General features: G+C 42.7%; 1 protein-coding gene and 2 long non-coding RNA genes across 4 annotated transcripts; 2 read left to right on the top strand and 1 right to left on the bottom strand.

Annotated features, from left to right (window-relative positions):
* The first annotated feature begins 1,103 nt into the window (after positions 1-1,103).
* On the top strand, positions 1,104-372,066 carry LOC101935303 (heparan-sulfate 6-O-sulfotransferase 3). Of its 2 annotated transcripts, none has more exons than XM_065581046.1 (2): positions 1,104-1,993; positions 370,866-372,066. In XM_065581046.1, exons 1-2 carry the CDS (start codon positions 1,461-1,463, stop codon positions 371,044-371,046), a joined length of 714 nt encoding a protein of 237 aa, XP_065437118.1. In that variant the 5' UTR covers positions 1,104-1,460; the 3' UTR covers positions 371,047-372,066. The 2 variants fall into 2 exon arrangements, with proteins under 2 accessions (XP_065437118.1, XP_065437119.1); XM_065581047.1 differs by lacking the exon at positions 370,866-372,066 and adding an exon at positions 9,292-11,183.
* On the top strand, positions 19,232-49,152 carry LOC135980822 (uncharacterized). The gene is made up of 3 exons (XR_010597722.1): positions 19,232-19,374; positions 19,783-19,976; positions 49,015-49,152. It is a non-coding gene; the product is annotated as an uncharacterized LOC135980822 (long non-coding RNA).
* Positions 364,942-366,406, bottom strand: LOC135980824 (uncharacterized). Its single transcript, XR_010597724.1, has 2 exons — positions 366,109-366,406; positions 364,942-365,264 (listed from the first exon to the last, which is right to left on the bottom strand). It is a non-coding gene; the product is annotated as an uncharacterized LOC135980824 (long non-coding RNA).
* Positions 372,067-487,587: the final 115,521 nt, after the last annotated feature.

Raw genomic sequence — 487,587 nt, 5'->3', positions numbered from 1 at the left:
AGATGTCATATGGCAGCTGGTTTCTTATTTGGGGGGGGGGGGGGGGAAGTGCCTTGCCCAAGTGGCATTCTTGTGTGGATTGATACATTATTGAAATTTCTGAATGACTGTGACTTGCAGTTTAGAGTTCCTTTCATGATCTCACTGGCATCTGCTGTAGCTCTCTAATGTCTCTGCCATATGTAGCTAGGTAGAATATTTAATTTTTTAAAATTTTCAATATCATTTCTCCCAAGAATACTTGGAAGTGGTCTCTGCCAGGTTTCCTTCCAGACTGAAGGATTCAAGTTGTTCAATTTTTACCAACTGTTTCATTTACACCTGACACCACCTAACTAGTGGGTAACACACAGGAGTCTGAAAGATTTAAGTTTATTCCCTGGTCTCAGGTTTCAAACATAGCTCCAAAGGCCTAAGATCCCCAGCCCACGTCACAGTATTACTAAAGCTTGCAATTTTATCATGAGTCTAATAATATCTGGTGTTTTTTCTTATACAATTGTCAGATTGTATAAGTAGCCCCCGTTGCATTTAAAAAGTCTCTAACTCTCATGGTTTTAGGGAAAAACATGAAGGGGGGGGAAAGATAACAAACAAATGCCTCCCCTACCCAAGTTTATTATGTAAAAATATATATAATTTTTATACCAATCTCATGATTGTGGGACCCTGGGGCTCCAGATACAATGCTAACACCCACTGACCCTCAGACATCGCTTTGCTCTCTGCTCTGGGCACCTAGCGTGCAAAGACTTAGTACCATAGATTGTGGCGACGGAACCGCTACCACACTATTGTAGGTAGCGCATACCACCCAGTATTGCCACTCCCGCAGTTACAGCTCACCTGCCCAGGCAACAGTAACACGTGGAAGAGCAGCGTCTCCTCTTTTATTGGCTGTCGCCCGTCCCTTCCTCCCGTACTTCATTGGCTGGTGCAGCAGCCCCTGGCAAAAGCCATTGGTCTCCGTCTGGTACCTGCAGGGATGGAGAACGCCCTATTTTTCGCTGCCGCCTCCCATTGGTTGGTGTGCCGGAGCGCTGGCCGCTACCATTGGCTGTTCCTGGAGCCGCCTGGCAGGGATTGGCTGGGGGGCGCCCCGCCCCGCGGACGGGGTGTTTGGGTTAGGAAGGTGCTGGAGGAGTCGAGGCGTGAGGTCGCGCTGCCGTCTGACAGTTATTCAGTCTGTTGCGGCAGCCTCGTGCCGTGGCAGCGCGCGCGACCACTTCGGGCTGCCGAAGCCCCAGCGCTGCAGTCGCCAAGCGCCGCTTCAGTAGCGTCCGCGCCCTGCTGCTGCTGCTTGGGCGCCCGAGCGGCAACGAGGGGAGGTGCCGCAGCGACCATGCCGGTGCCCGGGCGGGGGAGGGAGCCAACGGGAGCGGCCGCCCTGCCAGAGCCGAGCAGCGCCCGCCGGGACAGGCGCCTGCCCCCCGCCTGAGCCCGCGCCCGGAGCCCGCACCATGGACGAGCGGCTCCACAAGTGGCTCCTGCCGCCGCTGCTGACGCTGCTCTTCGTGCTCATCATGTACCAGTACGTGTCCCCGTCCTGCCCCGGCGCCGCCTGCCCGCGCCGCCCGCCCGCCACGCACCGCGGGGCCCCGGCCCGGGGCGCCCAGCAGCCGCAGGAGGAGGGGGCGGCGGCGCTGCCGCGGCTGGTGCCCAAGTTCCTGTTCGCGCGGGCCGAGCTGTGCCGCCGGGTGCAGTTCGACATGCGGGGCCGCGACGTGATCGTCTTCCTGCACATCCAGAAAACGGGCGGCACCACCTTCGGGCGGCACCTGGTGCGCAACATCCGCCTGGAGCAGCCCTGCTACTGCCGCGCCGGCCAGAAGAAATGCACCTGCCACCGGCCCGGGGGGGACAAGGACACCTGGCTCTTCTCCCGCTTCTCCACTGGCTGGAGCTGCGGGCTGCACGCCGACTGGACCGAGCTCACCAGCTGTGTGCCCGCCGCCATGGAGCGCAGGGGCTGCCCCGGCAACCGCACCCTCAGGTCAGTGCCTGCCCCGCGGGGAGGGAGGGCTGCTGTGCCCCGCGCTCCGGATGGGATGCCGGCAGCTGTCCGGGAAAGGCGGTGGCGGCACCGGCTGCTGCGCCTTGCAAAGCGCCGGGTCAGACCTGGGTCCTTGGAGGATGGTCCTGGGGAGGGCAGCGCTAGGGGTATGGAGGGTGACAGGCCACCCCCTTCCAGAGTGCTACAGGCAGGCACAGAGGTGAGCTGCCCACCTGCATGGGTCTGTGGCACTCAGCCTGTTGCTGCCGCGGACTCTCACACTACAGAGCTCTGTTGCTGTCTAGGCATTTTTCTGTCCAGCCCAGGCTCTTCCTCTAGCCTAAATTCAGTCCTTTCTTCAACCACTGGCTAGTTCTATTTAATCTGAGCAGAAGGACCCCTTGCAATGTACCTGACTCCTTAGAAATCACCCTTATAAATACCTTTTTAAATACAGGGCCTGATCCGTATTGTTAAAAGCCCTTTTGAAAAACAAAAATTGAGCTCTAAAAGCTAATTTGCATTATTTCATGTATGTTTATTTATTTTTTGCATTTCACTTCTTAGTCAGTTTTATTTGCTTGCTCTCATGAACTAGTAATCTTTGGATTGCACAATAGAATATTTAAATCCAAAGACTCTTGGTGGACATCTTGCTACTGTAGTGCTATAAGATTGCAAATAGGGTCTCTTAAACTTGTAAGTCTTTCAGAGCAGGAACCTTCTCTTCAAACCTGTGGTGAAGTACCTAGTACTGGTGCATAAGCAAATGTTTTGTAAAATTTCACTATTGTCAGAACCTATATTGGGCCCAAATTAATTTTGTTTCCTAGAGTTCTAGCAACAACTTTCCTGTTAGATTTCCCTGCTCTTTGTTAGGGTATTTTTGGTGGGAGGTAGGCCTCTATTTCCCCTGTCTCAATAACATATAACTGTTGGCACTGGCGTCTGAATTTCTGAGACAGTAGGCTTTTCAGCAACTCGGCATTTAAGGGATTTTGATAAATTTGGATCAGTTTATTCAGTTATTCACTTTCTTGTCTACATGGAAGAAAGGTAATGAAACCTAAAAGTTTACCCCCCCCCCCAAAAATAATGTACAGGCATATGCTTCATACTTTTAATCAGTGTTAAAGTGCAGACTTTGGTAAAGTCATTAGACTTCAGTATTTTAGGGTTGTGTATCACCAAAAATATAACCCCAGATATGGTTAGCTGTGTGTGCAAATACATTTGTATTTATGATCCCTTATGCTTCATGGCATGTTTTTCTGAGTTTTGTTAATGGTGCTTACAAGCAGGTTGTAAATTTTGAACTTGTCTGAATGTAATGCATTGGAATTAAAGATTTCCAGTCAGTTCAAGTGGTTGGTAGCAGATGCTGCTGCTGCTGTTCTCAGGAGCCAGAGAACATGCAAAAGCCACAGTGGCCAGAGAGTTCTGAGACTAAATCCTGTATTTCACTTCAACCTACCCATCTAATTTCAGCTCCTTTCATGAGATAGTGAATACAGTTTAATTATAAATAAACTCCACTGTCTGGCAACTTTTCAAGAGCTCTTCCCCAGGGCTTTAATTAAAAACTACAAATCAGTTCATATTTGACAAGAAGGTCACAACTCCGGATGCTCTCCTCCAATGCTTATTTTTCCTTATTCACAAAGACTTGCAATACAGTACTTCTGTTGTTAAACGTGGATACATTCATTTACTGATAAACTTCCGATCTCAATGGATTGCTTCACTTCTATATTTATTGTGCATATACGTATATATTCCTTATACAATTTAAAGATGTGAAAGGAAATAAACTTAATTCCCTTTTGTGAAGAGATTACTACACTTAACATCTCTTTGCAGCAATTTGTTTTTCTCGTAGGGCTTATCTACCCTTGGAAATTTACCAAAATGAGAGAAAGTCACTCCTATTCCAGGATCAGAGTGTCCACTCAGGCTAATACTGAAATAACTATTCTGGAATAATTATTCCACCACAGCTACCCTGGTAAATTTTGAAGTGTAAACAAGCAGTTAAACTTTTTCTCCTGTTTTTCCTTCCTTCTCCAGTTGCACTGTGTGAAAGAATGTAAGCAGTAGAGCTCTCAGCTGAAATCGTATAGTCTGACAGTCCACATGCAGTAAACAAAGTCAGGATCAAAACAATCATTGCACTTTGCCAGACAAGTTTCCATAAAGCCATAATTAATATACGCTTAGATTTATGAAGTCTGTAGCCATCCTATTTTGTATTATCTTCCTGTCAGCTCTTGCAAGAGGAACAAGGTCTCGGCTTGTCAGTACTAAAATGGAAGACCTATAAGGAGCACTTGCATGCCAGAGGAATTAACTTTTGGTAATCTAATAGGTGACGGCTTTCCTTATAAGTCAGCATTGAGCCAGTATGTTAGAGGCATTGTAAACGATTGCAAAGCAGAAATATTGAGCATATGTGGACATTTAAAGTGTTTGCTACAATTGTTTTCAATAAAAGTTTAATAAAATCTTTAAACTTAACTCTTTAAATTTAATCTTTAAACACTTGTGATGCCTTGATATGTCTTAAAGGATTTAAGCTTTCATCTATTTAGAAAAATATATTCACCATTAGGGCCTAAATTTCTCCCTGTGAGCTAAATCCAAAAAACTCCTTCATTTAACTGTTTGGGTGTAGAAATGTAATTGTTACAATAATAGCTCCTCATCTTCTGTCGGAGAGTGGGAAAAGTATTAATTCCTCATTGATAAATCCATTGATTCTAAAACTTGAGATTTTAAAGTACAGTACATTTCCCAAAATTGTTCCAAAATATTAATTTATATTTTGTGCAGAAGAAGGAAAAAGTGGTGTGAGGAGGATGAGGAGAGGGTGTCTAATATGGTCCCTGTGTATATACACTTAGTCCCCATCTGAAAACACTTACACATGTGCTTATCTTTATTCATGTGAGTAGTTCCATGGAAGACAAACAACTACCATATATACTCATTCATAAGTCAAATTTATTTAGTAAAAAAGGGAAGCACCAGAGAAGGGGGTCGGCTTATGAACGGGTACAGAGAGGGAGAGGTGGGACACAGCCCTTCTGCCCAACAGAGAGAGCAACGAGAGGCAGCACAGCCAGAAGGGAAGAGGCCGAGCCAGAGTCTCTCCGCTTCTGGCCATGCTGCTCTCCCCCCTGCCTCTGAAGCAGCTGCAGCTCCTGGGCTGGCAGGCTGCAGCCATGCCGCTCGGCCCCGCCCCCCAGAGCAGGCTGTGGCCACGCTGCTGTAGCACACTGTGGCCACGCCACCTGGCCCAGCCCGCTGGAACATGCTGTGGCCGCGCCGCCCAGTCTCGCCCACTGGAGCAGGGTGCGGCCATGCTGCCCAGCCTGCCGGAGCAGCTCCAGCCAGGTCAGAGACATCCTCCCGTGGGCCTCCCGAGATAAGGTGGGAAGGGATGGGATGGAGAGAGTGTGGGGGTCCCCGCTGGGGTGGGGTTATGTGGGGGGTGGTCACGGGTTACTCCCCTGACTCCCAGCTTCTTCCCCCCCCCCCCCAAAAAAAAAATTCCCCACCAGTTGCTGTCCTGGCCCATCAGGGTAAGCAGCTGGCGGGCTGGGACACTTTGTTTACATAGGTTTACCTCCATGTCTGCGGACGCTCGAGATAAACAAACCATCTCGGCCCGCCAGCGGCTTATCCCGATGGCCCGGGAGCCAGAGTTTGCTGATCCCTGAATTATAGGGTAAGTTTATGAACGAGTTATAAAAAATTTCCATTTTTACTTATCCATCTTGGGAGGGGTCAGCTTATAAACGAACCGTTTTATGATCGAGTATATACAGTAATTTAATCCTCAACATTTGGCTGTTACCTTAGTGGGATTAATTGTGTGAAATGTGAGTAATGGTATGGACATCTGTGTTTCCAGGGCATGGATGTGGTTTATAGGACATTTTGTACAAGTGTGTTTATACAGTTCATACGTTTATAAAGATGTTAAACTGTAAACGTTATATCTTGTATATAAAGGAAGGAGCTAGACTTTGAATAACTTTAGGGACTATCTGAATTGCTTGGTATTAAATTTGCAGCTTCATTAGTATTCAATCACCATTATAATCCTTGTGATATAGATAATTAAGGAGAGGAGATATTATTTATATGGAAATTGTTTGGTAAATGTTTCCTTGTGTTACATCCTCCTTTCATTTGTCATGTTTACAATTATTTACTAGCCAGAGGTTGAGGGTTAAATTAATTGTTTCAGAAGATTGGGAATGCAAGGTAAAATGGAGTGATAGGATTAAAGATTGTAAATAGGAGATTAAAGTGTATTAAATTAGACTATTGATAAAGCAACTTTGAAAGAGAGAGAAGTGTTTGAAGAAAAACCATAGAGGTTGTTCAGTTGACTGCTACTAGTAATTTAATTAAAGCAAATACAGGAATAATTCACAGAATTATAATAATATCTGTTTTTCTTTTTGGGAAATCATTTGGTCCTTCAGTAATGTTATAGCCCTTACTCAAATTATTATCTGATCTAATCAATGGATGTAACTATTCACTGTATTCTGGTAGTATTTGTTGCTTGTATTGTATTACATCCTGTGTCAGGTTAAGAGAGAGAGAAAGCAAATTTAATAGATTAAGGCCAGAAGGGACAATTATGATAATCTAGTCTGATCTCCATGTTATTGTATTTACTTGAAACTCGGTTTGTAAAGTACCTCAATAAAAGTCTGATCCTGTAAAGTGCCAACTGCCCCCTGCTTTCACTCCCACTGAAGGCAGAATCAAGCCCTAACCACCTGTCTAGGGACATACACCAAGAGACTTAAATTACATTTTAATCACTATTTCCAGTATTCAGTTTATGTGAATGGAATTTTTACCTAAACTAAAACGGAAGGTAATGGAGGTCATATCTTGGAACAAAGTGGAACATATTAGATATTATACATGACACCTTAAAGCCTCTGGATTTATATTAGGAATTAACTTCTACTTCTGCTTTATAGGTTAAATTTTATTGTTACAGTAACTTCTAAGTGAATTTGCAGTTTCAACTCAGAGAAGATCTTTGGCTAGATATACCTAGCCAAGGACTTTACTTGAGTTGAGATCAGGAAGATGATGAGAGAGCCCGGATTGTGAATGTTACCAAAGTTACCAAAGAGCCTTTGGTCTATAGAATATATCCTTGATTTAATGAAAAAGATTGTGTCTTTTGCTTTTTTAACATTGTGCAGTTAACATAAACTTCCATCTCAACTCTTTATATGATAATATACTGAGAAAATAAGATATTTAGAACTTAAACCCTTTCATCATTAATCTTTACTTATATAATATTAGCCATTATTTGCATTATAAAGTTTTACGTTAACATTTACAAACATTTCAAAAGGTGTTTAATTTGAACACTGTGTCATATACATTTGAATACATTTATCTTTTAGAAGTGATTATGAAGAAAATTATTTGAATCTAGTACCAGTGACTTGATTTTATTTTTTAACATGGTTGTACAGGAATGGTTTAGTAATTAAACTCTTGATGGGCTCTGGAGGGACCAAAACAGATGTGAAGCAATACCTTAACTGCATTTTTTAATTTTCATAAGTGTGTTTTTCTCTGTAACATTAACATACTCTTCAGGGAGGTATGGGGAGTTCTTAACCTAGCATTTCCTATATCCCAGAAAAGTATGGGGAGTAGAAGTCACTGTCGTGCAGCCAGTTATAACTCCAATGTAACCTTCATCAGGGTTTGCAGTCTGAAGTCCATATAAGTCACTTACTGCCATCAGTGGTATTGGTCAAATTTTCAAAAGCCTAAGTGTAGGCTTCTATTCTTGAAAATGTTGTCAGTATACAAAAGTTTACAATAAATTTAATTCACTGGAATTCTAAATGTTCATTGTAAAAACTGAATCTGTTTGTTTTAAAGTGACAGATCTCATGCCATTGAGAAGTTTTTATTAACAAAAATACAGTTTTCAGCATCAGTGGCTAAAACACCTACACACATGTTTAGCTCTTAGTGCATAAGTAGACCTATTGAAATACTTGCTTCGTTGGTTACAGGATCTTCGTTGGTTTAGTATTTTTTTTCCCTAAAGCAGTTGTATAAAGTTTAAATAAAATGCCAAATGAGTAGCAGCATTTTAAAAAAAATGTTTACAGTTATTCTTAAATTTTAATCTAAGATTCCAATAGCACAGTTTTTCAAAATTTTCAAAAAACTGATTTAAATAAGAGTGAGGGCAGCTTTGTAACAAGTGATTTACATCAGTGACTTAAATCTCTCCACCCCAACCCTGTGTCTTGAAATCACTCTAGAATTTGTTCAGAATAATTTAGTTAACTTTATGAATGCGCCATGCCTCATAGAGCTGTAGATTCACAAGTAATTCTAATGCAGAAGAACTATGATGCCAGCAGTAATACCTTTATACAGATATACAGCTGCATTATTGTGTATGAACATGCATATATGCATGTACATGAAGCTGAGTGTATACAAAACACATAACATTAAATATATTCATAAAGTTCTTAAACATTTGGAAATCTCTGTAGATATGTGGGGAATAAAGTTCTTGTGTACATAGGATAGGGTTAAAACAGCAGGCCTCAGCTTTCTCAAACTGAATAAACATTAGGATGACCAATACCCCAAACCCTACTGAACAAAATTAACGGTCCATTGTGGGAGGACACAAATATAGTTGGGCACCATCTGTCTGATCTCCCGAAATCACCAATTTAATCCAGCCAGATGGTAAAATCCTATACTGTACCAATAAAGTTCAACTGATACAACTCCCCTTGTGTGTATGCAGTTATATTAGTATAAAAGTGATTGTACTGTAGCTTATTCCCATACATTTAGGGAAATAAGCAATACAAGTGTTGGCATCCTCTACTAGAGGGGCCTTTGAACTTAACTGGGGGTGTTCCAGTTGGGAAGGTCCTGAGTGTTACAGTCTCCAAGGCTGGATTGCAACTTCCATGATACCTTGGGGAAGAGATACTTGCAGTTCCAGGGAATGCAGGGGTAGCATTTGGTGGGTTCCATCCTGGTCAGGGGAGTGGAGATTGCTTTGTGGAGCTCTGTCCAGGAGCTGCTGCTGCTAGAAAACCAGGAGCTGCTGCTGCTGAGAAATTGCTGGGGTTTTGACCAACGGGGGAGCCACAGAGCCTATTGCTGGGCTTCATTGGAGCCAAGGCAGAGACTATTGCTGTGCCTAGAGCTGACTGAGGTTGGCTGCAGTGAAGGAACGTGAGTAACCACCACCTTTGTTTCAGAAAGTGCTTGCAAAGAGATGGAGATAGTGAAGAGACTTTAATGGATTTCCCTGAGTCTGAGAAGAGATGAAGTGGCCTTATTGTCTAATGAAGATCCAGGGTCACTGATCTGTGGTTGAAACAGCTCTCATCTTCAGAGGGGTTGTGGAGGTTTGAATGACCTCAATTTAGAATTGCTCTGCCCCTTGTTACCTTAGCTGTACTGCCTTACTGGACCAATAGAGTGCTGTTCACAGATTGATATCTTCAAGTGTACCCACACAACCAAGTTTCTAGAACTCTGAAATTAAGAGGCGTACACACTCAAGGATGGGGTAAATTAAGTTGGTTACGTTTCATTTACTACTGTAAGCTGCATTTATTAATTGATTTGTTGAAATGAAAGTTGTGACATTTTAATTAATCTTAATCTGTTATCATATTTTACTACATTGTTAAGTAAAGGTGTGTTAAACCTAATCTAAATTTATATTAGATGCATATTGTTTTTAATTGGTACTTTTGAGTTAGACCCCTCACATAGATCAACTTAGGTTTATTCTTGGAGATCCCCAAGACATGCCAGTGAATGTGTATAGTATAAGGACTGCAGCTGAAGGATGGATAGAGGATTCCTACCTATCCAACATCACCCCTGGGATACTCAGGGTCTCCTTTACTGTTGACAACATCAGGCACCTGGACACACAGGTGAGTGTTGTCGGCTCCTGAGTAAGCCAGGAAGGGAAGGTACACAAGCATAATTTCATTCACATGTGGAGTTGTACCAATATAACTATTTCAGTTAAAAAAAAATCACCCCCCTAACAGAAATGGTTATAACAGTACAAAAATGTGAACAGACCAGGCCTTGAGACTTCCCTTGTTAGGTGTTTTCCCATCAGTAGCCAACATTGCCAGAAGTTGTCTGGGTGCCAAGTTCTGGTTTACCCCAGGAGCTGCCACCTGACATGTACCCTAGCCATTTAAGATTATCACCTTCTAGATGTAATTCTAATGTCAAATATACCTAGCAAAGTACGCCTCTCAGGTGATGAGGAAGCTGGAAAAAATCAATGCATGGGTCAACTTTACCTTGAGGGGCCAGAGAGAGGCCCTAAATGTTGTAAAAGGTGGAGAATATCCCACCAGTCCCGGTTGTCTCCCTCTCCTGAATTGACCAATGCTGTGGGGGCAGGGCCAGCACCAGTTCCACCCCCAGTGCCACCTTGAATACGTTGGTGGATGGAAGAAGGTGGGAGCGAGGGCATTTGTTTAGTCTAAATCAATACAAATGTTCTCCCTTGTCATTAAGTTTGTAATGTCAATAATTATGCACCATCTAATCAAACTAACAAGAATCTTTTTAAAGTTTGAGCATTACACTGAAGTATATTTACTTAGAATGTGGTGTTTTCCAAGCTTTTTATATAAGCTATTAAAAAAAATAAGTCAACATAATTGTATACACTACTTGAGCTCTACTGTCTGTGCAGTTTTGTGTTCTAGACCTACTGATCTGCAATAATTTGTTGGACCTCTTAATGGAATTGAACTGTTTCCCCAGATCAGTGTTACTGTTGGTACTGGACTTTCATAAACAAGCCAGGAACTGCTAATGGAATGTACATTAAATTAATCTGAGAATTATGCAATTGGAAAGGTTCAATGATACAAGTTAATGGATCCCCTGTCCCCCACTTCCCAAGAAGATTTGGCTTTAATCTTAAATCCTCAGTGATGTGGGTCCAGATGGCTCAAGATGGAACCCTTCCTCTGGACAGAGCACAGCAGCTGTGATAATCAAGAGCTACCAAACTGTCAGTAACCCATGGAAAACCCTTGCCCAGGTTATAAGAATTCCATCAAATCTTGGCATGTTAAAGACTGTTTAAAGACCTACAACAACTACCTTGCCGGAGGTGGAGAAAATAATAAATATTTTAAAAAACTGCTTTCTGACTCAAAATTCAGTCATAAATCCTTTGATAAATTGAGTCTCCCACTCCATCTGGAACTAGAATTCAGCTGAGTAGTTTTAAGGTCTGATATATTACAAGTGCCATGTACATGTAATATATTCAGGGCCCTCTTCCATGTACCAGGACTGGAGGAAGGGAATAAGATGTAAAATCTGTTAAATAGCTCTGGTTTTATGTATGTAAAAAACCTGTCCCCTAAAGTGCTCACCTAAATGATGTGCTTTATAAACATTTACCTATGAGAGAGTTGAAAGAGGAAGAGCACTGTAACATCCTTACGTAATCTTCAAATACTCCCATTGGGAGTAGTGGTAAAATTGAACTATTTAAAATCTTAAATTAAAGTCCTAAGTTAAAAAGTAGTAGACTAAGAGCATGTCTATAATGAGGGTGGGGCAACGGCACAGCTACACTGCTGTAGTGCTTAGTGAACTACCTATTTTGAAAGGAGAGCTTCTCCCGTCAGCATAGGTACTCCACCTCCCCAAGAGGCAGTAGCTATGTTGACAGGAGAAGCCTTCTTGTCACCATAGCATTTTCTACACCAGCAGTTCTCAACCTTTTTCTTTCTGACCCCGCACCCCCCCCGCCAACATGCTATAAAAATTCCACAGCTCACCTGTACCACAACAAGTGTTCTTCTGCATATGTAGTAGACTAAAAGCCAGGGCTGGCATTATTGGGTAGCAAGCCTGCCAGTTGACCGGGACCCCACGCCACAGGGGACCCCATGAAGTTAAGTTGCTCAGGCCTCGGCGTCAGCCCCGGGTGGTGGGGCTCAGGCCTCGGCTTTCTGCTATGGGCCCCAGCAAGTCTAACGCCAGCCCTGCTCTCTGGTTTATTTTGGAGGACCTCCCTGGAGCCTGCTTGTGGCTGTTCTACACCAGGAGTTGGATTGGTATAATGGCATTGCTCATGGGTGTGGAAAACGTAGTTATACTGACATAAGTTTGCAGTGTAAACCAAGATTAAGAAGGAAAACTACATACCATACTTTTCTGTTTGGTGTCACTGTTGCTATTTCTAATATTTTTTAGTTACAACTGTTCCTGTTACAAACAGCAGCAAATAAGTAGATGGGGAATCAGTCTGTACTTTTGGGAACTGGAGTGAGGACAATGGGAAAGTGCTTTGACTTTTCCATTCTTAAAGCTAAAGACGTGAACTGATACATTCTTCCAACATCCTGCTGTACTATCTCAGAACAAATGACTTGTTTTCTTCTATCAGCATGCAGATATTAGAGAATGGAGGGCAAAGCTTTTGTGATGTCAGCCCCCAGAGAGGGGAGTGAGTGGCTCACAAATGTCCATTTATCCAGTCTTCAATAGGTAGAGGATACTCTCTAGTCCAAGCTAGCAGATGAGTTGGAGTTAAGCTGCACAGTGAGACCCAGTTATTTTGTATATTTTAATTAGCAGGTTGAATCTTTATTTTTGTTCAATATCTGAAGTATCAACCCATCAGGATGTGGTGCATTCTGTGACTTCTTTAAGACTGGGAGGTCAAGCTCGATTGAAATTATAAGGGAATGTTGGGAATTATCTCAGTGGCTTTTAACTCCATACAGTTGTGAGCAGACCTATGGTGGTCAGACACCTCACACTTCTAAACTTCTGTTTCATGCAGTTACAGAATGGGAGTTTTTACTTTATTGCTCTGGAGTAGGGTAAACTGCTTCTGAGGGAACTTTGCTGATTTTTTGTCTGTGTTTGTCATAATCCATAAATTTGTAGTATGATTCACAAGGAGTTTGCCTGAGAAAAATGGAAGAGAAGAAATCAGCTCATGCTGGTGTAGCATTCACAATCAAGTGACGGTGGGGATCTTAGTTTGTGTAGAAGAAAATTGGGTTTTTTACAGTGGAAGCCTGGTGAAGTACTCTAAAGGAAGAATTAACTCACAGTACTTCTCAGTCTGTCATAGTTTCTCTTCTCTTCCAAGGCATGATGCTGTTCCTGAATTAGATATAGTCATGGGGCTATACTTGATCATTAGCTTATACATTTCTACAGTAATTTATATCCAGTACAATCCCAATCTGTTTTTCAAGCTGGTAAGTAGGCTTGGCAGAATTCAATTAATTTATTTTGTATAATTTTGAAAGATAATATCAATGACAAATGTTCACAATTGTGTTAAATTATGGGTTTTAAGTTTTATTTTTATACATTTAAATTTTAAAAGTTCTAGGAAATTATAGGGTGGTCAGACAATTGCATGGGTCAAACAGTTTAATGAGCGTAGACATTGAAATTAAAAAAGTTAAAGCTTAGAACTGTTGAACACAAATTGTCAACATTTCAGGTCAAAATATACTAAGCAAATATCCTTAAATCAAACTTTAAGTTTTCAAGCAGCATTTTTCTTACCTTGCCTATCTGTAAATTTCAATTGTTATTGAGGGAAATATTTTTTCATCAGTTTGTGTTTATGGTGAAATCAACATTTACTGATTAAAAATCTAATCCTTCCAAGGCTACTGATTAGTAATCTAGAGAATAGAGGGATTGTTGCATTACTAGAATACTTCACCCCTGAAATGAAGTATATGAACAGTTTTTAAAAGACACAGCAAATACCAGTCAACAGTTGAAAACAGGAGTGAAAAGCATTCTTATGTTCAGAAGTGCATGAGAAACTTACAAGGACAGATTGTGTGTAATTACCAAAGCTAAAAATTGGCCAGGAAACTGATTTGTACCACTCCCTGTTCCTGTAAAAAGTGCCATTAGATCTTAAGTCAGAGTTAAAATGTTGGTTTAGTCTCTTCTAAAACAAACCCAAATGCATCTTTCTAGTTCCTGTCACTGGAATCCTCTGGGTGCAAGCAGGACTTTATACAGAATCATCAACATGTAATGTAGGTCTGAAAGGGACCTCAAAAGGTCATCTAGTTTAGCCCTCTGCACAGAGGCAGACCAAGTATATCCAGACTGTCCGTGGTAGCTGTTTGTCTAACCTGTTCTTAAAAACCTTCAATGACAGAGATTCCACAGCCTTCCTTAGAAACATGTCCAGAACTTAACTATTCTTATAGTTAGAAAGTTTATAATATCTAACCTAAATCTCCCTTGCTGCAGATTAAGCCCATTACTTCTTGTCTTATCTTCAGTGGACATGGAGAACAATTGATCACAGTCTTCTTTATAACAGCCTTTAACATATTTGAAGACTGTTATCATGTGTCCCCCCACCCCCGTATTCTTTTCTCAAGACTAAACATGTCCAGTTTTTTAACTTTTCTTCATAGGTCAGGTTTCCTAAACATTTTGTTGCTCTTCTCTGGACTCTCTCCAACTTAGTCCATATCTTTCTTAGTGTGGTGTCTTTCCCCTCTTTCCCCTCACCCAATGGGTGCTTGCAGTTTTGGACAATGATTAAATTCTGTTTATCATATAGAAAATCTGCTTTCTATAAAATCATGCTAAATGATAAAAGTGAGATAGAGCTGCTCTAAATAAGGATGGATGGATCATAGTCCCTTTTTATGGAAATCATAGTTGTGATCCTGAATCTTCATATGTATTCTTGTAAGAACAAGCTAGTCTTAGTCCTGCTCTATACTAGAAAGATGACCAGTTGCTCAGAACTGATGCTGAATGCAGATTAGCTGTAAATGTAGAAAAAGATAGTGTTCAGCACTGGCTCAGAAACAGGTCAAAACTTGGTTGCACCTATAGCAGGCACATGTTATGAGCAACAGGTAATGTGTTTAGTATAGGTCAGTCCTTAGAGACAATTTAATAGTATGGAGGGGAGGGTTTTTTTATATTTAAACAAATGTTCAGTCTGGCAGTATTTGGACCCCTTCCATTAGTTGGGCAACACGTGATGCAGCTAGGAGTTCACTTACCCTGTTAGATATTCTTCACAGCTTCTTCTAATATTTTTTGTCCCTTTCTTCCTGGTTCTGTGATGCGTGGGGTTTTTGGCGTCCTTGATGCTTCTTGTTTGACACTCCACTTCTCGAACCTGGCTTCCTATTGACCTTTCCTATTCCTAGTTTCTTTCTTGGAGATGGGTGGTATGCTTTTGTTATCACTACATTTATTTTTATTATGCAGCTGCCTAATTCCAAGTGCCATTCCCAACCCTTATGGAACTTCCCAAAATGTTCTGATTCCAACTTTCTCTTCTGTTAATCAAATTTTTCTTCATGATTTGTTTGAGCTAGAGGAAAATAATTATGTATCCCATTACACTGCTAGATCTCTAACACCTGAAGTGTGACCACTTCCAGAAATTAAAGTATAGAAGGGAATAAATTGCAAGTATGTAGGGGAAGGAATCTTGTGAAACTGCAGGATGAATTGGCTTCACAAGGACCTTCAAGACCTTTGACACTTTTGTGGAGACAGCAAACAAGTGATAAAGACTCCAGTCAGACTGCTCATAAAACAAACACCAGTTAAGCCAATAAGATGAATAACAGGTTGAGTGTAACTAGTTCCTTTCTTATTACCTTACAGATGTGGTGGAGAGTTTCATGTGATGCCATTGTCATTAGAAAGTAAGGCATACCCTAGTCTAAGCTATGGGAATGTAATGGTTTGAGCTAACTTGGATCACTTGTTGGTTTCTGCACAGTGCTGGAGTGGATGTGGAGCTGCCCTGGAAATGGGAATCATTAGAACCTTTGTTTTTAACATATTGTACTGGTAGCTGATGTCCCAAGATAGCGAGTCTGCACCTTGTCCTCTCCAGGTTGGGCATTTGTTAGGCAAAGGAATGAGGAGAGACCAATGGGCTGAATGGGACTGGGAAACTTAAGGGAATTGAACAACACTGAAGCAATAGCACTGTCCCTTCCCCCACCTCTGGAGGTGCCAGTTTCTTTACCCCACATCCAAATCCTCTAATCTTAGTGGTGATGCACACAGAGCTGAGATGCAGTTGGCTGGTGAGGTGCTGCTTGATAGATGCTCAGTCTGGACCTCTGGCAGGGTCACTTCTCCCTGGCTACTCAATCTTCACCTGCCCTCTGAACACCCATGAATTTGGGTCCAAAGTGTTCAGCAGTGCCCGTCACTGTCCTTCTCACGCACACAGAACACCACAGTCCTTCCTCCTTCCATAGAGCCCCCATTCCTCCCCGATAAGATGGTGCCCACCCTCCAGCTTCTCCCTGCTACCCTGGAATCCTCTCGCCTCTTGCCCATCTAGGCTGTTGAGTCTCCAGGACTTTGCTGCTCGCACTTAGGAGCCATCTGCTGGCTTATTACAATACATAATCATTTTAGTATTACACTTAGATTTGGCAGAATTCAATTCTAATCAGTAACTGTCAATAAATATTGATTTCAGTGTGTCAGCTGAAATTGACAAACATCAATCACTAACAGTCAGCATGCCTGAAGGGATCAAATGTCACCGGCCCCACGGCTGTACAGGGAGCCCTTTGCAGCTCCTGTCATGGGAGTGAGGGAGCAGGGCTGTGGCTGCAGATGGGTCTTTGCATGGTCATGGGGCCCATGTCACCCTATTCTTGCAGCCCCAAGGTACTGGGAAGTTTACAGTTGTTCTGTCCCAGCAGAGCAGAGACCCCTGCCAAAGACTGCAAGGAGGACATGTCCCCAGCTTCAGGGGAGGTCACCCTGCCGCTGAACATTTCCTGCCCAGGGACAGCTCCCACACTTCTGACTAGTGAGTGAGTGGGTCCAGTGACACTGGATCCCTGAAGGCACAAGGTGTGGGGAAAGCTGTGCTCCTGGCCTGGCAGACCAGAAACCCCTGGCTGGACTGTGAGAAGGAGGAGTTGTCATTGTCTGGCTGCAGAGGAGGCCATTCTGCTGCTGAATGGTCCCGTCCCTGGGATGGAGCCATTCATCAGTGGGATGGCCTCCCTTGCAGCCAGAGGCTTTCCCTCTTCACGGCCCTGGCCACAGGGGTCTCTGGTATGCCAGGACCCCAGCCTTCCCTGCACCTTGTGCATGCAGTAGGGTGGCCACTCAATGTTCCTGGAATACAGAACATTCTGGCACTTCCAGGAATGGAGGAACATATTTTGATAAACTCACTGATTTATTAAACAAAGGGAAGTATTATCTGTAGGTAGTGAATTGAACTGATTTGTTTCTGGTCACTATGTCCTTCAAGATTTTAGAACTGATAGATCTCATTCTCTTTCACCTTGTTTTTATTCGTAAATTCAAAGAAAACAAGCTTTCCTGCTTTTTTTCAACTTCCAATTGCTTTCTTAACTTTGAATGAATCAGTCATTGAACTGAAATAGTTGAATAAACTGAAAGGAAGAAAATATTCTCTCTGCACCTACAGAAGACGTTACAGTTATCAAAAGCTGTCTTAGCACTTGAACAAACTCTGGCTGTGGGGTGCCGAGCAAGTGACTTCGACCAGTTCAGTGAACTGACTTTCTTTAAAACTTTGCAACAAGCTTGTAATGTTTAATATGAATTTTTAAAATAATTTAAGTTGATGTTACTATAATAATTAAGTTTAGCTCTTAAACATGGGTTTATTTAAAAACATAAATTTGAAATAACTTATTTAAAATTAAACAGGTATTTAATTTTAAATAAACTTTTTAAAATAAAAGTCCAGTTTTAATTTTTGATACAAATTTATATTTTTATCCACCCTGATATGATTTTATATTTCTTAAACCTCTTAACTCCAACAGTAATCTAAATTGGCTGCTTCAAAAATCCTGTTAATCATAGAAAGTGGATTTGGAAAGCCATATTTTTGCAGGATAGGGTTTTCAAAGATTGCTGATTTTTGAAGGGTAAAATGGTTCTGGCTTTGGATATCTTACTTTTTCAAAGTATTAGGGTATTATTAGGGTGTTGTTCATGGATCTCTTGAAACATGCCATAAAAACAGTTTTTGATGTCCAGGTATTCAAGTTCAAGGTCTGTCATTATGCTGTTATTTGGTGTATAGTAGGTCATTTGGGGGATAGGACAAACTAAGTGTTAAATCCTTCCTTAGAAGGTTGCATCCTTTTAGATTCAAGTTCTGAGGACTCCCACTATATTGATATAAACTAGAAATATTAGGCCTCTCTGATTGCTCAGTCACAGTACAAGAAAATAAGTTTTTACAGGAGGACTGAAACATTTTATTGAGGCGAAGTTTTTAACTTAAAAAAAAAAAAGCCACTGATAGGGATTGTGTGGCAATGAACTGGCGAGGCCATTCTGGGGGCTTATCCATTCAGAAGCTGCTGACTGGTATTTGAGTGTGGTGAATAGCTGCAAATAGTTTAAAGGAGTTTGCCTTTTGGTAGTTAATGTGAACCAGACCTAGCCAGTAACATGTAGCTTGCTTGTGACATCTTTGTTCTCCAAAATCAGATATCTTTTTTTGTGTAACAGCGGGAGGGGGTGGGGAGGGTGGAGGGAGAAGAGGGGAGGAGGGAGAATAGACTTTCCAGTCATTGTCTGCATAAAATGTCCTTCCTGCATTGATAAAGTATGTGGGTGTTCTTAGATGTCTTACAACCCTCTGAGTTAACTGCTCTCAAAAGTTCCAGATCCATTTAAGTCAAGTAGGTGGCATCCCTGGAATAATATGTTTAAAGAACCAACTACTGGTATGTAATAGTTTTAGTTCAACTTGGAACAACTGATATATTCTCCATGCTACAGACTAAAATGGTAACAACTGTAATGGTAAAGTTGCACTGTAAATGCTTAATATCTTGGTGTTAATGGTTAAAGCTGTTTCATTTCCATGCTTATCTTCCTGAACTGTATTAAGTGTTTTGAGAGCATTAACTGAGTTTTCATGACAAGGGTCACAAATCAATAGAACATGGATGATATGATACAGGAGGGCCAGGGAGCAGTGGGAAGTGGTAGAAGGGAAGTATATAAACCCTAGGTTAATTAAGGCGTGGTTCTCTGTAGACTAGGGAGGGTTGCTACAGGTTAATTGGGGCACCTGTAATCAATTAAGGCCCTGTTAGAAACCTAATAAAACCCCCTGCTTCAGACAGTCAGGGGGAAAGAGAGAGAGAGGACTGGAGCTTGGAGGTGTGCTATTAGACTTGGAGGAACAGCAAACCAGAGTAAGGGAGACCCTGCCCCAGCAGGGGAGGGACATTCCCTCCCCCAGCGTTTAAGGACTGAAGGTACCCCACCCAAGGAAGAAGAGGGTAAGAACCTGCAGAGGTTGAGAGGGGCTGGGACTCAGAGTGAGTTGCAAACCCAGATCCCTCCCCCGCTTCCCTCCTTTACCACCTTCCTGGGACACTAGTGGGACCCTCGGTGCCCCAAGAGCAGGGGAAACGGGTGGTATTTTAGTCCGTCCGTCCCCCCCCCCCCCAAGAAAAGCGCAGGAGCCACCATGCTATATCGACCATCTTGTCACAATGGTTAAAAGAAAAAGGGGAAAAAATACCAAAAATCTGCATACTTGGGCAAAAAGTATACAGTAATCTGACAAATACAAGCAATAGAAAAAAGTCAAATGTGCTGCTCATCCCTCTGAGGTTTTACCATGTAACACATGCTATTTTTTTTTCTTGTCTCTTTTGGCATGACACAACACCTAATTATTAAAGGCACTAACAGGAATGTTTAAAATGGAACCGAAATGTGGCTACTAGTACTTCTACTGAATCTGGAAATCTACAGTTGCTATAGAAATTAAATTAATTTCTCTTTAGCTGGAAGAAGAGAGAGGATTACTTCTGAGTTTGCTGTCTGCCTTTATTTCAGAACCAGGAGCCTGGCTTTTGGCCTCCTAACCTTAAAGGTGAGCTGTCCAAAGCTTGTGCATTCTATGATGTGTACAATAGTTTTTCTTTAAAGAAAAAATGATTTTCTTTTCTGTTCGGCCATCTGTATTGACTTCTGTTGTTTACTGGAGGGACTTCTGAATGACTTCAGAACTTGCATGGGGTAGTGATGTCGTAGTGCAGTCTGAAATCTGAGCTGCAATAGTAATCTTGATAGTGTCTGATGAAAAATTGAGACTCTTTGAACACATCATAAAGGAGCAGCAAAGTGCACAAGCAAAATACTCTTTTCCTCCCCCCCCCCCTGTAATTAACCTTTAAAACCTTTTTATTCCTCACTGGTGCCTGTCTGATACTTGGTCAAATAAGTGCTCTTGCTTGCTAACTGGTGGAGGAGTAGGATACTAATCAAAGCAACACTCTTGCTGCGTTCATTGTTCGGTAGCCCTTCATAACCAAGTCAACTGGATTTTCTTAGGCTGAGTAAGAACTTGAGGATTTGTACCATTGAAGTGAGACCTACTTGGAGAATTTGCAGGATTGCTTCCTTTTATATAGATGTTTTTGTTGAGACTGTTTTTGAATATTTTAGCAATGAGCCTCTTAATACTTCTCTCTGGAGACTGTTTCACAGGTTAATGTCTCATTCTCAGGAGGTTTTCCTTGTAAATGTCCTAAATGTCACCAGAAAACTTCTAACTACTGTTCTAAATGGTGGTTCTTTCTCATAGGTGCTAATGCTCCTAAACTAATATGTTATGATCCTCACTGCTTAGAAATATATATGTGTAACAGAAGTGAGGTTCTTACCCACGAAAGCTTATGCTCCCAGTACTTCTGTTAGTCTCAAAGGTGCCACAGGACCCTCTGTTGCTTTTTACAGATTCAGACTAACACGGCTACCCCTCTGATGCTAGAGTTAAGCTTGCCTTTTTATAGGCAAAAATAGGTGCTCTTATAGATGAGGCACCAGACCCTGCCCAAAGTTTTCATGATCTAAATGTAGCTTAATAGATTCTAGGACTGGAAGGGACCTCCAGAGGTCATCGAGTCCAGTTCCCTGCCTGCATGGCAGGACCAAATACTGTCTAGACCATCCCTGATAGACATTTATCTAACCTACTCTTAAGTATCTCCAGAGATGGAGATTCCACAACATCCCTAGGCAATTGATTCCAATGTTTAACCACCCTGACAGTTAGGAACTTTTTCCTAATGTCCAACCTAGACTTCCCTTGCTGCAGTTTAAGCCCATTGCTTCTTGTTCTATCCTTAGAGTCTAAGGTGAACAAGTTTTCTCCCTCCTCCTTATGACACCCTTTTAGATACCTGAAAACTGCTATTATGTCCCCTCTCAGTCTTCTCTTTTCCAAACTAAACAAACCCATTTATCTAACATACTCTTTCAGCCTTCCTTCATAGGTCTTGTTCTCAAGACCTTTAATCATTCTTGTTGCTCTTCTCTGGACCCTCTCCAATTTCTCCATATCTTTCTTGAAATGCGGTGCCCAGAACTGGACACAGTACTCCAGCTGAGGCCTAACCAGCGCAGAGTAGAGCGGAAGAATGACTTCTCGTGTCTTGCTCACAACACACCTGTTAATACATCCCAGAATCATGTTTGCTTTTTTTTTTGCAACAGCATCACACTGACTCATATTTAGCTTGTGGTCCACTATAACCCCTAGATCCCTTTCTGCCGTACTCCTTCCTAGACAGTCTCTTCCCATTCTGTATGTGTGAAACTGATTTTTTTTCCCAAGTGGAGCACTTTGCATTTGTCTTCGTTAAACTTCATCCTGTTTACCTCAGACCAGTTCTCCAATTTGTTCAGATCATTTTGAATTATGACCCTGTCCTCTAAAGCAGCTGCAATCCCTCCCAGTTTGGTATCATCCGCAAAGTTAATAAGCGTACTTTCTATGCCAATATCTAAGTTGTTAATGAAGATATTGAACAGAGCCGGTCCCAAAACAGACCCCTGCAGAACCCCACTTTTTATGCCTTTCCAGCAGGATTGGGAACCATTAATAACAACTCTCTGAGTACAGTTAGCCAGCCAGTTATGCACCCACCTTATAGTAGCCCCATCTAAATTGTATTTGCCTAGTTTATTGATAAGAATATCATGCGAGACTGTATCAAATGCTTTACTAAAGTCTAGGTATACCACATCCACAGCTTCTCCCTTATTCACAAGGCTCGTTATCCTATCAGAGAAAGCTATCAGATTGGTGTGACATGATTTGTTCTTTACAAATCCATGCTGGCTATTCCCTATCACCTTACCACCTTCCAAGTGTTTGCAGATGATTTCCTTAATTACTTGCTCCATTATCTTCCCTGGCACAGAAGTTAAACTAACTGGTCTGTAGTTTCCTGGGTTGTTTTTATTTCCCTTTTTATAGATGGGCACTATATTTGCCCTTTTCCAGTCTTCTGGAATCTATCCTGTCTCCCATGATTTTCCAAAGATAATAGCTAGAGGCTCAGATACCTCTTCTATTAGCTCCTTGAGTATTCTAGGATGCATTTCATCAGGCCCTGGTGACTTGCAGGCATTTAACTTTTCTAAGTGATTTTTAACTTGTTCTTTTTTTATTTTATCTGCTAAACCTACCCCCTTCCCGTTAGCATTCACTATGTTAGGCATTCCTTCAGACTTCTTGGTGAAGACCGAAACAAAGAAGTCATTAAGCATCTCTGCCATTTCCAAGTTTCCTGTTACTCCCTCTTCACTAAGCAGTGGGCCTACCCTGTCTTTGGTCTTCCTCTTGCTTCTAATGTATTGATAAAAAGTTTTCTTGTTTCCCTTTATTCCTGTAGCTAGTTTGAGCTCATTTTGTGCCTTTGCCTTTCTAATCTTGCCCCTGCATTCCTGTGTTGTTTGCCTATATTCATCCTTTGTAATCTGTCCTAGTTTCCATTTTTTATATGACTCCTTTTTATTTTTTAGATCATGCAAGATCTCGTGGTTAAGCCAAGGTCGTCTTTTGCCACATTTTCTATCTTTCCTAACCAGCGGAATAGCTTGCTTTTGGGCCCTTAATAGTGTCCCTTTGAAAAACTGCCAACTCTCCTCAGTTGTTTTTCCCCTCAGTCTTGATTCCCATGGGACCTTATCTATCAGTTCTCTGAGCTTACCAAAATCCGCCTTCCTGAAATCCATTCTCTATTTTGCTGTTCTCCCTTCTACCCTTCCTTAGAATTGCAAACTCTATGATTTCATGATCACGTTCACCCAAGCTGCCTTCTACTTTCAAATTCTCAACGAGTTCCTCCCTATTTGTTAAAATCAAGTCTAGAACAGCTTCCCCCTTCATAGCTTTTTCAACCTTCTGAAATAAAAAGTTGTCTGCAGTCCAAGAATTTGTTGGATAGTCTGTGCCCCGCTGTGTTATTTTCCCAACATATATTTGGATAGTTGAAGTCCTCCATCACCACCAAATCTTGGGCTTTGGATGATTTTGTTAGTTGTTTAAAAAAAGCCTCATCCACCTCTTCCACCTGGTTAGGTGGCCTGTAGTAGACTCCTAGCATGACATCACCCTTGTTTTTTACCCCTTTTAGCCTAACCCAGAGAGACTCAACACTTCTGTCTCCTATGTCCATCTCCACCTCAGTCCAAGTGTGTACATTTTTAATATATAAGGCAACACCTCCTCCCTTTTTTCCCCTGTCTGTCCTTCTTGAGCAAGCTGTATCCATCCACACCAACATTCCAATCATGTGTATTATCCCACCAAGTTTCAGTGATGCCAACAATGTCATAGTTTGTTTTTATTTATTAGCACTTCCAGTTCTTCCTGCTTATTCCCCATACTTCTCGCATTTGTATATAGGGATCTAAGATACTGGTTTGATCATGCCTCCCAGTTTTGTCCTGACCCTCCTTTCTCTCTGCCAAAATAGCCCACACTCCCTCTTGTTTCCGACCCATCTCCCAGGTCTCCATGTTCCCCGCTTACCAGTGGGCTTTGCTCACCTGTCCCCGTCGAACCTAGTTTAAAGCCCTCCTCACTAGGTTAGCCAGTCTGTGTCCAAATAGGGTCTTTCCCCTCCTTGAAAAGTGAACGCTATCTCTGCCTAGCAGTCCTTCCTCGAATAGCATCCCATGGTCGAGGAAGCCAAAGCCCTCCTGGCGACACCATCTTCACAGCCAGGCATTCACCTCCATGATGCATCTCTCTCTGCCCGGGCCCCTACCTTTGACAGGAAGAATCAAAGATAATACCACCTGTGCTCCAAACTCCTTCACCCGTACTCCCAGAGCCCTGTAGTCACTCTTGATCCGCTCAGTGTCACACCTCGCAGTATCATTTGTGCCCACATGGATGAGTAGCATGGGATAGTAGTCAGAGGGCTGGATAATCCTCGACAATGCCTCCGTAACATTTCAGATACGGGCTCCCAGCAGGCAGCATACCTCCCGAGATGAAATGTCAGGGCGACAGATGGGCACCTCTGTCCCCCTCAGCAGAGAGTCTCCGACCACCACTACCCTACGTTTACTATTCGCAGTGGTGGCAACAGACCTCCCAGCCTTAGGGGTATGAGGCTTCTCCTCCTTTACTGTAGGGGGTGATTCCTTCTCTCCTGTATCAATAAGAGCATAACAGTTACCTAGTACCACGGCGGGAGGGTTCAGAGCAAGGGTGGAGCACTGCCTGCTGCCAGAAGTAACCAGCTGCCAGTGTCCACCCTGAGCCATCTCCTCCTCCACCAGTGGTGTATCAGCAGTCCTGTGTACTGGGACAGCTACCTCAGCTCTCTCCACATGGACACGGTCCAGGAATTGTTCGTGGATTTGGATGCTCCTCAACCTAGCCATCTCCTCCTGTAGCTCTCCCACCTGCTGCCTGAAGATTCCTCCAGCAGGCACCTTTCACATTGGATGGTCCCCCCCCCCCCCCCCAGCCTGGATATCGGTAAGTGGAAATTGTAAGTTACAGTCTCTGCAAAACCACACCAGGATCTGGGTAGAAGCATCCATGCTCAGGTGCGCTGTCTGGCTACAGGCGCAGGTGGAGGAGACAGAAGCAGTGCTGGCACAGATGTTGCGGGTCTTCCTAACCATCGTAAGACTCCCTCTCAAACTCCCCTGTCTGCAGCCCCCTGTCCGCTGAAAGGGTTATTTAAGCAAGAAGTTTTGAATGTAGTTGGTTTATAGGTTTTAAGGGGATTAAAGGGAAAACAGATAGAACCGGCGAGGGACCCTCGCCCCCTTCCCGGCCCCTTCTAAACTCCCTTGCGAAACTCCCTGTTAGCAGCTCCTGTTCGCAAAAGCTCCCTGGTCACTTGTGCGCTGCTTTATAAAGCCCTGGCCTGTATGAATGCCCTGCCCACTGATTTAAGGCTCAGCCAATTACCAGAGGCTTCAAGCTTTCTGACCTTCCTTTTGAAGCTTACAGCTTCCAACTGCCAGCCACAGCACACGGTCCTTCAACCAACCAACCAACCAACCAGACTGACTGACTGACTGACAAACAAGCTCAGCACACAGCAAGTAACCACCAAACACAAACAAACACACACTACAGACAGTCACTTACCCCAAGGGTGCTGTATTGCTCCTCCTTCACCTGGAGAACTCCCTTGCGAAACTCCCTGTTAGCAAAAGCTAATGTAGTCCTAATTGAAGACAGAAAGGGACTGACTAGGAGAGCTGGGAGACAATTTACAAATATAGGTCAAGTCTTCCAGCCACTCATCGCTTGTGGGTTTTGAGTGCATCTGTGTGGATTCTGTGTGCAGAAGCATGTGGGATCTGAATCTTTGATCAGCAGTGTTTTGGACTGCACCTGCCCCATGCATGCCCAACTGCAGGCCTAAAAGGCAGAATAACTGCAACCATCCCTCAGTGCCCTATTGCTGCTCATGACAGTGAGAGAGAACTAAGCTGTGCCTGCCAGATACCCCTTAGTGCATTTTCTATCAAATATAGCTTGCTAGGATTATTTCCCTATAAATTCCCCCCCCCCTTTATTTTTTTTAAAGAAAAAAATTTACTTAAATTTATTCCTAAAATTCACAAACCGAGCTCTTATTTTTTTTCCCTTTGGTGCTTTGTGCTGCAGTCACTTTAGTGGGAAATTTAAAGTCTGTGAGCTTCAAATCCTGGCCACCTTGTGATCTAATTTCCCCTCCCCCCCGATACTCAGAGCCATTGTTTATTTTGCCTTGAGGAGAGCCATGTGCCTGACCAATGTTCTATCTGCAAATCGTTCTTGAGCACAAGAAAATCTGTTGCAGCAGTCTGAGGGACTCAGACAAAAGTGTATCAACCTCTAAGATAGCACCTTCTATCTCTAAGTCAGGGTGTTTCAGTGCACCCTTTAGCTGGGATATGACTGCCGAGACTTGTACCTATAAGAAGACTGATCCAGTACTGGCAAGGTCAAAGCCATGGTTGCCAACGACTACCTTGGTGCGATGGCTGCTCTGGTACTTAACAGAGGCAAAGTAGAGTAGAGCACTGGACCACATGTAGTTCCCAGCACCAAGCTTGCTCCTTGAAGAAAGTGGAAGGTTGAGAAACCTAAAAAGTGCTGCTTGCCTTCACTCTTCCCGAGAACTGAGCATAAAGTGCTTACAGGGGCAAGTGACACTTGTTCAGACTCTAATTTGGCACCAAAGTGACTCATGGCTACTCTGGGACCTACATCCAGTATTGATTCCTTGACTCTGAATATTGAGGTACCAAAGGAGACAGTATTAGCATTTGAGGCACTAATAGACCATATAGACTTACTGCTGATGGAAGCTACCTCCTTTCTTTTACTTTCAGCTGTACTAAGGTTGCTTCATCTGGTGCAGACTATGATATCTCAATGCTCAGTATTGATACTACCTGTAACATCAGTACCAGTGGTAGAGGCAATCTGCTTCTCCTGACCACACTTTTCCTCCTCACTCCCCAAATTCAGCTGGGGATTTTCACCTCCTCGCTCACCGAGATCAAGAGAGATTTCATTATTGTCCAGAAGGAAGAAAGTTTCTTAGAGAACAGGAGGCAAAAGAAAGGCATACACTGATACTTCCTATCAAGATACATTCTTCAAAACCCCCTGCAGCATATGTTCATCCTGTTAACCTCTATTTTAGTATTTTTTTCCTCCCTGTTAATACTTGTTCCATTATTGTAATAGGGATAGACATTGGATTTATGAAGCAATAATTGGAAACATCATCCTTTTCCTTTCTAAAGACTGGAGAAAATCAAATACAGTACTTATCTTGCTGCATTTCTCCAGTTGGTCATGACTTTTTCATAATTGCCACCAATTGTATAGTTAGTTCAGTAATGATCACATTTTTCAAATACTTCCCTATCTGCAATTTAACAGCTTTTTGTAAGGGTTTTCTTGCTTTCTAATCATCCACAATTTTCTTTTTTTAATTGATGAACACTGCTTTATGAGATCAGTGTCTCACTGATTTTTTTTTTAACCATTCTCATGCATTGATGGGCCTGCTTTCTCTAACTTGTTTTATTAATAGGGCTGCTATATTATTTTTGGTATTTTCCCTGGATTATATTGATAAGGTCCCTTTCACAAACATCTTTTCCCTCAAAGCTTTTCCTCTGTTCTCTATCTGCTTTCCTTTGCAGTACAGGTTTTTTACCCTACGTCTTGCAGCAGCCCCATAAGAAACCAGGCTGGATACTGCTTATTCTTTTTATTCTCTGAGGAATTGGTTTTTATGCTTTTTTTTTTTTTTTTTTTTTTTTTTTTTTTCTTTTCCAGATTCCCCATCCCACTTCAATAATTGCTGGTTTTAATACGTGCCTCTAATTAGACCTTAGTCATCAATTTTTTCCTCCTTCAAAACTTGTTTTTCTGACATATACCACCATTGTACTACTATATTATCTGAATGACTTCCTTTCTATGGTGAATTCAAGTATCTTATGATCACTGGTTCCCAGCTTCCCTATAATTATCACTTTTATTTCTAAGTAGAAGATCTGGCACTTTTGAATCTCTGCATATTTGCACATATCTGTTACATCAGGGGTAGGCAACCTTTCAGAAGCGGTTTGCCGAGTCTTCATTTATTTACTTCAATTTAAGGTTTTGCGTGCCGGTAATACATTTTAACGTTTTTTAGAAGGTCTCTCTCTATAAGTCTATATATTATATAACTAAACTATTGTTGTATGTAAAGTAAACAAGGTTTTCAAAATATTTAAGAAGCTTAATTTAAAATTAAATTAAAATGCTGATCTTACGCCACCAGCCTGCTCAGCTTGCTGCCAGCCTGGCATTCTGTTCACCTAGGCCGGCAGCGGGCTCAGTGGGGCCTGACCTCTGAAGCCCCCCACACCCCCAGAAGGGTGGGTGGGGGGCTTCAGAGGTCAGGGCAGAGGGCTGGAGGGGTGTGGGGGGTGCAGGGCAGAAGACTGGGGGTGTGGGGGGGCTTCAGAGGGCTGGGGGTGCAGGGCAGAAGGCTGGGTGTGTGTGGGGGGGTGGGTCAGGGCAGAGAGCTGGGGTGCTTAGCTCATGGGGGTGCTCCCAGCCCTCTGCCCTGAGCGGCTCATGGCAGGGGGCTGGAAGGGATATGTCCTGTTCCACCCCCTTCCCCAAGGCCACGTCCCTACCTCTTCTCTGCCTCCTTTACCCAGGGCCGGCTTTAGCAAGGGGCCGCGGCTGCCGCGCGCCGGGTGGAGCTCCGGCCGGGAGAGCGGGGCCTCGGGGCTTTTGTGGAGCAGTGAGCACACTGCCACTCCTCCCCCCTCCCTTTGCAAGGGCTGGTGCGGGGAAGGAGAGGAGGAGGGGCAGGAAAGCAGGCTGTACCACGGCTCGGGGAGGGGGAGCTTGGCTGCTGCAAGAGGAAGCTTCTGCCTCCTGCCCCAGCAGGGGAGAGCGGTGGGCGGGGGGGCTGAGTGCGACTAGGGGTCGGAACCGCGGCAGGCAGCCGCGTGCCATTCAAAAACAGTGTTTGGCACGTGTGCCATAGGTTGCCGACCCCTGTGTTACACAATGGATGTCTGCATAATTAAAATCCTCTGTTGGTGTAATATCGTGTCCTTGAGTTCCTTCTGAGTTGGTCCATGAATTTTAGATTTCCTTTCTAAGTCTGGTGGTCTTTAGCAGATGCTCACTTTGGTTTCTTCTTTTTTTGTTGCTTTTTGTAATCCAAAGAATTGACTGCTTGTAAATTGATCACAATCACTTTTGTAAAGAAAAAGCTGTTCAACCTTAAACTACAGAGCAGCTAAGGTGCTGTTCCAGAATGGTGATGGGGCAATAGACAACTTCTCTCCTCTACATGTATGTCACTCTTCTGTGGAATTGTTTCATTTATTGCTGTGATATGCTGAAAAGCAGCTGTGACACTGGCAGGCCAGCTAACCAGTGTATGACCCATAACAACTTAACAAGAGACATTACAATTGTATCAGGACAATTCACTTGTATGTGAACTTCAGAGAGATGTACTAGACCAGCAATCATTTACTTATTCATTTGTAGTAATAGAAATTTAGGGTATATGCTACATAGGTGTGGGAACTAAGGGCGCGGGCTGGGCTCCCCGGCCGCTGGTCCTGTACATCTGGACTCCCGGCCTCAGCTCTGGGAGTGGGGTTGGGGTGGATAGGGTAAAGGGGCTGGCTTTCAGCACCCCAACTATTAAAAATGTTCCAGCACCACTGATATGCTAAGTGTATTTGTCTTTATTTTTCCTATATCCAGTTAGAAATTTATCAATGTAACCAAATTAGCTTTTAGATGCTAAATCATTTTCTGTCTTAATTGCTTTATATTATGTACGTGACTGTGTTCTGTTAACCTTAAGATCAAAGATGTGGTACACTGCAGGAAACTAATACAGGCAGTTCGCAACTTACAACGAACGGCACTTATGACGTTTCTGAATTGACACTCTGATTAGACTTCCGACAACTAGTTTTGACTTTGACACTCGGTCCCGCAATGGAGTGGATTGCGGTTCCAAGTTATGACGTTTCGACTTACGACACAATTTTCAGGAACCAATTGTGTCGTAAGTCCAAGGACTGTCTGTAATATCTACATTGTCTTCAGTTTAACTATCTCTATTATAATGAATGACTAGCTTTGTCTGTAGTTTGGGTGGAGAAGTATACACAGATAACTCACAAAGAATATGTAAATCCTTTATGGCCAAAAGGGAAATACTGGAACTGGAAAATACCCTGGATAGAGGTGAAGGAAATGGCCTGGGACAAAGAAATAGAGAGGGCTGGGTCTTAGATTACATGCCCACTTCCTTTTTGGAGTCCCAGGCTCCAGCTCCCAGCAAAGGATAGGTGGGAGCTCCCTTTCAACAACATTTTGTCAAGGTGGGAGCTTCTAAACAGTTCCAAGAATCTTCTAATGTTATTTTTCTACTTTGTAGAAAAGAAAACAGAAATGAGAAAAGATGTAAAACTTAGTTTAATGAACTTCCCTAGTTGAAATCTACATGTGCACTATTTCTAGAGCATGTTGCAATTTGCTGGGTGTGCTCTAGAGCTGATTCTGAACTCTAACTGCAGATAGAGTAGAATCTCAGAGTTACGAACACTTCAGGAATGGAGGCTGTTCGTAACTCTGAACAAAACATTTATGGTTGTTCTCTCAAAAGTTTACAACTGAACATTGATTTAATACTGCTTTGAAACTTTACTCTGCAGAAGAAAAATGTTGCTTTTAACTATCTTAGTGTAAATGAAACAAACACACAAACAGTTTCCTTTCCTTGTCAAATCTTTTTTTAATTGTCTTTATTTTTTCAGTAGTTTAGTAGTACTGTATTGTATTTTTTTTTTTATTTGTCTCTGCTGTTGCTTGCGTACTTCCGGTTCCAAATGAGGTGTGTGGTTGGCTGGTCAGTTCATAAGTCTGGTGTTTGTAACTCCGAGGTTCTACTGTACTTATTTTATAGTCAATTTCGCTTTCAGGTCCAACCCTGAAGTGTTTGGGTTGCACATATTGCAAGAACTGCTTTGACAGACAGCAGTAATCAAACTCTGACAGAGATACTACTATCAGATACCCCTCAGCGAATTATATAAACCTTATTTTGTAATAACATTGCATTTTCCCTGAAAAGTTTATCTGCATTATTTTATTCTAAAGATAGTGTGTTTCTGTAAGTCTACTTATATGCAATATATGAAAACATTTCATAATAATTCTCAATTACTGTATATGCGCTCATTTAAATATACAGGTGCAAAGCTCCAAATATATGCATATTTGAATGCTACATCACACCTTGATACAGGGCACTATACTGTTCTTTTATTTAAGTGTGAATTTACTGCTTGTTTTTGTTGTTTGTGTTGTTTGTATTTAAAACAAGGAAATGGAAAAATCCTGTAAATGCAATATTACGCACAACTCGGGCATTTCAAAATTATAATCACCATAATGACAATGATTCTGCCAAATTTCATGTATATATTAAGGCAGACATTTTATAAATTCTAGACTAATACATCATACTGCCATCTATACGTGTGAGTAGGATGAGCTATGTGAATCATAACTCAATTTCCTTACCTTTTGTGAGTTTAATTTTCATAATATTCCTTTAACATTTTTTGCACTGGAGTGTGTGTGTGTGTCTGTCTTTCCCTATTTGGATTGAACTTAAGGGACTTTCTTAATGGTTTAATAATAGAAGGAAATATGAGACTGGAGCAATAAATCCATTTTCATTATATGTGTAATAGCTTGTGGCTGCACTTTCTTGCTCTTTCTTTCATGTGTAGCTGTTATTTTTACATTGATTTTTTTAAAGCTGTCTCCAGCATGGATTATAATTAGCAGTGCGTAAAACATAAAAATTTAAAATTGTATATAGCTAGATTAATTGAAAATGATATAAATATTAATATATTATTTGCATTAATGAAAATTACTTATACATTGACCTTAATTATACTCGGAATAAATAAAGGCCCATTCATCCAATGATAGTCCCTGCAATAAGTATTTTATTTCAAATTCAAGAAATGTGCCTAACCACTTTTAGGAGGAAATATTTAACTCATAAAGTCCTTTCTTACTTAATCAGTTGCTAATAATATTAACAAAATACAAATTTGATAGAATAAGGACTGGGTAAAAGCTGCCCATCAGGAAAATCCGCTGGCAGGACGGGACAGTTTGTTTACCTGCAGCATCCGCAGGTTCAGCTGATCATAGCTTCCACTGGCTGTGGTTTGCTGCTCCAGGCCAATGGGGGCTGCGGAAGCGGCGGCCAGCACGTCCCTCGACCTGCACCGCTTCCCGCAGCCCCCTTTGGCCTGGAATGGCGAACCACGGCCAGTGGAAGCTATGATCAGCTGAACCTGCGGATGCTGCAGGTAAACAAACTGTCCCGTCCCGCCAGCGGATTTTCCTGTTGGGCCGCATGCCAAAGGTTGCCGATCTGCAATAGAGGATAATTCTGAGTCATATTGTTAATGCTACATGTGACAGTGTTGGGACTCAACACCTGGCGCCTCCTGCTGGTTACCTCTGGGAATTAGCTCGGTCCAGTGGAGCACCCCCTCCTGGTGGTGTCCCGTCCGTCGTCTCGCCCTTGGTTGGCACGTGGACCTGCGCTGCTCCAAACTCAGTGTCCTCTTCAGAACACTGTCCTCTGGCAGTGCCCACTGCTCCGGTCTCACCCCCTTCCGGGGGTCTGGTGTTATCAGCAGTCCTTCTCTGCGCCCCAGCCACTGTGGTCAACCACACCCCCAAAGTCTAATCCCTAGTGTCAGGGGCCTGGTGCAGTCCACTATTACCACATCCACTGGCTGGGTGTTCGTGCAAGAGGGAAGGGGGGCGACCCAGGCCCACCCTCTACACTGGGTCCTGACCCAGGGATCCTTTGGTGGCAGCTTTCCTGCCCTCCTTCTCTCCCCTTGTGCGCCTCTCCCCCTGAGCCGCTTCCCCTTCGACTCCTTTGCACCAGCTAGGCCCTTCCCCTCAGAGCCTGCAGCCTGGCAGAAACTGGGCTGGAGTTCCCTTCTGCTCCCCCGGGCCTGCCCAGCACTGTGCTAGTCTCCCCGCTCAGGAGATAGACCTTTCCCTCTGAGTCTACGTCTTCACTACCCATGTGAATTGGCGGGTAGAAATCGATCTCTCGGGGACGAATTATCGCGTCTCGTCGGGATGCGACAATCGATCCCCGAATCGACGCTTGTACTCCACCAGCGCAGGTAGGAGTAAGCGACGTCAACGGGGGAACCGCGGCGGTCGATTTGCTGCCGTCCTCACAGTGGGGTAAGTCGGCTCGGATACGTCAAATTCAGCTACGCTATTCACGTAGCTGAATTTGCGTATCTTAAATCGATTTCCCCCTCCTCCCTCCCCCTCCCCCCCCGTAGTGAGGATGTAGCCTGAAGGTCTGGGAGAGACGGACTCTACTCTCCCTGAGTGCACTGGCCTGCTGCAGCCCACACACTCAGGGAGTGGGGCAGTCTGCCCCACTACACTACAATATAGTTGCAAAAGGCATTCCTGACTGAAACCTTTGGCATACTAGTACCTGGAAATCAGAATGCTGTATTGGACATCAGTAAAGCTTAGTCTATATACACAGTTGTACAAATTTAACTAAAGGTGTGATTTTTTTTTTCCACCTAAATTGGTGTGCCAGCACAATTTTTGTGAGTACACACTTTTATGTCCATTTAAACCTGGCGTATATTGGTTTATCTTATGTCAGTACATGTGCAGATACAAGATAAACCAATATAACCAGTTTTAAACTCATATAACGGAGTCCACACACAAGTTGCACTGGTTTAACTGAACCAATTTAGATTAAGCCAGTGCAATGTCTAAGTGTAGACAAGTTTTTACTGGGATTGGAGATGGAGTTATACATTATCATTCTGTCTCTGATTTTAGTCTCTGCACATAATATGAGAGAGCTACTTAGAAAATTGGGGGCAGAATGATATTACAATAAAATTGAAAAGAAAAATCAAGTTTACTTGAAGATGTAAAGTATCCCTCATTTTTATTTTTAAAGGTTGAAATCCTGATCTTGCAGCCATCCTCTGTGTTTTGTAAGACTTAGGTAATTCTGTATGCAACATGAGAGATGGGAAATTTGTTATAACAAAACCAACAAGACTGCGATTTCTTACATTGGGCTGTATTCTCTATAATTTTGAGGCATATCTGTAAGGCTATTATACTAATGACTTGAGGGATCTTCTTGTTTTTGAATAACAGTAGTATATTCTTCTGAGTGGATGGATTTTTGTAGACCATTTGGATAGAGTAGATCTGCTGCTGCTGCATATGACATCCATAAACTTTCAGTATGAATGCAATTCTTTTTCTTCAGAACAAATTCATTTATTAGTCAAACTGCATCCTTCTGTGTGTGTATTCTAATAATGCAGTATAGATGACCTTTTTAATGTAGCTGTAAGGGAAGAATGAACTTTACTGAACACCAATACAATTGCCTAAGTGCTAAATGTGTGAATAATCATTGTATGGAAATAAAACTTGTATGATACCAATGAAACTAATATTACAAAATACTGTAATGTAAAAATACTATTATGATAACCACTAAAATCTAATGCTACATTCTTTCCATGTTACAGTAATGTGTTCTTTAAGAAGTATGGATAAATGCAGAACTCCTTGAGTATGTATTCCAAGAATTCTATTTCTGTTTAAGAAGAAATGAACAAAAGTACTGAATTGTAAAATTGCTGTGCAGACTTTAAATTTAGTACATTTAGTACATTACCAATATTTTAAAAGTTAAAAATTAAACTTAGTTTTGTCTTTAAAACTGTGTTAAATCTGTGATGAGATTATGCAGGTTACTTTGGTAGCAATGAATATTAGTTATAGTCTAGGGCCTGAGCCCAATAGTCAATAAAAGGGCTCCATCTGACTTTTATGGGCTTTGTTTCAGGGAATTACTACCTCCCATGCTTAAGATCTAGGCATTATTACCACTATAAATCCTTCTATCTGGACTGCATCTCAACTTGGTGAGAAGGCTTATATGACCCCAAGAGCTATGCTGGTGGGAGCATAATTCCTGGTAGGGTCACTCATGCCAGACAGGAGTGGGGCTAACAACCAGCTCCTGAAAAAAAAAAAAAAGTTATGGAAACCTACGCTACTACTCAGTTCAACGAATTCAGTCCAATTCAACTCAGTCTCAGTGGTTTGAGCATTGGCCTGCTAAACCCAGGGTTGTGAGTTCAATCCTTGAGGGGGGCATTTAGGGATCTGGGGCAAAAAATTGATCCTGCTAGTGAAGGCAGGGGGCTGGACTCGATGACCTTTCAAGGTCCCTTCCAGTTCTATGAGATTGGTATATCTCTCTATATTAAATAGACCTAGAAGAGAGATAATGGCACAAAGTGGCCAAACCTGGAATGAAGCTACTTAACTGATGAATTTGCTGTCTACCAAATTCGTTACCAAAATTGTTATGTGGAATATGCAGATACTATATGAGCCTGGTAAAATAGTCCAAGTAACAAAAGAGATGGACAGATATATACTAGGCCTAAGTGAAATGAGATGGATAACACCAGGCCAAATAACTTAGTCAGCAGAACATAATCTACTGTGTTTTGGGCTACCAAATGCCAGTGATGTATACAGAGATGATTTGGATCTGATGCTATCAAGAAGGGCAGCCAAAAGCCTGGCAGTATGGGAATCAGTTTCAAAAAGGATTATAACAGTACAATTTAGATCAAAGTTCCAGAAAGTGTCCATTATTCAATGTTATGCTCCAACAAATCAAGCTATCCAAGAGGAAAAAACGTAGCTCAAATAGTAACCCTATTTATCATCATAGAACTGACAGTTGAATAGGAGTCACCACTTTATATGAGTTGTATAGATTTCCAAAAAGACTTTGATATACAGTGTGCAGAAGGTTTTTTTTTTTTTTTTTTAAATGGAAGTTGCTACACCACTATGGAATCCCTCAAACTTGTGAACATCATTCAGAGTTTCTATGGAATTATGACATGCCTACTAATAGAGAACAGCAAACTAGCCATTTGAAGTACCATGGGCATCAGACAAGGATGTCTTATGTCCCCCATGACCTTTTTACTTCTAGTAGATTGGGTAATGAGGCCACAGAACAACCAAGGTGTACGCGGTGGACTTTCATACAGAAGTTAGATGGCCTTGACTTTGCAGGTGACATCAACTTGCTATCCGATACCCATAGAGATGTGCAAGGCAAAACAGATGCTTAGAGTCCTGCAGATCTGTGGATACCTGCTTTATATCCATGGACGTGGATCCAAATTTTATACCTAGAGCCCTTCAAATCTGCAGATATCCATGGACCATATTTACAGATTACGGCTCAGAGGCAGATGCAAATTTTGTATCCATGTAGGACTCTACAGATGATCTCCAAGTCTATCCATAATTAGTAGGATTGAAAATCAATGGTGAGAAAAACAGGACCATGAGAAAATACTACCTTCCTCCATGCTTCCAACCACCACAACATACTCCTCAATGGCACTATAACATCCAGCGCCAAAAACAAAGAAAACCCACTTCCAAACATAGAAAACCCACTTCTCAGGGGGTTACTTCTCTCCTCCCCCCCCCCCCCCGAAGCAAACATTTTGAAGGTGTGATCGAGGCCCCGAGAAGCCTCCCCTCTTCCGGTCATTCCCACCATTTTTGACATTCCACCAGTTTGGTGACCGACTAGCTCCATTTTTCCCATCTTGGAGACGAACCACCTCGGACAAGTGGGTTGTAGAGATAATCAAGGAAGGATACTACAAGTACAAGGTACAGCATGTCAGGTGTTCTCAAAGGTCCTTGTGCTAGTTGCTGACTACCTAAGGAAACAAGGAGTTGTCGTCCTCTTTCCATACTTGGACGACTGTCTCCTCAAGGCTGCACCTGAGACTGACCCTCTCAGAGCTTTCCCCATAACAATGCACCTGTTCATGGTGCTAGGTCTCCTTGTGAAGAAAAGTCCACTTTAATGCTGGTACAATGCCTGGAATTCATTGGTGCACAATTGGATGCCATACAAGCCAGAGCCCTCCTACCACCTCACAGATTCTTGGTCATACTAGATATGGTATCCAATGTACGGGTCTGCCCCCAGATCTCTGCCAGAACATGCCTCCAACTTCTAGGCCATGTGGTAGTGGCCACTTTCGTGGTCAGATATGCAAGACTACACATGGAATGTCTTCAGGCATGGCTCTGTACAGTATCTTCCCCCCCAATGAACACAACCTCCACAAACTCTTATCCATGCCGATGAGAGTCAAGGACTCACTACTTTGGTGGACACAGCCCAACAACATCTGTGTCGGAACTCCTTTCCTCCAATCACCACTGCCCATTATCCTAACAACGGATGCCTCCCTAGTCAGTTGGGGAGCGCATCTCCATGATCACAGTGCAGAGCAGATGGTCGTCATAGAATCATAGAATATCAGGGTTGGAAGGGACCTCAAGAGGTCATCTAGTCCAACCCCTTGCTCAAAGCAGGACCAATTCCCAACTAAATCATCCCAGCCAGGGCTTTGTCAAGCCGGGCCTTAAAAACCTCCAAGGAAGGAGACTCCACCACCTCCCTAGGTAACGCATTCCAGTGTTTCACCACCCTCCTAGTGAAATAGTTTTTTCCTAATATCCAACCTGGACCTCCCCCACTGCAACTTGAGACCATTGCTCCTTGTTCTGTCATCTGCCACCACTGAGAACAGCCGAGCTCTATCCTCTTTGGAACCCCCCTTCAGGTAGTTGAAGGCTGCTATCAAATCCCCCCTCATTCTTCTCTTCTGGAGACTAAACAATCCCAGTTCCCTCAGCCTCTCCTCATAAGTCATGTGCTCCAGACCCCTAATCATTTTTGTTGCCCTCCGTTGGAATCTTTCCAATTTTTCCACATCCTCCTTGTAGTGTGGGGCCCAAAACTGGACACAGTATTCCAGATGAGGCCTCACCAATGTCGAATAAAGGGGAACGATCACGTTCCTCGATCTGCTGGCAATGCCCCTACTTATACAGCCCAAAATGCCGTTAGCCTTCTTGGCAACAAGAGCACACTGACTCATATCCAGCTTCTCGTCCACTGTGACCCCTAGGTCTGTTTCTGCAGAACTGCTACCTAGCCATTCGGTCCTTAGTCTGTAGCAGTGCATGGGATTCTTCCGTCCTAAGTGCAGGACTCTGCACTTGTCCTTGTTGAACCTCATCAGGTTTTTTTGGCCCAATCCTCTAATTTGTCTATGTCCCTCTATATCCGATCCCTACCCTCTAGTGTATCTACCACGCCTCCTAGTTTAGTGTCATCTGCAAACTTGCTGAGAGTGCAGTCCACACCATCCTCCAGATCATTAATAAAGATATTAAACAAAACCGGCCCCAGGACCGACCCTTGGGGCACTCCGCTTGAAACCGGCTGCCAACTAGACATGGAGCCATTGATCACTACCCGTTGAGCCCGACGATGTAGCCAGCTTTCTATCCACCTTACAGTCCATTTATCCAGCCCATACTTCTTTAACTTGGCGGCAAGAATACTGTGGGAGACCGTATCAAAAGCTTTGCTAAAGTCAAGGAATAACACATCCACTGCTTTCCCCTCATCCACAGAGTCAGTTATCTCATAGAAGGCAATTAGGTTAGTCAGGCACGACTTCCCCTTCGTGAATCCATGCTGACTGTTCCTGATCACTTTCCTCTCCTCTAAATGTTTCATAATTGATTCCTTGAGGACCTGCTCCATGATTTTTCCAGGGACTGAGGTGAGGCTGACTGGCCTGTAGTTCCCCGGATCCTCCTTCTTCCCTTTTTTAAAGATGGGCACTACATTAGCCTTTTTCCAGTCATCTGGGACCTCCCCCGATCGCCATGAGTTTTCAAAAATAATGGCTAATGGCTCTGCAATCTCACCCCCCAACTCCTTTAGCACCCTCGGATGCAGTGCATCCGGCCCCATGGACTTGTGCACGTCCAGTTTTTCTAAATAGTCCCGAACCACTTCTTTCTCCACAGAGGGCTGGTCACCTTCTCCCCATACTGTACTGCCCAGTGCAGCAATCTGGGAGCTGACCTTGTTCGTGAAGACAGAGGCAAAAAAATCATTGAGTACATTAGCTTTTTCCACATCCTCGGTCACTAGGTTGCCTCCCACTCGTCAACCGAATCCACCCTACACATTAACCTCCTAGAACTACAAACGGTCTGCAACAGCTGCTGACATTTCCTCCCTTTACTCAAACATCATATCATCAGAGTCATGGCAGACAATCTCAATGGATGCACCACTCCTCTATACCTTCCTTCCTTGTCCTCTCCTATTCTGAGTACTTCACAAGATACAGGAGGACCAAGCTCATGTCATACTTATAGCTCCAACATGGCAACAACAGGCCTGGTATACTTACCACCGTCACATGATGGTATGCCAATCGATCTTTTTCCATTCAATGCTGCGGCTCCTTACACAGGACGCATCCTCCATCCCAATCCACAGATGCTCCACCTCAAATCTGGCTCCTACATGGTTCTGGGATTTGGAAACAACATGGGTGGATGCAGTCAAATAGATATTTTTGAGTAGTAGGCGTGACACAACTAGATGCATTTACATTCACAAATGGACTAGATTTCAATGCTGATGTGCCTCCCACCAGGTCGACACAACACACATTCCGCTGCCACTTATCCTGGACTGTACGTTACACCTTAAACATGTAGAAAGTTTTGGCCATGAGAAAAGGGCATTTTTTCCTTGGAAAAATCATTGACACAAAATTGCCGACCAGCTGTATGGATGAGTCTTATTGCAGCCTTGCCTGACCAGTTCAGTTTTTAGAGCAGACTGTGCTATGAGAAGACTGCAGTGTAGTTTTTCTTTCAGCTGAGCTGACCAGCTGTTTGGGCAGGGGGAGAGTCTGCTGAGCTTGCTGCATCAATCTATATCAGACTGCTTTGCTCTGCACTTTTCTCCCTCCCTGCTAACTAGAGGCTAAAAACTGGTGAGGAGAAAAATCCCCTTTTTTCTTCACTCTCCAAAACTGAAAATTGTATGTGGTGGGGGAGGAGCAGATGCCTTCCCCTCTAATTATGCTTATGCTTCCAGCTGCTCCCTAGCTCTGCTGCTCAGCTTGCTTTCACAATTGTATTTTCCCATAGAGCTCCCTAGCCAGCCTTTTATCTTGGGGTGGCAGACGGGGTAGCAGGCCAGGGAGGCTGCATAAAAGAATCAGTTTTTCAGGTTATCTCCTGAGCACTTGCCTGAATCTCATGCTTTTCTGGAGCCTCAGAGAGGGCAGCTGTTACCTTGAACAGATCAGTAGTCCTCCTTTTATAGTCTGTCTATGCTGGCTGAGCTGTGTGGTGTGTAGCAGCTACAACAATGGACTCTGATCTATTATTGCTGTTTGGTTTAGACTGGATAAAATGTTGAACAGCAACTTCATCACTTAAGAACCAAAGTGACTCAGTTGCTTTTCAATGGTTTATCCAGTCTAAATCAAACAGCAATAATAGATAAGTCACTTAGGCACCTAAATCCCATTGAATAACCATGGACTGAAGTGACATAGATGCTTTAGATAACTTTACCTTGTGTTTTTTTGTTATACTGTGCAGGGCAAATATACAGCCAGCATTTTTGGACTGTGCTGCTGCTTATGTTATGAGTCTCTGTAAGTTAATAAAATCAGAGATTCTGGAGATTAGTTTTTCTTTCACCCTTGGGGTGTCTGGGTGAAAGCATCTGTCCAGTTGAGCTTTCCATCTAGCCTAAAATTAACATTTAAAATAGGGGGAAGATGGTGCCTAATGTACTGTGTGGATAACTGCCCCACCCCAATAAATTCATAATGTATTTATTTTTTTGTCAATTTCCAAATTTTGGTAACCGGCACTATGCTTTATAAACAGTCATTAAAAATTCCTGCTGTGGGATGGATCTGTATTCCTGACTTGCGGAGATTCTGTTTATACCTGATACGTGATTCAGTAAGCACTGACCATCTAAGACATCAGAATTTCCTAAAGCAGATTCATAGTATGCTTCTTGGGACTTGAAATTGTAATTGTTAATCTCTGGTTGTGGTGGTTTAGTAGATGCTGGTTTGATTTTGAACTACTTCTCATTGAACACTTGAAGAAACGGTTTATAGCAATTACATCAGTTGACAAATGCTGTCCATTGTTCTTCACTGGATAGTAAGAAAAGAGCCCTTTTTTGCTTGCTAACTCTTGTCTATATAGAAGGTTTCATCTTCATTGAATGACTTCTTTCTTCACTGAAACAACTTTATTTGAGTGTAATGAAACAACATTTAAAACAGCTAAAAAAGGATTTACCTTGTAATCGAGGACCCCCTAAAACTCTGACAACTGGAAAAGTTTATTGGTTAGGTTTTTTATCTATAAAAGCTATCAACTTATTCAGATAACTAAATTTCCCATTGCTTTGTTACTGTGAGACACTATCAATGGGAAAGATGTTAGCAGAGTGGGCCTTTCTTGAATGCCACACGTACTGTTTCTTTGTTCTTACTGGCAATTCTAGATCCACTGTGTACAAGTTTTTGTCACCTTTCATCTGTCTTCCAGAAAAGAGCTGCAAAAGCCCTTTATAATGCAATGATCATTTTGGCTATGTTTCTAAAAAAATTTTTTTTTTTAAATGTTAAAACGTGACACAAATTGCCTGAGAGGAGAGAGAAGGAGCATTTTCTGCTAATCTCAATTGTAAATGACTGTTTTCAGAACCTGTGTGAGAGCCACTAATGGAGGAAAGTGTACAAAGTGAAATCTCAGGACAGTGAGTATAGATATTAGCTCATACTCACCGGAAAAAAAATATTTGGATTGAATTGAGAATACAGCACTATTTGTGAAATAATCACTTATATGGTGCTGAAAACTTACAGTTATTAGGTGACTCTGGCCTGAAGTACTTAAAATCTCAAGGTACAAGTGAAAGCAATTAGTACAAGACCAAACATAAACCAGGTGGGGCGGAAAAATTACTGATTGAAAATTTCATGGAGTAGATGCATTTCCAGAAGTAGTTTTGTTGAAATAGGGGGAAGTAGGCATATCTTATTAGGGAGACTTCCAAGTCTATGATATGAAAGCAGGTACTGAGTCGAGAATAGGCAAAGAAGGCAAATTGGGTATTGAGAAGAGAAGCTTGAGCAAAAGATAGATGAGAAGGGGTTAAAAGGAAATGAGGCCAGAGATACTGGCAAGTATGGGGTTATGGAGAGAATTCTGAAGGAAAAGAGAAGTCTGAATTAGATATGGGAGTCAAAGCAAGGATTCAAAGGGCATGGAGACATTAAATGTGGTCAGAGAAGCTGAAGTTTAACTCAGTGAATACACCTGGATGAACTGAATGGGTAACAAAAATAAGCCAGGCAGTCCGAACAGGAAAATATTGTGGGAACAGATAAGATTAGAGAAACATGGACTGTGTTCCTGGCAGTTGGGATGGAAATGAAGGGATGCAATCTGAATATTTCAGAGCGAGCCAAATCCTGCTATTATCACTATTGGGCTGGATAACACAGAGGCAAGAGAGAAGTAATGTCCACATCACTGGTGACAAAAAGGAAAAAATGAAGAAAGTTACAGGGAAAGATCAGGAAGGCAGGTCCTGTTTATACCAATATGAAAAAAAATCACCCAAAGTATTTCTATAACAAAATAAGTGTTAGATTCTGCCTGCTTGTCCTGTGGGATGGTGTGACAGAGTTGGGACTCACCACCACAGCGCCTCCTGCTGGTTGCCTATGGGAATTAGCTCTGTCCAGTGGAGCGCCTCCTCCTGATGGTGTCCCGTCCGTCGTCTCGCCCCCGGTTGGTGTCTGAGCCCGCGTCGCACACCAGCTCGCAGCATCCTTTTCAAGCCACTGCCCTCCGGCAGTGCCCTTAGTCCATCCTCGCCCCCTTCCGGGGGCAGGTTGATCTGGAGTCTCTCTGTACCTCAGCCACCATGTCCAACCACACACCCCAAAGTCTAATCCCTCTTGTCAGGGATCTGGCGTAGTCTATGATGACCGCTCCCTACGGCCGACGGCTGGGTGTACTGCAAGGGAGAAAGGGAGGACCCAGGCCCGCCCACTACTCTGGGTCCCGACCTCGGCCCTCCTTCTCTCCCCTTGCCTTCAGCCTTCCCTGGGTCACTTCCCCTTTGACCTCATTGCACCCTCTAGGCCAGGGGTCGGCAACGTACGGCATGCGTGGCAAACACAGCACGTGAGCTGATTTTGAGTGGCACCCTTCCTGCCCGGTGAGAGGAGGAGGGGCGGAGAGGCCAGAAAGTGCCACGCTGTGCGAAGAAGCAGGGGAGGAGGAAGCTTGGCTGCTGCAGGACCAAGCTTCTGCCTCCTGTCTCCACAGGGGAGAGATGTGTGTGTGGGGGGGGGTCGCTGCCCCCTGCCCCACTCAGCCCCCCCGCCCACTGCTCTCCCCTGCGGGGGCAGGAGGCAGAAGCTTGGTCCTGCAGCAGCCACGCTTCCGTCGTCCCCCGCTTCTTCCCACAGCGTGGTGCATTCCGGCCCTTCCTCCTCCCCCTCCCTCTCCCTGCCAGCGATGGCCCTTGCAATGGGGAGGGGGAGCAGAGCAGAGCCGAGCGGCAGCGTGCTCCCTGCTCCATAGAGCAGGCAGAGAGAGGTAGGGACGGGCCTTGGGGAAGGGGGTGGAACAGGACATATCCCTTCCTGCTCCTTGCCTTGAGCCGCTCAGGGCAGGGGGCTGGGAGCACCCCCACGATTTGAGCACCCCAGCCTTCTGCCCTACACCCCCCCACATACCCCAGCCCTCTGCCCTGACCTCAAGTTGCCCCCAACACCCAGCCCTCTGCCCTGCACCCCCACACCCACCAGCCTTCTGCCCTGACCCCTGAATCCCCCCACACCCCCGAACTTCTGCCCTGAACCCCCCACATCCCCACTGCTCTCTGCCCTGACCTCTGAACCCCCCCCCCACACACCTAGCCTTCTGCCCTGCACCCTCTGCCCTGACCCCTGAACCCCCCCCAGGTCTGGGGTCCCGGCCGCCAGCCGGCATCCCGGCCACAGGCCCTGCTCAGCCCGCTGCAGGCCTAGGTGAACAGAACCCCAGGCTGGAAGCGGGCTGAGCAGGCTGGCGGCGTAAGATCAGCATTTTAATTTAATTTTAAATGAAGCTTCTTAAACTAGGGTTACCATACGTCCGGATTTTCCCGGACATGTCCGGCTTTTGGGGGCTCAAATCCCCGTCCGGGGGGAAATCCCCAAAAGCCGGGCATGTCCGGGAAAATCGGGAGGGAGGGCTGGGCCGGGCCGCCGGCGGGGTGCGCTGGGCCGCGGGGCCGGGGGGGTGCGCTGGGCCGGGAGCCGGGCCGGGGCCGCGGGGTCGGGCCGCCGAGGGGGTGAGCCGGGGGGTCGGGCCGGGGGCCGGGAGGTCGGGCCGGGAGCCGGGCCACCGGGGGGGGTGCGCTGGGCCGGGAGGTCGGGCCGGGAGCCGGGCCGCCGGGGGGCCGCGGGGCCGGGGGGGTGCGCCGGGCTGGGAGCCGGGCCGGGGCCGCGGGATCGGGCCGCCGAGGGGGTGAGCCGGGGGGTCGGGCCGGGGGCCGGGAGGTCGGGCCGGGCCGCCGGGGGGGTGCGCTGGGCCGCGGGGTCGGGCCGCCGGGGCCGGGATCCGGGGGGTGCGCTGGGCCGCCGGGGCCGGGAGGGTGCGCTGGGCCGCCGGGGGCGGTCGGCCGAGGGCCAGGGCCGGCACCCCAGGGCCCGAGCCGACCCAGGCTGGAGCCGCCGGGGGGGCCAGCCTGGGCCGCACCTCCTCCCCCCACACCCCCCCTTATCTGCCCAGGCTTCCCGCGAATTAAATGTTCGCGGGAAGCAGGGGAGGGGGCGGAGACTTTGGGGAGGGGCGGAGTTGGGGCGGGGGAGGGGGCGGGGCTGGGGGCGGGGCCAGGGCCCGTGGAGTGTCCTCCTTTTGGAGGCACAAAATATGGTAACCTTACTTAAACATTTTGAAAACCTTGTTTACTTTACAACAATATATTGTATACAACAATAGTTTAGTTATATAATATAGACTTATAGAGAGAGACCTTCTAAAAAATATTAACATGTATTACCGGGACGCGAAACCTTAAATTAAAGTGAATAAATGAAGACTCGGCACACCACTTCTGAAAGGTTGCCTACGCTTGCTCTAGGCCCTTCTACACAGGACCGGCAGTTTGGCAGGTATCAGGCTGAAGCTCCACTCTGCTTCCCTGGGCCTAACCCGCACTGTACTGTCCTGGTCTCCTGCTCAGGAAACAGACCTTCCTCCCTGAAGGTCTGGGACAGACTGACTGCTCCCTTCCTGGGCAGCGTTTATATAGGGCTGAGCCCAGTCCTCATTGGCTGGTTCCAATCCAGGCCCTGATTGGCTCCCAATAAGTCCTTCTCTGATTGGCTGTCCATCTGCACAGGCCCACTGGCCTGCTGCAACCTAAATTCTCAGGGAGTGGGGCAACTGCCCCACTACAGATGGGAGGAAAGGAATAAGATAAGAAAGGATCAGGTGACATTGCAGTCTCTGCACTTAAATAAATGAACAAAACAAATATCAATGAACCCCCACCCAAACTCTGCAACTTCAGTCTTTATAAAAATAAGTGTCAGAGCTCTAGCCTGAGTCCATATTTAAGTAGGCATTGTGCAGAGTTTCCCACGTAGCTTCACAAGTGAAGCAACTCAATCCTTGGCTGCAATACCCTTTTTTGCAATACTAGTACTGGGCCTCCCTTGAGTGGAGACTGCAACTCATGATCCACATATGTGGGTGGCTTTGATGGTTAGAAATAGATTCATCTCAAATTCTCCATCTCATTTTCACTTGTGACCTGAGACCAGATTTTTAACTGGGTGTATAGAACTGAAAGTTAATTCACTAACTCAGTGCAGCACCTTCTAAATGCAGCTGTGAAGTACATAATTTAGCATGGCATTGCTAGCCTGCTGGTTCATTGTTCACTCACTCACTGTGACCAGCTGTTAATATTTTATGGTCTGAGTAATGCATATTGGCCAAAGTGAGGAGCAGAACACCAATCAGGAGAGCATTCTCTGCTCTAGCTCACCATGTTGCTAAAATATTCTGGGCCATTACTCAAGTATCATTTTTACAAAAGCAGTGGCGCAAAAGGCTCAGTATGATTTTTGTTCTCCCCTGAAAAAGGGTCAAATCCTTGGAACCCTTTTCATTCCCCAGTCATGATTTGTCCTAAACAGATTGTTTCAAAATATACAGCAAGTACACTGTGTTCTGAGAATAATTTTTAGGAAAACTTGAGTAACCTTTTAGCAGCAATAGAATCCACTTATCCCCCCCCCAACTTATCTTGAAAAGCTTATTAGTTGAGTATGGTAAAGACTGGGAAAGAAATATTTCATGACTGTGATATCTCCCCTTCCCCCAGTGTCTCTGCTTGCTTTTAACACTACTGTATGGCAGGAGTGATGATCTCACTCCCTTACTTTCCTCAGAGATGCGTTTGGGTCGCATGGTATTGTTCTGCTTCCACAGAGGAAAAGAGAGCACAGGTTCCTTCACATTTTATTCACTAAGCATATGAATTATAAAATGAGTTCTCTGGTGAATGAATCCCCTTGAGGTTATTTGGTTTGTCACATCAATGTAAGGCTTCTCAGTGAACACTACCCATACGATGATCTGAATTGCAGAGAACTATGTAAAAAATTGCATTGCAATAAATGGATTATAAATCCACTGAATCAGAATAATGATTATGGAACACAAACTTTGGGCATAACTTATGTGAACTGCATGTACATGCACCTTCTAATCCTTTCCATAACAAAAAGGCATTTTTAAAAAGTACTTTCACATAAAAAGATGTCTTTAGATACACATGCTGTGGTAAATCCTACTCAGCAGAAGTTCTAAATCTGCAAATGCCGACACCTTTTTTTTTTAACAGTACATAAAACATTAACATGTATTATGTATGCAGTGTTTAGAAATATCACCTGTGTTCTCAAATATGTATCATTTTTTTTAACTTCCATTTGGCATTTTAAGATAAAGTACACTATCTCTGAGACCATAGTTCTGAATCTATAATGCTTTTTAAAATTTGTTTGTTTGTTTTACAGTGGCTCCTCCTCTGCGCCACAGTACAATGTCTTTAATTGCAAGGTTACATATTGATAGGAGCCTCTCCTCCCCAGAGTATTTGGGTATGACTACACTGCAATAAAACATCCACAGCTAGCTGCTGTCAGCTGACTTAGGCTTGTGGGGCTTCAGTTGTAGGGCTATAAAATTGTAGTGTAGACATTTGGGAGGAGGTTCCCGGAACCTGGGCTCCAGCCAAAGCCTTAATGTCCATTCTGCAGTTTTATAGCTCTGCAGCCTGAACCCTACTCACCTGAGTCAGCTGACTTGGGCCAGCTGCAACTGTGCTGCGGGTCTTTTATTTCAGTGTAGATGTGGTAGAGAGTGGGCTGGGGCATGACCCTCTGTCCCACTTCTCTATTCTAAACTACATTTTTACTGTATTAACGCTTCTCCCCTAATCTTTCTTAACTAGGGATTGGCCACCTTTGGCCTGCGGCCCGCCAGGTTAAGCACCCTGGCGGGCCAGGCCGGTTTGTTTACCTGCCCCTTCCGTAGGTTCAGCTGATCACGGCTCCCACTGGCCTCGGTTCGCTGTCCCAGACCAATGGGGGCTGCGGGAAGTGTCGCAGGCTGAGGGATGTGCTGGCTGCCGCTTCCTGCCACCCCCATTGGCCTGGCGCGGCGAACCACGGCCAGTGGGAACCGCGATCAGCTGAACCTACGGAAGGGGCATGTAAACAAACCGGCCCGACCTGCCAGGTGCTTACCCTGGAGGGCCGTGGGCCAAAGGTTGCCGATCCCTGTTCTTAACCATTATGATTGCTGTGTGTGTATGCATTTTTTAAATTCAGTTAAGTCCATCATTCATTTCCTAAATTACTTCTTATAGGTATTAAAACAATAAGAGCAATATCTTTCCCACTTACACCCCCTCTCCCCCGCCTAAGGATCCCTTACTGACAAGCCCTCTTAAACAGTGTGAAGAAGTAACCCAAGGCTCAACTGACCTAGTGGAGTAGTATTTGCATGCTGCAATACTTGACAAATGCAAAATATCTTGAGGAAAAAGTGGAATACATATATTATCTAGCTAATGTTATTACTTAAACTAACCTTTCATTTAATCATTGAATTGTACATGTACTAAAGGGTTTTTGAAATGGTGATTGTTTTTAACACATCATAATCCCATGGAAAAACAATTTAGATATCAAATTTATTAACGGTTTACAAAAAAACCAAAATTTTTTTGTCCTGTAAATATGGTACAAAATGCATGTCTTTCTTTCCACATAGAGGCCAATAGACAGTACTCATGTGTATACATAGTTTAACTCCTTGATGTCTTTATTTCCCCAGTGGCTTCTGGTTTTTATATAACCAGCCTAGTTCTTCTTCCCAGACCCCAGTCAGGATTTAGTTTTCTCAGCTTCGATCTTCTCCACTTTTACCTTGTATGTTAAGTATCAGAGGGATAGCCGTGTTAGTCTGTATCCACAAAAACAAGGAGTCTGGTGGCACCTTAAAGACTAACAGATTTATCTGGGCATAAGCTTTCATGGGTAAAAACCTCACTTCTTCAGATGCAAGTGGTTTTTTACCTACGAAAGCTTATGCCCAAATAAATCTGTTTAGTCTTTAAGGCCACCGGACCTTGTATGTTACCACTTTTATTGTGACTTTTAAATGTTTGCATTGCAAGTAAAGGGGATACGTTTTAATAAATATAATATCCAGCTCTACATGCCCTTCACTTGCAACACAGGTACATTCCTTTCTCTCTTCCTATCACTCCCCCTTTTTCCCCCTTTCCCCCTAAAGTATTTAGTTTCCTGGAGTGGTGAGGCAATATATAAGAAGGAAAACTAGGCCAATTATGTATTAAAACACACACAACCATTGAGAGAAATACTGAGACATCATGATGATACCTTGGCTCTGTTTCCTTTTTTACTTGTAGTACAAATGACATTTAAAACTACAAAAAACCCAGCAATCTAATTGGAAGAGAAGTGGTGAAGGGGTGGAAAACCGTCCTAATTGTTGTGGAATCTAGGAAGGAAAACTAAATCAAAGGTTCGTTTTGGCTATGATTTTGTTGTTGGTAAGTAGATCAGATTCTGTGGTTTCGGAAATGTTATATATACCTAGATAGAAAAGATAAATCAGAAGATGCTTTGTTCTAAATGTGGGTTGTTAATGTTAGGCCAGCTGTGGCTGGTTCTGCACAGATGTGCTATGGGGTAGAGAGAGAGGATACTTAGGCCCTTGCCAGCCTCTATAGGGGCCAACTGAAATTTCTTGGATATGAAACCCCCTTCATGTGGATTCCCAGAGGCATCTGCTAGCAGACATCCTGCTGGTAATGTGGCTCCAATGGAATCAGACCCCTAAGAGCGAAAGGTGGGCAGGGAGCACTAGAGATAATGGGGGGGATCTCCTTTTTGCCCCTCAGTAGTCTGTGGGGAAAGCCCCTCCCCTCTCCAATGGAATAGTTTTGGGGAAATCTCCATAAGAGGGGTAGGGATGGACATAATGGAATTTTCCTTCTCCTGTGGGTTTTTCCTCATGGGATAAGGCAAGCAGACCCTATACCAAAAATCAGTGATGCTGCTCTCTGTGTGTCTGGGATGAAATGTATTTCTACTTACAATACTTGATTTTTGCATGTTTGGAAAATTGGCTAAAGCCACAACTAAATTAATGGTTGGAAAGCCTAATGTGCTTAAGGCTTTTTCATGTCCTAGTCTGTTTATACACTAATTAAATGGAGAGGTATTTTCAGGGAATTGCTTAATTGATTTTGCTTTTATATTCAGCAGTGTACAATCTTGTAGCATTTACTCTGACCTCATGTGAAGTGCTCATTAACTGCTCATGTGCTTGCTTTAAGAAATTAGTAGGCATAGTTTCACTTTGTGTTAGAATACTTCACTAAAACTTAACATGAGAACAAAGAAAATATTGTAGATAAGTCTTGCACAAGATTATTTGAGTTCTGATCATTACTATAAACCTAAATGTGAACAGGAAAATCGTGTTGCTCGGAAGATGAGTGGCAGGATCATGTTCAGATCTAAAAAGTACAGGTCAGGAGCTCCCAGTGTGATGCTGTGGTTAAAAGTGCTAACATGGTCCTTGAATGCATCAGTGAGGAGTTAGGAATAGGGAGGTTATAATACCTCATATATTGGTCGCTGGAGTGACTGCTACTAGAATACTGTGTCTGGTTCTGGTGTCTAAAGTTGAAGAAGGAAGTTGATAAATTGCAGAGGGTTTAGAGAACAGAAGTGAGGATATGGATTGGAAAACATGCCTTAGAATGATTGAACTCTTTGAGTTGATCTATTTAGATCACCAAAAAGAAGGTTAAGAGGTGACTTGATCAATCTATGTAAGTACCGAAATGGGAACCAGAAATTTGATAATAGAGAGCTCTTCAATCTATTAGACCAGTGTTTCCCAAACTTGGGACACCACTTGTGTAGGGAAAGCCCCTGGTGGGCCAGGCCGGTTTGTTTACCTGCCCCGTCCGCAGGTCCGGCCTATCGCGGCTCCCACTGGCCGCGGTTTGCTGCTGCAGGCCAATGGGGGCTGCGAGAAGCAGCGGCTAGTACGTCCCTCGGCCCGCGCCGCTTCCAGCAGCTCCCATTGGCCTGGAGCAGTGAACCGCAGCCAGTGGGAGTCGCGATCGGCCGGACCTGTGGATGGGGCAAGTAAACAAACCAGCCTGGCCCACCAGGCGCTTTCCCTACACAAGCGGCGTCCCAAGTTTGGGAAACACTGTATTAGACAAAGGTGTAACAAGATCCAAAATGTCTGGAAGCTGAAGACCGACAACTTCAGTCTGGAAATAAGATACACCTTTTTAACAGTGAGGGTAATTAACCATTGGAACAACTTACCAAACCTTGTGGTAAATTTTCCATTGCTGGAAATTTTAAAATCAAGATTGATGTTTTTCAAAAAGATATATAAAATTGGAATTAGTTCAGGGAAGTCCTATGGCTTATGTTATGCAGGAGGACAGATAATCACAAAAGGGACTGTCTTGGAATGTATGATTCGTGGAAAAAAAATCTAAGATATGTATACAACATAGCCACTAACCGTGCAAACACTGCCTTTTGACTTTTTGTCTTTACCAAGTCTTTACCAAGATGCATCTGGTCTTCATAGCCAGACCGAGGTCCAGGGCACTCATGTGTATGTGTTCCTGGATGACATTTTGATCAGAGCCCCAACCTAAGAAGCAGCTCACAATGCTAGAGCTTGGACAATGGAGTTACTGCAGGCATATGTTTTTGTGATAAACAGCAAGAAAAGCCCTCTGGCCCTTTCCACAAAGAGAGCTCACCTGGTAGTGGATAGATGCACATGGACAGGTGTGAGAAAACCTAGAACCAAAGATCCATGCTCGGAAGGAATTGAAGACAGTCCATTAACCTAGTGTCTCTAGCTTCTAGGCCTTCTTATCTCAAGTATAGGAATTGCAGCATGCATTAAATTCCACATCAGATTCTCTAGAAGTTTGCTGCTGAAGGTGTGGAATTGTTTACTGGAGCACATGCAAGATCGGGTGCTAGATCCAAATCAGATATTGGAATCCCTCAGATGGGCAACACCAGGGAAAATCCTCCTAGGTCTTCCTATCTGCTATCCAGACGCTCAGTATTCGTGATGGGAGCCAGCCTACTAGGATGGGGAGCATGTCTTAGACACAGAACAGAGTTGGGCATATGGAACTCAATGGAGTGGAATGAGAGCATCAATTGCTGGTGAAACTGGCACTCTGAAAATGCCAGAGTGAACTTGGGCGTGAACATAGCCTGGGCCAGTCGGACAACACTACCATGGTGTCATACATCCGCAACCAAGGGGGAACAGAAAGCTTGATCCTACACTCTGAATCAATGAAAATAATAGTATGGGCAGAGGAGAACTTGGCATCCATAAGAGCAATACACGTAAAGGCAACAATAAAGCAGAAAGCAAGACTGCTCAGCAATTGCTCAATGAACAACTCAGAATGGTGTTTGGATCAAGAAGTCTTTCACCTGATCTTGCAGACATTTGGTCTCTTGTCAATCTGTTCACCAGTCACAAGAACAGAAAGTTAGCACAATACTTCACCGGGGAAGTAGATTTCAGGTGACTAGGAAGGGATGCAAGTGGCTGAAGGCTAGCTTTACATAGTCCCACCATTTCAGCTTGTGGGGAAGGTGATTCAGAAGATGAGGCAAGAGAAAGCAAGGGTGATGATTCTAGCCCCATACTGGCTGAGGAAACCAAAGTTTCAAGTAGATTGGTAATGGAACCCCTACTGCATCTCCCATTGAGACTGGACATCCTTTACCAGGGTTCCATTCTCCATCCAGATCCAGACACCTACAATTGACAGCATAGCTACTGAGTGAAGCATAAAGTGCATTGGGTTTATACTTCAAGGTGATAGGACTCTAGTATTTAAGCCCATCTGGAGGTCGGTAAAGGCCTACTCCTGCATCTGGGTATGGTTTAGCTCCTGGTGTCAAGCAGACAGAAATCCCAGCAGTGCTCAGATTCCAGCTATTTTGGGCTTCCTTAACGACAATATGAACAAAAGACTGCAGCCCAGCGCAGTGGTGTGTACAGGTGTCAGCCATACAGTGTCTTTTATCCTCGGTCTCTTTAACTGAAAAATCTCAATTCTCAAGATTTCTTAGAGCAGCCTGCCTTTTCTAAGTGGGATTTACCACTGGTGCTAAAAGTCCTACTACCCATCTCTTTGAACAATTAAGTTTACAGTTTTCCATTTGTTATCATTCAAAACCTGCTTTTTGGTCTCTGTTACATTTGCTAGATGAGTTTTGGAGTTAAGAGCTTTATCCATGCAAGAACCACAGTGCGTGTTCAATGATAACAGAGACTCCAGAATATTTCTTACCAAAGGTGAATTTCTCTTTCCATACCTCACAAGAAGTAATTCTTCCATAATTCTTCCATTATTCTGTCTCAAACCCGCATCCTACATAAAAGCTGTGGGAAAGTCATATCTATCTATCTAGATATAGAGCGAGAACGAACTAAAGATCCACCTTGAGCACACTGAATCAATGAGAAGATCAGGCTTCTTATTTGTGTTTTCACCTGAAATGCCAAGGTCTTCAAGTATGCAAACTGTTCTGGTCAGATGAATAAGCTGTATATTTTGAAAGTATCCAAGGCATCAGGCAAAACTGTTCCTGAAGGAATCACAGCGCACTCTGAGATCTGCAGCAACATCATTGGCAGAAATAAACTGAACTCAACTGAGAAAATATGCAGAGCAGCAACATAGTCTATCATGGTCTATTCACTGCTTGCTATTTCCCAATTGTCACCGAACTGTGGGAGACTAATTTCCTTTCTGTTGGAAAATTTCTTACCCAATATGCTATGTCAGAGTCAAACATCACCATGGAATTGGGGATTAAATAGAAGAGAATACATCTCATATTGAAGCAGTCAAATCAAAATTATTGGCTTCTTTTCAGTGTCTCCTATGATTCACTTCCTTTGCAAATATTTAAACTAAGTGTTTTCCTCTTCAGTGGACAGCTAATGTCAATGGGCTTTTTTTTTTTTTTTTTTTTTTTTTTTTTTTTTTTTGGAATAACTGAGTTTCACTGAGTGGCAATATAGAGACTATACCTGCTCAGTTTTCATTTCATATCATGTGAATCTGTGGCAGTTTGCTGGAAACTGAGAACATAGCATTCTCTGGAGGTATCTGCTGGTTCTTTGCTGCGCTGCTGAGCAAGTTGCATCCTGAAATTGTTTTTGCTGTAAATTGTGGCAAGCTAGGTGGATTCAAATTTTTTTTAAGAAATCCCACGTTTCAGCTACCTCCATCCCATACTTCCTTTCTCATGCCATTTTCAAATTGCTGTTGACTGAGTCCGTGCTAGCCATGCTCTGTGTCATTATGGTGACAAGTGCAAATAAGCATGGCCTGCTTAGGCTGTGTTACAGCACTGAGCTGGATGAATTCTGCCCTTGACTTTGCCCATCATGCCACCAGATGGTGCTGGAGCAAGAGAATATTCTACAGCAATATCAGGAGGATACTCTGCAATGGTGGCAGGGTGACGAGGTGGAAGAACAGGAGAATGCCGAGCTGTTGGAACAAGAGTCCTGGATCCTGGCTCACCTACACAGCATTCAGCACTGTTTCTGGGACCAGGAAATCAGCATGAATTTGTGGAAGATGATTGTTTTGCAAAACTGTCACGACCAGCAGTGGCAAGAGAACTTCAGGATGGGGAGGGCTACCTTTTTTTGTGCTGAACTGACCCCAGAGCTTCAGCAACAGTGTACCAACATGTGTTGCCCAATACCTGTGGAGAAATGGGTTGCCATTGCCATCTGGAAGTTGTCCACCCCAGAATGTTACTGGTCTATAGCCAATCAATTTGATGTGGGGAAATCAAACGATTGGGGCCATTCTCATGCAGGACTGCTATGCCATTGATAAGGTGCTGTCTAACCAGGTCATGAAGCTGGGTAACAGTCAGGAGATTATTGGTGGTTTTCAATGTATGAGGTTCCCAAACTGTATTGGGGCATGGGTGGAAACCATGTGACTATCACTGGCCCCCATATAAAAGTGAGGCTATCACAGCTGCCTTGTGTATCATCCATTTTATTGATAGTCTGATGGTATGCTGGTTGAGTATCCTATGGCAAAACCTTTTGAAAGCCTGGCTTGCCTTTTGTATTCTATTTTGTCATTCCTTGATCTTGGAAACCATCATGGAGATGGTAATTGACATTCTTAATTTTCTATAATTTATAGTGATGTTTGGCTGAGTGGTAGTAGTTGATTGGGCTAGTCGGAAGAGGACTTCAGTTTTTTTCCAGGCTGATGGTGAGTCCAAACTATTTACTTGCCTCTGAGAACCTGTCAAGAATAAGCTGTAATCACTGTGATTATGACTGAGTAGAGCACAATTATCATCCTCAAAAAAGGCTTCACATGTGAGTTCCTCAAGGCCTTCGGTTTTTGCAGTAAGCCTTCAGAGACTGAAGAGTTTTCCATCTGTTTATTATTTTAGGTAAATGCCCTTTTGAAATTTGCCTGTTATGTAATTCGGAATGGCACCAAAGAGAACTAGCATACACCCTTGTTTTACCTCATTAGATATAAGGGGCCTCTAGAGAGGCCACTGTTTGGAGAGTACTTGGCCAGTCATATCTTTTTATGGAATTGATGTATGATGTTCACAAATGTGGTGAGGCAGGCAAATTTTTCTACAATTTTCCAGAGGCCATTTCTGTCTAATATTTTTTATATCAATGAAGACAGCATATGGATCCATGTTTTGTTCAGTGGCTTTTTCCTGAATCTGTCTTGCGTCAATAATTGTGCTTGTGGTGCTCCGAGTTAGTCTAAATCCACTCTGGATCTCTGTTGGAAGCTTCTCTGATACGGTTTCAACAAGTTGATAGAGCAAAATATGAGCAACTATTTTACCACCTACAGATAACCTGGAAGCTCTCTGGTAGTTGCCACCATCAGAGCTGTTGCCTTTATTTTCGTATAGTGGAACTATGATTGCATCTTTGAAATCCTGAGATTTTCTCAGTTTCCCAGATAACCTTAATTTTGTATAAATAGTTGACATTTTTGGGGGCCTGCAGGTTTAAAGAGTTCAGCTGCTATGCTGTCTTTGCCTGGTGATTTGCCTGATTTCATTTGTTTGATGGGTTTTTTGCACATACTCGGTGGAAATCAACTGGGTGATATTTTCATATATTAGTTCTTCTAGCACTTGTGGGTTGACAGTAGAGGGATAGTTAAGTAGGTCAGTGAGATTCTACACCCATCTTTCAAGGTCAAGAGCAGCATCTCTGATTAAGGTAAGATCCATCTGAATTCTTTAGTGTAGCTAAAGTTCCTTTGAATTGTTCCCCTGTGATATCCATTCCTTGACACTGGCTACTCACAGAGATCCGGTTAGGGTGGCTAAGCGCTGGAATAAATTGCTGAGGGAGGTTGTAGAATCTCCATCATTGGAGATTTTGAAGAGCAGGTTAGACAAACACCCATCAGGGATGGGCTAGATAATACTTAGTCCTGTCATTAGTGCAGGGGACTGGACTAGATGATTTTTGAGGTCCTTTCCAATCCTATGATTCGATGTTTCTATACTTGGTCCTGTGTCAGTGAAGGGGGATGGACTAGATGAGCTCTTGGGGTCCCTTCCAGGCCTACATTTCTATGATTCTGTATCTTAATTTTGCTATTGTTTTTTGTTTAATCCGTTCGGCATTATTGCATTGAGGGGCTGCAGTGTGTAGATTGAAAATGGCTCTGATCATCTTCTCAGTTGAACAGTTTGCTCCTCATGTTGCTCTGGTGAGCTTGATGTCCCTGATGTCTTTGCTGTATGATGACATAGTAAATTAGGTGCCTGTGCTTTATTCTTATATGCATTCTTATAAAACATTTTATATTTTTCATCTTGTATGAACATTGTATTGGTAATAACGAGCTCATGCTCAGCAGACTTGCTGAGTTGGGGGGAGACCATTGCATTTCATTTTTTCTGACTCCGTTGTTGTTACACCTCTCCAGACCTCACTGACTCTTCTAACTCTGGCATTAATGTCTCCCGGGAGTATGGGTTTGTTTTCATTAGGTATCAATTTGATTATGTCATCCAAATCAGAATAGAACTTTTTTTTTAATTCTGTATTGTTCATAGTTGGAGCATAAGTCCTGGTATGGAAAGCATGAATTTCCATTATGATGTCATTAAGCCTTTCAGTATTTTAGGGGTTGTTTTTATGTCAAGATCGATGCTATAAATTCTGTCTTCTGCTGGTTCCCGTTTCTAAAAGAAGGTGTAGCTGCCACCTATGGAGCCTTCATTTGGAAGTCTGATTTCGCTGAGGGTTGCTGTGTTGATGCTGTATCTATTAAGTTCCCTTGCAATTAATGCTCTCAGATGCTTGATGTGTTATCTCTGTCCATTAGGTCCTGTGTGTTCCAGTTGCCACAGTGAGATCTTTTTTTTTTTCTTCTAGAATGACTGCTATGTGGATGATCCATCATTTATGGTAAACTGGCCAGATTAAAGTTGGGCAGGCATTGTTTTTAGCACCTTTTCCCTTGCTAGGTTGAGAAGTACTATCCTGAAAAAGGGCAGATCAGTCACCTGAAGTGTTGCTAAACATCCTTGCTGCTCAGGACTTAAGGCCGAGTGACCAGAATCCTTGGTTGCCTTCATGCATGTTTGTGACTGACTCCCATTGTTCATTTACACATCAAGTCACCACTCACCCATTGCTGCAGGACTTTTTTAATGACGTGTGAATGCCTGTATGTGAGGTTTATGTGAGAATATCATTGCATGGGGACACTCTCTCACTCTCAGCAGCTGAAGTTGAAGACCAGTGGGACAAAAGATAGAAATGACTGGGAACTTCATCAGCTGTAGTGGATAGTCATTGACATCTTGTACCTTGTCAAGCCTTATGTGTTCTACAATTCATCGTTGTAGTGCCTTTCCAGACTTTAGACTAAGGAGGTCTCTTCTGCCTGGTTAAGCAAGCAAACTTAGTATGCTGGGCATAGACATTTCTCATCATGGCTGCCATCTGCCTGGTTTAGCCTGCCAACGAAAGTGGTGTCTCGGGATCTGACAGCTCCACATGCTAGCAGCTAGTTGGAGCCATGGGTCAGAGCTGGGTGCAAAGGGAAGATCAATGAACAAGAGCCATTTAGAGTGTAACTTTCCTGACTTTCAGAGGACTACCTCTCATTCTACACTCCATATACTCAATTAATACTTCATGGCATCAAGATTAAAATTCAATATTTATTGCAGCTTGACTTCAGCTATAGTAACGTAACAACCCAGACTGTGTGATTCACAATGGCATGGCTTTTGCAGATCCTTTAGTTCAAGCGAGAGTAGTAATAAATGCAGTGTTTCTTTTTAATGTTAATTGGGAAAGTTGCACAATGGCCAGGTGCTAGGAAAGATTTCCCCAAGGAATCATTGGGTATTCACCATTTTTTAAAAAAAATGTGTACTTAAGATATCTAATCATGCGGCTTACATCTGCCTAGGAGGAAAAATTCTGGTATACTGAGTGAGTTTGTGTACAAGTTCACAAGTGCAAAAGTCGTCTTCAGGCAGAACATTGTGTGTTTTCAGACATGTTCACTATTTGAAATTGTATGGAGATAAGTTTCTCAAGTCCATTGAATAAAGGGTGAAATTAATCTTACAGTAAGAAATACTGTAATGTACTTTTTCCTCTTTTGTTTTATGGTACTACAGTGTGCTAACAAATCAAAACTTTCAACAGATGTATCTGATAATCTAAGCCAGACAAAAATTTTAAAAGTGGTTTACCTTTTTATTATTGGTGGGTAAGGAAGCATTCACTTATTTTAAAGTGAAAATCACTTCTGTGAATATTTAATCTAGCTGTTCTCAACCTTACATCGAAAATACCATCAGATGTGTCAAGTGAGTTGGTAGTTCGTAAGTTAGGTTCAAATTCTCAACTTTTTGTAACTATTTTCCTTCAGGACTTCTTTGTGCTGATTGCTTTATTCAGCCTGTTTTGGGAAAATGCAAATTTATGCATAATACATACGCCTATGTATAGTATAATTACTTTGTTGAAGACTATACTTAATCTTTATTAACTGGCCTTCTAAAAGATAATCGTGCATGAAGCAGCATTGTGTAGTTACACCACTGTTGCCACAGTCCATACTGAAATCGATTTATTTTAGTGAGGAAGCATATGGCTTTTTCCTGGGAGACACAGGTTCAGGTGCATACAGAAAGGTTTTCTCTTTTATTGTTCAAAAAAGTAACTTCTCATATTTTCGTTAGAAGTTTATCATTATGATGATCTTAATGTTCATGGATATATTTTATAGGAAGAATAATAAACTCGAGCATAGTTATAAAAATAGAAATGAAATGAAATCTCCAGCAAAATTACATTATTAAACTGAAGGACAAAATTAATACATAAATAGGCTGTGATCACCTAGGCTGAATGATTTAGCATCCCTATACCTGAGGTATTTAGTTGTACTGTATTCTGCTAGATTATACAGATCAGTTTCTACACCTTTAGAGCTAATATACTGGTTATGTGAGCTATTCAGCATTTATTAGAGACAAAAAATCTGTTAAAAGAACATTATTAAGATTCCAAAGTCAAGCATTCAGTACTTGGGAAATGCCAGAATTAAGGTTGCCTGTGCAGCCTTAATTCAGCTCTTTTTCGTATATTCATTGTGATTAGACAGAATTTGATTTTTGGTTTTTTTTTATAATTTTGATGGATAATATCAATGTTTATTTTGAGCTTTTTTTTTAGATTTTAATCAGTTTATATGTTCTCAGTTGTGGGAAATCATGGGGTGGAGTCAAACAATTGAGGGTCATATAATAATTGACTGATGTTGAGATTCAAGAAATTAAAGTTTTAACTGTTGAAACACAAATTGTCAACATCACATAACAAAATAGAGTAACTGTCCTTAAAGCAAACTCAAATATTTTCTCAAGCAGTATTTATTTCTTTATCAGTAAATTTCTATTATCAATGGAAATATTTTTGTTGGTCTGTGTGTGTATAGTGACATCAAGGTTTATTGACATTTAGTAATAATGTAACCATTCCAATCCTAATTATGTGAGTCTCTAATTACATTATCCCATAATAATTCCTCTCCTTCTCTCCCCCAGATTCCTGTCTCATTCAGTGCACATGGCTATTTGGTCCCTGTGTTCTAGACAGATCCTGAAGGGGATCTGTGTATCCAACCAAACTCTTCAGAGGGGAAGGGCCAAGAATTTTTTTTTTTTTTAAATCAGAGGGATCAACTGAATCTGGGGGGAGAAGGGGGCTACAAATGAAGGGGAAAAAAACAGGAAGGGAGTGTGGCTCAAAGGTTCAAAGTCAGGGTTCCAAATGGAGACACTGAGCTGAGAACCCTGGACAGTGCCCATGCGCCTTGAAAGAGTCCAGGGTGGATGCTGCCCAGAGAAACTCTGCTCAGAGACCTGAACAAACTAGTGATCAGAAATGGACCTCATGGTAAGGAACAAAGAATCCTTCTCTTTGATAGATGGCCTTCTTGGCCAGGGCTAGGAGGAAGCTAACAAAGAGGTTGTGAGACTTTGTGGGGCCATAAATAGGCTGTGAATAAATAAAAAGATCCAGGGAAAAGTGAAGCCAGAATTTCAACAAGAGGTTGTAGAGGAGGTAGAAAAGGAGCTGCCACTTGGTGTACTGCAGGTTCACAGGTGCCAGGGTCTCCCTCTCATCACAAAAGGACCAAATGTTGGGATTCTTTAAGGTATGTCAGCCAGACACCTGGGCTCATGGCTCTGTGAAGGAGAGACCAACGTATATCCAGGTGAGGTCGTGAAAACAAGACGGAGTGCAAGCTAGTCCTCTGGAGGTTTTTGCCTTCTAGGTGGCAAGGAATCTCAAAGGAGACCTCTCAGATGGAGATTAGAACTGCCAGTCATATCTGAGCCCTTTGAGGCAGTGGAAGAAGGCATACTCTAACTGTCTCCTTGCCAGGTCACAAGCACTATAAAGGAGCCTCTGCAGGGCCTGAAGTTGGAATACATGGACCTGTCTGCAAATACATACCAGGACCTGTCCCCACTCTTATAGAGAGAGGCTCAGGACACATGCAGAGACCTTCTCTGGCCAAAATAATTCCAGGGCCTTCTTCTGGAGGTTGACCAGAGTATCTGGAGCTGGGCTCAGAGTGTCAAACTTGAGCGAAAGCATGAACAGGACAAGCAATCTATCAACCAGTGTCCTCCCCTGAAAGGAAACACACCAGAGAAGCCCCACTCATACCCGCATCTAGTCAATATCTTGGCCTTCAATTTGGTCAGTTTTCCAGCAGAAAGGGATTGATGGCAGAGAGGTAAATGCTCAGATAGAGCAGTGGACACACTCCCCTTTGGATAATGCAGAGCATGAGTGGAAGGTAGTTCACCTGTCTCCCATCCCTGACCATCAGGCCAGCACTTTTGACTTAGTTGAGCTGGCAGAGGAGACTGACAAGTAGTCCTCCACCTGCACCAGGTTCTCTGGGTTCTGGGCCACGAGAAGCACGTTGTTAGAATGTATTGACAAAACTACCAGTAAGGCTGGGTCGTTGAGCACCTAGTCCATCGGTCACCTGTGCAAAAGGTAAAGGAAGAGCTCAGTGGCATACAACTGACCAGACAGAAGGCAGCCCTGATGTTCTCCCCAACCAAAGATGACAGGTTTGGTCAAGGCCCAGTTGAGCTTGACCATACATTCTGCAGAGGCACACAGCCTCTGAAATGGGAAATGAAGCCAAATGCCTGCAAGGTTCCAATAAGATATCCAAGATCCACCCTGTTAAATGCCTTTTCCTGACTGAGGAACAGGAAGGTGAGAGACATACCATTCTACATGTTGAATGGAGGAAGTCCCAGACCAGAAACATATTATTAAAGATAGCTCAGCCTGTGACAATGTAGGTCTGTTTTGGATGCATCAGGTCCGCCAGCATAAAATACAGTCACTGTGAGGTGGCTTTTGCTACAACCTTATAGTCCATGCTCAGTAGTGATATTGGGCACCAATTTTTCAGGTTGCAGAGGTCTCCGTCCTTCTGTTAGGATCGAGCATAGCCCACCTGCCTGACAAGGCAAAGTACCCCGCTCCTCAGGGATTTGGCCCAGAATGCACAGTAGAACTCCATTGTCGGCCTGTTGATGCCTGGAGATTTGTTGGAAGGCTTCTGAGAACTCAGAGTGAAAGGAAGCTCCAGCCAGTCTTGCTCACCCACACTGACTTGGTAGTTCATTCCACAGGCCCTCACAGGCATCAGTATTGATGCTGGAGAGAAAAGATCAATGTAGAAAGCCATTGCCCTTTCTTGCATCTGTTCTGGATCCATGAGAGGGGTGCTCTTCTCTTCCAGGAGAAAAGTGATGTGTTTTTTAGCACTGCTTCTCTTCTCCAGGAATAAAAGAAGTGGGACCCATGATACGTCTCCAAGAGGAGTTGAATATGTGAACCAGTCCATAGACTCAACAGAGCCCATGGACTCCCTGTCATCCTCAGTTAGACACCCAGCATCATCCTCACTCCAACTCCCAGGGAGGGACAACTTCCTTCCCTCTCTCCCCACTACCCCACATCAACAGGGAGGCCCAGCACAACATCTCCCAAAATGCTTGGTCCACCATATTCCCTGACACAGATGGAGGGAGTACAGCAGCCCCAAAAGAAAGAGGAAGAGCAGGCACCGCAAATACAGCCTCTGGAGGCTCACCCCCAGATGACAATGGGGGGATTTCCCCAGGAGAGGAGAAATAAGAGGGTTCCGGCCTCCCAGAGAACCTCTCTTGAGAGGCAACACCATTGTGGCAAGCTCCCCAGCACTAAGTGGCCCAACACTGGGAGCTAGCACTACCTCAACAGGCACAGTCACCACCAACCCAGCATTAGCAATCCCCCCCGGGCAAGCCCTAGGCCTTGAACAGACTGGGCGCCAAACTGCTTCCCCTTAGTGGAGGACACATGGAAAGTCCTGGTTAGTCGATGCCATCCTCGACCACTGCCAGAATGGGCAAAAAAGCCAGCACCATCACATACTGAGCTGGGACCAGCGTCAAAGGGCACTTCCAATGTGGGGACATAGTAAAGGGGAGAAGGAGAATGGAGCTGGAGGGCCACCGAACAAACATATGCGCCCAGACTGGAGCCTACATGGAGATGATTGTCCCCACCCACGTCAGCTGGATTCAGACCCCGGATCCTGATTTCTCCCCCCCTCAAACTTTTTTGGGAAAGCCCCCATTCAGTCCCCTCCTCTGGTGACCAATGAAGAAATCTAAACCTTGGCACCAACTGCTGGGACAGAATCAAAGGACACAGAGACCCCACCAGTGGCCTCCTCTATCTTAGGCTTCTCTGACTTGAGGGAGATGGGACACAATAATATTTGACCTCCTCGGCTGGCTCCACCTGCTGAACTTTCCTGTGGGGCAGTAAATGAGGTGCAGTTGCAACAGCAGCCCGGGCCCCCTCCCTAAAGATGGTAAAGGGGAGGTCTCCAGATCTAAGGGAAGCAGCTGTTCCCCAGTCTGTCTCTGACCCCTCAAACTGTATCCTAAGCAGTGCTACAGAGGTCAGTGGGAGATGGAATCCACTGGCAAGGGCTGTAAAGCAGGGCCCAACAGCAGCACCTTGGTACTGTGTCTCCCCCACTAACGGTCACTTTCCCTGTCCTGCCACTACCACCTCCACTTCTAAGGATCCCACAAGCTGGTAGTGAATGAGGTCCTACTGCCTGGCTGGTTGCAATGGAGTGGCCACCCTTAGCACCCCATCGGGATCAGAGGGAGTACTCAGGGGAGGGGTTGGCCCAGAGATTGTATTACAGGCATTCTATCGTTGCCCTTCTGTGACTCAGGTGGGTCTGGTGTCTTCTTAGGCTGGGCCATAGGCTGTCTTTATAGATATGAACCAGATCCTGGCACAGGAAGCACCTTGCCTCCTCTGATGAATCAGGGACCCTGTATATGGTGAAATGGCACCTCAAAAGACCCCTCTGCACAACGTTTGTCCTATGCCACCAGGTTAACATCCAGGTGGCATAAAGTTGCATGAGGTGGAGGTGCAGATCCTTACACCCCTAGGAAAGAGCACTGTGGGGGAGATTATCTCCCTAGGGCAGGGGGTGGGCAAGAGGGCCACCTTGGGGAGAAAGGGCAGCATAGATGTAAGCACCACTCTAATCCCAGCCCTCCAGTGGCTCAAGGGGGACAAAGATGATGGCCACTGAAATCCTCCCACTTGACCGCCTCCTGCACAACGTCCTCCGTGACAAGGAAGAAAACGACCTTGGACATATGTTTTGGAGGTCACCACAATGGCAGAGGCCCCGGCCACCCTTGCCAGCGCCTGCACATAAATGTCCACATGGGGCAAGGCATTCTCAAGGATATAACTAATCCCGTGCCTTCTGGTGAGGCCAGGGAAAGGGTCCTGGCAGTTGTGGGTGCAATTAGCAGAGTAGGTTGGCACAATGGCTGCAGCAGATGGTAATGGCGTAAGTAGTAAGTTAGCTGCAGCCACTTAAGCAAACTCCTGTGTGCCCCGAGGAGTAGGACCCTCCCCCCCCGATGCTGGTTGAAGGTCTAGTGGGAAGAACAGAAATACCCCCAAAGGCCTTCTTCGCAGGGCTATTGCCTTTGCTCTGAAAGGAAGAAAAGAAGCCCTTGCCCTTGCCATGAATGTTTGTAACAGATGATACTTCCCTCAACAGCGCCATGCCCAGAGGCGGGACAATAATGATGGCCTGTGTGAACCCCCTGCTCCCTTCTCTTCTTCCCTAGGCCCACCTCCCACCAACAGAGGCCTCTGGGCGAGAAGCTTCGCTGTGGGGGAATTGAGGACCTGCCATAGTGGTGACTGAAAAAAATGGGAGGGTGGTGATGATAACATAAAGGTCATAGATATACCAAATTGGTGTCTTGTACATGGGGAAGGGGTCTTTCTTTGGAAAGGCAGTCTTGTTGGTTAGTTGCCTTTTGACAAATTGGTTTTTAGATTTACAACCTACTATTTGTAGTACATTTACAATTTTCATTTAAAACTATCAAATATTCTCTAAGAGCAAAATCACAATACATCTTTTATTTCCATCTTTCAGAACAGTAGCATAAGATAAAATAGTGTAGGATGTTAAAGCAAAATAGAAGTTATAGAGCTGCATTCCAGAGTCCGTGTGAACATGGGTGGAGGTCATGTCATTCTCAGACACACTCAGGATATGTCTACACTGCAATAAAACACCCGCGGCTGGCCCATATCAGCTGACTTGGGGTTGGGCTGCGGGACTAATAAATTTCAGTGTAGACGTTTGGGCTTGGACTGAAGCCTGGGCTCTGGAACCCCATTGCAATTTTATAGCGCTGTAGTCTGCAAGTCTGAGTCAGCTGACAAGGGCCAGCTGCGGGTATTTTATTGCCGTGTAGACATACCCTCTGTTTCTGTCAGAAAGCAGAGATTTCCTAGGAGTTTCCTTCATTAGCTCATACCTCCCTCTAGTCTATACTTTTATAACTCCCAGTGAATAGTCTCATTGCCTTCCTCTGCTCTGAAGCTCTCCCAAATAACTTGATTTTTGTTAGTTAGTTTTCACTGCTGCCCTTGGGGTTCTAGAACAGCAGTGGTGAAACTGAAAGACTCTGGTCAGTTTTCACTCTCCTGCACCTTGGAAAAACTCTGAGCAGCACTAAAGCTATCTTTCAACTTTCCATTACTTTTATCTTTGATAAAGGATAATTTGTCATGCATATCAGGCTATTGTAATGCTTTCCAATCTATGTAACGTTTTATCTGTTCACTTTTATTTAAATATATTAATTTGGCATAAAGTTTTAAATAAAAATCCTACGGTAATTAAATAACTCTGGAGTGCATAGTATATTTTGTGAACCCAAAATTTTAAAAATGGATAAAAGAGGTATAATTAGTGGATATCTTTGATAAAGGAGTTAATTGTCTTTTTATGCTAAAACAAAATACATATTTTAGTTCTGCCAATTTGTAGTATTTTCAGATTGTTTGAATGTAGTTTTGGGAAATGAAATATAAGAACATAAGTGAATATATTGTAAAGTAGGATGATTAAAAGAGCTAAAAAAAATATAAAATATTTAGACTGTTAGTTTACAATATTTTCAATGGCCAACACATTGGAGGAATACAAAATTAAATGTAGATTATTCAGGGGGAGACTGATTATAAAACAGTTTTAAATTTGTATTAAAAACATGAGATGACTATTTAATTTTCAGCACAGATTACTCTCAAGATAAGGAGTGGGATATACATTCCTTTTCAAAGCAGCATGCTAAATGTAAAACAGGATGTAGATATTGTGCATGCTTTGGAAAGACATCAAAGTTTTGGTGAACACTATCAAATGTATGCAAAATTTTCTAGATATGTTTGTTTTATTTCAACCAGTTTTGTGCATTTAGGTGATATAGGAGGTGGTTGCCATGCTAAATAAAATCCCAAGGTCCATGTAGCTCAATACCTTGTCTCTGGCAGTGGCCAGTATCAGATTCTTCAGAGGAAGGTGTAAGAACCCTCAGTAGGCAGATGTGTGATAATCTGCCCCCAGATTATATCTCATCCTGATCTCTTGTAAAGATTGGTTAAAAATGGGGTTAACATCTCTGCCAGTATTTTTGTTTTTATAAATTATGGTAAATAATAATAATATATGGCGATATCCTATCAATTGGAAGGGACCCTGAAAGGTCATCTAGTCCAGCCTCCTGCCTTCACTAGCAGGACCAAGTATTGATTTTGCCCCAGATCCCTAAGTGGCAGGGGCCTGGGTTTAGCAGGCCAATGCTCAAACCACTGAGCTATCTCTCCCCCCCCCCCCAACTCATCATATTCTTGATATCCATATAAATATCCAATCCCTTTTCGAATCCTGCTAAATTCTCGGCCTCTATAACTTCCTGTGACTGTGAGTTCCACAGTCTCATTACATACGGTGTGGAAAAAATATTTATTTTTATCCATTTGAATTAGCACACTTTAATTTCATTTAATATTTCCTTGCTTCCGATGTTGAGACTGGAAAAACAGAAGTTCCTAATCAACCTTCTCTCTGACATTCTTTGTTTTATACACTTTTATCATGTTCCCGCTTGATTGTTTCCTTTCCAATCTTTTCATGAGTCTTTCTGTGCCCTTGATCATTCTCATTGCCTTCTTTGAACTGCTTCAAATAATGCAATATCCTTTTTGAGATGAGGTAACCAGTACTGCACACAGTATTTCAGATGAATCCGCATCATTGGCTTATGTAATGACATATTTTTTTGTATCCTTCTCCATCCCATTCCTTATGTATCCTTGCATCTTGTTTGCTTTTTTTGACTGCAGCTGCACATTGATTAGCAGTATTCATTGAGTTGTTTACAATATCAGCTCCATTTTCTGATTTTATACCTTTAATTTAGAAACCTTGTAAGGTGTATGAGTAGTTTAAATGTTTTCCTTAACAGACATTGGTCCAGTAAAAGATACTATCTCTCCCACTTTGTTTCTCTAAAATCCTGGGACCAGCTTAGATACACCACCACTGCATGTATCCCAGCAGAACATTTATCAACTTGCAGGATATTCAAGGTCAATTAAGGTGAGCTCTGATCTATATTTAAGATCTAATTCCATACAATCATAGGACTGGAAGGGACCTCGAGAGGTCATCTAGTCCAGTCCCCTGCACTCATGGCAGGACTAAGTATTATCTAGACCAGGGCTCTCAAAGTTCCGGCCCGCGGGCCATCTGCGGCCTGAGAACATCCCCACTGCGGCCCACGGAGGAGAAACGCATGCAGCCATGCTGCCGGCAGTGTCTGCTGTAGGCACCGCCCCCCACAGCTCCCGTTGGCTGGGGGAGAGGGACGGAGAAGCTATCACTAGTTGCTGAGCAGAGTCAGCGATGGAGGCAGCATCATTAGTTTCCAGGCAGAGTCAGCCATGGAGGCAGCATCCCTTTTTTCCACAATGAATATAAACAAGTCAAAATCCAGAACACAACTATCTGATGCACACCTTGCTGCAATCTGGAAGGTTTCAACTGCACAGTCACTGAGGCCAAACATCAACAAATTGAGAGAACTGAAGCGTGGCCAGGCAAACACTAAAAACGCCGAAGAAGTGGGCTGTAGTCCACGAAAGCTTATGCTCTAATAAATTTGTTAGTCTCTAAGGTGCCACAAGTACTCCTGTTCTTTTTACTAAAAACTCTCTGGCAGGTGAAGAATTGTATGAAGTTGTATGACACATTTTATTTCTAAGACATTCAAAATAAAAAATACAATATAAACAATTTATTTTCTGAACACTATCTTCAGTGACATTATTGGCCCGCTGGGAGGATTTGAGAACTAGCTCTGAGGTAAATTGAATTTGAGACCCCTGATCTAGATCATCCCTAACAGGTGTTTGTCTAACCTGCTCTTAAAAATCTCCAAGGATGGAGATTCCATAACCTCCCTTGGCAATTTATTCCAGTGCTAAGCACCCCGAAAGGAAGTTTTTCCTAATGTCCAATCTAAACCTCCCTTGGTGCAATTTAAGCCCATTGCTTCTTGTCCTCAGAGGTTAAGAAGAACAATTTTTCTCCCTCCTCCTTTGATGTAATGTATACATGTTTGATGGTATAAATGTTATGTTAATGTTAATATTGCACTTCATGTATGTGTAATTTTGTTTAATATTATGTAGATCTTGCGCTCTCTAGGATAAAAATGAAATCCTTTTATAAAGAAAAACATAATGATTCTGTTATAATAATTAACAGACCTAAACTACATGCAGCATATTACTTCATTTGTAGTTTTTGATTTTGCTGCGTAGTTGGGTAACTCCATTGACAGTTAGAAAGGCATCCATCGCCCGCCCCCCCCCCCCCCCCCCCACATCCCTGCACCTTCTCAGCAATACCTGCTGTTGCAGGGAAAAGAGTAGCTAAATGGATTTGCAAACTTGTGGTACTTGCAGACTGTGATGGGAAACTATCATTTTACTTTACCAAACCAACTGTTAACTTTCTCTGGTTTCATCATTATTTAGCATATGTTGGAGTTTTGTCTAGGCATATTGCTTGCCTTAAATTGGCCATTACAACTTTTGTTGTTGGCATTCAGAAAGTATCAATTCTTTTGTACAATGGAGGAGTTATAAGATGCAAACACTTTTTAAAAAACTTATTGTAGATCTTTTTTCAGCAGTTGTCTTCACCACTCCTTCAAGATATCTATATAAGGATTGCAGTCCAACGTGCATGTATTTAGATTTGTACAAACTGTAATAAGAGCACCTATCCAAAGGTCTGGCACACCTGACTTTTTAAAAAAATACAAAACCTCCCTGTATTTTCCCCAGTTCAAGTTAAATACACAATGATGACATATATATGATTGAAAGTAATTGACCCCACACACAGTCTCATATATAGCCCCATCCAACATCCATTTCTTCAAGAGCTAGGAAGCAACAGTGAATATTTCAGTGTGCCCTGAGGCTAACAAGCTCAGGTCGTTATGGACCCTGAAAGTTATGAGGCTTACTACCCTGGTTAGCCCCCTTCTCCTAAAGTTTGTTTTTTGTTGTTTCTTATGCCTCAGGGCCCCATTTGCCAATGTGCTGCATCTGTGTTTCCATCAGGATTTGGCTAATCTGGCCCTTCCAGTTACTTTTTACACAAGCATATGCATTTGCTTTTGTAAATATGGTAAAAGGACTTGACCCTGTATGGAGATATATGATTTAGGGTGTGTTCAGGGTGAATGCACTGTCATTTTTCTATGGAGAGGAAATAGCCCCTCTCTCTGAGAAAGTGAGAGGAGGTAGCCTCTCCTCTCAGAAGGAGAGAAAGTGATAGCTGGAAGAGAAGAGGGGGAGGGTTGAGGGTCAGAGGCAGGCAGTGCGGCACCTAAGAGAGAAGGATGGAGAGAAACAGTTTGGGGGCAAACTGAGAGAAATGGGGAGGGAGAGAGGGATGGAGGGAAACCAGTACTTAGAGAAACTGAGAGTAAGTGGAGAGACTGAAAAAGACAGAAAGACATGCAGGTTAGGGTCCCTTTAGTTTAAGACAGTATGATCAAGTCAGTCCATGTTTGATGGCATATTCCCGAGCATCTGTTCCTGTTTGTTCCTGAGCATCGGTTCCGGTCATCTCCTATTATTGATCCATGTGGTCCCAGCAATCTGGAACAGAAGAACCAAAGGATCTTCAGATCCCATAGGTCTGGTCTAGTGTCCACCCCGGCAGGCCAGCACCATTGGAGTTGAATCCATCTCTTCAGGAAGTCATGAGGCTCAAAGACTGACCTGAGCATTAGACAGTACTCCGTGAAATATTTGGGGACAGGGTAAACTTGAACTATATAATAATAGCCCCCTATAAAATAATGTTCTGTTCATGCAGAGATAGACATATCCATATTTCTTTATTTATAGGATTATATTTAATTAAGTACACTTTGTAGTAAGTTAGTTTGTATGAGTATTGTTGAATCATAATAATTTTTTTAAATTCTAGTTTAGATAAAATCCCTGTTATGTTTTTTTTTTTTTTTTGAGAACCAGTTGTATTATCTTGTCTACCATTAAATAACTTTTATCATGGTATAACACCCTCCCAGCTCTCACCTGCCATGTAAACTATACCACCACTGTGACAGATAATTACTAAATCTTTGTTGGTGATTTTGGGATGGGAATGATACTCAAATGTATTTCAAATTATAACACAATGACCCTACTTGAAGAGGTCTGTTTATACTTGCTTGTCCTCTTTCTAGTTTACTGGAAAGGGTGGAATAAAGAAAACTACAATAATTAAAATAAAAGGGAGAGAGAAAACAAAAGACTTCATTAACTTTCACTTCTTTCAGATAATGTTCACCCCTGCATTTGCACCACACAAAACAGAATAGTTCAGAACACTGTAGTGATGGGGAAAATACTCCCCAAGAAAATTTCTGAAAGAAACAGTCCCTCCTGTCACACAAAGGATCAAGAGTCAGGAAATACAGGTTCTCTTCTTTGGGATTGTCGCCAAATCACTTGGGGTCTCATTTTCAGAGATGCTGAAGCATCAGTAAATGCAGTTGAAGTAATTGGGAACTTTTAGTTATTAAAAACTCACCCTTAACCTTGTATGTGTCCCAGTTTCCCTGTCTGTAAAATGGAAAGAATAATATTCTATCTTGGAGAGTTGTGTCTAGGTCTAGGACTTATTTTTATTTTTGCCTCCTTGTTTAATACAAAAAGTGGTTGGGTTTTTTTTAGCTGTTTTGTTAAAGATAGGGGAATACACATTTATTCATAGTATAGTGTTAGTCTGGGAGGCTGCTGTTTGCTGACAGGCAGGCTGCTGGATTCAGAGTTGCTGGATCAGGGCTGTGGCTATACTATAGTATACTATACTGTGGTTCTCAACCTATTTACCATTGTGGGCCACAAGCATCTCTGTTATGTGGACCACATCCACACAATATATATACTACCTTTATGTTCCTGAGGATATCACATGGGCCTCAGCTGTGTGCTGATTGGACCACAAGCGGCCCCCAGGTTGAGAACCATTAAGGAGACACTCAAGATGTAACCTGCTTCCTGGCAGGCTGATTGTGAGTGACCCAAGTTGGAAGCTACAACAGCAAAACATTGTGAGGCACCCAAGGTTGCAGGGCAGGGGTGACAAAACATCTCACTGTTCTGGATTGCTCCCCAGAATGTCATACTAGTAAAGCTCAAATGTTCACAAAATGCAAGCAAAAAAGTGACCATGATAAAATCTAAACTGGATTTGGATGGAGTGATATTTGAGGATCTCTTTTTTAAAAAAATACTCTGGATAGGTGCTACTTTTCTTTCGTGTGTGTGTGTGTGTGTGCGCGCGTGTGTGGTTAATAAAATCGGTTTTTATGTTGAGGCAATCTTACTTGCGTTTCTCGTATTATTAATTGGCTCAGTCTCTATCATGTGCTTTGGAGAGTGACTAAACTCTTATTAGGAATGCAGCGTGTAACTACTTGAGTATAAAGTGCCCATTGAAGGGTTGCGTGGGCCCAGGGAACACCAAACATGATTTGGAGCCAAAGAAAACGTTTGACAAATCACCATGCTTTACCTGTCTCTCGCTCTAACCTGTGCTATTAGCCCTTCCTTCCTTTACTTTTGTGAGCATTAAATTCATCCACCAAAAAAAAAAAATTAATTGATAAGCATTTAACAAATAATTTTCATCACTGAATTGCAACATGACTGAGATTTATAATGGAAGTGCCCATGAATCCAGCTTCAAGAGCAGAATACTGAATGGTGAAACTATATTAGTACAACATAAAAGTTATTTTTTCTGTGGACAAAAGAAGCATCCAAAGTATTGATTTGGTTACCTGTACATCATGAAGAAACTAACCTAGTGATGAAGGAATGACAATTTTCTGCTTCGTTAATCTGTGGAAGATAAGAATATATTTCTGTTATATAAAGTGCAACATAGCTATTACAGAGATAACATAAAAGCCCCAGCAAGGGTTTTAACAATTCCTAGGTTATAGATCCTCATGCTGGTGCTTTTGCTGTTTGCAGTTGAAAGGTGAATAACAGCGTTTCCTTCAATGTGCTATGCTCTTTATTCTCTCTGCACTGAAGATTAATACAACAGGAAATTAAAGATATTAGTGAATATCAGAGATAAAATAGCTACAGATAGGGCTCTAGGATGACAAGTTGATAATGAGCTCTGTAAAGGCAAACATGAGTACCAAGGTTTTCTGAAGCAAATCTGCCTGCTGAAATAGTACGTTAATTGGACCTGGTGTTAAAAAAAAAAAATTGCCTTGCTTAAATTTGATCATTTTTCTCTCATTGTACTTTGTGCTTAAATGGGAACTCATTATTCAAGCTTAACAGCTAGTAATTACGTTGATGGCTGTATGTGTTACTGAATCAGCAGCAGAAGACTCAAAATGAATTTATTTACACAGATATAATGTGTTAGTGAATTTTACGTGAATAATTATGCAATTTAAATCGTAGGCTATTAAAAGGTCTTCATGTCATCAATAACTAGGATTCTCCTCCTCATCCCCCTAAGTGATTCTCTTTCTTTCATTTATATTGGAACAAGCTTCATTTGGCAATGTTTAATGATAAAACTATCTAGCTTTAGCAAAGTGCCTTTTTTAACAGCTTGTGCATAAATATTTTGGTGGCTAATAATTTTAAGTTTTCTAATGAGAAAAATTATATTCAATCTCCACTCTCAGAAACTGCAAAGTTACTTGCATTGTGTGTAATGTTTTAGAAGTGAATGCATTGTAAAATGCTTTATATTTCTTAATGTCCACATTTGTGTCAGTTATAATTCATAATAGAGCTATGCATGAATACATGCTTATTCTTTACTGGTTAATCCTCAGAAAAAGCTAATCATAAACATGTAACTAGTCAACCAATAAAGTCTCTTTCCATTCCTCATCCCCATGGCAGACTATTTTTGTTAAAGGGCTGCAGCCACAGTTAACTAAGTTATATGTTCTAACCAATGCGTGGATTATCGTGGCATATACAGGGCAATAAGAATGCTAGTGTATTGGCTGATCAAGTAGTAATTGAAAATACTGGATTTATTTAAAATTATGCTCATGCTCAGCTATCCAACTTAAATGTTGTCTTATTGGAAAATACTATATGTTTATTTTTTAAAAACAAACTACTGCAACCACAATAACTTTGTTCAGGTGATATGAATATTTACATGTTTCATAAAATCCTATAGATCCTCCCTGTAGTGAACATGAAATGACCTGTTGTTGCATATTAAATACCGTAGCAATGAATGTATGAGAGACCTATTTGAGGTTGGGAACACTTAAGAATTTGGTTTATTTGTGGGATGAGATAACCCATGGTGATAGCACCTGCCATTGGAACTAAATTCTATTTCTGATATATGTGGTCTGCCTTTATAACTTCTCTGTGTCCTCTCACCCCTTCCACTGCATGTGCATGTCCTGCAGCAGATTTTCATATTTGAGATTGGAATCTGGTGCACTGTTAGTACCTGTTAGTAAATACTAACCCTTTTAGTCCTCTTTTCTTTTTTGTATATTAAATTCATTCACATATTAACGATTCTCCCAAAATCTTTATGGTATTAGCAGAGTACATTTTAAATTCTAAGGCCCAGAGCATTGGTATTTAACCTATGAGTGACCTGTATTCAGAAATTTCATATGATTGAGTGTTGGGCTGTATCTAATTATCCTCAGAATCTTCAAGTCTGTGGGAATCCAGAGGTTCCAGGGAAAAGACTCCTTCAAACTATTAAGGGTTTGTCTACATTTACAGCGGTGCAACTGCAGCGCTTAGTGAAGACACTACCTATGCCGATAGGAGAGCTTCTCCTGTTGGCATAGGTGTTCCACCTCCCTGAAAGGTTATAGCTATGTCAATGGGAGAAGCTCTCCCGTTGACATAGCACAGTCTACACCGGGAGTGTGGATTTTCCACACCCCTGAGCGACACAGTTTGTAGTGTAGACAAGGCTTAAAAATGTCGACAGAAGTATAAACAAAACCGGGCAATTGGTAAGGGATACTTGTTATGGCAAATGTCTTCTGTAGTGGACAGGGTGGTAGATAAGGGAATATTGTTAGTACAGATGGGTTCTGTAATGGATGAAACAATTTCCCATTGAAAAATGGTTATAACTAATTAAGAACTGTTGTTTTTACAGTTGTTAGTAATAATGACTGGGGTAGAAATTCCATATTGAAAGCCATAAAAATCCATCAGTAATTAAGAAAATAGAACACTCTATAAAAGGACAGAAGTTTTGAGTTTTAGGCGAGGAATGAAAATTGCTGGCATTCCATTGGTTACAGGGGAGAGAGAGAGAGGCCAGCTCTTTACCTTATAGCATGGGTGCAAATGTATCCATTCTTTCTGTAATCTGTATAGTGCTGTATTAATTTTTCATTGAAAATTCCATTTGAACTAGTTATTTGATAATCGCAAATTGTGATTAAATTTGAATATTCAACAACTGTTACTTTAGTGATATTTCCACCCTTCTCTATTGTTGACTTTTAGGGAAAACTCTGGTCTACCAATAAGCTTTGCTATTTGCATTGCATGTGCACTATATGCATCAGAAACGTCAAAAATATTTTTGAGAGTTAAGAGAATAAATTACTGTATTTATATTCTGACTTTTTGTCTATCAGTTACTAATTGATAGTTTAAAAAGTCCAGTGTGTAATTAAAAAAAAAAAGAACTTGTAAAGAAATGTTAGTGAATAATTGACTTTCACCTATTGATGAGACATTATTGAATTGACATCTTTTTGGGGCATCCTGTATAAGAAAAATTATGTATTTCAAAAGTATGGGACAAAAATCCATACAATCATTATGAATCACTGTCTGTAGTTACTGTAAATAGCCACCAGGTGGTGCAAGGAGACGAATCGCACTCTGAGTGTGTACCCCTTCTGTCATGAATCAAGGAGAGGCAAGGTAGGTGAGGTAATATCTTTTATTGGACCAACTTCTGTTGGCGAGAGATGCAAGCTTTCAAGCCACGCAGAGCTCTTCTTCAGGTCTGGGAAAGTACTCCCAGCATCACTGCAAAATGTAAAGTGGAACAGATTGTTTATCATAAGTAGTTAGCATATATTGTAAGGGTGGATTCAAGGTAGAATGGCCTAACACCACTGCAGTCATAGGACAAAAAGAGTGGGTTAGTGCATTACAGATTTGTTGTGATAAGCCATAAATCCTGTGTCTCTGTTCAATCCATGATTTTTAGTATCTAGCGGAGTAATGAATTTAAGCTCCCAGGCTCATCTTTTGAAAGTGTTGTGCAGGTTTCCTCACAAAGCAATCACTCGGTCTGACCTATCAGCCCTTATCCACAAAGGAAACCTGCACAACACTTTCAAAAGATGAACCTGGGAGCTTAAATTCACAACTCTGCTAGATACTAAAAGTTAGGTTTTGCTGTACATTTTGCTAGATAGTCTATGGTCCCACAGAGTTCACAAATCAACAAAAAATTGGGAAAATATAAATGTCAGTAGTTTGGAAGTGCAATGTTCTCATAAACTTCATATCCCTCTCCAGATGCAGCACAGTGCAATGGAGAGGAACCCTTTGTGTATGGTGAAAGTACACTTGAGAAGATAAAGCCATTTTGTGAATTCGAGTGGTGCGTTCAGTATTTTTGGTGAATTACTGTAAGCAAGCTGGGCATCTCTCAAACCACTTAACTGTCCCTATGCATATACAGGTCCTTGCCAGTCTGAAACATTGCTCTGGACATGAGTTTTCAACCTGCTTTTCTTTAGACCAGGTGCCTAAGCCATTAGTTTTGAATCAGGCTTCTGAGGGTACAGTTACGGTTTTTTTTTTCCTATTGAAGGTGCCCCTGTAGTGATGAATCTCAGTTCAAATATCCAAATTCTAATCCATTCACCTCTCTATAAAAACGAAACTTATTGGCATGTAGAAAGCAGACATACATGCATCTAGATATTATTTGAACCTCAGCTAGATGGGAACAAAGTTAGCCTTCCAAACTACAGAAATGCTAACTAAAGTATGGGATCATCATTGTTATAAGCCCAGCAGGCTGTCGGGGCTTCTGCAAGTCTGTCAGGTCAGCTTCTAGTACATCTTCTGAATGCTGGTGTTTTCTCAGGTTTTTCCTTTGTTAGGCAAAGAGGTTGTGTCTGCAATTGGATTTTTTTGGACATGAAATTCCCAATTGGTGGAACTCCTGCTAACGATAATACTGGTTTAGACTGTGGTGCAGGCAAGTCTGGGTGTATGGCAAATTTCAAGTGGTTTGCTTTTTTGTAAAATTAAAATGGTGGTAAAAATCAGTCTTCAGAATGAAGGCAAGCTTGAACCATAATTATGGAGAGACGATGATGTGTGTTTCCATAATTCTCTAAGATTTATATAGCTGCTACCTCTCCTATTTGAACAACAAGAGCTCTTTTTCTTTCACTGTACAAGTCTGTTCTGATTAGAGGTAAGAAAAACCGAGTGATTAAAGTGTGGGCAATATAGAATACTTTCTCTTAAAACCGATCAGCCATATTGTAATGAAGGTGGCATAATACTTGGGGAGCAGGGAAGGAAAGACCAAATAATTTGTCTCTGAAACAACAGGCTTGGTGTAATATAACATAGGTGACTGTCTCTGCGGAGAGATACTGTAAAATAAACAGTTTATGAAGGGTAGTGAATAGAATAGTGTAAGTGACTAGTGTTAGTAATGGACTAGTATTTAAAGAACAAACATTCTGGGAACCAAATTCTATCCCCTACATATAATAGTATATTTATGGCACAGTAACATTTAAAATGCAACTGTCCCCCATTAAAGATGAAAAATTATTTTCATATGTCAAACACTTCCCCTTCCAGATTCCCAAAAAAGCTCTCTTGCACACACACTAATCTTTAATAACTATTTTCTTTCCATAATTGAGAGTACTTCTGTAGTGTACTGTATCAGTGTGAAGTCCACTCTAGAAGTGCATGCATACAAGATCAGATTCTTTAAATAGCATTGTCTGTTAGGCCACTCCTGCACTGTTCATGTCCTTGTACCCACCCTGCCCACAAGCATATAAATACTGTTCCTAAGTTCCCTCTGGCAAGGTTGAACCAGTGGTGTTTTGTCTGCTACTGGTTAGTGGGATTTAATTCTACTATAGTGTTAGTCAAGGTTAATTCCCTCCATTCTTTCCCTTTTTTTATTAGGTTGTACCTAAAAAATAAAATCAAAACCATTTTTTTTTTTTTTTTGTCACTTGGTGCCTGCATCCACACCTACGGCTTCAAGCAAGGCCTGTCCTTTTTAAAAAGTGTCTTAGTCTCACACCCCATTACAGGAAAGAGGGTTGGAATGTTAGCTTGGGAATGAACAGTCAGCATTCCGCCACACAGAGGAAGAGACCAAACTATCTACTCTTCACCAGTATGGTACAGTGTCTTTTTTTCTGTATTCTGTATAATGCTGCATTAATCTTTGATTAATTCCATTTGAGCCTGGTATTTGAAAATCTTGAATCATTATTAAATTCAAAATACAACTGCAACTGTTTAATATCTCTTACTGGTGGCCACAGCTGCTGTCTGTTCTGTCTTGGTGTGAGCCAAGTGCCAGACTAACAATTTGTGTGTCGGTCCTTCTCAGCGAGGACAAGGAACTCCAGGGATGCTCATCTGAAAATATTCCTCCTTGAATAGCACAGAGGGAAGCTTCAGACCCTGAAGGGAGAGAGTATTAACATCTAAGATGGGTTCAATCCCTGTCAAGTCCTTCTCAGCCAGTGCCCCTGCCAGCTGGCCCACATCTCCCAGGGCCAGTACCAACAAAAGATCGTCTGCATCAGGCAAGATCTGGCAAAAATGATCTTGGTACAGACTACCACTACAACACCAAAGACTGGTACCACCTCCTTACCGAGGCAAGGGGGGGTCAGAACGTTGGCACGAGTATGGCTTCTGGCACCAGTCCACTTCTTCCCATGGGGAGAAAACAAAACCTTTGTCCTCCAGGGAACAAAACCTCTTCTCCATAATGGGTGAGTGAAGCTAGCACAGTCTCCAGCTCAACACTGAGGGAGTATAATCCACACGCAGTAAGTACCCAGGCCTACAAATACCGCTAAGAACCCAGCACTGGCTCTGGTAACAGCATGAACTTCAACACTGGTACTATCCATTTCATCAACAGAATACCTGACCGTGCCTGCTGATTCTTTTCTGGAGGGAAACAACCATGTCCCCAGCACTGCCACCTCTATAATTGTTACCAGTGCATTTCCCTGACATTTAAGTACTGAGAGAACCTCAAAGGTAAACACCACCTCTCTATGAGGTATAGTCATCATTGCTGTCATAGAGGAACATGTCCCTGAAATCCAGCAGGGAGCTTTCTCTCCTTAGGTTCCACAGGCCAGGAGAAGAACCTGCTCCTTGCAGTGGTCAGCAGTGTCAGTTGTGGCCATGCACGGGCTTCCTAAGAGTCCTTGTGCCCTTCACTGACAGGCCACAACAGACAGCAGCAGCCATTCAGTTTTTCTCACCACCTCCTGGCTTCGAGATGGAGCTTCTCTCTGTTTGTTGCTCAAATGAAATGTTGGCTTTTTTGATAAATGGTATGGTTAATAGTTTGACTGTTGGCACTCTTTATTTAAATAGAGGTTTCATTTTTGCCAGGAACCCATCTTTTTCCTTCCTGGTACTGGGATGGTTTCTTCTTAAATCTGGGGTACTTGGTATTTCTCCACATGCAAAGATGCTATATCCATTAATGATGGACATTTAAAATGTTTGGGTTTTTGTCTGGGAAAACTATATATTCCCAGAAAATGGGTGATTTGCTAGTCCTTCACTTCTAGAATTTAGCAAATCTAGAAGAGCCAGTCTCCAAGTTTACTTGATAGACTAATCAATGGGGCTGGCTTCGGACCCTTGGCCACTTGACACAATCAGTCCCTCTATATCCGTGGTCTCCAAAGTGGGGTGTGTGCAGCCCAAGGGGCGCGCAAGAGGATCCTTGGGGGTGCATGGCAGGAGGAGGCTTTTTTTTTTTTTTGCTTCGGCAGTTCGGGCAGGAGTCAGAGGTTTTTTTTGTTTCGTTTTTTGCTTCAGCGTGGCAAGGGGGGTGTGCTCAAAATTTTTTTACTGATAGGGGTGCACTATCAAAAAAGTTTGGAGACCACTGCTCTATTTGCTCTGAAAGTCCCTAAGAGTGCTAGCACTGGGTCTGGAGTTTCCTGAGTCCTGTCAATAACATCCCCTGCTTGAAAATCTAGCAGGATGGGTGGGCAGTTGTCTACAAGAAAGGTGTAGAGACAAAGGACTCTAGAGACAGGTCTTTAAAGCCTCCTCAAAGAGAAAGTTGGCTTCCCCACACCATTGTGTCTCTAGAGAGACTTTGCAGCCTGCCAGGATTACTACTGAAGCTCATTCCGAGGACCACCTCAGGCTTCCTCTGTATCTCAGAGCTCAGTACCATCTACTTCTTGGTGAGCTGTGTTGGTATTGTCTACCTCTCTGGTGCCAGCACCACAGCCTTTGGTCAGCAACCCCAGCTACCCCTTGCATTGTATCGCACCGATTGCATACACAGTACCCACAGACCTAAGAATCTCCCAGGAGCCGGAATCACCTTTACCCTATGTAATGGGGACTCTGAAAGTACCAGGCCCATCTCTCCCTGTGGTCCATGGCACTTCTTCTATATCTACTGTCCCCGTAATGGCCTTAGAAGCCAATGAAGATGGCGAGGAACACTGATGACAGTGTGGAACACTCACATGTTCCCCAAATTGTGTCTTCCTGTGTCATCTGCCTCACATGGAAAGTGCAGAGACAACCTCCCAGGATATGCTTTATGGACACTCTAGAACCAGAGTGTGGTTCCCTATCCCATGGCTGCCATGTTCTTACCTAACTATGCCCCCGTGGTGTTTAGGGGGACTGGGGGTTATCTATGGATGCAGATGTTATCCTGACAGGCTGCAGATCCATAAGGCTCTTTCTGTAGGGTGTCGGGTACCCAGGTTGTGCCTGAACACAATCCACACAGTTGTCTCTTCACCTTGAGGAGGTCCCAGCCCATTGCGTGGATTTGTTGAGTCCCTCAGTTGTTTCCTCATTCCTCCTTGAGGAGGCCATGGTCCTGTCTATTAAACCCCAACTGGATACATTAAGGTGTTTCAAGACCTGCTTAAGAGAATCTCTGTCTTTGTAGATTCCCTTGGAAAAGTCCGGGACCCTACCCATGGTTTGACATTTTGCAAATGCCTGAATCAGGTAAAATAGCTCTTTCTGTTACGGACCAGTTAAGGGTTACTTGGCAAAACCTGGCCATAGTAGACTGTACATTCTGAAGATCAACAAGAAATAACACCAAGGTTCCATCAAAGGGAACTGTTGGGGAAGAAATGAGATCCACTCCAATTTAAGTTTAAACAGGGACATAATCCCATGCTCTGGGTGTCCCTAAACCTCTGACTGCCAGAAGCTGGGACTGGATGGTGGGATGGATCACTCAATAAATTGTCCTATGCTGTTTGTTCACCTCCAAATCATCTGGCACCGGCCACTGTTGGAAGACAGGATACTGCGCTAAATGGACCATTGGTCTGAATCAGTATGTCTATTCTTATGTTCTTAAACAGTTTTTTTTAAGCCTTTGATATATATGTTTTACGATTTTGCTATTGCCTATGAATTACATACATATCAAAAACAGATGAGGCAAGAAAAGTAATTGATCAGGTTATCTCCCTCGGCGGCACGGTAATAAGTCTTTTCAAATCTCTGGTCTCTATGTTCCACTGTTCTTCTCCTGTATCATCTTCACTTTCTTATGGTTAATCATCTGTTGCATTTTGAATTTCATAATAATTCAAGATTTTCAAACACCAGACTCAAATGGAATTAATCAAAGATTAATGCAGCATTATACAGAATACAGAAAAAAGATACTCTGCCATACTGGTGAAGAGTAGGTAGTTTGGTCCCTTCCTCTGTACCTGGCGGAATGCTGACTATTCATTCCAAGCTAACATTCCAACCCTCTTTCCTGTAATGGGGTCTGAGACAGACATTTTTTTTAATTGGAGGGGAAAATGCTTTCCCATTTATTTTGCTGTGTGCTCTATTTTGCTAATTACTGATGGAATTTCTTTTATGGTCTTTTATGGTATACCTGGTTGATGAGTAAAAAGGAATCTCTAATCCAGTCATTATTACTTAACAGTCTTGACAACCAACAGTTCTTAATGTGTTAAAAACATCTTTCAATGGGTCATTATTTCATCCATTACAGAAACCATTGGTAATAACAAGTACCTTTTATCAATCACAGAACATAATTGCTAAATAAATAACGCTAAATAAAGCACCCTTTATTAATTTTGCTTATTATAACATACTTCTTTAGACACCTTTCATTAGTTTTAAGGGGTCCATTCCCTGAATATCTGAGCTATATCAGTAAAGTCAGGATGAAAGTTTATGCACATTGCATTATTGAGTTAATTTTTCATTCACCCAGTAGGTTCAACTGAAGGACCAATAATGTTGTTTATTTCAGTACATATATGTCAATAAAAATATAGATACACAAAGTAGAAAGGATTTTGGTTAGCGTATAAGAGAATTATGAGAGTTTAACATACAAAAATCATTAAAAAAACCCCCTGTTAATATTCACTTACTCCCTGTTCCGTAAATTTGCGCACTCCGTTTACCAACTTACCTCATCTGTCCTTATTTATATACATTTTCATTCTAGACCCCTAATTAAAACATTCTCATGCATAAATTACAGCAGTTAACCTAAATTAATACATTTAGCTTATCTTGCTGAAACTTACTTTTATTTGTCTGGTTTCCAACACACGTGTTCCTTGCTGTCACCCCACAGGCTCCATCCAGTTCTTATTTTACAGATGTTATTTTATTTATAGGTCTGTTTTAGTGACCTTGGGTATTTACTTGTTACACACCCCACACCAAGAGAAGCTGTGTATGTGCGCACCTGATATACTGCAAAGCTACAGCTCTCTCTTGACTCTCTGTCTTGCCATGCTATCTGATCAGGCCAAGAATTTTACAGATAAGACACAAATTGGTGTTCTGATTTCCAAACAATCTCAGCAAAGTCTGAAGTTCTGTATTAGCAAAAACACACGCAAAAGCAAAAATTGCTTTATATTTTCTTATAATATTATATAATATTCATTTCTCTAACATTAGTTAGTATATATTTGACTAACATAATTCATTACATAGTTTTCTAACATTTCCGTGTCTTGAAGAATTTGACCCTTGGGCAAGTGCCTGTTTTTACTTAAAACTGTGTATTAAAGTGATATAATCCAACTCTTTGTTTTTGGTTTTTGTAGCTGTTTTTTAAGCATGCATGACATTTTACAATACAAAGCAAGCATTATTACAATGATTATTACTTGTAATAGTAGGAACATCTTGAAATTTAAACCAATAACTGGATGTTCAAGATTTATTTGTTCTCACCAAGTAACTGGTCATAGTACTTATTTTATTTGCTTGTTTACTTGATTTAATTCTTATACATGTGCACAAATGAACTGTGGTTTGCTGTAAAAGATACTTTAGATGTAAATGTATTTTAGCAATGGTAGGGAGCAAGCACATAACCTCATTACCAAATTTTGGCCGACTTGTGATTAGTATTGGGTCCACAAATTTAGGTACAGGCATTATTCTGAGTTTTTCAATCACTGTTTTGAATTCAGGGGTAAAACACCAATTAGGTTGGCACATTGTACATATTTTCCTTCCATAGTTATACTTTGCTGTATAACCATACAGTACTCTCCATCTCCCACATATGTGGTACAGGTTTTATCTCCATTCCAGGCACTCAGCTGTATGAGTCCTCTCTGAGAATCCCATCCCGTCACTATTATGATCTATGCCAGAGATTGATTTCACAGCCTCAAGGGGATTACATAGGCCAGTGGTCTCCAACCTTTTTATGCCCAAGATTGCTTTTTGAATTTAAGGTTAACCCAAGATCTACCCCACCCCACTCACTTCATCCACATCTCTCTCCATCACTCTCTCTCCCCCACCCGCACTCGCTCTCACCAGGCTGGGATAGGGGTTTGGGGTTTGGGAGGGGTTTGCAGTGTGGGAGGGGTAGGGTGCAGGAGAGGGTGAGGGGTGCAAGCTCTGGGAGGGGGTCAGGGTTTGGGCTTGGGGTGCAGGAGGGAATTCAGGGTGCAAGAGGGAGTATGGGGTGCTGGCTCCAGGCTGGAGGTGCGGTGCAGGAGGGGATTTGGAGTGCTGGTTCCAGGAGGGGGCTCAGGGCTGGGGGGGGGCGGCCTCCCGTCGGGCAGCACTTACCTCCGGCAGCTCCCAGTTGGTGGCGCAGTGTGGTTACTACTAACGTACCTCGGCCCCACGCCGCTCCCAGAAGGGACCAACGTGCCCCTAGGGGACGTGGGGGGGGGCACGTGGCTCCGCGTGCTGCCCCTCTCTGCAAACACTGCCCCCACAGCTCCCATTGGCCACAGCTCCCCATTTCCGGCTAATGGGAGCTGTGGGGGCAGTGCTTGCAGGCAGGAGCAGCACACAGAGGGAGACCCTTAGTAGCAGCTTCCTTAGTAGCAGCCCCGCTGCACTGCCGGAGATCGTGGTCGACCAGTCGGTGACCACTGGCATAGGCAAACCTACCTCATGTGTATATTCATGCAGCAATCTAAGGTAGGCGCCTGCCACTATCCATGAAAGTGCCTTACCAGAATCTCAGATGTTGGGGTCCTTTTCTTAAAGACAGCATCCTCTAGAGCTTCTACTGAGCGGACATGTAGATATTTCTCGCTTAAATTATTAGTAGGGAAAGTGAGAAATAATCCTGCATGTCCCCTCAAAAAGTGCTGCAGTCAGGAGTTAGTATAACTACCATAGCCAATTTACAGAGGACACAAGCTTCCTTTAACACTTGTATCTCATCCTTATTCCAACTGAATATTTGTTAGTAGTGAAGTCCAGTACTTTCCCTGCCTTCAGGTTTTTAAAAAATTATTTAATTTTTATAAACATATCCGTTGCCACGCACATTACTTCCTATGCAATAGTGTGGTTTTCAGCATTATTATTATTATTATTATTATTATGTCAGTTAACTGATTAACCTTTTCCTGGGCTTTATGTAGTGGCTTGGTGATATTATGCATGTGTTTTTTTTTTATCAACTCCTCCTTAAACCAATCCTCAACTTTAATGAGGAGATGGAACACCTTATTTTTTAATTCCTGTTTTAATTTGTTTAATTGACACTGTAAATGTTATAAACCACCTGGATTTACTAAGTATATTTCTGTTCCAAATAACCCACTGATAGCTCCTAGCATTTTTTCTTTTCCTCCTTTTGGTATGTTCTATTTGGGGCCATTTCAGAGTTGCTCTATGAATTTTTTGGTATAGCTTTTTTTACTTGGCTTCCCTTACATACATTATTTAAAAAAAAATCCCATAGAGTGATATTTAAACTAATCAGGACATGAAACTAATACACATTATTATAGAATGCACTGTTTTTATTCTTAATGGGGGAAACATTAAATCCACTTTCTGGTTCAGGAGTTATTTTAGGACAAACCTCAGGATGTACCTGACACCATTTTACATCAGTATTGAATCGTTGTGTATGGTAACCAGTTGCATTGGTTGCTATAAACTCTAGAACTTTTTGGGTTTAATTTTTCTGGTTATATCAGAGTACTTGTCCTATTCCATGAGTCCCCCACTGTGGTACCTGTCCAGATATAGCAAACTAAGTTTAGTTAAACTCAGACGGTACCTAGTTGCCGTAATATTTTTGCCAACTTATATAACACATTATCTCTGAATTAACTAGGTCCCATAAGGAAAAATTGGAAGGAGCTATTGATCTATATTTCTCCTTTGGTAAAATCCATGTGTAAGCACTCAAAACATGATTGGCTTTCCAAGACACATTCCTGACAGGTTGTACATATTAAAATTAGTTTCTAGTGAGTTAATTTTCAACTTTGTTTCAGTATTTCTTTTTGGATGATCCCTGTTTGTATTGCCTTTTGGGGTCTTTTCCAAGCTTTGTTTTTGTTGTTTTAGTTAGTATGCTGGCTATAAGATTATTTTCCCTGATTTTTAGTTCACTTAAAATTTTTGCTTCCTTCTTTTCTTTCCTATGAAAAAGAAATCTGCCATTCCTCCGTTACAGTAAGAGTATGGTACTTTCAAGTCTATTTTACCAGTGTTTTTAGTGTAATTGTAGTGAAATGCCACCATGCAGCTTTTTGACCACATTAAGTCTCCTAGTACCAAGTCCATATGTGGCAGGCATTGGAAGTTTTGTTGTCCTTGGTTTTCGTTCAACTGTCTGCTTGCAGAGTCTGTTATCTGGGAGTTTCAGATTATTTGTTTCAGTTTCTTGTATTTGCATAATCCAGTAACAAAGCCATTCTGTAAAATATTAATACAAGTATCATGCTTCCACTTTAAACATTTTTAATGGATTAATGTGGCACCATTTGTCCTATTTTCGCTTTTCTTTATCAATGTGCACCATGTACATACTAGAGCAGTTGATTTCCACAATACTATAGGGGCCTTTCCAGCTAGGTTGCAAGAGATGCCCTTTTTCACTATACAGTTTTACCATTACCCTATCTCCTATTTGCAGTTCCTTTTCTTTTGTTTGATTGAATTGTTTGTCTCCTTTTGGCTGTTGCACCCTTAAGTTTTTGGCTGCCCATAAATGGACTTATTTTAGTTACTTTTTTAACTGTAACAGCCATTGATCTGTTACTGCTCCCTGCTGTACTAAGTTTGGGCTAGCACACAGTAAGTGTTCTGACAGTGTTATTTTACACCCAGTCATAATTTCAAAGGCTGCTAGCCCTGTAGCTTTACTAGGGGTAGTTCTCAAGGCCATTAGGATTAGTGTAGCTTAACATCCCCGTTCTTTTTTTCTTTAGATATTTTGTAAACATTATTTTTAAGGTATGAGTATTTATTTCAACTTATTTATTTCAATTTATTTTAGAAGACTGGGGGATGATAGGCAATATGGTATTTTTGATGTGCACCCAGTAAAGTACACTCCTTTATCTGAGTCTGTTACCCATGGGAACCCTCATCCGGTAAAGACTTGTTCTAACAAGAACCTTAGCAGTTTCAGCTATGATGATGAGATATTTTGTCCAGTTCCATACTGTGCTTACTTCCACCTCCACATCCTCTTCAGGGACCCATCTTATGACCTACTACACCAAAAAGTCTTTCTGCTTCTTTCATTCAAAGCGATAGAAGGGTTCCTCCTCAGTACCCAAGGTGGTTCTTCGAGGAGTGTCCCTGTGGGTGCTCCACTTTAGGTGATTTGGTGCCCTGTGCTTGTAATTGGAGATTTGTAGTAGCAGGGCGTTGGTTGGCTGCACACATGCAGCAGCTGTCTCGTGCTGCTCCGAGCAGTTACCTAGCGTGCGCAGCCAATAGTCCCCCAGTTTCTTATCTATCATCTTTTGGCTTGAGTCAGAGTGACAGCAGCGCCTCTCTTAACCTTACATACCTCAGTACTTTTTTGTTTTTCCTGGCCTTATTAGACTTTAATTTCATTATTTCTCCTCTAGTTTATATTTTACTTAAAATCCTTCTAAAAAAATATAAAACAATAATAATTTCTGTTAGCAGTTCCCCTCCCCCCTCCCAGGTGGGTCGTCTGCTTCAACAAAAAGAGTGAAGTGAATACGGACTTATCCCCCTTTGTCTCAAAACAAATATCCTCTCAGGCATGCCTGGCTTTCCTGGCTTTAAACACTGCCTGACTTGCAGACTTTTGATCCCAGTATCTGACAACCATGCACAGTGTGTCCACTGTCTCGGTGAGACCCACATTATTCAAAAGTGTTCACACTGCAAAAAATTATCTGTTAGGATAAGGAAGGTTAGGGACCTCTATTTGAAACTTCTCATTATTGAGAAATCCCTTAGGCCAGCCTCCGACCCCAAGTCTAGAACACCTCCTGGCCAGCAGTCACCAGCGGCAGTGTCTGAGAGGGGTTCTACCTCAAAAACGGCTGCTAATGAGCCTGCTCCCAAAAAGGCTACTAAAAAGTGATCTCGCTCTTCCTCACTGTATGATTCGCCCAAAAGAAGGCAATCTCCAAGTGGAAAATCTGCTCTGGTACCAACGGCACCGAAACCATCCGATTGCGAGGCACTGGGAACATCCAGTACTGAGACTTCCGAGGAGCGAAGGGACCCAGTGTGGGCAAGCTCTCGTGGAGGTACGAACCCTAAAGCCAAACCTCCCAGCTTGGCACCAACAGAGCCAAAGAAAACCTTGTCACCAAGTAGTACAGTGGCGCCACCTGCTGTACCTACGTAATACAGCAAGCCATTTATACTGACCTCCTTTACCCTGCTCCTGTGACAGGTGTACCTCATGGTTACTTCAACGCTTGGCACGCCCCTATTCCGTACTGACAGTATCCCAGCGAGACCGGGACCAAGCCTGGTGACTGCTCCCAGGGGATCAGCCTCTCCCATCTCTAGTGATGAGGAAGAAGAGGATGAGGCAGGGATATGCACCCCTTGCCTCTCCTCCCCTAAGTCAGGACCCTCTCAGCATCACACATCTGCTGGCATGTACCACCTCCCATGACTTTTCCACCCAACTGGGCATACTGGGATCCGTGGATATTATATAGGGCTCAGAACCTCCGACCCCCTATTCCACTAATGTTTAGAGTAATGTGATTCCCTTCGCCACCTGCCCCAGCTTCCTCAGAGACACAGGAGGAGCTAGAGGAACCCGAGGGTGATACCCTACCATCCACTCACATTTCGGCTTCATCACCAGGCAAAATAATAATGCCACCACCCCCCTCGTTGGGATGATTTCAAATCTTTCCAGGATCTTTTCAAGAGCGTAGCTGAATCCCTGGACATTTCCTTAGCAGAGCTACCAGAGACCCAACACAAACTTACAGGCATCCTCCAGGCATCTCCATCAGCAAAAATTGCTCTGCCTATCAATGCTGCCATAATGGACCCTGCAAAAATAATCTGACAGACACCTGCCACAGCCCCACCTTCTTGTGAGAGATCTGACAAGAAGTATTATGTGCCAGCTAAAAGGGATGAGTTTCTGTTCAGTCACCCTTCACCAAACTCTTTGGTGGTAGAGGCTATTAATCAAAGGGGAAAACAACACCAGTCTAGAACTATCCCTTATGAGAAGGACTGAAAAAGGCTAGACCAGTTCAGGTGGAAAGCCTATTCCTCAGTGTAGCGGGTGAAGACTCACCGGCATGGTACCTCCTGCTGGTTGTCTTGGGAATTAGCTCAACTCCAGCTTCAGAGCTCCCTCTGCAGGCCGGTGTCTTGCCTGCCGCTGGCCCTGTGTCCCTCCCGGACCCCAGTGCCCTTTACCTTGGGGTTCTGCCCCAACAGTACCCCCATGCTCTGGGTCTCCCCTCCCCACCTTGCCTCAGTGGCTACTGCCAGTCATCATCTAGCACCCACTCACTGGGACAGACTGCCGTCTGTAATGGCCACTCATCATTGGCAAGGGGTTTGGACCAGCTGCCTCTGCTGAAGCCCGGGCTGCAGCCTCTGCAACCCCAGTACCTGTTTTGGCCTTTTCCCAGGGCCAGCAGCCTGGGGAGTTGCCTGGCCGGAGCTCCCCAGCTCTACTTGCCTTTTCCTAGCCCTGCTCTGTTCCCTGTACCCTGAGCTCCCAGGCAGCCAGGTCCTTCTCCCTCCAAGGTTGGAGAGAGGCTTCTCCAGCTTCTGGGCCACAGCCCTCTTATCAGGGCCAGCTGGGTCCTAATTGAGCTGGCCACAGCTGTGGCTGCTACTCCTATCAGCCTAGCTTGGCTGTTTTAACCCCTGTTCTCCAGGAGCGGGGCAGCTGCCCCACTACACTCAGCCATGCTCCAATTTCACCTAGGTAATTATTCAGCCTTACTAGCCAAATACACGCACAACCTATTCTCTAAAATGTCAACTTTTATTGAACATTTGCCAGATGACCAAAAAGAACAGTACAAGGCTAACATCTCCGAAGGGCCTCTCATTGTCAGAACGGCCTTACGGGCCTCTCTCGGCTCTGCAGAACGGCAGCACGCTCCATCGCTGCAGCCGTGGTCATGAGTCGGGCATCCTGGCTTCACCTTTCTGGGTTCCCTAGGGAGGTCCAGGCCACAGCTGAGGACTTATTCTTCGGGGGTCAGAAACTGTTTATGGAAAACACAGATGTGTCTTTACATACCCTGAAGGACTCCAGAGCCACCTTAAAAACCCTGGGTATATATGGGGTAGAAAAGGAAGGTATCTATGTTCCTGTGAACAAAAAGAAACAGCAGTTTTACAACCAGCGATTCCAAACTGCCCCATACATCCAGCCTCAAAGACAGTATGATCAGTGCTGCACTACCCAGTCTGGAACACCATCGCTATGGACAAATGAGTTCTGGAAATTATCCAGAAGGGTTACTCCATCCCCTTCATCTTTGTTCCATCTGCCCACCCCCCTTCTCCATCCCTCTTCAGGGACCCCTCTCACAAGCCCCTGTTACAACAGGAAATAAACCACCCACTACAATTAGGGGCCATGGAACCAGAACCCGCTCAATACAGGGGAAGAGGGTTTTAGTCCCATTATTTTCTCACTCAGAAAAAAACTGGTGGATGGAGACCCATCTTGGATTTACAACAACTCAACAAATTCGTGAGAAAGCAAAGCTTCAGAATGATGACTCCTTCCACAATAATTCCGGCATTAGAGAAAGGAGACTGGCTCTCGGCCCTCGACCTACAAGACGCTTACTTTCAGGTTACCATTCACCCAGCGCACAGACGATTCCTGCGATTCACCTTTGGGCACCAACACTTCCAATACAGAGTGCTCCCCTTTGGCCTGACACCCTCCCAAAGGGTCTTTTCCAAGGTCCTCGCAGTCGTTGCAGTTCACCTCCGTAAACGGGGTGATAATTTTTCCATACCTAGATGACTGTCTTTTAAAGGCACCGACACAACGGGCAGCACTAAATGCCATGCAAATGACGGTAACTCTCTTTACAGATCTCGGACTACAGATAAACATGTAAAAGTCCACCATGGTTCCTGTTCAACAACTGGAATTTATAGGCGCCTACGTCGATTGCCTCATCGCAACAGCGAGGTTACCCCAATAGTGCTTCCTCACCTTAACCACTTAGATTACAATGATCAGGGACAGTCCACAAACGTCCGCCAGAACACGCTTACAACTTTTGGGGCACTTGGCTGCGACGAGGTTTGTCGTAAAGTATGCCAGGCTACACGTGAGATGCTTACAGGCCTGGCATCTCACATCTACATACCGCGCAAACATTTTCTCAACAGACGTCTCACTATGCCCCGCAGGGTAAAGGACTTGCTCACATGGTGGACACAGGCATAGAACTTCTGCTCAGGTGTCCCCTTTCAAAGTTATGCTCCTTCTATGGACGCCTCCCTTGTGGGATGTGGAGCTCATTTATGTGACAACACGATCCAGGGACACTGGTCTCCCAGCAGAATCCAACCTGCACATAAACATACTGGAACTAAGGGATGTCAGAAACGCATGCGAGCACTTCCTTCCCTTGATCCAAAACAAGGATCCTTATGGACAATATTGCATGCATATTCTATTTCGGGGTCGGCAACCTTTCAGAAGTGCTGTGCCGCGTCTTCATTTATTCACTCTAATTTAAGGTTTCGTGTGCCAGTAATACATTTTAACGTTTTTAGAAGGTCTCTTTCTATAAGTCTATAATATAAATAAACTATTGTATGTGAAGTAAATAAGGCTTTTAAACTGTTTAAGAAGCTTCATTTAAAATTAAATTAAAATGCAGAGCCGCCAGGACCCAGGCAGTGTGAGTGCCACTGAAAATCAGCTCACGTGCCGCCTTCGGCATGCGTGCCATAGGTTGCCTACCCCTGTTCTATATAAACCGCTCAGGGGGACCATGATCATATCCTCTGTTCTGACATCCTCTGTGCACATTACCTGCCAGTTTGTCAGAACACAACAGTGGACCAACTGAACAGAGACTTCTCGCAAACCCATGAGTGGGAACTGGATCGTGCAACTCTCACAGCCATATTCAACCTATGGGGTTTCCCCATTATAGCTCTATTCGCAACAGTTCAGAACACGAAGTGCCCTCAATGCTGCTCCCGAGCTAGACTGCGATGCTACTCCTTGGGCGACACTTTCCTAATAAAGTGGGAAGCACCGTTAATGTATGCATACCCTCCGATTCCACTTCTGAATCGGACCATTCACAATAACAGGCAGGAGAAATCCAGGCTCATTCTCATCGCACCCATATGGCCCAAACAAACCTGGTTCCTGTGCCTGAGACCGATGGCAGTTGGAACCACCTCAAATCCTTCCAATAACACTGCTCTACAGCCAAAATGCTTCTGAAATAAATGTAGTCAAACTTTACTAATTCTGAGTCACTGAGAACTAAAATGATGCTTAAAATTGTTGATTGGCTCTAGTTTTCAAGATATGCTATTGGGTCAGTATATACGACCCTTGACTTGGGAATGGCGGAGGATAAGTGAGTTATAAAGGGAAGGGATCTCAATTTAAACCAGAAATGACTAAAATACATCTTTGACTGGATCTATGAATAAATCTGACTGGGTTTGGACAGTACTTGCTTTTTAGGCAAAACAATGAATGATGCAATCTGAAGCTCGTATTGCGTCATACATGATCTGAATTGCATCTTGTGATTCCTAGAAGTCATGGATGATGCAATCATAACGAAGCTTACATCACTCTGCTGAACAAATTGCCCTATATCAGCTCTAGAAATCATAAAGTGTCGTGCTCTCTTATTTGTCAGTGTTTGATTTTGCAAAGGGACACATTTCTGTTTAGCCAAAGTGAGCAGAGATGCCTCGTACTTGTGTTAACAGTGCAGATAACTTCTGCTATGTTTATGGTGAAGTGACTTTTGCATCACAAAAGCGCACTATGACCACTATGGTTAAGAAAGCCTATCACCTTTATTTTGGCTGCAAAATTGGAGATCAGGACAAGAGGTGGGCCCCACACATATGCTGCAACACTTGTGCAACAAATCTTCACTAGTGGTTGAACAGAAAAAGGAAATCTATGCCTTTTGCAGTGCCAATGATTTGGAGAGAGCCAACAGATCATACCAGCAATTGTTACTTCTGCATGGTGCCTCCAGTTGGGAAAGGTGTGTCAAAGAAGAAAAAGTGGACTGTGCATTATGCAAACATTCCATCAGCTATACGCCCAGTACCCCGCGGAGAAGGACTGCCGGCCTGATGCACCGGAATCATTCTCACTTGAGTCAGATGAGGAAGAGGAAGGGGATGAAACTTCTGGTCCTGAACCATCAATGTCTCAGGACCCACATTTTCTCCCATCCTCCTCCTCTGAACCACACCTCATAACACAAGGTGAACTGAATGACCTTGTCAGGGATTTGGATCTCCCCAAGAGTAAGGCAGAGCTGTTGGGCTCCAGACTACAGCAGTGGAATCTCCTGGCAGGTGACGTTAGGGTTTCCGTGTTCCGTGACCGTCAAAAGGATCTTGTCCCATTCTTCTTCATGGAAGGTGATCTTGTAGCCTGTAACAACATCGATGGTGTGATGGCAGCCCTCAACATGGTTCACGATCCAGATGAGTGGAGACTGTTCATTGATTTATTGAAGACGAATCTTAAAGCTGTTTTACTGCATAATGGGCAGTGTTTTGCCATCAATTCCAGTTGGTCATGCAGTCCATATGAAGGAAACCTATGACAACATGAAACAACTTTTGAGGTGCATAAACTATGACCAACATCAGTGGCAGCTTTGTGGCGATTTGAAGGTTGTTGCTCTCTTGCTTGGTCTGCAGACTGGATACACAAAGTACTGCTGTTTTCTCTGCGAATGGGATAGTCGTGCAAGAGATTTCCACTACATCAAGAAAGATTGGCCACTCCGACAGTCATTGGAGCCTGGGAGGAAAAGTGTTCAGCATCCACAACTTGTTGAATCAAGGAAGATTTTATTACCACCCTTACACATCAAGCTGGGTCTGATGAAGAACTTTGTCAAGGCCATTGACAAAACACAATCAGCTTTCAAGTACCTCTGTGGAAAATTTCCAAGGTTAAGTGAAGCTAAGATAAAGGAAGGTGTCTTTTGTTGGTCTTCAGATTCGTGAACTTCTTCGAGATGATGCATTTGACCATGCACTGCGTGGCAAGGAAAAGACGGCATGGAAAGCCTTCTAGTTAGTGGCAATAAATTTTCTCGGAAACAACAAGGCAGACAACTACAGGTTGTTGGTGGAAAACCTCCTCAAGGCATACAAAAGCCTTGGTTGCAACATGTCACTAAAGATAAATTTTTTGCACTCTCATCTAGTTTTTTTTCCACTGAACTGCAGAGCAGTGAGCGACGAGCACAGCGAGCGATTTCACCAGGACATTGCAACAATGGAGAAACGCTATCAGGGCAAATGGAGCCCATCAGTGCTTGCAGACTATTGCTGGACAGTGACAAGAGATGCTCCATTTAATGAATACAAGAGACAAGCCAAGAAGCGCCGAGTAGACACTGAATAGGACTAAACTATGTACAGAATAGTTTTTTTGCCTTTTGTTTCATAATAAATTTTATTTATATAACCCTTTTGCTGATTTTTAAAGTGTTACATAAACAGGACAGGTGAAATATTATCATGTAAAGCAACCATAAACACATGAAAAGACCTAGGTTTACAATTTATGATTAAAACTCTACTATCTACACAATATACATAAACATAAAATGCAAAAACTTAAATATCTTAGAAACAGTGGCCAATCAGTTGTTTTAATTGTCATATTTGAATTCAGCACATCAAAATACATAATAAATAGCACATTTTATCTCTGAAGCAGACGACTTCTCAAAAATTGTAGACTAGTGTAATACCTCACTTTCTGATACAGGACTCAGGACGTGTCTGTCACCCCAACCTATTCCTTCTCCATCTCAAAGCTTGGTTACTCCATGGTTAACAGTCATCGACAAAGCCTATTCTGAGGAAGTGAAAGACATCTTACTGAACAGTCGCAGATTAACCATACAAAAAACGTACACACTGAAGTGGACACGATTCTGCATTTGGTGCAAAGACAACCATATTTCTCTCCGATTGGCTCCACTACCCAGGATACTGGACTATATACTGGGACTTACAAAATCAAGGTTATCCAACAGCTCCATCAGAGAACACATGGCTGCCATCACTTCAATCCATGACAGTGTGGCCAGAGTCACTAACTTTGCTCACCCGATTACTAAATGCTTCCTAAAGGGCATAGAAAACACTTATCCCACCCTAAAAGACATTGCCTTCATTTGGGATCTTAACCTTCTTCTCTGCGGTCTTATGGGGAAACGGTTTGAACTCCTAGCAACTTGTTCTGTTACATCTATCCATGAAGGTGGCCTTCCTCATTGCCATCATGTCAGCAAGACCGGTGGGAGAATTACGTGTCCTAATAGCACACCCATCTTATACCATATTTTTCAAAGATAAAGTGATCTTACGGCCACGTTCCCAATTTATACCAAGGTAACCTCCCTGTTTCACTTAAATCAACCCAGATCAACTCTAAATCAACCTCACTTCACATGCTAGATAGTCACAGAACACTAGCTTTCTACCTAGAAAGGACAAAAATGTTTAGGAAGTCATCAAGACTATTTCTTTCTATAAAAGAACATTCCAAGGGTCAAACCATTTCAAAACAGAGATTGTCTAAATGGATATCAGGATGTATCCATTTGGGTTGTCAAAACAACAATCTACTGACTCCGCTGCTAGTTCGCACTCACTCCATCAGAGCCTTTCTCAATAATGTGTCCATCACGGACATTTGCAAAGCAGCTACCTGGGCATCTGCCCATACTTTTACTAAACATTATGCATTAGAACAGCAATCAGCTGCAGACACTCAGTTTGGACTCTCAGTGCTATCTACTGTCACTGAACCAACTCCGAGAGCCCCTCTCCTCCACTGAGGGGCACTGCTCAACAGTCACCTAAAGTGGACCACCCACAGGGACACTCCTCAAAGAAGTAGAGGTTACTCACCTTGTGCAGTAATTGAGGTTCTTCGAGATGGTTGTCCCTGTAGGTGTTCCACTGCCTATCCACCTCCCCTCTACTTTGGAGTTTCACACAGATTCATTGGGATAGAGAAGGAACTGGGGGACGGTTGGCTGCACACACTAGGTAACCGCTCAGAGTGGCCAACCAAGGCACTGCTACTACAAATCTCCGATTAGAAGCGCACCTAAAGTGACGCACCCATAGGGACAACCATCTCGAAGAACCTCAGTTACTGCACAAGGTGAGTAACCTTCTTTTTTTACAGCAAATACTTCCTCATTCCAAAAAAAAGAAAGGAGGATTGCAGCCTATTTTGGACTTACAAAGGCTCAACATCTTTGTATGCATGTTGAAGTTCAGGATGGGCACACTTGCTTCAATTGTTACCTCTCTGATACCCAGGGATTGATTCACATTTCTTGATTTCCATGAGGCATTAATCCATATCTTAATAACACCATCTTATAGGAACTATCTAAAATTCATGGTAAGCTATGAACATGTCAGTAGCTTGTTCAACCCTTCAGTCTATTGATTGCACCAAGAATTTTTATCAAAGTACTAACAGTCATCCCTACACATCTCAGAAGAAAGAAACTACCTGTATACCCTTACCTGGACAGTTGGTTAGATCAGGAAAAGTCTTCTTGTCAGGCATCAGAAGTCATCCACTGCATTCTAGATCTGTTCTAATATCTGAGCTTAACTGCTGTTCATGGGCTAGACTTTATAGGAGCAGTCCTGGGCTGCTCCAAGTCTATGGCTTGTCTACCTCAGGGCAGGTTCAAGAACATGTCTGCCTTAATAACCCACTTAGAGTAAAACCCAAGCACCACAGTGAGGACTTGTCTCACTCTGCTATGACATATGGCTTTGAGCATCTTTGTAACCCCACATGCAAAACTATACCTTCGGTCCATGCAGGGCTGGTTAAGGTCTGTGTTATGTCCCCATTACACATAAACAGTGCATGTCCTCTGTGTGTGCCGCCGGTAGTCCTCTACTCCCTGAAATGGTGAAGGGAGCCCAGGAGTCTGTGCAAAGGAATACCCTTTGCACTTCTTCTCCCTTCCACAACTATAGTGATGGACATTTTCCCTTTTAGGATGGGAGTACAAATGGATGGTCTGCAGCCTCAGTGCCAGTGAATGAGAATTGATTTTATTTAAAGATGTATTGGTTAAATCCACTTTTTAAATTTAAGTTAAATACAGGTTCATTTTTTTTAAACAAACCTATATAAAATTAAATTTGAAATTGACAACATATGGTGAGGCCTAAACTTATAGTCTATTAACCTCATTTAAATTAAGTACAAAAATATGAATCAATACTTTCTTGCTGCCAATTTTTAAAGAAAGTCAGACCACCGAACCTCAGGGACTTTGGAACATGCAAAAGTGCAGGTGCCCTTCAACCTGCTAGAACTCAGGGCAGAGCTCAGAGCTTGTGAGATCTTTCTCCATCTCCTGATGATGGACAATACAACCACCATGTTTTATGTCAACAAACAGGGTGGTGCAATATTTTCCCCATTATGCTTAGAAGCAGTCACAATGTGGAATCGGTGCATCAGGCACTGACTCCTTCTCAGTAGTATCTGGTCTGGAGAATCAAAATAGCAGACAAAATAATCAGGCACTAATCTTAGAATCATGACTGGGAGATCAAATACTTGGTTCTTCATGACATCTTTACAGATTGGGACTATCCTGGGGTGGACCTATGTATCACATCCAACAAGCAGTGTCAGATCTTTTCAAGAGGCATATCAAGCTCAGCCTCCCTTTTCAACATTTTTCTAAATTGATGGTCCATGGCTTTCATATCTGTATACCCATGATTTTCACTGATCCAGTGTTCTGCACAAAGTCAGGCAGGACTCTGCCAAACAGTATTAATAGCACCAGCCTGGCTCAGGCAGTTCTGGTCTTCTCCAAGAGCTTGCTCATGTCCATTCCAGCTAGGTGTGCATGCAGTCATCGGAAAGTGTCTGGGAGAGGTGCACCAGACGGCCCAGTGCAAAATTTGCAAAGGGTTCCGTCCCAGAACTAAAAAGGAGTGGGATTTTCGTTTGAAACAGTTCTTCACGGAGGTGGATCTGAAACCTCAGTCTGCCTTGGCACAGCAGGATCCGGTGCCAAGTTCGTCTGTGCAGAGTGCTCCAGTCTCCGTAAGAGAAGTGGTGCTGAGGAAGGACTCTGGCCACACGGACCCTTGGCACTGTCACTGCGTGGCACCGAACCTGGTGGAGACTGCACAATACTGGTCTCACTCCCTGGTGCCACAGAAGCAGCACCAGAAACTGGACAGGGACCGACCCCCTACACTCAGGTCTGCGCCCTGGAAGCTGCCACTGGGGTGCGTCTTACAGAGGAGCACCCGGCACCGAAGGTCCAGGAGCCGACAACGTCGACTTCAGCCTCGCGGGAGGAGGAGGCATTCAGTCCTGTGTTCTTAGACTCTCCAAGCCAGGCGGTAAGGGATGGACCTGCCATCCAACCCAGACATCTTCGAGACTGTGAGGGACTTAATCGCCATGATGGTGCCACAGTCCACGGCCGCTCGAGAAAAGCCTCCGGCGCAACAGCTTGCGGCACCGTCTCGAGGCAAGCCTGCAAAGTTTATGCGTCCAACTTTAGCAAAGCTTTCAATACAGTATTCTTGCCAGCAAGTTAAAGTAGTATGGGCTGGATGAATGGACTGTAAGGTGGATAGAAAGCTGGCTAGATCATCAGGCTCAAAGGGTAGTGATCAATGGCTCCATGTCTAGTTGGCAGCCAGTATCAAGCAGAGTGCCCCAAGGCTTGGTCTTGGGGCTGGTTTTGTTCAATATCTTCATTAATGATCTGGAGGATGGCGTAGATTGCACCCTTAGCAAGTTTGCAGATGACACTAAACTGGGAGGAGTGGTAGATACGCGCAGGGTAGGGATAAGGGTACAGAGGGACCTAGACAAATTAGAGGATTGGGCCAAAAGAAATCTGATGAGGTTCAACAAGGACAAGTGCAGAGTCCTGCACTTAGAACGAAAGAATCCCGTGCTCTGGTACAGACTAGGGACCGAGTGGCTAGGCAGCAGTTCTGCAGAAAAGGGTCTAGGGGTTACAGTGGACGAGAAGCTGGATATGAGTCAGCAGTGTGCCCTTGTTGCCAAGAAGGCTAACGGCATTTTGGGCTGTATAAGAAGGAGAATTGCCAGCAGATCGAGGGACGTGATCATTCCCCTCTATTCGGCATTGGTGAGGCCTCATGTGGAGTACTGTGTCCAGTTTTGGGTCCCACACTACAAGAAGGATGTGGAAAAATTGGAAAGAGTCCAGCGGAGGGCAACAAAAATGATTAGGGGGCTGGAGCACATGACTTATGAGGAGAGGCTGAGAGAACTGGGATTGTTTAGTCTGCAGAAGAGAAGAATGAGGGGGGATTTGATAGCTGCTTTCAGCTACCTGAAAGGGGGTTCCAAAGAGGATGGATCTAGACTGTTCTCAGTGGTACCAGATGACAGGACAAGGAGTAATGGTCTCAAGTTGCAGTGGGGGAGGTTTAGGTTGGATATTGGGAAAAACTTTTTCAGTAGCAGGGTGGTGAAGCACTGGAATGGGTTACCTAGGGAGGTAGTGGAATCTCCTTCCTTAGAGGTTTTTAAGGCCCGACTTGACAAAGCCCTGGCTGGGATGATTTAGTTGGGGTTGATACTGTTTTGAGCAGGGGGTTGGACTAGATGACCTTCTGACGGCCCTTCCAACCTTGATATTCTATGATCTCCGCGGCACTGGTAAGAAGACCCCACACACACACACTCGGAGTTCCTGCACTTGTTGGAGTCCCAGCGCCGTTCTCAGTCTCAGCACCGCTCCCCGTCATGGCACCGCTCTCCGCTGAGGCACCATTCCCCAACATGGTGGAAGTCCCACTCCTGGCACCGCTTGACATCTTGATGCCGGTCGATTTCATGGCACCGCTCCAGATCGTGGCACTGCTCTCCAGTCCAGATCCGCTTGGCACTGCCCTGGCCTTCACAGTCCCAGTCTTCGTCTTCAGACTTGGAGGTGGAGTCTCGGTACTCCAGACGGAACCGACACAGGTCAGGCCACAGAAGGGAAGATGTGGGTGCAGGTCATAGCCTGCGCACTGGCAAGAGCCAGCTCAGTGGCCATTCTGAACCTCTTTGGCATACCATCAGGCCCAGGGCACTGCATCCAAGGGCTCCCAATCGGTAGTGTTGTCCCGCCCCACCCCAAGCAGTGCTGAGATGACACTGGCCACCTTACCCCCCCTCCCTGGAGTCGACCCCCACTATCACAGTGGGTCGAGAACTTGAGGAAGGGCAGGAGGTCCCAAAAGTTCAGGAGGGCCATCAGGACCTTTTACCCCCATTGGTGTCCTTGTCGTCCTCCCTTGACAAGGCAGTATTGGGGATTTCCACATCGGGGCCACCCCCCATACAGAACCCTCACCCACCAGGACTTGCTATGCAGGGTGGTGCACAACATAGGTCTGCAGGCTGACGAGGTAGTAGAGCCAGAGGACCCCATGGTGGACATCTTGGCCCCAGAAGGCCCATCGAGGGTGGCTCTACCCCTCATTAAAACCATCCAGGCCAACACAAGGACCCTATGGCAGACTCCGGCTTCCATCCGTCCCACAGCAAAGGTTGTGGAGAGGAGATACTTCGTCCCATCTAAGGAGCACGAATACCTCTACACCCACCCGAAGCCCTGCTTGTTGGTGGTGGCTGTGGTGAACGAATGGCAGAAGCAGGGGCAGCAGGGTCCTACCCCCAAATCAAAGGAGTCCAAGCAGCTGGACCTTTTCGGACACAAGGTCTACTCGACCGGGGGTTTGCAACTCAGGATTGCCAAGCAGCAGGGAATCCTGAGCAGGTACAGCTTCAACTCCTGGAACTCTATGCTAATATTCAGGAAGCTGGTACCTTCGGAGTCCAGAGAGGAGTTTGGAGCTATTGTTGAGGTGGGTAAGGCAGTGGCACGGACCTTGTTACAGGCGTCACTGGACACTGTGGACTCGGCAGCGCGCACCTTGTCCTCTGCAATCACCATGAGTCATAGCTCATGGCTCCAGGCCTCAAGGCTGCCACCCGAGGTGCAACAGACCCTCCAGGACCTGCCATTTGACACGGAGGGCCTGATTTCAGAGCAAACTGACTCCAGGCTGCATAGCCTTAAAGACTCTAGGGCATTGGTTCACAAACTTTAACAGCCCGCGAACCCCTTTCACTAAATTGTGAAATCTCGTGAACCTCCTCCTAAAAATGAATATTTTCAGGGATTTAAGTTTAAATTTCCTCAGTGAGATGGATGCCCCAACTGCCTGCCCCACTCTTCCTGGGGCTCGGGCTGGGGTTCGGGCTGCCAGCTCCCCCGCTGACGGGGGCAGGGCTCGGGCTGCCAGCCCCGTGTGGAGCGCTGGGGTTTGGGCTGCAGGCTCCCCGGCTGATGGGGGCAGGGCTCAGGCTGCCAGCCCCAACTGCCCGGCCCCGCTCTCCCTGGGGTTCGGGCTGCCGGCTCCCCCACTGACGGGGGGCAGGGCTCAGGCTGCCAGCCCCAACTGCCCGGTCCCGCTCTCCCTGGGGCTCGGGCTGCCAGCCCCATGCGGAGCGCTGGGGTTTGGGCTGCCAGGCCCCCCACTGACGGGGGGGGGGGGCAGGATTCGGGCTGCCGGCCCCAACTGCCCGGTCCCGCTCTCCCTGGGGCTCAGGCTGCCAGCCCCCCGCGGAGCGCTGGGGTTTGGGCTGCTGGCTCCCCCGCTGACGAGGGCAGGGCTCAGGCTGCTGGCCCCAACTGCCCAGCCCCGCTCTCCCTGGGACTCTGGCTGCCAGCCCTGCATGGGGAGCACTGGGGTTCAGGCTGCTGACCACCGGGACTCGGGCTGCCAGCCCTAACTACCTGGTCCCGCTCTCCCTGGGGCTTGGGGTGTCTGCCCTGCAACCGGGTCCCACCTGCTGTCTCCAATACCAGGGGTCCTCTGTCCGCCATTAGTGATTTTTTTCTGGCGAACCCCCTGTAACATTCTGCGAACCCACAGGGGTTCGCGAACCCCAGTTTGGGAACCACTGCTCTAGGGTTATACTGAAGTCACTAGGGGTGCATACCCTGGCCACTCAGCGGAAACACTTTAAACCTCAGCCATCACAGCACCCCTACCAACCATGCCCTAAAGAGGACTTCTCTAAGAAGCGTGGTAGGAACCCAGGGCCACGCTCGCCTTCATCACCCAGACTCTTCACCTCACGGCCTGGAAGCTTTATGGTTAAACCCCACGGAGCTCATGTTCTTGGAGTCCTGGTTGGTAGCAGGAAGCCCTCCACTAGGGCTACATATCTGGCCAAGTGGAAAAGGTTTGCAATCTGGTGCTCCCAGGACCATACTCTGCCGTTGCAGGCCCCCATTCGTCTCATCCTGGAGTACCTGTTACACCTCAAGCAGCAAGGTCTTGCAGCTTCTTCCATCAAGCACTTGGCAGCTATCTCTGCATTCCACCTGGGAGTGGTCGGGTGCTCCATTTTTGCCAGCCCCATTGTTGGCTGCTTCCTCAAAGGTCTGGAGCATCTGTACCCACAGGTTCGGCAACCAATCCCTGTGTGGGACCTCAACCTGGTTCTTTCCAAACTGATGGAGTCACCATTTGAACTGCTGGAGACTTGTTCGCTTCTGTACCTATCATGGAAGGTTCCCTTTCTAGTTGCCATTACTTCGGCAAGGAGGGTCTCGGAATTTAAGGCCCTCACCTCCGACTCTCCCTACACGGTTTTCTTCAAGGACAAGTGCAGCTTAGACCTCACCCAGCTTTCCTTCCAAAGATAGTGTCCTAATTTCACTCCAACCAGGACATTTTCCTGCCTGTTTTTTACCCTGAACCCCATTAGAGCAGCAGGGAACAAAGACTCCACTCACTGGATGTTTGATGGGCACTCACCTTTTATATTGAGTGCATGAAGCTGTTCCAAAAATCGAACCAGCTGTTTGTGGTGGTGGCAAACTGAATGAAATGTCTTCCGGTCTCATCACCATCATGGATCACCTCCTGTATTTGCATCTGCTATGAATTGGTCAAAGTTCCAGCCCCGGCACTCATGGTGCATTCCATAAGGGTGCAGGGCTCCTCGAATTGGCACCTGGGCCAGGAATGCCATCGAGATCTGCAGGACGGTGACGTGGTCCTCTGTGCACACTTTTCCCGCTCACTACACCATTACCCAGCATGCTAGAGATGGTGCAGTTTTTGGCAGAGCAGTGTCAACACCAGCTCCTTCATTGTGCTCTACATGAAAAGACCAGGGAGACACAGGTCACTCCTAAAGACAAGGGTGCCCCAAACTAGGTTTATTTGGGAGAAAGGCCTGTTCATCAACATCACTGCAGCTGTGAATTGCAAACTATCAAGCTAAGAATAATCAATTACCAACCCTTATTTTTGAAATACAACTCTCTCACTTGGGATAGGAGTATCTCTTTGTATCTAAGCTTCCACAGGACACTAGACTGGAGCTGAAAACCGTTGTTGTGGAAGTTCAGCTAGTAGCTGAAACATTATGACAAGCAGCCATGGATGCCTCAGGCACAGTGGCTAGAACCATTGCTACTGCTGTGACCAGGTGAAGAGCTTCATGGCTGCAAGCCTCTGGAATTCCAAAAGAAGTCCAAAGAATGATCGAGGCCTTATCCTTTGAGGGAACAGAACTGTTCTGAAATTGTATGGATGACTCACTGCACTCCCTCAATGATTCTAGGGCTACAGACTGATCTTTGGGCACCTACAGCTCAGTCCCAAACAGTAAACCCTTTAGGTAACATGGGCACGCATGGCAGGAAACTGCTACTTACCCTCCAAACAGATCTTCTTGGGAGGGTATTCTGAAGAAACAGAGATATTCTGGGAGAAAAGCATCCTTTTCCTCAACCGTTGGTCATGCTTAGAGCCCTGCGCAGATGCAAAGCTGTGTATCTATATCCGATTTGCGATCCGCAAAAATTGTCTGCAGATATTCGCATCTGCGGATGTGGATATCTGAAAATATCTGAGGATTTGCAGGGCTCTAAACAGCTCCACAGGTCACTGCACAGCAGTGACATGGGGCTGTGCCAAGCCCCAGCCCCCAATCACTCCCCCAACCCCATTTCTCCCCAGAGACCTCCTGCCCTGTCATCCGCTCCACCCCTGCTGTTCCTCCTTCCCTGCTCCAGGCAGGGAGGCTATAATTCTGGGGCCTTCTATGCAGTGCTGCCCTCCCAGTGGAGGTCTCGGACACCACTATGCAGTTGCGGAGGCTCTAATTCATGCAGCTGTTGCCTCCTCCTACTTTAAAGAACAACTATACCTCGTTCAAAATGGCTCTTGGCTCAGTCCCTTCTGGGAGTTGTAGTTTACCTCCTCCATCTGAGCAAGCTGGGGACAACAACTCTGAGAATGCCCAGCCTGCTGCTGTGTGATTCAAAGAGCTGAGCTGGAGCCTGAGGGCTGGGTGACAGCCGCTCCATTTGGATGAGTGTGTGCTGCACAGCTCTGTGCAGATACAAAATTTGTATCCGCATCCACGCTGTGATCCTCAAAAATGGTCTGCAGATATCCGCATCTGTGGATGCGGATATCTGCTGATATAAAGTGGATATCTGTGGATTTGCAGGGCTCTTGTCATGCTACACGTACTTCCAGGCAATGGGTTTGACGTGAGGTTGGAGAGCCACACTACAACTATTCGAGCTGACCCCTATCTTTGGATGCTGCCTTGCCCTCTCCATTGGGCTTGGTCTTCTATATCAGACAGATGTGTGTGCTGGAAATCCTTTCTCATGGCTGGTATCCAATTTCAGTCCTTATCCTTACCCACCCCGATTGCCCATCCTCTTCAGGGACCCTTCTGATGAAAGTCAGCTGAAGGAAGACATGGCTTCCCTGCTTTGCCTGAGGGACATAGAGGAGGTACTTCTAGAGTACAGGGAAAGAGACTTCTCCTCCTGATTTTTCCTCGTACTGAAGAAAAAAGAATGACACAGTGCATTATCAAGATTGCCAACCCCAAATATTTGAAAATTAGAAGTTAGGTCCTCAAAAAATCTAGAAAGGCTTAAAAAATCTGGTTATTTAAAAATATGGGGTTTTCAAGGTACATTGGGGTCTCATTTTAAAGCTCTTTCTCTCAACTATCAGACTTGGAAACTTATTTTTAATGGAAGCTGATTTTTCTCATGTAATCAGAGGATTCAAGGATGATGGGGAAAAACACCAAATATTGCAAGACTTGTGATAAAATCATGAATTGGTAACACTGATAATATACAGGGCCTCTGATTATATTCCTGATTGCATTTTTGTCTGTTAATGGAAGACTAAGAAATCATTGCCTTGAAACAGGGGAAATCTTTCTAGTCAGAAACTGGAAATGGTATCTGATGTTTCCACTCGGGTCTTATGTTCCTGTGTTAGCAGTTTCTAAAAATAACAATGGATAGACTGAAATCAATTTAAGATGACTTGGTCCCATTGAACTGCATAGGAACCTAGTGAAGAGATTGGAAAAGGCACTGATACTTGGATTGCAGTTGAGTTGATTAGAGCTAAAATATATTTTACATGCCAACACTTCTATGTTATAGAGAAAATTGCGGTGGAGAGATTATACTTCTCTAGCATATATCATCTACACTGAAAGACCAATTCACAACTATTAAAGAAAATTCTGTTTATATTAAAAACGAAAGTTCGCTGCTTTGCAGCATTAACTAGATATCTTTCAATGAAATTAATCTAAAGAACAGAGAGAGATGTTTCAACTGTGTACAGCAAGCTTTTCTGAATAAATATGATTCACAGCCTTAAGAACTATGCTGCTGCTTATTTAATTAATCACTTTCCTACAGTTGTCTCTCATTGAAGGATGGGGGCCAGCAAGGAATAATCTAAAGAGTGAAACCTACAATACCTACTTCTTTTGTATCCTGATCAATAATTAAAACTTAAAATCAGCAGTTTTTCAATTACCAAGTAACCGGACTTTGATCAAACCACAGTGAATGCAAAACTGAGTGACTTAAGTTAATAATGCACTGCCTTTACTTTATTAAAACATCTGTACTTGTCTGACAATTTATATAGATGCTAACACATTAACTCAATATACTTTCTACCTGAAATCTCAGCTTAATTAAGACCATTTATCAAAATGACACCTGTTTTATATGGCCAAATCAAATTGATTGCTGTTGTTCTGCTGGATCTCTGCAAGTGTAAGGAACAATATTTTTGGAAGCAAAGGTGGATAAATATTTATCTCAGGTATCAAATGTACTGTTCCTGTTAGTAGAAATACACATTTAATTCCATATCTTCAAGGAGGGACATGGTTTAGCTTTCATATCTATCTTAGATGGCCCCCACTGTAGCTGAGCAGCTCACAATCTGCAATGTATTTATCCTTGCAACACCCACGAGTGAAAGGGAAATACTGTTCTTCTTCGAGTGCTTGCTCATATCCATTCCATTAGGTGTGTGCGCGCCGCGTGCACGATCGTCGGAAGATTTTTACCCTAGCAACACCGGCGGGTCGGCTGTGGAGCCCCCTAGAGTGGCGCCTTCATGGCGCTGAATATATACCCCAGCCGACCCGGCGCCCCCTCAGTTCCTTCTTACCGCCCCTGACGGTCGTTGGAACTGTGGAGCGCTGCTTAGCTGTTCTCCACTTTCCCTAGCTTATCTTGTTGTATCATAGTTGTAGTTATAGTTATAGTCTTAGAGTTTGTTGTAAGTTAGTTAAGTAGTTTTAAAGTTGTTCTAAATAGTCCAGGGGATTAAGGGGGTCGTCTCCCCCCTTTCTCCCCCGGCCGCGGGGCCGGGCTCATGCCCAACGCTCCCGGCTTCAAGCTGTGCGCCTCCTGCGCTAAACCTATGCCCACGAGCGACCCGCACGAATCCTGTCTGAAGTGCCTGGGAGAGTCACACCAGACAGATAAGTGTAAAATCTGTAAGGCCTTTCGTCCGAGAACCAAGAAGGAGCGGGACTTTCGGCTCAGGCAACTTCTGATGGAGGCGGCTCTTAGCCCGGACGCTCCTTCCACGAGCAAGGCCCCGGCACCTAGCACCTCGGTGCGCAGTGCCCCGGCGGCACCGGCTGCGACGACCACGCGAGTGGCGTCAGACAAGCCTCCCCGGCACCGGACCTCGTCGGCACCGCAGACACAGCAAGTGCCTCGGCGCCGGTCCTTATCCCCAGGGCATAAAAAAGCCCATAAGACGGGGACATCAGTGCCGAAGACGCCAGCTCCCCCAGTGTCGGGGGTAGAGCCGCGTCCACCGGTGGAGCAACGAAAACAGGTGCCTCCGGCACCGTCGACTCCGGCGCCGAGGCCGTTGAGTCCGGTGCAAATAGCGTCTCCCCCCAGGCCGGCGGTGATACAGTGCCTCCCGTCGACTCCAGAGACCTTCGCGGCGGCGAGAGACTTAATAGCTCTCACGGAGCCGGCACCGCCTCAACCACCGGCGCCGACTGCACCGTTGACTCGCCCGGTCCAGTCGAGGGGGAAACCTGCCTTGATGCGCCCGCCATCACAAGGGCTGGAACCTCGGCACCGGTCCAGGTCCCGAAGCAGGTCCCCACGCCGCTCGCAGTCCCGGCACCGAATATCGTCTCGGCACCGGTCGTACTCGCGGCCAAGATCTTCTTCGCGGCACCGCTCTTCGTCTCGGCACCGACATGATCGTCGGCACCGATCAACGTCGAGACGTAGTTCTCGGCACCGCTACGGTCGGCGCTCGACGTCGAGGGGTCGCTCCCGGCACCGGGCATACTCCAGGTCCTCGTCGAGGTCCAGATCCGACTCCCGGCACCGACGAGGTCATCGGCACCGGTCGCGGTCCCGGCACCGATCGCCGGCACCGCGTAGAGATAGATCATCTCCGGACCGGCACCGTGCGGCACCGCAGCCCACCGGGATGGTTTCATCTCTCTCGGCACCGCCATGGCCGTCTAGATCGGTGTCTCGCTCCTCGGAGGACCTGTCGAGATCGGCATACCCCCCTCAAGGGCACGCCGATGAACAAAATTTCGGCCACTGGCAAGAGATGGCAGAGGACCACTCTCATGGACCATCTCACTGGTCGTTTTGGACCCCGTGGGCATACCACCAAGAGCAAGGGGCTCCAATACCATCGACCTCTCGCTCGGGTCACTCGGTTAGAAGGGCCCCAGAATCCACCATCTCTCGGCCTCCGCCAGGAGGCATGGAGGCTTCGGTGTCCACGCCACCCGACACCAGGGACCCAAGTGCAGGTGATGCCCCGGCCCAAGAGCAAGGGGATCAGGACCCCCCCTTGGATCCGGTACCACCGGAGGCATCCTCTTCCTCCTCTCCGGACGAGGCAGTGGCGGGCACTTCATGTACGGGTACCCCTCCGATAGATCTTCGGGCTCACCAGGATCTCCTGCGTAGGATGGCCCGTAATATGGACCTGCAGGCGGAGGAGATAGTGGAGGTGCACGACCCGATCGTGAACATCCTTGGAGCAGATGCCCCATCGAGGGTGGCGTTACCTCTGATCCGCACGATCCAATCGAATGCGGATACGATATGGCAAACTCCTGCCTCCATTCCACCCACAGCGAGAGGGGTGGAAAGAAAATACTTTGTCCCCTCTAAGGACTATGGGTACTTGTATACCCACCCCCAACCGTGCTCACTGGTGGTGGAATCAGTGAATGCACGAGAGCGCCACGGCCAGCAGGCTGCAGCGCCTAAATCAAAAGAGGCTAAGCGGCTCGACCTGTTTGGCCGTAAGGTTTACTCAGCCGGAGGGCTACAACTTAGAGCGGCGAACCAACAGGCGCTACTGAGCCGCTACAATTTCAACTCCTGGAACTCTATGGGGAAGTTTAAGGAGTTGATTCCCCAAGAGTCCAGGGAAGAGTTTGGAGCCATGGTAGAGGAGGGCAAGAAGGTGGCTCGGACCTCCTTGCAGGCCTCCTTGGACATTGCAGACTCAGCGGCGAGGACCCTGGCTTCGGGCATCGCTATGCGCAGGATCTCCTGGCTTCAGGTTTCGGGTTTGCCTCCGGAGCTGCAGCAAACCCTACAAGATCTGCCTTTTGAGGGTCATGGATTGTTCTCGGATAAGACGGACTCTCGCCTGCAGAGCCTCAAGGACTCGAGAACAATCATGCGCTCCCTGGGGATGCATGTTGTGGGCCCCCAGCGCAGGCCATTTAGGCCGCAGCCTCAGCGCTTCTACCCCCCCCCGCCTCGTCAGAGACAGGACTCGGCCCGGAGGCGAGGGCGAGGTGGTAGAAGAAGGTGGACCGGCCCTCAACCCGGCCAGAACCAGGGGCCACCTCGACCACCTTCAGGCCCCAGGCAGAACTTTTGAAGGTGCGGTCGAGGACGGCGCCCCAGTCATCCCCCAGGATCCAGCCCCCTCCTTTCGGGATCGCCTCTCCCACTTCCACCGTGCTTGGTCCCTTATAACTTCGGACCGTTGGGTCCTCCGCACGGTGGAGAGGGGATACGCTATCCAGTTTTCTTCTATCCCCCCCTCCTCCCCCCCTTCCCCGTCCCTCTTCAGGGACCCTTCTCACGAGCAACTTCTTATACAGGAAGTTTCTACGCTCCTCGCTATGGGGGCCATAGAGGAGGTTCCAGTGGAATTAAGGGGCAGGGGATTCTATTCCCGTTATTTCCTCATTCCCAAGTCCAAAGGAGGTCTGCGACCCATCTTGGACTTGCGCGGACTCAACAAATTCGTAGTAAAGTTGAAGTTCCGCATGGTCTCTCTGGGGGCCATTATCCCTTCCCTCGATCCTGGAGACTGGTTTGCCGCCCTCGACATGAAAGACGCATACTTTCACATTGCTATTTTCCCGCCTCACAGACGCTTCCTCCGATTCGTGGTAAACAGGGTGCACTACCAATTTGCAGTCCTTCCCTTCGGACTATCTTCGGCCCCACGGGTCTTCACGAAATGTATGGCTGTCGTGGCAGCGTACCTTCGTCGGCAAGGGATACAGGTGTTCCCGTACCTAGACGACTGGCTGGTACGCGGTCGCACCAAGGAACAAGTTCGCGATCACGTCCACATAATAGTGCGCACATTCAACAAGTTGGGTATCCTACTCAACAAGGACAAATCCACTCTAGAACCTACCCAGAGAATAGAATTCATCGGTGCGGTTCTAGACTCCAGACGCGCACAAGCCATCCTGCCAGACAATCGCTTTTGCACCATCACGAGCCTCATACAGGGACTCAAGGCCTTCCCAACTACCACGGTGAGGTCGTGCCTTACCCTCCTGGGTCACATGGCTTCATGCACGTACGTAACCAGGCATGCCAGACTTCGGCTTCGCCCACTCCAGACCTGGGTGTCATCAATATACCGCCCACATCGGGACAGCCTGAATATGGTGGTCACAATCCCGAACTCGGTCCTGACCTCCCTCACATGGTGGCTAGATCACAATGTGGTTTGCGAGGGGATGCCGTTTCACGCCCCACAACCCTCTCTGCACCTGGTCACAGACGCTTCATCTCTGGGTTGGGGCGCCCATCTCAACGAGCACCATACCCAGGGCCTGTGGACTGCACCTCAGCTAGCCCTACACATCAATGTTCGGGAACTGATGGCGGTGCGCCTGGCGTGCCAGGCATTTCTCAATCTCCTACGTGGCCGCTGTGTGTTAGTTCTCACCGACAACACCACGGCCATGTTCTACATCAACAAGCAAGGAGGAGCACGTTCGTCAATTCTATGCCAAGAGGCCATTCGCCTGTGGGACTTCTGCATCGCCCACTCAATCCATCTCACGGCATCGTTCCTCCCTGGAGTCCAGAACACTTTAGCGGACCGACTCAGCAGGTCCTTTCGAACGCACGAGTGGTCTATCCGTCCGGACATCATACATTCCGTCTTCCAGAAGTGGGGGTTTCCCCAGATAGACCTGTTTGCATCTCGAGACAACAGGAAGTGCCACGTGTTCTGCTCCCTGCAAGGTCGAGCCCCAGGCTCCCTCTCGGATGCGTTTCTCCTTCCCTGGAAAGACCACCTGTTTTATGCCTTCCCTCCGTTTCCTCTGGTCCACAAGGTACTGCTCAAATTGCGCAGAGACCAGGCACAGGTGATTCTGATCGCTCCAGCGTGGCCGAGACAACATTGGTACACCACGCTGCTGGAACTCTCGGTTCAGACACCGATCCCGCTTCCGTTGTATCCGGATCTCATCACGCAGAACCACGGCCGGCTGCGTCACCCCGACCTGCAATCACTCCACCTCACGGCGTGGCTGCTCCATGGTTCACCCAGGCAGAGCAACAGTGTTCACACTCTGTCCAACAGATTCTGCTGAGCAGTAGGAAGCCTTCAACACGGACCACATACTTGGCCAAGTGGAAGCGGTTCTCCTGTTGGTGCGAACAATGAGCCACGTCCCCATTGCACGCACCTATTCCTCTTATTTTGGAATATCTCCTCTCCCTAAAACAGCAAGGGTTGGCGATATCTTCAATTAGAGTTCACCTGGCCGCTATATCGGCCTTCCATCCAGGGGAACTCGCGTCCTCGGTATTCTCTAACCCGATGGTCGTTAGATTCCTCAAGGGCTTAGACCGGATGTACCCACAACAACGTCAGCCCGTTCCGACGTGGGACCTCAACCTGGTTCTCTCCAAGCTCACAGGTCCTCCATTCGAGCCACTGGCCACCTGTTCACTTCTGTACCTGTCCTGGAAGACAGCCTTCCTCGTAGCCATCACCTCAGCAAGGCGCGTTTCTGAACTCAGGGCGCTTACATCCGAGCCCCCTTACACAGTTTTCCACAAGGATAAAGTGCAGCTTCGTCCACATCCTGCCTTTCTCCCTAAAGTGGTTTCTCCATTTCATATCAACCAGGATATATTTCTCCCGGTTTTTCACCCTAAACCACATGCTACTCGCCAGGATCAACGTTTGCATTCCCTGGACGTGCGAAGGGCCCTGGCCTTCTATATTGACCGCACAAAGCACTTTAGAAAGACGACGCAACTCTTCGTTGCAGTGGCCGACCGAATGAAAGGCTCACCGGTCTCCTCACAACGCCTATCCTCCTGGATTACGTCTTGCATCCGGACTTGCTACGACCTGGCAGGTGTCTCAGTACCACACCTCACCGCTCACTCCACGAGGGCCCAAGCTTCCTCGACGGCTTTCCTGGCGCAAGTTCCGATCCAGGACATTTGTAGAGCTGCGGTTTGGTCGTCAGTCCACACGTTTACAGAACACTATGCACTAGTGCAGCAGTCCAGGGACGATGCTGCCTTCGGATCAGCAGTTTTGCACACAGCAATGTCTCACTCCGACCCCACCACCTAAGTTGGGCTTGGGAGTCACCTAATGGAATGGATATGAGCAAGCACTCGAAGAAGAAAAGACGGTTACTCACCGTTGTAACTGTTGTTCTTCGAGATGTGTTGCTCATATCCATTCCAAACCCGCCCTCCGTCCCCACTGTCGGAGTAGCCGGCAAGAAGGAACTGAGGGGGCGCCGGGTCGGCTGGGGTATATATTCAGCGCCATGAAGGCGCCACTCTAGGGGGCTCCACAGCCGACCCGCCGGTGTTGCTAGGGTAAAAATCTTCCGACGATCGTGCACGCGGCGCGCACACACCTAATGGAATGGATATGAGCAACACATCTCGAAGAACAACAGTTACAACGGTGAGTAACCGTCTTTTATTCCTAATTTACAGGTAGTCTTTATGTGCCTTAGTTCCCTAAGTGATTTGCCCAAAGTCACACAGGAGATCTGTGATGGAGCATCAAATTGAACCAAGATCTCCCCAAGTTCAAGGATAGTGCCCTTAACCTTTGGACCATCCTTTCTCCCTGAACCTCTGACCCATTTGATGCTTTTTATAAAATGGCAAACTCAGTTTTTGTTGTGTTTTTTGAAAGAGCATTAATCAAGAACAACAAACTATCTAAAATTAAACACAGCTAAGATACATTTGTAGAGTGGTGCAGGATCCTTTTCCAGGCAACCAAAGAACAATGACTTACCTTAGTAACTGATTTATTTTTGAAGTGTTGTCCATGTGGATCCTCCTCTAGGTACACATGTGGAGAGAATCTTTTGAATAGCTGTGTCTGTTGGGCATCACCTGAGGTCATAAAGGGCAGAGTGGCTACAACTCCCTCACTTTCCTTGGCAAAATTCATAATCTTACAAAGAGATCTCTAAAAAAGTGGGGATGGAGGACAGACCATGGTATCCACACAGACAACATAATCTCAGAAAATCTCAGCTACTATAAAGTAAATGACCATTCTTTCTTCTTAGAATATATGTCAATGTGGATTCCACTCTAGGTGATTAGTAAGCAGTGCCCCAACTGGAAGATGGGAGTGAGGAGGTTCTGACTGCCTCTAATTAAACAGTAATTGTAACACTACCCTACCAATTTGACATACTATCTTGCAGCCAGTCAAGGGCATAGTGTTTAGCAAAGTCAGGGCTTTCCCCTCTTTAGTCAGTTATTTTTTCTTGTTTATGGGCTTCCTGCATATTAACAGGGAAGAGAAAAAAATAGGAAATGTGATTGCAAAGCCATAAAAATTGGAAGCAGACTTAAGGGGCAGGCCTGGTACCCAAAACTACTTTTAATTCATTATTTTAAAACTGACTAGATTTCAAATTGATGTCCCTTTAAGTGCCCTTTAGTAAAAGTATAGCTTGTTTGACCTCCATCACTTGAACTATTCTTGAGAAGCAGCACCTCCAGGGGACAAGTATGCCTTGAAGACAACCAACCTGAAAACCTGAGATCTTTAAGCAAGTAATCCCTGATGGATAAAAGCTAGTGACTGAAAAGAATTGAAGTAACAGTAAAGCTCATTGTTAAATTAAAAATGTTCAATTTCCTTTTAAAATGCCCCCCCCTTTTTTTTACTGTTTTAATAGAAGTTTTCACAAATGATGGTAGAAACATTCAATATTTGGTGAGGGTTAATGTATTTGTGTTCTTATTTTTATTTTTCTCCTCCTTAAGTAAATAAACTTTTCTTTATCAAGAATAGATTTCCTGTGAAATACAAAATGTACCTTTCGGTATCTACATAGTCTCTGTTTTAAATTTGCAGTTTTGTAGCTTGCCAGCATTGTTTTTCAATTTAGAAGGGAAATTGTTTGCTGCTAATGTGGCTTTTCAATTGAAATTGAAAATATAGTTGGTTCCAGCCTATTTATTTTTAATTCTTTTTTTTTTCAGTTCATTTTGCCTGCAGCAAAATATCACCTCCCCCTAACAAATGGTTGAGACAGACAACATGCAGGCTGCCTGACAAGCCTGTTCCATCACCATGTGCCATAGAATCTTCATCAAAACTATTCTTCTCTATTGACAACTGCTCCTGCTTTAGCACATGAATTATCTTTTTGACACACCTTCAACATTGAGGATAACTTATTCACTTACTCAGTTTCTATACTTTTCAACAGCTGAGCACTGGTTCTCACATCCCATCCACTCCTGCCCCAGATTCAGTGCTGAAATGCCATCAGTACTTGTTAGCACGTCTTTAAAGGAACATTAAACATTTTTGAGCATCAGAATTAGTGACCAAGTATACCAAGATGTTTTGCTGTACACATGAATACTAAATTGCAGCTATGTTAAATCTATGTGAAAAGTGTAAGAAACTGCAGAATATTGGTACATTTGTCCTAAGCACTTTCAAAGGTATGACTAGACTACTTATTCTGATGTGCAGAAGAGATTTTTTTCCCCCCAGACTGGGATTTTGGTGAAAAGGCCCTTGAACGTCTCTGTAAAACGCTGTTGAGTATGCTCTTAAATCAGAGAAAAAGAGGATATCACAAAAAGAACACAGAGCTGGACAGGTTGGATAATGGAGGTTATTATATTTACAGTAATCTTAAACACATCAGTCTTAATGCAGTTGAGAGGAGCAGGTTATAAATTCTATATGGTATGAGAAAATAAGGCACCTTTGTAACTTACTGACTAGTCAACTTGTGACTGTTGTTGGTGAAACAATTGATGTTGGAGATAGGAATAGAACAAACTGCTATTGAAAATATGCTAGTTGTTGTACTAGATATACTCCAGTTTACTGAAATGGTTGCATGACTGGAAAAGGGTTAGTAGAGGAAATATTGACTGAGCTCCAGAACATAGCTGTATATCTCAGTGGACTTGTGTGTTGGACTTAAATGGAAGTAGTACGTGATTGAATGTTTTACTGAAGGTTGTTCATGCATTTGCAGTGAGTACTTCATTGCACTGTATGTCCCTATGCAAGTTACAGTAAGAGTGCTAGATTGTGACATTAGAAGCTGTCCAGTGTGAGATGCAGTGCACTGTGACTTGGGGAGTCCCCATTTCCCCCCTAGTCCCCTTATCACTCTGGGAGGGGAGTACACTGGGAAAAGTCTATATCCAGCAAAGCACGCACTCCTTAATATGTCAACACAGCTAGGTCACTGATGGATGATTTTCTTTCAAAGAAAGAGCCATTACACATTACTGTTACTGAAATCTTGACTCAGTGTGACACAGGATTCTTTTCCAGCATCTAGATACATTGTTTATTTGTTACTTTGTCTATTACTGTGGCTACTAGGACAGTATTTTTCCAGTTTTGCTTATCTCAAACACTGTTGATGCACTACACTGACTGAGGAAAGTTTTGACTAGTTTTGATGTTTGTCAAGAATTAACCGAAGATGAGAGCAGACTGCTAGATAGTTATTTGTTTTGGAAGACATACAGGATCTGTAATATTATTTGTTGTCTGAAACATTAAATACCATGTAGTTCATGGTCTTTCATTTATGACAACTTATTTGCATTTTGGACTCACCCGCCTGGCCTTCCATTCCACCTGTTTAAAAATCCTAGATTGTGGTTGGGTGCTGTACGTAGAGCACATAGATCTATAAACCTACTCTGCAAAACAAAGTGATTCATTTACTATACTACTGTAGTTTATCACAAAAAGAACTTTTCAGCTACCACTTTAAAGTGCCAACTCTCTGGGCATGTCTACACTTACCAGGGATTGAAGCTGCGGTGATTGATTCACCGGGAGTCCATTTAGCAGGTCTAATGAAACCCGCTAAATTGACCGTAGATCGCTCTCATAAGAACATAACATAAGAACGGCCATACTGGGTCAGACAAAAGGTCCATTCAGCCCAGTATCCTGTCTACCGACAGTGGCCAATGCCAGGTGCCCCAGAGGGAGTGAACCTAAGAGGTAATAATCAAGTGATCTCTCTCCTGCCATCCATTTCCACCCTCTGACAAACAGAGTCTAGGGACACCATTCCTTACCCATCGTGGATAATAGCCATTAATGGACTTAACAGGAGAATTTATCCTGTTCTCTTTTAAATGCTGTTATAGTCCTAGCCTTCACAACCTCCTTTGCGACCAGGGGCTGCTAACGGAGTTTCGCAAGGGAGTTCTCCAGGTGAAGGAGGAGAAGATAAAGCACCCTTGGGGTAAGTGATTGTCTGTAGTGTGTGTTTGTTTGTGTTTGGGGTTACTTGCTGTGTGCTGAGCTTGTGTTTGTCCATCTGGTTGGTTGGTTGGTTGAAGGACCGTGTGCTGTGGCTGGCAGTTGGAAGCTGTGAGCTTCAAGGAAGGTTTGAAAGCTAGAAGCCTCTGTTAATTGGCTGAGCCTTAGTCAGTGGGTGGGGCTATCAAGCAGGCCAGGGCTTTATAAAGCAGTGCGCAAGCGACCAGGGAGCTTTGCTAACAGGGAGTTTGGAAGGGGAGTGGGAAGGGGGCAAGGGCCCTGTGCTGTTTTCTTTAAAACTGTAAACTAAACTACAGTCAAAACTTCCTGATTTAAACAATACCCTTTCATTAACTAGGAGACTATGCAGGCAGAAGCCCAGCTGCACAATGGGGGCTATCCAGTTTATTGCGCTGAGTGCTGCATGTATGATTACCTGCCCTGTGGGCGGGTGGCATATGTCTGCATTCAGTGCAAGGAGCTCCTGGCCCTCAGAGACCGCGTACAGGCTTTGGAGGCCAGGGTGGTGGAACTGGAGGAGCTAAGGGAGGCAGAGAGGTATGTTAATGAGGCTTTCTGGGACGCTGTAGAATTGTCCCACCTCCGGTCAGACAGCCCCTGTGCTGTTGAGGAGGAAGAAAGGCCCAAGGAAGCAGAGCAGTCAACGGGAGCAGAGAGAAACCTTCCCATAGTTGGGACCCTCCTTGCAGATGGTGTTAGAGTATCCTCTCGCACTGAGGTTACCTCTCTGGGGGAGGGAACTCCAGACACTAGGAAAAGGAAGGTGTTAGTAATGGGAGATTCGATCATTAGAAACATAGATAGCTGGGTTTGTGATGCCCGGGAGAACCATATGGTGACTTGCCTGCCTGGTGTGAAGGTTGCAGATCTCTCGCGGCATCTAGATAGACTTATGTGTTGTGCTGGGGAGGAGCCAGTGATCGTGGTACATGTAGGTACCAATGACATAGGGAAGGGTAGGAGAGACGTCCTGGAGGCCAAATTTAGGCTGCTAGGGAAGAGACTGAAATCCAGGACCTCTATGGTGGCATTTTCAGAAATGCTCCCAGTTCCACGCGCAGGGCCAGGTAGGCAGGCAGTGCTTCAGAGTCTCAAAGTGTGGATGAGATGATGGTGTAGAGAGAAGGGATTTAGATTAATTAGGAATTGGGGAAACTTTTGGGATAGGGGGAGCCTACACAGGAAGGATGGGCTCCACCTAAACCAAAGTGGAAAGACTGCTGGCACTAAACATTAAAAAGGTTGTAGAGCAGTTTTTAAACTAGGAGATGGGGGAAAGTTGACTGCTGCAGAGGAGCATGTGGATCAGACAGAGACTTCTCTTAGAAGAGAGTCTATTGATAGAGATTCTCTAGGTTCTAGTCAGGAGCAGAGGATGGAAGAGGATAATGTAAGGGCCAGATCAGATGAGAAACATTCACATAAAGAATCTGACACATCAGAAAAGGGCAGACAAATAAACAGTGATAAGTTTTTAAAATGCTTGTACACAAATGCTAGAAGTCTTAAATAATAAGATGGGTGAACTAGCGTGCCTCGTGATAAAGGAGGATATTAATATAATAGGTATCACGGAAACCTGGTGGACTGAGGACAATCAATGGGGGACAATCATTCCGTGGTACAAAATATATCGGAAGGAACAGAACAGGTTATGCGTGCTGGGGGTGGCGGGGGGGAGGGAGTGGCACTGTATGTGAAAGAAAATGTAGAATCAAATGAAGTAAAAATCTTAAGTGAATCCACATGTTCCATAGAATCTCTATGGATAGTAATTTCGTGCTCTAATAAGAATATAACATTAGGGATCTATTATCGACCACCTGACCAGGACAGTGATAGTGATGATGAAATGCTAAGGGAAATTAGAGAGGCTATCAAAATTAAAAACTCAATAATAGTGGGGGATTTCAATTATCCCCATATTGACTGGGAACATGTCACCTCAAGACAAAATGCAGAGACAAAATTTCTCGATACTTTAAATGACTGCTTCTTTGAGCAGCTGGTACGGGAACCCACAAGGGCAGAGGCAACTCTAGATTTAGTCCTGAGTGGAGCGCAGGAGCTGGTTGGACCGCTTGGAACAGGACTGATTGGAAAAAGTGACCATAATATAATAACATTGAACATCCCTGTGGTGGGAAGAACATCTCAACAGCCCAACACTGTGGCATTTAATTTAAAAAAGGGGAACTATGCAAAAATGAGGGGGTTAGTTAAACAGAAATTAAAAGGTACAGTGACTAAAGTGAAATCCCTGCAAGCTGCATGGGCGCTTTTTAAAGACATCATAATAGAGGCCCAACTTCAATGTATACCCCAAATTAAGAAACACAGTAAAAGAACTAAAAAAGAGCCACCATGGCTTAACAACCATGTAAAAGAAGCAGTGAGAGATAAAAATACTGCCTTTAAAAAGTGGAAGTCAAATCCTAGTGAGGTAAATAGAAAGGAGCATAAACACTACCAAATTAAGTGTAAAAATGTAGTAAGAAAAGCCAAAGAGGAGTTTGAAGAACAGCTAGCCAAAAATTCCAAAGGTAATAACAAAACGTTTTTTAAGTACATCAGAAGCAGGAAGCCTGCTAAACAACTAGTGGGGCCCCTCAATGATTGAGATAGAAAAGGAGCACTTAAAGACGATAAAGTCATTGTGGAGAAACTAAACGAATTCTTTGCTTCCGTCTTCACAGCTGAGGATGTTAGGGAGATTCCCAAACCTGAGCCGGCTTTTGTAGGTGACAAATCTGAGGAACTGTCACAGATTGAAGTGTCACTAGAGGAGGTTTTGGAATTAATTGATAAACTTAACATTAACAAGTCACCGGGACCAGATGGGTTTCACCCAAGAGTTCTGAAAGAACTCAAATGTGAAATTGCGGCACTATTAACTAGGGTTTGTAACCTGTCCTTTAAATTGGCTTCTGTACCCAACGACTGGAAGATAGCAAATGTAACGCCAATATTTAAAAAGGGGAATTACAGACCGCTAAGTCTAACGTCGGTACCGGGCAAATTAGTCGAAACAATAGTAATGAATAAAATTGTCGGACACATAGAAGAACATAAATTGTTGGGTGAAAGTCAACATGGTTTCTGTAAAGGGAAATCGTGTTTTACTAATCTATTAGAGTTCTTTGAAGGAGTCAACAAACATGTGGACAAGCGGGATCCAGTGGACATAGTGTACTTAGATTTCCAGAAAGCCTTTGACAAGGTCCCTCACCAAAGGCTCTAACGTAACTTAAGTTGTCATGGGATAAAAGGGAAGGTCCTTTCATGGATTGAGAACTGGTTAAAAGACATGGAACAAAGGGTAGGAATTAATGGTAAATTCTCAGAATAGAGAGGGGTAATTCCCAAGGGTCAGTCCTAGGACCAATCCTATTCAACTTATTCATAAATGATCTGGAGAAAGGGGTAAAAAGTGAGGTGGCAAAGTTTGCAGATGATACAAAATTGCTCAAGATAGTTAAGACCAAAGCAGACTGTGAAGAACTTCAAAAGATCTCACAAAACTAAGTGATTGGGCAACAAAATGGCAAATGAAATTTAATGTGGATAAATGTAAAGTAATGCACATTGGAAAAAATAACCCCAACTATACATACAATATGATTGGGGCTAATTTAGCTGCAACAAATTAGGAAAAAGATCTTGGAGTCATTGTGGATAGTTCTCTGAAGATGTCCACGCAGTGTGCAGAGACAGTCAAAAAAGCAAACAAGATGTTAGGAATCATTAAAAAGTGGATAGAGATTAAGACGGAGAATATATTATTACCCTTATATAAATTGATGGTACACCCACATCTTGAATACTGCGTACAGATGTGGTCTCCTCATCTCAAAAAAGATATACTGGCACTAGAAAAGGTTCAGAGAAGGGTAACTAAAATGATTAGGGGTTTGGAAAGGGTCCCTATGAGGAGAGATTAAAGAGGCTAGGACTTTTCATCTTGGAAAAGAGGAGACTAAGGGGGAATATGATAGAGCTATATAAAATTATGAGTGATGTGGAGAAAATAGCTAAGGAAAAGTTATTTACTTATTCCCATAATACAAGAACTAGGGGTCACCAAATGAAATTAATAGTCAGCAGGTTTAAAACAAATAAAAGGAAGGTCTTCACACAGCGCACAGTCAACTTGTCCTTTGACTCCGGTACTCCACTGGAACGAGAAGCATAAGATAAGTTGACGGGAGACACTCTCCTGTCAGCCCAGTGTGGTGTAGACACCGCAGTAAATTAACCTAAGCTATATTGACTCCAGCTATATTATTCACGTCGCTGGAGTTGCGTAACTTAGGTTGACTTACCTCCGTAGTGTAGACAAAGCTTATGTCTCGTGTGTTATATTGCAACTGACTGGAAGAACTAGTTTTGAAAGACAACACTGAGAGCACTTGATTCATTATGAGTGACTTGAAGAAGGTCCTATTCCCTTATTTGGAGCTAGCCTGTGACAGATAACTGATGTGTCGGTGACTCCTGTGTATAGTAGCAGGACAGGATTAGCTTAGCAAAGCCTATTATGTCGTGATTGTGTAATAAATACACAGTTTTTCAAGTATTGCTATATCTCTTAGTGTAGGTTTTATTCAGACTTCAACCAGATCTTCTTATTTGATCTGTATCAATTGAAAATGATTTTGTAAAAGTTTTGAAGTTACTGTATTTGCATGTCAGAGGCTGACAGTTCACATACAACATCAGATAATTTGGCCTGGTTTGGCTATATGTTAGATTGAAATGTCCTTTTTCTTCCTATAATAATGTGCAACTACTGGACATAGGTTAATGATAATTAAATAATGTGAAGTGTACTTTGTAAGCTTGTTTTTAAAAGGCTAAAAGCAATTTTGTCAGAGCCCTTCAATGTACAACTCAGTGTGCTGATGCAGTCTTGATAGCTGCATTTATCATGTCTAAAGATAAACATTCTGTTTATCACATACATTTGGAAAATTCCCCACTAACTTTTGTGTTGAAGTTAAATGTTCTTCAGATAGTATACTGGGTATACAGAGGAAGAGATAAAATAACTATATACATCTAATTTTTTCAGACTAGTTCTAAATATGCCTAGTGGCCATCACAAAAATATATAGTTTTCTAGAGAATCAGTAATGTTTTCTGTATTCATATCACATTAAAAATTAGTCTTTTTTAAATAAAAGGAAAACTTTAGAAATATAGTAACTCGGATTTGAGTAATTTATAAGATTGGAAGCCTTCTGGTGTACGTTTCATTTGCACATCTGTATGATACTGTAACCTCCCAGGAGCTTACCTAGGTTCTTGAGGCTCTGTGTGCTGGAAGCTCCGGGAGAGGGACACTGTCCCTGATAGGAAGTGGGAGCCAAGATAGACTCAGAATCTGCCTGGCAACCAATGGGGAGTGAGATGCCCCTCCCATGGAGCAGAGGACGGAGGAGATGCCATTTTGGAGCAATCTGGACAGCTTTCCAAGTCTGCCTAAAACAAACCAATTTCTGCTAATCTTTTCTTTTGAGTCGCTTGTTTCTGGCTGTGTGGGGAGCTGGTGAATCCCAGATCTTCAAGCAGGGTCCCCCCTGAGAACTGGCCTTTGGGGCCCTGAAAGCAAGATGCCTCAGATTGATTCTTTCCCTTTCCAAAGTGACTCCCAGTCTGTAGAGTTTTGCTGGGAAAACTTCCCCCAGCCAGGCTGAGTTAGCCCTCCAGCTCCCCAGGTGAGATCAGTCACCACATGGCACTACTGCTCTGGCTGCTAGGCCAGGGCTGCAGCCTGCTGTGAGTGTCTCTGGGCGCTAGGGTCGGAGACTAAAGTTAGGAGTTTAGATAGTTTTGTAATCTGCATCTTGAGCCCTGCCAAGGGTTGCCAGGTGTCTGGTTTTCAACTGAAACGCCCTATCAAAAAGGGACTCTGGCGGCTCTGGTTGGCACCGCCGACTGGGCTGTTAAAAGTCCAGTTGGAGGTGCAGCGTGGGCCCAAGACTAAGGCAGGCTCCCTGCCTGCCCTAACTCCGTGCCACTCCTGGAAGTGGACACCAGGTCCCTGCAACTCCTAGGTACTGAGGTGGCCAAGGAGGAGGCTCTGTGCGCTCCTCCCCCCTGCAGTGCTGGTTCCGCCGCTCCCACTGGACCAGTGACCAGTGGGAGCTATGGGGGGTGGTGCCTGCGGGTGCAAAGGCAGCACGCACTGCGCAGAGCCTTCTGGCCGCCCATGCGCCTAGAGGGGACCTGGTGTCCACTTCCTCTGAGCACGGCTGGCACCCCGCACCCCCTCCTACACCCCAACCCCCTGCCCACAGTCCCCTCCAAAACCCTCATCCCCAGCCCCATGCCCCCAGCCAGAGCGCTCACCCCCTCCCGCATCCCAAACCCCTGGCCCAGCCCGGAGCCCCCTCCTTCACCCCAAACCTCTCATCCCTGGCCCCACCCCCAGCTGGAGCCCTAACCCCCCCACCCCAGCCCATAGTCCCCCCTGAACTCCAAACCCCTCAAACTCAAACCCCACCTTAGAGCCTACATCCCCAGCCAGAGCCACACACCCTCCGGTAGTCTGAACCACTCGGCCCCAGCCCGGAGCCCCCTCCTGAACCCAAACCCCTCATCCCTGGTCCCACCCCAGAGACCATATTAGAAAGTTGGCAACCCTATGGGGAAATCCTGGGACCAGAAGCACCCTGATTCCTGCATGAAGAGGATGCCTACTGTCAGTGATCATCAGCCCCTCTGCAGTGTCTGAAGAGTCCAGAGTCATCTCTGAACTTGAGGATCATTCAAAGGGTTTGTGAGTACACCATCTTTTAGTTAGCTAGTCAGGGAAATTGTTTGGGAGACCCTTTACTCCCTGAACTCTGTTCTCAAGCCAGGGGGGTCAGGGTTTGGGGATTAAACCTGTTGGAGGGACTTACCACCTTATCACATTTGTGAGCCCTTTGGATTGTACTGAACCCAGTCAGCCACGTTGCTAATTGCTGCGCAGAAGATATCATGGTCACAGTCATCAAGGGCCCCAACAAAGTATGTGTACCAACAGAACATTAATTTTATATTTGCTATATCAGGTTACATCACTGGGAACTTTACGGGTATTATCAGCGTGGGTTCCGTTGACTCTGAGAATAGTGTTTTACCCTGTTGTTATATTTATCTTCTGTTTAATATAATTACTGTGTTGAATATATTGTTTGTGTTTGAGTTATTTCTTGGGAGTTTCCAGCTATTTGGCAAGTAAGTGTGGGTTACCCTGTGGTTAGAACTTTCCTCCCAAGTTGCCCTGGTGACCCTGCCAGGAAGGAGCAAGGGAGGTTGGTGGCACCTCTAAATACATTCATATGGGAAGGAAATAAAGCAGTTACACCCTGCTGAGTGGGTGGTGGCGGGATCCAAAAGAACCCAAGCTTGTCCATCAAAACCTGTAAGCAGATTGGCATTAAAGGAGGTAAAGTGGAGAGGGGGTGCTACAGTACCATCTGTGAAATGTTCTTTGTGTGTGTTTAGCAGCAGTTAGTGACTCCAACAAGGAATCAAGCCTGATTGTGCTAGGTGGTGTCTAAACACATAGTAATTGTGTGCCTCATCCAAAGTGTTTAATATTTAGTATCATCCCAAGTATTCCTAATGTAGGTGCTCCTTCTGGTTAATAACATGGCTTTATTGTCTTGAAAAAGCTTTCTATGCTAATAAGTTGTTGATTTTTGTTTGTTTATTTCTATTATCCTAGCACCTAGAAGCCCAATCATCATCCAGGACCCCACTGTACTAGGCACTGGACAAACTCAGAACAAAATGACAGTCCCTTCCCCAAGGAGCTTATAATCTTAAGTATAAGACATGAAACAACAGATCAATACAGACGGGGATTAACAAGGAAACGAGACAATATTGCCTAAATAGACTAGACAGACACAAGATGGGGCAAAGGGGAAAACACTGAGGCAGAACACACAACGTGATAGCAAACATCATGTTAGTTCCACATTTTTTTTTTATTTTGGGGGTGGGGCAGGGTTGGGTGGGGACAAGCTAGAGATGGAAAGAACAGGGAAGGCAGTTGAGGGGAACAGGATAGGGGAGAAGAGGGTAAAAGGAAGGTCTGTAGTGAAGCTGAGGTGAGAAGACTGAGAGGCAGTTAGAGGGAGGGGTAGAACAAACAGCCAATCAGCACAGGGCAGAGAAAGTCCGAACTTTTTACAGTTTTGACTGGAATGTCTAAAAGTCCTTGCTTTAACTGTTCCTACTGTCTGGAATCTCTTGATGGCTTCTCTGCAGTTTTTCCTGAAGGCCACGTGATGGGTGGAGGAGAGGTACCACCTCAATCCCAGTGCCCCCATAGTGCGAGGGGTGGGTGTGTCTCCCCAGCACAGTTCTGGGTCCAGGGGAAAGGGTGGCCCCAACTGGGCCCAATTTTACCCCCCTCCTTCCAGTGATTTCTGTTTAATATTGCAGCCTTATGCAATAGTACATTGGTTTTCTTCATCCTGAAAATTGTATTTCTTACTTGAAATTGCCTTAGAGTTGCACAAACAGGCAAAGAAGAAAATCCATTCTTTGGTCTCAAACTCTATCAGCCTAGCTGACAGAAGCTTTTCTTTTGTCATCTGGGGGCGCCACTTAAATGTCACTTTCTCCTGCAATTAAGTTTCCTTTGTGCTTAGAACAATAGCCTTCAGTGTAAACAACATGAAGCTCAAAGAGTAAAAAGACATCTTTAAGAATCCTAATTAACCAAAATTAAGTACTGACCCAGCAAAAACTAAATTAACAGGAATGCAAGTGTATGCAATGTGCTTCCCTTTCTTTCTTTTTTGTATACTGAGATATCTGCCTTAGATTCTGTAGTATAGTGCACTATAATGGTTATTCATCAGCTTCCTAGCATTTCTATGATTGTTTCCTACAATTGAGGCTAGATAGGGATATCATGAATCTAATGTTGTACATTCTTTATATTTAGCTTTGTAAGATTAGTGTGCAGTTTGTGTAGAGAGGAGGGTTGGCATGGCAGTTGCTTTATTTTTAAGTAGTTGAAAATCAAAATGATCTTATCGCAACTCAGACAGCCTTGTGACAAATGTTTACTTCATCTCTTTTACATAAAAAGGGAACACTTAATCATAATCACAACAATTATGTTTAATATGGGATAACTTGTTTTTTACAAATCTAATTGGTTTAATAAAAGTTTAAAGTGAATTTATGCAATTGAAATGGATTAGAGTGACATTCATTTGTTATGAAAGAATGTGCACTTGGATTTTATGCAGGTTATAGCAATATGGCATTATTAACAGTAAGATATTAGTGTGGTGTTGAATGAATTCCGTTTAATTTAAAAATTACACACAGGAAAACCATGGCCTGTTCTTTAAGAACTAAATATTGTTAGTATTTCACTAGAAGAAATTGAATTAGAAGCTGAAGAAAGCCTCCAGTTATTAATAGTTACATAATAAAAAGGTAGCAAATAAGATAAGAATAAGATGTCTTCTTCTGTTACTCAAGCAATGCTAGGTAGGGCCCTGATTCTTCATTGTGATCTTCTCATAGGGTGTCTCTTTCCATTCAGGGTCCCAAAGAAATCAAATGCTATTTTTAAATAAATTTTTAAAAACAGCTGCCCTTTGAAAACTGTCTTTGGAAAAAGATTTTTTTCCCTTCTGGAATAAAGTTTTCCTTTGAAATGAAAAGTAAAGTTTCAGATTAGTACCGAGACTTTACAAGATGCTTAAGAACAAGGTAGTAAAACTATCTTGTGCCCCTAAGGAGGAGAAGGCTCTACTAAAGTGTCCTGTTAAGGATCAACTGATATTCTGTTGGGAGAGAGTTACTAATCGTACGATCTACTAGGATAGAAGTGTATCAAATATTTTTTCAAGAGGGACACCTTTTTAGCAGCAATATTTATTACAGATACATTGTAGAATATGTATCAACTTAGTTATAGCCATATTTGATCATAAAATGTAAGAATTTGTTAATTTTAAAGTACACTAAATGGAAAAGTAAAATTGCTAATAATTTTATGGGACAAATACAACAAAAGTGTTTTATAAATTGTCTCTCTGGATCCCATCATTGCAGGATCTAGAGTCCTAGATTCCAGCATGTCAGTCTGACACAGTCTTTGACTTCAACCCTTTGTCGCAGACCTTGCCTTTGCAATGAGGTGGACTAAGTTTTCTTTTCATGTATATTGGCTTTCATCTATTAAACTCAAATTTTACTATTTTTTTTTAAATGAACCATTTTAAAAGCAGCGTCTGTGGTGATGTTTGATGCATTAAAGGAGAAGATCTTTAGAGAGATAATGACTGGTTTTGCCTTTGAGGGTATATTGTGGATTGTAAGAATACTTTATATTTCACACAGTCCAAGGCCTGATGTATAGTAATACTTCATATTGAAAGTACCATGTGTACTCGTGTTGTTCTACATATTTCACCCTTTCCATGGAGAGCATTCTTTTTATAGCGGAGAAAACTTTTTTGTTTTATAATCCTGGCAAATTTTTGGTAATGATTGGTTGAAGCTAGTATTAGAATTGGATTACCAAGATTCCATTGTTTTGCAAAGAGGACTAAAATAGAAGTGGCAGTGCAGACGAGTGTCTCTTTGGCATACGGGATGTGTGTATATCCAGTAAAGATACTTAAAAAGACAGTTTATGTGGCTGTTATACTACTGCAAATGCTTTAAAAATATACTGTTTATAATGTTTATCTGAAAGTTTCTAGGTTTACATGATTTAATTTGAGTTTACAGAAATAACTGACTTTGTAACACTTGTGACTGTAGTACTAGATAGAGTAAATATGAAGATGTTATTACAATTTCTGAGAGCAAGGATGTTTTCCTGTGTTCTGCCCCTGACATTAGTCTGTTATGCATGAAATCAGTGCTTTAAAAACCCACATGTTCTAATTTCTCTTGGAAGTGTAACAGGCAGGAGTGATCTGCAGTGCAGGAATTCTCAGAGGAATGGGGTATATTGTAAAGACAAAATGGGATTTATGTTTTGCATTGTTTATCTTGGGCTTGTTGGCTGCCTGGGTACTTTGTACATACCTTCCCTTTGTTAACATGTAATATAATCGTCTGCAATAATATTTCATTGTGTTTAAGACTCCTATTTTACCAAGTAGTTGTCTGTTCAAGAGAAACTGCATTAAAAATTAAATCTTTTCACCCATTGGTTAATGTGTTAGTCCTTGGCCTTAAAGAGACTCATTATTTTGAATCTGTTGAACTTTATTTTGAAGATGGCAAACAATATGGGAACATGCATTTTTTATTGTTGAGATAAGGTCTGAGCTCAAACCATTCAAATTGCGTATTGCTCTCCTCTACTAAATGATTACAAAATCTTTCATAGTCTTGTCAGATTAATCTTTTTGGTAGACTTAAAATATCTGTGTATCTGGAACCAATTAATAATTTTGGAGGTTAGTATAAGAAAGGGAATGGTGCTTTATATGTTTTTGTTGAGTTTTAATGAACGATGAATAAACCACAGTATTCAGCATAGGCTGCCATCTCTTTGTCTGAGGAAAAACTCACTGAAGTCATAGCATAGCCCTTAGCTTCAAAACCATCTGTAAATCCCTACTCATCCTCATGGTATCATAAAAGAAGTAATGTTCTGGCCAGAGGGGTGCGGAATGGAGGATGCTTCTCTATTGTGGCTAATAAGAGGGATGCCTGGATCTCCTTTCCTCATCATCTTCCTGGTACTTTGTGGCGCTCCTGGAAGGAAGGAAGCTTTCAGAAACTCATCAGGCAAAGCAAGCAGTGTGTTTTGATAGGCACAGTCTGCCATTAGTTGGGACAGGTGGCCAGTGATCCATATACGGAGCAGCAGACCTTCTGGTGTGGAATCTCTGAGCTGTTTTGCCAGTCCTTAGGGCAAGCAGAAGTCTGGCAAAATGAAGAACAGCTTTAGAGACAAGGAGACTAGGCTGGTATTGCGAAAAAAAGCTTCCTTTATCTAAAAATGGGCAGCTGACAGTGAGCATTATTAACACTTCTGTGTTATAGAACTACAGGACAGGGACTAGAATAAGAGCAAATGTCCATTGTTGTAAGTTATGTTGATTTGCTATGTACTCAAGTTGCAAAACTCAGTGTATTTTAGAAAGATAAATAAGCTTTTATAATGATAAATGCCAAACGTTTAAATTCCTTGATTGGCTTCTTCAGCAAGAAGCAGAGTTTTTCTCCAGATAAAGGAAAAAACAGAGGAGTTGTAAAGCTCAGAATTTTGTATTCAAATGCCTTTACAATAATGCCAAACCAATAATGATTCATTCTAATCAGCATGGTAGTGCAGAATCATACATCACTTACAATGGCATTAGTCTCTAAATTCAAGAAACAAAATTGTTTTAGGTACAGGTAAGGCATTCACTCAATCATCTCTAGCGACACCATTATAGGACCCAACCACACCAGCCACACCATTCACCTGCACATCTACTAATGTGATATGTGCCAGCAATGCCCCTCTTCCATGTACATTGACCAGTCTGAACAGTCTCTTCGTAGAAGGATAAATGAACACAAATCAGACATCGGGAATGGTAACATACAAAAGCCAGTAGGAGAACACTTCAATCTCCCTTGACACTCAATAACAGATTTAAAAGTAGCATTCATCAACAAAAAACTTCAAAAACAGACTTCAAAGAGAAACTGCTGAGCTACAATTCATTTGCAAACTTAACACCATCAATTTGGGTTGAATAGGGACTGGGAGTGGTTGGCTTACTACAAAAGCAATTTTCCCTCTCTTGGTATTGACATCTCCTCATCAATTATTGGGAGCGGACCACATCCACCCTGACCTAATTGGCCTTCAACATTGGTTCTCCACTTGTAAGGTAACTCCCTTCTCTTCATGTGCCAATATATATTTATTCCTGTTTCTATAATTTTCACTCAATGCATCTGAAGAAGTGTTTTTTTTTACCCACGAAAGCTTATGCCCAAATAAATCTGTTAGTCTTTAAGGTGCCATCGGATTTCTCATTGTTTTTGTGGATACAGACTAACATGGCTACCCCTCTGATATCAGATATGTTGTTTCAGCAGTGTGAGCCATAAGAGGAAGTGCCATATTTGTAATCTATACCGGCTAGAAAAGGAGAAAGGCTTCTGACTGATAAGCATGTTCCTGAAAAATTTTCCTCAGATATCTGTTGAGAGTAGTGACTTGCTTTAGATATTTATGGACTGAATCTTGATGTAATTCTATACTTATGAGTGGAAAGGTCCTCTTAGATCATCAGATTCAACCCTGTGTACCTTCTTTCTGAGTCCCTTCTGACAGCTCAGGAAGTAGTTGTGAAGTAAGGACAGCTTTGGCAGCATTGTGTGTATATTTTGTTTTGAAGAGGGTGTGTGATGACCTGATGTTACATCTTTTAGGAGAAAAATATCACAGCAACTCTGATTGTGCCCTGTCATTACTAAGAATAATCTGAGCTCATTAGCCACGAATGAAGCTTTTCGAGATCATTGAAGGGCTGGATCCAGTAAATTTAAAATTTGGGTCTGGGGCATATTTGTGTTCCATTAAATCCAAAAAGTTCCCTCTCACTCTCCCAAATGTTTGCTTGACACTTACAGACATCCACTAAGAAAACGTTACTTTTTCAGCCCAACTCAGGTTAATTTTACAGATATTAGTGGGAAGTCTGCCTTTGAGAAGGGCCAATTTGTATAGCCAGGAATGCTTTTTCCAGACTAGAAGATAAGGTCTTTTTTATGGAATATCCATATTCATTAGAGGGAGTCTAGAATGTCTCATTAAGTTTCTGTTCATGTTCTTATATTGTGCCCTTCACCATTTTCTCTGAGCTTCTTCCAGAACTAAAAACAAACAAGATGCGTAACAGCAGTCAAGTGAAATCTCTTCCTGTCATACCACCAAGAGGAAAAAGGTTGTGACATTTTTAAAAAATATATAAAGAAGTGATATTTTGTTGCTGTGTGGGAAGGCCAAGGCAAACAAATGACTTCTGTATTTGGTAAAGGAAGTGGTGAGTCTTGTGGCCATTATCAGTTCTTATGGGAGTGAAGGTGCATTTGGAATTATAGTTTCCTTTTTAATAGGATGAATGACTGAAATGGTAGGCTGTTCTCTTCTTCTCAGTGCAGTACATAAGCAATAATGATAGTGTACATTAGTGATTAAAAACACACCTGGGCAGATATGCAGAGGCTTGAATTGGTTAGATTTATGCATACTACTACAGACTTATTAAATTTATTAAAATAATAGTTATCTTTTAACAATTAATAAAAAACACTGCATGTGTCAAGTTAGTTTAAATGTCATTTTTAAGTGTCATTCCCCCTTCTTTACCTGTTTCCTCCCTCTTTCTCTGCTCATGTGACCTCTAGCATCCTAAGCATGGCATCAAAGCAAACATGGATGAGGATGTGGTCATCAACTTCAGCAGGTGATTTCAAATGAACATAAATAGTTTTTGTATTTTTATTTACATTAAATGAATGTTTACATAATAAATTGATGTGACTGAGTGATCTGGTAGCGATGAAGCCTTTCTAGTGCCGAGTAGCTCTGTGTGTGTGTGTTTGTGTGTGTGTGTGTGTGTGATGGTGTATAGATACGTGTACTAGGTCTGTACAGTCTTTTTACACACAAATGACTTTATGCACATGAGTGGTCACATTGATTTCTATGGGACTACCCATGTGCATGTTTGCAGGACTGGGGGCGAAAAATACAAACATACAGACAAGGAAGGGACTGGGGACAGATGCAGCCCAAGACAATTAGTTAAACAGAAAAATCTTTCTTTTGTGTATGAGTTAACTGTCATCTGTTTGCCTTCATGAAGATTAACCCCTGTCCATTTCCTTTTCGGTACCTGTGTTCATTTGGTTATTTCTCATCTTTCCCTCTCTGCATCCTGGAGCATTTTTACAGACACAGGGAGCAGTACAGCATCACCATTCATTCCTGTCCATGACTTATTCCTTCGTTAAACCCACCCTGCACATGTCCCTGCATGTGAGGTCCAGTCATCTAGTCAGTAGTTGGACTGATCTTGGTTGTATTTGCATGATTTTCTTTGGGATCCTATCATCTGTTTGTCTCTGCAGCGCCTCCACCATCGTAATCTTTTTGACTGAAGCCAATCCTGTACCCTGATTTCACATCCTACTCTCCTAACTTCTTCATTTGTCTTAAAATAATTCCACTTTATAGCTGCCATGTTTCGAAGAACCCTCATCTGTACTGCCTTCAGCCTTCTGATGTCTGTTTCATTTAATGCAGCAGCTTCAAGGCCAAAGAGCAATAGTGGTAGTACTCTGGTTTGATACATTTTCACTTTGGTACCAAACATAATGTTTTTATCAGTCCATAATCTGGCAGTTTCTGTACAGCACTTGTAGCTAAGGTACATGTACTTTTAACCTTGGTGGAACTTGTCAGCACTGATCAAGCTTCTTAGGTACATTTCAAATTTTACATGTACTAGGGTTTCACTGCTGGTGCATTTCAACACTTCAACTATTGTCCCTTTTCCAAGATGCAACCGCTTTGTCTTCTTGACATTTATTAAGTCCAAGTTAACTACACCAATTTTTCAAGATAGTGAAGAGTATCATTATTAATTCAAATGTGGCTGCCAGTTGTACAATGTCATCTGCATAAACTAAGGACCTTAACTCTAGATCATCCAAAGTGTCTCCCCTCAATTCATCTAACATTCTTAATGTCCAGTTTAAGAAGATGATGAAAGGTGACAGTGATTTCATATCTTTTTCTTACATCAAACTCTGACTTTAATCAGTTGCTTAATTTTCTGCCAGTTCATACAGCACTGAAGGAGTTTTTGCATTAGAGATGTTAAATGGCTAACCGGCCCCAGCTGCACCAGCCTGCTGACCCCGGCCCTGCCAGCCACCAGGAGCAGCCCCAACCCTACAGACGGTGCCGGCCAGCTGACCCCAGCCGCAGTCCCAGGCTATGCTGGCTGGCCAGAGCAGAAACCACAGGCCGTGCCGGCGGGCCAACCCCAGCAGCAGCGCTAGGCGGTGCCGGCCAATCCCAGGAGCAGCCCCAGCCCTACACCCGCTAGTCAAAGCAGCCACAGCCCCTCTCCTTTTAATCAGTTAACCGGTTAAACGATATTTACATCCCTATTTTGTATGTAGCTTTTGTAATTCCAATTATCTTATCTGGAACTCTGTATGATTTTCCTACTTTCTATAATGCTTCCATTCAAACTAAATCAAATGCCTTCATGAAGTTGATGAAATCAGCACATACACTGCTCTACAGCCAAAATGCTTTTGAAATAAATGTAGTCAAACTTTACTAATTCTGGGTCACTGAGAACGAAAATGATGCTTAAAATTGTTGATTGGCTCTAGTTTTCAAGATATGCTATTGGGTCAGTATATACGACCCTTGACTTGGGAATGGCAGAGGATAAGTGAGTTATAAAGGGAAGGGATCTCAATTTAAACCAGAAATGACTAAAATACATCTTTGACTGGATCTATGAATAAATTTATGACTGGGTTTGAACAGTACTTGCTTTTTAGGCAAAACAATGAATGTTGCAATCTGAAGCTGGTATTGCGTCATACATGATATGAATTGCATCATGTTATTCCTAGAAGTCATGGATGATGCAATCATAACGAAGCTTACATCACTCTGCTGAACAAATTGCCCTTTATCAGCTCTAGAAATCATACAGTATCGTGCTCTCTTATTTGTCAGTGTTTGATTTTGCAAAGGGACACATTTCTGTTTAGCCAAAGTGAGCAGAGATGCCTCGTACTTGTGTGAACAGTGCAGATAACTTCTGCTATGTTTGTGGTGAAGTGACTTTTGCATCACAAAAGCGCAGTATAACCACTATGGTTAAGAAAGCCTATCACCTTTATTTTGGCTGCAAAATTGGAGATCAGGACAAGAGGTGGGCCCCATACATACGCTGCAACACTCGTGCAACAAATCTTTGCCAGTGGTTGAACAGAAAAAGGAAATCTATGCCCTTTGCAGTGCCAATGATTTGGAGAGAACCAACAGATCATACCAGCAATTGTTACTTCTGCATGGTGCCTCCAGTTGGGAAAGGTGTGTCAAAGAAGAAAAAGTGGACTGTGCATTATCCAAACATTCCATCAGCTATATGCCCAGTACCCCACGGAGAAGGACTGCCGGTTCCTGATGCACCCAGAATCATTCTCACTTGAGTCAGACGAGGAAGAGGATGAAACTTCTGGTCCTGAACCATCAATGTCACAGGACCCACATTTTCTCCCATCCTCCTCCTCTGAACCACACCTCATAACACAAGGTGAATTGAATGACCTTGTCAGGGATTTGGAACTACCCAAGAGTAAGGCAGAGCTCTTGGGCGCCAGACTACAGCAGTGGAATCTCCTGGCAGGTGATGTTAGGGTTTCCATGTTCCATGACTCGTCAAAAGGATCTTGTCCCATTCTTCTTCATGGAAGGTGATCTTGTAGCCTGTAACAACATCGATGGTGTGATGGCAGCCCTCAACATGGTTCACGATCCAGATGAGTGGAGACTGTTCATTGATTCATCGAAGACGAGTCTTAAAGCTGTTTTACTGCATAATGGCAATGTTTTGCCATCAATTCCAGTTGGTCATGCAGTCCATATGAAGGAAACCTATGGCAACATCAAACAACTTTTGAGGTGCATAAACGATGACCAACATCAGTGGCAGCTTTGTGGCGATTTGAAGGTTGTTGCTCTCTTGCTTGGTCTGCAGATTGGATACACAAAGTTCTGCTGTTTTCTCTGCGAATGGGATAGTCGTGCAAGAGATTCCCACTACATCAAGAAAGATTGGCCACTCCGACAGTCATTGAAGCCTGGGAGGAAAAGTGTTCAGCATCCACCACTTGTTGAATCAAGGAAGATTTTGTTACTACCCTTACACATCAAGCTGGGTCTGATGAAGAACTTTGCCAAGGCCATTGACAAAACACAAGCAGCTTTCAAGGACCTCCGTGGAAAATTTCCAAGGTTAAGTGAAGCTAAGATAAAGGAGGGTGTCTTTGTTGGTCCTCAGATTCGTGAACTTCTTCGAGATGATGCATTTGACCATGCATTGCGTGGCAAGGAAAAGACGGCATGGAAAGCCTTCCAGTTAGTGGCAATACATTTTCTCGGAAACAACAAGGCAGACAACTACAGGTTGTTGGTGGAAAACCTCCTCAAGGCATACAAAAGCCTTGGTTGCAACATGTCACTAAAGATAATTTTTTTGCACTCTCATCTAGTTTTTTTTCCACTGAACTGCAGAGCAGTGAGCGACGAGCACAGCGAGCGATTTCACCAGGACATTGCAACAATGGAGAAACGCTATCAGGGCAAATGGAGCCCATCAGTGCTTGCAGACTATTGCTGGACAGTGACAAGAGATGCTCCATTTAATGAATACAAGAGACAAGCCAAGAAGCGCCGACTAAACACTGAATAGGACTAAACTATGTACATAATAGTTTTTTGCCTTTTGCTTCATAATAAATTTTATTTATATAACCCATTTGCTGATTTTTAAAGTGTTACATAAACAGGGCAGGTGAAATATTATCATATAAAGCAACCATAAACACATGAAAAGACCTAGGTTTACAATTTATGATTAAAACTCTATTATCTACACAATATACATACACACAAAATGTAAAAACTTAAATATCTTAGAAACAGTAGCCAATCAGTTGTTTTAATTGTCATATTTGAATTCAGCACATCAAAATACATAATAAATAGCACATTTTATCTCTGAAGCAGACGACGTCTCAAAAATTGTAGACCAGTGATATCTTTAATTTTTGCTTTTTTCCCATCAGTTGTCAGAGCATGTATATCTGATCAATGCAACTTTAGACTGGTCTGAAGCTGCACTGTACTTCTAGTGGTAGTCCCTATTTGTATTATATTGAGGGTACTCATGCACTCCATGTGCCTCACGCTAACAATGTCTGCTGGTTCGTGCCTACATCCTTTTCTTCCTTGTGATCCGAACAAAGGACATAAGGAGAAATGTGAATCAACTGCCTTTCCTTTTCTTGTGCCTGTGATCTGAGATGGAACCTCTTCAGTGTCTACAGCACTTGGTAGGTTTTTCAACCTTGAACTGTAAATATACTGTAAGTTCTTAGACATAGTTTTAGACGGTTCTAGTCAAGTTTTTATAGTTTGATTGCATAGTTTAGTACCCTTAATAGTTAGGGCCTAGGGAGTTTCCCTCTTTCCATACATGTCCGTGCTCTTTCTCCGCTCCACCCCCAAATATAGTATGCCCAAGATCCTGGCATTTTCTGCCCCAACCCTTCTGTCAGTGACAGCCACTTCAGGTGCCATTGTTGCCTCAGGGAAATTCACGTCCCCTCAAAGTTCACTATTTGCCAGTCCTTCCCAAGTTGAACTAGTCAAGCCTGTGAGTATAGGCTTCTCAGATTCCTGATGTATCATCCTATGCGGACGAAGTCCAATCCGGGCCCATCAGATCACCCTGTACGTGGGACAGAGGCACCAAGAAGTGTCCCTCTAAGCACGGTGACTCCCAGGTCCGGAGCTGATAGGAGCCGAGCAAAAGACTCTTCCAGGTGGGGACATGAGACGAAGGAAGGAAAGAAACACTCTAAAAAAAACAGGAGTGATCCTGCTTTATAAGCATGAAAAGGGAGTCAGTTTTTATGAACATGCTGAGATGCCAGTTAGATTTTTAAAGTTGAAATCTAGCAAACTACATTTGCCAATTTGAGTGTTATCGCCAATATTCGAATGAAGTCTAATAGGATTTTTTTTTTATTGAGTCTAGGGCGTGTTAGCTTACTCACTTTAACTCTAGGTTCTTTTCAGGTCAACATTTGGCTTGTACAGTCTTTCTCAAATCAGTAAACTTGGTTATTCTTAACTAATCAACAATTTATTAATTCACCCAGGACCACCTCAGTATACAATCAACAGTTCACTAATCAAGTGTAGACACAAGCAATATTCTAGATATGCATTGCATACACACAAATAGTCTTGCAAGCTGTTGTTAAAGATTAGGGTTGAGGCTCAGCAGTTACACCAAATGCAAATGAGATAGTTATATCTCCATATATTATATTATTTATTATTGATGCATGTTGCAACTCACAAGTATTTAATAGTCCAAACACTACATGCTTTCTTATAATTCTAATACCTGTTTTATCAATATTAACTCACAAGTGAACCAGACAGATTCCAGCTATGCATCTATCAGTGTTCAATTGAGAAATGGGGACCCTGGCAGGAACTGATGCCTGGTCTGTCAGCATCACAAGTTGTTGAGCTTAGTAAAATCATGTTTGTGGGAATCCAATCCACTATTATTAATAGTAGGAAAGAGTCCATAAGAAAGTACTAAATGGCAAAAAAGGAAAAGGTTTTCTATCTGCTGCCAATGTCTCCAGATAACCCCAGAGGATTCTGAAATCCCTGTCATTTTGGAATATCTTTCCTTAAAGATCATTTGTCTATCCTGTGGGGGAATAGGCCTGGCTGGCCTCCCTTGCACCGATCAGAACATTGGTGAAGACTTGTCATATAGGCCTGCCCTGCAGGCCACAAGCCTGAACTAGGCTAAGTGAGACAGCCTCCTGCCAAACTCGGTCAAGGGTCATGACCAGAGGAGGGGGCGGGGGCAAGGAGAGAAAGAATAAAAAGCCTCAGCAGCAGCACTAATGAAATATGTTCATGGCTGATGAAATATAATAACCGCTTGTGTGAAGCAATAGGTAACTTTAGCTGAATGCAAACTGACTAAATGCAGCTTCTCCTTTGGGTGCTCTGTAACCCCCCCCCCGAATTTCTAGCTAAATGCAAACTTCTCCTGTGAGCACCCTGTAATTCCAGCTAAATGCAAAACTAGCCAATTAGATACCTTCTTTGAGCGTCCTGTCAACCCCTCCCCGGTACACAGACCGTAACACCCCGGAAGGTACTATGCACCCTGCTGGGAATATACCCCGCATAAATGCCAAGTCCTGACCAGAATGGGGGAACCCCCCCCCCACTCTGCACCCCATTCTCGGAAAATACCGAAGGGGGGTGCCGGGAATAAAGGGGGGAAGCTTGTTTTTGTAAATGACGTATAACTTGTACTATGTTTGTGGTTTGTAAGAATAAAAGCAGCCTGCGTGCTGTGCTGGGTGTGGTAGTTTTCAGACTGCTACCTCAATGCGTTGGTATGTATTGCAATAAACTGGCCTCAGGATTGAGTCTGTGAACTAAAATCAATGCATGTGTGACTTTCCACGACAATCCCCTTGCTCCATATGAGTGCATCTAGCACCTATTTGCACTTGTTTCCATTTTCACTCATCCCATAACGGTACATTTTCTGAAGAGTTTTATTAGAATCTTTCCTCTCATGACAAAACTCATACCATTCTGGGACCTTAATCTAGTACTCCCAGCATTATCTAAACCTCCATTCAAACACTTAGCCTCATGTTCTTGAGCTCCCCTGTCAATGAAGATTGTCTTTCTAATGGCCATCTCTTCAGCTAGACGGGTGCTCAATCTGGAAACCCTTATGTCTGATCCGCCACACACAATCTTCCATGAGGACAAAATTCCTCTAAGACTTCACCCTAACTTTACCCCAGAGTAATCTGGGGCTTTTATCTCAATCAGACAGTTCATTTACCTTTCTTATCTCACGTCACCAGTGAGGAAATGAGACTTCATTCTCCGGATGTCCATCTAGCTTTGGCGTTCTACCGACAAAGAACAAAATCCTTTAGGTAATCGCTTAGACTGTTTGTTTGAATCTTTCATGGGTTGATGAGAAGGGAAGTGATCTCTTCCCAGAACTTTCTAAATGGATTTCAGGCTGCATTCAGCTGTGTTATGTGTTGACACACCCTTCGTCCACTGGGTATGAGGGCCCAGTCAAGTACAGTCAAAACTGCTTCGTAAGCTTCGCTTTGAGATGTTCCTCTCATTGAAATCTGTAAAGTGGCAATATGGGTTTCTATCCATTCCTTTACACAACATTGTGTGTTGGTGCAAGTTCCTGCAGCTGACCCAGCTTTTGGCATAGCATTCTCCAGTCATTAGTACCAGAGACCCTCACACCTTCTCAGTGAAGAGCTTGTCAGTCACCTCTGTGGAATGAACAGATACCATCACTCAGAGATACAGAAGTAACTTACCTTTTGTAGAGTAACTGGTGTTTTTTGAGATGTGGGGTAGCTATCAGCTTTCCACCACCGCCCTCCCTCCCCTCTGCTGTGGAACCTTACCCTGGTCAATTCACAGTAGAAAGGGAACTGGAGAGGTGGTCTTTCCGCACTGCCATTTATGCCCTGAATTGGGAGCTCAAGGAAAAGCATGCAGGCACAAACCAATGGACACTACTAGCTTCCATTCTCAGGCTCATGGAGTGTGGGTGTATTCCCCCTCCCCCATCCCATCCCAGATAGGGACTGCACATCTCAAAGGACTCCAATTACTGTACAAGGTCTTTCCTCATCTACTATTTCCTCTAAAACTGGCCTTAATTTGTTAACAATTACTTTGATCATGATTTTTTTTTGTAGTACTGACAATAAACTTATACCTCTCTAATTTTTTGTTTTGGCAGGATCTCTTTTCTTGAAGATTGATAGAGTTATTGCCTTTAGTTAGTCATCTGGTACCTCTTCTTGCTCCCTTACCTTCTTGTGTTTTTTTTCCTAATACTTCGATAGCCCTTTCTTGTTGTTTTTTAGCAACTCAACTGTTATATTGTCTATCCCTGCAGCTTTACCATTTTTAACTGCTTTACTGCTCTTTCTGTTTCTTCATCTGATGATGGTTCAGTTCTGATATGCATTCTGCCTTGCAAGCTTCTCTGTTCTTCTAACATGTCTAGAATGCTTGCATCTGGATGAACTGCAGGGTTCAACACTTTGTCAAAATGCTCCTTACATACTTCTAGCACCTCTTTTGGCATTTGATAGTTCATCAGTAGCCTTTTTTACTGCTCGCATCACTGGCCTGATTGTGTTTCCATACAATTTAACCTTTTAGTGTATTGTATATTTTGTATATATGCTTTTGTATATTGTTTTTGTGATGCCTCCTCTAGTAATTGAGCCTCTTCTTTCCAAAACTTTTTGCTTATCCAATCTTTGTGATTTCTTCACTGCTTTGCATAATACTTTCACTTCTTTCACTTTCTTGGCTTGTTTATACTTTCCCTATAATATTCTTGTTTTGTTGCTTATCCATCTTTTCCTTGTTTGCTTATGCCTTCCAATAACTTCCTTCACTGTGTTTTGTATTGCTTCCTTGACTATTTCCCATTCAGTCAGTAGCAAGATTTCTTTATCATCACATATTAATGACCAGAAATGCCCTCCAAGCATCACCTTATATGCCCCTCTCACAAAGCTGTACTTTAACTTATCAAGTTCAAGTTTGGCTTTAGTTGCACCCATCTCTTTCTTTGACTTTAATTTAATCTGTCTTTCGCATTCATAGTTCATGATCATTGCCAAACTGGCACTTTTATAAACTCTAGCATCTAACAATGACTACCTATGCTTTTCACTGATGATAATGTAGTCAGTCTGGTTTTGGTTTGACCATCTGGTGAGTTGCATGTAACCATGTACATGTCTTTTTGAGGAAAACAAATACCACCAAAAATCAGATTTTCTCTCACAGCAAGTTCTTAAGCTTTCCCCATTGTTTGCCATCCCGATGCCTTGTGGTCTAACACTATGCATTTGCTTGTCATGTGTGTTACCAACCTTTGCATTCATATCTCCCATTATCAGGATCATATCATGATCAGGAATCTCATCTACAATGCTATCCAGCTGTTGATAAAATCCGTCCTCCTCCTCCTCTTTTGCTGCTTCTGTTGGTGCATAATAGCAGATCACATTTATGCATAGCTTATTGTAGTCAGTAGTAAACCTTGCTATGACAATCCACTCAGATACCGGTTTCCAGCAGTTCATTGAAATAATTGTTCTCTTGTCCACTTCTATAGCAGCCCCATCTCTATGCTTTCCAACTGTTAACTCTCCTGTACCAGTCATTGTACCTCCTGTATGGCAGCAAGAGAAACATAGAATTTCTTTAACTTCTCTGCTATTAGCACAGTCTGGCTTAGAGCAAATAGAGTTCTAACATTCCATCTTATGACGCATGTAATATGTTTAGCAGTTGTCTGAAATCCATGACCCTTTCCATTTGTTAGGCCTGAAAGGTCTGGATTGAAATCTGCATAAATCAGTTCGGTTTGGTGTACTATTTCTATAACAAGCGTGTTTCCTATGTAATGGCTTGTTAGGCCAATCTAGCCTATACAGCTCATGGGAAAGCCCTGTGATAGACTGATGCGGCTTGCTAGGAACAGGTATTAGTGGTTCCATCCTAGTCTGCTTGCCTTTCAAGGCAAATGAGCTCAAACTGTTCGCATTTGAAATCAGTTTTCATTCTCCTAAACAAACTTGCCTGAAGAGGCTAAGGGAGCTCTGACTGTCCTGTTTTGAAATCAGCTATCCTTCTCCTAGATACTATTTGTTCACAGCACCTTATTCCATGAGAAGCAGTGCAACTATTTTGGGTTTCCCCTGGTCAGGCTACCCCCAACCACCTAATGGGAGGCATGCCTATATGTCATTGTATCCCAATCGCAAGGATTTTAAGCATAAAATCTAAATAAACTCCATCCTGCTTTCTTCCTGCTATGTCCTCTTAAATAATCCACTCCCATTTCCTTCCCTTTCTCACTATGTAGGTGCTATTCCTGTAGAATTCTCTCCTCCCTTGTGCCCTTTTATTTCCTGCATTATTCTTTGTTCTGTAGTAGTGCCCATGATGTGTGACCCAGTCCCTGCTCCAAAGCTTTCTGAGGCCTAGTCTTCACTTACCGGCTGGTCCGGCGGCACGCCATCGATGTTCTGGGATCGATTTATCGCGTCTGGTTAAGACGCGATAAATCGATCCCGGATCGATCCCGGAAGTCCTCACAGTCGGCGCCGGTACTCCAGCTCGCCGAGAGGAGTACGCGGCGTCGACGGGGGGAGACTTCCGGCCGCGTCTGGACCGCGGTAAGTTCGGACTAAGGTACTTCGAATTCAGCTACGTTATTAACGTAGCTGAATTTGCGTACCTTAGTCCGAAGTCCGGACTAAGTGGGGACCAGGCCCGAGTATCAGAGTTAGAGATCAGGGATTAGCCCACATGTGCATTTGAGAATGTTAGGGATTATCTTCATGAATTGACTATTTGTGATGGGAACCATGGTACACCAGGTTTGAACTAGCCCGTGTAACTGAGATGAAAACGTTTTATTTTTAAACAGTTATAAAGCCCAGTAAAAAGTGGGCTCCAATTCTGCTCTCAGTTATAATGCTATAAATTCAGAGCAGTTCCATTGCCTTCAGTGAAATTACTCCAATTTTAACCCAATGTGGTTAAGATCAAAATCTGCCCCTTCAACTACATTTGACATAGTTGTGTGTCACCGAAGGGAATCTTAAACTAAGAAAGAATAAAAATCAGTCAGTCACCCACAGTAGTCACCTCATTGACCTTTGTTTTAGGGGCAGGATTTATTTTTCAACCACCGAAGATTTAAGATTGTACTTGGCTATCTCATAGTCAGAGCATTGCTGGCTGGCCTCATGTTCCAGCTCACTGAGCCATGGTAAACCACAGTAGAAGTTGCATATTTGTATAGCAACTATTAATTCTTCTTTGAGTGCTTGTTCATGTTGATTCCATTCTAGGTGTGTGCTCACCCACGTGCACAGTTGTCGGAGATTTTTGCCTTAGCAGTATCTGTAGGGCTGTCTGTCATGCCCCTTAAATGCTACGCTCATGCATTGGTATATTAGGCATCGCCGGCCCTACACCCTCTCAGTTCCTTCTTACTGCCCATGACAATTGGTCGGAGCTCCTTGTCTTGCATTGCAAGAGCATTAGTGGTTCTTATAGCGCAAGTGGCCGCTTACCTGGGGTGCCAAAGTGTACAAATTTATCCTTGCCTCAATGACTGGTTAATAAAAGGCTGATCCCGGGATCAGGTACAGCGCCATCTCAACCTGATTTGCTCCACCTGCCACAACCTGGGGCTGTTAATAAACAAGAAAAAGTCAATCTTAGTTCCGGCACAGTTCATTGGAGCAGTCCTCAACTCTACTCAGGCCAGGGCCTTCCTCCCCGAGACCCGGTTCCAAGCCATGGCAGACCCAGTCTCGTCCATGCAAGCCCATCCTCTCTCTACCTCTCACACGTGCCTGCAGTTGTTGGGCCACATGGCAGCCTGTACTAACATGGTCTGGCATGCACAGCTCCACCTCAGGCCGTTACAGACATGGCTGCCATCGGACTACATCCCGAACAGACACAGCATGGACCATGTAGTCAAGATCCTGGACCATGTCCTGTCATCACTCGCATGGTGGAAAAATCCTGCATCGGTGTTGAAGAGAGTTCCGACCACGGACCCACCGCTGTCGGTTACCTTCAACTCTGATGCTTTGGACCTGTGGTGGGGAGACCACCTCAACGATCTCAGCACACAAGATCATTGGTCGAGTCTCGATTGCTCCCTACACATCAATGTCGCTTGGCCTGCCATGCTTTCCTACCTCACATAAAGAACAAGGGGTCCGGGTCCTGACAGACAATACAGCGGTTATGTTCTATATCAACAAGCATGGCAGAGCCAGATTGTCTGACCTTTACCAAGAAGCTCAGCTATGGGACTTCCACGTACAACATAACATCCATCTCATGGACGCTCCACTCCCCGGGGCCAGGAATGCTTTGGCAGATCGCCTGAACAAGACCTTCTCATCTTGCAACGAGTGGGTAGTCAGCATCTCCTTCCAAAGGTGGGGGACTCCCCAGATGGACCTGTTCGCATCCATGCAGAATAGGAAGTACCACTCTTTCTGCTCCATTCGGGAGTTGACAGAGGCTCCCTGTCGGACTCTTTCCTCCTCCCATGGTTGGGGGCTCTAATGTACACCTTCCCTCCAGTTCCCTTGATCCACAGAGTCCGCATGAAGATCAAGCAGGACAGGGCGAAGGTGATCCTCATAGCGCCAGCTTGGCCGCACCAACACTGGTTCGGCACACTGCTGGACCTCTCGGTGGCTGCTTCGTTACAGCTACTGCGCTGGCTGGACCTGCTGTCCCAAAACCATGGCTGTCTGCTGCACCCGATTGTGGCAGCGCTGGACCTGACAGTTTGGCTGCTGCATGGTTAAATGCAGAGGAGCAGGAGTGCTTGGCCAGCGTCCAACAGCAGTAAGCCCACCACCATGGCAACCTACTTGGCCAAATGGAAGCGATTCACATGTTGGTCCTCAGATAAAGGCATTCTGCCTGGACGACCTTGCTGCAGTTGATCCTGGACTACCTTCTATATCTCAAGCTCCAAGCTCTGTCCTTTTCAACTATTAAGGTTCATTTGGCTGCTATTTCGGCTTTCCATCCACCGCTCAAGGGCAGGTTGGTTTTCACCCAAGACATGACTGCCAGGTTCCTCAAGGTCTTCGAGCGCCTCTATCCACATGTCAGGGACCCCATGAATCTTGTATTGTCCTGATTGACGGGACCCCCCTTCAAGCCTCTGGCTTCCTGCTCTCTCCTCCTCCTTTCCTGGAAGGTCGTGTTCTTGATTGCAATAACTTCTGCTCGCAGGGTCTCTGAGATTAAGGCACTTACCTCAGAATGACCCTATACAGTCTTTTACGAAAACAAGGTCCAGCTATGGCCACACCTGGCCTTCCTGCCCAATATGGTCTCACACTTTCATATGGGCCAAGACATTTATTTACCAGTCTTTTTTCCAAAGCCGCATAAGTCAGAAGAAGAGCGTTAGCTGCATTCTCTAGACATCAGAAGGGGGCGCTAGCCTTCTTCATTGAAAGAACTAAGCCATTCCGCAAGTCAGCACAATTGTTCGTTGTGGTGGCAGACAGGATGAAAGGTTGTCCAGGGTCCGCTCAAAGAATTTCTTCTTGGATCACTGCCTGCATTCACTGCTGCTACGATTAGGCAAAGGTGCCATCTCTGGCGATCATAACCACCCATTTAACCAGGGCACGAGCATCATCCTAGCCCAAGCGACAATCCAGGATAGCTGTAGGGCAGCCACCTGGTCATCAGTCCACACGTTCACATCCCATTATGAGCTTATCCCGCAGGCCTGGGATGATGCTGGCTTTAGTTGAGCAGTGTACAAGCTGCAAGACCGTGAATTCCGAGCCCACCTTTGAGGATACTGCTTGTGAGTCGCTGAGAATGTAATCGACATGAGCAAGCATTCGAAGAAGAAAAAATGGTTACCTTTTCGTAACTGTTGTTCTTCGAGATGTGTTGATCGTATCCATTCCATTCTAGGTGTGTGCGCGCCCACATGCACAGTTGTTGGAGATTTTTGCCTTAGCATTCACAGTGGCACAGGTGTACTGATGCAGCTGTCCCGCTATAAGATTTCTTGTGTAGCCGCTCTATGCTGACAGGGGAGAGCTCGCCTGTCAACATAATTAAACCACCCCTAATGAGCAGCGGTAGTTCTCCCACCGACATAGCACTGTGCTCACTACCACTTATGCCGGTGTAACTTATGTCGCTTAGGGGGAGACCTACGTTTTGCTGACATAAGTGGTAGTGTAAACATAGCCAAGTGGTTCTCAAACTTCATTGCACCATGACCACCTTCTGACAACAAAAATTACTAAATGACTCCAGGAGGGGAGACTGAAGCCTGAGCTTACCCTAGCCCTGCCGCCCTGGGGGAGAGGGCTTCAGCCCCAGGTAGGGGGCCTGTAACCTGAGCCCCGCCACCCACCTCTCAGGCTTCAGCTTTGGCCCCAGGCAGCAGGGCTCAGGCTTTGGCTTTGGCCCTAGTCCCCAGCAAGTCTAATGGAAGCCCTGGAGACCCCATTAAAAAGAGGGCGTTTGAGAACCGCTGACTTGGCCTAATCTTCTTCTATCCTCCCTGCAGCAGTACAACGTCAGACATTGCTAATGAATCTGATTAAAAACTGTTATCCTCTTGACAGTTGTTTACATGTATTGTGATCAGAGAGAGTTATGAACCAATGCAGAAAAAAATTGCATATCCTACATACAGTACATCATTTAACATTTTCTTCATGTGATGTTGATAAAGGACACAAGACATTTGTATTTTAAAAAGGAGCTGTTGGCTTCAAAAGATGCTGACTATATTGGTAAGGGATGCTACCTTCCCTGGGTGGGGGTGGAGAGGGTAGGGGAATATTCAAAGGAGCTGATTTCATTTTCTCCAAAGGGCAAAGAAAATGCATTAGTAAAAAAAGTGATATTTATCATTCTGCTTGTTTGAATAGAAGTGATTTAATTTATTGCCACTCTGAAGTTACCACCAATTGTGTAACTTTTGTGCTAAGCTCTAATAAAAACTAAACAATATCTATACAAAAGGGAGCTACTGAAGACCTGGGATGAAGAGGCCACACCAGCAAGGGTAGAGAAATAGTTGCATGATCAGCGTAACAGTTGGGTACAGGAAGCAGGGTTCAGGGAGACAGGAATGCAGAAGTAAAGGGAAATGTGAAGGAGAGAAGGGGACCTGATGTGCTATGACTATTAATTATATCAATTATTTTAATTGGCTCTCGGTTAAAACGTGCTCCCCTATATATTTTTCACTTATTGTTACTTGTACTTAGACTGTTAATTCTTTGGGGCAGGGACTATATTTTTCGGTTTGGGAGGTGGAGGTGTACAGTTCCTAGGACAATGTGTGCTCCTGCAATACAAATAGTAATAACAAAACAGGAAAGAGACAATGTTCTGAAGATTAGAATCGGGAGTGATTGTGAAAGAGACAATTAGAGGAGTGGGGATTTTCCTTTTTCAGAAGAATATAGGGACAAAGAATGGTGAAAAAGAAGAGACAAACACGTAAAGAGGAATGAGAGAGAAATAATATGACATTGAAGTGATTTAATGAATGAATTAGAGATGGGAAGAGGCAAAAAAACATTTTTAGGTTAGAGTGATCTATACTCTATAGCAATTGTGTATTCCTGGAAAGTGTCCCTAATCTCTGAAATTGTTGGGGAAAGTAATGCACATTGGAAAACATAATTCTAACTATACATATATAATGATGGGGGTCTAAACTAGCTATTACCACTCAAGAAAAGAGTCTTGGAGTCATTGTGGATAGTTCTCTGAAATCATCCACTCAATGTGCAGCGGCAGTCAAAAGCGAACAGAATGTTGGGAATCATCAAAAAAGGGATAGATAATAAGACAGAAAATATCATATTGCCTCTGTATAAATCCATGGTACGCCCACACCTTGAATACTGCATGCAGATGTTGTCGCCCCATCTCAAAAAAGATATATTGGAATTGGAAAAGGTTCAGAAAAGGGCAACAAAAATTATTAGGGGTATAGAACGGCTTCTGTGTGAGGAGGGAGTAATAAGGCTGGAACTTTCCAGCTTGGAAAAGAGACGACTAAGGGGGGATATGATAGAGGTCTATAAAACCATGACTGGCATAGAGAGAGTAAATAAGGAAGTGTTATTTACTCCTTCTCATAATACAAGAACAAGGGGTCACCAAATGAAATTAACAGGTAGCAGGTTTAAACAAACACAAAGTATTTTTTCACGCAGTGTACTGTCAACCTCTAGAACTCCTTACCACAGGGTGTTGTGAAGGCCAATACTATAATGGGGTTCAAAGGGGAGCTAGATAGGTTCATGGAAGATAGGTCCATCAATGGCTATTAGCCAGGATGGGCAGAAATGGTGTCCCAAGCCTCTGTTTGCCAGAAGCTGGGATTGGGTTACCGGGGATGGATCACTTGATGATAACCTGTCTGTTCATTCCCTTTGGGGCACCTGCCATTGACCACTGTCAGAGGACAGTATACTGGGCTTGATGGACCTTTGATGACCCAGTATGGCCGTTCTTATGATTATGGCATAATTTTTATGCATTTTGTACAAGTCATATGAAGTGTCATTGGAAAAGTTATGATTTGCTGATTATTACAAATACAAAATAATACAAATATTATCCTATTTGTATGCATGTATCATTTTTGTATCTGAAGTTATGAATATTGACTATGTATCTGTATTTCAAATGTGGTTACACCTGGGTAATGCTGACTAGTCAAGATGCTTTCAGTCTAGATAGTGGGTGGGGTAGGGCCTATTCCGGCTAATGGACCATTAGGAAAAATAATAGGCCGTAGGAGAAGCTTTTCTCCCACCTGGTGAGCCTTCCTGAGAACGCTACAGACAACCTGTAAGTAATGGCTGCTATGATTCCACAAGGACACGTGTTTCTGGACTCCATCTTGGGATGTCAGCATTTTTCCACAAACCGGTCTGGGAACCAAGTTTTGAAACAAAGGATTCCCGCTGTATGCTAAAGCTATATAAGGCAGGTAGTGATATCATCTGAGGTTCTTCACTCCCCACACAAGACGACTCCAGGAAACACCTGAGGAACAAAGACTGAACTGGGAGAAGTGCTGGACTTAGGCTAAATGGATTTCTAGCTTGTGTATGGAAGACTTGGGGATTTCAAGCTGTAAAGCAAGGGCAGCTTGCCCCTTAAGAATCTGCAGCCTGCTTGTATCTTTTCTCAGGGTGAGAATCTTCTAATCCGTATCCAATCTATTTAGTATATTAAGCTTAGTTTGCATTTTTTGTTTGTTTGCTAAGTAATCTGCTTTGATCCATTTGGTATCAGTTATAATCACTTAAAATCTATCTTCTGTAGTTAATAAACGTATTTTATGTTTTAATCTAAATCAGAGAGTTTGGAGTGAAGTGCTTGGGAATCTTAGAGGGGCTGTTGCATTTCTTCTCCACATTGAGGGAGAGGTGAACTCTGAGTTTATGCTGTACAGTTCCCTGTGCAGCACAAGACTATATAATTTTGGGTTTATACTTTGGGGGGAGGACACGAGGGGAGGGTGCCTCAAAAGCTAGGAAATTGGCTGGTGTCTGTTGTTTGCACTCAAGTAGCCCAGTTTGGGTGAGCGGCGCCACCTGTTGTCGTATTGGGTGATAACAGAGGCTGGATTAGGGTGGCTGTGTTCCCACCCAGCTTTGTGTTTTAGAGGGGTGCGGCGGTTCTCACAACTCCAAGACTGTACCCCAGGGGCAACAGCCCATCACAGTGGGGTTGGAGTTGCTTTCCTTCCTGTGAAGGCTTTTACTCCCTCTCTATACACAATGCTAAATTGTCCCTGGCAGGGATGAGTATTATCCTGGGGATTCAAAAAGACACTTCTAAAGAGCATATTTTTGCAGTTGAAATTCACCAGACTGTACCAAATGCATTTTGTTTTAAAAAATAAAAATGTTTTCCTAGAGGAGGAAACTGTGATCTCCCTAAAGTGTCTCCAATCCCTTTCTTGCCACTTCAGACTATAAAAGATGAGCTATTATAGAATCAGTATGCTTTGTATATTTTTCAGGAACAAAACATATACGTATTTCCAGGAAATTACTTTTACCATAAGTTTATTTGCCAAATGGTGCTGCTTTCATCCTTGATTGAGGAAACACTTCTATTTTAATGGGAAAATAAATATATTTGGAAGTTCTTCACACCTCCTCTCTATTCTCAGCCCTGGTACAAGGGGTTTATACCAGGCTAGGGAGGATGGATTTTGTGGTAGTTTCTTGTTAAAATCAGAGCACATCACTGAGAAAATGTCAGGGTGGCAGGAGAGGGATAAACTAGAAAAAAACAAACCATCAGTTAAAATCAGCTGCTAGAGGAAAATTCCAGATGGAATCTGTAATGTTTGGTAAGCATTCAGGAGTCAGGTTGGCTAAAGACAAGGCATGGCACTTTATTAACTGTATGAACACATTTTTCAGATTACTGGAAATATCTGATTCACAATGAGCATGCTCAGATATTTAATATAGGTATTAGCATAGTCATTCCCATGCTGTTACCCTAAACAATCCTGTTCTAGTAATACCATTTTAATATTTTTCCTTACCAAACTTTGATTTAGTTAGGTTGCTCTAGTATATAGCTGCTCTAAATGCCTAAGCAGGATATGATTAATCTTTTTTAAAAAGGAGCACAAATACTAAATGCTGTGTTTCCATCCCTAGTTTCTTTCTGATAGTCACACAAGAAAACTTTCTACAGTTACCTATCAGCTCTTTATGTTGTAGGTCTGGTAGTGTTTTCATAATAAACCTTCATTTTCTCCCAGAGCTTTGTAGCTTCATTATGGAATTGTATTATGCTTAAATTTGGAATGCAAATTATCAGCTTGAGTACAAGTTTTTATTTATATATTAAAATTGCCTTCAGTGGCTTACTTTTGGATAATCTTTTACACACCTGTAACAAATGGCTGAATACTTAAGCTAAATATTTAGTTTTGGACTAAGCTATTTATGTATTTGGCCAATTGATATGTGTACGATTACAAGATGTGTTTAGTGATACAAAAATGATCAGCCTCCTATACTGTGACTTCATGTAGCATTGTCAGCCATAATACAATGTGCGCACTTAATTTACATGAATGGGTAGTTTAATTAATATTAAAGATCAATACAATTTTCATTTGAATATAACTATATTAAAAATAAAATGTTACTAATGATTGGAACTTGTAAAGGAAGGAATTCACAAGGAAATTCTCATCCCTTTATTCACTTTGTTCTGTTTTCTGTATTGCAAAGTACCGTAATCTTTCTCATCAAATTATACTTTTAGGAGTCAAAGTTGAAGAGTCTTATAAAATATATTGCTGTGGCTGTCAGGCATTGGTAGGAAGGGTGGGGGGAATAATGGCTTGGAGACTGCTCTCCTATTTGGGTCACAACTGGCCTAGATTTTAAATTCCATATTTGAAACATCCACTTTCAGCAAATATCATTGGCAGTGATAGAGATGTGGCAAGGAACCCAGTATGGAGCTGATCCAGTGCAGAGGAGGCACAGAACTCTTAGGGAGTCCCCAGAGTAGGTGATGCCATTTCACAGCTAACTTGTTCTCTGCTTCTAGGCCAGGGGTTCTCAACCTTTTCCTTTCTGAGTCCCACCCCAACATGCTATAAAAACTCTATGGCTCATCTGTGGCATAACAACTAGTTTTCTGCATATAAAAGCCAGGGCTGGGGTAGCAAGCAGGACAATTGCCCTGGACCCCATACCACAGGGGGCCCCCATGAAATTAAGCTGCTCAGACTTTGGCTTCAGCCCCGGGTGGTGGAGCTCAGGGCCTCAGGCTTCAGCCCCATGCGGTGGGGCTTCAGCTTTTTGCTGAGGGCCCCAGGGAGTCTAATGCTGGTCTAATGCTTGACGGACCCCCTTAAACCTGCTCATAGCCCCCCAGGGGGCCCCGGACTCCTGGTTGAGAACTACTGCTCTAGGCCACTGTACATCTGGTCAGACTGTTGGTGGGAGACAAGGGCAGACTATGTGTTCTTTTTTGGGGGGGAGGGGGGAGAGTGGAGAGTAGTAATGGCTCCTCTCACTCAGGTAGCAACCGCATGGACGGAGAAAGATGCAGCAATAGGCCTCATATTGCTTCAATGCACAATTGGATAAAATGGAGGAGGAGAGGCATACGGTTATTGCCTACATTCTGAAGCTCAGCCCACACCATCACCATTGCCATTTCATTAGGGGACTCTGGAGACTGAAAAATAAGTAGTTAAAAAAAGAGATTCTAGTTCTCCTTCCATCTATATTGGCAGTGAAAGAGAAGGTGCTTTAGGATGCACAGATAGCTCTTCCCCACCACAGACTACCAGCCTGATAAACAGAATCCTGGGAAATGACTGGAAGGAATGAATGACTATACAGGGAATCTAGGGAGAATGATAATAAGAGAACACCAGGGAAAAGTGGTACAGGATGGTAGGTAAATTTGGAAATGAACTTGAAACATTCAAGTTTGTAAGGTAAGTCTACGATTAAGGGCCTGACCCTTTGTCAGGTAGTCTTGGAACAGTATGTAACCTACAGCACTTCCATTATTATTTGCAATATCTAGGTGTGGGGAAGTAAGTTGAAGGTTTACTATGAACTACACTGTCTTGGGATTTACTTGTTTTTTTTCAGTTCAGACTGTTAACTTGCTTTTAGTGTAGTATATATTAGAGGTCCTCAAACTGTGGTCTGTGGACCACCAGTGGTCCAAGAGCTCCATTCAGGTGGTCCACAGATAATTCCCTCTAAGGTGCATGCCTGGGTGGCCGCACACGAGAAAATGAAGGGCCACCCACCTAATAAGTGGAGCCGTGCAGGCATGGCTTCACTAATTAGTTGCCTGGACCCTGGAGAAGACACCTATGTAAGGTGGGGTGGTGGCTTTGGGGGGAATAAGGGGTAGGTGCGAGGGGACAGTGGGGTGAGAAGAAGGGGTTGGGGGAATTTGGGATGTGCAGGGCTGCGGTGGCTAAAGAAAGAGGTGTCTCTGCCCAGCTCCAGGGCTGTGGCTGCCGGGGAGAGACGGCCCTCCTTCCCAGCCTCAGTTCTGTGGCGGGAAAAATACCCCACTCCTTCCCAGCCCCAGCTCAGGGGCTGCTGTGGCAGAGGAGAGAGGGAGAGACTCCCCTCCTTCCCAGCCCCAGTGGGGGGGAGAGGGTACATCCATTGCATTAGAAAGGTAAGACTACTGATATTAAAATATGAGTTTTGTGCTTTTATTTGTAGAACAAAAAAAGTTGTTAATTTAGCATTTTTTTAATATAGCGCTTTTATCAAAAGTGCTTTACAGTAGTTAGCTAATGGAACAAACAACTTTTGGAAAGATCATTAAGTGGTCCGCTGAAACCCTCAGCAATTTTCAAGTGATCTGTAAGAAAAAAAAAAAGTTTGAGAACCTCTATATATAATGTGTATCTATATAACATACATTTGTGCCATTCTTGTTTCAAAACTTTCTATTCCCAATGTTTTGATGCCTACCTAAAGGGAGAAAAGCAGTTTGCCAAACATTTAAATTTTAATAGTTTTTCTTTGAAATGGAGACTTAATACCCTATGATTGACATTCCAATTCTGTTATTAAATTCTACTTAGGGTTTATACTAATGCTTTTCACTGTGGTATCTGAGGGAAGATAGGAAAGATTTTACATCCTTTCTCTCCAATATTTAGTTAATTGGAGCCCAATCCTGCTAAGTTACTTGTCCTGTGTGAAGCCCAGATGACATCAGTGGGGCTTCTCTGAAAACTGATGAACATGCAAGGAGTTCATTGGGACTATTCATGTGCTTAAAGCTAAGCATGTGCGTGAGTGCTCAGTGTCTTGTAGGACTGAGCTCTCCACATACAAGAATAATTGTTAACAAAGTCCTCTGAAAAAGGATTCCTTTTTTAAAAAATTGGTACACCTTTTGAAATTCATGTTTGTCTCATTGATTCCATATCATATTGACACAATCAGTGATATGAAGCTTATAACTGATGGCATGTTCTGAAGACAATGGGGTAGTACAGCTCCACCGCAGGGCATAATTTAACTTATATATTATGTATTTTACTAATGATGCCATGCAAGAAGGAGAGAGCCCAGCTTGACTCTCTGCTTAGGTTGAGTCTACATGGCTGGTAATTAGAAACAGTACAAATGGATATGGAATTTTGAGAGATTATAAATGTGGGAACCCTGCAATGTCATTGTTACAGTCACTTCAGACCAGAATTGCATCTCAATCAAGGCATTTTTGGCTATACAATTTGGTTCTAAACGCAGAGAAAAACTAAATATTTTGAAAACTTTTCTCAAGTGTTTTAAAATCTATATTTTTATAAAATAGTTAAAATCCATAAATATATTTTTTTTCACTAAACAGTCCAAATGGGTAGAAAAAAAGTCTTATTAACCTCATTACTAGTTGTTAGAATAGAATGTTATAAGACATTGGCTAACAATATATTGAGTGACTGTACAAAGTGCCTGTTGGCATAAACTAGGCATTTAGGAAATAGAACATTAATATCTTGTAAGAAAACTAGTAAAAATTTTCTCTAGATCCCAAAGTACCTATGATTAAGGGCTGTGTCCTGTTTGGGAAAATTGATTTAATTAGCTACTAAAATAGTTTCAGGGTCAACTTGACAAAAGGTTTTTCTTTCTGTGTTTGATTTAATGGGAACAGTTAATGATTTTGTTTTGATCATCTTCACCCTCTTCAGAATTATTTACTTAGCACATGGAAGGCAACAGATATTTGTTGTTATAAAATCAATTTCATGCCTGACTAGACTATGTCTTCCACCTTTGTCATTACTCTTGGAGCTTGGGGTGTTATCTTGGACTCATTTGTGTTTACACAATTAGATGGCAGTAGGCCTACCCAGTAATTATTTGGGGAATTTGGGCCCTACAGCAGCAAACAATAAATGTTCAAATCAGATGTTAAATATTGCTGTACACAATCCTCACTGTTTTCAATATATTTATAAAATGAAAGAATGCTATATACTGGGGATAGACATTTGACTAAATAACTAAAAAATGTTTGTATAACAAATATTTGCTGTGTTCGGATTTGATAGGTATGTGATAAGTAATTTTTTTTGCATAATGAGATTTCAGCAACTACAAAGTTGAATTATAATATGCTTACCAGCAACTTTAATATTCCAGCTTGTTTCAAAAATCTGTATCTGTCTTTTTGTCAAAATTTCAAAGGACATCCGAGTCTGTTTACTTTTTCTTATTATTATTTTAAACTACAAAAGCAATTAGTGTTATTGATTACAGAATGTGAAAAGTTAGTTGTCAGAATGAAAAAATGGTGTTCTTTAGCAGTCTGTTTTTCACTACTTTGATTGGCATATTAATCTGAAAATTCTAGATAACGTAAGGTGTCATATTTAAAATTTGTTTGCATTCTATAATTTTTAACTAAAGGAATTTGATGTACAAAAACATGCAGACATTACAGAGGCAATGATGAGGAGCACCGCCAGCTTTTTTGTTGCCCCAGGCGGCGGAAGGTCCCGTCCCCGAAATGCCGCCCCCGACAGAGGCGGCGGAAGGTCCGGCTGCCGCGGTCACCCCCCCCAAATGTTAGTGCCCTAGGCAACTGCCTAGGTCGCCTAACGGGTTGCGCCGGCCCTGGCAATGATCTTGTCCATGGCCTTGTATTAACAGGCAATAAGGGTGTGTGTTTCAGTCACGTTACCAATCAAGTTAGCTTAATGTGTTTGAATAGCCCTATCATGATGCAGGCTAACATGACCAGCTATCCTGGCTTCAAAGCGGTTATCCTGCTTTTTGAGGGCGCTTTTCCCATCATGTTAAGCTAACACAAATGAAAAGCATACCTTCTTTGCCCATGAAGACAGGGTCCATGGTTTGGGATGTGTGGAGCACTTTTGTCTGTTTCCTTGAGATGTGAAGGGACATTCAACATGTACTTGGCTGAGGGGCTAGTTCTTTTTGGATGTAGTTTTAGAGTTGTGCATATTTCTCAGTTTTTGTTGCCATATCTATAGTGCACAAAAAATTAATTCAGTATGGGGACAGTTAATTTATATTGGGGACCTGCAGCCCTATACAATTAATTAATTTGGCCTTACTTCTGTACATGGCTCTATTGCTGCTGAGGAGGTCCTTGTGTGACACACTTCAAACGCAGTGTTCTTTGAAGGCACAGGATTCTTTACAATTCAAATAGTACAAACACTCGTAATAGAGAGTAGAGAGAAAGAGACTCAAGAGTCTGTATAAAACAGGGCTCAAAACTACATTGCCTCATATACCACAACAACCCCAGCCAGCAAGGGTAGGGAGTCTAGAAATTATAACCTCTGGGTAACACAGTGGGGGTCCAATGTAAGATCATGACATTGCCTTTTGTGTATGCTTTATGCTTGCTGCTCATGCTCCAGTAGCTCTGGGTCCTTTTCTCCCCTTCTGAGAAAGGGAGTCCAGCTGTCCAGGAGCTCACGGTTGTGTTTTCCAAGAAGAAAGAAGTGAAGTAGTAAGCTCTCATGGGATGGAAGGACTGGACCATTCCAGCCTATTACGATCTTCCTCTGAGTTCAAAGCCCTGTTCCCTCCTCCACATTTCTCATCTTGTGACAGATATGACAACTCAGCTTGCTCCCTTTCCTTTTCCTACTCATTAAAGTATCTGTTCATGTGCTCCTGTCCTTATAGAGGGAGTGAGAAGCAGGGTGTCTAGAGAGCTGCTGGATAAAGGCTTAATTCCCCAGGACTCATCTCTAGGGTGACCAGATGTCCTGATATCTAGGCGTTTGTCCCGTGTCCTGACCGATGTCTGATCGGGACGCAATTTGTCCCAATATTTCGCAGTACTCTGTTCTGTTTTGTTTTGTTTTTGCTCCGCCGGTGACCCCCCCCATGTGTCCCGATATTTTCTTCCTCTCATCTGGTCACCCTACTCATCTCTGACAGACATCTGCTATTCTCTGTCCTGTGGAATGCCACCTAACCATTCCATGCAGCAGAAAAGGGAGGGCAGCACTGGAAGCAATGCATGGGTACCACATTTGGTCCATGTGAGAGCTCTGGTCTGCACTTAAAAAAACTAATAATCCACATTCAAACCTTTAGTGGCATCTTTCATGTTTTCTGTGTCTGGTTTCCATCATAAAATATAGCCTTCTGTATGAATTTTCTCAAACTTTTCTAATTTGCCATGCCCTGCAGTGCTCTCAAGGGGAAACAAGATGCTGAGCACCCAAACAAGACTTTTGTTACAGTTGTTTCATGGCTGCTGTTCTTATGCCATGCAGTTATCAAAGCTCCACTAAAGGTATTGAGCTAAATTGTTGATACCTTGCAAGCCATTGAAATCAGGTTACAAAGGGTAGATGCTAATTTTGAGCCTTATAATGAATACTAGGAAAGAATTACAAATTACAAATATGGAACAGTGACTCTACTATGCATCTTATTGTTTTAATTGGTTGCTGCAAATGAAAAGAATCACTAGTTCTTGCAAAGTTTCAGATCTGCTACCTAATTTTGATCAAGAATCTTATAATCAGTCAGCCATGAATAAAAAATTTGGCAAAAATTTTAATCCCCGGTCTGCTGGAAAATTTTCATTTTGGCAATTGAAATGTAAATATGAGGATAATGGGCCTCTGGCATCTTGAGGCTTATGTCCTATAATTTAACACACAATATGATGAGAATACCTGGCTTTTATACAGCGCTTTTCATAAGCCGATCTCATATCAGGCACAAGAAGAACAGGTTTTGAAGACGTTTCATGTTCATGCATGGAATCCAGCGTATAAACCATATTGTATGTGATGATATAAAGGGATAACTCCTTTCAAAGTCTGCAAGTTTCCTCAAAGAAACATTTTACTTGTGTGCAAACTGCTGTTTTTTCTTTTGCATACTGCTGTTCCATATCATTTTATCATTCTGTGATTTTGATTAGTTTTTGTAATGAAGCATTACCATAAACCAGAATTTCTTTTTTTCAATGGCCTATTAGAACATTTTAAATAGTGAGGAGTAGCTAAGTCCTTTGGCTCGCTGCGTCTACTACCAAGGAGTTTGGCGCTGGATGGGTAAAAAGGAATTCAGAGCCCTTAGAAGGGATGATGTACTTGCGGTCCGCTTGTTTACAGGTAGGCAGGCTTGTAGCTGGAGTCTGCCAGATGGACTTAGCAGGTTCTAAAAGGGTTGGTAATGCAACCCTAGAGGAAGAAGAGGGCTGTAGGATGTCCGTTAACTCATGCTGTTGTTCAGGGACTTCCTCCGAGTTAATTCTCAATTCACTGGCAACTCTTTTAAAAAGGTCTTGGAATTTTGAGAAGTCATCGACGATGTTGGAGGAGGCGGGAAAGTAAGGCTTCTTCAGGCGTTACCTCCGGCTCTACTGGGATAGGAGCAGGATTTGGTTGATCCGGCAAGTGTGACAGTGCTGCCTGGTGTCTTGTGTCATTGGCAAGTTCATCAGGCGGTGGTACTAGGCAGGTATTGCGCCTGGTTGAGGTGGAGTAGTGCGTGTGTTCTCAAGGGTACGATGCCCATGGGGCCCAATATTGCAATGGTGGTAGGTAGGGCATAGGTGGTGCCATCCAGGGGTTCACGCCCCAGGGGTCAGGATCCTGAGAATAAGATGAGGTAATTTTTCTATGACCTCTGTTGACTGGGGTCTGGGGATGTGAGTCTTGATACGGTGAAAAATCCCCCTGTGGTCCAGCTTCCTCCTCACTGGAGGAAGGCAGTTCAGACCCTGACTCAGCCATTGAAGAGAAGCAGGCATTCAGCAGGGGTGACTGCAGGATAGGTGACACAAACAGATCTCTTGCCTGAGTGAATTGCAGTGCTGAGGCTCCTGTGGGAGGTGAAGGATGTGCAGGAGGAAGTTGCAGTGAGGAAACATTCCTCTGAGCCGGTGTTTTGAGTCTTGGCTCACTGCCAGTCAGCTCAGCCGGTGTCGGTGCCATGGCCAGTGCCGGTAGAGCAATATCTGTCTGCAGGGGGTCAGGCAGGTTGTGGAATGTTGGCACCGCGTCCGTCGCGGTGCCGAACAGTGCCAGAAGAGAGGCAGGCAGCTGGAAGACTGAAGCCTCGGCACCGGAGTTTCACGCCGTCGCAGCAGCCTCAGGCGGGTTTCGCGTGGTGCCGGAGGAGCCCGGCTCGTCAAAAGTGCTCAAGCGGGGAAGCACAGGCAGGGAAACTGTAGATCTGCCTGAAGAAATGTTATGTCTCATGACTTTCTTTGTTGGTGAAAGTTGCCCTTTTATGAAGTTTTTTTGAGCTTCTTTGAGGCGGGGGTGTGTGGTGGGCAGCTGAGCCGGCATCAGCGCCTGGGTCTGAAACTGACCCCAGGGATTTCTGAAGTAGGAGCAGTTTGAGTCTAAGCTCCCTGTCCTTTTGTGCCCTGGAGCTAAGTTTGCTGCAGTGGGCACATCTTTGGGGGATGTGGGTCTCCCCCAAACATTTTATGCATTGTGAGTGGCCGTCTGACAGAGGGATAGCCTTCTTGCATGTAGAACAGTGCTTAAAGCCTGTGGCTGACAGGAACAAATTTCTTTTTTTTTTTGTAACAGATAGACGTGGTAACTAACTATAACTAACCGAACTAACAACAAACTAACTAACTAGAAGGCAATTGTAACCAGAGGAAACAATTTCTTAATGAGTCTGCTGAGCTCCGTCTCAGGCCGGGGACGGTAGAGAAGGAACTGAGGAGACCGGCCGCGCATGCATACTATTAAGCTAGACTCAGAGCGAGGGAGCAGGCTCTGCGCATGCGTGGCCGGTATGAGTACTGCTACAAAAATCTCCGAGCAAAGGCGCAGGGACACACCAACACCTGGAGTGGAGCACCCACAGAGACACTCATCTCGAAGAACGTCAGTTACTGCACAGGATTAGTAACCTCCTATTTCTGTATTATTCAGTGATCAGTATTTTGAGAGTGATGCACAACAATAGATGTTCAGTTCTATTGATTTTTGAAGTAGACTTGAGTTATAAGATGTTTCAGGTTAGATTGTGGTGAAAGTCCTCCTTCCTAGATCCAGATATAGTGGGGACCCTCCCATCATGTATCTTGCCTTTCCACATAGTGATGATTGGTCACTGCATCTATGCCCCCAGACTTATGTACAAATAGGAAAGGACTGGAAGCTAGTGTGATGCACATTGTTTTACTCTCTCCCCTGCACCTAGTGGCAAACTTGCTTAGAAAAGTTAGTAGATCCTGGAGCTGTATTAACATTTTAGCATAGCCCTCTCCTTGCTTGGGAACTCTTTAAAGGGGAATCCTGGGATAATCATTGATGTAGGAGCCCCTGAAAACTCAGTTCTGTTGAAGTCACTGCTGAAAAGCACAGAGCTGGTGCAGTATAGAGAAGCTCCCTCTAAGATCTATGGAGGAGCATAAAGGACAATCCCATTGTTTTTTCTAATCAAGAGAGTGGACAGTTGCCCCCAACTCCACCCCCAAGAGAAGAATTCCAAGGAAATGAAGCATGCGGAGTCTAAACCCAAGTCTCCTTGAACACATTTTTCCATGTGTAGTGACAAATGCAGGTGGCAATCAGTTTGGTTGACTCATCATCAGTGCTCAGATACCACAGCACTTGGTGATAAGTACAATGTAAATGCCTTGAGTGATTCTAATTCTTGTTGGCTATTACCGAAGCACCACACAATTCCTCATACACCTCTACCCCGATATAACGCTGTCCTCGGGAGCCAAAAAATCTTACTGCGTTATAGGTGAAACCGCGTTATATCGAACTTGCTTTGATCTGCCGGAGTGCGCAGCCCCGCCCCCCCTGGAGCGCTGCTTTACCGCGTTATATCCGAATTCATGTTATATTGGGGTAGAGGTGTACTTGGTGTTCTCTCTACTAATTGAGGTCCAGTGTTGTCCTGACTGATACAGGACAAACATCTATAGGTTAACTGGGAGTGTTACATCAGGAATCTTGCACGGCACTGCCAGAACAAGGGTAGAGTGAAGCAAATATAATGTTATACTTTTAGTCCTTCACCCTCAGGGTGACCTCGGGGAAAATGTAGTGCATAAATCTCAATTACAAAAGCAGTTACAATTAAAAACTTAGATAGTAAAAATGATTCCCAGCAGTGTCTCACTGCATAATAATATAGCTCACTTAGACTGTTGAGGTGATGACAAACGAGGACCCAAAAAAACCTGTGGGAATTCATCACATCAAAAATTGAAGACACATTGTCAGGAGCAGTAATCTATGGTGATTACTTAATGTATTCTCCTCTTATTAATTAATTTTAACCCACTTCCTTTAGCTGCATTAGTAGTAGCACAGAGGAAGATTTTGGCCCCTTCCTGTCACAAACTGGGATAAGGGTGATTATGCCTAGTGGTTGGAGAGGAGGCCAGGCCTACTGATTGGAACAGGCGTTGGGAGTCAGGAGCCAAAGGTCAGAGCTGGAACCAGAGCCGGAGTCAGGAACTGAAGCTAGGGGCTCAGAGATGAAGTCGGGAAGCAGGGCCGGGGTGGGATTGGGGCAGGGCAGGAGAAGGGCTGGAACAGAACTGGAGCAAGGTTGAGAACAAAGTGAGGAGCAGGACTGGGTACAAGGCAGGCACAGGAGCGATTGTAGCTGTGGGTGGAAGTGTTGAGCAGCCAGAGGTCAGTTGTTGCTGTTGGGTTTAAGAGTGGGCTTAATGACTTCATCAGCCCTTCAGGCCGTGTGGTGAATCAGACAGCTCTGCTATGCTTATAGGCTGCCCGGAGATGGGCTGCTGTAGCTGCAAGTCCTCATTCCTTCCTTTTATGATATTGATCTGTGTTCTAAAAAGCCTTTTCCTCACCTTGTTCTTCCTTACTGTTTTATGTTCTTTCTCCTTTTATATGACTGAGAGTTTTCCCCTGCCTTTTTCTTGTTTTTAATACTAAAAAACGGTGACTGATGATTAGATATGTCAGTAATTACTACATAAGACTTGCATCATTTCGGACTACTTTTGCATTTAGTACAGTATTCTGCCTTCAGCAGGAGCCAATACATAGGCAACAATGTTTCTTGTAAGCTCCACAGAATGCTGGTTGGGCTAGTAAGTACTGGTCTGTTGTTACAATATTATGATGGGGAAAGATTTGCTATTAGCCCACCCTGACTTTGCATCTTATCTTTCTGTTTCCTGTTTTCCCATGAAGTTGTCCTTCTGGTAGTTTGCTCTTCTGGTAGTTTGTGTTCCAGACTTCACATCTCTCTATCCCAGGGGAGATGATAAATCAGTGATGTTTTAAAAATAACAATCTTAACGTTCAAATTAAATATTTTATTTTTAAAAATAAGCCTATTTAAATTAAATATGAAATTATGACAACCTGTGTTGAGGCCTAAATGTGTAGTCTATTAAAATAATTTAAATTAAATAAAAAAAAATTAAGGAGTACATGTTTGCCATCAGACTTTCTTTAAAAAAAACACTGAGCTGGCTAAGCACCTAGAACCAGAGTTTGTTGAAGTGCTAAACCAGCTTTTGAGAGCAGTTGTCTATTCTGCAAATGCAGTTTATTCAGCTAGTTCATTCAAAGTTTAAAAACTAGCAGCTGAAAAAGCAGGAAAGCTGGTTTTCTTCTTCCAATCTATGAATAAAAATAAAGTGTGAGAGGATGATATTTACTAGTTGTAAAATCTTGAACGATGTAGGGTCCAGAAGTAATCAATTCAGTTCACTAACTACAAATAATACTTTCTTTGCTTAATAAATCGGATTTAAATTCAGAACATATTTTGGCAAAATTGGATACATAACATAAATGTTTATTTAATAAAAAAAATTAAAATGCTATTTTGTGCATTTTTAATTGAATTGAATTTCCATCACAAATCAAGAATGAAACATGAGTAATCAAGAAATGCATCTTTATCATTTTCTAACATCATAAAGTAAAAAAATAAGAATCTGACCAAATATAAATTAAGATATATATGTGTTTAAATAAATATGTAAAGATAGCAGGCCAGATTTTTAAAGATATTTAGGCATTGTGGGACTCAGTGTTGCAACACTTAACTGATTTAGGAGCCTAAATCTCATTTTCAAAAGAGGTTTAGATTCTTAAATTCCTAAATCCCTTTTGAAAATTAGATTTACGCTCCAAATCAGTTAGGTATTGCAATCCTGAGTGCTTCAGTGCCTAAATATCTTTTAAAATTTGGCCATAGTGGTTACCAAACAGAGAATCCTCTTTTGCTTAGGAAAATAACAAGTTAATTTTAAACTCCTGTTACATTTATATTTATTATTTAAATTAATGTAGCACATTTCTATGTAGAAATTCTTTGTATATTTTATTTTCTGTTACATGGGTACTGTGCATTTACAGGAACATGTACACTCCTTTTGTTGAAGAAGCAAAACTTAACATGCAGTGTTACATCTTCTTCGAGGGCTTGCTCATGTCCATTCCACCATAGGTGTGCCTAAGCACATGCACAGTTGCCAGAGATTTTTTCCCTTAGTGGTATCCATTGGGCCAGCTCTAGCGCCCTCTACTGCTGAGTGCTCATGTTGATATAAGGGGCCTGGCTGGCTGCACACACTCTCAGTTCACACCCTCTGCCTTTTGTGGCAAGCCCATGCTGATGAGTGACCTGCACTGCAGCTGTCTGAAGTGTCTGGGGAAAGCTCACTTGTGAGAGCATTGCCAGATCTGCCACCAGTTCAAACCTTGTACAAAAAGGGACAGGGAGGCTAGGCTAAGGTCCATCCTGATAGAAGGCGCACTCAGACAGACATCAGCTCCAAGCCGGTCAGACTCGGCACCGAGTAACTTGGTATCAGTGAGGAGTGCTCCTCCGGCGCCATGGAAGGGCACCATTCCCCTTCACTGGTGCTGAGGAAGAAGCACAAAAAGCAATGGTCCAAGAGGGGACATTTCCTGGAACAGAGGAAAGACAGGCATGGAGAGGGAATGGGGTGTGATGTGTGTCGGGCCACTCCTCTGCTCCTGCCCCACAAGTGGCACCGTTGACTCCACCCTGCTCACAGGTGCCATTGAGCCCAGTGTAGGCCCAACTGCTGACATTGGGGGGGATATCATGGCACCAGCAGGATTGCAGTGCCGTCCACCCTGCAGGTGTTCACCATGGCCAAGGATCTGATGGCACTCCTGGTACTGCTGAACCCAGTGGGGCAAGATCTGGCAGTGGTGAGGATGTCTAGAAGGAGTATGTTGCCCTGAGCTCCTGTCTGACGCAAGGTACTCCGGTACTGACCAGATGGAAACCGACCCTGCTGATGTCAGCAAAGGTGACAGCCATATTTTACATCAATAGGCAGGGAGGAGCGCACTCATCCAATCTGTGTCAAGAGGCCATTCGCTTGTGGGATTTCTACACGAAGCACTCCATCTACCTCGAAGCTTCTCGCCTTCTGGGAGCCTGGAACATTGTAGCAGATCACCTCAGCAGATCTTTCTATTTTCAACGAGTGGTCCCTTTGCCCTGACGTAGCCACGTCCATCTTCTAGAGATGGGGGTTTCCCCTTGTAGACCTGTTCACAATCAAGCAGAACAGGAAACTTCAGCAGTTTTGCTCACTACACTGTCGCAGCCCGGACCCGCTCACAGATGCCTTTCTACTCCTGTGGGCAAAGCACTTGTTCTGTGCATTTCCCCCCATTCCTCTTGTGCACAAGGTCCTTCTGAAAGTCCAGCAGAACAAAACATGGATTATTTTCATAGCCCCTCTATGACAGTGTCAATACTGGCTCAGCCCGTTATTGGACCTGTCAGTAGTGAGCCCATTGCCACTCCCTCACCTCCCGGACCTGATCTCGCAAATTGCCGATTGCTCCACCTGAACCTCAAATGTGGAACCTCCATGTGGAAGTTTCATGACTAAATCTGGTGGAGCTGGCCTGTTCAGAGCAAGTCTACCATGTCTTGCTAGGTAGCAGGAAACCTTCTACTAGACCTACTTACCTCGCCAAGTGGAAGCATTTCTCAGTATGGTCATCCAAACAAGGTCTCTTACCAGTCTGTGCCAGATTATCTGCTCCATCTGAAACAGCAGGACCTAGCCATTTCATCGATCATAGTGCACCTAGCTTCAATCTCTCCCTTACACCCTTTGGACGGTAGATTGGTCTTTTCACACGAAATGTTCATTGGCTTCCTCAAGGGCTTAGAGAGACTTTACCCTCAAATTCGCGAACCCATTCTCCCATGGGACCTAAACCTGGTCCTGGCAAGGCTCACCGGCCCTCCTTTGAGCCGCTGGCATTGAGCCTTCTTTCATATCTCTCCTGGAACATTGCCTTCATGGTAGCAATTACCTGGGCCAGGTGGGTCTCAGAAATCAGGGCCCTTATGTTAGAACCAACAGAGGGTCCTGTGGCACCTTTAAGACTAACAGAAGTATTGGGAGCATAAGCTTTCGTGGGTAGAACCCTTATTCTTTAAGGCCAAGGTACAGCTTTGCCCCCACCTCATGTTCCTCTGAGAGGTGGTTTTGCAGTTTCATGCTAATCAGGCTATTTTTCTGCCAGTTTTCTTTCTGAAGCTGCGCAAGAATACAGAGGTGCAACGTCTCCACACATTGGACGTTAGATGTGCCCTGGCCTTCTATATAGAAAGGACCAAGCTGTTCCACAAATCCACGTAGCTCTTTGTGGCAGTAGCAGACTGGATGAAAGGCTTTCCAGTTTCGGCCTAGAGAATTTCATCCTTGATCACTTTCTGCATTTACATGTGCTATGAGCAGGTGGGCGTCCCACCACCTTCCACCTTGACTGCCCATTCGTTGAGAGCTCAGGCTTCATCAGTGGCGTTTCTGGCCGAGTTCCTGATCTAGGACATTTGCAGAGCAGTGATCTGGTTGTTGGTACATACCTTATCCCACTACGCCATCACCCAGTAGGTTAGAGATGATGCCAATTTTGGTAGGGCAGTGTTGCAATCCACATGTCCGTGAACTCTGAGCCCACCTTCTCGGGTACCATTTGGGAGTCACCTAATGTGGAATGGACATGAACAAGCACTCAAAGAAGAAAAAATGGTTACCTTTCCATAACTGTTGTTCTTCAAGATATGTTGCTCATATGTATTCCACAACTCACCCTCCTGCCCCCCTATTGGAGTTAGTTGGCACAAAGGAACTGAGAGGGTGTGAGACCTGCTGGGCCTTTTATACTGGCACATTTGCGTGCAGCACCAGAGGGTGCTAAAGCGAGTCCAACGGATATCACTGAGGGAAAAATCTGCAGTGACTGTGCATTTGGCATGTGTATACCTAACTTGGAATGGACATGAGCAACACATCTAAAAGAACAACAGTTACGGAAAGGTTACTAACTGTTTTGTGTCATAATATTTTTTTCATGAAAGTGAAGCTTGGTACAACTAGGGAATGCACTTTGGTTGCATTTTATAGCCCTTGTTTTCAAGTTTTGTAAGTTATTTTTCCTTATACTTGTGATGGTTTTTTATTTTCAGGTAAGAAAAGGAAATTACCTCATATGGCTAACATAACATCTGTAAATGTCAATAGTGTTAATTGTATAATTCAGTTAAGTAATTCTAACTTAAATTCTAATTTAAACCCAATTGGATCTTTAAAAAACACCATTTAAATAGCTAACATATTTCTAAAAAGAATGTCTGTGTAGGTATTAGAGAGACAAGGTGGGTGAGGTAATATCTTGTATTCGACAGAATTCTGTTGGTGAGAGAGACAAGCTTTCGAGCTTACACAGAGCTCTTCTTCAGGTCTGGGAAATGTACTCAGGGAAGCTCTGTTCTTAAAACACTGCATCAGCACAGCTGTGCCACTTTAGCACTTAAGTGAAGACACACTAAGGGTATGTCTACACTATGAAATTAGGTCAAATTTATAGAAGCCGGTTTTATAGAAATCGGTTGTATACAGCCGATTGTATGTGCCCCCACATAAAATGCTCTAAGTGCATTAAGTCGGCGGACCGCAGCTAGCGTCGACTTCCAGAGCATTGCGCTATGGGTAGCTATTCCATAGTTCCCGCAGTCTCCGCCGCCCATTGGAATTCTGGGTTGAGATCCCAATGCCTGAATGATGCAAAACAGTGTCGCAGGGGGTGCTGGGTACATGTCGTCAGGCCCCTCCCCCTCCGTCAGAGCAACGGCAGACAATCGATTCGCGCCTTTTTACCTGGGTTACCTGTGCAGACAACATACCACGCCAAGCATGGAGCCCGCTCAGCTCAGCTCACCGTCACCATATGTCATCTGGGTGCCAGCAGACGTGGTACTGCATTGCTACACAGCAGCAGCTAATTGCCTTTTGGCAGTAGACGGTGCAGTATGACTGGTAGCCTTCATCGGCGATCTGGGTGCTGGCAGACGTGGGGCTGGCAGACGTGGGGCTGCATTGCTACACAGCAGCAGCCCCTTGCCTTTTGGAAGAAGATGGTATATTACGACTGGTATCCGTCGTCGTTGTACTGCAGTGGCTGAAACTCCGTATGTCCCCCAGTCGCTGCCTTCCCAATGACGATGATGGCTATCAGTCGTAGTATGCTATTTTCTGCCAAGCGCCCGGTATTTTCTGCCAAGCACCCAGAAGATGCCGAGGGCTATCAGTCATGCTGCACCGTCGTCTGCCAGCTTAAGATGTAAAAAATAGATTTGTTCTGTATTCATTTGCTTCCCCCTCCCTCCATGAAATCAATGGCCTGCTAAACCCAGGGTTTTGAGTTCAATCTTTGGGGGGGCCATTCTGTGTGACAGTTGTTTGTGTTTCTCCCTGATGCACAGCCACCTTTGTTGATTTTAATTTCCTGTATCTGTACGCCATGTATCACTCGCCCCTCCCTCCATCTGTCCGTGAGATACTAGTTTCGCACCTTTTTTCAGCCCAGACGCCATAGCACTAGGATCATGGAGGCCGCTCAGATCACCGCGGCAATTATAAGCACTATGAACACCACGCGCATTGTCCTGGAGTATATGCAGAGCCAGGACATGCCAAAGCAAAACCGGGACCAGCTGAGGAGGCGATTGCAACGCGGCGATGAGAGTGATGAGGAAATTGACATGGACATAGACCTCTCACAAGGCACAGGCCCCAGCAATGTGCAAATCATGGTGTTACTGGGGCAGGTTCATGCCGTGGAATGCCGATTCTGGGCCCGGGAAACAAGCACAGACTTGTGGGACCGCATCGTGTTGCAGGTGTGGGACGATTCCCAGTGGCTGCAAAACTTTCGCATGCGTAAGGGCACTTTCATGGAACTTTGTGACTTGCTTTCTCCTGCCCTGAAGCACCAGAATACCAGGATGAGAGCAGCCCTCACAGTTGAGAAGCGAGTGGCGATGGCCCTGTGGAAGCTTGCAACGCCAGACAGCTACCGGTCAGTCGGGAATCAATTTGGAGTGGGCAAATCTACTGTGGGGGCTGCTGTGATCCAAGTTGCCGGGGCAATCAAAGACCTGCTGATATCAAGGGTAGTGACTCTGGGAAATGTGCAGGACATAGTGGATGGCTTTGCTGCAATGGGATTCCCAAACTGTGGTGGGGCCCATAGACGGAACCCATATCCCTATCTTGTCACCGGAGCACCAAGCCACCGAGTACATAAACCGCAAGGGGTACTTTTCAATGCTGCTGCAACCCCTGGTGGATCACAAGGGACGTTTCACCAACATCAACATGGGATGGCTGGGAAAGGTACATGATGCTCGCGTCTTCAGGCACTCTGGTCTGTTTCAAAAGCTGGAGGAAGGGACTTTCTTCCCGGACCAGAAAATAACCGTTGGGGATGTTGAAATGCCTATCGTGATCCTTGGGGACCCAGTCTACCCCTTAATGCCATGGCTCATGAAGCCGTACACAGGCAGCCTGGACATAGTCAGGACCTGTTCAACTACAGGCTGAGCAAGTGCCGAATGCTGGTGGAATGTGCATTTGGATGTTTAAAAGCGCGCTGGCGCAGCTTACTGACTCGCTCAGACCTCAGCGAAAAGAATATCCCCATTGTTATTGCTGCTTGCTGTGCGCTCCACTATATCTGTGAGAGCATGGGGGAGACATTTATGGTGGGGTGGGAGGATGAGACAAATCGCCTGGCCGCTGATTACGCGCAGCCAGACACCAGGGCGGTTAGAAGAGCACAACAGGGCGTGGTGCACATCAGAGAAGCTTTGAAAACGAGTTTTGTGACTGGCCAGGCTACGGTGTGAAACTTCTGTTTGTTTCTCCTTGATGAACCCTCCACCCCCTCCCACCCGGTTCACTCTACTTCCCTGTAAACCAACCACCCCCCTTCCCTCCCCCCCCCCCGAGCACCGCTTGCAGAGGCAATAAAGTCATTGTTACTTCACATTCATGCATTCTTTATTAATTCATCACACAACTAGGGGGATAATTGCCAAGGTAGCCCGGGATGGGTGCGGGAGGAGGGAAGGAAAAGGACACACTGCAGTTTAAAACTTTAACTCTTATTGAAGGCCAGCCTTCTGATGCTCGGGCAATCATCTGGGGTGGAGTGACTGGGTGGCCGGAAGCCCCCCCACTGTGTTCTTGGGCGTCTGGGTGAGGAGGCTATGGAACTTGAGGAGGAGGGCTGTTGGTTACACAGGGGCTGTAGCGGCAGTCTCTGCTCCTGCTGCCTTTCCTGCAGCTCAACCATACGCTGGAGCATATCAGTTTGATGCTCCAGCAGCCGGAGCATTGACTCTTGCCTTCTGTCTGCAAGCTGACGCCACCTATCATCTTCAGCCTGCCACTTGCTCTGTTCATCCCGCGATTCAGCCCGCCACCTCTCCTCTCGTTCATATTGTGCTTTTCTGATGTCTGACATTGACTGCCTCCACACATTCTGCTGTGCTCTGTCAGCGTGGGAGGATATCTGGAGCTCCGAGAACAAATCATCCTGAGTCCGCCATTTTCTCCTTCTAATCTTCACTAGCCTCTGTGAAGGAGAAACATTTGCAGCTGGTGGAGGAGAAGGGAGAGGTGGTTAAAAAAGACACATTTTAGAGAACAATGGGTACACTCTTTCACGTTAAATTTTGCTGTTCACATTACACAGCACATGTGCTTTCGTTACAAGGTCGCATTTTTCCTCTTATATTGAGGGCCTGCCGGTTTGGTGTGAGAGATCACTCACGCAGTGCCAGGCAACAGATTTCGGCTTGCAGGCAGCCATGGTAAGCCACAGTGTTTTGGCTTTTTTAACCTTCTTAACATGTGGGAATGGTTTCAAACAGTAGCGTCCTCATTTCCCATACCAAGCACCTGTTGGATTGGCCATTTAAAATGGGTTTGCAATGTAAAAGGAGGGGCTGCGGTTTCCAGGTTAACATGCAGCACAAACCCAACTAACCCACCCTCCCAAAACACCCAATTCTCGGGGATGATCACTTCACCCCTCCCCCCCCACCGTGTGGCTAACAGCGGGGAACATTTCTGTTCAGCAGAGCAGGAACGGGCACCTCTGAATGTCCCCTTAATAAAATCGCCCCATTTCAACCAGGTGACCGTGAATGATATCACTCTCCTGAGGATGATAAAGAGCGATAAGGAATGGATGTTGTCTGCATGCCAGCAAACACCGGGACCATACGCTGCCATGCTTTGTTATGCAATGATTCCAGACTACGTGCTACTGGCCTGGCGTGGTAAAGTGTCCTACCATGGCAGACGGGATAAGGCAGCCCTCCCCAGAAACCTTTTGCAAAGGCTTTGGGAGTACATGAAGGAGAGCTTTCTGGAGATGTCCCTGGAAGATTTCCGCTCCATCCCCATACACGTTAAGACTTTTCCAGTAACTGTACTGGCCGCGATTGCCAGGGTAAATTAATCATTAATCATTAAACACGCTTGCTTTTAAACCATGTGTAATATTTACAAAGGTACAGTCACCAGAGGTCCCCTGTGTGCCCTCAGGGTCTGGGAGCACACCTTGGGTGAGTTCGGGGGTTACTGGTTCCAGGTCCAGGGTGATAAACATATCCTGGCTGTTGGGGAAACCGGTTTCTCCGCTTCCTTGCCGCTGTGAGCTATCTACACTATCTTCATCCTCATCTTCCTCGTACCCCGAATCCGCTTCCCTGTGTGTTACTCCATTGAAGGAGTCAAAGCACACGGTTGGGGTAGTGGTGGCTAGACCCCCTAGCATGGCATGCAGCTCTGCGTAGAAGCGGCATGTTTGCGGCTCTGCCCCGAACCTTCTGTTTGCCTCTCTGGCTTTTTGGTAGGCTTGCCTTAGCTCCTTAATTTTCACGCGGCACTGCTGTGCGTCCCTGTTATGGCCTCTGTCCTTCATGGCATTGGAGACCTTTTCTAATATTTTGCCATTTCGTTTACTGCTACGGAGTTCAGCTAGCACTGATTCATCTCCCCATATGGCGAGCAGATCCCGTACCTCCCGTTCTGTCCATGCTGGAGCTCTTTTGCGATCCTCGGACTCCATCACGGTTACCTGTGCTGATGAGCTCTGCGTGGTCACCTGTGCTCTCCATGCTGGGCAAACTGGAAATGAAATTCAAATGTTTGTGGGGCTTTTCCTGTCTACCTGGTCAGTGCATCTGAGTTGAGAGTGCTGTCCAGAGCGGTCACAATGAAGCACTGTGGGATAGCTCCTGGAGGCCAATAATATCGAATTCCGTTCACTCTACCCCAATTCCGACCCGCTAAGGCCGATTTTATTGCTAATCCCCTCGTCGGAGGTGGAGTAAAGAAACCGGTTTAAAGGGCCCTTTAAGTCGAAAAAAGGGACTTAGCCATGTGAACGTGTCCAGGCTTAATTTGATTTAATGCTGCTAAATTCGACCTAAACTCGTAGTGTAGACCAGGCCTTACATCGGCGTAGTTAATCCATTTCCCCAAGAGGTGGTAGCTATGTCAGTTGGAGAAGCTCTCCCACCCCATTGCACTGTCTTCTCCGGGGGTTAGGTCAGTATAACTACATTGCTCAAGGGTGTGGATTTTTCACACCCCTGAGAGACGTAGTTACACCAATATAGATCTGTAGTGTAGACCTGGCCCAAGTTGCATACAAGCTGGAACAGATTGTTTAGCTCAGCGGTTCTCAGCCCGCGGGCTGCATGCGACCCAATTAGCACACAGCTTCGGCCCAGCTCAGCTGTGTACTAAAGGCCACGGGCTCCCAGCTGCCCTGCCGCCCGGCGGGCCCTGCACAGCAGGGTCCGGGGATGGGATCCTGGCTACCTTCTGCGGTGGGGTCCATGGTATGGGCAGCCAGCTACCGCCCAGCCCTGCGCGCTGTGGTCTGGGGTCGGAGTCCTGGTTGGCCCCCAACCCCACACAGAGGGGGTTGGGGTCCGCACACAGCAAGGTCCAGGATCGGGGTCCCCGCCCCGTGCCCTATGCCCAGCTCTTCACTCCTGGCCCCACTCTGTGGAGGGGTCTCTGGGCAGAGGGCACTGAGCAATAGAGGTGGTTTAGGTGGGGACACTCTCAACCTGTGGCCCAAATTAACACTTTGTGGGCTGCATATGTGGCCCCAGAATGATAAATAGGTTGAGAATCACTGGTTTATAGTGTGTATAAAGAATAATAAACAGGTAAGAAAAGAACCCTGAATTGGTTTCCAATATTTCAACAAGAGTTTAGGAAAGTTAGAAAAAGCTCCAAATTGAAGATATTAGTCTATGTTTAAAGATTATTGAAAGCCCTGTGCATTGCCTTTTGGTGGCTGATGATGGAGACTACCAAATTCAATAGCGTATTGATTTTAGTTAGCCATAATCCCACTTTTGAGATCCAAGATATCAATTTAATCTGTAAATGGAATATCTTTATCATATTAAATATGTTATACGTAGGCTTCAAAATGAGCTATAAATATATGGTCACAAAATATATATGATGAACTTGCTGATTTTGTGCATAGCCTGAGTCTAGATTTAGAACTGTTCCTGAGAAAAATTTGTTCTGTGTTCAAGATTTAAAATGAATTACTGAGTTTTGCATCTTTCACTGATTATATGGCAGATCTCCAAATTGGTACTCAAGTGTCAAGCTGTGCCCGTATTGTGTACATTTAGTTGACCAAAATCTACATCACATAAGAGCATTAATTAAAGGGGTACCATATTTGTGTAGCCATTTAATAATTGATAGGTGTCTCTCATTCTGTTCCCAAATGACAGATTATCTAAATTGAAAGCAACAAAATTCCCTTATTGATAAATTGGGGGATGACCAGCACTGGGGAAAGGGGAGATTAAGAAGGAACCGAGAACATGACCAATTTTTTCTTCATTCAATCTTTGTGACTGCTTTTGTGAATATTTTTGTCATTTCTTTTGGTATAATGGATATCAAATTTGAATTTACATTGGCACTGAGAATTAAAATGGAGCTTTATGAGAGCCTGAATTTTTCTTTCACCTTTGCAACAAGGATACAACTCCTCTCAAAGTATTATGTTTTGTAGTTATCTAATGGCTACGCTGATATGCTTAATCTCTTGCAGGAATCTCTTCTGTTTTGAAGTTGGGGATTATAACTACTTTCACGTGATATGACCATTGAAACTATCTGTAATGAATTGTAGATCTTCTCCAATGGTTGTGTGTGAAATTGGTTCATTCTTTCTAGGTCCTACAGTGTAAGGATCGTCGTCACAATAGGCATTGTTGGTGGTAGTCTCACCATAATTGAAATGGTTTTGATACTTTAGATCCAAACTTTGCTTAGAGATGTTCAAGGTTAAAATGTGCTTAAAATCCATTGCTTTGATTAGGACTTAAATAGTTGTTGAAAGCTGAGCACATATAAAGTGTATTGCTGAAGAGGAATGAATTTAAGCACATGGCTAAGTGTGTTGCTGACTCAGGTCTCTAGCATTGTCAGTCACTCCTTCACTAGCACCAAAGTCACTCTACAAAAACAGTTAAATATTCAAAAATATCTCTAAAATTAATTGCTGGTATTATACTTTTGTGTATCTTATAATTACTGTATGTTAGAAGGCTTTGTTTTCAGCACTGGCCCCTGTTTGAGTCTTGTGTATCTACTCAGTTTTAGAGCTTGGTTGACAGTAGGCCAAGCGGGTCATACAGTTTTTCAAGATTTTTTCAGTAATTCAGTGGCTAAACCTTTATTATCAGGACCTGGAATGCAGTAAGCAAGTGCAGCATCCCTATGTAATTACAAAAACCACAATGCTGATTTGTAAACTTCTTTTATTGTGTCATTTCTTCCTGATTTCCCACTGAAAGGCTTGGTACTCTTTTTTTAATCTCTTGATTGAAAAAAATGTATGAGTGTCATGCACTTGTGTGTGCTTGCAGATTTTTTTGATACATGAAGCAAACATGAATAAAATCTTTTTGCATATTTCAAAATCTTGAACTGCAATTTCTAACACAACAGACACAATTTTAAAAATCTTTAAAAGAAACAGTGAATTCCTTCTTTTATATGAAAATAAAACTTCTCGAACAAAATATGTAGAGGTCTTTATGCAGTGTGGCACAGATGTGATGCAACTTGTCACCTTCATCTTGGTGACTTCAGAACAAAAACAGTAAGAAATCAGTGCGAAGACATTCAACAGACTTGAAATTGAATAAGTTAAGACAGCTTTCTAACTTAGGGTACGTCTTCACTTACCGGAGGGTCCGGCGGCAGACAATCGATGTTCTGGGATCGATTTATCGCGTCTGGATAAATCCATCCCGGATCGATCCCGGAAGTGCTCGCCGTCGACGCCGGTACTCCAGCTCGGCGAGAGGAGTACGCGGCATCGACTGGGGAGCCTCAGTGCCGCGTCTAGACCCGCGGTAAGTTCGGACTAAGGTACTTCGAATTCAGCTACGTTATTAACGTAGCTGAATTTGCGTACCTTAGTCCGAAGTGGGGACTTAGTGGGGACCAGGCCTTAGACTACATGATCCACTCTAAGGTATATGGCATGAAATTGAGGTCAGAAAATTGCCTTTTTAAAGACCCATAGGGATTTAAAATTGATAATGAGGTTCATTCATACTGTATATGTTACCTCTTTCAGAGTATATTGAACAATTGCTTAGCTGTTAACATTTTTTTGGCTAGAGAACTCTGTTTTGACAAACATGCAGACTCTTCAACTCAACTTTGCCTCTTGTCCATGTTTGATGGACAGCTGTCATTCAGAAGTCAGAACACATGTATGCAGACAGTACCCAGAAGACTCTCATTAGCATCTCCAAATATGAGTAAGAAAGAGTTGGAGGAAAGATCAAGTTATTTTTAGCTGTGGCTTGGTCTCAATGGCCAAGCATCCATGTGCGCAAATATTGACAGCATGATAAAGAGGCATTTTATGCTAGCCAGGTGCATTTTTAAAACTCATTAAAATATTTTTCATTCACAGCAAGAAAAAAGGGTTCATATATGAGGGAAAAGACACTTTTAGTATCCTAAACACTAAGATAGAAGAAATTACTTACAAATAATCAAAATTTATGGTAGATTTGATGTACATGTTCTTCATATATCAGAATTGCCATGGTTGCAGGGCTAGTTACTCCTTTCACCCCTCTCTGGTCTCTGAGTGCACGCTGATGATGTCTCAGGCCTTTACCTTTTGTGGGGTAGAAGACTGAGATTCTCACACTATTAAAACAGACCTAGGTCTGACTGGGTATATGTCTACACAGCAATGTAAGCTCAGGGTTAGTAGAACTCGAGTTAGCAGACCCTGGGTTTGTAAATCTAGGCTTGAGCATCTACAGTCATTTGCAACCTAGGTTAGGAATTGTTGAACCCTACATTGCAACATGGGGCTCCAGCATCTAAACTGCGTTATGCAGACCCAAGTATCCATATCCCGTACCCCTCCCAAACTGTGGCTGCTTTAGCCCTTTTTTCAGGAAAACTTTAGTGTCCAACAAACTTGACTGTCCAGTGGACAAAGTCGACTGGGATTGTGCAATACTTTTGGCAGACTTCCACAGTACAAGTCCAGTGGGGCTGTGTCTACACTTCAAAGCAAATAGGGTTTGAACCCTGAGTCCTGTCTTGACTCTAGCTCAGACCCTCCACTTTGTGGGACCCTGGGTCCAAGCCCTGGTTTACTGTGATTTGTGTGTAGACAGAAGGGGAGTTAGGCTTGCGCCTCAGTTGAATCCCTGGGTTTACACTGCAGTGTAGATATACCCACTGAATTCGGTATTTGTGGTTCTTCCCATTGGGAGCCTATAACCAGTAAATTGCAGAGACCCAAAACAGCCTTCTTAAAATATTGTTTAACATAACAGTAGGAACAAAGCATAACATCAGAGAAAATTATTTGTAAAAGAACTACAGGTCTAAGTAGAATCCTTGGCCGGCCGGTCTTACCCCAGATCACTAACTTCTGGAGGTCTGGGTCTCAGTCTGTTCCCCTTACCGCCGTCTCCCCCAGTCATTTGAGGGCTTGCCTTTAAATCCAAACAAAGATCTGTGTTCTCCGTTTCCTGCTTCTCTTTTGCCATGCTGCCCAAAACTAGGCTGGTGAGCTCAGCATGATGTCAGAAGTGGAACTTCAAAACAAATGGCTTTTGCATTATCCCTGAAGTGTTGGTGGATGCATGTCTGAGGCCATTGATTCTCTTTCCTTGCCTATGTGCAGTCAGTCTCTTCTTGAATCATCCGCACATTTTATACAATAAAAGCCCCTTACAATGATCAGGCAAACATAATTGAACATACAGTACTCCTAAATTATTCAAGACAGCTCTAAATCTGTCATAAGGATCTTTAGGGAATACTTGATAATGGACAGTGTGATATATTTTTACAAGTTATAATGATGAATGTATTTCATGGATTCAGCTCAGAACTGCAGTAAATTTCCCCAACTTCCTACCACATTCCTACCAAATACCACTTCCTACCACATTCAGATCTTTAGGAAAGGCACAATATTGAATAATTGGTGTAACAAATTTGTTCAGAGCTGAGTTATGAAACGAACTCCATACTGTAGAAAAATGTGATAATTCTTTGATTCCTATTTTAAACACATACAGATTTGGTCTTAGTTGCATCAGAAGCTCAGTACCATCTCATAAAAAATGTATGTAGTCTCTACAAAATAAGAAATGTTACACAAAGCCCTTTACCCAGGAGGAATGTTTCAGCAAGAATAATTTCAAAGTATTTTTTTATTAAACAGCCAGAAAGTGAAAAGGAAGATTCAGGGTCTAACTTAAATGTAAAAAAGACAGAAGAAATTGGAGCTAATTTGTTTTTAATCCACCTCTTTGTATATATTAATGATTGCAGTAATGATTTCCAAAAATGGGTAAACATACTACTCCGGTTACAATGCCTAGGAATAACAAGTTTGGAATTAAGGAGTAATTTTATACTTAATCCCACAAAGCAAGGAAACTTTTTAAAAGTATAATCAGTGTTACTTTAATATACCTAATTCTTTTGCTGCTTTGTTTTGTTTGATCAGTGAATGAGGCTGTACTTGTCAATGGGTAATTGAAAGCTCCTTAAAATGTGAATTACTGGCATAAGTACACAGAACTGGCTATATTGAAAGGTTGCTATTTTCTCATTTCCTGTAGAAACTGACATACAGCATTGCACCAGTGGCCCATCTAGTCTAGTGTTATTTCTCTGATACCAGATACTTTACAGGAAGATGCAAGAAAGCTTGTAAGAAGTTCTTTTACAGGAATTGTCCTTTAACTGCGGAGCCCGCTCCACAGATCTGCAGCACTGCTGTGAAGGCTGGCCCTGACCCAGGGCTGTGATTGGTGGTGGGAGAAGCAAACAAGAGAAGTTGGCCTTTCCACCCTCACCTGATTGGCTAATAAACTGGGGGGAAATCCCAATTCAATATTTTTGCTGCCTGCTGTCTTGGGATTGGAGAATTTGTGGGCTGCCACAGAGTGCATGTGGCGGTGGCTGCTGTTTCAGAGAGACGGCAGGTTGGGAGTCTGAGCTCCAGGTTGGGGAACAAGCCCAGGGAGCAACCTATATATATATATGGCACCATGCTGCATGCAAAGATCAGATAGAGACGAAAAGGAAGGAACCCCAATCGGTGACTAAGGGTATGTCTACACTAGAAAATTAGGTTGAGTTTTAGAAATTGATTTTATACAGTCGATTGCATATGTCCCCATTAAGTCAGCGGAGTGCGTCCTCACTACCGTGGGTAGCATCAACTTATGGAGCAGTGCACTGTGGGTAGCTATTCCACAGTTCCCGCTGTCTCTGCCGCCCATTGGAATTCTGGATTAAGCTCCCAATGCCTGATGGGGCAAAACCATTGTCGCGGGTGGTTTTGGGTTCATGTTGTCAGTTGACCCTCCCTCCATGAAAGCAACGGCAGACAGTCGTTTCTCACCTTTTTTCCTGGGTTACCCCTGCAGACGCCATACCACAGCAAGCATGGAGCCTGCTCAGCTCACCGTCTCTGCTGCTGTTGTGGGCAAATCTACTGTGGGGGCTGATGTGATCCAAGTAGCCAATGCAATCATTGACATTCTGTTATCAAGGGTAGTGACTCTGGGAAATGTACGGGCCTTTTTAGATTTTAGGTGCATCATATTCCTGTCCTTTGTCGCTAGTGAAGAAGTCTTGCAGCCGTACGTTCCAGTCTGGTCGGCGCTGTAACACTCCATAGCACTTCTGTGGTTGATACATGTAATAGCTCCAGGATTCTTGCTCTTTTGCCTTGGCCAAGGTACTTTGCCCTACCCGGACCTCCAAGCATTCGACACAGAAGCACCTGCAGCAGCTGGCATTGCTACACAGCAGCAGCTCCTTGCCTTCGCAGCAGATGATTCACTAGGACTGCTAACCGTCCTCCTCGGACATGTAGCTTGGCCGGGGGTTCTGGCAACATCTTCCCTGCCTGGAGCCTCCCCCCCCCCCCCGCCCGCACGTTCTTGGGCATCTGGGTGAGGCGGATATGGAACTTGGGGAGGAGGGTATGTGGTTATACAGTGGATGCAGTGGGGTTCTGTGCTCTTGTTGGCTTTCCTGCAGCTCCAACAGACGCTTCATCATGTCCGTTTGTTCCCCCATTAGCCTCAGCATCGCGTCCTGCCGCCGCTCTTCGCGCTCACTTAATTCTTTCCTGGCCTCTGCCACTGAATGCTTCCATGCATTAAGCTGTGCCCTATAAGTGCAGGAGGACTGCATGAGCTCGGAAAACATGTCATCGCAAGTGCGTTTTTTTCACCTTCTAATCTGCGATAACCTCAGGGATGGAGATGATTGGGGGAGCGTGGAAACATTCTACGCTCTACGATTCTGGGGGGACTGCATGGTCACCTTTGCTGCTGAGTTTGGCATGCTCACCAAACAGGAAATGAAATTCAAAAGTTCCCGGAGCTTTTCCTGTGTACCTGGCTAGTGCATCGGAGTTCAAAGTACTGTCCAGAGTGGTCACAATGGAGCATTCAGGGATACCTCCAGGAGGCCAATACTGTCGATTTGCATCACCCCCAAATTCGACCCAGCAAGGTTGATTTTAGCGCTACTCCCCTCGTCGGGAAGGAGTACATATGTCGATTTTAAGAGCCCTTTAGGTTGACGGAATGGTGTTAGTTGTGTGACCGCAGTCATGTGTTGGTTGTGTGGACGCGTCTGTTGGCCTCCTCCCCAAGTTCCATATCCGCCTCACCCAGACGGCCAAGAACGCGGGGGGGGGGAGGTTCCAGGCACCCAGCCACTCCACTCCAGAGGATGGCCCAAGCAACAGAAGACTGTCATTCAAACAGTTTGTTTACTGTAGCCACACTAAAAATCAATGTGGCCCTGTCCTTCCCTCCTCCCCCACCCCAACTGGCCTACCTTGTCCGTTATCTCATTTTTTTTAATTAATAAAGAATGAATGCATGGTTTCAAAACAATAGTTACTTTATTTTGAAGGAGGGAGGGTGGTTGGCTTACAGGGAATTAAAATCAACAAAGGGGGCAGGTTTGCATCAAGGAAACACACACAACTGTCACACCGAAGCCTGGCCAGTCATGAAACTGGTTTTCAAAGCTTCTCTGATGTCAGCACGCCTTGCTGTGCTATTCTAATCGCCCTGGTGTCTGGCTGCTCAAAATCCGATGCCAGGGGATTTGCCTCAACCTCCCACCCCGCCATAAACATCTCCCCCTTACTCTCTCAGATATTATGAAGCACACAGCAAGCAACAATAACAATCGGAATGTTGGTTGCGCTGAGGTCTGACCAACAGCGCCAGCAAGCTTTTAAACATCCAAAGGCATATTCTACCACCATTCTGCACTTGCTCAGCCTACAGTTGAACTGCTCCTTACTACTGTCCAGGCTTCATGAGCGGATCCCCCGAGCAGGAGAGCATAGTTGCAGTGGAAGCGGTGGACGAGGATGATTAGCAGTCCTACTGCACCGTCTGCTGCCAGCAGCACCCAGGAAGACCAGAATGGATCCCCCGAGCTTGGCGCTGGGGAGCAGGAGAGCAGAGTTGCAGCGGACGTGATGGAGCCGTACACCATGCCGTGGAGGTTGCTAGGAACCAGGCAGGGAAGACGTTCCCATATCACCCGGCCAAACTACATGTCTGATGAGGACGGTTAGCAGTCCTGCACCATCTGCTGCGAAGGCAAGGAGCTGCTGCTGTGTAGCAATGCCAGCTGCTGCAGGTGCTTCTGTGTCAAATGCTTGGAGGTCCGGGTAGGGCAAGGTACCTCAGCCAAGGCAAAAGAGCAAGAGCCCTGGAGCTGTTACATGTATCAACCACAGAAGTGCTATGGGGTGTTACAGCGCTGACCGGACTGGAACGTACGGCTGCAAGACAGTTCTTCATTAGCGACAAAGGACAGGAATATGATGCACCTAAAATCTAAAAAGGCCCGCACATTTCCCAGAGTCACTATCCTTGATAACAGAATGTCAATGATTGTATTGACTACTTGGATCACATCAGCTCCCACAGTAGACTTGCCCACAACAGCAGCGGTGATGGTGAGCTGAGCGGGCTCTATGCTTGCCATGGTATGGCGTCTGCACGGGTATCTCAGGAAAAAAGGCGTGAAACGATTGTCTGCCGTTTCACGGAGGGAGGGTCGACTGATGACATGAACCCAAAACCACCCGCGACAATGGTTTTGCCCCATCAGACATTGGGAGCTTAACCCAGAATTCCAGTGGGTGGCGGAGACTGCGGGAACTGTGAGATAGCTACTCACAGTGCACCACTCTGTAAGTCGATGCTAGCCACGGTAGTGAGGATGCACTCCACCGACTTAATGCGCTTAGTGTGGACATACGCAATCAACTGTATAAAATCAATGTCTAAAAATCGACTTCTGTAAAATCAACCTAATTTCGTAGTGTAGACATACGGGGACTGATGCTAGAGGGGCACTGGGACTGTGTGTTTGCTGATCAAAGTGACCGCTGTAGATAAAGTATGTTGATTGTTACAGATTCTGATAATAGAGTGATTTCAGGATGAATTCCTGCTTCCACTCTACGCCATTGGCAGAGGTTTGGAACTACCAGGAAGGGGAGCCCTCTACCACAAGTGGAGTCACAAACAGGATTTGGGAAGCTTTAGCAGGAAAACACAGAATAATGTCTGAGCAGAATCCCCAACAGGCAGCCAGCCCATTGCAATGGCATGGACTTACAACATGGCAGCACCCTGGCTATCTGATATATGAGTAATGGCCAGACAAGCCTGGCAGCTTTCAGAGAGGGGCTTGAAGCTACATTCCAATGCTACCCCTACCCATGTCCCAGAGAGCTGGGATCCTGCTTGGCCAGCTGGGGGTGGGAGGAGGAACTGCTCTGAAAGAATTAATGATGTGGCCAGCAGGCCACAAGAATATAACTGCAAAGATTTTTCAGCAATTGGGGTAAATGTTTAGGCCTCTGCACCCTGAAAATCAGATGATACAGTTCTATTGTCAGACACAAAGCCACCAAGATGCTAAGGGAGTTTGTTGCAAGCCTCCAACTGATCTTGCAATCCTTTGAATGGATGAATCCCATGCTAGCCGTGGTCCTGGAGAGGCAGTTGTCAAGGGCAGCTGGTAGAGGGGGGCTTATAATCCTGTTACCTGACAGTTGTTGCATAACAAAATCATTGCAGATAAAGTCTGCAGATGACACACACATTGGGGAAGTGGTAAATAATGAAGAGGACAGGTCACTGATACAGAACAATCTGGATCGCTTGGTAAGCTGGGGCATAAGCAAATAATAAGCGTTTTAGTACGACTAAAGGTAGGCCGTGTTTACAGGATGGGGAACTCTATTCTGGGAAGCAGTGACTCTGAAGAAGGTTTGGTGGTCATGGTGAGTAATCAGCTGAACATGGACTGCCAGTGTGCCACTGTGGCCAAAAGGGCTAATGTGAACCTCAGATGCATAAACAGGGGTATCTTCAGTAGGAGTAGAGAGGTTATTTTACTTCTGTATTTAGCTGCTGGAATACTGTGTCCAGTGGTATCCCCAATTCAAGAAGGGTGTTGTTAACTTGGAGATAGTTCAGAGAAGAGCAACGAGAATGATTAAAGGATTAGAAAACACGCCTTATAGTGATAGACCCAAGGAGCTCAATCTGTTGATCTTAACAAAGAGAAGGTTAAGAGGTCACTTGATTTCAGCCTACAAGTTTCTACATAGTGAAGAAATATTTAATAATGGGCTCTTCAGTCTAGCAGAGAAAGGTATAACATGATTCAATGTCTGGAAGTTGAAATTAAACAAATTCAAACTGGAAATAGGTGTAAATTTTTAACAGTGAATAATATTAACTATTGGAACAACTCAGCAATGGTTGTAGCAAATTCTTCATCACTGACAAATTTTAAATTGAGGTTGGATGTTTTCTAAAAGATATGCTCTAGAAATAATTTTGGGGAAATTCTATGACCTGTTTTATACAGGAGGTCAGGCCACATGATCACAGTGGTTCCTTCTGGCTTTGGAATTTATGAATATGAGGCCCCAGTACTGTTAACTTCAAGGACTTCAACAAAAAGGCTGTCTGGGTGATTGGGTCACCAGTGTCTGACAGAAGACCAGAGAACCAGATCTAGACTACCACACACATGCTGGGTTTCAGCTACTCCTTCCAGCATCAAGAGACATGGTTACACTCTTGGGACCTGGCTGGGAATAGACTACAACTCCCCAGCTCATGTGGGAACCTACAGTATTGCCCCAGCAGGTACAGGAACATTTTGGCAACAAGCAGCCCAACTCCAAACAGAGTTTCTCTGCTGCTGCAGCTCCAGAGCCCAGCCTAGGTGATCCCCTGCTTGAATTGTGCAGGTGCATGGATGAAATGTATAGAAGGATGGACATGCTAGCCAACAATAGGACACATGTCTCACAGCAAGGAGGAAGTGCAGTGGTCAGGGGAAGCGGTAGGAGTGTCCAGGCCACTTGCTGGCAGTGGCCAGGTTGAGAGGAGGTGCTCATGGACTGCAGTGGCCTTAAATGGAATCTTCAGGATACAAAGCCAAGCCTCCAACAGACAACCATTTGCTCCTGTACTTGACTAGGAGCAGTTTAAGTTCATGGGGAAATGTCCTCATTATTGGCGAGTGGATGGATGCACGACTGGACACTGTCTGCCAAGTAACTACCATCCAGTGAGAAAGATTCTTTGAGCACTGGCAGTGGTAGGATCGGTCAGCTCCCCTTAATGACTGGATGAAGTTAGTGGCTGGGAATGGGCTCAGCATCCCTTACATAGGGTACGCTTGCAGATGTTTAGCTGGTTTCCAAGATACGCTGCCTCCAGGCGATCATCCAGAGCAATGAACCCCTGTTGTGTTAGGCATGAACCTGCTCCACCATTGCTACAATGAGCTGTTAATCGCACTGCAAGTAGATGGATATTAACTGTGGACAAAGCAGCTGATCTGTGGAGTGGAAAAACTGAAAACGGAGCTGCAAACTACTCAGAAGGCCTGGACCTGCGGCTGCCAGAGCTACATAGGAAGGTGGCCATCCTGAAGAGTCACTTTCAAACCCAGTTGCTGCAAGAGATGAGGAACACTGTTCAGGCGGAAGAATAGCTCCATCACTGCTCCCTGATGGGAAAGCGTTGAGTTACTGACTTGGAGAGCAAGCTTTCCAGGGTGTCTGAGCTGCATGTCACTTACAAGAGAGGCAAACAGCGGATGAAGAAGTGCACTGTGCAGCTAGAGATACATCACAGGGATGTGGCCATTACTGACTCCAACCATATCATGCCTAATTGCCTACAAAGACTTCTTTTGCATGAGTATATTGGGCATGTAGAAGTATGAAGTAGGCATGCCGAAATATATGGGCAGATATGAGAATCTGGTCCTATTTGTAATGGACGAATGTGAGCCATAAAAACATGATTTTTTTTACTTTAAAAATTAATTTGGTCCCATCTCTTTTAGGTCAGTTTTCAGCATGAACTGAACTTATGTCTGAGTTGTAAACTCTCTACAAAATAGCTATTAATGACAACATTTGAGTCAATACTTAATGGCACTGCTATAATAATGTGTAAGTTAGACTTTTCTCATTCCTTTTTTGTATGTAGAATGCAATTTATTTTAGCACTGCCAAGAAAAATTTTTAGCTTTATAATCAGCTGTTTCTAAAGAGCAATATGCTATTTAAACAAAGTGTCCTGCAGATCTTAAGACAGTGATCAATGAGCTGTCTTTAGTCTCCAACAGCTTTACCTTCTGTCCTTAATTATTTTGTGCATTTTGAACAGGTAACTTTTATAGACATAAGAACACTTCCATTTAAACTCTACTAATTTAACAAATGTAATTCTTTAAAAATTGTTTTTCTCCTTCTCTTCAGCTAAGGCATCATATGATGTCAAGTATCAGGGGGTAGCCGTGTTAGTCTGTATCTACAAAAACAACAAGGAGTCTGGTGGCACCTTAAAGACTAACAGATTTATTTGGGCATAAGCTTTCGTGAGTAAAAACCTCACTTCTTCGGATGCGTAGAGTGAAAGTTACAGATGCAGGCATTATATACTGACACATGGAGAGCAGGGAGTTACTTCGCAAGTGGAGAACCAGTGTTGACAGGGCCAATTCAATCAGGGTGGATGTAGTCCACTCCCAATAGTAGATGAGGAGGTGTCAATTCCAGGAGAGGAAAAGCTGCTTCTGTAATGAGCCAGCCACTCCCAGTCCCTATTCAAGCCCAGATTAATGGTGTTGAATTTGCAAATGAATTTTAGTTCTGCTGTTTCTCTTTGAAGTCTGTTTCTGAAGTTTGTCCTCACCCACAACCACTTCAGATTTGGGGACAACTTATACCTTCAAGTCAGTGGCACTGCTATGGGTACCTGCATGGCCCCACAGTATGCCAACATTTTTATGGCTGACTTAGAACAACGCTTCCTCAGCTCTCGTCCCCTAGTGCCCCTCCTCTACTTGCGCTACATTGATGACATCTTCATCATATGGACCCACGGAAAGGAGGCCCTTGAAGAATTCCACCTGGACTTCAACAATTTCCACCCCACCATCAACCTCAGCCTGGACCAGTCCACACAAGAGATCCACTTCCTGGACACTACAGTACAAATAAGTGATGGTCACATAAACACCACCCTATACCGGAAACCTACTGACCGCTATACGTACCTACATGCCTCCAGCTTCCATCCAAGACACATCACACGATCCATTGTCTACAGCCAAGCCCTAAGATACAACCGAATTTGCTCCAACCCCTCAGACAGAGACAAACACCTACAAGATCTTTATCAAGCATTCGTAAAACTACAATACCCACCTGGGGAAGTGAGGAAACAGATTGACAGAGCAAGACGGGTACCCAGAAATCACCTACTACAGGACAGGCCCAACAAGGACAATAACAGAACACCACTGGCCATCACATACAGCCCCCAGCTAAAACCTCTCCAGCGCATTATCCACGATCTACAACCTATCCTGGAAAATGATCCCTCACTCTCACAGACTTTGGGAGGCAGGCCAGTCCTCGCTTACAGACAGCCCCCCAACCTGAAGCAAATACTCACCAGCAACTACACACCACACCACAGAAACACCAACCCAGGAACCTATCCCTGTAGCAAACCTCGTTGCCTACTCTGTCCCCATATCTACTCTGGCAACAGCATCAGAGGACCCAACCACATCCGCCACACCATCAAGGGCTCATTCACCTGCACATCCACTAATGTCATGTATGCCATCATGTGCCAGCAATGCCCCTCTGCCACGTACATTGGCCAAACCGGACAGTCCCTCCGCAAAAGAATAAATGGACACAAATCGGACATCAGGAATGGTAACATACATAAGCCAGTAAGTGAACACTTCAGTCTCCCTGGTCATTCTATTACAGATTTAAAAGTCACTATCATTGAACAAAAAAACTTCAGAAAACCCAGGGTTGTGAGTTCAATCCTTGAGGGGGCCATTTGGGAATTTAGTTGGGGATTGGTCCTGCTTTGAGCAGGGGGTTGGACTCGATGACCTCCTGAGGTCCCTTCCAACCCTGATAGTCTATGATTCTATGAATAAATGCTTGCAGATCTTTCAGTTTAAAACTGAATTGTCCCCAAGGAACAATTCTAGTCTCCTTGCAGATGTTCTGTCATTTTTTAAGATCTTGTTGAGCCTGATACAGATGTTTAGGCAGTGCTCAAGACTTTGATTATCCTTTTATAAATTATCTACCCACAAAACTAGGACTAGTTTGTTTCATCGCGTGTCATATTAACAGGTTGCCTGTTTTGTTTGATTTACTTATGTGAAACTTTTGTTTATGCTTTAGCTTCTGGGGGGAAGTTGCAGTGTGTATGCAGTGAAAAATAGAAAACAGTGAAATTGTTGTTTGTTTTGTATACAGTACTGCACAGAATTCCTAATTGGGATTGGGACATTGTTGTATGTGCTGTACATGAAAATACTGTCTCTTCCACAGACAGATTACATTTTAAGAAGGCAAGTGAAATTCAAAACCTGGGGAGTAGGGTTCTAAACAAATACTATGTTAATAGAATGGTTTGTTCACATCCTCAGGAGACATAATATTAGAACTTCTTGCTTTTCTCCATGCCTCTAGGTTCTGTTACGGTGTCAGGCTTTCAATTATTTAACTTCCTTTCTTTATGTAGCGTATATTTGTACTTTAAAGTTTATTTTTTTGTTTCTGGAATTATTTCTTTCCTGCAGCACAAGTGTTCCAACATCACTTCCCAAATTGACAGTTTTTTCCTCTTTATTATTTCCTGCCCACACTTTCAGTGTAGGCCAAGAATCATAATTATAGTGATCCCTTACAAATGGAGGTAAGGGATGATCAGATGTCATTGTTCTTGAGGGATATCTAAATATATCTGAAGTTGAGTTAATATTCTGTTACTGTATAATATGATCTAATATAAGGTTTTTCATGGAAATTGGAATAGCATAGCTCCTGTCACCAGAATATACATAACTTACATTAAACGATCTCAAGATCTCTCTCTCTCTCTCTCTCTCTCTCTCTCTCTTCCCCCTTCACGTCAGCAGGACCCAAACTTTGTTTATTTTAATTTTTTTTTTAATATCGCATTGTTATGGGCACATTAGGTCTAAAAGTGCTTAGGTTCATGGTCATCCTATGCCTTCTGGGAGCCGTTTCTGGACTTGGGGTCCAGTCGTCAAGAAAGCTGTATCTTGACATAGGTTTCACTCCTGAGCCTGTTCTATACACAGTTTTTGTAGCATTTTAAGTACTTTGGTTTGGTGTGTGATTTTTATACCATTATAGTTAGTGGTACAACTCCTAGAGTGGACACAGTTATGCCACTATACTGATCCAGTTTATTCCTCTATATTTAGTAGAGTAAGCTATTATGATGCTTCCTGGGAGTACCCCGGTTGTTAGGTGCCTCACTACCACCTGCCCTTAGTGCAAGGAAGCTTGTCTGTACCTGGTAGGGCTCTGTACCCCAACTCTACCAGTCACACGGAAGACAAGCACTCCCATTTAGGCCTCGCAGGCCCTGCTGTCACTCTACAGGTTAGCGATAGGCACACTCCAGCCCTTAATTGGATTGTCCCTGGATTGTCCGCCTCATCCCATAGGACACTTACAGCATTCGCTGATCTCCTGCTCCAAAAGAATATCCAGGATACCACTTTAACCTCAGATTGCCACTCTGCTTAACTCAAAGCATTTAGATTTATTTTTTTAGTGAAATCAAGTGTGTTTATTTAACAAAACCTAGAGATTCAAGTAGTAGCAAGTAAAGAATTGGAAACAAATGGTTACCTATAAAATCATAACACATTCTAGAGCCAAGACTTTTAATTAATAAGATATTCTCATATCTAATATATTACTGCTCACGCAACATCCCTGCAGCGATTTACAACCTGGATGGCTGTGATAATTCTTTCCTAGGTGAAGGATTAAGTGTTTCTTTTTGCACTCCAAGATATACCAGACCAATCCTTTATCTTTATTCATAAACAGGATACCCCCTTGCTGTTTGTTTATTCCTGCAGATTTCCTGTCTTGTAGATTTCATAATCTCTCAATTCACGTCTCAGTATGCAAATAGGCATCTAGTGTGAGGCAAACAGTACACAATACACAAATGGCCAGACAGAGATAAATGTCATTTACCTCCTGCCTGAAAGGATCATCTCTGAGAGATGTCACCTCCTAGTGACCCAGGAACTCTAAGACCTTAGGAACATGACTTTCAGTATACTACATAACTCCTTAAATATTATCTTACCACATATTTTACAGTGATTATGATGACTAGTGGGCTACTGGCACTCAGTAAGAGACCTCACATGCCACCCTTTGGTGAACTATTATGCAGATATCCAACCCAGGGGATCCCTGAACATCCCTATGCATCCCTGTTCCCTCTGTCAGTTGGTATCAAGAGTTCCCTGGGCCACAGCTATATTAGTATAAGCACCATTTATACCGGTATAAATGCATACACACTAGGGGTTATACTCCTTTAACTTAATTGGTTTAGAAACTAATAAAGTGAACAAAAACTGTGTGGAGACAGCTTTTAGTGAAATGGTGGAGCTCACTGAGTAAACTAATTGGCTTTGATCCTGCCCTGTAGCCATGGTGTTTCCAAGATAAAATGCAAAGATGGCTTTAAATCAGTGCTGATCCTGGGGCAATCCTGGTACCAATGTGGTCCTTGGTGTAAATTAGAGCAGCCAAAGATCTGTTCTGCAATGTAGGGAGCGCCCTCTCTCTCTCTCTCTCTCTCTCTCTGACTCAATAATTGTTCCACTGTGGATAAATATTTAAATAGTCATTGGGCCAGAGAGAGAGAGTGTAAGTGACTTTGTAGTCCAGTGGTTAGGGCACCTACCAGGGAGGTGGGAGACCCAGGGTCCTGTGCCCTTGCTCCATCCACTCTTTCATTATTTATCCACAGTGGTACATTTTCAACAGGAGAGACACTGAGTTGTAAGGTGCGTTGTGGTAGCCCAACCACATTCTCTAATGATTGGAGTGAGGCAGGCACCACACTCATTCCTGCAAGAAACACCTTAGGTGGTAAGCCACCTGATTCCAGGTGGCAGGTTCCTGTTTGTGGATCACTAAGCAGAGATTGGCGCCACCCTGAAGCCTGACTCAGGTGCCTATCTCTGACAGAGGGATGGGGCTTAGCATACACCCCTGTTGTTGGCATATCCCACTGGCTAGCTTAGGCATCTCCGTGCTTAGTGTGTTGGCTTTTGAGAATCTTGTTCTTAGCCTCTTCTCTTCCCGTTCATTGTATAGAGCTTAGGGGCTTAACTCAGGGTTTGTGGACTACATGGTTGTGATTTTCTAGGTGCCTAAGTACGTTCATGGATCCAATTCCTACAGTCTCAGAGTAAAAAAGTCATCACCCATTGCAGCCTGTATGGCTTCTACTCTCCTCTTGCTCAGCTTTTTTGTTTCTGTTTAAATAGCCCAGCCTTAGGGGGGCAGGGCCTTCTTGGGTATAAACCCCAAGCTGTCCCTTAAAGGAGTAATACATTCCTTCACATATAGACAGGAATAGGCAGAGAATTTTCAATTTACATTCCATTGATTAAATCACAGTTGTTTTAAGTTCTTATGTGGCTAACATTCAAATTGTCTTTTGGACTCATCATCCTTGTCTTGAGCTTTGCAGGAGTTGTTGGCCACTAAAAAAAATAATTTTCCTAATTTTTTTGCCCTAGGAAATGATGGGACTGAACTAATGATGGTGCTGAAGCAGTGGAGCAGACCATGTTGTTAGACATCTGCTCAGGTTAAACACCTTGCTAACAAATTACCACTGCATTGCTTACAGGTTAGCTCTTGTGAGCCAGCAGGCTGCTGATTCAGTTCATTATGTGACACAATATCAAATGAGCATGGTGTAGTGCTTTTCTGATATTTTCAAACTTCTCTCAAACACTGTGGTAAACTGAGATTCAGAATTACTGGAGGAGCCATAACAAAGTAAATTTAAGATGTGCATTTGCTGGGAGGGTACAGTGCAGGGAGAACTAAATTTAAAACTCTGGACTCACTAATTACTTACTAGAGACTGATGCCAACATCAGTGGCTTTGTAAAGAAGATTTTGTGGGAATAAGGCAGATACTTGGGTGTCTGCTACTTACCATGTTTTTCTTTTTTCTTCCCCCTTTCACCTCTGCAAAGGCAGGATCTGGACGTTGAACATGTACAGATGTGAGAACTGTCTGACAATCATGGTAAAGGTTCAGGATAGTACTTATAGTGAGGTAGGGTACAGCCTACATGTATGAAGAGACTGACAGAATGTAAAATAACAAGCTGCTTTTCAAAGATACCACATCATGGGGCTGCTGGCCCTTTAAGGTGAATCTGAGCCCAGGCTAATTTAAGCCTAGGCTGTTAATTGGAAGAGGAGCACCTGGTCCTGATAAAAAGCCATCGGGGCTCAGTTGCCAGGTGCTCCTGAAGAGAGGAGCTCTGTTAAGAGAGAGTAGCAAGCAGCAACAGCATTATTGCCACCTGTTAGCCTCTCCAAGACCACAGGTCAAGACTTAAATCCCCTCAGCCCCAAAAAGGAGGACTGGGAAATCCCCTGAACTTAAAGGGAGTTATCTTTTGGGGGGCATGGGTGGGAACTGATTGAACTAAATAAATTGGACCCCTGGAGAAAGGGGAATAATATTTAAAGACTGTGTGTGTAATTGATTTATTCTTGAACACTGAGGGACATACAAGGCCACAAAGGGGTGTGGTCTGGGTGGCCCCCCTCTTACAAGGAAGCTGAGGCAAGGAGTGCCTGCAATGTCACACTTGGCCAGCAGGGGGTGCCCCAGGGCAACCTGCACCACAACACGCCTATTTTACATAGAAAGTAAAATATTAAGTGTATGTTAATAAAACAGTAGATATTGAACTGATAATTTAAAATGTGTGTTCCCAGAGAATTACAGTGCTATAATAGACGCATATGGTGTACCATACATGAATTAGACTACCATGTTGTTTATCACGAAACGATGTTCCAAAGTTGGGTAACTGCCAGCTGAAAATGCTGCTTGACCATTAACGGGTAGGAGAAAACAGCACAAAGATGGTGACTTTGTATCTAAAGCACATCTCTTCATTAACTCTCTGTTTTAGAGCAGGGTTGAATGAGTGGAAGTTGCTCAGGAAAAACAGCAACTTTATTATGTGGATTACATTTTCCTAGGTTTTATAGGCTGGATTTCCACAAAATATGTAAGCATTGCCAGCCTTGCACATTCTGCTTTGACTTGCACTAGGCTATGTGGGTCTTAGGTCCCCAGCCCTAATTTAAACTAGTTTAAATAACAGATTTAGAACAATCCAGATGAATTACTTCACATTGACACTTAAATTCAAAACTGACAGTGAACGTTGCTAGTTGGTAGATTAGAAAATATTATTAGCATCATGTTACTATAGTGTAATGTAATTTTTCTTTTACCTTGTGGTAATGTACTTCATATGTTTGATAGGGGTTGTGAAGAGGGGGAAAGTGTGAATCCTACCATAATGACGGGGTGGAAAGAAGTTTCTGTATGTGTCTGGCTGGTGGAGTGCCTCCTGAAATAATTACTTCAATATTGCTGAGATTTCACAGTATTTATTTTATTGTTAATGACTTATTAGGGCACCTTTATTATTGTAAATGTATACGGTACAGTTCCAATTAGGTACCTATGTGATAACTGTCCTGTATCCGAAAGAGTAACATGTCATTCAGAAAATGTACCTTGGTACATTATTAGCAGGATAAAAGACTAGATTGGAAAAAAAAAAGTTGAAAAATATGAGCAACCACTGTCTATAAACTTGTCTTCATTGTTCAGGCTTTAATGTGTTGCCATTTGTTGGACAACTATGTTGAGTCATCTTACTACCGCTATGCTTTGGCATAGAAACTGCATTTCTTAAAGATAGTATTTGGTATATCTCATTTATTTTTCTTCTATTTGCTTTTTCCTAGTAATTAATGAAGATTGTGCAGTGCCTCCATACTGACCCAGGAATTCTTCTAATTTTCCTTTCATAAACATGTACTCATCGTGCCAGCCAAAGTAAATAAACTTAAATTGGTGATGGCCTCCCATTGGTCCTTTTCAGGTGTGTGTATTAGGCAAAATTGTATTCATCTTAGTCAGCAAGCAGTCCTACTGAAATCAATGTTTAATAAAAGACTTAGCAGAAATAAAGATAAAGATATGTTGTCATTCTTAAAAATAAATAAAATACCATTTCCATGCTAAAGGACAGTGGTAGGAATAGGACTCACCTTAGTTGTCCAACACTGTTCAGGTAAATGAATTTGCATCTGCTTATGCCAATGGTATGTGTAGTCCCCTCTACATTTAATATTATGTAACTAACAAAGTTTGAAAGTGCATTACATTTGAAATGCTGGTATTGTTCTTAATTTAATACACAGCCTGTCTGATGCCATTTTCCAATTCATAATGAAATGTGTTGAAATATTTTAATTATATTTTATTTATTCCTATAAATATGTTTATATTGCTGAATTTGTTTTTCTGAGCTGATTGGATTGTCTATTTCTGAAATAGTTTCCAGTAAAACAAATCATACAATGTAAGATATTTTCTTTAGGTATCTTTAACTTGTTTTAAGAGTTTGCCATAATCCCTAATAAAATATTTATCTTCCATTTTAAATGTCATGTTGGATATATAATAAGATGCTTTAATTTGCTGTTAGCAATTACAGTTCTACATGAAGAGGGAGGGTTGATTTGATTAATCATACTTACAAGCTGTTAGTGAAGTAAAATGAAAATGATTTGACTTGATTTTTGACATAATTACTTCATTTGGATTAGCATTACTTCAATCAGTTGTTGAGAAAAGAGGGACTAATTTTGTTTAAAGCAAGATTGAAGATGACTAGCTGATTATATCAATACTGAAAAGAAAGATAATAGCATTTAAACACAGCTTTATATGGTGATCAGAGAAAAGGGTGTGGGAACACCTATTAAAATGACATTTATTACAATATATAGATTTTTCCAATCCTTAAAATCCCCTCAGTTATTCTTATAATCTAGAAATGCATCATTACACAGGTTTGGCTTTTGAGTTACTCAGACAAAATAAGGTATTGGAAAGCAAGAAAAGCATTTTCATGCCTCATAAGTAAAGACATTTGCTGTAGTAATCTATACATATTATTCTGTCAGATTAGCAATAAACCCTATTTCATCCAATTTGAGTTTTTAGTTCTTAAAAAAGGCTAATTAAGTAGAAAAATAATGCATTTAAATGTAGTTAATATTGTAGGTCTGCTTGTATGCAGAATTTGGCTTGTATAAAATAGGTAAAAATCATAAATATTTTATGTTAAAAAAATCAGATTTAAAAATTTTATTAGAGGAAATGTGTATCCAGAGTTACCTGTTCTCACATCTAACTTCAAAGGATTAAAGACACAGTCATGTTAAATCACATTTTTTTCTCTATTTTCTTACTATTGGAACAAATATTAGATTTTACTATATTTAAACATGAAAGTATATTTCTGTTTTGTTTTTCTTTGTAATTGATAGTGCTTTGTGTGTAGCTAGTCTCTGTCCTCTTAATAGTCACTTTCCCCTTTTGTTTGTGAGTCTTACGGAGGGACAAGGAAGAGTCATAATATATAAAACACACAGAGTATGGTTATCTGAATTACTACTCTAATTATATTTAATATTGTCTTCATGTCAGTTTAATATATAGTATTACCTGCAAGGGCAATGTCCACTTGAAAACTAGTTATTCTCATAAAATGCATTGTTGCTGATTTTTTTTTAAATATATATAAGAATGAGAATTAAGTGCTATGTATTGTGGGCCAAGATCTCTGGTAAAACAAAAAAAAAAGAAATTAAAATTAAAAAGACATGGAGCAGTGTAATAAAATAGGATTATGAGAGCAGCTGAATAAGTGTTGGGCTAGAAGACCAAAATGAAGAAAGCAAGATGTATTACGGATGAAGTGCTGCAGTTGAGTGAGAAGCATAGGAAGCGGAAGGAAAACAAAATGCATGAAAGTGTGAGAGCTGAGCACAATAGGCTGATCAGAGAGCTAAAATAGAAAACAAAGAGAGAATGGATAAGTGAACACTGTAAAAAAGCGGAAGAATATGTGGTGAGAGATGTGACTGGGATTTTATTGCAAGATCAGAGAAATGAGTGGAACATATGAGTTGAAGATGTTGGCAGTGAAAGACAAGCACCGACAAATAATTGAGGATGAACAAGCAAAGAATAAGTGATGGAAATAATATTTTGAAGAGCTGTACAATGTGCAGAACAAAGTAGAAGAGAAACTTTCCTGGAGAAGCTTCCTAACACAAATGAGATACCGGAATTCATAGTAGTAAAGAGTTTGATAGCTTGAAAAAGAAAAAATCACCAGGGAAGTGACAACATAACTGTAAAGGCACTGCAAGCAGTTTAGGAACACATGGTAAAGGGAAATGCACAAGTTATTCAACAAGATTTACAAACAAGAGCAAGTACTGAGTGAATAGGAGAAAGCGGTAATAGTACCAGTCTATCACAAAGAAGATAGGAGTGAATGCAAGAACTACAGAGAAATTAACTTCTTGAGTGTGCTGGGAAAAGAATTCACCTAGTGCTTGCAGAGGAGAATGAACAGGTATGTGGAAGCAGCGCTTGCAGGGGAACGGGCTGGATTTAGATCAGGACAAAGGCCAATAGATCATTTTTTTGTGGTCAGAAAGGTATCAATGAAGTACATATAACAGGTTTGGCTGTATTTTAACAACTTTATAGACTTCAAACAGACTTTTGATAGCATTTGGCAGAAAGGGTTATGGCAAGTTATGAGTATGTATAGCATCCCCAGGTGATTAAGTATCCACTCCATGCAAGACTTTGAAGGGTTAAGGTTTCCAGGTGGGCCAATTAACTCCCGAGGCTACTCCTGGAGAAGGAGCCAGGGAGCAGGGTTTGATTAAATGAGGCTCCAGCTGGTCAGGATCAGAAGGGGCCTGTAATAGCCCAGGAGCTGAGAGCATAAGGGGGCTGCACAGAAGGAGTGTGCAGTCACTCCCTGGGAAAAGGGAGGTGTATTTGATTGTAGAAGGTAGTCTACATACGGGTGCACCCTGGGAGGAGGAAATTTGGGCTGGAAAACCCAGAGAGGGGGAAGAGCCGGAAAAGTAGGAAAGACTCAGAGGAAAAGCAGCAAGGTATGGGATAGGGCAGACCTTGGCTGATGGGGGTCATGACCCACTTTGGGGTCCCGATCCACAGTTTGAGAACCGCTGTTCTAGGTTGTATAAATGTCTAGTTTGGGCAAAATCTGAGTTTAGTGTCCTCTTAAAGGATTAATCTTACAGATACTACTAGCAGTAATGTTTAATACATCTGGTTAGTACCATACTGACAAAATCAGGACCTAAAAGTTTCCACTTAACTCCCATAATGGCCTTGATTTTAATTGGCTCATAAACATTTCACTTATTTTCTGTTTTTGATTAAACTTGGTATGTTTGGCCTCTGCTCACAGGTGACCTTTTAATTTTCATGAATATTAGTTAGGTGATCCCAATCAAAAATGCATACTTTTTCCACTAGCTTCAGCATCTAAAATTAAAATCCTATTTTCTTTGTGAGTGCTTTTCAGTGAAGAATTATCCTTGTAAAAATACACAGTAAAGTACCAAACTGAGTGAAAATTTTTCTTTGATGAATTGCACAATAAGAAATCTCTCTAAGCCTTAGTTGCATAATTGATGATGACATCAGGGAGTTGCTCAGAATAAACTGGGCTAGGGATTATCCTTCCGTTTTTTGTTTAAAATAGAGGGCCTGGTTTGTTTCATTGCTTTTCTTATGTTTTGGGACTTTTTGTGAGAAAATAAATGGCATATTCTTCCTGTATCAGTCTCCCCCCTTTGTGCCCAAGTCCTTTTTGTGAATGGAATAACCCTAAGAATATATTATGAATTCTTTCACTTCCCCTGATAGCATGATATCACTACATTTCTGTTTTTCTTTTCTTTTGTAAGAGTCAATCATTGAACTTGAAAATATTCCCCCTCATTTAGTTGTTCAGTGATAATTTCTTCATTTCTAGGATTACTCTCAAAGATCCACTTTACAACTCTGCATAGAGAGTAGTGCTACTGTAGAGCTGTACCTTATGGGAAAAAATGTCAGCTGTTGTAGGGCCAAGTTGTCTCATCCACTTCAGCTACATGAGGGAACTAAAACAGGAACAAATGGAAGAGGACGAGGATGCATTCATAGGAGAGTAATAGCTCTGTAGGTAGATTTCCTACCCTTTCCCATAATTCTTCAGACGTTCTCTTGCATTTTGTACATAGAGACTTGAGCTGTTTGTAGTGGAGAGGGAGGTCATGCTTCCTGGCATTGTCCTTCCGCCTCTCAAAGCCCCACACAATGTACAGACTAAGGTAATGCTGATTCTCTACACTCTAAAACTGTCTGCCCCTGCGTGGGGAAAGGGAATGGGGGCAGTGGATGTCAGAAAGGCCTGGTCTGCACTGGGGGGGTGTCGATGTAAGATACGCAACTTCAGCTACGGGAATACCGTAGCTGAAGTCGACATATCTTATTCCGACTTACCTCCCGTCCTCACAGCGTGAGATCGACGGTGGAGTTCCACAGCTCCCCCGTCGACTCCGCTACCGCCGCTCGCTCCGGTGGAGTTCCAGAATCGACGGAGAGCACGTTCGAGGATCGATATATCACCTCTTAATGAGACGCGATATATCGATTCCAGACAAATCGATAGCTATCCACCGATACGGCGGGTAGTCTGGACGTACCCTAAGACTGTGGCAGCCCAGGTCCTATGAGCCATCCTGCCATGGGCAAATGGGCATCCTGGGAACAGTAGAGAGACTCTGGACTTCTGTGTAAATGCCTCTGCCCTTTGCAGGTATAAAGATTCTTAAGGAAATCCTGCGGATCTCAGGGCATTGGTTTAGGAGGGACAAACTCCCTGCCCATTCCTGACATTCCCTTTTATCTCCAATGAACTGAAGGAAACTCTGAGCTGAAGTTTGAAGAATTTCCTGGCCTTTATGCCTTTTTGCTCCCACTTAGCTCACAATACTAAATATGCCTTAATTTTTTTGAACAATGCTAAAAGCGATTTTGTTTACTTACATGTTAATTTTAAAAAGCAAAAGAGGGTCCTGTGGCACCTTTAAGACTAACAGAAGTATTGGGAGCATAAGCTTTCGTGGGTAAGAACCTCACTTCTTCAGATGCAAGATTTTACAGATTCAGACTAACACGGCTACCCCTCTGATGTTCATTTTAGTGGCTTCCAAGCATTAGCTGTTCTGTTCAACAATGCTTCATATTCTGTGTCTACAGTGACAATTACTGCTGTATGCATGAACAAACAAATGTCACCTATGTATAATAGGCATAAAAAGAAAGACTTGCCTCAGTTAGTTCTGAGCCACAGCCAAGAATTTCTAAATGATGGAGATGTTTAATATACTCTGGTTGTGAGGGATACTTCTGTACTTGAAAAGCAGTAATTTCTTAAATCTTCTGTTTTACATAGATATCTCTAGAGATCAATTTAATGCTTTAAGTGCTCCCTGCACTTTACTATCAAGTGACTCCTGAAAAGCACTACACGTATAAGACAGCAATGGGCCGGGTGACCAGATGTCTTGTTTTTAAAGGGACAGTTCTGTATGTAAGCCCTCCTGCAGGTGTACCGACTTTTTCTTTAAAAACAGGCAAATTGTCCTGTATTTTCTGTCTCCTCCACATCAGTCCTGGCAGGTCCTGCTGCTGGCCGGATCCCTACTCGCCAGCCACCCACCAGTAGTGAGTGGGGTGGTCCAGTGGCCAACAATGGGGGTAGGTGTGCAAGGCTGGTGGTGGGGCAAAGATGTAATGCATGGGGCCAGCCGCTCCCCCTGCTGGTCTGTCAGCGCAGCCCCTGCTGTATGCCGGGTCTCAACCAGCAAGGCCTCACCTGCCATTGTGTTTCCGGCTGGTACTGGCTGTGAGGTGTGGTGGTTGATGAGTGCAGGCAGTGGTCAGTTACGTGTCATCTCTGCTGTCCACTTATCGGCCATTTACGTGCTTCCCCTCTTGCTGTCTTCTCCCTACTTTGCCCCTTCACTCCCCCACAACCCTGCTGCTCCTCTGTATCTCCCCCCTCTCCCCCCCCCCCCCCGGAGTGGCGCATCCCACCCCCAGTGCTGTGCAGAGAACCAGCTCCTGGTCAGAGTGATCAGCTTATCACAGCCTGGTCGGCAGGCTCCTTCCTTCCCCCACTGCCTCTGGCTGGGCTGGCACCCCGGGAAAGTCCAAGACCCTCCGGCTGGGGCGCTGGCCAGGAGAAGCCAAGTCCTGCATGTGCCAAAGCCCCACACAGCACTGGCACAGAGAAGCCTCTCCGCCCCTCAGCTAAGCTCTGGAGTGGCGGGTGGAGGGGAAGCGATTTCTAGCCTGTTCATGCCCCAACCCTGCAGGCTCCACAGCAGCCCCACGGGCAGGGGCTTAGGACCTTCTTCAACTCCCCCCGCCCTGGGTCCTGCCCACAGGGAGCGCGGGGCTGCTGCTCAGTGCCTTTGGCACCCTCCCCTGCTGAGCCATCTCTCTGACTGGGTTTGCTGAAGCCCCAGCAGTCAGGTTCCCTGGGCACTGGTGCACAATGCAGCCTTAGGGCTTAACTGCTTCCAGCCCACGCTGTAGGCATGGGACAGGTGGCAGCTGGGTTATGTCAATGGTCAGCAGCAGCCCGGAAGTGTTAGCTGCCTTTCGACACTGTGCAGGCAGGAAGGGAGAAGCTGCTTCCAGCCACAGAGGTGTGGGGGGCGGGGAAGGGAAGATCAGCTCTGCAAAGACATGGGCCAGATCATCCCTCCTCCTCCCGCCCGCTCCCTCCCCCTGTGGCTGGAAGCAGCTGCCGTCCCTTCCCACCCACACAGTGCCAGAAGGCTGCTGCTGGCCATGTTCTGTTGTGAACCCTGGCAGAAATCTGAGAAGAGGGGGCATATGACTCTGTGTGCCCCCCCCCCCACATTTGCCTTGGGAAGATACAGCACCAGGTACCGGGAGAGGCGGGTCCGTCCCAGGGGCCTAGCCAGGCATGGAGGGTGGAGAGTGCCTGGCAGGGAGGGGAGGGTCTGTTGGTCACCTGTCCTGTGTGAGAGAGGTGTACAAGAGTGTGTGTGCGTCACCTCTCCCCGTGTGAACCCTAAAGCCTTAAAGACAAGAAGGTAAATAAAAAGAATCCAACTACACAGTATTTCTTTTTAACAGGGGCTCAGTCAACTTGTTAATTTGAACATTTGTACTGCATAGTTCTGATTGATTGCCATTGAAATTGCTTGAATATGAGTAATTTGACCAGGTGTCCCGTATTCAGCATAGGGAAATATGGTCACCCTAGCAATAGGTATATAAAAGTTATGTAATCTATTAATAGCTGCTATTGCTGGAGAGATAAGAACTGATTTTTGAAAAAGGGAGACTCACTAAAATGCTTACCTTAATTGTTACAAAGTTTTAATTATAGATATAATAGCTTTTCTGGCACTTTTTATAATCTAAGTGGTCTACAATAAGTAACTTCACTGAAGTTACATCAGGGATGAATTTGGACTGTAAACTAGTTCAACTCATCCACTATCCCTTTAAGTTGCGTGGTAATATTCCCATTGACAGATGTGGAAATTGAGAAAAAGAGGTTACATGACTAAGTGAAGGTGACCCTGTGAGCCAGTGACAGACATTAAAACACATTAGGACTTTTATAGATGGAGAGTTGATGCACAGCAAGCTGGAGTGTAAACCTACAGTGCACTAGTGTGCGGCGCACTAGCTGGCCATGTGGACCCTGCCACCGTACCCTAAAAGTTCCCTTGTCCACTTTGACCTACTTCCACTTCAGATAGCTTAGAGTTGGGCAGCCTTGATGTTTTTCTCCCTCTGAGTAAATCGACTCTGTTTCATATTCCAACCTCTTTGTGTATAGTAGATCAATATTGTCTTTAGACAGTACTGTAGATAGATGACAAAGAACCACCACAGCAAAGGTGAATTGCTGAATTGTCTCTGATGCTAGTTCCTATAAGATGTCATTGCATTTAACTAAAATTCTTCTTGTCAGCCCCACTTTAACACCTTTAGTTGGAAATTAGTGCAGCTGAAATCCAATAAGAGATATCGCACAGGCCATGTGCCCCTTGGAACACCCTATATATTGGTCCTATGTAGTTTCTCCCTGTTTTGGCAGCCAAAACAGGGAGAAACTACATGGGACCAATATTTAGGTGCATATAATTCGCAAATTTTCTGGCCTGGGCAGTAGCCTATAATTCAGCTTGTCAATTGGCATAGCATTAGCAACTCGGCAACATGCAGCAATAATGCTGTTCTATGAAAACTTGCTATGGAATTTTAATGTCCAAGGGTTTTATGGCTTTATGGAGGGCAAGCAGGGCTCTGGGCAAGGGTGCAACTGCACTATATGATGTGCACCCTTTGGGACTCAAAAGAAACAGGTTAACTTTGTGGGAGTTAGTGCTGTTTTTTACAGCATTAACTTCAGGTGTGCTCCTTCCTCTTGGAAGAAGGAATTTGCTCAGTCATGAGCAAAGAGCCAGTGGTTCTGGGAGAAGGAAAACATAGCTCTACGTTACAGAGGGATGGCCCTCATTTGGGATCTGAAGGATTTTGATGCTGTGGCCTATCATATCTTTCAACTCTGAAAGAAGCATTTGTCAGAAATTCAGTGAAATAAAGTTGTGAAGTTTCTTGGGCCTTCTGTTCCCTTTCCAGAGGGTGTGTGTATGGAATCTGACCCATGGATAGGGCTGTTCAGTCTAAAATATGTGGCATTTTTGTGTTGGAGTTTAAACTGGTTTATTACTATTGTTTGTAACGGATGTGTGTGATGCTGAATAAGCAGGTAACATGGGTTGTTAACAATTAACATGACAATTACCAAAGACATGATTCATTCTTATGTTTTAAATTAAATCCTCCATTACAACGTTAACATGCCTAAATCCTGTGGAGGGTGATATCAAGAGCCACTTTGAAATTGCATTTATCATTCCCCTTTGACAGCCTCATCTGCCATTAATCCATCTTCCCAGGGGATTTTTTCTGACATTGCAAATTTCTGAGTGGCTTGTAACAGCTGTAATTTTTAAAGGAAAAAAAATCAGATAAATGTGTCCTCCACTCCTCCGAATTATGGAACTTGCACATGCAAATATAAAAATATTTTAAAACTCTCTAAAATATTTCTGACAGCTTAATACGTAGCATATGCAGAATACATTTGTGTGAGGTGTTTTATCAGCACTCATTGGGATCAGCAATGTCACAGTTTCAGGTAATTACACCTGTATTCCCTTTCCAATGTATGTCCCTGGAGGGCATACATTGAAGGTTTCTGGCTCCACCTCTCTTGGGTGGAGACTTATCTTTCTTCCTCCTGACCGGGGGTTTTAAGGTTGCCTTACTTCCTGCCTTGCACTGTGATGTCCCAGCAAGCCAGTCTGCTTAAAGGCCAATACCAGTGCTATGCTTTGCTCTGCTATGAACAGTGTATTACTAGCTATTAAAAGTTACCACACAGGTCTTTCTAAACAAGCACATTTATTCTTAAGGTAAAAGGATTACAGAGAGAACATAATAAAAACAATAAACAGATGTAATTAACACTAAACATACTAGGAGTCGCCCCTTAGTGTTATGGGGCTCTACTAGTGTTTCCAACCTTTCCACAAGGGTTGGGGTGCCCCCTTGGGCAGAAGGTCCCGTCCATTTACTGGATCAGGAAGATGACTCTGTGTCACTTCAAGCTTATCCTTTTGTATCAAAAGACCTTTCTTTGTCTCCTGGTCTTTGAAAAAATCCATATTGAATTTGCAAGCCACTTGGTGGGGGACTGGTACCTCTCTAGCATTGTTTAGTTTCAGTACTCGCCTTAAATACCTCACTGATTTTTGTTCCTAGAGGAGTTGTGGTAACCCTCCATCTTGGCATTGCATATAGTCCCTGGCCCAGAGAGATACATAAACTTAATATTTGTAGTGGTATAAGTATGATGGTACGATACGCCATACCAATAAGATATTTAGAGCTGGTACGGCATACCGAAATGACAGAGGAGGAGCCCACTCCCAGCCTTCTACAGAGCTGCGTCTCCTCCATCTGTAAAACAGCTCCACTCTGGAACCGCAACGGGGAAAGGAGCTGACACCGGCAGCTCCTCCAGCGCGGCTGTACCGCCCCCAACCCTGCCCCCCCAGCCCTGTCCTCCTGCGGGGCTGTTGTAATGACGGAGAAGATGCAGCTCCGTGGAAGGGCAGAGGGTGGGGCTGGAGGTTCTGCTCCTTTCCCCGCTGTGGTTCCCGGGAGAGCCCTGAACCACAGCAGGGAAAGGAGCAGAACGTGGGGCCGCCGGGCAGCCCCACTCCAGCAGCTCCTCTTGTACGGCTGCTGTATAACTCCCAGCCCTATCCACCAGCGGGGCTGCTGTACAGACCCCCGGCAGGAGGACTCGGGAGAGGCAGCTGCGTGGAAGGGCTGGGGGCAGTACAGCAGCCGCGCCGGAGGAGCTGCTGATGTGTGGCTGTCCGGCAACACACATTCTTCTGCTGCTTTCGCCGTGGTGGTTCCAGAGAGCCCTGATCTCCTGGCAACCGCAGCGGGGAAAGGAGGAGAACATACCGCCCCCAGCCAGGCCCCCAACCCTTCCATGCAGCTGCATCTTCTGAGTCCTCCAGTCTGGGGTCAGTACAGCAGAATTCTCCGGCACAGTGGGAGGAGGACAGAGCTCCCCCCCAGGTAACATGGGATGGACATGGATCACGGGGAGGGGATAGGGAGAGCGCGGGGACCCCAGGCTGGGGAGGTTGGGTGGGGCGGAGAGGAGTCACATTGGGAGGTCATGTGCCCCGCCTCTCTTTGTGTACCCCCTCCCATGAGTGAAGCGTACCAGCAAGAAATTAGTTCTACTTGCACCACTGAATATATGGTCCCCAAAGATACTGCATGAGAGTGCAATATCTGTCACAAACTGCATAATTCATATAATTTCAGTGCTTGTGTGTAATGTGTCCATCCCAAAGTCATGCTGAGAAAATCTTTATACACCCCATACTAGCATGCATATTTTTCTTTCTCCCTGTCTTCTGTCCTTACCCAGTGTCACCTAATACATTGATGTGATGCACCTGGTACAATGAAATGCCATCTCCACAGTGAATCTCAGAACCACTTATACTTCTTTGTATCTAAGAAAACTATCAGCTCAATTGGTGGTGCTCAGTTGGAGAAACTGTGCCTCAAGGTATGAACAGTAAGGCCACAGTGGGGGGTTGCTTCTTGTGTGAAGATGCGATTTGAATGCAAACAGCAGGAGATTGGTTCATATTTTCTAGTGAAATTACCTCCAGGTTACACTGTGACAAGACTACACATTAACAAATGACAGACCTGTCCAGCATCACATTCATCTAATGTGAAGATAATGAGTCTAATTATTAAAGGCTGGTTCTGATGGTATTTGAATGAATTTAAGTCTTGTTTGCTTTCATGATATTGCTTGGGTGGCGGCTGTGTGATACTCTTGGGATCCCTGATCAGACTGATAGCATTAGGGAGCGTAATTACCATGCTAGTGGCACTGCCATTGGCATGGGGCACATGTGGCTGAGAACAACCAGTCATTGGAAGTTTTTTAATGATAGGCTTGACTCCTCTGGTAAATGAGTCCTAGAAGTTATTTTTATTCCCCTTTTACCCCACGCACTTTCTCCTTCCCACCAACCTCTGCCTCCTACTACCCCACAGAGTACGTTTTTCAAGGTCTGGTTTATCTGGAAATACAAAGCAAAGCAAAATTACATGAGTGCAAGTAGTCCTCTAAATACATTCTGTTTTTGATACTTGACAAGTTGATATCTCTGATCTGCAAAGATAAGTACATCTATTAATTTTTCTTTCAGTAGGTACTTGCTAGTCCAACACATACCCTTAAAATTTGCACAGAGAAATGGTGTTCTCTTTCCACTTATTATTAAAGATTTAACAGAGGCCATATGGAGGTCTTATAATATGTAGGCTTCATAGTAGTTACAAAATGTACAAAAACATATTGTGTATTGAATTATGATCTATCATATAGATAAACTACAATTATCATAAATGAACGAAGTACAGTCTGTGGTATATTTTCCTTGTGTATTTTTATTCACTCACTAATTTGCATAATTGACATTTTGGGCTTCTCATTGATTGATGTGAATTACTGAAGTTTCCAGATAGTTAATATGATTTCAAATGATCTAAGACTTTTTTTCATTAACTGAATCCTGGTTCACATTGTTGGTGAATATCTGACCCCCAAAATGAGCAGGCAAGAGCACCAATCAAAATGCAGGATTTCTTGTCAGCTTCCCTAGATACTATTTTTCCCCCTCCAGTATTCCCCATTCTCACTGTGCCCTACAGAGATTAAACAACAATAGTTACTACTGCTGCATCTTCATGGATAAAATATCTTGTCCAAAAAGTATTTCTTTAAACATGGCTCAAAGAACTGTGACGATGAAGACAATTTTATAAATGCTTCTGTTGCTGAGATACTAAATCCCACAGAACCTTTTTATATGAAAGACAAAATGGGTGAGGTAATATCTTTTATTGGACCAACTTCTTTTGGTGAGAGAGGCAAACTTTTGACCCACACAGATCCTGAGACCAACACGGCTACAACCATACTGCATACAATCTTTTTATTTGTCCATCTTCTTCAAAGAGCTATGAACTCCTGTGGTGCATGGCGTTTTTGTGGGATTAGAGACCTTGTTAGGAATTAGTCTTTTTTCCTCAAGCTTCTAAGGGGAGATGAATCTCTTTGGCACAAAAACCTTTAAGGACATAGAAAAACATTTTACTCTTAAATTTTCTAAGGTGATGGATCCTTATCAACTTTGGTCTGGTTTCTATAGCCAGAGTGGATAATGTTGCACACAATAATCTTGGATGACCCTTTTGATTATCTACTATATAATGTTCTAAGGCCCAGGTTGGAAATCCCTTGAGGAATAGTGCTGGCTCCATTTACTACTTGAGATCCGCAGCTACAACAGGCATTTGCTTATTAGTACATATTTTAGTCCGTTGTCCACCAACTGATAATTCTCATCATCTTGCTATGAAGAAATTGCCCACTCTGTGCAGAAATTAGTAGATTACTTCATCAAACACCATCTTTTCTGTATTCACTTCTGCTGAAGGATGTGATGTATCATCGCTTGCAGTTGAAGAGGAATGTAATGCTATTTTATGCATCTATTAAAGTTTTAGGACTAATTTTTTTTAAAGTGTTCTAATTTTAGGTGCTTCATTTTTAGACAGAGAGACATCTAGGGCCTGATTTTCGGAGAGGCTGAGTACTCACAACTCCAACTGAAGCCAGTGATTGAGGCACCCAAAATTAATAGAAACTATTGAAAATTTTGACTTTACCACATTTGCCACATCTGGCACTAAATTTGTTTTCCCTGCTTCTGTAATTAATAATTGCACAATATCAGTGTATAAATTCAAACTTCGCTGCTTGTTCTCAGAAACAACTCTGTGTTGCAAATCGCTCCTATTAAAAATATCTTTGCTCAGAGTAATGTCAGTCCTTGGATTAAGAGGAAAATAAGATCTCTCCAGAATTTAAAAAGAGTCTGAGTGTTGCTTTAAGGTAGCAAGACTTTATTGTGGAATAGAGTGTCCACACATACAGCTATTTCAGAATAGTTTATTCTGAAATACCTATTCCGGTTAATTTCCCCATGTAGATAGCGCCTAAGAGGTGAACAGGAATTCCTTCAGCATGCCATCTCAAAAGGAAAGATACATACCAGAGACTCTACTCCAAAACTCCAGCAAATTTCAGCTTCCATTCCTCTACATTAAATTAAAATCAAATGCTTTTTCCAATGCAATACACTTGAATTTAGTTTGCCATTCTTCACACAGTGTTTCAAGGAACTGAGTATATGTAATTTGCTTGTTTTAGCATATTTTCTTTGCCTTTAAAAGAGGCAATGGCCTTTACACACACAAAAAAACAAAAAACCCCAAACAACCATATCACTCCAAGAAGTATACAGTTGTGGGCACTAGTATTTCAGTTGGGCTTAATTCTTGTATGGAAAGTCGAACAATTCCAGTTCCCAGAGTGCAAGCCCTTAATGTACCTTACAGTGGGAGGCTATTGTAAATATTTTCTTCCTTCACATTTGATTTCACAGGAGTTGGAAGAAAGGCAGATGATTTCATAGCCGTGAATAAGAAACAGGAAGTTATTGAATTGAAAGATCATCTTTCCCCAGTTTTCTGAATAGTTGAGCAGAAAACACAATCCTAAAAATGGGTTTTGCTAACAGCTTCCTGGTGGACACTGTGAGCAAAATTCATCCTTGGTATCACACTATTGAAGTCAGTTACATTAATACCTGGTATGAAGTTGGCCCCCTGAGTATAATCTAGGATCCAAATGTACTCTAGTCTGTTGAGCTGCCATTAAAGTATCTCCGGGAAATGACAAGAAAAAAGCTACTGTCAGTTTTATATTCTAGTCTGTGCCCCTTCTAGTCACACCTGCCCATTGATTTGCACCTTGCTGTAGTCTCTGTCATCTCTGCAGTGGCTGAACAAAGAAGGCACTGAAGAGCAAAAAACTGAAGTTTCTACACACCTTTGCAGTGTGATTGCATAGTGCTTTATTATACTTGAATGAGAAGGCAATGGGTGTGGTGGGGCTCAGTGAGGAAGCAGGGTAGCCTTGCTTCTCTTCAGAGATGGGAAATACAGAATTAGCTTTTTCAAAACCAATACCTGAAAAATGAATATTTGTGAGTGCCTTAGGAATGGCATGTATTATTTGTATGTGTAATTTTATTTTTAGTCTGTCAATTCCTATTGGATAAAAACTCAGTGCAGCATGATGAATAGTCTTTGGTAACACAGTAAAATTAGAAGTTACTGTGTAAACATATTTAGAAATCTAAGCAGTTTGTAATCCACTACACAGTATGAAAATGACAGACAATCCACTGGTGAGTTTAAGTTGCTGAACATGTCTGAAGAAGCACTGATGAAATTCACCTGTCACTGAGGGAAATGCCAGGGGTCGGCAACTTTCGGCACGCGGCTCGCCAGGGTAAGCACCCTAGTGGGCGAAGTCAGTTTATTTACTTGCTGACACGGTAGGTTCGGCCGATCGCGGCCCCCACTCGCTGCAGTTCGCCGTTCCAGGCCAATGGGGGAGGCAGGAAGCGGCGCGGGCCGAGGGATGTGCTGGCCGCGGCTTCTCATCGCCCCCATTGGCCCGGGACGGCGAACCGCGGCGAGTGGGGGCCACGATCAGCCAAACCTGCCGCATCAGCAGGTAAATAAACTGGCCTGGCCCGCTTGGGTGCTTACCCTGGCGAGCCGCATGCCGAACGTTGCCGACCCCTGCAGTAGACCATAGGTACATCTGATAACGATGAATCAGCCAGTTGACAGAAAGGTGTCAGTCAAGCAATGTTGCCATACAGCACACATCCCATATAGCGTAAGTACTGTGGATATACCAATGTCTGAAGGAACATGGAACTTTGGTGTATCTGTAGTATATTTAATAAAATGCTGGTAATTTTGTAATTTCAACAAACCTTACTTAAAAATTTACATGGAAGTTTTTGTTTACAAAGTACAAAACTAAAAGTATAGCATAAAGGTCACAAACTTTTTTGTTTTCGTTTTGCATTAGGTACCTTGGCATGTTATTCCTGTATTTGATAAGTTGTTGTCCTAGCAGGAATTACTTCACAATAGTATAGCTGCTTCTTTGATGTTGTATACATTTTTAATTTTAAAAACCCTCTGCTAATAGACATGAACATCAAAAACAGAATTTCTTCAGAATTTTGTCTTAAAAACAAGTATATGTGATAGGTGTATGATGAAACCATGATACTCCACTTTGGTTTATAGTGTGAGGCCAAAGTTCAAAGATCCAAATGTCTTCTGCGTCTAAAAAGTGCTTATATGACGCCAGAACATATTCTAGGAATATTGTTATAAGGTATCGATGTTTTGGCTAATGAGTATTGACCAATATGAGAATGATCTTAAAATCAGATGGATCAGAATCATCCTCATCTATCTTTTCCCTCCGTCGAAGCTCCCCCACTTTTGGGAGGGCTCCAGCGTCCTTGATAATGGGTCTTGCAAGAGGTCCAGCCATTATAGCAGCTTTGTGCAGTGGCTCCACTGGGGAGGTTCTCCCCCAGACAGCTTATGCCTTTTCTTGTATAAGGATCAGGCTTGGAGGAGAATCCCTCCCAAAACATCTAATGAAAGAATAATGTATTGTAGGCCTAAAATAATCTTTTCAAATGTTAATATTCATGTTATTTTCATTGGGGTTCCCTTATAAGTAAGGCTAAGATTTTGTCACGGAGGTCATGGAAGTTACGTAATCCGTGATTTCCAGAGACCTCCACGACATTTTTGCTTAAGCCCCGGACGGCGGAGCTGGAGCTGTTAGCCAGCAGCTCCCAACTACCGTGAGTGGCAGGGTGTACCCCGCAGTTTCCAGGCAGTGCAGGTGGTGGGGGCCCAAGTACAACTCCAAGGATGGGAAGCGGGGTTTCCCTGCAGCTCCTAGCTGGTGTGGGCATCAGGGAAACCCCACAGCCCCAAGCCATCGCCGCGGGCACCAGCGACCCCTACAGCTCCAAGCCACAGGAAGTGGGGGAACCCCACAGCTCCCAGTCTCATGGGGAGGTCCCTGCAGCTCCCAGCTGCCACAGGCAGACCCCACAGCTCCAAGCTGCTGCTAGTGGGGGGGACCCCACACTCTAAGCCACCCTGGGTGAGGGGAAACCCTGGAGCCCCAACAGCGGTGGGTGCTGGACTCTCCTCCTCCTTCCCCATTTTGTCATAGTTATTTTTAATAAAAGTTAGGGCCAGGTCATGGGCTTCCATCAGTTTTTGGTTATTGCCTATGACCTCTCCATGACTTTTACTAAACATAACCATGACAAAATCTTAGCCTTACTTATATCATTAATACAGATTTTTAAAAGTGAATTGAATGGCCAGTACATACACTTAAATAACCTCCACCGTCTACAAAAAAATATAGGGCCATATTGAATATGGGTTTAACTCATGCTGGCAGAGCAAACACCAAGACAGCCCCATGAGCTACTGCAGCATCAGACAGGAAGGGGAAAGCTGGAGTACAGCTGGGCTCAGAGCTGAATGTGGCCCAAAGTTTATAAAATGTGAAAAGTGCACATGAAGACACTTTCTAACAAGTATATTGGTGAATGCAGACTCTTGTGAAAGATCATGCAGATTACTTCAAAAACCTGTAAATTATCCTGTAGGTATGATACATTTGCAAATTGGTAGCACTAAGTCGCATATGTTTAGTCTTGTCTCCAGGCGATTTAGAAAGACTGATTGGGCTTGCTGAATTTAATCTTTTATTTTGTTTGAGTTGATGTCTATTCTTCAGCATTCTGGTTTGGAAAAACTGTTTGTTGGCCTACTGGCTGAAATGCCAAAGGTAGCATAAAAAACAAAGGTGGTCAAACTTATATGATGTATGTAAGTTGTGTTGGTCCCAGGATATTAGAGAGAAAAGGTGGGTGAGGTAAAATCTTTTATTGGATTAACTTCTGTTCGTTAGAGAGACAAGCTTTTGAGCTTACACAGAGCTCTTCTAGAGCAAGTTGATCCAATAAAAGATATTACCTTATCCACCTTGTGGAACATTTATGAGGCACAAATGTGCTATTAAGCATTTATGCCCTAGCACCACTGAAAATATAGCCACTAGGGCCTACGTTAAATTTATTATGCTCATACATGTTACATTTAGGAGCACTTATGAGGGGGTAGAATACTTAATATATCTTTGTGATATATTAAAAGTCTACTAAGTACATAAAGAAAAACTTTTGGTAGCACACTTTGCACTGCCCTGATTGTAACAACTAAGCTCTTGAAACAACAGTATTGATTATCTGCCAAGAGGAAGCAGCTTTTATTACAATATTTCACTGATAATTAAAGTTTGCTCTTTTTCCCCTAGTTCAACCGTTTTTCATTGTAAGCCTTGTTGTGTGGAAACAGTGACTATGGAAGCATATGGTAAACAGGCTGATTGTTGTACCTTGAATAAGAGTGGATTCCCACAGAGTAGGAGGTGTGACTGCAGTGATTAAACACTGAGAAAGATATTTTATGTAAAAAAATAAAAAATGGCTCCAAATAATTAGTTGTTGTTAATTTATATCTGTCACTAAATGCTGTCACTCATTTAAATTGTAAGGACTTTGGGGCATGGGCCATTTCTTATTCCATGTTTGCACGGTGCCTAGCACAGTGGGTCCCCTTTCTCAATTGGCCTGGACGCACTATTGTAATAGATAGGATTAATAATTAGTATAGGTAATGGAAATTTAAAATAGAAAAATCTGGTGTATTACCCAAGATACCAATCTAGCCATAAAACTGTCTTTGCAAAATGTGTTCAAAGTGCAAGGTTTTGACTCTGAGCTACTGGACAAGGAGCTGCGCTGGGAAGATTCTGTAAATAATTTCTTCTAGCAAAAGCCTTGTTTTAGCTGACTTTTTGTTCTTGAATTTCCTCAGTGTAATTTTTGTATTATTTTATATATTGTTATAGACACAGACTGATTAATTTTTCATTATTGAGCGCCACCACCAACAGTGGTTTGACAGGTATGAAAACAAACTCTTCTTCTATGTATTTTTGTATTAAGTTGCTACATCAGGATGTAACATGTTATATAAGGATCCAAAGAACATCTAACACGTTATGCAATGACATTAGTAGGCATACAGTACTGGTATTAAAATACATGATATTTCAAGGATATCTCTGGACACCTCACAGCCACAGTAAAAGACCTGCCAGCTAGCCTCAGGTTGGCATAGTTTCTAGAAGTACTGATCTTTCAGGAAGATATGCCAGGGGCCATAAAACATTTGTGGCACTTCTGCTGTAATATACTTAACAAACACTACATAATCAGGGAGGGAGAAGAAGGGATGATGTTTTGTAAGTGTTTCGGATGTCTAGGTGGTGATCACAGTATAAAGATCTACACTGTGTGTATCAGAGAGGATGTTGTAATGCAACAGGCCAAGCAGTTGTGATCCTTGAAAAATGAAACCAACTGAAGATGTTTCCTGGATATGAGAAAGGGAAAGAGAGAGTAGCTGTAAAGCTGCACATTACCCACAGTTACTTACAATGCTAAGAGGCAGTAAATTTGCAAAATCTATTGTGTGTGCGTGCGTGAACCTTTCATGTTGTTTTACCTATGGAAAATAAAAATGGTATGTATGTTTGTTTGGTACTTTCTTCTCATAGGGAGGAAAAGGGCAAATAGTGCACATCTTCAGTCGCACTAGTATTATGACTCTTTCCTTCTGAAAATTAAGGGTCAATAGGGTGCCATGAAAGACTAATCATACAAAGCTTCTCAATCTTGGTTTAGTGGAGCTCACATTTGTTTTACTTACAGATGCTGGTGTGTGTGTGTGTGTGTGTGTGTGTGTGTGTGTGAGAGAGAGAGAGATTAGGGCCAGTTGGGGGGGAGGAGGGCCATTTGGCTTGGGCCTCAAGCTCAAAGAGGGCCTCAAATTTAGACACTTGTTTTTTTTTTTTTGGCAGTTGATAAGTTTCACAACTTGTTTTTATGCGCATCCCTATCAGACCAAAATGTGACACACTCTCTCAGCTTAGAGCTGGGAATTTAAGCAAATAAGAGATGTGATTTGCTAAAAGACAATTTTTTTGTTAACTGATATAGATTTTGTCATATTAAAGAGATAAAAATGTTCATCAATATTAACAAAAATACATGGGTTCTGATGGCACAAGATTAGACCATGTGTCATCATTTTTTATTTTTATTATGGCTGGAAGTGGCCTGGGCCTCTCTGGACCTCTGAGAGGGCCTCTGAGAGAGAGACTTATGCCACTTGGATATTGCCTGGGTTTGTCAGCAAATAATTCCTCAGTTAATTACATCCAGAAGGAAGCTGGTAAAGCCCTTTTTAAAATTAGTTTTGTTATGGAACTATTTCAGTTTGACAGTTGTATTAAGGACTTCATTGTTCAGACATTCTCACGTAGGCAGAATCTAACACCAAGTATGAGTTTTATGTATATAATAGGTGATGTTTGTGAGGATAAGCTTGTTGATACAACAGTCAGACCACAGTTACAATTACGATCATATTATTGTTCAAGTTACATCCCTCATATAAAAGAAAATTGATGTCTCCTTCTGTTGGTTCTAACAAGGGTACAAAATTGAAAATCTAATTACTGTTCCATTTCATTGAGCAGCCTAGGATAAATGTGGATGCTGGGAAGGAAATACCTTGCCTTATGTTAAAATCTGCAAAAGGAGCCAAAATCTCATAAACAAAAGTGAAATAAAGATTGGAAACAAACTGTCTGCCAAGAAGGCAGCTGTCACAACAACAAAAGGCACCTACTGCTGACACTGACAAGCCAGATTCCTACAGGTGAAAACTAAGATCACAGATTCCTATGAAAAATACAGAGTTGGTATGAAATTAGATAAATCTATCTATATTCAGTAATGTGTATTCGTAACATGATCAAAATGGTCTCTAATAAACCATTGAGAAAAGTCTGTCCTATATCAGCTGGGGCCTTTTTTCTTCCTGTTGACCATTTTGATTAATCAAGTCTTCTACTGGCATGTATTCATTGCTAAGGGACTCCCGCTCTTTAGAGCTGTGTACTGTGAAGCCACAACTCATCCCCCTACTTACTTTTACTTGTCAGTTTTTTCCTTTTCACCAGTCTTATTTTCAGAATTCTCAGTTCCTCACATCTGTGTCCCTTCTGTTTTTCAGAAAAACTGCTTGGGTTTGTTATTGTGATAAATGAAGTGGGTGAGGGAGGGAGCTCCCTTTGATGGACACCCAGACTGCCAGTTAGCAGTAAAGTCCCTCTTGGTAGCTGTTCTCAGTTTGCTTTACCTGTAAAGGGTTAAAAGTCCCCCAGGTAAAGAAAAGGAAGTGGGCATCTGACCAAAAGAGCCAATGGAAAGGTAGAACTTTTAAAATTGGGAAAGAAATTTTCTCTTTGTCTGTTGCTCCCCAGAGACGGAAACACGGAGTAGCAATGCTCTAAGCAGGAATGTTGTGTAAAGCTTTAAGCCAGGTATGAGAATTCATCAGCTCATACCTAGAATTACTATTTGAAACCCCCCAAATATGTAAGCAGGGTGGATTTGATTTAAATCACTAGTCAGGAAGACTCAATTTAATCATAGTTTTCTACATAAAAGTGCATTCTTGTTGGTTATTATAACCGTAATACAAATTCTTCACAACTCAGAGATAGATGTAGGTTTCATTTATAGAAGGTACACACTACACACTATACATTTTTAAACAGTGATTTATTTTGAAAACTTTTCAGATTAGTTTTACAGCTATATCAGAAAATGAATGAATGATTGGTTATTTCATTTACCAAAGGTAATGGAAGCAGATATTTATGACATCATTGGGAGGTGAACTATCTTTAATTCAACAGGTTAATCATTAATATTTGGAGGATTTTCTTGCCAAGTTGTATTAGGAGGAGAACATCACCAGACAGACGTTTACATTGTTTTATTTGACTAAAACAACGTTAAGTATTCTGGATTTTTTCCTTCAACAGCAAACATATAATATTTTAACAAAACAAGCATATGTCCCTCGCTTCTCACATTTATCTTCAGACTTCTTCTCCTTTTCCACATCTATTCCACCCCAAACAATCTTCTATTCGGTGAACTTTTTGAAACTTTGCACTTTTAGAGAGAGGTAAGAGATTGACTCTGTGTACACAAATTTGCAGAGGGACAATAGAGTTGAGGTCTGTTATTTCTCACCTCTATATATTTATCTATTTATTTATTTATTTAAAAACATTTTTGCTGTTAACAAGCATGTTACCTCTGGAGACACAAATCCACAGTTTGAGAACTGCAAAACTAAGCATCTCTGATGGTATCTTATAGGTTGAGCACTGAGTCCCATTGGGTAGATAGAAAGATTAACCTAAATAATGTATTCAGAAGCCTGTGAAACCCCATAAGATTGGGTCCCTAATCCATGAACTATTGGAAGTCATTTACAAAACTTTTCTTAAACATTACATGAATATATTGTCTCATACTATAGAATTAGAATTTATAATCCCTATTCTTTGAGCTACAATGTATCTTAATTAAAACTATCTTTAGATAGATTTTTTCCCTCAAAAAGCATTTTATCAAAAAAATCTGATTTAAATAAAAAAAATCTGTTTTTTTATTTTGTTTAAAATCACTGATTTTTATTCACTCTGTATGTAAATAAATTAGGAATGTTTAGCTAGACGTAATCAGGTTTATTTCTTTATTTTGGCTTGTGAATCTTCTGTGTGCTAACCCCAGATGCTTTTGTTTGCTTGTAACCTTTAAGCTAACACCCAAGAAAGCTATTTTGGGTGCTTAATTTTTGGAATTGCTCTTTTAAAATCTAGCAAAAGCCTAAGTTCCAGATGTATTTTCTTCCTTTTTGTCCTAAGAGGTGTGTGCATATGCTGTTTGATTAGCTGGTGGCAACAGCTAATTTCCTTTGTTTTCTTTCTCAGCTCTTTCCCCCAGGGGGCTTGAGGGTACTGCACAGGGAGGAATTCCCAAGTGCTCCTTCCTGGGTCCAAGGGGTTTTTTTGCATTTGGGTTGTGGCAGCATTTACCAAGCCAAGGTCAGAGAAAAGCTGTAACATTGGGAGTTTAATACAAGCCTGGAGTGGCAAGTATTAATTTTTAGAATCCTTGTGGGCCCCTACCTTCTGCACTCAGAGTGACAGAGTGGGGATTCAGCCTTGACAGTTATTTATAGAACAAGTGCTCCTTTCTTGTCTTCTATACTGTGTTCATACTGTAACCTCTTGCAGTTTCTTACTGCAAAGATAACTCTTAGATCTTACTTATAAGATACTTAGGCTCAAAAGTTCAAATAAGCTTTGATCAGGAATCCACATTTTTGATGTCTGCTTTATTCAAATGAAACTACAACCTTTGAATCTTTTGAGGTTCACTCAATACTACAAAATACGCTTCCTGTTCTTTGGTCAGTGTCTATAAATGCTACTCCAGTAGCATGGACAGGAGATGGTCAGATGTTGGGGTGAGAGTTCTTGAAGCAGGGGCCAAAATCACCTTATCCAGTACATGTGGGAGAGTGGGCAACACTAATTGTCACATGCGCACACCCTGTGGATGGACAGGGGGAGTTCAAAAATCAAGAGACTAACCTAAAAAACAAATACCTAATCTTTTTTTAAAAATTTAATGATTTTGCGGGTTCAACTCATGATTTTTGATCTCTTGAAATTGGCAATACTCTGACATGCAACAACAGTGGGAGCCTCTGTGTCCTGAGGGAAGGTGAGGATGAAGGGAGCCCATTGGGGGGAGAAAAGATGGGCTGAGTTTACTTGGTTTTCTTGGAGTTCTTCTGGGCCTGTACTCTCTTTCTCTGAGTGCGCGATGCCCTAGTGAAATTTGATGGGCTTTCTGCTTATGTCAAACTTGGTCAGACATTAGTGATTAATGAAGTTGCACCTGTTTTGAACAGCTATCCAGTTGTTCTTAAGGCCCATGTTAGCTTTCTGAGTTTCTCTGCCTCATACTGAACAGCAGTTTCTAAGCACTCACTCATGTTCTGTGGAAGATTCCCCAAATTAGTTTCCCTTCACTTTAATTAGGTCTCCAGATTTAAGTGTAAAAAGAGCTATTAAAATGACTTAAAACCCCCTTCCTTTGGGGGTATGCCTTGTGAGGTATCATTTGAAAACATAATTTGCTGGTCATTATTGTCCCATTAAAATGTGTGTGGCAACATTGTATGTGAAGTTATAAGATTTCATTGTACAGTGTTATTAATATATGTTCCAAACTGAGGTGGGAAACAGGTCTGTCTTAAACAAAGGAATGTGTGCTCTGCTTAATTTGCATTAAAGTAGTAAATAGAGTCATCAAGCAGGAAGGAAAACAAAGGGAGCTTAAACAGGTGGAAAATAAAGCAACAGGGAACATCCTTCTAACATAGACTTTTTGTCTCTTGGTGCCCATCTGGAAATGTTTTTCAGGAGGGGAACTGAAACTATGAAATGGGGCGGGGGGACATAAACTGTAAGAGACACTCCAGCAGTCCATCACATTCACTGTATCTGAAGTAACAATGGAAGCCTTTGTTGGGTTAAAATGGTTCCTACTTCCATAGTCCCATGAGTTGACATCATCTTTAAATAGTAATCCATTCACCCAAGGAATCAGAACTCCCACGGCTAGCACCTACAAAATGAATCCTTGATTTTTCTGGCTAGATGGTCTATGAAAGATAAAGGGTTTTTGCTACCCTTGCTAAGTTTGCTAAGTGTTTAAAAGTTTACACTTTAATCCATATTTTTTCTGAACAACATTGTCTTTTTGACACATCAGTTTCCCATATCTCTGTTTTCAATATATAAAATTAAGAGACTCTTGTCAATTTAAATCTGTAGGTTACGTGCATATGTGACAAAATATAGTTGTTATGCTTATGGGAAACTGAGTCGTAATGCTCCTTGTGCAGAAAATGAATAAAGGCATGAATACAGTGTTAGCCAATAATCTTTGAAAATGAAAAGCCTGGAGTCTAATCCTGTTCAGTGTGATTCTATTATGATGTAGTATTCTGTCTATTGCTGTTATAGCAGAATAACAAAAGAACGTAGCTAATTCAATACCATGAAATAAACTGTTTCAAGGATTTAAAATTAGTCCCGTGGAAAATGGATTGGTTTATTATAGCATAAATAGTGTGGTTTTATTGTATTTAAAAAAAATGGTTGGTATCGTGTTTGGTAGTAATTGTTACTGTGGTGTGGGACACGATTAAAACAACTGATCTTGGTGTTAATGGGACTAAGTTTCCAAACAATGCTATTGCCTGCATTAGTCCAAATTAATTGACTGCTGCTTCTTAACCTACCTCCTCACCCTACCAGCCCTCTAGTTCTCTCTTTTCTCCCATAAGGCTTAAGGTGTCTCAGGGTTTGTACTAGATTCCAATTAAAGCTCTAGTTAGACTGTTGGAGCTGGCCCATAGTATCCTTGTAGGAGGAAAGTACCAAAGAAACCCCCCACATTTAGCATTTAATTCAAACTACACAAAAATAAGGAATCTGGTTCACAAGAAGGAAATCCCTGCAAGCTGCATAGAAAGTATTTAAAAACTCCATAATAGAGGCTCAAACTAAGTGTATACCCCAAATCCAAATGAAAAAAAAATGCCACCATGGCTAATCTGCAGAGAAAAGAGGTGGATAAAGACAAAAGGCAGCCTTTAAAAATTGGAAGTCAAATTCTACTGAGGAAAATAGAAAGGAACAAAAACTTTGGCAAGTCAAGTGTAAAAGTATAATTAGGCGGGTTCAAAAAAGAATGTAAAAAGCAACTTGCAAAAGACACAAAAACTAACAGCAATTTTTTAGAGTACATCAGAAGTAGGAAGTCTCCCAAACAATCAGTGGGTGCTCCTGGAGGACCATGGTGTTAAACGGGCACTCAAGGAAGACAAGGCCATTGCAGAGAATCATAGAATCATAGAATATCAGGGTTGGAAGGGACCTCAGGAGATCATCTAGTCCAACCCCCTGCTCAAAGCAGGACCAATTCCCAACTAAATCATCCCAGCCAGGGCTTTGTCAAGCCGGGCCTTAAAAACCTCCAAGGAAGGAGATTCCACCACCTCCCTAGGTAACGCTCCCAGTGCTTCACGACCCTCCTAGTGAAATAGTGTTTCCTAATATCCAACCTAGACCTCTCCCACTGCAACTTGAGACCATTGCTCCTTGTTCTGTCATCTGCCACCACTGAGAACAGCCGAGCTCCATCCTCTTTGGAACCCCCCTTCAGGTAGTTGAAAGCAGCTATCAAATCCCCCCTCATTCTTCTCTTCTGGAGACTAAACAATCCCAGTTCCCTCAGCCTCTCCTCATAAGTCATGTGCTCCAGCCACCTAATCATTTTTCTTGCCCTCCACTGGACTCTTTCCAATTTTTCCACATCCTTCTTTTAGTGTGGGGCCCAAAACTGGACACAGTACTCCAGATGAGGCCTCACCAATGTCGAATTAAGGGGAACGATCACGTTCCTCGATCTGCTGGCAATGTCCCTATTTATACAGCCCAAAATGCCATTAGTCTTCTTGGCAACAAGAGCACACTGTTGACTCATATCCAGCTTCTCGTCCGCTGTGACCCCTAGGTCCTTTTCTGCAGAACTGCTACCTAGCCATTCGGTCCCTAGTCTGTAGCAGTGCATGGGATTCTTCCGTCCTAAGTGCAGGACTCTGCACTTGTCCTTGTTGAATCTCATCAGGTTTTTTCTGGGCCAATCCTCTAATTCGTCTAGGTCCCTCTGTATCCAATCCCTATCCTCTAGTGTATCTATCACACCTCCCAGTTTAGTGTCATCTGCAAACTTGCTGAGAGTGCAGTCCACACCATCCTTCAGATCATTAATAAAGATATTAAACAAAACAAGCCCAGGACCGACCCTTGGGGCACTCTGCTTGAAACCGGCTGCCAACTAGACATGGAGCCATTGATATTTACCTGTTGAGCCCGACGATCTAGCCAGCTTTCTATCCACCTTACAGTCCATTCATCCAGCCCATACTTCTTTAACTTGGCGGCAAGAATACTGTGGGAGACCGTATCAAAAGCTTTGCTAAAGTCAAGGAATAACACATCCACTGCTTTCCCCTCATCCACAGAGCCAGTTATCTCATCATAGAAGGCAATTAGGTTAGTCAGGTACGACTTCCCCTTGGTGAATTCATGCTGACTGTTCCTGATCACTTTCCTCTCCTCTAAGTGTTTCATAATTGATTCCTTGAGAACCTGCTCCATGATTTTTCCAGGGACTGAGGTGAGGCTGACTGGCCTGTAGTTCCCCAGATCCTCCTCCTTCCCTTTTTTAAAGATGGGCACTACATTAGCCTTTTTCCAGTCATCCGGGACCTCCCCCGATCGCCATGAGTTTTCAAAGATAATGGCCAATGGCTCTGCAGTCTCATCCGCCAACTCCTTTAGTACCCTCCGATGCAGCGCATCCGGCCCCATGGACTTGTGCACGTCCAGTTTTTCTAAATAGTCCCGAACCACTTCTTTCTCCACAGAGGGCTGGTCCTTCTCCCCATACTGTGCTGCCCAGTGCAGCAGTCTGGGAGCTGACCTTGTGCGTGAAGACAGAGGCAAAAAAATCATTGAGTACATTAGCTTTTTCCACATCCTCGGTCACTAGGTTGCCTCCCTCATTCAGTAAGGGGCCCACACTTATCTTGACTTTCTTCTTGTTGCTAACATACCTGAAGAAACCCTTCTTGTTACACTTAACATCTCTTGCTACCTGCAAGTCCAAGTGTGATTTGGTCTTCCTGATTTCACTCCTGCATGCCTGAGCAATATTTTTATACTCCTCCCCTGGTCATTTGTCCAATTTTCCACTTCTTGTAAGCTTCTTTTTTGCGTTTAAGATCAGCAAGGATTTTACTGTTTAGCCAAGCTGGTCGCCTGCCATATTTACTATTCTTTCTACACATCGGGATGGTTTGTTCCTGCAACCGCAATAAGGATTCTTTAAAATACAGCCAGCTCTCCTGGACCCCTTTGCCCTTCATGTTATTCTCCCAGGGGTTCCTGCCCATCTGTTCCCTGAGGGAGTCAAAGTCTGCTTTGCTGAAGTCCAGGGTCCGTATTCTGCTGCTCTCCTTTCTTCCTTGTGTCAGGATCCTGAACTCGACCATCTCATGGTCACTGCCTCCCAGGTTCCCATCCACTTTTGCTTCCCCTACTAATTCTTCTCTGTTTGTGAGCAGCAGGTCAAGAAAAGCTCTGCCCCTAGTTGGTTCCTCCAGCACTTGCACCAGGAAATTGTCCCCTACACTTTCCAAAAACTTGTCTGTGCAAGTTAAACAAATTCTTTCTATTGGCCTTCACTTGAGAGGATGCAAAGGAGATTTCCACACCTGAGACATTGTTATTAGGTGGCAGATCTGAAGAAATATCCCAGATTGAAATGTCAATAGAGGAGGTTTTGGCACAAGTTGATAAATTAAACAGTAGAGAGACAAGGTGGGTGAGTTAATGTCTTTTATTGGACCAACTTCTTTTGGTGAGAGAGACAAGCTTTTGAGCCACACAGAGCTCTTCTTGAGGTCTGGGAAAGGTACTCTTAGGCTAGGTCTACACTGGGGCGGGGGAGTCAACCTAAGATACGCAACTTTAGATACACGAATAGCATAGCTGAAGTCAGCGTATCTTAGGTCGATTTAACTGGCCGTGAGGACGGTGGTGAGTCGACTGCTGCCGCTCCCCCGTTGACTCTGCTTCTGCATCTCGCCGCGGTGGAGTTCCAGAGTCGACGGCAGAGCGATCAGGGATCGATCATTACCTGCCGATCTGGCGGGTAGTGTAGACTTACCCTTAGTGTCACAGCTAAATGCTGGAAGATATTGTTTAGCATAAGTATTTAGCACATATTGTAAGGGACCATTCAAGGCAGAGTGGTCCATTAACACTTCTGCAGTCTTTGTGTGTGTGGGGAAAGGGGAGGGGGAGGGGGGCTTAGTGGGTTACAGATTGTTGCAATAAACCATAAATCCAGTGGAAAGGGGAGGGGGAGGGGGGCTTAGTTGGTTACAGATTGTTGCAATAAACCATAAATCCAGTGTCTCTGTTCAGTCTATGATTTTTCGGCTATGTCTACACCAGCAGTTTTCAAACTGTGGGTCGGGACCCCATTTTAATGGGGTCGCCAGGGCTGGCTTAGACTTGCTGGGGCTCAGGGCCGAAGCAGAGCCCCACCGCCTGGGGCTGAAGCTGTGGGCGGTGGGGCTCAGGTTATAGGTCTCCTGGCTGGGGCTGATGCTCTTGGGCTTCAACTTTGACCCCTTCCTCCCCTCCCCCCCCTCCCCCCGGGTGATGGGACTCGGGCTTTGGGCTTGACCCCCCCTACACAGGGTGGTGGGATTTGGGCGGGCTCAGGCTTCAGTCCCCCGTCCTGGGGTTGTATAGTAATTTTTGTTGTCAGAAGGGGGTCACAGTGCAATGAAGTTTGAGAACCCCTGGTCTACACTACAGAGTTTTGTCAACAAAAGTTATGCCGACATACAGCTACTGCTTTAATTAAACCACTGTTGCATGTCCACATTATGCTCCTTATGTCAGAAGAGTGCATCCACGCTAGCAGCTCTTACATCGAAACAGAGAGCAGTGCACTGTGGGTAGCTATCCCATGGTGCAGCTGGCCACAGGGTGCTTTGGGAAGGGTTTGCAATGCCTCATGGGTCAGGTACAGCGTCACATGATGATGGTTTCTCAATCCCATCGTTCCTGGGTATCCTACTAGATTGCTAGCCAATTTTCAACTGGTGTGTGTGAGTGGGGGTCTGGGAGAGAGTGTGTGACAGAGTGTGTGTGTGTGTGTGTGTGTGTGTGTGTGAGAGAGAGAGAGAGACAGTGTGTGTGTTGGGGGAGTGTGTGAGGGAGTGGGGGGGACTGTGTATGTGAGAGAGACTGTATGGGTGTTGGGGAAGCATCTGTGTTGGGGGAGAGTGAGTGTGTGGGAATACTGTCTCTTTAAGTTCAGATAGAAGCAGGAAGCAACCAGTCCTGAGGGAGAAGGAGAGGGACACCCCCACCCCCGACATCAGCCCCCACTTCCCTCCCTGGTTTTGCACAACACAACAGTCCCACCCCACACCCCCGCAGCAGCAGACTGCCTGCCGCTCTGTTCCTAGTGCCCGAGAGAGCAGGATTCCACGTTAATGATTTGCTCTTTGCTGCCAGAACAGAGTAGCATGCTCAGCTGTCAGAACTTCCCGGAGCTTTGAAAGGAGAGGGGAGCATGCCTGTGTAGCTGTATGCAGAGCAGCAGAGTTCAAAACAGTGAGCAAAGTGGTCACGGCAGGCATTGTGGGATACTGGGGGAGGCCAGTTATGGCAACAGAATGAACAGCAGTGTCTACACTGATGCTTTGTTGCTTTAGGTTTGCCACAAAAAGCTTTATGCCTCTTGTCGAGGAGGTTGGGTTTTTTTTTGTTGGCAAAACAGGAGAGTTTTGCTGTCAAAAGTAGCATTTTAATGTGTACACCTCCACTGGCTTGTCTTTTGAAAGTGTTTTGCAGGTTTCCTTTGAGGATGAGAATTGATAGGTGAGATTAAGAGTGATCGCTTTGTGAAATGTATTTACCCACAGCTGACAGGGTGTTTTTGTCATTTATCATTTTCCTGTGTTATTTCATTTGAGGGTATAGTGATTGTCTGGTTTCACTCACAAAACCTGCAGGCATATCTCCACTGCTACAATGATCAACACCCTCTGCAACACACCTTTCAAGATCCATGAATCCTATGCATGCCTATCACAACATGTGGAGTACCTAAGCCCATCCTGATTTTTACCGAAAATATCCCTGGTTTTACAAAATGTATTATTGGTTTTTTCCAATTTTCACCCTACTTTTGTGTCATTCAAATACACTTCTACCCCAATATAACACTGTCCTCGGGAGCCAAAAAAATCTTACTGCATTATAGGTTAAACCGTGTTATATTGAACTTGCTTTGATCCGCCGGAGTGCGCAGCCCCGCCCCCCCCGCAGCCCCCAGAGCGCTACTTTACCGCGTTCTATCCGAATTCATGTTATATCGGGTCGCGTTATATTGGGGTAGAGGTGTATGTATATAAAAATAACTTGTTTTATTAGGAAAATACAATACATTGCATGAGATATATGTATTATGATAATACATTAGTCTGTGTGTATATACAAAGCTGCCTGTTGAAGGAAGGCTATGTATTAGTCTAATACAATAAACAAATAGGCACGCATGTAAGCTCTCAAGTGCTTGTGCACCTGAACGTACTGATGAATCTCATGCCCATCATGTACACATTTCAAGCTGTTAGCAGGTAACCGATAAAGATTTGACACACTAAAATAGGAAGAAAATAACAAACTTCATCGGAATATGTTTCAGTAAACAAAAACAGGAGAAAAGGATGAAGTTGAATGTATGCACTAAAATTGTGTGGCATCGAAGTTGACACTCAGGCTGACCGGATTAAAGGACATTTGGAGAGAAACAAGCAAACATTGGAATCAGCGTTAATTCAGGGACTGCAGAAAGAGCAAGATTAACACACTGTAGTAAGTGAATTTGTACATGCCCACTACTTTTCAGGGCAGCCACTGGACCTTGCCAATGGTCCTTTGTGGGACTTTGTATGAAATTTCTTTCCAGATACAAAATCCTTGCTAAATTCAAAGAAACACTAGCACCTGTGGTGAATTGCATATACTGGTTCAGATGGGCTCAAGAGGCCTGGACAAAGAAAGAACTTGTGGTAAAAATGCGTCAGCATCAACTACTTGGGACCCTCATTGGATCTAGAAAGTGAAATGAAATTCTAACCAAAAGGGCAAAACACTGCTGGAAGGGTTCGAAGGAGTGGAACCTGCCTGGGTCTCCCTGTGGAAGATTGGTGACACTTGGTAAGCTTAGCATGCATTGTAGATTGTTTAGTGTTTTGTGACATGTTTTCTCTGTAATGCTTTTTGCCCTGAAGTAAATGTATTGTGCTTTGTGAAAGCTGGCTGGTCATTGGTAACCCTGTCAACGTTCCTGAGAGAGAGCAGGAACTGCAGATGCTGTACTAAGGTCAGACCAGCTGGGATAATCACAGTGAACTGGAGGTAGATTGCAAGCCTAAATCCCCAGTCTACAGGGAGAGGTCCATGAGTCCCCATCTGTATAGAGGTGATGGCTGCAGATCACGGCGAGGGCAGAGGTGCTGTTCACCCTGGAACTGTGGCAGTACTAAGTAAATGTGAAAGGCATTTCCCTACAGATGGTGTGAGAGTCATGGAGAGAGAGGTTTGTAAAGGTGTGTATTACTGTCCAGGAGTGGGAGCTTAGGGGACATCTTCACCTCTGCTCTTCCCTTTTATGCCACATAAAAGGACATGGGTGGTGTAAAGGGGCTATAAAAGCTCTGTTATCAGCTCCCAGCACAAACACTTCAGAAGACAGCCCTGAGGCTGCCAGCTGACAACCCCTTCACAAGCCACAGCAGAGGGTGGAGCTGGAGGCGGGTGGGGCCTCAGCATGCTGCAGAGATTTCAGGCCATGATGAGACTCATCTGGCATCCCAGGGAGAGTGCTGTAAGTAGCTCCTAGAGGGCCTTGCAGGAATCTCTGAAGTATGCTGGGAGAAGCTCAGATTTGGGAGGACACAAACGTGACTTAAAGCCACTACAGCATCCCCACCCTTCGGGCTGTGAGTTCTGTGCTCCTTGTCTTAGAGGCACAGCCCAGAATCTTGTCTCTCTAGCTTAAATCTCAAAAGGATAACATTTCTTCAGTAATGCTGTTGTTCATCAAGATGATAATTTTGTTCACTAGTAAGTGGTGCTTAGTAAAAGTTAGAACAAGTTCCTCCTCCTATGTTCAGTGATTAGTTAGGTCTTGTCCATGAATCTGTAATGACAGACAGATTTGATTATTTCTTCCCTGTCACTATGGTGTTCTAGCTACTTAAATAGCCAGTTATATTTAATTTGGGTTGGTTGTATTTAATTGCAATCTTGCTAATCAGTTCTTTATTTACATTCAGACATTAATCAGGCATCTCAGTATAATTCTTGGTTATTTTTAATGCATAAAATTAGTTGTACTGATTTACGGACAAACTTTTGATTAAAAAAACCACTCCTGCCATCCTTGTGCCATACAAAACCTTTGTTCTCTTGAATGACTCAGATATTGGTTTTCACATTCTGAAAACTATGCAGGCTGAAAGAGGGAAAACCTACCATATTTCCTACTTATGAAGTACACAGTGTGCACCTAGGTAGATCCAAATGTCTCACTGTATTCCCAAAGTTCAGACACTAGCAGTGTTGTGAAAGATCCACCTCTCCTCCCCCCCCCACTGCATGTGTCCCTACACCCCCACTCTCATCCAGTCCCTGGCTCAGTACTGTCACCCCAAGGGCTCTAATGCCCCACCCCAGTATGTCTCCCATTAGTCCTGAACCCCAGTTTGTGACCCCACCCCCAAACAGCCCTATGTGGCCACTCTGCCCCCCCCCCATATCCCATGCTTCCTCGCCTGGTCTCATAGACAGGGTGCTGTGAGGAACACAGACTCTGCCTTTCCCTTTCTGCAGCTGGCTGCTCCAGCTGGTGAGCTGGCTGCCTTCTGTTCTGATGCCACAGCAGGCGCTGGTGGGTGAAAGGTATAGTTGCAGTGCCTCTCCAGCAGAATATATTTTCGGGGGTGGGGGAAGAGGGGGATAATCTGTGTGGCACAGGCATTTTGAATGTGCACAGTGATGCAGAATTCCCCCAGGAGTAATATACATAGAGAGAGAGAGAGCTCTGCCCCAAATAAGCCTAAATTTTGAGCTTTGCTAGTCCTGCAGCCAGTTGAGGGCTATGTACACTCAGAAAAACTTTGGATTCCCTTTGAGTATTAATATTTTAATTATCAGATCCTAATTATCATTCTTAACACTGATAGTGGGGCTGATTCTAATCCTATATTGATACAAATCAGGGGGAAAATCTATTAAAGTTAATGGAGTTACTGAAGTAAAAAACCAGATTTTTGAAAGGGCTGCTCGATTTTACAACTACAAAATTCTGAGTACTTCACCTCTAACTACTTATAGTTGCAAGTCAAGTATTTTGATATGCATCTGCAGTTCACTTTGCAGAGCAAAGTAAATGCAGACTGCATGTATAGATTACATCTTTTAGCCTGGTCCTTCTGAAAATTTACCTTTAAATGGGATCACAGTCAAAACTATACTATTCTACCAAACAAGGAAAGGAAAAATCCTACCAAAAGCTGCATTCTCTGTGTCCTTATGTTGAAGGGAAAATGAACACCTCCCTCTCCCAAATAAACAAAAAAAGTAGAAAAAAATCATGTAAAAACCTGCAAATCACCAGTGCGAACATTGCAGTGACACATGATAGCAATGATGGTCATAACCCCAAATGATAAGTTTTGGAGACTGGTTAGGGAAAACATTGTGAAGTTCAGATACTTATCTATATCTTTGGAGGCCCCTCACTGGGCCCTGTAATGTCTGACACATAACCAGCCCTTCCTCCAATAGGACGGGGCACTCACCCAGCTACCTGTTGCTTGCCCCTTTGGCTGGAAGTGCAGTGACTAGCTGGCTAACTTCATCTCCTATCATTAGGAATAGATAATTGGTTTCCTCCTCCATCAGTGGCTTTGAAGGACATTGTCTCTTCCAATCCCCTATTTAAGACTCCTCTTTGCAATTCCTCCAGGTTGTTCCCCAAACCATACTTCTTTCCTTCTGCAACCTATAGTGTGCTCCTTGTGTCTCGCAATTTCTTTTTACTGGTGTATCCATATCTCCTTTCCCTCACTCTGTTGGCAGCTGAAGCTGTTGTTGCTAGTGAGAGCTGTTGTTTGCGATATCCTCCCTATTGATTTCTGTGCCTATCTTTCTGCCTGCTACCCCTCACCTCCATCTCCATTTTGCTGCACAGAGACAACCAGCTAGCTGTGAAGAGTAGCAAGACAGGAGGAAGAGGAGAGTCACCTTCTGGGGCTCAGTAGTGGTTGCAAAAGCAGTATCTTGTGGCTGGGAGATAACTCTTGTACCCTGGCTGCTTGGCCCATGCAGGTGGCTTTCGGTGATCTTGGAAACAGGCAGAAAATTAGGACTATGCTGGCTAAATCAAGACTACTGCATAACTATAGCATTCAGAATGATGCATCTTCCTGTTTATTTGTGTATTCCTGTATTATTTCCAATTACTTGTCACTATTTCTTCTACTGCCTCATTAATGGTTTCTTCTGTGTTTTATTAATTCAGTTCTAAATCGTGAGAGATTGATCATTAATAGTCATAGTACTATTGCAATATATATTTAAATGATAAAAATCTTTAAAAACATCAGAAAATGAGTACTTACTGACTTATGCAGCAGTAGTTCTAAAAGTTCATTTTTGCACTATTTGAAATATATAAAGCTGAGTTTTTGTTGGTTGTTTTGGTTTTTTAATTCAACCTTTGATACATTTTATTAGTAACTGTCTTGGAATTTAACATATTTTTTTAGTCCTCTGCCACCTCCACCCCCACTCCCACCCCTATAGAATTATAGCTCTCATAGCCCTTGGCCAGTAAAAACTGGAAACAATAAAGCAAGTGCTAGTTGACCTTATATGATCTATGCCATCTCTTTCTAACCTACCTTTGTCTTTCCTAATTGATCATACTAAAAGCTGGTAAGCAGCTGCCATTTTCCTATGTGTGCCACAAGTTTCATTAGACTTGCGGCCAGTGTCTACTCCACACTTCAATAAACTTTTTTGGGGAGTGGAAAATCTTTGCAAAACCAGAATGATGCTTAGCTGAATACTTTTGCCAAAGCCTAGCAGACATATTGCACATGTAATTAGAAAACAAACCTCAAACTGTTTAGTAAGAATCTAAATTAAGGTTCCTAGTTTTTCCTCATTCCTATACTAAGCTATTATGATCAAGTTCTATTCCCCAGACATATATATACTACGTTTATCTAATTGCACTGATTAGATTATAAAAGAGAACTGTAGCATCATGTTTATATCTTGTAACTGCAGTTTGTCTTTTTACCCTTTCTTTCTTACACTATGTTTATTGAGTTCACAATAATATATACATTTCTACTTTCTTCCATCCCCAGCGAGTTATCCATGTTCATATGGAAGCCTTGAGGATTCTGACCAAGATTTTCCCCTCCCTTAAATCCCCTATGTAGGGTCACAAAAACTCTGTCTGGGGAGGAATGAACAGAATTCCTTTTGAAATTGTCATCCTCCAAATTGTTGTTGAAGGATGAGTTTAATATTGAATATCACCGTTCCCTGAAGATACCTGCTCCTTAGAACTCCTGCACTCTGCAAACCTGAGGAATAAGTCTTGCCATTGTCTGCCTATTAAGTTAGATTGTTGCAGACAAATGTAAATTTCTACCCCATGATTTTTTAAAGAGAAAATACAAGGTGATCTCCCTTTACTCTATGAGAAATCTAAATATTTTCTTCAGCGTGCTAACATCTTGCTCTACGTGCTGCCAGATGCGAGGAAGGCATATTATAGAGTTTTGTTTACCTTTTTTATTGTCCATAATTGTCAGTGCATATTAGTGCAGTCCCCATAGTCATTTACATTGACTGGGGACAAAAAGCACATATGGTGTGTTCTCCAAAGGCTGGAACTAAGGCCCTATACAAGCATCACATTGCTTCTTGAGAACGGGATTTATTTGATGAGAGAGACAGTTAAATAGGGAGTGTAGATATTGTTACTCACGTAAGAAAACACATATTTGCCAGGCATTCTGGAGCATATGCTTTTTTTGGTTATAGTGAGGTACATGCGAGTGAGTTCAAGTGAATTTCTACGGAGTTTTATGTTTCAGATCATTCTCCTTTTATGTACATTTATTTTTTTATTTCAGGAGGTCTTCATGGGAGAATGAAAGATACTGCACCTTCAGTAGACTTGGGAGATGGGATGCAGGGTTGCAGAGAACAAGATTCATGAGTGAATGGATATTTAAAGCTTCATAACAGAATATCACATACTTCCCTGATTAGATCTACTAATTCAACAAATAAGATGTGAAGACTTGGGTTGACTAGAACATAACTAGCAATGTAATTTAATTAACAATGCTGCTGGGTAGATTTAAACCTCGTGGGCAACAGCTGTGGAGTATCTTTGAACTGCAGTAGATTTTTATTGCATTTTCATTTGTAGCTCTATTTTGCTTTTGAAGAGATTGGTCCCTCTCCCCTCCCCCCCCCTTTTTTATTTTTAGAGATTTTTTTTTTTTGTAATGAAGCAAATAAGGCCCTAAGGCTTATCCCATGGTTTCAATTATGAATGCATGTCACGTTTGCAATTATGTTAAACTTAAGCAACAAAATATTGCATAAATTAAACTGGGCAGTAGCCAACTTCATTTCAGAAAATAGCACAGTCAAGCAGATAAGAGCTGAACACTAAGCTAGATACTTTATTTTCAAAAGTGGGTACAGTTGTGTTAAATTAGATGGATTATTGGGCCCAGAGAGACAAAGGTGCTAATATGACCCTGTCACTGTCCAGTATTAAACAGTGTTAAACCATTTTTGGGGTTTGATATGCAAAGACTTGTCTGCTTAGTACCATGGCAAACACACCATTAAAAAGAACGAGAAGTACTAACAAATGTATTTGGGCATACGTTCTTTTTGCTGATCCAAACTAACACGGCTACCACTTTGTAACCTGACACCATTAAAAATCCTTTAAGCATTTTATTAAAGATACTGAAAAGCAGGAAAAACAGTTAAAGCATTTGAAATACAAAGTTATTAATAAGGATTTCATTTCAATAGCGTTCCTTTTTCCTTTTCCTTTACCCAGAAAGAGTCTTTAGAAGGAAAAAAAAACACTTGTGTGACAGTATTTAAGGTGGAATTAAAGATGGTAATTACTGTCCTTTTTGGGTAAAAGAGAAGGTAGTTGAAATGGGCTGTTGCTGTTTGTTTGTCTGATCATGACTCCTTTAAGACAAAACAAAATAAATACTTACAAAGGGGGTTGAAAAGAACAGCAAAGATAGAAAATGCAACTTTTGTTTCTGATGTTAAGTCTCACTTGCAACCTGACTGCTGGAAAAACACAGGCCAAGTATATGATCTTATCTGCCACTCCAAGACATGGCACAATTCTACCAGCATTGGGCTGTGTAGAGTATTACATTTAGCTGCTTCTCTGGTTACAGGCTTACAGCAGTGTTGCAAAATGTACAGTCCTGGCTGGCTAAGATGGACTCTTATTAAACAGAAGACAATAGGAGAGAGAGAGGAATGAAAAGAAAGAAAATAGGGAAGGAAAAGAACAGGTTGTATGGGGTACGACAAAGTTTCACATCCCATGTAATGTTTGGGATTTAGCTGGAGGTGGTGGTGTCATCTTGGTCCCTCACTCTCGCCTGGTCTGGTCACTTCAGGATATCCCTCAGGATTAGGATGAAGAAAGTCCGGGACCTAGCAGACACTGGGGTGGCAACCATGATGGTGAAGCCGACTCCTTCCCCTTATTTCAGTCAGCCAGTGCTTTGGTCACTAGCTTTTCCCCTTTGCTCATTTTTCTCTCAAAATCTCTTTTTTTAAGAACCCCAAAAAAGAGTGCTGGGTAGAATAGTCCATTCCCTTGTTATTTTGTCCACCAATTGGTCCTAATTTCCGACACAACAATTCTGGTTCACTGATTTCTGATCCCACGCTTCTTGTTTACCAGACATGATCTTAACACATTCTTTGAGTCATATCAGTAGGTCTTTTTGTTTGGACTAACTCAGTCTTTTTATCTCACTTTTGAAGCTTTTCCAATCAACATTTGTATTTCTAGGCTACTGTGACATTTTATGAACTTTCCCTCACTTTTTACAGCTGAGCTCACAATTAGGGTAGGTGTGTCAGCCAAATTATCCCAACAGTTCTTTCTTTCTTTCTTTCTTTCTTTCTTTCTTTCTTTCTTTCTTTCTTTCTTTCTTTCTTTCTTTCTTTCTTACCATGTGCCTTGTTAACTATCACTAAGATGAAAGGTGATTAATTTCACTTTACTGTAATGCACATAAAACGGGCATTGAGCACAACTTTTTAAATAAACCCATGTATTACAATGAATCCTATAAAGAAATTGACAGTATTTATTTGTCTTCATCATGAATTACTGCCTCAATGCAATAAATAAGGGATAGACTGTGATTTAGCATCCAGTGCTTTAAAGTCCAGTGCTTTATAATGAATTATTGTACTGATCACTTGATTTTTAAACTATTTTTATTAAATGGATTATTATTACCATTAGATTGAATGTTAGTAACTGATCTTATGTCAAATCCACACTGATACCTGATTGATTTAGGAAGAAGAATTTAAATTTCAGTAAAAGAAAACTACATAATTTTCAATAGAAATTATTTATGTAGTGTCTTACAGGAACATAGTTTTGTAAAACAAATAAGAAGAAAGGGACCTGGCCTAAAAGCAGTTGGAGTTGTGTCCCACTGCACTTACAGAAGTTCTAGCAAGTGTTGTTTGTAATCACAACAGACATTTTCCATGGTACAGTAACAGTGGTTTCATAATAGAATTTATGTAGTTATTTATAGGAATTGCTCTTACATCTTCAGCATGGCTGGAGCAGTAAATAAACCAACCTCTGCTGGTAATCACTGCAATCTTTATTGCGCTGTGGATGACCTGTCTGGCATCCAAGCTGTCCTGGTCACCCACTGCAGCTAAGGAAGTCCCCAGCCATAATGATTCTTCGTGCTTCTGGAATCTGGCTTCCACAGCTGAGAGTGGGACTGTGCCTGTGCAATGGCTTTCTCACTTAAAAATTTCCTGCACAGATTTTCTCACAACTCTCATCCCATAACATAATTTTATCAAACCTCATCATCATTAACATTATATCATTAATCCAAGTCCTGCGGCAATGGGGGCATGGCAGAGCAACAGGTGGAGATGACCACTGGCAGTCATAGTCACAATCCTGCACGTAGGCGTCCTTAGGACTAGTGGCCATTCAGTTCCATTCCCCCTTTTTGGGATAGCACTGCTTACACTTTTTAAGGAAAGGGGCTAGAAAAGGTGCCCTAAACATTACCTGCCCCATAACATTTGGCCAGACTACCGTGGCTGGCAGATCATCCAACAGCAGTCGAAAAACAATAAAGAAGAAAAGTCCATGCTCCCAGAATGAGTATGTCCGCACACTTATGGATGGAGGCGATGTACAAAGGCCTGAGTGAAGAACAGCTCTTGTTTCCAGAGAACTTGCCCGCTACAGTATTGATATTGCTGCACTGAGTGAGACTAGATTGGCTGTAGAAGGTTCCATCGGTGAGCTAGGAGGTGATTACATTTTATTTTGGAAAGGAAAACAGAGGATGAAAACAGGACCCATGGAGTTGGATTTGCAGTAAGAACATCACTCCTGAAACAACTCCCTGACCTCCTTGTTGGCCTGAATGAATGGCTCACGAAACGTCAATTTCCCCTGAATCCTTTACAGCATGTCATTATCATCAGTGCCTATGCACCTACACTGACCAGCACAAGGAAAGCAAGGAGCAGTTCTACTCTGATCTGGACTCCATAATCAGATCAACCCCTTGCATATGACAAACTCATCCTGCTGGGAGACTTTAATGTTAGAGTTGGTAGAGACAGTAGTGACTGTAGAGGTGTGATAGGATGACCTGGAATGGGAAAGATGAACAGCAACGGATTCCTCCTCTTGGGTAAATGAGCAGAACATAGTCTGCTCATTACTAACACCATTTTTAGACAAAATGATATTTATAAAATGACATGGATGCTCTCATTGTCCAAACAATGGCACCTGATCGACTGTGTTATCACCCGCCAGTGAGACATCCGCAATGTCAGGTACCAGAAACGTGTGTGGTGCAGAATGCTGGACAGACAACATATTGTTAAGTGCACTGCTTAACCTGCATATAGTCCCTTCACAGCACAAGTGCCCCAAACTTAATAGAACAACCTTCAACATAGCAAATCTCAAGCACACCAACTATCAGGTGCAGTTTCCGCAGTCACTTGATGACAAGCTTTTTTCATGCTCGCCAATCACTGGCAACCCAATAAAAAAATGGAACCAGTTTAAGCGTGATTATTGACCCAGCTAAATCAGTGCTGCAGCCAAAGAAAAGGGTAACCAGGATTGGTTCCAGGAGAACAATGAGGATATTACCAAACTCCTAAGTGACAAGCATAAAGCATTTGTTAAATGGCAGAATGAACTCACTTCCATCTCAAAGAAAGATAGGTTTAAGTACCTACAGAGAAAGGCCCAGTCTGAACTGAGGAGAATGCAGGATGAATGGTGGGAGAGGAAAACTTCAGAAATTCATCATTATGCAGATACAAACAACGCAAAGATGTTCTTTGACTCTCTCAAAGCAGTGTACGGTACTGACGTTAGACTTACCGGTCTGTAATTGCCGGGATCACCTCTAGAGCCCTTTTTAAATATTGGTGTTACATGAGCTATCTTCCAGTCACTGGGTACAGAAGCTGATTTAAAGGACAGGTTACAAACCATAGTTAGTAGTTCCGCAATTTCACATTTCACATCCAAGGCAGACAGCTGAAAAATGTGGATCAGTTCAAGTATTTGGGCAGCACCATCTCAAGTGACGATTCCCTTGATACGGAAATTTCCTCCAGAATTAGTAAAGCCAGCCACGCCCGTGGCCAACTCTGAACAAAAGTCCTGAACCAACACAACATTCATCTCACCACCAAATTGAAGATCTATAGTGCAGTGGATCTAACATCTCTCCTGTATGGATCTGAGACATGGAATCTTTATAGACGTTAAATTAAACAGCTTGAACAATTTCACATGCACTCTCTCCGCTCAATAATGAGCATTCGCTGGCAGTACAGAGTGATCAGTATTAAGGTCCTTGAAAGAGCAAACCAGAATTGAATAAATGTTACTGAGAGCACAACTTAGGTGGACTGGACATGTCATCAGAATGGAAGACCTCCATCTCCCAGAACAGATCTTGTATGGGGAGCTGAGTCAGAACAAAAGAAAGAAGGGTCATCCATATAAGTGCTTCAAAGATAATATGAAGAGCAGTCTCCAGTGGGGTGGCATCAGTCTCAAAGAACTTGAGCAAATGGATCAGAACAGGACTCACTTGGTGGTTTCTGACCAGATCACCATGTAACATATGTGAGCGGGATCAGCAAATTCATCTCCAGGCTGCATGTGAACGGTGCCGCAGAGCTGTATCATCAAACATCATAAATACAGACTTCCCGTGCCTTCAGTGTGGCCAACTATGTGCATCAGGGTTTGGACATTGGAGTCATATGCATAGCCATAGATGAGAACTGCTTCAGTATCATCATTGGCAATGGACTACCAACTCTATATATTATTGTAATAAGTCATAAATCCACTCTGTCTATTTAGTCCATGATTTTTAATATCTAGCAAAGTTATGAATTTAGGCTCCAAGTTCCCAGGCTCATCTTTTGAAGGCAGGTTTTCTTTGAGGATGAGGATTGAGTGTGTTAACTACTTATGTTAAAGAATCTGTTCCACCTTGTATTTAGCTGTGACATTCCTGAGTACATTTCCCAGACCTGAAAAAGAGCTCTATCTAAGCTCGGAAGCTTGTGTCTCTCACCAACAGAAATTGGTCCAGCAAAAGATATTACCTCACCCATCTTATCTCTCTAATATCTGGGACCAACACAGCTACAACAACAGAGAATATATTTAATAGGTTTTCATAGCAAAAGGTGTTTTTAGGCCATGTCTACACACCGAAAGTTTTGTCAACGATCAAAAAGCACTGAAAGAAAATCATTGTTGCATGTTCACACTGTCTTCCTCTGTCAGCATAGCACATCCATACTTGGGGCAGTAGCATTGAGAACAGTGAGAGCAATGCACTGTGGGTAGCTATTTCACAGTTTAGCTCTCCATCTTTTGCTGCTAGGTCTTGTGGAAAGGTGGAGTGGATTGCAGCGCATCATGGGTCTGGGCTCAATCTCCCATGATGCATTGTTTTATGTCCCAGCATTCAATGTGCTTGTGTCTTTGGTTTGCAAAATTTTTCGACGTCCCTTGTTTTCTGCTCGCTCTTTCATCTGTGTCTGAAAGAATGGATCCCACACTACTCTCCAGTGCTCTGCTAGCTGTCTGTAGCACATCACAAATGGCAGTGCAGTTAATCTTGAAAATCCAAAATCAACGGGATTCACAGTTGCCTGATGTGCTGTCTGACATTGATAGGAATAGCATTAGATTACTTTTGGTATTATGGAATAGCTGAACACGGTGGACCATCACTTTTAGTCTCAGGAAATTAACACTGAGTGGTGGGATCGTATCCTTATGCAGATATGGGATGATGAGCAGTGGCTGCAGAACTTTTGGATGAGGAAAGCCATCTTCCTGGAATTGTGTGCTGAGCTCACCTCAGCCCTGCAGCACAGGGACACCCAAATGAGATGCCCTCTCAGTGGAGAAGCATGTGTCGATTGCAGTGTGGAAGCTGGCAACTCCAGAGTGCTACCGGTTGGTCGCAAATCAGTTTGAAGTTGAGAAGTCAACCATTGGGACTGCGTTAACGCAAGTGTGGAGGGCCATTAATTGCTGCAAAGTACTATAACTCTTCGCAATGTGCATGAAATAGTGGGTGGCTTTGCAGAAATGGGTTTCCTTAACTGAGGAGGGCCGATAGATGGCACATATATTCTAATTTTTGCACCGGATCACTTTCAACAGAGTACATCAATAGGAAGGGTTACTTCTACATGGTGTTGCAGGTGCTTGTGGATCACTGCAGGCATTTCAGACATCAACGTGGGGGGGGGTCAAGAAAGGTGCATGACTCACGTATCTTTAGGAACACCAACCTGTACAGAAAGCTGCAAGGTGGGGCTTTCTTTCCAGACCAGACGATAACAGTAGGGGATGTTGAAATGCCCATAGTGATCCTGGGAGACCCAGCATACCGCTTAATGCCATGGATCATAAAACCTTGCACAGGAAACCTAGATAGCAGTAAGGAGTGGTTCAACAGTAGGCTGAGTAGGTGTGGGATGACTGTGGAATGTGCGTTTGGCAGATTAAAGGCACGCTGGCGATGCCTTTATGGCAGGCTAGACATCAGTGAAGATAATATTTCCATGCTCATAGCCACGTGTTGCACTTTGCACAATATCTGTGAAGGAAATGGTAAAAAGTATGCTTAGGGGTGGACTGCTGAGGCAGAATACCTGGCTGCTGATTTTGAGCAGCCAGATACCAAGGCTATGAGAAGGGCACAATGGAGTTGGGGGTGGGGGTGGGAGCAGTTCAAATCAGGGAGGCTTTGAGGCAACACTTTGAAGATGAGAACCAGTAATGTATTGCTATGCTCTGGACTACAATGCTTAATGAAATCGAATTTGGCACAGAAGCACTTGTGATTTTTGTAGCCTAGGATTCAATGTAAGCAAGAAAACTGCTTGTTTATTTGTTGCTGCCATCTGCCAGCACAATTTGCAGAAAACAAATGAAGAGTTCTTATCAAAACTTTGCTTTTATTGCACAGAAAACTACAATTACACGCACACTCACACTCAAATGCTTGTGAGGGAGGAGGCACCAAGGGAGGGCCAACTTTCAGAGCTGTGTGTAAGTCCAGCTATCATGTAAAAAGGTGTCCATGGGGGTGGAGTGAATGGGGAAGCGAGAAGTCCCAGAAAGTGGAAAATAATTTATGGGTGAAGTTTGGGGGGAGCATGGGAAAGAGTTCTGAATGTGCTGAAGGGGAAAGTGGACATGCATCTGCTCAGTCTCGAGGGTTATGTGAGAGACTGCAGCATCTCATTTTGCTTCTCCATAACTTTAATCATCCTCTCCATTGTGTCCCTAGCGTAGGCCTCTTTTTTTTTTTTTCTGTTCTGCTTTTCGATTACCCTCCACTGCCTGCGTTCCCAGTTTTCTGCATCTGAGCATTGCATCACCTCCCGGAACATGTCTTCCTTGCTCTGTCTTGGGTGCTTTCTTATCCGGCAGAGGTGCTCCGCCGGTGTGTTGGAGGTGCCTTTGAAGGCCACATCTGCAGAAGCAAAAGGAACAATACACAGAAGCATGATTGTGAAATACATGCACAGCATTGAAACAATACAGTAAAATACACCTCTAGTAACATACCAATCACTTTCTCACTGACCCTTGACCAGCACATATGCTGGTGAACACCTCAAGCATGGTGAGTTTACCCCGGGGTGGGAGGCATTGTACATTGGGAGAAAATCAATATGAAAGGGTCATGGTGCAGTCGACTAGGGACAATATTCAAAATTTTCCCACCCTTTTCCACAGGCGGGGGGGGGGGGGGGTCATCATACCAGATATCTCATTCCTGAGGGGAAGCAAGGAAGCAAGGGTACATCTACTAAATGCTTGTGGCTTCTGCCCCAGTCCCTTTGCTGCTCACGTGTGTAGCTTTGGTCCTTGTGCAAGTGATGGCAGAATGGCACAGGAAAGTTTCCTTCATTGCGGGGAAGGAACAAAGCAGCTCTGCTAAGGAACCTTTGGCAGAGGATTGCTGAGTATCTCCAGGAAAGGTTCCTAGCGAGCTCTCCAGAGGATTCCCGTGAAATCTCAGTGTGCATCAACACTCTGTTTGACCATACTGCTTAGTTGCACAGGAAAATGTCCAGCGCACAGAAACACAGCCAGCCTCATGCATTTCTATGCCCTCAACCCACCTCCACACTTCACAAAGCAAAACCACTTACCAGGGTCTCGTCTCCTGCTTCTTGCTCTTCAGAGTGTGACTGCCAAACTGGCTAGACACTTCCGGAGTGGAGAACAGCTCCTGACTGGATGCACCACCAGGCAACGCCACTGTGGGCTCCACATTGTCATCTGCCTCTTTGTCAGTGACTTTGTCCTTTGAGTTAGGTCCACTTTTTGCCAGGTCAGGCCTTGCCAAAGTATTCACATGGCTCTTGACGGTGGAGGTGGGGTCGCTGGTGATGATAGCATCCAACTCCTTATAAAAACAGCAGGTCTGGGGTACAGCACTGGAGCGACGGTTTGGCTCCCTTGCCTTCTGGTACGCCTGCCTCTGCTCCTTGATCTTTGCTCTGCACTGCAGCGTATCCCAATCATAGCCCTTTTTGCACAAGAGAAATCTGCCTGTAGGTATCAAAATTCCTACTGCTGGAGCACAGCTGGGACCACACAACCTCCTCTCCCCAAATACTGAACAGATGCAGCAGCTCCGCCTTGGTCCAAGCAGGAGAGCATTTGTCGTGTGGAGCCACAGTCCCATGGTCAGCTGGGAAGATGTGATGTGAGCTTCCAGGCCAACCAAACAGGAAGTGGAATTTCAAAAATTCCCAGGGCTTTAAAGGATGAGGGGCCAATGGTTGCTTACCTGGCTGCAGGACAGCAGAGTTGGAACTGCTGACCAGAACGGTCAGGATGGGCATTGTGGGACACCTTCTGGAGGCCAGTTAAAGTGATGAAATCAAGCACGGTGTCTACATTGGCACTTCCGCAACAGAATTTTTGCATAAAAAGCCCTATGACTCTCATCAAGGTTTTGTTTTGTCGCCAGAACGGAGGAGTTTTGTAACTGAAAGGGGCATTGCAGTGTGTACACCTCCCCTATTCCGTAGTGTGACAAAGTTCCTCCTCTGCGTTGGTGGGTCCTGCATTTTTTGGCAGATTTGCTCACCTCAGAGGTTCACGGCAGCCCTCAGTTTGGCTGCTTCTGCTAGAGGCTTCAAATCTGCCATTCACTCAGCTAACCTCATCACTGGCCAGCATGGGGGAAACGGAGAACAATCTCTGTATCCCACCTAGTGGGTCGGGGACAGGCCAGATCCCTTTCCAAATTAGACCTTCCCTTCTGGTGTTTCTGACAGACCAGGTCAACTCCTCCTGTGTCCAATCAGGAGTTGGGGGGTGATGGGGGGAACCCAGGCCCACCCTCTACACCAGGTTCCAGCCCAGGGCCCTGTGGATAGCAGCTGTCTACAATGTCCCCTGTATCAGCTGCGTGACAGCTACAACTCCCTGGGCTACTTCCCCATGGCCTTCCCCCAGCACTTTCTTTATCCTTACTGCAGGCTCTTCCTCCTGAAGCCAGATCACACTTGTACTTTTCAGTCCTCCAGCAGCGCGCCTTCACGCCCTGCTCCTTGTGCGCGCTCCCCCCTCCACACTAACTGATGGGAGGTCCTTTTTAAACTAGGTGTCCTGATTAGCCTGCCTGCCATAATTGATTCTAGTAAGTTTTTAATTGGCTCCAGGTGTCTTTATTAGCTTTCCAGTCTTAATTGGTTCTAGCAGGTTCCTGGTTGCTCTAGGTCAGCCCCTGCTCTGGTCACTCAGGGCACACAAAACTATTCATCCAGTAGCCAGTAGATTTGCCTTCTATCAGACTCCTGTATCCCACTGGTCTGGGTCTGTCACAGTCACCAAAAACTGCCTTTTGGCGAAAAAACTCTGCAGAAGGCCTTAGATTGCAAAGCTTGTGTTTCATTTATTTTTATGTATCCAAGGGTATTAAGTCAAACTGGTATATTGGATTTTTCTCTTCCACTTAACTGGCATTGTGATTTGACAGCTCCCATTTAAGAATGGAGTGGAATGAAATATGTGTTTTTATTTAATGGGGTGTGGTTTTGATAAGTCTTTAATGCCATGTGGAAATACAAAAAGCTATTTAAACATGGCTGGGTGCATTCACTTTGTAATGCCTGTGCATAAATCTAATCAGTATTAATAGGAAGTGTGCAATGCACTGAGATAGAAATAAACTAGGTTATATAACAAAAATAGTTAGAAATACAAAGATTCTAGATAATTAATATAGCCTAACTAATATAAATGATGGTTATTAAGAGATCAAATTTAGAGTTTTCATGCCATTGCTTGGTGCTACATTCTTCATTTTTGTTTGTTAAAAAAATCCTAAAACTCTCCTGTGACTTAAAAATCCAGTTTGGACAGCTGGTTCTAGAGCCTCAAACTTCTCTATTGTTGGCATTTTCTGGGTCTGTCTGAATCTCTCTCCCCCTCCTGCCATAGGGATGGTGTTACCTGCTCAATTTAGGGCATCCTGCCTATACCCTACCGAGGGCTCAGGCCCTGACTTGGTCAATTTAGGGCAATTTGCCTTTACCCTACTAAGGGCTCAAGGTGTGACACAATCAATTTAGGCACCCCCACCTTTCCCTTCCGAGGGCTCAGGGTGAAAGGTACCTATCCTACCCACAGGGCTCAGGAAGAAACCTGGTCAATTTAAGTACCCGTCGTGCAGAGGGGTCAGAGTTCCAGCAGCTTGATGTTGAACTGTAGTCCGGAAATGGTTCCCAAAGAGCACTGTTTTCATTTACATTATATAGGTAAAACTAGCTCCCTCTTTCAAATTTACGAAACCTATCACATTATCCCACACTCTGAAATTACAAAAAAATTAACCAATTACATACTAGCACCTTACTGCCCAAGTTTTTACATTTTATCTTTCATGCCCAAATTATAACTTAGTTGTGACCTTCTCTGTTTATGCAGATGGTCAGCATAAAAACACTGGTTAGAGCTTATTTTACCATTTATTGAGTCTCGTTCTATATCCTCCATAATTTCCCAGTGCCTGGGTGTGTCTACTTTACAACGTTGGTGGTTATAACTCTTGTTAGGGCCATTTCTCAGGTGGGGGTGCTTTTTCAGGAGTAGAACTTTTTTTTTTTCCAATTTTAGTGGTGAATTCCCTGAGTTTCAAGGGCTTGCTTAGTATGGGGGAGGGGGCGTTGGTCAGGTCTCAGGCCTAAAATGGGATCTAGAAATAAATTTATGCTCCTTGCTGACTTAAGTCAGGAGTTCTCTGCAGTACACTGGATTTATAACTATGTTGACTTGTGTGAAGTTTATGCATGTTATAGAATCATAGAATCATAGAATATCAGAGTTGGAAGGGACCTCAAGAGGTCATCTAGTCCAACCCCCTGCTCAAAGCAGGACCAATTCCCAGCTAAATCATCCCAGCCAGGGCTTTGTCAAGCCTGACCTTAAAAACCTCCAAGGAAGGAGACTCCACCACCTCCCTAGGTAACGCATTCCAGTGTTTCACCACCCTCCTAGTGAAATAGTTTTTCCTGATATCCAACCTGGACCTCCCCCACCGCAACTTGAGACCATTGCTCCTTGTTCTGTCGTCTGCCACCACTGAGAACAGCCGAGCTCCATCCTCTTTGGAACCCCCCTTCAGGTAGTTGAAGGCTGCTATCAAATCCCCCCTCATTCTTCTCTTCTGGAGACTAAACAATCCCAGTTCTCTCAGCCTCTCCTCATAAGTCATGTGCTCCAGACCCCTAATCATTTTTGTTGCCCTCCGCTGGACTCTTTCCAATTTTTCCACATCCTTCTTGTAGTGTGGGGCCCAAAACTGGACACAGTATTCCAGATGAGGCCTCACCAATGTCGAATAAAGGGGAACGATCACGTTCCTCGATCTGCTGGCAATGCCCCTACTTATACAGCCCAAAATGCCGTTAGCCTTCTTGGCAACAAGAGCACACTGTTGACTCATATCCAGCTTCTCGTCCACTGTGACCCCTAGGTCCTTTTCAGCAGAACTGCTACCTAGCCATTCGGTCCCTAGTCTGTAGCAGTGCATGGGATTCTTCCGTCCTAAGTGCAGGACTCTGCACTTGTCCTTGTTGAACCTCATCAGGTTTTTTTCTGCCCAATCCTCTAATTTGTCTAGGTCCCTCTGTATCCGATCCCTACCCTCTAGTGTATCTACCACGCCTCCTAGTTTAGTGTCATCTGCAAACTTGCTGAGAGTGCAGTCCACACCATCCTCCAGATCATTAATAAAGATATTAAACAAAACCGGCCCCAGGACCGACCCTTGGGGCACTCCACTTGAAACCGGCTGCCAACTAGACATGGAGCCATTGATCACTACCCGTTGAGCCCGACGATCTAGCCAGCTTTCTATCCACCTTACAGTCCATTCATCCAGCCCATACTTCTTTAACTTGGTGGCAAGAATACTGTGGGAGACAGTATCAAAAGCTTTGCTAAAGTCAAGAAATAACACATCCACTGATTTCCCCTCATCCACAGAGCCAGTTATCCCATCATAGAAGGCAATTAGGTTAGTCAGGCACGACTTCCCCTTCGTGAATCCATGCTGACTGTTCCTGATCACTTTCCTTTCCTCTAAATGTTTCATAATTGATTCCTTGAGGACCTGCTCCATAATTTTTCCAGGGACTGAGGTGAGGCTGACTGGCCTGTAGTTCCCCGGATCCTCCTTCTTCCCTTTTTTAAAGATGGGCACTACATTAGCCTTTTTCCAGTCATCTGGGACCTCCCCCCATCGCCATGAGTTTTCAAAAATAATGGCTAATGGCTCTGCAATCTCACCCGCCAACTCCTTTAGCACCCTCGGATGCAGCGCATCCGGCCCCATGGACTTGTGCACGTCCAGTTTTTCTAAATAGTCCCGAACCACTTCTTTCTCCACAGAGGGCTGGTCACCTTCTCCCCATGCTGTACTGCCCAGTGCAGCAATCTGGGAGCTGACCTTGTGCGTGAAGACAGAGGCAAAAAAATCATTGAGTACATTAGCTTTTTCCACATCCTCGGTCACTAGGTTGCCTCCCTCATTCAGTAAGGGGCCCACACTTTCCTTGATTTTCTTCTTGTTGCTAACATACCTGAAGAAACCCTTCTTGTTACTCTTAACATCTCTTGCTAACTGCAACTCCAAGTGTGATTTGGCCTTCCTGATTTCACTCCTGCACGCCTGAGCAATATTTTTATACTCCTCCCTGGTCATTTGTCCAATCTTCCACTTCTTATAAGCCTCTTTTTTGCGTTTAAGATCAGCAAGGATTTCACTGTTTAGCCAAGCTGGTCGCCTGCCATATTTACTATTCTTTCTACACATCGGGATGGTTTGTTCCTGCAACCTCAATAAGGATTCTTTAAAATACAGCCAGCTCTCCTGGACCCCTTTGCCCTTCATGTTTTTCTCCCAGGGGATCCTGCCCATCTGTTCCCTGAGGGAGTCAAAGTCTGCTTTTCTGAAGTCCAGGGTCCATATTCTGCTGCTCTCCTTTCTTCCTTGTGTCAGGTTGATGTTCAGTGTTGACAATTAATTGTGACTTTTTTGTGAGTCTTGTGATATTTGGAGTTTTAATTTTCACATCGTCTCCCTTCTCCAGACTTCCATATCACATATACCTTTATCCAAAATGATCAGCATCTCACATAGTTATAAATGAAGTTAATAGTTGATGGCCCTTTTCCTACAATCTATATTAATCTATACCTATTAAAGTTGTATCTGGAATGAAGGAGAAACATTAAAAAAAAACATGTTAAAAGACTGTTTTTCTATCTGTATTTAATATAGTATCGTTTTTAAAGAAAAATGATTCCTTTCAATAGGAATATATAATATAATGATTCCTTTCAATATATCAAATACAAAAGAAAACAAACAATTTTTCTCCTTATGGTATGTTTATACCTTGAAAAATTCAAGTGGCACTTGAAAGTGTAGCTGCCCCTTGTAAAGATGGCTGTCAACTCCTATTGTTTTCAATGTGACTGAAGCCAGGCTGACCTCAGGGAAAAAGGCTGCCACTCTGTGGGACTAGACAGGATTCTATGAGGAGATGGGGAACATAAGAAGCAGAAGAGAGATTGAGGTTGTGGTGATTTACAGGAGGACGTGGCATAGCAGGAGGAGACTGAAGAGAGGTATGGGGGTTCATGGAAACACTGAAAGGAAATGCAGGAATGTGGGGTGGAGGGGGATCCTGAGGTGTTGCATTATACATCAAGAATATATACACTTGTTCCGAGGTCGAGAAGGAGGTGAGAGGTAGACCAGTTGAAAGTCTCTGGGTGAAGACGGGGGGGGGGGCGGGGGAGGGAAAGGGAAATTAACCAGGACAAAGTCATGTTAGGAGTCTACTATAGGCCATCAAATCAGGAGGAGGAGGTGGATGAAGGATTTCTAGAATAAATAACATAAATAAATCCAAAACACAAGGCCTGGATAGAATTGGGGAACTTTAACTACCCAGATAACTGTTAGAAAAGTAATACAGCAAAACACAAAATCTCCAATCAATTTTTGGATTATATTGGGTACATCATCTTGTAGCAGAAGTGAAGGAAGTAATCAGGGAGACAGCCATTTTAGATCTGATTTTGACTAATACAGAGGAATTGGTTGCATATCTGAAGGTTGATGGCAATTTGAGTGAAGGTGATGATGAAATGATAAATTTCATTATTCTAGGGAAAGGAAGGAGTGAGAGCAGCAGATTAAGGATAATGGACTTCAAAAAAAAAAGCAGATTTAAACAATCTCAGAGAACTGGTAGATTCTAAAAGTACATTAGAAGGAAGAGAAAAAAGAAGGAAAATGTGAGTCCACCACTAAGTGGTGAAGGAGTGCTAATAATGGATGATACCAGAATGGCTGGGGTTTTGATGCCTATTTTGCTTCAGTCTTCACTAAAAATATTAATTGTGACTAATTACTTAACAAAATTAATATTAACAACAAGGGTGGGGGAGGAATAGGGAAAGAATAGGTTAAAGAATATTTAAATAAGTTAGATTTATTTAAGTCAGCAAGGCCTGATGAAATTCATCCTAGGCTACTTAAGGCACTAGCAGAAGCATCTTTGGAACCATTAGTGATTATCTCATGGAGGATAGATGAGGTCCCAGGGGACTACAAAAGGGCAAAAACAGTACCTACCTTTAAAAGGGGGAACAAAGAAAACCTGGAAAATGAGAGTTCGGTCAGCCTAACTTCAATATCTGGAAATATACTGGAACAAATTATTAAAAAATCATTTTTAAGCAACTATTGGATAATAAGGTAATTAAAGTAATAGCCAATATAGATTCGTCAAAACAACTTAATTTTTGTCTTTGATGAGATTACTGGCTTTGTGGATGAGGGAAGCGGTAGACGTGATATATCTTGATTTTAGAAAGACTTACAGTGCCATGTGATACTCATATAAGAAAATTAGGGAAATGTGGTCTACTTTAAATTATTGTAAAGTGGGTGCACAACTGGTGGAAAAAACGTCGTACTCAGAAAGTAATTATCAATGTTTGCTGCCAAAGTGGGAGGACATATCTAGTGGTGTCCCTCAGGGGTCTGTCCCGAGTCCAGTACTAGTCAACATTTTCATTAATGAGTTCGATAATGGAGTGGAGAATATGCTTATAAAAAATCTGTGGATGACACCAAACTCAGAGGGGTTGCAAGCACTTTGGAGGACAGGATTAGAATTCAAAATAGCCTTGAAAAATTGGAGAATTGGTCAGAAATCAGCAAGATGAAATCCAATAAAGAGAATTGCAAAGTTCTGCAATTAGGAAGAACAAATGAAATGCACAACTAGAAAATGGGGAATAACTGGGTAGGCAGTAGTACTAGAGAAAAGGATCTGGGGTTCTTCCTCGTGTACATGCAGCCATGTATTCCATGTTGGGGGGGTGCCCTGTACACTGGAGCCAGAGGACTTTGCCTCGCAGTACCCATGGGGGCGGTGTTATGCCCCGCGGCCATAGCCCCCCTCCTGGCTGAATAAGGATAACGCCCCAACCCCCTCAATTCCTTCTCACCGCCAATGGCCAGAGTCAGCCCTCTGTATGGTGTCTTCACCTCACACTTTTCGGTCTCAGTTTTCTGAGAAGTTTTATTTTATAGAGTAGTGGTAGAATCTTAGGTTTAGTTTAAGTATTAGTTTAGTGTTAATAGAGTAGTTGGCTGCCCTGCGTTGTGCCCTCAGCAGCTTTAAGGCATTGACAATTGTGGCAGGGGGGCCATCCCCAACAGCGACCCCTACACTAGGTTCTTGTTGTGTTTCAGCAAGGGACATGTGAAAGAAAGGTGCTCTGCTCCATCTGCAAGTCGTTCACAAAGAGTGATCAGATGGTGAGAGACTTGTGGTTGAAGCAGCACTTTCTGGAGCAGGCCATGAGGCCTGCTTCAGCACTGAGTCCATCATCTGTTGCCTTCATATCTGGCAAGTGATGCTGCTCAGGGCTTGTGCTCTGGCGTTTCCCCCAAGAGGAAAAGGCTCATTCACCCTCCTCTGGTGTGGCGAGGAAGAGGTCTTCTAAAACAAATTGCAACCATTCCAGGGTTTGTGAGGATGCCGCCTCCTCTTCTAAGATGAGTGCTGACCAGTATCATACTCTCTCCAGCACATGGGATGGTGCAGGTCTATCCAACTATTCTCTGGTAGTGCTCTGAGAGCAGTGAGGACCTGTATTGTAGACTCCAATTCTGGCCATGGCACATCCGTTGAGTCCAGTTCCTACGACATCAGCACCAGTGCTGCCCATCTCAACACTGACGGCATACCAGATGGTGTCAGACCTGCTTTTCCTCTCAATCCTGGACTCTCCACTGGTTCAGGAGTTTTCTGGTGCTATGGCTTCTGCTGTCTTGTCCTCCGTTGTGCCCTTGGCACCTTTTGGCCATGTCACAGATCTGCCGGGTCCTTCGGCACTGCAGATTGCACCAACTGGGATGTAGGCTAAACATCGGGGAAGTCAACATGTTTCCAACTCAAAGAATTGAGTTAATTGGGGCGTAGACTCTGAGTTTCAGAGTGTGTCTGTAAACTGAGCGATTCCACGCTAACTGCCACCTATGTCCGGAGCTGCAGACTCAACCCTCAACCACAGCCTGAGTATGTTTGAGGTTGCTAGGCCATAAGGTTGCATGCACACAGGTAGTCCAATACGCCAGGTTGCACTTGCATCCTCTTCAGATATGGCTGAAGTAATTCTGTCATCTGAATCTCTATCCCTTGGACACGCTTGTCCATCTCCCCCAACTGATCCTGGGCTCCTTACTGTGATGGACAATTCAGTACAATGTGTGCCAGGGCGTTACTTTTGCTCGGCCACCACTGACCAGGAATGTAATTGCCGATGTCATCTTACTAGGTTGGAGAACACATCTGGACTTGCTGAAAGTTCACGGCCTGTGGATGGAACAGGAAGCTTCCCTGCATATCAGTATCCTGTAGCTTCATGCCATCTACAATCCCTCTGAGACCTTTCAAGATCACATTGGGTTTCAGTGGTTCTCATACTCACCGACAATACCACTGCATTGTATTATGTGAAGAGCAGGGGGAGCACGCTCCAACGTTCTTTGTCAGGAGGCAGTCAGGTTCTGACAGTTTTGCATTGGGGAAAACATTACCCCCAAGGTCAATCACCCGGGATCCACAATCACCTATGGGATCACCTCAGCAGGAATTTCTCCCTGATTCATGAGTAGTCTCTGAAGCCTAGTGTTCGTCCTGCATTCCATCTTCGCAGTGTGGGGTATCCTGATAATTGACCATGAGAAGAACAAGAAATACCAGCTGTTTTGTTCCCAAAGGGTCTCAGTCGGAGCTCTTTAGCTGATGCTTTTAACCTGAACTGGATATCAGCACTCTTGTATGCCTTACCGCCAACTCTGATCATCCTGCAGATCATTCTCAAGCTGAAATTGGACCATGCTAATCTCATTCTTATTGCTCCAGCATGTCAGTCTCCCATAGCCCTTCCTCTTCATCCCAACTTCTGACTCAGCATCATGGTCAGGTTTTGCATCCAGCGCTCGGTTCCCTGCATCACAGAGTGTGGGTGCTGAATGGTTAGATGAGGAGGAAGTATGATGATTGGAGGTGATCTGGCAGGTCTTGCTTAACAGTAGGAAGCCCTCCACCAGGGCAGCCTGTTAGGCCAAGTGGAAGCAGTTCTCAGTATGGTCATTGACCCCAAGTAGTTCAGCTGACACTGCCTTGTATCCGGGACATCACTGGCTACCTGTTACACCTTCACTCTTCTGGTCTTGCACTTAGTTCATTGAGAGTCCACCTCTAGCGATTTCGCCATTTCATTCACCTATCCATAGGAATTCGGTGTTTTCAAACTCCATGGCAATGAGGTTCTTGAAAGAAGTGACTTGTTTCCACCCACCAATTAAACAGCTGATTCCTTTGTGGGACCTTAATACTGATTTAGTGGCTCTTATGGGACCTCCATTTGAGCCTCCGGCAACTTCTTCCTCCCTTCTGCTTCAGAAAACTGCTTTCCTTGAGGTGATGACAACTGCAAAGAAAGCGTGTGAGTTGGAGCCTCCCATGATGGAGCCTCCTTACTTGCAATTTTCGAAAGACAAAGCAACCTCATGGTGACACCCTAAGTTTTTATCTTTGATGGTTTCCCAGTTTTACTTCAACCAAGTTATGTATCTACCAGTGTTCTTCCTTAAGATGCATTCAACCACCAAGGAGTAGTGTCTTCACCCATTGGATGTCAGGCAATATCTACCTTTTTATCCAGATAGAGCTAAGCCTTTCTGTTCCTCACCTTGTTTGTTTGTTTCATATATGGTCCAAATGAAGGGTCATGCAGTCTCTTCACAGACAATCTCCAGGTGGATAACTTCCTGTATCATGACAATAAATGAAGTATCCCGGGGTACACCACCTCCAGGGGTATGAGCTCATTCCACAAGAGCTCAGGAGATGTCAATGGCATATCTAAATTACATTCCTATATTGGACATTTGCAGAGTGGCCATTTTGTCCTCTGTGCATACTTTTGCAAATCACTATGCCATTAAGGCTATGTCTAGATCAGATGCAAACTTTGGAAAGGCAGTCCTGCAGTCCTCCTTTAAACACACTCAGAGCCCCACCGCCTACGAGTACAGCTCGCAAGTCACCCAACGTGGAATAAACAACTGCACCTGCTCGAAGAAGAAAAAATGGTTACTTACCTGTAACTGTTCTTCTTTGAGATGTGATGCAGACGTGTATTGCATGACCCACCCTCCATCTCCTCTGCATCAGAGTCTGTACTTCTGCTGTCTGGTGCAAAGGAACTGAGTGGGTTGGGGCAGTGGTGTCCTTGTATGGCCAGGGGAAGGGCTATGGCCACAGGGCATGAGTGCCACCCCTGTGATTACTGACAGGCAAAGTTCTCGGGGGCATGGGATGTGCTCACCCAACTTGAAATACTCATCTGCATCGCATCTTGAAGGACAACAGTTACAATTAGCTAACCATTTTTATAGTGAATCGCAAATTGAATATGAGTCAACAATGTGATAGAATTTTGAAAAAGGCTAATATTATGGGGTGTATTAACAGAAATGTCATATGTAAGCCATGGAAGGTACTTGTTTCACTCTGCTTGGCCCTGGTGATAACTAAGCTGGAGTACTGTGTCCAGTTCTGGGTGCCAAACTTTAAGAAAGATGTGGACAATTGGAGAGAGTCCAGAAGACAGCAACAAAAAGTACTAAAAGGTTTAGAAAACCTGATTGGTGAGGAAAGGTTACACAAACTGAGCATGTTTAGTCTTAAGAAAAGAAGGCTGGGGAAGGGAGGAAGACCAGATAACATTCTTCAAATATATTAAGGGCTGTTATAAAGAGCATGGTGATCAGTTGTTCTCCATGTCCACTGAGGTTGGACAGGAAATTATCACCTTAATCTGAAGCAAGGGAGATTTAGGTTAGATGTTAGGGAAAACTTTGTAAGTATAAGAATAGTTAAGCTCTGGAATAGGCTTCCAAGGGAGGTTGTGGAATTCCCATCACTGGAGGTTTTTAAGAGTAGGTTAGACAAACATCTGCCAGGGATGGTGTTGGTTTACTTTGTCCTGTCTCAGTGCAGGATACTGGACCAAATGAACTTTTGAGGTCCTTTCCAGTCCTGTGTTTCTATGATTCTGTGATCACAGAAGTTTGACCATGGCCATGTTATGGCCATTAATAAGATGGTGTGGGACACAGATGTCCATGTAAACCTTAGACTCTGGAAAGTTGCAGCCCAGGTTGTAGAAACAAATGATTTACCAGAGCAGTGTTTTTTTTATTATTAAATATATTATATTAAGGAACTCGCCTAGGTATTAATGAATGGGACCAGTAGTCAAGACCTGAGCTCTGTTTCTAGGTTGGCTACTGTCTTGCAGTGTGACCTTTGACAAGTCATTTCATACACTTTTCTGTGCCACAGATTCCCTCTTCACAAAATGGTAGTGTAATAAGGTTTGCTGGCCCTTTAAGGGAAGGTTTAGGTTCTACAATTTCCTGTTCCATCTTCTAGCCTGGAAGAGAATGATTCTGAGAATTGTAGTCCAAAGGCACTGTGGAAGTTGGAGGCTGGGAATGCAAGTAATTCTGGGAAGGTTGCCAAAATATAAGATGCAGCTTCCCTTCATTGTGGGGAGAGACCTAAAGGGGAGAGCAGTTGCTGTTGGGCCCATCCAGGTAAAGGGCCCAGGAAAAGCTTGTGTGGAGGAAGCCTAGAAAGGGCCACAGAGGAGGCCTATAGGCTGGCTGCAGAAGAACCATTTTTAAGAAAGTTTGGACGCCCTTTTTAAGACTGTTTGGAAGTTCTGGACACAAAAGGGTTCTGAAATGAGGTGTGAACAGTTCGTGACTTGTTTGCTCCAGAGAGAGATGAAGACTGAGATGCCTTCTAAAGAGGCTGTAACTGAAGGAAAGATACTTGGTAGCATTTGGGAACTTATCATTTGGTCATTTTTCCTTGGGGGACTTTTATAACCAAAACATTGCTAACTATACCATTTGCAAACCTGTTGGTATTATATCAGATCCTCTGTCAGAAAGTACTGCTGGGTACACAAAAACACTTTATTATGAAAGACCCTCCTTTAGGGTAAACACTACTCAGTTTTCTCACGGGACATGCAAATTAGTAATGAACCATTCTAAATAACCAAGCTGTTAACAAAAAAGCAGAGGTTCCAAGGTGAAGGGTTTTTATTGTTTTATTCTGTATACTTATAGGATTTATTCAGATCACTGAGCTGAGGCTGAATTTAATCAGCACCATCTCAGTGTGTTTATTGACCTACCTAATAGCACCATATTTAAATAAGTATGCTTTTCTTAGTTTCTCATTGTCTTGTATTCGTATGAATTCTACCAATATTTTCAGAAAGTACAGATGTCTTCCTATGTATCAAGGCTATGTTTGTGGGTCTCCTTTGTCTAGAAAAACAACAAGGAGTCTGGTGGCACCTTAAAGACTAACAGATTTATTTGGGCATAAGCTGATAGAGGATGTACAGGGAACAGTGTCTGAACGACAGAAAACTGAACTGAACGATCCTGAATATTAAAAGAATAATTCAGGACCAGGAAGTTTATAAGCATGCCAGTGTGCTTTTAATGTCCCTCACACTGCTCTCTTCCAGTGTCTTCAGATCTGGCTTAACTGATAAATAAAAAACTGAAGAATTAAGTGAAGCTGAATTAAGTGAAGCTGAATGTGTTATATGTTTAATACTAAAGTGATTACCTGTCTCTATTGACCTTTACATATACATTTATCAGGATATATAAAAGTCAGGGTGTATTCTCACATATTTGTGCTAGTTAAAATATGGCTATGAATACCATATAATGAATAATTTATTGAAATGTTCTTCACAGGGCATATTTTAGTGTATAAGATTTACTGTATTAATTCCATTGGATGACACTTCCCTACTTGCCAGAGATGTGATATCCATGATGGCACATAGCTCTCTATGTTCTGGTCCTGTTCCTCTTCTGCTTGCCGTGGAAGTAATTCACGGACTATAATTGCAATGTCCTCAGAAATTAAACCTGAGTGGAGTCAGGGCTATTTAATATATGTCTTTTCAAAGGTACTTAAATAGCACAAATATGTCTAAATCTCATTCTTTTTTATGGAAAAGAGATTTAACGTTGGAAATTTGAACAATTGCTCAACACTCTGCCATAGTCTGAAAGACTTACAAGGATTTGTCTCTCTTCTAGGTGATGTCATCTATAGTTGTGACCAATAAAAAATCATCCGATTTAATTACATGATCACCTATTATGTTTTCCATCGAACCCCCTGTCTCATTCAGCATACAGGATGACGGTGGTCACTGAGCTGGTAGCCATTCCATATGTCTTTTTGATGTGGCAGTGGCAAAATAAAGACAGACACATGCATGGAATCAAGTGGCAGGCCTCAACTTTTATTAAATGTTAACACGGGAGGGATGCTACCTGCTTATCACCCAGACTTTCCTATACCCAGGCATTTAATTGGTTCCAGTTCAGGGATTACAGAGCTCCTACTATATTACCCATAATGTGGGGTAGGCTCCTCTCAGCCTACCCCCACCTCCCTGGACTCAGCTCTCTCTGAGTCCTAGCACCCTCCTCCTAGCACCCTCCTAGGGAGACAGAGGTTGCAGCAGTGTGGGGACTTCAGCCTACAAGGACCACAAGGTCTGACCTCAGCCCTTGAAAGTCACAAGGTCTCATCCTACCTCATGTGCTCAAGGCCCATTACAGAAATCCCCCAGGTCTTTTACCTCTGGGAACCATAGATTTTAGTCTATTAACTGCACTGGAAACCTATTGCACTGGAAATCTATTGCAATTTGCAACAAATACGCAACTTCACCCCAGTACCTCAGTTAGGTATTAAAGCACTTTCCTACTGAACCTGTGGCTTGAAAGTGCTGCAAGGAAGGCAAAAAGCTCCCTTGTCTTCCACCAATTGGCCCATGGGAGAAAAAGTTCCTCCCTGACCCCCTAAAAAGGCAATTGGCTAGACCGGCAGTGTCAATCAGGCCAGGTTCCCATTCCTAGTTTGGGTGGGAGAAGAGCTACCTATTGTCCCTTGGCAAGTGTCTCCCTCCCTTGCTGCTGAGACTGTCGTCCTTTCCTCATTGGCCCCAGCAAGTTCCCCCACCCTATTAATGCAGGTGAGTAGCATTTATCCTCATCATTCAGTCTATGTCCCCATGAATTACTTACTGCATGCCATCCAAACCATGCACTGAATATAGAATTATGAATTTCAATTGGGTCTTTCTTTGGTGCTGTCATTATAGAATCTTAGGGCTTTACAAATTTATCTTCACAACACCATTGTGAGGTGAGATGGTATTACCATCTCCATTTTACACATGAGGAAATAAGGCACAGAGATTAATGTCAAAAGTGTCATCTAATTTTGGGTGCATAATTGGAGATGCCTAGAGTGTGATTTTTTTCAAAGTACTTGGCATATCATAAGATTGTGTATGTTCAAAGCAGAGCTCCCATTGACCTCAATTGTAGATGAATGGTCAGCACTTCTGCAGTTCAGATTCCAGTCTCAAGCAGGGTATGCATAAAATGAGGAACATGTAACTATAGCTGCTACTTGTGACAATTTGGATCTCTATGATTTGCCCACATTGTAGGAACTCTGTGGCAGAAGCAAGGACAGAATCCAGTTCTTCCTGCAGTCTCCTGCCTTATTCAACAAACATTCCAAGTTCTGTAACAAAAGAGAGAGGGGTTCTACAAACAGCTTTAGTCATTACGCAGTCCTGACTCATTTTGAGAGCACAATTTGTCCTGTGCACTGAATGAAGCAAAAGTCCTGTGGCGGGAAAAAAAAGGTATCTGATCATATAAATAAAGGCTGTATGAGAACATGGACATACAAAGACTGCAAATTAAGGCTACACAGGCAAACTTAATACTAGCATTTCCTTACATTTGAGTGCCTGACATTGCATGTTAATTTTTTTAAAATGTGATTTCCTAGATTTAGAAAATATTAAAAAATTTAAGATAAGAAAAATTTAATCCTGTGAACCCATATTTACTGACACACTCCCTCCCTCCACACACACAGGTTATCAGAAGGGTTGAGATCTTTAGATGCACAGCATAGTCCGCTGTCACTTGAACTTAGAAGGAGAAGGTTAAAGGATGACTTGATCACAGTCTCTAAGTACTTACATGAAAAACAAATATTTGATAATTGGTTCATCAGTCTAGCAGACAAAAGTATAACAACATCCAGTGGCAATAAGTTGAAGTTACAGTCATACTGGAAATAAGATGTGAATTTTTAACAGTGAGGGTAACTAACATTGGAACAGTTTAACAAGGGTTGTGTTAGATTTTCCATCAATAGCAATTTTTAAATCAAGATTTTTATATTTTTCTAAAAGATATGCTCTAGTTTAACCAGGAATTTATTTTGGGGAAATTCTGTGTCATGTGTTATGCAGGATGTCAGCCTAGCTGATCACATTGTGGTCTATGTGTACAAGCTGTGAGGGGCTGGGGCATGCTTAGTGCAAATGGGATCATCAAAGGATTTAGCTGCCAAACTCATACAAGAGCCTACTGAACATGTGATAACTGGGGCTTTTCAAAAACTTGTAACTTAGCCAATTATGAGTGAATTTTTATGAGAGTGACAAAAAGGGCACATCCTTGTCACTAGAGCCACTCCCCAGCTATATTTCAAGTTCCTGTTCCAAAGCATGGATGCATTGGAGCATCTCAGTGTTAAGGAACTGAGATTTTTTTTAAAGTGGGCAAAACATTTATTTTCCCCTAATTTCATTCTCAGAAATGGCAGAATCATTTAAACTGAATTTTCCCCAAAAAGTTCAATTTGAGGCAGATACCTTGCATGGGAAATTTCAGCCTGACTGGTTTGTTGACAAAGTTATAAGTAACAGGGCCTTATAATGGAAAATTTAGGCATCTTTCACTGTAGACATTGCTACATAAACATAATTAGGAAAGGAAATATTTTAGATGCTGTATTATGTTATCTTTGGTAAGGTGGGGAAGGAGACAACAAAGACCTGAGGTGCAGGGGGAGAACTGGTACTATTATGTGACTATAGGGGAAGAGGGAAAATTTGACTTGATGTGGGATTTATTCTTCCAATTAATTTAAAAAAACAGCAAGGAAATTCCATTATACCTGTCCGTCTGGATTTGATATATTCTTTGTTAGAAACAGTAACATACAAAACTTTTATTTTTGGTAAATAAAATCAGAATGTTATATTTGTGTGCCAGCCAATGAATCTTTTTAACACATATTATATATTCACTCTTCCAAAATTTCTACGTTCTGTATGTAATCCGAGTACAACCCCGATGCTTTTCTTCTCTCTCTGTGTCAAATATCCTACCTGTTCAAAAATTGCTGTGTTATATGTGGGTCTGGTAGCACTGCCTATTATTACACTTTCAGTTATAAGCTCCTGTTTTCAAAGTCAAAGTCAAAGTTAGGCTGGCATTTTTGCATGCTGGGCATCTGCCGCAAGCTGAATTTTTTTTAATTCAGCCAAAATAGTTCAGCTGTTTCCAAGAAAGAAGCTAGAAAAAATGAATTGTTTAACACATGTTAAAAAACAAATCTGGTGAACGTTTTTTTTTTAAAGCTCTAGTGCCCTCCTGGTATGGAGAAGGGACCTGGAATTTCACAGAGGAGTGGCTGTTGTTTCAGATATGTGCCTTTTGCCATCCCTTTGAAAATCTACCTAGATTTGGTCAATTCAAAAGCTTTTGAAATATCACAGTTCGCACATGCTAAATTTTGGAGCTAAATTTCCAAAGATTCTATCTGCACTACACATGCTACAGCTTATGGCTGAGCAGGACTTTACTGCAGTTTCAGCTCTAGGCTGCTGTAGTCAGGATCCAGTTTCAGGTTCAGGCACCTTAACTGAAAACCTGCCTCTTCTGTGTTCTCAATCCTCCCCACCCTCTTACTAGTGCCCTAACTGCATGGAGAAAGAAGCTGTTTGATTGAAATGTGGAGGGGGACAAGAGCTGGGAGGTTAGGGGGGAGATTGGCACAAGGAGCCTGGGTGGGGGTGGGGGGCTAAAGCTGATGGGTGGGAAGAAGGAAACTGGGACTGGGAGTTGGATGGGTTTGACTGGACAAGGAGATTGGAATCTGGGGATAGGGCAGAGGAGACTGGGACTGGTTAAGCAAGGAGAACAGGAACTGAGAGAGAGGGAGGGACATGGGGGCAAGCAAGCATCTGGGGAGACTCAGATCAGATGAGGAGGGTGGGACTGGGAACCAATGAAATGGGGGAGGACGAGAAGCAGATCCAACAAAGACCTAAGGTGCAGGGGGAGAACTGGCACTGGCTGGGCTGAGAGTAGGGCAAGAAGCCAGGGAGGTGAGATACTGAGAGAGTGGGAAGGAGGGGGTGGGATCACTGGGACTGGATGAAGAGCTTGTGAATGGGGACTGGTGGGGACAGGTAAGATGGCTGCATGAGGGGGCGATAGAGAGAGGTCGAAAAGCAGTAAGGGGGTGGAACTAGGTTTGGCTGGGCAAGGAGAATGGGACTGGGATGAGGAGCCAGGGGTTGGGAAGACACAGTGTGTGGGTGTGGATCTCTTGCCAGGATTATCTGGATGAATCTCATTTAATCATTCCCAGCCATTGCAGGGGCCTCAAGCACTGGTGAACCTCGGTCCCTCCTATTCTCAGACTAAATGATCTGCTGGTCCCTTCTGGCCTTAAGCTCTTCAACTCTCTGTATTTATTCAAAAATCACTTCTACAGCTTCGTTAACAAAAAATTCAGATTGAAAGTGCATTTCTGTAGAATCCAGCTAAGAGCTCAAAATTACTTTCTGTATAAAAAAATCTTCATCTTTATTAAACCAACAAAAACAAGACAAAAGCCCCACAACCCTTCCACTCCAAAAACAGTTAGGCAGTCTAGCCATTTCCCTGCTGCCGTACCATATTTTTCACCCAGTATCATATTCATATCATGATCCAGTATTATAGCACTTGCCTTAGAACAGCAGCTCAATGTTAATGTTGCCCCTTCTTTATTCTGTAATAGACAATATGCTTTTGGTTGTATACTGCTGATTTTTATATTAATTTTGTTAAATGTGTACAAGATTTTGAAATAAATATAGCCCTATGATATATCAAGTTATGTTGGAGTTCTAAATAATTTCTTAGTGTGATCATTGGTATAGTAGAAAAATATTTTAATGGAATTGGAATAATTTGTCAGTTTGGTGTTATGAAATATATTGATTACGTAGTGGAATATGTAACGTGTAAAGCTTGACCTCTGAAAATTTCAAGGGGTTTGTTTCTTTTTGGGGAGAAAGAATTTGAAAATCAGGCTTGTAATAAGAAGCTACCTTAAGACTCAACTCTGAAGCACTATTCCTGCTCCAAAACAACAGTATTATAAATAACATGGAAAGAGAAACATTTTTAAATGAACTTTAAAAGTAAAGAGAATTTTTTGTGCAATTGTGAAGGGCTTCAAAACTAGTGCTAGAAATACAGACCTGCTATAATTCTCAGTTGCACAGACGGAAGCTAGTGTAATTGTTCTAATGACTGTAGCATGAAAAATTATGTCAAGTCAGAAAAAAATGGCATACTGCAGAATTTTTAATAACATTTAAACAAATAATGATAAACAGGGAAGGCCAGCTGGGAGGCTGTTCCATGACTGAGATGACAAATGATTAAAGCACTAACCAGAATCTTGGCAAGCCGAAGAGAGAAATATTTGAAAATGTTGCAACATTTATATCTAACAAGTGATAATGACAAGATTTGATTAATACCTCTAATAAGGGGTAGAAAATAATAAATTTGAATAAAAAATAAGACTTAGATTTAGAACACTCTGCTTGTCTAAAGGGACAGAATGTAGATGGGATGAATACATTGTAATAAATTGAGAAACCGCAATGGAATGCATAGAGCCAGAGCCAGTCAGTGCATGATTTTTGTATTTAAGACAAGGGAACTTTTATCTCATCAGAGATAAAATATTCACAAGTATTAAAAATAAAAAGGTTGGGGAGGAAGGTTTCTGTCAGGAAGAAAAGAAGCATACTGTAAATCTAGCTTCCATATACAGATGCTAGCTTAGTTCGTGTGAACTGATAAGTGACCTAAGAGGAAATAAAGAAAAAACAGTACAGGACCCAAACCATAGAACCTAGGGTTGTACCATGTGAAGAGATTAGGAATGTGAAGAACTTCCCCTCTTAAGAACTCCAAATAACCAATCTGAAATACAAGAACCAAACCTGTCAGTGGTCTAGTTATCAATCCAAAGAAGACAAAAAAGGAAATTGTCTTATGGTTGATAGAGTCAAAAGTAGCAGACAGTTGAGTAAACTCATAGTTTGATAGGCCTTTCATTTTATTTTCCAAAAGATTGAGTATTAGCAATAAAGTAGTCTAGATTGAGAAACCACTTCTAAAACATACATTAGAGAGTCCATGTCGGGATGGTCAGTAAAGTATATAACCTATGCAATTACATAGGCCCCCATTCTTTCAGATCCCTCCCTTTGCAGAACTCTGGGCCTGATCCAAAGACCGTTGAAGTTAATAAGATTTTTATTGTTGACTTCATTTGAGACTCTGCCTTAACTGTCATTCCGCATTCTCAGTTAGAAATTTGTATTTCAGCTCCTGTGTTCCTATGTACATGGATCATTAGATACAATGGAATTTCACACAGGTGAGGAATTTGGGAGGTTCACACATAAATTGTAATCTCAGAGAAACAGAAGGTGGTATGTCTGGGCAGAGAGGAATAGGGGAAGCACTCTGTCATGTGGGGAGAGAGCCAATGTCACATATTGGGCAAAAGAAGCTTCCTAATTTTTAGAACAGTCTCCTGATTAGAAACCAAATCTCAGATTTTCCGCTTTCAGGAGCCAGGAAATAATATTGTCAGCCTGATCCTCTAAACAAGTTGATTTTTACATATATCCTATTCATTTTGTTATATTTACATACACAAATTTTTCACTTCTTTTGTATGTTCCATATATTGTCTAAACATAATTATTTTCAGAAGTATCACTGAAGAATTGAGTGTAGTAATCAGTCATATTTGCATATTCAATATATAGGTGTTTATTAGCAGATCTGTGTAGTTGTATATGTATTCAATACCACTACATTTTTAAAGTAAATTTTAGTAAACATTCACAAAGAAAGGAAGGTCTTTTTTCACATATTTGGGTCAACTAGTTGATGCTTTCACTTTTATTATTGATTTGTCACCATTCATCCAGTTATTTGGTGATACATGTTTATTATTTGCTGTTTGACAATTTAGTCTAAAAACTCTGTTGGCTCTTTTATCTTAAATCCTGTCCTTGGGATCTTTGGTTCACACTAACTGCTCTCTTATACCCTTTCTTCTCAAGAATGTAATTATGACATCCAACTGCAATTCCCCAACCAACCTGCCTACCAGTTGCAGGCTTTTCCTGGTGCCATCCCAGAAAGCTCTTCTAACAATCAAGCATCTTCACCACCACAGTTCTCAATATTCTTTCCGTCTTGGAAACCACATCCTGACACAGCTATTGAGATTCATTGGCAGAGCTGTATCTAAAGCATTGGTGCAATGCATGTTTGCACTGGCTCTTGTGAATTATATTAGTTCTGGATTTCCTTGAGTACCAAGTTCACTGAGGTAGAAAATTAAAAAAAATATATTAATAGTTAAAACAAATGGTCAGGTCAGAGAATGAATACAGAATGTAGTTGTTTTCCATGAACAATTCACTTTTGATTGTGACATTTCTTTCCAGTGGTACACAACCACCTATCATAGCATCATATTTAGCACCAGAATTTTTAATATTAAGAAATCTGTGTTTTGCCCATATGATTGCCTCCCCTAATACTGTGGTATTCATGACTTTTTGGTTTACATCTTGTAGAAGATCTGTTTGAAGAACTATATTGTCTTAGCCAATACAGTATAGATAAAATTTTCAAAAGTGCCTAAGTTCTCTTGAAAGTTGATGGGATTTTGGCTCCTAAATCCTTTAGGATAAACTTTTCTTGAGCACCTGTTTGAAAATATTGTTTCTTACCTTATTTTACACATCAAACCAGGTGTGCACAACTAGATATCAGATGCAGGCAGCAAGAGAATATGAGATCTGAAAATAAAAGCTAAGCTTCAAATTCAAGGCGAAACTGAAAGAAGCAGCACAAACAAGTCTTGTTTTTGTTTTGTTTTTCTTTCCCAGAATATGAATTTGAGAAATCCTGCTATTGCTGGTTTTCTCCTGAAGTGGAAACATAAGCCCTTTCCCAAGTACAATATGATCATATTGAGTTACCTTTATGATGTCTCACTGGCAGACTCATTGTGCTGGATTAATTAATGCTGCATTGACTTCAAATAGAGCAGACAGAAATTAAGAGAGGTGAGTTTAGACTAAAATTATTTGATAAACAAATTGCATATTTGTCATTTTCTTTTAGTACTTCAAGTATTTAAAGGATTTTTTATATTCTGAAATGTTGCAACAGCTCATTATTTGCATAATACTTTCTGTTGTTGAAGAATCCTCATTGACTTTTGTGAGTGTGTATGGTTTTTATAAAATATTTTTTAACATTGATGAGCTGATGAAAAATATTCAGACTTCTGAAAGACTGGTTAACATCTGAGAACTCTGGACCCAGTCAAAAATTGTACTCTAATCTAATAGGAATGCAGCAGTGAACATTAAATCTGTATTCCACTTTGTTTTACAACTTTCCTTTCATAGCTATTTATTTTATGTAATACGTTGAGAACAAAAAAACCCCAAATGTAGGGTGAAATGGAGCACCTGCAAAACATAAAATAACTTGAACAGTAGAGCAATACTCTACATATACTTGTGGTCTTGCAAATAATGTTTAGGGAGAGTTTACCCCAGAAATGTTAGTTATGTAGTCCCTCAAGCATTCTGGGGAATGGGATTGAGAGACACCATAGAACTAATGTAACTTGCATTTAACAATCTGGCTCTGGCTCCCATGAAGTCTGGGCTTCCCATAGTAATTTGTATCTCAACAGGCTCCTGCAGACCCCAAAACTGCATAACAATGAAATATGGTAGTTTTAAGTTACATGGAAAAAATTAAAAATGAATTATATTGACACCTGAGTTGAGACTGTTTGAAACTGTAGTAGAGAACAGAATTATCAGACACATAGATGAACATAGTTTGTTGTGGAAGAATCAACATGGCTTTTCTAAAGGGAAATCACATCTCATCAATTTATTAGAATTCTTTGAGGAGGTCAACAAACATGTGGACAAGGGTGATCCAGTTGATACAGTGTACTTGGACTTTCAGGAAGGACATTTGACAGAGTCCCTCACCAAATGCTCTTAAGCAAAATAAGCAGACATGGGATAAGAGGGGAAGGTAAATGAGTAAACAGTAAGGTGGCAAAATGTGAATATGATACAAAATTACTGAAGATAGTTAAGTCCAAAGCAGACTATGAAGAGTTACAAAATGATCTCACAAAACTGGGTGACTGTACAACAAAATGGCAGATGATATTCAGTGTTAATAAATGCAAAGTAATACACACTGGAAAACATAATCCCAACTATACGTACAAAATGATGGGATCTAAATGAACTGATTTTAATGATTATTTTTTAATTTCTCTCTCTCCTGCTCCCTTTCACCACCACCCCATTCACCATAATATCTGAGCACCTCAGAGATATTTAAAAATAGAAATATCTATCTTTCTTCCTTCCTAGCCTACAGAAGAATCCGCTTGTTCGTGTACAAAAATTATAGCTTTTCATTCCTGTGTTTCCTAATGACCACATAATTTGATATTGAGTTCCACAGTCCAGGTCTAGCTGCTGTGAATGTTCTCCCTACTCAAAAGCTCCCCCTTGTAGGCTGACAGTTTCATGTTCCCAATGAAGTGTAGCTGTCATCTGAGGCCATGGCTGTGGAGGAAGAGATGGTCTCTCAGGTCCAAGTCCAATCCCTGGAAGGTTTTAAATATCAGGACAGAGACCTGAAACTGGACTCTGTATTTATTGGGAAGCCAGTGTAGAGAGCAGAGCACCACAGTAATATGCGCAGTACAACTCATGATGCTAATCAGACAAGTTTCTGCTTTTTGTGCTCTTTATAGCTTTTTCAGGGTGTGTGGCCTTCATTCCTAGATCTGTTTTGCTATAATAAAGCTGGGATCCACATGTGGATCCCTGTGGCCATGTCTAAGTCTCATAGGAAACAGTGTGGTCTTTTGGCCATTGCAAATGAAGTGGGTGTTTTTGCAACAATGACTATTTAGGCATCTCTTGTCAATGCAAAAGGAGTCCAAAAGGGCTTTAAAAGTGTGGATTGATATCAAGGTCTGGAAGCAGATGCCTTCATTAGTTGAAGTGTTATAAATAAGCTTGGCGGGATTCAATATTTATTGGTAAATGTTGATTTCACCATACACATACAAGCCAATGAAAAAATATTTCCATTAATGATTACTGAAATTTACAGCTAGGCAAAGAATAAGGATATATACTTTGTCTATTTTGATATGTAATGTTGACAGTTTGTGTTTTAACAGTTACAAAGCCTTAACTTTCTGAATCCCAATGTCGACTGTCATTAAATAATTGTTTGACACCCCCCACCAGTTTTCTGCAATTATGAAAATGTAAATCAATAAACATTAAAAAAAAGCTTTGCAACTCCTACTTTCATCCAACTGTGAAATTTTAAATTGATAAAAAAACTTTAAAAATGCTTAAAAATAAACATTGATATGACCAGACAAAATTATATAAAAAAAAATCAAATTCTGCCAAGACTAGTTATAAAGAAGAAAACTTCTTCAAAGTACTTCCTTCTTCAAACCAGCATCATCTCAATCTTTCCTGGTTAAGCTTTAGGCAGGTGCTGATTTCAGATAGACATTGAAAAAGTTGGAAGATGGTGCTGTTTATTTTCGATGTAAAAAAGATATAGAGATCTGGATAGTATTGATCAATATGTCTAAGTATCTGTTCACTTAAAAGTTACTTCACACTTTCCAAGTAAGCTCTTTTTTTTAAAATGTGTTTGAATATTTTTTGCCCTTGGAGTATATAGGAAAAATATAAATTGTATGACTGTTATTGGTTTAGTGTACCAGTTGACATAACCTTCAGAGGCAGGAACACCAGATTCTGGAGTCAGTCATCTAGAAGAAACATCTGAGTGTGGATTGAGGTTAGAGAACAAATTGTGAAGAGGAAATTATAGAACTGGTTGTGACTTTTTTGACTAAATTTTTTCATGAGAAAATCCCTGATTGCCAAAACTGAAATTGTTTGTGGGAAATAGTCAGTATCCATAAATTTCATGTGTTGAACAAATTAAAAAAAAGAAGTTTTGAAATTGTTGAAAGTCCCATTTTAATATTTTCTAAATGAAAGTTTCCTTTTTTTTTTTTTTTTTTTTGGTTCAAAACAACTTTTTGTTTAGAAATTTAAGTTAGAGTTTAAGGTCAGAAGGAACCACCAGATCACTTAGTCTGATCACCTGTATATCCCAGGCCACCAAAACCACCCTGCCACCTCCACACCAAGCCGCAAAACCAGAATTAGCCCTCAGGAGACTAAACTATTGTGTTTGTTTTTCTTCTTTACTAAAAATTGAGGTTTAAAATAGAAACAAAACATTAAAATATGTAAATAATATATTTTGATTAATCCAATCTGAAACTTTTTAGTTCATGGAAAAAATTTTAGATTAACTATCGGTCCTGATTTGGGATGGGAAATTTTTGAAGTTTTGAAATTCTCATGGGTCAGGAAAACCATTTTGCACCCAGTTCTGGAAACTTGGGATACTGACAATATATTGAAAGTAACTCCAGTTTAATTGCTGATTAATTGAGTACTTTCTTTACTACAAACCAGCACATGAAATATTTGCAGTGTTTCAAAGCTGGAATAAAATCTAAACCTCTCAGTAAGGAGATTTTTAATGGATACAGTGACAGAACCTTTACTATATGAAAATATTCAGTGTCCTGGTAATTACTGCAATGAAATTACTGAATGCGCTTTTAAAGTTTGTGTTTGACAGGGTCCCTTGAGTTGAATATTCACAGTAGTTCCAGGCAGATGAATAAGCAGCATTATCTCTGTGGAATAGAGCCAGTTTCCTTGGATTTTTGCTATGTAGCTAGTGTTTCCCAGAATGCCAGGCAATTATAGAATTAAAAACTTAGTCTATACCAGATAAATGGTCCAAATTATTTGGATTCTTCAGCACTTCATCAAGTTTAAACCAGTTTAAACATTTAAAAACATGCATGTTAAAAATGATTAATAAAATTTGCATTATTTGCTAACTACAATAAACCTTCTGTCAGTCTGTCTAGAATTCTATTAGTCAAGTGTGAATTAAATAAACTTAATGGGCAAAGTGCAAACAGTATTTGAGCAGCACAACCATCTTAGTCCCTGATGATCACAATGTAGTGCTCTGGACAGTTTAATGGAATTGCTTTTTAATTACAGAACAGTCCTTGATAACCAAGAGAAAAAATTGGATTGAATAGTATTGATTCAAAGCATTTCAGTTTCTCTTTAGGGACATTTCTAGCCAGCAAAACATTCACTGGTAGGCAGATAAAACAGCTTAAGTTCACCCTCTGCTTGATTTGATCAATAAGTAGTCTACTCATATAGCAGAGTGTTGGCTGTGTTAATTTAGCCCTGGAAATATCATTAGATGCCACTGATGTAGAATATAAAATATATTTTGGTGAAATATATAAAAGTGTATCCAAGCATTTTGAATTGCTATTGATTGACCTTTCAAAAATCCTTCATAATACTAATTTTGACAATAATTAGTCAAACTTCACTCTTCACTTAACAGGCAAATTTTGCCTTTGGAGGCTCCTGACAGGCATACATCCACGAGTAGAATTTGCTCTATAAAAATACAGCATAAAAAACCTCATAAAGAGTTAAACAACAGTTTTCAGTTGGGAAATCTAAGGCTTTAGGTACAAAATTTTAAGAATCCAGTTAGGACATGTCGACCTAAATTCTGCTCACAGACACTGCTGTCTTTTGCTTGCATAGACCCTGACATAGGCCTGGTCTACACTAGGAGGTTATGTCGAATTTAACAGCGTTAACTCGAATTAACCCTGCACCCGTCCACACAACGAAGCTATTTATTTCGACATAGAGGTCTCTTTAAATTGATTTCTGTACTCCTCCCCGACGAGGGGAGTAGTGCTAAATTCGACATGGCCATGTCGAATTAGGGTAGGTGTGGATGGAATTCGATGCTAATAGCACCAGGAGGTATCCCACAGTGCACCACTCTGTTGTCGCTCTGGACAGCAGTCCGAGCTCGGATGCTCTGACCAGCCACACAGGAAAAGCCCCGGGAAATTTTGAATTCCTTTTCCTGTCTGGGCAGTTTGAATCTCATTTCCTGTTTGGACATCGTGGCGAGCTCAGCAGCACTGGCAACGATGCAGAGCTCTCCAGCAGAGGTGACCATGCAATCACAGAATAGAAAGAAAGAGGGCCCCAGCATGGACTGATCGGGAAGTGTTGGATCTGATCACTGCGTGGGGCGATGAGTCCGTGCTTTCGGAGCTGCGATAGAAAAAACGGAATGCGAAGATCTACGAGAAGATCTCAAAAGCCATGATGGAGAGAGGATACAACTGGGATGCAATGCAGTGCCGCGTGAAAATCAAGGAGCTGAGACAAGGGTACCAGAAGACCGAAAAGTCAAACGGACGCTCCGGATCCCAGCCCCAGACATGCCGTTTCTACGAGGCACTGCCTTCTATTCTAGGTGCAGCCGCCACCACTACCCCACCACTGTCCCTGGACTCTGATGATGGGGTATTGTCGACGGCCACTTCCTCGGAGATGTTCGCGGACCGGGAAGATAAGGAAGGAGATGAGGAGGATGAGGCAGTCGACAGCGCTTTCAACGCTGATTTCCCTGACAGCCAGGATCTCTTCATCACCCTCACGGAGATCCCCTACCAACCATCCCAAGGTCGTAACCCAGACCGTGAATCAGGGGAAACATCAGTAGGTATTTTAAACATTTATTTTGAACAGAATAGGAATGGTATCTTAACAATGGGTTTTTCATGATTAGTTTGCCCTAGGCGCTTTACTTTTTAGTCCTTGCCAGTGCAGCTACTGGAAAATTCTATCAATATGTCCGGGGATAGAGCAGAAATCCTCCTGGGACATCTGCACGAAGGTCTCCTGGAGGTATTGTGAAAGCCTTTGCATCAGGTTCCTGGGGAGGGCGGCCTTATTGCGTCCTCCATGGTAGTAAACTTTTCCGCGCCAGGTTAGCAGCAAGTACTCTTGGATCATTGCCTCACAAAGCATGGCGGCATACGGCCCTGGTGTTTGCTGGCATTCACGCAGCATGCGGTCTTTCTCTGTCTCCGAAATCCTCATCAGAGTGATATCACTCATGGTGATCTGCTTTGAATTAGGGGAATGTTAGTATTGGGACTGATTGCCTGTTCCTTTACATAACTGTAACCGCCCGTTTACAGCCACGCGGTGAAGGCGTGACAGCGGCAGCATGCAGGGATCTTTCGCGGGGACAGCTGCGAGTGGGGTGGGACAGGGGCAGAGTTCATGCTGGCCGGATTGCCGGCAGCAGGAACTAGCCAACGCTAGGAGCATTGCTTGGAACGTGAAAGGAGGGCACTGCTATAAATTAAGCTTTAAGCAGCAAAAAGTCTACGGCTTACCATATCCACCTGCTAGCCGAATTCCATTGTCCGGCCCCGCTTGTGTGATCTGTACAGCAAGACCCCAGGCACTCAATAGGAAGGCCGAAAATTCGACCTTGCCCTGAGTGCGCATGTGATACATGCAGTGCAAGGTCTTGTTCACAGAGAAAGACTATATTCATTGTTCGCAAAACTGTATCTTTCTGAGGAATTCACTCCCTTTTTCCCATCCCACAGCTGCGAGCGTCTCCCGAGCTATCCCGGCATCCCCCTCCCAGAGCCTGGCGCAGTTCAGGCGACGAAAGAGAAGGACACGGGACGAGATGTTCTCAGAACTTATGGGCTGCTCCCGAGCCAAGGCGGCACAGCAGACCCAGTGGAGGGAGAACATGTCGCAATACCAGCGATCACACAGCGAACGGGAGGACAGGTGGCGGCAGGAAGACCAGCAGGCAACTCAAACGCTGCTTGGACTAATGAGGGAGCAAACAGACACGCTCCGGCGCCTTGTAGATGTTCTGCAGGACCGGAGGCAGGAGGACAGAACCCCGCTGCATTCTATCTCTAACCACCCTCCCCCGCCACAAAGTCCCATCCCCCCCTCACCCAAAGTCCCAAGAAGGAGGGGCGGCAGGGGCCGTGAAAACAGTCACTCAACCCCTGCAGACTGCTCAAGTAACAGAAGGCTCTCATTCCCAAAGATTTGATAAGTCCTTTCCTTCACTCCAAAAGCACCTCTCCCAAGCTCCTGTTCCAGTTTCATTCCCTAACACTGTAGATGTTAATAAAAAATACGTTTCTATTAATTACTGTTTCCGTCATGTTCTTTTAGAGGAGAGTGTGTTTGAAGGAGGGAAGGGGGCTGGTAATTAGAGAGGACTGTCACCTTTACCAGGGTACAGACACGGGGGCAGGTTCAGCAGAAGGTTACACACACACATTGCAGTCACTAGGCACCCTGGTCAGTCTGGGAGGTGGTTTTCATGTGCTATGTGAGTTTGTGGCGGGGGAGGGCAGTTACAGATCTTATGCAGCAGTCCTTAGCCTGGATGACAGAGTCATGCAGCAGGGGTTCTGTAACCGCCCTCCCCCTGCCACAAAGTCACATAGCCCCCACACACAGAGTCCTGAAAAGGAGGGGTGGCAGGCTCCGTTGAAACAACCAGTCCACCACTGCGGACCGCTCTAGGAGCAGGAGCCTTCATTCTTCGAGTTTAGAAGCGTCCTTTCCATCACTACACCCGCTCCCCACCACAGTCTGCATCCCAGTTTCAACACTTTACCACGAAATCCTTAATAAAGGAAACGGTGTTAATGAACAAAGTTTCATTTATTTTATTTTTAAAGTTGTGTTGGAAGGGGGGGCAATGGGGTGAAGGGGGTTGGTAACTGGAGAGGATAGTCAACATTAAGTGGGTAAAGAAACGGGGGCAGGTTCAGCTTCTGTTGAAACAAACTTAATAGTCACAGGTTACCCTGCTCACTCTGGAACCTAGCTTTCAAAGCTTCCCGGATGCACAGCGCGTCCCGCTGGGCTCTTCTAATCGCCCGGCTGTCTGGCTGGGCGTAATCAGCAGCCAGGCGATTTGCCTCAACCTCCCCCCCCCCGCCATAAACGTATCCCCCTTGCTCTCTCAGAGATTGAGGACCACACAGCCAGCTGCAATAACAATTGGGATATTGGTTTCGCTGAGATCAGAGCGAGTCAGTAAGCTTCTACATCTCCCCTTCAGACTTCCAAAAGCACACTACACCACCATTCTGCACTTGCTCAGTCGGTAGTTGAAGAGTTCCTTTTCACTGTCCAGGGTGCCTGTATAGGGCTTCATGAGCCAGTGAATTAGTGGGTAGGCTGGGTCCCCGAGGATGACTATAGGCATCTCCACATCCCCAGCAGTTATTTTGTGGTCCGGGAAGTAAATACTTTCCTGTAGCCATCTAAACAGACCAGAGTTCCTGAAAACGCGAGCATCATGAACCTTGCCTGGCCATCCGACGTTGATGTTGGTGAAACGTCCCCTATGGTCCACCAGTGCTAGAAGCATCATTGAAAAGTAGCCCTTTCGGTTAATGTACTGGCTGGCCTGGTGGGCCGGTCCCAGGATAGGGATGTGAGTTCCATCTATAGCCCCACCGCAGTTTGGGAATCCCATCGCAGCGAAGCCATCTATGATCACCTCACGTTTCCCAGGGTCACTACCTTTGAGAGTAGTAGCTCAACGATTGCGTTGGCTACTTGCATCACAGCAACCCCCACGGTAGATTTGCCCACTCCAAAGTGATTCGCGACTGACCGGTAGCTGTCTGGCGCTCCAAGCTTCCAGAGGGCTATGGCCACTCGCTTCTGGACAGTCAGGGCTGCTCGCATCTGGGTGTCCTTGCGCTTCAGGGCAGGGGACAGCAACTCACAAAGTTCCAGGAAAGTTCCCTTACGCATCCAAAAGTTTTGCAGCCACTGTGATTCATCCCAGACCTGCAGCACTATGCGGTCCCACCAGTCCGTGCTTGTTTCCCGGGCCCAGAATCGCCGTTCCACAGCATGACACATTGCCACCATGATGTCCACGGCGCGGGGTCCCGTGCTTTGTGAGAGTTCTGTGCCCCTCTCAGACTTAATGTCCTCACTGCGCTGCCATAGCCTCCTCGCCCGATTTCTCAGCATCTGCCTCTGAAAAAGGTGGATGATAAGGTGCGAGGTGTTGACAACGGCCATAACTGCAGCGATGGTCACAGCGGGCTCCATGCTCGCAGTGCTGTGGCGTCCGCGCTGTCAATCACCAGAAAAGTGCGTGAACTGATTGCCCGCCGGCGCTTTCACGGTGGGAGGGTGGGAGTGACGGTTGAATGACGACAGTTATCCAAAACCACCCTCGACACATTTTTTGCCCCAGCAGGCATTGGGGGCTCGACCCAGAATTCCAATGGGCAGCGGGGACTGCGGGAACTGTGGGATAGCTGCCCACAGTGCACCGCTTCCAATGTCGACGCTTGCCCCGTTAGTGTGGACTCACAAAGTCGAATTACTGTTCTTAGTGTGGATACACACGTTCGACTTTGTAGTATCGGTTCCACAAATTCACTTTAAGTAAAATCGAACTACTCTCGTAGTGTAGACATACCCATAGAGATTCATAGCAAAAAAAAAAAGGGGTATGTTGTAGCAGTCATGATCTATGAAAATCATAGGCCTTCTTAAACAGGAGGCATTTATTAAAGAACTCCACTATAGTTTCTACACAGCTTGAGTTCCAACCTTGTCACCTCATTTTCCAGGGTTCACCTGGAACTGAAACTCTATACAGCACACAGACATCTAGTGACTGAATAATATATTGTGTATAAACATATTACACAACAGACTAACGAGGTTAAAACCTCCTTTTTCCTGGGGATACCCAGGGACCCAGCACATTCCGAGTCAGGTGGTACTGTCTTAGAAGGGAGAGAGAGTGATTCTTTTTTTTTTTTTAATGGTAACCACTGTACATACCAGTTCATGTTGAAAGATTTTTACAAACATTAACTTATTAATCTTCTGAGGTACATAAGTAATAACCTCACATCTGTGAAATGAGGCTAAGTGATTGCCAAGGGCCTCATGTTAAGTGAGTGTCATAACTGAGACTAGTGCTCAGGTAACCTTGTAGTGCATTGGACTACGCTGCCTTTTGTAGATAGAATTCTGGTCTGAAAATTGAATGGCTCTAGTCTATACGCCTACTTTCTTGTTGAAACATTTATCCTAAAATAATATTCAAAGTTAAAAATTAGTTCCGAGTGCTCAAAAGCATACAGCACAACTGGAAATGGACAAAGGTTTTACTCTTAAGTACATCTTCTGTTGAAGCATCATTAGCCCTGCTTTTGCTTTTCCAATCTCTTGTGTTTACTTGAAGCATTTATTCAGCTGCTAACTCTTTTTTTTTTTTACTTGCTACAATAATGATGTGCTGCAAAAACCTATGCTTTTTGAATTGCATTTTGGGATTTGAAATTCCCTGATCATATTACTGTTATCGTATATATTCTGTAGGAACAAGTATGTTATTAACAAAAATAGGAGCTGCCATGTACACTGATGAAACAAACAAGGACTGTGTTTGTAAGAAGCAGATAATATGAAGTGGGAGAACATTCACAACTTGAGACAGTTCCTGAGACAGAGGTATATTACAGTGTGAGAAATCCCAGAGACAGGAAAAACCCAGTGAGCTAATAATGCTTGATTGTTTTGTTTTTTCCCCTTTCTACTAGAAACAAACAAAAACATGAAAAAGTTGCCTGTGGCTAGATGGGGAATATTGAGAACAGAGATTATTGCATTTCCTTGCAGTGAAACACAAGTAAAGTTGACCTTAGCTATATGGCTTCATAGTAACCACTGGAGTCAATTAGAGAGCTAGCATTGATCACTGTGTCAAAAATTCAATGAAAGTTTGTTTGGTTGCAGCGTATGTCATAATGCAGTGTCAAGTAAGGTAAAATGTAGACTGAGTCACTTTCTGTTGCCTATGCACATCATAAAATCTCTATGGTGTCCCATTCTGGGGTGCAGTCCACACCAGTGAGGAGTTGTCACCATCTACCCAATAACCTTGGGTGCCTCACAATGCTTTGGTGTTGTAGCTTCAAACTGGGACGCTCACAAATAGCCTAACAGGATGCAGGTCCAGGGTCGCTGGAACAATTTGTATAGTGGGGGTGCTGAGAGCCAGTGAACCAAATTGTAAATCCTGAATATGATGAAAACCACTTCAAGCCAGGAGGTGCAGCAGCACCTCCTGCACCTAGTTCCAGCACCTATGTGCAGGTCACACCCTGAGTGTCTGGGTATAGCTGCAGCCCTTGTCCAACAGCTCTGATCCCAGCAGCCTGTCAGCAACACACCAGTCACACTTGGACTTCCACCAGCCTTGGTTACCACGTGGAAGGTGACCCCAACAGACCCCCAGTCCTGAATTTTCCCAAAATGTGTATCCTGCACTGTCCAAGCATCTCCTAGACAGTTGAGATATTAATGGTCCGTTGCCCTTGTACAGAGTCAATATTCAGCAGTTCACTACTTTATCTGGAGTTACCAAACAGTTCGGTTTAAACACAGCACTGGGTGGGTTTAGATTGTTAAATAAAACACGTTTATTAACAAAAGAAGATAGGATTTTAAGTGAATTCAAATACAAGAGATAAAGTTAGAAATGGTTACAAGCATGTAAAACTGAAAACAATCTTCTAAAAGTCTAAAACTTGACTTCTAGCAAGTTTTGATTCAAGTCTTTTGTTCAAAATGGCCTTTCTCACCTACAACAAGATTGTGTCTGACCCTTTCCTTGGTCACAATCTTTCCCAGAGGCCCAGCGATGCTGAAGCTTTTGTTGTCTTGGGAGAATTTGGGATTCTCTGCCCCTTTCTTTTATAGTGTAGCAAACCTTTGAAGTGGATTCTTCTGAGGGTTACCTCCTCAAAATAAAGTTTATTAAAGTAGTAAAGCAGGCAACCTGGAGTCTGGTAGTGAAGGCGGCTTCGTGCTCTTTCTTCCTCCATATATGTTTGCTGAAATGCAAATTGTTTTGTTTCCTGCCATCTCCTCCCCCTGCTGTCTTGAGGAACCAGTTTACTGCTTATATGTAAATTGAGGTAAACACACATTTCTCTGTTTAGGATAGGCCTGTTTAAGAACTTTTGCCTACTCAGAGCTGTCTAATTTTGAACATGGGCTAACATCATACAGGAGGAATTTATAACTTTACATATGATGTTGCTACACACATTTCACCATGATGTTATTGAGCAGCGAGATATTAGTTTCTTAATGATATCTCACAAGGAAAATTTTGTACAAAGATTATTACATTGGTATGTAGGGTGTGACTAGATGGGTGCTTTTGGTCACACCTGGCACCTATTTCTGATATCTGACATTGTTCAACATGATGCACAGAATGTGTTACACAGAAAGGTTGCCTTTACAGCCTTGCCCTTAGGAGGTGGCAAATTGAGTTTTGTAAAAATTAAGCAGCCTTTGCAATCTGGAGTGTCTAGATTTCAGAGCCTGAGCTCCAGCCTGAGTCACAAGTTCAAACTGCTGTCTACACAGCTATTGTTAGTGTGAGCCCAAGTCTGTCTGCCCAGGCTGGGCAGCTTGCTTTCAAGGGCTCTCTAGATACATGCTTAATCTGTGATAAATGAGATTATCATTTAATTAAATGTGATTATTTTAGTATTGGGAGGGAATGGGGATCCAGTTTCCTTTGGAATATTTTGAAAGTCCTACGAAATTTGCTTCAGGTGTTTTGGAAGGTTATTTTCTTTTTACTTTTAAGTAAAGTTATTTTACACCTATGGGCATCATTATGCAGTAGCAGCAGAAGTAGCAATGTTATAGCTAAGGTTGAAATGCAACTTACGTTATATTAAAAAAAAAAACCCCAAGGTTGTCAATTTTTCATTACTAGGGTCCTACCAAATTCATAGTCCATTTTGATCAGTTTCATGGTCATGAGATTTTAAAAATCATTAACTTCATGATTTCAGATATTTAAATCTGAAATTTTCCGGTGTTGTAATTGTAGGGGTCCTGACCAAAAAGGAGTTGTGGGGGGGGGGTCGCAAGGTTATTGCAGGTGGGGGTTGCAGTGCACTTACTTCTGTGCTGCTGCCGATGGCAGCGCTGCCTTCAGAGTTGGGTGGCCAGAGAGCAGCATCTGTTGGCCGGGAACCCAGTTCTGAATGCAGAGCCGCCACCAGCAGCAGTGCAGAGGTAAAGATGGCATGGTATGGTATTGCAATCCTTACTTCTGCACTGCTGCTTGCAGAGCTGGGCCCTCAGTCAGCAGCTGCCCCCTCTCGCCATCCTGCTCTGAAAACAGCAGCACAGAAATAAGGGTGGCATGCTATGGTATGCTGTGGTATGGTATGGTATTGCTGGCGGGATGCTGCCTTCAGAATTGGGCAGAAATGCTGGTCTCCCCCATGAAAACTGTATAGTATAGAATAAAAGCACACAAAAGACCAGATTTCAAGGAGGGAGACCAGATTTCATGATCCGTGACGCGTTTTTTCCTGGCTGTGAATTTGGTAGGGCCCTATTCATTACTTTGAGAAATGTGGTTCAAAAATTTCCGTGCTTGATTTGAGCCCAGAGATGTATGGGGTTTTTAATTTCTGCATTTAGCCATTTCTGGTAGGAAGTAAATAAATTTCTGGTCACAACCGTATTTAACACAAGTTTAACTCTACAACAGTTGAACCAAATTTGAACAGCTCTGGATTGTTCCTTTAATCAAAATGAGATCTACAAAACAAGCTCAATACGAAGAATTGATTCAGTACTTTTGAAATTATTTGCTTAATCTATAGCTTAGAAAATCATATTGCACAGTATACTTTGGAAGGTTCTCTTCTCAATCTAAAGTAGCTTTGAAATTAAGGTTTCAGAGTAGCAGCCGTGTTAGTCTGTATCCGCAAAAAGAACAGGAGTACTTGTGGCACCTTAGAGACTAACAAATTTATTAGAGCATAAGCTTTCGTGGACTACAGCCCACTTCTTCCGATGCATACAGAGTGGAATAAATATTGAGGAGATATATATACACACATACAGAGAGCATAAACAGGTGGGAGTTGTCTTACCAACTCTGAGAGGCCAATTAAGTAAGAGAAAAAAAACTTTTGAAGTGATAATCAAGCTAGCCCAGTACAGACAGTTTGATAAGAGGTGTGAGAATACTTACAAGGGGAGATAGATTCAATGTTTGTAATGGCTCAGCCATTCCCAGTCCTTATTCAATCCTGAGTTGATTGTGTCTAGTTTGCCTATCAATTCTAGCTCAGCAGTCTCTCGTTGGAGTCTGTTTTTGAAGTTTTTCTGTTGTAATATAGCCACCCGCAGGTCTGTCACTGAATGACCAGACAGGTTAAAGTGTTCTCCCACTGGTTTTTGAGTATTATGATTCCTGATGTCAGATTTGTGTCCATTAATTCTTTTGCGGAGAGACTACAACCTATCCTGAAAGATGATCCTTTACTCTCACAGATCTTGGGAGACAGACCTGTCCTCGCTTACAGACAACCCCCCAACCTAAAGCAAATACTCACCAGCAACCACACATCACTGAACAAAACCACTGACCCAGGAACTTATCCTTGTAACAAAGCCCGATGCCAACTCTGTCCACATATCTATTCAAGTGACATCATCATAGGACCTAATCACATCAGCCATACCATCAGGGGCTCGTTCACCTGCACATCTACCAATGTGATATATGCCATCATGTGCCAGCAATGCCACTCTGCCATGTACATTGGCCAAACCGGACAGTCTCTCCGCAAAAGAATTAATGGACACAAATCTGACATCAGGAATCATAATACTCAAAAACCAGTGGGAGAACACTTTAACCCAGCCTCTCCTCATAACTCATGTGCTCCACCCCCCTAATCATTTTTGTTGCCCTCCGCTGGACTCTTTCCAATTTTTCCACATCCTTCTTGTAGTGTGGGACCCAAAACTGGACACAGTACTCCAGGTGAGGCCTCACCAATGTCGAATAGAGGGGAACGATCACGTCCCTCGATCTGCTGCAGTGCCCCTATTTATACAGCCCAAAATGCCGTTAGCCTTCTTGGCAACAAGGGCACGCTGTTGACTCATATCCAGCTTCTCGTCCACTGTAACCCCGAGGTCCTTTTCTGCAGAACTGCTGCCTAGCCCCTCGGTCCCTAGTCTGTAACAGTGAATGGGATTCTTCCGTCCTAAGTGCAGGACTCTGCACTTGTCCTTGTTGAATCTCATCAGGTTTCTTTTGGCCCAAACCTCTAATTTGTCTAGGTCCCTCGGTATCCTATCCCTACCCTCCAGCGTATCTACCACTCCTCCCAGTTTAGTGTCATCTGCAAACTTGCTGAGAGTGCAATCCACGCCATCCTTCAGATCATTAATGAAGATATTGAACAAAAGCGGCCCCAGGACTGACCCTTGGGGCACTCCGCTTGAAACCGGCTGCCAACTAGACATGGAGCCGTTGATCACTACCCGTTGAGCCTGACAATCTAGCCAGCTTTCTATCCACCTTATAGTCCGTTCATACAGCCCATACTTCTTTAACTTGCTGAAACACAGTGACTTAATCTAAAAGTATAAGGGAAGGGATGTTGAGCAACCTGGTCAAGTTTCTTACTTGCTTCTAAAGAATGGTTATTGTCAGAGTTCAAGGCCAGAAGGGAACACGAGATCATCTAGTCTGACCTCCTATATATCACAGGCCACCAACGCCACCCAGCATCCACACATGGAACCAAACAACTGAAATTAGACCAAAGTATTACAGCCCACGGGGGACTAGACTATCATGAGTCACAGGCAGAGAATAGGAGGGACCTAAGTGCATGAGTGGCAGAGGCTCCCGCAATGGCAGGGAAATGATTAAGTGAGATATACCCAGATGGTCCTGGAAAATGACCTGCATCCACATGCTGCAGAGGAAGGAGAAAAAATCCCAAGCCAATCTGACCTGTGGGAAAATTCCTTCCTGATCTCACATTTGGCAATCAGTTAGACTCTGAGCATGTGAGCAAGAAGCAGCCAGCCAAGCACCTGAAAAAGAATGCTCGGTGCTACCTCAGAACACTGGCCTTCCCCATCCAGTGTCCCATCTCCGGTCATAGGCATCCCAGATGCTTCAGAGGGAGGAGATTCAAACAAACAAATCCAAAAGACTCTCTGCATGGGTGGGTGAATCCCTTCCTGACCCTTGCAGGTGGCAATCTGAAACCCTAAAGCATGACCTTTTAGGAACAAACAGAAACTGGAAGTGAGCCCCAGGGCTGTTGAGCCCTGCCCCCTAGCTTCACAAGCAACCTTGTCATACAAGCTCTCCTAAATTTGTCCAGCTCTCTGATAAAACTAATTACGTTGTTTGCCCCCACAACTCGTATTTGGAGTCTGTTCCAGAAACTCACCCCACTGATGGTTAAAATTTTTCTTCTAATTTCCAACCCGAATTTGTTCATGTCTAGTTTATCCTTTTGTTCTTGTGCCAGCATTGTTCTTATAGCTCTTCACTTTCCTTGGTATTTATCCCCCTAATGTATTTATAGAGAGTAATCATATCCCCTCTCAGCCTTCTTTTTGCTAGAGTCAAACTCTTCCAATCTCCTTTCATTAGATAGGCCCTCCATTCCCCTGGTCATCTTAATAACTCTTCTCTGCACCTGTTCCTGTTTAAATTCATTTTTCTTGAACACGGGTGACTAGAATTGTGCCCAGTATTCAAAATGAGATCTTACCGATGTCTCATACAATGGTATTAATACTTCTCTATCTCTACTGGAGATTGTTGAACCTTTTCCATGGCTGCATCACACTGGTGGCTCAAAGTCACACACCCAGGTCTCTCTCATCCTTTGTCACTTCCAACTGATAAGTTCCCAACTTGTAGTAGACCCTAAATGCATGACCTTGTGCTTTGTACTATTGAATTTCATCCCATTTCTGCCACTCTGTTCTTCAAGGTCATCCAGATCTTCCTGTGTAATATTGTGATCCTCCTCTGTAGTGATCATGCATTCCAACTTTATATCATCAACAAATTATGGCAACATCATTAATAAAATAATTGAATAAGATTGGTCCCAAGACCAATCCTTGAGGAACTCCACTAGGAACTTGAGGAACTCCACTAGTAATCTCCCTCCAATCCTTCACCTTTCAGGACAATCTGTTGCCAACTCCCCTTTAGCTAGTTCCTTATCCATCTTCCAGTTCTTTTACTGATCACCAACTTCCCTAATTTAACTAATGTGTTCCCATGTGGTACTGTGTCAAATACTTTACTGAAGTCCAAGTACACTAGATCCACTTACCTTATCTAAAAAAATCAGTTATTTTCTTAAAGAAGGAAATCAGGGTAGTCTGGCATGATCTCCGTTTTGGTAAACCCATATTGCGTTACATCCCCTTTACCATTTCCCTCCATGAAATTAATTATTCTTTCCTTCACAATTCATTCTAAAACATTGCATATTACTGAAGTCAGAATAACAGGTCTGTAATTGCCCAAATCACTTTTTTTCCCTTTCTTAGATACAGGTACAATATTAGCTACTCTCCAGTCTTATGGTACTACCCCAGAATAGATAGATCTATTAAAAATCCTTGCTAGTAGACTGGCAATGTCATGTGCCAGTTCTTTCAGTATTCTGGGATGGAAGTTATCCAGTCCTCCTCATTTGAGTTCATTGAGCTCTTTATGTTTCTCTTCCTCCTTAAATGTGGTGATTTCTGTTTGTAGACATTTATTTCCATTAGTTGCATGGCCTTCATACACATGTTCCATATTATCATCCTTACTGAAAACCGAGGCAAACTATTAATTTAGTTTTTGGGCCATATCTATATTACCTTTAATCTCCTTACCATCCACTGCAGAGCAGGTCAAATTTATCTTTCCTTATTCTCTTTTTATTTATAAGCTAAAACTATAAAATATCCTTGGCAAAAGCTATTTCAGCTTGACTTTTAGCAGTTCTCACTTTATTCCTCCATTTTTCTAACCTCCACAATGCAGCTTTTTTTGTGGATAAATCCCCTTTTCCATTCCTTATAGGTTCTTTGCTTATTCCTAATATTTTTGAGGTTGTTATTCATCCAGTTGGGTCTGGACCCTTTCTCTACTATTTTTTTCTCCTTGCTTTGGGTACAAATTTCAGATAGGTTTTTAGATAGTTGAGTTAAAAAAATTCCAAGCCTTCTCTACATTTAGGTCTTCAGCCCAATTGACTTCTCTAACTAATTCCCTTATTTTCCCAAAGTGGTCTGCCCAAAAAAAATCACAGTTGATGAGCTGGTTTTGATTATTCTTCCACTTAATTTAATCTGAATCAACTATGATGACTAAATCCAACTCATGATGACCAACTCTTCTATGTTGTCCTTGCCTCTTACCAAAATAAAGTCTAAAATTACATCCCCTCTTGTTGGTTCAGTGACAGTTTGATGAAGAAAACTCATCCATCACATCTAGGAATAACAGGGTCCTACCAGTAGTAGCATTTATTCACCAATCTATATCCAAGAGACAAGATGTGTGAGGTGATATCTTTTATTAGACCAACTTCTGTTGCCTTGAAACTTGTCTCTCTCTCACCAACAGAAGGTGATCCAACAAAAGATTATCTCACCCATCATGTCACTCCCAAGATATTAGAGAGACAAGGCTACAATTACACTGCATACAATCTATAGCCGGGAAGTTAAGTATTTCTCTCTCTCATAATGTTAATGAGATCTCGGTCCATATCCAAGTCTGATCCTGGGGGTCTATATCCCCTACCACTATCCAAATAGAACATCTTATACAATCCCCTTCACCAAAGTGATTTTGACCCAAACAGGTTCTGTTTTGTCCATACCATCACTTTTTATTTCTTTACAGTGTACTCCTTTATTGATGTACAGCGTTACCCTGTCACCTTTACCTTCTTTCCTATCTCTCCTAAATAGCACATATCCTTCAATATCGGTATTCCAGCCGTGAGTGCTATTCCACCATGTTTCTGTAATCCCTACAATAGCTGGTTTGACATCCTGCACCAGTAGTTCCAGTTCCTGCATTTTATTGCCCCGACTCCTTGCATTTGTATACAAGCATCTCAGTTGTTTCCTTCGGATCTCACCCAGTTTTCTAGACAGATTAGGTATAGTTCTTTCATTAGCTGTAACACCTATAAACATCTACCTGACTACCACTCCAATAAATGGTTGTATTTTCTTTTTTCCTTGCTGTCCATACTCTTACCTTGTGATCCCTTACTATATCTTCATTTAGCTGATTTTTCTTCTTTTGGGTATTGTAGCCAAGCATGGAGATTTCACAAGACCTCTCAACATTCTCCCCTCATCTTAGTTTAAAGCCCTTATCATTTGTGCCAGCCTTGATGACAAAAGGTGAATACCCCAGGTACTTGAATGGAGTCCATCAGTCAAGAAGAGTCTTCTTTCTGTTGATCATCCCCCCAAAAACTTTCCTCATAGCACCAATCCTTGAGCCATCTGTTGATCATCATTAGCTTGTCAAACCTTCACCCACCTTTTCTAGGGATTAGAAGTATTCCACTGAAAATCTACACTTCTTTAAGCATCTTATCCAGCCTAGCAAAGTCATCCTTGATCCATGCCAGTGGGAATCTAGCGATGTCATTCATACCAACATGCAGCACAATAAGTGGATATTTCCCCATTCCGATCAGGATCCTTTTCAGCCTCCATTTGCACATCTCAGATCCTTGCTCTTGACACACTGCATACTCTTCTGTTCCCTGGATCTGATCTGACAGGTTTCTCGATTCTTGTGAATATGTACTCCTCTGTCACATAGACCTGTTTTTCCTGGTGTTGGTATGAATACATCCTCCTTGCTTTTCCTTAGGCTCTGGTAGCTGGCTGTTTCCATGATCTCTTCCTCTCTTCTGTAGAAACTGGCTTCCCTTCTTTTCTTCCTCGCTCCCCCCCCCCACCTGCCTGTTTCTTCTCATTTCTTCTCATCTCTGTTTCTTGGACTAGATGACCTCTTGAGGTCTCTTCCAACCCTAAGCTCATATGATCATTCCCCAATGCAGAAAACCTGTTGTTCCACTTGGTTTAATCACCACTAGGTGGTCTCTTACCCTGCCTTGTCCTAGTGGTCACATTCTTCCATAGATCACCTTTCTCTTCTGGCACTCTGCCAGAAATTTCAGGTCCTTTTATTCAGTGGGCATCTGCTAATGTTGAGTTCTCCTCTTTCCTTGTCTGCATTATACCTTCAAATCCCCATCTGAATGTCAACATTTTCTGCAGTTGCATCTCTAATATCTTCTCTGTCATTAGCTCTATTAGGTGACATTTCATGCATAAGTAGCTTCCATCAGATACCCAGTCAAGGATGCTGTACATCCCGCAGTTTCTGCATCCAATTATCTTCTTCGTCTCCTTTCCTCCTCGGGTCACTTCTAGTGCTTCCTCAGTAATCATCATCTTCTCTTCCTAGACCTTATTCCTAGAAAAAAAGAAAGGGGGTGGGAGGTGTCACTGGGTGCTGCCACTGCACCCTGGCTGCAAGCATTTGCTGCCACATCCAGTCTCAATTAAGGAAGTTTATTTTATAACAAAGGTTAAAAAACAAACAGAAGGCAATCTTAAATCAGTACCTGGATCCCAGGCTTCAGGGACACCCTCCCAGGGGTGTCTGGCTCTCCAGATCCTGGCAGCATCCTTGCCTCCTCCAGCTCTCTTCCCTCTTGGAGCCATAGCCAGAGAGTCACTTCCTTGAGCCCCTGGCTCCAGGGACCCACCACAGGAGTTAGTTCCACTCCATTGTGGCCTTTGCGGCCCAGACCTCAGCCTGCCTCAGTACTTCCCTCCAGGGCTCAGCCTGTCTCAGACCTTCCTTCCCTAGAGCTGCCTTCTAGCAGCCCTTTATAGGCACAGGTGTAGCCCAGCCCTCTTTATTTACCTGGATTAGGCTCACCTACAACAGTCCAGGGGAGCTGGACTCAGTCTATCCACAAAGACCAGCTACCCTGTGATGGGGGGAAAAGGGGGAAAAATCTCTCCCTAAACTCCCACCTATTGACCCCCACAGTAGTTAGCTACTAGCTGTTTGCTAATACCAATGTTTGCTAGTGACTGGCTTTCAAACCTAGCCAAACTAAGTCAGCACCACACCATTATCAAGGGATATAAGGAAGCACCAAATCAAGCCACACACCTGGAACAAATCACTAAAAAAAAAAGAAAAACCTACCTCCAGAACAGAACACAAAATCATCACTCTCCTCTCAGGTTAAATTCCCACAGAAACTCTGCTGTTAGCTGCTAGCTGTATAGTATTAGTTACAGCAGAGGCACAAAGATGCTGCTTCATCTATTGCTGAAATTAATTGTCCTCCATGGGTCATTTTTGTAACCTTTCTGCCAGGTGGTTAACAGAAGCAAAAAACACGGGTTCAATATATCTAGGGTCCCTCTTGACAAATAACGGAACCAGCTTGAGTCCCCACTCAGCAAATTAGGAAAACTAAGCACACCCTCCATGGGTGTCCTTAATGGGCCAAACGTCCCCATTTGCAAGCACTCTGAGACAGTGTAAACACAAGGAAATCTTTATTTGAGGAAAGGGAATACAGTCATAATTTGGAAAAACACAGGAACAGAATGTATCCCCCCCAAAAAAGTAAAACATCCCTGCCTTCCAGTTACATTGGCACTAATCAATTGAACTCCTTCCTATCCACAAGTGAGAATGTCCCTTAACCATACAACCTAACCCGTCCACTCAGGCACATAGGTTGGATAGGGGAGTGGCAGAAGTTCAAGTTTCTCTCGCCTGATCCCCCCCACACATACTTTAACCTATGTTAGTGATTCAGTTTTATTAAGGTGCTAAGTAGGCATGGGCTTACCTGAGTCTACTCAGCTGTTGCTGTCTCCGTTCTGTGTCATCTGTTGTAGAAACTGTGATTTCTCCCAGGGAGAGAAGCCAGGAACACCAAGACCTTTGATCAGAGTTCTGGGTGCTTGGAAATGAGCTCTTGGCCAAAAGTTAAGAACTCTTTGCACTCTGGTCTCCCGGGGAGCCCACTACCCATCAAAGTCCAAATCACATGTAGTTATGATGCCTTCCCAAATGTCAGTAGAGGAATTGTGGGTAGGTAGCCTATGCAAATGAAGGTCTCTATGGCAGCACTTTTCCCTTTTCATCAATATAGTGGATAGAGAGCTGTTTCCTCTCCGGAGCTTATGGCCATAGGGCTTATACTGTGCTGGTGTGAATGTTGGGATGACTTATTCCTCATATACATGCGAAAATGTATTAATAGAGGAGCATGTGTTTGTTTAATTGTGACACCATTTTAATCTCCCAATTGTTTGACCATTTGATTGACACTCTGAAATAAACTTATACCATTCAATGTGTGAATGCTCACTGACATCTATTTGTTTTTATATTAAGGAAATATATTGCAAACCTTCCTCATCCCCAAATTGTTAATTGAATGTTAAATCTGAGATATGGTTCCCAAATTAAGTAACTCAGACACATTATATGAAATATAACCAAAGTGGTAAAGATAGTAAAAAATAATAATTGAAATAGGCCATATTTAAGTTGTCCCCAACTGTCCAAAGGTTGGGCTTAATGACCTTACTACTCAAACAGTAGTGAAACTATGGGGGACGAAAATGAAAAAAAGTGTCTAGTCTTAAAAACAAAAAAAAAATCTTTAAATATCAGGTTAGTGTAATCTGGGACTACAAACACTTATGGATGAAACATAAGAGTATGGTTATTTCCTGGCATCACTACAGTGGGAGTTGTTTGGGTGCCTTAACTGTGCCTTTCCATACTTTAACATGTTTAGATTTCTTTCCGTTTAAACTTAACTCTGAATTTCCCGGGTTTGTAATGCTTTCTTTAATTACTATATCCTTCTAATGTTTTTACTCTTATTACTAATATGTACATAACCTTACTTCCAGATTGATATTGTTTTATCTGGGAATATAGTAATAGTCTATACTTTATGGGTCATATTTTCAAGCGCTCAGTTCCCATTTAAGCAATAGGTAGTCAGATTTTCAAAATCCTAAGCTCCCATTCAGGTACAAAGTGGTCAGGTTGCTGCAGTGTTGGGGCAATTTTGAAGACCTGGCCCCTTCATTTAGGTGCTTTAATGGGAGTTGAGATTTTGTCCCCAGTGTTGGTGCTGCTGGTCCTGAAAGTGCAAGAAAGAGAAGGTACAATTGCTTTGGCAACCTTCTCTTTCATGTTCCTAACTTTTGTACATATAAAATCTTAATCATAATTATACTTTTTTTACATTTAATCTAAATAACAACTTGTCTTATGGTATCAAGTATCTGGGGGTAGCCGTGTTAGTCTGTATCTACAAAACCAACAAGGAGTCTGGTGGCACCTTAAAGACTAACAGATTTATTTGTGCATAAGCTTTCGTGGGTAAAAACCTCACTTCTTCAGATGCGGTTTTTACCCACAAAAGCTTATGCCCAAATAAATCTGTTAGTCTTTAAGGTGCCACCGGACTCCTCGTTGTTTTTGTCTTATGGTGATATCATGTTCTGATGCACATATTAAAAATCCTTTTTAGTTCAAGAAAAGCTATTAAATAATTTCAATTACTTCCCTTTTCATCTTATTTATCCATGTCCTATAAGCGGGGGAAAAATACTGGCTTATAAAAGCAATAAATTGTTTCCAATATGTCTTTTCTAACAAATACCATAAAATAGGAGAGGAAAAGGTTATTTTTTCAGAAAATTGTTTACATAAAATAGTAAGAAAGTGATAAAGAATAACAGTTTATTTAGCAGCTGGAGAACAGAGTATATTCTTCAATTCCCTTATATGTTTTGTAATGCAGTTTCATTTTAAAGTACGTCTCTTGCTAGTGCACCTTAAATATATTTTAGAATTATTTTACCATGAAATTAGTTTTCTCCCTCATTGGCTTAGGTGAATCCTTCTTTTTGATCTATGCTGGGACATTAAAAGTGAAGCCATGACTGCACACACCGTTTTTGTAGGTTTCTATCAAAATACGTTCTGCAGCAGATGACACCCATTGAGATAGGAAGTTATTAGTGTAGCATGGCTACTGTGTAGCATGCTTCTCCACCTCTCACCAAGGGTCTTAATTCCCCACTTTATACTTCTGCCACCAAAACATATTTACATATTCATTAACCAGAGGAAGTGCAGAAGGAGGAATTTCAATCTCAAGAAGTGTAAAGCAACACAGGGCTCTTCAAGAAAGAACTTAAATTTAAACTCTAGCCTCCTGAGTTTCTTGCTCTACTAAACAACTCCTTACAAAATATTTCCTTTCTTTTGTCTTATAAATTAGAAATTGGGAGACAGGCTTTTTATGTGAAAGTTAAATGAGGCACTTAAAGAAATAAATTGTCCTGGATAGAGAATTTGGCCTGTTAGTATTTCAGTGTCCCTGGCCCATTAATGTTTTTTTCCATCTTATCTGCAGGTAGCTCATTTTTCTGTATCACATTTTTTCTTATTTTATTTTGCTTGTAAAAAGTAATCTAATAATAGTAGTGGAGAAAATTGTCTAGTGCTTTTGATTTACACTGCTAGTACAAGAACTTTCACAGTACCATCAAAGGGCACTTTACTTCTTTTATAGGAAGTTAAGGTTACATTGGAGAAGTTGAACTTTATTTTAGGGTCATGATTTTTTTTTTAGGAGAAATTATTGTTCCTGAACCTCCATGGCTTTTCCTTGTTGCTTTCCATCAGGTTATTCTATATTGTTTTTAGCTGGTATGTTTTTTTAACTTCCATCTGTTTTAGATAAAAAACCTAGTTTCTCTCTGTAATAAATTTTTGCACATCACAAGTAAGTAAAGTTATGTAAATCTGCAGAGATACAGTAATTAGATTTTGGCATTTGTGCATTCCAAATGATCTCCATAATTTATTTTTCCTAAAATAAAATGTTACTTAAAATGTAATACAATTAAACTAAGTTTGTTTTTACTAAAAATAAGTTTATTCTAATACGCAGAACATTTCAATACATGAGCAAAATGCTACCCATAACTAGGTTTAGTGGAAGTCCAGAGATTATGGGTCAAATTTTCATTGTAGTCACAAGCAGAATCCGGTCCATATCACTGAATCCTTCAAACCTCTCTGTATGTGCTTAATGCTACTCATGTAAGTAGTCCAGCTGAGTTCCTGTGCAGAATTGTTTGCAAGATTGTGGTCTGAATGTGTCACTTTTTGTTGTAGGCTTCATTTTCTGGAGAATTTAAAAAAAAAAAACATTACAAAGGGAAAAAAAGAAATCTTAACTCCCACCAAGTAACCCCCTAAATAAATAAAAAGCAACACTATTTTAAACATCTTTAATTTAAAGAAAAAATCTTTTAGTGCCTTGCACCAGCCAAGTGACACTCCTGGTTAAGGAGCATGGAACACTGTTACTTCTAGAGCTTGTTAAAAATGTGTTACATTACTCAGCAGGAGGCGAAGAGAAGCCTTGAGAGAGGCACAACCAGCATCCCAAGGCTGAGCCACTGTTTCCATATTGCATTGCAGTACAGCTAGTCTGTGCTTTCTTAAGGAATGAGCAATTCAGCTCATTCACAGACCGGGCCCAGCTCTTGAGTTGCATATGGACAGACTTCTGCACCTGTGTGGAGCACATTGAAATCAGTGAGACTCCACAAAAGCAAAGTATTCTTCTTGCGCACTGTGCAATGCAGCATTGAGGCCTAGGAATCTCCTTATGATTCAGTTCTCGGAAGCTTACTCAACACTTCTAAATTTTAGAAGCTGAAGCTGCCCCTACCCTCCAAAAATCAGCACAAACTTGATTCTTCCACATTTCAGAGTAGTCTGTAGAGAAGGTGCTGGTGTCTGCAGATGTTTCATTTGAATTATTTAAATAAACATTAATATGTACCCTTGACTGAGCTCCCATAATAAAATGGTGAGTTGTTACAAATCTCGTATGGAATATTAAAGGGACATGCTTAGTTCATATCTGTCCCCAAATTTACATTTTACAACAAAAACAAAAAAACCCCAACAGTTTTTACCATTTTAAAAAAATGAATCAGACTCTTTCTGTGAATTTAAAACACAATTCCTGATTTAAAAAAATCTTTCAAAAACCAATAAACATTGCCTGTAGGATTTGCCATCTAGATATCACAGCATTGGGCCAGTGCCTGAAAACCTGAAAGGGAAAGCCAACTAGAAGCTGATATTGACTAGTCTGTTTTCATTATCCAGTCTTGGAGAATTAAAAATATAAAAATACAGCATAAATAGTGAAGAATAAATTAAATTTTTAAAATTCTTTCAGGTGTTTACACATTAGTAACATATGTAAGGAAACATATTTTTTTAAAATATGATTTATAACCTGTCAGTATCTCTTTAACACTGTATGCAGTGCATGATTTGATAGTCTATTTTACAGCGTATTAAACTACCATTATAATGGAGGCCACCATCAGCATTGTAGTTCAGCATCTAGCATTGTGCCTGGATATGTAATGCAATTAAAAGAATGTTCATTGATATTTTTAGAATGTGTCCTTAAAAACTAGTGGGAGGTACACCTGCTAGGTGACAGCCAATTACTGTTTCTGTCTGGAACCAATGTTTCCATTCTACGGCATCAGCTAATGATATGCAGTTGTATAATGAAAATGGATATCTTCAGTCTTTGCATTTACTGCCTGGGCAAACTTGGGCCATAATCCTGAATGTTGATCTGCTCAGGTGGACCTTTGACTTCATTGCGGGGTCTTTTAGCAGGCACAAGGCATCTGCACATATGAATCAGTGTGCAGGATTGGAGCCTTACATTTTGTAGGCTTTGTTTGTATGCGCCTTGCTATTATTACTGTTTCCCTGCTCTTCCCATCTACTTCAGGCTGCCACTACTAACCCAACTCTTCTGCCAAAATAAACTTGCCTCCCAATTGGCATTCATTCCTTCTTCCTCCATACACTAGAATACAAAAGAAAAGAACAGGAATAAAGGCTTCAGTTCATTTCTAGACATATGTGAAACCAGATCAGCAAAGCATTAACTATGATCAGTATTTGTGGTTTTAGATTATTTGGCCTTGTATCCCTTTTCTTCTGCAAATAGGAACTAGAAGTTCTGATCAGTGATGCTAGTTTTGTCTATCCCATCTAGATAGTAGATAGCATTTGAGATGCTGGTAGCTAGGTATTCCCCTGACCTCTAGAGTGGGTGAGGGAAGAAGTTTTGCTAGCTGCCCTCTGTTGGGTCCCATGTGGCTCAGTAAATATTTTCTCTTCACCTGCACCCTATCACAGTTGCCAATGTGTCAGATTTTGCCAGGGACAATTCTTTAAATAAGTAGAAGATTTGGAGTCATCTAAGTGGTATCCAGATGCCTGATTCATGGTAATTGGTTATGCCATGTAAGTGCCTATTCTTATGCATAGCTCAGCCTCTACTTTGTTAAAAGGTGGGCTGTGATGTCACACAGTACAAATAGGAGCTCACTTTTTAAAATTCAGAAAGCTTCTGTAGAAAATTTGATAATAATGAATATAAATCTAATGTTAGGAATTGCAGAAAATGTATATGGTTAACCAAGGGACACAAGAAGAAATCTATCGTCTGCAGAATTGAGGACAATAAGGAGTTTTTAAAATATATTCGGAACAAAAAAAATCCTGACAATGATATTGGTCCATTACTAGATGGAAATGGTAGAATTATTAATAATAATGCAGAAAAGGCAGAAGAGTTCAATAAATATGGCTGTTGTGTATTTGGGGGGAAAACCAGATGATATAGTCTCATCATAGGGTGGGTGATAACACTCTTTCCATTCCACTAGTGTCTCAGGAGGAGGTTAAACAGAAACTACTAAAGTTAGACATTTTTAAATCAGCAAGTCCAGAAACCTTGCGTCCAACAGTTCTAAAAGAGCTGGTTGGAGAAATCGCTGGACCCGTTATGTTGATTTTCAGTAAATCTTGGATCACGGGGGAAGTTCCAGAAGACTGGAAGAAAGCTAATGTTGTGACTGGGGTGTGATTATAGTCCTGTCAATCTGACATCAATCCCAAACAAAATAATGGAACACTTATATGGGATTGATTACACTGCTCTACAGCCAAAATGCTTCTGAAATAAATGTAGTCAAACTTTACTAATTCTGGGTCACTGAGAACGAAAATGATGCTTAAAATTGTTGATTGGCTCTAGTTTTCAAGATATGCTATTGGGTCAGTATATACGACCCTTGACTTGGGAATGGTGGAGGATAAGTGAGTTATAAAGGGAAGGGATCTCAATTTAAACCAGAAATGACTAAAATACATCTTTGACTGGATCTATGAATAAATCTATGACTGGGTTTGGACAGTACTTGCTTTTTAGGCAAAACAATGAATGATGCAATCTGAAGCTGGTATTGCATCATCCATGATATGAATTGCATCATGTTATTCCTAGATGTCATGGATGATGCAATCATAACGAAGCTTACATCACTCTGCTGAACAAATTGCCCTATATCAGCTCTAGAAATCATACAGTGTCGTGCTCTCTTATTTGTCAGTGTTTGATTTTGCAAAGGGACACATTTCTGTTTAGTCAAAGTGAGCAGAGATGCCTCGTACTTGTGTGAACAGTGCAGATAACTTCTGCTGTGTTTGTGGTGAAGTGACTTGTGCATCACAAAAGTGCAGTATAACCACTATGGTTAAGAGAGCCTATCACCTTTATTTTGGCTGCAAAATTGGAGATCAGGACAAGAGGTGGGCCCCACACATATGCTGCAACACTTGTGCAACAAATCTTCGCCAGTGGTTGAACAGGAAAAGGAAATCTATGCCTTTTGCAGTGCCAATGATTTGGAGAGAGCGAACAGATCATACCAGCAATTGTTACTTCTGCATGGTGCCTCCAGTTGGGAAAGGTGTGTCAAAGAAGAAAAAGTGGACTGTGCATTATGCAAACATTCTATCAGCTATACGCCCACGGAGAAGGACTGCCGGTTCCTGATGCACCAGAATCATTCTCACTTGAGTCAGACGAGGAAGAGGAAGAGGATGAAACTTCTGGTCCTGAACCATCAATGTCACAGGACCCACATTTTCTCCCATCCTCCTCCTCTGAACCACACCTCATAACACAAGGTGAACTGAATGACCTTGTCAGGGATTTGGAACTACCCAAGAGTAAGGCAGAGCTGTTGGGCTCCAGACTACAGCAGTGGAATCTCCTGGCAGGTGATGTTAGGGTTTCCATGTTCCGTGACCGTCAAAAGGATCTTGTCCCATTCTTCTTCATGCAAGGTGATCTTGTAGCCTGCAACAACATCAATGGTGTGATGACAGCCCACAACATCGTTCACGATCCAGATGAGTGGAGACTGTTCATTGATTCATCGAAGACGAGTCTTAAAGCTGTTTTACTGCATAATGGCAATGTTTTGCCATCAATTCCAGTTGGTCATGCAGTCCATATGAAGGAAACCTATGACAACATCAAACAACTTTTGAGGTGCATAAATTATGACCAACATCAGTGGCAGCTTTGTGGCGATTTGAAGGTTGTTGCTCTTTTGCTTGGTCTGCAGACTGGATACACAAAGTACTGCTGTTTTCTCTGCGAATGGGATAGTCGTGCAAGAGATTCCCACTACATCAAGAAAGATTGGCCACTCCAACAGTCATTGGAGCCTGGGAGGAAAAGTGTTCAGCATCCACCACTTGTTGAATCAAGGAAGATTTTGTTACCACCCTTACACATCAAGCTGGGTCTGATGAAGAACTTTGTCAAGGCCATTGACAAAACACAAGCAGCTTTCAAGGACCTCCGTGGAAAATTTCCAAGGTTAAGTGAAGCTAAGATAAAGGAAGGTGTCTTTGTTGGTCCTCAGATTCGTGAACTTCTTCGAGATGATGCATTTGACCATGCACTGCGTGGCAAGGAAAAGACGGCATGGAAAGCCTTCCAGTTAGTGGCAATAAATTTTCTCGGAAACAACAAGGCAGACAACTACAGGTTGTTGGTGGAAAACCTCCTCAAGGCATACAAAAGCCTTGGTTGCAACATGTCACTAAAGATACATTTTTTGCACTCTCATCTAGTTTTTTTTCCACCGAACTGCGGAGCAGTGAGCGACGAGCACGGCGAGCGATTTCACCAGGACATTGCAACAATGGAGAAACGCTATCAGGGCAAATGGAGCCTATCAATGCTTGCAGACTGTTGCTGGACAGTGACAAGAGATGCTCCATTTAATGAATACAAGAGACAAGCCAAGAAGCGCCGAGTAGACACTGAATAGGACTAAACTATGTACATAATAGTTTTTTGCCTTTTGTTTCATAATAAATTTTATTGATATAACCCTTCTGCTGATTTTTAAAGTGTTACATAAACAGGACAGGTGAAATATTATCATGTAAAGCAACCATAAACACATGAAAAGACCTAGGTTTACAATTTATGATTAAAACTCTACTATCTACACAATATACATAGACATAAAATGTAAAAACTTAAATATCTTAGAAACAGTAGTCAATCAGTTGTTTTAATTGTCATATTTGAATTCAGCACATCAAAATACATAATAAATAGCACATTTTATCTCTGAAGCAGACGACTTTTCAAAAATTGTAGACCAGTGTTATTAAAGTATTAAAGGAGGGTAATGTAATTTATATTAATCAGCATATGTTTATGCAAAATAGATCCTGTCAAACTATCTTGAGATCTTTTTTTAATGAGATTACAAATTTGGTTGATAAAGATAATGGTGTTGAATGCAGTAATCTTAGACTCCTGAGGTACTCTGATGAAAAAAATAGTGCAATATAGAATTACCATGGCACACATTAAATAGATTAAAAACTGATTACTTGGTAGGTCTCAAAATGTATCTGTAAATGAGGAATCATCATCGAGCAACTATGTTTCCAGTAGGGTCCTGCAGGGATTGATTCTTGGCCCTATGCTATTTAACTAATTTATCAATGACCTGGAAGAAAACATAAAATCATCACTGATAAAGCTTGCAGATGATACAAAATTGGGAGAGTGGTAAGTAATGAAGAGGACAGGTCACTGATTCAGAGTGACCTGGATTGCTTGGTAAACTGGGCACAAGCAAACAATGTGCATTTTAATATTGCAAAATGTAAATATATACATCTAGGAACAAAGATACAGGCCATACTTACAGAATGGGGATTCTATCCTGGGAAGCAGTAACTTTGAAAACGTTTTGGGGGTTGTGGTGGATAATCAATTGAATGTGAGCTCCCAATGTGACTCTGTGGCTCAAAGAGCTAATGCTACTGGGATGCATAAATGGGGGAATCTTGAGTAAGAGTAAAGAGGTTGTTTTTCCTACTGTATTTGGAACTGGTGTGAACACTGCTGGAATACTGTGTCCAGTTCCAGTGTCCACAATTCAAGGATGTTGACACATTGTAGATGTGTCTGAGAAGAGTCACAAGGATGATGAAAGGATTGGAAAACATGTCTTATAATGTTAGACCCAAAGAGCTCAATGAAGAGGACAGGTCTTAAGATTAACTTTCTCTTTGTTAAGCTAATAGATTTGACTTGTAACAGCCTATAAACATCTACACGCAGAACAAATATCAAAAAGGGACCCTGCAGTCTAGCAGATAAAGTATAACATGATCCAATGGCTAGAAGTTGAAGCTAGACAAATTCAGACTACTACTAAGGTGTACATTTTTAATGGCACAAATAATTAATCATTGCAACAATTTACCAAGGGTTGTGATGGATTCTTCATCATTGACAATTTTTAAATCAAGGTTGGAAGTTTTTCGAAAAGATATGCTCTCAGAATTATTTGGGGGAAAGTTCTATGGCCTCTGTTTATATATGAGGTCAGACAAGATGATCACAATGGTCCTTTCTGGCTTTGGAATCTGAGTGAAATTGCATGGGACTCAATTTATGAATCTTGGAACAATGCAACTATGAATCCATTTTGCTAGGATTTGAACCTATTGTTTAGACCATTAGCCCAGTTAAATCAATTCTGCACTTAAATCATTTCTGTTGCCCAAATCAGTTGATTCTTGGCACAATCCAAATAAATCAATTCTTCTGCCCCCAAACCCCATAATTTTCCCTCCTGTATTTGGCAGTATTGCTCTGCATTCATTTCCCTCACTACACCTTAAAAGAACCTCGGCCTCCAAGTTCCTTATCCTGCAGCTGGGCCTCTGCTTCTTACTGCTGTTTATTTCACCTGTCCTGTGAAAAAATGTTAGAGCTCAAGCTGCTCTTCTCCTTCCTAAAAAACTAGTGTGGCACCTCGAACATCTCCAGTTAAAGGAGCTTTGGTGTTGGATGAGGGTAAAGGACAGATCCTGATGTGAAGGTCCCCTGCAGCCCCAGGTTATGAATGAGAAGCACCTCTGGAAACCAGGAGTAGAGATTGTGGAACCTATCAGATTCCATCATCCCAGGATATTTGCTAAGGCCACCTCCAGTTCTTCAAGGCAGTTGTTAAAAATTCACAGTTGAGCCTATCAAGGTGAGACCAGTGGTAGCTATGTGGCTTCACCTGCCTATCTGGCAGTTGAGAAGCAGGTCATCTGGGGGAGTGAGGGACATTGCGTGTGTTGCTGAAAGGAAGTCAGTGAGCGAACCTGCAGGACGCTGTAGGGGCTGACGTGTAAAAAGGGGTGGGCAAAATAACAGAGCGCTGAGAGCATCTAAAACAAAGACCAATAAAATCAAATTCCCCATATCATGAAGAGATGTCCATAACCCCTCATGATTCCTTTCAGACCCATAGTATCTCAGAAAGTCTCCCCAAACTGATAGCCGACAAAAGTAGCAATAGCAACAACAAAACTAACTAACTAATTAAAAGCTGCCATCTCCGCATTGGGTGAGACAGAACAAAAAATAGACACTGTTGAGATTCAGATTTAAAAATTTTATTAAAGCTAATGTTAAAATATATAGTACACAATTTAAGAAGAGAGTGTCTGTACACCTGGGAATAGTTCTTAGATTATCCACAATGACAAACTTTGTTTTTAAAGTCATAAGATACATATAGTGCATAATCAGCAATAATCCAAATTTAGGTGAATAAATTTAAGAACACAGTTTAGATATTAGTGTCAAAGTATTCGGATACATCACTCATGAAAGAGTGAAGATTTTACCTCAGCAATTGTGAATTTAGGATAGGTTGTCCATCTAGAAAATACAATCCATGAGGAAACTCTTTCAGCACTCCAGCTCATCCCTCCTGGTATTGCCAATGTCCAATGATGTGGTTCTATGTAGATGTCCTTCGACCACCTGATGACATCCGACACCATGAGTTGCTGCATCAGCTGAGTGTAGCACTGACTGATTCTGCATTCTCTCAACACTCGCTCATTACTGGGGTCCCATGCACACAGGGCTCCGACAATCAGTGTGTGTACATATCAAACTCGGCCAAAAACTTCAACCATCTGCAGATTTTAGGTAACTTTTCACAGACAACTAAAACCAAACAAATTCTTGTTAGAGAATGTATAATAGAAATGAAATGGAAAAGATCTATTAGGTCATCTAGTCCATCTTCCTACTCGTGCAGGTTGTTCCCTGTTGTACATTTACTAGTTCATTCTTTGCCTGAATCTGTCTCTTGCTACTGATGTGTGCCTCAAGCAGGAAGCAAGTTTGACCTGGAAACAAGAAAAAAACAACAACAATCTTTACTTCCCTGTGAGGTTCACAACTCACAAAATGTGTGAATAACCAAAATAATTTCCCTGGATAGTTACTGTCAGCCCCAGTAGCCATTAAATGGATGTGCTGTTTGATTTAGCCACTCGGGTTCAAAAGTATACTGTCTGCACAATAATAGGTACCCAATGAATAGTGTGGAGCAGCACTAATTTGGATGTGGTATTTTAATAGCTTGGCATACATATTATAATTGTACACTGAAACCTGTCTATGGTATTAATGGAAAATAAATCACTGTTCAGAATCAAATAATGTAAGGGGAATTGGAGTAGTGTGTGCTGAAGTGAGTAGTTTTATAATAGGACATCTCCATTAATTTATAGTTTTTCTATTTCCTAGAACTGGAAGGGACCTTGAAAGATCATTGAGTCCAGCCCCCTACCTTCACTAGCAGGACCAAGTACTGTTTTTGTCCCAGATCCCTAAGTGGCCCTCTCAAGGATTGAACTCACAACCCTGGGTGTAGCAGGCCAATGCTCAAACCACTGCACTATCCCGCCCCCCTCCGTATATGTGATCTTGCATATTTGTAATATAGCACAGCAATATATTACAGCTTTATATGAGTCATTTAAAAAAGTCTATCCCTTAGCTAATGAATTTTTAGTTGAAAAAGTAAGTAGTTCTTAGATTTTAACTTTTAATCACTTTAAAAGTCTTATTTTCCTCTTGATTTTTGCATTGTATTCCCATTGAAACTATGCAAGCTCACAAATAAAACACATAAAAAGATAATATTGGAAGCTTTTTGTAAAACTGAAATATTGTTAGATAGGGTGGTAAGATTATTTTATTTACATTGATATCATGTATTAAGTGCCAGCAGTGTGCTTGGCCCAGTACAAGACACCCATCAACTAAGGGCAGACCCTGCTCTGAAGAGCTTAAAGCTCAGTAAAGAACTTAAGCATGTGCTTCAGACCCATTAACTTCAGATCCGAGTGGCCTAAAAGACATACAGAGAAGACAAAACCCACAGGGACCCTCCAGAGGAGGAAGTTCATTTAGATTTCTCATTTACTCTTGAGCAGTTCCTGAATTTCAGAGTTCCATTTGCATGGGGTAAGGGAGATGGCTCTATCTTGTTTTGTGTAGAAAGTTGAAGATCTGTGCACCAGAGGGACTTGGGGTTTGATCCAGCTCTGTGAGAGGACTGAATAGACCATTGTAAGCCAATAGGGCTTTCAGGTTTTCTTGATCTGGGCATTTTCGTCTGCTGTCTGTTTTGGCCATTGGTTGAAACAAGCCTAACCTTTGCACTTTATTTGTTCTCAAATCAGTAATATCATAGAATCATAGACTTTAAAGTCAGAAGGGACCATTATGATAATCTAGTCTGACCTCCTGCACAACGCCTAGTATAATCCAGTTATTATTGCTGCTTACATGAACATTGGGTACTCAAAACCCTCTACAGATTTAAATAAATAACACAACTATAGAGTTAAATAATAGCAGAGGAGTGAAAAATTAAGAACCGTAGAGGCAAGGGAGCACAAAGATGTTTTCTGCTGACATTTGAAATGAGATGGAGAGTCAGGCAGAGAGAAACAGGAAGGTTGCTCCAGATACAGAACCCTGAGAGGGAAGGTTGTCACCAGCAATGCCAAAATGAGGAGAGGGGATTAATGGAAGACTAGGTTTATGAGGTTGACTGTAACAAGCCAGGGCAGGATTTTAAAATGAAACAGCAGTTTAGAACTGGATTTTAAAATGAATGGGGAAGTAGGAGCGTTGTGTGAGGATTGGGGCAATGTGGTTACTCTTGTCTGTACACGTGAGACAGCAGGCAGCAGCATTCTTTATGTGGTGGTCGAGAGAGTTTGGTCTTAGATATGACATGGGGCAGGGGTTCCCAAACTTGGTTCATGGCTTGTTCAGGGTAAGTCTCTGGCGGGCCGCGAGATGCTTTGTTTACCTGAGCATCTGCAGGTATGGCCGCTCTCAGCTCCCAGTGGCCATGGTTCGCTGTTCCCAGCCAATGGGAGCTGCGGGAAGCTTGGGTAAACAAAGCTTCTCGCAGCCCGCCAAGGGCTTACCCTGAATAAGCAGCGAACCAAGTATGGGAACCCCGGCATAGGGAAAGGTAAGTGGGGATAGTCACAGATGGAGGATTTCAGCAGAGGTGAAGCTGAGGCACAGATAGTATTGCAGAAGTGGTGATAGCATGAGGAGAGTTCATGGTCCAAACAATGGATTATGAAGGAAATGTCTGTGCCTTTACATTACAAATTATATAATGATTATGTGTATGTGTGTGTGTGTGTATATATATAGATATAGATATAGATATGTTACATATTACTGTGGTTCTTTGGCAATGTACCAAGTTAGCCACCCCTGCTTTAATCTATTGGAGCCTTAGTCAAGGAGGGAGATAGAGGAGTTGTGTTTGACTCTCAATTGGTACATTATATTTAATATTAAACCAGTGCAGTTGAACAAAATGCCACCCCTCACCCCTGCAGTCTCACAGATGGGGGGAAGTCTTTGTGTGGGCCAACAAAAGAAAGAAAAACCTTGGTGTCTTTAAGGACTGTGTCCCCCTCTTTTCCTTATGGGCTTAAGGAGGAGGTGGCTCTGTGGCTGATTGGTTGGGCAGAAGGGTACAGCATAAGCCTGTTGGCTCCTGCCTGTTAAGGTGAGGACTTATAAACTCTTCTCTCACTGAGGGCACTATTCTGCTCTGGGAAGAAAAGCTGCTGCAAGGAGGCAGGCAGCAGAGGAGATTGCTGCGTTGACATGAGGTTGTGCCCTCCCGCTCCCCCTGCAGGGTTGGGTGTCCTTAGGGTGACCAGTGTGGTCTCAGTCAGGACAGGCTGTTGATCGCCCTAGGGTTGCTGCAGAAGCAGCCAGGGAAGTAGTGGAGAGCACGCACAGCCAGCAGGCAGCCCAGGGGCTGAGTCCAGAGCTTTTCCCTTGCAGGGAAGATATGTACCCAACTGGCCCCAGGCAGAAGTGGAGGAGGATGGAAGTGAATGTGAGTGTTTTTCCCCCTGGCAGAGATTTTCCTTAGCTGGGAGTGGCTGAATGGGCTCTGTGTAGGGGCAGAGTAGTTGAAACCCCCACTTCTACCCCAGAGCTCAGAGAGGCATGACAGAGAACTGGAGGAGAGACAGGCTTTCCCAAGTGCTGGAATTATTGAGATGTTGGAGGCCATATGGTACATGCACAGTGATCTTATAGGGTTGCCAGGCATCCAGTTTTTGACCGGAATGCCTTGTTGAAAAGGGACCCTGGTGGCTTCAGTCTGCACTGCCAACCAGGCCATTAAAAGTCCAGTTGGGCACCCAGTGGGTGCCCGGGTCTAAGGCAGGCTCCCTACCTGCCCTGGCTCTATGTGGCTCCCGGAAGCAGCTGCCAGGTCCCTGCAGCCCCTAGGCACATGGGCGGCTAGGGAGGCTCCATGTTCTGCCCGCACTCCGAGTGCCAGCTAAACAATCCCATTGGCCGGGAACCACAACCAATGGGAACTGCAGGGGCAGTGCCTGCAGATGCGAGCAGCGTGCGGAGCCTCCCTGGCCGTCCATCTGCCATTCTGGCAACCGCTTCCTGGGAGCCGCAGCAAGCGCAGCCAGGACCCCGCACCCCCACCTGCACCCCAACTTCCTGCCCCACCCTGGAGTCCCCTCCCACACCCAAACTCCCTCCCGGAGGCCGCACCCTGCAACCTCACTCACACCCCAACCCTCTTTCCCAGCCCTGAGTCCCCTCCTGCACCCCAAACCCCTCATCCCCACCCCACCCCAAGCCCGCACCCCAGTCCTTGCCCCATACTGGAGCCCTTTCCTGCACCCTGAACTCGTCATTTCTGGCACACCCGGAGCCCTCACCCAGAGCCCCCCTGGACCCCAACCCCCTGCTCCCACCCTGGTGAAAGTGAGTGAGGGTGGGGGAGCACGAGCGATGGAGAAAGGGGGGATGGAGTGAGCGGGGGTGGGGCCTCGGAGAAGGGCAGGGCAGGGGTGGAGCGGGGCAAGGTTGTTCCATTTTGTGCAATTAGAAAGTTGGCAACCCTATGACCTTATGGGGGGGATTTTCTTGGGCAGGGAGTGTAGGCATGTGCCCTGGAGAGGGAGGATGGTTGAATACCCTGACCATGCCTTCCTTCACACACACACACCCCGCTCCCGAGCTGGGATCAGGTTAGAAAGGAGAAGTGAACCTTCCCAGAGGCTGAAACCACTGACTCTGGTAGGAGCAGAAAGTTCCTTTTCAGGGATTTTAAGGGTTGGCCTTTAAGGTTTCCCTTGGACAGGGGGTTAGGACCTCCTCTGTATAAGGATTGGGTGTTGGAGAGATACTTTTTTCTGGATTCCCCAAAAGCAAGCAGTTGCCTGTTGTGCATGGCTCCATGTCTGGCTGCCAGACTAGCATTGCATTGTGGATATCCTAGTGCCCAGACATTAGGGTGTAGGCAGAATAACCCCCGAGTAGAGGAATTCGGGAGTTGCTCCCCTGCAGGCCATGCATGGATGCATATGGTGGGGTGAGTACCCCAGCAAGTAACCTTCCCAGTCTTTCAGCAAGGCAGGTTTAAACAGTAATAGCTGCGCCAATCTTAGTGCACCTTCTCAAAAACAATAGAGATAATATCTAAAGGGTAATATATAAATTTATTTTCCTGTTCAGGGCAGACATTGATTATGGCTCTTGTGATAGATGAATGATCCATGTGAACGTGGAGCTGGCTTTCTGGAAGTAGAACATTTTGTAAAAGTAGGTGTATACAATCTGGTAGAAAGGTTTAATTTTGGTACAAAGGTCTAATTGGGTAATTATATTCTGCCTACCAGAAATGTTTTACTATAGTTAGAAATGACATTGTACAAATAAATCATTTGATTCATTTAGCGAATTTTGATTTTATTGTCAACATGCTAAATGTAGTTTTATTTTTATGTAATAATTATGTCTATGTCTATCTATCTATATAGAATAGCCTACTAAATTGATTATAGTTGCTTTGTTTAGATGAATTCTAGCAAACAAGATAGCTTAAATATACTTTGATGAATAATACACCTGGGAACATTGCCCTCTGTTATGCAGTGTAAACCCAGAGTGGGTTGAGAACAGGAAATCTTTGTAGTTGGAATGCGTTATAGTAAATCACAGATTAGTGATTAGTCACAGAGCTCTTTAAAGATGAATGACTCAAGGGCATTTCTCCTATAGTGTAAAGATGGTTTGTTATCCCTCCCCAGTCAGTCATAGCACTTTTCTGAGCATTGCCTCACTGTGTCACATTTTGAAGTTGGTTATTGTAATACTGTGAAGTTATTCAGGATACAGTCTGGACTGATGAACAGCTGTGTCCCCTCAATTCTCCAACCTGGGGTGCCTTTTACACTGCTTTGCTGTGAGAGCAACCACTCCTGGTCTGCTCATAAACAGCCTCCACCATGTAAATCACCCCCCAGCTATACTGTATGAGTGCTTTAGGCAGGTTGGATCTAACTTTTAAGTGTAGACTAGAGCCTAATGTTTTCAATTTCTTCTCTTTATTAGGAAGTCTTACATGCCTTTTATTTATTTTCATTGCCAGTCCTTGGAGTTTGCATCCCATTTTTTAGAGGTGACCAGAACTGTCTACTGTTTCCTCCTCCAATACGTTCCTTGAGCATAATGCAGAAAGATAAAATTGAAAAAAAATGTTTAAAAATACTGCTCTCTTCCCAAAATGTTGAACAATATTACAGAATTCACCATAGGTATACCTTGTTCTAGTGAGCAACAAACTAACATGGCCTTATGAAGCAGAACTCCAGGATGTATTAGAAATATGTTTGAAAAGAGTGTCAGTTAAAGGAACAATTCTGAAGTTGGGGATTTTGTATATCATGAGAAAGAAATACCTATTATTTCTTTGGAAAGCTGTAAATTTCAAGGATGAGCTGGAAACACTAACTTCATTGTTCAGTTAGTCTGTGTCAGGAAGCTACAAAACTTTCATCTGTTTCAAAAAGAAAATTCACATTGTAATATGCACTTGAGGCTCCCCTTCTTTAGGAAAAGTACCAGACTGTGGTTGGATTTGTTTCCCTGTCAGAGCAGGTTCCCATGTGGAGGTGAAGCAAAGTACCACCAGGTTAGCTATGGGCTTGATTTAGAACTTGCTTGGTGAAATTCTGTGATTTGTGTTAGTCTGAGATAGGTCAGAATAATATCTTCTGACCTTAGAAATCTACGAGTCTATGAGGAGAATAGAGACCAGTGGGCTGCATGCAGATATATTGCTGTGCAAGAGGAGCAGGAAAGAATTCATAGACTGATTCATTCTTTCTGGCTGACCTTGACTTCCCTCTGTCTTTCTCCGAGAAATACTCTCTCTGCCTCCAGGATGACTGACTCTGCCGCTTTCCACTGTTAACATGCACTGCCCATCTCCCTCAACAATCATTGTTCTGGGGTTTTGGATTGTTGCAGACCCATATCCAAACAGTATTAATCTTACCTCCTAAACTTTTGCCACTGCTTTGCCAGCTTTCTCTCTGTTCTTGGGGATAGAAGTGCTCCTCCCCCACCTATTAGATTCCCCTTCCTGGCTACTAGATATAGGGGTGTGCCCCTCCTCCAGATACATGTAAGTCTACTGCTGATCTTAGAAGCAGCAATACCTAGAGTTTTGTCAGGAAATAGCTTCTGCTATCCTGCTGCTGGTCATGACCTTTACTGATTACATGAAATAGCCCGCAGCAGAAAGTGGAGCTTTTCCTTAAGAAGTTGGGAGGGACAACTGGGAGCCTGAAGAAAACGCAAACCATAAATTACAATTTAAATTAATAAAAGAAAACACATGCCAACATTGCCTCTTCTATACCCTGTGCCTCACTTTTCTGAAAAGTGATAGTAAAATTCCAGATCTGCTTTAACAGGTCACCCCTAAAAATCAAAACTTCCCTTGAATATAGAAAATAGTGCAAATGCCAGGGTAAATTATATAGTGTGAGAGGGTAGTTTACTTTATGAAGTGGGACCAACTGCTTTGAAATCTACTTGATGAACAGTACTGTATAAGAGCTAGTTTGTTTATTTATTTATTATGTTCACAACTGATTTTATTTCTTTTTCTTCTGTTTCCTTTTTGATCTACTTCCTCTGATCTGCTAATCCATCATCTTATGTGTGAATGCTGGGAACATGGGATCTCTCTTGGGTTTTATTCAAATTGACAGGTAAGATGTTTATTTAAAATATTTGCTCAACATAACTTTCACCTGTGTTCTACTTGTAGTAGTCCCAGGTATTTTTATGTTACACTACAGGAAACACTTTTCATTATATAATATGTATATACTATCATTATATAATATGTATAGTCACTGTCCTTGAATGTAAGAATTGATGGCTATCATTATGGTACTCTAAAGCAGTCTGAAAAATGCTGATGAACTAAATAGCTGTTTGGATGTACTTATCAACTTTGTTCATATATCTGTTTCAGTGATAAAAAAAAATCCGTCTTGATTTGTTTTTTTATGTTTAGAGATCACATTACTGTTTTCTATATCTACCATATATGTGTATGTGTTTATGCAAAGTCAAGTTCCTCCTATAAGGAAAGAGATATATCTGATCCAGGGCAGGCCTGGTTAGTACCTGACACATGGGATGATGAGTTTGTGATATATTAAGTGATCATAAGCAAAAGGTTGGAGTTCTTCTGATCCATGATAATAGAAAGTGATTCCATTCTAAGAATGTTGCCCAGATGTTTTTCTTAACAGGTTCCCTCAATCTCCCAACTTGAATACAGTGTGTTTAGAAATATACCTTGGCCACTTTGAAAGTGATCGATGTAGTGCAAGACCATTGGGTGAACGTGATGTGATGTTAGCTTCTTAACTATAACTTTGCAGTGAAGAAAAAAAAATCAACTCATATGTGTTTTGTTCTTCAAGTGGCACTTCAAGCTGATATCTTTCAAGTTCACCTTTGCTTTTTGGAAAAAGAGACGCATAAAATGTGAATTTTTTTTCTAGATTACAGTTGGCCCTACATGCAGAGTTTACAGCCTGATCTGAATTTTGAATCGCCACAAAGTTTTGAGGGGTATTTACATATGTTTTGGTTTGCAGCCATCTTTTAAATCTAAATTAATCCTAGGAAAGTCAATAGGTCTACGAATATAAACTTAAGAAATAATCATGTGATCTATTTCACTAAAACAATATTGACATCTTTATGAAAAATGTACTTTAATCAAATAATGAAATCAAAATCAATGTGATCAAAATATTTAGAGAAATGAAAATGATTGAAACTAAGTCAGTATAGGAATTTGAAAGAGTTATGAAGTATATATTTGGTATGGACTGTCCATACAGAGATGAATGCACTTAAAATATTAATGCATCATGCTACTGATAGTGATGACTAATATCAAGCATATTTCTGTGTGTATTTATTTTACAGACATGGCTGCAAGCCCCCTACCTAGTAGTTACAAAAATAGCTGTGTTTTATAGCTGTAATGTCACTACAGAGCTATATTTCACTAGAGCTCAAATACACCACTGTTTCGGTATTAGAGCTATGAAGTATAGTTGATTTCAAGTGTAACATAAAGAGGAGGGGGGAAGGTAGGCTTGTGAGGGATGTCTGTATTGCATTGTTTAAGGTTATCATATTTAAAAAGCAAAAAAGAAAACAAAACCTACAAGCAGGACTGTGATGGGGTGTACAAACCCAGACTGGGTAACAAGGGGTTAAGCGATTATTTTTGGCTCAGCCGGCCCCGCCCCGCCACACCTGAAGCAAATGCTCCATCTGCTGGAGGAATTAAAAGGCAGGGAATTAGCTCATTTGGGTGGCAGAGCTGGAGGTGCCCACCTGCTGCCCACAGCTTCAGCAGAGCAGAAGGAAGCTCAAGACTCTGACACAGCTGCGAGGGAAGGGAGGACCCACCCCTGAGATAGCCTGAGAGGGAAGTATCCTGTGGAACTTGGATGTTTGTAACCCCCTTTATTTATTGTGGTTTGGGTTTCCACACTGGGGAAAGCCTTGGACTAAGCTGACCCCGGGGGAAGGGAGTGGACGAGAGGAAGAGGCCCAGGGAGGACAGTCTTAAGCAGCCTTGATTACTGGTAGCCTAAAGGGCCATAGGTCGGAGCCTGGTGGAGTGGGAGAGCCTGGGCTCCCAGGGCCAGCTCCAGGGTTTTTGCCGCCCCAAGCGACGCCAAAAAAGGAAAAAAAAAAAAGCCACGATCGCGATCTGCGGCGGCAATTCGGCGGGAGGTCTTTCGCTCCGAGTGGGAGTGAGGGACCGTCCGCCGAATTGCCGCCGAATACCTGGACGTGCCACCCCTCTCCGGAGTGGCCGCCCCAAGCACCTGCTTGGCAAGCTGGTGCCTGGAGCTGGCCCTGCAGGCTCCCCTCCCCACAATCCCCTTGGCAGTCAGGAGTTGCAGCTATGACCACTAGGCCACGCTCCCCAAGTGAGGACCGTTACAAGGACAAATGAGCATTAGAGAGAGGACTGTTGGATGGTCACCAAGTTACTCTTGGGTAGTACAGCAAGTAGCTGATATTTGGATATTGAGGGTGAGACATAAGTCCATGTCTCCTCCGACATGCCAGACTCCACCCATTTTTCTTTCACACACTTGAGTACCAGGGAGTGGTTGTGTAAGAAGTTTGAGACGTATTCCTTTTCAGTGTAAAGAACAAAACATAGTGCTTACACTTACTTGTGGCTAAATATAGCCTATGTTCACATTTTTGCTGGAGAACAACAATCTTGCACTCCCTTCTCTGCACTGACTTGAAAGATCAAAGTTTCAGATTGCTGTTGTCCCATTAAATATCTGGTAGTCTCTCAGCTTGAATTACAAAACTATAGATAGCAATTTTTTATAGTCCTAAGATGCTGGATGTACTGAATTCATGACTGTTTTGGGAGCTACAAAAGCTTTTTTCTCACAATAAAATATTAATTTTAATATAAATAACCAGCGCCTCCGTATAATTTGCATCCAAGAGTTTTAAAAAAGAGCTGGCTGAGGAGCTCATTGGACTGTTGAGGCTGATTTTCAATGAGTCTTGGAACACTGGGGAAGTTCCAAAAGACTGGAAGGAAGCTAATGTTGTGCCAATATCTAAAAAGGGTAAATGGGATGATTCAGGTAATTATAGGTAATTGTATCATAGAAGTGTAGGTCAGGTGTTTGTCTAACCTGTTTTTAAAAACCTCCAGTGAGGTTTCACAGCCTCCCTAGGCAATTTGTTCCAGTGCTTAACTACCCTGATAGTTCCTAATGTCCAACCTAAACCTCCCTTGCTGCAATTTAAGCCCATTCCTTCTTGTCCTATCCTCAGTGGTTAAGGAGAACAATTTTTTAGCCTCCTCCTTGTATCAACATTTTACATACTTGAAAACTGTTATCATCTCAGCCCTCAGTGTTCTCTTCTCCAGAATAAAAGTTTTGCAATCTTTCTTCATAAGTGTTGTTTTCTAGACCTTTAATCATTTTTGTTGCTCTCCTCTGGACTTTCTCCAATTTGTCCATATTCTTGATCTGTCAATCTGCCAACAATCCTGGGAAAGGTAATGGATCAGCCAATACCAGTCTCAGTTAATAAAGAATTAAATGAGGGTAAAATAATTAATGCTGGTCAACATAGATTTATGGAAAATAGATCCTGTCAAGCTAGCGTGATTTTTTTATGGGATTACAAGTCTGGTAGATAAAGACAATAATAGTGTTGATGTAAAATACTTCTGTAAGGTGTCCGATGTGGTACCATGTGACATTTTGATTAAAAAACTAGAACAATATAAAATTGACATGGCACACATTGAATGGATTACAAGCTGGCTAACAGGTCTCAAAATATAATTGTAAACAGGGAATTGCCATTGAGCAGGTATGCTTCTAGTGGGGTCCCACAAGAGTCTGTTTTTGGTTCCTACACAATCTAATATTTTTATCAGTGACCTGGAAGAAAATATAAAGTAAAAATTATAAAGTCACTGATAAAGTTTGCAGATGACACAAAAATTGTGGGGTTGTGGTAAATAATGAAGTGGAGAAGTCACTAAGGGTACGTCTACACTACGAGAGTTCGATTTTACTTAAATCAAATTAGTGGAACCGATACTACAAAGTCGAACGTGTGTATCCACACTAAGAACAGTAATTCGACTTTGTGAGTCCACACTAACGGGGCAAGCGTCGACATTGGAAGCGGTGCACTGTGGGCAGCTATCCCACAGTTCCCGCAGTCCCCGCTGCCCATTGGAATTCTGGGTCGAGCCCCCAATGCCTGCTGGAGAAAAAAATCTGTTGAGGGTGGTTTTGGGTAACTGTCGTCATTCAACGGTCACTCTCGCCCTCCTTCCCTGAAAGCGCCAGTGGGCAATCAGTTTGCGCACTTTTCTGGTGATTGACAGCGCGGATGCCACAGCACTGCGAGCATGGAGCCCGCTGTGACCATCACTGCAGTTATGGCCGTTGTCAACAACTCGCACATTATCATCCACCTTTTTCAGAGGCAGATGCTGAGAAATCGGGCGAGGAGGCTACGGCAGCGCGGTCAGGACATTAAGTCTGAGAGTGGCACAGACCTCTCGCAAAGCACGGGACCCCCCCGCCGTGGACATCATGGTGGCAATGGGTCATGTTGATGCTGTGGAACAGCGATTCTGGGCCTGGGAAACAAGCACGGACTGGTGGGACCGCATAGTGCTGCAGGTCTGGGATGAATCACAGTGGCTGCGAAACTTTCGCATGCGGAAGAGAACTTTCCTGGAACTTTGTGAGTTGCTGTCCCCTGCCCTGAAGCGCAAGGACACCCAGATGCAAGCAACCCTGACTGTCCAGAAGCGAGTGGCCATAGCTCTCTGGAAGCTTGCAACGCCAGACACTTACCGGTCAGTCGCGAACCACTTTGGAGTGGGCAAATCTACCGTGGGGGTTGCTGTGATGCAAGTAGCCAATGCAATTGTTGAGCTACTGCTCTCAAAGGTAGTGACCCTGGGAAATATGCAGGTCATCATAGATGGCTTCGCCGCCATGGGATTCCCAAACTGCGGTGGCGCTATAGATGGAACTCACATCCCTATCCTGGGATCGGAGCACCAGGCCAGCCAGTACATTAACAGAAAGGGCTACTTTTCAATGGTGCTGCAAGCACTGGTGGACCATAGGGGACGTTTTACCAACATCAACGTCGGATGGCCGGGCAAGGTTCATGACGCTTGTGTTTTCAGGAACTCTGGTCTGTTTAGACGGCTGCAGGAAGGTATTTACTTCCCGGACCACAAAATAACTGTTGGCGATGTGGAGATGCCTACAGTGATCCTCAGGGACCCAGCCTACGCACTAATGCTCTGGCTCATGAAGCCCTATACAGGCGCCCTGGACAGTGAAAAAGAACTCTTCAACTACCGACTGAGCAAGTGCAGAATGGTGGTGGAGTGTGCTTTTGGACGTCTGAAGGGGAGATGGAGAAGCTTACTGACTCGCTCTGATCTCAGCGAAACCAATATCCCCATTGTTATTGCAGCTTGCTGTGTGGTCCTCAATCTCTGTGAGAGCAAGGGGGAGACGTTTATGGCGGGGTGGGAGGTTGAGGCACATTGCCTGGCTGCTGATTATGCCCAGCCAGACAGCCAGGCGATTAGAAGAGCCCAGCGGGACGCGCTGTGCATCCGGGAGGCTTTGAAAGCTAGGTTCCAGAGTGAGCAGGGTAACCTGTGACTATTAAGTTTGTTTAAAGAGAAGCTGAACCTGCCCCCGTTTCTTTACCCACTTAATGTTGACTATCCTCTCCAGTTACATACCCCCTTCACCCCATTGCCCCCCTTCCAACACACCTTTAAAAATAAAATAAATGGAACTTTGTTCATTAATACCGTTTTCTTTATTAAGGGTTTCGTGATAAAGGGTTGAAACTGGGACGCAGACTGTGGTGGGGAGCGGGTGTAGTGATGGAAAGGACGCTTCTAAACTCGAGGAATGACAGGCTCCTGCTCCTAGAGCGGTCCACAGTGGTGGACTGGTTGTTTCAACGGAGCCTGCCACCCCTCCTTTTCGGAACTCTCTGTGTGGGGGCTATTTGACTTTGTGGCGGGGGAGGACGGTTACAGATCCCCTGCTGCGTGGCTCTGCCATCCAGGCTAAGGACCGCTGCATAAGATCTGTAACCACCCTCCCCCGCCACAAACTCACATAGCTCCCCCCCACAGAACATGAAAACCACCTCCCAGACTGACCAGGGTGCCTAGTGACTGCAATGTGTGTGTGACCTGCTGCTGAACCTGTCCCCGTGTCTGTACCCTGGTAAAGGTGACTGTCCTCTCCAATTATCAACCCCCTTTCCCCCCTTCAAACACACTCTCCTCTAAAAGAACATGATGGAAACAGTAATGAACAGAAATGTATTTTTTATTAACAACTACACAGTTGGGGGATGACACTGGGACGGGGGCTTGGGTGAGGTGCTTTTGGAGTGAAGGAAAGGACTTGCTCCCTCATTAGTCCAAGCAGCGTTTGAGTCGCCTGCTGGTCTTCCTGCCGCCACCTGTCCTCCCGTTCGCTGTGTGATCGCTGGTATTGCGACATGTTCTCCCTCCACTGGGTCTGCTGTGCCGCCTCGGCTCGGGAGCAGCCCATAAGTTCGGAGAACATCTCGTCCCGTGTCCTTCTCTTTCGGCACCTAATCTGCACCAGCCTCTGGGACAGGGATGCCGGGGTAGGTCGGGAGACAGTCACAGCTGTGGGATGGGAAAAAGGGAGTGAATTCCTCACAAAGATACATTTTTGTGAACAATGAACATAGTATTTCTCTGTGAACAAGACCATGCACAGCACCTATCACATGCGCACTCAGGACAAGGTCGAATTTTCAGCCTTCGCATTCAGTGCCTGGGGTCTTGGAGTACAGATCACACAAGCAGGGCAGGACAGCAGAATTCGGTTAGCAGGCGGACGTGGTAAGCCGTAGACTTTTGGCTGCTTAAAGCTTAATTTATAGCAGTGCCCTCCTTTCACGTTCAAAGCAGTGCCCCTAGCGTTGGCCAGTTCCTGCTGCCGGCAATCCAGCCAGCATGAACTCTGCCCCGTCCCAACCCCCTTGTGGCTGTCCCCGGGAAAGATCCCTGTATGCTGCCCCTGTCCCGCCTCCACCACATGGCTGTAAACCGCCGGTTACAGTTATGTAAAGGAACAGGCAATCAGTCCCAATACTAACATTCCCCTAATTTAGAGCAGGTCACCATGAGTGATATCACTCTGATGAGGATCTCAGACACAGAGAAAGACCACATGCTGCGTGAATGCCAGCAAAAACCGGAGCCGTATGCGGCCATGCTGTGCGAAGCACTGATCCTGGAGTACTTGCTGCTAGCCTGGCGCGGAAAAGTTTCCTACCAATAAGGCCGCTCTCCCCAGGAACCTAATGCAAAGGCTTTCAAATTACCTCCAGGAGACCTTTGTGGAGATGTCCCAGGAGGATTTCTATTCTGTCCCCGGACATATTAACACAATTTTCCAATAGCTGCACTGGCAAGGACTAAAAAGTAGAGCGCCTAGGGCAGAGTAATCATGCAAAACCGGACATTTTGAGATACTTTTGCAGTAGTTTCACTGGTAAGGACTAAAAAGGAAAGCGCCTAGGGCAAAGTAATCATGAAAAACCCATTGTTAATATTCCATTCCTGTTCTGATCAAAATAAATGTTTATATGTTTAAAACACTTACCGACTGATCCTTCCCCTGATTCAGGGTCAGGGTTAACGCTTTGGGAGGGTTGGTAAGGGATCTCCTTGAGGGTGATGCAGATATCCTGGCTGTCGGGGAAATTGGCGTTGTATGCGCTGTCGACTGCCTCGTCCTCCTCATCTCTTTCCTCATCTTCCCTGTCCGCGAACATTTCCGAGGAAGCGGCCGTTGACAATACCCCATCATCAGAGTCCACGGTCACTGGCGGGGTAGTGGTGGCGGCCACACCTAGAATGGAAGGCAGTGCCTCATAGAAACGGCATGTCTGGGGCTGGGATCCAGAGCGTCCGTTTGCCGCTTTGGTCTTCTGGTAGCCTTGTCTCAGGTCCTTGATTTTCACACGGCACTGTGTTGCATCCCGGCTGTATCCTCTCTCCTTCATGGCTTTGGAGATCTTCTCGTAGATCTTTGCATTCCGTTTTTTCGATCGCAGCTCCGAAAGCACGGACTCATCGCCCCACACAGTGATCAGATCCAAGACTTCCCGATCAGTCCATGCTGGGGCCCTCTTTCTATTCTGCGATTGCATGGTCACCTCTGCTGGAGAGCTCTGCATTGTTGCCAGTGCTGCTGAGCTCGCCACGATGTCCAAACAGGAAATGAGATTCAAACTGCCCAGACAGGAAAAGGAATTCAAATTTTCCCAGGGCTTTTCCTGTGTGGCTGGTCAGAGGATCCGAGCTCGGAATGCTGCCCAGAGTGTCAACAGAGTGGTGCACTGTGAGATAGCTCCCGGAGCTATTAGCGTCTAATTCCATCCACATCTACCTTCTATTCAACATGGCCATGTCGAATTTAGCGCTACTCCCCTCGTCGGGGAGGAGTACAGAAATCAATTTAAAGAGACCTCTATGTAGAACTAAATAGCTTCATTGTGTGGACGGGTGCAGGGTTAATTCGATTTAACGCTGCTAAATTCGACATATCCTCCTAGTGTAGACCAGGCCTAATAGAGAGCAATCTGAATCGCTTGGTAAGTTGGGTGCAAACAAACTATATACATTTTAATATGGCTCAACGTATAAATATAGGAACAAAGAATGTAGGCCATACTTACAGGACGGGGGGAGGGGATCTATCCTGAAGAACAGTGACTCTGAAGAAGATGACCTCCCAGTGCAATGCTGTGGCTAAAATGACTAATGCAATCCTGGCATGCATAAACAGAGGACTCTTTAGCAGGAATAGGGAGGTTATTTTACTATTGTATTTGGCGCTTGTGCAACCAGTGCTGGAATACTTTGTCCAGTTCTCGTGCCCACAATTCAAGAAGGATGTTGTTAAATTGGAGAGGGTGAACATGAAGGTAATGACAACATTTCTTGTCATGATAGACTCAAGGAGCTCAATCTATTTATCTTAACAAAGAGAACATTAAGGGTGAATTGATTATAGTCTGTAAACACCTATGTGGGAAATAAATATTTAATTATGGACTCTTCAATCTAGCAGAGAAAATTATAACATGATCCAATGGCTGGAAGTTGAAGCTAGACAAATTCAGACTGGAAATAATGGTGAGGGTATTTAACCATTGGAACGTTGTACCAATGGTTAATTACTTAGTGGATTCTCCATCACTGGGAATTTTTAAATCTAGTTTTTCTAAAAAATATGTTCTAGGAATTATTTGGGGCAATCCCATGGCCTGTTTATACTGGAGCTCAGACTAGATGATCACAGTGGTCCCTTCTGGCCTGGAATCTGTGACATCCTCTGCCAGGCCTGAAACTGTTGGGTATTGACCGTGTTCAGTTGGAGTCAAAGGCAGTAGTGTGCAAACTTCAGTCACATGCTGGACCTGTAAGAGGCACGAAGATGCTAGGAGATCCATTTTCCTATCTCCACAGCTCGAGCTGCACTCCCAACCTTTTTTGTCTCTGCCTTTCTCCTTCTTTGACAGCCTGTTCATTAATAGCACTTTATCCTGAATTTTTTCAGGCTTCTTGATGTAGGCCTGCTGATTGATGTCCTGCTTTAGCACCGAACCCTACATATCTCGACTTCACCAGGGGTCCTCCCAACTGTTGCCTCCAGTGATCTGGCTATTTTTGCTTTCTCTCAGCACGTATGGCTGGCCTGAGCCTCTGTATAGACACACACGAAGCACTCCTGCTGCTGCTATGTAGCCTGTCAGCCTGCCCTGAGCCAAATCTCCGGTAAAAAGATCATCCACCTAGAGCAGAGGTTCCCAAACTTATTTGGCCTACCGCCCCCTTTTCAGAAAAAAAATTACTCAGCGCCCCCCTTTTCAGAAAAAAAATTACTCAGCGCCCCCCTGGAAATCTACCTTCTTTAAGCGAACAAATAGAAAGATGCAGGGACAAATTTGCGTTCTTTTATGTATCTATATTTCTACCTACGTCCTACAATATAGTAAAGAAAGATGTGTTATTAGATTATTGCCCACGACAGCATATAGTGGCTTTTGCATAAGACGGCAAAAGACAACCAAACTAAAATACTAATGAATCTAATAAACTGGGTTTTGTTCTTTGCTCAGCATTAGATTTATGTATTTGATATTAAATTGTCAAATATCAAACTAAATTTATCAAGAAATAATTAATTTAAAAAATAATCAATATGCAATTAAAAATCAGTTAATAGTTTTAATTTAGTTTGCCCTTATTTAAATAATTGTTCCTTATTAACACACGCCTTATTTATCAATTAACACAGATGATTCGATAGATATAAATAAATGTTAATAGTTAACAGTTTTTTACGATTTCATTCCCATTTTCGTTAATATTGTAATAAAAAATATGACAAATATATTGACTGTACACTTCAAATAGTACTGTACCGACACAAGCCTGCTACGATTTTATTATTAGTAAGAACTAGAGACACAGAAACGTACGGTAGATATGTAAGAAAATGTATAAAAATACTCACGTGTAAATTGCTGTTTTATTGAAACAACAATAATACAATTTGCTTTGCATGTGATCCGTAATCCGTAAAGATCGAAGGTATCGAATATGAATAAAAAATTTTAAATACATATTGCACGATTGTTAACTGCTTTTTACACAATTCAGAAACAATCTAAATTAGATTTCATACATGTCGCCTATTTATAGTATCGTATTGTAAACAAGTCATTACACGCACATATTCCTGCCGATGCATGCTGGACTTCCCGACAATGCACGACACGCTCGCCTGCCAACACTTGCTTGTTAAGAGCTGTTGGCGGACTTGACACCTGATCGGTTATAATTTGTGAATTTATTTGGAAAATAAAGTAATCACTACAACTTTAACTCTATGTTACACAACAGATGAAACATGTACAAACGGTTTTTCAAAATTTTCTTATATTCTCTTCTTTCTTTATGCTTCCACCGCCCCCTTATTTTTATTCAACGCCCCCCAATTGCACCCGAGGCTACTACTGCCCCCCTGGATCGTTCCAGCGCCCCCCAGGGGGCGGTATCGCCCACTTTGGGAACCTCTGACCTAGAGTGTGATATGCTACACACAAAGCTATTTGTGCTGATCTCTTCCACAGAGGGTATATGCAGTATCAGTATATTGCATTTCTATTGTGTGATGTTCTTAATGATTACTAGTAGCTTTTTACTCTGATATTTTTAATTTGGTATGTGCTTGACCAAGTCTTTCCAGTCACTCCTTTGATAGGTCTAAACTGCAAGCTATAATTCTTTCTAGGGTAACGTCCACTGTTCAGAGCGCCTTGGAAAATAGAAGTAAGCCTTGCATGAGTGTTTAGTCAAAGACTGGTTCCTGAGTTAGAGGATCTTATCTGTCCTATACTGATTGTGTGATTAAATATTTAGATAAGAACTGTAGTACTGCACTGAAACTGTGCTTGGGAGCTGCCTACAGAAGTTGCACAACCTATGTGAGTTAATATTTCCCACACAAGCGCATACAATTTGCGAGTGTAATGTATCTTGTCATTGAGAGTTGAGATCCATTTAGTTGATTGCAGTTGTCACCAAAGTACAAATGAAATAATTCCAGGACAGTGAATGTGAGAGGTCTATGGGAAGTTCCTGTTCCTGTGTGAGATCACTTGATTAAATTGCCATAACCCATTATGATCATTGGTACAGCTTAGGGGAGCACCAATATGCTGCTTCCTGGGCTATCTATAGGTTGTTTCAGCTTGTATGATTTTCAGATAAATTCTACATGTAGAACTGTGTAACTAAAGGATAACAGTCTTGTGTCAATCCACTTCATTGACACCTTCAGCTGTATTAGGAGACTGAGTAATGAAAACAGTAAGATACAATTTCCCTCATTGTGCAGTGAGAGATTAATGCATAAGAATTTTCCATTTTGTCTGATTGTTAAGCCTTAATAAGATTTCTGGGAATTAGTATGGGGGAATCTACTGCCCATGGATTTGTTTATATCCATATAAGATGTATTGTGCATGGATTTAAAGATATGTGTGAGTTTGCTAGTCTTGGACAATAGAAGAATTCATTGCAGCTGCTGCTAAGTGAAAATGTACGTTCATAATATAATGGATTATAAACTGTGTGTGTGTGTGTGTGTGTGTCACTTTCCTCTGGGGTTGTCAGATTTCCCTTAACAAAAATAACCACTGATACCAGCAATTATCAGGATGTAGCTTTTATCTGTGTATGTTGTGTGTATCAATGTGATTCATAAACTCTGTGGAATATATTCTTTAACTTTCTTAAACTTTTAATCTACGAGATACTGTAAAGATGTGTGTCATGAGCAGATTATGCTGTGGTTGGCAACAATATATATGTGACAAGTTTCCCATTCAATGTGTGTTGCAGCTCAGGCTCTTTGTTAATGGCTAGGAACAAGGTATGACCTTGATAAGGACTTGCCTTGCATAGTTGTTTAGATGCTTAGTTATGGCCAATGAGAGAGGAGAGAACAGGAATCTAACATAGGTTGTAAACTGGGGTATTAGTCAGACTAACATTGTATCTTCCAGTTGCTTCCTGATTTATATAGCAAAAGTCAATGGCATTCTGCTTATTCATCACTGATAAAGCTGTTTTATATTCAGTCTCCCACTGCTGTAGTCTTTTGATAACAATATGATTTATATTTACACACACGTTTTTCTTGACAGTAGTTGTATAATAACAAAAGCTTGTTGCTTTTCGGCAGTGGTTTTAAAATCTCAAGTTACTGCGATTTATTCATCAGTGTCACATATCAAAAAGTTAGAGTGTCGGTTAAAGCAAAAATTGGTATAGAACTTATTTTATCTTGTAGAATGACGTAAAAAATGTGTGCTAGGTTTCCTTATCTCCAGTAATGTACTTCTGTGGGTTATTTCTTATTAATAGTCTGCTGTTAATCTGTAAATTAGTTTATTATTTATTTTAAAAAGAGCATATAGCCTAAAACCAATTTAATATTTGGTAAATGAGCAAACTTCTGTATTTTACTGGATTAAAGTATTGCTGTTTTTCCAAATGTCTGGATTTGTTTGGTTAGGAAACTACTGAAAGAAAGATTATCTGAATTGATAATCATTTTCTGAGCCAAAAGTTGGAGACTATCATTTTAACTTTTATTTATTATAATGACAACAGCAATTAAAAGTTACGCATGAATTGTGTCTCACAAAGCCAATAACACTGCTAATTGCATATAACCTTCCCCGTTGAGCACTTGTGCCAAAGTAGAATAGGGAAGTAAAATAACCTCCCTACCCCTGCTAAAGATTCCTCTGTTTATGCACCCCAGGTCGCATTATCCCTTTTGGCCACAGTGTCACACTGGGGGTCATATTCATCTGATTATCCACTATGACCCCCAAATCTTTTTCAGAGTCATTGCTTTCCAGGATAGACTCTCCCATCCTGTAAATATGGCTTACATTCTTTGTTCTTAGATATATACAGTTACATGTAATTGTATATATCTATTCAAACAGATACTGTTTGCTTGTGCCTGGCTTTCCCAACAATTCAGATTGTGCTATATCAGTGGCCTGTACTCTTCATTGTTTACCACTCCCCCAATTGTTGTGTCATCTGCAAACTTTATCAATGACTTTATAACTTCTATATTGTTTTATTCTGGGTCAGTGATAAAAATATTATATCGTGTAGGGCCAAGAGCAGATCTTTGCAGGACCCACTAGAAACATACCCACTCAATGATAGTTCTATTTAGAATTACTTTTTTGAGACTTATCAGTTAGCCAGCTTGTAATCCATGTAATATGTGTTGTGTTAATTTTATGTACTAGTTTTTTAATCAAAATGTCATGTGGTATCAAGTCAACGTCTTACAGAAATTTAAGTATATTACAGTAATACTACTTCCTTTATCAATCAAATTTGTAATCTTATCAGAAAAGATATCAGGTTAGTTTTACAGGATCTATTTTCCATCAATCCACATTGATTGGTATTAATTATATTACCCTCTTTTAATTCTTTATTAATTGAGTCTCATATCAGCCAGTCCATTACCTTGCCTTGGATCAATGTCAGGCTGACAGGCCTATAATTGCCCAGGTCATTACATTAACTCATTTTAAATATTGGAACAACATTAGCTTTCCTCCAGTCTTCTGGAACTTCCCCGGTGTTCCAAGAGTCACTGAAAATCAACATTAACAGTCCAATGACTTCCTCATCAGCTCTTTAAAAACTCTTAGATGGAAGTTATCTGGACCTCCTGATTTTAAAATGTTTCACTTCAGTTTAACATCCTCTGGAGATACTATTGGAATAGAAAGAATTTTATCATATGATAAGACATCATCATCTGTTTTTCCCCAAATACAGAACAGAAATATTTATTGAACACTTCTGCCATTTCTGCATTATTACTGATAATTCTACCATTTCCATCTAGTAATGGACCAGTACCATTTTTAGGATTCTTTTTGTTCCTAATATACTTTAAAAAACTCCTCTTTATTGTCTTTAACTCTATTGGCCATATATTTCTTCTTGTGTCCCTTTGCTTCCCTTATCAGTTGTCTAAATTCCTAACTTCTGATTTATATTCATTACTATCAGCTCCCCCTTTCTTTCATTTGTTATATATTTTTTATTGTTCATAATGCCTTCACTTTCCCCTTTGCCCCAGATTATTTTTTTAACCATATGGGCTTCTTCATCTATTGTGGCTTTGTGGGCATGTACTATAGTATTCTTAAACAATTCTTAAGAATAAAAATTAGACAAGTTTTTATACTCCTATACTTCAGAAGTCCTGCTCCTATCCTCCAGCCAACCTTCTCCTCACTAATATCAAACTACTAAGTACTTTGTCCTGATGTGCATTCTGTTTATAAAGCTTTTGGCCATCCAATCAGGGAACAGAAACAATACAATCTGAATTATGTGATCAATCACGAAGCACAAAAAGTGTATAATGAATAGAGAAAAACTGTACTGGATGTTTTCACAAACAATCCACAATCTGTTTGCTCATGAGTCTCTGGGCAACCCTTGTTGCTATTTTCCTATCATAAGTTGTAAGTAACCCTCAGTTAACTTCAGTGTGGTAGGTGTCCTGTGGTAGAAGACCATTGGCCCCCTATGTTTAGAGATTTTCATATTTTTCTAAACCTCTAGAACCATTCTTTAGTTGAGTCTCTCTGTACTGCCACTTTCATGAAAAGGTGTTATTTTTGGTGTCTTTTAGAGCCCCGTGGGACTCTGTCTATATTTAGGAACTGTAATAGACTTCAAAAATTAATTTGAGCTATTTTAAATCATATCTTGCACGTGTAATGTCAATGGATGTAACTAATCTACACACACACACATAAGTTACACATCTTTTCGTATACATTTTTAAGATGATAAAATTAGTTTTCCTTGACTCATTTGCCCTGTTGAGAGTTGCACTTTAGGACTAGAAGACTGAAAATAATTTGAGTTAGATCCAAAATTCTTACCACAACAATCTTCTTTTGTTCATGTTCTGTGTTTTTTCAAACAATAATCAAATAAATTTTATGCTCAAATAAATTTGTTAGTCTCAAAGTTGCCACAAGTACTCCTGTTCTTTTTGCGGATACAGACTAACACGGCTGCTACTCTGAAAATAATCAGAATGCTATCCTAGACAGTTTTCAGATTGTGGGAAGGGTTTCAAAGACTTTCCTATAGTAAACACTTATGTCCATTTTATGACTTAGTCAAGGAGAACTGATTTATAGTATTTTTTTATACTTCTTAAATATACAGTAAGTTTGGTTTCCCAAGACTAATTTAACGTTAATTGTTAATACTGTTTGTAGTTATCATGATAGATTTACCATTAGCTTTCTCTTCTGAAATGTATCAATTGTGCATACATAAAAAGTTAATAAATAACAACTACTTACCAATGTATGAATGCTTGCTTCTCACTCATGTCTCTTATTGTTTCAACCTGGATTCAGTAGGTGCTTTTATCGTTTAGTTTGTAATTCTGTTTATTCTAGTTTGTACAAGACCAAATATTAGAATGTTTTAAATCTTTGTTTTTTTATTCTACTTAATCTATAAATGATGTGCAGTCTGTTATAGTAATTTTCTGCATCATTGTTTCTCATCTTTGTTTGCTTTTCATCTGCAAAACTAACCCAAAGTTTGCTCATTAAGGAATAAAGAGCTAGTAGACAAACTGTGTACATCATGCTAGCAGACCAGCCATGTGAGAGACCCCTGCGCTCTCTCTTTGCCATGGAAGATATCTCTGCACCAGTCTCTGCTGTCCGATGTAATTTTAAGCGTGCTACCTACAGTTCCACAGAGACATTATATAAATCATGCTTCCCTTCAGTATTGGCACAAGTAGAGGATTGAGCCACATTATTCCAAGTCTGATCCTCTCATTCTTGGGTTCAGTTTAGCCATGTATTTTCTCTAATTTCTCAGTACAGATAATGTGCGAGAATGTCAAAATAAGTCTTTAAGCTCTTGCTCTTAATTCAAATCATACATATTGCCTCAGGTACCTTGCAACTAGATGAATTATAAATACTTGTAATTATCGCAATGATAGTTCCTGATATGTATGTCACTGTGGATTCCATTGGAGGGAAATATATTTTGGGTGGGTGGTTTTGGGTTTTGTTTTGTTTTTCAATTAAGTGGCTCAATTGTAAGCTTTGGCATAGTACTTTTTGTGATTTTTGTTAGATCTGTGCCTTTTTTCCCCATCATAATTTTATTTTGTTTTTTATTAAATGTTGTATTTTCCCTCTCTAGTTGCTAAAGATAAATACCTTTTTTTCAATTTTTACGGTGTTGTGGGGAATGCTGTTACTTCATGTTTCATAGTTACTTTATCTCATAATTTCAATACTAATCCTGTTAAGAGATGATCAGTAGTGTTTCTTGGGTCTCTTTTTTTCTGTCCAAGAGGCATTTGGTAGTTTCAATATATGCATTCTTATTTGGATTTTTTTGACCCACTCTACCAACACTTTTAGTTCTTCAGCTTAGTAGTTCTCACAGGAACACAGTCAGGTGTCATAGAAAACACTTTAGTTGTCAACTTTTCTGTTCAGTGTTTGTAATCTGCATATTACACCATGTACAGTGCTACTACTGCATGAAAACCAGTGATGCCTCTTGTTAGAGCCAAGTTTTCAGCAACTCTAATGAGTACTGTTGAGCCAAATTCTTAAGTGCTTACTCGTGCTAAACTTACATTGAAAACTTTACAGGAGATTTGCATCAGTAAGGGTTACAGAATTTGGCCAATTGTTTGTGTTCAGTATTCTCCAGATTATCTTTATTTCCAATTAATTGCCACTACGATTGTTTTAGCAGTTTTTACACTCTCAGCCTGGCATCAACGTGGTCCCTGAGGCCATTTTTTAAATGTGCAATTTTTGAGAGTCTAATTTTTTAAACCATCAGGGTTAATTAATGATTCCCTAGTTCTGGTCTTACTAATATAAATCCACTTGCTCTGCACTGGCTAGCACTATTTTTATTTTTTCTCTGAGATTGCAAACAGTCAGGAATATCAGCAGTTCTCAACCTATTTACCATTGCGAGCCACATATGCAACCCACAATGTGTTATGTGTTATATCTCTATGGCCCTGAGGACATGGGCTGCAGCTCTGTGCTGATTGGGCTGCAGGTTAAGAACCACTGCGATGTTATGTCTGAGTTATCCTTTGAGTGACTGTACATATGTATGTTCCACTATGAGTATGCATGTGCTTCGTGGGCCAGAACATAGTCTTTTGGCCAGCAGTATCCACATGGTGTGCATAGACCCATAGTCTCTTTGTGCGCCACTATTAGAGAGAGATGCTCCAGTCACCATTAGTTCTTCTCATTCTCCTCACAGTTTAGAGATGGAATGCTTGCTGTCTCTGCAATGGCCAGCAATCTTTCTTACCAATTAGCTAGTTGCATAGTTAGTAGTAATTAGTTTGCTTATTGGAAAATTGTTAGGTCTTAGAATTTTATACTCTTTGTAAATTTTGTAATTTTTGTTGTAGTTAATTTGAAACCCAGGAGGGTCTCTTCTAAGTCTTCAGGCTTCAAATACTGCCCAGGATGTGATGAACCTATGCCTGTACAGGACGGGCATGTGATGTGCCTATATTGTCCTGGAAAATCTGTTCAATCTGTAAGTCGTTCAACTCTTGAACAGGAAGGACAGAGAAGGATGATTTTAGATCTCCCTAATTAAATAGTCCATAAGAATGGAGTGTGATGCACCCCCATTAGACACCCCCCTGTTCGAGACTCATTGGAACTGAAGCCCTTATGGAAGAAGAAGACATCCAGCTAGACCTACAGCAGTACCAACAGGTGTATCATCCTCAGCTGATGAGGCCATCACCCCATTGTTACCATCCTACCTGATGACCAAGGACAATACCAAGAACTTTTGCAGAGAGTGATGACTGAACTTCAGATCCCACTTAAGGAGGTCCATTATATGCAGCATAAACTCCTGGACATCCTGCAACCCACTGGTCCCAATTATGTGGCCCTTCCAGTAAATGAGGCCATCGTGGTACCAGACAGGGTGGTATGGCACACACCTACATCTTGCACCCATACATCCAGAAGGACTAAGAGACAATATTTTGTGCCTGTGAAAGGAGCAGCATTTTTGTTCACCCACTCTGTCTCCAACTCCTGGTAGTACAAACAGCCACAGAAAGATCCAGGTTGCTACATCCCAACAAGGGCACTAAATGCCTTGACCTTCTAGAGAGGAAGGTATTCTCATCTACCAGCCTTCAGTTTGGTATTGCTAACTACCAAGCCATGTTAGCAAAGTATCATTTTGCATACTTCTCCAAATTCCTGGAGTTTAAAGACACACTCCCTGAGGACAACTGGGCCTAATTCCAAGCCCTCATCAACAAGGGTAAACTAGTAGCAAAGACCACACTTCAAGCCACAGTGGATCCAGCTAATACTACAGCTCGAGCCATAGCAACTGTGATAATTAGATTGCGTGAATCGTGGCTTTACTCTTTAGGGCTCTCCAGGGAGGTTCAGAATACCATTGAGGATCTGCCCTTTGATGAGTCTAACTTCTCTAACAAGAAGACAGATGGATCCTTAGACTTGTTAAAAGACTCCAGGACAACCCTCCACTCCCTGGGCATTTGTACCGTCCCAAAAGAGGAAGCATCATAAACAGGTGTTCAAGGCAAGGCCTCTTCCACAGAGAGCAAGTGCCACCTCAGATATCAAGGCAAAGTGTTCTACTCCCAATATTTCATAGTTCCCAAAAAAAAAAGGAAGGATGGAGACCCATTCTTGACTTGTGTAAATGAAATCTTTTTATTTGCAAATTAAAATTCCACATGGTTACCTTGGCATCAATAATTCATTCCCTGGAAAAAGACACATGGTTTGCATCTCTCAACATGGGGGGAGGGATAGCTCAGTGGTTTGAGCATTGGCCTGCTAAACCCAGGGTTGTGAGTTCAATCCTTGTGGGGGCCACTTAGGGATCTGGGGCAAAATCAGTACTTGGTCCTGCTAGTGAAGGCAGGGGGCTGGACTCGATGACCTTTCAAGGTCCCTTCCAGTTCTAGGAGATAGGATATCTCCATTAATTTATTTATTAATTTATTTATTTATTTATAACATGAAAGATGCTTACGTTCATATGGACATTCACCTGTCCCACGGGAGGTTCCTCAGAGTTCTGGTAAGACAGGGACACTACCAGTTCAAAGTACTCCCTTTTGGGCTGGCAGTAACACCCAGGGTCTTCACAAAGGTCTTCTCAGTGGTGGTGGCACAGATGAGATGAAACGGCTACACCATCTTCCTGTACCTGGATGACTGGCTCCTAACAGGCATATCTAGCTGGGAAGTTCAGCTGGCAACCTTAGCCATGCTCCACATTCTTTCATCTTTGTGAATCTGCAAAAAGATGGAGAAATCCACCCAAACTCCCATGCAGACTATAAACCTTCTAGGAGTGACCCTAGACTTGACCTCAACAAGGGCCTACCCCCCCTATTGACAGATTCCAGGCTATGAAAAGTCTGATGAGACAAGACCACCAACTACTGTCAATGTCTGTCTTCCCCTGCTAGGCCACATGGCCTCTTCTACTTATATAATGCCATTAGCCAGGCTTCACTTCCATTACCTTTAGGCCTAGTTTCAAATCTAGTGCAAGGCCAGATTCAGAACCATGCAGCTTGGTACAATCAGGTTCAAATTAGGTCATAAATAGCAAGCATCAATTTGGAAAAAGCCCTATTTAAATCGGCCACTTAAAAATATGTAAGTCTGTGACTCATCCCAAAAATCCAGACACGTGAGACCACATTTGAGGAAACTGAAATGATCTTTTGCTGCTGGAAAAAGTCTTGAAGTTACTTTATGGCACCAGGTTACAGAAAGTGATATACAAATATTGTATCTAATAGGTGCTTCCTAAGGTTCTGTTTCACATATTAGTCACTCAACATTCATCCACCAGCAAAATTAAAAGTAAATTTGAATAAGTTTTGATCAATGTCTTCATTCTTTTCTTGCAAATAAGACTATTTACAGCAATCTTTTTATTGTGGATTTGGGTACAAGTAAAACAGCTTATCTTCTGAAATGTTCATAATGATCATTTTTTAAAAATTAATTCTCTATCAAGATGAAACCCATAAAACATTTTTTTTAAATTTATATAAGGTCTATGTTCCATATATACTATTTCTCTGTTGGAGGCAAGATACTGGGTTTTGTGGACAACTGATCTGATCCAGTATTGCAACTCAACTGTTATGTTCCTAAATAATAATAATATAATGCATACATTTGGCTATGCTCCATAGAGCAAAAAATGGAGAGTAAGACTTTCAAGTAATGCAGATATTGATGAGCCATCTGCAAAATGGCCTAAGTTATCATCTTTCAGCCTTGAAGTAAATTTCTCCAAAAGCACATTTTGAAAGAAATAGACAGTGTTAAATTTGATTATTTTTCACCCCTCCACCCCAAAAAAAAGGTTTGATTCGGGGAGGAAAATCATAGCCTTTGCTAATGCCTATTAGCATGTTTTACTATTAATCAAAATTCAATTAAGCATAACATAACCTTTCAAACTACTGCTCTACTTGGGCCTGTCAAAAGGCCAGAGGGTGGTTTTACTATTTAGAATCAGAGTTACTTTAGTTCTAGATATCTTTCTTACAAAGAGAGAGTCATTAGGCTGATTCCTTAGACATTTTACAGGAGCAGTCAGTAAATACCACTTGCCACACCATGTTGATTTGCTATGTGGTGAAGAGGCTGAGTGCTGAAAGTAGAAATATTAGGAACATCATGCCAGTGTGTGGTTATGACAGCTGACAGAAGAACTTAGGCACTGCAGAGAAAGTAGACATGTCCACAGAACACAAGCTGATGAAGAGCAGCGGGCAATATCCCGGTTTCATACATGAAGGGTGTAACAAAAGGGAATAAATCAACAGCTGGGATCCCTGCCAATGCTGATCTCTTCTATCTGTAGCTCTTCTGCTGTAACTACAGTACCCTATCAATCAAGGCATTAAGATGTTTTTTTTCTGGAGTCAGAATAGGTACAGTATTTCCAGGAATCAGGATAACCGCCCGTAAATCAGCTGTGTTCTTAATATGATTTTCTGCTTCATTCTTCTTAAAAGACAAACCCGGAAGGGAAAGTGTCGGTAATTGTATCTTTGATCTTTGGTGTAATTGGATAATGGTTCTTAAATCTGAGAAGATTGTTGGGCAAATTGAAGCTGAAATCATCTGCTGCACTAGTTCAGGGGCTGACTGGAGTTGCTGGAACACCAGCAGAAATAACCTTTGACACATTATTGACTCTATTTGTTTACTTTTAAACAGCTTCCTGTTTCCTCGGTTTACTTGTTATGGACAGGTAATATTTTAATGGGTGCTTGATTAGACTGGCACAATGAATTAGCCATCAGCTTGACATCTATATAGCATTAGGCTCTGTATCTGTTTAGTCAGCACTACATGAAATGCAGGAGTCTATTGAAAATCAGATTTCCATGCTGCTTTGTCAAAGCAAATTTAATCACAGCCAGAACATGTGGCATCCATCATTTCCACTTCAGAAGGCATCAACTGGCACAGATCAGCAACAGGGAGCACTGCTGCCACTGCTGTCTTTCACTCTCATGAAAATTAAATTTAACTATAGATCTTTGATAAATGAGGCAGTCTAGACCATCAAACACGATGACTAAGTGTTCTGCATTAAAGAAATCCCCAGTAGCTTCTCAAGTGGAAGTAAGGTCTCATTCTGTCCGGCCTTGAGACCTGCCACCTGAACTGGGTTAGCACAATATGGGCTTTTGGATTTTGCCCTACAGTTCAGGAATGTATTGTTTTCTAGAAATCCCAAATCTATTATTCTAGTTATTTTTACCTGCATTCTAGTGACCACTCCAAATTCTCTCTCTCTCTCTCTCTCTCTCTCTCTCTCTCTCTCTCACACACACACACACACACACACACACACACACACACACACACACACACACACACATTAATTGTGCCCATATTTTCCTGCTGTTCCAAATGAAAGAAAATAGGCAATTCCCTGTCAGAAATCTCAAACCAGGTAACATAATATAGGTTATTATTGTTGATTTCAGATATACAGTAACTCCTCACTTAAAGTCGTCCCGGTTAATGTTGTTTCATTGTTACATTGCTGATCAATTAGGGAACATGCTTGTTTAAAGTTGTGTAATGCTCCCTTCTGACATCGTTTGGCAGCCGCCTGCTTTCTCTTCTGCTTGCAGGAAGAGCAGCCCATTGCAGCTAGCTGGTGGGGGCTTGGAACCAGGGTGGATGGGCAGCCCCCTATCAGCTTCCCCTATCAGCTACCCGCTCCCCTAAGTTCCCTGTGCAGCAGCTACCTGCAGTTCAGCTGTCCCTCCCCCCACTGCCATGTGCTGCTCCTGCCCTCCGCCTTGGAGCTGTTCCCCGAGACTCCTGCTTGCTGTGGGGGGGGGAGGGAAGGAAGAGGGGGGCTAATGTCAGGGTGTTCTCCTCCCCCCTGCTTCTGCAGCCTGCTTACCCCATCTTCCATAGAGCAGGGAGTGCACACCAGGGCTCAAGACGGCTCAGCAAGCTGATCTAATTAACAAGGCAGTGTACTTAAGGGAAATGCTCATATCTCCCTCCATTCCTGCTGCCTTGTGTAGAGAGAGAGTTAACCCCTGAGGGCTCAGCCAATTGCTATTTCATCATTTAGCAGTAAGGGAGTAATTCTTATGGGGAAATTGGATTTGCTTAACATCGTTTCGCTTAAAGTCAAATTTTTCAGGAACATAACTACAGCATTAAGTGAGGAGTTACTGTACTTTTACTTTCTTGGGTTTTGTTTTATTTTCCCCCATTTTATCTTTTTAGGACTGAAACTTTCTTAGATTAGCATTAAAAAGGTCAGTAGATAAAAGTAGACTTCAGTAGATGAAAATTAGATCTAGGGCCTTTCAGGGGGTTCTCTCTCTCTCCCACCCCCTTCCCCTTTCTATGGAGAATGGCCAAATATATAATAGTATTACTATTTAGGAACTCTCTTGATCTGGTATGGTAATTTCTCCATTACCACGACTGTGGCTCAAACTCTGTTCTACTAGATACTAACAGAAGGGAATTTTTTTCTTTTGTCAGTTCCAAATGAATATGACCCAAGCTTCTTTACACTTTAATAGATAATTAATGTCCTTCAGGACTTATCATGAAACACTAATGGGGCATTTAAAAGATTATATCCAATTACTGATGTGATCTGTAATCCTGCTCCAATAATAATATGTGTGTCTGGACTGTCCTATCAGATAGCAGTAAAGTTTGCTATATTCCCACATACCTTCCAGGATTGGTTATTGGTTGTTTATAAATATTTTTAAGTTTTGCACGAGTAAAGTACTATTGATATAAAATAGTTTCTCTTTATAATAACATACAGAAGAAGCTAATCCACCAAACCACATTGATAACAGTCCTCTGCTAACATATTTCATGTCTTCATTAAATTAGCATTCTCCTTTACATCCTCATTGAGCCAATATTTTTGCAGGGTGGTAGCCTTTAACTAGTGATTTAAAAATGTAATTTTTTTATATAAAGCTCTGTTAAATTTTATGAGAAATATAGCATCGGAGTTATAAATACACCTCTACCCCGATATAACACTGTCCTCGGGAGCCAAAAAATCTTACCGTGTTATAGGTGAAACTGCGTTATATTGAACTTGCTTTGATCCGCTGAGTGCGCAGCCCCGCCCCCCTGGAGCGCTACTTTACTGCGTTATATCCTAATTCGTGTTCTGTCGGGTCGCGTTATATCGGGGTAGAGGTGTACTGGGAGAAAGGTAGCCTTGAGTGTCCAAAACAGTCTTTAATTTTTAGAAACCTCCTTAGTGTCTCCATGTTATGTGACTTATTCTGTGTATTCCATAATCTGCCCAGATTTCAAAATTCTCAGTTTTTGTGTGTGTGTAAATTAAACGTAGGTTGCCTTCTACACAAATTAATGTGAAGAAACTACTCAGTGTGTGTGTAATGTCTTATTCCTTGCCAGCAAAGTAATTGTTATTGGGTTTTCAGAGATGGATTATTCCTGCAATCCAAGGCACTTTGTTAATGTTTAGTTCTAAAGAGTTCTGCTGTTCTAACTGAAATAAAATGCATGTCTGAGTTAAGTTTGGAATCCAATTAACAGTAGCTCTTAACTGTCTGGATTGGTATTATATTTCAGTGTTTGGTACTGACATCTCCCAGTTTGACAGGTCTATAAAGTATATTAACATTTATGTGGAGTTTTGTTTTTTCCATGTGAGGTGAAATATCTTTTTGCATTTGCATTCCTGAAGCAGTTTGGCCGATACCATAATTAGGAGTTACTTGAAATAAAAGGATGAGTTGAGGCAGAAAATGTATTTTAATGTAACTGTCCAGTCTGTCTAGGAAAAATAGTTCTGTTCCAGATCTCCAAATAATGGAGTACATTTAAGATCATATAAACTGATGTATATTACTTAATAACTATACTCTGAAGTATTTAATTGAATCTTTTCCCCCATTGAATCCAAATGTAACGGGTATCAGTTGTATTTTAATGCCAAAATTTTCCAGACTTTGTTTTGTTTTGTACCTTGCCAAAACTATTAAATTCCATACATTTTTACTCAAGGTAATTGTGGGGATTGGTTAAGAAAAGTACAATTTTATTTTGGATACCTGCTATTTTTATTCCATGAGCTCAGTTATTGCTTGAGATTCTTTGCCTGAATGATTCCATGGTCAGTACAGAAATCAGGAGGACATCCTTGCCTGGTGCCTCTAGATAAAATGAAAATATTTATCTTCACCTTTGCAGTAAACTAGTGATATAGTGCTTATATTAATCTAAGAAAGTTCTGTCCAATTCTGTGTTGTTCAAAGGCAGACAGCAAAAAATTCCACCTTACTCAAGAGGTTTTTCAGCATCTAATGTTAATACTGTACATGGATTTTATCTGACCAGACAGTATGGATCGTTACCAACAGTAGTTTAACTTTGTTAAGAAGGATTTGTCATCTCTGCATATATACATAGGCAGGGTTTTTTTAACCATAGCCAATATTTTTTTTTACATCATGATTTAATAGGGGGAATAAGAGGGGCACACACAGCAAGATCTTTAGCTAGCTGAGGCAGAATTCTTATGTATCCTTATCTTATTGATTTCTTAAGCTTATTCCCATCAATACAGAGTTGAAAACATCTGTCATTGGGCTTAAAAACATTTTCTTGATGTCTTATTAAATTCCACTGGATGCCTGTCTGGGCTGGGTTTCACCTGCTTTTAAATACGAGTTATCTGTCCCTACCTCTTCATTCAGAATGGCTGCTGCTAATAAGCTTTTTCTATCCAAGTCTATAAATACTGAGATGTTAGCTCCCCATAGATAGTGGTAGCTTTGGCCTGTTTCAGGGTTTTCAGACTTGTACAAATTGTGATAGTACTCTGAAAAAACAGTGCTCATTTCTTTGGAGTGGGTGGTAGTTTTTGGCTGGGTATGTTTGAATTAGGGATTTTTGCCTCACTCGCATCCAGGCCAAAAGTCTGTCCCCCGTATTCCCTTTCTTGTAATATTTCTGCTTTGTATATATGTGCTTTTTCAGTTTGAGCTGTTAATAAGGTACCTAATTTCATTCTTCCATTTTGAAATTGCTGAAATATTTTTAATCCATTTTTCCGTGTGACTGCCCTAGTCTATTTTTTTTCCTTTTCAAGTTATTATGTCTACTCTGTTTTGTATCTGGAAGGCTCTGCTAATTAACTGACTTGTTATAGCTTCCCCTGCCTCTCTCAGCAGGCCCTTCTTAATGTTATTTTATTATTAAATTCAAAGCATTGAAGGATATAATTTTAATAGCTTCCATTCTTAGGGCATCTGCTGTGATGCAAGGAGAAGGAGGAAAAGGACTGACCTCCTCTTGCAGAGCCTTATTGCCACTGATGGTCAGAGCCAGCATCTGTTATAGGCAATGGGAATTTTCTCAGCAGAGGCACTCTTGTAAGAGTGTCCTGAGGGGCGTGGCACTGTAAGGGCCAGAGCGTCTTAATCTCCTTGGTTGATAGATTGAGATCTCAGAAAGGATCAAATTATCAGCCAAGCACACAGGCCTGCAGGGTGGAGAGTGAGGTGGTTAGAGGCAGCTTCATGAGGCAATGTGAATATCTGGAAGGGGTCCTTGAACTGGACTCTACAACCAGCTGCTTGATGTGTTCATAGTTGCCTGTGCTGCTTTGCAAAGTGTTGTTGTTTTTGTACCAGTTTAAGCTTTCTTCATTTGTTTTTCTTCCTTCCCTGAACACATAGAGGAAAAGTTAGGTAATAGTTGTGGCAGAAAAATATTGACATGGATCTGCAATCTTGATGAAATCAAGAGAACTACATCAGCATCGTAGAGAACTTTTGGTATTTGTATGTGCCCAAAAATGCCTCTTTGCCATATGCTGATAGTGATAGATAACTCAGTCACATGATCTGTCTGTCTTGGAAGAGAGACACACAGAGAAAGGTGGAAGGAGAAGACCTACGAAGAGAAAATGTGCATCACAGTTTAAGATGTGATAGATCTTAAAATGACAGTTGGCTTCACTATGTGAAAGCAGAAATGCAGGAATATGAAATAAATAAAATGTGACCTTAAGGTCGCTATCTCTTTTTTGGGGTTCCCTGTCTTATTGTTCCATTTTTTCTCTTCGAAGGAACGGATCTCCTGCAGTCATTATCTTTTTCTTTTTGTCTGCACACCTTTACTCTTTCTCTTCTCTGCCTGTTGATTCTTATTTTGTCTCTTGTTTTCCCACCTCCAATCTTCTTTCCTTGAGGGCTCCCATACACTGATACTGTCACTCCATTTTAAACTTCCTGTCTCTGACTCCTCAATCTGTTGCTCATCTTCTTGTAACTATAGGAACCTTAGCCCCAGGCAGTCTTCCCTGTAAGCCCCCCTACTCTGTCAGTGTGTTTGTGGGGATTCAGAGAATCTCAGTACTTCCCCTTCAGCAGGACTGCGTCCTCTACCTCCTGCATTGGCTACATGCTGGAGCAAGCATCTCTAGTTCCATGCCCTGGTTGCTGCTCTCTTAGGGCAAAATGAAGCATGTGGGTTTCCAGGGCCGGTGGTTCAACAGCACTCCTCCCTGCTTGGAATTAAGACAGCATTTTAGGAATATTGCAGAAGTGGAGGCCCTCCCCATTTGCCACTCAGGGAACACGAGTCAGATGATCCTCTACATCCATGCTGGTTTTGACACATCCGTTTGGTTGCTTCCCATTTGTACTCACAAGAATAGCAAAAACTCAGCAGGGATGATGGCACAGCCTAGTGCATAACATCCTAGTTGGGTGCATAGTTCACCTAGGTCTGCGCTGCAACTATTGCATTAATGACATAGGGACAAAACAACTTATGCGTGTACAGTGGATCAAAACTGCAGAAATATACAGGAATCAGTAAAACTGTGTCCAGACGATATTGCATCAACCGAATAGGAGAGTGTAATGGAAATAAGAAAACTAATTTTGCTGTGCAAATAGCATTGAATATAAATATAAATATAATATATATTTTAAGTAAGACCAGCTAAGAATTGATCACAGAGCTTCAGGTTACCCATCCCATGGTACTACAGGACCTCTCACCCAAAACGTGTCATTAGATGTTCTGGTGAGAAGTCATATTTTATTATGTCGCTAATCTTAGTCTCTGAATAATTTATACTCTAATCCTAATGGCATTTCTGGGAAATAACAGGGACTAATAATACTACTTATGCTAATTCTTTCTTTTAATGGTAATTATAAAGATCAGTCTTCTTATTTTAAATGCATAACAGTTTGGGAAAGGAATGGTTGCTTGTTTTAAAATGATTATGGGACATCTTGCCTGGATTATTAAACAGGCAGAAATCATCTGTATTTAAAACAAAACCACTTTACATTATATGGTCAATTTGTGCACTTTTTTACCGATTCTGGATTGTGTTCAGATTAGTAGGATGATAATATATATAATGCAATAATATTCAATATATTGGATATTTAATAATTTGATCATTAGATTTCTCAGTTTTTCCTATTATGATATCTTCAACCTTTTGAGCCATTAATAACAATAAAATATCATCCCTGCACAAAGAAGCAATTCTGGTCGGAAGGATTCAATGTGTAGTGGAAGAGGCTCAGTGATTCTTTTTGCAATGTATTTGTGACTGGTTTGGTCACAGAGACCCCCTTGGGACTGTCACCTGATGTGCTGAATCTATCTCTGAGCCCGTTTTTCCTGCCAGCTTGTGACTCCAAAACCCTGTCTTGTTGAGCCAGACACGCTAGCCTGCTGCAACACAGACCCAGGGTCTGAACCACACCCCCAAAGCTGCAGACTTAACTGAAAATAGCTCAGCAAGTACTCCTATATCCAGCACCCAGATACCCAGCTCCCAATGGGATCGAAACCCCAAATAAATCCATTTTACTCTGTATAAAGCTTATACAGGGTAAACTCATAAATTGTCCGCCCTCTATAACACTGATAGAGAGAGATGCACAGCTGTTTGCTCCCCCTGGTATTAACCACTTACTCTGGGTAAATTAATAAACAAAAGTGATTTTATTAAATATAAAAAGTAGGATTTAAGTGGTTTCAAGTAATAACAGACAGAACAAAGTAAGTTACCAAGCAAAATAAAACAAAAACACGCAAGTCTAAGCCTAATACATTAAGAAACTGATTTTAGGTAATATCTCACCCTCAGAGATATTCCAATAAGCTTCTTTCACAGACTAGACGCCTTCCTAGTCTGGGCCCAGTCCTTTCCCCGGTACCGTCCTTGTTAGTTCCAGATCAGGTGGTAACTAGGGGATTTCTCATAACTGACCGCCCCCTTTGTTCTGTTCCACCTCCTTTTACAGCGTTAGCACAATGCAGGAATCTTTTGTGTCTCTGTGTCCCCATCCCTCTTTCTAAAAGGAAAAGCACCAGGTTTAAGATGGATTCCAGTACCAGGTGACAGTCACATGCTCTGTGAGACCCCAAGCCTCCATTCTTCCAGGCCTGACTCACAGGAACACAGGAAGGCTTGCAAGTAAACAGAGACATTTACAGCCAATTGTCCTAGTCAATGGGAGCCATCAAGATTCTAACCCACCATTAATGGCCCACACTTTGCATAATTATAGGACTTCAGAGGTATACTTCATATTTCTAGTTTTAGATACAGGAATGATACATACATAAAAACAGGATGAACACACTGAGTAGATTATAAGCTTTGTAATGATACCTTACAAGAGACCTTTTTCATAAAGCATATTCCAGTTGCATCATATTTACAATCATAGGCATATTTCCATAAAACATATGGAGTGCAACGTCACAGTATTGTTATTCATTATGGTATATGACAGAGAAAATAAATGAAGAATACAGGAATATGGGAGGACAGAAACAACAGTAATACTGAGAACTAGGTGAGATATTATAATGCCAAAACTCAAAGGCAAAAATGACCTTTTCCAGAACTAAGCTGCTGTGGAAGAGTCTGAATCCAAATATCCAACCTCTTACACAACAAAATATAATAATGCATAGTAGCAGCATTTCAGGTGATCTAACACTTATACTGATTGTTCATCACATGATATTACATGCTATTTTTGAATTAGTATAGAAATAGTTGAAAAGATGATAAACTACAACAACCACAAAGTCAGAGACATTGTAAAGCACTGAAATGCAGAATTAAGTTTCCCCAAATACCCTTATCTCATTACCCTACTACCCCGTGCATACTCCAAATAAGGTTGATACATATTTGATTAGTACCACTGTTGATATGTTATATCCTACTGCACTGGCAATTTGTCAAGAAACTCTGGTGTCTGGAATCATCTTGATCCCTGTATATTTTAGTTAGGGTGACCAGACGTCCTGTTTTTAAAGAGACAGTCCCGTATTTCAGCCCTCCTGCAGGTGTCTTGACTTTTTCTAAAAACAGGCAATTTGTCCTGCATTTTCTGTCTACCCTCCATCAGTCCTGGTGGGCCCAGCTGCTGGCCGGATCCCTGGTCACCAGCCACCCACCCACCAGTGGTGAGTAGGGTGGTCCTGTGGTCAACAATTGGGGTGGGTGTGCAAGGCTGGTGGCAGGGCAAAGATGCAGCGTGAAGGGCTGGTGGTGGCTCCCCCTGCTGGTCTGTAAGCATAGTTCCTGCTGTGTGCCTGTCTCAGACAGTGGGGCCCTACCACCCAGTCCCGTTTCCAGCTGATAGTGGCTGTGAGCTATGGTGGTGGGTGAGCGCAGGCAGGCACCAGGTGGTGGACGGTTACATCTCTGCTGCCCACCCATCAACCCTTTACAAGCTTCCGCTCTTGCTGTCTTCTCCCTTATTTGTCCCTTCACTCCCCCAGCCCCGCCGCTATTCCATATACCCCACCCTTCCTGATGGGGCACGACATGCTCCCAGCGCTGTGCGGAGAACCAGCCCCGGGTTGGAGTAGTCAGTTCACCACAGCCTCTGGCTGGGCTGGTGCCCCGGGAAAGCCCAAGACGCTCCACCTTGGGGCACTGTCCAGAAGGAGCCAAGTCCTGCATGTGCCAAAGCCCCACATAGCACTGCCACAGGGAAGCCTCTCCACCCTCAGCTAAGCTCTGGAGTGGTGGTGGCAGGGGGAAGCGATTTCCAGCCTGTTTCAGCCCCAACCCTGCAGGCTCCACAGCAGCCCCACGGGCAGGGGCTTAACACCTTCTTCAACCCTCCTCCCCCCGCCCTGGGTCCTGCCCACAGGGAGCGCCGGGCTGCTCTGTCCCCTAGGCACCCTCCCCTGCTGAGCCACCTCTCTGGCCAGGTTTGCTGGGCCCGATGCACAATGCAGCCTTAGGGCTTAACCCCTTCCTGCCTGCGCTGTAGCCGGGGAGCAGGAGGCAGCTGGGTTATGTCCGTGGCCAGCATCAGCCTGGAGGTGTTAGCTGCCTTTCAACACTGTGCGTACAGGAAGGGACAAGCTGCTTCCAGCCACAGAGGAGAGGGGGATGGGGAGAGGAAGATGAGCTCTGCAAAGACATGGGCCAGGTCATCCTTCCCCTCCCCCCCCCGTGGCTGGAAGTAGCTCCCATCCCTTCTCTACTGCACAGTGCCAAAAGGCTGCTGCTGGCCACATTCTGGTGTGAACCCTGGCAGAAATCTGAGGAGAGGGGGCATGTGACCCTGCGTGCCCCCCCATGCGTTGCCTTGGGAAGATATGGCACCAGGTATCAGAAGAGGCGGGTCCGTCCCAGGGGCCTAGCCAGTCATGGAGGGTGGAGATTGCCTGGCAGGGAGGGTCAGGTCAGTTGGTCACCCGCCCTGTGTGAGAGAGGTATACTAAAGTGTGTGTGCGTCTCCTCTCCCTGTGTGAACCCTTAAGCCTTAAAGATAAGAAGGTTAAAAAAAAGAATCCAACTAATAAGTATTTCTTTTTAACAGGGGCGCAACTTGATGTTAATTTGAAAGTTTATACTGCATAGTTCTGATTGATTGCCATTGAACTTGCTTGAATAAGAGTAATTTTACCAGCTGTCCCATATTCAGCATAGGGAAATATGGTCACCCCAACTTTAGTGATTCATCTATAGATTTTCAGGAGTCTGCAGCCACAGAAGAACTCATGTAGCAGAGTATATGTAGTCAAACAAAAGAGGATATGTGGGATATAAGCTGGCCACTGAGAGCCAGACCAGTGTAGATACTAAAGGGTTAAAATGGTTGCAAAATTCCCATGTTTAAAGTAAATGAACAATATTGGGAAGTTTGGATGGTAACTGTCGTGTATATGAAGTGTAATGTTAGTATCTTGTGAATAGAGCAGGGGTTCTCAAACTTAAGTATTCGTGACCGTTTTCACACAGCAAGCCTATGAGTGTGACCCCCCCCCTTATAAATTAAAACCACATATTTTATATTTAATACTATTATAAATACTGGAGGCAAAATGGGGTTTGGAGTTCGAGGCTGACAGCTTGCAACGCTCCACATAATAACCTGGCGACACCCTTAGGTGTCACCACCCCCAGTTTGAGAACTCCTGGAATAGAGTGCTAATTGGAGGATGATCTGTTGTTGGATGCTGTACAGTGGCATGTAATTGATGAGTGGTGAAAATTTATTAGGGGAGTAGTAAATATGTTGTATATGGTACAATATTGTGAAGATATGTGGCTCATATTGTCAGTGAAGATGTATGGTGTACTGGTGTAAGGTCTCCTCATGAGTATGGATCTGGAAGCAGAATCTGTTGTTTGGGATTGTAGTGAGACGGAGAGGCCTCCCACTGAACCAGAGGGGGAGGAGCCACTCTGTGATCCCTGGTGGGTGGAGCCAGGCCAGGCTCACCCCTCCTGCTGGAAGCTAAGGGGTGGGACAGGAAGTATAAAAGGCAGGGCCTCTAACCCAGTTGACTCTGAGCCAGGGAGCAGACATCTCCAGGCCACTGCAGACCACGGAGCGGAACCTGCACTGCACTCCACCCTGCCTGAGGGCCTGAGCTCTAGATTGTTTGTCCTCTGCCTAGGGTTGCCAACTTTCTAATTCCAGAAAAAGAGAGAGTCTGCAACAAAGAGTTGTTTAGTGCCTAGAGACCCCAACTAAGATCATGGCTCCAGAGTGCTGGACATACACATAAAAAAAGAGAGTCTGCAACAAAGATTTTATAATGTAGCTAGACAAAGGTGGGGAGAAATGTATGATACATTGGCTGTTCTGCAATTACTAGTCAACAACATTCATTTTTGAAGAATTAATACATTTCTTTTAGAGTTCCCTTCTCTTTAAAAATGTGTTATGAAATGAATACACACATATTTTAGGTCATCAAATTTTTTGTGCCCAAGCCAGCAAAAGGAATAAAAGTCAGAGTTTGGCTGCAAATTTTATTCACACAGGTATTCACACATACAGCAATACACACATCTCCCTACACAAAGACACACATACAATGCATGCATGCACCCACTTGCTACACAGAGACATTTTTTCATACACTTTTCCAGGGGCTGCCTGAATCATCCAGCCGGGAAGGGGCGAAGGGTGGGCTGGAGGGGAAATGATGGGGGTGGGGAGGAGAGAGGATGGGGAGGGAAAGAGGCCAAGGATGAGAGCAGGGTGGGGGTGAGAGGGAGCAGTGAAGGAGAGAGAAGGGGGGTATGTGGGGTGGATGGGGATGCCAGGGGAGGCAGAAGGCTACAGGTGCATGAGGATGTGGGAGGCACAGGAGTGTATAGGGATATAATGGGAGTGCAGCTGTGTATGAAGGTGAATGGGGTGCAGGGCTGTGGGGGGTGAGGGGCATGGGGGTGGCAGCTCTAGGATGTAGAGATGATGGGTGGGAGAGTGCTGTAAGGGGTGCTGGGATGGGTAGGTGTTGGGGGCGGGACAGGATGGGTTGCGGGAGGGATGCAGTGAGGGGGATGGGAGTGCGGGGGGTTGCAGGATGGGGAAGGATGCAGTGATGGTGGTGCGGGGTTGCAGCCCCATTCCCAGCACTCAGAGATGGAGATACATATACCGCAAACTCCTGGGTGCTGGTGATGGGGTGACAGGCAGACCGCGGTTTGCCACAGCTCGATCCCAGCCACACGAGGAGAGGGGGGAGAAGAGGGCTGGGCAGCAGTTCCTCCCCTGCCTTGACCCAGCCAATGGGAGCTGCGTCTCTGGGTAGGGGGCAGGGCAGCACGTGGACGCCCCTGGCCACCCCTAAGGCTAGGAGCGGGACATGCTGGCTACTTCCCGACCTGGACACCTGGTCACCCTAATTCCGCCCTGCCCAAGGGCCTGAGCCCTAGATTGTTTTTGCTCCACCCTGCTTGAGGTCCTGAGCCCTAGACTGAGCTCTGCCCTGTCTGAGGTCCTGAGCCCTAAGACTGGTTAATCTGCCCTGCCTGAGGGCCGGAGCCCCGAGACTGTTGGTTTGCTCTGCTGTATCCTGCCAGAGGGATCTTGGCCCCAGCACTTGAATCACTAATCCCCTAAAACTGAGTGGGGGCCGAGTGATGTAGTGAGACAGAGTGGCCTCCCACTGAGCCAGAGGGGGAGAGACGACCACTAACCCACTACAGGGATACTTTGTTGTACATTTCCATACTTTAAAAAACTCAGAATATTGTCAAGTGTATTGTTGATATTAACCAATGCACATTACAATGTTAACTTTGAATTTCTTAGGGTATGTCTACACTACGAAATTAGTTCGAATTTATAGAAGCCGGTTTTATAGAAATCGGTTGTATACAGCCGATTGTGTGTGTCCCCACATAAAATGCTCTAAGTGCTCTAGTTGGCGGACCGCGTCCACAGTACCGAGGCTAGCGTCGACTTCCGGAGCATTGCACTATGGGTAGCTATCCCACAGCTATCCCACAGTTCCCGCAGTCTCCGCCGCCCATTGGAATTCTGGGTTGAGATTCCCAATGCCCGGATGATGCAAAACAGTGTCGCGGGAGGTTCTGGGTACGTCGTCAGGCCCCTCCCCCTCCATCACAGCAACGGCAGACAATAGATTCGCGCCTTTTTACCTGGGTTACCTGTGCAGACAACATACCACGGCAAGCATGGAGCCTGCTCAGCTCAGCTGAGCTCACCATCACCATATGTCCTCTGGGTGCCGGCAGACGTGAGACTGCATTGCTACACAGCAGCAGCAGCTAACTGTCTTTTGGTGGTAGACGGTGCAGTAGACTGGTAGCCTTCATCGGCGATCTGGGTGCTGGCAGCCGTGGGGCTGCATTGCACCAGCCCCTTCCCTTTTGGCAGTAAATGGTGTATTACGACTGGTAACCGTCCTATTACAAGTTGGATCATCGCACATTAGCAGAATCTTCCCTGAGCAGCAGATTGCGCAATAGGCCTGAAGGCCATCGTAATACACTAACTGCCAAGCGCCCAGTATTTGCTGCCAAGCACCCAGAAAGATGCTGAGGGCTATCAGTCACGCTGCACCGTCGTCTTAAGATGTAAAAAATAGATTTGCTCTGTTATCATTTGCTTCCCCCTCCCTCCGTCAAATCAACGGCCTGCTAAACCCAGGGTTTTCAGTTTAATCTTTGGGGGGACCATTCTGTGTGACAGTTGTTTGTGTTTCTCCCTGATGCACAGCCACCGTTCTTGATTTTAATTCCCTGTACCTGTACGCCATGTCATCACTCGGCCCGCCCTCCCTCCTTCCCCTAGTCTGTCAGATACTAGTTTCGCGCCTTTTTTCAGACCAGGCGCCATAGCTAGCACTGGGATCATGGAGCTAGCGTCAACTGCCGGAGCATTGCACTATGGGTAGCTATCCCACAGCTATCCCACAGTTCCCGCAGTCTCCGCCGCCCATTGGAATTCTGGGTTGAGATCCCAATGCCCGGATGATGCAAAACAGTGTCGCGGGAGGTTCTGGGTACATGTCGTCAGGCCCCTCCCCCTCCATCACAGCAACGGCAGACAATAGATTCACGCCTTTTTACCTGGGTTACCTGTGCAGACAACATACCACGGCAAGCATGGAGCCCGCTCAGCTCAGCTGAGCTCACCGTCACCATATGTCCTCTGGGTGCCGGCAGACGTGGGACTGCATTGCTACACAGCAGCAGCTGCTAACTGCCTTTTGGCGGTAGACGGTGTAGCATGACTAATAGCCGTGGGGCTGGCAGCCGTAGGGCTGCATTGCACCAGCCCCTTGCCCTTTGGTAGAAGATGGTATATTACGACTGGTAACCGTCGTCATCATACTGCAGTGGCTGTCAATCATGGGCACCTGGGCAGACATGCTACTGTCTCGATGATGATAGCTATCAGTCGTAGTATACTATTTTCTGCCAATTGCCCAGTATTGTCTGCTAAGCACCCAGAAGAGGCCGAGGGCGATCTGGGTTCTGGCAGACGTGGGGCTGCCAGACGTGGGGCTGCATTGCTACACACAGCAGCCCCTTGCCTTTTGGTAGAAGATGGTATATTATGACAGGTATCCGTCGTCATCGTACTGCAGAGGCTATCACTCATGCTGCACCGTCGGCTGCCAGCTTAAGATGTAAAAAATAGATTTGTTCTGTATTCATTTGCTTCCCCTTCCTCCGTGAAATCAACGGCCTGCTAAGCCCAGGGTTTTCAGTTTAATCTTTGGGGGGACCATTCTGTGTGACAGTTGTTTGTGTTTCTCCCTGATGCACAGCCACCTTTCTTGATTTTAATTCCCTGTACCTGTACCTGTACGCCATGTCGTCACTCGGCCCTCCCTCCCTCCCGCCCTTCCTCCTTCTCCTGGTCCGTCAGATACTAGTTTCGCGCCTTTTTTCAGACCAGGCGCCATAGCTAGCACTGGGATCATGGAGCCCGCTCAGATCACCGCGGCAATTATGAGCACTATGAACACCACGCGCATTGTCCTGGAGTATATGCAGAGCCAGGACATGCCAAGGCGAAACCCGGACCAGCCGAGGAGGCGATTGCAACGCGGCGAAGAGAGTGATGAGGAAATTGACATGGACATAGACCTCTCACAAGGCACAGGCCCCAGCAATGTGGAAATCATGGTGTCACTGGGGCAGGTTCATGCCGTGGAACGCCGATTCTGGGCCCGGGAAGCAAGCACAGACTGGTGGGACCGCATCGTGAATGCAGGTGTGGGACGATTCCCAGTGGCTGCGAAACTTTCGCATGCGTAAGGGCACTTTCATGGAACTTTGTAACTTGCTTTCCCCTGCCCTGAAACGCCAGGATACCAAGATGAGAGCAGCCCTCACAGTTGAGAAGCGAGTGGCGATAGCCCTGTGGAAGCTTGCAACGCCAGACAGCTACCGGTCAGTCGGGAATCAATTTGGAGTGGGCAAATCTACGGTGGGGGCTGCTGTGATCCAAGTTGCCAGGGCAATGAAAGACCTGGTGATATCAAGGGTAGTGACTCTGGGCAACATGCAGGCAATAGTGGATGGTTTTGCTGAAATGGGATTCCCAAACTGTGGCGGGGCCATAGACGGAACCCATATCCCTATCTTGGCACCGGAGCACCAAGCCACCGACTACATAAACCACAAGGGGTACTTTTCAATGCTGCTGCAAGCCCTGGTGGATCACAAGGGACGTTTCACCAACATCAACGTGGGATGGCCGGGAAAGGTACATGATGCTCGCGTCTTCAGGCACTCTGGTCTGTTTCGAAAGCTGGAGGAAGGGACTTTCTTCCCGGACCAGAAAGTAACCGTTGGGGATGTTGAAATGCCTATCGTGATCCTTGGGGATCCAGCCTACCCCTTAATGCCATGGCTCATGAAGCCGTACACAGGCAGCCTGGACAGTAGTCAGGACCTGTTCAACTACAGGCTGAGCAAGTGCCGAATGGTGGTGGAATGTGCATTTGGACGTTTAAAAGCGCGCTGGCGCAGCTTACTGACTCGCTCAGACCTCAGCAAAAAGAATATCCCCATTGTTATTGCTGCTTGCTGTGCGCTCCACAATATCTGTGAGAGTAAGGGGGAGACATTTATGGCGGGGTGGGAGGTTGAGGCAACTCACCTGGCCGCTGGTTACGCGCAGCCAGACACCAGGGCGGTTAGAGGAGCACAGCAGGGCGCGGTGCACATCAGAGAAGCTTTGAAAACGAGTTTTGTGACTGGCCAGGCTACTGTGTGAAACTTCTGTTTGTTTCTCCTTGATGAACCCTCCAACCCCCCCCCCGACCCGGTTCACTCTACATCCCTGTAAACCAACCACCCCACCCCACCCTCCCCTCCCCAATTCGAGCACCGCTTGCAGAGGCAATAAAGTCATTGTTTTTTCACATTCATGCATTCTTTATTAATTCCTCACAGAAGTAGGGGAATAATTGCCAAGGTAGCCTGGGATGGGTGGGGGGAGGAGGGATGGAAAAGGACACACTGCATTTTAAAACTTTAACTCTTATTGAAGGCCAGCCTTCTGATGCTTGGGCGATCATCTGGGGTGGAGTGACTGGGTGGACGGAGGCCCCCCCACCGTGTTCTTGGGCGTCTGGGTGAGGAGGCTATGGAACTTTTGGAGGAGGGCTGTTGGTTAAACAGGGGCTGTAGCGGCGGTCTCTGCTCCTGCTGCCTTTCCTGCAGCTCAACCATACGCTCGAGCATATCAGTTTGATGCTCCAGCAGACGGAGCATTGACTCTTGCCGTCTGTCTGCAAGCTGACACCACCTATCATCTTCAGCCCGCCACTTGCTCTTTTCATCCCGCCATTCATCCCGCCACCTCTCCTCTCGTTCATATTGTGCTTTTCTCATGTCCGACATTGACTGCCTCCATGCATTCTGCTGTGCTCTATCAGCGTGGGAGGACATCTGCAGCTCCGTGAACATATCGTCCCGCGTCCTCCGTTTTCTCTTTCTAATGTTCACTAGCCTCTGCGAAGGAGAAACATTTGCAGCTGGTGGAGGAGAAGGGAGAGGTGGTTAAAAAAGACACATTTTAGAGAACAATAGGTACACTCTTTCATTACAAGGTCGCATTTTTCCTCTGCCTGCCGGTTTGGTATGAGAGATCACTCACGCAGTGCCCCAGGCAACATATTTCGGCTTGCAGGCAGCCATGGTAGGCCACAGTCTTTTGGCTTTTTTAACCTTCTTAACATGCGGGAAAGGTTTCAAACAGCAGTGCATTTCCCATATGAAGGATGAATTGGGTTGGCCATTTAAAATGGGTTTTCAATGTAAAAGGAGGGGCTGCGGTTTCCGGGTTAACATGCGGCACAAACCCAAGTAAACCACCCACACACACACACACACACACACACACACGATTCTCTGGGATGATCACTTCACCCCTCCCCCCACCGCGTGGTTAACAGCGGGGAACATTTCTGTTCAGAAGAGCAGGAACGGGCACCTCTGAATGTCCCCTTAATAAAATCACCCCATTTCAACCAGGTGACCATGAATGATATCACTCTCCTGAGGATAACAAAGAGAGATAAGGAATGGATATTGTCTGTATGCCAGCAAACACCGGGACCATACGCTGCCATGCTTTGTTATGCAATGATTCCAGACTACGTGCTACTGGCCTGGAGTACATGAAGGAGAGCTTTCTGGAGATGTCCCTGGAGGATTTCCGCTCCATCCCCATACACGTTAACAGACTTTTCCAGTAGATGTACTGGCCGCGATTGCCAGGGCAAATTAATCATTAAACACGCTTGCTTTTAAACCATGTGTAATGTTTACAAATATTTACAAAGGTACACTCACCAGAGGTCTCCTGTGTGCCCTGAGGGTCTTGGGTGAGTTCGGGGGTTACTGGTTCCAGGTCCAGGGTCACAAACATATCCTGACTGTTGGGGAAACCGGTTTCTCCGCTTCCTTGCTGCTGTGAGCTACCTACAGTACCTCCATCCTCATCTTCCTCGTTCCCCGAACCGTCTTCCCTGTGTGTTTCTCCATTGACGGAGTCATAGCACACGGTTGGGGTAGTGGTGGCTGCACCCCCTAGAATGGCATGCAGCTCCGCGTAGAAGCGGCAAGTTTGCGGCTCTGCCCCAGACCTTCCGTTTGTTTCTCTGGCTTTGTGGTAGGCTTGCCGTAGCTCCTTAATTTTCACGCGGCACTGCTGTGTGTCCCTGTTATGTCCTCGGTCCTTCATGGCCTTGGAGACCTTTTCTAATACTTTGCCATTTCTTTTACTGCTACGGAGTTCAGCTAGCACTGATTCATCTCCCCATATGGCGAGCAGATCCCGTACCTCCCGTTCGGTCCATGCTGGAGCTCTTTTGCGATCCTGGGACTCCATCACGGTTACCTGTGCTGATGAGCTCTGCGTGGTCACCTGTGCTCTCCACGCTGAGCAAACAGGAAATGAAATTCAAACGTTCACGGGTCTTTTCCTGTCTACCTGGTCAGTGCATCTGAGTTGAGAGTGCTGTCCAGAGCGGTCACAATGAAGCACTGTGGGATAGCTCCCGGAGGCCAATAACGTCGAATTCCGTCCACACTACCCCAATTCCGACCCGCAAAGGCCGATTTTATCGCTAATCCCCTCGTCGAAGGTGGTGTAAAGAAACCGGTTTAAAGGACCCTTTAAGTCGAAAGAAAGGGCTTCGTCGTGTGGACGTGTCCAGGCTTAATTCGATTTAAAGCTGCTAAAGTCGACCTAAACCCGTAGTGTAGACCAGGCCTTAGACTTGAGAAGTTTGTATTGTCAAAATATACATGAACTACCTAACACTATTTACTGTCTTGACTCTATCTTTATGAAAATATTTGTCTGGGAATTTCCTTTGTTTTCAGGGATATTTTAAAAAGAATACTTAATTGACACCTTCATGTACATTATTGACTTGGAATCCTTGCACTAGCCAGTCCAGAGCTCAGAACCATACCTAGACTTTAGTAAGGCATTTGATACAGTCTCGCATGATATTCTTATAGATAAACTAGGCAAATATAACTTAGATGGGGCTACTGTAAGGTGGGTGTATAACTGGCTGAATAACCGTACTCAGAGAGTAGTTATTAATGGTTCCCAATCCTGCTGGAAAGGTATAACGAGTGGGGTTCCGCAGGGGTCTGTTTTGGGACCGGCTCTGTTCAATATCTTCATCAACGACTTAGATATTGGTATAGAAAGTACGCTTATTCAGTTTGCAGATGATACCAAACTGGGAGGGATTGCAACTGCTTTGGAGGATAGGGTCAAAATTCAAAATGATCTGGACAAATTGGATAAATGATCTGAGGTAAACAGGATGAAGTTTAATAAAGACAAATGCAAAGTGCTCCACTTAGGAAGGAACAATCAGTTTCACACATACAGAATGGGAAGAGACTGTCTAGGAAGGAGTACGGCAGAAAGGGATCTAGGGGTTATAGTGGATCACAAGCTAAATATGAGTCAACAGTGTGATGCTGTTGCAAAAAAAGCAAACATGATTCTGGGATGTATTAACAGGTGTGTTGTGAGCAAGACACGAGAAGTCATTCTTCCGCTCTACTCTGCGCTGGTTAGGCCTCAACTGGAGTATTGTGTCCAGTTCTGGGCACCGCATTTCAAGAAAGATGTGGAGAAATTGGAGCGGGTCCAGAGAAGAGCAACAGGAATGATTAAAGGTCTATAGAACATGACCTATGAAGGAAGTCTGAAAGAATTAGGTTTGTTTAGTTTGGAAAAAAGAAGACTGAGAGGGGACATGATAGCAGTCTTCAGGTCTCTAAAAGGGTGTCATAAAGAGGTGGGAGAAAACTTGTTCATCTTAGTCTCTAAGGATAAAACAAGAAGTAATGGGCTTAAACTGCAGCAAGGGAGGTTTAGGTTGGACATTAGGAAAAAGTTCCTAACTGTCAGGGTGGTTAAACACTGGAATACATTGCCTAGGGAGGTTGTGGAATCTCCATCTCTGGAGACATTTAAGAGTAGGTTAGATAAATGTCTATCAGGGATGGTCTAGACAGTATTTGGTCCTGCCATGCGGGCAGGGGACTGGACTCAATGACCTCTCGAGGTCCCTTCCAATCCTAGAGTCTATGAATCTATGAATACTGACTGGTTCAGAACTTGGAAGTTCACTGGGTGGAGATTGGTGATTCCTCAATGGTTGCTGCAGAGCTCAGAAGCTTCATCAGCATCCATGTCAGTAAGTATTGCAGTTTGCATGGGACAATGTGAATAGTAGCTCCTGCTTGACCCACTACATATCAAGCTAAGGAAACCACAGTTTGTGGCTACTATCATCATAAGAAGCACATGGCAATGGTGCGTGTTTTAGGAAGCTTGTATCTAATTTATTTACACTTCCAAAGGGTTGTAAAAGTTGGCACATATACAGAGGAAAGGTTCATAGTGTGTGCATTAACTGCTTGTAATAACTGCAGGCTGTGTTCTGCCCTTTTAGCCCTTAAGCATGTGGGCCAGGGAGAGGAGTACGTGAACTGTCCAGAACTATCCAGAGCTTTAGAGATCATCACCAATGCTTCAATCTGCACACAGAAGCAAACAGAAAATCAGTATGGAGACTTGGGCACAGATATGAGTGACTGACTTCCATAGTCAGGCAGCAGGACTTTTCATCACGCTGTAGATGAGCCTTGAAGTGTGGCAAAATATTTATATTAAAAATTTTAAATCCAAGATCTCTGGGTCCAATCATTTCTTTAGCATTCTTGAAAAAATTCATCATCTTATTTTGTGGCCTTTCCCCAAAACTATTCTTTTGTTTCATGAGCTACCTGCATTATTTTTTCTTTTACAGTAAATCTGAGAATTTTAGCTATCAGTGCAAAATGTTTGGCAATTGAGGCCAGTTTAGGGGCCAGGGACATGTGTTCTCCTTCTACATCACATTTAAAGTCATCCAGCAGGCTGAGCACTCCTAACAGGAGCTGGGGTTCAGATTCTAGGGGTTTGCCTTTCTCTCCTCCATCAGGTAGTCTTATAATTCTCAAATTATGGTGGAGAGATCTCTCCTTGAGTCTGCCGCTTCAGATTTAAGAGAAGATAAGTCTGTTAGGCTTTTCTGCACCTGGGAAGAGAGCCCTTGTACTTGATCTTCCAGTGATGATATTTTTTCTCCCTTCTGCTTCATTCACCTGTCCTGTCTGTGCTTGTATAGAGGAGTTAATCGAGGAAACAATCTGTTGTATTGTGGCCTTGATACGTAGTGGGTCTGCAGCAACTTTCTCCAGTAGGGCCACCAGCCATCTTGTTCAGGAAATAAGGGGAAGTCTCCATTTTCCTTGTCTTTCCAGTGGTGCTGGGGGTGCTGCTGCACTCGAAGAAGTAATAACAAACACCAAAACATGGTTTCCCTGGTTTCCATCATCAGCACCCCCACTATAAAATTGTTCCAGCATCCCTGTGTCTTACAACCACTTTCAGAGCCCACAGCAATTGCCTGCTGACATTCCAGAGATTTGGGGATACCTGTTCCTATTTCTTTTTGTGGATAGGATTGAGAACAGAAGAACGGCCATACTGGGTCAGACCAAAGGTCCATCTAGACCCATATCCTGTCTTCTGACAGTGGGCAGTGCTAGGTGTCCCAGAAGGAATGAATAGAACAGGTAATCATCAAGTGATCCATCCCTTGTCACCCATTCCCAGCTTCTAGCAAACAGAAGCTAGGGACACCATCCCTGTCCATCTTGGCTAATAGCCATTGATGGACCTATCCTCCATTAACTTATCTAGTTCTTTTTTGAACCCTGTTATAGTCTTTGTCTTCACAACATCCTCTGGCAAGGAGTTCCACAGGTTGACTGTGCGTTGTGTGAAAAAATACTTCCTTTTGTATGTTTTAAACCTGCTGCCTATTAATTTCATTTGGTGACTCCTAGTTCTTGTGTTATGAGAAGGAGTAAATAACACTTCCTCCTTTACTTTCTCCACACCAGTCATGATTTTATAGCCCTTGATCATATCCCCCGTGTCTTTTCCAAGCTGAAAAGTCCTAGTCTTATTAATCTCTCCTCATATGGTAGCCGTTCCATACCCCTAATCATTTTGTTACCCTTTTCTGAACCTTTTCCAATTCTAATATATCTTTTTTGAGATGGGGCGATCACATCTGCACACAGTATTGAAGATGTGGGCGTACCATGGATTTATATAGCAGCAATATGATATTTTCTGTCTTATTATCTATCCCTTTCTTAATGATTCCCAACATTCTGTTTGCTTTTTTGACTGCTGCTGCACATTGAGTGGATGTTTTCAGAGAACTATCCACAATGAATCAAGATCTCTTTCTTGAGTGGTAACAGCCAATTTAAACCCCATCATTTTATATGTGTTGTTGGGATTATGTTTTCCAATGTGCATTACTTTGCATTTATCAACATTGAATTTCATCTGTCATTTTGTTGCCCAGTCACCCAGTTTTGAGAGATCCATTTGTAGCTCTTGACAGTCTGCCTGGGAATTAACTATTTTGAGCAATTTTGTATCATCTGTAAATTTTGCCACTTCACTGTTTACCCCTTTTTTTCAGATCATTTATGAATATATTGAAAAGGACTTGACCTGGTATGGACCCTTGGGGGACACCATTGTTTACCTCTCTCCAGTCTGAAAACTGACCATTTATTCTTACCCTGTGTTTCCTATCTTTTAACCAGTTACCAATCCATGAGAGGACTTTCCCTCTTATACCATTACTTTGCTTCAGAGCCTTTGGTGAGGGACCTTGTCAAAGGCTTTCTGAAAATCTAAATACATTATATCAACTGGCTCCCCCTTGTCCACATGCTTGTTGACCCCCTCAAAGAATTCTAGTAGATTGGTGAGGCATGATTTCCCTTTACAAAAACCATGTTGACTCTTCCCCAGCAAATTATGTTCATCTATGTGTCTGACAGTTTTGTTCTTTACTATAGTTTCAAACAGTTTGCCCGTTACTGAAGTCAGGCTTACCGGCCTGTAATTGCCGGGATCACCTCTGGAACCCTTTTTAAAAATTGGCATCACATTAGCTATCCTCCTCCAGTCATTTGGTACAGAAGTTTTAAATGATAGGTTACAAACTACAGTTAGTAGTTCTGCAATTTCACGTTTGAGTTCCTTCAGAACCCTTGGGTGAATACCATCTGGTCGTGGTGACTTATTACTGTTGTGTTTATCAATTTGTTCCAAAACCTCCTCTAATGGCACCTCAATTTGGGACAGTTCCTCAGATTTATCACCTAAAAAGAATGGCTCAGGTTTGGGAGTCTCCCTCACATCCTCAGCTGTGAAGACCGATGCAAAGAATTCATTTAGTTTCTCTGCAATGGCCTTATCGTCCTTGAGTTCTCCTTTAGCATCTCGATTGTCCAGTGCCCCGACTGGTTGTTTAGCAGGTTTCCTGCTTCTGATATACTTAAAAAAAGTTGCTATTACTTTTTGAGTCTTTGGCTAGCTGTTCTTCAAAAAACATTTTGGCCTTCCTAATTATATTTTTACATTTCATTTGTCAGAGTTTATGCTCCTTTTTATTTTCCTCACTAGGATTTAACTTCCACTTTTTAAAGGATGCCTTTTTGCCTCTCGCTTCTTCTTTTACTTTGTTGTTTAGCCACAGTTGCACTTTTTTGGTCCTCTTACTGTGTTTTTTAATTTGGAGTATAAGTTTAAGTTGAGCCTCTATTATGGTATTTTTAGAATGTTTCAATGCAGCTTGCAGGGATTTTACTTTTGGTGCTGTACCTTTTAATTTCTGTTTCACTAACCTCCTCATATTTGTGAAGTTCCCTTTTCTGAAATTAAACGCTACAGTTTTGGGCTGCTGTGGTGTTTTCCCCACACAAGGATGTTACATTTAATTATATTATGGTCATTATTACCAAGCGGTCCAGCTATATTCACCTCTTGGACCAGTTCCTGTGCTCCACTGAGGACTAAATCAACAATTGCTTCTCCTCTTGTGGGTTCCAGGACTAGCTGCTCCAAGAAGCAATCATTTAAGGTGTCAAGAAACTTTATCTCTGCATCCCGTCCTGAGGTGACATGTACTCAGTCAAAATGGGGATAGTTGAAATCCCCCACTACTATTGAGTTTTTTTTTATTTTAATAGCCTCTCTAATCTCCCTGAGCATTTCACACTCACTATCCACCATCCTGGTCAGGTGGACAGTAATATATCCCTACTGCTATATTCGTATGATTAGATCATGGAATTACTATCTATAGAGATTCTGTGGTGCAGTTTGGTTCTTTTAAGATTTTTACTTCATTTGATTCTATGCTTTCTTTCACATATGGTGCCACTCTCCCACCAGCACGAGCTGTTCTGTCCTTCCGATATATTTTTGTACCCTGGTATTACTGTGTCCCATTGATTATCCTCATTCCACCTGGAATGGAAGTGGATAGCGGATGGCACTGAAGCTCAAAGGATCTGGTTCGCCATGACACATGGTGTCCTTGGAGTCCTCTACTGTGACAATGTGGTTCTGTCAGAACCCAACTGAGAGTGCCAACTCAGGACAAATTGCTCAAATAGGGCAGTTACAGCCCAAGGCTGGGGTTTTTTCCACCTCTAAGGCAAACCAAACCAGCCAGACTAGGAGGACTTCGGTCTCACCCCACTGGCTAACCGCAAGTCTCACAAGCAATCTCCTTAGACACTCCAGTTTCCCAGTATTCCCACCAATGCCACTCGTTCTGGGGACAAATGGTTATGAAAACCAATACCCCAGTAAAAGAAAAAGGTTCTCCTGATCCCAAAGGACCAAGCCCCAGACCCAGGTCAATATACAAATCAGATCTTACCCACAAATCATGCTGTTGCCAATCCTTTAGAATCTAAAATCTAAAAGTTTATTCATAAAAGGAAAAAGATAGAGATGAGAGTTAGAATTGGTTAAATGGAATCAACTACATACAGTAATGGCAAAGTTCTTGGTTCAGGCTTGCAGCAGCGATGGAATAAACTGCAGGTTCAAATCAAGTCTCTGGAATACATCCCCCCGCTGGGATGGGTCCTCAGTCCTTTGTTCAAAGCTTCAGCTTGTAGCAAAGTTCCTGCAGAGGTATGAAGCAGGATTGAAGACCAGATGGAGATGAGGTATCAGCCTTATATAGTCTTTTCCAGGTGTAAGAACACCTCTTTGTTCTTACTGTGGAAAATTACAGCAAAATGGAGTCTGGAGTCACATGGGCAAGTTCCTGCATACTTTGCTGAGTCTCAAGGCATATTTGCCTTCTCTCAATGGGTCCATTGTATAGCTGATGGTCCTTAATGGGCCAAGCAGGCTAGGCAGAGCTAACACCAGTTTGTCTGGGATGTCACCCAGCAGCATAGCATAAGTTTGAAATACAGACAGTATAGAGCCAATATTTATAACTTCAACTACAAAATTGATACACACATATAGACAGCATAATCATAACCAGTAAACCATAACCTTGTCTTAGACACCCCATTTGACCCCCTTTATACAAGATTTGGGTGCCACTACAGGACCTTGGTTGCAACAATGATCTATATGGTTCCAGATTATATCAATAACGTCACATCTACACAGACACGTTTGAAAATTTCCCCCTACATCCTTGGATAAAAGACAGTATTTTAGGTCACTAATGACACACCCACCAGTTGTTGAAGCAAGTAAATAGCCTCAATGGGCTCTAGATGAGCAATATTGATCCCTCCTGTGCCCCATAGATGGCCACTGGGGGCAGAGCAGAAAAAAGGAATATGAGTAGAAGAAACTGGAGTCTTGGCAGTTGCCCGATCCGTTCATAAAATGAAGATAAAATTTTCTATATTGTATAAAATAAATAGTCATTTTTCTATCATTCTGATTCACTATACCAAAAAAGGATTTCTTCTTTCTCTGAGTTTTATAACCCCAGTCAATAGAGTGTAGTTTTTCACAATTACATGCTGTGAGGTGCAAAGTCAGGTTTTTTTGCATTGGGAGTCCGAGGGTGGAATATATTTTCGAAAACATTTTGAAAAAGTTTGTGGAGAGCAGATGCATGCTGAGTCAGAGTTCAGGGGATTATAATATTATACACTGATTATATCAGGCAACAGCTGTGGCTCTGACTTGAGTGCCAAGTTTACATATAAATTGTATTTCTTCTGGGAGCAATCAAAAATACTAATATTTGATCAAGAAATTACTAGTTGAACCTTTAAATTGCATCATAAGAGGCTCAATGACCTTTATTTAAGATGATTCTTTAGGGACTAAAAAATTAGCTCATCTGACTTTGAGCTTCATTTAGAATAGAGTAGCCTCAGATACATCATTAGTGACTGAGACTGGAATCCACAGAGAGATTTAGACATTGTAATGTTGAGCATCATAGGAGCCTAAATTTTAGGCACCTAGAAAATCACAGTAACAACACTGTGATCCACACAGCTGAGTTAGACACCTAGGCTCCCTGTACAATGAAGGGGGAGAGTTAGGCTCTTAGAATGGGATCCACAAAAACAGCATGCTAGGCAGGGAGCTGCCTAACCTAGCCAATGGGGGATGCCAAAGTGCTAAGCCCTGCCACTTTCTCAGAGATAGGCACATGAATCCAAGCTGTAAGGAGGCATCTAGCTCTGCTAGTGATCCATGTATGGGAACCCCTCTCCTGGATTAGGCTCCTATGTAGTTTCTTGAAGGAATGGATGGTGAAGTGCCTGCCTTGCTGCACACATAACCATCTGACTAATTAGGGTGGAATCCATGAAGCTAGATAGGTGCTAAACCCAGATTTAGGTGCCCAAGTTCCTCACTGTGATACACAGAACTTCTGCCGAATCTGTAGGCACCTACATTTTTGCCTCTGGGCATGCACACTGTTTCCTCACTCTAGGTGTCTGGATGCCTAAGTCCCAGAGTGATTCACCAACCGGGAAAGACAGGTGTTCAGCCACTCAACTTGCCCAGGGGGCCAATCCTGTAGGCATCCTCTGAGCATGCCTACCTGATTGGGCCCCATTCAAAGGAATGGAGAAGGAGCAGGTAGTGGTGCTTATACGTTTTAGTTCAATGGTTAGAGCACTCACATGGGATTGGAAGACCCAGATTCAATTCCCCCCTTCCTAGTAGAGTCATAGAGTTTAAGGCCAGGGAGGGAGAAATTGAAGGAGACGAGTTGCTGAAGGAGTTCTAACTTGTCCATATGATATAGAAAAATGTATATGGAAAAAAGCATCTCTCATCACTCGTGGCACACATTTGCAGCATGAGGTGTTTTACTGCTGTCTGGCAAATAGTTGAACTCCCTTTTCCAGCGCTCCTCCCTCATTGGTAGTCCAGTTTAAAGTTTAACCCTTTGGGGACATGATAGTTAGAACTACGAACTCAGAATTTTTGCAAATTAACTTTTTTAAATACACACATGTGCTCACGCACACACACACACGCTTTATTCCTACAGAGGAAGACAGCATAAGTTAGTAAAGGAGAAGTGCCCCTCACTAGGAAAGCATTGCAAGGAATCTGGCAAGTTGAACTATTTAGCAGTGTGTGCAAGGGCAGAGGAAGGTCAAGGAAAGATTCAGTCAGACTTGTACAAAAGGGGGTTGGCACATCAGACAGTGGTGCTGACATCATAACTCTTTCCTTGAGTGCAAGAGCATATCAGGTGTAGGCTGTTGGGCCAGGAAAGCAGCAAGGAACAGTATCAATCTCCATGCGTGCAACAATGTTAATAGGGAAACACACACCTGATGTGATTTCAGCTGGATAGTAGGGCCACCTCTAATGTGATTCTTCTGGGTGAATTGGACTTGAACACACCTATTACAAAGAGCAGGCACAACCTAATAATGTGTAATGAAATCATAATGCAGCCTGTAGGAAAATGTGATTTCACAGTATCTAACCTGAAAAATAACAGACAGTAGCAGCTGAAGTTTGTGGTGGTAGATGGTAAACACCAGAGACATCTTTTGGGGAATACAGCCATCAGAATTGTATTGCTATTGCCCACAATGATTACTGACGCTAGTTGACACCCTGAGCCAAGCATATATACCCAGAATCGGTGAGTTGGGGGAAGGAGATCAGAACAGTGAATCCATTAACATGCTGCACTATTCCCAGTTTCAACAGCAAAGCTGATGGAAACCACAGAGGCTACGGAAAAGGACATCCAACTACAGCAGTCAAGAGAGTGATACCAGCAGGGTGGCCAGTAGACAAAAGCCAAGCACTGGTAGGAGCAGAATCATATTTTCAAATTAAAGATGAGTTGAGTGTTCAGCATGGAATCATATTTTGAAGCCAGAGAGCTGTTGTCCCTGCCTCATTACGTAAGGATGTAATGCAAAAAAAAAAAAAACATGCTTTATATCTGGGCATTGATAGCTGTCTTAGACGGGCTCAAGAGTGTGTTTACTGGCTGGGAGCGTATAGCCAACTTGACTCCTTAATACAAGGGTATGATCCCTGCCAGCCATATGATAACCACCAGCAGAAAGAGACTGTATTGCAATATGAGCTGTCCATCCGACCATGGGAAAAGGTAGGCATGGATTAATTTACATTCAGTAAAAAACAGAACTTGAAAATGGTGGACTATTCAAATTTGTGGGAGGTCGATGCCCTGCCTGATACAGAAGGAAGTCAGTGATTGGCAAATTGAAGGTCCACTTTCCTAGATTGGCCATTCTGGACACTGGATTCACTGACAACACACACTACTTTTCCTTAGAAAAATTAAAGGGATTTGTATGCAAATGGGAGTTTGACCACCACTTCTCCTCCCCAGCATACTCAGAGAGTAATAGTAAGATGGAATCAGCTGTGAAAACAGATGGGAGAGTGTTATACGAGGCTGTTCCTTCTGGTTCAGATGCCTTGTTAGCATTTTCGGCACACAGGAATTACCCCATCACAGGGATGACAAAACAGTCCACCACAGGCACTGATGGGATGAAGGACCCAAGCCCCTGCTACCAGTGGGGTAACCTGTAACCTGTTGTGGCCAGAAGGATGCAGATACCATGAAGAGGAGATGGCCAACAGTCTGGGAAAATAGGCACTGAAGTACAACAGGTCAACCAAGGACCTCTGGGCCCTGGAGGACAGGCACTCCTCTGAGGATCCAGCCATTAGAGAGACACCAGACGGCATAGACTAAAGGAGTCTTGCAGGGTTCAGTGGCACCCAGGTCATACAAGGTGACTATGCAAGGGGACAAGTCATCTAAGGGAAAAGGAAACACGAACAGCAGACCCAACACCCTGAGAGAGCCTACAGAGATACAGATATCATCACAGAACGGAGAGACCGAGAACCTTCTGGAGGCCAAACCCACAGTCAGAGAGGAGACTCCACAGAGAAATAGTTTGCTGGATTTGGACACAGGTGACAGGGAAACAGAGAGAGGTCTCTCCTGGTGTGGATGCCTGTTGAGAAGATCAAACTATCTCAAAACTATTTAACCAGTTGTCTGTGGTAAAGACAAGACTCCAATTCGTGTACGTGCTAACAACCTCTGTCTGAAAGGCCTGGATGGAGGTCTGGGTGTCAAATTTTTTAATGTTTACAGTAAAATTTTTGTGACATAGAGAAGATGTATCACAATCAGTGGAACTGGAGTCAAAGGGCCAGGGCTCTCTGGGAGGACTATTATTGATGAGACATCAGTGAAATAAGGAACATGGGGAGTTAGGCTGGAAGCAACTCAGCCACACGGACAGAGCAGTGCACAGGGTTTGATAAATTTTGGCTTGATCGACTTAACCTGAATTCAGTGTCACTCTTTGTGAATGAAACAAGATGGTCAACAGATTCTCCCTAGCTCAGAGAACATGAGCCTTTTAACAGCAGGTTCTACCACCTCTTTCTTTGTTCTATTGGGGAATTTCAGTGGCTCCCTTCGTGTCCCTTCCCCCCACTCCATCAGACAAGTTGGGGGAAAACCAATTTTCTTTAGGTTGGCCAGTCTCTTCATCATGTTCATTGTTTTACCAGGGTAGAGTAATTCAATGCTAAATACTCTTTTGGTTGTCCACTAGCTGCTTCCAGATAGGATGTGTGATACACGGCATGGTCCCTGGCAGCAAATGAGTGATTCAATATACTCTGAAGGTTATAATTATACATAGTTATTGAAATCAGTCACAATTCATAAGCTGTGCATAAACAGATTCCCCAAACCATTAGATATACTATTCCTCAAATAATCTAAATTGTATTTTTCCTTCTATCACCTTTTGTAGCTATCTTGAAGGTTATTGTATGATGCACAGTGAATAAGGGCATGGTTTGTGTACTTCTTTTATATAAATGATTTTTCATGATGGGTAGTGATCAATGGCTCCATGTCTAGTTGGCAACCAGTATCAAGCGGAATGCCCCAGGAGTCGGTCCTGGGGCCAGTTTTGTTCAATAACTTCATTAAAGATCTGGAGAATAGCATGGATTGCACCCTCATCAAGTTTGCAAATGAAACTAAACTAGGAGGAGTGGTAGATATGCTGGAGGGTAGGGATAGGATACAGAGGGACCTAGACAAATTAGAGGATTGTGCCAAAAGAAATCTGATGATTTTCAACAAGGACAAGTGCAGAGCCCTGCACTTAGGACAGAAGGATCCCATGCACTGCTACAGACTAGGGACCGAGCGGCTAGGCAACAGTTCTGCAGAAAAGGACCTCGGGGTTACAGTGGATGAGAAGCTGGATATCAGTCAACAGTGTGCCCTTGTTGCCAAGATGGCTAATGGCATTTTGGGCTGTATAACTATGAGCATTGTCAGCAGATCAAGGGACATGATCATTCCCCTCTATTCGGCATTGGTGAGGCCTCATCTGGAGTACTGTGTCCAGTTTTGGGCCCCACACTACAAGAAGGATGTGGAAAATTGGAAAGAGTCCAGCGGAGGGCAACAAAAATGATTAGGGGGCTGGAGCACATGACTTATGAGGAGAGGCTGAGGGAACTGGGATTATTTAGTCTGAGGAAGAGAAGAATGAGGGGGGACTGGATAGCTGCTTTCAACTACCTGAAAGGGGGTTCCAAAGAGGATGGATCTAGACCAGTGTTTCCCAAACTTTTTTGGCCACGGAACACTTTTTAGCCTATTATGGAACACTTATAATATTATTTTGTAGTCATTTGGTTTTCAAATAAAAATTGCATTATTTATGCTCAAATATATTTTATTTTATAAAACAAAGCAAAAATACAAATTTAAAATCACTTGAACTAACAATTTCTAACTGGAAAGTGCGTATAAAGTAGTACAAAAATCAAATGCAAGAGTCAAAATTAAAAACAGTGTTCTACTTAAAAAGAAACTGTTTTTATGTAACGCACAAACACCAAACAAATTAGATTTTTACTAGGAAAATCTATTTTTATAAACAGAAATACAATTTTGGATTTAATGGGATTGGTGTTTCTGCGTTTTTCTATCACAAATTCGCTTAATATTAGGAATAATGCTGGAAAGTTGAATCCTCATGTCAGGCGCAGCATCAAGTCTATTCCTATATTTGGTTTTTGTTGCAGTATAATACGAAAATCCCATCTCACACAAATAAGTTGTAGCAAAAGGAAGGAGCACTCGAACTGCACATTTAGCCACATTAGGGTACTCTTCTATTAGGCTGCTCCAAAAATTATTCAGCTGGAAGATCCTTAAACTTTGGCTGTAATTACAAACGGATTTCGAACCCAAGCATTATCATCAATAGTTGTAGGAAAATATTCTAATAAAGAGGCCTGCAAGTCACGTAAGTGATGTAAAATGGTGCTAGAAACTTCTTCATGGACTGTAGAATTTATTTCATTCAGAAATTCATGTACTGTAGGGAAGCAGCAAAGTTATTCTGTTCTACAGAAGATGCCCAGAATTCCAGTTTCTTTTTTAACGACGAAATTTTATCCATTGTAGTAAAAATGGTCACATTCTTTCCTTGCAGCGACAGATTAATTTCATTTAATTTTGCAAAATATCTGCAAGATACGCAAGTCCCATTAGCCATAAGGAATTTGTCAGACAGTTATTAAATTTTCGTCCTGAATTATCTGAAGTGAAGAATACCAGTAGTTCACTACAAAGCTCAAAAAGCCTCACAAGCACTTTTCCTCTGGATAGCCACCTCACTTCCATATGTAAAAGAAGCACTTTGTGCTGACTACCCATTTCCTCACACAAAATTTTAAATAACCTGGATTGAAGTGGTCAAGATTTGACAAAATTAATAATTTGTACTGCTTCATCGAGCACAATTTTCAGATATGCTGGTATTTTTTTAACTGCAAGTGCTTGTCTGTGTAGAACACAATGGCTCTTAGTGCTTTCTGATGCCACACTTATGATTCGCGTTACAGCTCCCTTCATCTTCCCGATCATTGCCTGAGCACCATCAGTACATACATCAATACATTTTCCCCAATTAATTTCATGCTTTCTGATAAAATTGTTGATGCAGTTGAATATTTCTTCTCCAGTTGTGTTGCTTTGCAGAGATTCACATAACAGCAGGTCCTCTTCAATAATATTATTAAATCTATATCGGACAAATACTAGTAGCACAGCAGTCCTGAAATGTCAATGGACTCATCTAGCTGCAATGAATACTCATGGCAAATTTTCAGCTGGCAAACTAGCTCTTTTTCTATGTCATCGGCAAGATCTTTAATACGGCGTGCAACAGTATTATTTGACAACTGTACAGCATCAATTTTTTTACCAGACGGCTCACTCAACATGCACGTTACAATATTGTTCGCGCAAGGCTTGATAAGCGTTTCTCCAATAGTGTGAGCTTCTCCGGCAAATGCTATACGGTAACTTACTCGATAAGATGCCTCTGTTGCACTTTTGTTGTCTGTTTTAGCCATTTTAATCATCGAAAGTTTACAATTTCCAAGTGTCATGCTTCCTCTTGAAAAAACTTATATCTTTGTCTTTGTATTCAGCATTCTTGGTTTCCAAATGCCTATGAAGTTTAGCAGGAGCCAATGAACTGTTTGCTAATATTTTGTTGCACACGACGCACTGCTCACCAGGAACATCTTTATTTCCAACACACGTAAAACCAAAAGACAAATAACTTTAATCATACTTTCGTTTTGGTCTTTTAATACCTGCTGCTTCTTGTTTTTTGATCTACTTTGATGGAAATTCTTTCACCTTGGATAACTCATTAGTACTAACAGATTTTTCAGCAACAAAAGATTGCGATTGTTCATCCTCACTTTGAAGTGTCACAATATTTTGCTCGTTTGTTTCAGCCACAGTTGGCGTACCAGAAGAACTTGCTTTTCGTTTCAAAGTTCCTTCTTTTAGCCACAAATCCATGGTGATTAGGTTTAGTAACAATATTTAGAAATACTGATTTTTGTCAAATTTTGTTTGTCACAAATATTTATATTGTTTCGAGTGAAACTAGTTTAGTTGTGCTTATCGCACACACGGTAAAGACCCACAGGTTTGAACATGTTGAGTGAATATGTTATAGTCAACATGGCGTAAAGAGAATGGTGTGTGTATACCACTGCAGTTTGCGCAGCCTCGAGCGGAAGGGGTACAACGTCACTAACTGAAACGTGCCCGAAAGGAGTAGACGTCAACATGCTTGCGTGCCACGTTCTCTTTACGCCATGATATTCAATACGAGATCTATCAATAACCGGAAAAAGAGTTTTATGTTAAACTATACTCATTCAAAAAGAGTTGTAAACTACGTTTCAAATATGCCAAATTTAAAAAAATTTAAAGACTCTTTTTAAAAATTATGATTCTTTCACGGAACACCTATTCACATCATGTGGAACACCACTGTTCCGCGGAACACAGTTTGGGAAACACTGATCTAGACTGTTCACAGTGGTAGCAGATGACAGAACAAGGAGTAATGGTTTGAAATTGCAGTGGGGGAGGTTTAGGTTGGATATTAGGAAAATCTTTTTCACTAGAAGGGTGGTGAAGCACTGGGGAATAGGTTACCTAGGAAGGTGGTGGAATCTCCTTCCTTAGAGGTTTTTAAAGTCAGGCTTGACAAAGCCCTGGCTGGAATGATTTAGTTGGGGATTGGTCCTGTTTTGAGCAGGGGGTTGGACTAGATGACCTCCTGAGGTCACTTCCAACCCTGATATTCTATGAACTACAATATTTACATGGCAATGCAATGCACGGGGAGAAAAATTCTTAAAGGTATAGTGAAAAATAAACTCTGTTCACCAAGTTTCAGACTGTTGTATGTGTATGGTGCTTGCATTCTACATGTCTTCAGGCTGCAACTGAATGGATACTGACACAGTGTGCTAGCATGTATATTTTGCAAAACTTCTCTCCAACTTTGTCCTTGGGGATTCTGTCTTTGTAAAAAGCTAAGACTGCAAAAAAATTATAAGTGGTTTTAAAATGAAGATGGTGGGTACTGCACTCTTTGTTTCTGACTTATGACTCTGATCTAGCCTTTTACTCCTAGGCAAAACAACACTATAATCTGTCTTTTAAAGTACTTTAAAGACATCCAAAAGATGAGATTGTGTTTTTTTTCCAATGATCAGCTGTTACTTCCATTTAAGTCCTTGCATAGTTAATGTATGTTTGACAGGCTCTTACAGATTCTCATAGCAATGCTTATAACAAAATTATTATCCATCTGGCTGTCAGTTGAAAGTGGTTTTATACTATACCACTCTAGTTGTACCACACACCAACTAGAAGCTTGTGATTTTAGATGTCAGAAGTGGCTTTACTTTGTCAAATCCAGCAGCCAGTAACCGACTCTAATGATTGATAGATTTCACAGATTTCTTACTTGGAAGGAAGTTTGTTCATTTAGCAGAACTTACCCTTGCTCAAGTTTCTGTTAAGAAGGCAAAAGAGTGAAAGATTTCGACATATTAAAAAAAACCTCATATTTTTTCTTTAAAAAGTGGTGGAGAGAGATCCATGTAGTAAATTTGAGAAGCATATGATACATTTTATATATCATGTAAATCCTCAAGTTTTCGTGCACCTGACCTGTTTTTTCCCAACTAATCAATTTCCCTTGGGACATACTGTAACATTCCATACTTCTGAGCATCTTCAAACAGCTGCCAGTTTTAAAGCAACAGGTTAGAGACATATTTTATCCTATTATCCCCAAATTACACTGACCCAAGGCCCAAAACAGGTAATATTAGTCCTCCATCAGTAAATGGTTTAAATTCTGTTATCACATGATCTTGCTAGGCTAAAAATGGGAACCTTAGATCACCAGAAATGGAAGAATCCCAGCTTTCCATTGGTGGAAACACTGCTTGTAAAGACTGGAGACACTGGAACTTAAAAATATGACATTTGGGGGCATAGTAAAGCTACTTTTTTCATGGTTATAAGTTCTTATGGCTCCCTCTGAGCAATGTACAGTTGGACCCCAGGTAACTAAGAGAGTGAGATTTACAGCTGAAAGGATGCAAAAGTAGTTCACAACATTTCTGTAGCATATATAGACTATATGATAGTGTAATAAAGGTTTTCATTGGTACTTTTTTGGGATGACATGCATTACTGGCTTTATTTGTGAAAATTGCACTTATCCCAAACATATTTATTACATATAACAAGAAAATGGAAGGGTTTTTTTCTTGGTGAATCAGCTTTCAATTTTGTTGGTGAGCATGGATTTAGACTTTGTCTTATATATATATATAAGACATATATATATATGAATCTGTATTGAAAATAGTATGGAGCTGAAGAAGAAGTGAAAAGGATGTCAATGCTTACGTCACTGGTGAAGCTTATGGAATATTGGAAAGGGGAGAGAATTGTGATAGGAGACAAAAGCGGTGCAGAGCTTTGAAAATAAGAACAAAAGTTTGAACTTGGTGTGCTGTATTGGGCAAATTACTCTGTGAAGCAGTTTACTGTTTCAGAGTAGCAGCCATGTTAGTCTGTATCCGCAAAAAGAACACATCACTGTAGTATGGGTGCTTGTCCTTGAATAGATATGTGGACAGAGTTGGCATCGGGCTTTGTTACAAGGATAGGTTCCTGGGTCAGTGTTTTTTTTCACTTCAGCAGGTGGGAATTGAAATTTTAAGAATGCTTGATAGAGATCTTGTAGGACAAGCACCTACAAGATCTCTATCAAGCATTCTTAAAACTACAATACCCACCTGCTGAAGTGAAAGAACAGATTGACAGAGCCAGACGAGTACCCAGAAGTCACCTCCTACAAGACAGGCCCAACAAAGAAAATAACAGAACACCACTAGCTGTCACCTTCAGCCCCCAACTAAAACCTCTCCAGCGCATCATCAGAGATCTACAACCTATCCTGAAAGATGATCCTTTACTCTCACAGATCTTGGGAGACAGACCTGTCCTCGCTTACAGACAACCCCCGAACCTAAAGCAAATACTCACCAGCAACCACACATCACTGAACAAAACCACTGACCCAGAAACCTATCCTTGTAACAAAGCCCAATGCCAACTCTGTCCACATATCTATTCAAGTGACATCATCATAGGACCTAATCACATCAGCCATACCATCAGGGGCTCATTCACCTGCACATCTACCAATGTGATATATGCCATCATGTGCCAGCAATGCCCCTCTGCCATGTACATTGGCCAAACCGGACAGTCTCTACGCAAAAGAATTAATGGACACAAATCTGACATCAGGAATCATAATACTCAAAAACCAGTGGGAGAACACTTTAACCTGTCTGGCCATTCAATGACAGACCTGCGGGTGGCTATCTTACAACAGAAAAACTTCAAAAACAGACTCCAAGGAGGGACTGCTGAGCTGGAATTGATATGCAAACTAGATACGATCAACTCAGGATTGAATATGGACTGGGAATGGCTGAGCCATTACAAACATTGAATCTATCTCCCCTTATAAGTATTCTCACACTTCTTATCAAACTGTCTGTACTGGGCTAGCTTGATTATCACTTCAAAAAAAAATTTTCTCTTACTTAATTGGCCTCTCAAAGTTGGTAAGACAACTCCCACCTGTTCATGCTCTCTGTATGTGTGTGTATATATATATCTCCTCAATATATGTCCCATTCTATATGCATCCGAAGAAGTGGGCTGTAGTCCACGAAAGCTTATGCTCTAATAAATTTGTTAGTCTCTAAGGTTCCACAAGTACTCCTGTTCAGTTTACTGTTTGACTTTTTGTGTTTTCAGGGGCTTGACTCATAGATTGTCAGATGCTCTTTTTTAACCATTATTTATTTATAGATCTATTTGGCATGTTGCTTTCTTCATTTCATGAATTACTGTGCCAACATTTTAGGACCTATTTATAAATTAATAATTACTTTAGTCACTAGAAAATAATTATAGAGCTAAGAATATTTGAAACAATGAATGCTTTTGTGTGGTTTTCTACCCTTTTTCATTAAAGCATGACAGCTCATATTTACCATTTTCATCATGAGAACCTTGTGAAATTTGTCAGCTTTGACTTGGGCTCTAATTATAATTTTTTCGGATGGTTAAAGTTTCTTTGATTGTTCGGTTATGCTTGCTGCAATTTTAAAACGGCAAACTTTTTCCTTTTTCCTACTGTGACTATTTCTGTGACCTTATAATACTAGTTTATATTATTTTACCCTTTCTCTTGCTGAAGTAAACATAAAGATACAGAGTATGAAAAACAAACATACTGCTGAATGAAGTGGTGTAGTGGTTTTAGTCCCAGGATGTTAGAGAGACAAGGTGGATGGAGTTCATATCATTTATTGGACCAACTTTTGTTGGTGAGAAAGACACAGAGATTACACAGAGCTCTTCTTCAGATCTGGGGAATGTACTCAGTGTCACAGCTAAATACGAGGTGGAACAAATTGTTTAGCATAATCAGTTAATATATATTTCAAGGCAGCATTCAAGGTGAAGTTAGTTGCCTATTAAAACCCCCAGACTGGTGACTATTACAAATTTAAAACAGTGCTGATTATTTTCAATCAAGGTATTTAAATGTCTCTGCCATATTTTTAGTATGGGTGCTGTAAATGTTGACAGAAACTTATTATATTTACAATTACATACAAAAACTATGTTCAAGGAACATTATTAAAGTTCCAAAGTCAAGCAGGCAGCCCTGCCTCATTCACTGCACAGAATGGATGGTGCTCACTTAATGAGCAGCCATTCAATATTTTGTTTTCTCCTCATCGTTCAATGGCATACTTTATGACACACTATTCAAACCTCACTCTGAAGACAGAATTTTAATTTCTTGTGAGCTTTTCTGTGGCACTTATCACAATAATATCTGAGTGCTTCACAAACATGAATTAATCTTCACAAAACCCCTGTGAAGTGAGGGGGTGGTATGATCCCTTTTTAATGATAGGAAGCTTGAGCACAGAGAAATTAAGTTAAATATTTCAAACATACAAGGGGACTGAATTAAGGTTGCATAGGAAACCTTTATTTTGGTATTTCCTAACTTCTGAGTGCTTGACTTTGCAACCTTAATAATGTTCTTTTATCATATGTTTGCATGTGTAATTCCCTGGGCTTTTCAAAAAGTAAACTGAAAAAAACAGAAATTCCATCATGTGGTTTCTTATCAACACACATGTGGTTCATCACCAGGGCAGAGCCTTTAGATTCATTGTGCAGACCTTTCCTACTTGAGCTACCTGAGTAATTGATAGCACCAGTCATAAGGTGTCATCTTCTACATGTGGACCAGCAGTAGAGGGGGGTGAAATTCATGCTTTGCCAGCGGGTTTCACAGCTTTTTGCTGACAGCAGAGGAATGGTGAAACTCGGGGATCATGGGTTTCATCAGGGGAGTGTGATCTATTAGTCAAAATACTCTGTTTCTCCCCACCTTCTCCAACCTGTTCCTTTCCCAGTCCTGTCTCTTCGCCACCACTGGCTCCTTGTCCCAGTCCTAGTCTCTTTGCTGGCTTATTCGCCCCATCTAGGCTCACTGTCCGAGCCCCAATCTCACTCTCGACTCCTAATCTCTCCCCCTCCCATACTCAGTCTCAGTCTCAATCTCTGGGCTCCTCTTCTGATTTCAGTCTTCCCACCAGCCCCTCCCTGTCTCCTTTTTCAAGTCTCTGTCATTCCTGGCTCCTCAAGAAAGAGATCTTGGAGTCATTGTGGATAGTTCTCTGAAAACATCCACTCAATGTGCAGCGGCAGTTAAAAAAGCGAACAGAATGCTGGGAATAATTAAGAAAGGGATAGATATCATGTTGCATCTATATAAATCCATGGTATGCCCACATCTTCAATACTGTGTGCAGATGTGGTTGCCCCATTTAAAAAAAGATATATTGGAATTGGAAAAGGTTCAGAAAAGGGCAACAAAAATGATTAGGGGTATGGAACGGCTTCCGTACGAGGAGAGATTAATAAGACTGGGACTTTTCAGTTTGGAAAAGAGACGGCTAAGGGGAGATACGATTAAAGTCTATAAAATCATGACTAGTGTAGAGAAAGTAGATAAGGAAGTGTTGTTTACTCCTTCTCATAACACAAGAACTAGGGGTCACCAAATGAAATTAATAGGCAGCAGGTTTAAAACAAATAAAAGGAAGTATTTCTTCACACAGTCAACCTGTGGAACTCCTTGCCAGAGGATGTTGTGAAGGCCAAGACCATAACAGGGTTCAAAAAAGAACTAGATAAATTCATGGAGGATAGGTCCATCAATGGCTATTAGCCAGGATGGGCAGGAAAGGTGTCCCTAGCCTCTGTTTGCCAGAAGCTGGGAATGAGCGACTGGGGATTGATCACTTGACGATTACCTGTTCTGTTCATTCCTTCTGGGGCACCTGGCACTGGCCACTGTTGGAAGACAGGATACTGGGCTAGATGGACCTTTGGTCTGACCCAGTAGGGCCATTCTTATGTTCTTATCTCAGTCTCTTTTCCCAGCCACTCCAGGTCCTTGTTTGATCTGGCTCCCCTCCCTTCTGCCCCCATTACTCCCATACTTTTTATTTAGCCCCAGTGTCCTTGTCCAGCCAGTCCCAGTTTCCCAACCTCCCCTTGGTATCTCGTCTGATCTCAATGTTATCCCTCCAGACAATCGGCTCACAGTTCCCCTTCACCCGTTTCCCTCATCAGCTCCCAATCTCAGCCCCCAACCCTCTGCTTCCTGTTCCAGTCTCCTTGGCCAAGCAGTCCCAGTTTCTCTTCCTCCATCTCTAGTCTTAATCTCCCCAGACTCTTTGCTCCAATCTACTCCTTTCCCTTCTCCCTGTCCCCTCTGCATTCAATCAGATGGCTGCCTGGGTGCCAGAAGAGAGTGTCGTTCAGAGCCCACGAGAGACATGCTGCTTGTGCTTAATGTTGGTGCCCAGCCCCACCCTTGCCTGGAGCAGCCATTACAGGGAAACTCTGGCTTTGCCCCTGCAGCCCTGGGCTGGAGGGAGCATGCTCCATCATTCCGTGTGGATGGCACAAGTGCACTCTGGTCACCACTTGTAGCTGTGAAAGGTTCAAGCATGATCAGAGAGGATGGAATCTTTGGTAATAATTGCTGCTAAACTCAAAGAAATCCATACAGGCCATGTGCAAACTACAATTGTTCAAAGGCTTATATCTTGGCCAAATGTGGGTTAATTTCCACTGGGATTGTGAAAAGTAGATCCCTGACACACATGCCACACACCTGCCAAATTTGAAGTCCCTGCACCAATGCCTGGGGACATTACAGCTTTTCAAAAAAGGATGGACAGAATTTTTAACATGGGAAAACAATGTATTTTCCCCTAGCCCAATTCTCAGAAGCAACTGAACTGTTTGAGCTGAAATTTATCCAAAAGATTCAGCTTGAGGCAGACACCTTACCTGGAATATTTCAGCCTGACTGGTTAAAATTTGGCAAAGTTGTAAGCAAATGAAAATAGAATCTTACAAGAGTTGGGCAACCTTAATAATAGGCAATGCTATCAGCACCACCTATAATGCAGGTGTATTTGGGACACTGTAGCAGTTTAGCATGCAGCACTGACATAGCAAAATACAGCAACAATCAATTACAATAAATAATTTCTAATAATTAAAGCTTACTTTAGGTTTATTCAAAACTGACAATCTTACGTTCAGCAATCTTATATGCGAACTGGAAAGCTGTATAAATAAAAACAATTAACAAACTGCTCGTTTCCAAATCATGGTTTATATAGAGTCTAGTACGATATTGTTTGTGCCTGTAGGCGTTACTGTGATGCATGGTGTAACTCCATGTTACCCACAGTCTGTGTAATCAAAACTCTCAGCTAAATGTGTGTCATTTCCCCACCATGCACTGCTCCTCCAAATGTCCAAAACCTTGGTTCTTCTTCAAGAGATGTCCCTGTGGGTGCTCCACTCTAGGTGTTGGTGCGTCCCTGCGCCTTCACTCGGAGATTTTTCGTAGCAGTACTCGTACTGGCCACACATGCGCAGAGGCTGCGCCCCCCCCCCCCATCCCGTCGCAATGAGTCTAGGATAATAGACTCACTGCGTGGCCAATCTCCTCAGTTCCTTCTCTACCGTCCCCGGCCTGAGACGGAGCTCAACAGACTCGTTAGGAAATCCCTCACTTTGTTACAATTACCTGTTCTAGTAGTTAGTTTGTTGTCAGTTCTTGTTAGTGTAGCTCATTAGTTCTTTTATCTGTTTAAAAAAAAAAATTCTCTCAGCCGCAGCCGCTTCTACCATGCCTGGCTCCACAGGCTTTAAGCGCTGCGCTACGTGTAAGGACGCTATTCCGCTCTCTGATGGCCACTCTCATTGTATAAAATGCCTGGGGGAAACACAAATTCCCCAAAAATGTGCCCACTGTACCAAACTCAGTTCCAGGGCACGAAAGGACAGGGAGCTTAAACTGAAACTGCTCCTCCTGCAGAAGTCTATCGGGTCAGTTTCAGACCCAGGCGCCGACTACAGCTCTACTGCCCGCCACAGCCCCCCTGCTTCAAAAAAACTGAAGAAAGCTACAAAAAAGGGACAGCCCTCTCCAACAAAGAAGTTGGTGAGGCACAAAAGTGCCTCAGGCAGGTCAACAGTTTCCCTGCCTGTGTTTTCTCTCCTCAGCACTTTTGAAGAGCCGGGCTCCTCAGGCACCGCACGAAAGCCGCCTCAGGCTGCGGCGGCGGCACGAAGCTCCGGTGCCGAGGCTTCAGGCTTTCAGTTGCCTGCCTCGTTTATGGCACCGTTCGGCACCGAGACAGACACGGTGCCGACATTTCCAGCCTTGCCTGACCCTCTGCGGGCTGATGTTGCCCCCCGACACCTACCACGGCACCGGCAAGCGCGGCACAGGCTGACAGGGAGATCAAAGGAAAAACCTCTGCTCAGAGGAATGTTCCCTCAGGGCAACCTCCTCCTCCGCAGCTTTCACCTCACGCAGGAGCCTCACCTTTTCAATTCACTCAGACAGCAGATCTATTGGTCTCACCTATTCTGCAGTCTCCCCTGATAAATGCCTGTTTTTCTCCAATGCTGGACTCTGGATCAGAACAACCTTCCTCCAGTGAGGAGGAAACTGATCCACAGGCAGTTTTTTCTCCTTATCAAGACTCCCAGACCCAGATCAACAGGGGTTACAAAAAAACTACCTCAGCCTGTTCTCAGTATCCTGCCCCATGGGGAGTGAACCCTTGGATGGCACCACCTATGCCCTACCCACCACCTTGGCAATGTTGGGCACCATGGGCATCGTACCCCCGAGAACACATGCGCTACGGCACTTCTACCAGGCGCAACACCGGTTTAGCACTGCCTCGTGACGGACCTGCCAGTGACATAAGATACCAGGCAGCACCGTCACACTCCCAGGAGCAACTGAGTCCTGCTCCTATTCCAGCAGAGTCCGACGTAACGCCTGAGGAAGCCTTACTTCCCCTTCCTCCAACCCCGTCGGATGACTATGCCAAATTCCAAGACCTCTTTAAAAGAGCTGCAGGTGACTTGAAAATTAACTTAGAGGAAGTCACTTAACAACAGCATGAACTAACAGACATTTTGCAGCCCTCTTCTTCCTCTAGAGTGGCATTACCAATCAACATAGCCCTTTTAGAACCCGCTAAATCCATCTGGCAGAATCCAGCCACTAGCCTACCTACCTGTAAACAAGCGGACAGGAAGTACTTCATTCCTTCAAAGGGCTCTGAATTCCTTTTTACCCATCCGGCGCCAAACTCATTGGTAGTGGATGCAGCAAACCAGAGGGCCAAACAACGCCCGCTCCACCCCAGCCAACAAGGACAGTAAACGCCTGGACCTCTTGGGCCGTAAAGTATATGCATCCTCGATGCTACAATTTCGCATAGCTAATTATGCAGTCCTTGCAAAATATGACCACAAAAACTATAATAAATTCATGGATTTTATTGATCACATCCCAGAACAGAAGAAACAACAATTCACAGCTCTGGTTTCCGAGGGACAAACCATATCACGCACCGCTCTCCAAGCGGCCCTCGATGTAGCTAACACTGCAGCAAGGTCGACCGCCACAGCAGTGGTCATGCGACGGGGTTCATGGCTCTCTTCCTCCTTCTTCCCTCGAGAGGTCCAGAGCACCATTGAAGATCTTCCCTTCGACGGGGAAAAACTTTTTGCCTCCACCACAAACAACATGCTGCATTCGATGAAGGACGCAAGAGCAACCCTCCGGTCCCTAGGCCTCCAGCCACCTGCAACCAGAAGACGACAATATAGATATCAACCTTATCACCGACCACGCTACCTCACATTTTCACAACACTCCTATAGACCACAGGAACAACAACAGCAACAACAACGCCAAAGACCAAGATTCCAGCGTCGTCGTCCTAATTCTACAGGGGCGCTGCAACCCCCTCCAACTAATAGGCAGATTTGAAGCATTGGTTGAGGGTTTAGAAAACAGCGTTCCCACTTCAGCCGGCATACCTATCTTTGGACACCGCCTATGACCATTCTCTCATCAATGGCAGAAAATTACATCCGACAAATGGGTCATAGAGGTAGTTACAATTGGATACGCCATCCCCTTCCTCTCCCTCCCACCCACCCACCCACCCACCCTCCCCGTCCCTCTTCAGGGACCCATCTCACGAGCAACTACTCTTCCAAGAAGTGCAGCATCTCCTTCAACTGGGAGCAGTAGAAACTGTGCCAGAACGACACAGAGGGAAGGGTTTTTACTCCCATTATTTCTTAACAGAGAAGAAAAATGGGGGATGGCAACCAATCCTCGACCTCAGGCGGCTCAACAAATTTGTCAAAAAGCAAAAGTTCAAGATGGTCACTCTCATCACTATAATCCCAGTGCTGGAGCAGGGCGACTGGTTTTCAGCCCTCGACCTACAGGATGCCTATTTTCATGTGACTATACACCCGTCCCACAGACGATTCCTACGCTTTACTCTCGGCTCCACACATTTCCAATACAGGGTTCTCCCTTTCGGACTGTCCACGGCCCCCCGTGTTTTTTCCAAGATCCTAGCCGTAGTTACAGCCTACCTCAGAAAACAAGGGGTCGTAATATTTCCTTACCTAGACGATTGCCTCCTCAAAGCTTCAACGTTCGACGAAGCTCTCCGATCCATACGGCTTATCATCGATTGTTTCCTATCTTTAGGCCTGCAAGTAAACAAAAACAAATCCACATTATACCCCACCCAACATCTGGAGTTCATAGGGGCATACCTCGACTCCCGGACGGGGTTGGCATCTCTCCCACCAGCCCGCTTCAATTCTATAAGTCAACTAGCCACAAAGATTCGCAACAGTCCCCAGGTGACTGTCCGGGACTGCCTACAAATACTAGGTCACATGGCCTCGTGCACCTCCGTCATTCAAAATGCACGTCTATATATGAGGTGCTTCCAAGCGTGGTTGGCCACAGTGTACAGACCGAATGTGCACCCTCTAAACAAGACTCTCTCCATACCTGCCCGAGTCAAAGATTCTCTACAGTGGTGGACAATTAGGGTGACCAGATGTCCCGATTTTATAGGGACAGTCCCGATTTTTGGGTCTTTTTCTTATATAGGTTTCTATTACCCCCCCCACACACACACATCACCTGTCCCGATTTTTCACACTTGCTGTCTGGTCACCCTATGGACAATTCACTCCAACCTCTGCTCTGGAGTCCCCTTTCTTCAGCAGGCTCCATCCCTCATACTGACGACCGATGCATCTCTGACAGGATGGGGTGCACACATGTCTCACCACACAGCCCAGGGGCTTTGGTCTTCAACCATATAAATGTCCTAGAATTTCGAGCCATTCGCAATGCTTGCCGTCAATTCCTACCACTGATCAAGAACCAACACGTACGCATAATGACAGACAATATTGCATGCATGTTCTACGTGAACAGGCAGGGGGGAGCTCGATCCCAGTCTCTGTGCACAGAGGCTATGAAACTCTGGAACTGGTGCATTGCGAACAACATCCGGGTATCAGCGGCCTATCTTCCTGGAGTGATGAATACCACAGCGGACGAACTAAGCAGACGTTTCCCATGGGATCACGAATGGGAATTAAACGAGCACACCATTCACAACATATTCCGCATTTGGGGCTACCCAGCAATAGACCTCTTTGCAACTGCAAAAAACAAGAAATGTCCCAATTTTTGCTCCAGAGCAGGGCTAGGCAAACATTCCCTGGGAGACGCATTCATGATCCCATGGCACCAAAACTTACTGTATGCGTTTCCCCCGATACCGGTTCTGAACAGGGTCCTGATAAAAATACGAACAGATGGAGCCAAGGTGATCCTAATTGCCCCATCATGGCCCCGATACCGGTTCTGAACAGGGTCCTGATAAAAATACGAACAGATGGAGCCAAGGTGATCCTAATTGCCCCATCATGGCCCAGACAGCCCTGGTTTCCGTTTCTCACCAAAATGTCCATTCGACCACCAAATCCCCTTGCCTCTCATTCCGAAACTCCTATCACAACAACACGGCCGTTTTCTCCACCCCAACTTATCCATGCTCCACCTCAAAGCATGGTTCCTACATGGTTCTCCCAAAATGAACTAGATTGTTCTGAACAAGTCCAAAGAGTGCTCTTGCATAGCAGAACACAATCTACTCGCACCACCTATCTATGTAAGTGGAAACGATTCACACACTGGTGTTCAACTAAACAACTTAGTCCCATGTCAGCACCTCTTCCGCTCATACTTGACTACCTATTGGACCTTAAGCAATCCGGCCTTTCTTCCAGTTCCATCAGGGTCCATTTAGCTGCTATTACAACTTTTCATGACAAAATTGATGGTACTTCTGTATTTGCTCATCCTATCACCAAGTGCTTCCTCAAGGGACTCCAAACCCTATACCCAGACATAAAACCACCCACCACCCCGTGGGACCTTCATCTAGTTCTCTCTGGCCTAACCCAACAACCATTTGAACCCCTAGCCACGTGTTCCCTTTTACACCTTTCGATGAAAACAGCATTTTTAGTGGCAATTACCTCCGCCAGGCGGACAGGAGAAATAGCAGCTCTTATGGCAGACCCACCATATACGATATTTTTCAAAGACAAGGTTACCCTCAGGTTACACCCCAATTTTCTTCCTAAGATACACTCCTCATTCCACATTAATGAGCCGATTCACTTACCAACCTTTTTCCCGAAGCCACATGCGAACTCGTTCGAAGCCTCAATGCATACACTAGACGTACGCAGGGCCTTGTCCTTCTATTTGGATAGAACCAAACCTTTTAGAAATTCTTCCAGACTTTTTGTTTCCATCGCAGAGCCTTCCAGAGGTACACCTATTTCTACCCAGAGACTTTCAAACTGGATTTCTCAGTGCATCCGGTTGTGCTATCAGATGAAGAAAGTTACACCTCCAGACGGCATCAGAACACACTCCACTAGATCTATGGCTGCCTCTGTAGCATTCTTACGCAAAGTTCCCCTGGCTGATATCTGTAAAGCAGCTACCTGGTCCTCTGAGCACACATTTGTTAAACACTATGCCCTTACTCAAGGCCCTCTATCTGATATACGTTTGGGCAGGGCTGTACTATCAACGGCGTTCCTATCAGATCCGAAGTCCCTACCTCCTTAAGATACACGGCTTTTAAGTCACCTAGAGTGGAGCACCCACAGGGACATCTCTCGAAGAAGAGGAGGTTACTCACCCTGTGCAGTAACTGACGTTCTTCGAGATGAGTGTCCCTGTGGGTGCTCCACTACCCACCCTCCTCCCCTCTACTTCGGAGTAGCCTCCGTTGTAGAGACGGAACTGAGGAGATTGGCCACGCATGCGCACTATTATCCTAGACTCACTGCGGGGGGGGGGGCAGCCTTTGCGCATGTGTGGCCAGTACGAGTACTGCTACGAAAAATCTCCGAGTGAAGGCGCAGGGACGCACCAACACCTAGAGTGGAGCACCCACAGGGACACTCATCTCGAAGAACGTCAGTTACTGCACAGGGTGAGTAACCTCCTCTTTAGCAGAGAACTTCAGATGTCTCCAGAACCCCTCAGCTAAACCTGTTTTCCAGATGTAGACAGTGCTACTATTTTCTGCAACCTTGTAAGAAAACGATCTTAAAAGGGCTAGACAATGTGGTAATAAGAGCCCCAACATTCAATAATCACTGGTGGTCTCAACCTCATTAACCCCAGTGGAGCTGCACTAGTGCAAGAGCAATGGTGAAAGATTGCAGAAATGGGTCTCTACATGAGAAAATAATAGATTGCTGAACATAGATTATAAATCTAAAGGAACCATTGTGATCAGCTCGTCTGACCTCCTGAATAACACAGGCGATAGGACTTGCCTGAAATAATTCATCTTTGAAATAGATGAATGAATGAAATGAATTGGTCTAGCTTCAACATCCAGCTGTTGGACCTTGTTATACTATTGTCTGCTAGATTGAGGAGCCCTCTATCAAATTTATGTTTCCTGTGTAGGGGTATTTATAAACTGTAATCAAGTCATCCCCTTAGCTTTCTCTTTGTTAAGCTGAATAGCTTGAGCTTCTTGAGTCTTTCCATATAAGGCATGTTTTCCTTAATCCTTTAATCATTTCCCTGGCTCTTCTGTGAACCTGCTCCCATTTATCAACATCCTTCTTGAATTGTGGACATCAAAACTGGAGACAGTATTCTAGCAGTGGTCACACCAATGCCAAAAACAGAGGTAATATAACTTCCCTACACCTACTTAAGATTCCCCTGTTTATCGTTTACCAAGCGATCTAGATCACTCTATATCAGTGATCTGTACTCTTCAGTATTTATCACTCACCCAATCTTTGTGTCATCTGCAAACTTTATCAGTAATGATTTTATGTTTTCCTCCAGGTCATTAATAAAACTGTTAAATAATGTAGGCCCAAAAACCAATTTCTGTGGGACACCTGCTCCATGATGATTTCCCATTTAGAATTACATTTTCAGACTTGTCAGCCAGTTTTTAATCCATTTAATGTTTATTTTGTATCATTCTGTTTTTTTTTAATCAAAATGTTTTGTGTACCAAATCAAATGCCTTATAGATGTCTAAATTTATTACAAAATACTATTACCTTTATCAACCAAACCTCATCAAAAGAAGATCTCAAGTTAGTTTGTAAGGATCTATTTTCAATAACCCTATGTTGATTGGCATAAATTATACACCTCTACCCCGATATAACGCTGACCTCGGGAGCCAAAAATCTTACCGCATTATAGGTGAAACTGCGTTGTATCGAACTTGCTTTGATCTGCCAGAGTGCACAGCCCCGTCCCCCCTGGAGCACTGCTTTACCATGTTATATCCAAATTTGTGTTATATCGGGTCGTGTTATATCAGGGTAGAGGTGTATTACCCTCCTTTAATTCTTTATTAATTAAGGCCCATATCGGCCATTCCATTATATTAATGTCAGGCCAACAGACTTATAATTATCTGAGTCACCCTAAATTAACCTTTTTAAATATTAGCACAACATTAGTTTTCTTCCAGTCTTTTGGAATTCTTGGAAAGTACAGGAGTTATTGAAAATCAATATTAATAATCCACCAAGTTCCTTGGCCAGCTCTTTTAAAATTCTCGGATGCAAGTTATCTGGATCTGCTGACTTAAAAATGTCCAATTTTAGTAGCTGCTGTTTAACATCTTCCTGAGTTGTGATTGGGATGGAAAGTATTTCATGATATGATGACATCATGTGTTTTTTTCCCAAATATACAGCAGAAATATTTATTAAACATTTCTGCCTTTTCTGCATTATTATTGACAGTTTTCCACATTCCATCATTTGTGTTTTTATATACCCAGAATCCAGCAAGCTATGATTGTGTCCGACACTAATTTGATGGATTGTCCTCAGAGAAAAAGAAGCAAGGGAAGTGAAAATAGGAACATGGTGGAGTCCCATTTCCTCCTCCTTTATGGAAAAGGTATCAAAGGGTCACACAACAGGATGATAGAAACAGTGGCATCCTTACATACGTTATAACATTAGAAGGCAGTTATTACAGCAGTCTATGGACTCAACTTCACTTACTGTACTTTACAACAGGACATTTGCTATGCTAAAGGCAAAAGATTACTAGTGTAATGTTTGTCCAGTGGTCTCCCACTATTAGATAAATATGCATGCAAAGCTCTCATTTTGTTTGATGGATGCTTATGCACTGGTGTCAAAGTTCCTCGCTGTATCATTATGCAGTATATGCATTGTGATTAACTGACAGAATAATCTTGTTCCATGTTTCAGCTAGTCAGAAACTAACCTGTACATAAAATTATAGTTGTTTGTAACGGGTGATATATATCCTAATTTTAACAGTACGGAAGGTTTTGATAAGATAAAATATTTTTGTAATATATTTATTATGAGAAGGGTCATTGATCCAGTAATCTGTTAACTATATTAAATTTAACATGCAACACTTTGGTTGGAAGATTTGAAAATTATTACTTTATTAGTACCAGCAGAGGCAGTTATAGAACATGCAAAGTCATGAATATTTGCGTCCTTATTCCTCAGTTTGAAAAATATACTTGTGATGCAGTTGACTTCCTAAATTAATTTTAGATAAGTAACATATTTTAAATTCATGATTCTGATGATACAAGCTAAAACTGCCTCTCAGTAGTATATTTTCCTGACATATGTATATGACATTATACAAAGTAAAGATTTAAAAGGTATAATCCAAAACCCTTTTCAAAATGTTTTACCTATATTACTCCTTGAACCTGGAAAATTAAAAAGATAGATCTTAAAAGTATCCAGAACAAACATCTGCATTTGGTAGAACCCATCATTTACTGACTGCATATATTTCAAATTATGCCAGTGTAGCTGGGATGTGGGAATAACTTGATATGAAAATGCATGTCTTTCCTTTAAGGAAAGTCATAAAAATCATTGCTATATAATATGTAATGTTTTTGAGGTTATGTGAGTGCTTGAATAATGTTTATATGGTGACAGCTGTGCATTTCAAGTTGAATATAGAAATACCTGTGTACTGGAAAGAAGTAGTTAAAAATCAAAAGAACTATAAATGTTCATCTGTGTTGTTCTCCATTTTTATTTGTTGAATTAACCCAGTGCAATATTCTAATGAATTATGGATTGGTGTTCCATCTGCTCATTGATTTTTCTATAAAAACTGAAAAAAGTTGCTGTTTCGGGTGTGGGAGAAAAAACAAAATATATATAGAAGAATATGATTTAGTATATCTTCCCATTAATTTTTGCTATGGTTACTAAGCCTCTCCATGCCCATTTTTTCAACACCATCCCCATTATGGTACTCTAGAGGTGTAAATGGATTCTGGGGAACAACCCTGAGATGAATGGGTTCCTTTCTGGCATACAGCTGCCTGGTTGTCCCTATGTTGAGTTCCTTCCCAGTATTCCCCTGTTTAGGAATCCTGAGGGTGGGAGAGGTGAAGTGCTGCACTGAGGCTATTCTCAGCTGATTGATAGGCCTACAGGTAGCCAGAGTGTAAATCGGAGTAGCTCTTAGGCTGCTCTAACTTTTGCTGAGGTCATTTAGGGCCCTGGCAGGATTGAGACTTTGAGAGGCACAAAGGTCGCTTAAAGATTCCTTTTCTCCCCCTCCCTCTTCCTCACCCTTTCTGTATTGAGTGCAGGAATGGAGAAATAGAAAATTAGTGTTTGTGTGTTGTAAGTGACTCTGATAATTAAGTTTTGTGCTTTGGTACAGTCACAGAAAAAATTTGAGCCTCTCAGCTTTTACATGCTTTTTTTTTTTTGTTCTCACTCCTCTCAGAATAAGTTGTATAATTTTATTAACTGATGTGTTCTGGGGAAAGTTTTTTTGATGAAATCAAGCAAACATTCCTAAATGCTATGTAAAGGGTATGAGATAGACCATAAGTCATGGCCTCAAGCAGTGGTCACCAACCGGTCGATCGCGATAGACTGGTCAATTCTGGAGACTCTCCCAGTCAATCGCGATCTCCGGTGGCTCAGCGAGGCTGTCGCTAAAGCAGGCTCCCTGCCTGCCCCGGCCCTGTCCCGGCTGCAAAGGATGGGCGGAACATGGTGCCCGAGTGGGCCGCTCCTCCTCAGCTTGTCCCCGCCTCTGCCTCCTCCTCCCCTCTGCGCCGCCTCCTGCCAGGGGAGGGGAGAAGGGAGCGGAGCGGCAGCCCGGGCTGAGCCGAACTTGTGCCGGGGCCAAGGCGAAGACCGAGGATGAGCAGGGCTGGGATCCAGCAGCAGCCCCAACCCCCAGCCACGGGAGCAGCGGTGATGGGAGATGAATCCACCTCGGGCCAGATCCGGAGTAAGGTAAGAATTGGGCCGGCCAGGCGGGAGGGTCCCTGGGACCCATCGGGGGAGCTTCTGCCTGCTGAAGCCTCAGAGGCTGCCGCCTCCCTCCCCAGCCCCGCACAGCGTGCCAGTGCCTGGAGTCTCCTTCTGCCTCCCCCCTGCAGGGGGCGAGCGACCTGGCAGAGAGGGGCAGCTTCTGTCCAGCAAGCCCAGCACCTTTTCCTTGGCTCCTCCAGCCCCAGAACTCTCTCTATTGCATGCCCTCCGGGCTCCCAGCTGGGCGCCCTCAGCACTGGGAAAACGCCAGCAGGGCTGGGTCCAGTGTGTATCTGAGCTCGTGGGGAGCGCTCTCACCCCAATGACTAGCGCCTTACCTACGGCAAGTACAGTAGTGCATTAGGAGCGTGACGTGAAAAATATTGTGTCATGTTGAGACACGGTCACTCAAATCACACTTACATGTGTGTTGTGTGCTGCTCTATCGGTGCCATTTGCGCTAATTTCCGTTTTGCATCTGTGCCAGTGGTTATAGGGCTAAAATGCCGGGACAAAAACGGAAACGACTTTCCGGTGCTGCCTACTGGCAACAAAGAGAGAAATGGCAAAAAGAATTAGAAAAACTATCTCGTACTTCAAAAAAGTATTTTAAACAAGTCGACAATCAAGGAGAAAGCTCTAAGCAATTAATTGAAGGTGATTATTCATCAACTGATGAAGACCGATCCAACCAAAGATTACCTTTATCAACTGATAAAGATGAACAACAATCTTACCAAAGATTATCTTCGCTAACTGATAAAGATGAACAGTCACAATCCATCCAAAGATTTACTACTTCAGCTGAAGAGTCCAGAAACAAAGAACTGTTATCTAAATCTAAAACTGAAAAACAATTATTGGAAGGTGTAGAGACTGACATAGGATCGGATCCAAGTACATGGCCGACAATAATTACTGATGCAATGCGAATGATTATTGTGAAAAAAGATCCTTCAAAACTAGATCCTACTTTGAATATCCATTTAATGAGTCGAATCGTTGATTTATGCCATCCAGTACGAAGAAAAAAATGAAAAATGGGGAACAAATTAATAGATCGTTGTTAGAGTATTCACAGACCAAACATGTAGTTTTTTGTTTTTGCTGCAAACTGTTCTGTAACTCAGACATTCTTCTGGCAACTGCAGGTTTTAATGACTGGCGAAATTTGCATCAGCATTTGAAAGAACATGAAACATCAAAAAATCATTTACGCTCATTGACAAATTGGATTGAGCTGTCAAACAGATTATGTTCCGGTACAACAATCGATGCGGTACAGCAATGTCAACTAAAGTCAGAAATTCTACATTGGCATGTGGTGTTGGAACGTTTACTGGCAATCATTAATTTCGTAGCCAAACAGTGCCTCGCATTCCGTGGATCCTCGGATATTTTATATGAGAATAACAATGGAAATTTCTTAAAATTGGTTGAGTTATTGGCAAAATTTGATAATGTTATGGCTGAGCATGTACGAAGAGTGAAAGATGGAGAGATTCACACCCATTATTTGGGAAAAAATACACAAAATGAGATGATAGAATTAATTTCTAATGGAGTGCATAATGACATTTTATCGAATTTAAAACATGACAAATATTACTCAATTATAGTTGATTGTACTCAAGATCTGAGCAAAACCGAGCAAATGTCAATAGTTTTACAATTTCTGAAAATTGATGAAAATGCAGAAATGAAAATTTGTGAACACTTTCTAGAATTTATACCAGTGAATGAAACTACTGGGAAAGCCCTCACAGATGTAATTCTACTGAGATTGGAACACTGTGGAATACCTTTAGAAAATATGTGTGGCCAAGGGTACGATAACGGCTCAAACATGCGAGGACGCCATGCAGGTGTACAGCAAAGAATATTGAATTTAAACAATTGATCTTTTTTCATTCCTTGCCATGCGCATTCGCTCAATCTGGTTGTCAGTGATGCCGCCAAATCATCTAAAGATGCCGTTTCATATTTTACCACAGTGCAAGCAATTTACAACTTTTTTAGTGCTTCCACACACCGTTGGGCAGTCTTGAAGAAGCATCTTGAACAAAAAACTCACACTTAAACCTCTAAGTCAAAGTAGATGGGAAAGTAGGATAGACGCTATTAAGCCATTCAATATTCATCAGGAGAGATTTACGATGCACTATTCGAAATAAGCCAGGACTTGTCGTATGATCCTTCATTTCGACATGAAGCTGAAACATTGGCTCAGAAAATGATGCCATTTCAGTTTTCATGTTGCATGGTTATTTGGCATAATATTCTAAATCAAATTAATTTGACCAGCAAAGTTATGCAGAACATAACCATAGACATATCCGAGGCAAAGACGATTTTGAATAAAATGCTGTAATATTTTTAAAAATACCATTCAAATGAAGGATTTGAAGAAACTGTCAAAGAAGCAACAACAGTAGCAGAGGATCTTGATTTTGAACCAACGTTTGCACCTCAACAATTCATTTGTTCTCGGAAAAAAACAAGACCGTTTTGTTATGAGGCTCATGATGATCCTATTCTCGAGCCAAACGAAAGGTTTAAAGTTGAATGTTTCTATGATATTTTGGATGTAGCTATAACTTCCATTGAAGAAAGATTTTGTCAGTTGCATGGTCATTGTGAAACTTTTGAATTTTTATACGATATTGGAAATATTAAAAATTGGTTTTCCAAAGAAGACCTCATGAAGCACTGCCAAGACCTACATTTAGCGCTCAGTACTGATAACGCTGCTGACATTGATGCAGTAGAATTGTATGATGAATTAATGGCTTTATCTGAGCTAATATGTCCTAAAACTTCTCCTGTAAAAGTATGAGAATTTATAGCAAGAAATTATTTTTTCACTCCAAACACTGCTATAGCATTACACATTCTTTTCACATTACCAGTATCAGTGGCTTCTGGTGAGTGCAGTCTCTCAAAACTGAAATTACTAAAAAATTATTTGAGGTCCACCATGTCTCAAAATTGTTTGTCAGGACTCACATTAATTTCAGTTGAAAGTACTATTGCAAAAAATTTAGATTTCACTGACTTATTAAAAGACTACGCAAGTATAAAAACCAGAAAAATTCAGTTCATATTAATTCTTTTAATTTATAAGAAACTGGAAGACACTAACGTTTTTCATTACAGTGTATAGTTGAACTCAAATTGTTTGTAATTGTGTTTTTGTTAAAATTAAATGTTAAAATTACACTAGTAGGAAATTGTTTTATTTCACTAACTACAAATTCTCTGTTTTCATTTTTTTAAAAATTTAAACAGTCAAAACAAAACTGCAAAGTGCAAACATGTGTAAAAGCCAAAAAAAAGCACGGGGGTGGGTGGGCAGTCAAAAAATGTTTTGCTTGGGGCAGCAAAAAACCTAGAGCCAGCCCTGCCCATACCCCTCCTGCACCCCGAACCCCCTCCCCCAACCCTGACCCCCCTCCCAGAGCCAGCACCCAGTATTCCTTCTGCACTCAGGGGTGAAAGTAAGTCCAGTGACTTACCGGTACACTGGGGCCAGCTCTGGCCCCCAGAAGGGGTGGGGCCTAGGGTGGAAGGGGTGTGGCTGAGGGAGTCAGAGACAGCCCCAGCCCACCTTGTAAGGTAAGTGCCCCCCGCCCACCGAGGTAGCAGCAGCAGCCCGGGGCTCTGGGGGGCTATTTAAAGGTCCCAGGGCTCCCCTGCTTCTACCGCCCCGGCCCTTTAAATAGCCGCTGGAGCCCTGGAGTAGTGGCGGTGGGGCTCCAGTGGCTATTTAAAGGGCCGGGGCGGTAGAAGCAGCAGGAGCCCCGGACTTTTTAAATAGCCCCCAGAACCCTGCAGCCCTACCCCAGGGCTCCAGCAGTGGGGTTTTGGTGGCAATTTAAAGGGCCTGGGGCTCCAACCCCTGCTGGGTGCCCCAGGCCCTTTAAATTGCCCCCTGGGGAAGCCAGGTCGCCCTGGTACGGCAAACTGGCTCTTGCCGGTATGCTGTACCGGGGCGTACCGGCTTACTTTCACCTCTGCCTGCATCCCAATATGCTGCCCCAGCCCAGAGCCCCCTCCTGCACCCAAACTCCCTCCCACCCGCACCTGACACCACCTCCTGCACCCCAACCCTCTGTCCCAGCCTGGAGCCCTCTCCTGCACCCAAACTCCCTCCCAGAGCTTGCACCCCTCACCCCCTCCTGCACTCCAACCCCCTGCGCCAGACTCAGACCGGAGCCCCCTCCCTAACCCCATCCCTCTTCCCCAGCCCAGTGAAAGTGAGTGAGGGTGGGGGAGAGCAAGCAATTGGGAGGAGGGGATGGAGTGAGTGGGGTGGGGCTTTGGGGAAGGGGCGAGGCTTTGGGGGAGGGGGCAGGGTAGATTCTGGGTTGCCCTTAAATTCAAAAAGTGATATTGGGCATTAAAAGGTTGGAGATCACTGGCCTTGAGAGATGCGGTAAGTGCAGTTTGTAAAATGAGGAAGAGAGGTTAAAAGTCTTATTTACTTTTAGGCACAATGTTAGGTCAGAAACCATTTCTCATAATAATAAACCTAATAGTGGATCTCATTAAAAACAGCATTTTACCACTCTAACATGATTGGCAGGTAATCCATGACCTTGGCATGGGACCATGCAGAAGTGCGAGGCATAGTGGTGGTGATGTCTTCAGGGTCTGTGTCCTTGTAACAAAATTGAGTCACAAATACAGATAATTGGGTAACTGTAAGTATTGTTTAAAGGGTAGGGAGACATCTGGTCCACTTAACCCTAGAACAATGGAATGTAGAGAGGTAACCAGACAGGGTTCCTCAGATGTGAACCAATGCACTGTGGAATAACAGTGGGGAAATGAATTGAATCAGTGTTTTATATAAGATGGGTGTGTAATTTGTGTATGGACACTAGGCAGTTTCTGTTAGAAAAAGGATAGTTATTCCCATGCAACTTTTCTATATAGATAAGACCTGCAATGCTGTGACATCTCCTATTCTAAGGGTACCGTATATACTCAATCATAAGCTGGTTCGTTTATAAGCCGACCCCCCCCCCCCCCAAGATGGATAAGTAAAAATGGAAAATTTTTATGACCCGTTCTTAAGCCGCCTCTATAATTCAGGGTTCGGCAAACTCTGGCTCCCGGGCCGTCGGGATAAGCTGCTGGTGGGCCGAGATGGTTTGTTTACCTCAAGCGTCCGCAGGCACGAAGGTCCCGGAATGCCAATGGCTTACCCTGACGGGCTGGGACAGCAACTGGTGGGGAAATTTTTGCAGGGAGAGAAGCATGACCCCACCCCAGCCTGGGACCCCCACACTCTCCCCATCCCATCTCTTCCCACCTTATCTGGGGAGGGCCAGGGGAGGATGTCTCTGGCCTGGCTGGAGCTGCTCCGGCAGGCTGGGCAGCGTGGCCGCAGCCTGCTCCGGCGGGCCAGACCAGGCGGCGCAGCCGCAGCGTGTTCCAGCAGGCCAGGCTGGGCGGCACGGCTGCAGCGTGCTCCAGCAGGCCGGGAGGCGCGGCCACAGCCTGCCAGCCCTGGAACTGCAGCTGCTTCGGAGGCTGGGGGGAGAGCAGCGTGGCCAGAAGCGGAGACGCTCTGGCCCCGCCTCTTCCCTTCTGGCTGTGCTGCCTCTCGTTGCTCCCTCTGTTGGGGGGGGGAGGGGCTGTGTCCCACCTCTCTCCCTCTATATCCGTTCATAAGCCAACCCCCTTCTCTGTTGCTTCCCTTTTTTACTTAAAAAATTCGGCTTATGAATGAGTATATATGGTATGTCTTTACCTCAGAATTAATTTGAGTTGTCTGCACTCAAGTTATTCCTTTTGGTTTAGCCTAACTTAGGCAAGAGAAGCCACATGAGATAACATTCGAGCTGCTGTGTCCACACGGGTGCTGCACTCATATGTCACGCTAAGACTTTTAAGGCATTTCCCTTAGTTCTTTGCTTTGTAGTAAGCTGAGCTGCTCTGTGAATTCTTTCCCAGTGAACTCCAGTGCTGCTAGTCGTCCAATGCATCTGCAACTACAGAGTGGACATGTTAGCAGCTGACAAGCTGTGCTCACTATATCTTTAGCTTGTAAACTGTGATAGGACAGGCAACTCAAGCATCATTATACTCAAGTTAAAAGTTTTTGCATGTGGGTGAAAGTTGAGGTGGGGCAACACTTGAATAAGCCCCTCAGTACAGAATTGCAAGTATCTAGAAAAATGAATATTGAATTTTTCATGGATGGCACCTACAAAAAATACTACTATCTTGCATTTATATAGTGCTATCCAGCAGAGAGTCACTTAGCACTTTTCAAAGGATTAAGAAATTAAACATCCCTGCATCTTTTAAAAGCAGCATAATACCCATTTTGCTGATCAGGGAACTGAGACACAGAAAGCTTAAACTGAGTTGCTGAAGGACAGTAGAGCTGGGATTAGAACCCAGGTCCCTGACTCTTAGTAATGTGCTTTAACCTTATTTCTAGTGAATGTAATAAAATATATTTCAGAACATTTTAGAGTTTCTTTTCTTTTATTGTTATAATACATTTTGAAAAGCATTTAAGACACTTCAGGCTTTATGACTTTGTGAGATCATGCAATTCATAGCAGATGTCTGTATAATGGTGTCTTTAATGTTTACTAAGCGCACTGCTGGTAGACATGACAAAGTTGGATTTGGAAGGGTGGAAATCCAACATTAGAGATGGGAAGTGCTTTTTAATGATCAGATACCAGTTCTGAAAAACTACAGACTTGCATCAAATTGAAAACCCATCTTAAAAAAAAAAAGGCTTTTTTTTTTTCCAGTGAGCTCCCGAAGCTACATCAATTTCAAAGTGTGTATTATCAGGTTGTAAAATAGAGGTTAAACAGCTGTTACTGGTTCTGTACTGTGACAGCTGCTTTAGGGGTCTCCTTTTGACGCTGTATGTGTGCATAATTCCAGTTAACATTAGTGTGCAAATTAACAGCCCCATGGTTTTGGATTTCTGTAGGATTATGACGCCAGCAGTATGTTCAGATTATTTTAAAAGACAATTCACACTAATAGCTTCTTGAAAATTGCTCAATTTTATGAACTAGTAAATAAAACATAATAAAAATGGCAATAATAATATATCATATAATGTACTTTCTGTTAACTGATTTGACAAATGTAGTTTAGTTTAATTATGATAATACTTCATAGTTTACAACAGCACTCTGCTCTTAATCTGCTGTGAATTGCAGACACTGTCATTTTTAATGTGAGTTATGATGGAGTGCAGATTAGTGAAGTGCAAATTAGTGAGATTGTATTGAAAAATAAAAGTAAGAAACATTTATAATATAAGTTATAAAATCTTTAAGGTAAACACTTGTTAACTCTACAGCATACTGCATATACTACTCAAAATGTGTTTATCAGTGCATTACAGCACCTGCTTTTAGGGTGTTTGTCCTAATGCTAAAATGTCGCTTTAGAAGGCATGGCAGCAATGTGCATTAGGACTTCAACCTTGCACACTCATGATATGGAGCTAGGCATTGCCATTTATACTGTTGTCTATTAGTATTAGAGCCACTGAAAAATGGTAGGTAACTTTTACTTACCCTGAAAATCACAGATTTAAAAAAAAAAAAAAATTCATGCAAAATGCTGCTGTATTCGATCCTGGCAACCCCCTGAATAATTTCATAGCATTGGAACAGGAAGTGAAACAGTCCAGGAGAATAACTTCTAAGAGAAGTTTTGTTCCACAGTTCTGTGAGAATAGTACTCGCTTCCTCTTCCTCCTCCCAGAGAGGCTGGAGAAATTGTGTATGTAATAAAAACATAACACATGATATTTACAATCATAAACCTCATCCTTAGAACCCTTCAAATCTACAAATATCCACTTTATATCTGAGGATATCTACGGATGCAGATATCTGCAGACCATTTTTCTGAATCATGGATGGTTGCAGATTCAAATGTTACATCTAGAGCCCTGCAAATATGTGGATATCCATGGACCATGTTTGCGGATCCCGGATCGGATGCAGATACAAATTTTGTATAAGAGCAGGGCTCTACTCATCCTTCCTTTATTGTCCCCAGAGTATCCTTTGTTTATCATTTCTTGCTATGCTATGTCTAACTTCGATGATAAGCGTATCATGGTAGGGACCTGTCTTTTCTGTTTGTCCATAAAGCACTCTGCACATACATGACATTGTAGAAATAAATTATATTAATGAAGGGTCTAAGTACTCATCTCTACAAAGTCGGAAGATCCTGATGCACTGGTTCTCCAACGTGGCTTTTTGGCAGGACTCTGCATTGTAATGTGTTATTACAATTCTGAATGTAGCCATTCAGGACAGATGTGGCATGAGAACTTTCATTCACTGTGTGGGGAAAAAAACCTCAAGGAGATCGGGGATTTCTGTTGAGAACAGTAAAATCCATATATTTCTATGGTTATCCTCTTCTGTCAGGATCCTTCAATTATGACTAAAACATAGTGTTCAGTGTTGGTGTTCCCACCTGTCCCAGCCCTTATATTTGCCATTCTATTCTATTCTATTCTATTCTATTCTATTCTATTCAGGTTCTTGTGTTCATCACCATAGTAGCTGAGCAGCTTCCAGTAGCACATAATGGTCTTGTAAATTATACTCTTTAATAACTGTTAACTGGTGTTGATTTCTCTTTCTTTACCCATGATAAATAGTTTTGTATTTGAAATGTAGAAATAACTGAACTGTTCAACATTTATCCAGGTAGAGATTGTGTTGATAATGAATGTTCAATTCCTCAGCCTGCTACAGTGAAAAGATGTAATAACTAAAATGCCATTTTTTTGATTTGTTGATACATGTTGCTCCTTCTCTGGTGACTTTTTCTGTATGATCAATTTTTTATTTAAGTTTACTCTCAAAGTTTAACAATTGATTCTGTTATGAAATTGCTAGGGTGGTTCTGATTCTTTGCTTCGTTAGTTCAAATTTTGAATGATAAAAAAGTCTCCACAAATGGATTTGTACTCTCAGCACATAGCTAGTGGGAACTCACACATTTTTAAACTTCCTTATCAGCCAGTGACATGTATTTGCCCTGACTGAAGGGGCTTAGCTGATACGACTGCATTTAACAGTCACTGCCTGTGTCACCAGTGATACAAGCTCCATTTGCTGCTACTGCCTCTGTTTCACAGCTGTCTCTCACCTTTCTTTGACACCGTATTCATCTGATTTATCTTAGGTTTCATCAAGTTTTACCTGACTCTGCCTTTGATACTTTTATTGATTTCCTTCATAAATAATTGAAGTGATTTTGTGCATTGGTCTTGGGCCAGGCTTAGCGCTTCACAAGCATTTCGTTTGTCATAATTTTGAAACTGTTCACTATTGTGTGTTCTGTTTCTTCTTGTTAAGAATGTTTTATAACCTAGAAATTGCCATACTAGATGAGACCAGTGATCTTGTCTAGCTCCATATCCTTTCTCTGACAGTGGCCAATAGCAGATGCTTCAGAGAAAAGTCAAAAACACTTCATAGTGGGCACTTCTGAATTAATTTGTACATAGATGAAGTTTCTTCCTGATCTCATCAGTTAGTAGTTGTGTTATTATTAAAAGAAATAATTAACCTTTCTAATGTAATTGTGGATGTGAACATTACCCATAAAATCTTTTAATCCTGTTTTCAAAGGATCACAGTATGCTCTTCTCTGCAATGAGTTCTAAGGGTATGTGTAGTGCTTAGAAAACAAAGTTCTTTTAATCAAATTTAAATTTATTGCTTTTCAGTTTCATTGACTGTCCCCTTGTTCTTATATTATGGAAGAAGACAGTAGTATACAATTTATATTGTCTATGCCAGTTATTATTTTGTGTGCCCCTGTCATGTACCATTGTATTTGTTTCCTCTGTAAACTCCACTCTGAATCCCATTTGTCTATCCTCCTGCAGAAGTCTTTCCTCTTACCATCCCTTCAATCTTTTTTTTTTTTTTTTGAAAAGATTGATCTGAACTGGACACAGTATTCTAGATGATGTCTCCCATTGATGTATGAAATAGCATTTTAACATTTTTCAATTCCATTTTCCAGCACCACTGCATGTGGAATGGCATTTAGTTGTCCATAGTGACTCCTAGGACTTCTTCCTGAGTGGTTTAAAGTTTAATTAAGAGCTCCCTGTCTATGGGTGGTTCAAATAATTTCTTCCAATGTGCATTTCTTTGCATTTGTCATCTGCATTTGTACTGTACATTCATCTAGTTTTAAGTCTTCAACAGTTCCCCAATTGTTTAAGTCTTGATTAACTTAAATTGTTCGCAGTGTTGTTATAGCCACGTTGGTCCCCGGATATGAGAGAGACAAGGTAAGTGAGGTAATATCTTCGATTGGACCAACTTCTGATGGTGGAAGATACAAATTTTTGAGCTACTCAGAGCTCTTCTTCAGGTTTGGGAAGGAAATAAGAGGGTGTGTCTACACTGTAATAAAACCTCCCCGGCAGGAAGTCTTAGAGCCCAGGTCAGCGACTGAGGCTTGTGAGGTTCACGCTGCAGGGCTCAAAATTGCAGTATAGACATTCGGGCTTGGGCTGGAGCCCAGGCTCTGAGAGCCTGCAATGAGGAGGGTCTCAGAGCCTGGGCTCCAGTCAAAGCCCAAATGTCTACACTGCAGTTTTTAGCCCCGAAGCTCAAACCTGAGGCAGCTGACCCAGGCCAGCCACAGCCATACTGGTGGTCTTTTATCACAGTATAGATATACCCAGAGTGTCTGAGCTAACCAGTCAGTTAAGCATGACTTTGTGCAATCTGTTTGGACAAAAAATTATATATATATATATTTTTTAAAGAACATGCACACTAGTTCCCAGATAGTATTTGTATCATGTGATGTAACCTTGTATTTTTAAATACAACGGTTCCATTAAAAAAAACAGCATTCATAACTAGTATGACAGTTTCAGCCTGCTGCTTCTGCAAGAACCACAAACATCCCATTCTTTTCTTTGTACTTTTTTTCTCTAATTTTTAGTGAGGAAAGGAGCTGGTGAACTTTAATTTTTATGAAAGTGAGAAACTGATAATACAGGCTAGAATTTAATATTTTGGGCAGGTTCTTTGCCAGGTTTCCTGTGCAATTCTGCCACTGTAATCATGGCAAGCAAAACACTTCTGTAAATTTCACCAAATATTTTGCATGAAACAAGGATTCTCTGGAAATGTTTCCTTTTCTTTTTGGTGGAAAACCTATTCAAGGGACCTGGACTGAGAACTTTATAAAAACCTTCTTTCAAAGATATTGTGCCCTCTGGAACGGTGGATGACTGTCTACTTGTGTCCTGCCTTGCCCATTGGTGAATCTCTGGTGTGGTAATTTTTTTGGTTCTGGTGTTAAGTGTACTACAGCTTCAGGAATTAAATCATAATTTAGAGAGGGACAATCATCTAATTGACTGACTCTGTCTCACACATAGGGTTGCCAACTTTCTATTTCCAGACAACAGAACACCCTTGTCCTGCCCCCTTCCCCGGCCCTTCTCAAAGGCTCTGCCCCCACTCACTCTATCCACCCTCGCTCACTCATGCATTTTCACCAGGCTTGGGCAGGAGGTTGGGGTACAGGAGGGAGTTCAGGGTGCAGGCTCCGGGCGGCTGAGCTGGGGCTGGGGGTTGGGGTGTGGGACGGGGTGAGGGTTCTGGCTGGGGGTGTGGGCTCCATGGTGGAGCCAGAAATGAGGAGTTCAGGGTGAAGGAGGGGTCTCTGGGCTGGGGCAGGGGATTAGGGTGCAGGAGGGGGTGAGGGCTCCAGGTGGGGGTGCGGGCTCTGAGGTCGGGCCGGAGATGAGGAGTTTGGGATGCAGGAGGGGGCTCTGGAATGGGGCCAAGGGGTTTGGCATGTGGGAGGGGGCACCGGGTTGGGGCAAGAGGTTGGGGTGCAAGCTCCAGGAGGGAGTTTGGGTGTGGGAGGGGGCTCAGGGCTGGGCAGGGGTTTGGGGCACAGGAGCGGGTGTGGGCTCTGGGCAGTGCTTACCTCAGGCACCTCCTGGATTTGAACTGGTGAGCTGGTAGTGAAAGACTGAATATAGCATTATCTATCCCTAGTGTTCTCAAGTTCCCTACTATAGGTTTTCTTCAAGACTTTTTGTATCAAGCCCTTATGTTAATTCAGTGCTGTTCTCAGTTGGCATTTTGGGAGACAGGATCTCTAAAAAGTCTATTATAATAAAATCCATATCTTCTTGATTGCTCTCACTGAGCTGCTAGCCACTGTCAGTGTTGTTGAATTTGTACATGGCTAATACATCTTCCCCTTCATTTGAGTGTCTAAGAGTGGGCCTACATCTTTAGACCCAAAGGTCCCAGGGTATTCCTCCATGTTTAGTGGCAAACTTCCTCCATTTGTTTGAAAAAGCCTTATATTAATGAAGTAAATGGAATAGATAAATACAGGATTCGTCTCATTTCTTTAAGTATCAATCCTGAAAGACACTGTTTTATAGGACATCTATATAGTTGCATTTTCAAAAATAATCTCTTATTAATGAGCAATGAAATATCACACAAAGACAGAGGCTGCCTTCATATCAACAGTAAGAGGGAAGACATCTTTCAGTTTAAATTTACCTAAAGCCTGACAAACATAGTTTGCAGTGCTTTTTTATTATTTATTTTCTGGGAAAAGCCTTTTCAAATAAATATGCACTTGCTCGTGATTCAAACGACAGTTCCTCTGTAAAAGTCAGGTCATATTCTTTGTCCTTTTCTTGACAATGGTTGTAGTAAATGAACTGACTGTAGCCCACTGCTTTTAATTATATAAATAAAGATTCAGAGGGTATCCTTTTTTTTTATGCAACTCTCTGTTCCCATAACTGGGAGTTTCACAGCTAAATACTTGTGTACAGTTTTGAAAGTACTACTATTGCGAGCATGCTTTATACTTTTGTTGTTCATACTATAATATATGCCAAGTTTTCCTTCCATAACTTCTCTTCTTGTAATTTCATTCCAGTAACTGAAGTATATGAATACATAGATTTTTATTATGATTAAAGTAGTAACTGTATTTTCTGTATTTATTGAGTGCTGACTGGAACTTTTGGGTTGGAAAGTTGGTTATGGAAATTACTGTCAAACTCATTTACCACTATAGTAACAGTATTGCAATACCTTCTGGGGATATAGGCATTTATATAATCTAACTCTGTGGCACTGAGGTATGCTGTATGTAGTATATTTATGATTGAACAGAAAGTTTCAAACAGCAGCCTGTGAAATTGGATTTTAGATGTAATGTACCATAAATAAATGCTATAAAGATTGCCTTTAATGCTATAAATCAGATTTTATTGGTTTCAGCTATCTCATTCTGGTTTATTGTATTACCCACAAAATCAGTGGGAATCAAAGAGCTGGAATATTTTTTATTTTAATATCACATCTTCCATAGAAATGGCATACGAGCCCTTACAGCTACTCTTTGGGTAGGTTGGGCAAGGTTGACAGATTACAGTCTACAAGAACATGTTCACAGAAGGGTGTGTAAATAGCAGCTGCTAAGACTTTAAACACTTCAATACAGTACTTCCTGCCCATACATTGATACTTAACTATCTTTGTGAATGTCCTTACCTTTTGTTGTTTTAGCAATTTTCCATACATGGTCTGATTATGGTAGTTCCTTTTTTCTTTTTCTTTTTAAGCTTTTAGAGTTGATGCTGTGGAAATGTATGGACTGGACATCACTAAGGCTGACTGCAAAATCTGGCATTTTTTAGAGTGTGGAAATTAGCTCCTGTAGTCTTTAAGCATTCATTGTAGAAGGTGCTGGATCATGGGAGAGATTGAGATTGTTTTTTTACAGTAGCTGTAAAAGGTAATACAGAGCACATACTCTTTTAAAAAATATTAATCTCAACTAAGGCAAGAAAAGTCGCGCACACACACATCATGATTCTTTGAATAGAATTTAAAAACAGAAACAGAACAACATAGACCAGGATTATGTAATAATATAAAGATGAATGATTTTCTAATAGAACAGTTTTTGAGCTGTTTAAAATGTACATTACATATGTTTCATATCTACCTCTCCTTTGGTGTCTTGCTTATATTAATCAATCTCAGTAGGATGCAGTCTGGAAAACAGTTTAGCCCCTACCTTTAGTTGTTTAGGATTGACATCAAAATAGTTTTCTTCACTGCCACATGTTAGAAAGCTGAAACTTATCAAATATACTACATATGGATCTAGAAATAGTGGCATAAGTCCCTTTGAATAGACACTGCTTCCTGATACTACCTATATCTTTAGCAAATAAGATGGAAGAGGAAGGCCTATTGTACAGGTGCAGTTTGGGTAACTTACGGTGCGCTGCTGTAGAGCTTCAGTGTAGACACTCACTACGGCAACAGGAGTTCTCCCATCACTGTAGTTAATCCACCTCCCCAAGGCCTGCTCCACACTAAGCCCCCAGTTCAAACTATCTTAGTTCGAACTTAAAGGTACTTACCGCAGGTCCACACGCGGCAGGCAGGCTCCCCCGTCGACTCCGCCTACTCCTCTCGCAGAGTAGGATTACCGGCGTCGACGGCGAGCACTTCCGGGATCGATTTATCGCGTCTAGACAAGACGCGATAAATCGATCCCAGAAGATCGATTGCTGGCCGCCGAACCAGCGGGTAAGTATAGATGTACCCCAAGAGGCAGGAGCTAAGTTGGTGGAAGAATTCTTCCATCGACCTAGTACTTTCTAGACCCACGATTAGGTCAGCATAGCTAAGTATTTTTCTCAGCCCAAGAGACATAGCTATGCCAATGTAAGTTTTCAGTGTAGACAAGCCCTTATGCTGTTTTACACAGTATTCCTGAATTTGTACATCAGAGTATAAGATGATGTAATGTATGTGCCAAAGAGCTGGACGGGAGAGATGCATCAGGAAAAGCAATCAGCATTAGGCTGCTGGTAGATGTGTAACTTAAAGTAGGCCACCATAGTAGGTGTCAGTATAAAAAAACCTGGCTATATGGATTGATAATTTACTTGTATTCCATTTCATAGGTGTAGAAGTTAAACTTCCTATGTTTCTGACCCCGCTATGCCAACTTATACCCATATTACCCATTACCTCATAATTTGGCATGATGCTTTTGATATAAAGGTTAAGTGAATTAAATCACAGATACTGTTTATTATTTGTAATTGAGTAAACTAAGATTTTCATTTGTCTGCAATGGTATCTGGCTTGATAGAAGGCAGATATTAACCATTCACGTTGTGGAAACTTGTCTGTCTTTGGGAGTGGGTCTTGCCACTTATCAAAGTGACAGATATCAGACCTTGTGGCTTAATAAGAATGTAAAACATGAATGATAACACTGAGGAGGCAGAATAAAATGCATGACTGCAGCACAGATGGTTTTGAACTTCTCTGATTCTGCAGTAATATTACAGGCAGTGATTGCAGGAGATTTAATGAATTGATGCAAAATATAAAATAGCTAAAATGATTGATTTCATCTGTAATTCCTGGACTATAATTCTTTTGCTTTTCACTTCATTATTTTTACTTATCTAGCTTTCTTCTTTGCTACTCCATGATGCCATTGAGTCGAATTCGTCTGTGGTGTAACTCCATTGGCATCAGTGAAGCGACACAAGGCAAAATTTGTTGTGTTGTGGTGTTACTGGTTTAGATTTGAAAGTTCATTGGCCAGTTGATAAGAATGCATGAATCGGTCATGAACAGTTGTGCCAAACAAACAAAACCTTAATTAGAAGAAAAAGTGCCAAGATGAAGATAAGTTAAAAAAAAAACTCAGGAGTAAAATCAAAGAGAAAGTAAACAATGACATTGGTTTAATTGAAGGATCAAGTCAAAGAGTAACCCATTTGATTTATAAGAAGAAGGAGTAGTACTTTAGAGAAGTAAACTATGGACTCTCATTTCAAAACATACAATTTCATGTGCATACATTAAGCACGCGCAGTGAACTGAAAATTTTGTTTCTGAACCTGTTACTCTCAGCAGCCACCAGTATTTCAGCAACAACAGCAGCCCTACAGAGAGAGTCAATGACTTTCAAACATCAGCACCTGCAAAATTCACAGCATGCTCCAAAACACAAGAAACTTTCAAACATAAGAAAACTGTGAGGCAAGTTCTGCCATCCTGTTGTCTTGATTGTAGTAAACAAGATAGTCTGTTGATGAATTCTGCATATTTCAGCTACCAGACCAGACCCAACTTGTTTTCAGAGAACAGAATTCCTAAATGTTATTAAGCAATGGGTTTGTCAAAGAAATAAAAATACCAGTGTGTACAGTCTTGGGAACTAAGACTGAGGACTTTGCCTATTGCCTCTGAGCTCTTTGAAACCAAGAAAGAAGTGACCTTAACAGGACCGGATTTACACCTTAAGTGCCCCTCGGCACAGCATCTTCAGCGCCCCTCTGCCTACAGTTGACCATTGTGTTTTCCAAAAAAAAAAAGAAAAGAAAAGAAATATAAATAATAATTTAAATATAATTTTAACTTTTAACCCGCTTTTAACTTTTAGGCACCCCTAGAATGCTGGTGCCCCTAGGCACAACCCTACTGTGCCTAAATGGAAATCCAGCCCGGAACCTTAACCAATGCAGGATTGCATGATCCCTTTGTCCAGGAACAAGGAACCATAAGTGATAGAGATCACTTCTGACAACAGTTTGTTCAAAAGTAGTCTCCATAGCTTAACCCTCACACAGAGACTCAGTGGGTCCTAAAATATTTCTATGCCGTTGCTGCTTTGTTCATCCTCTCTTACTTCATTATGCCACTGTCTTCTAGTTGGCCAATATTTGTGTACTTTGGACTTTTTTGTGTAAATGAATACTTAGTAATCCTAGTTAACATGTCATGTGTGTTTGGAGTTAGTCCTTGCATTAGGGGAGCCATTCAGTGGGCGTGTTTGGAGGAAATGTTATATGGCACTTGACTTTTTCCCCTAGTCGGGACTGTGCATTAAGGTGGTCCATTGAAAGTTGGAAACTGTAAAAATTAATATTATAATGGTGACAACTCTGCATATATTTGTAAACTGACTATATTTCAGTGGGATGGGAGATCGAGGAGGAGAGGTTAGAGGCATAACAAATATTTTGGAACGCAGATGGGTGCAAGCAGGGGAAATAGGCTAATCACTACCAGTATTCCTATTCCTGCTAGCTCTCAGCAGCTGGAATACTCTAAAAAGAAACTTCCTTGCAGGATCCTGGAATATTTAGGTCTTGTCTTCACTGTTACAAAAGGTGTGGTTTTTGCCACAAGGTGACTAACACATGAGCTATCCTGAGGTAAAAGCACAATAAAAACTGTAAGGTAAACCACACAGTAGACAGCCCTATATCCCTTCCCAGGATTGATCTCAGTGAGTTTACCACATGGTAAAACTCAAGTGCCTGGTCTTCACTGTGTTTTTACCTTGGGATAGCTCATGCTCATTAGTTATTCCAAAATGAAAAATACCCCTTTTCTGGAAGTGAAGAGAAGACCTTAGTTGTAAAACGTTGCCTTTTGGAAACATAGTCAAAACGATATCATACCAACATCAGACTTAGAAAGTAGAAGACACAAAATATGACATCATAATGCAGAACACTATAGCATGACATATCTCTTTGTTGCCAGTCACTGTCATGAACTTCTGTGGCAAGGAAACAAACTGGACTTGTATACTGAGGGTGTTCTATATAAGCCCTCTTGAGAAAACCTTTCTTTAAATTTCTCAAAAGAGGAAAAGGAGCAGAACTCATGATTTTTTTTCCAAAATGCCACAAAGGGATACATAGAAGGACCAATAGCAGTTTGGAGCCTTCATCGTAAGGGAAGTTGCAAAATGTCCACTGAAAGCATATTGGTCTAAAAATTTGACAGGGAAAAATTGTATGTTGTATGTGGCATATAATTCTGGAATATATTTGCAACCAAGTGAAATGCTCAACAATAACAGCTTGACTGAAATTTTCACAGTAACAACATTCTACTATCACTTCCCACATCTTCCCCACCACCTGCTGCTAAACTAGTAAAACCTACCACAGAAATATAATAAAATGTTTGAAATAATACATCACAACTAAATGTTTTGCTAACCCTAAACCTAGTGTGAGTGTTCTATCTTTACTTTTTTCTTTTTCTTTTCTGTGTTTCTTGTTTACTTCTCATCCAGTTTTATTCTCTTCCCACTTGTCTGTTCTGCTTTCTTTCACAACCATGTTCTCTCGTCTTTCTCTCCATCTTTTTTCTCTGTCAATAAAAAATTAACATTCTCCTTTTTTCTTCTTTTTCAGGCCAGATCATTCTCTCCCTTTTTCTCTTGTTCTTTGTTGTCTCTATCATTTTGCCTATTCCTTCTCCATGTTCTGCCTCCCTCTGGTTGGAGATTGTTGATTTTGATCCAGCCCCGCTGGGCTCTTTCTGAGTATGTCTCTGTAACTGTGTTCTGCAGGATGACACAGATCAGAGGACATGTTTCTGTCCAGGACCCACAGTCTCAATACTTACCCCCAGTTGGCAGTGCTGGGGAGAGATTGCCACTCTTCCCATTCCTGCTCCATCCACTGTTTGCTAACTCTCCACTACAAAGAGAATTAAGCTTTGTCTATACTACTGCAGTAAGTCGACCTAAGTTACGCTACTCTAGTTACGTGAATAACATAACTGCAGTAGACATAGGTTAGGTCAGAGGTGGGCAAAGTACGGCCCGCGGGCCACATCCGGCCCGCGGGACCGTCCTGCCCGACCCCTAAGCTCCCAGCTGGGGAGGCTAACCCCCGGCCTCTCCCCTGATGTTCCCTCTACCCTGTAGCCTGAGCTCACTGCGCCGCCAGGCAGCTCAGCACCAGCACACCCCCCCGCAGGGGGGGACAAACGGGAGAGCAGGGAGGGAGGCTCACACGCAGCCTCAGGGGAGCAGGCGGGCGGTGCAGGCGGCAGGAGCATGGGGAATGCAGGCGGATGACTCAGGAGGAGCACCGGGCGGCCACGCAGCTGGCCAGAGAGAAGCGGCGCTTTGAAGGGGAAACCACTGCTTCTCTGCAGCTGCGCGTCTGCCCCTGCTCCTCCTGAGTCCTCCGCCCATGTTCGCAGGGCCACATTCCGAAAGTAGCTGGGGGGGGGGTTGGATAGGGGTGGGGTCCCAGGATGGTGGTTAGCGGTAGGGATCCCAGGAGGGGGCGGTCAGGGGACAGGGAGGGGGGGTTGGGTAGGGGGTGGGGTCCCAGAGGGCGTTAGGGGCTGGGGGTTCCAGGAGGGGGCGATTAGGGGTGGGAGTCCCAGGAGGGGGCGGTCAGAGGACGAGGAGCAGGGGGGGGTTGGATGGATAGGGGGGACCTATGGGGGGCAGTCAGGAGGCAGAAAGTGGGAGGGGGTAGATAGGGGCGGGGGGCAGGATGTTTGGGGAGGCACAGCCTTCCCTACCCGGCCCTCCATACCATTTTGCAACCCCAATGTGCCAAAAAGTTTGCCCACCCCTGGTTAAGTTGACTTACCGCTGGGTCTACACTGTGCTATGTCGACGGGAGATGCTCTTCTGCCGACTTCCGGAGTCGACAGAGTGCTCTGCCATCGACTTAGCAGATCTTCACCAGACCCGAATAAATCTACACCGCTGCATCGATCGTAGCAGTGCCAATCTACTGGTAAGTGTGGACATGGCCTTATTTTCCCTGCTTTTCCCTTTGTCATAACTGACAGTGCACCCGGAGCGATGAAGAGCGGTTTCTCTGTGCTGAAAAGTCCACACTCAGATAAGTATAATCTCAAAAATAGGAAGCCCAGTGTGACCACAACATACTCAGCATTTACCCCATTTCCTTCTTTTCTCGCAGGTTAGGTGGGGAAGAGAGGGGTACCATAGCAGCCCTCTAGCCCTTCCTTTCCATCCACCTGAAAGCTGACATTCAGCAGCCATTATAAAATTAATTACTTGCTAGTGTAGGAAAAAATGGATGAAACAAAATTGATCACTAATTGGACTAACTTTTGTTTAAGTTTCTGAAACTGTAGTAATCAAAGGAGGCCAAACAGGATCTACAATATATGGACAGATATCCAAGGGATTAAAATGAGCGACTTATATAAATGCTATGCACTGTGATTAAGAACTGCTGAATTGAAGTTTGCTGTGACAAGAGTCTGCAATTTATTGGGAGCATGTCACTGGAATCTGCCCTTTCTAGTTTATGTGTCTGTCTTTGATGAATGTCAGGGTTGGGAAATGAAGAGCTTTTACCCTTTTCATACTTTGCTGAATGCTGGTAAAGTTGCCGATTGATGCTGCTGTAATTTTTGCCTCAGGGTCAGCTAAGGGGAAAGTGTAGTCCAAATAAGGTCACTGACTCTTTGGGAAATGAGTGTATGTGATTTAATGAAACAAAATAGAGAGAAAAATGAATAGGCCGAGGGGTAAAACTGACAGTGACATGAAAACTGGCTGATACAAACATTGTAAAAAAACAAAACTAAAATTAAATATGGAAACAATATGTTACAAGGGTGACTTACTGAGCTAAACTTCATATTGGAGACAACAAAACTCCTTGAATCCACGGGTTAAAATCCTAGCAGGCTTGTCACAGTCTTTCATCTGTCTAAATTAGCTTAATTGAGTGTCATCCAGTTTACCTGGGCAGATATTTTGGAGAACTCTTTAAAAGCTAAGGTCCTACTTGCTCTGTACAGACACTATACATCCATGGCACTTTTTGCAAGAGCAGTTTGCATGGTCTCTCTTGCCCAAAATGGGATGGATGCAGTATTGCCAAACCCTTGCATTCAAACATCACGAGTCAGGGCCCCCAAACCATAATATTGGATTAAAAATCAGGACATTTTAAAAAATATATTTTGAGATTTTTTTTATTTGCCTTCTGTTTTTTGAGCTTTTATCAGGATTATGACAAGATACAACAGGTGGATGCAACAAATTTGTGGGGGATGAGGTATGTTGTATTAATTTATATGGAATATATAGGCCCAAGGTGTCACATGTGTTAACATAACCCAGTCACTGTCCAACATTAAACAGTTTTAAACAAGATTTGGGGGGGGGGGGTTTGATGTACAGAGACCTCAGCCTGCTTAACACACCATTCGAAATCCTTTTAACCTTTTATTAAAGATACAGAGAAGAAGGAAAAACAGTTAAAGCATTTGAAATGTAAATTATTAACTGAGGCTTTCATTTTAACAACATGCCTTGTTCCTTTCCCCTTTAGCTGGAGAGAGTTTTTAGAAGGAAAGCCCCCCTGGTTTTACAGTCTATTAGATGGTATCAAAGGTTATACTAACTCTCCTGTTTGGGGTAAAGAGAAGAAGTTAGTTGAAATGGGCTAGAGTTGTTACTGTTGCTGTTGTCGTTAAAGTCTGATCCCATTTCCTAGAAGACAAACACACACACGCAAGAGGGAAGAGAAAAAAGCAGCAAAGATAGAAAATGCAGCATCTATTTGTGGTGTTGACACGCACTTGTAGCCTCACTGTTTGAAAAACACAGACCCAGCACACAGTCTTATCAGTCACTCTGAGACCTGGCAAACTTGTACCAGCATCAGGCTGTGTAGGGCATTACATTTAGCTGTCTCTCTGGTCATGGGCTCAGAGCAGTATTGCAAAATACACAGTCTTGGCTGGCTAAGCCAGACTCCTATTATACAGACAGCAAAAAGAGAGAGATAGGAAAGCAAAGGACATGGGGGGGGGCAGGGGAGAGGAGGGAAGAGGGAGGAGAAGTCTCACATCCCAGATCGTGTGTGGGATTTAGCTGGAGGTGGTTGTCTCATCTGGGGCCTTCTCTCTGGCCCAGTCTGGTCTGGACATCTCTCAGAATTAAGACAAAGGTTTGGGATCCCAGGAGACAATGAGAGTGGCAGCCATGATGATGAAGCTCATTCCAGTAGTCAGCTTTTCTCCCCAAAGTCTCTTTTTGAGGCCCCCAAAAGGGGAGTGATGGATGGAATAGCCTGTCCTCTCGTAATTTTGTCTACCAGCTAGGCCTAATTTCTGACACACCAATTTTGGTTCACTGATTTCCAGTTCCACTCTTTTCTTGTTTCTGGAGCATGATTTTAACATATCCTTGAGTTATATCAGTAGGCCATTTTGTTGAGACTGATTCAATCTTTCTGTCTTGCTTTTGCATCTTTCCCCATCAACATTTGTTGTTGTGGGCTGTTGTGACATCTTATGAACTTACACTCACTTTTTACAGTTGATCTCACAATTAGGGTCAATTTGTAGGCCCAATTATTACAACAGAGGACAAGGTAAGAGTAAAACAGGAAAGTTTTGCATCAGTAGTTCCAGTTCACTACCAGCCTAATTAATGCAAGATTATCGTGTTTTGTAGGCATTATGGATTTTGACAGCACATTCTTTCCGTATATAAGGGGAAGCCTGGGAGAAAGTGTTTGTGTGAGAAATGGAGAAGTGAGTCATCAAGGATGGCATTTCTAGCAGAGTGAAGATAGGGGTCCATGTTATGATAAGTTAATAGATTTGATAGGTAAGGGAATAAAAGGTAAAGACAAAATGTGTCAGTGGGGTGGAAAGGGGGGAGGCAATGGAGTGATGCAAAGAGGGTGTGGCATAATGAGAGCAATAAGCAAGGAAGATTATCCTAGCAGCAGCCTTTTGAATGGACATGAATGGGTACAATGTTGCGGGTGTCAAGGCCAGAGAGGAGGAAAATACATATAGGAAGATGTGAGGTAAGGACTTGAACAAAAACTGTATGGGGCATGATCTGAAAAGCCCTCCAGCCAAACCTCTTTGGTGATATACTGGTTAACCTAAACTTGTATAATTGCAAAATGACCATTGAAATCAGTGAAGCTATATTGATTTACTCTGGCTAAGGACCTGGTTTCTTGTTTGGTTTAAACATTATACTTTTAATTTAAATAAAAATAAATATTATGAAGCATTCCAAAAAGCTGTGGAGTCATTTTCAACTTTTCAGAAAATTTTGAAAAAATGAAGTGGGAGAAAATAATAATGTAAAAAAGAATAAGTAGTCGTAAATAAAGAAAAGGAAACTACCAAGATTCTTCACCTAGATAGGAAGGTTTCCTCTATAGTACTTCAGAATACAAATTACATGAACAGATACCTATATCTAATAGGGAAATTTTCTAAAATAGAACAGTTGCTTATTGACCCTTGAAGAAAATAAATTAAAAAAAAACTATTGTAAGACTGCTATGCTGATGTATTATCAGTATCTGCTGAAAACTAATGCTTGCAAAGACTTTTCCTGGTTTAAAAAAAAATGACTGTTTCCTCAGCATGGGTTTGAAATAAAGCATTTCTTTAGGATTATATAATCCCAGTGTTGTAGTGCTTTATCTTGTCCCTCCTACTAGGATAATAGAGACTGATGTTAAACCTTTAATGTTTTTTCCTTGGAAGTACCAAATTTCTAAAGCATATACGGACCTACTGGGAAGCAATAATAGACATTTGGTAAACTGTCACTTTAAAAATGAATCTCAGATAATTGTAATCACCAATTTAAATCCCTCCCCTCCCTTTCCCACACATGCACATTTTGGTTTGGGTTTGGGTTTTTTGTTGTTGCTGTTTTGTTTTTTTTATAAACACTGACATCGAACCTCTGCGTTCTTTAAGCAAAACATCCAGAGTTAGTGTCTAGAGATTGTTTTAACTTGACAACGTCAGAAACGTTTATTCCTCCATGGTTTTCAGTGCTGGACATGGAGAAAAACCCAAATGCTCCACGCTCAACTAGTGCAATAGTATTTGTCCATCTTTAAAGTACTTCCAAGAAAAAAAAGTCCCCTGAATGCTTAGGAGATTGATAAGTTTATATTTTTTATCCCAGTCAATGTTTATCAAGAAATGACTAAATGAACATATTACCTTCCTGCTCCTCCACCTAACGATATATCTAAACCCTACGTTCTTATGCTGGGCAGAGATAAGCAAGCTGTAAACATCCCACAAACTGTTAATAAGTTCAATTTTTCTTTAGATAATTAGCTCCTACTGGTAAAAAAATTACATTACTGCTAGCTCATCAAGGAGCCCTGTAGTCGAGATGATTTGGTATAGCCTACAAAAGCTTTGCTTATTTCTGTGAGGACAATTGTAATGAGGAAATACCTTACAATTTTGAGGAGTTCAAAAGATTTGAGCCATTGTGCCTTTCATCAGTCCCAACTCTTAATTTCTCTTCAGTTGCTAAACCTTTGGAAACCACAGTGCAAATATTCACTAGAATGTTCTGTGGGTCTTACATAATATCGTCTAAATCGTATTTCGTTCAATGTCTTAAACAAGGACTTTTTGATATTATTGTCTACTATCCAACTGGTACTTTATTGTTAGAAATACTGGCTATCAGAAATCTTCCAAAATATAGAAAAAGGGGATGCAAACATAAAGGTGTTTATTTCAGTGAAAAATAAGTATTTTAATCTAAAAATTGTAGTCCAGCCACTACAAGACAACTAAGTATATAATTAAAAACAAAGAGAGCAGATATGGAGACACAAATTCCAGAAGATAGGTGAAGTCTGCAGAGCGAGCCTGACTCTCTCTGTGTACTTAAACCCTTATGGATCCTACATCTTTCCCTTGCAGGCTTTCCATCTTCAATAAAGGAACCTGTTTTTGTAGCAACCTACCGCTTTTCCCACTAACATTGTGACTTATAGGCCCATAAAAATAACCACCATAGTGGCTATATTTCTCTGGTGTAAGGAAAGTGCTCTGTTGAAACCATCCTGGGCCACCTTCTTAGCTCTAACATCCCTGAGGGAGGAGATAGTGTTTTCTGTGACACATGCAAATAAATACTATGAGACAAATTCTGCTCTTACTGATATCTCTGTAAATCCAGAGAGCTTCAGTGGGATTGCATGGATGTAACAGAGAACAAAATAGAGCACTCCAAATGTTAAAGAAAGAAATGTTATACCGTAAGTTTTCTTGTCCATAAAATATACTTTTCTATATATTGCAAAGTAATGCAATAGAAACTAAATATCCCCTCAAAATAATAAGCTTGTTGAAAGGAATACATTTGTCATGCACTGAAATGGAAAACTAATTTCTTCTAGAGTACAAACCTTTGGTTTCAAACTATGCAGTTTTTTTGCTTCTGATACTAATATATTGTTCATGACTTTATGGTAGTATAGTTTGATATTTTGAAGCAGCATGCAATGAAGTTTGATAATGGTGCAAGCTGGAAACACAGAAACAGTACAACAAAGCTCACTTGGGTATCCTTCCTCTCACTGCTGGGGAACTTTAACTACATTTCACAAGCTTATTTTCAGTTATCTGGCCCAACTGGCTAGTGTAGAGGAGTACTTTTGTAGTTGTCACCTTAACCATGGAATGCTCTTCCCTTCTTAAACTAACATTCCGTGTAATGAAGTACATCGAAAAAATATTAGAAAAACAAGGTGGGTTTTATCTATTTCTTAGTCCTTTGTATCGAAGAGTCTATTTAGAACACTGTCATGATACATTTACGCTATTCTAAATAAATTAAATTCAGAAACTTGTGTGAGTGTCACATTAAGTTGAGAAAATAAATGATTAAACTCCAGAATTCTAAAGTGACGGTTTCTCCTACAGTAAGATTTTTCAGACTTTCCATAGTGTGGTTCATATTTCAACTGGGAGGCTGTCTCATGGACCCACCTGCCAGCCCTTTTGTGATCACATAACATTTTTGTAGCAACTATAGCAATTCATTACAATATTTATTAAGTATTTTCTCCATGTGCCTGCCCAGAATAGCAGCACAACAATCATCAGACACTATATGCTTGTCTGTACCTGAAAGGCTGCCTGACTGACTTGAGCTCACACTCCTCATTCCATAGTGGAATCTCTGGGAAAAACATACTGTCTCTGTTCCTAAGTCTCCAGCTAAACTTGGGGGAAATCTGTCTAATACCCACTCAGAGACTATCCTTCTTCTGGGCTCTTTTGGACTCAACACAAGCCAAGGCTTTTCTTCCAGTAACAGTCATTCTTTGATATGTTGCATCCCATGACCTGTCCCCCACCCCTGCTAACATCCTCAGCTAACATGAGCTTCAGATTGCAAGGGAAAGGAGGGAGGATCTGAGCTTCATTGCCCTTTATGCTCTCTGAGCACAAAGAGGCACAGGATGTGTGTACAGCCCTGACAGGTGCTGCTATTCAAAAGATTCTGAGCTTGCGTGCAAGCACCGGATCCACATTGACTACAACATCTCAAAGTACCATGGTTATTGTGGAGTAAGTAACTGTTCTTTTTCTTCACACATTGACATAGCCCTGCTCTCTCAGCTTGGCACCTGGATCTCATGCTGACGTTGAGAGGTCAGTTCTATCACCTGGAGGAAGGAAGAAAGCAATATTATAATGCTATAATAACTGTGGTTCTTTGAGTGTTACCTCTGCTCATTCGTGCTACTTGCCCACTTTCCCCTCTTCCTCTGAATTCTGCTCTCATAAGGACTGTGCAATTTAATTAAAGGAACATGGGTTAGGTACCACACAGCCTCTTATAACCCAAGCTATGAATGTTCAGTGCCATGAGGGAGTGCTCCCAAAAGGCAGTGCTTTAATGGAAGGTTCCCAAGGCCCAACAGTCCCAAAGGAGTGCATCCCTCAAATGTGAATATGCCAAGGCAACACACTCAGAAAGAACCACACTTATTTGTTTTCTATTTTAGTTGCAGAAATCAGTTTAAAATGTCTGCCAGTCTTCATATACAGTAACTCATCTCTTAAAGTCGTCCTGGTTAAAGTTGTTTTGTTATTAAGTAGTTGTTCCATTAGAAAACATGCTCATTTAAAGTTGCGCAATGTTCTAACACCCTCCACACACCCCAAGCACCTCCCGCTGATCCCTGCAGATCAGCTCCCTCTCCCTCTGCGCACCTCCCACCTGCCACAATTAGCTGCTACATGGCATGCAGGGAGTGGGGAGGAGCAAGGACGTGGCGCGCTCGGGGGAGGAGGCAGAATTTGGCGGGAAGAGGCTGGGCGGGGGTGGAGCGGGGGCGGGAAGAGGTGGGGCGGGGGTGGGGACTTACAGGAAGAGGTGGAGTGGGGACGGGGCCCAGAACAGAGCCAGAGGTCGAGCCTCCCCCCGCAGTTTGAAAAGTCAACGCATGTGGCCCCAGAAGCCTACGGCTGTCTCCAGATCTGCAGGGATCTAAAGGCCCAGTGCCTCTTTGTTGTGTGTCCCGAGCATACCATGCAACCTGGCAGATTGGTTCCCTTAGGAGATGACTGGTCTCCCCAGCACCCTGGGGGGTGAGGGGGTGTTCAGTGACTAACTGGAGCAGGCATTTGTGTGATCTGCTGCTCAGAGGCCAGCAGAGACATCCCCATCGGGTGCTTGGGAAGGATGCAGCACAGTGTCCCTTCCTATGTGCTGCCATTTGTCTGCTCTACCTGGCTCCCGTGTCGAGCCCAAACCCGCAGAGCTTGCATGGGGAGAACTCTGCAGGCCTACGAGTGGGGATGTTGTTGGCCCACCCCCTCACCAGAGCTCTGGGGCCTGAGGATATTCACTTACCTAGTCGCAGCTGTGAGTCAAACCGCATATAATGTCTTTTGTCTGGCGAAAAAAATTTCCCTGGAACCTATCCCATCCCCATTCCCTCCCTCCATTTACATTAATTCTTATGGGGAAATTGGATTCGCTTAACATAGTTTCGCTTAAAGTAGCATTTTTCAGGAACATAACTACAACGTTAAATGAGGAGTTACTGTAGTAGTCTTTGAATTTATATTTCTACATACAAGTGGAAATTAGAGCTCTTTTGGATACCACTTAATAACCATTTATTTGGTGCAAATTAAAAAGCTTTAAAACAAATAATACAGTAAATGTACTAGATTTTTCCTGCTGGATTTCTGCATAAAACTTGTGTGAAAGAGAGAGAGAAAATATATGTAATTCTAGGCAGGGAAGGTTGCCTGGCACTTCTCATTATAAGACCCTGTTTTCAGTTGCTTATAACTTTTGGCAAACTAGTACCACTTGAGCTGAAATTTTCAATCGCAGTTGGCTGTCTCAACCATTTTTTATTTTAATTTCAGCCAGAATGGTTCAGCTATTTCTGAGAACAAGGCTAGGGACAAATATGTTGTTTTGCTAATGTTAAAATTTTTTGAGACCTTTTCTTTGAAACGCTCTAGATCCCCTATGCTTTGGAGTAGGGACTTGAAATATGACAGGGGAATGCCCTTTATATCAGGGATGTGCCTTTGTGCCATCTCCATGAAAATTTGTCCAAGTTGTGAGTCTTTGAAAAGCCACAGTTGCTCAGTAGAAACTTATTTGATTTTAACAGCTAAAATCGCCAGTGTCCATCCTGTCAGAGTATACTCCAGCATCTCACAGCTCCTATGTGTGACCAGATTGTGCGTGTGTAACCCATGCCTCCTTGGTGTGGTGCTCTATCCCCTTCTAGTGGCACCTGGATTATTTAGAGATTGATGAGTCTGAAACAGGCTTGTCTAAGAGCCATGTGGCTTTTAGCTCATACAGTAGAGGCTCATACACTAAGCTTCAGAGGTCCCAGGTTCAATCCTGCCCACTGACGACTGGGGTCTGTTGGTGTTATATATGCACTATCCCCACAGAGTGGTCAAGCATGCTCCACCCCTTGGTCGCTCCAGTTGTAACTGGACCATGCATGCGCCCTCCACCCAGAGGGACTGAGGATGCCCCAGGTTTCCCTGTAATTGCTGCTTCCAGCTGCTTCAGGCCAGGATGGAGGTAGGTGCTGGAACTGAGAGTAGGGAGCATGTGCTTTCAGTGGTGGCACCTAGGTAGTGTGGAGGAGGAAGCTGTCTAATAACAATTCAGATGGAGCAAAAGCCAGATAGCAGGGGAGGGAAAAGAATACACTGGGACAAGAAGTCTGGTGAAAGTGGAACTGAAAGTGGGGGAGAGAAACTGTGGCTGGGAATTGGAGCGGGGGAGATGGGGACAAGCTAGGAAAGTTGAAAGGAGGGCAAGCTGGAAAATGGTTGGGTATGGAGGCTGGGCCCAGGGGCTTGTGAGGAAAATGGGGAGTCTGGGAGTTAGTTGGCTGTGGGCAGAGGGAAGATACTGAGATTGGATTAAAACATGGGAAGAGGAGAAGAGACTGGAATTAGGAACCAGTGCAGAGGCGAATGGGGCCAATGGGGAAGAGAGATAGATCTGAGAAGGAGGTGGAAAGTAGGGGTGAGAATTGGCACTGGTTGGGCAAAGAGACAGGGACAAGGTGCCTGGAGTGGAGGAAGAACACTGAGATTGGATGAGGAGCCTCAGGAGGGTGCCTGAGCCTGGGAACCAGGGGAGGGGAGAGGCAGATCAGATGAGGAACCAGGACAAGCTAGGCAAGAAGACTGGGAGTATCGGTGGAGCGAGACTGGAATTCAGATAGCAAGAGTGAAGCAGGGAAAACTATGACTGGCTGGGCAATGAGACTGGAGCTGGGATGAGAAGCCTGAGGAGTGGAGACTGGGACTAAACAGTCATGAAGAATGGGACTGGGAAAAGTAACCAGGGGTGGGGAAGAGACAGGACTAGGATATGGACAGGTTGTAGAGGATAAGGTAGTAGGGGTCATGCTTAAGGGCAATGAACAAAAGACTCCACCTTTTTCTTTTTGAGTTCCCCCCCAACATGCTATGAAAACTCCACGGCCCACCTGTGCTACAACAACTGGTTTTCTGCATATAAAAGCCAGTGCCGGCATTAAGGGATAGCAAGCAGGGCAATTGTCCGGGGGCCCATGCCACAGCACGCCCCACAAAGCTAAATTGCTCAGGTTTCTTCTTCAGTCCCAGATGGCAGGGCTCAGGGCCCTGGACTTCTGGCTTAGGCTTTCTGCCCTGGGTGCCAGCGAATCTAACACTGGTCCTGAAACTTGCTCACAGCCCCACAAAGAGCCCCGGACCTCTGGTTTAGAACCACTGCACTAGAACACACTGCCCTCCAGTTCCTGGAACAGAACCCAAGATTCCTGAGTCTTTCCATTCTTCTGCAAATAAATTCTTTGCCAGTGGGTTTCACAGGTATGTCATCCCCCTTCTACTGCTGCTGCACATACAGGATGAAAATCTACTACTGCTGCTACTAGTTATTCCATTAGCTCAAGAGACAGATCTGTGCAGTAGAATTAAAGGTTCCAATCCTGCTGGTGACCCATGTGGATGTCAATATGATGGAATTTCTGTTATTTTACTTTGCTTTTGTAAAAACCTGGGCTGTTACACCCACACACACAAAACGACATTAAAAAAAACATTAAGGTTTTAAAGTTAGGAAACACCAGAATGAAGGTTGCCTGGACAAGCTTAATTTACCCCCTTTATGCATATGCATAATGATGCAGTCTTTAATTATACGATCATAGACTATGTTTTTTCCATAGGTCCCCAGCTTCATTCAGTGCACAGGATGAAATGTACTCCAGCAATTAATCAGGACTGTGTCATGAATCGGCTGTTGTTTGTAGGACCCCCGCTTCATTTATTTCATCAGTTAGAAGGTGTGTAGCTATTTTGGGTACTGGGATGGGTGGACCTAAAACTAAAGGCCTGACCCCTCAACCAAGTGGGAGGAACCACTGAGCCCAGCCAGCAATTGATTACAAGGGACAACAAATGAGAAAACAAGGATGAGAGTGAAGGTCATAGAGCCAGAATGAGAGCTCCAGAGGGGGATGGTAAGCAGAGGACCCCAGACAGCATCTACTGCTCCTCAAAGGAGTCCAAAGAACCAGTTGGTGCACCCCAGAGGAACTCTGCCCACAGATGTGATACAACGAGGCTCCAGAATGAGGCCCCCCAGTTGCTGAGTACCACATTGAGCTTCCCCTTCCTGGCTCTGGTAGATGGCCATATTGGCCAGTGCTAGAAGAAGGTTGACTTTGTGATGCTCCAGAAGGGCTGTGGGAACACAAGGAGGAGCGGAGGGAAATGAAACCAGAACCACATCAGGAGATTCTGGAAGAGCTAAAAGAGGAGCTACAGCATGAAATACATGTCAACTGAGCTTGAATATCTAAAGTGCTATATAATGCTAAGTACTCTGAAAAATCAGGTCCTATGTGTGTCAAATTGGGTACCCAGAATCAGTGGATACTTTTGATGTGTATTGCTGTGCCTCAGCTTTTTGTCTGTAAAATGGGGATAATAATAGCCCCTCACCTCACAGGGGTGATAAATTAATATTTGTGAAACACTCAGATTCTATAATGATGAGCACCATAAAAAGTCCCATGAGGAAATTAATAATTCAGTCTCCAGAGAAGGATTTGAATAGTGTGCAGTAAAGAAGGCCTCAGAGTGCACTATGAGGATAAAACAAAATAGTGAACAGTTGGTCATTAATTAAGCACAGTCCATCCTGTGCGCTGAATGAGGCAGAGGTCCTGTGGAAAAAATAGTATGTGGTGGTGTAATTAAAGACTGTATCATAATGGATATGCACAAGGGGGCTGAATTAAGGTTGACCGTGCATTTCCTAACTTTTGGGTGCTTGATTTTATCTTTTAACATAGATCTTTTATGTGTAATATACACACACTCATAGTAACCTAAGTTTTACTGATCCTGAATCTGAGGCAAAAATGTATAATGGTTCCGACTGTGAGAAACAAGTCAATATTTTAAAGAAGAAACTGGTAAGACATTAACTTAGCTAGATATTTCATGCTTTTTAGTGTCTGCTTTTCAGCAAAATCTTCAGAAAGGGTCAGTGCCCAATTAAACTCTTCTATTAAATGCTGAACACAGAAGCCATATATTTAACAGTTTTCCACTCTGTTTCATCGCTGTACAAATGATATGTCTTCTAGAAATTTCTATAACATGTCAGGTATTCATGATGAAAAAGCACATTTGTACTGCTGGTTCAGAGATAATTACTTGCCATTAGGTTCATAAGAACATAAATTCTATTCATTTCTGTTATCTAACTTGTCAACTTCTTAAATTTTGTCTACAGACTGCCCCTCCAGTGACAAGCAGCAAATAATTTAATCTTCTACTAAAATGATAATGACTGGCAAATGAAAATCTCATTGAAACAGAAATACAGTGTGGCACTGATTGCATTAAAATAACTATCCCCCATCCCACAATAATGATTTAACTGTTACAATTCAATTGAACTGATTTTTATTTTGATAATACTAAACACATCTAATTTAGACCCTTGTTCATCTAATTGGGATGCAAGTAATACACGACACTTATTTTATTATAAGCTCATTTGAATTTCAGGTTCAAGAGTTCAAAATATAGCCTCTATCTTGTACACAAGCAATTTTGCATTTGCAGTCACTTGCATTCCAAGTTGTTTGGGCAAGTGATATAATTTGCCATACTTGATTTATGCACAGTTGAGGTTTGCATTTCTCAGTGATGTCACTTGCATGAATTGCACAAAAAATGAGTTGCACAATCGGTCATGCAAATATATTCATGCATAAACATATGCTAGGTTGACGGCCATTTCAAAATTTGGCAATCGCTGTTCAAAGAAATCAATCTGGTTTTTACATAATAATTTTGTTTTCCTGTTTTGAATAGCAGTAACATTGATACAATGTCAGTGGTATGCTGCTAATATTTTAACCAAGGGTTAATCAGAGATTCCCATGGAATTGTGACCTTTGTCTTGTGGTAAGACCTATGTTCTAGGGCTGCCCATGCTAGTAGAGAGGAGGAGGAGGAGGAATTGGGAAATCTTATTACTTTGTTTTCCCATTTAAAAAACAAACAAAAATGGGGGATGGGAGCTTTTCCTATAACCCAGAGTTTCCTACACACAAAAACTCAGCCATCTCTGCTGAAGGAATTGAGAGATTAAAAACTACTTTTTGTTTTGGACTTTTATTATCTTTGTTTGCTACTCTTATGGACTACAGCTAATGTCTTTGTATAAATACCTTAGATAACCAGAATCAAGGGGGGAAGACTACTTGGAAACTAAATGTATAGTAAATTGTGTTGCTTGAACTAATAATTTTGCTCTTGGAAAAACATACTGGATATATGGACAGTGTAATGTGGAACAGTGTGCAGTACATGTAATTTGAAACAGAGAAGGACTAAGAAGCTTGAGGGGCAGCCAAGGCAACTTTTATATTAGCCTGCCATCAGCAGCAATGTGGTGTAGCCCAAAGGGAAAGATCTTGCTCATCAGAAGCAATTTTATGAGTCCCTAGTTTCTGGCTGGGATGGTTTAGCAGTGGAGATTCCCACCAAAGGCAGAAAAATCACACAACCTCCCCTTCCATTTCTTGTAAATTTTTTAAGCAAGGTGCTCCTGTGAGCACCTGGAACTCCCTTCAGCATATCAGTGCTTCACTGACCTTAGCAAACAAGGAGCTTCCCCCACCATAAATGGATTTGGTACTAGTTACACAAGTCTTGAGCTTACCCTAGAGGGCATGTATCCATGCTGATAAGAAATGCTTTGTAAAATGTTGGTACTATGCATCAAGTACTTAAGAGTACCCTGATAAACATACAGATGGGACCATTAATGAACATTAATTGCTTTAAACTAGAGAGTTTATTGTGTATTTGGTAATGGAAAAGTGCCCATTTGCATGTATAATGGAAATAAATGCTTGTGAAACAAAATGCCTCCTAACAGACAAAAGCCTCTTTTACTTTGTAGACTGAAGAAAACTGGAAGGACAGCACAAATAAAAAGGCTATGCTAATATATTGGGTATTTTAATTTATTAAGATCTTTTTCAATCTTTTTTTCTTATAGCAAACCAAACAACATATAAAACAAATACAAAATACCAGGACATATACAAAGTGCTTAGATTCCCACATGTTAACTGCACTATGCCCAGCACATGAAGTTTTATGGCACATATTCTAAAAATAAAAGGAAATCACAGTCACGAGAGATAAGTGGGAGGAGAGACAAAGGGAATAAGGAGGTAGTCTGGGGAGTATGTTGATTTATTTCCTACCTTACATTAGGCCTCCTGCAAGAATCTTTAGTCAACCAGCTCAAGGAAGCTATCCCAAATGGACTCAGTTTTTTCTGGGGTTTGCTGTTTATTGTATCAAGTATCAGGGGGTAGTCGTGTTAGTCTGTATCCACAAAAACAACGAGGAGTCCGGTGGCACCTTAAAGACGTATTTATTTGGACATAAGCTTTCATGGGTAAAAAACCCACTTCTTCAGATGCATGGAGTGAAAAGTACAGATGCAGGCATTATTATACTGACACATGAAGAGAAGGGAGTTACCTCACAAGTGGAGAACCAGTGTTGACAGGGCCAATTCAACCAGGGTGGATGTAGTCCACTCCCAGTAATTGATGAGGAGGTGTCAATGCCAGGAGAGGGAAAGTTGCTTTTGTCGTGAGCCAGCCACTCCCAGTCTCTATTCAAGCCCAAATGAATGGTGTTAAATTAGCAAATGAATTTTAGTTCTGCAGTTTCTCTTTAAAGTCTGTTTTTGAAGTTTGTTTGTTCAAGTATGGCTACTTTTAAATCTGTTATAGAATGTCCAGGAGGATAGAAGTGTTCTCCTACTGGCTTTTGTATGTTACTATTCCTGATGTCCGATTTGTGTCCATTTATTCTTTTACGTAGAGACTGTCCGGTTTGGCCAATGTACATGACAGAGGGGCATTGCTGGCACATGATGGCATATATCACATTAGTAGATGTGCAGGTGAATGAGTCCCTGATGGTGTGGCTGATGTGGTTGGGTCACCTCTGTGGTTGGTGTCGCTAGAGTAGATATGGGGACAGAGTAGGCAACGAGGTTTGTTACAGGGATTGGTTCCTGGGTTAGTGTTTCTGTGGTGTGGTGTGTAGTTGCTGGTGAGTATTTGCTTCAGGTTGGGGGGCTGTCTGTAAGCGAGGCCTGGCCTGCCTCCCAACGTCTGTGAGAATGAGGGATCATTTTCCAGGTAGGTTGTAGATCATTGTTGTTGTGCTGGAGATGTTTTAGCTGGGGGCTGTATGTGAAGGCCAGTGGTGTTATTTTCCTTGTTGGGCCTATCCTGTAGTAGGTGACTTCTGGGTACCCGTCTCGCTCTGTCAATCTGTTTCCTCACTTCCCCAGGTGGGTATTGTAGTTTTAAGAATGTTTGATAAAGATCTTGTAGGTATTGGTCTCTGTCTGAGGGATTGGAGCAAATTCGGTTGTATCTTAGGGCTTGGCTGTGGACAATGGATCATGTGATGTGTCCTGAATGGAAGCTGGAGGCATGTAGGTAAGTATAGCGGTCAGTAGGTTTCCGGTATAGGGTGGTGTTTATGTGACCATCACTTATTTGCACTGTAATTCCCAGGCAGTGGATCTCTTGTCCAGGCTGAGGTTGATGGTGGGGTGGAAATTGTTGAAATCCAGGTGGAATTCTTCAAGGGCCTCCTTCCCATGAGTCCATATGATGAAGATGTCATCAATGTAGCGCAAGTAGAGGAGGAGTGCCTCACACTGGGGCTTCTCCATGAGATGAAAGGTGGAATTTGTGTTGACATGTTAATTTGACCTATATCAGACAGGCTGTATGGATGGATGTGGGGTTTCGATTTTGTAGGTATTTACAGGATCCAGAGCCTAATATAGCCATGGATGGAAAAGGGAGGGACAGCTCCATCTCAATATTCATTCATGTATATATTTTATTTGTAACAACATGTGCTTTGCATGGCCTGGCTTATTAGAAATTGAATTAAAATAGATGCAAAGAAGCGCTATTAGGATAATTAAGGGAATGGAGAGCCTGTCTTAGGAGTGGAGTTGTTTAGTCTAGCTTGGCTTATTTAGCCCTGCAAAATGAAGGCTGAGAGGAGATATGACTGCTGTCTATAAATACATCACAGGGATAAGTACTGAGGAGGGAGAAGTGCTCTTTGAACTAACGGACAATGTTGGCAGAAGAGGAAATGATATAAACTGGCCCTGAAAATGTTTAGGCTGGAAATTAGAAGGTTTCTAACCATCAGAAGAGTGAAGTTCTGAAACAGCTTCCCAGTAGGAGTAGTGGGGGCAAAATTTTAAGATGGAGTTTGATAAATGTACGAATGGGATTTATATGACAGGGTTGCCTGCAATAGCAGTAGACTGGACTTCATGATACAGGAAGTCCTTTCTCGTCCAATGTCCTATGTTCATATAAAGGCATTATGGAATTGACTCAGATTTTAGAATCTAAACACCCACAAACCCACACAATTCATCCGGTAGCTGATGTCTCTTAAAAGAGATGTGCAGGTGGTTCCACAGTCCCTGTTTTTAAAAAAAGGAAATTATTGCTTTTCTGAAAAAAATGTTGGGGCATTTGGAGTAGGAGTCCCCATGACAGATTTATTCCTCTGGGCAGTGTGCTCATTGTTATCAAGTTCATTTTTTCCCAGAGCCTGAGTGAGACAGCTTCCCATTTACTCACACCATTGGTGATTTGTGTAATTGCTAATACTGTATATTGTTAATACAGGTACAAAGTCACAGAACAGGGAAATGGAGTTTTCCATTTGCTGCTATTGAATTTAGATATTTTATCCTGGGAGAGGATACCTCTGTTCTCCCTTACCTCTTCCTGGTTGCAAATTATCCTCGTGCTTTTTTAGACATTATAGAAGTCTCACTTTACATGATGTGCACTTCTTTGCCCAGGTACAAAAAGGAGAGTTAAGGTGGACCCTACAGTATGAGATAGGACAATTTTTATTTGGTTTTGTCCATTTTCATGAACCAGTTTAGAAAGGTTTAGGTTCCAGAGAAATTAGGATCACTAAGTGCATTATTTTGGAGTATACAAAGCTGCTTTTATAAGTCAATGGGCGTTAAGAGAGCACATCCAAGGCCATAAAGCAGTCCAATACATTTACTTAGTGTGACAAAGTTCCTCCTCTATCTTGGTGGGTCCTGCGCTTATTGGCGGATTTTCTTGCCGCAGAGATTCACCATGTGGGTTGGGGAACAGCCCAGAGACCTTCCCCTCTGGAAGAACCCACAGTCCAGGTCAATTGGGAGGTTTGGGGGGAACCCGGGCCCACCCTCTACTCCGGGTTCCAGCCCAGGGCCCTGTGGACTGCAGCTGTCTATAGTGCCTCCTGTAACAGCTGCATGACAGCTACAACTCCCTGGGCTACTTCCCCATGGCCTCCTCCAAACACCTTCCTTATTCTCACCACAGGACCTTCCTCACGGTGTCTGATAACGCTTGTGCTCCTCAGTCCTCCAGCAGCACACTCTCTGCTCCTTGCGCCTCTTGCTCCCAGCTCCTCACACTCGCACCACAAACTGAAGTGAGCTCCTTTTAAAACCCAGGTGCCCTGATTAGCCTGCCTTAATTGATTCTAGCAGCTTCCTCTTAATTGGCTCCAGGTGTCCTAATTAGCCTGCCTGCCTTAACTGGTTCTAGCAGGTTCCTGATTACTCTAGTGCAGCCCCTGCTCTGGTCACTCGGGGAACAGAAAACTACTCATCCAGTGACCAGTATATTTGCCCTCTACCAGACTCCTGTACCCCACTGATCTGGGTCTGTCACATTAGTTATATTATTGGTATTGTGAGTCAGCTTTCTTTATTCTTTGAATGGTTAGTTGTCTGATTCCATTCCATTAATTTTCAGTGAGGCATTATGTTTATCTGTCTATCCATCTATCTGTCTATCTATCCATCCATCCATCCTGCAAACCTACTGAGAAGAGGCAGTCCTGCGGTATATTAGCTCTGCCCTTGGATGCCCAGGTAGCAGATGTGGCCAGAAGTGCTATTTGTCAATTTTGACTGGCTAAACTATGCCAAATATTCAAGTCAGTCCTAAATGACCTTGATTCATGAATTTTAAACTTTTATACTAGATTATTACAACTAATTCTATCTGAGGTTGACCCATGACTGCTCTGAAGCTGCAGCTCGGATCACAGGGGCCCCCATGCTATACTAAACAGAGCCAGCCAATATGAATACATCATACCAGTGGTCTGCACTGTACATTGGCTGCCAGTTGAATTCAAGGTTCATTCCAATTCCTTGTTCTCATCTGCAAAGCTCCTAATTAGTTAGAACCCATTTATCTCAGTGACTATCCTTTCTTTTTTCAATACCACATCTACTATGCTCAGCAGGGACACTTTAGTTGACAGAGTCCACATTCTACTTGGTGATGGATGGGGTGTTATGAAAACTGCATCCATTCGAGATCAGACTAAGGGCTTGTCTACACTTACAGAGAAGCTGCGCTGCTGTAGCACTTACTGAAGATGCTACCTATGCTGACGGGAGAGCTACATCACCTCCCAGAGAGGCAGTAGCTATGTTGACTGGAGAAGCCCTCCCATCAGTATGGCGCTGTCTACATTGGAGATTAGATCGGTATAACTAAGTTGCTCATGGATGTGGAAAATCCATACCCCTGCGTGACCTAGTTATACTGACATAAGTTGTAGCATAGACCACGGCTCAGGCAGACTCATTTCTTTCTGAGCATGCTGCAAAATAATGCCAGTTTTAAGCAAGCATTTCCCCAAGCAATTGTGTTGTACAACAGCTAAAACAAAAGGTATCAGCCTTCTTCCATATCACTGGAAGAAGCTAGCATGAGGGAGAGGGGAGGAATGTTCTGCCTTTCAGAGTTATATGATATCTTTAATCTTGTAGAGTGTTCAGATACCACACTGAGTGTAGTGCCTGTAAATAAAGAAGCAGAAGACAATTAAAACAAAACAAAGCCCCCAAAAGAAGGGGGTAAGTGATAGCATAACGCCATCTAAAAACCCCCACTCAGAACTTAATTAAATTCAAGTATTATTGCTCTCTCTAGCCAACCATTCATGGCACCGGAGGGCCACATCCAAAGTGTCAGCAGTGTGGTCTTTTTCTTTTTACAGATGCAGGAAACATATGGCTAGCCATTGGCACCATCTGCTACGTGAGTGTCAGGAAAACGAAGTAGGGAGGACCCTTTAGGACATCAGCATTAAAATGAGAATCACCAGTTTTGGTGTTAAAAAGCTACCAATCTAACAACCCAGTTTTCCAACAGACAAAGGCTATTAGTGAAAAGAAGCAATCCTCTACATTTCAAAAAAAGGTGTGCTCTTAGGTTAGCTAACCTGTGCTAGCTAACTCAGGTTAAAAAAGACACAGCAACTCTGCTATGAACTTGGGATAGCAGATCAAGTTAAAGCCTGGGGCTGAACGCAAGACCTTAAGTTAAAAGCAGAGTTGTTGTGTCTTCACTGCTATTTTAACCCAAAGTAGCTAACGCAGGTTGGCTGTCATGAGTTAAGAATGCACCTTTTTTGCAGTATCAATGTACCCGAGTCATCTCCCCAGCCCTACCCAGTTCTTTCAATGTTTACTAGCACTCAGTTCACCCACCCATGAACATCCCCACATTGCCAGACTTTCTAGCCCAGCACACGGGCAGGTTCAAGCACCCCAGTCTGGGGGCGCTGTAACTCAGGAACTGATATTTGGATGCGCATCTGAAATAGAGCACTCATGTTCTAAAAGGGCACAATCCATCCTTAACCAAAGCAGAAAAGACTCTATGAGAAGCTGTTACTCACTAATTCAACTTATCTCCATAGTCCACCAGGATCCCTGGTATCTTAGCATATCTACTTACCCTTATAGGTCTCGCGATCCGTTCTCTTCAAGAACATTTAGCAGCGATAAGCACTTTCCATCTTCTGGTGGATAACTGTACAAAATTCACACATCCTGTCACAACCAGATTTCTGAAGGGGGTTCTCAGCTCCTTCCCACCACTGGTGAAGTTTGGACCTCAGTTTTCTTTTTATTTTCACTCACTAACCCCCCCTTTGAGCCTCTATCCCAGTGGTCCCCAAATTTTGGGGCAAGCCCTGCTGGGGGTGGGGGAGGGCAGCAGGGCCTGGGCCAGCCCACACAGGGAAGTGGGGGGGGAAGAGCGCCACCCAGCCCCATTATGACCCCAGCTCCAGCCCAGCCCCTGGCTCCAGCCTCAGCCATGACTCAGCTCCTGGCCCGGTGAGGGGATGGTGTCATAGACACATTCTATTACTGGTAAGGGAGGATGCGAGAGGAAAAGTTTGGGGACCACTGCTATAGCCACATGTTCTGTGGCCCATCTGTCCATGAAGGTGGCCTTTCTAATAGCCATAATGTCAGCAAGAAGTCAGTGAGCTGGGAGTGCTCATGGCAGACCCACCATATATTATCTTCTATAAACAAAAGGGTCTCGTTATGACCCATCCTAGATTCATTCCTGAAGTAGTTTCCGAGTTTCATATGAGTCAGGTAATCCACTTCCCAGTATTTTTTTTCCAAAACCTTATGCCACAGGTGAAAAAAGACAGCTGCATATTCTAGCTGTCTGAAGGGCTTTGGCTTTTTATCTGCAAAGAACAAAGGATGTTAGAAAGACACCTAAACTATTTGTTTCCATAAAGAGATCAAGGGATCAAGCAGTATCTATGCAGAGATTTTCAAAATGGATCCCTGGTTATATCTCTCTTTGTTACCAGCTAGCTCATATCTCCCCCCTGCCCCTCTGGAGGGGATAAGGGCTCATTCCTTAAGTTACTTCAGCTGCATCTCTGGGAGATGTCCCCCTCCTAGAAATAGGAAGACAGTAGGGCAACTACTTGGAGCTCTTTGCATACCTTCACACGAGACATTACACTCTGGTCCAGTTACAGAAAGTCTCACTTCTGCGTCCACACACCTCCTGCCCGACTACTGCTTGTTAATCTCCCACATGTGGAATACACATAAGGACCATCACTCATAGTTACCACACTTACCTGTAGCTGGTGGTTCTTTGAGATGTGTGATTTCTATCTGTGTTCCACTGTCGGCTTGCAAAAAAATTCTGGACACAGCCACATGGTGCACACGTGTATCTCATGTGGAATACAGATAGGAACCACGCATCTCAAAGAACCTCCAATTGCAGGTAAGGAACCTCCATTTATTATATTATGAAGTATTATTTCATATAGAAATCTTTAGAAACCCAATTACTTCTCGGCTATGAAAATCTTTCACCTGCCATCTTTATGTTCTTTACATATATAAAATATATATATGGTAATAGCAGTTGCCCATCTTTTTTATTACTGACAGTATGTCAGTGAATAGAGCATCTTAATTTTGAGTATCTAAATGTCAAACTTTCATCTATGTATTTAAGAACCATCTCTATATAATGTCTAGCAGATCATAAGTATCTTGTCTGTTGAAGGGTTAGAAACATTAATTAGAGAATCTAATCTCATTAAAGATGCTCAGTGACAATGAAATAATGTTAAGCATCTAGCTGTCAAATATTGATGTATTTTTTTAATACCTTAGTCAATCCTTGCCTTGCCAAAATCTTTATTGATGCTGAAAATTCTACAAAATGTAATTCCTTCATGTTCTCTGGTCATTATGGTTACAACAATATTAACATTTGTGTAATTAGTTGTTCACATTTTGTTTTCTAAATTCATAATTTAGGGCCAGTTTGTATCTTGCCCTCACATGAGTGTGCAGGGGAGAGTGAGCACACGTGAAGCCCACCATTCTTGCACATCCTGTGCAATGGCCAATCAGAACCAAGTCCTTGTGCCTGAGCGTGCAGGGATTGCTTCCTCAATGTGCCTTTAGAGAAACACTATACCTCAAAGGAAGCAGAGAGAAAGTGAGGACATGATCATGTTCCTCTTTCCTTCCCTTCCTGTCTCTACCAATCTGCAGAGCATCCTGGGTTCACCAGTTGGAGCAAGATGTGCTAACTGAGCCTGTTACCACAGAATATGCTCCAAATAGAGAAAGCCTGGGTTGACGACTGGTGCCTCCCCATGTGTCTCCTGTCTGCCCCACCCCCAGCTCCTTCCCCTCCCCCATGGCACGTTTGGCTGCCCTCTCTGCCAGCTGGGTCTGGAGCAGGACGAAGCCACTCCCGGTTGCTGCTCCAGCTGCCTGGGAGAGAGCCTGGCTGAGGAGAGGCGGTGGCAGCAGCCCGCTCCCTGCCTGGGCTCGGCTTCTGGTGACAAGGGCTAAGCATGCCAGGGGAGGGAGATGGGGCTCCGGCTCACTCGGCCACTGTCCTTGGAAGCTGAGTCTGGACGGAAGGGAGCCCGCCACCGCAGCCAGGTTCTCTCCCAGGCAGCTGCTGCAGGCAGCGTCCCAGCACAGCCGGAGAAGCTCTGGCCCTGCCCTTTCCTCTCTGGCTCTGGCCCTGCCCCTTCCTGGGTGGCTGCTGGAGGGACACTTGACCTTGCATGTCGCCCCCGACACGTTGCCTCTGCCGGGGTTACACACCTGCCTTCACTGAACAAGGATGCTCCACCAGAGAAGTAGATTGCATCATGGAATGGGCCACCCAAATACCCTGAGAGAATCTGTTTAGTACAGGAAAGAAAAAAAACATTGACTGCACAGCCCTAGTTGTCACCTGCCACCCCACGCTAGACCACATGCAGCTTATCATCAAAAAATTACAACCCATACTTCATGGGGACCGAATCCTGAAAGAAATCTTTCCTGAACCCCCTCTTCTGGCCTTCAAACAACCCCCAATCTTTCCACGCTCATCATCAGAAGCAAGCTCCCCATAGACCAGGACCCACCAACTCAAAGTGGCACCAGATTCTGCCAGAACAACAGATGCAAAACCTGCAGAAATATCTCCACTACTGCAATGATCAATATTCTACACAACACACCTTTCAAGATCCCTGAGTCCCATACATGTCTATCACAACGTGTGGTGTACCTCAGCTAGGCCATCAAATGCTCCAGCAACAATTATGTGGGTGAAACGAGACAATCACTGTGCTCCTGAATGAACTCACACAGAAAAATGATAAAAGATAAACACACCCTATCACCAGTGGACAAACATTTTTCACAAAGTGATCACTCCATATCTAACATTTCAGTCCTCATCCTCAAAGGATACTTGCACAACACCTCCAAAAGACAAACCTGAGAACCTAAATTCATAACTTTAATGAACATTAAAAAGCATGGACTAAACCAGGGGTCAGCAACCTGCGGCACACGTGCCAAAGATGGCACGCGAGCCAATTTTTGATGGCATGCTGCTGCCTGCCGGGGTCTTGGCCCCACTCAGCCCCCCTGTCCACCGATTTCTCCTGCGGGGGCAGGAGGCAGAAGCTTGGTCATGCCGGCAGCCAAGCTCCCTTCTCCCTCGCTTTTTCCCCCAGTGTGGTGCTTTCCTGCCCCTCCCACTCCCTCTCCCTGCCGCCGATCAGCTGATCACCCTTGCGAGGGGGGAGGGGGAGCCGAGCCGCAGCGTCCTCGCTCCTCCGGGGAGGAAGCAGAGAAGAGGTGGGGACAAGGCCCTGGGGAAAGGGGTGGGAACGGGGCATATCCCCCCCCATCCCCTGCCGTGAGCACCCCCAGGAGCTGAGCACCCCAGCCCTCTGCCCTGACCCCTGAAATCCCCCACACACACCCAGCCCTCTGCCTGACCCATGAACCTCCCACACACAGCCAGCCCTCTGCCCTGACCCCTGCACCCCCCCACACACACCCAACCCTCTGCCCTGACCCCTGCAACACCTCACACACCTCCAGCCTCTGTTCTGACCCCTGCACCTCCTCACACACACACACCCAGCCCTCTGCCCTGACCCCTGAACCCCCCCCACACCCAGCCTTCTGCCATGACCCCTGCACCCCCTCCACACACCCAGCCCTCTGCCCTGATCCCTGCACCTCCTCACACACCTCCAGCCCCTGTTCTGACTCCTGCACCCCACACACACCCAGCCCCCCCACACCCCATGCCCTGACTCTTGCACCTCCCACATCCCCACCCCCACCCTGAGCACCAAACGGGAGCTCCTGCTCCCACCCCCCACATTCCCACCTGCACCCCTGGTCTGGGGTTCCAGTTGCCGGCCCCTTGCCAGCCGGGGTCCCGCAGGCCCCGCTCAGCCTGCTGCCGAACTAGGTGAACGGAACCCCAGGCCGGCAGCGGGCTCAGTGGGCTGGTAGCGTAAGATCAGCATTTTAATTTAATTTTAAATTAAGCTTCTTAAACATTTTGAAAACCTTGTTTACTTTACATACAACAATAGTTTAGTTATATAATATAGACTTAGAGAGAGAGACTTTCTAAAAAACGTTAAAATGTATTACCGGCATGCGAAACCTTAAGTTAAAGTGAATAAGTGAAGACTCGGCACACCACTTCTGAAAGGTTGCCGACCTCTGGACTAAACAGAGACACTGGGTTTTATGGCTCATTACAACAATTTGTAACACACCCTAACTCTACTGCCTACTACTACTCTCTTTTGTCTTAGGACTGAAGAGGTGTTAACTGCCCACTTCATTGTAAGTAGTATTCAACAAATGTGTAAAACCCTTAACAATTGCTTAATAATCTGTCCTACTTTGTATCTAGGTTGGACACGGGTTACCTTTTCTAGTCCTGAAGGAGAGTTATGTGAAGCTCAAAGACTTGTCTCTTCCAACAACAGAATTTGGTCCAATAAAAGATATTACCTCACCCGCCTTACGTCTCTCCTATCTGAGCCTGCAGGGGTCATTCCACTCGGAGTGGGTCATTCCACTCTGTGTGCAGATCAGTGGCTGAAATTGGCCATTACTGAATTTATTCTTCAGTACCTACGTTGGGAACAAGTATTTAATAACAGACTCTTCAGTCTAATAGAGAAAGGTATAACATGAACCTATGGCTGGAAGTTGAAGCTAGACAAATTCAGACTAGAAATAAGGAGTTTAACAGTGAGAGTTATTAACAATTTGCCAAGGGTCATGGAAGATTGGATGTTTTTCTAGGAGTTATTTTGGGGAAGTTCTGTGTCCTGTGTTACAGTGCTCAGACTGGATGTTCATGGTGGTCTCTTCAGGCTTTGCAATCTATGAATCTTTTGAAGCAACTGGCACCCATTTGGAGCAGAGAGAGCTTTTCAAAGTGGTGTATTGAGTTACCATCATCATATCTGGTTTTACAAATCTGGATAAATTAGACAGACCTCAGTTCACACCTTGCTGTGATGATGTATTTCTAGCCTAAAGAGGTGTATCCTTTCTTGATGCAGGTGTAACTCCCATGAACATTAATAGGAATAAAGCTTGCATACTGGAAAGGGAGAAGTATCTTTCATTTGAAATGGATTAAATTCTGAAAGTTAGGAACTGCAGTCCACTCTAGTTAAAAGACATTGCATCAAAATTTTTGTATACATTGCCAGGAAATTGTGTATTACATACAACTGTATTAAAGAAAAGCTAATTCCATTGTGCACTGCCCACTAATTTAAGAGCCTGATTTTCTGCAGGGCCTCAGCCCCCCCCCAGCTTCTGTTTTGGGAAGTGTAATGTCTGGGTTCAAAAGATTGTAGGGCAGGATGCACCAGTCATCAATGAATATGTTTGTATTTTTAAAAAAAAATGGGAGATAGGTTTTAATTACATTTTGGATTTGGAATATTTCAGGTTTAAAATGGATCATTTCAAGTATTCTTTTAGTCACTGCTAACCAGTATTGAAACAAGTCTCTTACTTTGGACTCCTACATGGCTAAGTGTCACGAATAATTACACTTTTCAGAAAAATAGCCACCTCTAGCACTAGACTCAAAAATGGGAAATGTCATTAAAAACTTTTAAAATAAATCAATTTGATAGTTTATTCAGGATGACAAGTACTTCTTACCCTGTAGGCTTTCTTACTGCTAAGCTGAACAAAATGGGTGTAGTTTTCCTTTCAGCAGACTTCTCGCCATAGGCAATGGCGATCGTTCTAACTCTGGTGGTTGGACACTGATATATGGCTATGTAGAAGATGATTTACTTTCCAGCACTGACTATCCCTAGAATATACTGGAATATTATGTTAATTTCCAGGACAATCGTAAACATGCATGAAGATTTACATAAAAACTTATTAAGAACAGAAGACTGTATCTGGAACGGAATATAAAATATTGCTGAATTTTTAATAGTTGTGTGTTAGAAGAAAATGCACTGCCTGGAGTGTCTGCCATTATAATATGGATCTTTTTTATTTAAAGGTACATTAAAATTAATTTCTCCTGCCATGGGTTTTCTGCTCTGAACCTAACTCATAACTTCTTATGGGCATTTCTATCCAATATAGCAGAATGGAGCCAGATTTACAAATTCCCTCTCTTTCTTCACCCCCTCCTTTAAAAACGAAACTGAAAAATTCTGCTGCTGCCTAATTTACTGAAGAGGCCACACCCATGCCTGTCTATCAGCCTCCACAGAAGTGTGCAGATGTTGCCTCTTCTTGCTTTCCATAAGAGAGCCTTTCGCAAAGGATTCTTTCCCCTATTTTTTTTAATTTCTCCCTGACAATTTCCTCCTTTTCTATTTTAATTTTGGTGCCCATCTGGAAAGGAGAAGGGGGGCTTCATCTCTTCTCTTTGCGGAAGCTTGGGGACTCCCCAAGCCTCCTGGTAGATCCCCAGCTCTTATTAGTGATTATGCAGGATCGACAGCAACATTCAAGGATTTCTATGGCACTTCGTTTCTTTGTTCAGAATTTTATATTTGGAATAAGCAACAGAGGGTCCTGTGGCACCTTTAAGACTAACAGATGTATTGGAGCATAAGCTTTCATGGGTGAATGCCCACTTCGTCAGACGCATGTCACATTCTCCTGCCAAAGTATTTTGTTTTGTTTTGTTTTGTTACTTTGGAATTACTTGAAAAATATTGAGAATGATCCTGGATTTAAAAAGTAAATCGCTAAACATGCCAAATTTTGTTCTTTTTTTTTTTATTGATGCACATTTCACAGTGATGAAAAATTGAGACGGAGAGCTTTCTTGTTTGTGCTATCTTTGCTGCACCATCTCCATACTTATGACAGAAAATCTTGAAAACCTGGAAATAAATATTGTCTTGCCTTTTAGAATTTGCATAAGTTTGTCTACTAAAAATATTAACGTACCATGACTTTATTAACTGAAAAATGTAATGATATATTTGTTTTTAGTAGAACAAATAAGGACATTAAGGCTCTGATTCTCCACAGCCTTGAACTTTTTCATCATTTACATTTGTGAAGAATGAGTGCAAAGTCGGCGTAAAATGTATCAGTATAGTTTCATTTTTTTTATCCATTTCATATGGGTGTAAATGACTGCTCAAGATGAAGATCCCCTGGCTCGTGGTCCTCTTTCAGTTTGACCTAACAGTTTATATTAAGCATAGTATGCCAGTAGTTAAATGCTTCTGATATTGAAAGAAAACATGAAACAGTAAGTAGCTGTGAGAATCAAACTGCATTGACTGTGTGGTGATGGCTTTATTCATAAACCAGTTCATTTACAGTTGTAATTAAACTTGACTTCAATATGCAGCAGATTGTGGAATAGCCTATAGTCACAGACATGTGTGTTTGGGGAGGTAGATTTGTCTGGATAGTTGTAATATACTATTGTTGTAGTCTTGTCCATGAGAAGAGGACTTCAATATATTTTAAGGCTAGAAGGGAGCATCGTGATCATCTAGTCTGATCTCCTGCATAACACAGGCCAAAGAACCTCATCCAGACTCGAAACATGGTCATTTTCACTTTTCACCAAATCATACTTATTTATACTACAGCTTGCTGTATCTAGGGTATTTTGAAAGTTTTAAGTGTAATACCCATGCAAGTCACTGCCCTTAATTTGACTACCTCAATCTAGAAGATGGTTAGAGAAGAGCTACAGAACATTCTCCCCTTGTAAAATAAGTTAACTGAGAGCTTATGCATGGTCACTGTAGCTGAAAAACCCAGGTCTCTAATATTACAACACCCAATCTTATCTAGGATTGCCAGGTGTCCGGTTTTCAACCAGAACACACGGTCTAAAAGGGACCCTCATGGCTCCAGTTGGCCCTGATGACTGGGCTGTTAAAAGTCCGGTTGGTGTGGGGCTCTGTGTGGCTCCCAGGAAGCTGCCAGCATGTCCCTCCGGCTCCTAGGCATGGGGACTCCACCCGTTGCCCCTGCCCCGAGCACTGGCTCCGGAGCTCCCATTGGCCAGGAATCATGACCAATGGGAGCTGTGGGGGCAGTGCCTGCAGGTGGGGGCAGCTCCTGCAGGCGGGGGCAGCGTGCAGAACCTCCTGGCCACCCCTACGCCTAGGAGCTGGAGGGACATGCTGGCCGCTTTCTTGGGAGCCACCTGAAGTAAGCACTGCCTGGATTCTGCACCTCTCACCCCTCCTCCCTCACCCCAAGCTCCTGCCCCAACCCTGACCCCCTCCTGCACTTTGAACTCCTTGGCCCCAGCCCGGAGCCTCCTTCACACCAGAGCCCGCACCTCCAGCCAAAGTCTTCACACAGACACCCGCAGCCCATCCTCTTGCCCCAGCTCGGTGAAAATGAGCAAGTGAGTCAGGGTGGGGGAGAGCAAGTAACAGGGAGGGGAAATGTAGTGAGCGGTGGGCGGGGTGGGTCTCGGAGAAGGGGGGCAGGGGTGGGGCCTCGGGGAAAGGGCGGAGCAGGTGCAGGGCAAGGGTGTTCGGTTTTGTGCGAATAGAAAGTTGGCAACCCTAATTATTCTCTGCACCACGCTACCTTCCAGAGTGATGAAATCAGTTTTAGTTATCCCAACTCTATCTGCTATAAACTACACTCCTCTCCTGGAGCTAGAGAGTGAGTCCAGGATTCCTGTTCAGCAGTATTCTATTCCTGGCTAGTAAATATGTATTTAACCTACTGGGAAAGTGTTTGTCATGTTCTCCCCCACAAACTTTAATTGTGGCCAATGTTAAGGGAAAATAACTTCCCTAATGCATGAAATGTTGGACAGTCAGATGTGCTGATCTGTCACTATAACTGATATAAAAGTATGTGAGGTTTTCTATTAGAGTGCAAGTCTGATGAAGTTGAGTACATATTGCTTTCTGTTTTTTTCTGGAGATGGAAGTGAAAGCATTATGGACCACTGTTGTGTTGGAGACAATCTGAAGGGAGAAAGGAAAGCACACATCTTTCCCTTTAACTACTTATTTCCATGCTTTTCAAGGTTGGGGTTGATGAGGTATGTCTTGCTGCACCCTTTCCTGTCACTAAATGTGGTTATTGTTTGACAATAAAAACTAGATTCTAAGAAGGAAAATGTTCCATTGGTATAACTGAGGATTAATGCACCAGTCGCACATCACCAACAGCTAGTCAGATGGCTCCTACAATGTGATAACTTTATTTCAGCAATATAGATTTAGGTATTTTCCCAACAGACAATATGGTAAATAATCAGTAACTTTAGCAGAGCCTCACAACCCTATGCCATGGAGTTCAAAGTTAGTGCTAAAAAAAATAATTAAGGACCTAAGTCGGTGATGCACCAAAAAGCTATCCACCAATTAAGTGATTTTGAGTAAACAATGAACTTTGTCTCTGCTATCTGAGGTGATGATCTTTATATTCATATCCTGCTGTCCACAGAATATCACCTCCAGATTTAACAGGTGAAAAAGAGTTTTGAATGCACAACTGGGGTAAGCAAGTGATGACTTTAACTTACACAGCTTTTGAGGCTACTGATTTGGTCCAGTTGATGCCAGAGAAGTACTTTCTTACACATGAAATATTTCTCTTAATAGAGAGTGTACTTTAAAAGACTTGTTACCATGAGCTGTTCCCATTGTGTTTTCACCCATGTACTTAATATCGTTTCATGCCCTGGATACTTGAAGTGAGAGCCCTAACCTGTTATCAGATGGTAGTGCTGATCATGACACGAAATGTACGTCTAATTATAGCACATTACACAACGACACCTGACAGCAGCAAAGCTAGCAGGAGGCTGTTCCAAGCAAGAAGTCACTAGGTATATTCAAAAGCAGCTTGAATGGGCAATGATGCTAGAATAACACCGAATCATTTTATATTGGTAGAAACGGCCCTGTTGTCTTGTAGTGTGTAGCTTCCAGCTAAAGATGAACAGAGTTGGATTAAATTCTCTAACCTCCAAAGTAATGTACAGTGCATTTCTATGATCCTAAAGTGCTGGGATTGATTACTTGGTTCAGTTTGTAATTCCAGTTGAAAAACTGACCATTTCTCCCATTACCTTTTGACAAAACTCTGTTTATCAATGGGGGTTGGTAGAATGGCCCTTTGATTCTGAATTCCAACATTTGATAAACATTAAGGCTGGACAAGTTAAAGTTCTCCTAGTTTACGTTGTTTTAATTTATGTAATTAATGCCTTCACAGTAAAAACTCAAGGCCTCGCTGCACTTAACCTTACAGGGCTGAGCTGTAAAAATATTTTTTTCTTATTTTCTTAAATTTTCTTTTTACCAATAGACCAGAGTTTGTAGGGGGAAGGTACAATTGACTGCAGCTAATGAGAACCTACTCATCTCCTGTCCCTTGGCCCTTGTGCTTCAGTCATGACCTATTTTGGAATGAATTTTGCTGATTTTTTTATTTGGGGTTAATGTCCAGATAAGTGTCTTCTATCTCATTTCACAGTTGGAATAAAAATGTAATTCTATTAAGAGATACAGGTCAAGATTTTCAAAGATAAGTGTTTACAGCTAGACTGCTAAACCTTTATTTGGGAAATTAATAAGTGGCCTGATTACCAAAGGCTCTAGACACCTACCACTCCTATTGAACTTAATGCAGCTGCTGGGTGCCCAGCACCTTTGAAAATAAGGCTGCATTATTAGGTGCCCAAACATGGATTTAAGAGCCTAATTTTAAGCACCTGGTTTTTTACAGTTTTGGCTACTGTAAATTCAGGTTTTAGCAGGACAAGCAGTAGGAGAATTATAAGCAGAAAACATGAGCATGTCTAAGTACAATAGAAATCACACCACAAAGGTAAAAATAACTTCCTGGTACTCTTCCAGACCTGAATTTTGTATTGTAAGCCCATCTCTAAGTATAAGAAGTGAGGCAAAGGATTAAAAGTATAAAGCAAGATGTACATAAGTACACATGAGAGGCTATAGTTCTGATAATATGTAGATACAATTTTTTCCAAGTGCACTCAAATCATGTTGTACTGTCAAGATAGTATTTGACTATGCACAAACCTAGTCTACTGCAATGGCAATTTTATTCTCCATGGTACAACTCTAATCAGCCGTGGTATTTCAAAACAAGACAATTTGTCTTGCTGTAAATAGAAAAAGAATCACACAAATTTATCTATCTGCTTTACTATCCTGGAAACCTCATAGGTAATATGAAATGTTTGTTATGTGGCACTGCAGAGGGAACATACAGAAAAAGAAATGGTGTTTAATTTGGCTTCTTGCTATGTTTACCTCCATCTGATGTGGGAATAAGTTGTCATTTATGCAGTTTAACAGCATTTTATACCACTTAACATTTGTGAAATGCAGGTTTGATTAATTTCACCACATTTCACAGAGCTTCCTTGGGCTTAGAAGTCCTTAAAGGCAATGCTGTAACTATCTGAGAGAGAAGAAGCAAGAAATAACATTTACATCTTAAGGAAAGGGCATGCCACTTGCTGAATGTAACATATGGAGCATCAAAAATGTGTTTAAAAATATTTTGGCTTCTGAATTTATATTTATAACATTTATTTATGTATTTATTTGTTTGTTTGCTTTTATTATGGTAGCATTAACAGTGTCGTAGGTGCTGCCTGCACAAGTAAGAGAAGACAGACCAGCTTACAATCTGAGAAGACAGGCAACTGATGAAGGGTGGGGCAGCAGTATACAGCATACAATCGTTTTAAAAATATTTATATATGTTATTAGCTAACCACAGCTCAGCTCTGCATCTACCTACCTGTTATAGTTGGCTTTGTATCTGTCAAGGGAAAAGTAAATCTTAGGGGATTTCAAGGTTGGATAAAAGTGAGTCTTGGGAGACCTAAGAGCACTGTAAGTTTGAAAGCTTCTCTCTCTCACCAACAGAAGCTGGTCCAATAAAAGATATTACCTCACCCACCATGTCTCTCTTGGGAGACCATACAGACTTGTTCAGGGAAGGGCATTCCATGCACATGGAGTGGCCTGGAAGAAAACATGGAGAAAATTAGGAGGAAAGTAAACATGTGGTCAGTTGAGGCAGGTATCTTGATCTTTGGCTGTCTTTCTCCTTTATGGATGTAAGTTTTTCATCCATTCCCAGATACACTCTGTGGATCTTCAGTCTACAAGCTTTCATTTTCATTTCTTTGTTTGAACTCTGCCTCCTGCCATTCAGCTGATGTAGAGCCCGATGACAGAGTAACAAGTGTGGAACTGCTGCACATTGGGCAGAACACAGAAAGCCAGTGCAGAGGGGAACTCCTTCTCATGTAAGCTGCAGGACTGTTTTCCACTCAGGTTTCACAGAGTGAAGAGCTGGTGGTGAACCAATAAATCCTCACTACACAGATCCATAGCGTTCAAAAACACCCCTGCAAGAGTATGTGGTTGCTGCAGGTCTGTCAGCTGCAGCAGTAGCCACAGAGTGATTTGGCAATTTCTCTGCTGTCTGAAAGGGGTGGTTCTGCCATCCACAAAGCACCCATGTAAAAAGGCCTTTTACTCATGTTGTGTGTGGGAGGAAGTATTTGCCGCCATATGTCAGCTAATTTTTAAAATTTGCTATGCTCTCTGTCAGTTCCTCCCCCACAATTTTGTATGCTATCAAATACAGAATTGGGTCTTTTGTGTATACCAACAACTTTATATCAAACCTGCCCCACTTGGACCTTTATTAAATGTATTTTCTGTACAGGATATGTACACAGACCAGATAAATTGATAGCAATTTACATGGCATCTGTAATGTGGAGTTTCTGAAAAATTAATTATATCCTGTATAAGGATCATGTATGCTTTAAAAGTAGAGTAGTGCAATGAGGACAGATAAACATTTCAAGTGTAGCTTTAAACTTAAGATTCTCTTCACAGCAATCAGGGGTCTGAAACTACCATGCTTACTCAACCTAATCTCTCATTGATTGTAATTGGTCGTATTGTCTGCGTAGCGCTGTCTGGAGCCCAAATAAACTGCCAACAGGCACAGCTATACGCCAAACTATATCAATCAATGAAAATATAATTGAGGGTGTTAAGATGGTTTGCAATCCATAAAGCACGTATGCCTATTGGTGCCCTTGAGCATATATAATAATTGGGGGTAAGAGGGGACCTGTTCATGGAACATTAAGACTTTGATTTAAACCAACAAAAATTAAAGAGGAAAAAACCCTTTGGAATTAAGGCTTTGAAAGCAACCTTGCCTCTACTTCCTTGTGTGTATGCATTATCGTAGTGATCATGTAATGAAAGACCATAATAGAGGGCTATTACAGAAGAATATTCAGTCCTCTTGACATCTCCGAACTTGCCCAATGTTAATATGATTTTGAGAAATATATTCATTTCTGTATAACAATGAGTACAATAGAAATTGTAAAATGGCTTTAGAGAATTTACAAGTGGTCTACAATAGAAATAATCTAGTTTAGTCTTTTCCCTTATCACCCAAGAAGGCTGTTTCTGACATCTCTCCAAGAAGTATTGTTTATTTGACTGGTAGATGGGAGTAATCGAATAACTCTGGAAAGCAGCTGTAATATAAACGGAAGGAATTGCTCTTAAAACCTTACCTTCGAGAATGTTGAAAGGTTTACAATGGCAGCATATCAAAATAAGTAGGACATTCTTATAATAAACTTTTTATTTCTAGAGCTGGCTGAATGTGAGAAAAACTGTCTTGATCGTAGATGAGTGAGTATATATTGTATGAGGAAAGTGAATGAGTCAATGGAGAGAAAAAGTAAACATGCAAAAGTGTTATCTGAGATTTACAGATAATCAGTAAGTCCTAAATGGGAAAAGTCGGTTATTTGTGGTGATGGGATCCTTTTGAGAACCTGTCATTACTCCATTTGTATTCTCTTCTGCGTGATGTTTTTGATATAAAGAAACAATTTGAAACATTTTGTTGGGGTTCAATCGGAATTTTCAGTCAGAATACTGGGTTTCATGCTCTGAGCATAAAAGCATTTAAATGTGCTGTGAAACATTTTCCCCTTGCTTATACCATGGAGTACAAGTCAGTAGGTTAAGCAAGCACAAAATTTAGCTGTGTTAGTGTGCTGATTTTGTGCGTGATGTATGCTTTCCATTCTACTGTCACTGTCACACAGCCTCTAAATTGTATCATAATTCCATATTAACAAACCAAAGCAAATCTGCTATATTTATTAACATTGAAAGAAATGGGACAAATGCAATGTTTTTTTGTGATTGAATGTATTCTACCTGTAAAATGAAATGGCAACCAAATATGTATCTATTTTCCCTCTATTTTGCTTTGTATGCTTTTCCATAACAATTTTGCTGTATATTGTTTTTTCATAACAAGAACATTCCACATTTCTTGGCACTTCACCAATTTTAGGCAATAGTTTCTTTCCATGTAGAAGTTAGCCAATAGTCTAGCAGCTACTAATTGATGTGAGATTATTTCCTTTTGTGAGACCATTTCCACTAAGAATTCCAGGAAGAATTACCAAACAGTCATTTGGTAATAAAAGACTAAGTACCGAGATTCGCTAGAGTTTGTATTTCCAACTATATTTGACAAACAATTATCTTTGGGAATAAGAATTATTTTGACTTTTAAAACTAGTTAAAGCTGCGAGAAGCTCCCATTTTTAGAATATCTTCTGTATTAGTTTAGCTAATATTACAACTGCCTGCTAATTTCAAATTTTCTGTAGGTGACATTAATCACAGGATACCTTCAATGTTCTACTGCACATCCTGAACAAGTACAATTAACTATTCTAAGATTCCATATGGAATGATTTAAAATGGTCTATTCCTATGTGAATATTATTTTTTTTCCACAAAGGAACAGATGTTCACTTCTCTTATTTGAATTCATTTTTTCCAGCATATACTGTATGGTATTGAAATAAAGTTCGCATATCATAACCAAATGTCTGCAGAGTTCATTTTTTTTGTTTTGTTTTTTGTTCCAGCTATTTACTAAGCTACGTTACTAATGTAAGTCCCCTGTGTTCTGTTTCATTCCTAATGGGATTCAGAATTATACAATTAATATGAACATTTTCAGATTTAGATGAATCATCATGTGGCTTCACTGAGTGCAGAAGGCGAGTTGTTAGGAAGATGCATCAAGTAATGTTCTGATTTAAAGCAAATGGTACAGCTTGTTCTTTACAAAACCTACATTGTATGTGTTTGAAAAGGCCAGTCAGGGCCTAAAGGATATTGAGAGTGCCCTTTTGAGAAGTTCAGTTACACTCTTATCCAAGATGACACACAATGGTTCAAAAAAGGCTAGAATGTTATTTAAGGAAGTTGACTTTGCTACTTCTCACTTTCTGTTTACAACCATGAAAATCTATTTTCTATCATTTCTTTTTGGTAGAATGCAAGAGACTCAGAAAGTTCAGTGCCTTTGAATGGAGACTGTTGTTTTGCCCTTGAGCAAATCATCATAAAAAATGATATTCTGTATTTTAGTAGCTCCTTTCATCAGAATCGTTTAAACCATGTTACAAATATTAAAGAATCTTCACAACAGACATATGATATAGGTAAATATCAGTATCTCCATTTTACAGAGGGGTAAATTTAAGCAGAGAGAATAGGGCTGAGTTTCATTTAATTATTCCAACAGAGAATTAAAGTGAGCACCCTTAAGAAAAGAGAGTGATGTGGTGTAACAGAGTCTTTGGTGGTTCCTCCCTCAGAGGGTGGGAGGACCTGACCATGCCCACTTGTCTACACTGGGTGGTCCTAGCACAGACCACACACTTCCTTACTATTTGTGGGGACAGGGACTCTGGCCCTTGTGGACATTCTTAAGTCTCTCCAGATGGGGGATCAAAATGAAAGTCACAAACCCCACTGCATTCAGAGAGACTCCCTCCCTGTGGCCCAGCAAAGTGGGGGGCAAGCCCAATGATCCAGCACCGACATAAGGGGTTTGGGGCAATTACTCTGGCTGGGCCTCTGAGTCGGGCTCAGCTTGTCTGTCTTACCATGGGAGTCTGCTGTACTCTCCTCAGGGTCAGGGTGAAGGTCTGCTGACTAGGAGTTCCCTCCGCAGCTTTAGGAGTAACTCCTGTAGTCTGCTGCTTTGGGCAATCCTGCTTCTCTCCCCCACCCTCTGACTGCAGCTTCCTCCCTTTTAAGGGCCTCCTCCCTATCATACAAGATTGACAGGGTCAGAGGGGCAGGGCTAGGCCTACCACCAAGGCATCTGTGGCACCTTTCTCATCTGTGTGGGGGTCTATACACCTCATCACATGTGGTTATGAATATTTTGGAATTACATTTTGTAGGTTTTTTCATATTGTCAGTTGGTTACGATGTAAATGGAATAACTAGTGTCCAGAAGTACTCCCCATAGGAATATTAGGCAGAGGTAACATCAACTCTTCTATTAGAATGGGACAAGCCAAAAGAGAAACTGTTTTTGTACTCGGTCTTTGATCTAGTTCAATTGTCAGTTCAGAACTTTTTTATCTTGTTATATTCAGGGGTGAAAGCAACTTAAAGGACTTACCGGTACACGGGGCGGCGGGGCTCCTGGGCAAGATGTGTGTGGGGGTGTGGCTCTGGGCCTCCCAGAAAGAGCGGGGCCTCATGTGGAAGGAGCGAGGCTGGTGCCAAACTCCCCCAGCCAGCCCTTCAATGCTGCCCAGCCCACGCCGCCCGGGGCTCCAGCAGTGATTTAAAGGACCTGGGGCTCTGGCCACTGGTGCTGTAGCAGCAGTGGTGGCCGGGAGCCCCGGGCCCTTTAAATTGCCGCCAGAGCCCTGGGGTAGCGGTGGCTAGGAGCCCTGGGGCTCCAGCAGTGATTTAAAGGGCCCGGGGCTCCCAGAAGCAGCCTGGGTAGCTACCCCTTTTGCTCCCCCCCCCCATCAGTGGCTCTGCCACTGTGTACTGGCGGCCATTTTGTTACTGGTACACCGTACTGGACCGTACTGGCTTATTTTCACCTCTGGTTATATTGTAATAGAAGAGAGGGGAGGACACAGCCTGCGGAGAGCAGCAGTAAAGATGACCAGCCTTAAAAATTCAAAATTCATGCATAAGATAATACCATCAGCAGCTTAAGAGGATAACTATTGTGTAACCCTTCTGCCTATCTGAGTTGGCAGCAACAAGGGCCGGATTCAGTATCTAGGGGTTCAGTTTCAATAACGCAATGCAAAACCGTCTCAAGCCCCCACCCAGTGACCTGGGACAATTACATACCACCCTCTGGGCGCCTCTAAGAGGCAATACTTACCCTCTCGCAAGCACGGAGTCTGAGTGTAGCAGAAAATGTTTAACAACATGAGGTAAACGACATCAGCAGTAAATTGGAAAAACACCACAAACAGGATTCATAACACAAACCCTGAGCAAAAGACCCACCCCTGCAAATTGGACCGTGTCCTTTCCCTTTGGTTCTTGACTCCAGCAACCCCAAAATCACCCAAAGTCCCCAAAATCCAACACCCCAAAAGTCTCTTGAATCCAGCAACCCAAAAATCACCCAAAGTCCCAAAAGTCCAACAACCCAAAAGTCTCTGCCCCTGGTCAGTGCAGCCCCAGAGTTCAAAAGTTTGTCTGCAGGGTTTTACCCCCCCAGCTTGGGTGGAAATGTGGGGGTAAAAGAGAGCACGCAGGGTGTTAAGGGGCACCTTACATGGTCCGAGGCCAACTGCCTGCATCTCCATGGGGTTCCGCTGCAGCCTTCACCACGAGCCACTCCACTCCACCAGCTGTCCCGTGAGCCGCTCCTGCCACCCCACGAACTGCTCCGTTCTACCAGCTACTTCAGCCACCCCCACAAACTGCTCAGCTCCGCTCCACTCGCCGTTACATGGGCCGCTCCAACCATTTCACAAACTGCTCCGCTCCACCAGCCGTCCCGCAAACTGCTCAGCTCTGCTTGCCGTTCCGTGGGCCACTCCACCAGCCATCCCACAAACTGCTCCGCTCTGCCAGCTGCTCCACCAGCCGTCCCGCAAACTGCTCCGCCAGCTGCTTAGCAATATAGCTTCAGGCTCCCCCACTATTTAACACAGCACTCAGTGATCTCAGCTCTTAGTAACTTTAGCTCTTTAGTGATTTCAGCTTGTAGTAGGGGAACCCCAGCACTGGTGCACCATTGGCCCAAAGTGAATTCCCTATAGCAGCCTGTAACTAGATTCTCAATAGAATCAAAATTAGCTCTGCTATTCAACAGCAGAGAGAGGTGGTGGTGGTGGTGGTGGTGGTGGTGGTGCAATTGGTGTTTCAGGCCCTCAAAGGGGACCCATACCATCAGGTACAAACATCTGTCCCCATCCTCTTTCTCAATTCACTGTGTTTTGGAACCCGTGTCCCTTGTCTAGCGAGTGCTACTTAGGTGATGGTGAGACCCTCTGTCATAAAACAGTTTCATTGTCCTTGATTCACATAATCAGGGTAACAACACTTTATTCCTCTTGCCCCAATAACAGAGAAACTGGGGATCCCACAGCAGCCAAAGTGACCATTTTGGGCTGCCGTGGGCTCATGCTAGGCGGGGTGGGTGTGCCTATGCAAACAAGATCAGCCCCTGGAGTTCTTTTCCACACTCGCCATAATTTACCACCAGATGTCAGGGTAGAGCTCATCCTGACTCTGCTTACAATTGGTTAACAGATGGTTAACCTTCAACCTTCCATTCCTATAGCAAAACCATCAGAAAGGTGGAGAAAACCAGATTCCATCAATAGCAAACCTTTACGAGGATTCTAGCCCTTTCACAGTCAGCCTTAAGAAAAGGTCATGGCATGGAGATGGCATTGATAAATCATCTCTTTATGGCCATGGACAGAAGACAAATTGCAGTTCTTATACTGCTGGCTCTATCATTCGCCTCTTAATTCAGTTAGTTGTAAGGTGTTGCTGACTTGTATACGGGACCTAGCAAGAGAGGATGAGGGTGCAGCATTAAACTGCCATCAACCATTATTTTCAGAAAGATCTCAGTGAATCATGCTGGGCAACTGGTGCTTTCCCCAAGTCCCTGATATGGGAAGTTCCCCAGGGCACAGTCTTGTTGTCTCTTCTTTTCAATACATACTATGTATGAAGACTTTAGAAAGATTGTAAGACAATATAGCCTCCAGTGCCATAAAAATGTAGTCACCAAGATGTCACGCTGACTGTGAGACTGTAGCCTATGGATGGAAAACAGCTGGTTCATGCTTGATCCTGGTAAAAAGCATGTTATGTTTGTATGCAGAGGGAAACACTTTAAGGAGCTAGCTAATACGTTATTCTCACCCTCACCAGTCAGAGTCCTGCATACCCTTTCTCCAAATAAAGAAGGTTGAAGAATAACCCAGGATCATTTAAATTGATGTAAGAAGATGGGACAAAAGAAATCTCCAAGTGAGAGTTGTGGACGTACGGAATGAAGAAGAGTAGTGTCCTTTATGGACAAACCTGTTGTACTTCTTCATTTCATATTTAGTGTCTCCAGTGGATACTGCAGTAATGGATGTCTTAGAAATGCCTAATAGATTTTAAAGGGTCAAGTTCCAGTTGGGAGATGGCTGTAATCCTGTCAAATGCCTCGAATGAAAGTTATATCCTAAATTCAAGTTACCATGACCTTACCTTGACCCTCAGTTCAAATTCAGGCAATGGTTGGCATTAATAATAAATGTAACAATGATCCTAAAATTAGCTGAATTTAAACAATAATTAAAACAAATATATTTAGTTTCATAAAACAGTACACCGAAAACTGTTGGCAAAGTGTGAAAATACAAAAGCTATTGATTCGGTTTGGCCAGATATAGTATTTTAATGTACAGTCACTTCAAATTCTGAAACAGATAGAAACTGCCTCATTACTGAGCTTTTCCCTTTCTTTTTATTTGCTTTCTGTGAATAAAAGTGTTCACCAGTAAAATGCTTAAGTAATTCTTCATTTAAAATAGGTTTTCTGGATATCAACTAATATTTTCTTTTAACCAGAAAACGCTTTAATTACCAAAGTCAAAAGATTTTATGTATGGTGTTGAGCATAGCAGATTATTAAAACATTTCATTTTGGTTTTGATTTCACTTGAGCTATTAACGTTTTTTAAAACAAGTGAAGTGTAAATTACAGATTTGCATTATGACAGGTTTCAGAGTAGCAGCCGTGTTAGTCTGTATCCGCAAAAAGAAGAACAGGAGTACTTGTGGCACCTTAGAGACTAACAAATTTATTAGAGCATAAGCTTTCATGGACTACAGCCCACTATCCGAAGAAGTGGGCTGTAGTCCACGAAAGCTTATGCTCTAATAAATTTGTTAGTCTCTAAGGTGCCACAAGTACTCCTGTTCTTCTTTTTGCAGATTTGCATTAGAAGAGACTGGTTAATTGAATAATGGAGTATTTTGCAATGGTTCCAAAATTCTGACCAGATAAGGCCTAATAATGCAACATAGAAAAGAAACCATGAAGATACCATTCAATAATTATAGAAAGTGGTCAATGTGCATTACTTGCTTTGCAAAATTTGTGCCATAATGCTGAAAAAATTGGTTTTCATTCTCAGTATTTGAAGAAAATGCAAGTTCAAATATCTGCAACAATGTTTGAAAATCCAGAATTTCTTTACCCAGTGTTAAATAATGCAAAGAGTATTTTCCCCTTCTTTTTGTTATCTGAGAGGTGGAGATTAGAACATAATGTAGGATAGTGTTCATTGCTGTTTCTTTTTTTTTTTTTTTTTTGAAAAAACTGATTGCATAGTTTTTGGATGAAGCTGCAGAATTACATTCCAAAGCTTCCACTCTCACCCAAAGGAATCATCTACCCAGAGTAAGACAGATCATGAAAGAAATCCATTGGTATTGTGGCAACATTGCAAGACTATTCATGTGATTCTCTGTATCCTGGAATAGTGGATTAAAGGAAAAAATGAATTTCTCAGTAATTTCAAGGTGGAATTATTCTTAAAAATAGAATTTAAATTATCTGTGCTTTTTGCAACTTGGATTAGAGTTTAAGGGCTTTATCCTTCAGGCTCTTACTACCAACCATATTCCTATCCTGAATGGTGCCATTGAATAAGTATTATGCCCAGTAGTAAGTTTGTTTTCACTTGAACAGCTGAGTGCTCAGCACATTTGCAAATTTGGCCACATCACTTAGGAGCCTGAGCTGAGCTGTTCTGAAAATCTCTCAATCTCTAAATAACAGATATTGGGTGCTGGGCACCCTGGAAAATCTGACCCTTAGCAAAACCAAATACTTTCCCCTATTTATGTAGGAACTACTGTATTTTTGTGCTCCTTTGATACAGAGCCAGCAACTGGAATACTAGTTAACATACAAAATATCAGAGCTGAGCTGACATCAGTTAAAGTGCTTATATGTGAAGAAGGAGGTAAAGGAAGATGCCACGTTAATTTCAGTCTCTCTTAAAAGGATATGAAGGAAATGTGCGATGGCTAATGCAAATAAATAAAAATTCATCCTTTTGAAAGGTTACATCAAACCATTAACAGTACTATTAAAACATGAAAAACTGTATTTAATACTTTAATACAGCAAATCCCCTGAATGCAGCATTGTCATAATCCGAACACATTGTGATATGTTACAAAATTTACTTTTTAAATTAAAGAATTACAAGAAGTTTTTACAGATCTTGGATGATGAATAATTCTATGGACCTATTTATCCCAGTTCTGCCATCTCTCTGCATGTACATTAAATAGAAAGCAAGCATAAGATTCTGTTCTGATCCTAGTACAAGTTTCCAAGTAAGGGGCTATCAGAATTCTTGAAATTTCTTATGCTATGTAGAAGCAGCTCAAAAATATTCCCTATGCTGTTCTAATTGTGATTTCTTGTATTGGGCAGTCTTTTATCTGGCTTTCTGCTAGCAATTGCAGCAATTGAATCTGCTTATGTTAACTCCAATACCAGCTTTATTATTTGGAGTTGTATGAAAAATAATGAGCCTGTTATTTGCTACTGAATCACAATTAAAACTGAAAAGTGAAAATAATAACCATACAGAGTGCAGTTGAAGGCACTGAACTTTCCACCAACATGAAATTAGAGAAATTATGCTTTCATAATCAAAGAAAAAAGAATCAAGGAATAAAGCATTCATGGGCTTTTGACTAAACAGCAACCTATAAGATGCTGAGTTAAAAACTGACTGATGCGGCTTGTGTCCATTACCAGAGTTGGAAAAGATGTATCAAATGGAGCCCCTAACCCCCTGCCATGACAAGACGTTTTGGGAAAGAAGCCAGAACTGGGGTTGAATGTTTTGGACCCACCTGCAGCTTTCCTGCCACATGTGTAGGTGTAAACTGCCTGACAGAATTTAGGCCTCTGTGTTTTAAATCAAACCTGTTTGTTGAGATATGGGAATTTAAATCATTTATTTGAAATTATGGCAGTAATTTGCGCTGGACTTTGACTTTATAACATATACCAAATTCCTGCCCAGAGCAAATTTTACAGCTCAATTTTCTTTTCTCAGGCTGTTGAAGAGGGTGTGGGTGGGGGCTGAGGTTTAGAGGTGGTTATATTTATGGGCAGTCCTTTTGTACTGCATGTTTTTAATTCGTGGAACAAGTGCCCAGAAAATAAGCCGTGGATCTATAGTTATTTTTATAAATGTGAATAAATAAAAACATTCTAAAATCCAGAAGCCCTGACGGATAGGGATCCACTTTAACAGTAAAGAGGGAAAACTTTTTCCATCACCTTTCTTTCTCGAGCAGTATTTATTATTTCCCCAAAGTTTGAAGTTTACAGATGTCTATCGCCTGAAACCATCATTTTTATGTATAACTACTTAATGTTAATTAGTGTTCATGAAAGATGCCAAATTGACATCTCTGATCCATGTTTATCCTCAGAATAGGTATGGCCCAGGCAGCAATGAGCTGGAAGGCATGTCTCTTGTGGTTAGAAGGTTGTTCAGACTTTGCTCTCCTGTGGTCCTTTGGCCTCTCTGCAAGAAGAATGCCAAATTGTGTGCCATTTTTTTGTAACATGGTTGTTATATTCCCAAACAGGGGATTGTTTTAAAACTGGGGTTTTATTAATGTTAATATTTTTAAAAATGCAGCTTGTACAAGCCCATCACCATCTCAGTCTCACATGATACAACAACCCTCCTGTGATCATGTCTTGCTTCTCCACTCGGTTCCCTTTGATCTCTTCAGCTCCAAACCCTTAAAGAGACAGGACTCAACCTTAAAGGAACAGGGTGAAGGTACATGTAACCCTGACATTAAATATAACCCTGACATTCTCTTATGAGTGCTACTTTCCCCTTCCTAAATGTAATGTAGTCGCAACATTTCTATTAACAAAATATAAAACATTCAGTCCATCCATTTGGCTTATTAGCAGTTGTCCACATGCTCATAAACAATCTTTCTTCTTCGATTGATGGTTCCATGTGTATTCCACTTGAGGTGTGTATGCATTCCATGCACCTGAAGATTTTTGCTACCGGTGTCCACTGATTTGTGCCTTCTCCTCCTCCTGATCTGAACTGAGGGTATAGAGGGCAGTGAGGACCAATTGTCTCGCCAGTTCTTTCTACCGCCTGTGTTCTGTGACATAGTTTCTGTAGTGTCCATAGCTTTAGCTAGTGTTCTTGTTCAAAAAGTTAGATGTTAATCATTTTGCCAGTTAGGTGGTTAGTGTAAGTGTTACTAGTTCAGGAGTCTGGGGGCACCCCTACCCCACCCTGACACTGGGTCCTTAATATGCCCAAGACCCCAGGAATCAATTTATGAATGGCCTGTAAAGGGGGCTTCCTGGTCAGCAACTGTTATGATATATGCCTCCACTGCCTCAAGGAATCATTGGTACTCAACACCACTGTCCCGCCAAAATTGGCCTTGCCAGCATCACCAAGGAACAGGAGCCTGGTCCAGTCTCCAGCAACATGGGCTAGATACACTATCGCAGAGGACCTTACTATCTATGCAGAGCCAGAATTGCTGATACTGTCGGTTCAGGTCTTAACAGGGAGTTCCCTACACTGTCCGTTTACCATTCTCCAGTACCATCTGAGCTGAGATATAATGAGACGACTAGTGCACCAGCACTTACCATCCAACTAGACGCCTCATTCTCCTGTGATGAATCCAGAATCAGTGGTAGAGCTTCACCAGCCTTATCAAGGGGAAGTCTGCCCCAACAGAGGCTTCAAGATCTCATGGGCACCTTCCCACTCTCACAGGAAGGACTACCCAACTCAGGACCAATCATGCCCTCCAGCATGTTCCCCTATGATTCCTCGCACTTGTCCCTGGGATCTATGTATGAAACATCACGAATATGCAAGGTCTTGAGGGGAATCAAGACAGGCTTCCCCATACAGGGAAGAACCTCAACCCGCTCAGGAATACTCTGAGAAAAAGGAGAACTCTGAACTGGCAGAACCACTTGCCCCTGCAGGAATATCATCTTCACCAGATGAGGCAGTCACAATGGCCTTACCGTCACCTGATTACTACAGGCAATACCTGGATCTCCTGAGGAGAATTGCAGATGGAAGTACAGGAAACCCCTTATAAGCTACTGGATATCCTCCAGAGCACTTGCCCTAGTAAGGTGGTACTGCCTATTAATGAGGCTATTTTAGAACCAGACAAGTTCTCCACTGACTTGTGCTCCCACTGCAAAGAATAGAGAAGAAATATTTTGTATCACTGAAGGGAATGGAATACTTTATTTTCATACTCCACTCCAAACTATTTAGTGGTGAAGGCTGGGACTGAAAGGAACAAGTAACCACTAACCCAGATCTGCACCCACAGACAAGGAGGGTGAACATTTAGGTCCGCTTGGCAGAAAGAACTTTATTGGCATTCAATATTGTCAATGGTAATCTGCCAGTTGGGAAAGAATGTCCCTGCGTACAGCTTTCTGAACAGTCCTTGTTCTTAAAGATGACATCATCAGGCACCTTCCTGACCAGCCCACATTGATACTGTTGATGAATCCCCAGTGATCCATGAAGGTTTGCATGACCATAGAAAAGTATTCCTTTCTGTTGATGTACTCTGTAGCAGGTGGTTTGGTGCCAAAATAAGGACATCTATTTCCCCACCACAGTTCAGGAACCCCCATTGCTGCATATCTATCCGCTATGCCCTTTACATTGTTGAGAGTCACAAGCTTGCATAGCAGGACATGATTAATGGCCCTACATATTCGCATGACAATGGCCCCCACTGTGGATTTTCCAACTCCAAAATCATTTCCCACTGACCAGTAGCAGTCCAGCGTTGCAGGCTTCCAGAGGTCAATCAGCATTCTTCTTCTCCCCTGTCAATGTGCTGGAGGGCTGAAGCGAGCCCATATGCAGGAATGTAATGTGGCCTTTTGCATCTGAAAGTTCTGCAGCCATTGCTCATCATCCCAAACCTGCTTTATGACACAATCCCACCAGTCAGTTTTCATTTCTTGGACCCAGAAGCAGCACTCCTCCATCTTCAGATGCTCTGTGAATGCCACCAACAACCTTGAATTGTTTCTTTTATGTTCTTCAGTGATCTGTCCTCAAAGAGTTTGTCATGTCCCCCATTTTTCCAGTTCTTCCTGGGGCTCAGATAATACAGGAGAATGATGCATCCTGTGTTTGCAATGTTCATGAGAATAGTACATAGCTGTGCAGATTCCATGCTTCTATCAGAGATGGCGGACACCAAACAGTGTTATCTGGGTTAGTAGGATCTTAAAAATAAAATGAAAAGGCATGAAATTATGTGATATGGCATTATGGAATGGAGAAAGTTGCATGCTGGGAATTTGACCCCAGAGATCCCTGGACACATGATTTCTATCCCATAACATATGAAAACTTCTCAGAAGGCTGGACGGTGGTGCCTGGCATACTGGGATACCTATCCATGGCGTACCATATTCTGCATTGACAAAAGCGCTCCTGGTGAGTATGCAGCTGTATGCCAACATAACTTGCATTAACCAAAGTTTGTAGTGTAACCATAGCCTTAACCTATGTTGGTTTAGAGGATAGCATTATGTCCAAGGGCCAGAAGTCACAGGGTAGTAAAAGAATGCAATGAAGAACTCCCAACATCTCCTTTTCCATCTTCTCCCTTTACTCCATAGACTAGATTATCTCCTTTCCTTTCAACTACTTCATGAATTTTAGCTTCCAAATAGAATCTAGTCTGGTCCCTTTCCCTGAAAGATTCCTGACAAGCACCCTGTCACTTGGCAAGAGGGCAGCACCATTCACTTTCTGATCATAATTATTAAGAGTAGCAGATTTTTTAGAACATTTTGATGCCAGTTCATACACTTCTTTCATGCGCTGTTTCCGTTGCGCAACATAATCTTCATGGTCTCCAGCTGCGGATTCAGAGTTTATTGGTAAATCAAATGTGATGTCATGGACAAACATGGTAATTGACCATGTAATAAATTGAAGGATGAGAATCCTGTAGCCTCATTTCATGTACAGTTATAGGCGTCAATGACTTTATTAAGGTAGTCCTTTCAGTTTGACATTTGTTCTTCTGACAAGGCTCTCAACATATCCAACAGAGTTTGGTTCAGCCTTTCTACTTGCCCTTTGCCCTGTGGGTGGTATGGGATTGTGTGAGTTGTTTCAATGTTATAGGAATTCAGTAACCTTCTTAATCGATTATTTTCAAACTCTGCCCACTGGCAACGATGGATCTACACAGAGCACAGATCAGAAAGTAAAACAGAACCTCCTCCAAGGGAAAAAGACTCTCAAAAAATGACTCAGTTAATGAATGAGATAAGGGAACTAAAGGCCAGTAGTGATGAAATCAAAGATGTGAAAACTGAAATAAACATTAAGCCAAACTATCCAGGCACATAACAAAAGCACTGTAAATGGTCTGAGCATACATGCAGACAGGCAACCCAGAAAAGAGGATGTGTTAGCTGCAGGCAATCTGGCAGACAGAGTACTTGTGACCACGGCTTCAGAGGTGGGAATAAAGAACACTACTAGTCAGAGGCCTGGAAAAATCTACCCCCCTGAGCGACACAATTAAACTGACCTAATCCCCAGTGTAGACAGCGCTAGGTTGATGAGAAAATTCTCCTGTCGACCTAGCTACTGCCTCTCAGGGAGGTGGATTACCTACACTAACAGGAAACCTCTCCCATCAGCATAGGTAGCGCCTTCATTGAAGCACTACAGCAGTACAGATGCAGTGTAGCTGTGCTGCCACGGTGTTTTAAGTGTAGATAAGTCCCCAGTGTCGTGCAGGAAAATCACAAGAGAGCAGAGACAAAGCTGAGAGATCTGCATCTAATTTACCAGGAGCCGCTTATGTTTGCCATCTTGTGAACTTCACCAAAAACCAAACAAATGCAGCTTGTACGAGGCCCACACCAGCTCAGTCTCACTGGGAACTGGACTGAGACCCACAAATATTTCACATAGGCCACCAAACAGTCATCACATGGTAATGCCTTTCGCTCACTACTGGCTTCATTGCATAAAGACTCTTTTCAGTTATGTGGAATAGCTGATAGTTGTAATGCAGAGATTTTTAGATGGGTACTACTGACCTCAGCTGGATGGAATATATTTCAAACTTGTTCAGATTACTCTGATTTCACTGAGTTCACGAAGCAACTCTTATAGTTTATGAGGCAGAGACTTGTGACTCTGGAGCAAAAGTTAGATGAAGTACAGGGAATAAAAGTATGTGGCTAGGTCGTGACTGGACAGTACCAAAACCCTGGATCCCAGTAACTCTGAGCTTTGAGGAAGTTCAGACATGGATTTGACTTGAGTGTGCTTTTATTCATAACGGCAGCTTCTTGGGTCATTATGTGACTATGGATCACTACCAAGTTAGCACAAACATTGGTATTTCCACTTCTAAGGCCGGAATGCAGTAGAGTCTCTCTTGTTCTTGATGTATAAATACTAATTAAATGTATTTCTAAGGGTTGCAGAAAGAGCATATCTTCAAACAAGTATTGACTGTCTAGTGATATCACCAGTGATATCACCAGCTGTCTGCTAGTGACAAACACCAAACATTCATGTACAGTATATATAGGAAAATTAAAGGGAAACTATCCATTTATTTTGTTAATTGACTCATTAAAAAAAATCCAGCTTCTGATAAGCACCCATTATTCTAATTCTTATTATTAATTTATGTTGTAAGTAGTACGTAAGGACTCCAACTACGGTTTAGGGCCCCGTTTTTTTTCAGGCACAGTACAAACAAGGCAAAGACAGTCCCTGTCCCAGAGAGCTCACAATCTAGAAATTCATCTAAGCATCAGGTGAATAAACACAATGGGGGTGATGGGCATGATTTCAAGTACCACTAAAAACATGTACATTTACAGAAAATAGTAGTTAAGATAGTCATAGGTGTCCACCAGTCTAGTCAGTGACAGATGTTAGTGATTAGACGCATCACATCAAAGCGATGTTTTTAGAGAAGGATTTAAAAGAGGATAAGGTGTGGTGGATTTGCAGATTTCCTCGGGAGTTCTTCCCAAGTATATGAGGCAGCATGGGCGAAAGTATGAATGTGCTTGTGGAAAAAGGTGGATGAGGCAATATCTTTTATTGCACCAACTCGTGTGGTCCAATAAAAGATATTACCTCGACCACTTTATCTCTAATATCCTGGGACTAACATGGCTGCAACAATGCTGCATACAACTTATGGAAAAAAAGTAGACAAGTTGGCAACCCAGGCTGCTAATATTAGCAGGAAGAAGTGGGGGCCAACATTATGAAAAGAAATTAGATTTGGATGTCCTAATATGTTTTTTTAATTCCTTAGGCGTGGGTTTCTTTGTGGGTTTTTTGTTTTTTTGTTGGGGGTTTTTTGGTCATACTTTCTGCTCCTCTTATTGTCAGCAAGGGAGAAACTGACTATATAGGGAAAACAGTGAAAGTGACTGTGCACAAAGCGCTTTCAAATGAAAGAGAATTTTGTTTCATTAACTTGTTTGTTAGCCTTGCTAGCTTTTAATTGTAACTACAGTAGGTACAATGTTTTCAGACAGGAATGTGATTTTCAAGTTGACAGTGTAATGTTGAAATTGTTTAAGCAGATCCTTAACAGTATTAAACTTGGCTGCTCATCTAAATGAGAAGGGAATGAAGAAACCCAATTTTTTAATTGTTAGTGTGAGTCATGCGTAATCCCTCAAAATTTATTCTGAGCATGCAATTGCCACACCAGTCTCTCCACTCTCCTGCTGAACTAGGAAACCTCGCAGCTAGAACATTCTCAGGGAAGCATAGCAGCTCACACAGGGCAAGTGATTCCTTAGGGTGAAATCTCCAACTTATCTGAATAGCACATGCCTAGAATTGAAATGTATGTGAGTTATGGTAGATAACCTTATAGGATTTTAGTTTATAATATGCTATATTTGTGCATGAAGTATCTCTACAAGGAAATGTGCTGTACGTAGCAAGTAAAATATTGTAAATTGTTACAGAACTTTCTTTGACATTCATATTTAAGGGAAATGTATACATGCGATGACATTCACCGCGGTATGAAGGGACAGCACAAGGCCTAGGCACCACGTAAGTCCTTCTATTTTGAAGGTTTAAATGAGATTGAGTTAGTGCATTGGACTCACACTGAATGATGCCGTGAAATGCTGTTTAAACCTGCTGGCAAATATCAAATTACACATTCAGTTTGGAGAAAAGTCCTGACTGGATACCACATTTGATTATTCACAATGTAATCCGTTCTCGTGATTGCTCTCTAGCCAGAGTAGACTCCCAAACCTGTAGGAGACAGAAAACTGATTCAGAGCATGATACTTTTAGTAAAAGCTCTGGGGTCTGCTTCACTTTATAAAAGCTCAAACAACTGTTTGCTGTTGCAGCACAACAGAACTTGTGGGTTATGTCACACAGCTGTGCTGTAATGTTATTCTTGGGACTTCTGAGAATCATGGTGCAGTATTGTGCAGTTTCTTTTAAAAAACTTCAAAGCAATTTCCTGGAGGACTTTTGGGAGCCAGAATTATTGACAATGACATATACAATGTGGAGAAACAAGCAACCATTTAGAATGATGGGCAGGCAACAAAATACCAGCCTTGCGTTAGTGCCTTAGGATGCATGTGTATGCGTGCAAGGACTCTGCTACTATTCATATTAATGTAGTGCACTAAATGATGAGGTGCAGATCTCAAGCGGGCTCTTAATTGTTTCGATTTTTAAAGAAAAAAAGAAATCTGGCTACCTTTGGATTAGATTTTGTAACTGGATCTGCCTAGGTGCACCCATGTGGAGCCTCCTGGAAGTCATTCGATATTTGCAATAGTGAAATTGGGTATCTGCATGCAGGTGCGTGATCTAGCCCTTTGTTTCTAAACCATTGCTGGGAAACAACAAAATCTTATCAAGATTGCTTTAAAAACTTCAGGTCTAGTGCAGGTAACCACCGCAGATAAAAGGGCATCCAAATCAGTGCAAAGTGTGCTTTCATATTGTTTTCATGTGCAGTCTTAACCAAAATGATTACAATTATACAACTGAGCCATGCAAAGAATTCTTAGTGTAAAATCAAGAAGCATGAATTGATTTAAATAGCAGATTCTAATCATCACTGAAAATCAACAAGCAGGAAAGTTTGATTTAAACCATTGATTTTAATCTTGTTTTCCATTTGTACATTTTTGTTTTTTCCCCTAAAGAAAGGTTCATTGTCATTGTTTGGTATAACTATTCAGACATGACGAGTTGCAAGTAAATACAGCCTTTACACTAAATTTGGGGTACTTTTTTGCTAGCCAGGAGGATATGCTTTCTAACAAATTTATTTAAGTAATTATATATCTTAATATACAGATTCTTAATTTTGTTCAGATTTTAATTTTTTGTTATGTTAGAAAATGATGAATGAAGCATTTCTCATTTATTAATTGATTTTTTTACTAATAATTTGTGTGAAGCTGCATTTGGATGGAAATCGGGATTGAATTACAGTGCACAAAAACAGTCAGCATGGATTCACCAAGGGCAAGTCATGCCTGACTAACCTAATTGCCTTCTATGAGGAGATAACTGACTCTGTGGATGAGGGGAAAGCAGTAGATGTGTTATTCCTTGACTTTAGCAAAGCTTTTGATACGGTCTCCCACAGTATTCTTGCCACCAAGTTAAAGAAATATGGGCTGGATGAATGGACTATAAGGTGGATAGAAAGCTGGCTAGATCATCGGGCTCAATGGGTAGTGATCAACAGCTCCATGTCTAGTTGGCAGCCAGTTTCAAGTGGAGTGCCCCAGGGGTCAGTCCTGGGGATGGTTTTGTTCAATATCTTCATTAATGATCTGGAGGATGGCGTGGACAGCACTCGCAGCAGGTTTGCAGATGACACTAAGCTGGGAGGAGTGGTTGATATGCTGGAGAGTAGGGATAGGATACAGAGGGACCTAGACAAATTAGAGGATTGGGCCAAAAGACCCCTGATGAGGTTCAACAAGGACAAGTGCAGAGTCCTGCACTTAGTACGGAAGAATCCCATGCACTGTTACAGACTAGGGACTGAACGGCTAGGAAGCAGTTCTGCAGAAGAGGACCTAGGGGTTACAGTGGACGAGAAGCTGAATATGAGTCAACAGTGTGCCCTTGTTGCCAAGAAGGCCAACGGCATTTTGGGCTGTATAAGTAGGGGCATTGCCAGCAGATCGAGGGACCTGATCATTCCCCTCTATTCGACATTGATGAGACCTCATCTGGAGTACTGTGTCCAGTTTTGGGCCCCAAACTACAAGAAGGATGTGGAAAAATTGGAAAGAGTCCAGCGGAGGGCAACAAAAATGATTGGGGTCTGGAGCACATGACTTATGAGGAGAGGCTGAGGGACCTGGGATTGCAGAAGAAAAGAATGAGGGGGGATTTGATAGCTGCTTTCAACTACCTTAAAGGGGGTTCCAAAGAGGATGGATCTAGACTGTTCTCAGTGGTACCTGATGACAGAACAAGTAGTAATGGTCTCAAGTTGCAGTGGAGGAGGTTTAGGTTGGATATTAGGAAAAACTTTTTCACTAGGAGGGTGGTGAAGCAGTGGAATGGGTTACCTAGGGAGGTGGTGGAATCTCCTTCCTTAGAGGTTTTTAAGGTCAGGCTTGACAAAGCCCTGGCTGGGATGATTTAGTTGGGAATTGGTCCTGCTTTGACCTGCCTGAGGTCCCTTCCACCCCTGATATTCTATGATTTAAACTAATTGTTTTATTAAACAAAGGAAGTGTTAGCTATTGTAGCTGGTGAATTGATGGTATCTGTTTCTGTCACCATGTGCCAGATTTTCAAAGGTAGGTGCCTAGTGGGATTTTCAGAAGTGCCTAACTCCCATTGAAATGGGGTAGACGCCTAACCTCCTTTGGCGCAAATAGATTTTAACTCTTACCAGTACAGTACCGACACACCGACCCCGGCCCCCACTCACAAAAAAATATTCCATGACTAGAGCCCTGGACGGATACAAATTTATACCCATGGATGAGGATATCCGTGGATAGAAATCAGTATCTGCTGAACTGCAGGGCTCTCCCGGAAACCACTGTGTCGAAAGGAACAGAATGTGGGGCCACCTCTCCCAGGAGCCAGTGCCTCGCACGGGCAGCTCCTCCGGCATGGCTGTACTGCCCCCAATCCCACCTCACCCCCAGCTTTCCGTGTAGCTCTATCTCCTATCTGGAGTCTGTATAGCCCCGGCAGAGGACAGGGCTGGGGGCAGTTGTACCATTCTCCGGTGGGGCTGTACAGACCCCAGACAGGAGACGCAGCTGTGTAGAAGGGATGGGGGCGGGGCGGGGGCAGTACAGCTGCGCTGGAGGAGCTGCTGGCGCGGGGAGCTGGATCCTGGGAGTGGCAGCCCAACATTCCCAGGAGAACCCTGCGGTTCTGAAAATGTGTCTTTTTGGTACAGAGTACTGGCAGTGGACATAAGCTTTGCATACACTATGGCTAGCACCATCCAATAGAATCTGGGCCATGCTGTCATGTGAAAGTAGGCAGCAAAGGTGCAGGTAATGGTCGATTTGCGAGGATGGCCATAATGTAATAAGATGTTTAGTGCAAAGACAGTGTTCTCATCTACAGTACATGGAAATCTGCAAAATCTTGTGCCTTGAATAATGCAGAGCAATGTTATTATTCTCCAGTCGCAGCACTGACCCCCTTCATTTTCTTCACCTCCAGTTAATTAACATCTTTTAGAATGACCATTCTTGCTTAACTAATTTAAATATTTAGTTTTTAGTTTTTAATGTTCCCAGTGTCTTTTAAAAAAGGCATAGCAACCCGATTGAGGATATTTTCTCAATATTGAGGATATGTTCACGGGTCTGTACTTGAGACTTTGAGCCTGGTTCTCATTAACATTAAAGCCACTTTACAGCACTCTGAAATGGAAAGGTGCCATAGAATGGGATTATATTTGCGTCCAGTTTAAGGTCTCTGCTCAAGACGAGCAATGTTGGACCGCTTAGTGCATCATGCTGTTTGTGTGTAGTGAGCCAAATTCATGGGTGCATTATCAGTGCCTATCTTGATGCACACAGTATTTTTCATAATCTATTTATGACTTTCATATACAAAACAATAAAATATGTTGAGGTGAAAGCACTTACCTGGAGAGCCAGATTACAAATGGGAGATACAGCTTTTCACGTAAGTGGTTAGAATTGAGCCCAGGTATTGGATAGTGACTAAAAGTTATTCCTATTTGATGACTGTTTTTTTGTCTTAAGTGAAATTAATTGGGGGTCAGTGGGCAGGTCTATATACCACAGTTTGCACTAATTAATAGGCAGCTTGCTGGCAACTTATCAGAGAGCGTATATGTATTTCTTTTGTCTTTCCTGAAAGTTTAGTGCTACATCAGTAATGCTTTTAATAGTATTCTTTTAGGAGCAAGTCACCTTGTTTTTTCACTTTTTCTAAAAAACAAAAGCTTCTTTTGATTTAGCTTACCTGGGGTAGTTGCTGGCTGGCAAACTCAAAGAAGTGTATCTCATCTCAGGAGGCAGAACCTGGATAAGGTAACTCCCTAGATCAAGGGCACAGAGAAGGCTGTGGTATTTATTCAAATCAGTGCCAGAGAAGTTCCACTGCAGATTCAAAGAGGGGCAAAAGGTGATAGTAACCATCAATGAAATGGGGTCGTACGTGTGTCTGTATGTTAGACACAGAAGACGTGATCCTGTACAGTGCTAAGTGCTCTCAACTCATGCTGAATTCAGTGAGAACTGATGCTGCTCAGCATGGAGCAGGCTTCAGCTGAATGGTGGGCAGTGTCGGCCTGTGTTTCCAAAAAATTCAAATACATTTTATTGCTCTAAAGCCTCCACCCCCATCACTGTGAGATTCTTTCCAATGAATTCAGTGCTCAGAGTAAGCAGGAGTTGATCTCCTGCACTTCTTTCCCAGTAGGAGCTTGGTACCATATTACACTCAGTCTTATTGTTTCACTGGAAGAAGAAAATAATGCAAAGATTAAAACAGAAGGTAAAAGGAAATAAATCATGAAAAAAGGGGAGAATATTTAATTTAAGAGCCTGTACATTACCTGCTAAGCACTTCTCACTTCCTCTTTTGTCTATTCAGGCCAATTTTGTATAGTTAATCACTATTTTGCTCCCTTTATGTGTGTTATAGATCTCGTATTTAAATGGGTCTCTGCAGTGGATATCCCACTGTTCATTCCAGAAGTGAGTGAGTGGCATTCAAAGCTGATACTACAGTCGCACATCAACAGGGTGGCCTGGAGATAGGATTGAACATTAGAATGCACCCAACGCATCCCCAAAGGCTGCTTGTTAGACTCTGTTCGCTGCTTTTTTCCTCACCAGCGGACCATCACATAGGATTCTAAATTGAATTCCCTTGGGGTCTCCTGAGCTGCAGTGAAGCCCATTTATGAGCTACTGGTGTTAGTTAAAATATCAATTGCAATGAAAAGGGTTGAAATATTGGGAAAATGTGAGTGGGTGGGGAGGGAAGCGTTAGCTGTCCCATGGGCATATCCTTCAATAGCAATGCTAAAGTAAAGATCTCTTACCAATGCCGCTGAGCTGTCATCATCTGCTCTTTGGATACTATTTCATTTAGTTCATGAATATAGATGGCTAATTCCCTGGGGCATTTGATTCTATTAATACAAAGCATATGTAGAGCCACTACTAATAGCTGGATTCATGGTAACTATTGGATTGTATTCACTGAAGGGAAATGGAAAGCGCAGAAGGAAGGGATGCTGATAATAGGATTCCCAAAATTGCACTTGTTTTGCTTTAGTAAACGTAGGACTTTTGAAGAGAATGGTGACTAATTTATGCACAGTTGATTTTTGAATCCCTCCATGCCATCTTATTCTAGAGGCAGCAAGGGAGACCGGTTTTACTAGGAAGATAGTAATTTAAATAACGAAATTGAAGTCAGTGAGACTACTTTCATGCTTAGACTTAAGCATGCATGTAAATGTGTTCAGAGTCTGACTGACCACAAGGGGACAGTTAAACTGGCATACAGGAAGTCAACTGAAAAATAGAGAAAAAAATCATATTTTTCCTCAATTAGTTTTCCGCTAGAGTAAACTTAGCACTATCTGCGGCAGTAATAGGTAACTTTTTATGTAGATGTGTAATTTAAGGTGGTATCCCTTTAACAGTTTTGCTTTTGGAGTAAAATTTTTCTACAGTTTCCTCTGAATTCAAATCTCAAAATTAGGATTAAATCTAAGATAGCCTGATTTTTTAAAGTGTCTGCACTTGGTAGCTGATTGCAACCTCAGCTGGCTTGTTTGCTGATGGCAGTGTACCACTGGAGAATCAACAGATCTCCAGCTCAAATTTTCATGCTGACTGCCAGCCATTTTGCAAACAAAAGGCCTTTAAATGGCCAGTGAGAAGAGACCACCACGTCACCAAATGAACTATCTGAGTCCTTGTTGCCATCAGAAACTCCTAGCTCATATTGAATATTAATACTGTTTAAAAATTACTCTAGACTTTGAATGAAGCAACATTCCAGACTTGCACTGAAGATGCATGGGAAATCCTTTACTTTAGAAATGTATGTAAGCTTTTTTTAACCCCTTTACACAAACTTTCTACTTGTAAAATCAAACAGAAAAATAAAACACCCCCCCTTTTAAGTCCTATAATTGATACACAATTGTAAAATAAGAATTGTTGATATAGCAAGAACAGTAAACAGTGTTTGTCTTATTGTAAAAAGAACAATATATCTGTATCAACAAACAATGATTGCAATATAAAGTATGGAAGTAGTAAAACTTGATTGGCAGTAGTCTCCGCTTCTACTGACTCTATCTTGTATCAACAACGAGCCCAGTAGAACTTGTCCCTACTCAGTTTGATTATATTACAAATGTTTCTAGAGTTTAGAACACACAGCCACGTTAGAATTCCAGTATTTCACATTTGGGATCCTCCCATCTGATTCTATATGCCCTAAAGTTAGATGATGGCACTTTCCTTAATTTTTTTCCAGGTGTTCTGCTTGGCTTTAGCAGAGTCCCCTGGCAATTTGAGGAATGGATTGCCTATTCTCTGGTCCAAAGTTTAAAAAGAAAACTTTTCAGGTCAACTTTTCAATTCACCTTTCCTGAGCAAAATTACTCTCTAGAGTATATTCTCAAGTGTTATGTCCAGTCTAGTTGTAAATTACTCAAGTGATAGTGTTACTATCATTTCTCTTGGGAAACTGTTCCAATCTCATAGACTTCACTGGTAAGAAATATGTCTTGATATTTGAGAAAAATGTTCCTTTGCTCAATTTCATCCCATTATCGTTATACCAATTTGTTGCATCCTATACAATTCCTTTCCCTCCTCAATGTTCTTACCCCTCAAAGACAAGAAGGTTGTGGTCATGTTCTACTTTAATCATCATTACCCCAATCTTTTTTCTCCTAAATAAAGCCTTTCCTAATTTTCCTTACTATTTGGACTTTCTTCCAGTTTGTCAATATTTTCATGTTACTGAGGTGTGAGTTGGTGCATGCATTGTAGTAATCTAGGCATGGTCTCACTAATCCTATGGAGAGAAGAAATAGCTTCTCCTTGCTGATTGGCATGATACAGCCCAGATTGGATTGGCTTTTCCTGCACAGTTGTTCTTAAGGATGCATATGTTAGGACTGTCCATGACATGTGATTTCACACATCAGAATGAGGAAAGGGGCATGGGAATATCAGTGTAGTAGTTTAAACCAGCAGTGCTGCCAATCCCATGAAAAACAAGAGGTGAGAAATAGGCCCTGCAAAAAAGCCTGGATGCCACCAGCTCCAAGGAGGGAAGAGCCAGAACTCCCAGAAAAGTGACCTGGGCCAGTTACTGTTTATACCTTCAAGAAAACCTCATAAGGTTAGTAGAGGATGGTCTTTCCCTGGGCAACATTAGCAGCTTGCTTAGGTGACTACCTTGAGCAAGCTTCTTTTCCTCCTCCATGCCGTTGGTGATGGCTAGTGCACTTCTCCATCCTGCAGCTCATGGGGGTAGCAGCCATGGTTCACATTAGTTGCTCTACTAGAATTCCTCTTCCTTCAGGCTGGAAGTGGTGGCTCTGAGGCCCTTGATGGGCTTATGGCATCCTTTCCTCTTTCTTTTGCTCCCCACCAATTCTCTGGACACCTCTGAAGTGGAAGCAGCAGCTGACTGAGGGGGCCGGCGCTGCCTGGAAGCTAGCAGTGTTGCCAACTCTCTGATTTTTTTCTTGAGTCTCAGAATTTCCACCTAGGCAGCAGTCAGACTCTTATTGACACAAGCTCCAGACCCCTCATACATTTCAGCCCTATAGCCTAGGCACCAACTCAGGCTTTGTGGATTCTAGTTATTTTCATGGCATGTAAAACGTAGGCGTTGCAATGCTCAGCTCTATAGCACCTAAGTCCCTTTGTAGATCCAGGTCTTTGTATTTAACAGTGTGTGCGGTAGATGTTGGCATGGGCATTATTAGATGTGGGTTTGGTCATTAAATTCACCAGAGTTGCACTGCCTCTGAAAATTGCCAGGATGCCACAGCTTTACTGCAACCATATTGCATGGCAAATGTAGACTTTCATTTGCTGTATGATGTCACCTCTCCCTGGTCTTATCTAGCATTTCTATTTTTGGAGTTTCTCTCTCCCCCTGATGTATTTCATGTAATTTACTCCTAGCTGTATATCTTGCATTTTTCCATGTTCTTGCTTATTTCCTGCCCATGTTTCCAACTTTTCCGGGTCCATTGGTATTATTTCTCTGTCTCCTCTGGAGTATGCAACAACTTCCATGTTATCTCAACTTCCAGTAATCTCAAAATATAGTTACTTTGTCATTTACACCTTACATACCATTAAAAAAGATGATATATAAATCTAAGGCTACTACACCACACTGGACATCTCCCTGCCCCATACTTGATTCTGTTCCATTTCTAGGTAGTTGTAGTTTATGTTCCTTCAGCTAGTTTACAGTCTATGTAAAAGAGGTCTTGCACAATCTTGTTTGAATTAATTTTTCAGGGGAGATTTTTAGGGACACTGTACCATCTGCTAAATTCTGGATGTATTAGATTTTTTGCATTTCTTCACCTACTGATGTTTGCAAGTCAAACAAACAAACAAAAGCCTGAATTGTTCTTTTTGAGTCATGCTTACTGATATTTCCTACGTACTTATGATTTTTTTTCTCAGTATTTACATAACTTGCAATTTTAGTGATGCAAAGAGTGAGGCAGAATCCATAAATATTTACTGCAATATCACATTACTTGCAAGTGTGGCTAAAATTGGCAAGGTAAATTACTTGAACTATTATAGTCTGGAGTGGTGATTTAAAATCCTTTTACTTGTTTGGTGGGGTTTTTTTGTTTTTTGTTATTCATTTGTAGAGTGTGACATTTTACTCATGGTTATCAGAAAATGGAAAATATAAAACATTTATTGCTTTGGCCTAGTGAGGTACCCCTTATGGCATATCTGATGCTGCGCTTTAGGAGACAAGAATTCCAACACAAGCTCAGTCTCTCAATCTTTGGGTAAGCAAGGAGTGAGAATGTTTTGTGTGTGCTATTCACATCGTAGTGACACACAGAGATAGGTTGCTGCAAGTGCAACCTCTGCTATCTATGTCAAGAAAAGGAAATTGCATCTGGAATGAGTTACGTTCCTGTCCTTTTAGGCTCTGCTTCTGCTCTCAGGGAATTCACTAACAAAACTCCAATTGACTTCAATAGTGCAGGATCGGAGCCTGTTAGGGGACACTAATGGAGGATGACCTGTTAGAGGAAAGCATAGAGATGGCCCTGCTGGAGAGTCTGTTGTTCCCTATATGTCAGGGAAATTACTCAGTAGGATAGGAACTTATGTATGAGATTTCCATCATGAATGTGCAATGTTTAAACCTTTCCTGGCACTTGTTCCTCCAGATCTGTGTTACAAAGGGGGTTTGATGGTGCTTAGGGGCAGGGGGTAATTCTGAATATCACTTTATAGAAGTGGGAAAGTGTTTTGCAGAATAAATGGTGACCAATCACTGCTGCTTCTCATATTGCTGACACAGAGGCATTCATGAATGATCTCAGACAGAAATGCATTCACAGTCTGATCTCTGTGCAAAAGGACACATAACAGTATAATCCCTAAAGTACTCTGTTGTATCTTGAATTATTAGATTAGACATAAGGCCCATGGGCATATGGCTTTCACTTTTAAGGCTGTCTCCAATTTTTCCATTCTTCTAGTTAAATCCGTATTGTAAGAGGATATTCTTGCACTTTAATTAATAAAAATCACTTGCCCTGGAAATGTTACTGGTTTACAAACAGGGATTGAAGCACATTATTTTTTCCCAGTCTGTTGCCCCAATCCCATAAACATACATGCGCAGGTGCAGGCGCCCACTTAAATATAAGCTTTCAGGATTGGAGTTTTACAAGCAAAGTCCAGGCAGGACAGAGAAAACCGTTTCAGGAAAGGGAAGGTGAGAGAGAGAAAGAGAGAGAGAGAGAGATGAGAAGAGGAGAGGGAAGGATTTTTGGAAGAAATTAGTTTTAATGAGGGCTTGAAAGAGAATAGGAGGGAGGGATCTTGGCAGACAAGAAGAGAGAGACTGTTTTATGTTTCTCATACTCTTCTGAGCAAAATCTCCTCCTGTTAAAGTGAAGCAAGGACCTACATGTGCTATCTGTGCTTTTAAGAGGATGTTAAAATGGACTTCAGTACATTTGGAAACTAGAGCACAGTAGCCCTTCTCCCAGAGAGTGCCTTGGAGAGGAAAGTGCTGTAGAAAGAGTTCACAGTACTAAGTTGCACCATTTGGGGCTTTAAAAAGTTCTGGAGGTAGAAAGCCAGGCTCCACATTTTAGTAACCTCTCTTGTGAAAATGAGAATGAAAATGCTAGTGCTAGTGCTTTAAATCGCTGCTGGAGCCCAGGGCGGTGCGGGCCAGGCAGCGCGGATGGGCTGGCTGGGGGATGCTGACCCTCAGCCCCGCCCCTTCTGCCTGAGGCCCTGCCCCTTCCAGGGGCTGGAGCCGGCCCCCGTACCAGTAAGAGTTGAATGTTACTTTCCTCCCTAGTAGCAACACATGTCAGTGAAAGACTGCAGCTGTGGGAAAAGGCTTCAGCACCCCTGCTGCCAGAGTCTTTCCTGCAGTGGGGAAGAGTTTCAGCAGAAGGGAGCTTCCCAAACCTTTTGCCACTGCCTCCTCCCTACCGAGCCCGAGCCTTTTGCTGCTGCTTCCTCCATAGATTATTTTCATAGATTATTAGGGTTGGAAGGGACCTCAGGAGATCATCTAGTCCAACCCCCTGCTCAAAGCAGGATCAATCCCCAACTAAATCCCCAAATGGCCCCCTCAAGGATTGAACTCACAACCCTGGGTTTAGCAGGCCAACGCTCAAACCACTGAGCTATCCCTCCCCCCAATAAATGAAACAATAATGTGCCTGTATAAATATTTCCATGTAAAAAAGAAGCATGCAATGTAAATACACATTTAGACTGGGAGACAATGATTTGTGTGTCATGCTACTTTTTTCCCTCATCAATCAGCATTATCTTGCAATCTTATTATTAATATGAGTGTTTACTAATGAGCAATAAAAAACACAGTGCCTAAAGTGACATTTGCACAGTGAATCATGAAATAGCAACACGCACTCTTCTATTTCCTTTCTGTGATATGCAACTGCCACAAATTGAACCCTTTCCTTCGTGCTGAACAATAATATCTGAATGTTTTAATCTGAATCAGAGCAGGTTATTGCTGCTTTCTTGGTTTTCTTTTTAGACATGGCCATAACCTTTGGTCCCCTGAAGTCTTAGCAGCTTGTAGCAGTCTTGGAGGCCAAGCCCAACAATCTTCCTAGAGGCTATCTGTCAGGATTCTGGAAACTCATTTCTGATTTCTTCTGGCTTTTATGACTTTCATTAATTCTGATTTGTTATGAAGTGGATTAAGACTAATAGGAAGTGAAGCTGCTTTCAGTTAAAATAAGTAAAGTCCTTGGGGTCAAAGGGTCAAATGATGCTACAAGACAAGATGGCTGTTAAATTATAGAGCTGTACATGCAAAGCTCTACAGTAGGGAAACACATTCCCTCAAACCATCCTCCTGTATGGTAGGCGAGGTACAGACATGTTTCAAATGAGGAGAAAGCCAAAGGATGCTGAAACCACTGTTAAGATGAGAAAGGAAAACACTTTGGTCAAACCACCGGAGAGCATGAGTCCTCAACATGAAATCAATAGGACTGAAAAAAAGACATGACCCAGGATCCAAGGCTGAGTTTAAAGAACTGATTTCAGAAGAAATCACAATCAATCTGAGCAATAGAGGTTATCGGGAGGAGTGACATAAAACAACTCAGTGGAACGATCATTGAAGACAAAGACACAATGCTGTGTTTATAGGAAAGTTTGAAACAAATACAATTTCTGGAGAGAGAATTTACTCAAAACTTTGATATAGAGAATGAGGAAAGGCAGTGTGTGGGAAAAGCCGAGAAGACAGGAGTAGGGCTAGTGAAAGTGAAGATTGAAAATAGTCCAGTTCTGTTAAACCTATGTTGCAAAACATTCAGTAGCATCACAGCTAAGGGGATGTATTAAAATGGACCAGGTAAACAGAATTGTCATTGTTCTGTTCTATTCTGGTTCTAATAACATACATATCTGAGCACCTCCCAAGAATGCATTAAGCTACTGACTTACATCTTTCACATATAGTTCTTTCCTTCTTTCACTCTCCTTCTCCCCAGGGAAAAACTGTGGGTGGGATATATATAGATATAAGCAGGGTCTGAATGAAAGCTTCCCTGACAGCTAGCTGGGAGCAGGGAGAGACTTGGGTGTGTTTATGTAAATACAGTTTGCTCCTGCTCTTCTTAGATATTCAGCACATAGAGCAGTTTCAAAGTAATCAATTTTGGCTGGTGTTGGGTACAAATCACTTTAGTATTGAATGCGGGGGTAGTGAAATGCTGTTACCAAAATGTTGTAATTGTTGTGGGAATACAGGGAAGCAGGACTGTGCTTAACCTGTCCCAAATGAGGGGGGGTCACCTTCAGCTGGAAGGATGTCGTTAAGCCAGAGGCTCAAATGCTAGTGCCCTGTGAATGTAAGAGGGGTGGGGACAGAAATCCTCAGCCATGGGGCTGCACAGCCTCCTCAAGGGTACCCCCTAGACTGGTTTAATCTGTTCCTCCCCACGTTCAAAGACTAGAGCTAAATATGCTTTGTTAGGAGCCTCTTTGTTATGTTAAATGCCCAATCAGAGCTGAAATCAGTTGGGGGTAGGACTGTGTTTCTGCCCTGCCTGCTAAGACATAAAACTTACTGAGAACTGAAATCACTTGAGATGGGGCAGTGTTTCTGCCCAGTCTGCAAAGAGTTGAAAATTACTAAGAGACTGATGTGCAGAGGTCCCAGCAGAGAGGCTGGTGGCAGCGGAATGTGACTGACAGTCAGCTGGTGAACAAGTGGCTGGTGCAGTGGAGAGGTGTGAAGTGTGGCTGGTGGAAAGGCATGGTAAGGGAGGAAACTCCTTCTGTGCTCCTCTGGATCTTCACACTTAAGACTACTCACTGAATGAGTGTTAGGGTTGGCTCATATAAAAAACTTGCACTGGTTTAACTAAACTGATTTAAAAACAAACAATTGTAGTTAAATTGGTGCAAGTTTTGCATCTGGACCAGCTTTTATTTTGTATCTTTTGCACCATTTCTCTGCCCATAGTGGGAGAACCCACTAATGTAAGAGACAATTTCTCTTTTAAGATGTGGTCCACACTGTGAGAGTTTGGGAGCCTGTCTTGGGTTATGCAGAGAAAAATTATGCTTATTCAACTTCAGGTGCTCATTATTTTATATAAGAGAAGTAGCACCCAACCTGAGAGGGCTCATATGATTGATGTAGGATTATTCCTGAGTAGATATAGCAAGGTTTCATCTGAGCCTCTGAGGAAGAGATGAGGGGGCAGATTGAGGCCAGCAGATGGATAGCTGGGTGCTAAATGGATTAACTCAGTGTAGCTGGCAGCAAGGCCAGGATGTAAATGATACTTGATCAACTAACTGCAGATACCAGCCAGAAGGCCATTGTGGGAGGGTAAGTCTAAACTGTAAGGATGTTGCTAAGCAAGGACACTATTAAAATTGTATGGATGTTTTGTAAAATGAAATATAAATCCCAAAGAGAAGGTAAGTGATTCATTCTGTTTTTAAAAGTAATTTTTTTTCACTGCAGACAAATTTCACAGCTAGTGTAAAAGATTTTTTTGTATAAATTCAGAAATTGTATCATTTGTCTTTATGGCAACTTAAACACCACTTTCAAGAAACTGAAAAGTTTAATGAAACCCTAATTTCTTCCTTATGAGTCCCCCTGCAATCTCTCTCTTGCTCTAGTACATAATGGTACCCAAGCCCAAGTGCATTTGAAAAACTGATTTTAAATTCTTCAGAATCAAATATTTTGCAAATATTACCATATCTATTCCATGTCTTTGTACAGGAAAGATACAGAGAGACAAATGGGTGCTTTGATACTATTGTGATTGGTATGTCATACTTCAGATAGATTGGTTTATGAAGCCAACTGGCTACATTCAAAAGTATGTTGTGGTTTTTTTTCAGCATCAGAAGGGAAGAACAATGCTAACTTGGAGAATGGTGCCAACTTCATTCACAGTCTTTAAAATATTCACTATTTTCACTGTGATCAGCACAAATCCCCACTTCATAGCACTTTGACATGTTTCAGATATAATGCCCTTATCTAAAGAAAAACTATGCACTGCAGGAAGTGGTGTTGGTTATTCAGTATGTGGCCCTCTTCCATGTAAGACCCTGTTTTACACACAAATTTTGTACTGGTCTAACTATTTTGGTTAAGAGTGTGATGATTTTTTTTTAACTGAAATAGTTATATCAGCATAACACCTAATGTAGGTGCAGTTACTCCAATATGATGATGCCTTCTACTGATATAACTTATTCTCCTTCCTTTTTGGGAATAGCTCTACCAGGGTAAACAGGTTTATACTGGTATAACTGCGTCCACATGAGGGAGGTTATACTGCTTTAACTATACTGCTATAGTTAAACTGTACCGGTATAGTTAAAGCAGTATAACTTGTGTGTAGACCAGTGGTTCTTAAGCTTATTTGATTGGGGCCCTCTTCTTTGTGTCTGTAATGGTTTACGTGCCTCCCCAAGCACATATACTGCCATGCAGCTCTGAATGCAGAGCAGAGAGTAGCAGCTGAGTGTCCGGCTCTGAAGGCAATGCACAGAAGTAAAGGTGACAATGTGACAATTCGTCAATATCACTTTTCACAGAAGACTTAACACCCCATTGCCACCCTTACCTCTGCACTGCTGCCACCCTGGGGTTGACAGCCAGAGCCCTCTGCCACCCGGTGAGGGATTGGGGGTGGGGAAAGGAGAGCCCAAGCCCAGATGACAGCCAGGGCTCTAGCTGTTCCCTTTATCCCCACCTCCCAAGTTTGCATGGCCCTTCTGCACACGCTCCAGCCTCCTAGGGCTGACAGCCAGAGCCCTTTAAGCAAAACAAAACAAAACGCACACAGCTCGCGCCTACCTTGACACATTCCCACGCCTCCCTTGGGAGGCCCACCCCATCATTTGAGAACTGCTGGTGTGGACCAGTGGTTCTCAACCAAAGGTATGTGTACCCCTGGGGATATGCAGTGGTCTCCCAGGGGGTACATCAACTCATCTAGATATTTGCCTAGTTTTACAACAGGCTGCAGAAAAAGCACTAGCGAAGTCAGTACAAACTAAAATTTCATACAGACAATGACTTGTTTAAACTGCTCTGTATACTATACACTGACATGTAAATACAATATTTATATTCCAATTGATTTATTTTATAATTATATGGTAAAAATGAGAAAGTAAGCAATTTTTCAGTAATAGTGTGCTGTGACACTTCTGTATTTTTATGTCTGATTTTGTAAGCAAGTACTTTTTAAGCGAGGTGAAACTTGGGGTACGCAAGACAAATCAGACGCCTGAAAGGGGTACAGAAGTCTAGAAAGGTTGAGAGCCATTGGTGTAGACAAACCATGAATCTGTACAGTACTGAATTTGGGGGATATAAAACTTGAGGTCCTGACTATACAAACGGTTATTAAAGATTCCATTTCTGTTAACCGAGGTTCCCTTGCCAAATGATTGTTTTGATACTTATATTTTCATTACTAAAAGACCAGCTTCTGTGAAAATCAGTGTTAAAATTCTCATTGGCTTCCATTGGAGCAAGATCTTCCAAAAGTATAATTATATTTTGAAAAATGACTGTAAAATAGAATTGTGAATGGAAATGCTTGAATTCTAGGACTTCCAGCTCAGTTTTCTTCTATCTCAAGTTCAGGAGACAGTCTGTTTTTTTTCTTCCTTTTTTAAAACATACAGCCTGCAGCGAAGTGAACCTCTGACCTGAAAGTCATTTGGGGGTTCTAATACTGGCTCATGCAGAATTCTGCAGGCCAAATTTTACCCTCAATTACACTTGTGCAACCACGTTGTTTTCATGTGTCATTACTTACATGGAATTGGGTTGCACTGGAATAACGAAGGGCAGAGTCTGGACCGTCATTTAGAATTTCATTACCAATTTTGTTGTTGATACGTGAGCCAGAATAGGAGCCTAGGTCGCGCTCTCACATAGCAGTATTGGTACCTCAGTGCTACAAGGAGTAAAAGCTTTTAGTCATGAAAGGAAGCCGTTGTGACTAGAGAGCATTATGGTACAGTGTCCCTAAAAATCTCCCCTGAAAAATTAATTCAAACAAGATTGTGCAAGACCTCTTTTACATAGACTGTAAACTAGCTGAAGGAACATAAACTACAACTACCTAGAAATGGAACAGAATCAAGTATGGGGCAGGGAAATGTCCAGTGTGGTGTAGTAGCCTTAGATTTATATCTCATCATTTTGATTCCAGTTTATTTTCTAAGTAATGCTTCTGCTTTATTCTTGTATATTGATCCTAGATGTCATATTTCTATTATGTTTTTCTCTATGCCAATGAAGTTTTATCTTAATCTTGCCTCCAAAGACTAAAGACTTTTTTGTTTCTTTTAACCTTTTGAAATTGCTGAGATAGCAACTCCCTTTCTCATTGTGGCTGCCTTTTGCTGTTCCATCTTCAGTGCTATATCGTTCTTTGTATCATAAAGTGACCAATACAATGGATGATAACTCAGATGTGAGTGAACTATTTTCTTATATGTTGATGGAAATGTAGAAAATTTATAATTTAATTTTTCTTTCGTTATGGAGCTCAAAATTCTTTAGTTTTTCTTATTACTCTTACCCTTTGGATTAGGGGCTTTAGAGCTCTTTCCATCATGCTTCCTAGTCCCTGATTGTGTTTTTGGTGTGTCTAAGAGGCATTTTCCAAGAGTGACAATCCTTTGGGTAATTTTTGATACAGTACTTCACCACTGCATGCCTCTGTAAAGCTATATTTATTTCTTTACAGTTCTGTATTATATCAAAATCTGTAGGCTATTGAGATTATTATATTAGTTTAATGATTGTTTTGCTCAGTCATTTCTCTTTCTGATCTATGGCTGTTCAACTGTCAGCAATGCCGTGAAACTATTATACTGGACCAATTGCATTTGGAGATGAATGTGTTTGAGCATTCTGCAAATATTCTTCAATTTCTGTGCTGTGCATATGCAGAGCTTCTTAGTGCCTTGGGCTCTTTCAATAATCCTAGCCTCTATGTGAGAGAGTTTTTATATTTTAACCAAAGCTTCCAAGTTTAGACTTAAATTCATTCATTGTTTGCACCAAAGCAGTGCCTTAAAAGCTGCAGGATTTGTGACTAATTTCTGTAGAACAAGAGGAGATTACTTACAAACAGTTGTTTATTATTATATCAAACTTAATGTATTAGACCCAGTTACATGGCAAGGACACAGCAAGGTTGTCTTGTGTTGCCCGTTCTGCTTGTGTATTTATTGGATACCTGTTGAATAGGATTGAGAGCACCAGCTGATGCCACGTAGCCTACCAAACGGCTGTTGGGTGACAATGGCTGTCAGTTGCTCCTCCCTTGGGCTATATTTGAAAGAGACCTATAATGGAAAGCTGTGTATAGCAGTGCAAATCCTCTGAGCCAGTCAGCTCCATCTACTTTGTTTCTCAAAAACAAAACAAAAAAACCAGTTAGAGCACACAACCTTAATTTGACAACAAGTTCTATGTGAAAAAATAATGGCAAGATTTTCACTTGGCTAACAGAGAGAATAAAGGGGCTTAATGAGCTTCCTTATTCCCCTGTAGGAACTACCCCATCAAAAGACCCAGAGAAATGGATAGGGAGAGCAATCTCTGTGGAGCTGCTATGGTCCTGCCATACAGATGGAAGGGTAGGGAATAGATGGAGCCTTAGCTCTGCTACATACCAGCCAGATTTCTCCCCCCTCCCCCTTCATCTCCAGGGCAAGTGGGGAAGCAGGGATAGAGTTGTCACAATGCATTCCCTCATCATAGGGTTGCCAACCCTCCAGGAATGGCCTGGAGTCTCCAGGAATTAAAGATTAATCGCTAATTAAAGATTATGTCATGTGATGAAATCTCCTGGAATACATCCAACCAAAATTGGCAACCCTACCTCATCAGCTCCTGGGCCAACGCATTTGCATACTGCCTCTTATTCAGAGTAAATACTATTGTTACACTCTAACCCAGAGTTACTTTTCTGTTCTGGGGGAAGGGGGGGGAAGAAGGTTTAGGTGACCTGCTAATGTAAACTTAAAAAATTCAGCAGCTTTAAACATATGTTCTGAATGCTCCCAACAGCTGCAAGCTAAGAAGGGCATTCAGCACATAATTACCTTCAAACTGACTTTTTTCTCTTTAGTACCCATGAGTCTATCCTTGCTATGGCTGGCTGGCTCCCACTCCAAATGGTGCCCCAGCATGCACAATGCTGGTGATGTAACAGCTACCACTGAAGCATGAGACAAGCAGTAGGGGAGGGGTCAGGTAAGTGCCATTCTGAAAATATATATTGCAGTTATTTTATTTGTCTTTATAAAAAGGATTTTGCAAAACCACGCAATATTTATTTTTGAGAAGGAAACTTACCTGACCCCCACGGATATGCCATCTGCATACGGCTTCCTTGACAGTTGTGATGTTCCTGGAGATGGTAGTTGGGTAGCCATGGGTCAGATATTTTTCTGAAAAGGAAAACAAGTCAGTCCTGTTCTGAATGTTTCAATCAGCCTGACTACAGGGGATATTCAGCAGCTGTAGTTTACTGGAATGATTTCATTTACCTTTGACAGATCATCTTTAAAAATCATCATTACTAATTTATCATATTTACACTTGTTGTTTTTCTAATTTTTGAAGTTTTTCTCGACTGGAAAAAGTTGATGCAAAATAGTTGGCTGAGACCATGTATGTCAAAATACAGCCTGGAATGAATTTTTACAGAAGAATTAAAACCTCAGAAAGTTACAATTACATCAGCACAAACACAATGCTATAATAAACCTGACAATAGCTGCTGGCAGTACGGAAGTGATTTACGTTGTGCTTTACAGCTAGGGAATTGAGAATCTCCAGTTCTGGTTCTCTAATATGATTGTCTAAATATAGCACAGAGGAGCTGGGCAATGATTTTATTACCAAGCATTCCCTCTTAGCCATCAAAAGTATTTTAAGTCAAGTCACCTTCTGAGAAGAGGAGGATGCTTTGTCTAATCCTTCTATATACATTATACTGAAAGTAATGAGGGAGGAAAAGGGCCAACTAGGAGGATTTGATAAAACCTCCAGTCTACATCTACTACATGCATGTGTGCACTCAGGCAGCCAGAATCCTGTAGTCTGAGGGGATGACTACACTGTGATAAAACACCCACAGCCGGCCCATGTTAGCTGACTCGGGGTCATGGGGCTTGCGCTGCGAGGCTATAAAATTGCAGTGTAGATGTTCAGGCTTGAACTGGAGCCTGGACTCTGGGACCCTGCAAGGCGGAGGAGTCCCAGAGCCCAGGCTCCAGCCCGAGCCTGAATGTCTATATCACAACCTGCAGCCCAAGCCCCACGAGCCTGAGAAAGCTGACTTGGGCCAGCCGTGGGTGTTTTATTGCAGTGTAGACATACCCTGAGTCTCTGCAGTGATCGTAAATGTCAGGACTCCTCAAGATGTTGTATCGGATGCATAGGGAGACCAGCCTGCAAGGAGATGCCTGCAAAAGATTTTCCTTTTAAAATATAAAATCATCTAATTTTATAAGTGTTTGTAATGTCTTGTGGCCTGCAGTCATTGCTTTGCTGCCAATGTATGTTATTAAAATGGATTGCGATTTCACACAAGAGTTCTTACTGCTGTCTTTTGGCATCAGTTAAATTCCTTTCCCATGGTTTCAGTGTTGAGGAAAACACTGATAACATTAGGATTGTATTCCTAGGAGGCTCTGTTCCCAGTGGTGAATCAGTTTTTATTCTTAGCAAGTTTTTTTCCCCAATAATTTTCATTAACTTCGTTTTACCATTATATTCACAGATTGAGTAAATTGAGTATTTTCAGGCTCATTGTTTTTAAACTGAGTCATATGCAGATAAACATTTTCTAAACATTCTTCCAATCAAAAAATTTTTATGTTTGGAACTTGGAAGAAACTTTTATCTAATTCAATAAAAAGCATGCTCATAGCAGCAGCCTGCAAGGAAAATACCTGTTCACATGAAATGTATGCCTCTACAGCAAGTGATATCACTGTAATACTTCACAATGCTTTAAATCCCATGAGCCAAAATCTGTTTTAAGTGGTAGTGCAGGCTACACATACTTCAGAATCAATTAATTGTTATTACATTACAAATGCCAAGTCCACATTTCCTGAAATGTTGCTGAATGACAAGCTGTTAGTAAAATCCTATAATTAAAGTTGAAATTCCACTTAATGTAAAGTGTTAGCTGCTGTTTTATCAGCATAATGAATTGGACAAGCAGCGATTGCCTCCAGAATCAAGCTTCTGCACAGGCTAAAGTTCAATACTGTTTAAAGCAAACAAGAATGCATCTAGGTAGTGATCCCTTTTGTAGGATTTGCTGTGTCAGTGTTGTAAATCAGCAAGAACTTTGTACATCTCAATGCAGTAGAAATGCACCATCTAATATCCTATGATTTAGCATGTTAGTGCTTGACGGTTGATTTCAATAAAGGAGACCGGCATCCTAAAATATGTTATACTAGGATGTGATTTCTTCATCATTGGTACCTGGAAATCATGCTGGTTTTTTGGTTCCCATCTGTGCACTTCAAAATGAACAAATCATTCTAAAGAGTGTACATTTTGAAGGCCTGGTTTTGTTTTAAAAATAAATCTGATTTTTCTTTCATCATTGGTCTTTATTTCAATGCAAGAAAAATTGTAAAGTTGAGTGGATGATTTCTTCTTTGTTCCTACGCTCCTTGTGCGCAGAAAGCAACTGTGTGTGCTTTACTTTTTATTGTATTTGCCTAATAATATAGAGAGGAAACATTGTCTGGCAGGACAAGAAGTCAGGAAATCCAGCTTTTATTACAAGCTTTACCACAAATTTCCTGTGACCTTGGGCAAATCACTGAACAGCTTTGTGTTTTGTTTCCTCATCTCTAAATTAGGTGGGTGTTGTGAGGCTTAACTAATTTTTGATGAAAGGTCGGATAGAACAAGAACAAAAATATTATTTGTTAACCATCAACAATATTCTTAGTGCTTGGGGAAAATCTGATTGTTCAGAAGCTTGGAACAAGAAGAAATGTCCCCTGGGTAAGCACAAGTGTCCGATTTCTTGCTTGCTAAAAAAAAGGTAATGGGGCTGCAGCAGGGGACCAGTCAGAAGGAATGGGCTGAACAGATTTCAGCCTCGAAAATAGAGCTTTCCAGGAGGCAATGTGATGTAGTGGCTAGAGCTTTGGACTGGGAGTCGGGCAACCTTAATACCATTTCTGGCTCTGCCACTGGACTGCTGAGTGACTGTGGGCAAGTCACTTCACCACTCATTGCCTCAGTTTCCCCATGTGTAAAATGGGGTTAATGATACTAACTTTCTTTGTAAAGCCCTTTGAAATCTACTGTGAAAAGCACTGCATAAGAGCGAGGTATTATTATTAACAACTGACTTTCACTTCCATGAAAAATTTCAAGGTTTGGGGAAATTTTTCATCTCCAATTGGGATGAAATGCCAAAACCTCTAAATTTTTTGTGGCAGTGAAATTCCACAATATTTTGACTTGGAAACACCAAAATGTTCCCACAGTGAAATATACTTCGCAGGAGCCCTGGCTCTGTGGCAGTGTGCCAGGGAGGTGGGCAGGCAAACTGGCAGGAAACCAGGCAGGTTTCAATTAAAAATCTGCCTGAGTTCTATCAGAAGTTTTGCCAAAATGCACCATTTTGATTTTGGCAAATTGGCACTTTCCAAGAGGAAAACATTCATTTGGAAAATCTGTGACCAGCTCTACACACAGGTAATGCCTTGGGAGAAGGTGGGACACTGTTGAGCATGCCTCGGGCTGAGACTGAGCCTCTTTTGATGAGTTGTCCGTCAGTGCTCTGATCAAAGTTTTGATTTGACTCGGGAGGGGAGTAGTTGACTCTTCAGTTATATTGAAGTAGTTTGAAAGAAATTATCTTTGCCAAAATGGCAAGCAGGAGTTTAATTTTTCCAGTCACGCTAGAATAGGTTTTATTGAGTACACTTAAATAATTCATTCCGATTTTAGAGGTATTATCGATTCCAGCAATATCCCCCATTTTAAGTATAGGGAATATCACTGGCATTAGTAATACCTGTACAACTGAAATGAACATTTTAAGTGTGCCCATAATAGGAGTTTTTAGAAACTTTCATACTTAGCAGCAGCTGCTGCAAGACACAGTTTGATTTGGTTTTAGAAGGAGAATAGGCAAGAGTAAGTTATTTTTTGCCAGAAAGGGAAGTATAGTTTAATTTCCCACTCAAACCACAATAGGTTTTGTAGTCAAATTATAATTAGGATACTTGCTACTGCAGCTACAAAACTCAATCTGATTTGATTTTAGAAGTTTCTCTCTAGTAGTTGCTTACACTCTTATGCTGCTGCCAGTGCCAGACTGTTTAATTATTGCAAATAAAGTATTGATTTAGTTACTATTTTAAAAGTATTTGTGGAAAACAAGCTACTTATACACACAAATTTAGTTGATATTCAGTTTTTAAAATACCAGGAACAAATCAAAAATGGGAAAAATATGTTTATCCCAGTCTTTATTCAAGCCTAATTTAATGGTGTCAAGCTTGCAAATTAATTCCAATTCTGCACTCTCGTTGGAGTCTGTTTTTGAAAGTTTTTTTTTGTTGGAGTATTGCAACTTTGGTCTGTAATCGAGTGACCAGAGAGGTTGAAGTGTTCTCTGACTGGTTTTTGGAATGTTATAATTCTTGATGTCTGATTTGTGTCCATTTATTCTTTTACATAGACTGTCCGGTTTGGCCAATGTACATGGCAGAGGGGCATTGCTGGCACATGATGGCATATATCACATTGGTAGATGTGCAGGTGAATGAGCCTCTGATAGTGTGGCTGATGTGATTAGGTCCTATGATGGTGTCCCCTAAATAGATATGTGGACAGAGTTGGCGCCGGGGTTTGTTGCAAGGATAGGTTCCTGGGTTAGTGTTTTTGTTGTGTGGTGTGTGGTTGCTGATGAGTATTTGCTTCAGGTTGGGGGGGCTGTCTGTAAAGCGAGGACTGTAATTTTTTCCCCCTACTATTACTCACATCTTCTTGTCGGCTGTTGGAAATGGGCCATCCTGATTATCACTACAAAAGATTTTTTTCTCCTGCTGATAATATCCCACCTTAAGTGATTACTCTCATTATAGTTAGTATGCAACACCCATTTTTTCATGTCCTCTGTGCATATATATCTTCCTACTGTATTTTCCACTGCATGCATCTGATGAAGTGGGTTTTAGCCCACGAATGCTTATGCTCAAATAAATGTGTTAGTCTCTAAGGTGCCACAAGTACTTCTCGTTCTTTTTGCTGATACAGACTAACACAGCTACCACTCTGAAACCATTTCTGGTTCTGTCTACCATTTCCGATGGTCAATCCAAAGCTGAAGAGACATGGTTGTAAAAGGCACATATCATGTCCAATGGTCTTTCCAGCATCAGCTGCTCATACTAGATGTCTGGAGTGCCTTGGTGAGGTCCCTCTACCTCAAGATGCTCAATCTGCAGCACCTTTATCCCACGAACACACAAGAAGCAGCAGAAAAGACTACAAGCCTTATTACACAAAGCATGGGCTGCGAAGCCGCTTGATTCCAAGATCACTAAAGGATCCTAAGGGAAACATGTCTGGATCCAAGACAAAGACCGTGCAACAAAACGTACCAATCTCAGGTTCAAGCTCCAGTTCAAAGTCAGTTGCATTGTTGGTTCCCAAGTCATAGGATCAAACTCCAAAGTGCTTACAGTCTCTGTTGGTGTCAGCTTCTGATATAAGGGCCAAACCATGTGAGAAGTCATTGAACCCAGCCATCACGCATCTGAGGAAGAAGGCGGCTCTGGTTGCAGAAACAAAGTTACATTCCAGGTTCTCAGATTCACTGGATTTAAAGCAGAGACTAACAGATCCTAATCCAAAAACAATGATTTCAGAACAAGATAAATCCCTTACTGACTGACCTTCTTTGGTTTGTAAGATTGCATCCGATCCGAATAAAGGTCAAGAACTGTTGCTGACAATATATCCAGATTCTGTTGCCGTGGTAATGGCTCCAGTGCACATGGATCTGCAGCCAGATAATTTCCTGGATCTGCGGGATTTATCACCTAGAGGGGAGAAAAGAAAAGCTCTAGTGAGTCATCCTTCTCACACTTCTTCACCAGATTAAAAAAAAAAGATACTGAAAGACTTGTCTCAATGTTCCCTGGACACTTCTTTTCCACCCCTGATGACACTGTTAGTCTCCTCTGGAAAGCTCATTTCACACTGCTTTATTCTTCATTAGAGTGTCTTTGTCAGTTCTGAGGTTGTATCATAGATTGGATCGCCAATCTGAGAAAGAATTGGATTGCATTATATAGTTACAAATGTTCCTCTGAGATTTCAATCACATAACACGGACTATACAGTTAGATATGATGCACACAGGTCGTCTCACCTTTCAAAATATGAAATGTTTCTGGATTTTGATTATTGGCTTGATTGGAAAATTCCACATTGGGCTCCATGGCCTTACTGGCCATCGCCTAGACACCATAGAGACCTGGTTCAGTCTTATCACTGCAGTCATTCATAACCTCATAGGGATCAAGAAAATGCTCATACCTCAAATTCAAGACTCCAGATCTGATCTTTGTACCTACCTACAGAGAGCACTCTTCCACTATACTACTGAATGCGTATCTGAAGGCAAAGCAGAGCTTTCAGTTTAAATGGAATATCAATAGTTGGACCCGCAGCTCGAATTGGATTCTTCTCCCAGTGAGAGTGTTGGAATTACTACAGCTTTCTTGCCTTCTTGGGTTGCTTTGCAATTCCATGATCTTATAGACAGAATGGCTATGACATTAAAGCTTCCATCTTTGTATGAAACTTCTTGCCCAGTTGTTGATATTCTAGGCTTTGCTTCAAAGAATTAAGTCTGATTCTTGATTCTGGATGGATTTTGGCAACCAGGTCTAATCCTTCTTGTCAAGCAATTTAAAAAAGGCTGTAGCATATACCATGTGAAGGATTCTCTTGTTTTCACACACATCTTTCCAATTCCTTAGTAGTAGCAGCAGTGGTCCATAGATTCTATATGCAGTTCTGACATGGAGAGTAAAAAAATCGACAATAGTCAGGATCATATTGTCTTTTTTCTTCGGTATCAAAGCAGCAAATTATTAGGCAGTGGTGTTGTGTTATCAATACCACTTAGGACAAAATCTTTACAAAAGTGATCCCTCGGGACCAACATAAATTGGCAAGTGCTTTGATAATTTGAAGACTAGATAGTGGCAAAACATTCACTCAGCGCTTCCTTCAATGTTTAAGATTTGTCAGCTAGGGTTATTGTGTCTTCTATACCACTCAGACTCCTGGTGGAGGTCTTCCACTCTTCCTTCTGAAACTTTGTCTAAAATAGAAGGTCTTCTATTTGATGGGAAGAGGATGAGCTGTTTAGTAACAATACAGACATAATGTTGGAAAAGATGAAGGATACAAGACCACAGCAAGATTTCTTTCAGCCATCTAGAAGAAATCCTGCACCTGTGTTAAGATACCATCGAGAGTTTTAGCCTCCATTCTTATTGTTGCGTTATGCCCAGAGACACTATTTACATCAACAACAATAATCCTCTTCCTCCCAACTTCAGCAGACAAGGAAAAAATTCAAGCCCCAGATAAAAACAAAGCATTCTTCAGTTTTATCTTCTCTCCCTAATGTCAGACCTCAAGTTTGACATGAGGATCAAGAGCTTCAGATGGATCTGTTTAAAAAAAATCCCCAACTTTTGGAAACCAGTTTTCCTATTTCATTGACTCTTGGAATTGCATCACTTTGGACAAATGGATCTTGGAACTAATAGAAAAAGATTATGCCATGCAGTTCAAAGTCCTTCCATCATGTAGCCCCCATCTCCCTTCCCTACTCAAGGACCCCACTTATAAGAGTTTTCTAACTTTGGAAATGCAGTCTCTACTACAGGCAGGAGTGATAGAGGAGCACCAGGAATCAGGGCTTTTACTCTAGATATTTTCTGATACCAAAGGAAGATGGAGGACTTTAATACTGACTGAGGAAGCTCAACACCTATATCAGAATGTTTCATTTCCATAAAATCTAGCATCTGCAATCCCTTCCCTTTTGATCCTAGATTTGTTTGCAGCTCTCAATCTCTAGGATGCATATTTCCACCATTATATCAGATCAAATCACCACAAAGTACCTCCACTTCACAGTTGGGTAACACAATTTTTGGTACAAGATTCTTTCTACTGCCCCGGTGTTTTTACAAAGTGCTTATCATCATCATCAGCCTTTTACAATCATTTTTGTTATTCTTGTTTATCCTGATTTGGATGATTGGCTTCTCAAAGCCTCTTAAAAAAAACGCCCTTATGAAGGATACACATTACATATGTTCTCTTTGCAAAAGATTAGAACTCATATTAAATATGGAAAAGTCCCTTCTTTTTCCTCCTCAGAGAATTCCATTTAGAGGAATAGTTCTCTATTCACAAGAAGGAAGAGTATTTCTGCCACCTGAAAGACTTCATAATCTTCAATCGATCATACAGCTACTACATCAGAATCCTACTAAAAAAGTAATATTTTTAGGTCTGTTGGGTCTCATAGCTTTGGCAACATATGTCATCTTATGCTAGGTTCAGAATGAGACTTCTGCTGCATTGACTGGCATAGAATTACAGACCAAGCATAATTCAGGACACTGTTCATCCCAAAGGAAATTCTGCTATCTCAGGCATGGAGGACAATGAATGAATATTACAAAAGGGGTGCCATTCAACTCCCCACTCAGTAATTAATAATCACCTCCCATGCTTCCAAGAGTGAGTAAGAAGCATAGCTCAACAATCGATCAGTTGAAGATAATTGGGGCTCTCAAGAAAAGACACTACATAAATGTACTGGAGTTCAGAGATATCCATCTAGTTCTCAAATATTTTCTACCTCGTATCCAGGACAAAGTATTCAGGTCATCACAACAAAATGGCAATTTATTAGCTGAACAAACAGGTAGGAGGTCATTCAATCCTGCAAGGAAGCAATCAATTTATGGGTTTGGTGCATGTATCCCCTCCATGTACCTAATTACCCTGCAACAAGCAGGCCAAGACAATGACCTAACAGATCAGTTAAGCAGAGCTCTCATACAATTACATTAATGGTTTCTGAAATAGTCAGTAATACAGATATTTTCAACCTGTGGGAATTTCTGGACATAGATCTTTTTGCCACCAGCCAGAACACTAAGTGTCCCCATTTTTACTCGAGAGCAGGAGAGACAGTTATCCATATTGGATGATTTTCTCCTGAATTGGAGGATGAATTTGTTTTACGGTTTACTTTCTTTTCCTTTTAGACAGAGGGTAATAAGAAAGATAAGACATAGTGCAGCCAGGATAATTGTCATTGCTCCAGCATGTCTGAGACAAAAATGGTGAAACAGATCTTCTTTGTCTTTCAAAGGGAGCATACAAACATCTTCCAATAACACGGGACATATTATGTCAACAGCAGGAGAAGATTTATCACCCTAGCCTTCTTTTGCTACAACTAGCTGAACTGGCCATAGAACCTTAGTGGACCTGAAAAATTTTGCACTTTAGAAATACAGTATGCTTTGATTCATTCTAGGAAGCAGCCAACAAGACAGTGTTATGATTAGACTTGGAAGGATTCTATTTTTGTCAGTAAATGTTGATTTCTCTGTAAACACACAGACCAATGAAATAATATTTCCATCTATTATCATTGAAATTTACAGATAGCCAAAGTAAGAAAAATGCTGTTTGAAAATTTATTAAAGCTTTAAGGATATTTGATTTAATATTTATGATTTAAAGATATTTACTTTATATATTTTGACAGGCTGTCAATTTGTATTTTTAATGGTTATAAAACTTTAACTTTTTAAATCTAAATGTCTATCGTCATTAAATAATTGTCAGACACCCTCTCCCTAGTTGTCTGATCCCACCCATAATTTCCTGCAACTGTGAAAGTTAAAATTTATTCAAAATAAAAAACATCTTTAAAACCCAGAATTTTGAACTATGAAAATTTAAAACAATAAAAATAAATACTTTAAAATAAACAGATATTATCCATCAAAATTATTTTTAAAAAATCAAATTCTACCAAGCCTTGTTGCAATCTTAAGGGTGCTAGCTTGGTGGACAGGAAAAGAGACAAGCACAAAGGTTCTGTGAAGGCACCAATTCAGTGTGTTCTTGAATATGTACTGCATTTAATGTCTCTGCATCTTTCAGTATCTTCTCTGAAAAATACACTTATCAGCAACAGCAGCACATCATGTGCTCATACATAATAAATCTGTCTTTGCACATAATGCAGTTGAGAAATTTATGAAAAGACCGGTTAATGTGTACTGCCAATAAAATATCTGGTTGCATCATGGGACATCAATGTAGTCTTAACACAGTTCACGAGCCCTTTTTTGAGTCCATGGTAGATAGTTATTTGTTTCATTTATCTAGTAAGATAGATTTTATAATAGCAATTAGTTCAGCCAGACATGTTAGCAAGTGACATGCCCACAAGGCAGACCCTCCATTCACTGTATTTCATGGAGATACAGTTGTCCTTCAGCCTTGCCCTAGAGTCCTTCCTCAGGATTTTATCAACCCAAAGCTATGGTAAGTTATATTTTTCTGTCTCCAGGTGGTTTCAAGAAATAAAGCAGTGGGGACATAATTCCTCCATCTGATAAATGAGTGGTTCAAACGAGAGTGCTTTCAACCAAAAATCTTTTTTCTTGAGTCCAAAGCACACACCTAAAATAGCAATAGTCTAGAGAACCCAGATATAGTTACCCATAGTCTGAGGTGATGTCAAGTGGTCAGTGGCAGGCTTCTGGTGGCCAGCCTTCCTCCTAGCTGCTGGGGAGTTGGATGTCAACCTCCTAACTCATAGAAAACCTCTCCAAATGACACACTCTGACTGATCTTTCTATAGGTTGCTCAAAACAAAGCTAGTAACAATTCATAATAACCCCTTGCAAATTTTTCTATCATCAGCAAGCAACTCCTAGTCATAACATCAGTAAAACCTCATAATCAGGAGCACCCAGATCCAAGGTCAGCCATCCATACTTCTGTCCATTCTCATGATTCTTCAAATTTTACTTTCCATCTTTATCAGCAAAACTGTAGTTATTTCATATGCTTATACAATGCTCAAGTGATTTCTAACTTTCTGGTGTTCTCGCTCCCAGTTAATTACGGCTGAATGCACAAAATGGCTGTGGTATTGTCAGGTCAGTTTCACTCGTAACAGTGTCTGAATTCCATATTAATCAAAAGATTCGTTTATCAGTTTTCTTTCCTAGACATACTCATAAAGAAGAATTTAAATTACATACCTTAGATGCTCAAGGAGCTTTAGCTTACTATCCTAGCAGGACTGAAGAGTTTTGAAAATCCCCTAATTTTTTTTTTATTTCCTACACTGACAACTGAAAAGGTCACATTATTTCTTCACAGTCACTATCTAGATGGGTTACACCATGTATAGTACAGGGATATAAGACTGCATCTATTTTTCCTCTTACTGAGGGTAGAACATACTTGAGTAGGGCAATGACTACCTCTTTATCATACCTCAGATGTTGCAATAGTTGAAATATGTAAGGGTGCCACATGGAGTTCTGTTCGTACCTTTATAAAGCACTATTGCTTAGATCTGGCATCTAGAGCAGCTGTTCAATTTGGTAGGGAAGTACTCCAATCCCTATTCAGTTAGGACTCAGAGTGCCACCATCCATTAATGGGGTACTGCTTCCCAAATTCAAGGCAAGGGACTTTCAAAGAAAAAATGGAGTTACTTACTTGTAACCAGAGTTCTTTGAGATGGATTCTGGATAGTCACATTCCTCGCTCACCTTCCCCTCTTTGTTGGAGTTCCATAAAATTCTGCCTCTGAGGAAGCAGTGGAAGGAACTGAGGAGGCAGAGGGCACTATACCCCTTTTTATAGCCTCTCCCTCAGAACCTTTAGGAACACAAAGAGCAGATGTAGGAGGGGTGCTTGAGCACTCTAATGAGCACTGATACAAGAAGGTTCCACTGTCTGAGCTGTATTGGCCAGTGCATCCCATGAGTGTCAATATGCAGAGTCAGTCTCAGAGAACTCCAGTTCCAAGTAAGTGACCTCCACTTTTAACTCCAGAGGGAATCATTAGATCATCTAGCTTGACCTCTGGTCTAACATAGATCATATAATTTCATCCAGTTACTCCTGTAATAAGCCCAATAATATATTCAGAAAGGCATCCAGTCTTGATTTGAAGACCTCAATAGATCACCTTCACTGTTAAAAACTAGTGCCTTATTTCTAACTTGACTTTGTCTTGCTTTAAGCTCCAGCCACTGGTTCTTGATATGCCTTTCTCTGCTAAATTAAAGAGCCCTTTAATACCCACCGTTTTCTCTCCATGAATATACTTATACACTTTAATCAAGTCACCTTCCATCTTCTTTTTTATAAGATAATCATATTGACCTCCTTAAGTCTTTCTCTGTAAGGAATTTTTCCAGGCCTTGAATCATTTTTGTGGATCTCTAGTTTTTCTTTTTAAAAGTGTGGACATCAGAACGGGATGCAGTTTTCCAATATTGGTCTCACCCATGCAGTACACAGAAGTAAAATCACCTCCCTACTCCTACTCATTGCTCCCCTGTTTATACATCTTAGGGCTGGTCTACACTGGGGGGGGGGGGAAAAAATCAATCCAAGATACGCAACTTCAGCTACGCGAATAGCGTAGCTGAAGTCGAAGTATCTTGGACCGAATTACTTGGGGTCCAGATGGCATGGGATCGATGGCTGTGGCTCCCCCATCGACTGTGCTACTGCCGCTCTCTCTGGTGGAGTTCCGGAGTAGACGGTGAGCGCGTTTGGGGATCGATATATCGCGTCTTAATGAGACGCGATATATCGATCCCAGATAAATCGATACGGCGGGTAGTGAAGATGTACCCTAAGAATTGCATTGGCCCTTTTTGCCAGAACATCATGTTGGGGGTTCATGTGGAGTTGCTTGGCCACTATGAACTGTTAATCTTCTATAGCAGTGATACTCAGACTTCCGTGGTTCAGGAGCCAAATTAGCAAAAGTACTACTCAAAAGAGCCACAGTAGTGTGAGTTCATAGTTTCATTTACTATTACTATTTATGTGTGTCTGTCTATGTATTACTCTCACAGCAAAATGACTTACCAAGTGATGTATAAGCGGGTAATAACATAATAAAAGCATCCTGATTGGTTAATAACTTAGATTGGTTAATAATTAAATTGCACAATGTTTTAATATCATGCTGCAAAGAGCTGCAGGAGACACAATAAAGAGCCACATGAAGCTGCCGAGCCTCATTCTGAGCAGAGCCGGTTCCAGCGTTTTTGCCGCCCTGAGCGGTGAAAAAAAAACAAACCCACAATCGGTGGCAGCTCTACTGCCACCGCTTCATTCTTCGGCGGCAATTTGGCAGCAGGTCCTTCCCTCTGAGAGGGACTGAGGGATCCGCCGCTGAATTGCCGCCGAAGACCCGGATGTGCCGCCCCTTCCCGTTGGCCGCCCCAGGCACCTGCTTGCTGCGCTGGTGCCGGCCCTGATTCTGAGTATCACTTTTTTACAGGGTAAAGCAATAATCAGTAAATCAATCAACTGTAAATCTATAACCCTTACTAAAGGAAAAATATGACTTTCTATTCAGCACTAAGAAAACACCTCTTACCATATAAGTGGGTGAATGGGAAGACTTGTATATTTGTAAGTGAGGGAGAAATGTGAGATCTGGCTGTTTCTCATCTGATTCATGTCTGTTAGCAGCCCTAAGCATCTAATTATTTGACACTTTCAAAGGAAAAGGGGAGCAGTTTATATACTGTGGCAAGGCAGTTCCTCCACTTCGGCAGGCTCAGCGCTTTCCCCTCTGGCAATGGGTGCCTGGAGTAAATCAGCTCCATTCTGGACAGTGTTTACTTTCCCATTTGCACGGACATTGTTTACTTTCCCATTTTCCAATATTTTCCAGGCAGGCCTCAGGGCAGGACCAAGGAGTGCCCCTCCGCCAAACAAACAAACCCCCCCCCAATTCCAACACAAAACAAAGCAGCATACCTTTCCCTACCCTCACTCTGAGGGTGGGTGGCCTTGTTATTGGCCCTGGAGTGCCAGCCTTTCCCCTAAATAGGCAGTCTGTTATGTAGTTTCCCCTGTAGGGAGAGCAGCACTCCACCCTGCTTCCACTAGCCCTGCAGCAGCTTGTCTCTCCTTTCCCCTATCACTGGAGGAGGAGTTTTTAAAGGTCTCAGGCAGCCCTTAATTGGACTCAGATGGCCCTAATTGACCTGAGGTAACCCATTTTCTTAGGCAAAAGGACCTTTATCATTCTAGGGCTAATATACCCGCGTTCCACCACCTTCTTACATTGTCTCCTCGCTTACATAGAGTCCTTCACTTCGCTCTGCTTCAGTTTCAGAATGCTTCTAATTCAGTTTGCGTGTGATTATTTGACATCACATTGCATTTATAATGTTTTTTGATACTTCTTATAAATAGTTGTACACCACCATGAATAGGTTGGTGGGACGTTGGAGAGGGAGGTACTCTTTAAAGCTATATAATATATAACCTTCAAAAAACTGTGTTAAGAGAATGTTAAGGATGCAAAGTAAAGCACTCATAGGTTAGGAAATTAAGGTTGCTAAACCATCTTAATTTGGCTCTCTTGTGTGTATGCTTTATAATATAGTCTTCAATTGCATGATCATACTAGTTTTTCAACAGGACCCCTGTTTCATTCAGTACGTAGTATGCATCTGCTCTGGGGATGAATCAGGGTTGTGAAGTGAATGAGGCAGGTGTCTGCAGGACACCTAATTTCCCAACTTTGAAGTGATTGACTTTGCAACCTTAATATCCCTTTAATTAAATTTAATGGAATTTCCTAAGATTTTTAATAAGTAAATTGAAAAACCAGAAATTCCATCCTGTAAGGCATGGGGCACTCATTATGCCAGTTTTTGAGACCGGGCTCCAAGGCATGATGGTGCAATTGAACAATTATAAGAATATTTAAACATGGGCAAAACAGTCTATTTTCCCCAATCTCTTTCTTTGAAATGGCTGAACCATTCCTGCTGAATCTTTCCAGAAAAATTCAGCCTGCGGTAGACACCAGGATGGAGTATTTCCACCCACAGAGTTTAAAATGGCAGCTGAAAGCATGATCTTGTAATAGAAAGTGTTAAGCAACCTTAACTATCGGTGGTGTGATCAGCTCTACCCATTATAATATAGGCGAATAATTGTATGCTATATCAAGAAGAATCTCTTTAAAGACTCCCTGTAAAATGTGGTCCTTCAAGTTAAACGTGTGCTGAAACTGGAGCTCATGTTGGCTGAAACTAACTAGTATAAGGACTATGCATAATTTAAGACCCATGTAATTCATATTTTAAAGACTTAAATGCTGACCCTTTATACTGGCATGGATTTTCATTCATTTTATTAATTTTCATTTCATTTAGTCTCATTATTTATTTGCATTTCCACCTGTTGTCTCATGTCATACTCAGGATTGTAAATTCCCCAAAGCAGGAACTGTCTTTTTCTTCTGTGTTTGTACAGCATCTAGCAAAATGGGGTCCAGGTCCATGGCGAGGGCTCGTAGGTGCTACAGCAATACAAATAATAATGTGTCTTCAGAGATCACAAAGTCCATCTGACATTGTCCAGTATTTCTGGTGGTTTAACCTTTACCAGAAAATATTGCACTATAGCCAACAGTTTAGAGTTTATAAAACAATATTGTATCTTTGTTTGATATTCCAGATAAATAATTCTATTTTACTCTCACAGTATGGAAGAATTGATTAAATCCTAATGTCGTATTTGTCAGATTTGCACAATGTATGTATTGTTTATCAAGCAATTGTAATGGAAAATTTGACTTAATTGACTCCAGCCATATCATGTGGCTTTTTTTCACTCATTCCAGGCAAAGATTATGCATCAAAAAATATTTCACTATTGCATCCGCAAAGGATAAATGAAGTCAATGCAACAGCAACAGATGGTTGATACTATCCAACTTTATGGAAGCACGTTGTTATGGTTCACAGTAGCCTGGATCGATAGTCACTATAGTAATACAATCCACGGACAGAATTTCAACAGCTTTCCAGATTTAATGAACTCCCTGTGAAGATAATAAAAATACATTAAAAAGGAAAACAAAATAGCATCATGTATTAGATATATCCTCAGGCGATGTTTCTGACTGATTTTTTTAATTTTATTTTATTTTATTGAGTTGCATATTTTAATTATAAAGCCAGTATGCTATGAAATTCATTTCTCCCTCCCAAAGTAAGGATAAACAGGCTTTGTGTAGGGAACCACACCACACACTTGAGTTGTCATTTCAGCCTATAGGCCATTGCTCACTTTGCTCTTTTCAGGTTTCTGGCCAGTAGATCAGAATAAATGCAAATCCAATGGCTCCTATCCCATTCTGCCCCTAATACTTCATTCCCTGCTGGCCTTTTGAACAGGCAAGGAGCCCATGGAGAGGAAAGATGGATGCACAGTTGTGTGCTCACTACAAGAATGTGTCCTACTTAAAACCCAAGATACTTTTCTTTTTAATTCTTTAGTATGTCATAGCCTGGAAAATATACCGATCCAAACAAACAAGCTGCTTAGATGAGGGATTATATAGCAATATGGGAAATGTTTCAATGTATCTGGTATTGGGAGTTCAGATGATATGATATTTAATAGCTAGTAGCTTTTGCCTTTGCTAGGGGGATCTGAGGCCATCTAAACATGCTGAAGAAGGATTAAAAAGTGATTTTTTCTAACAGTAGGCAATAAAGCAACAATTATGTATCATGCTGTGAAAAGTCATTATTTTTTTAATATTCCATGAAAAATAAATTGGAGAGCACATGTAGATCTCAAAAAAGATACATGATGGTACAAAAATAAGCAAACATAAATTGAACAGTACAACTATATATTTGTTTCAAAAACTGATCTTCAGGGAGAATAAAAAATGTATTGTGATTAATTTTATTTCTTTGTATCCTCTTGTGCCTCAAAATAAAAAAAGACAATGATGCCATGATAGTGATGCTGACTAAATTACTTTTGGAAGTAATTGAGCCATTCTCAAGTCCAGTAGTATAGTCTCCAAAATGCATAGTATTAAGGGATTTCATTGTGAGTGTGACTGGGTATACAGACCCTCTGAGGCCTCCTGCTGGAGAACTTATGGCCCTGATACACCCTGCCCCAAAAAGGGACAGTGGAGAGGGTCCTCCAAGCTGCCTAAAGTGGCTGTGTCCCACACAGCCAATCAGGGCCCAGCAGCCTGGTATAAGAAGAGCTGCAGGGCTAGTGGGAGTTCAGTTCCTTGCTGGAGCTGTAGGAGTGTGGAGGGTGTGTGGCTGGCTGATGAAGCTACAGAACCCTGGACAGGGCAGTGAGGCCAGAAGCCGGGGAGAGCGAGAAGGAGCCCTGAGCTGGCTGCTGGGACTCCATTAGGACAACCCTTGAGGTAAGGGTGAAGATGGTGTGGGGAAGTGGCCTGGGGAATTAGAGAAGCCATGAGACATAGTTAAAGAGACACAGCAGACAGCTGCAATCTATAGGGTCTCTGTGCTGGGACTGAGAGTAGTGGATGGGCCTGGGTTGCCCTTCACCCCTGCATTAGCCACTGGAGGGGAAGTGGCCTGGACATTGAGGCACCCCAAAAGGGAGACTGAACTATAGTGGCCCAGCTGGAGAGCTGTAGCTAGGACGCCCCAAGAGGGTGAAGACATTGTCTCCAGGGAGGGAGCCCTGGAGCACTGCTCTATTCTGGAACAGGGACAATCTGAGAGAGAGAGTGCAGGCATGTGCACTTGGCCAAGGGGGTACTCACGAGAGATGAGTGCACCCTGTTACAGTGAGTATGGACAGTATCATTAAAATTATGGCTCAGGATCTCATGGAGAGAAAAAGGAGTGATTCTATATACATAGAAATGCCAGATATTTTTCCTCTTAAAAATCCTAAAGATAATTCAATAGGCCTAAATATGTTGTAGAACAAACTATTTTTAGCAATGATATACCTAGAACTAGTGAGACTATTTACTAACATTTAGGGTTTGATTCTTGTTCAGTGAAAAGCCAGGGTGATTAAAACCACTGGAAAGAAAGCGAAATTGAAATAAACAATTTAATTCTACTAGAATTATTTAAGACCAATGAAAAATTCACCAAAGCAATGAAAGTTAGAGAGAATCTCTGTGGTAAATTATCAATAACACATCAGTTTGTCAAAAATAAGTGGCAGTTCTCAGGAATATACAGTTCTAATTCAATATTTATCTTGTGCCTAATTCTTTCAGCATGCAAACTCCCTTTTTATTTATATTTTAATAGCTTCCTAAAATGTATCTATAGCAATGTCATCAATTACAGCTCTTGCTGTCATCTTAACAGATACATTTTTAAACAATTCTAAACATAACATCACATCCATACCTAGGCACCCAACTGTCTTTGATCTGGATTTTCCTATGGAAATTTTCCATTTTATTTTTTTTTGGAAGTCAAATCCTAGTGAGGTAAATAGAAAGGAGCATAAACACTACCAAATTAAGTGTAAAAATGTAATAATTAAAGCCAAAAAGGAGTTTGAAGAACAGCTAGCCAAAAACTCAAAAGGTAATAACAAAATGTTTTTAAGTACATCAGAAGCAGGAAGCCTGCTAAACAACCAGTGGGGCCCCTGGACGATCGAGATACAAAAGGAGCACTTAAAGACGATAAAGTCATTGCGGAGAAACTAAATGAATTCTTTGCTTCAAGCTTCATGGCTGAGGATGTTAGGGAGATTCCCAAACCTGAGCCGTCCTTTGTAGGTGACAAATCTGAGGAATTGTCACAGATTGAAGTGTCACTACAGGAGGTTTTGGTGCTAATTGATAAACTTAACAGTAACAAGTCACCGGGACCAGATGGCATTCACCCAAGAGTTCTGAAAGAACTCAAATGTGAAATTGCGGAACTATTAACTATGGTTGTACCCAATGTACCCTGTACCAATGACTGGAAGATAGCTAATGTAACGCCAATATTTAAAAAAGGCTCTAGAGATGATCTCGGCAATTACAGACCGGTAAGACTAACGTCAGTACCGGGCAAATTAGTTGAAACAATAGTAAAGAATAAAATTGTGAGACGTATAGAAGAACATTGTGCAAAGTCAACATGGGTTCTGTAAAGGGAAATCATGTCTTACTAATCTATTAGAATTCTTTGAAGGGGTCAACAAACATGTGGACAAGGGGGATCCAGTGGACATAGTGTACTTAGATTTCCAGAAAGCCTTGACAAGGTCCCTCACCAAAGGCTCTATGTAAATTAAGTTGTCATGGGATAAGAGGGAAGATCCTTTCATGGATTGAGAACTGGTTAAAAGACAGGGAACAAAGAGTAGGAAGAAATGGTAACTTTTCAAAATGGAGAGGGGTAACTAGTGGTGTTCCCTAAGGGTCAGTCCTAGGACCATCCTATTCAACTTATTCATAGATGATCTGGAGAAAGGGGTAAACAGTGAGGTGGAAAAGTTTGCAGATGATACTAAACTGCTCAAGATAATTAAGACCAAAGCAGACTGTGAAGAATTTCAAAAAGATCTCACAAAACTAAGTGATTGGGCAACAAAATGACAAATGAAATTTAATGTGGATAAATGTAAAGTAATGCACATTGGAAAAAATAACCCCAATTATACATACAATTTGAGGGGGGCTAATTTAGCTACAACTCATCAGGAAAGAGATCTTGGATCATTGCGGATAGTTCTCTGAAGATGTCCACGCAGTGTGCGGTGGCAGTCAAAAAAGCAAACAGGATGTTAGGAATCATTCAAAAAGGGATAGAGAATAAGATGGAGAATATCTTATTGCCCTTATATAAATCCAAGGTACACCAATATCTTGAATACTGTGTACAGATGTGGTCTCCTCATCTAAAAAAAGATATAGTGGCCTTAGAAAAGGTTCAGAGAAGAGCAACTAAAATGATTAGGGGGTTGGAACGGGTCCCTATGAGGAGAGATTAAAGAGGCTAGGACTTTTCAGCTTGGAAAAGAGGAGACTAAGGGGACATATGATAGAGGTATATAAAATCATGAGTGGTGTGGAGAAAGTGAATAAGGGAAAGCTATTTACTTGTTCCTGTAATATAAGAACTAGGGGCCACCAAATGAAATTAATGGGCAGCAGTTTTAAAATAAATAAAAGGAAGTTCTTCACACAGCACAGTCAACCTGTGGAACTCCTTGCCTGAGGAGGTTATGAAGGCTAGGACTATAACAGGGTTTAAAAGAGAACTAGATAAATTCATGGAGGTTAAGTCCATTAATGACTATTAGCCAGGATGGGTAAGGAATGGTGTCCCTAGCCTCTGTTTGTCAGAGGGTGGAGATGGATGGCAGGAGAGAGATCACTTGATCATTACCGGTTAGGTTTACTCCCTCTGGGACACCTGGCATTGGCCACTGTCGGTAGACAGGATACTGGGCTGGATGGACCTTTGGTCTGACCCAGGATGGCCGTTCTTATGTTCTTATGTCATTCAACAAATTCAGAATCTTTTCCAGTTCAGAGATCAAACTTAAAGGTCCGTTTCCTAGTTTTCCTTTATCTCTTTTTTTTAAATAATGATGTCTTGGTCAGGAGATAAAAATCTCCACTACTGATTCTGTAACTTGATTGACCACTTTGTTTATGGCTGGAATTCAGTTATCTTGTCCTGGGGGTTCATCTGTTTTTAGTGGCACACTTCTCTGTCTTCTATTGTAATCCTTGCTTGCAGTAATTTTTCATAAAACTTGTAGTTGATTCTGGCATGTTTCGACTTGTGGAGAATGCTGAAGCAAAGACTTGACAACAGCTGTCAAAACTTAATTAACAACATTGCTGAATGTCAGATATAACACAGAACTTCAAGAGTGTGGTAATTTGTTCCTGAGCAGTGTCAGATATTTTGCTATGCAAACAGACAACATTTATGCTGCTATCTTGAAGCCTAAAAATAAGACATAACTTTTATAGGTGATAAAATGCAAACATTCTTTGGTTGAGGTGTTAATGTGTGAAAATACTATCTCCCTGCACAAGAAGTGTCTCGTGCCAATGTCAGCATTTCATGAGAAACAACCTATGCCTTTCTTTTTGATTATTTTTTTTTCTCATAGCCCTAAAGGTGTGTATGAAGAAGATTAAGACAAATGGCGTTTTTAATAGCATACCAAATGCAATCTGTCCCTCCTATTCCAACACTCCCACAAAAGAACATTTACTCCCCAATGAAAGTATGTTTGATCATCCTAATATAGAAGCTAAACTATGCAACTGAAAAGAGGGTAATTTGAAATTTCTGAAAAATATCTGAGAAAGGAAAATTGGCTATAACTAACATGTAAAAACTTTTAAGGCAGCAGATTTGGCTGATTTCCATTGCACTGAGCAGATTTGCTAATTGTATTTTATTAGTTTGATTTTGTTTCCTTAACATGAAAGTTTAGCAACACGTCTTTTTTTTTTTTTCTGTCTACGAGCAGGAATTCTTTTAGGAGCAGTAGGCTGACAAAGTCATATTAAAAAACAGTTTTATGAGACTGGATTGGATAAAGTTTGGAGATGATTGATTACCTGTTTGCTTCTAATTGTCTAAGACTTCTCGAGCTCTCCAATATTTCTGGTGGGAATTCTCTTGGTAATGCTCCTGTTGTGTATCTCTCAACCAGACAGCTCTAGAAAGCCAAAATATTTTAGATGTGTCTTATAACAAGAATATTCATTATGTGCTGGAGATCATTTTGCTAGAGCTAAGCTTTTATGGAAACATCTGTTACCTAACTGTGTTTTTTAATTAGAAAAAACAAAGTGATTATCATTATGAAAAATACCTGGATATGTATGAGAATACTAAACCTTCAACATTTTGGTAGGTCTATCCCTTAATATCCCACCACCACCCAATTGGTTTCTAAAGTACCATCTCTTGGAAACACTAACTTAAAAATAAAACCTGCTACCTACTTTGATTAGACAGTGCTAGATATTGTATACTTGCTTTGTCCATGAGCCAGAATGTACTCATCTCCAGAACACTCCACAACAACATTTTTAGTTACAAAAGAATGGCCATACTGGGTCAGACCAATGGTCCATCTAGCCCAGTATCCTGTCTTCTGTCAGTGTCTGGAGCCAGATGCTTCAAAGGGAGTGAACAGAACAGACCAATTTACTAAGTGATCCACCCTCTGCTGTCCAATGCCAGCTTCTATTAGTCAGAGGTTTGGGGTCACCCAGAGCATGGAATGGCATCCCTGACCATCTTGGCTAATAGCCATTGATGAACCTATCCTCCATGAACTTATCTAGTTCTTTTTGAACCCACTGTACTTTTGGTCTTTACAACATCCCTGGCAATAAATTTTTAAACCTGCTACCTGTTAATTTCATTGGGTGACCCATGGTTTGTGTGTTATGTGAAGGGGTAAATAACACTTCCCTATTCATGTTTTCCACCATTCATGATTTTATAGACCTCTGTCATATCCCCCCTTAATCGTATCTTTTCTAAACTGAACAGTCTTAGTCTTTTTAGTCTCTCCTCATATATAATCTGTTCCATACCCCTAATCATTTTTGTTGCAGAACCCCCAAAAGAACCCTTTGTCACAGGCCCAAGGACTCTCTCCCACAGGCGGGTCCCATGGGAAGGCAGATCAGCATTGTATGTTGCTATCGTGGTTGTAAGCATTGCCAGGCATTGGGGGGGGGGGGGAGGGAAGGGAAGGTCAAAGGTGTGAATGTGGAATAGAAGAATCCTTTACAGGTAGCAAGAGGCCAAGAGGGGAAAAAAGGAAGAGAGCAGAGAATGGGTTAACTCAACACTGTAGCTAGCTAGCTCATCCGATGATAAGACGCTACGCTGGCCCCAGTCCAAGGTCACGGAAATCCGCAGCGGCGTTTTTCTCTTACTCAGCCACAGACAGCCATGAGAAAAGAAAAGGTACACTGAACCAGGGCTGCAGAGATGGAAAACACAGGCGAGACCACGAGGGAGGGGGCGAAGCAGAGCTGTGTGTCCCTGGAGCTGGTGTGTTTTGGGAGCTGAGAAGGCCACAGAAAGCTGAGAAGCTAACTGTCAGGGTGGTTAAACACTGGAATAAATTGCCTAGGGAGGTTGTGGAATCTCCATCTCTGGAGATATTTAAGAGTAGGTTAGATAAATGTCTATCAGGGATGGTCTAGACAGTATTTGGTCCTGCCATGCGGGCAGGGGACTGGACTCGATGACCTCTCGAGGTCCCTTCCAGTCCTAGAATCTATGAATAAGGCCCCAGAAAGCCAGTTTGGACTGGTACAAAGAACACCAGGAACAGAGGGCCCTGAATGAAAACACCCCCAAAAGAACCCAGGACTTAAAAACCCTCCCGAGAGCCAAAGCAAGTCGGAGATTATAGCTGACCCCGGACGACCTGGGCCCAGGACAGAACTCCCGTCCACCCTACCCCCTTTTCTTCTTACATTACACCCAGGCTTGGCCAGCTGTGGGTAGAGCGTGTGTGAGTATGAAAGTGGGTTAGGGCTTGGGGCATTAACGCTTTCTTACTTCCTCTGAGTGACGTGGGGAGCACCCATCACTCTCCGCTGTTATTTTATTATTTTATTAGTAAAGCTTTAAAATTTAAACCCTTTGTAACTGAAATCTGTCACACCTTCTCTGTACTTTTTCTAATTCTAATATATCTGTTTTCAGATGGGGTGACCAGAACTGCATGTAGCATTCAAGGTATGGGTGCACAATGGATTTATATAGTGGCATTACCATATTTTCTGTCTTATTATCCATCCCTTTCCTAACGATTCCTAACATTCTGTTAGCTTTTTTGACTGCTGCTGCACACTGAGCAGATGATTTCAGAGAACTATCCACAATGACTCCACAATCCCTTTCATGAGTGGTAACAGCTAATTTAGACCACATCATTTTGTATGTCTTGTTTGGATTATGTTTTCCAATATGCATTACTTTGAATTCATCAACACTGAATTTAATATGCCATTTTGTTGCCAAGTCACCAAGTTTTGTGAAATCCCTTTGCAACATTTCACAGTCTGCTTTGGACCTATCTTGAGTAATTTAGTATCATCTGCAACCTTTGCCACTTCACTCTTTATGCCTTTTTCCAGATTATTTATAAATACATTGAACAGCACTGGTCCCAGTACATTTCCTTAGGGGATCCTGCTATCTTCCTCTCTCCACTGTGAAAACTAACCATTTAGTCCTATCTTTTAACTAGTTACTGATCCATGATAGGACCTTTCTTCTTATCTCATGGCTCCTTACTTTTGCTTAAGAGCCTTTTGTGAGGGACCTTATAAAAGAGTTTTTGGCAGTCCAATACACTATGTCGACTGAATCTCCCTTGTCCACATGTTTGTTGACACCCTCAAAGAATTCTAATAGATTGAATTAGGCAAGATTTCCCTTTACAAAAGACATGCTGATTCTTCCCCAGTATATATTTATCTATGTATCTGATAATTCTGTTCTTTACTATAGTTTCAACCAATTTGCCTGGTACTGAAGTTAGGCTTACTAGCCTTTAATTTCCAGGATCACCTCTGGAGCCTTTTTTTTAAAGTACCTTATCACAATAGCTATCCACTAGTCATCTGGTACAGACGCTGATTTAAATGATAGGTTACATACCATAGTTAGTAGTTCTGCAATTTCATATTTGAGTTCCTTCAGAACTCTTGGGTGAATACCATCTGGTCCTGGTGACTTATTACTATTTAATGTGTCAGTTTGTGCCAAAATCTTCTCTATTGACACCTCAATCTGGGACAGCTCCTCAGATGTGTCCCCTTAAAAGAATAGCTTAGGTGTGGGAATGTCCCGCAGTGATGACTGACGCAGAGAATTAATTTAGCTTCTCCACAACGGCCTTGTCTTCTTTGAATGCTCCTTTAGCACCTTGATCATCCAGTGGCCCCACTGATTATTGAGCAGGCTTCCTGCTTCTGATGTACTTCAAAAAATTTGCTGTTAATTTTTGTGTCTTTTGCTAGTTGTTCTAGTTCAGTGTTTCTCAAACTGGGGTCGCCGCTTGTGTAGGGAAAGCCCCTGGTGGGCCGGGCCGGTTTGTTTACCTGCCCCGTCCGCAGGTCTGGCGGATCGCGGCTCCCACTGGCCGCGGTTCGCCGCTGCAGGCCAATGGGGGCTGCTGGAACCGGCGGCCAGTAAGTCCCTTGGCCCGCACTGCTTCCAGCAGCTCCCATTAGCCTGGAGCAGCAAACTGCGGCCAGTGGGAGCCATAATCGGCCGGACCAGCGGATAGGGCAGGTAAACAAACCAGCCCGGCCCGCCAGGGGCTTTCCCTACACAAGCGGCGACCCCAGTTTGAGAAACACTGTTCTAGTTGGTCAGCAAATTAAAGTATTTTTGTGGCTAATGAAAATGTGAACAGTTAACCTTATTACTGATGGTTACAATAAAATACCTGCGGTTATACTGCTAGTTTATCCAACTCTTGGTGGTCTAGTTTTTTTTTATATGTGCTGCTGAAGAAAGCTGTATCCAACTTTTGCTGATCCTTTTATAAACTACTTCAAAAAAAGAATTTGCAGAAAGGGGCAGCCAGCTATAACATATCAAGGCACAGTAGGATGATTGGGAGTTTCAAAACAAATCTAGGTCATGCCAAAAGAAAAAAATGTAAAGGGTATTTCATAGGAATTGCCCTTAATGTAAAGCAAAATATCTTTGGGTGCCTCCTAGGAGACAAGTCTGCATATGAACCAGATGATTATTTTACCCATCCAGGAATACAGTTTCACAGGC

This window comes from Chrysemys picta, chromosome 1 (assembly GCF_011386835.1).
Source record: "Chrysemys picta bellii isolate R12L10 chromosome 1, ASM1138683v2, whole genome shotgun sequence".
Classification (NCBI taxonomy): domain Eukaryota; kingdom Metazoa; phylum Chordata; order Testudines; family Emydidae; genus Chrysemys; species Chrysemys picta.
This window is presented reverse-complemented; position numbering and strand designations above follow the sequence as displayed.

Bases quoted from the DNA above. Each gene is read 5' to 3' on its own strand.
- LOC101935303 (XM_065581046.1), top strand. From the start codon at position 1,461: ATGGACGAGCGGCTCCACAAGTGGCTCCTGCCGCCGCTGCTGACGCTG. The intron at 1,994-370,865 runs GTCAGTGCCTGC...TTATATACCCAG, and splicing joins CCCGGCAACCGCACCCTCAG to AATCCAGCAAGCTATGATTG.